Source organism: Rhinolophus sinicus, chromosome 3 (genome assembly GCF_057876585.1).
Source record: "Rhinolophus sinicus isolate RSI-liver-muscle chromosome 3, RSI-T2T, whole genome shotgun sequence".
Lineage (NCBI taxonomy): Eukaryota > Metazoa > Chordata > Mammalia > Chiroptera > Rhinolophidae > Rhinolophus > Rhinolophus sinicus.
Genome location: NC_142503.1, coordinates 145,931,328 through 146,399,987, shown reverse-complemented (window position 1 = coordinate 146,399,987; position 468,660 = coordinate 145,931,328). Strand labels below are relative to the sequence as shown.

Here is a 468,660-nt window from a genome sequence, read left to right as displayed (position 1 = left end):
CACCATCCTGAGAAGTTCTCACATAATATTCTTATGATCTCTCTCTCTCTCTCTCTCTCTCTCTCTCTCTCTCTCTCTCACACACACACACACACACACACACACACACACACACACACACACACACACACAGAGTCACCAGTCCATAAAGTTCCCCGGGAGGCATAATCAAGGATCCTCTCGGTAACTTCAACTATTTTGGATAAAACAGAAAGCAAAAATTAGTGTTTGACCCTTAAATTCTGTTGAAAGCTGTGCAGAGCAGTACCTTGCATCTGGCTATGCTTTGCTTCAGCGCACTTTCTCTCTTACCTCACTGTACCCTCACAGCAGCACTGGAAGGCTGAAAGGGCAGTAACTACCCTGAGAGGTAGTTACTATCACCATTTGCTGATGATAACTGGAGAGAAAGGTAAGGCCAGACACCTGCCTGAGGTTGCACAGCCCTCCCGCCCAGCTGCTTTCCCATATGCAGCAGTGGCGGCGTGGGCAGATGGGAGGCAGGAGACTTTAAAGTGTCCGAGGTTACATTCTGTTCCTCCTGGTACCTGTGGGGTGCCCCATGTTAGCAAGAGGTGCTCTTTTTCCTTATCAGAGTTGGCAACTGGCATATGGGAACAGAGCAATGCCACGTACCAAGTTCTTTGTGCTAACAAGGTAAAGCGCCTGGAGCCTGGTGGTTCTTTATATCAGTTACCTGCTGTAACTAGGTTTGACTTTTGTAATGAATCAGTGCCCCCTTGGAGGGCGCAATGCTCGGTGTTTAGCTCATTAATTCGTAGCAGGCTGTCTCGTCCTGATGGAAGGCAGTGAAAGCCTCCCAAAAGTTAAGAGGAAGGTCACTCAACACACACCCCTCAGAGTCGCTGTCAGATCCAGCAGGTGAGCCGGGCTGCCTGTGGAGACCCTGAAGCTGCCAGCCAAAGCCCTGCGTGCCTTCCGAGGGCTGTCCCGGGCCAGGCCATATATACAAGTCAGGGTGTGTTTGAACTTTATGGTGTGTGCATGCCGCCAGTGTTTACTTTGGAGTTAGGAGGTGTGCTGTGTGTATGCATGTTAGAGAGGCTCTGTATTGCTGTGGCCTCTGTTCATGGATAAGTGCATTGTAATCTCTTCTCAGGCTGTGCTGTGAGGGCCGCCTTACCCCCTGCTCCCTTCCCTCCTGGAGCTGCCTTAAATTCTCTGGAACTTTTCCTCTGTAAGGGGATGTCTTGCCTGGAGAGGATATCAAGCCCTGTTTCTCAAGGTTTTGTGAAGGTTTTGGTTGGGTGTGGCCTCCAACCACTAATTCCTTTCTCCCCTTTCTGCATGACCCTCCCCGACCTGTTACTTCTTCCTTTTTTCTCTGTTATTCCCAAATAGGTGTTAGAACTCTGAGGCAGCAACAATCTCAGAGCCAGTGAAATGTGGGCTTAGAGAGTGTTCCTGAGTTTTGGGGGCTCTGTGTCATAAGTAAGCAAATGAACATATGGAAAAAAATACAGAGATGAGTTAGATTCTTGGTAACACTTAAATGGCTTGTTTTCCACTGATCTTTTCTTAATAAAGATAAATAGTACAATTATAAAAACCTTTTATGGACATTCTTCAAATATAATTTTTAAGAACCCTATAAAAGATTGACTGAAAACAAGAAAGAATGCTATAAATTCTGATCAACTGTATTACCCTAAATTAAAACAACCTGGAGTCACAGTTGGATTTCTCAGTAGATCAGAAATTGAAAAATACTATGTAAAATATCTGCCAACATGCATTTTATACGTTTTTTTTATTTTGTAATTTGGTCTGGCTACAATGTTCATTAGCCTAACATAACGGGTGTTATCAGAGTCATAAATATCTAAAAATGACTAACATTTTCTTAGTATTGTAATGTTGCCTGAAATAGTTGAAAGAAAAAATGGTTTTTGAATTGAAACTGGTATGTATAATTCAATGCTTGGTAGGTCAGTACAGTTTCATGCATTTTTCAGAGTCAATAGTTTTAACTATCTTATTGTTACCACATGTTGTATGATTTTAGAGAGCATTTCAGGTTCTCTAAATCTCTTAAGCCATTTAGTTTTTTTCCAACAAATGGTGAAATTTTCCTTTAAATGTGGATGTGTATGTTGTATGTTGTAATTTATGATTCCTAGTTTTGTTATTTTTGTGGAATCCTGGAGTAACATTGATTTTTTTTGTATCCTTGGAAATTTTAAATTGCTCTAACAGTGTTGCCTAGAAATGAGCTCATGACATTTAACATACTATATTTTAATTATTAACTTTAATTGTTAATTTACTGTGAAATGGATATGCCTTTTAACTAAAATGAAATTGAACATTGCAATTTTCCAAAAATTTTTCTTTGTTGGATCTGGAAAGGAATTCCACTTTGATCTACACAGAAAAACATGATATAGTTTTAATCCTTGGAAAGTTCTTGGGTAAAGTACTCATCCATTAAAAAGGAAGCAGAAGTACTGGGAAATGAAGGCATTATCAACCAACTCTAGTTTTAAACTGAACACATCCCAGCATATCTCATATGGAGTTTTTAAAAATAAGTTAGTAATTCACCTTATATCAACAAAAGCCTTTGAAACATGGGTTTTCACTAGATATCACCTAGTGCTAAGATGAAAACCAAAACAATATCAGATTGATATTTACGCTCTAAATTTGTAGTTGTCTAATGTTGTACTTAGTAAATGTGTGTCATTAATGCTGTAGTCTCCTAGCTATTATAGAAAATTGTTGAAATAAAGATGTGGATATAAAGGATTTTTTGTTGGTGTCTTATAAATAAACCCACCACACATGGACATGGAACATACACTAACATAGACCACATCCTGGACTATAAAACACACCTTTAAAATTTAGAGAGTAGAAATCCTGTAATACATGCTTTCAGATGACAATAGAATTAAGCTAGAAATCAATGACAGAAAAATAACAGGAAAATACCCAAAATACTTGGAGATTAAACAACATACTTCTAAATAACACATGGGTCAAAGAAGAAATCTCAAAAGAAATTTCAAAATATTTTGAACTAAATGAAAATACAACTTATCAAAATTTGTGGGATGCAGTGAAAGCAGTACTTAGAGGGAAATTTATAGCATTGAATGCATATACTATTAGAAAAAAAGAAAGCCCTAAAATCAATCATCTAACTTTCTACTTTAGGAAACTAAAAAAGGGAGAGTGAGAATTAAATGCAAAGTAGGCAGAAGAAAAGAAATAAAAATTAGAGCAGAAATCAATGAAATTGAGGACAGGAAATGAATGGAGAAAAATCAATGAAACCAAAAGCTGGTTCTTTGAAAAAATCAGTAAAAAACTGATAAGCCTCTAGCCAGGCTAACTAAGAAAAAAAAGAGTGATGACATACAGTAGCTAAGTGGTTGCTTCGGGCCGAGAGGAGGGGGGTAATGAGATAGCTAAAGGCCATTGGAGTTTCTTGAGATGATGACAATGTTTTAAAATTAACTATAATGATACCTTAACATATCTGTGAATATACTAAAAACCACTGAGTTGTGTAATTTAAATGGGTGAAGTGTATGCTATGAAAATTATATTGCAATATGTTTTTCTTAAGTAGACTTTTGACTTCTGACATGGCAGACTGAGGAAGGAGCTCAGCAAATTCTCTACTCAAAAAGAAAAAAGCACAACACTGGACAAAAGTGTCAAAAACAACAATTTTAGGGCTTTTTAAATTGACCAACAGCATACAACAAATTAGTAGTGGTTATCCACTAAAAACCACTGAACTCTGAGTAAGAACAGTGGGAGTCTGACACTGTTGTCTGGGGCTACTCCCATCATCCTCCACTCTCCCAGCTCAGATAGCATGGTAGTTCTACCAGTCAGATGAACTGTGAAACCAGCAGCTTTGTCTTTGGAGGGCCTCCCTTGTTTGGAGGGGAGTGCAGTGAAAACCTCACACTTAGTAGTAAGAGTACTGGTCTCAGAACTGTGAGAGAATACATTTCTGCTGTTTTAAGCCACCCAGTTTGTGACATTTTGTTACAGCAGCTGTAGGAAAGTAAAGTAATACAGTATTAAACTGAAATATCTGTGGAGTTAAGATAAATATTTTAATCTCTAGAAGAACCACTAAAAAAATTAAAAAACAGTTATTCATTTATTTATTTTTAAAGCATAGGAATTAAAATAGTCCACTAAAAAAAAGAAAAAAATCTACCACCAAAAATGTCAGTAAAGGAGAAACAGGAACAAAAAAGACATAAGCCATATAGAAAACAACAAAATGACAGGCGTAAATCCAACCATATCAATGATTACATTCAATGTGAATGGATTAAATACTTCTACCAGAAGGCAGAGATTGTCCAACTGGATAAAAACAAACAAACAAAATAAAAAATCCAAGACTCAACTATATACTGTTTATAAGAGACACACGATTTAAAAACACATATAGGTGGAGAAAACAGGAGAGAAAAAGACATACTGATCCCATTCAAGCCTGAAAAGCAAAATTATAGCTAACTAGAAATAGGAGGAGCTTCTTCAGCCTGACAAAGGACATCTATGGAAAAACCTATGGCTAACCTCATAATTAATGGCAAAAAAAACGAAAAACAAAATCCTGAATGCTTTCCCCCTAAAATTGGGAAAAAGGCAAGCACCTCTGTTTGTTATTGCCACTGCTATTCGACATTGTGCTGGTGGTTCTAGCCAATGCAATAAGGCACCAAAATTAATAATAATAATAATAATAATAATAATAATAATAATAATAAAATAATAAAGGCACCTAAATTGAAAAGAAAGAGTGAAAAAATGTATTTATTTGCAAATAACATAATCTTTTATGTGGAAAATTCTAAGGGAATCCACAAAAAAAGAATTACTAGAACTAATAAACGAATCCAGAAAAGGTCACAAGATATAAGATCAATATACAAAAGTCAATTATATTCTATATACTAGCAATAAACAATTGGAAAATGAAATTAAGAAAACATTCATTTACATTTATAATAAAAAGAATAATAGTCTGGGAATCAATTAATTAAAGAAGTGTAAGATTTGTACACTGAAAAGTACAAAACATGACTGAACCATCTTGCAGGAGAAGTTTGCAGCGGTCCACAAACTTTCCCAAGGGCTGGCATTCGGCCAGGATGGGACTTTTATTCCATATATGATATCAAGTCATTGTACAATTTTCCAAAAGTCCTGCTAGGATTTTTATTCCAATGATGTTAGGCTTATCTATTATTAACTTGGGTAGAATTGACACCTGTACAATATTAAATATTCCCATCCATGAAAATGGCACGTCTGTCTATTTATGCAGGTCTCCTTTTATGCCCTTGAAGAGAAATTAAAATACTTCTCCACAAAGGCCAAGTGCAGTTTTGTCAGTGTAATTTCTGGACACTTTATATTTTAGTTGATATTGTAAATATCTTATTTTTCTATTTTACTTTCTTTTTTTTTTCCTAAGTGGTTATTGCTGATACAAAGGTGAGTTATTTTTTGTATTTGATTTTGAATGTGGTCACCTGACTGAACTCTCTTACAAGTTCTAATAGTTTGTTGATTCTCTTGGGGTTTCTATAGAAATGGTCATATCCTTTTTCCAGTAAACACACTGCGACCTAAGGGAGCTGAAACTCGGGCCGGAACCGCCTCAGAACACTCACTACCCGTTTCCTGCCCGGGAGGGCCAGCGCGTCCCGCTGGGGCTGGTTCTTGGAGAAGAGCTCGGTCCCCGCCAGGTGGACCCACTTCACCGCCGACCACTCGCCGGGAGGAGGGTCGCGCCCTACCCCGCCCCCGCCCCAGCCAATCGCGGCGAGCACTCGCCAGGCTGGGCCGGGAGAGACCAATCCGCGCCTTGTCTGCTCCCCTGCCGCCAGCCCTCGGGAAAGTTTGTGGGCCGCTGGAAAACTTCTCTGCAAGGTGGCCCAGCGCTGATTGATGCGGCGCCCGCTTGCAACTCCCTGCCCCGGGCCTCAGAGTCGCAGGCCCAGACCCCGAGCCGCCCATCGCGGTGCTTGAACTGCCCAGGCTCTCTCGCCCATGGCGGTGGCCGAGCTGTACACGCAGGTAGGCAGGGTGGCCGGACCAGAGGGAGGGCGCGCGCGAGGGCAGCCGGCCCGGCGCTAATGCTGACTGTACCTGGTGCCCGGGCCACACCTGTGCACCTGGCGCGCTGGCCGTGGGGAGGGGCAGCGGAGGGCCCGGGGATGGGGCACGGGGAGCGTCGCCCCTCGAGGGCTCGGGCCCTTGTTCACGGGAAAGACGCCTCCGAGAGCTTGGAGAGCTTGGGTCCCCTGGTGATTGGAAGACAGAGTGAGAGGGACGCCTCTCCGGGCCGAGCTCCGGGTGCCTAGTGGTCGCGCGTTAACCCGGTCTCCCGCGCCCCTGGGCCCCCTCTTCCGGAGCCACAGGTGGAATCCGAGTTGCTGGCGGCGACGTAGAAATCTCAGACATGGGCGAATAATATTATCCATAATCTTCCCGACCCTCCTGGTAGCTTCTTGGACAATTTGGCCTAGTTTAGGGCCGCAATATTCGGGACGATGTCTAGAATTCTTGAGTCTTCAAAAGACTTGCACGTGTGTTGAAGTTCATCTGCGGCTGAAAGCTGCAGCTGCCTGGACGTCTGGCCCAGGCATCGCCCGTGGTAGAAGTTGAGAGCTTCTGGGAACCCAGGGGTCCTGACATGCGACCACAAGCTCGTCACCTAATATTTATACGGTGTTGTTTCATAGTTTATATAGCATCTTTCGCACACAACCCGACTCTGGGAGTCACTCTAGAACATTCCTCTGAAACCTCATCTTCCAGGGGCCGAGTACTCCACCCTTATCTAGGAAGGGCGCATTCCCACAGGCTGTCCAGAACCTTCTGAAATGAGCTTGGTTAATTATTTGGATAAAAAGTGTGAACGTGTTGGCCCTTTTGAAAAATATCCATTTGAATAACCATAATGCTGGATCTTCCTACACTGTAATGGAGGTAATCCACAGTTCCCAATATTCAGATGGATGAGACTAGAATCCATCCATTTACCCTGACACATGCCCTCCTTTTATGTTTAAAATGACACTTTTGCGGTAGATACAAACAATTGTTCTAAATAAGTGTTGCAATAGGCCTGTCTTCAAGGCTTATGCAGGAAGGGAGATTAGACGGGACAGGCAGGTCACAGCAGTGTAAAGTGGGTGACTGGGGCAGCCTAGAGGTCAGAGGGTAGGTGTGGCTGTCACACAGGACCTGGCTGCCAGGCATGGATCCCTGAATGGGCAGCCCACCTGCTTCCCTACTGCAGGGTCACTATTTGCCTGGGTGCAGAAATGGGTTTCAGGTTGTTTGAAAACATTGTGGGGTAAGATTGTACAATGGCAGTTAAATGTGGGTCCCCAGTCACAAACTTTGACGTAGGCCAACGCTGTGTGCTGGCATCCAAGACAGTTGGCTAGATCTTTGGACTCGGGAGGTGTTGACGGGAGTGGTAGGAAAGCAAGGGAGAAGGTTTAGATTAAGAAAGAACTATTTAACAAATTAAACTCTAAAACCTAAACAAGCGGCTATACAAATGGGGGAGCATCCTACCTCTGGAACGGATAAAGTGGGGGGCTGACTGACCACCTGGAAGGGAGGTGGCGACCTAGAGACACTGGATACAAAGTGGGTAGGGACAACCATCAAGACTCCTTCTGACTCTGGGATTCTCCGATTCTCTGTCCTTTCAAGCTGTCTCTAGAAAACTCTTCCATATCATTTTTCCTACAGTGTGCCTGGTACCTAGTTAGTATTTGATAAATATTTGTGGCGTGAGACACTTGATGATAGGGGTGCTTCCACTTGTGTAGTTTTGCTTGGGGGCGGGGAAGGGGTTGTTATTTAAAATAGTGAACAATTTTCTCTGTCCTCCAAAGTATCTTCCAAGAATAGTTTTGTTCAAGAATTTTCTTTTACCGCCAGTAAGTTGAAGACCAAAGAAACACTGTTGGATATCAGATCGCTCACATTTTCACTGGTAAAACTATTCTAGAACAGAGGCAATTCAAACACTGTCCATTTAGAACTTTAGTTAATGAAAGTGCATTAGAGCGGAAAATACTGTTTGGTTCCTTTGTATTTGTACTGTTACTAATTAAACAAAGTAGCAGAAAAAAGTTTGCTTAAACCATTATAACACTTATTTACGACAATTGTTTATATCTACAGCAAAAGTATCTCTTTAAATAGAAAGGGGACCCTTGGCCACATTTAACAGCCGTTGTACAATCTTACCCCACAATGTTTTCAAACAACCTGAAACCCATTTCTGCACCCATGCAAATAGTGACCGTGCAGTAGGGTGGCAGGTGGGCTGTCCATTCAGGAATCCACACCTGGCAGCCAGGTCCTGTGTGACAGCCACACCTATGCCCTGACCTCTAGGCTGCCCCAGTCACCCACTTTACACTGCTGTGACCTGCCTGTCCCCTGTCTAATCTCCCTTCCTGCATAAGCCTTGAAGACAGGCATATTATCTCCCATAAAACACTTATTTAGCACTTCCTGTACATAAAATATTATGCTTGTGGGAAGTTAGAAAGATTTTAAGTGACAGTCTTGCCTCTCAAGGATTTTTCTGGTTTGTGAAAAATGAGAAATGTCAAGTAATTCAGTCTGCTGAGACATAGAAGGCATGGAGGAGCCTGCTGGGTAATAGAGCAAAGTGGAGGTTGGAGTCCTGACAGCCATAGGTCAGGGCTTTATACTCCCGTGAAGGTTTTAAGTGGGGATGACAGGATTAAGGGTGGTATTTTAGGAAGTTGGGTATGCCAGCAGTGCCTATAGGATTCTGGACCTGTGGGGGAAAGCTAGAGTCAGGTAGCTGAATTCTCAGGTCATCCTAAGTATCTGGGGAAAGAACTAGGGCTGCAGTATTGGAAACAGACAGTGGAGGCAGAATCTGGAGAGCGTGTGGAGGAGGTGAGAGTAAGAGACCGGACCGGGGAGTGTGGGGAGAGAGGTGAGCCAAGGATGGCATGGAGGTTAGCATCTGGATGAGTGAGAACAGGGTGGCACCGTGGACACAGTTAGGGACATCAGAAGGAGGAGAGATTTCTTAGGAAAGTCATGAGGCAACTACCTGCAGGGGTTGAGGTAGTGGTGGGTTTTCAGGGGAAGTGCCTGGGTGGTCGGAGGTTTGTGTCGAGGACGGGCCAGGCGTCTTCTTCCCAGAAGTGGAGTTGAAGCTCAGGCTGTGGGGGCTTCACCCAGGGAGAGAAGACAGGACGCTGGGGAATGTATCTGATCAAGGAGGGAGAGGAAGCAGAGGGGACTGAGGCAGAGCCATTTCGGGGAGGTGGAGACAGGAGAGCGGGCATCAGGAAACAAAGCAGGCGAGATTCTGAGAAAGGGGCTTCCTGGGAGGAAGTCCGGTGAGAGTAGCGGTTGCTATAGGTGGAAGTATAAAATGACCCATCTCTTTTCAAAAGCTGTTTGTCAATATGCCTTAGAAATGTTCAGAGCATTTCACCCAGCAGTTCCAGTCTTTGAAATCTCTCTGAGAAAAGCCAGTCGGGCCCTTCTCTACCTGAGCCCTCTGGAGTCACTTTCAAGTTCACTGACCAGCCACTGGGTCCTGTCTCTCTGCGTCACCTCCCAGCCCCCTGCCTGCCCACTCCTGCCTTAGCTCTTGTTCCACCACACTCCTTGCTGTCCCTCACTGCATTCCTATGCCTTGGCACACGAAACTCCCTCTGCTTGAATTGTCTGTCTGTCTGTCTCTCTGTCTGCTTTGCTCACCTGCACCTTCCACATTCAATTTGAGCAGTTTCTCTTCTGAAAAATCTTTGCAGCAAATCCAGCTGGGCATCTTTGACGCTGACTTGTAACAGCTCATTAACTCTCTGTCCCCCCTGCCGACCAAGAGTTTCTAGAGAACAGGGAGCAGTGGGGGCTCAATGCATGTTTGATGTGTGCATGCATGAGTGAGTGAGTTTTCCTGCTTTTAGGGAAAGCTATGGGCATGAAGATGATGATGTTCAGGTGGTTACTTTTATCTCACAGTCACTGAGTGCTTCTTACGTGCCAGATGGCGTCCTCAGAACTATGTACCTCCTTTTACTAAATCTGAAAAATCAATGTTTTCTTATCCCAATTTTACAATTGGCTCTGGTTAAGTTGCCTAAGGTCACATAGAAGTGATGGAGCCAGATTTAAAAGCCTATCTTCTTCTTCTTATTTAAATTTATGGGGGTGACAATGGTTAGTAAAATTACGTAGGTTTCAAGTGTGCAATTCTGTAATGCATCATCTATATATCACATTGTGTGCTCACCACCCAGAGTCAGTTCTCTTTCCATCACCATATATTAGACCCTGTTTACCCTCATCTACCACCCCAGTCCCCCCTTACCCTCTCGTAACCATTAAACTATTATCTGTGTCTATGAGTTTTTGTTTCTTTGTCTTGTTCCTTTGTTGCTTTCAGTTTAAAAGCCTATGTTCTTATGGTAATACCTCCAGCTACCACCAGTTTGGTTCAACTGCCTGGCACCTTCCTCCTCTGCAGGAGATCTGACATTTCCCCCCCGACAGAGGACTGGTGGGGAAGTCCATCTGCTTTATAACTGCCTCCCCAATACCTGCTTGTTTATCAGATTATTCCTTCTAATAATAAATGGAACCAAACCCATTGTCCAGCAAAAGGGATAGAATTAGATGAATTATCGAAGACTCACAGTGTAGAATAGTACGAAGTCATTAAAAATGCTGCTTAGTGAAGAGTTCATAACAACATGGGAAATGCTTATATCACGTGAAAAATGAGGGCACAAAAATTGTATCTGCTATGTGATCATAAACATGAACTATGGAAAAATTATGGATCTATCAGCAACTGAAGACTGGGCAGTTAGTTGTTCTATGGCTACAGAGAAGTTAAGGAGGACAAAGGCTGAGGAAGCGTCCTTCAATCTGGCCATTTAGGAGGTCCTGGACACTGCTTCTCTTTCAGTAGGATTGTGAGGGAGAAAGGGGACCCCTGAGCACGTGCACAGGCTGAAGGGAGAGAACCAGTGGAGAAGTGGAATCGGAAGCTGTAAGACAGGCACCAGGCAGGGGGTAGCCTAGGAAAGGAGTGGGGGACCCGAGGCTGCGATGGCACGAGTGGAAGACATGGAGATATTTAGAACGAAGGAAGCCCAGAGGACTTCACAGCTACTGAGAATGCTGCACGGGCAGGACTGAGAGCTGGGGCAGAGTGACAATACCACCAACCTTTGCACTTACAGCATCAATTCAGACCACCTTCCAAGCCACCGTCGCTGGGCGGATTTCAGTGCCTTGGTGCCCATTTCAGTGGCACTATTCTCTGGATCTGGTCTGCTTGGCCATGAGTACCGTGAAATCATGGGCCTGCACCCTCCCACGAGTTGCCTCAATGCAGACTGGCGTTAAGTTAGTGTTCTGTTTGTTTTAAGCGGAGCTGCTCCATGCTGCCCTGGAACGCACTGTGCATGGTGGCTGGTGGTGCTGCCCCTAACTGAGTGACACTGAACAAGTTACTTAACCTCTCGGAGGTTCCACACCTGTAAAATGGACTTACGTCTTAATAGTCATTGTAAGGATTAAATAATCTATGTAAAATCCTTAACACAACCCCTGACACACATGCTTAGTAAAAGCTTTTTAAAAATATTGATGCTATTAAAATACAGTTCATTTTTGGTACCTAAACACGGGACTTTACATCTTGATCGTCTTTAGCTAATTAATCATTTCACATGTATATTTGATACACGTGGTTTGGTTTGGTTTTTTTAATCTAAGATTTTGGTGAAAGTGATGAATGGAGGATGAGGCAGCAGAGCTCTACGGCATGCTTCTAGAAACCTTTCTTAAATTGTTCTTGCTCATTACTCAGGACTCAGGTTATCACTGGTTTTAGCCACAGATTCACAAATTATATTTCAACCATCCATGTCTCTCACTTGTGCATGAGAAACTCACAAGACATCTTCACAGCAGTTTTGCTGAAACTCAGATGTACAAGATCAAGAGACATGTCTTGAACAGCAGTCCAGGGTCTGTGGCTAAAATAAAGTCAGATTCAGTTTAATGACTTTGTATTTGGCTATTGTAGGCAGCTTCTAGATGTCATTAACAAGTCTGGAAAGTTAGATTTATCCAGTGTATTATAGATGGGTAGTTCAAAAGAGTTAAAAAAGGGGGGGGGGGACATCAAGACTAAAATACCAAGTTTAGTCTTTAATTGGTGCAACGGAACTACTAGGAATATAAATTTTTGTTCAATAGATGTCTATAGAGTATTAGCTCTGGGGAATCATTGTATTGGGTTCCAGGGCACAAAGGCAAGACTCTTAAAGTTCACATGTCAGTGGGGGAGATGGAAGTGACCCAGAAACCTGGGGAAGGGGAGAGAGCTCTAAAGAGGAAGCATCCAGCCCTGCCTGGGGTGAGGATGGCGGGGAAAGGGGCACAGAGGAGGGGAGTCTTGAGCTGACTCCTGACTGCTCAGAGCAGTTTGCTCACTAAGGGGGAGAGGAGGGGTGGCATGGGGGTGGAAGGAACAGAACTTCACAGTGCAGAGCCAAGGAAGAGCTTGGCATATCCTAGAAACTGCTAGTGGTTGGGGTGGCAGCAGACAGAGAGTGGATTGATAAGTGGTTGAGGCCCGAATAGCAAAATCAGTTAAGATGGTGGCTCCCAGGCCAGGCTGTTCATCAAAATACATAGAGGAGAACTTTTAAAGTTTTCCTCTTCTTAGATGAAAGTTTTTATCTTCTTTCTACCCGTGGAAATTCTGATTCAGGTGTGGGTGAAGGAATCTGTATGTCCACAGAAACCTGTTGCTCAGCCTGGCTGAGGAAGCACTCAGCAGGCCATGGGGGCAGGGCAGGGAAGCTGACTGATGGCCGTGCCAGTGGGGATGGATAGGGCAGAAGATGAGACCTGTTTAAGATGTAGGCTTTCCGGCACCCAGGGACCGTTGGGTTGTTGGGTGTGGAGGGAGGGAGGGGGAGCCCAGCGTTGTCCCAGGTTTCTGTCTTGAGGGGCACGAGACCGGTGGAGGAGGAGCAGGTTTGGGGGAGGCATAATGACCACTTGAGCTTGGGATTTGTGAGTGTCTGAGGACGTTTCGGGGCTGACATCTGGGAGGCAACTGGAAATGTAGTCCCGACCCATTGAGACATCTGGGTGGAGGGCTCCCTGGTACCCAGGTGCCAGGGCAGTTGTGGAAACAGTGGGAATGGATGAAACGCTCCGGAAACAGCCTGTCATGAGATGAGGCCAGGAAAGACATTGGAAGGTACAGGAGCAGGCCAGAGAGCCCAGGGAGGGCCCTGAGGAATGAGGGAAGAGACGGGGCCCAGCGTCGCTTCTCTGGTCTGGCTGATCCAGAATGTGGAGAGGCCCTTCCAGGCCGAAGGCGGCAGGAAGGACGCTCGTGTCGTCCCACATTCTATGTAAGTTCTTCACGCTATTTCTGTGGCTGATGCCAGTAGACCCCCTCAAATAGGCGGCGACCTGAGAATACGCTCCTCTGTCTCACCTGAGCCTGTGGAATGGGCCAATTGGGCACGTACCTGAGGACATATCACTCCTAAGGGTCAGTGCTCCTGAAGCCTTGGCCTTATTCCCAAGCCTCCCATGACTTAGGGACACTACGATTCCCCTCCCCCTCCACCAGTGAGGACTCCCAGGAAAGGTGTGGGAGGCCAGCCTGCCTCCAGGGTGTGACCTGAGTTGGGAGGCTCCTGCCTGGTGAGAAGTGACCACACTGGGAAGCTAAATCGCTTTGTTTGCATGGAGTGCATTTGTTTGACCAAATGCTGCACAGTTAGCTCTTTCTCCGGTTTGAAGAGTTGCCTTATGGGTAGAGGAATGTGAGGAAGAAGGGAGGGACCGGGTGAGTGTAACTTCCGTGGAACTGGGTAAACTTCGGTGTGTTTACTTACCAGGCTGGGTTTCAACTGCAGGGCCCTAAATGACTGGCAGCCTTGCTGGTAGAGGCACCAAGCCCAGTGGGGTGTGGGCAGCCTGGGGACTCAGGGGCCAAAGAGGCCATTGTTCACTCCAGGAGAGAAGCAGACATTTGTTTTGGTTCCATAGGTCCCTATACTGCGTACCATTTAATACTACTTTTAGCTGAAACTAACAAATGCAATAAATCCAAAACGAGTGCTGGGAGAGTCTGTGTACCCGCAAGTAGATGGTTGCAGTGGAGTTTAGGATTATTTCTAGGGCCAGACTCATTTAATTACTGAGTAGCTCAAGTAGAAGTGAGTTACAGGCCGTTGAGACTCTCTGTGTGGTATTTGGTGGGTTATTGACCTCTCTGGGCTTGAGTTTGGGGATCAGTAAAACAAAAGGGTTGGATTGGCTTAGGGACTTCAATATTACTTCTCAGACCCCAGGCTTCTGTAGAAGGGCCTGACAGACCTCAGCTGTAGCCCCCAGCTGGGCTCCCACCAGAACACCTCCACTTTTACCTGTTTCACAAGTGAGCTGCCACTGTTTCATTTGAAGTAGCTTTCTGCGGCTGTAAAAAGAACTTTGACAAACAACTTGGAGTAGACACTCAAGAAGGACCTTTTCAGCTCTAAAATCCCATAGTGGCCAATTCTTGATAAATTGGGATATTCTGCTAATGATTTTGGCTTTATGAGGTTAGCAATCAATATTTTCAAGAGCAGACCTGAAGTAAGAAATGGTAGTCCATGGCCACAAGGATGTGTGGAGTGTGGGTGTGTGTGTCTGAGAGGTGTGTGTCTGAGTGTTTGTGTGTGAGGCTTCTGTCCACCTATTTGCAGGGCTGTGTGTATCTAAGTGTGTGTCATTGCCTGCTAGGTCATTCTTCCTCTCTCTCTCTCTCTCTCTCTCTCTCTCTCTCTCTCTCTCTCTCTCTCTCTTTCTTTCTTTCTCAAATCCTGCCCATCCCATGCCACATTTTCGCAAGCTTCTGCTCTTAGCTAGCTGTCAAGAATTAAAGCAACCCAAATAACTTAGGGAGTTATTATATATATATATATATATATATAATTTACATTAACTAACAGATTAATAGATATGCTCCTCAATCAACTTTGCCCTAGTGTAGTACTGAAGCCCTGAAACAACTTTCATACATAATTTTTATTTCCTCCAACATCTTTTTATGAAAATTTTGTGTGTACAGTAAAGTTGAAAGAACTTTACAGTGAGCATCTGTCTCACCACGTAGATTCTAGCTTGAACATTTTACTGTATTTGTTGTATCACATGTCTATCCGTCATTCTAGCCTTCTGTCCTCAACCTATCGTATATTTTGAAGCATTTTAGAGTAAATTGTATACATCAGTACATGTCCTCCTAAATATTTTAGTATGATATTGTTGAGTTCCATGTTTGGTTAGTTTTTTGTGTAAAATTTCCAGGCAATGAAATGCACCAATCTTAAATCTACATTCTCTGAGGTATGAAAAGTGCGTAACACCTGTGTAACCCCAAACCCACCAGGATGTGGAATGCTGCCGTCACCCCAGAACATTCCCTTGGGCACCTTCCGAGTCACTCTCGGGCCCCACCGACCCCCAGAGGCGACTACTGTTCTGATCCATCCCCACTGTGTTTCGGTTTCACCGGTCCTAGCACTGTGAAAACTGTGGCACTCATCTCAGCCCTGCTGCTGGGGAACTTGGAGGCCTGGGCCCAGTTTCCTCTGGGAAGTGAGGATTAGATGCTGATGGCCTCTCAGGCTGCATCCAGATCTGGGATCTTGGGCTATTTATTGAGCCTTTGGATGCAAGAGCTTTCCTAGGTGCCGCTTTATGTCTTCCTGCGAGTGCTTCCCAATTCTTGTTCCTGTTGGCCTGGTTATGTCCCAGGACAGCTGCTGTAGGGGTGCCCTGTTGATAGAAACCACTGATACATGGGCAGAGAGATGCAAATACACACATATGCCCATGCACCTCAGGTTAGTAGTTGGCTGGGTTAGTGGGAAAACCATGATGACGAAGAGAAGCTGCCTTTCCTTTTTGGTAACCCAGCACCATGCCAGTCATGTACATAATAGATGTGTAGCAAGTGCTTATTGAATGAATGAATGAACGAATGAATGAGCAGGCAGCCAGACAAATGAATGAACAGACTGTTGCAGGAGACTTAGATATGAGGTCTAGGTGCAAGAGCGAACGTAGTCAGGGCATGATGCAGATGGCATGCCCAGAGGAGAGAGAGGACTGCATCATGGGACCCTGTGACGACAGCTGCAGTATAAGCATGTGGCTGTCACCTTGTCTTTATCTTGAGCAGCATTGAGGTACCACTGGTAAATTCTGAAGTGAGACTGCCCCCTTCCTACTGTGTGAATTATTAGACATCTGTATTAGTTTACCATAACAGTATACCACAGACTGGGTGCTTGAACAACAGACATTTATTTTCTCACAGGCTGGTGTCTGGTGAGGACTGCTCCAGACGGCTGCCTTCTCACGTGTCCTCACATGACATTTCTTCAGTGCACACAGGTGGAGAGTGTGCGTGGAGCTCTCTGGTGTCTCTTCTTCTAAGGACACTAGTCCTATCAGAGCAGGGCCTTATGATCTCATTTAACCTTAATTACCTCTTAAGGACCCTATCTCCAAATAGAGTCACGCTGGGGATTAGGGCTTCAACATATCGGTTTTGGAAGGGACACAATTCAGTACATAGCAGCGTGGTTCTGCCTAAAGACTTGTCCATCAGCACGGAGCAAGGTGTACCGCTTGCTTGTTGGGAATTGAGCTGGGCAGCTACATCTGTACTTCCACATTTCCCACAGTGGGAATCCTTGGCTACTGGCCCGTGTGATAAGGCTGTAATAATGCAGTTATAACAATACTTGCATAGTGTTTCGCAAAGTGCTTTCAGGTACATAGTGTAATTTAATCTCCCAGCAAACCTCTGAGATAAGTATTGTACCCATTTTATGGATGAGAAAAATGAGACACAAGAAGTTAAGTGTCTGGCCCAGAGCTCCATTAGTCTATCAATGGCAAACCAGATCCTCTATTCCAAATCTTTTAAACAGCACTCAGATCTTACCTTTCAAGGCACTCATGAATTTCCTTTTCACTCCCAGGCTCTCAGTTTTCAAGGTGGATTCAGGAGGCTTTGGGAATTCCTTTGCCTACGAAATGAAGCTGCTGGGCCTGGTACATTGTATTAGGTCGGTGCAAAAGTAATTGCGGTTTTGCAATTATTTGTAGCCTTTTAAACTGCAATTACTTTTGCACCAACCTAATAGATACACTAAAGATCACCTCACAAGCAAAAATTAAGTAAACATATTCCTCATGAAGAAACTGACCTAGTGGACAGAAGGAAATCTCCCTGATTCTAATCACCAAATAATCTGTGTTTTGTTTTTAAAGTGCTAAAATTAAGCCTGTCTTACTGTGTTGGTCAGTACAACAGGGTTTGGATTCCTGATCCTGAAGAAGTTTGGAAATCTGCTGAAATAGCAAAGGACTACAGAGTCGGTGACAAAGTCCTGCGACTGCTCCTGGAGGATGGAACGGTGAGGGGCCTTGCTGGCCATACTTACCATGATGTATGACAGGGTAACGGAGAATGTGGGGGGCAGGCGGAGGGTCCCTGTGGGAGCAGCCCAGGGGAGGGCACATGACAGGGCACCTCCAACGGCCATTCATGTGTTTGTACCACTCCCCCTTCTCTCCCCACCCACCCCAAGCTCCCTAATGAAGGTGAAAAGTGCCTGACCTTAGCCGGGCCTCTCTCTATGATGAGATGCAGTAGACAGGTCTGTTCCTTGTGCTGCATTTCCAGGGGTTCAGCAGTGTTGGGAGAATGGGGAAACGTGATCAGTCATTTTGGTTTCATGGGTCTCAGCACAGAGACTGGGCAAAGATTAGAAACTGGGAGGGAAATAGTTTGATCCCAAGGCATAAAATGACAGAGAAAACCATCAGGATGGGAAGAGAAAGAAATAGAGGAGGGAGATTGAAAATAGGAAGGTAGAGGGAGGTGTGAGAGATGGACAGAGGGAGAGCGAGTCAGGCTTTGGATGGACAGAAACATGTAAGCATTGGGGCTTCCAGGAGGGAGTGTGACAGGGCAATTAGGGAAGGGACGGGAGATGGGACAAGAAGACAGGAATGCTGAGCTTTGTGTGACATTTTGAGGGACCTGTCAGTGCTGGTGTGGCGAGGGAGAGACGAAGGATGAGCAGAAAGGTGAGCAGTTGTTCCCGTGGTGGAGCACGCTGGCAAGGAGGGCCTCTCAAAGGCTGGGTGTGTCTGGATGACCAGCTTCTGTAGATTTTGTCTTTGCTTTAACTATCCACCATGAGTCGTCCTTCCCCTGCATAGCACTAATGACATCCCACTGGAGCCATAGCTAGGGTGGTCTTACTTTCTCAGAATCAAGTCTCTGGATGCAGAGCTGGACAGAGGCTTTGTGATCCGTCTCAGTGCCAGAGTTGGTCTGGAGAATAGCATATGAATATTGAAATGCTGGGATTTCCAAGTCATGTGAACGGCCTCTATAGAGAGACGACACAGTATTTCTAATCAGACTATCCTGGATTTGGGAGTCATTTCCTGGGAGACTAGGAAGGGAGATGAACATTGAGATTAAGGGCCCACCCTCCAGAATCAAGATATTTGGATTCCAATCTGCCACAGCCCCTTGCTACGTCTGTGGCAGTGAGCCGCTCAGTTTTGCCATATGTAAAATGGAGTTAATAATGGCACGACATCACAAGGAGGGCTGCTGAAGGCCCAGTGAGATAATCCAGGTGTGCGTGTGCAAATACAAGCGAAATAGTGGGAGGATCCCGGCTTCCATCCAGCCTTTTCTATCCAATCCGTAACTTCCTGCAGCATTTGTTCAGAACCTCCTGGGCACAGACAAGGGATCTGTTATGATTAGGGATCAGATGGCTTTGGGAGAAAAATCTCAAGACAGCAGCTGCAGTGATGGTTTGCTGCTTTAGTAATATCAGCAGGGCTTCAGGTGGCGACATTCCTGGCCCTGAACCAGCTGCCCAGAGGAGGAGGAAAGAGGCAGGTAAGACGGCAGGCAGCCAAACTGCTCTGTAACTTAACCCATTGTCTATACCACGAAGGACAGAGCCTGCTTTGTGTAGGAACATGGCACCTCTGCCTCTGACTGTCAATCTGATGTTCTTCACATTTCTTCCCTCTCCCCCAGACTGTCTGTACTGTTTGTCCTCTCTCTCGCCCTCTCTGTTTCTTACACACACACACACACACACACACACAATGGCTGACCTGGAAAAGGAGGCTATATTTTTAAAACAGATAACAGAAAAACTCAGGGGATATAAAAATTACGTGTAAACAGCATTTTTCTTGATTTTATTCTCAAAGTAAAAGTGTGCACATGAAGAATATTCTGCTTGGGGGAGGTCCACAGATATAATTGTAAGCAGGCAGCTGCTACAAGGCCTCATACCCAGTTGTCTTGGGTTGCCCTGAGCTGTTCTCCTTTTGCCAAACAGACCAAGCAGTCAACAAACCGAACTCCTGTAAGCGTTGATAGGAGGCATCACGACGTCGGCTTCAGAGCCAGTCAGACCCATAGTAACCATGTGACCTTAGACAAGGAATTTAACCTTCCTGAACCTGTCTTCTTAACTGGCAGCATACTCACGTGCTGCTTCAAAGGTAGTTTTGAGAATTAAATGAAACAACCAGTGCTGAGCGCTAGCATAGGGTCTGGACAGTGGGCACTCTTAAGGGGCAGCTGAATCACATTGTGGAGCTGGCCCAGGACCAGGTATCAAAGGAAGGCCGCCTGGAAAGGTAGGAGGGAAACAAGCTTGCCAGGTGACCTCGCTCAAGTCACTACGCCAAGTGAAATGAAAGTGACGGAAGTTAGAACAGGTGGTCGTCACAAGGTCCCTTGATGCTCCGACGGCCCAGTCATCTGTGGCATGGACACCACAGGCTTGCTAACCTGGCCTTCATTCTGCTCAGGCAGATGCGTTAGGAATACTCTGTAAAATCAGACAGAAGAGAGGCCAGCCTGCAAGTCACTCAGCCCAGGCCGAGGATGACAGGAGCAGCAGCCCTGCAGGGGGAGCCGTGGACCCCGGGACATGGGGCAGCAGCACACAGGACTCACTGCACTGTAGCTTCTCCCAGACAGGCCACCAGCGCAGACCCCTTCAGACACTTCTTATCACGAAACATGTCAGCTTTCCACAGAGACTCGGCAACCTTAGAGCTGCAAGGGACCTTGGGTCATCATGTAATTTTAGCAGCAGCATCCTGTTTTCAAACCAAAACTTCCATCACATCCAACATATAAACCATAGACAAGTGGAGCCCCTGTGGTAGGATCGGGGAAGGGACACCCAGGTCCGTGCCCACATGGCTTCCCTGTCATCCCTTGAGGACCCCTGACCTGGTCTAGCCAGTCATTTCACAGATGAGAGAAGAGAGGCCCAGAGAGGGTGAATGACTTGTCATAAGGCACACAGCCAATACCCTGGTCCCCTGGTTCCCACTTTTTAAGTCAGCCATGAAGATTATGTTCTCACTGCTGTACATAAGTGTGCATTTCAGAGTGTCAGGGGTCACTCCAAAGGGCTGTAGACAGGACAGAAGACAGTGGTTCAGCAGAAACACCAAAAATCTTCTACTTCCAGAACTTTCCTTTAATCTTGGTCCCCAGGAGCTGGATTACCCCATTGATCCAGAATGTCTGCCTCCGCTCCGGAACCCTGACATCCTCGTGGGTGAGAACGACCTCACGGCCCTCAGCTATCTCCATGAGCCCGCGGTGCTCCACAACCTCAGGATCCGCTTTGCAGAATCCAAGCTCATTTACACCTACAGCGGTAAGGAGGGGGGTTCCAGGAGAGCCGGAATGGCACGGAAACTTAATGTCTACTGTCTAGAGCGTCCTGATTTCTTTTATGTCACATTTATATTATTAATGTTCACATCTGTCAGAATGTGTAATCACACGTAAACATGTGCCCAATTTCTGTCTAAAAGGACCTTTGATCTTAGAGTTTGTATATATAAAAGGAAGTATCTAGGTGGGGAGAATTGTCAACGAGAACTAAGACTGGACTACCAAGAAAAATATACACGTCTGGGGATCAAGCTTGTGTTTGAGTTTCTCACTGGACTTGATACATTTATTATTTATTTTAGACAATGATAGTATCACGATATTTACATTGAGAATTGCAAAAATGTCTCAGTTTTAGGGCCATCCCATTTGTCATCTCATCGAACCCTCAGCATAGCCCAGAAATGTAGGTGGCATTGGCAGGGAACTGAGTTCAAAGCATTATGTGACCTGCCCAAAGTCACACGGAAGGTTTATTGAGTGGCAAAGTTGGTGTTTATCAACAGAACCTGGAGGAATGGGTGACAGTAAGCATCCCATCACTGTATGTAACATCTTTCCTCAGGAATCATTTTGGTGGCCATGAATCCTTACAAGCAGTTGCCGATATACGGAGATGCCATCATCCACGCCTACAGCGGGCAGAACATGGGCGATATGGACCCACACATATTTGCCGTGGCAGAAGAGGCATACAAGCAGATGGCCAGGTAGCCTCCTGCCAGTGCTCCTGCATTTCCTGGGTCTTCACTGTGGAGGGGAGACATATGTCTATCTGGTTTGATGTCATTAAAAGTGCCCATCAGACCAGAGGGGGCTCTTGGTAGAGCAGACGAGCTGTACTGAGTAGCAAATGACTGTTATGTGTAACTGACCTGTCTACACCGAGTTTCCTGGGTTTGTTCCTTCTAAGGAATCCAAAGTTGGTCCTTTCAATGTAGGGATACCACATGCTTTTCACAGTATGTTAGATTGGAGGAATATTGAGTTATTCTCCACTGTGAGATTTTTTTACCCATCCAAAGCAGCAGAGTCTAATGGTAGATTTCAACTGTGAGAGATTTGGGGTTTTATCCCAGTTTTGCCACTTGTTTTTTGTGTGGCTTGTGGAGTTGTTTTACTAGTAAATATTGATTAAAAGCCTCCTGTGGACCAAGAACCATGCACACATTCCTGTACATGATCTTGGGTGCCCTCAGAATAGCCCATGATGAAGATGCCTGGGCAATAAACTGAGATTTGAGAGTCATCTGCCCAAGGTCACCCAGCAAGTAAAAGGCAGAACTGGGATTTGCACTCAGATGTTTTGACTCCATGTGTCATTTCTTTTTCCCGTAACTGTCCTCTTTTGGCATCAATCCCTCATCCGTAAAGTATGAAGAATAAAAATACCATCTTTGTAGATCCTTTTACAGTTTGCAAAAAATCTTTCAGACACAGTGGTCTTCTTTGAGTCTTGCAACACCCTGGTGAAGCCGATTGAGCTGTCATCACTGCCCTCATTTCTCAGAAATCTGAATCAAGACACCTGGACCTGCTCATTATTTAACCACATAGCCCAGGACACAGCACCTGGTCTCCCTCAGCTTCAGTGCCCTCATATGTGAGCTAAATGCTCAGAGAGTACCCATTCCAAGCTCCACTGCTTATAAACAGGGAAAAATGATGGTGGCTTTAACAAGGTAGAAGCGTGCGGTTCTCTCCTGCAGAGAAGTCTGATGGGCAGTCCTGGGCTAACGTGGCACCTGTACCAGCTCATCAGGGACCTGGTAGCTCCCAGCTCCCCTGTCCCTAGGGCGAGACTCTCATCCTCAAGACCAAGCTGGTACTTAGCCATCTCCTCCATATTCTAGACAACAGTATTCCAGGGGAAGGTTGTGCCCTTCCTGGTTGAGGAGACTTTCCAAAAGCCCCACAGAGCACTTCTGCTCATAGCTTGTTGACTAGGACTGACTCACATGGCCGTGTCTAACCACAAGGGAGGCTGGGATATGTAGTCTTTTGTATGGGCAGCAGTATGCCCACTAAAAATTGGGCATGGTCCCTAGGAAGGAAGGGGGAAATACTAGTTGGGTAGAGAATTGCCATTTAATAACCAATTACCTTGGTTTCTGCAGCAGCAAGTTTCGTTTGATCCCCTGTGGTTCTGTGATTTGCCGGGGCTCCCTGACGGTCTCCAGGGCATCTGCGTGATTAGAGACCCTGGCTCAGAGCCTGAAGGGCAGGGCACCAGCAGTATGAGCTCATTGGGGCTGCGGGCCTGAGCCAGGTTCAAGCTTGAAGAGCCAGTTTTCTATGGAGGTCTGCCTGTCTAACTGTAATAGCAGAACAAACCTAAGACAGGCTGGACTTGTTGATGGTAGACTGGGACCAGGAGAGCCTGGAGTTAACAACCCAGCCTGGCTGAAGGACTCAGGGACATCGTTCACCTCAGAGTCTTAGCTTCCTCATGTGAAGCAGGAGCTCTCCCTCAGGTCCTCTCCCGTGTTCACAAAGGAGGCTCTGTGCCCTGTGCCCTCCATCAAATCGCTTTGCCTCTCTGAGTCACTGTTTTACTCATCTGTGAAATGGATATATATGGCATAGGATTTTTGAGGCTTCGATGAGAATCCCTTAAAGTATTAAAAAACCCCAGGCACGTAAGTGGTGCTAGATACATAAGATGGCATTGTAATAAGGTTCTACCATCAGAATCTTATGACGTGAAAAGTTTGATGCACTTTTTAAGATCTCCAAATTATATAACAGTGTTTTGGCTTACGGTACATGTGTTCTCATGCATATTTTGAATAACTTCTCTGCAAATAATGCCTTTAAAATGTTTTTATGTTTAAGTGGGACTATGCAGAAAGGAGTTTGCATAGGCCTGAGACTGCTCTCCTTAGACGCTTGTCAGCAAGGCTGGCACGTGACTGTCCGCTGGGAATTTGGATTTCAGGAAGCTTCCCACCGTGTCCTAACTGATAAGAGTGGCTCATGGTACCTAAACTTGCACTGTTTGTGTAAACAATGTGATTTGCGCCTAAAATCTGCTTTCCTCCAGGCATCTAGGAGTTTGATATCTTCTAGACAGAGGATGCCTGTGTGACCAGCTCCCAGTAAAACCCCTGGGCACTGAGTCTCTAATGAGCTTCCCTGGTAAACATCATTTCTTATGTGTTGTCACATTTCACTGCTGGAGAAAATTAGTGCATCCACTGGGAGAGGACGCCTAGAAGTTTACGTCTGGCTTCCTTTGGCCTTGACCCCATGTGCCTTTTCCCTTTGCTGATTTGCTTTGTGTTCTTTTGGTGTAATAAATCTTAGCCATGGGCACGACTCAGTGCTGAGCCCTGTGAGTCCTCCTAGCGGATCGTTGAATTACTCTTGGGGACGCTGAACACAGGAGATACATAGCAGGAAACAAATGTGTGTTCAGCATGATCCCATAGGAAAAAAGACGAGAAGGAAATTCACTAGAATGCTGAAAGCAGTTGTTTTAGAGTGATGAAACAAAGTCTCCCTTCTTCCAGCTTGCCTGCATTTTTCTTAATGAGTATATATTGCCTTTTTAATAGGAAGAAATGAGGATTTAAGAAGTCCTTTCATTTGTTTGCTCTAGAAACAATAAAAATCAGTCAATAATTGTAAGCGGGGAGTCGGGTGCTGGAAAGACAGTGTCTGCTCGCTATGCCATGAGGTACTTTGCCACCGTCAGCAAGTCGAGCAGTAATTCTCGAGTGGAGGAGAAGGTTCTGGCGTCAAACCCCATTACTGAGGTGGGTACCCTGTGCTGGGGTGGGGCGCGGGATTGAAGGCAGAGGCGGAGGTGATGGAGAGACAGGTGGGTAGGTTGTCTCTGTGTTGTCCTGACTAACTGTAGTTCCCGCCCTTTGAGGACCAAAGAAATGAGTGTGGCAGAGCCTGGAATTCTGTTCTCCTGGGATTTGAAAGGTGGTTGGGGCAGAGGTGGCTGCTTCCCAGGCTCTCCTCTTCCACCTGCTGGGCTAGAAATTCTACCATCAGATTTAGGAGTCCCCTGTTTACATTTATATCCCAGGGGAAATTTCCTCTACCACAGACACTGCTGGTGCACTGAAACCAGTAGAGTTCTCCAGCCCATGGGTACCAACTGAGCTGATTGTTAAATATTCAAGAATATTTTTACATGCTATTGTTAAACCTATGGTAGCTTGAAATCAGTCACAGTGGGAGACTTTACGCCCTACAAATTGGCAAATGCCACATATCAAGGCTCTTCTTCTTTCCCTCCCCTCCATCTGATTGATCGGCACAACTCTGATGACCAGAGGTGTGGGCAAGGCCAGCCAGGATGGCACCCAGTGGTAAGGGGACCAGCCTCAAGGAAGGAGGGGTATCTGGAGGGCTCAGGGAACAGGCAGGGCAAAGGCCAGCTCTGGCTGCCTCACAAAATGGGAAGAGGACTGATCTGGATTTAGTCTGAAGTACAGCAATTAAGAGCATTAAATTCCTAGACCTCTTGGCCCTGTTTTCTCAAAACAAAATCCTCGATGAATATTTATCAGACCACCTGTTTTGTTTTAGCCACTGTGCCAGATAATATGGGCAGTAATGGAAAAGAATAAGACCCAGTCCCCAAGTTTTAAAACTCCTCTAACATAAGCATATTTTAAAGTTAAATAGAAACATAAATCACAGTCCAAGATAGCAGTAGAAAAGTTGCCAAGAGGCACTGCCTAGTTAAATGTGCAGTGGATAATATTGTGTGGTTATTTGTTTAGAGTTGGTCTCGCACACTAGACTGTAAGTTCCACAAAGGCAGGACCACGTCTACTTGGTTCACCTTTGCCTACTGAGCACGTGACCCATAGTAGAGGCTCAGTAAATATATATTGTAATAAAGTATGATGACCAGGACAGGAAGTACACTGTGTGTACATAAGAAGGGTACTTCCTCAGGGTGCTCGGGAAGGGGGAGAGGATAGGCAGAGGAGATGGAATTCAAGAGTAGAACTAAAAAGCAAAAATCATTTTCAGAGTGTGGGAGGGATGGGAGAGGGCAGATTTTTGGTTGAGTAGAAAGTTTGAGTGGGGACGTTGTGAGGGCTAAGGATAGTAATAAAGGTTAGATGAAGGATGTGGACTTAATTGAGCATTCTTGGAGCATGGATGAGTCGAGGCACTTTATATTACTTCATTGAATCCTCCCAACTCTGCAAGATCCCCATATTACAGACAGAGAAACTGAGACTTGGAAAGATGAAATAACCTTTCTAGCATCACACAGATAATAAAATAGGAACCTAGGGCCATGAAACACCAGTAGCTGTGCTCTTTCTGGTCCTGCTCAGTGTCTCCCAACAAGATTGTGAGCCTTGAATGGCAGGCTGAAGGTGTGTCATGTTCCCTGTAAGCCTTGGGCTGCTTTGGCCCACGCCCCCGACCTCTTTCACTAATCAGACCTTGCAGCATACAGAATTGGATTTTACTAAAACTGCTCCAATAATATTAATGCAAAGATCTTTTTAATGTTGTTATTTAAAGAGGGTCCTATGTTTTGTAGGCTGTTGGAAATGCCAAGACCACCCGCAATGACAACAGTAGTCGGTTTGGGAAATACACGGAAATCAGTTTTGATGAGAGAAATCAAATTATAGGAGCCAACATGAGAACTTACCTGCTGGAGAAATCCAGAGTTGTCTTTCAAGTAAGGATAAAAATATTAGTTACATTTCCTTTTCCCCGACTTTTACAGTATTGTTTCCATTTACATACTCATTAGACAACCTACATTGTTCTGTGACTTGAAGAGTTTTCCTATCTTTCATTTGCAGTTTGGTTTTTTCTGTTTTTTAAAAACTATTATTATTATTATTTTTACTTTTTATTAAAATTATTGGGGTAACATTGGTTAACATTATGTAAATTTCAAGTGTACAACTTTTTAATATGACATCTGTACACTGTATTATATGTTAATACCTGAAGTCTAATCTCCTTCCGTCATCTTATATTTGACCCCCTTTACCCTCTTCATCCTATCCCCACTTCTTCTCCCCTCTGGTAGCCACCATTCTGTTGTCTGTGTCTATGAGGTTTTTTTGTCTGTTTATTTGCATAATTTGTTTTGTTTATTTGTTGCTTTTGCTTTATATCCCATATATAAGTAATATCATATGGTTCTTGTCCTTTTCCATCTGACTTATTTCATTTAGCGTAATACTCTCAAGATCCATCCGTGTTGTTGCAAATGGCAATATTTCATCTTTCTTTTTTTCTTATGGCTGAGTTGTATTCCGTTGTATACATGTGCCATTTCTTATTTACCCAATCATCTGTCGAAGGACACTCAGGTTGTTTCCGTGTCTTGGCTATTGAGAATAATGCTGTAATGAACACAGAGGTACATACATATCTTTACCAATAAGTGTTTTCAGAATTTTGGGTGGATACCCGGAAGAGGGATTGCTGGGTCATATGGTAGCTCTATTCTTAATTTTTTGAGGAACCTCTGTACTAAAAAACAAACAAAATTCATGGATAGGTACAATATCAGTGGAGTTGTATGACCTAGAGAAAAGGTTATGATTTTTAATTTGGGGCACTTAAAAAATCATTAGAATTTAAAAATCAAGTTTGTCTTTCTAGGATACAAGCTGTTTGAAACAGACAAAGCTGTTAGACTGGCTTTTCTATCAGGAAGAGAATGGGATTAGAACTAGTGAGGGGACGTTTAAGAAAGGCTCTTCTGTCAGTAAAATGGAGAAAATTCTCATAGTTTTGGCCCAGAAGGAGAGTAGCAATAAGCCTTGTATTGTGAGGAGTTTCTTTAAAATTTCAATAAGTATGCATTACATTATTCCCATTTTATAGAATATTTTCCTTTAATAACATCTTCCCTGGGGTCATTATTTGGGGGGCCATCTTGGGCCACCAGTTCTCCCTCTGAGAGAGGAAGGGCCCACCTGTGAGCCAGCACAGGGGAACAGGTTGGGTCATAGCATTATTGACCACAGCAAAACACACACGTAGGTGTCAAGGTCCCTAAGAGCAGAATTGCCAATCCAGATTAGCCATCTAAGACCTTCCGGTTAAAAACTTCACATTTTCACTTATAAAAGGTTGGTGTAATTTTGGGACTTTTCTTTCTTTTACAGTCGGAAAATGAACGAAATTACCACATTTTCTACCAGCTTTGTGCATCCTCACAGCAGTCGGAATTTAAACATCTTAAATTGGGTATGTGATGGATGGTGTGTGGGAGAGTCTCTCTTTTATGTAAGGGTTTAAATTCTAGATTAATTTCTTTTTCTTCTTCTTATAGTAATATCACTTAAAAAATATTCTACCCAAAGACATAAGATCCTTGGGTTTTAGGGTAGAATTGATGCCTCTAACTAAAGAGACAGAATAGGGCTGGGAGGTGGGGTAGGTCCAGGGAGGGAGGAACCCTCCAAACCTCAGGGTTCTTTTCAAAGCCCATGGGTAATTGTGCTCTACGTCCCCAAACTTTTCTTTTTATTTGAATTCCTTGGATGCTCATTTTTCTAACATGGGTGACATGTTTTCCTGTCTTCTGAGACACAGTACCTCTAGCATAATTTGAACTTCCTCGATGACTCAAGGTCATTCTTATTTGTAGTCATAATGAAGTCACATGAAGATAATATCCATGCCTTGTCTGCTAAACAGAACGTGAATAGCAAACATGGAAGAGCTTTCTGAAGGGTCAAGTATTAGATGTATCTGAGGTCATCATCTTGTTGGGGCGATGGCTTTCAAAGGGTGTACGTATGTCAAAACTCATCAAATTGTATACCTTGAATGTGTGCTTTTAATGTACATTTAATAAACCTTAGTAAAAATGTCTGTGACACAGACATTTGTACAGAAATTTTACACCGAAAGCTGTATAAAATTGTCAGGTGGGGGAACAAACACCATAAACTTTGGAGTCCGGCCTGTGTTTAAATTCTTGCCCTGCCATCAGCTTTGGGACCTTGAGCAAGTCACTTCTGAGCCTCAACTTCTGAGTCTGTAATGCAGAATTCTAAGGAATAAATGGAATCATGTGTGTAAAATGCTTAATATAGCTTACGTGTGAACTTCCCTTCTCTTGATGAACATGCATTCCAAGTTATTGTTACAGACATCGAAATCTTATTTTTTATTTCAGGAAGTGCGGAAGAATTTAATTATACAAGAATGGGAGGCAACACTGTCATTGAGGGTGTGAATGACAGGGCCGGCATGGTGGAAACTCAGAAGACCTTCACACTCCTGGGTAAGTGAAAACGTCCTGTCCAAGGTATGGCCATTTTCTTTTAAAAAATAATAAAAAATGTAAAAAGGCGGCCGGATGGCTCAGTTGGTTAGATCGTGAGCTCTTAACAACAGGGTTGCCGATTTGATTCCCACATGGGCCAGTAAGCTGCACCCTCCACTAGATTGAAGACAATGAGCTGCCACTGAGCTGCTGGTGGGGCAGCCGGATGGCTTAGCTGGTTAGAGCGCGAGCTCTTAACAACAAGGTTGCCAGTTCAATTCCCGCATGGGATGGTGGGCTGTGCCCCCTGCAACTAAAGATTGAAAATGGCAACTGGACTTGGAGCTGAGCTTCGCCCTCCACAACTAGACTGAAGGACAACGACTTGATTTGGAGTGAGGGGTCCTGGAAAAACATACTGTTCTCCAATATTCCCCAATAAAAATTAAAAAAAACAACAACAAAAGGCAAGGATGCCCAGTATGTATGTATTCTGAAGATTCTTAGTCAGTCCTAATTTGAGAATGAGCCAATCAGGACATATTTAGAGGACAAGTGGTCAAGACCGGCCTTTCCCTGAAAAGGTCTAGAAGTCAGCTCCTTTGCTCTCAGGCTCCTCGCAGGCTCATTGGCTTGCAGGGAGAGGCCTGGGCTGTAACTCAGTTCAGAAGCGTCGTATTGACTCCACATGACCTTCATGGCTATCTTGATGATGACAAAATATGGACACTTAGGTGGTGCTTGCTGTGTACCAGGCACCATCCCAAGTACTTTATTACCCATATTAACTCATTGAAACCTTGTATTTACCCTATGAGCTAGACACTGGTATTTCCTGCATTTTTAAAAGGGAATCTGAGGCACAGAGATGGTAAGTGATTTACTCAAGGTCACTTGGCTAATACAGAGGGGAACTGACATTTGCACTCAGGGCCTGACACAGCTCATTTTTATATGGAAAACCACATTTTTCGGTTGCGAGGAGGCCGACGCCGGTGAACCAGGTCTCTTTCCAGTCTTTCTTCACCTTGCCTTTCCCACATGGAGCTCATGTTTGGAAAGACTGTCTACCAAATGATTTATAAAAATAGTCATTGTCTTTCCCATTTTGTATTAGTCTCGGCACCTGCACGTAACTGCCAGTCAAAGCTTCTGATCACTGTGAGACCAGAGAGCTAGCTCAGCAAGTGAGTGGGCATGGCTGGCAGAATGCCAGGACTATGGTGGAATCTGCATACATTTACTTTCCTCCAAGCCTGTTATTCAAAGATGTTAGCCCAATGACGTCTCTTTCCTCAGATTGCCTGTACATTGGCCATTAAACCTCACAATTTAATACTTAATTATCTGTTGCTATGTATTTGCTCCAATTATTTCATGTGTGATAAAATAGGTCTTTGGCCTCGTACAGGTCAATTATTATTTCTGGGCATCAGTTTTGCCATCTGTACACTGGGATAATAATGAAAATATTTAGTTGTTCCAATTATCTATTGCTGTTCTGCAAACCTTAGTGTCTTATAATTTATTATTATCTCTTATGAGTCTAGGTGGACTTGGCTTAGCTGGGCACTTCTCACTTGGGGACTTTCGTAGGATGGTGGCAGGGGCTGGATCCTCTGAAGTCTTCTTCTCTCACATGGGCTGGGATGGCTAGAACTACTGGTGGCTGGGTGGGCTGTTCTCTGTCTCTCCATGTAGGCCTCCTCACAGCATGCTGGCCTCAGGGTAGATGGACTGCACGTGTTGTGGCTACCTTCTCCCAGAGCCAGTTCCAACAGGCTCTGCAGGGCATTTTATGAGCCAACCTCAGAGGTAATGCAGCTGCTCTACTGCCATGTGCTAATAATCAAAAGCAAGTCATGGGGCCAGCCCAGACTCACGACTCATGAGAGGGAGCTACACAGGGCTTGGCTGCCGGGAGTGGTGTGCTCTGGGGCCATCTCTGGAGTACCCACTGCAGTAGCAGTAGCTGTTAGGGACATTGTGAGGGTTAAGAGGGAATGTCTAACATGGTTTATCAACTGTGACATGCTATATTAGATATCAGTACACACTGAACGAAAGCATGACTTCACTGCATGAATCACTAAAAAATGTCTTAGACCAAAGGTTGGCAGATTGCAGCCTATACTTGTAAATAAAATTTTATTGGAACTAGGCACACTCATTTGTGTAAGTATCGTCTATGGCTGTTTTCACGCAGAGTTGAGTAACTGTGACATCAACTACACGGCCTGCAAAGCCAAATAAGAAGACATCTGCTTAACTTTGTCCTAGATGATAGAGTGAGAATAGTCAATGAGTTCCTTAGAGTTTTCTCGCAATACGTGAAGACTTGTGGAGTTCATGAAGCTGTCTTAGCTTCACCCCAGTGTATCTACACTTAGAAGTCCCTTGATGACCCCATGTCAGGAAAAGAAATTTGAGGAGGCTCCAGAGGTCCATTTACCGTTGTGGAGTGAATTCATGCCTGGAACAGGGTGACCTCACTGTGACTTTGAGACTGACATCTTCCTGTGACCCCCCCCCCACAACCAATGACCTCATGCTGTGACTTGATTTTGTGGTCTCTAAACCTGTGCTATTCAATCCAGTGGCCACCAGCTACAAATGACTGTTTACATTTCACTTTAATTAAAATGAAATAAAATTAAAAATTCAGTTCCTCAGTTGCACAAGGCATGCTTTGAGTGCTCCTAAGCACGTGTGGGGAATAGCTTCTGTATTGTAGAGCACAGATGTAGAATATTTCTATCATCTCAGAACGTTCTATTCAACAGCGCATCTCCTAACCATGTGAATGCTTATACTGCTTGTCCCACTGGCCGTGTCTTCCTGTTTGTGTCTCAGTGTTATCTCTCTTAGATGGGGACCTCCTCAAGGGCAGGTTGCCTAACTTGAATCTTCTATAGGCTTCCATTTGGGCAGATCACCCTTTGTAAAAATGTGATTGCTGAATTAGTAGTTGTTGGTTGATATGTCCATTCCTGTGTTTTGTTATGGAAACAGTGTAGAGAAATGGGCACAGTTAGCAGCAAGGTCATTAGTTTAACACACAAATCCACTTCACAACATGCCCAATAAGTGGACCTCTGGAGCCTGCAAACTTCTGTGCCTGGCACGGGGTCTTCAGAGGGCTTCCATAGTAGACACACAGGGTAAAGCTAAGACGGCTTCATAAACTCACATTCTGCTTAGATATGACATAGCCAGTGTGACTGGGGGCCAGTTCCCTAACCCTTCTATGCCTTAGTTTCCCCTATGTCCAATGGGAATAATACTAGTACTTACTTCACATAGTTATTGTAAGCCTTATAGAGAGGACAGTGGAAAGTACTGGGGACAGTGCCTGATGCAGAGTTTTATTCACTGTCCCTTCCCGTTCTGCTCCTGAGGTACCAACCACAGTTACCCTGTGAGGAAGCAGAAGGGGAAGCATTTTGCTCAAAAGCCTTTCTTCTCCTGCTGATTCTCATTGAATTCATCCTTTGACCCTTGCCTGGTTATGTAGGTCTCTGACAGAAAGAACGCGCTGGAAATAGACACTCAGTCTCCAGGAACTTGACCATTGTTTCTTGGTGAAATCTAACTCAGGCCAGTAGTGCTTTTGCATGACTTTGTCTCACTAGAGATAATTACTTAACTGAGGTCTTCAGTTCTTCATTTTACATCATTGCTTTGGAGTTAATTCACTTTTGTTGATTCTGGAAGACATGGAGTATTTAAGTGATTTAGTTGTGAATCACACAGAGAATGGAGTGGCAGAACAAAGATTACCAAACTTTGCATTTTTAGTTGCTTTTCCTCATCACTTACCTGTTATTTATCATGGTGGCAGAGCTTATTTCTGTTAGCATCTGTCTTTCAGATGGAGGCATTAGCTTCAAGTGGAAAGGCAGCAAATTCGTAGACCCAGACTGAGCTGGAGCCATCCATATATTTTTGGCCTGATATCTTTTGACTTCGATTTTGCTTAATCTTTGAAGTAGAGCAGACTCTCTAGGTTTTGAAATTATTTAAGAATCTTATTTAAGAATATAAGAAATTTTCCAGGTGTCCTCATGTAGAAGTAGTGGGTGGGCATAGTGGCTGTCACTCAGCATTTGGGCTTAGAGGGAGTGGAGGGGAGTCGTGAGTCTCCATTCCAGTTTCCATCCCGGTGCAGACCAAAAAGCATGGCTACCGATCCGAAGGAGCCGGCCCCACCTGCCTGAGTGTATCTCCAAGCTCCATGACTCACTGCAGTGTCACTACTACCACCTGGCCCTCACCCCGCAGCCACCTCGCTCCTGCACCGGGATCCTGACCCAGCAAAGTCCTGTTCACAACGGGCAGGTTCTCCATCGTGATTTCCAGGAGTCAGGCGTAAAGTCCTTCCCAGGAACTGGCTTGTGTTTTTTTTTCGGCTCCAGGAAATGTGCTTGTCTCCTCATGATGTTCAAATACGTTATATATTCATAGTTTATATTTTACTCATCTCAGTCAGAGACGCAGTGGGAAACATGGGGGTCACTCCAATTAGGATGCAAGGAGGACGTTATACCAATGTGGGTAGGGCGAGGGGAGCGACAAGGGCAGTGGGGACCCGGGACAGCTGCAGAGCTGTTCGCTATTCGTTCCCGTTTGGACACAGGAGTTACTGGAGCCTGAAAGGAGTGAGGGGGAAAGTCAGTCCCAGACCATGTTAGTCGGCAGCACAGCCAGCCTGAGGCAGCTTTGCAGGCAAAGAGACAGGATGACGTGCCAGCACCTCTGTCCTCCCACCCTCTGACCTCCTACCAGGTTCCCCACTGGTCAAACCCAACCAGAGACCAAAGGACATCAGAGCCATTGCCTTGGTCCAGACAGGTCAAACCTGGGGCAGAGAGCAGGGTGCAGAACTGAGGTCACAAGAAGAATCCATCTAGCACTCCACCATAAAACGAATTCAGAGAGCTCATGAGCAAAAAAACAAAATACACATTAAAACTACAGCAAATACATCACAGAATAAATGAGAAGTGATTTTCCCAGGTTCTTGATGTGAAATGGTTACTTGAATTTTTATGTGGAACTTCCTAGCAGCCATGGCAAAAGGGAAAACCTAGTGGGTTGTAGAGTTCACCTTGTGTGTCTACAGAAGTCAAGCTGGAAAGAATAGTGAGCCCGATTCTCCTGGGGTCCACTTCACGTTCCCTGTCCCAGCTTTGTTACCGATGGTACTAGAGTTCTTGAAAGAATTCAGGTGTTATCTTATGAGTGATTAAATAGAAGAAATGCAGTATTTCTAATTTGGGAAAATTTTTATTTTCAGGTTTAAAGGAGGATTTTCAGATGGATGTTTTTAAGATCCTGGCAGCCATCCTACATCTGGGCAACGTGCAGATCACAGCATTGGGCAGTGAGAGATCTACACTTAGTGTAAGATACTTGTTTATCTCACCCTTCCTGTGTTTGGAGGGTCCCCAGTAGGTTCCCCTGCTTTTGCATTTTAGCATCAGACAAATTGGACCAACTGGGGAGACCAGTCTAACGGGAACAAGGAAGCAAGAGTTCCCATGGGTTACCTTCTAAGAGTAAAGGTTGTTCCCCTTGCAACAGTAAAAGGAGAGGGAAAATGCATTTTCTATGTGTTTTTCTTTTATTCAATCAATTTTTACCGAGCACCTCCTCTGTCCCAGGCACTGTTGTAGGCTCAGGAGAAACAGCAGTGAACAAAATGAAACAAGAAGCCTCTCATGGAGCTTATGATCTAGGGGAAGGAAGCAGAGGGGAGGAGATGCAATAAATAATTATAGGCTCTGACAGCTGGGGGTGGCCGTTGAAAAGGGAAATAAAGCAGAGTAGAAGCTGGAGAGGAGCAGTGCCTTTTGTACAGGGCATTCAGAGAAAGCCCTTCTGATACAGTGGCGGTGGGCAGAGCCCTGAAGGCAAGGAAGTGAACTGTACCTATATGTGGGGGAAGAACATTCGAAATAGAGGGAACCGAAATAGAGGGAACCGCAAGTGTAAAGGCCCTCGGGCAGGAGGTGTAATTTGAGAAATAGCAAAAACTCCTGTATCCCCAGAGGAGTTAATGAAAGGAGGGGTGGTAGGTGAGGCCAGGAAGCGGGGGTGCAGGGTGGGGATGGGGTGTGGTGGGGGGGTGCAGGTCATGTGGGGCCTTAAGATCACTGGACAGTTGTAAGCAGAAAGGACACCTTCTACCCCTGACACTCACCTGAATCAAACACCAGTGGTGCTGGCTTCCTCTCTGGAAATGTAGTCCCATGTAAATTTTGTGACAGATTTCTTTATTTAATGGACACAAGGTAAGTTTATGTGGGTGCCTCTTCTGTGACAAATATTGATTAGCGATTCTTGGTAGGAGGTATACATTTCGTTATTCTCATCAATATCCATGTAAAGAAGAAAATAACACAGTAGAAAATGTCTCTATGAAATGGAACGGCAGTGGCGCCGTGCCAAGGGCAGGAGCAGGCTCAGTGCCACTCTGGCCCTTCCTGCTTTACTCCCAGGCTCGACTCTGCCTCGTGTGCCCTGGACATTCTCATACCAGCTTGTCGTCATCTCACACTGGCCCAAGTGGAGGCCAAGGGGCCCCGGCTGGGTGGGTGGGGGCTGGTTTCGGTGGCTGGATGGGCCTGACGGGGCTTGTGTGTGTTTTTGCAGGAGGCTGACAATCACCTGCAGGTGTTCTGTGAGCTCCTGGGCCTGGAGAGTGGCAAAGTGGCCCAGTGGCTGTGCCATCGCAAAATCGTCACAACCTCTGAGACGGTGGTGAAACCCATGACCAGGCCCCAGGCTGTCAACGCTAGGGATGCACTGGCCAAAAAGATCTATGCTCACCTGTTCGACTTCATCGTGGAGAGAATTAACCAAGCATTGCAGTTTTCAGGCAAGCAGCACACTTTTATTGGTGTTTTGGACATTTATGGGTAAGATTCTTTTCCGTGAGCCTGTCTTTCCTTGTTTAACTGTTGAATGCCCGTTATTTTTAGATCGTTTTGTTGAGATTTCTCCTTTGTATTTTACATGATCAGAAAGTTCTCTGTTTTCCCATGTATGGGTGTTACATACAGCCTCCTGGGCTGTAGTGTCTTTTGTTTAGTGTATTAAATAAATGCTAAATTAGTAATGGCCATGATCACGAGCTCTCCATGCTGGGCGGTTTCCATGTACGTTCTCACTTACTGCTCAAGCAATTTCGTTTATCATTATCCCCATTTTAGAGATGAAGCAGCCAAGGCTTAGAAAGGCTCAGTACCTCATGCATAGTTGCTCTGCTGGCGGGAGGGCCCAGCGCTGGGTGAGACCCCGTGAGGTGTGGCCCCTGACATCCCTTTCCTGTTTCCCGGGGGAATGACCGTCCCAGAGGTCCTGCACCTGGCCCAGGCTCACAGGCCAGAGGAGGACTCAGGCCTTTTACCAACCTGCCTTAAATCCTCATCCTTTCTTGCATAATGAGGGTCTTGTATTTACCTCGGCCCCTCCCCAGGAATTCTAATACTTCAGGGAGCCGGAGTTCCCACAGTGGAGTTTCGTTCTTCCTCCTTTGCCCCGTCCTGCTTGTCTACCTCCTGGGTCAGACTTGTGCTAAAGATGCTGATAGAAAGGGCAGCGGGAGTGTGTGAGGCCAGGCAGCAGGGAGGTGAGGAGGCCGGGGTGCGGGCTCGGAGGGGCTGTCAGCGCTCAGGCTTCTGTTTCTTAGCACCCGGCCTCCCATGCCCAACTCCTCCCCCCCTCCCAGGACCAACCCTGGTTTGTACCATCGGAAAGGGGGCAGATTGTCCCAGGAAAGACATCATGGACTGTTCTCCCTGATGGGGGAGTCGTCCCCCACATCCTGTGAAAAGCAGCTCAACACCCTTCCTTGTGCAGGGGGGGAGCCTGGGCTCTGGGCCTGCTGCTCCCTGCTGGGGGATGGTGGGCAGGAAAGGCAGAGGGACGGCAGTGAATCCAGGTAAAGAGTTTAGTAAGACAATGCCTCCGGGGAGTTACTTTGTTTAAGTTACATTCTAAGTTAATACATGGGACTCCCAATTAATAGTGTATGTCAACAGTTATAAAATACCATTAAATTGCCGGGATGGTCTAGTAAATTATTTACCTTTTCTTGTCCTGAAAAAGCACGTGAGCAGCCAGTACTAATTTCAGTAGACATAAAAAGAAAGAATCCTGCTTAACAATAGTCTCTTTGTGCTTGAGATAGGTGATTGTTATATTATTCTCTGTTCTTGGCTGTGTTTTTTAAATGCCTTAAAAATAATAGGCCTTTATGTTAAGAATATATTATTTCATGCATCCAACAAATATCTGTATGCCAGGCACGGTGTTGGGTGTGACCGGTGAACAGCGTAGACACATGGCCCCGACCCTTTTGGGACTTCCATTTAGTGGGGGAGGCAGGTGGGTAATTTAGATGGGGATGATTCCTGTGAATGGAATAAAGGAATGTGCTGGGGGTTAACGGGGCATGGGAAGAGAGGGGCAGCAGAGTGCTAGGAGCAGTGAGTGAGGAGAATGGCAGGCAAGGACCCATGGGGCCCGTGGAACACTGGAATAAAGAATCTGAATTGTTTTGGTGAAGTGTGCAAGCCTAAGTGAGACAGGAGTAATTATAGATACAAAAAAACTTGTTAGCATACCTGCTAAATCTTAATTTTAAAATTAAATTCCTCTTCAAAAATGATGAAAGTCACATGCTTGCTCCCACCCATGCATTCATGGTACGCTCTCCAAAAATCATAAGCGCCCCTCTGTAAGTAACAGTGCTACGGCCTGGGGTGAATCCTTTCACGCCGTTCTCCAGTACGATCAAGTCTAGATTAGCCCTCGCCCATGTGTGCCCTGCAACTTGTGAGAGAACTGAGCCCAGTTTGGCCTGGAAATAAGGTAACCTCAGAGGAAGAGTTACCCTCCCGGAAAGCGTTTAAATCCGAAGCTGCAGGCTTTGAGGTTTCCGCTGGGTATAACATGAGGGCTTGTAGTTCCCCAGCCAGTGAGGCGTTTGTGTTCTCTGGACTCAGTTGGAAAGGCCTGGGGCTGAGCGGACCCTGCAGCATGCAAGTTGTATGGCCCTGAGAAAGTCACAGAACTTCTCCGAACCTCTCTTGCAAGGTTATTATGAAAATAAAATAGAAGAAATTGTCAAGGGCCATAAACATTGTTCAGATGTTAACTGTTGTCATAGCTAATGTGCTTTTGGGATTTTGAGTCATAGATTTAGGTCTTGGTGTTTTGAATTTGAGCTCCTAGTGCTCTTTCTTTGGGGGAAAAGGGACAAAGGAGCAGGAAATAATCATTGATGCTTGATATTCCACCTGTGCTCTAGAAAGCCCCGTCTTTGGCATTAGCTGTGGGCTATGAAACTCAATGATGTCATTTTAACTCTCCCCCCCGCCAGCCCAGCCCTGACCTGCCCTCACTGTCCAGCCTCTGGACCTCCAGAGCACATGTGGAATGGGGCTGTCAGAGCTGTGTGGGTTCAGCTCCCGCTCTGAGTCACTGTGGAGCTGCTAAGAGGAAAGTCCAGGCCCTTGCCCTGCCGAGGAAGTCTAAACTGAGCCAAATTGGCTCGGTCAAGTGAGACTCTCAAGGGACCCATGGTTGGCACTGGCAGTAACCCCTCAGGATTCCAGTGATTAAGAACCAAAGCTTTGGAGGCAGTAAGAGCTGGGATCAAATTGTGTGTCTGGCACAATTTGCTGGCTGCTGGTCTCTGCGATGGTCACCATCTCCTCTGACCATCGTGTGTAGCAGTGGGCCACTGCAGCCTTCCACCTAGGGCAGTGTTAGGGTTACGTGAGATGATGTGCTTCGCTGCTGACACCTAAAGCACGGGGGGACCTTCCTCCTGGCAGGAGCGGTCACCTGGCCAGGTGGTAAGTTTAGTGCCTGAGTTTTGTGCAGCCCACAGCATGTTTTACAGAGTGGGATGAGTCACAAAAGAGTCCAGATTTCTGGCTTCTCTTGAGAATCAGGCGATCTAACATCCTGACCTCAGTAGTCCATGGCCACAGCTGGCTGGAGCTGAGTAGCAGCTGCCCCGTTGGACAGTCCTGTTTGCCAGGGCCTCGCACAGCTCACCCTGTGCTCTCTCCAGCCTGCTTCCTGTGTCTGTCCGCTGACTGCCTCCTCTCAGCTCCAGGGCGGCTCCAGCAACAGCCACCGAAAGCCTGAAAATGGAGGCGGGGCCCTGTCTGTCCCGGACCTGATGGAGTCTGCTGGGCTATAGGTATTAAATGACCTTGCCCTTTTCTTCCGAGAACAATGAAAGCACCCCTGGGAGAGGCAAAAAAAAAAAAACGGTGCTGCCTCTCCCTTCAACAGGCAAAGAGTGGGGGAATAGGAAAGAGCATTGCTTTTTCACTGAAAGCATTGGCATCGCGGTCAGGCAGGCTCACGGCGGCGTCTGACACTAGCTGTGTGGCCTTAGGCAGGTTTCTTAACCTCTCAGTCTATTTCCTCATCTATAAAGTGAGGATAATAATTGTGTCAGTGTTATTGTATGGATGAAACGATACATGATATTGTGATGGGCCTGTGTTAATGTCTGCCTCAGGATAGGCCTTTTGTATATACCAGATTCCTTCTGCGGCAACCTGGGTAAAGCTGATTTATAAACCGACTGCCAGGATATTAAAATTTTCAGAAAACATAGCAAAATTTTTAACTATGAAGTTTTTCAAAAAATACTGACCTATAAACGAAAGTATGTGTCCCCCAAGTCATATTTTAACTTCTTTCAACTGTATTTCTTTCAGTTTTGAAACCTTTGATGTGAACAGCTTTGAACAGTTTTGCATCAATTATGCGAATGAAAAGCTGCAACAGCAGTTTAACCTGGTAGGTGACTCTTCTGCCTTCTTGAAACTTGTTCTCAGCCCTGCTTCTGGGAACCTGGGAAGAGGCCAAGTCAGGCTTCTCTCTCCAAATCCTGACTAGTAATGGAGCTGCACGTTGTGTCACTGCACCACCTTGTGGCTGTATCTTGATATTGCACCTTCTCCTCCTATTGCATCTTCCCAGAGCCCGCTGACAACTTTTTGGTTTCCTCGTCTGCCAGTCTTGGATACAGATCCCCTATGCAGCCGGAGCAGATGATTTAGTTTCCTGAAGCCTCCACGTCCTTGTGGGCCTCTATCTTTGCACCTGCTGCACTCTCTGCCATAACCCACCTGGGCTCCTGTCCTTTTCCAACCCTTCATCTTCACCTGGCAAACTCCTGCTTGTCTTTTGAAATTCAGTTTCTCCCACAAAACCCCTGAGGAAAAGATAGTATGACATCATGGAGAGCGTGTGTTTTTGTCCAAACTGAACTGGGCTTGGATGTCAGCTCTACTACCTCCTTCCTCTGGAACCTTCAGCTCTTTGAGCCTCAGTTTTCCTCACTTCAAAAATGGGCCAATAGTGCCTAATGTTGTGAACAAAAGACCTAACAATGAATCACACCCAGTATGTTTCTTTTCTTTCCTTTTCATTGCCCCAGAATTAATCCATATTTAAGCATTAAATTTCATCCTATTGCAAATTTCTAGTTTGTTTGCATTCTCAAGGATTCCCTGCCAGTTTAGCATTTAGTAACCACAATGAAGATTTATTCCAAGTAGATATGCAGCATAAGTAAACTATTTCTGCAGATTCTGCCCCCTCCTAGGACTCCAGAGCCATGCTGTCCCCCAATGCACACATCACCTCAACCTGACAATAATGCACATGTGAGACACCCCCTGAAAATAGCATATCAGAGGCTGCAATTCCACTTTCCTCCCTCTTCTTCCACTTCCTCCTCCTCCTTTTTTCTCTTTTTCTTCTCCTTTTTTCGAGTCATCTATCAATGTGCAGATCCTTCTGGAAGGGGTAAGACCTTAAAATGTCAGCACAAAAGCCCTAGTGAGGACGGGCTCCTAGCTCCTGTTCCATAAATCTGGCAGCTAATGGACTCCTGTGCCTGGTGGCCTCTGGGAGCTCCAGTGGCAAAGCGAGCCCACCACCTTCCTCTCTTGGCGTCCTTACTTTCCGTGCTCCTTTGTGTGATTAAATCACCAGCACTGACCCAGTGTCCTGGCCTAATGTTCATCCTAACTCGTCACTCTCGCTCATCTTCCTCCCCCAGAGTCCTCCGTGACTCCTCCCACAGCGTCCAGCCACCAAAGAACACTCGGCTGAGCCCTTACTGGCCTCTCTGCCTCCAGTCATGTCCTCTTCAAAGCCATCGCCACCCAGGCCGAGCTGATTTTCGAGGTCTTATCCCTCCCTCACGCCCTCTGTGGGTCCTCACTGCCCTTAGGAAAAAGCCACGGGACCAGAATGCTCTCGGGCATGTGAGGGTCTTGCGTGACCTCCCTCTGCCATCTTGCTGTGCTTCTGCCCTGCCCACATCACTGTGTTCTCTGCCTGGTCTGCACACGCACTGTTTGGTTCTCAACCACCTGTTGTGCTTCCCCGCTGCTCCCACTGGATTCTTCTGTGGGAGGCTTGCTCCTCGATGCCCCTCCCCTCCAGCCACCTGCAGCCAGAAGGAGCCTGAGCCAGCCCTCTGGGAAGCCTTCCCGATGCCCCTGGGGCCCAAACAAGTAGTGAACAGAGCTCTCCCAGTTATTGGCTTGTCACCCCGGCCGCACAGCCAGCATTCTCAGGCAGGCTGCCCTCTACCCCGCCAAAGAGGCTGGCTCTGTCCTGGGTAGCAGCAATGGTTGTGAGCACGGAGGGACTCCAGGACCACCCTGAGTACCTGCAGTGCTGGAGGTGACAGGACATGGGCACCCACTGAGACCCGGTGGGAGGATGACGTCTAAACTCACATTAGGAACTCAGCTGCATTAAGCATGGGTGGGCGGGGTGGCCCACACCTCAGAGTCTGCCGTAAACATTGTACATCAGTCACGTATCTACATTTTCCAAATGCGTACGTCCTGCTCTCCAGAAGCACACTTTAATATTCTATTTTACTTTCTGGGTTAACTTCTGGCTCCCCAGCATGTCTTTAAACTTGAACAAGAAGAATATATGAAGGAAGACATCCCTTGGACGCTGATAGATTTTTATGACAACCGACCAGTGATTGACCTGATTGAAGCAAAAATGGGCATTTTGGAGTTACTGGATGAAGAATGCGTGGTAACTTTCAAAAATTATTGGTTGTATGCCTTTATACAGTGAATGCAGCTGCGTGGGATTAATATTTCAGTGTATGTCATTTGTAATACCTATTTTGGAATCTGTAATAAAGTAGCTTAGACTTTTAGGTATCATTTTTTTAAGTGACACGTTTGTTTATAAACATTTTTAATTAAATATTTGAGTGCCTGTTGTGTTAGGTACTGCTCCAGGTACTGGCAGGGCCTCCACACATTGTCTCATAGGAGATGAGTAGGATGCAGCCCGTTGCTCAAAGGGCTCGTGATTTGAATTAATTTTTTAAAACATTTTTTTCAACTTCTGAGTAGTAACAGGTGAGCATATTGCAAAGTGGATGTTTTTTAAATGTCCGTGTAAATTCCTGACATGTCACCCAATTGGTAGGCTATTAACATTGCAACCCTAGCCAGAACCCTGGAAGGTCCAGTGAGACTTCCACCCTCAGCATGCGTAGCCCACCCTTGGGTAAACTCTCAGGGCATGTCCAGCAAGGAAGTGCCCTTTGAGGCCATCCCTAGGTGACCGTACAGTGGACTTGGAAACAGCCAGTGACCCCACACCATTGTTAATGATTAACAAGAATGGAGTTTTCTTTTACTTCCTGAGTCTATGAGTCATCCTTCGGGAGGTGAAGCAGAAAAATCAACACCATAAAATTCAAGAGAAGACGTCTCTAAGAGTTTTCCTATTATTCTTTCTCTTTGGGAGGGGCACCTTTATAGTGGGTCAGCCTAGCAGCGTCCTCCATGGGGCCATCAGAACAAGTAATCCTCATGACAGTGTTAATGTTTTGGTTTAACGGTTGTATTTTGATGTTTAAACCTAGGTTCTGTTTCTTTTCCAGAGATTTGTTTGTACAAAAAAACCAACAAACAATAAACCACAATTATAATGTTGAAGGCTTAATAGCATTTCCTCCCTAGAATTCTCAAGTTCCTGGTTCTCCTCACAGATTATCCCTTCTGGTGCCACATGTGCTTCAGCCCCTGCAGTGACATAAGATGAAAGGGCTGCCATCAGGGCTAACATTCTGCAATGACCTACTAGGGACAGGGTGCAGGGGCCAAGTAGCCTCTAGGAAATGCTTGTACCCACGCTGCACAGACATTCCCTAGGTGAGCAGTGTCACAGAGAAGTATGCAGGACTCATTTGAATACAGGGGGTATTGGTTTACAACGCTCGGGCTGAATGTACTTGATAGCTTTAAAATCACTAGTTATCCAGAAGGAGTTTTGCAATAAGCTTAGTTTGAGGATGTAAGATCTTAGTGCAAGGAGGTAGTTATTCATTAGGCAGTAAAGCAGAGGAAACACTGTTTTCCCCCCCGGGGGGAGGGAAAGGGGGGAGGGGAAGACTACATTTAGGTGCCACTCTTTCCCCATTCAGCAACTAATAATAAAAGTCACGTTCACGTAATGGAATCTGTACTACTTTTTCCTGAACCTTTGGACTTTTGGGGGGGAAATATGAAAATACTGCCAATTTTGCAGAAGTAAAAGTCTTCATTCTTAAGTCATTATATGGCCGTTTTAGTTTACAACATTGTCTTCTTCTGAAAGGTCATTGTTATAGCCATTTAAATATCACCCTAAAGATTATTGAGATCAAGGACAGGCTTATGCCAGGAGTTGCTTTTAAACAAGGAGCCACGGGTCTAGAGCAGCTCACTTTGAGGTGCCAGATCATCTTGCTTTCTCAGAATTGGCATTTCCCTCTCCTCGTCTTCCGTCTCTAGTTTTCTTACTTGCTGTTTGGTTTGCTTTCCCCTTCCAGTTACCACATGGAACTGATGAAAACTGGCTTCAAAAGCTGTACAATAATTTCGTCAACAAGAACTCTTTGTTTGAAAAACCCAGAATGTCAAATACATCCTTTATCATCCAGCACTTTGCTGATAAGGTACAGTGAGAGTCTGGAAGGAAGCTGTCTGCCCCGGAGCCAAAGCTGCCTCCCACACAGAACGGGCAGTCCAGGGACTTTTCAAGTCACACTTAGCATGTAGGATACACGTGAGAGAGAGAGAGAGTGTGTGTGTGTGTGTTAGCAAGAAATCTTAACGTCTTTTTATCACAAAATACATGAGTTTTGATTGTACTGCTTTAAAGATCAATGTGTGTTGCTAGCAGATCTCATTTCTGATTTTGGATTTATTGTGAATTCCTTAATCTCTTATCAGTTTATTTTTCTCTATGAAATTGTTACGATCAAGACAGCATAATTGTTCCCTAAAATGAAAGCTATATCTTTTCTTGAGGTTTTCCTTTTCCAAGTTGTAACATATTATGTTGGTAACATAGGTTGACTCAAAAAGATGTGTTTTCTAGGTGATCTTTATTTTGTCCTTTATATCACTCCTATTTTTTTTTTATGAAACAAATTGTTCGCTAATAAAAAGAAAATTGTTTTTTTTTTAAATCACATTACAGAAAGCTTAGAAAATAGAGGGGGGGGGGAAGAGAAATCACCATAACTACCTGCCCTATATATGTGTTCTCATCTTGTCCTTTCCCAAGGAAACGCCTATCCTCAGTGTGTGTTACTGTGGTGGCCTGGCCGGTGCCTGAGGATCGTGGGCATAGCCTGTACTTGTCTGCCCCAGAGGCTAGTGCTGTGGGTCAGAGTCTGCTGGTCGTTCCTGAGTGACTGGGGGGCCAGGGGAGGGCACAACAAGCTGGAAAGCTGTAATAACATTTGCGGGCTAAAGGGATACTATTAAATATGATAGCCTTTTAGTGCTTCGAGGTTTTCAGATTGGTTCATGAAAGGATGCATATGAAATGAGTGATGATATATCAAGTTATATTGTCTAGTTGTTGTCCTTTATAACTTCACATTTGGGGTCCTATGGGGAAAAGGAAAAAGAAAACATCAGACTTCATGCAAAGCCCAAATGGGGTTTACTTCCAGAGGCCTTCTCTATAGATATAGTGTCTGTGCATTTAATTCTCTCACCTGGCACTTCCCAGAAGTCCCTCTTCAGAGCTAACAATGCAGCACTTCGGGTATACTGTGGATTGGTAGGAAGAAAACACACGCATGAGAAGGTCAGCCTAGGTTCTCAATTCAATTAACCAAGGAAATAAAATCATTTTGAGAGTGAGGCAGCTATGCTTAGATGCAATAAGTCAGCACATCTTCCCTCAGTCCCCAGAGCCCCCAACAGAGGCAATCAGCCACCTGTGACACTGTCCCCACAGATGGTCTCTCTGGATCGGAAAGCTCTATATTTGTTACACCTTCCCACTTAGACTAATGGCTCATACCACCAGCCTGGAAAAATTTACACCAGAATCCAAGTATTTCATTCACAAGGGAGTATTTACAAACAGCCAATATTCCTGGTTCTTAACTCAAACTCTGTACCAGTAAGGACACTTCCTTACCCAGGGAAACAAAGTAGAGTCCGCACCCAAGGGTCACTGAACACCCTCTGCCTCCAGATTCCAGCACCCACACAAGCCTGTTTCCTTCCAGTTAATTTTTTTATATTTTATTTTTTAACATATATTTCTTTTTAATTTATGAAGAATATAATCCCATATTAAAATATATAACCCAGAGGCATAAACTATTGAGTTTTGAATGTTTAAGTAGCCCCTCTGGATACGTTGTTGTTTGAGGGATTTGAGAAGACTTACGAATCAGAAGGGCTGTGTGGAGAGCTTTTCTAAGGCAACTGCAAGCAGTGCAAACACTGACCCACTCTAAACCCGACTCAGGGCTTTGGTGGCCCTCAGAGCTTTGTGGTCAGCTTCCCCCTTTCTACCACATTAATGCTGATTTAGGAAAACATTTCTGTTTGAACCCAAAGGACACCATTGAACTTTTTTCTCCTCCTGGTGGCTTCTAAGGCAAAGTGAGCCCTAACTTGGGTCTTCTGAGACCTATGTGTGTGTGTGTTAAGTACACACATTGCACATTGCAGAGAATGGTCACGTGTGGCCCGAAGGAACTCACAGGTGAGTGCAGGGTAACCAGCGGCCAGTGAGAAATCCAGGCAGTGGGAGGCCTGGCTCTTTCCATGAGGTGACGTAGTCCCAGCTCTCTAAGCTTCACATAATGGGGTAGCTGTGATAAACGGAAACTGAATCTCTTTTTTAGAGATAGCCTTTATAGACCCACCGTTAATCTTTCTCTAAGAAGAAAAGAAACTTGTGGTACTTAGATACTGTCTGCTTTGTCTTTGGAAATAACTATTTCCTTTCTCTGCATAGGTTGAGTATAAATGTGAAGGCTTCCTTGAAAAGAACAGAGACACCATGTATGACACGTTGGTTGAAATCCTGAGAGCAAGCAAGGTTTGTCAAGTCCGAAGGGGTAATTAATGCTATGCGTTATGTACCTGACACAGATCTAGATGCCTATTAGGAAAGAGTAAGGAGAGAGAGAGAGAGAGAGAGAGAGAGAGAGAGAGAGAGAGAGAGAGAGAGAGAGAGAGAAACTGTCTTGCAGGAGCAAATTATAGCTCATATATACAAAAAGAACTATCTTAGAATTGGGACTGAAATATGTTCCTAGCTTCTGAAAGCATGCGAATCTCCACTATTTGCAAAATCAGAAATCAAATGTACAGGTGACAGAGAGGGAACAACCATTTAAAGAGCCACAGCTCACATTTTATTCATTCAGGCTGAAATATTGATACAGCACCTACTATGTGCCAAGTGCTGTCCTAGACAGCGCAGCAAACAAGACAGTTAGGGCTCTGACCTGGTGGAGCTCACATCCTAGAGGGAGTGACATGCCTTAAACACCTAATGAAGCAACGGGAGGCAGTGCTAAGTGCCTTGTGAGGGAAGCCAAAGCAAGATGAGACACAGCAACACAGGGAGGGGGCCTCCTGCTTCAGATGTGCGAGCTCCTCAAGTCCACGGTTCTGTGTGGTGAGCGGTGCCACCCAAGGAATGACTTCCGGCGTTTTCGTTTCCTCTTTGAACATTTCTTTATTAAAATTTGAGAATAGGAGTATTTCATGCATAAGCCTTCATTTTTGTGAAGATTTGATTACTGTCCTTCTTTTAAAAGATCGTAGTCCTCTGTTGATGTGCAAGTATTAAGTTGGTGCAAAAGTAATTGCGGTTTTTGCTCTTATTTTTAACCTTTTAAGTTACAATCACTTTTGCACCAACCTAATATTCTGACCATTTCCTAAGTAAGTATGAGCACTTCCACTAATGATCACGAATAAATCACTGGCCAAGACCCCTTCAGTTACTAAAACTGGTTCATGGTAGAGAATTCAATGTGGAAGTGGCCTGCATCTTGTATACAAAATTAGTTGACTTAATTCACCAATTGTTTACTCACCCCGAAGCTTACCCTGGGGTCCCGTCTGGAAGATGAGCTCAAATCGTGTAGAAGCACAGAGAGGTCTCCCCGCTAAGCACACAGGCTCTCAGAGGCGTGGGCGTTTCAGATCCCCTCCTCGCACGGGGGACACACAAAGATGCATCAGGCAGGAGTTCTGCCCTGAAGGAGTTTCTCAATGTCTGATTTAAAAGAAAAAATATGAGGCTGACTCTAAGAAAGAAGATACAACATTTAAAGAAAGAACTGATGCAAGGAAGAAAGTAACAAGTCTTAAGAGAGGTACAAATAAAAGATTAAGATTGTTTAGAGGAACTAGGGATTCATTCCTGCTGGGGCGTCAGAAAAGGTATTGACAGTGGTGGGACGGGAAAATATTTTAACTGAACCTTGAATAATGGGTTGGGTTTGGATCTGTGGGCATGAGAATGTGGGGTAAGAGGGAGGAAATTCCAGGTGCAGAAACAATATGAGCCAAGGCACAGAGGTAGGAATTGTAACATTTCCACTTTCCTGACTCTTTGAGTGATACCCACATGTAGACGTTCTCTGCCCTCATTCCTGGGAAAGAAGCCACAGTCATCCCGAGTGAGGACAATCCACTGTGTGGAATTGAGATTTGCTGTAGAGATTGGCCAAGGCTATCACTTGACCTTCCACTGGATTCAATGGGCTCGTTGTGACCACTTATTTGGCTTGTGACAGCTGAGGCCTGTGGGAAAGTACTTCCGGACATTGAAATCCTCTCTGCTCCTTGCAGTTTCATCTCTGTGCCAAATTTTTCCAAGAAAATCCAGTTCCTCTTTCCCCTTTCGGTTCAGCAATCACGATTAAATCTGCAAAGCAAGTCATCAAGCCAAACAACAGGCAATTCCGGACCACAGTGGGGAGCAAGGTAACGAGACAGTGCGGGGGAGGGGGACACAGGCCAGGCTCCTGGGAGCCACTGTTGGGAGGACCCACATTCCAGGCCTGCACATGGGCACCGAGCTTCTTCAAATCTAGTGTAAATACAAATGCAAAGAACAGCGGTAGTTCATCGGTAGTTCATCGTCATCGTACCTCAGCCTCCAAGGCAGCACACAACTGATCAAATGGCACGTTTGCACAATAACCTGATTTATTACATTCCGTGCTATGTGGGCATGTTGGAAAGGGCGGTGTTCCATCCGGAACAGGGGGACACTCTTACAATCACAGTCATGGGCTGAAGCCTTTCATAATAGATGTTTGTGCATGAAGTTAACCTTTCCTGTTCTTATCAAGGTGGGGCCTTTTTTCTGCCTCCATGTAAGCCTCACATTTCAGCCCAATGTTTGTTGCCTGACTTGTCTCCTAGTTCCGCAGCTCTCTGTCCTTGCTCATGGAGACCCTCAATGCAACCACGCCCCACTACGTTCGCTGCATCAAACCCAACGATGTGAAATTACCCTTTGAGTAAGTGTTCTCATGAGACCGACAGGGAAAACACTGAGCAATCCAGTGTGTCGGTCATGACGTTGGAGACTGGGCTTACAACTGTCTTGAACTATATACTGTTTCTGGGTTTTCAACTGATTCAAAACAATCCTGCCGTTTACATATCATGTTAACACAACCGCTCTGGCTAAGCCACCTCATCTCCAGGACTAAGCAAAGTGGCTCGATTTGAAAGAGTCCTCTGCACCTGAAGTTTATGCAACTGCCAAAGCCAGAACCTGTTCCTTGATTATAAAAGAATTTGTATGTGTTTGTAGGAGGAAGGCTTTAGAAGGGTCAGAAATTTTGCCCTCAAATGTGGCAGGAAACATTAGACTTGTTCCCGGGGTCCCCAAGGAAAAGGCTCCAGACCCATGAGTGGAAGTTGTAGTCCCTTTTCGCTGACTCCTGCTAAGAGTCTCAGGGGGATGAGCTGTCCATGGACGTGGTGAATGTGTCTGTGGGTCACCCGAGGATATACCTGAGCCAGAGGCCACCTGTTGGGTGTCTTACAAAGGGGAACTCAAGCATCAGATGGGTATTTGGACGAGATTCCGCTCTTTTTGTCATTCGAAGCTCAACCCAAAGGGCATTTCCCCCCATAATGTTTTTTACCCTGTGTCAGAATCAGGTGCTCCTTTCTCTGCATCCTCAGCTTTCTCAACTGTTTTCCAGAGGTGCTATTATCAATTATAGTGGTAACTTAATGCATTATAAAATTGTCTTCTTTAAGGTTTGACTCCAAAAGAATTGTTCAGCAGCTGCGAGCCTGTGGTGTTTTAGAAACGATTCGCATCAGTGCCCAGAGCTACCCTTCCAGGTACATTGTCAGTCTTTTATGGGGGGAAGTGCCCAATTTCACATCTGTGCTGAAAACCAAGGGAGCAGCTGCCATGTTTGTTGTCATAGACTTTCATAAGATGCTCCCAAAATTTGTCCCACTGTGCTGTGGGAAGGCCAGAAGAGGATGACATATAGGCACTGTGCGGGACAGAGGCTGCCATCATCACCGCCCATCACCCACCTCCACTGCGAGAGAGGGTCACCCACTGCTCCCAGTGCTCCTGGGAAAGGGGGCTGGGGGTGGGGAAGAGAATTATTGGAGTGAAATATTAGCATAAACAGTCCAGCTTGCAGACAGGTATGCTCAGTGTGAGGTTCGGGTGATGTCCCAGGAGGGAGGCAGGTCAGAGGTCAGTGCCATATCCTCAGAACAGACTAACCCACCTCTACCCCACCAGCAGAGACAGGTAAGGCCATAGGGAGCACAGACTCCACACGTGCCTTCTCTGGTATGCCTCCTTAGATCCCGCTTTGACATTCTAGGTGGACGTACATCGAGTTCTACAGTCGTTACGGTGTCCTCATGACCAAGCATGAGCTTTCGTTCAGCGATAAAAAGGAGGTGTGCAAAGTGGTTTTACACAGGCTCATCCAGGTCAGTCTTGCTCACCTCCTGAGTCATGAGCTCTTAGGAGCATGTCTTCCAAATGCATTTCCTCATCTTTGCCTCAATCTCTGGACCACAATTGTCACGAATAGCTAAGAAGAAGGAAAATGTGTCCCAAGCAATTGCAAGCTAAGGAGTTCTAAGCAGGTGCACAGGTGGAGCATCAGCTCCTGATAGCAGTGACCCAGATTCGAACCCGGCCTTCCCCAGTGTCCCCCTGGCCTGCTTTGTTTCCCCACAGTCTTACCTGGTCAACTAGATGGTTACTAAGCCAGGGGCTTCCAGACATGGCACTCAGTGTAGATTTAGATTATTGCTCAAGTGATGAGCTATGGTGGAGGAGAGCTAGGGAAGGAGTTATGATGGCAGGAAAAGGGGTGGTGAAGAGAAGCCAAAATGAAGACAGAAACCAAGCCTTTTCAGGCGTCTCTGCCCTTTTGTGGAAACCACATATAAGAGGCTAAAGTTCTCCAACAGCTCAACTGAGAATTACTGAGAATGCACACACCTCTTTGCACCTCACGGAGATACCTCCACCTGAAGTCCATTTCTTCCCCTAACGTGGCTTTAAACAAGTCAAAATGCAAATTTCTAGATCATGATCAAGTGTTTCTGTTTTATGTCACAGACCAGATACGTCCAAATAACAATGTTTTTGGTATCTTTGAATCTCTAAACATCTTTTCCAATTACTACACAGAAAACCTGAGAAGATTTTGTTTCTGAGGATATCATTTTTCTCTTCCAGGATTCTAATCAGTACCAGTTTGGTAAAACCAAAATTTTCTTCAGAGCGGGGCAAGTGGCTTATTTAGAGAAACTCCGATTAGATAAACTGAGGCAGGGTTGTGTTGTGATACAAAAGCACATCCGTGGCTGGCTCCAGAGAAAAAAATTCCTCCGAGAGAGACAAGCTGCCCTGATAATCCAGCAGTACTTCCGGGGTCAGCAAACCGTGAGGTATGTTGGAACGAAGGAAGAGGTGTGGAATTGTACAGCCGTCTTTGCTGATGACCTCCGGCGGTGGGTGCTGTCAAAGACAAAGGGCCTTTCTCCTGGGCGCCAGAGTGCATCTCCCTGAGGTGGCCATAAGCCTCGAGGTGAGGTGTGTCTCTCGGGGCCAGGTAGTGCTGACTCTGCTTGCTGTCCCCATGTGGGAAGGGTGACAACCAGAACCTGGAGAGAGGAAGCGCCATCAGGGTGTCTCTGAAGAGGGTCAGAGGTGCCTCTGGGTGAGACCAGGTAGAGGGACTGGGCCACTTTGCTGTGGGAATTGAAAATGCCTAAGATGATCCGGGTCTTAGTGAAGCCCCTGAGTAAAGATGCTGTAAATAGCCACTGACCAGCCTACCTGCAGATGGTGGAGGGCAGACGATGCCTGAGGGGATCCATGGCAAGGCCGAACCCCTGGGCAAGGCTAGCGCAGTGGCCCCAAGGGGAGTCTGAGTGGAGGGCAGTTCCATCAGCCTTGCCATCCCATCCCTCCTTGAGTGCTCCCAAGAGGCCGTGCTGGGCTGGCCAGTGAGACTGGTGTCCTTCCCACACAGCATCGTGTGCTTCTGTGTTTGTGTTCTGCCTCCTTTCTTCGCATGCTGTTAGGATTGTTGAGAAGGCAAGTGTTAAGGGTCAGGCTGTGTCACTTCCTGAGCTTGAGGCCTGACCTCCAGCGGCATCTGGGCTTTTCCTTGTGGTTGGTGCACCTCCCCTTTCGCCTCAGCACACCCCACGCTGTGCTTGCCATTCCATCCCTCGTTCCCCCAGGCAGCCATCTACATGGTCACGCAGCCTCCCCTGCTTCCAGGTTCAATTAATAACAGGAGTCTCCTGCACAGGAAACCCTAGAGTTATCTTCCTCCCCAAACCTGTGCTCCTGTTCCTTTGGGGACCACCAAGGCCTGATCATTCTACCCCTCCTCAGTGCTTGCCTTCTGTGTCTGTTTCATTTACTCCATTCCCACGCCCCTGTGCCGGACGATGTCTTTGTCACTTGCCTTACCCTCATGCAGCACAGCCCTCCACCTGCCACCTTTCTCGCCCGTCTTCCTCAAGAAGGGCCTGATCGAGCCACTGCCCGGCAGCTGCCTTTAATGCCTCCAGTGACCCCTGTTTCCTACAGAATAGCATTCAGTCTCTGCCATGGCACTCAGAGCCCCACGGCCTAGAGGCATTCATAAGAACAGAAGCTCCGTGAGGATAAGAACCATACTTGTTGGTTTCCAGTACATCCATACCTAGGACCTAACACAGTGCCTGTCACATAATATATATGTGTGTGTATGTGTGTGTGTGTGTGTGTGTATTTTTAAATAGTCCCCATCTATTTTTCTAACCTCATTGACTACAAATTTTCTTCATGCATATTATATTCTAGCAATTCCAGACAGATTCTCTTTTTCTGAATATTTCAGGCACTGCTAAGCCTCCATGCCTTCTTCGCTCATCCCTCAGCGTGTAACGCTTTTTCCAACCTTCACGGTCTACAGAAATCCTTTTATATCAAAGGCCGACTCACACGTCAGCCTTTCCCAAGCAGAATGGTAGTTCTGTATGAACTTTCTAATAGGTCTTTTAGTAGTTATTTTATTTTTCTCATATCCCACTTGGTCATTTATAAGTCTGTCTACTCCAGGGGGCTGTAAACTCTGAAGGTAAGAACCTTGTCTTCTCCTCCAATCCTTTGGATAGTAGTTGACAAACTTGTTCTGTAAGAGCCAAATGCCTTGGGCTTTGGGGGCCCTGCAGTTTCTCCCACAACTACTCGCCTCTGCCGTTACAGCATGAAACCAGCCATGGTCAGTAAGTATGTAATAGGTGTGGCTGTGTCCCAATACACTAACAATAACGGGTGGGAGACTGCAGGTTTGGCCCCCAACCATAGTTTGCCAGCCCTGGTCTAGAGCCTCCGGCATGATTTCCCACAAGAATGAGGGAATAGAAGAACAAGCAACTACAATACCAAACCACGGTTTTGTTGTCACGAGCTCTGTGGGCCTGTGAGTGGATGGATCAGCCTGGATCTAAAGAGTGTGAATGTTCCCACATGGTTCCTCATGCCTGGAATAGATCCACATTTAGATCAGGGTGAAAGGGGAGGTAGCGACGACTGATCTCATGTAGGCATTAGAACACATCGCTTACAGTTTAATGGGTAGATTTGCAAAACATTTGACTATTGCTCAGTAGAAAAGAGCTGCCCAGCTTGTCAGTGCTCTGTGAATAACGGAGGGACTCCACATTCTTCTTAACCCAGGAGAGCTGTTACTGCAGCGGCCTTGAAAGAGGCCTGGGCAGCCATCATCATTCAGAAGTATTGTCGTGGATATCTTGTTCGCAACTTGTACCAACTGATTCGCGTGGCCGTCATCACCATCCAGGCCTACACCCGAGGATTCCTGGCAAGGCGGATGTATCGAAAGGTGTGGCCAAGACCACATGCTTTTTCTGGGACTCATGTTTCCCAGGGATTGTGTTATTTTTCACCAACAGTACAGGCATACCTCATTTTATTGTGTTTCACAGAACTGCGTTTTGTTTTGTTTTTTACAAATTGAAGGTTTGTGGCAACTCTGTGTTGAGCAAATGTGTTGGCACCATTTTTCCAACAGGTTCAGATGGTAGTTAGCATATTCTAGCAATAAAGTATTTTTTAATTAAGATATAGCTTTTTGTTAGACACAATGCTATTGCACACTTGATAGACTATAGTATAGTGTAAGCACAACTTTTATATGCACTGGGAAACCAAAAAGTTTGTGTGACTCATTTTATTGCGATATTCACTGAACCCACAGTATCTCTGAGATGTGCCTGTAGAGATAGTTTTTCTTCATGAAGAGCAGGGAGTTCTAGTATGTGGATGTCTGCTATAGGTAGAATTTAGTTATTGTTTCAAAAGTCTATTATAAGTCTCTGGGGGTTGATTGCAAGAAATTCCTATATTACACAGTGGGAATATTTTGGTAGTTGCATTCCCAACATTAGAGGAGTTGATGAGACAAAGAATGGAGATCCAGTTTGCATTTCACAAAACCTTGTTTTAAAGATGCTAGAGGAACACAAGGCTGTGATTCTTCAGAAATATGCTCGGGCATGGCTGGCCAGACGCAGATTCCAGAGTATCCGGCGATTCGTGCTCAACATTCAGCTTACTTACAGGGTCCAGCGTTTGCAGAAAAAGCTAGAAGATCAAGTAAGTGTTGGTAACGCATCTTTCATGCTTACTTTTTCTAACAGATTTATTTTGTTCTGGACCAGTTCCTTAGCAATGCAGTTAATATTTATTATACCCATGTCAGGAGGTTCAAACAGTTTACACAGACCACCTGAGCTAGAAAACACAAGTACACTGTAAAGAGCTGCTCTGTACAGTGGTATACGTTGTACACTGCACAAGGACAGCTGCCCAGGAAGGCAAGTGGGGCTGAAATCCAACCTGGCTCTGCTTGTCAACCATGTGTCCTGACATAGAGCTGGGCTGCCTTGAGGCAGGAGCTCCTTTTTAAAATTTGCACAAAGCTGCTGTCTGTGTGCCAAGCCACGCTCCCTCAGAGCTGTGTTGGCTCCGAGGAGCTGCCATTTTCCAATTTGCCCAAAAGTCCATGTGATCTAGCTGCAGCCCTACCTCATTTAGGAAGACTCCCCATGCCATTCCCATTGGTAGGGAAAAAGTCCACATGCTGTCAGCCAGTGGGTGAGGGCTGCGGAATATGCAGCGTCCAGACCTATAAAACTCACTCCTGGACCTGTCTCAATTAATACCGAGATTCTCCTAAGGTGAACTTTAAACTTAGCCCTAAACTATACCATAGGGATCCTTCATGAAGGGATGAATGTGCAAATAAATAAATGTGAGGTTTTGATGTAATTTCTCTTCGTTGTGCTGCTTTTTTAGTTTTGATAACCCCCGAAGCACCTGTTGTCTCTCTTCTCTAGAACAGAGAGAACCACGGGCTGGTGGAGAAGCTGACCAGCCTGGCTGCTGTTCGGGCCGGTGACATGGAGAAGATTCAGAAACTGGAATCAGAGCTGGACAGAGCCACTGCCCACAGGCACAATTATGAGGAGAAGGGGAAGAAATACAAGGCTGCTGTGGAAGAGGTCTGTGCTGGCTGGGACTCTGGCAATACCTGGGAGTCTTTCCATGGAAGACCAGAGTGCAGCATTTTCCCACAAGGCAGGGCTCTGCAGAGCAGCGCAGATTTTGCTATTGGCTTCCATGATCAGAGAGAGCCTCCTTTTAGGGGAGGGGAGGACAGAGCCCTAGAGTCTGGTGTAGGAGGAGGAGGTTCAGTCTTTAAGAAACACAACACGAGGTTTCCTCTTCCTTTCAACTTCTCTAAAGTGAGAAAGGCTGAGAAGGAGCCCTGGCCGCATGCTTCCCCTCTTCCAAGGTGATCTCGGTCCCCCATTGCTTGCCCATCTGGTGTGTCCCCTGAAGCATCTTGCCCAGAACAGCCATGCAAAGCTCCAGGCAAGTTTTCATGTCTGTGGTGTAGTAACAAGAGCAGTAGCCATAAAAATCCAACGTCCCAGGTTCAGTCTTGTCTTTGCTGCTGTCTGGCTGGGTGACCTTAGGCAAGTCCCTTACCCTGTCTGAACTTTCGTTCAGTGATAACAAAAAGGGACTTGAGAGAGTTGTTGTGAGGATGAAATTTTCAGATGAAACAATTGAGCCAAATGCCTATCATAGAGCCGTGCACAGGCTTGAGCTAGTATTTTCTAAGGAGGTGGTCTTTATTACTGTCTGTTCTCCTGCACCTTCCAAAGTCCTGCAGCACCCAGGATTGTGGCAGCCTGGAGCCCGAGGGCATTCCTCTGCGCTCCCCATGGAGCCACACCCAGCTGCACTGTCACAGCCGCTGGCATCACCCACACTGCTGGGCACCAACCACCAATCAGCACCCGGGGGCCCAGCTGCCAGGCCAGCAGACACTTGACCAAGAGAAGCTAAAATAATAGAAATTCTGTCATGATCACACATCCTTCCTGAGTCCTAACACTCCTGAAGTGCAAATCTGTGTTATATCATAAGTAATTTCATAAGTATATCATATTAAATCTATAAATACCCTGGTTATTGAGAAGCTCAAGAAAAGGATAGAGGGGGGTCCCTGACTTTGCGGAGACCTTAGTTTGGTTCTTTCTCCTTGATTTCAGCCATTGCTGGGCCAGGTTGGAAACTGGTGTCTGTTTGAAGTCACCTGGGGCCCTTGCACGTGAAAGTGAATGCAGTGTAATGCAATGGGCTGGCGCTGGCTGTTAGCCACAGACAGGCGCTAAGGCCAAGAATGAATATGGAGATATATGTATATATTCATTTAAAAAATACATCTTTTCACCAAGAAAGGCAATGGTGACAAAACTTGAAATGAGGTTTTCAAAAAAGTTTTTTTTTTTTCCCTTTCCCTTCGCTAGAAATTGGCAAAGCTTCAGAAACATAATTCAGAACTGGAAATACAAAAAGGGCAAATACAGCGGAAGCTTCAGGAGCAAACTGAAGAGCTGAAAGGTAAAACCCAAAGTGGCTTGATCTGTACATCCATGAGTTCACTTGTCCAGTTGCTCTGGAAATAACTTTTGGGTGTGAACCAAGTTTTAGGCAAAATCAAGACTCTCTGGTGTATACTTAGTTTGATGAGAAAATTTTTGCCCCACAGAAAATAACTATTTAAATTGTGGTAGCTTGACAGATTCATCTGTTTTTATTTCTATCTTTTGTCAGACAGCGCAGCAATCCCGGTCTCAACCCTCCTGGGCTATTTGCAAAGTACAGATGGTTGTGCCATTAGCCCGGAGCTTTTCCATCAGGAGAGGAGATGTGTGTGTGTGTGTGTGTGGTGTGTGTGTGTACATGGGTGTGCCTGTGGTAGTGGTGGCAGGGGTGGTTCAGACATCGCATTTTTTTTTTGAACTTTGTGGTAATCCTGGTGCCCAGGCAGGGTAATGTTGGAGTAATGTTTGTTGCTTGCCAGAGATTTGCCGTCAAATTTCAGATCTGTCCACGTTACTTGGCCTCCGTGGTATTCCATCCCCTGCTACTGCCCCAACCTTACATGCAGGGCCCTATTTAGCACTTGCACCACCCACAGGCTGTCAGACGCAGACCCTTGGAACCAGGGGTGGTATCACTTTTATTTAGGGGTGGAGCAGCCACCTTTAGCTTAGCTCTGTCCATTCATAGCTCTCCAACTTGAATTCTAATTGCAAGCACTTGCTAAATTCCAAGAGGAACATGAGTCTGGTGGTTCCTGACCAGATAGTTTAAATCATCCGTCTTGTCCAGGGATCCATTCCTTAGGCTCTGATATGGCGCACGAGGCACGAGGGTTCGGGCGTGGGGATCTGGCACACACCCCAGGCCCGGCAGGGGCTGGATATACCAGGATCCAAAGAAGAGCTGGAGCCCTGGGGGTTCAAGTCAGAGAGCAGGAGAGGCACGTGTCTGTAGGAGGAAGTAAACACCCTGAGCCTGCCCAGCCCAGCAGGAAAGGCCGTCTGGATGATGCCAAAGATGGGCGTGCCCTCCCGCTCCAGATACTGTGTGCCCTCCACCCTGTCTCTAAGAACTGGTGATGCATGTGGGCGGTGATGAACAGAGGGGGGTCAGAGGTCTGCGACTTAACCTTGAACCTGAATTAGGGAAGGGCTTCCCCACCGCCTCCTTTTTTTATTATAATACACTCCTCTTGGGTGTTCTTTTTCTCTAGCTTTAAGTGGAATTCCCCACAAGAAAATGTAAATTCCCACCAGTGTGTTCTGAAAATTACATATTTGACAGTGTTGACATGTTTGGATGGGTAATTTGATACCTTCTTCTAAAAAGTGTGTGAAAACTTTCAAACCCAGTGTTTATAAAGTGCTTACCCTGAGGGTCTCCCTACATGTGCCAAACAACGTTTAGTGAAAAGTACCAGGCTCCACTTTACTCTGCAACCTGTAAATAAGGGATGTTATCAAAGTCATTTCCCCATTTTGAGATTCCAACGTGGACACCATCCCGTTGTGCTTGGGAAGAAAGTCACATTTGAGCCGCCTCTTTAGCCCCTTTGCAACAATGCCCCAAGATGGTAAGCACCAGATCTGAAGCCAATTCTGTGAGTGAACTGAAAATTGAAATTGTATCAAATATGCTGCTTCTAAGTTAAAGCTTAAGCGTCTCGCCTCCTATTTCTGGCTGACTCATGACATTCTAAAGCAATCGTTTGGATTCAAAGGCATGAGACTGTGCATTAGACAAACTATTGAACTTGGCTGGTTTTTTTTTTTTTTAACCGAGTAATTTGGAAGATTGCTATCATCTCCTCATCCCTGGGCTTCCCTCTGGGGCAGGACTCAGAAATGAGGCAGAACTCAAGAATGAGGTGTCAGCTAAGTACAAATAGGGACATCGGGCTTTGATGGGCTGCATCTGTCATCCTGCTCCCATTTTGAAGGGCCCCTGTTGTATGAGGACGTGTTGGGAACATGGGGCTCTCATAGCCAGAGAATAGCCAGAATCCCGGTGACTGTTTCCCAGTTACCCAGTGCCCCTTTAACCTGCACTTTGTGTTAGAGACTCTTGTATTTAAATGCAGCAGCATCTTTTTATACTTCCTCTTCCCAAGATGCAGGCAGACAGTTTATTTTCTTGATTACCATGAATGAGTGGTTCTCAACCAAGGCACTTTTGTTCACCCCTGCCCCCCAGGGGACATTTGGCAATGCCTGGAGACATTTTTGGTTGTCACAGCTGGAACAGAGGTGCTACTGGCTGCTAGTGGGTAGAAGTCAGGGATGGTGCTCAACAGCCTGCAATGCAGCGGACGGCCCCCTCTGCCCAATAAAGAATTAGCCAGCCTGAAGTGTCAGGAGTGCTGGAATTGAGAAACCAGCTTCCCAAAGGATTCCTGTTTACTTTTAATAATCATATTTATTATCTCAAAGCCAATATGTGTATTTTAATCAGACAAGTGATATTCAGACCAATAAAGTACTATAAATGAAACAATTCCATAGATTCCAACCCAGACAAATTTGTGAGAATTATTATTTTGAATCCCCCCCTTTACCCATATTTCTAATTTATAGACATGGAAGTTACATTCTCATCCTAAGTCTTATTAGTAATAAATACCCCATCATTGTTCTTGCATTCTCACTTTCTTAAACATGATGGCATCAGGGCATTGGTTTGCAGACATATTTCAAAAAGCATTCTCTTTTCACAGGAAAAATGGATGACCTCACCAAGCAGCTCTTTGATGATGTCCAAAAAGAACAACAGCAAAGGATGTATGAGATCTGGTTTGCCTTAAAACTGCTGCTTCTCTCTCTCTCTGCTCTTTTAGATTTAGCTTCTCAGCTGGCACACAGCAGATCACAGGTACAGGAGCGCGAGGTGTGACTATTTGGGGGAAGTGAGAGACGTCAGGAGTGGTGAGAGCTGAGTCCCACAGGTGCACCTTCCCGACACTGCACAGGTTTGCGGTTGTGGGCAGTGGACCGCTGGGAATTTCTCGCTTTCCCTTTATTGCTAAGACAGTGAAAAGTTAAGAGACGGCCACCCCTTTTAACTTCCATCAAGTCCAAGAAGATTATTGCCTAGGAAATAAACCTCCTTCCCTGCCCCTACCTGTTATACCTGTTGACTTGACTCTTGCCCCGGAAAATAAGGGATATAAACCCCCTCACAAAAATGAAGGCAGCTCCACATAATTGCACTGTGCCAGCCCCACCTTTCCTATGTCAATGTCAAACCCTTTGTTAATCTCCAAAGACTTCCATCCGTACTCCCTCTCTTAGGAAGTCAACTGAAAGGTGTTAGATCTCAAAGTTGGGATGTGTGGCAGGGTGTTGGGGAGAGATGGAACATTCATGGCATGTCCTGTTGGGGGCTTTATAAGGCTCCGGGCTGCCTGGGGTGGTAGGATATACAACTCCCCCATGCAGTTAGTTAGCAGGAAAAGCTGAGTCTGGGTAAGGAGGCAGGATGCCAAAAAGGGGAAGGAGTGTCACTGAGAGCTCTGAGAGTTAAGAAATACATACGATGTTTCATGGTCCTACATCAGTTTTAAAATAGAGATATTTGACCTCTTACCTTGAAAAATCTATTTTTCAATGACCTCTGAGAAGAGGAGCGCAGTTGGCATCTCACTGTGCACTGGGGCCACTTGAGAGTGATCATTTCAAGCAAAGGACTTGGAGAGCCCGGCTGAGGCCAGGTCACTTTGAGCTCTTTACAGCCCTCTTCAGCTCTCACCTGTAGCTCGTCTGGTGCCCGGTCAGCTGACTGGGGAAGCCCTGACCCCTCTCACAACCCTCAACAGGGGCAAAGATGCCCATAGCCTGTGGGTGCACACCTGACCAGTTTAGGCTGCAAATCTACGATTCTTCTTACGTGACATTTCTGCTTGCAGTCTGCTTCTTCAAAGGTATTTCACTGGCCTCTGAGGAACACTGCAGGCTTTTTTAAAACCCGGAAACAAAGTTTAAAAGTTTGTTAATATCTATGAAAGGAAGTGAAACAACCTATTGGGAATGCGACTCTCTTGGGGCTTTTCCCTTTGTGCTATGAAAGCAAGTCATCAAATGAACCGAGTGGTCAGCCCAGCAAGTAGAAGGACGATTAATAAACTCATAGCTCCCCTAGGACTGCTAAGTCTGACGGCCCCTGAGGGCCACGTTGGGCTGGTGGGACAGGTCGTGTATCTTTCTTCGATTATTTTCTTGGTCAGTCATCCCATATTTAATTGAACAAGTGTCTCATGAGAAATTGGGTTTTCATGGACTTTGGGGCAACTGGATGTGCTGCTATTTATTCTAGAATGTTTGATGGGCTGAAGCCTTTGACATATTAAATGGCTGTATTCACTTGTGTGGGACGAAGCCAAACCCTCCAGGATCCTTGGAACTTGGCCGATGCCAGGACTTGGCAGAATATGCCAAGGTCTTTGCTGAGGGAAGTAGCCCCTCCAGGGGACCACAGGGAGCCAGGGTGGCTTTGGGGATCCAGCACCCCAACCGGCACTGCGTCTTTAGCTTCAGCCTCCCTGTCCTGTGTTTCCTGTGGGTGACCACTGTAGAGCCTCACTTCTCAGATCAGAAGGTGTAAGAAGCTTCCTTAACCTAAGGGGACAGGAAACGGCTAAAAATAAGGCCCGTGTCTATTGTAACTGTCACAATAGAGCCTGATTAGCTTGTCTCCTCCTTTCCAAGTCTCCTCTTACTATTTTCAAAATGATGTATAGTTCTAATTCAGGGTAAAGACTTTAGAGACAATTCTAAACTAATTATTTTTTCCTTTTGCTGCCCCAGACTTCTTGAAAAGAGTTTTGAACTAAAAATACAAGACTATGAGAAGAAGATCTTGTCTTTGAAAGAAGAAATTAAAGCTCTCAAGGATGACAAAATGCAACTGCAGCATCAGCTGGAGGAAGAGCGTGTCACCTCTGATGGCTTAAAGGGGGAGGTGGCCCGACTGAGCAAGCAGGCAAAGGTAGGAGCCCTTCTCACTTGTGGATGAGCCCTCTGGCTGAGTCAGTTCACCTGCACAGAGGGAGCAGTTTCAGATTCCCACAGGACCACACAGCTCACAGCATCTGTGTGAAGGCCAAAGGCTAGAGAAAGGGCTCTGGTTCCTTCAGCTCTTCCAAGTGTAAACCCCAAGCCACCGTTGACCTAGCAGTAGTTGTTTTTCATATTTTAAAGGTCAGCTTTCTAACTTTCTTGAAATGACATTTACATGAAGTGACTCAAATATGTTGACCTGGAGGATATGTCTGAATTAAATTACAAATGGACATGAACGCTTATTACACAATCCATCATGTTGTTATATATCTATACATGAATGATTAAAATTCAATTACCTTATTATCAGAATCTTACATTTTAAACTGTTATTAGAAAAATCCCACAAAAGCAACGATCCATGCTTGAACGATCAGGCTTAATTGCATTCTTTCTGTACCAGGAAACACAAACCTATGTGTCCCTATGTTCTTAACTGCAACACATTTCAGCGTAAGGTTGAAAAGCTTTTATGTTTTCCCTAAATATGTGAAACACATGTTAGTAGCATATTGGTTAAGGTTATGCAAGTATTCTCTGTAATTGTCATAGAATAGCCACATGTGGCTTAGAAGAGCATTAGGAATCACATCTGGGTCGCCCCTGAACTTGGCAGAAGCGCTGTCCATATTCTCTGGGCCCTGGTTTCCTATTGCTTAAAAGTAAGACATTGGACTGTGGGATCAGGAAGGACCACATATTCCTATGACCGCTTCATTCTTAGCAGTCACAGAAGACTGATGTCAATCCGTGGCAGTCATGTCATCTGCTATAGTCTGTATCTTGGGAAATCATGTGGCTGAACTTGGAGGGGGCGCCAATATTTGTCACTTAACTTCCTCTTTGGTAACTAAAACTTCAGTCCAAACTTTCCAATGTGATACATTAAGGAGATTAATCTGATTTTCAAAGAAAACAAACCCATCATCATCAAGTTGTACCTGTTATAATCCGTGTATAAGTAAATACACAGGTGACTTGGAACATCTACTAAAACATTACAGAGAGCAGGGCTTTCGGGTTGGGTAGTCCTGGGGCCCCCATCAGCTTGCCGTGTAAGCCTGAACATGACGTTTACCCTTTCTACAGCTTCAGTTTTCCAATCTACAAAAGATCACTTTCCTCACCTTATGGGCCTGTTACAAGGATGAGGTTGTGTTATGTAAAGTGATCCATAAATGTCAATTCGATCTCCCTTCTCCCCTCTGTAGAAACAGGAGCTGTAGCCCTTAAACACTTAGACTGAGAAAATATCAAGGAGGGCTTATTCACCTCTGTGTCTCTTACAGCTACCACACCACAAACCTGAGATCATTACTCAAGCTGAGCTCACATGGTAATAAAGGCAGAATACAGCCTCTTGCCCACAACCAGAGCGGCCCCTCAGTGGACCCGGTCACACTCCCATGGCCAGCTCCCAGCTCCGCGTGCATCCTGTGCCACTTCTAAACCTAGCTGGAGGCCAAAGCCACAGTTCCAAAGTTGGCAGCCTTACCCACATCCTTGCATCCAACATTCCATCATACAGTGAAAAAGAATTTAGCCCCATTGATTTTACTTCTCTTGGCTCCCCTTCCTCCCTACCCCACCCCACTCAAGCTTGGAGTAAGTGGCTATTATTTCCCTTTATGTAAGGGAACTAATTCTATTGATACAACTGGGTAGATCTGGGAATAAGTAACAATATTTCAAGCAGTTAAACATCTTTCAAGACCACACTGTATGGGCAGTGATGCTTTAACAAGTTTTTAACTTAGAAACTGCAGTGAGGACACCTGCATAGACTCACAATACTGTAACGATATTCTCTTTGTCAAATACAAATCATAATAGCTATTTTTTTCTTCACCTGGTGTGGTCATTGCTGTGATTCAGACAATCTCTGAGTTTGAAAAGGAGATAGAGCTACTTCAGACACAGAAGATAGATGTGGAGAAACACGTGCAGTCACAGAAGCGGGAAATGAGAGGTAACAAAAAGGTGTCACTGGGCCCATGGGGTGCAGATGGAAGTTGTCATAACTGTCACTGCTAAGCAAATGTGTCCACTGACTGGATATGCGATGGGCTGGATAGCTGGCTGGCTTCAGGCTTCACAGCTGGTAGATTGGTTAGTTGGTTGGTTGGGTAGCTGGCTGGTTGAATAGCTGGTCAATTAGTTAGCTGATGGGATGATTAGCTGAAGACTGTGAAGTTGGAAAACTGCGCCCTAGAAAGAGAAAGGGAGAAGGAAAATCGTGCAAAAATGTAATTTATACCCCTCTGCCTTTTCCTCTCAGAAAAGATGTCCGAAATCACTAAACAACTTCTTGAAAGCTATGACATTAAAGATGTAAGAAGCAGGTAATCATTTTTACATTATCAAACATTTAGAAACATGTAACACACGAGAGAGATGATAGATTTTCTCACCCTCCTTGTTTTCTAGGCTCTCTGTGGAGGATTTGGAACATTTAAATGAAGATGGAGAACTTTGGTTTGCTTATGAAGGATTAAAGAAAGCAACACGGTGAGAAATTCCCTTCAGAGTACTTTTTGATTTCTCAGCGATAATAGACTATTGGAAAGTCAGATGTTTATCTTACATAGATTTGATACACAAAGTAAATTTCTTGTAGTAGAATGGTCTAATAATCACTGGAAATATTTTTTCAAGAATTAAGTAATTAGTTTAGTAATGAAGAACAATCTCTTTATGGGCTAAACTGCTGAGTAATAAAATCCATATCCTATAGAGTGAAAACTGATTATATCAAATAAGTTAGCCAGTGTTGCTATAGATATATACGTATGTTTAAATTTAAGGAGTTTGCTGTATTGTTTACATTAATAAACTTTATTTTTAGAACAGCTTTAGGTTCACAGCAAAATTGTGCAGAAGGACAGAGATTTCTCATATACCTCCTGCCCCCACACATGCACAGCCATTACAAACATCCCTCAGCAAAGGATACATTTATCACAACTGATGAACCTACATTAACACACCATAATGATTATGGTTTACATTAGGGTTCTCTTGATGTTATACATTCCGTGGGTTTTGACAAATGTATAATGACATGTATCTTTACCACTGTTGCATCATACAGAACATACTTTTCAGCTATTGGAGTAAAAATGTAATTTTAATAATGTCTACAATACAATTTCTTATCATTAACTGCTTGTCAACATCATCCAATGCTTCCTCACTTGCTAGAAGGATTTCGTAATTTTATGTTCCTAATTCCATAGCCTGTAAGAATGTGCACATTAGAAAACTCTCTGTGCTTAGTGCAGGGCTCTAACTGTGGCGTTGGTGACTGCCACCCGTGCACGTGCTCACGGTCACCAGCACAGTGGGGTCCAGACCACGTGGTTAATTTCCTGATCCCTCTCCTAACAGCGTTTTGGAGAACCATTTCCAGTCCCAGAAGGATTGTTACGAAAAGGAGATTGAAGCTTTAAACTTCAAAGTGGTTCATCTAAGTCAAGAGATCAACCACCTGCAGAAATTATTTAGAGAAGAGAATGACATCAATGAAAGTATTCGTCACGAAGTTACTAGACTGACATCAGAAAACATGGTATGGTCTCCACCATGGATGGGCCCTGGTTGTGGCCATTATTCTAGAGATATTATCCATTAGTGGATTAACATTCAGTTTCTTGGCATTAAAGATTGTATCAGAATTACATTTTCTAGGAGTGAGATAACTGGGTCAGAAGAGAAGCTGTAAAATTACTCCAGGCTAGAGAGCACTTTGATTTGAGAGTGTTTATTTACCATAGGCTGGGTCCAAAGTGTGTGTGTGTGTTTGTGTGTAAATCTATCTAAAATCTAGCCCTAACGCTCGGAAAGATGGAAAAAAACATTAAGGTAAAGGGTAGCTCTTGAGAGGGTCATGCATTCAGAAGGTCAGACTCTCTACTTGTGCTCTTACCTTGCCTTACCAAGTCCTCCCTCTTCCATGAGGCATGTCCTTTCCACTGCACACGTCTCATCCTTGCTTCTACCTCATGCCTATTGGCATGGAGAAATGCTTTAGGAATCTCCTCACTCAAAACACATCCATTTCTTTTTTTTTTCCTCTGTCTTTTTTTAAAAACGTTTTATTAAGGTATACTTGACATACAACAAACTACACATCTTTAAGGTATACACTTTGATAAATTTTTACCTAAAATAATCCCCACAAGTTCTGTGAGGTTCTGATTTGGTCTCGTTAGGAAGGACAGCAGAGAAAGGAAAGTGTCTCTGAGGCAGTGACGTCTGAAGTGGAATCTAAACTACCAGCCCTGGGCAAAGGCCTTTTGGCAGGAGCTAGAACGGCAAGTACTAGAGGAAGCAGCTTCTTGTACAATTGAGCCATTGTAAACACATCCCTTTCTTAACCTCACATCCCCTGCAGCCACCACCCTATTTCTTTGCAGGAGTTAGCCAGACTTCTCAATGGCCATCCAACTGTGATTTCTCCACTCACCTCTCATTTACTCTACTAGGCCACCCCCTTCTCTCATGTGTCTTTACCACTAACTGAATCTTACACCAGCTGAGCACAAAGGGTTCCTTTTCACCCTCATCTTAGTCTCAGCAGGATTTGATGGCAGTAATCATGCCCTCTCCCTCCACGTTGTCCTGGTGGCTTCCAGGAAACCACGCTCTCCTAGTTTATCATCCTGCCTCACTGGCTGCCCCTTCTCAGCTTCCTTACTCGCCTAACCTGGGAGTCTTAGGAAATCAGGGCTGTGTGAACAGATGAGGAGATGTGACCCTGGGCAGAGTGGACGTGAGGGACAGTAGGTAAGGACCTTCACACCTTTGTTGACGCCTTGGGTGAAACGTTAATGAGGACTAAGCATCAGTGAGATCCAACTGCACAATCAAACCAGTATTCTTCATGTGAACTTCAGACGCATGAGTGTTTCTATAAACTTGGACAACAGAAACACTGTGTTTACCTACCTAAGAAAGGAGGTGGTGGATATTTAAAGAACCCTACAGGTAGACAAGGACAAAGGCTTGTGACACATACGTCAGGACTCCAGACCTCCACAAAGCACAGCCTGGAATTCAAAGGTTGCAATGGGATGCCTTTGGGATGATTTTCCTGTTCCTAGATAAGGAGATAATGTCTCTGGGCCTGGAGCAAAGAGGCTGGCCGCCATTTCTTTACATCACCTGTCCCTCAACTCAGCACAGAATTCCCAGACACTACACTTCCTTCTCCACAGGAGACCTCGGTGAGGTGGGGGTGGAGGCTGTGTGAGAACCGCTCCCTCTGAGCATGTTGGTGATTCTTGTGACTACACAGGTCTTGGGGTAAACAATCGTGAAACCAATCCAATCTAATGTCTTGGCTGCCTCTCTGACACAACTAACTAGACATTGGTTTCATGGGGTTCAATACCTATACAGTTTAGTTTGTTTCTGAGTAGCTCTGAGATTTTTTTTTTAATGTTTTTTTGTTTTGTTTTGTTTTTATTTTTTATTTGGGAATATTGAGGAACAGTGTGTTTTTCCAGGACCCATCAGCTCCAAGTCAAGTCATTGTTTTCAATCTAGTTGTGGAGGGCGCAGCTCACTGGCCCATGTGGGAATCAAACCAGCGACCTTGGTATTAGGAGTGCTGAGCTCTAACCACTGACCCAACCGACCTTTTGATCTGAGATTTTAAAGTTCATAAATTAAAGTATTTCATATTCTAATATTTCTAATTCTTCACTAAAGATGATCCCAGACTTTAAACAGCAAATTTCAGAACTGGAGAAACAGAAGCAAGATCTTGAAATCCGCCTGAATGAACAAACTGAAAACATGAAAGGTAACTAGAACCATCATGAACCTGCTTTTAGAAATCAGTTTCCTATATCCAGGAAATGACAGAAAAGTCATTGTACCCAGGGGTCTCACGCTCTGATTTTCTGTGGGGCCAGGCAGCTGACATAAATGTGAGAGGTGGGCTGGGTGGATGGTACAGTAAGGTGCATAGGCACATGAAGAGGGCAGCTGCCGCCAAGCTCTGTGGCTTATTGCCAAGTAGGAATGCAGGCCCCAGTGTTGCTTGACATTTCTATTTTTAAAGAAAAGTCAGAAATCCAGATTTTGATCTTAAATATCACAACTTTTAAATAATGGCTTAAAAAAATTTTAAACATCGTTCATACCAAACAAAATCTAATCTCTAGCTGGATACAGCTTACGACCCCTGGATAACTATAACTAGGACCAAGCCTAAATCAGAATGCAGTGGTATGGCTCCCAAATTACTGACACTTGTTCTCACTATAGGAAAATTAGAAGAATTGTCTACTCAGTTGAATCGCAATCAAGAAGACGCAGGAATGCAAAGAAAGTAAGTGTTAATATGTGTTATCTCCAGTTCATGTTCATGTCCTGTTTTCTTTACTGAAATTGTGGGAGATATGTTACTAAGCTTAGAAAGCAAGATGCTAATTAAGGTATATAATAGCATTCAAATGTGAAGAACAGAAATACTTGTGTATATACAAACACACACACACACACACACACACACACACACACCCTGTGTAGGAGAATGTACAAGAAACAAAACAAATAAATCACCGTTGCCTCCAAGGAGGGTAGATGGATGGCTGGTGCACAGGGGAGGGAAGGAGACTTACTTTTCCCTGTATACCCTTTTAAGCCCTTAGAATGTTATACCATGTACACATGGATTATCTGTTCAAAAAATTGATTAAAAAAAAAAAGATTGTGTGAGAGAGAACAGATTTTCTCTTAGCAGACCATTTAGGATAAGACTTAAAACCCATGTGGATAGAGAACCTTCATTGATAATCTCCCCAAATTTATATGTTGACCAGCAGAGAGCCTGGTGCCCTGGTGGAGCCTCTTGAGGAAAGTGTTCTGTTTTGCTTCCAGCTTGTTGAGATTCTTAATTTTAAGAATAAATGGACCCTCTACATCCCAGAGAGCATTTTTAGTCATGTGACTTGATTGGTAGGCCTGGGATGAAATGAGGGCCCAAAACAGTAGGAGTGATGAGACATCATTTTGTAATTCTTCTGTTTTGATTAATTTATTTTCCATTATACTTGAGATACAGTATTGTATTAGTTTCAGGTGTACAACATAGTGATTAAACATTTATATGACTTACAAAGTGATCCCCCAGTTAGGTCTGGTACCCATCTGACACCATACATAGTTATTACAATGTTATTGACTATGTTCCTTATGCTGTATATTACATCCCCATAATAGAACTCTTGTGATGGGCTCCCTCTTCTCTCTGATTCCTGGCTTTTTGAGTATCTGGTCCCCAGGCTGTTTACAAAGAAGATAATCATTAGGCTTTTGGTCACAAGGGTGTGAGTGGGAGTGGATGTCCCCTGGGAGCAGTCAAGGGGTGTCGATGGGGTAGAGGTGAGAATGCCTTACCAGGTTAAGGAGACTGGGGCAGTCCGTGGACAATTTTATATGCCAGCCAACCCTGGGCTCTTTCCGCCCTCTTCTACGACTCCTCTATTCAGATGCTATTTGCTTTACACATAAATTGGCCAAAGTATTTTTCCATCTTTGGAAATATCAGTGCTTGTTATGAGTGACTTCTCCATGGCAGTCAAACTGATACCCCAGTTTCCTCTCTCCTTTTCTCAGGACCACAGAAGGCCACAATGAAATACCCACCAAAGATAAAAAGAAGCTGATTGGTAAAAGTCAAGAAACGCAGGAGGCCAGCGAGCACTTGAAGAGACAAATTGAAACTGAAAGTGAAGTCGAGAGTAGTTTCCGGCAGGAAGCATCTCGTCTCACTATGGAAAACAGGGTGAGAAGTTTTCTAACTTGTAGATAAATAGCTGCCTGTGTGTGGATGTCACAGAAAGGGGGACATGCCACCTAAAGTATATGATGAACATCCACCCTCCGTCACAACCATCTGTTTCCTTATCTCCGGTGGTCGGTGGTCGCTGAGGTTGAGCCCACAGCCGGGAGCCTTGGGACTTAGTGGGCCACTCCAAGGAAGTGCTCGATAAGGTAAAGGGAGGTAGAGCGGAGAACGAGGCGGTTCAGGGGTCCTGGGCACCCATGGACGGTGTTCATCTGAGATGACGATGCCCCTGCTTGCTTCTAGGGGTGCGTCCTTCCTACAAATTTAGTTTAGAGTCAAAGTGTCCTTCTGTGAAATGATGATGGTAGTAGAGGACAAACTTTTAAAATTGTTCAAATCTTCATCAAATTGTAAATGCCCTTGTCAAAATGCAATTCGGCAACATACTATGTAGAGTGCCAGGTGAGTACTAGACTAATTGAGGGGACAGCTTAAAAAGTTAAATAAATGTCTAACCACTGTGCTGTACACCTGAAACTAATATAACGTAAAACTGAATGTTAACTGTGGTTGAAGAAAAAAGAATTGATAGATAATATCTGTTGAAGAAAAAAAAGAAAGAACGAAATTTGGCAATACTATGTCTATCCTCAGTCGTTCTTTTGAAATTTTATTGGCATGTGGAACCCACAAGACTAAGAAGCACCAAAGTAGCAGATGGGACGCTTTCCTGGGAGTTGGGCACTCGTGCCCCGTGCTGGCTTGGCAGCATCGAGTACCATGACCAGGGGAGAGCTCACCAGGACAGTGGGTGCCTAACTTGCCCATAGGCCCTGCTCCCCATTATCAGGGACCCCCATTTTATACACGGTCAGGAACTCACCCTAGAAAAAGTGCTACATACTCATTGCTGAATATCACTACAGTCACCTCCAAAGTCCTCCCCTTGGGAAGCTGTGCACCGACGCCAGCACCTAGTCCACCCTCCAAAACTCTTTCTGGAATGGCCATCAGAGCAGTCATTGTATTACCCTTGACGTCCTAAATGTCATCAAAGGGTCTTCCTTTCAATATTTCCTTTATCTTCGGGTAAAGAAAGAAGTCACTGGGGGCCAGATCAGGTGAGTATGGAGAGTGTTCCAGTACAGTTATTTGTTTACTGGCTAAAAACTCCTTCACAGACAGTGCCGTGTGAGCTGGTACATTGTTGTGATGCAAGAGCCATGAATTGTTGGCAAAAAATTCAGGCTGTTGTCATCTAACTTTTTCCTGCAGCCTTTTCAGCACTTCCAAATATTAGTAAACTTGGTTAACTGTTTATCCCATTGGTACAAATTCATAACGAGTAATTCCTCTGATATCAAAAAGGATAGCAACATCGTTGCAACAGGTTTGCGAACTTCATTGTCAGAACTCATGTCTCATAGGAAAACCAGGACAGGGTAAAATTATATTTTACAGTGTCAGAATTTAACCTTCAAGAGTAATTATAGCTACAATGAGGAATCTAGGGAGTTTAACATTTACTAGGAAGTAACAAATTCATTCAGGGGCACCTAGATGCCAGCCATCATTTCTCAGGGGAATACAACTTCCTCAGAGAGCAGACTCTGCAAATCACACCAAATAAGCAACTGTCTGCTGAGCGTGTGTGAGATGCCATCCTGCTTTCTGCAGCTGTGTCTGCATGTGTGTCCCTGGGCTCTGAGCTGGGGCCAGTGCTAAGGGAGAGGACATGTGGGTGGGTCGTGTGTATGCTGCATGTCTTGTCCAGGTGAACTGTCATTCCCTAGCTGCGCGCATGTGTCTCTTGGTATGTGCCAGTCCCTGAATTGTGGGGGGTTTGTGTGAATTTGTTTCTGACACTCCGGGAGCAGTGATGTCCCACTCAGTGCCCCTCCATAAGAGCCCCCCACAATTATGTGTGTGTGGCTCTGTTTTCAGGTAGGGATAGACCAGCCCTGGTGCTTCCACAGTGCACTGAGCTAGGGAACAGGTATGTTTACACGTTCGTTCCAACAAACTATTCCTGAACCAATGAGGAGCCTCAGTGTTACAAATGAATATGCCACAAAAGAATACGATTCCTATCTATTATTAAGTGGTGGATTTTATCCACAAATGAGACTTAACTGAGCTACCATAACAAATTGCCACAAACTGGGTGAGTTAAAACAATGGAAATTTTTTCTCTCACCGTTGTGGAGGCCAGAAGTCCAAATTCAAGGTGTGTGCAGAGCTATACCCCTCCAAAGTCTCTAGGGTAGAAGCCTCCTTGTCTCTTCCAGCTTCTGGTGGCTTCCGGAATTCCTTGGTTTATGACAGCATTAGTGCCGCTCTCTGCCTGTATCTTCATATGGCCTCGCATCTGTGTCTGTGGGTGTCCTTCACTGTCTGTTCTAAGGACAGTCTTATTGAATTTTTGGACCCACCCTAATCCAGTGTGATCTCACATTGATCCTTAGCTTCATTATAAGGACAAGACCCTATTTCCAAATAAGATCATATTCTGAGGTTCTGAGCGGACATGAATTTTGAGGGAATACTACATAACCCACTAACGATCATCTGATCAAAGAAAATCCTTATTAAAAAAGGAATAATGAAAACAAAAAATTTTTAGTGATCATGTCAGTATTTATCAGACATTCAAAATTAAAACTAGATGTTATTTTTGCCTCTCAATAGAGATCTTAGGGTGCTGGTGAGACCACCTTGAAGTGGGCACTGTCGTATGTGGTGTCTGGGAATATAAATTGGTATAAACTTTCTCAGGGGTGATTTGCAGGCAAATATCATGAACTTTGGCAGTGCATCCCCTTTGGCTCAGTAATGCAACCTCTAAGATTCTATCCCTAGTAAGTAAACAGATATGTGGACAAAGATTTTTGTTCAGAGTGTTCATAATAGAGTTATTAATCATGGCAAAATTAAAAAAAAAAAAAAAGGGAAACAGTAAGATGTCCAGTAAGATTAGATAGATTAAATTTGTTGTATATCGTATGACTTAGCCATTAAAATGATGGTTTGGGTATATTATCATTGGGAAATATGTCTGTAATATAATTATAGAAAAATATAGGGTATAAAACTACGTGCATGCAGTATGACCCCCATTTTATAAAACGTACATGTGCCATATTAGGAAAAGAGAAAGGAATGAAATAAAATGAAAACAGTGGTTTCCTCCAGATTATGGATTGATGGGTGACTTTTTTATTCTTAGACATATAATAGGATGGGCTGAAGTTGGAGGGAAGAAACTGTACCCACATCCCCACTTGAAAGGTCAGATAAAATTTCTAAGGTGTTCAGCCAGGGTCACAGAACCGTAGAAGGGGAGAGGTAGCCACAGAGCAGAAACAGCACCATTTCCCTTGGTCCCAAGAGTCCCCAGAGGACACAGGGGTGCAGTGACTCTGCAACATGGGCATCGCTGGACTGGAGAAGCTTGAAGCCTTTTGGTGTCAAAGCCCTTGGAATTCGGGAAGAACCTAACCACTGTGTGCCCATTATAGGAAATATGTATAGGTATCCAGGACTCTCCCAGGTCTTGAGCCAAAATCAGCCTGGGCAAGGCCACCCCCTTTCAGGAAAGAAAGGCAAAGCCAGGACTCCAATCTCTGAAGAGTTTCTCTGCCTCTAGCTTCTGATATCCAGAGAGCCTATTTTCACACATTCATATTTTTAAATTCTCTACAGTGGGCCTTACTTTATTAAGGGAAAAATAAATCAAACTAAATGTGGTACATCCTCACAATAGGATCTTATTCAGCCACAAAAGGAATGAAGTGCTGACGCATGTTACAGAATGGATAAACCTTGAAAACATTATGCTAAGTGAAAGAAGCCAGACACAAAAGACCATATATTGTATGATTCCATTTATACTAAATGTTCAGAACAGGCAATTATATAGAGACAAAAAGTCGACTAGTGGTTTCCAGGAGCTAGAAAAGAATGGGAGGCTAGGGCGTGACAGACAGAAGTTACAGGCTTCTTTTTGGTGTGATAAAAATATTCTTGAATTTAGAGAATGGTGATGGTTGCCTAACAGACTATATAAAAACCACTGAGTTGTATAGTCAGCTTTATATTGTGTGTGAATGGGATGGTATGTGAATGATAGCTCAATAAAGCTAATACCAAAAAATGAATTTACATGCTTCTAAGCAAATGTCCTTGTTTCTTGTGATCTCTATAGGATCTTGAAGAGGAATTAGACATGAAAGACAGAGTGATTAAAAAGCTACAAGATCAAGTCAAGACTCTAACCAAGACAATTGAAAACGGTAGGGAAGATAACATTCACTTTCCTGTTTTTTGAACTTTCAGTTCAGATCAACATGCTTTAAAGTGTTTATTTCCTGATGTGGCCCAAAGTCTTTGAAACCCAAAGGAACGATTCTCAGCTGGCAGCGTTTGGGGCTCAGTGATGGGCCAATGGAAAGATCTTTCAGGCAAACATATAGCTCCCCAACCCTCAGATAATACCAGCTATACTAATGCCATTGTAAGGGATACTCTATAATGAATATTTTTAACCTCTTCCTCTGTGAGCTCTCCCTTTTTAAAAATGAAACTGTGAACAAGTTTCTAATTGAACTGCTGTGAAATTCACTTCCTCTCCCAATTACATACAATCGGTATCCCAATTCCTATTAGAAGAAAACATAGAGAACTGAGAAGCCAGACTGTAGTGCTGAACTTGGACGCAACTGCACACTCTGAGTGTCCTCACGAACTCCTGTGGGAAGGACCCTGCGCCTTTCTTTCCTTTGTCTGCTTCTGTGTCACTGAACTTTTCTGATTTCTGCGCTCTTCTAACATTCTTCATCTTTTGGTCCATGTTTCCTCTTCCTGCAAATCTTAATCTCTAAGGCTGTATCTTGAACTATCTGTTCCTTTTTCTATATTTATTTCTTTGAAGAACTCCTTTATTGTTATTTATTCAACTCTTACCTCAAATTAAAGTGTTCAAAACCAAATTGATCTTTCCTCTCAGTAATAAATGATAACTGTCAGTCTGTCCCCTGAGGGCAGGGACCATGTCTGTCCTTCCCAACCCATACTGTGTCCCCGTTGTTGGAATAAATGAATGAACTGCCATCGCTATATGAAGTCTTCCAAAATCTACCTCCCACTCCTCACCTCTTTTCTGGAGTCTCGATCCCTTTTTGACTCTAAGACTACCTTCTTTGTCTTTCTGTTATCACCTCCAACTCAACGTGTCTCAAGTGGAATGCATCAGCTTCCCCTTACGTATTCATTATCTATTGTCTTATCACCAATTATCCCATATTTAGCAACTTCAAGCAACAAATGCTCTGTGTCATTACACACGGTTTCTGAGAGTCAAGAATCCAGGAGAGGCTTAGGTCAGTGCTTCTGGCTCTGAGTTGCAGTCAAGTCATGAGCAGGAATGCAGTCCGCTGAGGGCTTAGCTGCAGCTGGCAGATCTGCATCCAAGCCCATTCACGTGGCCGTGGCAGGAACCCAGTGTCTCTTGAACACTGTAGAGATGGCATTAGCTTCTAGGGTCCCTCCAAAAATCATGCCCAGATACAAGTCACCACAGTCAAGGATATCCAAAGTATGTCCTTATCAGGTATTTCTGCTTCATTTATTCTTCTTCCCAGTCCAGACACAATTTACAGAGGTCATTTTTATCACGAACAGTGTTGCTTAGTAAAACAGTTGACATTCTACCTGTATCAGTCTCTGAGGGAACAGAGCTAGTAAATTAACAGAAATTCTCATGCAGTGGTAAGAGTGTTCTGTCCGCTCTTTACCTACACTACCTTCTTTTTCATTCACCAGAGGCTACTCACTTTTCTTGGCCCAACTGGAGTGCTACCTCCTTCAAGAAGCATTTTTCAACAGTGCCAACCCCCGTCTGCATGAGTTCTTATGGCCCCTGTATTAATTTCCTATGGCTACTATAACAAAATACAATAAAATTAGTGGCTTACTAGAACACACATTTATTATCTTACAGTTCTGGAGGTTAGTTCAAGATGGTTTTCACTGTGCTAAAATCAAGGTGTCAGCTCGGCTGCATTCCTCTTGGAGCCATTAGGAAAGAACCCATCCCCTTGCCTGTTCTAGCTTCTAGAGGGCACCTGCATTCCTTGGCATTCCTTTCTCTCCATCTTCCAATCCAGCAACATAGCATCTCCTAAATCTTTCTGACTCTCTAACTTCTGCTTCTGTTATCACATGTCCTTCTCTCAGAATGGACATGAATCTTGGGGGCCCATCCAAAGATGTTCCCGTCCCAATCCCTGGAACCTATAAATATGTTACCTTATGTGGCAAAAGGGATTTTGCAGGTGTGATTAAGTTAAGGATTTTGAGATGGGGAGATTATCCTGGATTATCCAGGTGGGCCCAATGTGATCATAAGAGAGGGACAGGAATATCAGAGTGAGAGAAGGTGATGTGACAATGGAAACAGGGAGAGAAGAGGATATGATAATAGAAGCCGAGGTTACACTGACGTAGCCACAAACCAAGGAATGTGCGTAGCCTTTAGAAGCTGGAAAAGGCAAGAAACAGATTCTTCCCTACAGACTCCAGAAGAAACACAGCTCTGCTGACACTTTGATTTTAGCCCCATAAGATCCATTTTAGTCTTCTGACCTTCAGAACTGCAAGTTTATTATGTTGTTTTAAGCCACTAAGTTTGTGTTAACTTGTTATAGCAAACAGGACACCAGTATAGTCCCTCTAGGATCGTGCAGTTTGGTGCATGATTGAACTTTGCACACCAAATGTTCCATGAATCTTGGTTCCTTGTCTGTAACATCTGCATCTTGAAGACAGGGGCTTCCTCTTGGATCACTTTCATATCCCCACTGTGTTGGACACACACCAGGTACTCATAAGGATTCTTTCAAGGGTAACTCAGCCTTTTCAGCAGCAGCTACACTCATCTGAGATACCCACATAAGAATCACTACCAGGGTGGATAGGTGGCTCAGTTGGTTAGAGCACAAGCTCTGGGCAATGGGGCTGCTGGTTCGATTCCACATGGACCAGCGAGCCGCACCCTCTGCAACTAGAATGAAGTTAATTAGCTGCCGCTCAGCTCCTGGGTGGCCAGATGGCTCGTTGGTTGGAGCGCGGGCTCTCAATAACAAGGTTGCCAGTTCGGCTCCTCAACCCCCACAAGGGATGGTGGGCTGCGCCCTCTGCAACTAACAATGGCAACTAGACCTGGAGCTGAGCTGCACCCTCCACAACTAAAATTGAAAAGGACAACTTGACTTGGAAAAAGTCCTGGAAGTACACACTGTTCCCCAATAAAGTCCTGGTCCCCTTCCCCAATTTTAAAAAAAATCACTACCAGAAGAAATTCTCCAGGATTCAATCAAGTTCTCAATTATCGGAAAGCCGCAGGAGTTCATGTGCAAGCCAGTCAGAATGGGGAGGAAGGAGAGAGAGGAGGAAGGAGACAGAGCAGAATCATTATAACGCCTGTGGCAGTTGTTTTGTGTATGTAACTGGTTGTTTACCTCTGTCTACAGGTAATGATGTGCCCTTGTCCTCAGGACCCAAGGAGTACCTTGGAATGCTGGAATACAAGAGAGAAGATGAGGCCAAGCTCATTCAAAACCTCATTCTTGGTAGTGAAACCTGGAACTCTATGTTTGCTTTATGTTTGCTTTATCTTTGAGACTTGAATGTCCGTCATTGCCGCAGTTCTGGGTGATGGCAGTCCCTTCTCTTCCTTCACTGTTTCTTCCTTTAGCCCAGAGTTTATCAGCCTCAGCACTGTTGGTGGGGGTGCTGCACATTTTAGGATATTGAGCAACATGCTTGGCTTCTACCTGTAGGAGCCAATAGCAAGCCCTACTCATGACAGTAAGAGGGTCTCCAGATATGGCCAAATGCCCTGTGGGGGCATGTTGCCGTCAGCTGAGAAACACTGCCCTACCCTCTTCCCAAGTCTAATTATAGGGTCTGAATAGAAGACACGTGTTTGTGTCTGAGCGTAGGATACGTGTTGGAAGTGACCGTGGCTCTGTGCTCCATCTGACTTCTGCTAAGAAATGTATTTGCGGGCAGTGTGACAGGGGCGTCCCAGCCACACTTCAGTTACAGGAGTGTCCCATTGTGCTTGCACAAGGGTTTGTGGTCTTAGAACTAATCTTACTAGACTGTCTTCACCATGAAAACCACATGGTTTTCCAGAGGGAACTAGAAAAATTGCCTCTTTCTCAGCCGGTCCCAGGATCACAAAGCAAAAAGTCGATGTGTAGCCTTACTTCCCCTTCCTCTAAGTGGCCCCCTCAGAGCACAGGAACACCCCTACCCTTTCTACCCTCACTGGCACACAGCTGTCGGGCCTCTTCTTTGTTTCCCAGTCTTCATGCTGCCATGGGGAGGGCTTTGTTTATCTTAATTTGTTCTATAAAGTTTCCCTCTTTCATCCCCATCTGACTCCCCGCCATTCTCTTCTCCCTAAGGTCAGGAAGGCCTCCTCTGCCAAACTGCCATGCACCTGTTTCCCAGATTCAAAGCAGGGGCCTGTGATTGCTAAGATTGTATTGCATCCTCATCCTAGAGGCAGGTGCCAGCGTACTTGGAACTGGGATTCCTCTCTTATCGGAAATTCAGGGTCTCCACACAAGGGGGAAATTACTTTGCAAATGAGAAGAAGAGCAGGTGGCCCCTGTATGTTTTTGCCAAGGAAAGAGCCAGATTGAATTCCTCAAGGAGAAAAGACATCCCTGTGCATTCAAGTGCTGCATCCGGTGCAGAGCAGCCTACGAGCCCTGCCCCGCAGTCAGAGGTTCCCTAGGGGCGAGCTGACTGCCCGCTGTGATCCTCATGGCCTCTCTCTGCTGCAGACTTGAAGCCGCGCGGTGTGGTGGTGAACATGATTCCCGGGCTGCCGGCTCACATCCTGTTCATGTGTGTGCGCTACGCAGACTCGCTCAATGACGCCAACATGCTCAAGTGCCTCATGAACAGCACCATCAATGGCATCAAGCAGGTGGTTAAGGTAGGACCCACCTTTGCCATGGGCCTGTGGTATTAGAGGCACTTGAGGAACATCTGTGGGAATGACCAGCTGGCCTTCCTGTGTCCCTCCACCTCTGGGCTTTGGTGAACCACGTGATTCCTCAGACCAGTCTGAGGCCCGGTCAGTGAAAGAAGCCAAGCTGTTAAGGAAAGACCAGTTAGGTCAGGGATCCCCAGGGATGGGCATCTCCAGTAGACCTTGAATTCTTACCTGTGAGGTGACAACGTGGTAGCCATCCTCCCCACCACTTCTTATCCCCTCAGGGTGTAGAATCCCATCTCCAGCGAGTACGTGTCTACTGATGTAACAACTATGAATGGTGAGGAATAGGGAAGGCTGAAAAGTTACTCATCCGTAATTCTCCCTTCTAAAACCACATCATGTACCTTTATTCCAGCCCAGAAACAAAGATAAGCTGTGTGTTAGTGGGAAGTAGTAAAGTATAGATCTAATATTTTCATCCCCTTTCCAAATGAGAAGCAGTGTTTGATGTTGGCATACATTTGAATTTTTAGTTGGGGAGGGTCCTATCTGACTTTTAGTGAAATGTATGTTTTAATAGAGTCATGAGTAATTAAATCCTGTTTTAAATACTCTAGGAAAAAAGAAGAATAAAAACAATCCATGAGAGGTCAGAGTATGGGTAATTCTCTCCCTCTCCCCTCCAAATTTTATACCAAGAATTCATTATTCGTTAGGAACCAGGAGTAGAAAAGTTGCTTGGTGCTGGGTGCTTTATAGTCACTCTTTTCACAGTAGCCACCAGAATGGTCTTAGAAGGGGCTCCTGTGAATTAATATTTCCCATCCATATTTTCATAAATTAGGTTTCTTTGCACACAGTTGCATTGTGTCCCAGGACATAGGCACACAGTATTGCCCTGTCTTGCTGCTCTGGAATGTTTACATATTTAGAAATCCAAAGATGCATGGCATGAGAAGTATAAACCCTTTCTCACCAGCAACTTCTGTCCCAGCTTCCCCCACAGCCCACTGCCCTCTGCTTTTGTTGGTGGCAAGGACCTGCCCCTCTGGTTCCAGTGCACAGCACTTCAGAGCAACCCTCACTCAGCCCACACAGCCCTCCAGCCATCGTGCCTTTTCCTCCACCACCACCCACTCCACTGCCAACAGCGCTTAAACGGGTGCTCTCTGCCAGTTCTCTTCTTCACTGCTTGCAATCTGGCTTCTACCCCTATCACTCCATAGAAAGATCACCAGTAATTCGTCTTGCTAAATCCCATGCTATATCCTTCATTTTTATTCTCCTTACAAGGATTGAAGCAGTAGTGCTATCTCTTTGAAACCCTGGTTCCTTGTCTATCAAATTCCAGGACTTTCCCGCTTTTCCTTTTACCTCTCTGATATCGAACCTCCTCCTCCTTCGCTTGTTCCTCTTCTTCCTGCCGCATAAGTGGAGGTGTTCTTCCCAACAGAGTCCTAGATCCCGAGCTCGTGTCTCTCTACCCCTTTCAAGGAGGCCATCCTCCTGCCTCTCTCATGAGGTTTGCTCAGCTGCCCTGGTTCTCCATCATCTCTCCATCCTCTGAGTTTTTGTGGCGCAGTCCGCACCCATCATGTGGGCAACGGGCCACCTAATTACTGTGCCCTGTATGTGTTATGTCTGTCTCCCTCGTCAGACTGTGAACTTCGGAGGGCGAGGACCGAGACCAACATTTCTCAGGCATTGCCGTCATGCCTGCTTCAAGCTTCATGACAAATGACATGACGTATACAGAAATATTTTGCAAACCTTAACCTGCTAATATAACAGCTTATCATCATAAAAGAAATTTAATAAAGGCTTTAGTGAATACAATAAGAATTCATTTTGGTTAAAAGCCACCAACTAACCAAACAGGTTAGATATGTCTGTTCTTGGCTCCAAGGCACCGGTAATCACCAAATCCACCTTTGTCTTCTCTTTTTTTTCTTTTTTTTTAAAGGCACATTTAGAAGACTTTGAGATGCTGTCTTTTTGGCTTTCCAATACTTGCCATTTCCTCAATTGCCTGAAGCAGTACAGTGGAGAAGAGGTAGGGATGCTGGGCTGCTCTGTGTTCTGTGCTGGCAGCCGGTCTGTAACTTCCTCATGAGCCAGATCTCACTAGAGGAGTTAGGAGTTGGGGCACCAGCTCCAGGGACAGTCTCTGCCCCAGCTGGCTTCCCTGGCTTCCTCCTCACCCAGGAGGCCGACTTCACATCACCAGTCAGACAGAAGCCACAGGCAGAAGACTTCTACTAATAGAAAGAGGCTTAGACCTTGGACATGGTACCAGGCCTCAGTTTCCTTGAGTTTTACATGAATGAGGTGGATTAAATAGATGATTTTTAAGTTTCTTTCTGGTTGTGAAATTCTGAAGTTTTTAATATTATGACTCTAAAGTTTAGCCTTTAGCTCAATATGCTTGTTGCTTCAGAGTTGTTCTATCTATACAAATCTGGTTGTTCCTCCATAGTGTAAATCCTTTGCCATTCCGACTCTGCTTCCAAGGGGCTGACATCATAAAGGAGTTTTCACATTCAACTACTCACAGAGCAAAATTTCAGTGATTTAAAATAACAAAATGGCTTTTAGGGTTTTCATTACTCTCTGTACCATTTTATAGTCCCACCAGTATTGTATGAAGTTTCCAGTATCTCATACGTTCACCAACGCTTGGTATTGACATACATATTATTTACCAGTCTCATGCATATAAAATGACACCGTGTTGACTTAAATTGCAATTACTTCATCACCAGTGATGTCAAGTATCATTTCATGTGCTTATAGGTCATTTGGGTTTCCTTTTAAACTGCCAAGTCCATTTTTCTTAGGTGTGATTTTTTTTTTTCCTATTGATTTATGCAGTGTCTTTGCATAGTATGAATAGATTGTGGTTTGTCTTCTAATTTCCTTTATGAAGTCCTTTGTCATATACAATTTTTGAATTTTCATGTACTTAAATCTATCCTGTTCTTTTGTGATGTGTTTCAAGAAATTCTTTCCTACCCTGAGACCATGAAGATATTCTCTTACTTGTTCCTAAACTCTTATAATTGAAATTTAGAGTTCACAATTACGCTTTTGTGTATCCAAAAATGGTGTGATTATTTATCTGTCCCAAGTTGACGTGTGAAGTAATGATTTCATTATCTTACTCCACATGGATAGCCAATTGGCCCAATGGAGAGAAAGTAAAAAAATATATAAAAGTAATCCTACTGGTACTATAGAACAAAAGGAGAAACAAGTGAAAAAAATCCAACCTCTGACTAAAAAACAACAACAAACAAACAAACAAAAAAACAAAAGCAGGGAGGGGCACAGACCAATCCATTTAAGACAAACTGGCATCTGTGAGACATTAAAGAAAGAGGATATCATTCAACAGCATTTATTTTTTGATCCTGTCTTTGCCCCCTTCAGCCATATATACAATATTCTTTTCCCTGTCTCAATGTTTTTTCAATTATATATTTTTTTATTATTATTAGTTTCAGGTGTACAAAACAACATAGTGATTAGACATTTACACACCTCACAAAGTGATAACCCCTCCAAATCTACTACCCATCTGACACCATACATAGCTATTACAATACCATTGACTGTATTCCCTATGCTGTACTTTACATCCCGTGACTATATATACCAGGGACGCCAAAAAATGTATACAAGTGAACACACTGGTCAACATTGCTCAAGCAGTAGTTTGCCATAATCAGAAGTGTCTGGATGCTGATGGAAACCATTTTGAGCACCTCTTGTAATTGCAGAAGTCAAATGTGACTTGTATTCATCTTTGTTACCAGTATATATTGAGTATTACAATTTTAATACAGTTTTTCTTTCTTAAAATGTGTATACGTTATTTTGGCACCCTCTGTATATTTATATTATAGTTGACATTCGATATTATTTTATATTAGTTTCAGGTATATAGTTTTATTTCTAAAGTTTCAATGGTTCTTTTTCACCTCTGCCTTTTATCATAATGTCCTCTTCTTAATGTTTTCTTTTATGTTTTCTCTTTGAATATATTAAACCATATTGTACTAGTCTGCTTGAGCAGCTATATACAAAATACCACAGACTGGGTGGCTTAAACAACAGAAATTTATTTTCTCACAGTTCTGGAGGCTTGAAGTCTAAGATCAAGTTGCTGGCAGGGTTGGTTTCTGGTGAGACCTCTCTTCCTGGCTTGCAGACAGATACCTTCTTACTGTGTCCTCACATAAGCTTTCCTCAGTGCACAGGGGTGGAGAAAGATTGAGCTCTTTAGTGTCTCTTATTATAAGGACACTAATCCTAACAGATGAGGGCCCCACCCTTATGACCTCGTGTGACCTTACTTACTTTCTTAGAAACCGTATCTCCTAATATAGCCACACGGGAGGTAGAGGCTTTAACATGAATTGGGGAACAGGGGGAGACACAAACATTCAGTCCATAACACATTTTAAAATATTTCAGATAGGTCTATACTCTATAATTATAAAGTTATGAATCTTATTTATTGGCTCTACTGACCTCTTACTGCAGTTTTCTTCCTTGGGTGCTTTGCAGTTTTTTTCTCTGAGGTTCCATGGAAATTATTTTCCACTATAGTCTATAGGCACTGGGGGCGCATATTTGTGGGGGAGAAGGCAGTACAGTGACAGTAACTGATAGAAAATAAATGCTACCTCAGACATCAAGAGCTCATTTGATGTAAATCAGACATTATGTTTTAAAATATAGGAGTTATAGTAGAAGCTGATTATAATATTAGTAAAGGTAGTATTTTAATTTCCTACATGTCTATATTATTTTCATATTTATATGCTCAAAATTACTTTCAGGAATTCATGAAGCATAACAGTCCACACCAGAATAAGAATTGCTTGAACAATTTTGACCTGTCAGAATACAGACAGATTCTTAGTGATGTGGCTATACGAATATATCATCAGTTCATCACCGTAATGGAAAATAGCATTCAACCAATAATAGGTAAGAAAAGAATTGACAAAAAAAATATTTATAGTAACATTGAAACCTTAAAAAATACATCAGGTGTATGGAATGTGGGGTTACAAAGAATATAATTTTAAAACCAAGAAAATTTATTTGTGTATATGTCCAGTTTTTAATTCTTTGGTTGCTTGAAAGGATTACATATATAAAAGTACATGGTTCATAGTTTTCTTTCTGCAAGGGTGATTCATCCTGAAGGGAAAAACTTGGGAGAATTGCTGCTACTTACATGGCTAATCTTGGGTCTTAGTCAAGTATTTTTGAAATCCTAAAGTCCCTCTCAAATTCTTATGTACCTTCTCCAATTTTCTGAAATTTAAATATTTTAGGCTTTAAACGGTTCTAGACCACAAGTGATCATGCTAACATGTCCTCTTTCCTGTGATGTTGAAAGAGGAGGTGCTCCAAGCCTAGAGAAAGGAATGCTGCCCTGTTGTAAACAGCCAGCCATCCCCATCCGCCCCTTACAGCCTGGTGCTCCCTGGTCCTTTATTCTCTTGCTTTCTCTGTCACAGCTTACATCCACTACTAACTCTTGTAGTAGAAAATGTCCCACCTCTTGAAACAGACACATAAGAGCAGTGAGAAACGCCCTGTGGTTGTCCCCACTGTGTGTATGAGAAAAGCTTCCATTGTTCTTTGTAGTGCCAGGCATGCTGGAGTATGAGAGTCTGCAGGGCATTTCCGGCCTGAAGCCCACAGGCTTCCGGAAGCGGTCATCCAGCATAGATGACACCGACGCCTACACAATGACCTCAGTCCTGCAGCAGCTGAGCTATTTCTACAGCACCATGTGCCAGAGTGGCCTGGACCCAGAGCTCGTGAGGCAGGCTGTGAAGCAGCTCTTCTTCTTGATTGGAGCCGTCACCCTGAACAGCCTCTTCCTGCGCAAGGACATGTGCTCCTGCAGAAAAGGGATGCAGATCAGGTAAAACCATAAACCACTGCTTACTCCAGAGAGGCTGGCCGGAAGGAATACTCATACAATCTGCAGCCACACATTCCCATCCCTCCCGCCCCCAGAGCTGCAATGCTGGCCTGGGGTGTGTGTGTACGAGATAACTCTCAGAACCTTGGAGGTGTCTGCCCTGTTGCCCGGCCCCTCCTCCCATCACCTTCCACCGCCCTAACTTGACACTCAGGCTTCCACTAGGAGCTAGTAATTGTAGATTTTAACTTCTGGCCCTCTGTGATTATCATACACTCAGCCAGTACTTACTGACCACCACCTCTGCGAATAGCACAGCCTGGGAGAGGACACAGGAAACAAAGGAAAGGGCGATTTGATCCCTGCCCTTGAGAAGCTCAAAATAACCAAATAATGCGAGGCTACTATGATGAAGTCAGGAACAAGTGGTGCGGGAAGTGCTTCAGAAGAGAGATATTATGATGGACAGAACAGTTAAAGAAGCCTGAGAGCTGTGGATTGAGTGGTTTTTCAAAAGGGAGAAGCACAATCCAGGCAGGGAAATGAGGTGAGCAAAGACGTAGTGTTGGAACTGACTGAGGACCCTCTTCAGGCAGCAGCAGTGAGCTGTGTCCAGATGAATCAGAGGTTTGTTTAGGGAGCAGAAGCGCTGAAGTAGAGTGGCAGGTTGGATCCAGAGTGGGACAGTCTAGAATGCCAGGCTAAGTGAGGCATTCGGAATTCATCCTGAAGTCATGGGCTCTAGCTGGGAAGTGTGTCAACTTCTCTTTATCTCTTATTGAGGAAGCACGGGCCCTGAGCTGTCATTGGAATGCTGTCATGTGATTGGAAAACACATAATATGTGGGTAGATATTTAAGACTTTTATAACATGTACAGGAATTTGATACCCGTATGTGATATGAGAACCTGGGGTGGTGATGATGGCAATGATGTAAGGGACAGTGACAAAGGATGTATGTTAAGCAAAGAATTAAACATGAGGCATCCATTGTATCTTTTGGGCATGCGTGAAACATGGAGTTGGACATTTCCACAAACCAGACTGGCCACTTCCCATGACACCAGGTGTGGTTTCCAGATAGGAGGGGGAATTCAGAAAGACTGGTCTCTGTGGACCTTTTTCTCTTCATTGAGAAAGGAAAGAGTTCTGTTTTATTTCACAGACTCCGAGCAGATGGCCTGTAGCTCTCTGAGGTAGGTGTCAACCCTATTTAAAGTAAAGCCATAATCCTTAATGTGCCACCAGAGCCTTTGCGGCACAGATCTCATTCCATCAGTAGGTCCCCCAAGATGAGTGAACACGGGACATGAGTGACAACTGCCTTGAGGATAAGTAGGACCTGTTCCCTCAGGTGCTCAGCACTTCTTCGTTTCACCAATTGAAAGTGGCCATCAGAGAAGTAGTGCCATTACAGTGCATTGCTCTGCTCTGAGCTAGCACATGCATTTTAGAGATGTTCATTCATTCAGATATCCCTTCAGCTCCTGCCTAAGCAAGGCCCACCAGGACTTGTGGTGGCTTTACAAGGAAAACAGAATAAGAAAACATGAACACAAGTAGAAAATCAAGACCAAAGAAAAGAAAACTTTAAACAGTAACAGAGTAGCTTGAAAACTGGCTCTGGGCTTTCCAGCTGTTGGGACAAAAAGCAAAAAAACATCCCCAGCTTTCTGGTCTCATTGGGTATGGTGAGACAGACCAGTTCCTGGGGTGATCTTTAGATTTTCCTAGTACCCAATTCTTCTTTGTTCCTACTCATGAATTATAAAAATACTATATCATATGGAACTTTGTCTCACAATCTCCACAGTTGCATTTTTACAGCACATTTCATTGTGGCTGTTTTGCCCCATGATCTTTGAGAATAGCCTAGGTAGGGTTCATGGAGACAGTTCTGTTATGAACCAGAATAACGAGGCCTGAACACACACATTGCTTGCTGGCCTGAGAGAATCTGGGGAGAAGACCAAAGGCACTGAATTGGGTCTTGAAGGACAGATAGGATTTCAGCTGGCCATAAATTAGAGGAATGAGCACAGGCTTCAGTGAAAATGTGATGGCAGGGTCTGAAAGGAGCACCAGCAGTGATGAGAGAACCTAGAAAGATTGGTTAGAAAGAGAGAGTAGAATGCCAGAGTGAGGAATGCATGCTTTAGTCCCTCAGCTGTAGCAGCCACTATAGATTCTTTTTTCTTTTCTTTATCAGAACGCTTTAAAGTATGATTCAATTCCTTTAATAGTTGTAGGACTATTCAGGTTATATATTTCATCTTAGATAACTTTGGGTAGTTTTTGGTTTTCAAGGCACTGGTCCACTTCATCTAAGTTATTGAGTTTATGTGTGTAGAGCCGTTCATAATATTTCCCTATATTTCTTTGGATTTCTGCAGAATCTGTAGCAATATCCCCTCTTAAGGTCCTATATGGGTAATCTGTGTCTTCATTATTTTCCTTGGTCAGTCTTGCTAAAGTTTAATTAACTTTACTGATCTTTTCAAAGAACCAGTGTTTGATTTCATTAAATATTTTCTTTTTAAAATTTAACTGATTTCTGTTATCGTCTTTATTATTTCATTCCTTCTGCTTACTTTGGATTTATTTTGCTCCTTTTCCCTCTAGTTCCTAAAGTAGAAGTTTTGATTATTGACTTTGAGACCTTTCTTTTCTAACATAAGCATTTAATGTTATAAATTTCTCTCTAAGCACTACTTTTACTATATCCCACAAATTTTGTTATGTTATATTTTCATTTCTGTTCATTTCAAAATATTTTCCAGTTTCCCCTGACTCTTACTCTTTGACCCGTGGATTATTTAGAATTATGTTGTTTAATTTCCAAGTGTTTAGAGACTTTCTTATTACCTTTCTGTTATTGATTTTCAGTTTAATTCTATTATAGCCAAAGAACACACTTGTTCAAACTCTTAGAAACAGAAGGTAAAATGGTGTTGCCTGAGACTTTTCCAGGTTTATTTTTAACACAAAAACTTCTAAATATTTTTACATTAAAATAATAATAAACTTTGTATGATTTTGATTCTTTTTAAATTTGCTAAGATTTGCTTTTATCATCCACAATATGGTTTGTTTTTGTCAATGTTCCCACATGCAATGGAAAAGAATGTATATTCTGCAGTTGTTGGGTGGAACGTTCTATACATGTCAGTGAGACTCTGTTGTTTGTTGATAGTGTTTTTCACTTGTTGATAGTGTTTTTCACTTCTTGTATGTATCCTTGCTGATTTTCTCTTTTAGTTTTATTGAGAGGAGTGGAGAAGTTTTCAATTATAATTATGGATCTGTCAATTTCTTCTTTTCTATCTGTCAGTTTTTGCTTCATGTATTTTAAAGTTCTATTGTTAGGTACATACACATTGAGAACTGTTGTGTCTTTTTGTAGAATTGACACTCCTATCATTATGTAAGGTCCTTCTTTACTCCTGTCTAGTAATTTTTTCTTCTCTGAAGTCTACTTTTTCTTAAAGTCTACATTTTCTTTTGATTAGTATTTTCATACTGTTTTTTTTTTTTTTTTTTTTCATCCTTTTACTTTTAACCTGCCTATATCAGATTTGAAGTGAGTTTCTTGTAGGCAGCATATATTTGGGTCTTTTTTCAATCTAATCTGACCATCTATGCTTCTTCATTGGGATGTTTAGACCATTTTAATGTAATGTAATTATTGATATAGTTAGGTGTAAGTCTACCATTTGGCCTTTTTTTGTTGTTCCTTCTGGTTTTTATTTCTCTGATACTTTTTTCTGACACCTTTCTGGGTTCTTTGAACATATTTTGTACCCCTTTCTAGTTTGCCTATTGTGTTTTTACTATATCTCTTTGTATCTTTTTTAGTGGTTGCCCTAGGAATTACAATATACATATATACTTTCTCAGTCTGTTTAGAATCCATCTTACCACATCAAGCAGAATGTAGAAACCTTACCATCACATAGGCTCCTTCACCACTCTTCATTTTATGTTGTAGTTGTTTTATGTATTATATCTACATACATCAAAAAGTCTGTCAGAAAGTGTTGTAATTTTTCTTTTAAACTATCCAACATATTTTAAACAACTCAATAGAAGAAGAATAGTCTATTATATTTACCCAGATATTTACCATTTATATTATTCCTTCTTCTGAGTTTAAAGTCTCAGTTTTTCCCCCAAATCTCATTTTGATATCATTTCCTTCTGCTTGAGGAAATTCTTTTAGTAGTCTTTTTAAAGCAGGTTCACTGGCAATAAATTCTCTTAGTTTTCTTTCATCTGAAAATGTCTTCATTTTACCTTCATTCCTGAAGTATATTTTTGCAGACTGATAGTCCTTTTTTTTCATCACTTTAAAAATGTTTCACTTTTTTCTGGCTTCCATGGTTTCTGATGAGAAATGCACAGTCATTTGAATTATTGTTTACCCTACAAGTAATGCATAGTTTTTCTCTGATTGCTTACAAGATTTTTTTCTTTGTCATTAGTTTTCTGCAGTTTGATTATGATGTTTCTAGGAGTCGGTTTTGCCTCTTTGAGATGGCCTGAACTACTTGAATTCCCATGGGGAATTGCTAATCTAGAAGGTCAGAGCTGGACTTGACCTTTGAGATCACATAATTCAACACTCAATTTTTAAAAACAGCTTCATTGATATATAATTTACATGCCATGAAGTTCACCTGTTTAAAGTGTATACTTCAATGGTTTTTGGTATATTTACAGAGTGTGCAGCCATCACCATAATGTAATTTTACATTTTCATCACTCCAAAAAAGCCTTATAGCCATTAGCAGCCACTCTTATCCCCTACCCACGTCCCACATCCCAGTCCCCTTATCCTGAGCCTAAGCAACCACGAATATATTTTATTTCTCTATAGATTTGCCTATTCTGGACATTATTTAAATAAGTGCAATCATAAAATATGTTGTCTTTTGTGACTGGCTTATTTCACTTAGCGTAATGCTTTCACGGTTCCTCCCCGTGGGAGCAGGTGTCACTACCTCATTTCTATTTATTGCTGAATAACACCCCATTGTATGGATAGACCACAATTTCTTTAGTCATCAGTTGGTAGACATTTGTGTTGTTTTCAATTTTTAGCTAAGTGAAATGCTATGAACATCTGTGTACAATTTGTTGCATGGACATGTTTTCAGTTCTCTTGAGTACATATCTAGAAGTTGAATTGCTGGGTCATATGGTAGTTTTATATTTACCATTTTGAGGAGCTGCCAAACTATTCTCCTTAGCAGCTATGCCATTTTTCATTCCTACTAGCAATGTGTGAGTGTTCTCAGCACTCTCATTTTCCCAGAGAGGTTGAGTAAATTTCAAAGCTCACACAGTGGATTGATAATACTAAAACCCATGTCTCTTAACTCATAAACTTATGATAATTAGTGACAGAAACAAGAATCAAAACCCCACTAGACTAAAAGACAGCCTTCTGCCAATTGAAAACTTTCTGCCAATTTAGGAAATCAAACAATTTTTTTTATACCATTGTAAGTCTTCAAATATTACTATGATTTTTTTCCTTTAACAGATTTTCAATTCTATTAAGAGTATTTTAATAGATTATTCTACTTTATAAATTATTGCACTGTGCTCTGCTCAGATTCTCCCCAAAGTTTATCCTGGTACAGCCCCTCATCATAGACCATCATGATCCTTAGAAGCATGAATCGTGAGAGCTGATCATCTGGTCCTCCTCACATTACAAACAAAACTGCTGGACTGTGGTCCTGAGGCTCTCAGTGAACCCCCTCAGGACACACTGGGGCATTCGGTACCCTCCCCAAACATGTATGGAACCATCCACTGTTCTCTACTCCTCTGGCTTCTACTCCAGGTGCAACATCAGCTACTTAGAAGAATGGCTTAAAGATAAGAATTTGCAGAACAGCTTGGCCAAGGAAACTTTGGAGCCTCTCTCCCAGGCAGCCTGGTTGCTTCAGGTTAAGAAGACCACAGACAGCGATGCCAAGGAGATCTATGAACGCTGTACCTCACTGTCTGCTGTGCAGGTGACCAGGCTTGCTCAATGTCTCCCTGATCTGCATTGACAGGTCATGTAATTGTTGTCACCTTTCCTGGCATAGCCAGGGGTATGCAACTGAGTCTCTGCTTTTTGGGGAGCATAATATCTCCCATAGCCCACCCTCTTCTCTAGTAAGCATTTATTAAATACTAACTCTAGACCTTAAAAACACAAAAGTGCATATGACACATTCTCTGCCTACTACACTCACAGATATGCTAAGGGTGGGGGAAGGGGGTGAATGGAGGGAAGGAGACTAGAAGTGGGGAATTGTCTTACTGTCACCTAATTATGTGGTTTGTCTTTGCTCCCTTCTATGCTCCTCTCACCTTGTTTTCTTTTCTTGAAAAAAAAAAAATAACCCATAGTTCCTAGAGGCAAATTACAGTATAAAAGAATTAGCCATGGTTCCCAACAGTTGCCAAACCACCAGAGGCATTATTTCATGGACAGAATCATCTTTTTTCATGGTCTAACATCATCTTCTGTACTGTTTGCAGATCATAAAGATCCTTAATTTATACACACCTATAGATGACTTTGAGAAAAGAGTGACTCCATCCTTTGTTCGCAAAGTACAGGTGAGATCCTTAAGAATGTGGCTTTTAATTTATAGTTAAGTTGATATTTAATTAACATTATAGAAGTCCAAGATTAAAGTCCATTTACCAATCATGCATACAAAGGGCTCCCAGCAAAAGCAGCAGGAATTTTCCATCAGATTCCCCAGTTTTCAGAACCAATTTTAGCCCTGTGGAAAGGGAATGAAAACACCAGAGCCGTGACTCAGAGTCTGTTCCTTCAGCAGGTCTTGTTTCTTGTCAGTCTGAGTGCTGTGCACGTGAGCACTTGAATGTGTAGTTTCCAATTACACATCTGTGTGAGGCCAACTTTTCTTCCTATACTTCAACAAAAATAACGTATCACAATATATGGAATACAGAAGTAGATATGAGATCCCACCTGTCATATTGTCAAATGTTAAAAAGATTTACAAGGGGCAGCCAGTTCAACAAGGGGCAGCGCGAGCTCTCAACAACAAGGTTGCCTATTCAATTCCCACATGGGATGGTGGGCTGCGCCCCCTGCAACTAAGATTGAAAATGGCAACTGGACTTGGAGCTGAGCTGCGCCCTCCACAACTAGATTGAAGGACAACAACTTGGCCCTGGAGAAACACACCATTCTCCAATAGTCCCCAATAAAAATTAAAAAAAAAAAAAGATTTACAAAAATATAAGACAATACCATTTCTCACTAATTGTTTTTCAAAAATATAGTTATTTTTCCAAAAAAAAAAAATAGGTGACTATGTGTTGGTTTCATTCTTGTTGTTTTAGTGAATTAAATATTTTAAATTATTGTTTTAATTACTAATATGATACATAATTAACTAATATGATAAATATCAATAGTTAGACCCATGCACACAAAGGCTCTTTGGAATCCTCCATAATTTTTAAAAGTATAAAGGAGTCTTGAGATCAAAAAGTTTCCAAACCACTGAACTAAAAACAAAGACGAGTGTGATAAAAAATCAATACTTGAGATCTACTCAGGTTTGGGCTTAGAATTATGCCATGAGAATAGATAAGAAGAGAAAACATCGATTTACAGTCACTCCATCCTGTGGGAAATTAATTTATGAAGAGAAACAGAACAGGAAGTATTCATGAGAGCTGATCTGAAAGTCCTGGATAGACTATTTCACGTTGGAATTGTGCTATTTAAAAGCTCTTTTGTGTGTTATCTCACATGATTTTGAAAGGGGTGTTTCACTGGAGATAGAATGGTGTTTCCTTACTTTTGATTTCCAGGTAGCCATCAAGCTGAATGCTCTGGTTTCCTTATTCATGTTTCCTCTGGTTCTAATTTTAGGCGCTCCTAAACAGTCGAGAGGACTCATCACAGCTGATGTTGGATACCAAATATCTCTTTCAAGTCACGTTTCCTTTTACCCCCTCTCCCCATGCTCTGGAAATGATCGAGATCCCCAGCAGTTTCAAGCTAGGCTTTCTCAACAGATTATAGCAGAAGAAGAAAGAATACTTTTACCTCTAAAGCTAAATGAAGTTCAAGTATGGGGATGTGGTTTATTCACTGGGATTGGAAATGCTCTAGGATGTGATTTAAAGAAGAAAATAAGAATTCTCCCAGATGGGCCACATCTTCTGTCACTCACTGTGAGGGTGTGGCCGCTGTTGTTTTGTAAAACTTAACACACCCACGCTGTCCCCTTGGAATCTCAGCTGGCTTTTACTAGAATTCCTGGAAGGCTCATGTTTTCTTCCTGGTGCCTCTTGGTCTAGATCTGTCTTGTACAGGGCACCACTCAGAGGGCATAAGATCCAGGGGGACACTGTCTCCCAAGTTTTCTAAGGTTCATGTAAAGTCCAGGTACATTTATGAAGCCACAGTGGGGTCCCGGGGCGAGTCTTCCAGGAAATAATTCCATTTGGCCGTGATGGCGTACCAAAAGGCCTCTCACCCCGTGCCTTAGTGTGGGCTGAGTTTACCGACTCTTTTTACTAAAAATGCTCCTGCATAAAGAAGTATTTATTATCTCAGACCCCTGTAATTTTTAAGAGAATATTTAATTTGAAAAGAACCATATGAAGTATTTTTATGTATATATATATATATTTAAAATGAATATAATGTTAAAGCTTAATTGCTACATCTATCATCTGCTCTGAAAGAACATTTCTTTAAATCTTGTCTGCCGACATATTTGCCATCGTTTTTCATTACTATTTTTCATATGATAACTTTTTAAAAAACAAAACTTAAAAAAGCAACCTAAATGATTTTCTCTGTTATCAGCATTCAAATATGTTTTATATTTTTCTCATAAAAGTACTTGAAGAATTGTATCAGGTGCCTCCTTTTGAGAAGTCACCGTTTCCCAAGTTTTATGGGAACTGACTATTCTTTGTCCTCCACGCCCTCCATTCCTCCCTTTCAGAGCGTAAAACGTCACTTAATAAGCCTCCTCGCCTGGCGGCGGGCCAAGCACCCTCTGCAGCACCCCGTGAATCCCAACTGGCAATTCTGTTTCTGAAAGTCACAGGCAATCGGTGTGCTTCTGTAACACAGACATTTATCTTAGCAGCAAAAATAATATATGATCACCCTTGTAGTATGTAATAATGTCTTTTCACATGATAAATGATTTAATGTAGTTCATTTAAATACACTGTATATGAAGAAATGAAAAGTAGAACTTGTAATAGTTTAATCAATAAAATGAATTCCCATATGAATTGGGTCAGATTCTTTTAATTGCTGGGAGATTATATTTTTCTTAAGTGCACAAGTTTATGCCTTTCTCTATGGGTCATACTTACAGATGCTGGAATCTTTATAGAGTCATTATATCTCTTAAAACATATATAAGAATTTTTAGGGAGGAGTAAATATGCCCTAAGTCCCAGCTCAGGCGGTGTCTCCGTGGGGCTTCTAGGCTGCCAGAATAAGAGGCTACTTTCAGAGAGTCGGCTGGGTTTCTGATCTGCACCGTGACCTTCTCCGTGCTCCTTCCAGACTTTCCCTGTGCCCTGAGGAGCCCATCACCCTTACTTTTCGGCTCCCATTGCTCCAGGTTCTCGCCCTGCGCGAGCTTACCTGGCCAGCACTTACCCTGGGCTGGAAATCAGTCATGTTCCCCATTTCCCCCACTGGCCTGTGAGATCCTGGAGAGCAGGTCCACATCTTACTCATCCCTGCCTTCATCTTGATGGATATTGGCGAGGTAGAGAGAAAGGCAGGAGCTGGGTCCTATTGAGGGGGCAGGGTTTGGTGGGGGGGGGAGGGAGGTGTTGGTCAGCACTGGGAAGCAGTGGATCTTGTTTGGGGACAAGACAAGGGGACCTGCAGAAGCTAAGAAACATATGTATGGAGAAGGGGTAGTGGGGGTTCGCTCACCCCATAGTGTTGATCAGTGCTACAAACCTGAAGGGGGTCGGGGGGCCAACATTAAAGCGGTGCAGGTGAGATGAGGACAGTGAGGAGGTGGGAGGCGCCCATAACATCCAGTCACAGGTGGATAGAACGGTCAGGATTGCTCGGTGGAGCAGGGTGTGGATTCACAGGCAAACCTGTGAACTCTGCCTCCCACTGAGGCAGAGAACTAAGCTCAAGAAACTGGCCCACAGGGGTTCTGAGGGCACCTGGCAGCACAGATGGGCAGAAGGTTCAAGGGTAAGTGATGCAAATCGCAGTGAGTGCCCCAGCAGTGAACACGGAGCTGCAGGGGGACAGGGATGAAGCAGCCCAGCTATAATGCCCAGATAAGGAGATTAGACAGGATGCAATCAGTCCCTTTCCCAGCATCACCTTCCAGCTGCAGCTCTAACTTCTCGCCTTTCTGCTGATCAGTTCCAAGTGTTGAGTCTGTGGAAGGTATGGATGTGTTAACATTAAGTTAATACTCAGGCTTTCTGAAATGCCCAGATCAGTGTTCAGATGTGTACATACCAAGGTGTTAGCAGTGGTCTTTGTGGTGGGAGCACAGGTGAGGGATAGTGGTGGTTGTTAATCTGTTCTAATTTTTCTACAATTTACATGCATTTCTTTTGAAATAAGAAGGTGTTTTGATTTTAAAATATGTTTAGTATTGGCATTAGGGAATAAGTTAAGCATCTTTAAAATCATTTAATCAGTTTTAAAAATTGATGCGGGTAACACTTTACATGTCAACATAAGCCTCCAAGTGTAGTTTACGGACTTGAAAGAGGTTTTTGATGTAAATATTATATAGTCATAATAAGTTTGGGAGATAAAGCCACACTGTCATGTGTATCAGTAGTTTATTCTTTTTTGTTGTACGAACATATCACAATTTATTTATCTAGTCTACTATTGGTAAACATTTGGGTTTTTCCAGTTTAGAGCTATTATGAATAAAGCTGCTATGACATTCGTTTTTTGTTTTGTTTTTGTTTTTTGTTTGTTTGTTTTTTACCAATTTATACCCCTCCAGCAAGGAAGGAGGTCCAGTTCTTCACATCCTCGCCCACACTTCAGATTGTTAGCCTTTTCCATTTTAGGTATACGGTGGGTAAGTAGTGATACCACAGTGTGATTTTAATTTGCTTTTCTTTGATGACTAATGATGTTGAGCACCTTTTTATGTTTATTGACTACAAGAATATCTGTATTTGTGAAGTGTCTCAATAAGTCTTTTACCCATTTAAAAATAATTTTTATTGAGATATAATACACATAACATAAAACTCACCATTTTAAAGCTTACATTTCAGAGTTTTTTAGTATATTCACAAGGATGTGAATGATCTACTTCCAGAGCATTTCCATCACCCCAAAAAAGAAACTCCATACCCATTAAGCAGTGTTCCCAACCCCACACCCATCCCCCCTTCTAATCTACTTTCTCTCTGTGTGGATCTGCCTATCCTGGACATTTCATATAAATGGAAACATAACTTGTAGCCTTTTGTGTCTAGCTTATTTCACTTAATATAATGTTTTCAGGGTTCATCCATATTGTAACATATACGTATACATATGCTGTAACAACGTATTGTAATAAGAATTTCATTCTTTTTTTATTGCCAAATAACATTCTACTGTATGAGTATAACACATTTTGTTTATCCATTCATCAGTTGATGGACATTTAAATTGTTTCCACATTTTGGCTTAAATACTGCTACAAACATTTGTGTATAAGTTTTATCTTGGGTATATGCCTAGATATACCCAAGTGGATTTGCTGGGTCATATGGTAACAACTTTGTTTACTGCCAAACTGTTTTCCTCAGCGGCTGCACCGTTTTACATTCCCACCAGCAAAGTTCTTTTGCTCATTTTTAATTGGGTCAATGAAACATTATTTTAAAAGTATAAACTGGAGATACTCTATATATCGAAAAATAGGAGATTTGTTTAATAAATTGTGATACTCCATAGTATAGAATAATATTAAAGTTATGACCAAAAGAAAAAAAAACAGCTCTATAAGTGCTAACAGAATAAGGTAGGAGAAAAAAACAAGTCACTAACAGCCCCAATTATATAATTAACAAAACTGTATCTATGGTGTCAGAAAATATGGAAGCATATGAACCAAACTAAATAAGGAGAGTAGATGCGGAACAGGTAACGGGGACTTTTCCCTTTTGACTTTCTATCTTTGGCATTGACTCTTTTAAAAATAAATATGGGGTGGTGGGTTTTTTGGTAATTTTTAAACCATATATTTAGGTGAAACATGTCAAATAAATTTTGTGTTTGGTGTAGGGTAAGCAGAAGGTTTGAGAAGTTCTATGAGCGTCTTCTACAGAGCAGCTTCATGTAAAAACTTATTAAACTGAGGCATTTTTATCTTTTTCTTGTCAAAACGCTTATTGAAGTATTTGCTCTGTAAAAAGGTCCCTCGTCATAAAGAGGATTATTGACAATAAGTACAATAGAATTGTCTAAAATGAAATTTTGCTCATGATATAAATACTAAATGGAAAATATCTGGATACAAAGATATAAGAGTAGACATGAACAGTGTAACTGCCATGGTCCTAAAAATCTTGCATATGCCAAAATGTGAAAAGGAGTCTCGTGGGCAGGGACTGTAGGTGATTCTTTTCTTCCTTTCACCTTTTTCATTTTTGCAGACTTTACAATGACCATAACATTTATGGTTTTAAAATGCTACAATCTTTCAAATTTGGTTTGTAGCTTGCCCATGTGTAAACAACCAGATCTAAAATGTGACATGATTCAAGGTTGATATGACTCAAAACTTGTGGTCTCCATTAAAAACTGGTGTTTTCCAAGAACATGCAATGACATGTGAAGATGAAAACACTGTTAAGCAAAATACTAAAGTTCAAAATTGTATATAGCATATAATTCCAATTTTTTAAAAAGTATATACATATACGCCTATAAAGATGTGAGAAGAAAACACAACAGAGGTCAATTATTTGCTAGTATAGGGCATGTGGGTGATTAATTTTCCTTCTTTGTGTCTTTCTGTTTCCAATCATTTATAATGAAAACATGTATAGCTCTTATAATTTGAAAAAAAAATTTTAATTCAGTCTGGGAATGAAAACATTGTCGCTATCCAGATTTGGAATATTAGCAATCTTTTCAGCTTCTCTTTCTCTTGATCTCCCACAACTCCCAGCCATCCTTCTGTTCCTTCCCCACTGGTTCCCTCAGTTCCCCTCGCCTTCTATTCCTGCAGCGGCTACTCTGTCCAGAGCTCATTTCCTCTTCCCCACAACGTGATAATAATCTCTTAACCTGGCTGATTTTCCTGCTGTACAGTCTGTCTCTGACCTACTTCTAGAAGCACAAATGCTGGAATAATCCACTTAAATGATGTGCTCCCTTGCTGAAAACCCATGGTTCACCTTCCTAATGCTATTACTTGGAGTCTTCAGCACAACCTTGGGACTGGCTGCCTTGGCAGGCTCGGGCAGTGGGGGGCAACATTCCTGGACCTCTACCATGGGCTAGGCTCTAGAGGACCAGCTCTTTTGTGTTCTTGAACTCAGTTGTGACAAAGCAGAGCAGCTTGGTGGTGCTGGCTCCACAGTAGGGGTTGTGGAGTCCCACTGCATACAGAGTCAGGCTCCACCGTTGACCTTGAACTCATTGAATCCCTTGGACAGCGTTTCCTTAGCTGTCACACAGATGTCCTGCCTCCCTCTCAGGGTGGTTGTGAGAGGTCAGAGCTGATCACTAGCTAGATCCCTTCTGCGCTCTCACCCGCAAGGGACTGTCCTCTATTCCTTTGTTACCTAGCGTTCCCAAGAACTGTGCCAGCTGCCCCTTTGCTGTAGGAATTCACCCAATTCATGATCTTCACATTCTCCCTGCAGCCCCATTGTGATCTCTGCATGACAGATATTCCCCTCAGCGGGAATATCTGCCTTACAAATACATCCTGCCTTACAAATACGTGCCTTACAAATACACCCTTGAAAATGGGGCTCTGTTGAAATATACAGATCAGTGCCCCCAAATATCTTTATACTCAGGAAGTCATTTCTTTAAACCTTGACGTGGCCCACTCTTCAAAACACCTATTGAATTGGCACAGCTACGATGGCCACTCCCTTCCACCTTCACCTCCTCATCTTCCATCTCCAACAACGGCACCTGACCCCTCAGCCTCCCAAACAGAAACCTAGGAGCTATCATAGACATCTCCCTCGTCTCCACATGCCTCTGAGTCCAGCTCTTTCTCCTTCCTAAGTGTGGTCCACATCCATCCCACAGCAATGCTTTAGTTCAGGCCTTCCTCGCTTCTTGCCTGAACTGTGGCCATCGGCTCCTCTCGGCTCTTTCCGTGTCTCCTGCTCCACCCTCCCCTCCTTCCTGCCGCCTCTGCTGCTGCTGCCGCTGCCGCTGCCGCTGCTATTACTGCTATTACAGCCACTCACAGGGCAGCATAACTTCTCTGGAGCACTCACTATATTCCGGCCTTGAGCCAAGTGCTTCATGCACTGTCTCTTAGAAATCCCCTGACAACCCTATGAGGTAGATTTTTAAGATCCTCACTTGCTAGATTAGCAAACGAAGATTCAGAGTTTGAGTAACTTGCCTAAACAGTGAGGCCAGGATCCGGCCAGCCAGAGACAGCACCTTCAGCCACAAGATGGTTTTGCTTTCTCCAGGTTACCCTCCCTTCAGTGGCCTGGGCCTGTCAACTTCTGGGTGTTAGGCAGGGACCCTGGGTCTGTGGCTGTCAAATGGTTACCAGTAAATGGGATGCTGCATTCCTGTCAGGGAACCAACACATTTAGTCAGCCTCATGGCATTGGTTGGGGTCAGGTTCCACCATTTTCTGACTCTTGTCTTTACTCCAAAAGTTCACCCTGATGGGAGGAGTTTTTGTTTGTTTTTTTCAATTATACTGTTCATTACAACGATGCTTTCTGTTTTGAAACCCCACAAGGGTAACATTGAGCTGCAAAAATCCAGGTGTCCTTGTCTGCAAGCTGTCAAAACAACTGGTTAACTGTAAGTTCAGAAAACCTATTGTCTGACGCTTTCTTGCTGACTAAATAAATGAGTTGGTGTTGACCCAGCATGTCGTAATAAATCAAAGTTTACAAATTAACTGCATCTACTTTATCCTACATGTAGAGGTCTGAGCAACTACCATGCTAACAGGAAGACGAGCTTTTAAAAAGCTGTTTCTGTTGGTTTTTCTCACACACTTAACATCCCTTTTTTCTCTCTCTTTTCCAGCTTCATCTTGGGTAAAAGATGTGTGATCAGACCTTTCTAGTTAATGTATTTGGCTCCTGTGACAAATGTTTCAAGCAAAGGGCTCTGAGACCAGTTTTCAAGAAATCTCAACAGCTCAGCTACTGTTCAATATGTGCAGAAATTGTAAGTGCCACTTTTAAAAAATGTAAGTGGTTGCCCGTCTTAAAATGATGTCTACTGTGAGGGTCCTGTGCCGGATAAGTTGCTATAGAAACCGTTTACACACACAAACATTTTCAGCGCAGCTGGACTGGGTGAGGCAGTACAGCATGGGGGTGGGGTGGGGGGGGTGAAGTCTGATCTCTGAGTTCCTGGGTTCAAATCCCAGTTCTATTCCTTGGTGGTTGTGTGCCAAGCAGGGGGGCGCCGAGGGGGCGCTGTGCCCGCAGGCGACGCCGGCGGGGAGGTGGGGTCGGCCGCGGCAGCCGGGTTCGCAGCCTCCCGCGTCAGCGCCGGAGGGCGGGGCCGCGCGCGGAGGAGGCTGCGGCTGGAGCTGCGCCTGTGGCCGCCCTGGCCTCCTCCCGCAGCTCACCCGCATCCCGGCTGTCGGCTTCCTTCCCTGCCGCGTCCCCGCGCGAAGATGGCCACGGACGGGCTGCATGAGAACGAGACGTTGGCGTCGCTGAAGAGCGAGGCCGAGAGCCTCAAGGGCAAACTGGAGGAGGAGCGGGCCAAACTGCACGACGTGGAGCGTGAGTGCGGGCCGGGGCGGGGGCTGCGCGCGGGGAGGCGGGCCGAGGAAACGAGACTGGGCTCCGGGATCTGGGGTGCGGGGGGCCTGGGCCCGGGCGGGATGCGGGCCTCGGGCGTCCCGGCTCCAGGTGAGGCACTGGGAGTAGCCCGAGCACCCAGGCGCGCCGGTGTGGGGCAGGAGCTGGGCGGCCCTCGCAGGCTCCCGGCGCCTTGCAGGGCCACCTCTGGGCCCGGGCACCTGATGGTAGCAGCCCCTGGACGCTGGCCTCCCAAGGAAGGATCGGGGATCAGTTACTACGGTCATCACCTGCCTGTTAGATGCAAACTGATCAAATTCCTGCCATTCCCAGGCGGAGCCGGGTGAAGGGAGGTGTCAGCACAGCGAGCCCTTGTGGGCGCGGCCTAGGATAGACTGTCTTGTTTTTTAATTATTTGGCTTTCTCCATCACTGTTGTGTCTTTTCTCGGTTTTGCTTTTACATGGAACCAGACACTGATTTTAGAGCTCGTTATTCCAATCTGCCCACTCTCCTTGGAGGTGGAGAGCCGGATGGGGGAAGGGAAACAGAGGAGCTTACCACATCCAACCATTTAGTTCACTTAAGGCTGTTTGAAAAGCTTTTGGATGGATGCGGTGTGGTTAGCATCAAAGAGCAATAGCAGTCTTACACAAACGTCATTATTGACCACGACCATAATTCAGAACAGGCTCTCTGATATTTTTTTTATGCGTGAGCCATTAACTAGCCAAGTGAAATGACTCTTGGCAGGGTCAGCTCCCCTGTTCTGTGTCCAGTGGTTCATCCTCAGCAGAGGTTGGGCTGGGGGCCAAGCTTGGGGAAGTGGTCTTACCTGCTTACGTTTCAGCTCTAAAGGTGGCAGCTCCCCTTGGCTGAGCAAGGCCTCCTGTTGGTGCCCTCAGGCACACCTTTACATGGTGCTCCTGCCATTCCTATTTGGTACCACCCCCCCCTTTAAATTCTATTTGGAAAAGAAAAACAGGGTTCATGCTAGGTCCTTTAGCACCAGATTCCTTTCTTTGAAAATCACTAGCTAGAAGCAGGTGACCTGATTCTAGAGTATGCTGTGCTTTTGGAGGGACCTTTTTTAAATAGGAAGCACACTAAGCCCCTATGTCATTTAGAAACAAGTCCAGCTACAAATAACCATAAACCCCTAATAAAGTAGTTAAGCAAATTGGGAGTTATTTTTCATACATAACAAGAACAAGGGTAGGCGGTCACCGCTTTGGTTCAGCTGCCTTCAGGGACCCACACTTCTGTCTGTCTTCACCACCCTGAGAGCAGTGGCATTTGCCCACGATTATCATATCACTGCCACAGCTCCAAACATCACGTCACCTCTGTATCCAGGGCAGAAAGAAGGTGGAATGTGGGTACCAACCTCTGTTTCTCCTTTTTATCAGGAAAGCAGTTTTTCCCCTAAACCTCATTTCTCCCCAACAAGTTTTTGCTTACACTTCATTGACCAGAACTAGGTCACATGGCTACTGCAAGGGGAGGCTGGGAAAGGGAGGACTGAGCTGAGCATATTGTCATCCCCAAGCAGAGCTGGGTTTCTGTTATCAGGGAAGAAGCAAGAAAAGGAGATTGGGAGGCACAGGACAGAGTCTTCCCCATTTCCCTTTGCAAATTCCTACACTCTGCAGATGGTAACGATGATGCAACGAGTGTGCTTTTAATGCCTCTGAGGTAGGTCTGATTTCTCCATTTTACAGATGAGGAAACTGAGGCACAGAGGTGACAGGGCTTTTGGAAAGACCCCAGTTAATAAGTGGTGGGATCAGGATTCCGGCGCAAGCAGTCAGAACTCCAACCCAACCTCACTTCAGCTTCATGCCTGGTCCACAGGGGCTCTCCAGAAACTCTCACTCAGTAGTGCCCACTGGGATACTTTTCAGCCTTTTCTGTGCATTTGCAAATTGCCTTAAGGCAGAGAGATAGTCAAGATACAGTTTTTTTCAACAAGGAGTCCCTGTCCTGCCAAGGATGCAGTGCTCTCAAAGGTCACGGCCAACTTTGGACTCACAGTAAGAGGATCTATCCTCACCTGCCTATAAGTCAGAATTTTTTAGTTGAAAAGACCAGAAGTCATGTGGTCATGTTCCCGTCTATGCCCCCGGAAGCTTCCAGACCACTCGCTACTCCTATATAAAACCGTGGCTCTTCTGAGGCTCCTGTCATTTGGCTGCCCTCCCTCTTCTCCTCCCCCCCGGGCTGTCTTCTGACCTCCCAGCCAGGCCCCCTCATTTCTTAAGGACTTTAGCACATGGCTTGAGCCTTCCTTTTGACCCTAAGCCCTGGTGTCTTCAGGGTTCACAGGGGTGACCCTCCTAACACACTGGCCCCTCACTCTGACAGCCCCCTGGGATCTTGTTAGCACTCAGAACTGCTCCTCCTCTGACCATAGTCTCTCCCGTTGGAGATCTCCATCATCTAGCATCATTCGGCTCCTCTCTCTTCCAGACTCTCAGCCTCTTTCTATACATGTTCACATTTTGGTGTTGTTTTATAGGCGGCCCTGTGACCCCTACCCCAGTTGGGGAAACCTCTTTAGATCATAAGCTTAACGTGACCAAGTTATCCCAGTTTGCCTGGGACTCAGTAGTAAAGCAGATATTCCTGCATCCTGGAAAACCCCTCAGTCTTGGGCAAACCAGGAGAGTTGGTCAGCCTTCTGTTAGCTCTGACTTGCCCAAATTCTTGGCTTAAAAAAAAAATCAACACGGGGTCAGCCCAGTGGCTCAGGTGGTTGGAGCTCCGTGGTCCTAACTCCGAAGGCTGCTGGTTCGAGTCCCACATGGGCCAGTGGGCTCTCAACCACAAGGTTGCCAGCTCAACTCCTCGAGTCCCACAAGGGATGGTGGGCTCCGCCCCCTGCAACAAAGATTGAACACAGCACCTTGAGCTGAGCTGCCGCTGAGCTTCCTGATGGCTCAGTTGGCTGGAGCGCGTCCTCTCAACCACAAGGCTGCCTGTTCGATTCCTGCAAGGGATGGTGGGCTGTGCCCCCTGCAACTAACAACTGCAACTGGACCTGGAGCTGAGCTGCGCCCTCTACAACTATGATTGAAAGAACAACAACATTGACTTGGAAAAAGTCCTGGAAGTACACACTGTTCCCCAATAAAGTCCTGTTCCCCTTCCCCAGTAAAAAAATCTTAAAAAAAAAAAAAATCAACACAACAAAATTATACAACATGATGGAGGAAAAGTGAACTTTCCCCAATTCCAGACGTTCATTTCTTCACCTCCCATCCCTTTGACCCTCAGATGGCATCCATTCTGTGGGGCCCTCATGCCCAAGTCAGACCCTCCTCAGCCAGTATTACATACAGGAAGTGGCTTATGTGGGCGGCCTAAAGGGAAGCCAGCCTCCATCAAACTCCACAGCCCTAGGCCCCATGTCCCCGTCCCTGCCTTTCCCTTATTCCTCCAGAGCTTCCTGCCCTGGATGTTTCTCCTTATCCCTTCAGCTTGCCTTCTGCCATTTGTAAGTGCTTCCTTGCTTGAGTCTAAGGCATTTTGGAATCATGAGGTTAAATCTTGTATTAGTTTCCTATTGCTATTGTACACATTTCCACAAACATAGTGGGTTAAAGTAACCTAAATTTATTCAGTTACAGTTCTGGGGGTCAGAAGTCTAAAATGGGCTGCCAGGGCTGCATTCCTCCTGGGGCGCTAGGGGAGAATCCATTCCTTGCCTTTTCAGCTTCTAAAGACCATCTGCATGCCTTGGCTTGTGGCCCCACATCACTCCAACCTGGTTTCTGTCATCGTGTCTCCTTCTTTGACCCCGATCCCCCCTTTTTTAAAATTTATTGGGGTGACAGTTGTTAGTAAAATTACATAGATTTCAGGTGTACAATTCTGTATTACATCATCTATAAATCCCATTGTGTGTTCATCACACAGAGTCAGTTCTCCTTCCATCACCATATATTTGATCCCCCTTACCCTCATCTCCCACTCCCCAACCCCCTTACCCTCTGGTAACCACTAAACTATTGTCTGTATCTATGAGTTTTTGTTTCTCATTTGTTTGTCTTGTTCTTTTGTTGTTTTTGGTTTATATACCACATATCAGTGAAATCGTATTGTTCTCTGCTTTTTCTGTCTGACTTATTTTGCTTGACATCATCCTCTCAAGATCCATCCATCCATGTTGTCACAAATGTTCCTATATCATCTTTTCTTACCGCCGAATAGTATTCCATTGTGTATATATACCACAACTTCTTTATCCATTCATCTATCGAAGGACATTTTGGTTGTTTCCATGTCTTGGCCACCGTAAATAAAGATGCAGTGAACATTGGAGCACACGTGTCTTTATCTCTAAATGTTTTCAGATTTTTTGGGTAGATACCCAGGAGAGGGATTGCTGGGTCATATGGCAATTCTATTCATAATTTTTTCAGGAACCTCCACACTGCCTTCCATAACGGCTGCACCAGTCTGCATTCCCACCAACAGTGTATGAGGGTTCCTTTTTCTCCACAGCCTCTCCAACACTTGTTACTATTTGTCTTGTTGATGGTGGCCATTCTAACTGGGGTGCGGTGATATCTCATTGTGGTTTTTATTTGCATTTCTCTGATGATTAGTGATGTTGAGCATTTTTTCATATGTCTGTTTGCCATTTGTATGTCCTCTTTGGAGAAATGTCTCTTCAGGTCGTCTGCCCATTTTTCAATTGGGTTGTTTGTTGTTTTTGTTGTTGAGTTGCATGAGTTCCTTGTATATTTTGGATATTAGCCCATTACCTGATCCCCCCTTTTATAAGGATCCTGTGGTTCCATTGGGCTCACCTGTAGAATCCAAAATAATCTTTCCATACCAAGATCCTTAGTCACATCTGCAAGCTCCCTTCTACCCCATAAGGTCACATATTCACAGGTTCCAGGGTTTAGGATGTGGACATCTTTGGAGGGCCTATCACACAACCCTTTAAACTAGAGGGGTCACCTGCTTCATCCTCAGTCTTCAGGCACAAAAAGTGTTCTTCTCCTCCCAATAACCCCACCCCCTGTCCTTATGGATGAGAAAGCAGCTGAGATCTAGGGAAGGTTGAGGAGATCTCCCTAAGGTAATGAAGCTGCTCTAAGAGGCAAAGGGGAGTGGGTGCCAGGGTTCAGACTCCTAGTACAGCTTTCCTTCTCACCATGCCAGGCCATCTTTCAGAAAGTTGAGATGTACTAAAAAGGAAAAAAAAAAAAAGTAAATCCATGTATGTATATGAAAAGGTGTCAATATTTGGGGGAAAAAACAGCAAAATGCTGGACAGTGTGTATAACATGATCTCATTAGCTTAAACAAGAGATGCTTGTGTATGCATTAAGTTCGTGGCAGGGTACATGAGAAACTGATCTCTAGAGAGGGCCCCAGGGAGTGGGGGAAGTAGAGGTTCTTTTCCCTTTATACCCATGTGTGCATTTACTGCTTTTATAATAAAGAATGAGTACTGGAATGGGAGTCAAGATCAAGACAAAAAGGAGAGAATTCATCTATAAAGAGTCCTTCACTTGAAATGAATCTGAGGAATGACTCAGAAGACAGACTTGCAGCAGAGCAGGACGGACACCAGGTTCATTTCAGCCAATGTGGATGGCAGCCTCACGGGGCTGCTTCACCCAGCTCGCCAGCTCCTCTGGGGCACAGTCTAATATTGTCTAGGAACAAAGCAACTCAGAAGATTTATGTAATTTCTCTAAGTACAACTCCAGATGAAATTTGGGCAAAGCACAGGATTTATCATTGGCTGCTATTCATTTTTCTGGCTGCTCTAAAATGTAGCTTTAGTGGAAGGTTTTATTCTCACAGGCTTGTTAACCTAAAAATAAAAAGGTCTTTCAAAGTGAGGCAACAAACATTTATTTGAGATTAATAATCTTATTTGGGAAGCAGTGATTCAGGCAGAAGCCCAGAGAATGTTCCAGTTAGGAGACAAAGGCAATGGGTATTTATGAGAAAGGGAAAGGGAAGGGGAACAATTACATCAATAGAAGGAAGGCATTTCCATTAGTGCAGATAGTACAGCATAGTGATGTTAATACTAAACAATGTTTTTAATTTTCAGTCTTGTCATTAGTCCAGTAGTTATAAAAACTGCTTTCTTATTATCTCTGCAAACAGTTCTTTGGGGCACAGTGTTGCCTTAGCCCCAGTCCAAAGGTTATTTTGCCCTGTTTTAACATTCCCAAGGTTTGAGACATAAGATGTACAAGGCAGTTCCTCTGGCATAACAGCTCCAGCTCCATTTTAAAGTGGCTCTATTTTGTTTATTTGTTTGTTTTGGACAGGCTTTATGGCTGGAGCCTTGGACGATTCTGATTTGATGGCTTAGGGAGACATCTAGGAAAACCAGATTTCTGGATTCGTCTGAAGCAAATGTGTTGATTCACGCTGCGTGTCGTGATGCTTGCAGAAGTGCGTTTCCCTGCAGAGTAATCCTCTCCGGCTGCTCTTGCACGTGCGGCCTGCAGCCACCAGAGGGAGCAAAAAGCAAACCTGCCTTTCATTGCTTCTCCCCGCACTTTTGCTCTGCGTTCGTAATGCACACAAGCTGGCCAATGCAAATGTTTCTAGAATAATATCATAATAAACTAATGTCCTCTGTAGCAAATTTAGAAATAGAGAGGAAAACAAGTCATCCATAACCGCACCACCCAGAGGTAGCCACTTTTAATATTATCATGTATTTCATAGCTTATATTTTTGTTTGTGTGTGTATCTGTACACATGCACACTTGGGACGATAGTAGGTATAGAGTTGGAGCCTGTTTAACACAATGGATCGAAGAGCTCCCTGTGTCATTTACAGTTCTTTTTAATGTCACTTTAAAAATTACTGCATGGTATGTCTCATAGTATCCCGTCTTAAATGCTGTACCATAGCTTAACCCTAACTTTTCATTAGGGAATTCAGGTTAGGACTTTCTTTGTGTGGCGAATACATGGTGTTAGGCAATTCAAAATCTCTGACAACCTCAAGCGGGGTAATGTGCTTGTAGATGTTTTCCTTCCATCCACGTGGTAGAGGGTTTGTATATATCCCACCCCATTCTACCTTGGGGTAGAATCAGAACAAGTTTTTTTTAATTAGCTTTGGATAATTGTTCCTCCTTGATTCCTTTGATCTACCAAATAGTGGCCATCAAAAGACTGTATGTTGGTACAACATTTAGAAAGTGATGCAAGATAATTTTTTAAATACTTCTATTTTCCTTAAGACATCTCCCTTGCCTTTGATCTTGTCGTCGGTATTTACAGTAACTTCACAATGTTTATTTTCAGGGAGATCTTAGAGCTTGTCCACGCTCAGGACATTTTTTTTTTTTCATGACCTTTCAATGACAGGAAGGACCCTGTAGCGTATTTTCACTTTATGAATTTACGTGGCTTGAATTCTTGTGTATTGACCTGCACACTGTACATTTTAATTTCACGTGTGCACAGGTTATAAAATAAATAGCACAACTCTTCCCTGAAAGTTGAAAGGAAGCCACATCCTGATGAAAAGTTCATCTTTGCTAAAACAAGGATTCTAGATGATTTCCAAGGATCCCTCTAGATGCCTTATCCAACTAGATAAACTCTTCACACCCTGTTTTACAGAGGAGAGCACAGGCTCAGAGGAGACATTTGTTTACCACTAGCTTGCAAGTTGTGTCCTTCCCTCAGGTCTTATTTTCCTTGACTGAGAAGTGACAGAGCCGATGCAGCTCACTGGCCTGCACACTTGCTGTTTGGACCTTGGGGACCAGGGGGTGAGAGGCGTGCTGAGCAGAGACTGTGCCTCTGAGCCCAGCATCCTCCACTGTCCATTCAGCAGCTTGGCTCTGCTCTGTTTCCTGTAATGGAATTCTAGTAAGATTTCCTCTCCAGGAGGAAGTGGAGGAGGGCAGGGTGCTCAGCACTGCTTGTTGAGTCGCTAAGGTCTCTTCTGGCTCTAACTGTCCACCACTTTCCCAGCCAGGACCAGGGCAGGCTTCTTAACTCCTGGACTAGAGTCTCTATCTGACCTCAAGAAGTGTGAGGGCTCCAAGGCTGGGGTGTCTCCTGGACTGAGAAATTGTTATCACTGCATCATTTAACCCTTGATTTTCTAAAGACTTACAGCCACCTGCCCAGAGTTTACCTCTCCCTGGGAGGTGTTTATCTGTTATTAGGGGTCTGAGTGTGCATGTGCATTAGGTCCTTAGCCTCTTGGAGCTTTAGTTTCCTTTTCTGTAGAAATGGGGGTGAAGACTGTATCCTCAGGCTATGTGTAAAGCTCTCAGCCCAGCGCCTGTCACCCAGGAGACTTGCAATAAATAGTCGGTAATGGCAACATGCATGGAAAGCCTTTAAAAATGTGCTTTCCCTTTCACTCAGCAATGCCACAAATTGGAATTTATCTAAGAACTAAAGCATCAGAGCAGGGGATCAGAGCAGCCCTGGAGCAAAGCATCCACCAGTAGGCAGATTTTGGATTATGGTCCGTCCATACAGTGGAATGTTATGCAGTCACTTAAAATGACAGATAGTTACATTTAACATGAAAAGACATCCACAAATACCGGGGGTGCCAAAAAAATGTATACAAGTAGACACTTTGGTCAACGTTGCTCAAACAATAGTTCGCCGTAATCAGAAGTGTCTGGATGCTAGTGGTAACCACTTTGAGCACCTCTTGTAATTGCAGAAGTCAAACGTGACTTGTATTCATCTTTTGTTATCGGTATATATTGAGTATTACAATTTTAATACAGTTTTCCTTTCTTAAAATGTGTATACATTTTTTTGGCACCCTCTGTATATCAAGTGAAAGAAACAGGTCCCCAAAATTGTATGTGGAGGGTAATCTGTTTACACACATATACACGTGTGCATATATGCAGAGCAAAAGTCTGGTAGGATGTACACCAAATGTTCAGAATGGTTGGGCAAAGCAGAACTATAAGTGATCCTGTGTTTCTATTTTCTGATTATTTTCAGTGGATATGCACTTCTATAATTTTATTAAAATAAATCAAGACAAATCCGTCTCCCTCTCCGTAGCCTCCTCTTTCAGTTCTCCCCTTCTCTCCTATCCTAAACACAATCTCTAGTTTTCATGGCCCTTCTGGCCCTTCCATTTCAGAAGCCCTCTCTCTTCCAGGTTATGTTGTCTGATTTTCTAGTCCCGAGCCCCTAGTACTGCAACTCGACATTTTTTATTCCTATCCTGGCAGATAAAGCAACTTCTAGGTGCTTTAATAATTACACATTCTTTGCTTTCCCAGTTAAAGCTCAGGACACCCCCATGGATTGTTGTTTCAGTGTTAATTTTCTGACCGAGGTAATTATACTTGGTTATGTAAGAGAGTTCCTTGGTTTTAGGAAATGCACACTGAAGTGTTTAGAGGAAGAGAGGGAGAGTCGGAAAAGGAGAGGGAAGAAGGAAGGAAGGGTTTCCAGAAGGAATGCTGTTGTCACTGGGCTTCAGTCAGCCCCTCCCCCCCCAGACTTCTGAAGTAAGGGAGGTGGGTACGTCCCCAGGTCCCCAGTAAGCTTCGCAGCTCCTGGCTGAAGAAAGGCCCAGCTGAGAGGTTTAGAGGAAGGAGGCCTGGACACAGCCTCTACCAGAAAGGGAGTGGCACTCCCCAGGGGGGGAGAAGCCATGTGGTCCCCTGCCCGGTGGGTTTCCTCGCCTGCACGATGAGGGGCCTGGACTAGACGGTCTCTGTGGCCCTTCCCACTGCTTCGTGGGAACTTGTCTCCCTCTGAGACTCATCAGTGACAGCCTCTCTATAAGTCCCTCAAAAATTCTTCCTTAGCCTCAGGAAAGAAGCTGTGGCCCCAGCCCTGAGATTGATGTTTGGAACTGCTTCCTGGTCTAGGTATTTTCTGTAGATCATATGTTTAAACTGTTAGGATATTGCATTGATCTCTACCCATACTGTAGGGTTTCAGTAAACCCACGGGTATACCGTTTGGTGGTTTGCTCTTTCATTCTTTCCTGCAGCACGTGAATGGGTCTCCTACCATGTCCCAGGCCTGTGATAGGCCTCGGAGGGTCAGTTATGAGTCCCAGTACCTGCCATCGAGCGGCGTGGGTGCACAGGATGGCACCTGCCAGGACAATTTGTGTAAAGCCACTTTTCCTTGTGACTGGAAAGTGGTAGGCAAAACAACCACACGCACTAGCTTCGCTCCCAGTTAGTTGCATGAACTTGGATTAGCCAAATCAGCTCGATGAGCCTGAGTCACCTCACTTGTTAAAGGGCGATAGCCATCGCACTCTGCTGCTGTCCTGCCCACCTTGCAGAGCTGTGGTCCTTCCACTGGAGAATTCTATACAGTGTTTTACCAACACGAGATGGTCTTGTGCTTCGTCCCTCAACATGCATATATGAAAGTGCTTTGAAAACTGTAGGGTCTTAAACACAAAGAATAACAGTGTTATCTCTACCCTCTACTGAGGTTAAAAGGGAGTGCTGCGAGGGCATGGTGGTAAAGAACAGGAGACTCAACGGTGGCCACAGAAGAAAACCAAGTTTTCCCAGTGCCAGGGTGTGGCTCAGAGCCGGGTCTTGGCAACGGAATTGACCATGGCTTTGTTCTTCCAGTGCACCAGGTGGCAGAGCGGGTGGAAGCTCTGGGGCAGTTTGTCATGAAGACCAGAAGGACCCTCAAAGGCCATGGGAACAAAGTGCTCTGCATGGACTGGTGCAAAGATAAGAGGAGGATCGTGAGCTCATCACAGGTATGTCGCACCTGTTGTGTGATGGTGAGCAGGTTTCTGATTTTATAGTCAAGGGGGATGAGAACTGTCCTTTTCAAAAAATCCTTTCTGATCCACATGACTCTGCTCATTCTCCAAAAGACATGAGTTTAACATAGTTTAGAATTGTCTTTTATACTGCAGAATTTCACTAATTAGGAAAAATTTGGAATTGGTAATAACTGAAACATTGTAAACTCTATTTGACAAACCATTCTAACGTATTTCTTCCTGAGCATGTTTCACAGTCTTATTTGTGAGTGAAACCATTTTTAAAATAGTGGGTTGTTGGTTTTTGTCCCCCAAATTGAAGGCATAAGTGGTTGAGAGTCCACCGTGGCTTCTTTCAAAAGTTTAGCAATTTTTATGCTGTAAAGAACAAATTGAAGGTATAGATTTTGTGAAGTATAATTTTTCATTCATTTTGTATAGTTGGCAGTTTATTTTAGGTCTTACATATCAGTTATCTGTTGCTGGATAACTTATTATCCCAAATTTTAGCAACTTAAAACAACAAGTATTGATTATCTTACGTGGTTTCTGAGTCAGGGATGCAGAGCGGCTGAGCTGGGTGGTCCCGGCTCAGTCTCTCGTGAGGTTGCAGTAAGTATGTTGGTCAGGGCTGCAGGCATCTGATGGCTTGACTAAAGCCGAGACTCGATTCCAAAATGGCTCCCTCACATAGCCTTTAGCTGGAGGTCTTAGTTCCACACCACACAGACCTTTCCGTGGGCTGCTCAGGACATGGTGGCTAGGTTCCCCCAGACCAAGTGATCCAAGAGAGGGAGACAGAGGCAGAAGCCACGCCATAGATCAGGTCGTAGATCTGGCCTCAGAAGTGACATTCCATCACTTGTGCTGTATTCCATGGTTCATACAGACCAACTCTGATGTCATGATGGAGGGCCCTATACAAGGGTGTGAGTATCAGGAGGGTGGCTACCATGGCTTAGTACTTTTTATGTTTATTTTGATGTTACATGCATTGAACATAAAACCATAAGCTGAAGTCATATACTTTTATGGCCAGTTTGGGCTTCCCCCACCCTGCCTTCAGCCCAGCTTTTTCAGAGGATAGTTTGGTGGTGTTGTTTTTTTAAATAATGCTTTTAAGTATAAAAACAGTACATATTCTAAATAATCCACAAGCTCTAACATCTATATCAGCGTTGTGTTTGATAGAACAGGTGTTGTTAATCTCCTGTGTGTCACTAATAAATCTAGGATGTCGCATTGTGCTTGCTTTTTTTGTGTTTGTATAAAATTTATCACTTTTGTATTTTACCACATTGCAGAAACACTGGAAAAGAGGATCCAGGAAAGGTTTTCACTCCCACCACCCTGTCACAACCATTATTTGTATTGTAGAGCATTTCTTTCTAGACATTTTTTTTTCCAAATGTTCATTTTTACAAAGTGGTTATGGAGATGGACATGTTGCTACCTAGCCTTTTAGACTTTTCTAATCCTTAAAAGTACAATGTATGGTGGATTCTCTGTCCCTCACGTAGAACTCTGATTAGAGAGGGAGGGAGGTGAGGAGGGCTGACGCTCTCCATCCATCTACCTCTGCTGCAGAGAGAAGACCCGTGGGGTGGGGTGTGGGAGGAAGCTGGAAACTGCAGGAAGGCTCTGGAACAGGCGTTGAGTGACTCAGAGCAGCCCTGCTCCCTTAAAAGGCAGGAAGCTAATCAGCCTGAGTGCGTGGGCCAGGATTGGGGTGAGGCACAGTCTGTCCAGGTATGTGAGCTCCTGCTGAATAAATCTGTGCTCACGGAGGGGACTCCATTTGGTTTTATGAGACTGATTTTCGCCTTTTGGGTGCCTTATTCTCTCCAGAGTGTACAATGGGTGGGCAGTGGGGACAGCCAGGCAGGCAGGCAGGCAGAACAGGGGAGGAGGCCACCAAAGTGAATACTGACGTGGGCCGTGCACTGAGTCAGTACCCCCACCCAGCAAGCAGGGGCTCCAGACGTGGGAGATCCCAAGACAGGTCTGGAGCCCCTGCTCTGTTCTCTGCTGTTACCTAATCTACCCCACATGTCATGTTTGGGTGTGTAGTCAGAGAAATCAGACCAGAAGAACCAATGTACTTAGGAATGTTGAAAGACCTGAAAGTGCCGACTCTGACCTTATTTCAGGGCCCCTTAGCCACACACAGCGTGGATATGAAACTCCTCCATCCAATCATGCAAAGCAAGCAGCTGTGTCACTTCAGATAATGGGAACTTGTTCGTGCCTCTAAGTGGCATTGCTCTCCACACCCTCGCCACCGCCTCATTCTCCATATTTAGCTCCAAATGCTTGAGTGATTAAAAAAATCAAGTGTGCCGTAGAGGATGTAGATTCATCATCTCTCAGGGTGCCTGGGGGACCCATGTGTTGAAGGACATAGGCTCATCCATCCTCTTTCACCCTCAGCCAGAGCCTGGGGTCTCAGAACCCACACACCACGTCTGGGCAGGACACTGTGTTGTAGGACCCAGGGCTCGTGTGGATTTATCTCTGGTGGTTTTGTATTACAAATAGATGACCCACAGCCCCAGTGTGGTTACAGTGAAAGTGGACTTGTTGCCAACTCCTGAACTGTTTACTCTTTTCCTTCCAGGATGGGAAGGTGATCGTGTGGGATTCCTTCACAACTAACAAGGTACAGTGGTGTCCCCGGCATGTTGAGGCCCCTCAGAACCCCAGCCTAGTTTAAAGGTAGTCTAGCTCTCCAGCCCTGTCCTCATTCCCTGCCTCTCGGGGAGCCTTCTGGGGGTGGAAACCCCACAAAAGCCCACTGTGTTTGGACAGCTCCACAGCCCACTTGAGCATTCATTTCTCTCTCGAGCTGAAACCCCTCACCCAATGAAGAGCATGCACAGTCACCACAGAGGGTGCAAAAAAAGGGGGTCGGAAAGGGCGTGGCCTGGAAAACTGGTCACATTCACACATGCAGCTGCATTTATTCTTCTTCTGAGTGATGGTAAGACACTCAAATCCCCAGGTTTCTCTCCCCTGTCTGTCTGTGGCCAGACTCCATAGCACTGTGGACATGAGCAGATGGTGGGCAGGGCAGCCCAGGCTGCAAGGGGATGAACTGCACTTTCCCGGGTGCAGTGGAGTCTGAGCCCCTTGCGCCTCTGGCCTGAGCATCCACATTAGACCTGAATTTAGACTCTTCACTAAAGAGAAAGACGGAAATCTATGTGTAGGTGCACTTGCGTGCCTCCATTGTGGCGACATTTACAGTAACAAGTATTATGTATTAAATACTCATATGGATTCCAATATTTACTTAGAACGTCTTCCTTTTCACTCTATTAAAAAACGAGAACTATATCTGTCTCAGATTGAAAGGTGTCCATATTCTGCATTCTAGCCGCCTCTCTATATACTCGCAGGTCAACAGACTTACAGTATACATGTAAAAAGTCATTCAAGAACATATTTTGAAAATAGGGGGAGTCAATAAATATGGTGAAGTATATAACAGAAATGACATTCGGATGGACCTTTTAAAGAAAAGGAGCCCCAATATTCATTCCTTCAGAAGAAGGGGAGTACAACATTAAGAAAGATAAACATTAAGAATGTTTATTTATTTTATTTTGCTAGTGGAGATTTTTAACTTTGAGACTTTATGACATAAAGTTCCGTTGATTATAGAAGGCTGAGACTCCTTGTCAGTCTCAAGCTCATTGTTACCCCAGTCCACTGCCCTTTGAAACTGTAATGAAATTCTATAGGAACACCAGTGATTACTATTTTATTTATTTATTTTTTGGTAAAAATGAAAAGTTAAGGCCTCTGTGCAGAACTGGCCCTTGTTGATGCTATGAACGGTGCATCCTGTGTTTCAGGAACATGCGGTCACTATGCCCTGCACGTGGGTGATGGCGTGTGCATATGCCCCGTCGGGATGCGCCATTGCATGTGGGTAAGTAGGGTGGACAGCAGCTTTTCAGGTTTCCTAGTTAGCTATAAAGCACTATTGTATGGGCGAAAACACACAAACAAATAAGAACTTGTCATTTTTGTTTCTCGCTTATTAAGCAATGTGTTAAATTCCTCCCTGAACTTTATCAAAGACAAAAAAAAAACACACAAAAATCTCTTTCAGACTTCATTTTTGTTACGGACTTACAATAGTATAAGTTTTAAACCTATGCCCTCCACTGTCAAATGCTGTTGGTGGGAACCCTAAATTGGTGCAAACATTTTGGAAAGCATGTTGGTAAAGTATATCAGAAGCCTGGAAAAATTTATAACCTTTGATCTAGTGATTTTACATCTAAGAACTTGTTTGGAAGAAGTAATCCAAAATATAGGGGAAAAAATGTGAACAATAACATTTATTGTAGTATTATTTAAAATTAAACCAAAAAAGGGGCAACAATATGCCCATAACAGGAAATTAAGTGAATTGTGGTACATGAATTGAATGGAATGCTGTACAGCCATTAAAAGGGAAATTCTTAGTTACACTAAATGAAAAGAGCATCCAGGTTACTAGGAAGATTGTGCCTTATGCTCTGTTCTCCTGGAGCTCAGTTTGACAGGGTTGGCAATGAGAACTGTCACCAAAATGGTTCCCTGTCCCTGTGTGTGTTAAACAATTCTGAGACTGTTCCAATTATTTCTACTGTAGAATCTCAGCAATGTTGAGAAAAGAGGCATTAGTATAAAGGCTGTGATGAACTATACTGAAAATGCATTTCGGGATGACACGGCTAGGGGTGTTTTTCTCTTCTTTTTAATTTTATTTATTTCCTTTTTTAAAAAAATAAGCATATATTATTTTTATAATAAGGAGAAAAGAATTTTATTTCAAATATGAAAACTCTGGGCCTCCAAGCAAAAGCTCTGGAGTCTTCTCCAGCCAATGTCACACAAGCCACCATCCCCAGTGTCCCTCTCTTTAGGTGGCTGCTTTGGTGGCATCTTCCCACTCTCTCTCTCCACTTGCCAAGACTCGGTGTACCTTTAGAACCCATGATCACATACGTGTATTTCACATTTTTGAATTTTTAAAATAATTCAAAAGTGAATTGTTTCTCCATTTTGTAACTAGATGGCAATATTTATATAAAATTCATCCCCATCTACTTCCTGAAAGGATATGAGGTGATCACAGTAAAAGACACAGATATAATACACACACACACACACACACACACACACACTCACACACAGAGGGAGCCAAAAAATGTATACACATTTTAAGAGGAAAAAACTATTAAAATTGTAATACTCAATATATACTGATAACAAAAGATGAATACAAATCACGTTTGACTTCTGCAATTACAGGAGGTGCTCAAAGTGGTTACCATCAGAGTCTAGACACTTCTGATTACGACAAACATGCTTGAGCAACATTGACTAAAGTGTCCACTTGTATAAATTTTTTTTGCACCCTGGTATGTATGAATATATATGTATTTATGTATATGACACATATGTAACACATTCATACATGTATATACCACAATTACAAGGTAGGTGCAAAGGAATTCAGCCAGCTGTACAGTCAGAAGGAATAGTCCCCACAACACTTCCCTCCCCTCAGACACCAACTTCAAATTCAGGAGTCCCCACAACCACCCTCAGGCTCAGTAATTTACTAAAATGACTCATGAACTCAGCAAAGTGCTGTACTCAGGCTCCCAGTTTTATCACAGTGAAAGGATACAATGAGAACCAGGACGAGACACACAGGGCAGAGCCCAGGAGGGTTCCGGCATTACCTTCTCCCAGCTACAGTGTGACTGTACGCCCAGAGTATTGTCACCTGCGGATACTCTCCTGAGCCTTTGCTCTCCTGAGTTTTTAGAAGGGCTCGATCACATGTTGCCCACACAGCTGATCGTAATCTCCTGGAGGTTCAGGCTAATACCTTTAGTTTCTAGTTTCTCCAGAGGTTGGAACTGATAAGGCATGTCCCAAAGCCCCCATCACAGATCACACTGTTAGGCTGTCTGGTAGCCAAAGCCCCAGACAAAGACTCCCATCAGGCAAGACATCCCAGGGAATCAGAGATCACCTTCCAGGAATCAGGAACAAAGGCCAGACTTTTCATTAGGTAAGGTAGTTATTCACCGCTCAGTAGGAATAAGAAATACTCTACATTTGAAAAAACTCTAGGATAATGTGTTTCAAACTCGGCATTAATTTTAGCAGATGCATAGAGTTGAATGGGTTACATAATATCTCAGTATTTAATGTTGAGATATCAGCTGTCTGGTTCTAAATTACAGAAGGAATATATTGAGGAGATCCTTCTGCAGTACACACTGAATATAATAACATAGTGAACAATGTCTCCTGCGGCTTTAGGCTATTTCTTATTTTCACCCTCATTCTATGGAACCCAGTGGAAGAAGTTCCATGAAGGCAGGGGCGCAGTCAGGAATGAGAACAATTTTACAAGGCCCAGGTAGATAGCTTTCTGGTGACAACCTGGTACAGAGAGGGTTCAGAGTGGAACTGAGTGGTGTCGTCACTTAGCCCTCTCTGTTTGCCTGAGCCCTGACATGTGGTAGCCGTCTCACAGGTTGTTATGAAAACCAAAGCAGAGGAAGTTCAAGGTGTGAACTATTTGTGAAAGTATTTTTTAAAAATATGGGGTCCAGTACATAAGGAGAGAGCATCAGAAACTAAACTGAAAAAGACTGAATTTTCATCTTAGATAATAGCACCATCTCCCCTACTTTTTTTAGAACTGCTAAGAGCAACTGTGATTCATTTGAGTTTCTCGTGGTGATCTAAAATAGTGTTTCTCAGCCATGGCTTTGTGATATCCCTGTAACTCCATTATCACACAGACCCACGCCTCTGTCACATTCTCTCAATGTCGTTATAGGTAAGGGGATATTTTTATTTCCATCTGCCTGCCTACTGGGTCTATCTCAGTTGGTTCCAAACCTGAGAGTTAAAACTCCAACAGTATTGACACAATCTTCTTCTTTAAAAAAAAGTGTTAATTGATTACACACACACATTTTTTATTTGAGAGCCATATCCCCCAAGAAGCCTTCATTCAGGTATTGTACACTTGCTCTGAGCAACTGAGTGCAAGCCGCTGGAGTGGCTGTCCTAGGGGAATTCAGTATTGAATAAAACATAGTGCTTGCCTTGAAGCAAAAAGAATACAAAAATAATGATAATGACTACTTACTGAGCATCTATCATGTGCCAAGGGCTAGTCTGAGCTCTTTATATACTCTTTACAACAGTCCTTTGTGATAGGTGGGTGTGATCCACTCGTTTTATAGTTGAGGAAACTGAGGCTCAGAGAACCTAAAAAACGTAACTAAGATCACAAAATGAGTTAATACTAAAGCAGAGATTCAACACCAGATACATCACACTGCAAAACTTCTCTGCTTCTCATAGCAACGCAAATAACCCTAAGTAATGAGTATCCCGACAGAGCTACAGGAATTACTCTGAAGCTTCAGCATGGGTCGCTGCAAGGGTCAGGGAAGCCCCTAGTCCAAGTGCAAATCACTCTCACCCACATAATCTATAAACAAGCTTGCCAGAGCTAGTTATTGGTAATACACTACCCTAGACTACACCTGTAGCTCCAAGCAGTTGGAAAGGCAAAGGGGGTCCCCCAAAAGAGAATGCTCCCTCCTAAATATTGTTCCCCATTAAAAGGAAGCAGCGCTCCTTGAAGTAAGGTTGATTGTAGGTCTGGGGCAGGACAAGAATAAAGCAAAGCCTAAGACACTTTCTTGTTGCAGAAAGCAAGGAAACATTCAAGAACCAATAGAATTATATCAAAAGGAAACAGGAGCTGCCTGGAGGGGCCCCCACTGTCCATATTTGGGGCAATTTGAGCATCACATGGAATGATGACAGTAAGAGATCGTAACACAGTTGAAGAGAAAAAGGAATCCATGGGTGTACAATGATACTGGTGAAAAGGAGGTTCTTTACAGAAAAATATCAGCAAATAAGTGCAGAAGGAATTATCAAATTAGAAGATCATCATTTTGCACTCCTAAAGTAATATTTGTTTATACAAGGGTAATCATGTTAAAGCCATTGTGTGAAAGGTTGTTGGGAAACAGGATATTCTGATGGTCTCAAAGTATCACACCACAGATTATTACTAATTACAAACAAATCACCTTTACCATGAAGAGACCTGATTGTCCCCCCTTTAACCAAGTAATCAAAGTTGGCATCACCAGCCTTGGCATAACAGGTATCACAAGTCTCCTGAAGTGAAGCAATAAGAAAGAAGTACATAATATCACCTTTATACTATTGTTGCCAAAAATGAAAAATGTTTGACTTGTATCTAACCAGAGAGAAACAGTGTGATAAATCCAGAATGTGTGACATCCTGTAATACAACTGACCTAAGAGCACTTGTTGTGCACACTAAAAAATACTTGTAGGTGGAGGGCTTGTTCTAGAGTAAATGATCTTAAAAAGACATAAAAACCAAATGTAATGTGTGAACCTTGATTGGGCTCTGGATCCTGGGGACAATTGGGGAAGATTGACTATGGATGGCTTATTACATGTGTTATGGAACTTTTGTTAGTTTTCTCAGATGTGATAATGATTCAGTGGTGATAGAGGAAAATGTTCGTATTTTTAGGAGATATAAATTTGCAAACTGAAGTATTTGGATATAACATATCATGTAGTTTGCATTCAAATGGTTCAGAATTTGCTCCCACAAATATGGCAAAATGTTAAGTTAGTGAATCTAGGTGAAGGGATCTCGGTGTTCATTGTACTATTTTTCTTTCAATTTGTTTGAAAATCTTCACAGTGAAAGTTGGGGGAAAAGGTTACAATATATGATACTGCTGAAGAGAAAAATGTTGAAAAGTTTGTGTGCATGAGAAAATATACACATATTCTATTGCCTTCTATCAACTTTTGACACCTCTTTCTTTCCGTGCCAGTGGTTTGGATAATAAGTGCTCTGTGTATCCTCTGACGTTTGACAAAAATGAAAACATGGCTGCCAAAAAGAAGTCCGTTGCTATGCATACAAACTACCTGTCAGCCTGCAGCTTCACCAACTCTGACATGCAGGTAAGTAAGGGCCCGCGTGCTGCATCAGTCTGCTGGAGAGCAGGGTACGTGGTGGAAAAGTCGCAAGGACAGTAAGCTTTTCCTGTGTCCCTCTTACCAGGAGGGGTGTGCTCCAGCACTTGGCTCAACAGAAAGCTGCTTTTGTTTCTCACTGGTTATTATTTGTAATAGAATCAGAAATGAGGAAAGTCGGGGCTATTGGTTGTTGACAGAGTTGAGATAAACTGCATACTGTATGGCACATCCTCCTCTAATTGACTTGGGGTGGGAGTGGATCAGGGAACTTTGGGGTGGTGGGAATTCCTATCTCCCTGTCTGAGACGTGGTCCTAAGGTACTTACATGTGTAAAACTTCACCGAGCTTCCGAGCTTCAGAGTTGTGCACTTTGCACACCTCGCTGAACCTGTTTTACACTCGTTTTAACAAATATAAAAAGAAAAAGCTTCAAATAGTAAATCTGCCCTACTTTGAATAAATCATAAAGTAAAAACAATACAACTTCCACACTTCAGCTACATTTTCTTCACAAGTGGTAAATGCATGCAGTAGTTTGTTTATTCACACATATTCAGCAAACCTTTCTAGGTGTCCACGATCCACGTTGCCAGTACTACCTGGCTCTGGGGCTGGAAGAAAACTTGGTCTCTGCCCTTAGGGACCGTCAGTGAAACAAGTCGTGACTGAACAGCCGGGAAGGCTGGGAGCTCAGAGCAGGAGCGGTGGTCACAGCCTTGGAGGGCAAGAGTATTGCCAGTGAGGTGTGAGGGGAGCACCGTGAGAGGCAGGCAGCCTGAGAAGTGGGCAGGGCCAGATCACAGGGGCGCTGACTGCCTGGGCTGACCCTATAGATGGAAGGGAGCCATTGCAGGGTGTGAGGCAGATTGGGGTTTAAGGAAAGCATCTCAGTCAGACTGAAGCCCTCTGTGGCTGACTAATGTCGGGAGGGCAGGGGAGGCTGGTGACTGGGAGACCAGGTGACTGCGTAATTTTTTAATTGCTGGCAAGAGGGGTATTGAGGCTTGGAGTGCAGTGTTTACACCTGTTGTCTGTGACCAGGAGCCTTGCAGACCTGTACAGTAGCGGCTGCTGTGGCCACAACCAGATGCCCTTGAGCCTGAGGAGCAGCCAGAGCAACAGAGGATGCTTAGTCTGGATGAAGGCAGACTCAGGGGGATGCAAGGCCAGTGGGTTGTCAGGCACCTGAAGTGTCTCTGATGGAGACCTGTCACCCTCCCTCTGTGTTGCCACAATGCTGGAGGTGGGGATCAAAGGGGACACCTCTGAGGGAGAAAGTGCTTTCTTCCTAACAGGCAGTTAGCCAGAGACAGAGGAAAAAGGGAAGTCGCACTGGTTACACTGGCTACCTCGGCAGAGTGCAGGTCTTGGCTCAGAGTCAGACGGCGGGGATCCAATCCCGGCCCCATAGTGCCCTAGCTGGTCAGTCCTAAACAAGGTTTTCTTCTCTATTTTGTCTCACCTGCAAGTGAGGATGGTAATAAATTCCTCCCTCATAAGGCTTTCTGAGAATTAAATGAGATGATTCGTGTAAAATACTTAGTACAGTCCCTGGTAAATACCAGTGTGTTAGTTCTTACTGTGTTGTTATTATTAATATTAACACAAAGCTTCATGGGTGAGTCAGACACACACCTGGTTTGGGTACCAGTGAACTAAGGAACCTTAAGCTTCCTTCCATCTCTGGGACCTACCGTGTTTCCCTGAAAATAAGACCTAGCTGGACTATCAGCTCTAATGCGTCTTTTGGAGCAAATATTAATAATAAGACCCGGTCTTATATTATAGTAAAATTATAATTATAACATATCTAATATATAGTTATATAATTATATATATAGTTATATAGATATATAACTATATTATATTATGTTATATTATATTATATCATATCATGTCATATATCATATCATGTCATACCCGGTCTTATAGTAAAATAAGACTAGGTCTTATATTAATTTTTGCTCCAAAAAATGCATTAGAGCTGATGGTCCGGCTAGGTCTTATTTTTGGGGAAATATGGTAGGATGAAAAAAGAAAACCTCAAGTGGCTGGTATAAGACTATGGTATTAAGCCTGCAAATTCTTTGCCTTCCAGAATAAACGATGGTGAGTTAGAGGTTCTGTTTGGTGCCTTTATCATAATGAATGTTTGGTTTTTAAATTTTGTTTATACTTCTATTGTAATGAAGATCACAAAATATATTTAAAATTTTTAAATATTAAGAATTTACTTTTAACTTTTAAAAAGCGTTCATTTCTTTGATTGAAGAGTATGGTAGGGAAAATTCCCATATTAAAGAGCTTGACTGTGGTAATTGTTTAAAGCAGGTTGTTTGGACCTGGTGTCCCCAAAAGAGTGCAGATTTTGACCCTTTGCAAGTCTTAGAACAAGAATGGGGTGGAGCATCCACTAGTATGGGCCTGGAAAGATGGGAGGAAATTGTAGCATATTACAAAGTACAAGAACCCAAATTAAGACACGGTCCGAGTCTTGGGTGTTCACAAGCTACTTTTACCCATCCTGCTCATTGTGCTGAGTGTACACTTGAGGGAAGTTGAGGCTGGAGGGAGGAGCTTTGCGGCCGTGGAAATTCCCCACATTTGAGAGCTAGCCCCCCGAGTGGCATTTTGAGGAAGGTCTTGGGGACCAGGCCCAAGAAGCCCGAGTGCTCCAGAATTCACCCAGTTCTTGCTCCAGGGAGATGCTCCAAAGCAGCCTCTCCTGGCTGCAAAGATCTCCCTGGCCTCCCAGACTGCCCCGCAGAAAACCCATGCCCAGACAGCGCAGCCTGCGAGCACAAGGCCAGGGTAGGGGCAGATTCCCCTCCTTATAGTGTGTTCCCTCCCTGCAGAAGAAAGGAGAGTCTTTATAAGTGCTAGGCCTAGCATGTAGGAGAGAAGGGGGAGAACGTGAAGGAGGGAGGGGGAGGCAGGGTGAAGACCACCAGTGCATAGAAACTGGAGGTGCAGCAGGTCAGTGGGTGCACTGAATGCCTTAAGGCCTGGTTCCTGTTTTCTTTCCTCAACTATCAGTAATTACCACCCCCAGAGGGCCCTCGGTTGTGGCCGCTTACACTGTCATAGCTACTTCCTGCACAGTCTTATCACCTCATCCAGGCCCTGAGCAGCTAGAAGGTGGGGCATAGGGAGGCTCTGCTATCCAGGGCTGAACCCCTTGTGGTTTCCCACATGGCTTCTCAAGATCAAACTAGCTCCAGGGTAATGCAGTGCAGTCAACTAAGTGGATGAGCCCAGGAACCCTGGATACCACTGCCTTTCTCCCAACTCCACAAAGACAGGCCCAGCCAGAGCCCAAGCCTCACGCAAAATGGCGGTAACAACAATTAGAACCCTAGCTCTGCCCCCATGCCTCTCCCCAGGCACTCTAATGTGGGCCAGCCTTTGTACTTGTAAGCAGTACAGAGGCTGCTGAGGGATAGCTGAACTGACCTGACAGATTCTCTGAAAGTTATCTTTGATCTTATCATCATGCTTGGAAGCTTTCCATACCTGCTTCTTGCCTGCTGGCTAAAGTCCTCATTCTCTACACAGGCACACCTTTCATTCAGTGCAGAGGTACACTGGCACCTGCCGTGCCCTCCCTCCACTTCCCTTCCCTTCCCTTCACCTGGCCAGTTCTCACTTATCCTCTAAGACCAGCACAGGTATTGCCAGAGCAGGTAGGCCCCTCTCAGCCGTCTCCCTGTATTTCAGCACTTCTCACATTCTATTAGAAGTGATCATTGTGTCATCTACTGAGACCGCCAGAAAAACTTGCCATCCAGCACTTCTAAGCTTCTTAGACCTACTGCAGTAAGGGAGAAGCCCAACTTAACACAATATAGCATCTCAAAATGGAGAAATCGGGGAAAGGTATTTGGAGGGTTTCAGGATCCTGGATGGGTAATTTTCAGGTGGGTCTTTCAAGTCAGGAAACTGGTTGATGACCTGATAGCTTTGGATTGGTGAGCCCAGCGAGGTAAGGGTCTTGAAGTGAGTCTTGATGAGCAAGCTACGCATTAGTCTTGGTAAGTTGTTTAGTTGGTTCACAGTCTTATTTTGCAGGAGCGGGTTTTTACTGGAGCAAGCAGCTAGTTTGTTTTTCCTTGGTCTCAGGAAAGCATGCCTCATTCTGGAATTGATTAACATGGGGACAGGGAATTAGGTTGATTCCAGATGTAACCACCAATCCTGTTAAACTGAGCTCCAGGAGAGCAGAGACCAAGACCCAGTCTTTGCGCAAACTGTAATGCCTAGCAGAGCACCTGGGTGTGGTCACACAGCAGAGGCTTGTTGGCCCTGTGCATGCCTGAGTGTCAGCACCTCTCAGTGGCCCTGGGGAGCCGCTGGGGCAGCCCCCTGCTCTGGGAAGAAGCAGCAGTAGGAGAACGTGTCTAACAAAATGCTGCCTCAACCCTCGCTCCTCCAGGTGGGCTCCAGTGACGAGCATCAGCGCCGCCTAGGAGTTTGTAAGAACGACAGAATCTCCCACCCCACCCCAGACTCTACATTAGCAAGCAGGCTGGTGACTGGGGTGCCCATTAATGCTTGAGAAGCACTTTATGTGTCTGGCCTGCACGACGGTGGGGGTGGCTGCTTGTGGGAGCCATTCAGATATTCACAGAGCACGTCTTACACACCAGGCAGGCATATGGCCCTGCAGGTACAGCGGGGAGGCCATCTGGATTTCTGGCTCTAGTGGAGGACAGGCACAGAAACACAGGTCAAGGTCAGTGACAGTGTTAAAAATGGACTTTTTCTTTCTCAGTATGGGAGAAACGCTTCGGCACTTGAATCCAGGTTTAGCGAGGTGTGTGTCTGCATGTTTAAGGTGCCTCCTTCTCCCGGTGGAACTTGAAGCATCCAATGGACTTTCCTCTGACAGCAGTAGTGATGACAATAGTCGTCTTCCTGTCCTTGTCTTCGGGCAGATCCTGACGGCGAGCGGAGATGGGACGTGCGCCCTGTGGGATGTGGAGAGCGGGCAGCTGCTGCAGAGCTTCCATGGGCATGGGGCTGACGTGCTCTGCTTGGACTTGGCCCCCTCAGAAACAGGAAACACCTTCGTGTCTGGGGTAACGACCCAAGGGAAACCTCTCGGGGTCTTCCAGGGAGGCTTGTGGTGGCAATTCTTACCAATTCCGGACAGTTCCCTGGAAGGGGTTGCAGAAATGGTTCTCAGCGCCCCACTGCACCCCCAGGGCCCACTGCTATGGTGGCACTTGGTGGGCAGTTACAGTGCTGGCTGTGAGGGTCTCCCATTCTACCGCTGACATTCAACAGTCTATAGAGGAATCTGGAATATTCTCCTGGTATGAATGCTGCAACTCAAGGTACATATCTGCCACATTTAAAAGCGTCATTCCTCAGATAAGTAGCAGAAAGTTAGCATCTGAGAGCATTAGAAACATCCACAAGGGCACGAGCCGGTCAGACGGTACTGAGGTGAGGCATCCCTGTGGTGTGATCAGGGCTTTGGGGCTGGTGGGAACTCTCCCGCTCCAACTCTGCCGGCCACCATTTCCCTCCCACACACAGGGCACAGGGAACAGAGCATTGGAAAGCTTAGAGAGGAGCTAAAGCCACAGTGGGGCACCAGCGTAAGAGTCAGGATAACTGGCTTCCAGCTTTGCCACCTAAATTTTATCATCTTTAAATTGGGCATGATATATAATAATACTTGCATCCTGCCCCCTTTCCCAGGATATCTGAGTAACAGGTGAAAGAGTTTACAATATGCTATGCACATGGGAGAGGCGAGTATGTCTGTGGAAAACTGGGTGTAAGACTGGAGACCTCAGCTGGCTGCCCTGACCCCGAGTCCTCTCTCACTTCAATCAGGAGACAGTGGTGAGAGAGGATGGTGACGTACGCACTGTGGAATGACAGTTGCAGCTGGGAGACATAAGGGCCCTTTGCTCCGAGCCCCCTGCATCTTAGTTCTGGGCCTCAGACAAAGGCTCTGTGGCCTCTAAATAGCAGGGACCCCAATTTTCTAATTGGGTATTTGGCCATATCGGTATATGTTTCATTCTTGTTCCCTTGTATACCTGTATTTATCGCTCCTCAACCACACTGTTAACTCAAGTTGTCAATGTCATTGTAGATGATTTTGTGTCTTTTCGGAGCACTAAACTCCATCTGATTTAGTGTCCTCTAAAGGTTAGAAGACACTCCTGATTCCTTTGTCCACAGTCTCAGTCAAGACTCTGAGTGCTGAACCCACAGCGGGTCTTGCTGAGATATCAGTTATGGTACCTCATCCCACCCTTTCCTCTGAGTTGAAACCAACAACTTGGACACTGATTTTAAGCCATTACTTCTTCGATATGACTATTGAGCGTCTACAGCACATTACCCAAGCTTGACAACAGGACCACTCTGCAGGAATTTATCAAAATTCTCCTAGAACCATGATAGTATAATGGGAGAGCCTCATGTTTATGATTCTCTGGGTCATGTTGGCAACCTAGAGAGAGTGTTTACTTTACAGGTGTCGAGGCAGAAGCCCAGAGAGATGTCTTGCCCAGGCCACAAGCTATCTGCTTACAGGGCCACGACTGGGCTCCTAGGTTGCGGATTCCCAGCCCAGCATACTGTTGGGGTACTGGTACTCCACCTTTGTTCAGGGATGCTCCAGACACCTGAGGAAAGATGGGAGGTCCCACCATGCACCCTCTGTCTGCCTGCCCTCCCCTTTGAGCTGAGAGAGGCAGAAACAAAGAGGAGGGAGGAAGGAACGGGAAAAATGAAGAGAAGGCAAATGTCCAGGGTAAGGTGAGAAGTAGGCTCTGGAGAGTTTGCACCAACTCAGAAAGGTGTGAAAAAAGAAAACATTCTATAGGAGGAAGCTGGGTCCTTCCCTCACTCCCCACCATCATTCCCCAAGACCTAGTTCTGGCCTTCTAAGGGCTTATTAGTTGAGGAAAGTGGTAAAAGCTAGTCTCAGAAAAGCATGCCGTCAACCAACTAGTAATGGGAAGTAAATGGTGTCTAATGGGAAATAATGGGATTCGTGCTTGTCTGTAGACAGTCCTTTCAATGGCCATGACTCTGGGTAACTTTGCACTTGTAGGGATGTGACAAGAAAGCAATGGTGTGGGACATGCGCTCCGGCCAGTGTGTGCAGGCCTTTGAGACACACGAATCTGACATCAACAGTGTCCGGTCAGTGAGTAGATTGTTTGCGTTGCATCTCTGTTCTCCATTCCTCCCCGGCCTGGGATCATGCCCAGAAACCGCCTCAGGCTCAGTTTCCTTGACTGAAAGCGGCCTCCCCAGCAAGAGGCTGATTTGTGGTGGGCCTGAACAGCACTCCAGATCTTTGGAGAATTTTTATTTAGTTATAGTAGAGGGCAGTTGACATTATCCTTCCTAAATCGAGTCAGTACTTCTCATTCATTCATTCAACACGTATTTATTGTGTACTTAGATGCTAGGCATTATTCCAGGAACTGGAGACACAGTTGTGAACAAGCTAGACAGGAAACAGCACAAAGCACAAATAAACAAATGTACAATATAATTTATAATACTGATAAGTGCTATGAAAAAAGTAAAACAAGGGGATGGGATGGGATGAGTCAGGAAATGCCTTCTCTGAGAAGGTAACATTTAAACTGAATCCAGGATGATGCATGAGCCTGGTTTGCAAAGAGCTGGGCAAAGATGAGATATTAAGGGACCTAACAAGAGGCCACAGAATTGAGTAGGGGGGTCGGGGGGTTAACATGATCTATATTTTACCTTTAAACAATCACTCTGGCTACTGTATGGAGCAAGACTGGAAGTGTGAAGGCCAGTTAGAAGGTTGTTCTGTGAGTTCAATAAAGAAATGATGACGGCTGGAGCTAAAGACAACATAGCGGCAAGTGTCTGGAATTGGGACGGGTCTGAAATTTTACCTGACCTGCCAAGCTGTCCAGTTAGGCTGCCACAGGTTCATGGATGCTGGTAGAAGACACGAGAGTCCTGGGTTAGAGATGAAGGCCAGTTTATTAGTCAGAGTAATGGCAGTATCCAGAGTATCAGCATTTTTGTGCCGGTTGCCTGAGCTCCAATGCCACAAGGTGACATGAAAAGAGCTAGATGACACCTGCACATGCAAGGGGTCGTATTAGAGGAGAAGAACCCTGAACGTAAGGAACCCAAATCTTTGTAAGAGACAGTAAACAGTGATCCATTTACTAAGACCAGAAGACTGGAGGCAGTGCAGGTAAGAGGTGGTAGTTGCACATGGATTTTGGAGCTCTGTTTTGGGCAAGTTAAGTTTGAGGGGCCTGTTATACAACCAAGTGGAGATGTCAAGTAGGTAGCAGGATCTATGAACTGGATCCCAAGAGAGAAGTCAGGACTTGACATATAAATTTGGAAGGTGGCACTTTCAAGACAGTGTATAAAGTATAATCACCCCAGAATCTTCATTATGCTTAGTGGAAAACACTAGAGTTGTTTCCCTTAAAAGCAAGAACAAAATAGGAAGAACTTATTTACTTCAGTAGCACAAACATTAGAAATGTCCAGCTCTCAAATATGGGATAAGGAAAAAGACTATTACTTTTTGCAGATATGGAATAATTACCTAGAAAATCAAGGGAAATCAATCCAGAAATTACTATAGGTAGTCAATGAAGTTAGAATAGATCAATAGAATATAAGGATAGAATATAAAGCCACAAAAATAAATTATATATTCATGAAATACAGCTTAAAAATGCACATTCTCTCACCCGTGCTTTTCCCTGCATCCTGGACACTCTAACGGCCATTGTTCTATCAGGTCTCAGCATAGGCTTCCGTCTCTCCAGGAAGCCTGACTATGGAGAAGAGAATGACTGTAACAGAAGTAATCATCATTTATTGAGTGCTTTTTTACTTGGCCACCATACCTCATTCTTTGCATATACTGTCTTATTCCATCTTTACAGCAGGGAATGTGCATTATCATCCTCACGTTTTAGATGAGGAAACTGAGGCTGGGCGAGGTGAAGTCACTTGGCAAAAGTATCCCATGTAGTAAGTGGTCAATGCTGAGATATGCACGTGGCTCTGTGTATCCGATTCCAATGTCTGTGTATCCGATTCCAATCACTTTGTCATCCCTGAGCTCTGAGTCCAGTCTTCGGAATGAGGTGATCAAGGGGAAGCTATGGCTCTGGGGACCTGCTCTGTATTCAGTGCCTGGTGTAGATACACATAGTATCTCATTTACTCCTTACCAACACTCAAGATCAGTGTCACAGCCTCTATTTACAGGGAAGAAAACTGGAGCCCAATGGGTCTGCCAGATGAGCCTCCCTTTCTGGCCCCTGTAATGAGTGGTCCTTGTATCCCTAGAGATGGAGAATCTGACCCAAGGGCCTAACATGAGACAGTCTTCCCAAGTGGTTCTGATGGGCATCCAGGGTTGGGAATCACCACTCTAAATAAAGTACTTTCTCCCTGAACGTCTCTGCAGATACTACCCTAGTGGAGATGCCTTTGCTTCAGGATCAGATGACGCTACGGTAGGTGTCTAAATTATTGAGAGCTTTTCCTATTTGAAAGAAAGATATGCCTACCATTTTATTTTTTTAAAGTAACTTTTTCTTACCATGTGATTTCACTTATATGTACAATCGGAAAAACAAAATAAATGAACAAAACAGTAACAGACTCATAGCTACAGAGAACTGATAGTTGCCAGATTTGCAGGGGTGGAGGTGATGGGCTGGGTGGAAAAGGTGAAGGGATTAAGAAGTACAAATTGGCGGTTACAAAACAGTCATGGGGATGTAAAGTACAGATAGGGAATATAGTCAATAACATTGTAATAACTATGTATTGTGCCAGGTGGCTTTTAGACTTATCAGGGGATCACTTCCTAAATTATATAAATGCCTAACCACTATGCTGTACCCCTAAAACTAATATAATATTGAATGTCAATTGTAATTGAAAAATTAAAAAATAAAATAACTTTTTTTCTGATAACAAAAGTAGTATGTATTCAATGAAGAAAACTTGGGGGGAAATTAAATTATCTTAATCTCCCTACCCAAGAAAAATCACAATTGGGTGAATTCCTTAACGTCTCTTTTTAAACAAAATGCTTTCTAATTTGCTTTTTTCACTTAGCAATAAATTGTGAACATTTTCCCATGCCAATGAACATTTTTCTATATTATGTTTTCTTAATGATTGAATAGTTTTCCATGTTATGGACATGCCATCATTTAGTTAACCAATCTTCAATTTTTGGACATTTAGGTTTTTTCCAAGGTTTCTTTTTCTGTTAAAAACACTGCTATAATTAAATATTTTTGGAATTTATTATTTCCTTAGAATTAATTCTCAGACATGAATTTACTCAGTTAAAAATAGGCCTAGTTTTAAGGCTTTTGATACTAATTGAAAAAAATATGTTGACCAATTTTTCAAGAGGAAAATAATACCTTCCTGTGCCCTGAAAATATCAAGTATCTTAATAAATAATGGGTTTCATTCTGAGTTACTACTGTGGAAAAAAATTGCAAAGGAATAGATTGAGAGTTTTGATAATAATGAAAATTTAAAACTTCTGTAGGTCAGAAAATATACAACAAAATATGTGGGGTTTTTTTTAAGATTATTTAATGATAGAAAATGCTCATAACATTATGCTCATAGAAGTAATAAACATCCATCCCATTTTAATACACACGTAAAATAGAAATAAGACTGAAGGAAACAGCCTAGATATTAATAAATACCACTAGGATTTGGAGTGACTTTTATTTCCTTCTTTATGCATTTCTGAGTTTTTCTGAATTTTCTTCAATGAATATGTGTTCTTTATCAGAAAGAAAAAAGGGTTTCATTTTTGTTTTTGTACCCAAAAAAACCTGTATTTACTATTTATTTAAATCTCCAGTGATCCCTAGAGATTAATAAGGAACAGGATTGAGGGAGAAAATACTAGGAAAGAAAACGAAAGAGGTATTTCCCTTACTCCTCAAACTACACAAGCACCTGCTGGTAGCTCTGTGGTCATTGTGTCCCCAACTGGAGCCAGAAGTAAGTGCTTCCTTGTCTGTTTGCACTGCAGTGTCGCCTCTACGACCTCCGGGCAGACAGGGAGGTCGCCATCTATTCCAAAGAGAGTATCATATTTGGAGCATCCAGCGTGGACTTCTCCCTCAGTGGTAAGATTTTATTTCAGAAACTTTTCCCAGGACTGTAAAACAGGACCTAAATGAGACCCAGCTCTCTCTCAAGTGGCCCCTCAGCTAAACTCCCTGTGGGGCAATATGCTAAATAGTCTATTTTGTGCCAGTTTTCTTCCACTGCGCTTCTTGACACCCTCACCACCACCACCCCCCGCCCCCACTTCACCCTGCCCTCAGCAGCTTCCCCTAGCCTCTTTCACTTCAGGGGAAGTTAGGGCTGTGCCCACCTAATACTGTTCTTCGAGACAATGATGGATCAACACTCATGTGCAGTGCCGTAGGCTTTTCCTCCCCAGCCTTCCATTCTCCTCTTCATACTCGAAAAGGGACTTTTTTCAGAGGTGGAGGTTATAAAGCAAGAGTCCCTTTCTCAGTGCTCTGAAGCTCATGGCACCTCTGCCCTCACAGCTGGGGAGGCTGCTAGTGAACGTTAAGGCAGCCCTGATATGCTGGGTCACTGGACCACTCAGTTTCCCCAGATGCCCCCTGTTCTACAACTGCATGCTGCTACTGCTGCCTGAAACATCTTTTCTCTCCCTTCTCTGCACAGCAAACTCCTATTCAACCCTCAAGAGCCAACTCAAATGTTGCTTCCTCTGCAGTGCCCTCCTTCATCCCCTTTCCTTTATGATCACATAGCATGTTACACATACCTGAGCACTTCCATTATAGCCCTTACTACACGGTGCCACAATGGTTTATGTGTCTGCCGCCCACCACCACCCACCACAGGGGACAGCAGCACACATTCTCCTCTTTGAATCCCCAGGGCAAAGCACAGTGCCTGGTACATAGTGGGCACTAAATCAGTGTTGGTTGGTTGGTTGGTTGAATGAATGAATGAATGAATGAACAAACGATTGAACGAACAAATGAGTGAGCAAGTGAGGGAGTGAGAGTCATGAAAAGAAAAACAGGAAAGAAGGAACCATCACATCCTCCTGCTTCCAGGTCGCCTGCTGTTTGCTGGCTACAACGATTATACCATCAATGTCTGGGATGTTCTCAAGGGATCCCGAGTCTCCATCCTGTTTGGACATGAAAATCGCGTTAGTACTCTACGAGTTTCCCCTGATGGGACTGCTTTTTGCTCAGGATCCTGGGATCATACCCTAAGAGTAAGAGAGAAGTTTTTCTATTTTACTCGGTGTGTGAGAGGAGGAACGATTGGCTTTCTTGAACAAGCAGAGATCAGAGTAAGCCAGGAGAGGCCCAGGCAGCCAAGCAGAGCTCTAATTTCAGCTCTGCTCATAGCCACAGCAGGAGTGAGTGGCTGGGAGAGGTAGTGAGTTCCCCATCAATGCAGGGGTTCAAGCATAGATTAAACACCTATGTATCAGCATGTAGTTGAGGGAATTGTTGGGCTAGGTGATCCAAAAGTTTCCTTTTGACCCTAAAAGTCTGATTCTTAGTCTAGCCTTTGACATAGCAAATGGCCAGTCTCGCCTTCCAGAAGTGCAGGGTTCTTCTGTGCTCACAGACCCCCATGAAACCCACAGAGAGGCTTTAGAAGGCCCATGAAGCCCCTCACATTATATGCCAAATTGTGTGTGTGTGCATTTTTCCAGGAAGTGTCCTCATGGCTTTTATTAAATTCTCAAAGAGCTCCATGACGTTGTCAGATGTTGGCTCCCCAGAAATACCGCCAAAATAGTCTGTTCATAAAGCAAAGCTTAGCACGTTATGGAAGATCACAAACTTAACAGTCTTAGTAGCAGCTCAGAAGGAGAGAGCAAAGGCAGATATTTATGAGGTTTTAGGGGTTTAAGGCAGGTCTTTTGGTGGAGGGACTTAATCAGGATGGGACAAATTTGTGGCATACTAGTTTAAGATTGCTGGGCACAGCCTGGGGGGTAAGAGAGGGTTTCGAAGACAGTCTTGAAAGGTGACCAGTCGTTTGATGCTCTGTATTGTTCTGAGAAGTGAGTGTCTCTTCTAAAGAGGGTATTTGATTGAGTAGTCTAGTCTTAGGGTAAATAGAATGATTTTTGCAAAGTTCCTGAAACAAACAGTCAAGTTATTTGTGACTTCATCTTCCTGGGCAAGAGTTTTCTAAATTAGTGTAGTTGTGTTAATGGACCCAGTGAGCTGTGTGGGTACAGTTGGTTTCAGTTGTCAGCCTAAGAGTAACCACTTCCTAGTAAGGAGGCCACAGATGCCCTTCAGACGATTAACTAAGGGGGAGGGGCAGTCAGGTCCTAAGAAGCACCTTTGAGTTGCTGAGAATAAAGTCTTGTTTTTCCAAGACATGAGAGTGCTCTATTCTGTATGGAGTGTGTGTGTGTGTGTGTGTGTGTGTGTGTGTGTGTGTGTGTGTGTGTTTGTGTGTGTGTGTAAGAGACTTTTTGTCTCTTTAAACTCAAGTTTTACAAGCCGTTAACTACTAATGGACTAACAATTATCTGTGTCTTTGCAGGTCTGGGCATAATCGTTTTGGAATACATAGATAGGCATCTGAGGATAGAATTTGAAATCGTCACATGTAAATAGACCTTACTTCTGGAAGATTTGAGAGTTTATCACACCTTAGCTTAAGGGAGCAACTCCATGGTTGAAAGTTCACCAAACATCTCCAATATTACTATTAAAACCACCACCCCTGGAAAAATACTACTGTGAGCCTTCAGCACTAGGAGAACATCTTCAAGTACAATCTTTCTCGTTTTGAACACTTTTTAAAATGTATTTGTTTTTAAGGTTATTCTTAATTATACTAATCTCAACTCTATTACCAACAGAATTCAGCATTTAATACAGTCCATATTATTTCCTTGAATCAAATTTGTTTCCAGAGCACTTTAAAATCTGATTTTTTTCTCAGTGTGCACTGTGACTTTTGGAACCTTCCAGAAGTGCTAATTTTAGGGGATTGTATGAGAAGGACTGTGTTAATTGATCTGTGATAGAAGACACTTCCAATTCCAAATGTAATTAGACAAAATCACTTTTTTTCAATGTGTTTTTATTGTAAAGGGTCTTTTTCAGTCTTGCATCCTATTGTTTTTTTTCCAGATAAAACATTTTCATCTATGTGAACTGTTATAAATGAAGCAGAGATATGCATAAAATGGACAGGATGTTTGATTACAAATTATGTGATAATGTGATATATCACGTTATCACTTGGACGGAATATTTTCTTTCGAGGGAAAAGCTAAATGCTGTTTGTGACAGAAATGCTTCTCAGAACAACCCAAACCTTTCTGTATGGGAACACAAAACAGTAAACTTATATAAAAATCTATTACTAGTATTAGACACATTAGGGTTAGTAGTATCTACTCAGCCTAAAGTGGATCTTTGTCTATATCCATCATACTCATATTTATTGCATTATAAATATAATTATACAAATTAATTGCTATGTCTCAAATGATAATGTCTTTGTTTCTCTTATACTGAGGAAGAAATAGCATAAAAGATGTCTTTATTTGAAATTCTGCAATTCCTTCTGGAAAATACCAAGTGTTTTTATTACAGGATCCCTTCTTTTCCTTCTTTTCCCTCTGTTTGTTTTTAAAAGTGTAGAGGCTTATTCTTTGTTTTAGAAAATGCCTCATTCATAAAGAAGGCATGCATTACTTAGGGACATAAAAAGTCACCTCAGACACTAAAAATCATTCCAGGGTGGGGCTTGCCCTGTGGTTGGCCCAGGGTCTGACAGGCCAGGTTCTGTGGTACCGGAGGAAGGGCTGTGTATGCTGAGTCCCCTGGGTCATCGGGTCTCCTCTCTTAGCTCTGCTCCAGCCTGGCCCTTCTCCTACTGATAATTCTGGCTTTGCAGGCCCAGCCCCAGGCCCTGCTGCTTAGAGACACCCTTGTGGAGCGGGAGCCAGCACAGCCATCAGACAGGCCTGGACCTGGTGCTCTTGTCGACCTACAACCTAAGGGAGGGTACCAGGACCACCCTCAAAACCTTGGTCAGGTATCATAATGGACCAGTCAGTCAACAATCAGCCATCAGTTCTCTTTAAATAAACTAAGTGGTTATATTCAGTCATTTGCCAACCAAATATGTACTGAGGCTTTTACTGCACAGCAGGCCCTGGAGTAGAGAGAGAAATGTAAAGGGGCTCTGCCTCCGAAGAGCCCAGAGGAAAGAAGGGAGCATGGTCCAGAAGGATCATTTTTCAGTCGCCTTTTCCCTCTTCCTCCAGTGGATTCATCTAGGCACGGGCTCGGGGAAATGGGCACAAGGTCTCCCCAGCTCCTGCCAGCTGCTGAGGGTGACAGGCCCCACAGTGTGCCCCATGGAATTCCTGAGCTCTGCTCCCAGAACATTCCAGTTTGCTGCTGGTCTTCTGGTTATGGCATCCCCTTCCTTCTCTCCCACGGACCCTATCGTGTCTCTGCACTCTGACTTGGGCCTCCCAGAAGGGAAGGAAGACAGGGCAAAGAAAAAGTCACCTAGACTGAGGGGGAACAAATTCAGGCTTATACGTTTGGAGAGACGGGAGCCTCTTCAGTATAGATGCAAAATGGCTCATAACTTTCCAGTCAGATAAGCGACTTTAGGGGCCCTGTGAAAGTATTCCCTGGACAACTTACTCACCCCATGGCCAGTAAGCCACCTTCCCTGTAAGTGTTTCTTCTTACCGTGGGTGTGGGTTAGTATTCGTTGATGAATTACTTGGTTGGGAACATACTACACTATGTGGAGACTCAAGGGTAAACTCCAAGGAAAAAACTGTATTTTGCATATTGGTAATAATGCTGAATGGAGTTTTTCAATCCGTTTTCCATTTTTTAGAGGACTTGTGGTTAAGGGGACAGATGGATGTGTCCCCAGGTGTGTGTAGCCTTGGACACCCCCTCCCCAGCCAAAGAGAAGGGTTAGGCAGGAAAGGAGTCAGGTAAGGAGGTGGGCAGTGATGGGTATTTATGGGAAATACCTGTGAACTGAAATCAAGGCAGCTGCTTTGGGGAGGGCAGCCAGCCTCTCAGAGGTGGGCCCAGCTGCCGCCCTGTTCTGGAATGAGCCAGAGGCCAGAGGCAGGCCCTCCATATCCACTTCGTCTCCCCTCCTTGACCTCCACACCCCACTGACATATAAGTGGCTTGATGGCAGCACAAGATCATAAAGGCCTTTACATCCTGTGCCCTCAGAGTGTTTGGCCAGCTGGCTGGAAGGTGGCACCATTGACACTAGGACTCATCCGTACATTAGAGGGGGACAGCATGGTGACAAAGAATGAGCACCTAGGTTCAGACCCAGCTCTACCACTTTTACGGGATATGGGATAATATCCAAGTTTCAGCCTCAGCTTCCTCGTCTATGAATGAGGCCTTTGGCACATCGTCAACAAGCCTCAGTTCCCTGCTTCTTCCCTCTGTCTGTCCACCCGTCCTCCCGTCCCCTGCTCCCTTTCCTGTTCCCTTCCTCTCCCTTCTCTTTCTTTCTCCCCATCCTCCCCCATCTCCTCCCTCCTCTCTTCTCGTTCCACCTTTCTCCTTATAGGCTTACATCACCTCCTCCTCTTCTCCCTCTTTCTCCTCCCTTCCCCCCTCCCTCCCTCTCCCTTCTTCCCTATTCCCCATCCCTTTGCTCTTTCTTCTCTCTCTTCTCCCATTTCCTCCTCCTCCATAAGCAGGCCCCATTCATGCGCCAAATTAGTAATTATCATCAGTTAGGTAATTGGCCAGTGGTTCTCAAAGTTCCTGGTCTTACCATCATCCCTCTACACTCTTAAAATTTGTTGTGGACCCCAAAGAGCTTTTTGTTTATGTGGATTATATCTATCAATATTATCATACTAGAAATTAAAACAGAAAAATTGTAAAACACAAGAATACAGAGGCACACCTTCCACCGTTGATGCTTCCACCACATTTCAGTAGCCTCTAGAAAATTCCTGAGAGAATGAGAGTTTAAAAAGTCACACACAAACACAAAAGTCAGTATTATCATGAAAATAGTTTTGACCTTGGAGGACCCCCCCCCCATAGGGTCCCAGGGACCCTCAGGGTGGGGGGCAGACTTTGAAATCAGCTGATCCTGGTTAATGAGCCCTTTTCAAACACCTCTGTGTGAGACTGCCCTGAGGCCCTTAAGGCCATTAAGGGAAGAAGGGGAGAGAGTAATTGGGGGGAGGAGAGAAGAGGGGCTCAATGAGAGGTCCTCAGAGGGTGCTTTGAGCTACATAGGAGATCCTGGAGGGGCACAGAGAGGCAGTGGTACAAGCTAGAGACCAACTGAAGCCTGTGAACCACTGAAAATCTTAAAGGAGAACACTTGGGAACCTGGGGTAAGCCCAGCTGATAGGTTAAAAAATTAACTGGGATTGGGGCCACACTGGTGCTAACTGGCTTCTCCCCAAACCCAGGAAGGCTGAGTGAGCAGGAATTTGTCGATTTGCATTTCCCAAACTTGCCTGCTGGGTGAACAGGTTAAAAATACAGATCCTTAAGGTCCCTCCCCTGGAGCCCTGGACTGGGAAGGACAAAAGGTGGACCAGGAATTCAGATGAGGCAACTTGAGGAAAGCTCTCAGTGAATCTTCTTGTCTCTGGATCCTTTGTGAGAATGTGAGGCTGAACGCTCGCCCTCTCACTTGTGGTAGGAGAGAATAGGGTCAATTTTCAAAGCATACCACAGAACCCCCCCCCCCCCCCCCCCATTCTCTAGACAGGACTTGGCTAGAGCTAAGCCGGCCTGCAAGATTTGTCAAATCTCCACAGCAGGCTGACTCACGGCCATTCTGGTGAAAGAAAGAATATGTTTGTGTCATTGTAAAAAGGATGGATGCAGACCCTCTAGTGAGGAGATGGGATCAGGAATGATGGTCTGGATTATTTAACCACCTAAATAAACATGAACAATTAAATATAAGTATGGTATGAGCATTCGTGTGAAGACTATGACAACAGGAAATGCCCATCTTTGAACCCAAGATCATCTAACCAATACCCCACTGGTGAACACTTTGTCATAAATCACTGTTTCCATCTGTGCTCCCCAATAATAGGCAGCCTCCCACTCTTAGGTCTACACCCAAGAGAAATGAAAACATATGTCCACACAGAAACTTGAACACATATGTTCATAGCAGCCCAAAATGAAACAACTCAAATGTTCAACAACTGATGAATGGATGAACAAAACATGGTCCAGCCACACAATGGAATATTATTTGGCAATAAAAAAGAATGAAGTACTGATTCATGCCACAACATAGATGAACCTTGAAAATATTATGCTAAGTGAAAGAAGCCAGTCACAAAGGGCCGCATATTGTATGATTCCATTTATATCAAATGTCCAGAATAGGCAAATGCATAGAGACAGAAAGCAGATTGGTGGTTACTTAGGGCTAGGGCTGGAATGAATGGAGAGTGACTGCTAATGAACACGAGATTTCCTTTGAGGTAATGGAATTAGGTAGTGGTGACTGTCAAACAACTCTGTGAATATACTAAAAACCACTGAATTATATACTTTAAAAGGGTGAATTTTATGGTATGTGAATTATAATGAAGCTGTTAAATATATGGTAATATATATTTTATATAAATCCAATATAAAAAAATAGTAGGCAATCGGTCTCTAGCTATTTTCAGTATTAAAAAAAAAAATCATATAGGTAAGGCTCACCAAAGTGTCACATTTTGGTTTTCAGTTAAAAGTGTGACAAGTGAGCATGGTAACCCTGGTTAGTTCAGACTAATAATAAAAGCTCCTCTGTAGAGAGCTTTCATTGTGTGCCAGGCGTTGTACTGAGCACTTTGCGTACACCAACTCACGTGATCCTTGTAACAGCCGTCTGATGCGGTTTCTTACCTCCATTTATTAAGTGAGAAAACTGATCATTATTAACAGTTGCCAATGGCAGGGCCAGAGGATTTATCACTCACTCCAAAGCTATTCCAACTCTAAGAAAAAGCTGTATGCCTGCTGCTCAAATATAATGTTTAAAAAGATAAAGTCATGACACTCTTGCAAACAAAACATGAACATATATCGAAATGTTTATTTAACTCAATGACTGAGGAAACCCGTGGATGTCAAAACCAGTTCAAACGGGAAATTGGTGTGCAGAGATTTATATTCCCTTCCGACAACGTTCATTTGGCTCACTTTAAAGGAATCTCTGATGTTGACAGATGAGGCACTCAGTAGTATGGTTAGCCAGCTTGGAGAGAATTCCGTTGTTACCTGCTGCCATGCCTCTTTGTTCACAGGCCCATAGCGCAGCATAGCGGTGGCTAGGGAAAGAGGCCCCCGGACCCCCCAGAGCACATGGTTTTGTCTACTTGATTATTTAGAGCTCCTCTGCAGTGGTTTCCCTTTGGGGCACCTTCACATGGAGCACAAATATGTTCAGTCTGTGCCCAGTCAGAGGGGTCCAGCCACACCTCTTTCCAAGATTTACTTGTCACCAGTCTTCCAATCCTATTCCTTTCAAGGCCTTCACCATCCAGCCAAACCATCAGCAACTGCCTGTGAATCAATGCAGATCTGTATTCTGGCCATCTCTCGCCCTAGACAGAGTGGACAGTTACATATCTGGCTTGAATATCTGCCCACTGGGAGGATTTTTCTTCCACCGTCTTCATAGTCACCCCTGAGTGGGGCAGTGATGCTATAGCTGTCCACTTTCATGTACCAGCATATCATACAGACCCATCTGTAATCCAGGCTTAAGGTTTTCTCCCACCATCATCTGGTCATAAGCAACCCCTTGGAGGCCATAGGCATAGAATGAGGCAGGAGGCTAAGCAACAGGAAATAGTGTTGCAGGAATTGGAGCCATCTGCTCACACAATTTACTTGTACCTAATGGACCTGCCTGAGTTCAGTCTCATATACCATTTCCACTTGATGACAAATGACTACTGAGCAGGCCCAACCTTATGACTAGCTGCGTCAGACAACATCCGTATCATGATGGCAGTTCAAGCTTCATGGTTACCTGATATCCCTGGTTAGACAGTCAGCCTCTGCCAAGGCCCCGTAGCCAGAACCTGATTCTCAAAAGAATAGCTATCTGTAGAAGAGGACACAGATTTGCTTCTAAACCTAGAGGTCTGTATCCCTATTTGACCAAGTATCATTGAATCTGTTGGATCGTAAGACTCAAATGGTGGAGGATCTTGTACTGTAGCCTGAATGTTCTGCAGAGCCTTCTCTTGCTCTGCTCCCCAATCCACCAGCCTGTACATGGGTGGAAGTTGCCCACTCAAATGTGGTGTGTGTTGCCTCCAAAATCCAGAATGACCTACCACACGTTGTGTCTCGTTTATCTTGTAGGCGATACAAGATGTAGCACTTCATTTTTCACCCTGAGTGGGATGTTTCAACCAGCTCCAGACCACTTGACCCCCCCCCCCAGGAATTTCACTGCTGATCCCAATTTTGTAACCGTCTGTGTCCAATTAAGAGAAAGAAGCCATAGAGGAAAGAGATTATTATAGGAAGTATTAACTATAACGGGATTGGAGTAACAGGGATTGGCCAATAAAAAGTAAAGAGACTCTAAGTAATATAGAATGGTAGCTATAAGAAGCGGCCACTAACCTAGAGCGGAGCTTCTATTATAGTGATAATTAAATTCTACTGTGATGGCCTGTTTCTTTGTCGTCATCACAAGACCGTAGGGTCCTTGAAAGCAGGGACCACATGTCTTGTTCTCCATTATATCTCCAGTGCTAAGAGCGGGAGGCCTAGCACCCCCAAAGGCTCTGAATACCTAAGAGTGAATAAATGAATACAGCCAATATGGGCACTCTAGCAGCCCACAGCATTATCCTGTTTCCTGCTACATATGTCAGACCCAAAGAAAAGTATCTCCACTCACACCTGGATGCTTCCCTGCAATTGAAGGGCTCATGATCCTCGCAAGGAAGCCCCCAGTGGAGGCTTGTGTGTAGCCTTTGTCAACCTCTACTTAAGGGAAATGTCTAACCGAACTTCTCAGACTGTCTTCTCCAGGTTCTTAGTCCCCAGGCCGCGAGTTAACCCCAAAGAGTTTCACTCTGACCCTGATTTCCACGTGAACACCTGCCCACTGCTGGGCCTCGTTTTCGGGACCCGCACAGGTGCAGGTGGGATTCCCATCAAAGGCCCCTCTTCGGACCTAGAAAAACGGTCCGCGCAGGGCGGGGCCGAGTAACTCCTCCCCCGGCGGAGGCGCGGCTGGGCCCAGAAAGCAGGTCTGGGCCGGGACCCTCCAGCAGAGATTTGGTCATGGCGGACGCGTTGAGGTTGCGCCCTGCGCGGCTGCCAACTGACTCCCTGGAGTACTGCGCCCGGGGACCCAGCATTGCCACGCTGCCACCGTCCGCGCCCAGGGCCGCCGTGCTGCGCTCCGTGGCCGCCCAGGTACAGAGGCATTATCAGCTCGTCTGGTCCTGCTACTGCGGATATCAGGGAAATCGCGTCGTGCTAGTGGAACAGGTGGCGCAGGAGATTCTCCACGACCGCCGCGTTCCCAGGTGGGGCCATGTGGTGGCGCGTATTAGTTTCGCGGGGACGCAGCTGGAGAAACCGCCGCCAGGCCACAGGCAGGGACTGAAGGAATGGGAGGCCGACATTTACCGGGACTGCCAAAGCCTGGTGGCCTTGCTGTGCGGGTCAAGGGAACCCGGGAGGGACTGGCGGGGCGGGCATCCCGGGACGCGCCCGTGCGACGGGCACCCGGCGACCTAGTGGCGCCAGCCCCGTGGGCACATTCGTTTCAGCAGCGCTGGGACGTTGAGTGTGAATTCCAGCGGTCTCCTCTTTTGGCGGAGTCAGGCTTGGAGAAACCGGCCTTTCTAGAAGACTCTCTTATTACGCGGTTCTGAAGAACCGCCGCATGACTTGGGTTTGCACTTGCCCGCCCTCCCGGGTTTTAGGATGCACGCTCGTTAGGTCTGGATGCTTTGCTCACGTAGAGCTCATGTAGAGATGACTGGTAAAGTCAGCAATGGGGTGGTGCGGGCCAGGTGGATTCTTTCTCCTCCGCGGATTAAATGCACCTTTGGAGAGACTCAGACTCATTTACCCCACAGCTCTGCAGGCTGGAGAGCACCAGCCTAAAACGTTAGAATGAAAAGCCACCCCTCTTGTCCCGGCCCCACACCGCTCAGGAAGAGCGGGAGACACAGGTGTTGGGGAGACACGGGCAACGGGTGGTGGTGCTGACTCAAGGTTCCTTCTACTCCACTGCTCCCAGCCCTCGACTGGGAGATAGCCGCCGCCCTGGCTTTCAGCTGTAGGTCATTGATCTCTGGTTTAGGTTCCAGGGGCAGGCCCTTAGCCTGCAGCTGATACACCCATCTATGGTCAAGGAAAGCCCACCACCTTTCAGGAAGAGTGTAGCTTGACTTGGGTTCTGAGCCAGACCTCTGTCTCTTTTTTCTCTTTTTTACTGGAGTTGAATCAACCACTGCCGTGGCCCAGATTGTAGAATAAATACAGCCAAACTATTACAACTAGCCTTAAAAAAAAATAAAAAAAAATCCAAGGAACTAGGGGAGACACTGCAAGAAATGTAGCCTCCTGTTGGCAGATTCCTGTTAGACCTGAGGTGATGAATTGGGTTCCGTTTGTGGAGGAGAGGTAGTATCTGAACCAGAACTTTGTATGAACAGTTTGAAGTGTTAGCATCAACTCCACAGTTTGAAGTGTTACCATTCTTGGTGGTGGGTGTGTGTGTGTGTGTGTTGGTCTTCAACCATCTAGGCCTGTGAACTCTTAAGAACCCCACTTGAGCCATTTGTCCTAAGGCATTTGGCCCCTAAAGGCTTTCTGCACTTAAGGAGGAAATTGATGGGGGGGGGGGGGGGGGGGGAGCATTGTTTCTGTTCTCATCTTTTAGCTAATCAATCTTAGCTAAGAAATACTCTTTTAACATTAAGAAGCTAACATGTTCCAATTTGAGTAAACAGGACACTGCTCTGCCAGATGCAGTTAAAATGCTAGGGTCTGGACTGAAATTCCCTTCCTCTCCATTTTTCTGAATGGAGCTGCTTGCTTTGTTTCAGGTGATAACTTTCAACCTAGTGATCTGACAGTTTCCCAAGTGTCATCTCCTCTCCTTTGCTCAGGAAAGAACACGATATGCTCAGAAAAGAACGGAAAGAACATAATTCAGAGATCTTGCAGGTTTGGTTCCAGACCACCACAGTGAAGCAAGTCCGTCATCTTTTTGCTGGTGGAGGGTCTTGTCTTCAATTTGTGTAAAAAGGGGAAATGAAAGCAGCACCTGTGAAGTGCAACAAAGCAAAGCGCAATAAAACAAGGTAAATTTGTAGTAGTCTTTCTTCCTCTTGGATTTTGAAAGAAGTGAGTTAAAAGATGAGTATTCCTGCCATCTAAATGACAAAGTGAAGTGTCCCTATGTCCATCTATCCACCATGTTGGACTACCTCTTACAAATCCCAACTCATCAAAGGTTCCTCATTACAGGTTGCCTATTGGTCAGTATTTCTTTTTTTTTACTTTTTAAATCCAGGAGTTATCTTACAGTTTCATCTTGAATCTCCTGTGTATTTTGAGCATTCTGAAGCAATCTAATTTCTCTTCTGCTTCCTCCTTCTAGGAAGGTTTTTGTCACTTCTTCATACCTGCACTGATACTATCTTGGAGAAGACTGCTGATCCAGGTTCTTCTGCCATGATTTGCAGCAATGATCTTGACCTATTTGTGGACAAAATTTTCGTGAGTTCCCAAATTGTTAACCCATTTCTTCCTACTTACTAGGACCAGCCAAGTGAATTTGAGATGTGAAAGAATAAAACAAAGCACCTTCTGAGACATTTCCAGCAGCATTCGTATAAGGAGTCCTGTGGTGATGATTCAGCCGGTGTTTTAACTCCTGACAAGTACTCAAAGGTGTTAGGACAAAGGCATAAGTGGCTCTTCTGAGAGTGGGGAAAATGGGAGTCTAAAGGCTTGTTGCTCCAAAGAATTGTAAAATTTGAAACTGCATTTCATTAAATGGGAAACATGGTGCTATTTGCTATTTACCCCAATGTAAATTCTTGTCTCCTTTGTTGTAGAGTTGTGTCATATAGGTGATGGGTTTGTTTCTGTGTTTTCTGTTCTGATCCATTGATCTGTGTGTCTTTATGCCAATACCATGCTGTTTTGATTACTATAGCCTTATAGTATAGTTTGATATCAGGTACTGTGAGACCTCCAACTTCGTTCTTTTTTTTTTTTAAATTTTATTTTATTAAATTTATTGGGGTGACAATTGTTAGTAAAATTACATAGATTTCAGGTGTACAATTCTGTATTACATCATCTATAAATCCCATTGTGTGTTCATCACACAGAGTCAGTTCTCCTTCCATCACTATATATTCGATCCCCCTTACCCTCATCTCCCACTCCCCACCCTCCACCCCCCTTACTCTCTGGCAACCACCAAACCATTGTCTGTGTCTATGAGTTTCTGTTTCTCATTTGTTTGTCTTGTTCTTTTGTTGCTTTTGGTTTATATACCACGTATCAGTGAAATCACATGGTTCTCTGCTTTTTCTGTCTGACTTATTTCGCTCAGCATTACACTCTCAAGATCCATCCATGTTGTCACAAATGTTCCTATATCATCTTTTCTTACCACCGAATAGTATTCCATTGTGTATATATACCACAACTTCTTCATCCATTCATCTATCGAAGGACATTTTGGTTGTTTCCATGTCTTGGCCACCGTAAACAAAGCTGCAATGAACATTGGAGCACACGTGTCTTGATCTCTAAATGTTTTCAGATTTTTTTGGTAGATACCCAGGAGAGGGATTGCTGGGTCATATGGCAATTCTATTCGTAATTTTTTGAGGAACCTCCACACTGCCTTCCATAAAGGCTGCACCAGTCTGCATTCTCACCAACAGTGTATGAGGGTTCCTTTTTCTCCACAGCCTCTCCAACATTTGTTACTATTTGTCTTGTTGATGATCAACATTCTGACTGGGGTGTGGTGATATCTCATTGTGGTTTTTATTTGCATTTCTCTGATGATTAGTGATGTTGAGCATTTTTTCATATGTCTATTTGCCATTTGTATGTCCTCTTTGGAGAAATGTCTCTTCAGGTCCTCTGCCCATTTTTCAATTGGGTTGTTTGTTTTTTTGTTGTTGAGTTGCATGAGTCCCTTGTATATTCTGGATACTAGCCCCTTATCGGAGGCACTGTTTGCAAAAATCTTCTCCCATTCAGTTGGTGGCCTCTTTATTTTGTCAATAGTTTCTTTTGCTGTGCAGAAGCTTTTAAGTTTCATATAGTCCCATTGGTTTATTTTAGCTTTTACTTCCATTGCCTTTGGAGTCAAATTCATACAATGCTCTTTGAACCCAAGGTCCATAAGTTTACTACCTATGTTTTCTTCTATGCAGTTTATTGTGTCAGGTCTTATGCTTAAGTCTTTGATCCATTTTGAATTAACTTTGATACATGGTGACAAATAGCAGTCCAGTTTCATTCTTTTGCACGTGGCTATCCAATTCTCCCAGCACCATTTATTGAAGAGGCTGTCTTTGCTCCATTGTATGTTTTTAGCTTCTTTGTCAAAAATTATCTGTCCATATTTATGTGGTTTTATTTCTGGGTTCTCAATTCTATTCCATTGGTCTATGTGTCTGTTTTTCTGCCAATACCATGCTGTTTTGATTATTGTGGCCCTGTAGTACAAGCTAAAGTCGGGGAGTGTGATACCTCCAGTATTGTTCTTTTTTCTTAAGATTGCTTTGGCTATTCGGGGTCTTTTGTGGTTTCAAACAAATCTGATGATTTTTTGTTCTATTTCTTTAAAATATGCCGTTGGGATTTTGATGGGGATTGCATTGAATCTGTATATTGCTTTGGGTAATATGGCCATTTTAACTATGTTGATTCTTCCAATCCATGAGCACGGAATGTCTTTCCATTTCTTTGTGTCTTCTTCAATTTCTTTCAAAAAAGTCTTATAGTTTTCAGCATATAGGTCTTTCACATCCTTGGTTAAGTTTATTCCTAGGTATTTTATTCTTTTTGTTGCAATAGCAAAAGGAATTGTTTTTTGTATTTCTTTTTCTGAGATTTCATTGTTAGTATATAGGAAGGCAATGGACTTTTGTGCGTTGATTTTGTAGCCAGCAACTTTACTGTATTCGTTGATTGTTTCTAATAGCTTTTTGGTGGAGTCTTTAGGGTTTTCTATATATAGCATCATGTCATCTGCAAAGAGTGATAATTTAACTTCTTCATTCCCAATTTGGATGCCTTTTATTTCTTTCTCTTGCCTGATTGCTCTGGCAAGGACTTCCAACACGATGTTGAAAAGCAGAGGTGATAGGGGACATCCCTGTCGTGTTCCTGAACGTAGAGCAAAGGGCTTCAGTTTTTCTCCATTAATTATGAGATTAGTAGAGGGCTTGTCATATATGGCCTTTATTATGTTAAGGTATTTTCCTTCTATACCTATTTTATTAAGTGTTTTAATCATAAATGGATGTTGTATCTTGTCAAATGCTTTTTCTGCGTCAATTGATATAATCATATGATTTTTGACCTTTATTTTGTTTATATGATGTATCACATTGATGGATTTGCGTATGTTGAACCATCCTTGTGCCCCGGGGATGAACCCCCCTTGGTCGTGATGAATAATCTTTTTAATGCATTGTTGTATTCGATTTGCTAGAATTTTATTTAGGATTTTTGCATCGGTATTCATCAGAGATATTGGTCTGTAGTTTTCTTTTTTTGTGCTGTCCTTACCAGGTTTTGGTATCAGGGTGATGTTGGCCTCATAAAATGAGTTGGGGAGTACTGTTTCTTCTTCAATTTTTTGGAAGAGTTTGTGCAGGATTGGTATTAGATCCTCTTTGAAGGTTTGGTAGAATTCACTAGTGAAGCCATCTGGTCCCAGACTTTTGCTTTTGGGAAGGTTTTGGATGGCTGATTCAATTTCGTTACTGGTGATCGGTCTGTTTAGATTTTCCAGTTCTTCATGGTTCAGCCTTGGAAGGCTATATGTTTCTAAGAACTTGTCCATTTCTTCTAGGTTGTTGAATTTGGTGGCATATAGTCCTTCATAGTATTCTTGGATGATCCTTTGTATTTCTGTGGTGTCCGTGATAACTTCCCCTGTTACGTTTCTGATTTTGTTAATCAGTGTCTTCTCTCTTTTTATCTTAGTAAGTCTAGCCAAGGGTTTGTCAATTTTGTTAATCTTCTCAAAGAACCAGCTCTTTGTCACATTAATTTTTTCTATTGTCTTTCTGTTCTCTATTTCATTTATTTCTGCTCTAATTTTTGTTATTTCCTTTCTTCTGCTGACCTTGGGTTTTACTTGTTCTTTTTCTAGTTCTTTAAGGTGTAACATGAGGTTATTTATTTGGGAGTTTTCTTGTTTCTTGAGATAGGCCTGTAATGAGATAAATTTCCCTCTTAAAACTGCTTTTGCTGCATCCCAAAAATTTTGGTAGGATGTATTTTCATTGTCATTTGTTTCTATGTATCTTTTGATCTCTCCTCTAATTTCTTCTTTGACCCAGTCCTTCTTTAAAAGTATGTTGTTTAGTCTCCATATATTTGTGTTTTTTCCCGCTTTCTTTTTACAGTTGATATCCAATTTCAAAGCCTTGTGATCAGAGAATATGCATGGTATGATTTCAATCTTCTTAAATTTGTTGAGACTGATTTTATGTCTCAATATATGGTCTATCCTTGAGAATGTTCCGCGTACACTAGAAAAAAAATGAGTAGTCTGATGTTTTAGGATGAAGTGCTCTATAAATGTCAATTATGTCCATTTCATCTAATGTGTCATTTAGGGCTACTATTTCGTTATTTATTTTCTGTTTGGATGATCTATCCATAGCTGTCAATGATGTATTTAAGTCCCCTAGTATAATTGTGTTTTGGTCAATTTCTCCCTTTAGTTCTGTTAGTAGTTGCTTGGTGTATTTCGGTGCTCCCTGATTGGGGGCATAAATATTGATGACTGTTATGTCTTCTTGTTGTACAGTCCCCTTCACCATTATGAAATGCCCATCTTTGTCTCTTGTTATCTTTTTCACCTTGAAGTCTGTTTTATCTGATATCATTATGGCTACACCTGATTTTCTCTGGATACCATTTGCTTGGAGTGTCAATTTCCACCCTTTCACTTTGAGTCTATGCTTGTCCTTGTAGCTGAGATGTGTCTCTTGGAGACAGCATATGGTTGGGTTTAGTTTTTTGATCCAATCTGCTACTCTGTGCCTTTTTATTGGTGAGTTCAGTCCATTTACATTTAGGGAGATTATTGATATGTGAGGATTTCCTGTCATTCTATCTTTAGTTTTCTGGTAAGGCTGTGTCTCCATTGTTTCTTTGCCTTTTTGTTGTTGTCTATTATTTCTGTGTGGTGGTATTCTATGATGTTTTCCTCTGTTTCTTCTTTTATTTCAGTATATATTTCAGTTCTGGATTTTTTTTTGAGTGGTTACCCTTAAGTTTATGTAAAAGAAAGTTTGATAATTAGAGTATTCCATTTTCTTCAGCACGCTTACTTTCTCCATTCCCATATTCCAGTTCAGGCCTTTACTCTCCCCCTTTTTGAGTTTTGGTTGCCACAAATTGTCCCTGTTGATGGTGGTCTAATAGCCTCCTTTAGTATTTCTTGTAGTGCAGGTCGTGTATTAGAAAATTCCCTCAGCTTCTGTATGTCTGGAAAGGTCTTTATTCCTCCTTCATATCTAAAGGATATCTTTGCTGGATATATTATTCTTGGCTCATGATTTCTCTCTTTCAATAGTTTGAATATTTGGTTCCACTCCCTCCTGGCTTGTAGAGTTTCTGCTGAAAAATCTGATGATAATCTAATGGGCTTTCCTTTGTAAGTTACTGTCTTCTTTTCCCTGGCTGCCTTGAGGATTCTTTCTTTGTCGTTGATTTTAGACAGCTTCAATACAATGTGCCTTGGAGATGGCCTGTTGGGATTGAGGTAACTAGGTGTTCTATTTGCTTCTTGGATTCGAGGGTCCAGTTCTGTCCACAAATTTGGGAAGTTCTCATCGACAATATGTTTGAATATATTCTCTGTTCCCTTCTCTCTTTCTTCTCCTTCTGGTATGCCCATTATTCTTATATTGCTCTTTCTGATGGAGTCAGAAAGTTCTTGTAGAGTTCTTTCATTTCTTTTAAGTCTCAAGTCTCTTTCTTCTTCTATCTGTGTCATTTCCAGGTTTCTATCTTCAATGTCACTGATTCTTTCCTCCATCTGGTCAACTCTACTACCTAAGCTGGTTATTTCATTCTTAATTTCTTCTATTGAGTTCTTAATCTCCAGAAATTCTATTTGGTTCTTTTTTAAAATTTCAATCTCTTTCGTAAAATGCTCATGCTGTTCTTTGATTGAGTTTCTGAGTTCATTTAACTGCCTATCTGTGTTTTCTTGTATCTCGTTGAGTTTTTTCAGAACTGCAATCTTGCATTCTCTGTCATTTAAGTCACATATTTCTGTATCTTTAAGTGCCTTCTCTGGAGATTTTTCACTTTCTTTCTGAGCTATCTTGTTGCCTTGGTTATTCATGGCTATTACTGGTTTACTGTTTCTCTTCCTAGACATCTACAGGAGTGACTTCTGCAACAGGTTGATAGAAAGCGTTCTTTCTTTTGTTTGCCAGTACTTGTTGGTAGAATGTTTTATTATTTCTCCAACTGCAACTTATTTTTCTTCTCCCACACGGTAGTGCTATGTTTTCTCTGCACTATTCCAACTTCTCACACAATGGGGGGATTCCCTGGGAAACGGGCTTCTCCTCTGTTAATAGTTCGTATAGGTCACAGGGCGCAGTGTCCCGGTGGGTATGCGGAGAGCTTTTGATGTTCCAAAGCTCTTCCAGCTCCTGATTCAGAGCCCATGTGTTTCAGCAGTTCTGTTTACTCCTGCAGGGATCCGCCCAGATAGGTGGGGCCAGGGGCGGGGTGAGCTGTGAGAGGTGGCCCAGAGCAATGGCAAAGACCACCACCACAGCCGGTCCTGCTTCCACAGCTCTCTCCCCTTTGCCAGAACTAGTTGGGCTGTGAATTTGTGGTTGCGGTCCACAGTTCTCAAAACAGCAAATTTTCTGTTCTTTTGATCTGACACTGCTACTGTTTCGCTTCTAGCACCTGGCAGGAGGGGGTGGGGCGAGCTCTGGGAGGGGAGGGAGGGGGCGGCTAGTCTCAGTGCCTAAGGCTCCGTTCTCTGCTCGGCAGTGCGGGCTTAAACCACCGTTTTCAGCCTTTTTCCCTCAGTCTTTTCTCCGAGGTCTCTGCCGTGAGCGTTGGGTTCAGCCGTGTTAAATGCTGTCCCCTCAGCCCTGTGGAGCCCTGGTGGAGCCCTAGCAGTCCGAGTTCTTCCCTCTCCCGCAGCTGCGGTAGCTCCGGGAAGCAGCGAGCTCGGAGCACTGAGCTGGGTCTGCGTCCTGCGCCCGCGCGGCTCCGTCTCCGCGCGCTTCTCCCTTTCCTCCTCCCTCCACTCGTGCGAATCTCCCAGCTGTAGGTGATTTCAGTCGGTAGTGGGCCTCTTCGTCTTGCCTGTCTGCTGTGCAGGGAGTCCTTTGTGGAGTTTTTGTTGTTCGATTCTTTGTAAATTCCAGGGGAGCTTTACAGAGCCTCACCTCACGCCGCCATTTTTCCGGAAGTCCTCCAACTTCGTTCTTCTTTCACAAGATTGCTTTGGCTTTTCAGGGTCTTTTGTGGTTCCCTATTATCTTCAGGATTTGTTCTAGTTATAAGAAAAATGCCATTGATATTTTTATAGGGATTTCATTGAGTCTGTAGATTGCTTTGGGTAATATGAACATTTCTTTTTTTTTTTTTTTAATAAAAGTTTACTGAGGTGACAAATGTTAGTAAAGTTACATAGATTTCAGGTGAACAATTCTGTATTACATCATCTATAAATCCCATTGTGTGTTCACCACCCAGAGTCAGTTCTCCTTCCATCACCATATATTTGATCCCCTTTACCCTCATCTACCACTCCCCTCACCCTCTGGTAACCACTAAACTATTGTCTGTATCTATGAGTTTTTGTTTCTCATTTGATTGTCTTGTTCTTTTGTTGTTTTTGGTTTATATACCAGATATCAGTGAAATCATATGGTTCTCTGCTTTTTCTGTCTGACTTATTTTGCTTAACATTATAATCTCAAGATCCATCCATGTTGTCACAAATGGTCCTGTTTCATCTTACTGCCGAATAGTATTCCATTGTGTATATATACCACAACTTCTTTATCCACTTGTCTATCCAAGGACATTTTGGTTGCTTCCATGTCTTGGCCACCGTAAATAAAGCTGCAGTGAACATTGGAGCACACTTGTCTTTATGGATGTTTTTTCAGATTTTTTTGGTAGATATCCAGGAGAGAGACTGCTGGGTCATACGGCAATTCTATTTGTAATTTTTTGAGGAACCTCCACACTGCCTTCCATAGCGGCTACACCAATCTGCATTCCCACCAATAGTGTATGAGGATTCCTTTTTCTCCACAGCCTCTCCAACACTTGTTACTATTTGTCTTGTTGATGATGGCCATTCTAACTCGGGTGAGGTGATAATTGTGGTTTTTATTTACATTTCTCTGACGATTAGTGATGTTGAGCATTTTTTCATATGTCTATTTGCCATTTATGTCCTCTTTGGAGAAATGTCTCTTCAGGTCCTCTGCCCATTTTTCAGTTGGGTTGCTTTTTGTTGTTGAGTTGCATGAATTCCTTGTATATTTTGGATATTAGCCCCTTATCGGAGGCACTATTTGCAAAAATCTCCCATTCAGTTGGTTGCCTCTTTATTTTGTCGATGGTTTCTTTTGCTGAGCAGAAGCTTTTAAGTTTCATAAAGTCCCATTCATTTATTTTAGCTTTTACTTCCATTGTCTTTGGAGTCAAATTCATACAATGCTCTTTGAACCCAAGGTGCATAAGTTTAGTACCTATGTTTTCTTCTATGCAGTTTATTGTGTCAGGTCTTATGCTTAAGTCTTTGATCCATTTTGAATTAATTTAGGTACACGGTGACAGATATTCGTCCAGTTTCATTCTTTTGCATGCGGCTTTCCAGTTCTGCCAGCACCATTTATTGAACAGTCTGTCTTTCTCCATTGTATGTTTTTTGCTTCTTTGTCAAAAATTATCTGTCCATATTTATGTGGTTTTATTTCTGGGTTCTCAGTTCTAGTCAATTGGTCTATGTGTCTGTTTTTCTGCTAATACCATGCTGTTTTGACCATTGTTGCCCTGTAGTACAAGCTAAAGTCGGGGAGTGTGATACCTCCAGTATTGTTCTTTTTTCTTAGGATTGCTTTGGCTATTCGGGGTCTTTTGTGGTTCCAAATAAATCTGATGATTTTTTGTTGTATTTCTTTAAGAAATGCCATTGGGATTTTGATGGGGATTGCATTAAATCTGTATATTGCTTTGTGCAAATATGGCCATTTTAACTATGTTGATTCTTCCAATCCATGAGTACAGAATGTCTTTCCATTTCTTTGTGTCTTCTTCAATTTCTTTTAAAATTGTCTTATAGTTTTCAGCATATAGGTCTTTCACATCCTTGGTTAAGTTTGTCCCTAGGTATTTTATTCTTTTTGCTGTAATTGCAAAAGGAATTGTTTTTTGTATTTCTTTTTCTGAGATTTCATTGTTAGTATATAGGAATGCAATGGACCTTTGTGTGTTGATTTTGTAGCCAGCAACTTTACTGTACTCGTTGATTGTTTCTAATAGCTTTGGTGGAGTCCTTAGGGTTTTCTATATATAGCATCATGTCATCTGCAAAGAGTGACAATTTAACTTCTTCATTCCCAATTTGGATGCCTTTTATTTCTTTGTCTTGCCTGATTGCTCTGGCGAGGACTTCCTACACTATGTTGAAAAGCAGAGGTGATAGGGGACAGCCCTGTCGTGTTCCTGAACGTGGAGCAAAGGGCTTCGGTTTTTCACGATTAATTATGAGATTAGCTGAGGGTTTCTCATATATGGCCTTTATTATGTTAAGGTGTTTTCCTACTATACCTTATTTTATGAAGTGTTTTAATCATAAATGGATGTTGTATCTTGTCAAATGCTCTTTCTGCATCAATTGATACAATCATATGATTTTTGTACTTTATTTTGTTTATGTGATGTATTACATTGATGGATTTGCGTATGTTGAACCATCCTTGTGCCCCTGGGATGAACCCCACTTGGTCATGATGAATAATCTTTTTAATGCATTGTTGCATTTGATTTGCTAGAATTTTGTTTAGGATTAGTGCATCTGTATTCATCAGAGTTATTGGTCTGTAGTTTTCTTTTTTTGTGTTGTCCTTACCAGAGTTTGGTATCAGGGTAATGTTGGCCTCATAAAATGAGTTAGGGAGTACTGTCTCTTCTTCAATTTTTTGGAAGAGTTTGAGCAGGATTGGTATTAGATCCTCTTTGAAGGTTTGGTAGAATTCACTAATGAAGCCATCTGGTTCCGGACTTTTGCTTTTGGGAAAGTTTTGGATGACTGATTCAGTTTTGTTACTGGTGATCGGTCTGTTTAGATTTTCCAATTCTTCATGGTTCAGCCTAGGAAGGCTATATGTTTCTAAGGACTTGTCCATTTCTTCTAGGTTATTAAATTTGGTGGCATATAGTTCTTCGTAGAATTCTTGGATAATATTTTGTATTTCTGTGGCATCCGTGATAACTTCCCCTCTTTCATTTCTAATTTTGTTTATTAGTGTTTTCTCTTTTTATCTTAGTGAGTCTAACCAACGATTTGTCAATTTTTTAAATCTTTTCAAAGAACCAGCTCTTTGTCACATTAATTTTTTCTAGTCTTTTTGTTCTCTATTTCATTTAGTTCTGCTCTGATTTTTATTATTTCATTTCTTCTGGTGCCCTTGGGTTTCATTTGTTCTTCTTTTTCTAGTTCTTTAAGGTGTAACGTAAGGTTATTTATTTGGGATTTTTCTTGTTTCTTGAGATAGGCCTGTAACAATATAAATTTCCCTCTTAAAACTGCTTTCGCTGCATCCCAAAAATTTTCGTAGGATGTATTTTCATTCTCGTTTGTTTCTATGTATCTTTTGATCTCTCTTCTAATTTCTTCTTTGACCCTGTCCTTCTTTAAAAGTATGGTGTTTAATCCCCACATATTTGTAGTTTTTCCTGCTTTCTTTTTGCAGTTGATATCCAATTTCAAAGCCTTATGATTAGAGAATATGCTTGGTATAATTTCAGTCTTCTTAAATTTGCTTAGGCTAGTTTTATGTCCCAATATATGGTCTATCCTTGAGAATGTTCCATGCACACTAGAAAAAAATGTATAGTCTGATGTTTTAGGATGAAGTGCTCTATAAATGTCAATTATGTCCATTTCATCTAATGTGTCATTCAGGGCTGCTATTTATTTATTTTCTGTTTGGATGATCTGTCCATAGCTGTCAATGATGTATTTGGGTCCTCTCATATAATTATGTTTTGGTCAATTTCTCCCTTTAGTTCTGTTAATAGTTGCTTGGTATATTTCGGTGCTCCCTGATTGGGGGCATAAATATTAATGACTATTATGTCTTCTTGTTGTATAGTCTCCTTTACCATTATGAAATGTCCATCTTTGTCTCTGTTACGTTTTTCACCCTGAAGTCTGTTTCATCTGATGTCATTATGGCTACACCTGATTTTCTCTGGATATCATCTCTTGGTGTCAATTTCCACCCTTTCACTTGGATCTATGCTTGTCCTTGTAGCTGAAATGTGTCTCTTGGAGACAGCATATGGTTGGGTTTAGTTTTTTTGATCCAATCTGCTACTCTGTGCCTTTTTATTGGTGAGTTCAGTCCATTTACATTTAGGGTGATTATTGATGGTGAGGACTTCCTATCATTCTATCTTTAGTTTTCTGGTAAGACTGTGTCTCCGTTGTTTCTTTGCCTTTTTGTTGTTGTCTGTTATTTCTGTGTGGTAGTATTCTATGATGTTTCCCTCTGTTTCTTCTTTTATTACAGAATATATTTCAGTTCTGGAGTTTTTTTGAGTGGTTACCATTAAGTTTATGTGAAAGAAAGTTTGATATTTGGAGTATTCCATTTTTTTTCAGCATGCTTACTTTCTCCATTCCCATGTTACGGTTCAGGCCTTTACTCTCCCACTTTTTATGTTTTGGTTGCCAGAAATTGTCCCTGTTGATGGTGGTTGAATAGCCTCCTTTAGTATTTCTTGTTGTGCAGGCTGTGTGTTAGAAAATTCCCTCAGCTTCCATATGTCTGGAAAGGTCTTTATTCCTCCGTCATATCTAAAGGATATCTTTGCTGGGTATATTATGCTTGGCTCATAATTTCTCGCTTGTAGAGTTTCTGCTGAAAAATCTGACAATTATCTAATGGGCTTTCCTTTGTCGGTTACTGTCTTTTCCGTGGCTGCCTTGAGGATTCTTTCTTTGTTGTGGGTTTTGACAGCTTCAGTACAATGTGCTTTGGAGAAGGCCTGTTGGGGTTGAGGTTATTCGGTGTTCTATTTGCTTCTTGGATTCGAGGATCCAGTTCTTTCCACAAGTTTAGAAAGTTCTCATTGACTGTTTATTTGAATATACTTTCTGTTCCTTTCTCCCTTTCTTCCCCTTCTGGTATGCCCATTATTCTTATATTGCTCTTTCTGATGGAGTAAGAAAGTTCTTACAGAGTTCTTTCATTTCTTTTAAGTCTCAAGTCTCTTTCTTCTTCCATCCATGTCTTTTCCAGGTTTCTATCTTCGATGTCACTGATTCTTTCCTCCATCTGGTCAACTCTACTACCTAAGTTGGCTATTTCTTTCTTTTTTTTTTTTTTTTAGATTTTTGAGTTTTATTGAAATCTTACATGAACAAGAAATTGGAAATACAATCACATCAAAGAACAAATTGTCACGGCTTTGACGTTTGAGCCAAACAAATTTTGTAGGGTAGATTTCAAAAAGGTGTGAAGTTATAACAATTTAAAAACACAGTTAACCTACTTCTAGGAATGCAAAACATACAATCGTAGGTTATTTTCAATACAAGAAAACTTAAATTTGTTTGCTTTAATTTCTTAAAACTACTAAGACAAAGCACTAGCTTGTATTTTTATTTACAGCATACTCCATACTCCTATGTAATCTATCTCAAATCCAAAAAGTGAAACTGTCCAAAACCAAAGGTTCTGTAAAATCATGATTTAACAGTGTGCTGAGCTTGTTTTGAAGCTAAAATGAAGCCTGAAACGATAAAAGCATTGTAACTCCCAGAATAAGGGAACTCTGCATGCCCAATAATGTCCAAGAGCATTTATGAAAAGAGGAAAAAATAAAAAGACTTGAGTATATACACAATAGTGATTTCTTCGGCCCAATACAAATGGCAGCAAACTGCTACTTAAAGATGAAACAGTTAAGCCAATTTTTTGAAGAATGTAGATCTAGTGCCAATCGTTCTTGCCAATATCATTTTCAAGCCCTCACCTGTCTATTTCCACTGTTGCCCATAAGTATCCTGATAAAATTCCTGGTTGTCATTATTGTAACCATAGTTACCAGAATAGTCACCACCTTGTTGAAGCGGCTGCTGAGCGATGGGTTGGGAACCCCAGTTCTGTTGGTTGTTGGTCTGACGACGCTTGGAATCAGGTTGGTTGTACCCATCTGCCTTTCTCTTGCCTCCTACATTGCCCCCATGATTGCCCCGAGCTCCACGGGAACCACGGCCTCTCTGCTGTTGTGCAGGACCCCCTCTGCCACCCCTAGAGCCTCTTGGTGGTCCCAAAGTTGCCCCCCTCTGTGAATAGCCAGCTCTACCTCTTGGAGGAGGTGCTCCCCGCCCCCTTGGTGGTGGTGGAGCACCGCGCCCTCCCCTTCCTCCTCCTCTTCCTCTTACTGCGTAGCCATCATCATAGCCGTAGTAGGGGTCTTCATAGCCTCCACGATAGTCGTGATAGTCGTAACCATAGTAATCATCATAGTAATCTTCATAGCCATAGTAATCGGGGGGGTAGCCATAGCCACCTCTCCCCCCCCCACGACCCCGACCTCTAATTGGAGGTGGCATGCGAGGAGGAGGGTGGTAGTAATAATCTTCATACGCAGTGCTTCTGGAGGCCTGTCTAGCGGCTTGGCGCTCTTTCCTTTTCTTGTCTGGTGGCTTGGCTAAGACTATTTCAATTTCTTCCCCTTCTATTTCTTTGCCATTCATTTCATCCATGGCCTTAACAGCTGCTCCTCTGTCTTCAAAATGAACAAATGCATAATCTTTCAACTTCTTCACTCTTTCAAGTTTTCCAAATTCAGAAAATGACTTTTCCAGTATTTCTTCTGTCACTGTAGTAGCCAAGTTTCTCACAAATAAAACTTTCACCTTAGCCATGACTTCTGGATCTGGTTCTTCCACAGGGTCAGCCCATTCAACTGTAACTACATTTCCCCATACTTTTACTTTTCCACTCATCAGCCGGCGTCTGGCTTGTGCTGCTGACTTGTGATCCTTGTATTCAAGGAAGCAGAACCCCCGATTCTTCTTTTTGTCATCGGGTTGATGATAGAGAATAACGTCCACCAAACCCTCTGTTAAACCTGTGACTTTACTGAATTCTTCCAGAATGTTTTCTTTAGTCTTATTCTTCGGAATTGATCCAACAAAAAGCCTGTTGTTTGCCACAGAAATGCACACTCCCAGGTGTTTACCAGGGCGAATTTCATAGCTGTCACACAGTTTAACAGCTTCGTGTGCAGCTTCCTTTCCACAGAAGGTGATAAACGCATACCCTCTGTTCTGACCAGACAGTGGATCCATCATAAGACGCAGATCCCAAATGGGACCAGCCTTTTCAAAAAGGGGCACCAACTCATCCTCATATAAATCTCTTGGTATTTTACCTACAAAGACCGTTGTCAACCGGCTCCTCTGATTTTTCGTCATTTCTCTTGGAAGAACATTATCTCTGCTGCCCCCGCAAGATGATTCTGTTCCAATTCCAGGTTGCATGCCAGAGTACACACTGTCTGGTGGAGGACCACCATACTTCCTCTGTCCTGTGGTTACATCCAGCGTATAACCGGTTCTCTCAAGCAAGGCCTTGATCTTTGCTTCATCCCTTTGTAGATTCTTGCACCTTGCTCCCCTGTTTCTCCCTTTGCCTGTAGGTCTTCATAACTCCACATAAAAATGCACTTTTGTTCTGAACATGTGATAAGTCACTTTCCTTGAACTGTTGTAGTACAGAGAGAGCTCCTTCTTCATTAAATTCCCTGAGAGCATCAATTGCTCTTTCATCAAGATCGACATAAGCTACCAATCCTGTCTGAAATATTTCATCAAGTCTTTCTGCCACCTTCTGTGGGAGGCCTGCCTCTATCAGTGTCTTGTAGTGTTCTGTGTGAGTTACACTGGAAGTATCCATTGGTTCTTCCTCTTCTTTTAACTGTACTGCATTACCATTCACCTGATTAGCCATTTTATTATGCAGGGCAGAGCAGGGGCCGACAGCTAGGCCCGTGAAAATCAGCGCGAGGCGCTTTGAAAACGACTAGAAATGGCTAAGTTGGCTATTTCATTCTTCATTTTTTCTATTGAGTTCTTAATCTCCAGAAATTCTGTTTGTTTCTTTTTTAAAATTTCAATCCCTTTGGTAAAATGTTCATGTTGTTCTTTGTGTTTCTGGGTTCATTAAACTGCCTTTCTGTATTTTCTTGTATCTCACTGAGTTTTTTCAGAACTGCAATCTTGAATTCTCTGTCATTTAAGTCACATATTTCCACATCTTTAAGTTCATTTTCTGGAGACTTTTCACTTTCTTTCTGAGCTGTCTTGTTGCCTTGGTTATTCATGGCAATTAATTATTTATTATATCTCTTCCTAGACATCTACAGGAGTGGCTTCTGCAACAGGTGGATAGGAAGAGGTCTTTCTTTTGTTTTCCAGTACATGTTGGTAGAGTGTTTTATTTTCTCTCCAACTGCAGCCTTTTTTTTCCTCTCTCACATGGTAGTGTTATGTTTTCTCTGCACTATTCCAGCTTCTCACTCAATGGGGGGATTCCCTGGAAGGCGGGCTTCTCCTCTGTTAACAGTTTTCCTGGGTCATAGGGTGCTGCATCCATGTGGGGATGCAGAGAGCTTTTGAAGTTCCACCAGATTCAGAGGCCGTGTGTTTCAGCAGTTCTGTTTACTCCTGCATGGATCTGCCCAGATAGGTGGGGACAGGGGCGGGGTGGGTTGTGAGAGGTGGCCCAGAGCAATGGAGGTGACCACCACCACAGCCAGTCCTGCTTCCACAGCTCCCTTCACTTTGCCAGAATTAGTTGGGCTACAGATCTGTGTCTGCAGTCCACAGTTCTCAGAACAGCAAATTTCTGTTCTTTTGATCTGACACTGCTACTATTCTGCTTTTAGCACTGGGCAGGTGGGGTTGGAGCAAGCTCTGGGAGGGTAGGGAGGGGGCAGCTAGTCTCAATGCCTAAGGCTTCCGTTCTCTGTGGCAGTGAGGGCTTAAACCACTGTTTTCAGCCTTCTTCCCTCAGTCTTTGCTCTGAGGTCTCCGCCGTGAGCATTGGGTTCAGCCGTGTTATATGCTGTCCCGTCAGCCCTGTGGGCCATAAGCAGAGCCCTAGCAGTCCGAGTTCTCCCATCTGCTGCAGCTGCCGTAGTTCCGGATACAGCGCGCTTGGAGCACTTAGCTAGGTCTGCGTCCTATGCCGGCACGGCCCCATCTCCGCACTTCTCCCTTCTCTCCTCCACTGCTCGCGCAATTTGCCCACTTTTAGGTGATTTCAGTAGTGGGCCTCTTCATGTTGCCTGTCTGCTGTGCAGGGAGTCCTTTGTGGAGTTATAGTTGTTCGATTTGTTGTAAATTCCAGGGGAGATTTCCAGAGGCTCACCTCATGCCGCCATTTTGATGATGTCTCCATAGGAACATTTCAATGATGTTAATTCTTCTTATTCATGAACATGGTATATCCTTCCATTTATTTGTATCTTCTTCAATTTCTTTCTTCAATGTCTTACAGCAATGTCTTTGCTAAGTTTAGATAAATGTGAATGAGTCATCTATCCACAACTTCATGTGCTACTGCTGACTAGTTTATCAAGGCAGTTGGTCAGGGGTGAAATGATACCAAAAGTGCTCCAAATACCAGTCTAACAAAGAATGGAACATTAGTACCTTTTATAAGGAATTCTTTCTAAATCCTTTGAAATTAAATTCCTGGGACCTCTCAGTTTCTAGAGTTAATATTAAGAATTTATTTTTCTGACTTCAATAAATTGTTAAATGTCTTCCAAGTTTTAATGCATGCATCTTTCAAAAAAAAAACTTAGTTGGTTTTCCTTGGGACTCAATAAGCCTTTATTTTTAGTAGTAACTTGAATTGATGGCAGTATGCTTTTTTGCCTCTTTAAATACAACATGTACAATTCTGGGGTTTCTTTTCCATTACAGTTAATGTACAATATTGTATTAGTTCTAGGTGTACAACATAGTGATTAGACATTTGTATAACTTACAAAATGTTCACCCCAATAAATCTAGTGCCCATCTGACACCACACAGTTATTACAATATTATTGACTATATTCTGTATGCTGTACTTTACATCCCCATGACTGTTTTTATAACTGGCAATTTTTAATTCTTAATCCCTCCCCCTTTTTCACCTATCCTCCCAACTGTCCTCTCATCGGGCAACCATCAATTTGTTCTCTGTATCAATAAGTTTGTTTCTGTTTTGTTTGTCCATTTATTTTGTTTTTCAGATTCCACACATAAGTAAAATACAGTATTTGTCTTTCTCTGTGTCACTTAGCATAATATCCTCTAGCTCCATTCGTGTTGTCACAAATGGCAAGATTTCATTCTTTTTTATGTCTGAGTAATATTCCATTATATGTATATAAGTACCACATGTTTAGCTATTTGTCTATTGATGGACACTTAGGTAACTTCTATATCTTGGCTATTGTAAATAATGAAGCAATGAACATAGGGGTGCATATGTCTTTTCGAATTGGTGTTTTGGATTTCTTTGTATAAATACCCAGAAGTGGGATTGCTGGGTCATATGATAGCTCTATTTTTAAATTTTGTAAGAACTTCATACTGTTTTCCATAGTGGAAGGGCTGGTTCTCACCCAAAAGGTGGCAAATTCTGGCATAACCAGAGTTGAAAGGCTAAGGTTGTACTTATCAGTTTTGCTTATCTGCTCCCAAAACAGATGGATAATCAAATAGTAGCTTCTGATTGTGCCCAGATGGACCAAGTGCTGCAGGAGGGGAGAGGCTATATTCTAAATATAGCAAAGCAAATTTTAAAAACAGGATATAATGTCCCCATACAGAAGTCCGTTCTTAAGAGATGCTTTTGGTAATCTTGCATTACATTTTCAAAATGAACATTATGGTGGTTAGGATATTGAAAGAGAAGACATTGGAGTCAGTTGTAAGACATTTGGAACTGTCAAAAACCAAACTGTGCAAACTGAATAAAATAAAGGAGAAAGATGAGTTTATTCCAAGGCTTTCAGCCTGCAAGCTGGGAAACTCAAGGCTGTGGGAGCAATAAGTTTAAAGTTCCTCACAGAATGAAGTATTTTTATGGGGTAAATGTGGAAGTTATTTGGCTTTTTCAGCTGATTGGTTGCCTAGTGGTTGTCTTCCCTATTTGGCTCAGGGTAGCTGAGTCCAGGGAACAAGGAAGTCCAGAGATGGCATAAACAGACTTGGCATTTGGGGGTTGGCTGGTGTCCTCGACTGATTTCTGAGAAGAGCGATAACTCCCAGTAAGGTTAGGTTAAGCTTCCTTTATGAGCCTGCATTGACCTTCTCTGTTTTGTCCCTGACAGAAGTGACTCCATTTTAGCTTCATTCTACAGAACTAAGCCAGTTGCTCATATTGACCAGTTCACTGCTGACGTGCTGGGTTTGGCTGAATTAGCTGATGAGGTCAATTTCAATGTTTCTGGCAAACTGGTCAAGATTATAGGCTGTGCAAGCCCTGGAAAAAGTTAACAGTTGTTCATGGTTCTGATAAATTGGTGATTGAAGTAGAGCACTCTATTCATGATGCTCTGTGTGTTATTCACTGTTAATGAAACAGAGAGCTCTTATTGCAGGAGGTGGTGTTCCAGAAATAGAGTTGGCCCTATGTTAAGTGAATATTCATGAACATTGAGTGGTATGGAATCTTGTTGCATTCGTGTCTTTGCAAGTGTAATGGAGGTCATTCCATCTACACTAGCTGAAACTGCTGACCTGAATCCCATTTCTTCAGTAACAGTCTTAAGAAATCAGGATGCCCAAGGAGAAAAACTACAGGCACTAATGTCCCAAAGGATGGTATTTCTAACTTTTTGGAGGATGGTTGTCCAGCCCTTGTTGGGTTTCAGTCAGTGAACTCACTCTAGCAATTAAATCTGTCTGGAACAAACATCAGCAAATTGATGTAGTAATCACTCAGTAATCTGGATAATGGCTGCCTGGCACCATCGTGGATGCTGATAGTGAGGCTGGACTGGAAGACCTCCTTGATGTTCCTTATCGTCTGGAAGATGGTTTCCTCTATGAATTCCTGGGCTCAATATTCTATTTGGCATTTACTTGAACTGTATTGAGACAATTTAGTGAAAATAGTAAATATTTGGTTTCAGAACAACTGTGGTGTCCCTGTAGGCCATGTTGGCCATTATTACATTTGCATTTTATAAAACATCTGGGCCTTCTCTTTTGACTCATCTTAGGTACCCTTCCTCTTCAGCACATGCAGCTCTGCCTCACTGTTCTATCAGTGTATTCTGCATTTCCGCAGGATAAACTGATTTAACCTTCCATTGCTGTGTATTTCAGGGTGTTTCTCCTCTTACAGGTTATTGGGAACAATGTTGCATGGAACTTTTTTGTGCATAGCCTTGCACACATGCATGATTATGTCTGTAGGGAGGAATCCTAGCCATTCTGAGTCACAGTTTATATGTATTAAAATTTAGGTGCTACCAAATTATTATTCAAAACAGGTTCTGCCAATCCAAACTTACACCAGGGTAGGGCATGCTTAGCTCTTCACACTCTTGCTAGTGTTAAAAGCATCCTAAAGTTTTGCCTTTATGGCTTTTTGTCTCCTGTAGGAATGTCATCCTTATTCCTGCTTTATAAAGAAGGTATTCTATGTCCTCTGACATTGATCCATTCTGGAATTCTTACAGTGTAGTATGAAATACCACTCACTTCTGAAAGAAGAGTTGTGGCAGATACTTCAGCATTGTTTATAGATGGCCCATTTTTTCCCCTACCAATCTGAATGTAGTCTCTATTTTGTTGGCTTATCTTTCCCTCTACTAATAGCACTTGGTCTCAATTACTATATGTTTATGGTATCTTTGAATATCTGGTGGTATAAATCTAATCTCCTTCTTCACCATTGTTATTTTAAAAAAATCCTTGGCTATTTTTGTGAATTGTTTAAAGTGAATTCTAAAAACCAGCCCATAAGGAATCCGTTAAGACATTGCTTTAGAATTTTTATTAGAATGAGATTGGATTATAGACCAATTTGGAAATAAGTAGTATCTTTATAATATTATGTCTTTCCTTCTAAGAACATGAACTCCTGCTCCATTTATTTAGGTCTCTTATGGTTTTCATCACATCGGTCCCATGTTCTTGTCAAGTGTATTCTCTATGGTTTCTGTTGCTATTGGGAATGGAATCTGGAAGGGGTGTTTTGCCTTCCCAGAAGCGATTTTCCCTGACACCTTCTGGTAGGGTTGACTCTTCCCCACTTTATCCCATCCCTAGACCTGGCCTAACGGAGCTTATTCCTAAGTGAAGTTAACAGGACTCAATTCCAGGATCTCTGTGATACTGTCGGATGAGAATCTCTACTGTATAGAAAGAGCCTGCCTTGGAAGATAAGACCTCACAGAATGACAGAGGTCAGAGATTTGGGGGTGGGATAGAGTGTGGATAAACAGTTCTGGTGACATTACTGAAGTCTCACAATTTGGCTACTTGGGACTCAAATTTCCTTTTCTGCTTAAACTCACTTTTTTTGCAAGTGAAACTCAATTCATTCCTGAGTCAGAGAATCAATTCTTCCCTGATATATTTATTATTTGGTGACGGCTGCCATAAAAAGAAATTTAATGTAGATTCTAAATCTGGCTATTTTTGAACTCTCATTAGTTCTAACTAATGCTTCTTTCCCAACATTTATATCTCACTTTCTTTTTCTTGATTAATTGTATAGGTTAGTGAATGGCAGTGATAGTAGTTTTTGATCTACCAGGAATTTCCTTGATTTCTAGTCTGTTGATGATCTTCTTCCAGCACTTTTTTCACTTTAGCATTTTAGGAGGGAGGAGTTGTTTGCTCAGACCACAATTTAGCCTAGGATCTCTCAGGTTCTTTGAGTAAACTAAGGACACACCTATGTTAATCCTCTGTGGCAAAAAATATTCTAAAGGCAAGCAACCCTGACAGTGCTGAGTGGTGAGACTTTCCAGTTTGGAGGAGTGTTTTTTGACTCAAATATGTACCCACAAGAGGAAGAAATATTTTTCCCATGTGGTAACCTTGTTACTGTTTTTAGCATGCGGATGCTTGTTCCACAAGCCGAGTATTCTAGGCTCATAAGAAGAACATGATTAGCCTGATGTAGCACCGATTAATGTGCCATTTCAAGGCACTCTTGGAGTACTGGATTGAAGTACATTTTCTAGTGGTATTCTTACTTACCAGCCTATAAAGGATTGGGTCTCTCAGCATTTTCCTCATAACTTATCCCTTGTATACTAAGACTGGTAATATGTTACTATAATCTCTCAAGTTTTTCTCGCTTTTTTAGCTTCTAGCTGGGCAGTTCCAGATAAATGCTGTTTGCTTCAAACTCATCCATTTTTTTCCAGTTGTACTTTCCCTGTAAACTTGGAGTCCCTTTGGACACCCCTTCACCCCGCAGACTCCGCTGCTTTTTCCAACCCACACTGCTATCACTTCCGATGTATTTTCCTCTATTAATCAGAATGTTCTCCATTCTTCCACTAGAAGTCTTTCCCTGGCCCTTATTCCTTGAATACCTTAAAACCGCCTTCCATCTGTCTTTGACCACTTTTCATCCTTACACCAAATCCACTTGTAACTCTGCTACCTGGAGTAACTAGTAACATAACTTTTCAGGGCTACATCCTTCTTCAAAAATCTTTTTATTTTTTTATTTTTCAATTATAGTTGACATACAATATTATATTAGTTTCAGGTGTACAATATAGTGATTAGACATTTATATACCTTATGAAGTGATCACCCCCATAAGTCTAGTACCCATCTGACACCATACATAGTTATTACAACATTATTGACTATATTTCCTATGCTATATTTTACATCCCTATGACTTTTTTCTTTTTTTAGTTTCAGGTGTACAAAGCAATGTAATAGACATTTAAACCTCTCATAAAGTGATAACCCACCCCTCAAGCTACTACCCCTCTGACATCTTATCTACTATGTTTCCCCCAAAATAAGACCTACCCAGACCGTCAGCTCTAATGCATCTTGTGAAACAAAAATTAATATAAGATCCAATCTTATAATATAAGACCAGGTATAATGTAATACAATATGATATGATATGATATATGATATGATATGATATGATATGATATGATATGATATGATATAACATCACATCACTGGGTCTTATATTAATTTTTGCTCCAAAAGACGCATTAGAACTGATGGTCTGACGAGGTCTTATTTTCAGGGAAACATGGTAGCTGTTACAATACCATTGACTATCTTCCCTATGTTGTACTCCACAGCTCATAACTATATATACCTATATATTTAGATATAGTTGACATTCAGTATTATTCTACTTCAGCTTCAGGTATGTATAGCGCATTGGTCAGGCATCTCTGATCCCTCTCTTAAGTCCTGTGCCCATCTAGCACCCTACATGATCTTTACAACATTGTTGATTATATTCCCCATATTGTATTAATTACCAATTTGTATTTCTTACTGTCTTCACTTTTTTCACCCTGCCCCCAGCCCCATCTACCCCATTCCCATCTATCACCCTGATAGATCTAGTGCCCATCTGGCACCATATCTAGTTATTACAATATTATTGAATGTATTCCTTATGCTACCCATCCCCATGACTACTGTACAACAACCAATTTGTACTTCTTAATCCCTCCCCTTTCATCCATCCTTAACCCTACTCCTATCTTAAATAAGTCCCTCTAAGACTCCTTGTAATACTGGTTTGGTGGTGATGACCTCCTTCAGCTTTTTCTTGTCTGGGAAGCTCCTTATCTATCCTTCAATTCTAGATGACAGACTTGCTGGGTCGAGCAATCTTGGTTGTATGTCATTGCTTTTCATCCCTTGGAATATTTCCTGCCACTCCCTTCTTGCCTGCCAAGTTTCTGTTGAGAAATTAGCTGACAGTCGTATTGGGGCTCCCTTGTAGGTAACTAACTGCTTTTCTCTGACTGCTTTTAAGATTCTCTTTGTATTTAACCTTTAGCATTTTAATTATCATGTGTCTCAGTGTTGGCCTCTTTGGGTTCATCTTGTTTGGGACTCCATGTGCTTCCTGGGCTTGAATGTCTGTTTCCTTCACCAGGTTAGGGAAGTTTTCTGTCATTATTTCTTCAAATGTGTTTTCAATTCTTTGCTTTCTCTCTTCTCCTCCTGGTACCTCTATAATACTAATATTGGTATGTTTGATGTTGCCCCAGAGGCCCCTGAAACTCTCCTCAATTTTTTGGATTCTTTTTTCTTTTTGCTGTTCTGGTTGGGTATTTTCTACTACCTTATCGTCTACATCGCTGGTTGGATCCTCTGCTTCATCTAATCTGTTGTTGATTCCCTGTAATATATTCTTCATTTCAGTTATTGTATCCTTTATTTCTGACTCGTTCTTTTTTATGGTTTTCATCTCCATCCTTATGCTTCCTATCTCTCTGTTGAAGTTCTCCCTGAGATCATTGAGCATTCTTATAACCAGTGTTTGGAACTCTGCCTCTTCTAGATTGCTTATTTCCATTTCACTTAGTTTTTTTTTTTTTTTTAATTAGTTTGAGGTGCACAAGACAAAGCAATACTTAGACGTTTATCATTTATATCCCTCACACTGTGTGAACCCCCCTCCCCCCATCCACTACCCTCTGACATCGCACAGAGCCATTACATTTTCACTGTCTCTATTCCTAATGCTGTACTCCGCTTCCTGTAACCATATGCATATATATATATATATATATATATATATATATATATATATATATATATATATATATATATATATATATTTATAGTTGGCATTCATTATTGTTCAGCTTCAGGTGTACAGTGCAGAGATCAGGCATCTAGATCATCCCTGAGGTGGTCTCCCAAATGGGAAACGTGTCCATCGGATACCCTACAAAATCTTTACAGCATTATTGATTACATTCCCCAAATTAATTTTCAAAACTCCGTGTCCATCTTGTGGTTACCAACTATTTTCTAAACCCCTCACCTTCCCCCTTATCCCCAGCCGCCCCCCCCCGCCCATCTAGCAATCCTCAGTTTTTCCTCTATGTCTCCAAAACTGTTTCTGATTAGTTCATTCACTTATTCTTTTCTTTAGATTCCACATATAAGTGAGATCATATGGTATTTGTCTTTCTCTGTCTGACTTATTTCACTTAACATAATGTTCTCTAGGTCCATCTATGTTGTTGCAAATGGTAAGATTTCTTTCTTCTTTATGGCAGCGTAATACTCCATTGTATAAATGTACCACAGTTTCTTAATCCAGTCATCTACTGATGGGCATTTCGGTTGTTTCCATGTCTTGGCTATTGTGTATAGTGCTGCAGTAAACATAGGAGTGCATAAAGATTTTTGAATTGGAGTTTTGGGTTTCTCTGGATAGATACCTAGGAGTGGGATTGCTGGGTCATAAGGTAGTTCCATTTTCAGATTTTTGAGATACCTCCATACTGTTTTCCATAGTGGCTGCACCAATCTGCATTCCCACCAACAGTGCACAAGCGTTCCCTTTTCTCCACATCCGCGTCAGCACTTGTCATTTGTTGATTTATTGATGATAGCCATTTTGACTGGTGTGAGGTGGTATCTCATTGTGGTTTTTATTTGCATTTCTCTGATGGTTAGTGAGGTTGAGCATTTCTTCATATGTCTGTTTGCCATCTGTATGTCCTTTTTAGAAAAATGTCTCTTCATGTCCTCTGCCTGTTTTTTAATTGGGTTGTTCGTTTTTCTGGAGTTGAGTGAGTTTTTTATAAATTTGTGATATTAACCCCTTATCAGATATATCATTGGCAAATATCTTTTCCCATTCAGTAGGATCACTTTTTGTTTTATTGATGGCTACCTTTGCTGTGAAAAAACTTTTTAGTTTGATGTAATCCCACATGTTTATTTTTTCTCTTACTTTCCTCACGCGAGGGGATATATCAGTAAAAATCTTACTCCGGGTAATGTCTGTGAAGTTTCTTCCTATGTTTTCTTCTAGGAATTTTATGGTTTCAGATCTTACATTTAAGTCTTTAAGCCATTTTGAATTTATTTTTGTATATGGTGTAAGGAGGTGGTCCAGCTTCATTTTTTTGCATGTGTCTGTCCAGGTTTCCCAGCACCATTTATTGAATAGACTGTCTTTACCCCACCGTACGTTCTTGCTTCCATCGTCGTAGACTAAATGGCCATACAGGCATGGATTTATTTCTGAGCTCTCTATTCTGTTCCATTGATCTATGGGTCTGTTTTTATGCCAGTACCATGCTGTTTTGATTTCTGTAGCCTTGTAGTATAATTTAATGTCAGGTATTGTTATACCTCCCACTTTGTTCTTATTTCTCAAGATTGCTGAGGTTATCCAGGGTCTTTTATGGTCCCATATAAATTTTAGGATTATATGTTCTATTTCTGTGAAAAACATCGTTGGCGTCGTTGGTAGTTTGATAGGAATTGCGTTGAATATGTATATTGCCTTAGGCAGTATGGACATTTTAACTGTATTAATTTTTCCTATCCATGAACATGGTATGTGTTTCCATCTGTTTGTATCTTCTTTCATTTCTTTCTTCAGTGTCTTATAATTTTCTGAGTACAGATCTTTTACTTCTTTGATTAAATTTATTCCCAGGTATTTTATACTCTTTGGAGCAATTGTAAATGGGATTGCTTTTTTAATTTCTCCTTGTGATGTTTTATTATTGGTATATACAAATGCAACTGATTTCTTAATATTAATTTTGTATCCTGCTACTTTACTAAATTCATCTATCAGCTCTAATAGTTTCTTGGTGGAGTCTTTAGGGTTCTCTATATATATAGTATCATATCATCTGCATATATTGACAATTTTACTTCCTCCTTACCGATTTGGATGCCTTTTATTTCTTTTCCTTGTCTGATTACTGTGGCTAGAACTTCCAGCACTATGTTGAATAGAAGTGGAGAAAGTGGGCAACCTTGCCTTGTTCCTGATCTTAAGGGGAATGGTTTTAGCTTTTCCCCATTGAGTATGATGTTAGTTGTGGGTTTATCATATATGGCCTTTATTATGTTGAGATACGATCCCTCTATTCCCACTTTCTTAAGGATTTTTATCATAAATGGCTGCTGCACTTTATCAAATACTTTTTCTGCATCTATTGATATGATCATGTGATTTTTATTTTTCATTTTATTAATGTGGTGTATCACATTAATTGATTTGCGGATGTTGAACCACCCTTGTATACCAGGGATGAATCCCACTTGATCCTGGTGTATGATCTTTTTAATGTATTGCTAAATTCTGTTCGCTAATATTTTGTTGATCGTTGCATCTATGTTCATTAGCGATATCGGCTGTAGTTTTCTTTTTTTGTGGTGTCTTTGTCTGATTTTGGGATCATGGTGATAGTGGCTTTGTAAAAAGTGTTTGGGAGTCTTCCCTCCTTTTGGATTTTTTGGAAGAGCTTGAGGAGAATAGGTGATATTCTTTTTTGAACGTTTTGTAAAATTCACCTGTAAAGCCATCTGAACCAGGGCTTTTGCTTGTTGGGAGATTGTTGATTACTGATTCAATTTCCCTCATGATAATCAGTCTATTCAGGTTTTCTGTTTCTTCTTGAGTTAGCCTTGGAAGGTTGTGTGCCTCTAGAAAATTGTCCATTTCTTCCAGATTGTCAAATTTGTTGGCATATAGTTGCTCATAGTAATTTCTTAAAATTTTTTGTATTTCTGCTATCACTTCTGTTGGTGTCTGTTGTCACTTCTCCTCTTTCATTTCTGATTTTATTAATTTGGGTCCTCTCTTTTTTTTTAATGAGTCTGGCTAAAGGTTTGTCAATTTTGTTTATCTTCTCTAAGAACCAACTCTTGGATTCATTGATCTTGTGTATTGTTTTTCTGGTTTCTATTTCATTTATTTCCACTCTGATCTTTATTATCTCCTTCCTTGTACTCCCTTTGGGCTTATTTTGCTGTTCTTTTTCCAGATCCCTTAAGTGTGAAGATAAACTGTTGATTAGTGATGTTTCTTGTTTCTTTAGGTAGGCCTGCAATACTATGAATTTCCCTTTTAGGACTGCTTTCGCGGCATCCCATAGATTTTGGGTCGTCGTGTTTTCATTTTCGTTTGTCTCAAGATATCTTTTGATTTCTTCCCTGATCTCCTGCTTGACCCATTCATTATTTAGTAACATGTTATTCAGACTCCATGAATTTGTGTGTCTTCCAGTTTTTTTCCTGTAATTCATTTCTAATTTCATAGCACTGTGGTCAGAGAAGACAATTGGTATGATTTCAATTTTCTTAAATTTATCAAGACTTGTTTTGTGGCCTAACATATGGTCTATCTTGGAAAATGTTCCATGTGCGCTTCAGAAGGATGTGTATTCTGCAGTATTGGGGTGAAATGCTCTGAAAATATCGATTAAATCCAAGCGGTCCAATGTATCATTTAAGGCTGTTGTTTCCATATTGATTTTCTGTCTGGAAGACCTGTCCCTGTTGTCAGAGGTGTTTTAAAGTCCCCTACTATGATAGTGTTACTGTTGATCTCTGTCTTTATGTCAGTCAATAACTGTTTTATATATTTAGGTGCTCCTATGTTGGGTACATAGATGTTTAGTAGGGTTATGTCCTCTTGTCGGATCGATCCCTTTATTATTATATAGTGCCCATCTTTATCTTTTAATATTTTCTTCATTTTAAAGTCTATTTTGTCAGAAATAAGTATTGCAACTCCAGCTTTTTTCTCATTTCCATTTGCATGAAATATCTTACTCCAACCCTTCACTTTCAGCCTGTGTGTGTCTTTTGATCTGAGGTGAGTCTCTTGTATACAGCATATACAAGGGTCTTGCTTTCTTATCCACTCAGCCACCTTATGTCTCTTGATTGGAGCATTTATTCCATTTACATTTAAAGTGATTATTGATAGGTACATAGTTAATTGCCATTTTTAAATTTGTAGTTAGATTGTTTTCATGTTTCTTGTATTTACAGAAGTCCTTTTAGTATTTCTTGCAATGCTGGCTTGTTGGTAATAAATTCCTTTAGCTTATTCTTTTCTGAGAAGCTCTTTATCTCTCCATCAACTTTAAATGATAGCCTTGCTGGATAAAGCAATCTAGGTTGTAGGCCTTTGTTTTCCATCACTTTGAGTATCTCCTGCCACTCCCTCCTGGCCTTCAATGTTTCTGCAGAAAAGTCATTTGATAGTCTTATGGGAGTTCCCTTGTATGTAACCCTGTGTCTTTCTCTTGATGCTTTTAGGATTCTCTCTTTGTCTTTAACCTTTGCATTTTAACTATAATGTGTCTTGGTGTGGATCTGTTTGGGTTTATCCTGGTTGGAACTCTCTGCACTTCCTGGGCTTGTATGTTGGTTTCCTTCATCAGGTTAGGGAAGTTTTCGGACATTATTACTTCAAATATGTTCTCAATCCCTTGCTTCCTCTCTTCACCTTCTGATATTCCTATGATGTGCATGTTGTTGCACTTGATGTTATCCCAGAGGTTTCTTAAACCATCCTCATTGCTTTTTATTCTTTTTTCTTTCTGTTGTTCTGTTTGGGTGATCTCTGCTAACTTGTCTTCTAAGTCGCTGATTCGATCCTCTGCTTCATCTAACCTGCTGTTAATTCCTTCAAGTGAATTCTTTATTTCAGTAATTGTGTTCTTCAGTTCTAACTGGTTGTTCGTTATGATTTCTACATCCTTCTTGATGTCATCTCTAAGCTCCTTAAACAGTCTTATCATCAGTGTTCTGAACTCTGTCTCTGATAGGTTGGTTACCTCTGTTTCATTTGGTTCCATTTCTAGAGGTATCTTCTGTTCTTTTATTTGGGACATGTTTCTTTGTTTCCCCATTCTGGCTGACTCTCTGTTTGCTTCGATATATTAGGTAGATACCCTAGAGTTCTTAGTTCTTGCTGGGTTATCTGATGTAGTATGTGTCCTTTATATTTGACTTGCACTACTTCGTTTTTCTCCTTTGCGTGTGCTCCAAAGGTGACTCTTGTGTTGAGTATATTGTCCTGTTAAAGAAGATCTTTAATTGCTTTTCGCTTGTGAGTAGGTGGGGTTAACTCCTAGGCTGACTAGTTGTGAGACTTGGCTCTGCCCACCACAGGGTGTTCTGCTGTGTGAGGGTGGACTGCTTAAATGTGGTTTAGCCTCTATGGGCTCTTGTGCCTGTAAGGAATTCCCTCTGGGTGTGTCACTTGTAGGTCAAACCCAGTAGTACTCTGGGTTGGTCTGGAGTTGGCCTCTGGGTATGTTGAATCTTGTGCCTCTTAAGCTGGGCCCTGGTAGGGCAATTTCAGAACAAAGCAAATCACTAAGCACAACAACAACAAAGAAAAAATCAAATACATTCACATGTAAAAACAACCAACAACCCCCACTCAACACAGGCAAAGATATCAAAGATATAAAGACAAAACAAAACAAAAAGCAGCGCTAGTCTTGGCTTAAGCCCACCAAGTAATCTCCAGTTTGTCCTCCGCTGTACCAAAGAGTCCTCTGAGTATTGTGCAGGCAGAGCCAGTCACCTGGTGCCCAGAGTGACGTTGGGACTGCAGATTTAGATTCGTGGGGCTGAGGGGTCTGGATGGTAGTTTTTACAAAGCCAGTGCAGTTTCTGCCCTTGCCTGCACATATGCGCACTGAGAGTATCACCACCAGCCCTGTGTCCAGTTCTCCTGAGTCTTAGGGCATTTCTTCCGCGTGTGTGTGTGTGTGTGTGTGTGTGTGTGTGTGGCGGGCGGGAGATTTCTGAGCTGCTGAAAGCTGGGAGCTGCGTCTACCGCTTACTGCTGATCCCTGGGAGTGCCTCCGCAGATGTAATTGCCCTGCCCTTGGCAGGCCAGAAAGGGTGGGGGCTGGGGATGCAGGGGTCTTCTCTCTCCCAGCCCAGCTGTGTCACACTCTTCCCAAAGGCCAGAAAAGGTGGTGGCTGGGGGCGGAGGAGTCCCCTCTCTCCTAGCCCAGCAAAAACCACACTCCTCTCAGCCTCCTCCCTGGGCCAGAGCCGCCCGCCAGTCTTCCCAGAGCCCAAGCACCAAAACTCCTCTGCAATCTGACACCACTCCTCAGTTCAGGGGCCAGTTCAAGTCTCTGGAAGGGCGGGGGTAGGATTGGAAGAGCAGGGGGAGGGGCCCAGGTATGGAGTTTGTGTCCTTTGTCTGGCCTAGGGCTTAACTGGAGGTATCAGCTGAGGTTATTGCCTCTAATGCTGGATATGCTGCCCCCCTCGGCGGGAGAGATCAGCTGTGGGACGCAGGGAAAGAGCCCACATCCTGGCTTTTGTGTTCTCTGTTCCATCCTTGGATCCCCTGCGTCTCTGCAGCAGTGAGTGTTGGCCACGTTTCCACCTATGCAGATGCCGCCGCTTTTCCACAGCCACAGGTGCGGGCCCGGTCTCCACTCCGTTCCCTTCCCTCTTCCCCTGCTCGCCCAATTTTCCCACCTGCAAGTAGTCCTTGCACGAGTCTCTTAGCAGTTCTGCGTGATGAGCAGAGAGTCCTTTGATGGGTTATAAATGTCCCATTTCTGATAAGATCCGGAGGAGAACTCAAAAAGTGCACCCCGCTGCTGCCATTCCTATGACGTCCCTCACTTAGTTTTTTTTTTTTTTTTTTTTTTTTCTGGAGCTTTGTTCTGTTCTTTTATTTGGGACATGTTTGTCTCCCCATTTTGGCTGCCTCCCTGTGTTTGTTTTCTATTTATGTGGTAGAGCTGCTATGTCTTCCGGTCTTAGTAGAATGGCCTTATATAGTGGGGTTCAATGGCACAGTCTTTCTAGTCAGCTGAGCCACGTGATCCAGGTGTGTCCCTTGTGTGGGTTATGTGTGTCCCCCTCTTGTAGTTGAGCCTTGGTTGATAATTGCACATTAGTGTGAGGGACTGACCCGTGGGCTCACTGGTTCTGAGGACTGGCCTTGACTACAGTGGAAAAGTTGTTGTGCAGGGGCTGACCCTACAGAGCCGGATCTGTCTCAGCAGTACTCTGGTATCTGCCCAGTCTACCCCCTTGGTTGTGTTGTGCTTAGAGGCAGCTGGATGATGCCCCAGCTTGTTTTTGAAGCTGGCCACTGAGGGCACCAGCCCTAGGACTATCTTGGAGGGGATCCTCTGTATGTCAAGTTCAGCCATAGCCTGTGCCCCACCCATGGTCACCCAGAGGGAACCAGAAAGAAATCCGTAGATGTCTGCCACCCATGCTGTGCTTGGAAGCACCTTGAGAGGCCAAACCACGAACCAATTCTGGCTGCTGCTAGTGCCAGCTTAGGGCTGCCCAGCCAGAGGTACAGGACACGCTCAAGCCAGATGCTGTTTGTCTGGGTTCCGCGAACCTTTGAGAGTCTAGGAAAATCTGCAGATTGAGCTAAGGCAAGTGGTCTTCATGAAAAAGCCCTGGAAGCAGCCTGGGTGTGCCTGAACATTGGGTGGGGCCCTGTCTCAAACCACCAGGGTGGGAGGAACAAACAGTGGAGACTCAGCAATGGTGGCCTCCTGTGTTTGCACGCGGGGAAATGGGAGGGTTCAACAAAGAAACAGTGGCCTCCACCAGTTCCCCCGTCTAGGAGAAAGCCACCTCTCCTGCCCCTGTCCCGAGCCAGACAACTCAGCTCCCCGCACCCCCTTGTTCCTGCCGCTGTTTCAGCTGCTGCCACAGTGCTGGAACTCAGAGCAAGTGATTCCGTTGGTGGGTAAGTCTGCGTGCAGTCCCTTTAAGAGGAGTTCCTGTGAGCTGTACAGCTGCATTCAGTCTCAGTCACAATCTCCACTGGTTTTCACAACCAAAAATTATGGGGACTTCTCTCCCCAGCACTGGAACCCTGGGCTGGAGTGGGGCTGCGATCACTCATGCTTCTAGGGGGTGGGGAGGGATCCCCAGAGCCGAAATAGCCCTCCCGATCTTTAGTAGTCACACACAGGTGTGGGACCAGCCCATTTCTACCCGTCTGGAGGTGGCTTCTTCTGCACATCCTTAGTTGAAAGGCTGCAGTTCAGCTTGATTTTAGGCAATTCTCAATAATGGTTGTTTTGTAGATTAGTTGTAATTTTGATGTGGTTGTGAGAGAAGGTAAACACAGCGTTTACCTACTGCGCCATCTTTGTTGTGCCCCCATGACTATTTTTAAATCTGGTATTTTGTATATCTTAATCCCTTCCCCCTTCTTCATCCATCCCCCCAAGCTCTCTCCCACTTGGCAAACATCAATATGTTCTCTGAGTCTGAATTTGTTTCTATTTTGTTTGTTCATTTATTGTTTTCAGATTCCACCTAAAAGTGAAATCACATGGCATTTGTCTTTCCCTGATTTATTTCACTTAACATAATACCCTCTAGGTCTATCCATGTTCTTGCAAATGGCAAGATTTCATTCTTCTTTATAGCTGAGTAATATTCCACTGTAGCACATCTTTATCCATCATCTATCATTGGACACTTAGGTTGACTCCATATCTTGGCTATTGTGATTGTAAATTCTGCAATGAATATAGGGGTGCATATGTCTTTTCATATTAGTGTTTTGGATTTATTTGGATAAATACCCAGAAGTGGAATTTTTGGGTCATTTGGTAGTTCTAGTTTTAATTTTTTGAGGAACCTCCAAAATGTTTTCCATAATGGCTCTACAAATGTGCAACCACACCAACAGTGCATAAGGATTGACTTTTCTCCACATCTTATTATTTATTGGCTTTTCATACTAACCATTATGACAGGTGTGAGGTGGTATCTCATTGTGGTTTTGATTTGTATTTCCCTGATGATTAGTGATGTTGAACATCTTTTCATATGTCTATTGGTCATCTGTATGTTCCCTGGAGAAATGTTTATTTAGGTCTTTAGCCCATTTTTTAATTGGATTGTTTGGCTTTTTGGTGTTAAGTTGTAGGAGTTCCATGTATATTTTGGATATTATGCACCTGTTGGATGCATCATTGGCAAATATCTTCTCCCATTCAGTAGGCTTCTTGTTTTGTTGATGGTTTCCTTCACTGTGCAAAAACTCTTCAGTTTGATATAGTCCCATTTGTTTATTTTTCTTTTGTTTCCCTTTTCTGAGGTGACATATCCAATAAAATATTTTACTAAGAGCAATGTCAGAATTTACTGCCTATGTTTTTTTCTATGACTTTTATGGTTTCGGGTCTTACATTTAAATCTTTAATCCATTTTGAGTTTATTCTTGTTTGTGGTATAACAAAGTGATCCACTTTCATTCTTTTGCATGTGTCCATCTAGTTTTCCCAACACCATTTGTTGAAGAGACTGTCTTTACCCCAGTATAAATTCTTGCCTCCATTGTCATACATTAATTGACCATACAGGTGTGGGTTTATTTCTGTGTTCTCTATTCTGTTCCATTGATTTGTGTATTTTTATGCCAATACCATTTTGTTTTGATTACTATGCCCTTGTAATATAGTTTGATAGCAGGTATTGTGAAACTTCCAACTTTGTTCTTTTTCAAGATTGCTTTGGCTATTCAGGGTCTTTGTGGTTCCCTATAAACTTTAGGATTGTTTGTTCTAGTTCTATGAAAAATGCCATTGATATTTTTATAGGGATTTCATTGACTCTGTAGCTTGCTTTGGGTAGTATGGACATTTCAGTGGATGTTAATTCTTCCTATCCATGAGCACGGTACATCTTTCCATTTATTTGTATCTTCTTCAATTTTTTTCTTCAATATCTTATAATTTTCCAAGTACAGGTTTTTTAGCTCCTTGATTAAATTTATTCCTAGGTATTTTGTTCTTTATTTAATTAAAGTTTATTGGGGTGACAATTGTTAGTAAAGTTACATAGATTTCAGATGAACAATTCTGTATTACATGATCTATAAATCCCATTGTGTGTTCACCACCCAGAGTCAGTTCTCCTTCCATCACCATATATTTGATCCCCTTTACCCTCATCTACCACCCCCCTCTCCCCTTACCCTCTGGTAACCACTAAACTATTGTCTGTGTCTATGACTTTTTGTTTCTCATTTGCTTATCTTGTTCTTTTGTTGTTTTTGGTTTATACACCATGTATCAGTGAAATCATATGATTCTCTCCTTTTTTTGTCTGACTTATTTTGCTTAGCATTATAATCCCAAGATCCATCCAGGTTGTCACAAATGATCCTATTTCATCTTTTCTTACCACCAAATAGTATTCCATTGTGTATATATACCACAACTTCTTTATCAATTTGTCTATCGAAGGACATTTTGGTTGTTTCCATGTCTTGGCCACTGTAAATAAAGCTGCAGTGAACATTGGAGCACACTTGTCTTTATGGATAAATGTTTTCAGATTTTTTGGTAGCAACCCAGGAGAGGGATTGCTGGTCAAATGGCAATTCTATTCATAATTTTTTGAGGAACCTCCACACTGCCTTCCATAGTGGCTGCACCAATCTGCATTCCCTCCAACAGTGTATGAGGGTTCCTTTTTCTCCACAGCCTCTCCAACACTTGTTACTATTTGTCTTGTTCATGATAGCCATTCTAACTGGGGTGAGGTGATGTCTCATTGTGGTTTTTATTTGCATTTCTCTGATGATTAGTGATGTTGAGCATTTTTTCATATGTCTATTTGCCATTTGTATGTCCTCTTTGGAGAAATGTCTCTTCAGGTCCTCTGCCCATTTTTCAGTTGGGTTGTTTGTTTTTTTGTTGTTGAGTTGTATGAGTTCCTTGTATATTTTGGATGTAAGCCCCTTATCGGAGGTGCTGTTTGCAAAAATCTTCTCCCATTCAGTTGGTTGCCTCTTTATTTTGTCAATGGTTTCTTTTTTTTTTTTAAGGGGAACAGGACTTTATTGGGGAACAGTGTGTACTTCCAGGCCTTTTTTCCAAGTCAAGTTGTTGTTCTTTCAGTCTTAGTTGTGGAGGGCGCAGCTCAGCTCCAGGTCCAGTTGCCGTTTTCTAGTTGCAGGGGGCGCAGCCCACCATCCCTTGAGGGAGTCGAACCGGCAACCTTCAGAGTTAGGAGCATGGAGCTCTAACCGCCTGAGCCACCGGGCCAGCCCTCAATGGTTTCTTTTGCTGTGCAGAAGCTTTTAAGTTTGATATAGTCCCATTCATTTATTTTAGCTTTGACTTCCCTTGCCTTTGGAGCCAAATTCATAAAATGCTCTTTGAACCCAAGGTCCATAAGTTTAATACCTATGTTTTCTTCTATGCAGTTTATTGTGTCAGGTCTTATGCTTAAGTCTTTGATCCATTTTGAATTAATTTAGGTACACGGTGACAAATATTCGTCCAGTTTCATTCTTTTGCATGTGGCTTTCCAATTCTGCCAGCACCATTTGTTGAGAAGGCTGTCTTTCTCCATTGTATGTTTTCAGCTTCTTTGTCAAAAATTATCTGTCCATATTTATGTGGTTTTATTTCTGGTTTCTCAATTCTATTCCATTGGTCTATGTGTCTGTTTTTCTGCCAATACCATGCTGTTTTGATTATTGTAGCCCTGTAGTACAAGCCAAAGTCAGGAAGTGTGATACCTCCATTATTGTTCTTTTTCCTTAAGATTGCTTTGGCTATTCGGGGTCTTTTGTGGTTCCAAACAAATCTGATGATTTTTTGTTCTATTTCTTTAAAATATGCCATTGGGATTTTGATGGGGATTGCATTGAATCTGTATATTGCTTTGGGTAATATGGCCATTTTAACTATGTTGATTCTTCCAATCCATGAGCACGGAATGTCTTTCCATTTCTTTGTGTCTTCTTCAATTTCTTTCAAAAATGTCTTATAGTTTTCAGCATATAGGTCTTTCACATCCTTGGTTAAGTTTATTCCTAGGTATTTTATTCTTTTTGTTGCCATTGCAAAAGGAATTGTTTTTTTAATTTCTTTTTCTGAGATGTCATTGTTAGTATATAGGAATGCAATGAACTTTTGTACATTGATTTTGTAGCCAGCAACTTTACTGTATTTCTTGATTGCTTCTAATAGCTTTTTGTTGGATTCTTTAGGGTTTTCTATATATAGCATCATGTCATCTGCAAAGAGCGACAATTTAACTTCTTCATTCCCAATTTGAATGCCTTGTATTTATTTGTCTTGCCTGATTGCTCTGGCAAGGACTTCCAACACTATATGAAAAGCAGCAGTGAACGGAGACAGCCCTGTCGTGTTCCTAAACGTAGAGCAGAGGGCTTCAGTTTTTCACTGTTAATTATGAGATTGGCTGAGGGTTTGTCATACATGGCCTTTGTCATATTAAGGTATTTTCCTTCTATACCTATTTTAGTGAGTGTTTTAATCATAAATGGATGTTGTTTCTTGTCAAAGGCTTTTTCTTCATCAATTGATTTAATCATATGATTTTTGTCCTTTATTTTGTTTATGTGATGTATCACATTGATGGATTTGCGTATGTTGAACCATCCTTGTGCCCCTGGGATAAACCCCACTTGGTTGTGATGAATAATCTTTTTAATGCATTGTTGCATTCGATTTGCTAGAATTTTATTTAGGATTTTTGCATCTGTATTCATCAGAGATATCGGTCTGTAGTTTTCTGTTTTGTGTTGTCCTTACCAGATTTTGGTATCAGGGTAATGTTGGCTTCATAAAGTGAGTTAGGGAGTACTGTCTCTTCTTCAATTTTTTGGAACAGTTTGAGCAGGATTGGTATTAGATCCTCTTTGAAGGTTTGGTAGATTTCACTAGTGAAGCCATCTGGTCCCAGAATTTTGCTTTTGGGAATGTTTTGGATGACTGATTCAATTTCCTTACTGGTGATCGGTCTATTTAGATTTTCCAACTCTTCATGGTTCAGCCTAGGAAGGCTATATGTTTCTAAGAAGTTGTCCATTTCTTCTAGGTTACTGAATTTGATGGCATATATTCCTTCCTAGTATTCTTGGATGATCCTTTGTATTTCTGTGGCATCCGTGATAACTTCCCCTTTTTCATTTTTTACTTTCCTTATTAGTGTCTTCTCTCTTTTTCTGTTAGTGAGTCTAGCCTACGGTTTGTCAATTTTGTTAATCTTTTCAAAGAAGCAGCTCTTTGTCACATTAATTTTTTCTATTGTCTTTTTGGTCTCTATTTCATTTAGTTCTGCTGATTTTTGTTATTTCCTTTCTTCTGCTGCCCTTGGGTTTCACTTGTTCTTCTTTTTCTAGTACTTTAGGTGTAACATGATGTTATTTATTTGGTTTTTTTCTTGTTTCTTGATATAGGCCTGTAACTATATAAATTTCCCTTTAAAACTGCTTTCACTGCATCCCAAAAATTTTGGTAGGATGTATTTTCATTCTCATTTGTTTCTATGTATCTTTTGATCTCTCCTCTAATTTCTTCTTTGACCTTGTCTCGTTCTTTAAAAGTATGTTGTTGAATCTCCACATATTTGTGGTTTTTCCTGCTTTCATTTTGCAGTTGATATCCAATTTCAAAGCCTTGTGATCCGAGAATATGCTTGGTATGATTTCAATCTTCTTAAATTTGCTGAGGCTAGTTTTATGTCCCAATATATGTTCTATCCTTGAGAATGTTCCATGCACACTAGGAAAAAATGTATAGTCTGATGTTTTAGGATGAAGTGCTCTATAAATGTCAATTATGTCCATTTCATCTAATGTGTCATTTAGGGCCTGCTATTTCTTTATTTTCTGTTTGGATGATCTATTCACAGCTGTCAATGATGTATTTAGGTCCCCTAGTATTATTGTGCTTTGGTCACTTTCTCCCTTTTGTTCTGTTAGTAGTTGCTTGGTATATTTCAGTGCTTTCTGATTGGGGGCATAAATATTGATGACTGTTAGGTCTTCTTGTTGTATAGTCCCCTTTACCATATGAAATGTCCATCTTTGTCTCTTGTTATGTTTTTCACCCTGAAGTCTGTTTCATCTGATGTCATCATGGCTACACCTGATTTTCTCTGGATACCATTGTCTTGGAGTGTCAATTTCCGCTCTTTCACTTGGATCTATGCTTGTCCTTGTAGCTGAGATGTGTGTCTTGGAGACAGCATATGGTTGGGTTTAGTTTTTTGATCCAGTCTGCTACTCTGTGCCTTTTTGTTGGTGAGTTCAGTCCATTTACATTTAGGGAGATTATTGATATGCGAGGATTTCCTATCATTGTATCTTCAGTTTTCTGGTAAGACTGTGTCTCCGTTGTTTCTTTGCCTTTTTGTTGTTGTCTATTATTTCTGTGTGGTGGTATTCTATGATTTTTACCTCTGTTTCTTCTTTTATTACAGTACATATTTCAGTTCTGGATTTTTTTTGAGCAGTTACCGTTAAGTTTATGTAAAAGAAAGTTTGATATTTAGAGTATTCCATTTTCTTCAGCACGCTTACTTTCTCCATTCCCATATTCTGGTTCAGGCCTTTACTCTCCTCCTTTTTGTTTTGGTTGCCAGAAATTGTCCCTGTTGATGGTGATCGAATAGCCTCCTTTAGTATTTCTTGTAGTGCAGGTCGTGTATTAGAAAATTCCCTCAGCTTCCGTATGTCTGGAAAGGTCCTTATTCCTCCATATGTAAAGGATATCTTTGCTGGATGTATTATTCTTGGCTCATAATTTTTCTCTTTCAATATTTTGAATATTTGGTTCTGCTCCCTCCTGGCTTGTAGAGTTTCTGCTGAAAAATCTGATGATATTCTAATGGGCTTTCCTGTGTAGGTTACCGTCATCTTTTCCCTGGCTGTCTTGAGGATTATTTCTTTGTCGTTGATTTTTGACAGCTTCAATACCATGTGCCTTGGAGAAGGCCTGTTGGGGTTGAGGTAATTAGGTTTTCTATTTGCTTCTTGGATTCAAGGATCCAGTTCTTTCCACAAGTTTTGGAAGTTCTCGTTGACGATTTATTTGAATATACTCTCTGTTCCCTTCTCTCTTTCTTCTCCTTCTGGTATGCCCATTATTCTTATATTGTTCTTTCTGATGGAGCTAGTAAGTTGTTGTAGAGTTCTTTTATTTCTTTTAAGTCTCAATTCTATTTCTTCTTCCATCCATGCCATTTCCAGTTATTTTATTGTTTTTGATGCAGTTGTAGTAAATGGGATTGTTTTCTTAATTTCTCTATCTTGTAGTTTGTTATTGGTGAATAAAAATGCAACCAATTTTTGAATATAAATTTTGTTTCCTGCTATTTTACTGACATATCAGTTCTAATAGTTTCTTGATTAATTCTGTAGGGTTGTCTATATTTAGTAACCTTTGAATAGTGACAATTTTACTTCTTCCTTTCCAATTCAGATGCCTTTTATTTCTTGTCTGATTTCTCTGGCCAGGACTTCCAATACTATGCTTAAGAAAACCCCTGAAAGGGGACATCCTTTTCTTGTTCCTTGTTGTTATTAAAGAGAAAGCTTTCAGCTTTTTACCATTGAGTATGATGTTAGCTGTGGGTTTCTCATATAAGACCTCTACTATGTTGACGAATGTTCCCTCTCCACTTTGCTGAGAATATTTTATCATAAATGTTGGATTTTGTCAACTGCTTTTTCTGCATCGCTTGATACCATGTTTCCCCAAAAAATAAGACCTAGCCAGACAATCAGCTCTAATGGGTCTTTTGGAGCATAAATAAATATAAGATCCAGTCTTATTTTGCTATAACATAAGATCCGGTCTTATATGTAAGTCTTATGTTCATTTTTGATCCAAAAGATGCATTAGAGCTGATTGTCCAGCTAGGTCTTGTTTTCAGGGAAATACAGTATGATCGTATAATTTTTATTTTTCATTTTATTTATAAGGTGTATCACATTAATTGATTTGCAGATATTGAACCAGCCTTTCATCTTCTGAATAATCCCACTTGATCATGGTTTATGATGTATTGCTGAATTCAGTTTGCTAATACTTTGCTGAGGATTTTTGCATCTATGTTCATCAGGTATATTGGCCTGTAATTTTCTTTTTTTGTGGTGGATTTGTTAATGCTGGCCTTGTAAAATGAGTTTGAGAGTCTTCCCTCCTCTTTAGTTTTTTAGAATAGTTTAAGAAAGATAGGTGTTCATTTTTCTTAGTGCTAAGCACTTTTTGTACTCCACAGTAGGTTTAAATTGCTGCTTTGTGTTTTAGTTCTTACCTTACTTACCACTCCCAGTCCCTTCTCTCATCTCCATCAAATGGGGTGTAAATTATTAATAGAAGCACTATTCCCTGTCTTCCACTACCCCCAACTCATTATCAGCACAAAGCCAAACACATAAGTAGTTCAGAATACTTAATAAAACTTCATTAGCTTTTTTTGAGGTATAATTGACAATATTATATTACTTTCAGTTATACAACACAGTGATTCCATATTAATATATGTTGCAAAATGATCATAATAAATCTAGTTAATATCTATTACCATAACAGTTACAGAATTTTCAAGATTAGTCTTAGTAACTTTCAAATATGCAATACAGTATTAACTATAGTCACCATGTTATACATTACATTCCCATGACTTAATTTATTTTACAACTGCAAGTTTGTACATTTTGACTCCCGTCACCTACTTTCCCCATGCCCCAACTCCTGCCTCTAATCAGCTCTGGTAACCACCAACTTATTCTTTGAATCTATAAGTTTGTTTTTGCTTTTATAGATTTCACATATGTGAGATCATATGGTATTGGTTTTTCTCTGAGTTATTTTAACTTACCCTCAAGTTCCATCCATGTTGTCACAGATGATAAGACTTCATTCTGTCTTATGGCTGAATAATACTTGCGTGTGTAGACCCCACGTATTTTTTATCCATTCAACCATTAATGGGCACTTTGGTTGTTTCCATATCTCGGCTATTGTAAATAATTCTGCAGTGAATATAGGGGTGCATATGTCTTTTCAAGTTAGTGTTTTCCTTTTTTTTTTTTGATAAATACCCAGAAGTGGAATTGCTGAATTATATGGTAGACCTTTTTTTAATTTTTTGAGGAACCTCCATACTGCTTTCCATAGTGTCTGCACCAATTTACATTCCCACAAAACTTGTGACTTGTTCCATGTGCACTTGAGAAAAAAGGAAGATACCCTGCCACTTACAACAACACAGCTAAATCTTGAGCACATTTTGCTAATTGAGGTAAGTCAGACAGAGAAAGACAAAATACTGTATATCACTTATATGTCATAGTAGGGGACTTTAACACCCCACTGACATCAATGGATAGATCATACAGACAGAAAATAAATGAGGAAACAGTGGCCTTAAATGACACTTTAGACTAGATGGACTTAATTGATACTTTAAGGATATTTCACCCAAAAGCAGCAGAATATCCATTTACATGTAAGGCGATTATTGACATGTCAGGGCTCACTACTGACATTTTATCTATTGCCTTCTGGTTATTTTTGTCTCTCTGTTGTTTGTTTTTCCTTCTGTTTGTGTCTACCTTTGTAAGTTGGTAGTGTTTCATGATAATTTTCTCATTCTGCCCTTTTTTTTGTTTCATGTCTGTGCTCTCGATTTTTGCTTTGTGGTTACCATGAGGTTTACATAGACCATCTCATAGATAAAAATACTGTTGTCCTTTTTCTGCTGATAGCAATTTATTTTCATTTGTCTATAAAGTTTACATCCTTTTACTTCTCTCCTTTTATATTTTTGATGTCATAAATTATCTCTATGCATTGAATTCATTACCAAATTATGGTATAGTTACTTTTAATGCCCTTTTCCTTTACCCTTTATACTAGAATTGTTGAAGATACTGTTACAAAACACAGTTAGTTGTCTAATTCTAACTATCACGTTAATCAGAAATTTAATCTTTTCATTTCAGTTTGAAGAGTTCCTTTCAACATTTCTTGTAAGGGTGATCTAGTGGTGATAAACTCCCCCAGCTCTTGTTTGTCTAAGAGCCTTTTTATTTCTCCTTCATAGTTGAAGGATAACTTTCTCATGGGTAAATAATATACCGTTGCTTATGTATAGCATATCTTTTTTACCCATTCATCCATTGATGGTCATTTAGGTTGTTTCCATATCTTGGCTATTGTCAATAACACTGCATTAAATATGAGAATGCATATATCTCTTCAAAATCCTGTTTACATTTCCTTTGGTTACATACCCAGAAGTGAAATTGCTGGATTGTGCTGTAGATCTATTTTTAATTTTTTGAGTTACCTCCATATTTTTTTCATAGTTGTTGGACCAATTTACATTCTCCCACAGCGTACAAGGGTTCCCTTTTCACCACATTCTCACCAGCACCTTTTGTCTCTTGTCTTCTTGATGATATCCCATTAGTGGTTTCGATTTACATTTCCCTGATGATTAGTTGTGTTGAACATCTTTTCATGTGCATGATGGCCATTTTGATGTCCTCTTTGGAAACATGGCTATTTAGGTCCTCTGTGCATTTTTAAATTGGGTTGTTTGGTTTTTGTTAAGTTGTATTTTTAAATTGGGTTGTTTGGTTTTTGTTAAGTTGTATGAGTTCTTTATATATTTTGGATATTAACCCTTTATCTGATATATGGTTTGCAAATATTTTCTCCCATTCTGTAGGTTGCCTTTTAATTTTATTAAATGTTTCTTTTGCCATCCAAAAGTTTTTGAGTGTTTTGTCCCATTTGTTATTTGCTTTTGTTTGTACTTTTAGTGTCATGTCCAAAAAATCATTCCCATCATTCTAACAGTTCAACTGGTTGACAATGAGAAGCCTTTCTTTTGTTTTCCAGAAAGTGATGCTATAGCACAAGTTAAACACAGATGAGTTATTAAATTAAGGCACTGTTTTTAATACTGCTATTGTGATCATGGTATAATGATCATCTCTAAATGATACTAAAATAATCAGAGGGGAAATAATGATTCTTTAAATATTCCAATCAAAAAAAGATGTGTTTATGGATGAAATAAGATTATCTACAAGATTACCAAAATATCAATAACTGTTGGAATTGGGTAACGAGTACATGTGAGTCCATTTTACTCTTCCCTCTTTCAATTCCACTTCCTCTCCAGCTATTACATGCTTTCCTTCCCTTTATGGCAATATCTCTTGAAATAGTTTCCTCCTTGAAACACTTTATCCACCTGACTTCCAGGAATTTGCAGCTGTCGATAGTACAGATTTTTCTAACCTCATTAACTCCATTGAGTATTACTCCTGAAACCCAGACCAGGGATTTGACTCCCATCTGGTATTAGTTTTATACAGAGACAGGATGTATTCCAAGGCAGAATACAAATGTTGGCAGTTGGTCACAAGGATGAGGCTAGGAGTGACATCAGCATCATTGCAGCATGAGCTGTTCTTTTTTTTCTCTTCCCTTTGACTTACAACTAAAGGGATAGCCATAACTGATCAAAAATGCATCTGCATAGCATACCAAGACACCCAAGAGATACATCCACTTGTGATGCGAAAGTGGGTGGATTGGTCCTCAGAGGAAGCCACGGAACCTAGGGAATTGTGGCAGCAGTGGTACCAGTGTCAGTGGTGACCTCTCTAGCAGAGGAAGAGGAAAGAAAAAGGGGTGAGTGAAAGTCTGCCCAGCTGCATTGGCTGCAACTGGAGCATCCTACTGCTCTTCAGCAACACGCAGATTCCTGAAGAGACCTCTGTGACTGAGGGAAAGGGAAGAAAGCAGACAAGACAACTGAAGTAACGTGTTTCCTACTGTCTGCCCTGGGATTCCAGGTCTGTCCACAGACTGCTGGGACTCCTCCACTTGAGGATCCCCCTACCAGGCCATAGGTACACCCAAAGCCCCATGTGCTAAGTGCACACATCCCCTACTCTGCTAGCCCCCCTTTTATTTTTATTTTGTACTCACTTTTTTTTATGTGGGTGCTCCTAACTTTAGCAGCTAGTCAACTACAATAAGAGAAACCAAAAACTTGCACTATAGTACCACTTTCTGGAAAACAAAAGAAAGGCTTCTCATTGCGAACCAGTTGAACTGTTAGAATCAAAGTACACAAAGCCTTACCTAAATAAGAAAGTTGTTTGCTACTTCAAGTGTGGCAGCAGAGGCACATTTCATCAAACACTATGAAAAATAATGGTAATATGGTACCACAAAAAAAAAGTGACAATTTTCTAGCAACTGAACATGAAGACATAGAATACTGCGAACTAACTGATAGAGAATTCAAAATAGCTATCATGAAGAAATTCAACAAGATACAAGAAAACTCAGACAATTCAGTGAACTCAGGAATGAAAAGGGTACTTTACCAAACAGATTGAAATTCTAAAAAAAGAACCAAACAGATATTCTGGAGCTAAAGAACTCAGACAAGATAAAGAATGCATTAGAGAGCACTGGGAATGGAGTAGATCAGATGGAAGAGAGAATTAGTGAGCTAGAGGATCAGAATTTAGAAATGATACAGGTGGAAAAGTACAATTTTTAAAAAGTGAAGAAACCCGGAGAGAATCATAAGACTCCATTAGAAAAGCCGACATAAAATTAATGAGTATATCAAAAGGAGAAGAGACAGAGGGGCAGAGAGTTTAAGAAATAACTGAGAACTTTCAAAACCTGGGGAAGGGACTGGATATGCAAGTCCATAAAGTTAATAGAACACCTTATTATTTCAATGCAAAAAAAAAAAAAAAAAACACCAAATAGCCAAAGCAATCTTAAGAACAAAGTTGGAGGTATCATGCTCTCTAATTTCAAACTACAAAGCTATAAAAATCAAAATAGTATATGGTACTGGCACAAAAACGGACATATCGATAAATGGAACAAAATAGAAAGCTCAGAAATAACCCTACACACATATGATCAATTAATTAATGACAAAGGAGCCAAGACTACGTAATGGGGAAAGGACAGTCTTTTCAATAAATGGTGTTAGGAAAACTGGACAGCCACATGCAAAAGATTGAAACTAGAACACTCTTACACCATATACAAAAATAAGCTCAAAATTGGATTAAAGACTTAAAAGTAAGTCCTGAAACCATAAAACTCCTAGAAGAAAACATAGGCAGTAAACTCTTTGACATTAGTTTTAGCAATATCTTTTTGGATAGATCTCCTTGAGCAAGAGGAACAAAAGCAAAAATAAAGACATGGGGTTATATCAAATGAAAAGACTTCTGTACATTGAAGGAAATCATTAAAATGAAAACACAACATACTGAATGAAGATATTTGCAAATGATATATCCAGTAAGGGGTTAATATCCAAAATATATAAAAAACTCATACAACTCAACATAAAAAAAACCCACACAATTTAATTAAAAAATGGGTGGAGGAAATGAATAGACATTTCTCTAAAGTTGCCATATAGATGACCAACAGACATATGAAGAAATGCCCAACATCACTAATCATCAGAAATGTAAATCAAAACCACAGTAAGATACCACCTTATACCTGTCAGAATGGCTAGTATCAAAAAGTCAGCAAATAACAAGTATTAGCGAGGATGTGGAGAAAAGGGAACCCTCGTGCACTGGTGGTGGGATTGTAAATTGGTGCAGCCACTCTGGAAAACAATAGATTCCTCAAAAAATTAAAAATAGAACTATCATATGACACATCAATTTTTCTGTGTATTTATCAAAAAAAATTGAAAACACTAATTTGAAAGGCTATATGCACCCCTATAGTCATTGCAGCATTATTTACAATAGCCAAGATATGAGCGCAACATACATGTCCATCACTAGACAAATGGATAAACATGTGGTACATATATAATGGAATATTAGCAAAACAAAAACGAAATCTTGCCATTTGCAACACCATGGATGAACTTAGAGGGTATTATGCTAAGTGAAATAAGTCAGACAAAGACAAATGATTTGACTTATACGAGGAATCTGAAAAAGAACAAAACAAATAAAACAAAAACAGACTCAGAAACAGAGAACAAACTGATGGTTGCCAGAAGGGAGGGAGGTAGGGGGATAAGTGTAAAAGGTAAAGGGAAATAAGGGGTACAAATTTCCAGTTGTAAAATAAATAAGCCACAGAGATGTAGTGTACAGCACAGTAAATATAGTCAATAATATTGTAGTAACATTGCACAGTGACAGACCGTTACTAGACTTAGTGTGGTGATCACATCGTAAGGTAGATAAATGTTGAGTCACTATGCTGTACACCTGAAACTAATGTAATATTGTATGCCAACTATACTTTAAAAATTTTAAAATACAAAAATAAAAGTGCTCAGATTTTGTACATTGAGAGGAAGTCTATTTCATTTCCATGGCTCTGAAAGCTACATTTATATTTAAGTCAAAAACATAAATTTTTTTCCTTTGGGGAAAATGTACAGAGAGAACTACTGGTGTTCATCCATTCCCTGATCACTTCCCCAGATCTTTGACCTTTAATGCCCAAATTCTCTGGGCCTCAGTTTCCTCACAGGTGATTGTGAAATTAACATAAACTCATATATGAAAGTTACCAGCTGTCATTAGTATTCAAGGTGAGAAGAAATTGGAATTTAAGATATTTGGGAAAACAATTGTTGACCATTTCTACAAACACACCCAAACTCCCTAAGAAAATGGTTCGCCTTCCCTCAAGTATCAAGTGTGACCTAACAATGGATTGGGCAACATGGTTTCCGGGGCCCCCACAATCATCTAAGGTCGAGATCATGGGCCCTTACAATCACTATAGACAGAGTTTTCTAATCCCCCACAATCACCTCTGGTACCGTGTTTCCCCTGAAAATAAGTCCCAGTTAAGATCTCAGCCAGACGCACGCATTTAGTACGTTATGACGATGTTCCAGAAGAAGATGACATGACTGTATTTGAATAAATGTTGACTGTTGTACATGAAAAAATAAGGCATCCCCTGAAAATAAGCCCCAATGGAGCAAAAATATAAGACCCGGTCTTATTTTGGGGGAAACATGGTAGATTTTCCTGGACTCCACAATCAAAAAGGTAGCCTATCCTCACCCCTAACAATCAACTAAGGTCAAGTTCCTGTCCCCCGGAATCATTAAGGTAGGGTATCCTTGGCCCCTAACAATCACCTAAGGTAGAGATCCCTGGCCCCCTAATCACCTAAAGTCAAGTTTCCTGAGCCCCAACAGTCACCTAAAGTATAGTTCTCTGGGCCATCAATCACATAAGATAGACTCTCCTGGGCCCCCAAATTCACCTAAGACAAGTTTCCTTGACTCCACATCACCTTAGGAGTTTCCTGGTCCCTACAATACCCTAAGGTAGAATTTCCCAGCCCCACAATCAGCTAATGTTGAGTTTCCTGGCTGCCCCCCCTCCACCATCACCTAAGGTGAAGTTTCCAAGGCCCCACAATCACCTAAGGTCGAGGATTCCTGAGGCCCCACAAACAACTAAGGGTCATATATCCTGGGCCCAAAGTCACCTAAGGTAGCAGTTCACCTAAGGGCCTACAATCACTTTAGATAGTTTCCTGGCCCCCACAATTACTAAAAGTAAAGATTCCTAGACCCACAGTCACCTACAGTCAAGTTTACTGGCCCTCCAGAAGTACCTAAGGTCAAGATTTACGAGCCCCCACAAGCACCTAAGTTCTAGTTTCCTTGCTCCTCACAATTACCTCAGGTAGAGTTTCCTGGGCTCACTGTCATCTGTTGTCAAGAGTCCTGGGCCCACAGAATCATCTGAGGTAGATTTCCTGGGCCCCCACAATCATCTGTGTTCAAGTTTCATGACACACACCCCCAATCACCTAAGGTCAAGATTCATAGGCCCCCACAATCAACTAAGGTCTGGTGTCCTGAGGCCCCCATAGTCACCTAAGGTTGCATTTCCTTGGGCCCCAAATCACCTAAGGCAGTTTTCTGGACCCTCCATCACCTAAGGTGGACTATCCTAGCCCCACAAAATCACATAAGGAGAGTTCCTGGGGCCTCCACAATCACCTAAGGTTCAGATTCAGAGGTCCCCACAATTACTTAAGGTTGAATTTCCCAAGCCCACAATCACCTCAGGTCAATTTTTCTGGGTCCCACAATCACTTAAGGTAGAGTTCCCCAGGTCCATATTCATCTGTGGCAGTTTCCTGGTCTCATACATCTAAACAGAGTTTGCAAGGCCTATGATCAACAAAGGTAGACTTTCCCTGGCCCATAATCACCTAAGATCAAGTCGTCTTTGTCCCCACAATCATCTCTTGTTGAGTTTCCTGAGCCCCCATATCAGCTAAGGTAGAGTTTTCTGGGACCACAATCACAATAGAGTTTCCTGGGCCCCTTAACCAACTAAGGCAGACTATCCTGACCCCCTACAATCAACTAAGGTTAAGTTTCCTGGTCCCCCATAATTACCTAAGGGAGAGTTTCCTGGGCTCCCACAATCAACTAAGTTAGACTATCTTGGCCCCCTACAATCATTTTAAATCAAGATTCCTGGGTCCCTACAGTCACTTAGTGTAGAGATCCCAGGCCCCATGCAATTACCTAAAGTAGCATTTCCTAGGCCCTTATAATCACCTATGGTGGAGAAACCTGGACCTTCACAATCACATAACATGGAGGTCCAGGGCCCCTTTTTGCAGGGTGCAGTTTCCCTGCAAAAAAAAAAAATCACCTTAGGTTGAGTTTCTGGAGTCCTCTCAATTACCTAAGGTCAAGTGTCATGGGCCTCCACAACCACCTAAAGTTAAGGTTCCTGGGTACCCAAAATCATGTAACATAGGTATTCTTGGGCCGCCACGATCATCTAAGGTCAAGTTTCTAGGGTTCCCCCAATCACCTACTGTCAAGAGTCATAGACCTCGAAATCACCCAAGGTTGAGAGTCCATGTTCAGGAATCACCTCAGATCTTTCCTAGGCTCCCACCTATAGTCAAGTTTCCTGATCCACAATCACCTATGGTTAAGTTTCTTGTCCCACACAATCACCTAAGGTAGATTTTCCTGATCCCCAACAATCACCTAAGGTAGAATTTCCAGGTCCCCACAGTCACCTAAGGAGGACTGTCCTGGGCCCCACATTCACCTAAGTTCGAATTCCCTGAGCCCAAACACCTAAGGTTGAGTCTTCTTGCCCCACACAATCACCTAATATAGAGATTCCTGGCCTGTGACCATCACATAAGATAGAGCTTCCATGGCCACGACAATCACCTAAGAGAGTTCTGTAGGCCCCAACAATAACCTAAATTTCATTTTCCTGGGTTCCCAAACCACCTAAGATAGTTTCCAGGTATCCACAATCAACAAAAGGCAGAATTTCCAGAAAAGTCAGTATGAATTTTCTCAGCCCAACAATCACCTAAGGTAGAGAAACCACAATCCTAAGGTAGAGTTTCTAGTGCCCCCAAAATAACCTAAGGTGAGAGTTTGCAGGCCCCCACAATCAACTAAGGTAAGCTATCATGGCCCCCACAATTATCTCATGTTGAGTGTCCCAGGGCCCCTCAATCTCCTAAGGGTGAGTTTCATTGTTCCTAATAATTGAATAGGTCAAGTTTCCGTGGCCTCCATAATCACCTGAGTTCAAGTTTCCTGGCCCAGCAATCACCTAGGAAGCGTTTCTTGGCTCCTTACAATAACCTAATGCAGAATTCCCTGGCCCTACAAAATCAGCAGTTTTCTGGATCCCCACAATCACCTAATGAATGGTTTCCTGAACCCTCACAATCACCCAATGTAGATTTTCCTATGTCCCCACAATCCACTAAGATTGATTTTCCTAGGACCCCTCAATCATAAAGGTTGAGTTTCCTAGGCACCCACAGTCATCTAAGGTAGAGATTCCTGCTCCCCCACCATCATGTAAGGTATAGTGTCTGAGACCCCCCAATCACCTGAGGTCAAGATTCATGGGCCCCCACAATCACCTAAAGTAAACATAACTATGCCTCTACAATCATCTAAGACAGACTATCCTGGCCCCCCGCAATCCACTAGTCTATCCTAGATCCCCACCATCAACTAAGGTCAAGCTAACTGGCCCCCCACAATCACATAAGGAAGAGACTCCTGGCCCACAACAACCACCTAAGTTACTGGTGCCACCACAATCACCTAAGATAGACATTCCTGGGCACCACAATCACCTAAGTTCAGATTTCCTGGGCCTTCACAATCGTAAGTTAGTGTTTCCAGGCCCCATAAGCCTCTAAGAAAGTGTTTTGGGATCACTCCAATCACCTAAGGTAGAGTTTCCTGGTCCCACAGTCACCTATAGTCGAATTACCTTGGCCCCACAATCATCAAGGGTCAATTTTCCTGGACCCTCACAATCACGTAAGGTAGATTATCCTGGCCCCCCATAGTCAACTAAGGTTGGGTTTCTTGAGACTCCACAATCAAGATAGAATTCTTGGGCTCACAATCACATAAGATAAACTCTTGTGCCCCCCACAAATAACTAAGGTCAACTATCCTGGGCCCCCACAATCACCTCGGTAAAATTTCCTGGTACCCCACATTATATAAGGTAGAATTTCCTGAACCCCCTGTGAGATATTTAAAAATATATATTAGTCTCTGCCCCCAGTTTCTGGCATTGAGCTCCTGAAACCCTTGTAATTTCCTAATTGATAAGAGCAATTAGGAGCATCTTTTATTCTAATATTTGGTCTTTGACCCCAGTTCCTGACCCAGGGCTCCTGAAACCCTTGTAACTAACTTCCTGGGTGATAGGACTGTCTTTCGTTCTAATGAAGTGCTCTTCATGGGCTCCTGAATGGAGTCTGGCCACCAGGAAGACCAAGCCTTTACCTGAATGGTTTACAGGAATGGATATTATGTCTGGCTTTGGAACACTTCCCCTGCTTGGTATTGTACAACCCAAACCTGTTGATGAAACCCTATTAGAAGCTACAGTTAGGAACATAAGAGTTGATGGAATTATGATAAAAGTTTGTAGGAGAACCGGAATATTTAAACAGGCTTTATATAAAGTATTTGCACCTCTTTTACCTAATTGCATTATGGAAATGGACACTGTATCTCACTGGGGAATGTTTCCCCACCTAACACTGTAAAACAGAAGGCATGTAAATTACCCCTCAAGCAATATTAATTGGACATGCTAGACAGGAACCAGTAAGATTGTCCAAGCCCACACAGGGTAAAATAGAAGCTGAAATGCTGGAACAAATTCCCTATGTGGAGCCTAGACTGGGGCTTATGGCAAAAGCCTGTGTGTGCCTCCCAGAGACAACTTCGGGACTAGAGAATTTCCTCTTCAGAGGCATTTACTACCTTGTTATCGGTCATTAATTGAAACTACCCTGATAACTAAAGGACATAAAGTGATCTTAAGACCTGAAATATCCATAATGTCTAGGACGATGTCAGAGAAATGCTGTAATAGGGATGGCAGTGCCCAGAAAAGTTCCATAATAAAGTGGAAATGGTTTATCCAGGATCTTGCTGCCTGGGGAATGCAAGGAGGAGATACTCACAGGGAGTCTCTTTTCCCCTAGGATGGACTCTGGAACTGTGTGAGGAGCTGCTGGGTTCTGTTGGCTCTTGCACAGTGCGCTATAAACAGCTCTCAACGGACCAAGAAGGAGCTGCTTTGTCTGTGGATGGCAGTTCCACAGTGAATGGACAGCCTCCTGTTTGGAATGCTGCTGAGTTAGGACCAGAGAATAGAAAGACACTGACTGAAGAAGGTAAAAACAAATCCACTCAGTGGCTTGATTTGCATGCTGTTTTCCTGGCAGTGATGGGAGATTTGAACAGTGGAAAAAGCCACTCTGGGTTTTTACAGACTCCTGGGCAGTGGCCAATGGCTTGGCCATATGGTCAGGTAGAAGAGCAATGGAAACCTGGCCCGTTACAGGAATGCCCATATCGGGGCACAGCCCTGTGGAAATCACTATGAAAATTTGAGGGTTGCATTAAAGTAGAACATGCCGGTGCCTATCAGAAGAACCCCCTTCCAGGTTCAGGAGGTGATTGGAATCGACGAGCAGCTATCCCAGTATGCTGGCTTAAGGTGGCCACCGGGGTCCATGAAATGAGTGGACATGGGGGTACTGCAGCAATGCAAAGATGGACTAAATCTAGGCATAGTCCTCTTGTACTCTCTGACGCACAAAATGCCGATAAGAACTGTTCTGTCTGCCAGCAAAGGAGATAGAGACTACAGATGGGCATCTGGCAGATTCCCTAGTGGGAGGCCCTGATCATAGCTAGCAAGTGAGCCTGACGCTGGTAGCCCTGAGGAGCCACAAGTGGGTCCTAAGTAGAATAGACACTGACTCTGGGCTGGGCTTTGCTTAACCAGTGGTAGAAGCAAATGCTCAATATACTGTAAAAGAACTGGAACAGAAGATATTGCACCAATTTGGAGAGCAAACCATCATTTCTTCAGACCAAGGAACACGCTTTACGCCCAAATTGTCCAACAAAGGGCAGGGAGATATTCTCCTCAGAGTACTAGTTTGATAGAGAATTGGAAAGTCTGAAAGGACGGAAATAAAGGCACAAAGGTCTGGCTTACCTTCACAAGTGTGTGCTCACACTCAACATGAGTAGACTTAAAGGAATGTCCCCACTGGATAGATTCCTCTGTTTTTTATTTGGATCTGGGGAAAAGGAGGTGTTGATATAACTGTCTTCTTGCCAAGGGAGGAGGATGTTGGTATAATACTTACACTTTTATACTTATTTATAATACTTATATAAGTATTATATACTTATATACTTATATAATGTACTTATACTTATTTATGATAAGTACAAAATATATACTTATTTTATCCCTTTCTTCCCCACATCACCTCAACTTTTTTCTTTTCTCTATCTGATGCAGTGGTCATATGACCAGGGCTACAAGTACAAGGGCTAGAAATAGGGATGATTCTTAAGCAAGAAATTGCAATAGTTTTCAAACATTATGTCTGAATTCCTATGGGCCTGATGGGGCAGGATGTGCCTTCACCCATCTGGAAAATGGAGTTACCAGTGAATGCAGCTGGATTGCCTGGTGGCAAAGATGGCCCCCTAGTTCTGCACCTGTGTGATCTTACTTTTCTGAATGGAAGTGGACTGAGGGGGAGGGACTTGCTAGAGCAGTATTGCTGTCTGCAATCTAGACCAGCACAGTGGACAAACATAATGTCACTTCCACAGGTGAAAAAGGGGGGGGGGGGGTATAAATGCCAAGAATGAAAAATAGTAGTTATGGGTAAAGGAATGAAAACTGGGTTGTGTAATAAGGGAAATCCAATATTACATCAACACCAGATGTGTGAAAGGGTGGAGCCATGTGTTTGCTGAGACCACCCCTACATTTGCAATCGGACAAGATTGAATAGAAGCCTACAAACTGGAATGGCCTCTCCCTGGGAGACATTTTTCATAATGACTGCATGGGATTCTCGTCATGTGCCAGGATGTTTTGACTTGTGTATCATTTTGCTATAAGGGGTCTGTCTCCAGAGACCAGGGGGTGGGCTGTGAAATAATAGAAAATATACATTGGTCTCAGCCTCCAGTTCCTGGCAAAGAGCTTTGAAATCCTTGTGAGTTTCTAAGTGGTAAGAGCACTAGGAGCATCTTTTATTCTAATATTTGGTCTTTGTGATATTTTGATTTATATTAAATATGTATTTGGTCTTCATCCCGAATTCTGGCACAGAGAGCTCCCTAAACCCTTGGAGTTTCCTAAGTGCTGAAAGTGATGGAGGTGTCTTTTATTAAGTTAATGAAGTGACTTTTGGAAAGCACCTAAGGATAGGGGCTGGTTGTCAGTAGGAGCCAACCATGTGGTTAGAGGATTGGAACTTTCAGTCCCACCCCTTGATTTCCAGGGAAGTTGAATCAATTACTAATGGCCAACGATTTAGTCAATTATGAGTAAGTAATGAAGCCTCCATAAAAACCCAAAAGGACAGCTCATTGGCCTTTTTACAGAGAGCTTCCACATTGGGGAACGATGTGCCATCATCATGCTGGCCCCAAGCTTCACAAGGATAGAAGCTCCTTCATTTGAGACATCTCCCTATGTATTTCTTCTTCTGGCTATTTATTTGTATCCTTCAATATTCTTTGTAATAAATCAGTAATCTAGTAAGTAAATAGGTTTTTTTGTTTGTTTGTTTGTTTGTTTGTTTTTGAGTTCTGTGAGCTGTTCTAGCAAATTGATTAAACCCAAGCAGGGCATTGTGGGAACCTAGGATTTGTAGGTGGTAGAAACTTGGGCTGGGGATTAACATCTGAAGTGAAGACCTGGCGTCTTGTGGGACTGAGATCCTTACCCATGGAATCTGATTCTGTCTCCAGGTAAATAGGGTCAGAATTGAGGTGAATTCTCAGACACCCTCCTGATTTCCAAGAATTGCTTATCAGTGTGGGGAAGCGCGCGCGCGCACACACACACACACACACACACACACACAAATTAGGTCCGGGAACCCCTTTTCAGTCTTTGACCCCCATTTCTGACACAGTGTTCCTGAAACTCGTAATTTCCTGGGTGATAGGAGTATTTTTTGTTTTAATGAAATGACTCTGTGTTGGCTACTGGATGAGAGCTGGTCACTGGAAAGACCAAGCTTAGAATTTTCAACCCCTCCCCATTCTCTCGAGAAAGGAGAAGGGCTGAAAACAAAATTAATGATCCATCATGCCTATGTGATGTAGCCTCCCTAAAATTCTAAAAGTGCAGGGTTTGGAATGCTTCTGGGTTGGGTGAATACATAGAGGTGCTGGGCGAGTGGCACCTCCATAGAGGGCGTGGAAGTTCGGCTCCCCTTCCCACATACCTTGCCCTACACATCTTTCCTACTGGATGTTCATCTGTATCCTTTATCATAGCCTTTAATGAACCGAAGTAAGTGTTTTCCTGAGTATGGGAGCCACTCTAGCAAATTAAACCCAAAAAGGGGGTTATTGGAACCTGTGATCTATAGCTGGTTGTCAGAAGTATAGGTGATAACCTGGGTTTGCAATTGGCATCTTAAGTGGGGGGTGGGTGACACAGTCTTGTGGAACTAAGCCCTTAACCTGAGAGATCTGACACTATCACTGGGAAGACAATGTCAGAATTGAATTAAATTCTAGGACACCCAACTGATGTTGCACAGAATTGCTTGGTATGGAGAAAACCTCCACACATTTGTAGACCAGAAGAGTCAGAAGTGAAATGTGCTGTGTGAGAAGTAAAGGAGACACACAGGTAAGAAAGACATAGTAAGGAAGAACTGGGTTTTAGGAAGGGAAAAAAATGTGTTTTTTTCCAGCACAGATTTCCCCTACTGTTTGAAAGTAGAGCCTTCCTTTGAAACCTTTCAAAAACCAAAATGACATAAAGCCAAAAAGCAATTACTTTAGGACACATCTTACTAACGATGCACAAAATAAATCAAGAGAAAGTAGATGCTCACAGACAGTTCAAAGCTCTGGCTGCTTGATGCTGAGTGTGGTTCCAAGGGAAGGAGCCTGGTGGTGTCACTCTCACTGCTTAGGGTACATACCGCCTCTACAACAGCTCACTGCAAAACAAACACTGAATGCTATTATCACTTTTTGCCCTTTTTTTGTAAAAGCAAAATCCTTTTCAGATTTCTTTCAGTTAGCAAAACCAGGCACTAATGTAGGTCTTTCATAAAAGTCAATTAATGTCGGGATGTAAAGAACAGCATAGGGAATATAATCAATGGTATTGCAATAGCTGTGTATGGTGTTAGAGGAGTAGTAGACTTGGCGGGGGGTTATCACTTTGTGAGGGGTGTAAATGTCTAATTATTATGTTGTTTTGTACACCTGAAACTAATATAAAATAATAAAAATTTTTAAAAAGTAAAGTGATGTAAGCAAACTTCAATAATGGGGTACCTGTATACTCCTACAGGACCTAAAGTAGAATTTCTTGCCCTCTACAGTCAACTAAGATAGGCTATCCTGGCCCCAACAATCATAAGAGGTCCACATTCCTCTTATGGATATTATCCACCCCCCAATCACCAAAAGCAGAGCTTCCAGGCTCTACAATCTCCTAAGGTTGAGATTCATGGTTCCCAACAATCATCTAAAGTGAAGTTTCTTGGACCCCCACAATCACCTAAGGTAGAGTATCAGAAGAAACCACAGTCACCTAAGGTCAAGTTCACGGAACCTGACATTCACATAAGGTAGAGTTTCCTGGACCCCCAAAAAATACCTACAGTAGAGTTCTTGGCCCACCATAATCACCTAGGTAGATTATCCTGGATCCCACATTCACCTAAGACCAAGTTTCCCTGGCACACAATCACTTAAGGTCATGTTTCCTGGGTCCACAGTCACCAGAGGTTGAGGATCCTGGGCTACCCAAATCAACTAGGGTTGAGTTTATTATCCCACTACAATCACCAAGGTAGAAATTATTGGCCCCCCATTATCACCTAAAGTTGAGTTTAGGTAATAATGAGCTCAAGTTCCTAAGCTCCCACCATCACCTAAGGTTGAGTTTACTGGACCCACAATCAACAAAGGTAGAGTTTCCTGGTCCCCCTAAAATCACCAATGTAGAGATTTCTGGGCCCACAATTACCTAAGATAGACTTTTGAGGGTCCACAATCACCTAAGGTTGAATACGCTGGCCCTCAGCAATCACGTAAGATAGATATTTCTTGTCCCCCCCTAATCACCTAAGATAGAGTCTCTGGGACCCTAAGATAGGTGATTAGGGGGGACAAGAAATCAGCTTAGAGTTTTCTGGGCTCACAATCACCTAAGACAGACTTTCATGGGCCCACAGTAACTTTAGGTAGACTTCCTTAGACCCATAATCACCTAAGTTAGAGTTTCCCAGACCCACAGTCACCAAGAGTCAAGTTTCATGTGCCCCAACAATTGCCTAAGTTCATTGCCTGGGTCCCATAATCACCTAATATAGAGTTTCTTTCATTCCCACAATCACCTAATGTAGAATTTTTTGAGCCCACAATCAGCTATGATAGAGTTTCCTAAGCCCACAATCAGCTATGGTAGGGTTTCCTGGGCACCCACAATTTTCTAAGGTTTATTTCCTAAGACCCCACAATCACCTATGGTCAAGTTTCCTGGGTCTCCACAAGCACATAAAGTAGAATTTCTTGTCCATCAATGATCTCCTAATGTAGAGTTGCCTGGTTCCCCACAATCATCTAAGGTAGAGTCTTCTGGGCTCCCTCAAGTTTCCTGGACCCACAAATACTTAAGGTTGAGTCTTCTGGGCCCCAAATCACGTACAGTCAAGAGTTCTGAGCCCACAATCACCTTAGGTAGAGTTTTCTGGGCCCCCACAATCACCTAAGCTAAAGCACTTGCCCCCACCAAGCATATAAGGTAGACTTACCTGGCACCCATTCAGCTAAGCAAGACTTTACTCAGTCCCCACAATCACCTAAGGTCAAATCTCCCCCTCCCAATCACCTAGGGTTGCAATTCATGGGTCCTCACAATCCCCTAAGCTAGAGTTTTCTTGGCCCCCACGGAGACCTAAGAAAGAAATCCCTAAGTCCCCCACAATCACCAAATTTGACTCTTCTTAAACCCTAGAACAACCTATGGTAGAGTTTCTTGGGCCCCCTCAATTATCTAATGTAGGGATTCCTGGACCCCACCCCCACCCCACATTCACCTAAGGTAGAGTTTCCAGGGCCCCCACAATCACCTAAGATAGAGCTTCCTGTACCCACAATTATCTTTGGTAGAGTTCCTCCTACCCCCCATACTCACCTAACATAGACTTTCCCAGGTACACAGTCACCTAAAATGGAGTTTCCTGGGCCCACAATCATCTAAGGTAGAGATTCCTGGGACCACAATCACCTTAGGTAGAGTGCATTGGCCCCCCCACCTACCGTATGTAGAATGTCCCAGGATCCTACAATCATCTGGAGTCCCTGGGACCCACAAGCACACAAGGTAGACTTACCTGGGTCTCCAAATTAGCTAAGCTAGTTTCCTGGTCCCAAAAAATCACATCAACTAGAGTTTCCTGGACCCACAATTACCTAAGTCAAAATTCATGGGCCCCCGCAATCTCCTAAGGTTGAGCACCCTAGGTCCCCATATCTCCCAAGGTAGAGGGTCCTGGACCCCAACAGTCATCTAGGTGTAGTTTCCTGGGCCCATAGTCACCTAACATAGCATTTCCTGGGCTTACACCTACCTAATTTAGAATTCCCTAGGCCCTCACAAATACCTAAAGTAGACTATCCTGGCCCAAACAATCATCTAAGGTAGGTTCCATAAGCACCCACGATTACCTAAGATAAGAGTCCCTGACCATACAATCACCTAAAGTATACTATCCTGTCCCCCAACAGTCAACTAATATAGAATCCCTGGGCCCCCACCATCACAAAAGTTAGAGTTTCCTTGGCCTCACAATCAACTAAAGTAGATTCCTGCACCCCCACAATCTCTTAATATAGTTTCCAGGGTCCAACAACCACCTAAAGTTGAATATCCTGGGCCACCACAATTACTTAAGGTAGAGTTTCCAGGGCCTCCACAATCTCCTAAGATCAAGATTCATGTGTCCTGGGGCAGCTGGTTGGATCAGTGGTTAGAGCGCAGTGCTCATAACACCAAGGTTGCCGGTTCGATTCCTACATGGGCCAGTGAGCTGCACCCTCCTCAACTAGATTGGAAACAATTTCTTGACTTAGAGCTGATGGGTCCTGGAAAAACTGTTCCCCAATATTCCCACCCCCAAAAAAAGATTCATACGTCCTCATAATCTCCTTGGGTGGGGTTTCCTGTGCCCCCAAATCACCTTAAATGGAGAATCCTGGGCCCCACAATCACCTAAGCTAGAGTTTCTTGGTCCTCCACAAGCACACAAAGTAGATTTTCCTGGGCTACCACAGCAGCTAAGCTAGAGTTTCCTGGGCCCCTACAAACACCTAAGGTAGTTCCCTGGGCCCACCTTCTACCACCTCCCACCTCTGACCTTAAGTAGGGTTTCTTTGGCCCCACAATCACCAAAGGTAAGAGTTCCTACTAGGAAATGGGCTCAGACTTGGCTGGAGCCGGCACATCAGTTCATCGAGATTAGAAGCTGTCACATATCTCCACTTGGAGAAGCTTTGAACCAAGCCCAGGGCCTCTCACCTCCCCTGACGTTCTGATGTGGTTGGTCTACATGCCAGCTACAGCATTCCCAGGTGATTCTAAAAGGCAGCCAGAATTAAGAAATACTGATCTATACCCTCATTAACAACTATTAATTAACCTCCAAGAGCCACCAAACATGGAAAGAAAACTAACTACATGGGAGAAGTAACACACTCTGCAGAGGCCAAGGAAGCAGCAGCAAAGAAGAAACTAGAATAAAACTTTAAAGTAGGCAGTAATACCTCAGATTTGGAAGGATCTATAGCCATTAAAAATCTTTGTGTGATAAAAGTTCTTGGCAATGAAAAATATTACTGAATTTAATTTACTGGATATTACTTCTATAACTTTTTGAAAGGTTAACTTTTAAGGTTTATTCTTCCACTGTTTTTTGCAATTTTTAGATAAAATTCACCATTTTAAGTATTTTTAAAGTATACATTTCAGTGGTTTTTAGCATATTTAAAATGTTGTGCTACCATCACTATTTTCTAATTCCCAACATTTCCATCACCTGAAGAGGAAACCATTAGGCAGTCACTTCCAATTCTCCCTCCCCCAGTCCCTAGCAGCCATTAATCTGCTGTCTGTCTCTATGAATTTGTCTTTTCTGGACATTTCATATAAATGGAAGCAAACAAGTGGCTTTTTGTGTCTGGCTTCTTTCACTTAGCACAATGTTTCAAGGTTTATCCATGTTGTAGCACATATAGTACTTCATTCCTTTTTATAGCTAATACTGCTCTATATGGATAGACCACACATTGTTGAGCCTTTCGTCTATTGATGGACATTTGGGTTGTTTGCACTTTGTGGATATTAGGAATAATGCTTCCATGTACGTTTTTTTACAAGACGTTGGTGTGAACATATATTTTCGGTTCTCTTGGGTATACCGTATTTCCCCGAAAATAAGACTGGGTCTTATATTAATTTTTGCTCCAAAAGACGCGTTAGGGCTTATGTTCAGGGGATGTCATCCTGAAAAATCATGCTAGGGCTTCTTTTCCAGGTAGGTCTTATTTTCGGGGAAACACGGTATTCCTAGGAGCTGAATTACTGGGTCATACGGTAGTTCTATGTTTAACATTTTGAGGAACTACAGACTCTTTACAACACTGGTTGTTAGTTCACCTTCCCACCAGCAACTTATGAGGTTCCAACTTCTGCTTTTAAATCTCAGGGTCGGCAATCAGTCGCTGTCGTCTTCCCTTCATCCCACACGGAGCAAAGATGCTTCTGTTAACCCACAACTCTCAGCCACTTCTCCCCAAGGCCTCCACCCTGATTTGTCTGCCATTCAGCTGCTGTTACAAGTTCTGCTCAAGGAGCTAACAAAGTGTGTCATTTCTCAGCCATACCTCTTCTTCTTGAAATTCAAAGGCATTGAGAATGTGGGTGACCACAGTTTATAAAAACCCTGCGACGGCACTAGGCCCCTATTTGGTTGGGGATGCACTTGAGGATATGCTTATGACTTACCGGCTGCAACTCTCTAAGTTTGAGCGCCAGTTCAATGAGGCATCTCCAATCCGAACATCCAGACCAGGACGTCCTCTGCGGTATGGACATCACAGAACCGCTCTTTAGTGTCCTTCTGGACCTCCCACTGAGGCCCACAGCTTTGTAAAGTAACCACTCAGAGCGCTGCTCATCACAATGCTTTCTGCCCCTCCCTCACACAGGTGTGCTCTCACCACAGGGCAAACCTCTTCCCAATCTGCTGGCCCGGAGTACCTTGGCCCCAGCTGGGAAGCCATTTACCTCCCACTATTTGTTGAGATAGCCATGCACATGAGGCCAGAGTTATGTGGTAACGCTGGGGCACTCTGGGCCCCACCGGGCCCCCATGTTTTTCTCAAGATGAGAGGCAGCAGAGATGAGCTGGGAAGGGAGAGTTGAATAAAGGAGGAAAGAGAAACCACCACTGTTACCTCCACCTTCTACCACCTCCCAGCAGCCCTCCTGGCATTTTTCCAGAGTCCCTTCTGCCCTGTGGATGTTTAACCCAGTCCTGTCCTGGCATGAGCCTTCTACTTTGAATTCTGACTCATTGTAACTACCTGAAGTCCTCCATACAAACACCTCAGTGGTGATACTAATATGCACAAAGCCCTTAGGACACTGCTATCTTATCTCCATTCCTGATCCCAGGGCCAGCTGCAGAGAGATCTAGCAACTTCTAGGAAGAAGTAAGGGAGTTTATGTTTCAGGGAGGTGGGACTCTCCAATTTGCTTACAAGTTAGTTTCCATCCTATGCGTCAGATAAGGGCACCCGATAAATGCTGAAACTACATCCTAAGAGTTGGGACTCAATGAAACTATTACCCTTGACTTGGATTATAGTAATACGTAGTGACCTTGATTTCCTGGTACAGCCCTGGATGTCCTGGCATGGTCTTGCCTCCTAGTGTTGTCTGCATTTGATTTATGAAGAATGTCAACTGGGGAGGATGTTTCTGTTGACCTAATTCTTGTCCATAAAATGTGTTTTTATTTAGGTTGGTGCAAAAGTAGTTGTGGTTTTTGCAATTATTTTTAACCTTTTAAACCGCAATTACTTTTGCACCAACCTAATAAAAATAGGGTGCAGACATGATGAATCAGGAAGTCATCCTGCCTCCAAGACTAATAAAAGATGGTCTGTCAGCCCAAAGAGAAGTACAGATTTGTCAAGCAGTTCACACCTATCCTCTGCTAAAAATAACCATTTTGAAGGCTTAATTTTATGTTTGTCTTTTTAGGGGTCACTAGCTAACTTTTACTCTGATCACCTGATAAAGAGAATATCTTCCAGCATTTTGTTTTCAGGAGGAGTTGAAACTGGAAATAGAAAGGATAAAGTAAATAAATCTGTGATCTGCACCCTGGAACCCTTATGCTGTGTTGAGACCATGGAGGCCACTGCTCTCCTGACCTTAAGACTGTAGTGACACTGACCTTCACTTCTCCATACAACCTAATACCCTGGTTCTGTCCTGCCTCCATGCTGCCTCCTGCCTCCACTTGTATCTTCCATGTTGCCTCCTCCTTCTGGAAGTGGGGCCAAACTCTTCATGAGATTCTGTGCCACTGGTTAAGTATCCTATGAGCTGCATTTAAAGAAAATAGGGTACATTTTAAAATATGTTCCTCAGGTTGTCATTAGACCATGGATCTCAATCTCGATACACACTACAACCACCTGAAGTACTTTTTTTTTTAAAGAATTTATTCGGGAAGGGGAACAGGACTTTATTGGGGAACAGTGTGTACTTCTAGGACTTTTTTCCAAGTCAAGTTGTTATCCTTTCAATCTTAGTTGTGGAGGGTGCAGCTCAGCTCCAGGTCCAGTTGCCATTGCTAGCTGCAGGGGACGCAGCCCACCATCCCTTGCGATGAGTCGAACCGGCAACCTTGTGTGTGAGAGCCCACACTCCAACCAACTGAGCCATCCGGGAGGCAGCTCAGCTCAAGGTGCCCGTGTTCAATCTTAGTTGCAGGGGGCAGAGCCCACCATCCCTTGCGGGACTCGAGGAATTGAACTGGCAACCTTGTGGTTGAGAGCCCACTGGCCCATGTGGGAATTGAACCAGCAGCCTTAGGAGTTAGGAGCACGGAGCTCTAACCACCTGAGCCACTGGGCCGGCCCATGAAGTACTTTTAAATCTAGGGATGTCTCTGCTGGCTCTGAAGATTCGACTTGATTGGCTTAAGTGGGACATGGCTTGAGCAGGTTCTAAAAGTTCCACAAGTGATTCTCAGGTACAACCAGAGCTGTACAGCCAGGACTGAGAACCACTGCATTAAATGGGTACCTAATAGTTAACCTTTCATGATAATACAGTTCATTTGAGGTCGACCAAATTAATTGACCCAATTTAGATTTCAATTAAACCTGAAGATACTTAAAATAAGATGTCCACTTGAATTAGGTAAGTGTCAACTTTCTTTTTCTTTTCTGACTTTTTTTTGAAGTTATACACCCCATAATTTAATAAAGAGTCCAGTAGTTCAATAAGGTCTGTTAGGAAAAACAACAGCTCCTGGTTTGGTCCCTCTCCTCCCATTTCCCAACCCCAGAAACAACTTCAACTCTTTTAACTGATTCTTTTAGTATTCGCCTCTATATCTTTAAATAGAATGCTTGGATTATTATTTCTTTTTTTTTCTTTTTTTTAATTTTTTTTTATTGAGGAACATTGGAGAACAGTGTGTTTCTCCAGGGCCCATTAGCTCCAAGTTGTTGTCCTTCAATCTAGTTGTGGAGGGCGCAGCTCAGCTCCAAGTCCAGTTGCCGTTTTCAGTCTTTAGTTGCAGGGGGCACAGCCCACCATCCCATGAGGGAATGGAACCAGCACCCTTGTTGCTGAGAGCTCATGCTCTAACCAACTGAGCCATCCTGCCACCCCTCCAGAAGCTCAGCTGCAGCTCATTGTCTTCAATCCAGTGGTAGAGGGCACAGCTCTGGCCCATGTGGAAATCCAACTGGCAACCCTGTTGTTCAGAGCTCGCGCTCTAACCACCTGAGCCATCCAGCCGCCCCTGGATTACTATTTCTTGATTTTCAGTTTGGAATATTATCTATTGTCTTCACATCATGATAGGTGAAGATGTATTTCTTTCATCCCCCATCTGCCACACTCAGATTTGTCCCCCTCCCCAACCCAATATAGGTATATCATAATTTTGCTTAAATCAATCATCATTTTTTACATTATTATGATTTTATACACCACCCAGAGCTGAGTAATGTAACAAACTACGATTGCTTCTCCTTCCTTGTACATTTTTACCTCAACTTAATAATTGCCTTAATTTTCACCTGATTAGTTTTTATTAGCTTTCTGTGAACTTTTCAGTATTCTATCCTTGAATTCTCCACCCGTTGTTTAAATCTCTTCTCAAGACATTTAGTCACATCAAGTATTTTATAAATTTCATCTTCCTGAAGAACTGTCTCCCAGAGCCTTCTGACCTGCTTAAATCGGGGCTGGTTGTCCTCCGTGCGTGATCTTCCACAGCTGTCATCCTCCAATATCCTTTCAGTATCATCATCTTGGGATTCCCTTTGCTTTTCTCCCTTGTTGGATCTCCTGTTTCTGTACCCCTACCTTTTTCTCTTTCTTGGTTTATTCCCACATTTTGCTGAAATGAAAGAGTATGTAAAACCCCCACACACAAAACCACATTTTCTCTTCACAAGCTTAGAGAATTCTAGTATTTGAACAGTAAGGGGTGGCATTTGTTAAAGCAGCAAGAGACAAAAAGGTCTGTCAGGGGAACACTTAGTTTTATCTAAAATACACGCAAATCCAGTTTTGCTTCTTGTCTGCTGCATATTTTGAACCAAAATAATAATTACCCTATAATCCATGTTCCCAAGGTGATGGAATCAGCATTTTAACAGGAAGAAAATAATGGCATAAAAAATAAAGCTCATTTCATTCTGAGAACAAGACATTGAAGCTTTCTAGAAACAAATGCATTTCGGCATGATTGTAATTATATGTTTCCATCACCCAAAAAAATCAAGCAGCTAAAGCAAGAGTAAATTTGATTTAAAAGACATATATTAAGCACCAATTGCACATCCAGAAAATGCCCACTTTGGCTATGAAATTGGTTTCCTGCTGCAGAGTCAGGCAGGGTCAGATTAAGGGGGGCCATCATCCACCTCAGGATCTTGTGTACCTTTAGGAGCTGGCGTCTCCCCCACTGGGGACAGACCAGCTATTCAATGGGAGAAGATTAGTATTTCTCAGAAATCAGTTTTCAGGAGAGAGAAGTAGCGTTTACTGTGGTTTGACAGCTCTAACCATAGTCTTTACGGCAGGTGTTTATATCTTTAAAGCTGCTTTCCAGTAACTGTAAGCAGCCCTCAGCGTTGGCAATTTTCCTAGGCGGCCTGTGACCACAGAGACCCTTCTGCTGAGGCCCAGGGCCTGCTCCACCAGAAGATGGAAGATGGAGGGTGGACTGGGTAAAAGAAGGAGCCAAAAGATAGCAAGTGACATTGTAGAGAGGGCGGGAGAGGGTACCTTGTGGGCTGAGAGCAATTGTGTGCCCAGGTGCAGGTTGAGCCACAGGGTGGGGCGTGCCAGGCATCTACCCGCCCTGAGGAGGGCATTCAGAGATAGCCCTGCTCTCCGTTGGTGTCCCAACAGGACCTATGCATGGGCACTGAAGAGACGAGAAGAGGTTGTCAAACAGTAATTAGTACTCCTGGCTCCTCTTTTCATCAGGGGTCATTTAAATCACACTCGGCTGTTGCTTCAAGGGGTCCCCCTTGTGGTGAGGTGGAGCCATGACTTGTCCCCGGGAGCCCTGGACGAGCCGAGGCCGGAAGGTTGCCTTTGTCCCTAGACTCACAGAATTGGTCTTCTGGGGACCCAGGGTGCTGGGTTTGCCTCCTTTCTGGTCCAAGAGAAGAGAAGAAGGGCGCACAGAGTCGCGTGCACCCCATGATTGCCAGTGTGGTTCCTCTGGCTTATTTTCTTTTGAATAGAATTGATTTTATCTCTCATCCATAGCTCTTTACCTCGTGAAGATAGATTTTTCAATTACTCATTTAACACTAGGTACAATTAGGTCCCTGCAATTATTTTATGACTTGGTCTTTTTAGACTCAAGGTCAACTCCTAGTCTAAATAACAACTTGCTTTTAAAATGTATTTTAAATAATATTAAGATGTATAAATAATTGATAATGCTTCAATTCCACGTAGCTATTTTAAATTAAAATTATGATTTCACAACTCCTACCGAAGGGAACAGAAATTGGCACAGCCACTTTTTATTTTATTATTTTTATATTTTTATTGACAACTTCAAAAATACAAATTTAAAGGAAATGACGTAATGAATCCCTACATAACTCAATATCCAGCCTTAACAACAATTATCAACCAACAGCCAATCTTGTTTCATCTATACCCTTTCTACACCCTAACTCTTCTTATAATCTGGTCTCAGGCTCTCCATGCAGGCTCCCAAGTTCTTCTACATGAGCATAGCAGTCTTCAAGTGGTCCTGCTTTCTGGAATGACAAGGTGTTCCAGATTCAGTCGATACCTTTGCTGACCCAATGGAATCAGCCATCTCCGTTAAATAAGAAATCGTATTTAGAGACCACTAACTGGGTTCTTGGAGCACTATTGCTCCTGAGCTAGGTACTGTTTCTAGGTTGCAATGCCCATTTTGGTGTTCTTTTCAAGCTTTAGTAGACATTTGGACTCACAACTACAATAAGCCACTTGGCCTTGACTTCATTTAGAATGACAATATAAGGACAGGAAACATAGCACAAGGCGGTCAGGCATTTCTCTAGGCAGTCCCTACCACCATTGGGTTGCCAGATAAAACACAGGGTGCCCAATTAAACTCCTTGTTTCAGACAAAAAATGAATAAAAGCTTCATATCCCAGTTAGGAAACAATGTCTCTAGTAGCAATTTAACTGGACTAGCTTGCTTCCATGTCCCCTCCAGGGACATGTCCAGTTCCAAGAGTCATAGTTCTCAGGGAACTCCAAAGCCACAGCTTCCCCCCATGTCTTTCTAATTTATTCACTGTCCTCACTGTCCAGATGTGGTGATATTTATCACAACAAGCAATATTGCCTAGTAACACAGCTGACATTCCACCTTTATCAGACTTCCAGGAGAACAGAGCTAAAAAGTAAACTCCACAGAGAATGAGGAATGATATTTTTTTTAGCCCTTTTCCTCTATAGGCCTTTTCAGTGCTCAGAGCTAAGACAACATATAGAGATGACAGATGATAGTACAAAGAAAAAACTCCATTTTCTACCTACGTAGGGAAAAACCCAGTTCTTCCCTAACTATGTCCTTCTTTCCTGTGTGTCTCCTTTACTACTCAGACAAAACACTTCACTTCTGACATTTCTGGTCACCAAATGCATGAAGGCTTTTCCCCCCACCAAGTAAATTCTCTGTGACACCAGCTGGGTGTCCTACAGTTTAACTCAATTCTGACACTACCTACCTGGAGATAACCTCCGATCCCACATGATAAGGGCTCAGTCCCACAAGACTGCCACCATCACCAACCCCCATACACACACTTCGGATGCGAATCAGAAGCCCAAGCTGTCACCTGTGCTTCTCACTAACTGGCTATAGATGGAGTTTCCAATGACCCCCTCCTTGGGTTCAATTAATTTGCTAAAGCCACTCACAGAACTCAAAAACATTTTACTTACCAGATCACCAGTTTATTATAAAAGGATATGACTTCAGAACAGCCAGGTGGAAGAGACACATAGGACAAGGTATGGGGAAGGGGCGTGGAGCTTCCATGCCCTCTTAAGGTGTGCTATTCTCCCCAAATCTCCATGTGTTCACCGACCTGGAAGCTCTCCAAACCCTGTTCCTTTGAGTTTTTATGGAGTCCATTACATTAGCCATTGGCAATTGATTTAACTGCCAGCCCCTCGTCCCCTCACAGAGGTCACACGGTGGGACTGGAAGTTCTAATCCTCTCATCACATGGTTGGCTCTCCTGGCAAGCAAGCCCCTATCCTGAGGTGGGTCCAAAAGTCACCTCATCAACAAGACACCTTTATCATTCTTACCACATATATATTTCCTATTACAAATCACAGTAGCATAGATAGATTGGTAGAGATAGATGATGGAGAGAGACAGATGATTCATAGAGATTGATAGCTATGGATAAATAAAATACATTAGGAGTTCATATTGATACTTCCATTTCCAACACAGGATTATAAGGTTTTTACTTAACTTTGTTGCTCTTCACCTCCACTTTTTTTCTCCCGTGGTGAAAATCCCAGTTCTTATCACGCATTCGTTTACTTTTCCCACACTATATATCCAGCAGTCTTGAGATAAGAATACCAATGCTATCACTAACGATATAATTACTGAGAACAGTTTAGGATATTTTTGCAGTTCTTTTTGTCCTTAGGGATGTATACAATAAAATCACTGTTTTAAAGTCACTAGCAGAAGTTCTTCTTTAGATAGTTAGTGATAAAGAACTATAACTTGATACAAAGTTCATGCTGCTTTTAATTGTTTAGGAATTTTTAATTTGCTTTACAATTATACAAACATTTTCATGGTTCCAAAGCCAACTCTACAAATAAAGTCTGTTCAGAGAATTTTAGCTTCCGTCTCTTTAACCCTATTCCCTCTCTTTCCCCATAGATAACAATTTATTTTTATTTTATGGTTTACCCTTTCTTTGTGTTGTTTTTACTATAGTTTTAGTCCTCATCTTATGAAAACAGTAGCACATTATACACTTCTCTAGAGGAGAGCAGAGCAAAGGCCGGGAAGGCCATGAGAACATTGCCCAGGGAAGCTGAGGCGGGAGCTGTGACAACCTCACAGGGCACTTCTCATCTAGATGCATGTTCCTTCCCTTATTCAAACTGATGGAGTCAATGAAGTGGGGACTGAACTGGAGCTCCATTCCTGGTCCGCAAGCCACTGGGATTGTCCCCTCAGAAGCACAAGGCCAGCAAAGAAAATATGTAAGTGACATGGGCCAGGGAATAACTCATCTAAAAGTGGCAGTTCCCACTGACTTTGGCCAGGTTCCAGAAATGCCTACATCCTCTGACTTTTTCTTCAAGAGAAGTTGGAAATCTGGATTTTTATGTAAAATGTTCTAATTGATTTCCAAGTTTGGCAAACATGTTTGGGAGTTGTATTCAAATCTCCCTGTAAAAACAGAGAAAATTCAGGGACCTGACCCAATTGAGGATTTGACTCAGGAAAATCCATGAGGTGTGTCCAGGCTCATGGCCCCTCCTGCAACCAGAGCCACACCCGTGGCTTCAGAAGCCATATTCTCCCACCATCCAGTCACCAAAACTCAAGGGAACATTCCTAGAGCTAGAATAGAACCCGACATTACTTCACCTTTGCTTCCTTAAAAACAGAGAGAATAAAGTCACTGCCAGTGACCAGGAGCTGTAATCTGCAAAGTGCAGTGCAAATGGGAAGTGTCAGTAAATCTGGACATGTTCAAAAATATGCATTAAATTAACTGAATTGAATCATCTCCTTGGAATTCTATTAAAATTTTGGGAAGTGGTAAGTAGCTAAAAAATTTTTTTGAAAGATGAGGAGAAACTTGAAAATACAAACATTAAAATTATTATTTTAATACAAAAATTAAAATTGAATATTATAATAATCAAAACAATATAGTATTAATGCTGCAATAAACTGGCAAATCAATTGCTATCCCAAGAATAAATCCAAATATATTTAAATACTTTATAAATGATGATAAAATAATCAGAAATCAACCAGAAAGACAATTATTTAGTAAGTACCACTGGAAACTTGATCATCTGGGGAGAAAATCAACTGAGAAATCCACCTTACACTATATACCAAGACTAACTTAAGAACTAAATATAAATATTAGGACCACACAAAAACCTTTCTCTGTGTTCAGAACAATTTCCTAAGCATAAAATCAATGAAATGTATATCAAATTAAACAAAAAATGCCAATAGAGCTAAGTACAAAAAGAACTTTTTAACTCCTAGAGTTTTAAAGTTATAATTAAATTAAAAGTTAAACAACAATCAGGCAAAATATGAGTGACAAATATAGCACAAGGTAATACCTAAAGATATAAACATTAATATTAAATACAAAAAGCTCATATGGTTCAATAAGAAAACAAATCCCTAAAAAATAAGGCAAATATATAAATTGACATATCACAGGAGGAAAAAAACAAATGGCCAATACCTGTGACAATTTTTATAACTTCTTTAAAAATCAGACACATGGAAATTAAAATGAAAAATAATTTTTTTGCCTGGAAATTAGCCAAGATTAAAAAGAGGATATATTCAATGCCAGCAAAACTTGGGTGAGACTGGGTATCTATTATATCATACAAGCATTGTGGAAATCAACTTTGTATTGGCCATTATGAAAACTTTAAATATTACTACCATACAACCCAGAAATTGACCATCTAGTAATGTACTCTAAGAAAATAAGAGAAATATGAACAGAGATTTAAGTACAAACAGGTCTATCAAATATTATGTATCATGATGGAAAATTATAATCATCCTAAATGACATACAATAGGGAAATGGTTAAATACATCATGATATAATCATAAAATGGAGTATTATAGTTTTGATTATTATGTATGTTTACAAATAGTTTTTAGTAATGAAAAATGGAAGATAAGTAATCTTAAGTCATCCTTCCACAAAGAGTTATGTAACACCTACTATACACTTGGTACTGCTCTAGGCATTTGGGATACACACATCATTGAACAAAACTGACAAGATCTGCCTTCTTGGACCTTACATTGAGAGTGTGAGAGAGAGACACACGATAAACAATAAACACAAGAAATAAGAAAATTGTATAATAAGTCAAAGGTGATGCGTTGAAGAAAACAAAACGAGAGCAGGATAGGGGAGCTGGAAGTGCCGAGGGGTGGGGTGAGGGTAGGTTGCAGGGCTAAGGGGCTCTCAGACTTTAAGGCATAGGGCTGAGCCACACTGCGGCTAAGAGGTGCAATTCATCTACGTACAAAAATATATCTATGACCTCACCTGTTAAATTCTGTTTCATATGTAGCCTTATGTAGATTCTTTACATAGCTCATATATGTTCATAGAAAAAAATACACCAAAATAACAACAGTGACCGTGGAAGGTGAGATTGTGGTGATTTTTTATTTTATCTTTTTTTATAGTTTGCTGTATTTGCTAAATTTTATAACATGAGTAGGCCCAGTTTTATTATCAAGAATAAAACAATATATGATGTTACATGTTTTTAAAAGCAGAGTTACTCCACCCTTTAAGCTCAGGAAGGGCTTTCCTAAAGGCGCGAGGTGTGGTTTAAAGGTGGTGTGGTGTCTGACCTGTCTGAGGAGACGGTGTTCTTCCACAAGGGGGCGCCTCGCCTTCAAGTAAGGAGCCACCAGAGCCCAGAGTTTGGAATCGGATTTTTTTCCTCCATTTTATTTTTTTCCTTTATTTTATTTACTTACTTATTTATTTATTTATTTATTTATTTTTATTATTAGTTTTAGGTGTACAAAACAACATACTGATTAGACATTTACACACCTCACAAAGTGACAACTCCCCCAAGTCTACTACCTCTCTGATACAGTTCATAGCTGTTATACCATTGACTATCTTCCCTATGCTGTACTTTACACTCTTTGACTATATGTTTTTTTGAATTATAGTTGACATGCAATATTATTTTATATTAGTTTCAGGTGTACCGCGTAGTGGTTAGGCATTTATATAATTTATGAAATGATCCCCTCATAAATTGGAATCGGATTTTAAGGAAGCAGTGTGTAAAGGAGAAATCTTACACAATTCCACCTCCACACATAAGAATCATACTCAGAGTGGCTCAAGAAAGCTTCTAGCACTCCAACACTTGCCTCCTTGGTCAGTAATAATATAAAAGTCCATTTTCCCTTAAATCAATTAGCAAGTACAGTTTAACGAGGCTTGAGCTCAGCAAATACAAGAAGGAAAAGCATGTTGCTTGTGCTTGGAGAATTAACCCAACCAGAGAGGCCAAAGTCAGTTACCTTTTCACAGTGTAAATGCTGGGTGGGGAGGAGGAGACAAGGGGGCAAGGAAAGATCTGGCAGAGATTAATCACTGCAGAAGTAAATGTGAGTCAGCCAGCTGGATGTTATCACACGCTTGAAAGATGGACTCATAAAGGAGGGAAGGGCCCCAAGGGAGGAAGGCAGGTAGGAGGGAAAGAGAGGCAGAGGCCAGGGTGTATGCGGTAGTGCTTTGAAAAGCCTCTGACATGGACAGTGCTGGGGATTTTGCACCCTAATGACCCCAAGCACCAGGTTACCAGGAATTGCAGTCCTGGCGCTGGTCTCCACAAACCTGACTTGTATGAAACCAAAGACCAAAGAGACGTCTGTGGCTTATGGTGCTGACACAGCCACTCCAGTGCTGCTGGCCAGTTTGGCTTGCAAATGTTTACTTATCTGGTCAGAGGGAAGCTGGATGCACCCCTACTTCCATCACGAGACTTGCTTCCCTGCATGCTTGGGAACACAGTGGGGCAGTCCCTGGCCAGAGGACTGGGGAACCAAGGAAGACACGACAGGCTCCTGGGGGGGAAATATACCTTATTCATCCCAACACACGATGCAATGGGAAGAGAGAAGAGGACCACACAACCCACCCTGGGGGTCAGGGAAGGCTTCCTGGAGGAGATGGTACTTAAGCTAGTCAGTAAGAACATATGGCAGTTTGAAAGGAGGAAAAGGTTCCAGAGAGAGGGAACAGCATAGGAACGAGAGAGAATTTGACATCTGTCCATGCAAACAGCTCAGCTGAGCTGGAGCCTGGGGTGAGTGGGTGGCAGTGGGGAGAGGTGATGCTAGAGTGAGGCCACTTTATCTGGAGGACCCTGGGAAGCCTTGAGGGTTTTAAACGGTGGCATTACCTGATCACTGACATGGAAGTTTGTTAAAGTCACCTATAACCTTTGTGTTGCTGGATTCATTGGGTACTTCTCAATCTGTATCTTATGTGAATTCTCTCAGTAGCACTTGGTACTACTGTCTCTCCCACCATCCTGGAGCTTTCTCACGTCCTGACTTCTCAGTCACCATGTTCTGCTGGCTTTCTGTCTACCTCTCTGGTCCCTTTTCCTCCCCTCTCTGGCCTTGAATGTCGATATTCCATAGGGCCCTGTCATGGTCCCTTCTCACTATTCACCCTCGCTCTCTACCACCTCATTTATTCCCATGGTTTCACATGCTTCTATAATATACAATAGTGTCGGGAGAGCAGAGTATCCAGGAGCAAGCACAGGGTCACATCTCCCGGTGTCAGTGCCGAGTGAGACTAGGATGTTCATGCTGAATCATGAGCACCTGTGGGATGAGTCCAGAAAGACAGGGTCAGAATGAGGAGCTCAGGCATGAGCAGAGGCAGGTACCTGGAGTAAGAAGAGAGTTGCTAATTAGTAGAATCAGTGTCCTGGATCTGAAAGAAAGCAGAATCCGGGGCTCACAATGTTCCCAAGTGTGGAAGGAATAGTAAACACTCTGCTGTGTGTTAAAAGACCAAGTCCAAGGTCTGAGAAGAATGTGCATGCAGGGAGTTTCAGGAAAGATGGGTAGGTCTAACGGCAAGCTGACTCCAAAGTCCAGGAAGTCACTGAAGGCCAGGATCCAGGCCCCGAGAGCAAGGCCAGCAGACGGGGTAGTGGCCTCTGGCCTGGCTTGGCTCTCTGCTGCAGTATAGGCAGGCAAGCATCCAAGGTATGCTTCCAACCAGGGGAAAGGTTTAGGGGTGACGGTGGGCTCTGTGAGCTGTCCAGACCACACTGACAATCCTTGGTGATTTAGGCAAGTCGTGAGCCATTCCTGGTCCCTTCTGTTTTCCAACCTCACATGCCAACAGGACAAAGAATTTCTCAAGGCACCAACACTACTGCCACTGATAAAGCCAATTCTGTTTGTGTCTCATCAGGAGTAATGTTGCAATCAAGATTCAAAATGGCCTAAAGAAGTTTTTGTTGCATTTGCAATTAGTAGGAACAAGTAGATTATTCAGTAATAATCTGGTGTTAGAACAATTGGCTATCTTTTTTATTTTTATAATTTAAGTTAGGGTCTTACGTTAACATCAGTAAAATAAATCTGATGATTAGTAACTAATTAAAAACTTCCCACAAAGAAAAGCCCAGACTCAGATGACTTCACTGATAAATGCTACCAAACATTAAAACAAAACAAAACAAAAACTAATACTAATCCTTCACAAATTCTTCCAAAAAATATAAGAGGAAGGAATATTTCCCAGTTCATTCCATAAAAAAACAACACACAGAATGGGAGAAAATACTTCCAAATCACATATCTGATAAGGGATTTATATCTAGAATATGTAAAGAACTCTTACAATTCAATAATAAAAAGACAAGCCAATTTAAAAATGGGCAAAGGATCTGAATAGACATTTCTCCAATGAAGACATACAAAGAGCCAATCAATATACCCATGAAAATATCTCAACATCATTAGTCCTAAGCGAAATGGAAATCAAAATCACAATGAAACACTATTTCATACTTACTAGGATGGCTAGAATGAGAGTAAAACGGGCAATAACAAGTATAGGGAAGGATGTGGAAAAACTGGAACATTCGTACACTGCTGGTGGTAATGTAAAATGCTACAGCCACAGTGGAAGAGAAATTGGCAGTTCCTCAAAAAGTTAAATATATTAGGTTGGTGTAAAAGTAATTGCAGTTTGAAAGGTTTAAAATAATTGCAAAAACTGCAAATTACTTTTGCACCAACCTAATAGCGTTACCATATCACCCTCCTAGGTATATACCCAAAAGAACTGAAATCATACTTCCACACAAAAATCCTATGCTAATGTATGTAGCAGCATCATTTGTAATAGCCAAAACTAAAACCAAACCAAGTGTCTACCAAGTGATGAATGGATAACCAAATTGTGGTATATGTATACAATGGAATATTAACTATTCAGCACAAAAACAAATGAAGTACTGACACGTGCTACAACACGGATGAAACTTGAAAACATTATGCTAAATGAAAGAAGCCATTCACAAAAGACCACATATTGTATGAATCCATTATATGAAACGTCCAGAGTAGGCAAATCTAGCGAGACAAAAAATAGATTAGTCCACCTCAGGGAAGATGTAGATGTCTGATCACTGCATTGTACGCCTGAAGCTAAAGCTGAACAATAATGAATGTCAACTACAATTTTATATATATATATATATATATATATATATATGTAAGCTAAAAGATATATATGTAGTTACAAGAAGAGGAGTACAGCATTAGGAATAGAGACAGTGGAAATGTAATGGCTGTGTGCTATGTCAGAGGGATAGTGGGTGGGGGGAGGGGGATTGACACTGTGTGAGGGATATAAATGATAAATGTCTAACTATTACATTGTTTTGTGCACCTGAAACTAATTAAAAAATAAACAAATAAATAAATGTTTAAAGTAGGTCACAGCTGTCTGATTTCCTGTTGCTAAAATTATAATTTATAGTGGAATACTGTTCACAAAAGAAGCCACTTAAACTAATTCCTTAAATATAATAATCTTTATAAAACTCATAATTTATAAAACTTTATAATCTTTATAAAACTCATCAAAAAAAATAAAAGTAGATTAGTGGTTGCAGGGGAATTGAGAGGGGGTTGTCAGTACTTCAACCCCAAACCCCCAGTCTTCAAAAGGTCAGAGAGTGACTACTAGTGAGCATATAGGGTTTCTGTAGGGGAGGTGAAAATGTTCTGAAATGAGAGTGTGGTGATGGTTGCACAAACCTACGAATATAGTAAAAAAGCATTTCTTTGTACACTTTTAAAAAGGTAATTTGTATGGTATGTGAATTATATCAAAATGAAGCTGCTAAACAAATAAATCTGAGGTGGATTAATTACTTCCCTAATGTAAAATAAACCTTAAAAATAAAAGGAAATATAGAATACTGGTTCAGTAATTTTAATATGACGAAGGCCACGCTAAGTATGATACAAAACTCAGAATATATAAAGGATAATATTGACAGATTGAATACATTGAAATAATCCTCAATGTGAAAAGATGCTATACAATTTAAAAATGTATATGTAAATCATGACTGACTTTTGCAACATATGTAACAAATATATTTAGAGAATGGTCTTTGAAATCATTATGAAAAAGATGAAGTCCCCAGTAGTACACAGCAGAGTGAGGGGTATGTGGCATCCATGTGGAGAAACAGTGAGTGTTAATTGGTGCAGCCTTTTGGTATCGAGGAGTTACCTGCAAAACATCTCCGACGTGTATGGCACAGACCGAATCAGAAGCAGCCGCTGAGAACTGGCCAGCCACACTGAGACAGGCTGAACATCAGCCCTTGGGGGGATCTCTCGGCATATCCAAAGTATGCAGACTTTTGTCCCAGGATGTCTACTTCTAGAATTGTATCCTCAGAAGTGCTGCAAAGGCACACAAAGAATGTTTGCTACAGATATATTTGTAATAGTAAACAATTAATGTCTACTCATAGGAAAATGGTTATATAAATGACACATCCTCACCATCAGATGCCAGGCAGCCATTAAAAAGAAAAACAGCTCAAAAACTACTGACATAAGAAGGTGCTTAAAATGTATTGTTAGAGAAAAGTAAATTGCAGAACGGTATGTAAAATATGATCCTATATTTGAAAAAAACAATTGTATATATGTTTGTATATACATAGAAAAAAATTCTGCATAAATGCACAACAAACTATTAATGGCGGTTACCTGTGGGGATTGGAATATTTAGAGGGGAAAGAGTGTAGACGGAAGGAAAAAGAAGAAAATTATTTTATGGATTTTTGAATTATTTTTACAGTATTGTAAATACGGAAAAATATGCAATTAGCTTCAGAGAAAACAAGGAAGGAAAGAAGGTAAAATATATGAATAGTGATTAATAGTGATTATACCTATGAGATGGGATTATTTCCCCATTTGCTTATCTGCATTCCCTAATTTTTCAACAATGAGTTATTACTTGTTTAAAAAAAAAAGTTAGAAATAACACCCTCATGCTTTTCTGCTCACCACCGGACAGATAAGGCTTGGTGATGTGGGTGCAAAAGGAGGCAGATTCTAAACAGTGAAGCCATTTAGAAGATAATGCTACGAGAATGCAAACATTTATAAGAATGAAATCCTAAGTCACAGATTTAGTAATCGTGAGTATGTCTCCTTGAGACATCAGGACTTCAAATTTTTAATGTATATTTTGGGAAACATGGACTTGAACCTCTAAAGTTCTATTACGCTAATTGATCATATGCATGACAGAACTCAGATAATATCTGAGTCTAGATGGTACATAAATTAACATTTTAATTTGTTAGAAGTCTTAGTACTCTTTTGTCTTTTCTCCTGTTGTGCATGAAGATAGCTAAATCCATGAGTCAGGTAGGTTGCTTCTTAAAGCATTATGTACAAGAAAATTTATTCCAACAATGTGGCATTTTTAAAAAACAATCATTTTTTAAACTCTAAAAAGTCTATATGCATGTGTATGTGCATGTACATTATGTGTATATATGTGTATATAAAATAGGAACACTGTGTATGGATACATATGATTACCTGGTATGTATGGTGAGGCTGAGAGGGAGAGGGAATATCGTGTGTCCCTGAAAATAAGACCTCGCCGGACAGTCAGCTCTAATGCGTCTTTTGGAGCAAAAATTAATATAAGACCCGGTCTTATTTTACTATAAGACCCGATCTTAAATAAGATGGGGTCTTATATTAATTTTTGCTCCAAAAGACACATTAGAGCTGATGGTCCGGCTAGGTCTTATTCTTAGAGAAACAGGGTAGAGAACTGGGGAGAACTAAGCAAAGAAATTAAATGCACTAAAAATGTGTCAAATTACGTTTATCCATTTGTGTTCGATTTAAGATAGATTCAACAAATATTTGAGGGTTCGTGACATGCTGGCCCTGTTCTAGGTGTTGAGGTACATCAGTGAACAACCCTGACACAGATCCCTACTGTTGTGGAGCTTACATTCCAGAATATACCATAGACATGGTAGTAAATCATGAATTACACAACTCTGGTGATGTATATAAGGAAATTCAGTAAGTAAAAACATTGAATGTGTAGAAAACGTACACTTCTCCCGTCTCTCTCCTTTACTCTCACACTACTGGCACACTCACAACACTGACACCAGGTGTGTGGGGGTTTTTCCCACACCAAGCAATTCTGTAACACCAGCTGACCATCCTCCTGTTTAACTCAGTTCTGCTGTTATCTACCTGGAGCTAGCCTCAGATCCCACGAGATAGCCCCCCCACTTCACATGCCAATCGCAAGTAGTAGGTCCCAGATTACTTACAACTTCTATCTGGCTTGGCTACAAATCAGGGGTTCCCACAACCTCCTCCCCCTCGGATTTGATTATTTGCTAGAACAGCACACAGAACTCAGAGAAACGCTTATTTACGTTTACCAGTTTATTATACAATAAAGGATATGATGAAGGATACCGATGAAAAGGTACACAGGGCAAGGTCTGGGAGGGTCCCAAGCACAGGAGCTTCTGTCCTGTGGAGTTGGGGTGCACCCCCCCTCCCAGAATGTCGATGTGCTCACCAACCTAGAAGCTCTCTGAACCCCATACTTTTGGGATTTTTTATGGAGGCTTCATCACATAGGTATGATCGATCATTAGCTCCATTTTCAGCCCTTCTCCCCTCTCTAGAGAATGAGGGGTGGGGCAGAAACTTTAAGTTTCTAATCACGGCTTGGTCTTTCTGGTGGCCAGATCCCATCCAGGAGTCCACCAAGAGTCACCTCATTAGAACAAAAGACACTGCTATCACTGAGGAAATTCCAAGGGATTTAGGAACTCGGTGTCAGGAACTGAGGTCAAAGACCAAATATTAGAACAAAAGATGCTCCTTGTGCTCTTATCACTTAGGAAATTACAAGAGTTTTAGGAGTTTTGTGACAGAACCCGGGGCAGAGACCAATATATTTTTTCTATTATCTCATAATTAATAATACTTTTAAGAATTATAATTAATTGTAAAATAAATATGTACAATTTAAATTAATATACACTCATATTTATAAATTAAATATTAAACAATTGCTAAATTAGTAATTTAAAATTTAACACCACCGAAAAAAAGAAATATATTGAATGTTGTGACACTTGGCAGATATTTAGGTAAATCTTTATTCTAATAAAAAAAAAAAAATCTGAAAAAACACCTAAGAATTAGGTGGCATGAATTCTAGTCTTGATTCCATCATTGCCCAAACTTGGGCAAGTTACCTAATTTCTCTATTTATGTATCCTCAATTTGCAGGTGTGGATAATAATATCTGAGCTACTTGACCTCTAAGGTTATTGTGAAAGTCACATGAAATATAATAAAAGTATGCTTTAAAAATCATAAACACTATACACAAGTCAAAGAATTGTGATTAATAAAGCTATAGATTGACCTGATGAACACAAGAGACAAGCCAGTGGCATCAATGTCTGGAGGACCCCAATGGGTCCTCTTGGAGAAGCAGTGTCCTCAGAATGGTCAACAGGTGACTAAAAAATAAGAGGAAAGAGATAGCTTATTGCCACATGTTGTAGGTAACATTTGGGGATAATATTCAGCTAAAACGACCCTCCTGCCTGCCTTCCATTCTCCATCAACAAGGGTGGACTCCCAGCAGCAGTGTTTCAGCAACATAACACTGCCACCTGGCCACAGTTACCTGGACTAGGGGTGGGCCAATATGGCTTCCTTCCAGAGAAACTTTGGGAGAAACAGACAGAGGGGTGGACAGCCAGACAGAATAACTGTACATAACTGGGAGTTACATTTGAAGTTAAGAGCACGAGCAGCCATCTTTGGACCAGGAAGTCTGGTTGGTAGAGAAAGAATGAGGAAGAGATGAAAAACAGCCCAACCTTCCTTGAGCTGCCAGGGCTCTCCAGCCTGGTTTTGGTTCTGTCTAAGGATCAGTTCTTGGGCTGCATGAGTCACCCTTGAACCCTGATAAATCTCCTCTAGAATGAGATGGTTTCTCTTGCCAAAAGTCCTTAACTAAACATATAATCTAGGCCTGGCACATTTGGTAGAGTTAGGATGAAAAGGAATAGTAAAGAGGCAGTTAAAAAACAAACTGCCTGGTACTCTTTACTGGGTCATGAACAGATCGTGCAAGCCTGACAGGTACAGTCGTTCCAACAAAGCGAACAGGAAAAGAGACAACCAGCTCAGTCAGGAGTAATAGTCATTAACCTAAACTGCACCCACGTTGGAAGACCGCGATTCAGGATAATAAACCTGCCAGACCAGACTATTTTCTGAGACTTTCTAACTGCTCTTAGGACTGCAACTTAGAGCTTGCTGGTTCTGAAGTCACACCTAAAGAACCCAAAAGTTAGAGTCCCCCTGTAAATTATAGAAAGTTGGAGAGCCATGCATGTTATAACTTAACCTCAAAACTAATAGGCAAACCTCAGATCTATCAGAGGCTCTTTGCTCCATCAATCCAGAAGGAATTTAGAAAACAGCACTCATTATTAGTTTCTTTCATGCCTTCATTCATCTACCAAATGCTGAGTTTACTATGTGCCAAGCACTGTGTTAGGGGCTGGGGGTACAGCGGTGAACAAAGCCAATGAAGTCCCTGCCTCAAGGAGATTATATTCTAAGTGGAGGAGAGAAACAATAAAAAAAAAAAAAAAGTAACATGTCGGTGTTGTGTGCTGGAAAGAAAAATCAAGAAGGGCTGGTGTAGGAATGAGGGATATATTCCTCTACACACACTGTCAGGCACAGCCCCTGTGGTAAGGTGACAATTGAACAGACTTCTAAGAAGGGAGCTTAATGGTGATGGGGCTCTGGTCCACGAGCTTTCCAGGCAGAGGGAAGAGCTAGGAAACACCCTATGGTGGGAGCCACCGGCTGGAGGTAGTGGGCTCGGGGGTGAGCAGTGGAGGGGCCTCGTGGGCCTTGGTAGAGACTTGCACGTTTCCTGAGGGGTCAGATTTTTTTTTAAAACTTTTATTTATTTGTGTTTTTCCAGGACCCATCAGCTCCAGTTCAAGTAGTTGCTTCAATCTAGTTGTGGAGGGCGCCGCTCACAGTGGACCGTGTGGGGATGGAACTGGCAACCCTGTTGTTAAGAGCACCGCACTCTAACAGACTGAGTAACCAGTCGCCCCAAAGGGGTCATTCAGATTTTGAGTAACTTGAGTGACATGGCTTATGATTTAAAAGGATCACTCTGGCCACCGTAGAGAGAAGAAACTGTATGGGGCCAGAGAGACCGGTTTGGCAGACACATGATGGTGGATTAGATCACATGGCAGCGGAGATGGTAAGACGTGGTCAGATCTCGACATTGCCACATGATTCCCTGGAGGATGGGATGTGGGTTTTCAGAGGAAGGAGTACAGGATGACTTACAAGGCTTTGGCTTCTAAATGAAGATGCTTATTCGGGGGGTGGGGGAAAGGGGGAGCAATGCAGACTGCTCACAGCAAACACAGAAAGTGCACATGAACTCAGTCTAGTCTTCAGGGATCTGAGAGCTGCTTACGCTGCAGTCGTTCAGGCACAGGCCTGGGCTGGTGAGGAAGACCAAAAACGAGCCAGGAGTTGGGCAGAGCTGATGAGCAGTATGGCTAGAACACAAAGCCATCTGTATGTCAGGGCCGTAAGTTAAGATACTTAGATAAGGGGATGCAAAGCAAAGGTCAGTTTCAGTGCAATTTGGGAGGCAAGGACAATTCAAACAGGACAAAAGCAGTGATAATTTATGAAATCCCAGGCATTACGCCAAAAGGCTTTGTGTACATCTCATTTAAGCCCTTTACAACCCCACAAATTGTCAATAGCCCTATTTTACAAAGGAGGAAAATCAAGCGACTGAATAACCTACACAAGGCTGGTAAGCAGCAGAATGTAGTTTTAAGCTTAGTTTGGATCTGCTGATGAAGCATGTGTGCTTAACGACTATGCAATACTGCAAAGTTCAATGTCTCAATTGGCAGCTACTTTGAACTCTGAGGTTCAAATTAGATGGGCGTGGGAGTGGTAAGCACAGTTGGAAGCAGAGTCCAAGTATACAGACAAATATGAATCCAAGTTTGTGGTTTATGTTGGGCATGAAGAAACAGGCCTGGACTGGTTTGAACCAGGAGCCCAGGATCTGGCACACTGCAGCAGCACGAGGAGCTAGGCAAGGCATTGCCGCCGGGGACAGTTGTAATGGAGGTAAGTATTCTGTTCAGCTAGATTTGTAACACCACCACTGCAATATACCAAGGCATCGAAGATAAACATGCCAATCCAATGGAATCTGCTTGTTAGACCTCTGCATTGGAGCTGACGGTGCTCCAATATGGGTGGTCAAATACCTCTTCAGTCAGACACTTGTTACATACCAACCATTGGAAGAGCTCACAAAGACTCTTCTCTTCACCTGGCTTATTGAAGGAAAACTGCCCCAGCCACTACAAGGAACGAGCTTGGTGAGTCACACTACTCTTTCAAAGGTAAACAATCTTGGGGTTCCAATACTTTTGGCTCTTCTTCCACCAGTCAAATGGTAAGGATGCACTGAACACAAAATTTCATTCTCAATCTGCTTAAAAGGCAGATTGCACCCAGTCCAATGTAGCTATTAGAGATCTATAAGCAGTATATTGATAAAGTCTAATCACCATGGTCATTATAGTGGGTTCAATTCAACATGGCACCATGCTGTTCAGAAGTTGTCCCCAGTAGACTGTATTGTTATGGTCAAGTAATTTGCTTCTATTGGTTAATAAGGCACATAGAGATGTGACACCCAAATGACAAAGAGTAAGTGAAACTGGACCCAGAACTCAGATCTCTCAGTTCCTACTTTGTCCTTTTTCTTCTCTAGCCAGTTTTAATATGAGATACTACACCCAGCAATTCTACTTCTAGATATACGCCCTAAAGACGCTCATGTATGTTCACAAGAATTGTCACAGCAAACGTGTAGGAGCAAAAGTTTGAAAGCAAATGTCATTTTAAAAGGATAAATACATTGCAACACAGCAATTAAAATGCAATTAGAGCTACATGTTATCAACAGTTAAATTTCAGGGACATGTTGAGCAAAAAATGCAAAGTACAAAAAGCTACAAACAATATGCCATGAGATTTTACAACATGCAAACTATTACATGTTTACTAAATCACATATAGTAAAAGCATAAAACTATGCATAAGAATTATTCAGAAAAGTGCCTGCATCTGGGAGGTTTAAATAGATTCAAATGTATCTATAGGTGTTTATCTGATGCAAATCAACATTAGATGAATTGACAAAGCAATCCTAATATGAACAAAGGGTAAAACTACAATTGACTAATATTACATACCCATTTAGTGTTGAATTCAAAACTAATAGAGGCTCTACTACTAGTTTTGAATTCAATAGGAACCGAAAAAGCTGACATTAGGAGGTAATTCAATCACAGAACGTGAGGACCAACCCACTAAATAAATATGCCATATAATAAACACCAAAGTGGTGTATACATTTTTTTAAATTTTACACTTTTTCTATACGCTTGCAACCAAGTAACCACCAAAAAGGGGGTGAGGTGGGTAATGTACAGGCTCCAAATTAAGACTAATTAATTCCAAGCTTCAAAAACAGTACTAAAAATTGTGATGCCAATCCAGAAGTTGAGATACATAAAACCTGACACAGATCATCCAAAAGTCTGAAAGCTACACAACAGCTGGAAAATTCCTCTAAGTCAGAATGAGTCATTTCAAAAGTAAATTATTTTTTAACATAAGCAAGATGGCAGAATAGGAAGCCGAGACCTCACTATGCCCCACAGAAGCACTGACCTAACTATGTATGGGCCATACATAGTTTCTTTGCGAGCTCCAGAAACCAATTAGGAAGTCACAGCAGTCCAGAAAACCTCAAAGCCAAGAACAGGTGCATAGAAATGGGTAAGAAATGCTGTTTCATTTCAACCATGTCAGCCCTTCTCCCAAGCCTGCATAGCTCATGACTGGGAGGAAAAGCCCCCCTCAAAACTTCTCCTTCAGGAGGGAAAGAGAAGAACAACTGTCCTATGTTCCAAGCTTTTGGGGGCTGCTCAAGAGGCTAATTTCAATCTGACTTGACTCAAAGCACCACTTTGGATGCCAGGGGGCCACTGAAAAGAAAAGCAAGCTCAGCTGAGTTGTTGTAGAGCCAGAGAACCTGCAGTACCTCAGACACACACCAAAAGGGGCAAAAGACTACAACCCCCAGAAAAAGAAACTGTCAAATCTGTTGAGGGGGCAGGGGGATTTCACACACAGAGATGACAAATCCCCATAAAAGGTTTGAGATGCTCCCAGAATCTCTAGCTGGGATGACTGGTGAATATCTTCCCCAGTACAAAGCCAGTCTGTATACAAAGACAGGCAGAAGTGGATTTTTTCCCCCAAATGCAAAAAATCACACACAAAAAAAGGCACATGAAGAAACAGGGAAACTGCCCAATCAAAGAAACAAAATCAATCTCCATAAACTGGCCAAAAATAAATGGAGATCTATGACTTACCTGACAGAATTCAAAATAACCATCTTAAAGAAGCTCAATGTGCTACAAGAGAACACAGACAAATAGTAAGTTGGTGCAAAAGTAATTGGGGTTTAACGTTAAAAATAATTTCAAAAACTGCATTTACTTTTGCACCCACCTAATAAAACTACAGAATATCAAGAAAAGAATGCAGGAACAAAATAAGAATACAACAAAGACAGAGCAACTATTAAGGAAGGAAATAAAAATTAGAACATAAATAAAAGAGAATAGAAATGATCAATAAACCCTGAGCTATATTAAGCAAAAAAGAGAAAAGACTCAAATAACATAAATCAAAAATGAAGGAGATACTACTACTGATACAGAATAAAAAGGGATAAGAGGCTATGATGAATAATTATATGCCAACAAGTTGGATAGTCTAGAAAAAAATGGATAAATTTCTAGAAACATACAAACTACCAATAGTGAACTGTAAAGATATTAAAAATTTGAACCGGCCTATTACTAGTAGTAAGAATGAATCAAAAACCTCCCAACACAGTCCAGGACCATATGGTTTCACCACAGAAGTCTCCCAAACATTTAAAGAACACCAATCCTTCTCAAACTGAGAGGAGGGAACACTTCCAAACTCATTTTGTGAGGCCAGCATTATTCTGATAACAAAATCAGACAAAGATATTGTAAGAAAACTACAGACCAATACACATGATGAATACTGATACTAAAATCCTCAGTACTAGCAAACTGAATCCAACAGCACATTAAAAGGATTATACATCACAACCAAGTGGGAATCCTAGAATATAAGAATGATTCAACTTATAAAAATCAATCAATATAATATACCACATTACCAGAAAGGACAAAAACCACAATTATCTCAATTGATACAGAAAAAGCATTTGACAAAATTCAACACCTTTTCATGATTTAAAAAACAGAAACACTCAACAAACTAGGAATAGAACGAAATTACTTCAACATAATAAAGGCCATATATGAAAATTCACAGCTAACATATCCAATGGTGAAAAACAGAAAGCTTCCCCTCCAGAGGCTTGCCTGGTTTAAGGTACTTGAGTACATATTTAATTCCACAATATGCAACAGTGACAGTCATCCAGAAAATATTTGCATTTTTTAAAGCTTGTGTATCCAGATGAAATAAATGAATAGGTCACTGAGCAGGCAGAAGTCCAGATATTAATAGGCTGGCTCTGTACAAAATAAGGATGGAAGACAAACAGAAAGGTTAAAGGAAAAATGGTTTACGGAAGTTTTGAAATAATACAGTCATGCACCGCATAAGGTTTCAGTCAACGACAGACGACATATGAAACAGTGCTATACCATGTAGCCTAGGTGTGTAGTAAGCTGTACCATCTAGGTTTGTGTAAGTGCACGCTGTGATGTTTGCACAACAACAAAATCACCTATCAATGCACTGATCAGAATGTACCCCTGTCCGTTAATCAGCGTATACTATAGGGTAAGTCAACAAGAAATTTTTGTGTGGAGAAAAAAACCCTTTTCCTTTTAAGCCTTTTAGGCTAACATAGTTTAAACTATAGCCACAATTCAAAGACGCTGAAAAGTGGAACTAAAGATTCTGCTAGTAATTTTCATTCCAGCAGGTAATTTTCATTACCTAAAGAGTTAAACAGGAGCCATATTTGCTGGCCATGTTTTATTTGTTCTTTTTCTTTAAACATGATAACCAAAGATACAGACAGTATTCAATAAAATAAAATAGATGAAACAAATTCTAAGAGACTGCAATGCCACATGCTACATTTAACCTAATTTTATTCATGCTTTGCCTCGGGATGGGGAAGAGATCATTCAGTAAAAACATACAATAAAAACAAAATATGTCTTATCATGTACAACTTTTAAACTACAATAATGATGTACCTTAATTATTTCCATGCACACAAGTCTAACATTACAATTTTGTTTTAAAAAATAAACACAATTAAGACTTCTAGGAGCATTTTATAATAAAGTAATTCCTAATTTTTCTTTATAGATAGATCAAGCACCTCCAAAATACAAATTCCTATACACAGTGAGCGCTTTACTTAAAATGAATACTTAAGTAAATTAAGTACGTGGACAGCCTTAGGATAAGCTGACATTATATATTCAGCTAAGTAGGCAACAAATCAGTGCCAAATGGAAAAAGTGTATTTGCAAATAAATTTCAAAAACTAAGTTAACTTTTTATAATTAAATACAGAAAATATACTGATTTGCTAAAATAAATAAGATGTGATGTAGTAACACTTCACTATAAAGAATGTATAACAGAACATTTATAAATGGTGAGTGAATCTTATGAAGAATAGTTTACTACAATAAACGCTGGCTAAATAGAAGTGCATATCGTGAAGCACTATGGGTGGTATATGTTTTGCCACATACTTTTGTTACCTTGAGGTAGATAACACATGTGTACCAAATTCGGCATTCATTTGCAGTTGCTGCTGGTATCATGTGTTTTAAGAAATGTGTACAGTATGAAAAACTTGAAAATACTCATGAATGAAAAATGTTTTAGGAAAAAAAATAGATATTTTCATGCAATTATGTACAGTCTCACTGTGTAAATTTCAAGGCAAGATTTTTGTTTCCTGTAAAACAGATCATTGTTCTATGAGAATGTTTCTTGTCTTAGTGCATTTCTTTTGTCTCCTCCTGCATTGCATTATTTTGCTCTATCTTTATTTTTGTGTGCAAACGACATGCCAGTTAAAATGAAAACCATCTCACATGTAGAAAAAAAGTCTGGATTTTTAAAACCAAAAACTAATAAAATCCTTTCTAAATGACACCATCTGATTCAAGTAAAAAAAAAAAAATGACTTAAAACACTAATAAAAAAGACAAACAATTTCATGAAGAATACAGAGAGAAATGTCTGCTGAGTGTTTTAATTCAGATGTTTCAGAATGCTGCTGTATGTTTTATGAGGGATCTGAGGGGAAGATTTCATTGCAGAAGGTGTTAATGTGGCCTGTATTGACTTAAGTGGTGACCCCACTGGACTGTGAAACTGCGGGATGCCTATGGATTCAAGCTGCTTGTTAAAGAGGAACTCCCCACTGTTATCCAGAAATCCTTCCTCATTTCCTCTCTCCCCAAGCTTCCCATCCTCTACAGGCTCAGTTTCTAGCATCTCAGTATCTTCTTTCCTGCTAAAGAACTTGTCCAAGTAACTGGTGTAAGTGATTTCCTTCTCAATTTGTTCATCCTTCCTTACCTCACAACAAAACTGATTTATGAGAAAACAGTCTTCCCCACCACTTACAAACTGGCTATCCCAAGAAGACTGATACAAAGCTTCTAATTGAGCCAAATTTGCCATTCCTTTTTCCTGTTTTTCTCGGCTTACTGACTTCGATATCAAAGTTTTCAATTCTAGTTGGGACACTGAGCTATTCAAGTCATTTAATTTATCAACAACATCAGTAGGCTCATGTTGTGAACTAAGCTGAATAGTTCCTGCAATAAAGGAATCAAAGTCAAATCCCTGGTTCTTTTCCCTTTCTTTTTCAGCCAGTTGCTGTGATGCTTCCTCTAGAGCTATCTGGGCTTTAACCAATCCATTCCTTTCACATTTTGACTTGCCTTTCTTATCTGATTTTTCTTTGCTTTGTTCCTTCCAATTGGAAAGATCTATAATAAGCTTGGGTTCATAGTAATGGTTAACTTCACTCTCTCTCCAAACTAAGTTATCTAAATATGACGATGACCTCATTTTGTAGTTACAAGTATGGCTACACTCCAGATCACAATATTTGTTTTCATGATGATCTGAGTACTGCCAACAAGGCTCAGTAGAGTAATTGGTATCAAAAGCAGGATCCTCCAAATACTTTTCCCGATCTCCATCCAAATATTTCCGAGGATCAACTTGTACTTCTTCTTCATCAGTGACATCAGACAGAACTCTCGGGTCAAGCTGAACTTCTTCAATATCAAAGTTGTTATGTATCGGCCAATCATGATCTGAAAATTGGCAATCATGGTACCTGAAAAAACAATCAATACATTAGTGCTAGTCCAGGTGTATGATTTCATTTTCAAGTTTACTGAGTGCCCAGTTATGTGAAAGCACCGTGATAGGTCTATGAGGGTATAACAGGAGTGTTCTCCCTTCACAGGAGCCTTCCCTGCCCTCCAGGAACTTATTATCTTAATAGATAGGTAAGACTTTTTATTATACAAAACAATATGAGGCAATATTTGGTAATTACTAATGAAGTATATATATATATATATATATATATATATATATATATATATATAAAATAAAACTGAGTCTTCCATTCTTAAGACTAATTATCATTTCACACTTATTTTCTCTTTTCTCTGTTCTATTTTCCATCCACCTCAAACACAATTGCAAACAAACATGTGAATGGCTGGCATGTCTACAGTTTAATTCTAACAGTTTCACACAGAGAAAAAACACTTTATGGCCACAAAATGCAGATCTCTAATCTCAATCAGGTCTCTTACAGATTTTTACTCTATTGGTAATAGGCAGACTAGAAAGAGTCAAGGTTGATGGAACTCATCACCACGAATAGGAAAAAAAAACACCTCTCCATGTGTATGTGCTACAACTGAATGTAGTGTCCTCTTACTGACACTTTACAGCAAGGTGAATACACCAGGCCCAAGCAGAAACTGATTGAGACACATGGTTGGGGGATGGGAAGAAGGAAACAGAAAAGACTTAACTAAGTCTGATAGAAAATGTAGCGATTGGAAGACATTTGGGTATGTGTGAAAAGAACTGTATGTAGGTGGTAGAAATGCTTATGTGGAGAAAAAAGGTGGTTGGTAGATGTGTGTAAACTTATTCACAATCCACATTTGAAGAGGAAAAATACAATGAGTAAACAAACAAATTTCAACATTAACTACTTCTTTAATTATTAATTGGCAATCATTTTTCTTTTAAACACAGAATACGTGAAATCTCGAAGTTTTAAGATTGCCATTAGTGATTCCCAAACCTGGCTAAACAATAAAATCACCTGAAGATTTTAAAAAATACTGATTTGTTATCATTATATGCTATCACCTGACTTTGAAGCAGAATTATATCCAAACTTCACCAAAAATTTAGAAATCCTAAAAGGAAGCCGAGGGAAGAAATTCTTTAACTTAAATGTATAATATTATCCATTTTCATGTTTTATACAGTTCAGACTAGAAAAGTTTCTTATACTGAACCTATGTTAAGCATCCCAAAATTAACTTTGTCACGAGAAAAACATATTTGAATATACATATTGCCATGAGTCAAAAATAATTTATATCCTAAGACATAATAGATTCTATGTAAAAATTTGAGACATTTATGGAGATACCTTATTGAGTAACGTTGAGACTTCTAATCCAACAACTTAAAAAATTTTGACATTCATAAAAGCAAGTTTAAAACGGTTTACACTTCCAACCTTCAACCCTCACATTTAAAGGACCTTGTAATTTTATTAACTAAACATGTCTAAATCGCTTTGTAAATGTTTCAAAATAGCATTTAACTTACATAAAGGCTATTCAAAGATATTGATAAGTTTAGCACAAACCGAAAAGAGACCATTACTAAATTTTTAAGAATTCTACATTGTATTATCATATACAATTTTAAAATAAAACTCAATGCATTATGGTTTATTGAAAACACAATAAATAATATTTTTCTAATTTAGGATCAATTTACCTTTCCCAGTTATAAATGTGACTATGAGTTTCATCCATAAGCAAAATATCATCAACTTCATCTTCAATATGAAAAGGATGACTTGATATTGGCTCATCCATTGGAAAAGAATATATGCTCATGTAAGGATGGGAAAGCGCTTCTTCTGCTGTCAACCGATCCATGGGGCTAAATGTCAAAATTTGTTCCAGGAAATCCAGTGCTGCAAAAAAGGGATGAAATACCTTAACTATACTGGAGGTCCACGAACCCATAACGGGAAAAAGGGGACTATACAATTGAAAGGTAAGTTAACTTTTGTCAGAGAAATAAAACTAGCTTACTTGATTTATAAATTAAAAAGAAAAAACATTTATTCAATAAACATAGTAAAAATTTGAAATGTACCCCAATCTCATTTTTTGTCCAGATATAAAAGAAATCTATTAATTTGAACCATATGAAACTTCCATTTGTTAGTCAAAAATGGTCAAATAACAGCAATTTCATGTGGCTCTGCAACTAACTTAACTGACTTACTAGGTTACTTAAGCTTGCTGAACTTCAGTTTCTTCATGTATAAAAATGGATAAATGGATGGATAGATAGGTAAGTAGATAGACAGATACAACATATAAGGTATAAAAAATTAAAAACCTAGTGCCTAGTGCTTAATAAAAAGCCCTTTCTCCTCTCCTCCCTTCATCTGACTAGCTGTTGTACTAACTAATTAGTTCATCTCTGTTCACACCAGTGTCACGCCAGCATATCACACAATGAATGCACTTGATCATTTTAGAGCTCTGGTAGAGCTGCCATACACCCGATTGTTCCCACTACCTCAGTCTGCTAGGCCTTTCTACGCTCCTTACCCAGCCTGAATCACACGACCACAAGCCTAAAGGTTGCCCTTGTACCACCACACATTCATATGCCTTATGATTTATAACTGAATCTTCAACTCTGAATCATTTCCACCATCTCCTTTGTCTGCTCCCTAGTCAGAGTACTGATAAAAGCTGATGCAAAATCACGTACATATCTGGCTCACTACAAACTCATACTATAGAATTTCAACTTAGCCTTTGCTATTGCTCAGCACTGTTCCACACCATCTCTTTATGCTCTCAATCTTCTCTATCATTCTCAACTGATAAACCCACTTCTCATTTATCTCAATTCTTACTTCTTCACTATGGTCTACCACACATCCTCTTATTCTTACCTTCCTGTCTCAAAGGAAAAGAAAATCCTTCTCTCTAAAACTGAGCTCTATTCTAGAAAAGACCCTATTCACAGGATCTCATTCAATCCTCAAATCAGTCCAATAAAGACTAAAGAGAAGAAACCTAAAGGCTCACTGCTGTTCATGCCCTTCAGTGGCCCAGGGCTGAGGTTCCTTCCTGTGTGCCCCCTTCTTTTCCCCTCTCCTCTGTATTATATTACCCTCATCTAGAAAGTCATTCACAATACATCAGGCGGTTATTGGCTCTCCTGCAAAAAACGTCAGTCTTAATTAGCACAGGGCCCATGTGTCTGAAGGCAAGAGAAACTCTAAGGCACAGAGTTATGGATGGTTGACCCAGCACAATCACCATTCTTAGAGGGAAGGAGGAGGTATATCTAACTACACAAAAGGAGTATACTCTAAAATCCATAGCATCTGAGAACTGTAGGCAGCGGTGAAAAGAGGAAAGAAACTAGCCAGGCTGAGCCAAGTGTATGCGTATATAGCACATTTCAATCATAATACATAGTTCTATTGGACAGCACTGCTCTAGAGGAAATCAGTCTATTTGCAACAATGGTTTTGAAGCGTGCTAAGATATAGAAAATTATGGTAAACTATAGAGAAAGGGAAGATGAGAGGTACGTATGGAGGGAAATGAAAAAGAGGGTATTCGTCTAAAGACATTAACCAGAGTAGGGTTTCTAGTAGTCTAAATGTGTTAATTCATTTGGACTTAATCTTGTGTGTTTTTTCCTCTGAAAATCATGAACAGAGTACAAGAAAACATGTATTATTCTTACTAAGTCCCCAATGCCTCAGAATGTGCTCTGCCCAAAATTAAAACTCCAATTCTAATCAAGAAGAAACAGGTGTGGAGCATATCTATGTAGTAAATCTTTATAGTCTTAGGAATTTAAACACCCTACATTGCACTTGTATGTGAGCAATTCTGCCACTTGTGAATACCAAAGATCTTTGCCCAACGGTTAATTTAATGAGTCCATTATCAAAGATATTCATCAACACATTATGAGTAAATCCCAGCCATCAGCCAAATATTCAGGTTGGTTTATAGCTAAGATAAGACATGGTCCCCACCCTAATGAGGGGAGGAAAACAGAAGATTCAAATTTAGGTAGATTAAAAATGCTTCAACAGCAATGTCCTGTATTTCTAGCGTGTCTCTTTTGATAAGACACAGCAACAGAGCCAATGACTCACTCCAAAGCCAATCCGTATTAACCCTGAGCAGTGTCTTTCAACCTGACTGAGAAAAGTCATACCTGTAGAGGGCTTTAAAAACACAGACACCTGCCCTGCTCCCCACCTCACATCTGGAATGATTTAATAGTCTGCATTTTTAAACAGCTCCCACAGACAACACTGAGGCATAGTCAGGTGCTATGTGACTGCTTTCAGTTATGAACAGAGATGGCATGACAGTGACTACAAGGTTAGGAGCAAGAGAGCCAGCCATGGAATCTGATTGCAAAGACAGACTCCAAGGCCGCTTAGAATACAGAACTACTGAAAAGGAAGCCCTCAAAACCTGTTGAAATTAAACATAGCTGTTTTCTTTTTATTTAGGCATTTACTATGAGTTCCAAGCATATCTGATGGGAAGAAAAAGATAATGTCATGACTTTGCCATCCAATGCCTAACTATTTCTCAAAACATTTGCTACTTTAAAACACTTTGACACACACTTACCTGAACCACATTTAATGATCGGAGTTGGTGACATGAATAATGGATGTATATAGTTCACAGAAAGTTTAGATGTTTAGGAAACTATGTATCACTAACTTTTTGATTCATGAGAACTATAAAATCCTGACAGTGATGTATTTTAATACAGTATGATAATTGTTAAAGATATAAGGCACAATCAACTTTTATATATTATACATATATATATAATTATGGTTGATACATAGTATTATTCAGCTTCAGCTTCAGGTGTACAGTGCAGTGATCAGGCATCTACACTGTCCATGAAGTGGTCTCCCTAATAAGACATGTTCCCATCTGACACCCTACAGAATCTTTACATTATTGATTATATTCCCCAAACTGTCTTTCATATCCCTGTGGCAATATTGTAGTTACCAATTTATGCTGTCTAATCCCTTCCCTTTCTCCCTCATCCCCACCCCTTCCCATATAGCAACCATCAGTTTTTCCTCTATATCTCTGAGACTATTTCTGTTTAGTTTTCAGTTCTTTAAATTCCACATATAAGTGAGATCATATGGTATTTGTCTTTCTCTGTCTTATTTCACTTAGCATAATGTTCTCTAGGTCCATCCATATCATTGCAAGTGGTAAGATTTCATTCTTCTTTATAGCTGAGTAATACTCCATTGTATACATGTACCACAGCTTCTAAGGCACAATCAACGTTTTAAAAAGGTATTTTCAACTCTAATGCTTATCCTTAAAAATGTTCTTATTACAGATAACTACTGCAAGAGTTAAAGACTTTTGTATCTTATTTATATCAACAAATCTAAAGATATGTCACTGTATATTTTGAGACACAATTGCTTTAGTGGTTAACAAAGTTATGATTCTCTCCAAGTTCCTACTACTTCCAAGTTTGCAGAAATTCTCACATTAGCACTTAATACTCCTAACACCAATCCGCAAACTCTTACATGCTATGTTTGCTCATATGGAGTTTTGCTCTTTCCTCCATCTCCTCCTTGCCCTGAAGCCTTTGCTTTCCCTCCATTGCCTGATTCAATTTGCTCTTTCATATCTAAATCACATTCATACTTATACCACACTTATCACATAACCCTCACGGAACTCCATTCCAGCTTAGTGAGGGCCAATGATTCAATATGCTCATCTATGGTAGATAACTTCCAGCTTACAGAGATGTAAGCTGGAAAAGTAAATGGAGTTAAAACCAGGAGAGAGGGATGCACTTTTTAGAATGGAAAATTATTCAGAGGAGCAAAGAAACAGATCCCAGCCTAAGTGCCAGGCCAAAAAAGGGAAAGTGAGAGTTTAAGTTTTAAGTATATTTTAAGTATCTAAAAGACTATTTGGGAGAAAGCCACACATCTAAGGATAAAAAGCTAAAACTTGCCTACACAGATCCTGCTTGCGTACACTTACACATACACACACACACACACACACACACACACACACACTACATGATGGTTATTCTTGAGTCACAATACCTTCTCGACTAATTCCCGGAAGCAGCTGAGTTAAAGGTTTGTGTGGCTCAGTCATGTCATTTCTAATGTAAACTGGAATTACACTGAGAAGCTCCTGACGATCTTCCTCATGTACAACAGGAATAGATTCTAAAATCAGCTGCATCTGTTCAAGTTCATGTGCACCTGCAATTAAAGAAACACCAAATACAACATAAATCAACACATTTCTCAATGTTTGTTCATTTGGCAATAAACATTGTAAAGCTATAAGAAACTAACTTAAATATTGTAATGACCACTGAGGGAAATGGTTTTAACTGAATCATTAATCAGCAGGTTTCATTGTTTTGAATGTCATCCATCTTCTCAAAAAGCCTATCTAATTCAATTTATACTCACTGATATATTTAGTTTTAGCTCTTTGTTTTCACTGTACCACTGGAACTAGCTACCACTGTTAGCTGTACAACTAACTAACTGGCTATAATTTTGGGAATATTTAATATGGTGATGACTTGATTTCATCATCGATAAAATGGAGGGTTGTACTAGATTTGTGAAACAAAAAGTTTTATAGTTATATGTTAGGCTCAGTTGACAGTTCAGGACCATTATTAACAGAGGAAACTTTACGCGACTAAAAAAAACATTCAGTTTGCTTTTCCACTAATTTCTAGAAATTCATTCAACATTAGTGCCTACTATAAGCAAGGCACTTTAGCATACAGCTGTGAAACAAAACAGACCAAGTCCCTACCTTCATGGAACTTACAATCTAGTGGAGGAAGACAGATAATAACTGTAAACATTTATGTTGAATGGTGACAAACGCTATGAAGAAAAATAGAGTAAGCTAAAGGGGCTAGAGAGCAGTGTTGGGTACAGTTGTTAATATATATAAGATGACCAAAGAAGGCCTCACTGAGAAGCGGAAAGTTCAGGAAATTAGGGAACACACCATACATTCATATGGAGGAAGGGAGTTCCAGGAAGATGGGAAAAAACCCAAAGGCGGGTCCAAGAAACAACAATTAGGCAAGTGTAGCTGAAATAGATGGCTGCAGGGAAGTAACAGGAGATGAGGTCAGAGTGGCACCACGACACAAAGAGTTTGCTTTATCCTGAACTGGATGAGAAGCCATTTTTAAGCAGAGAAATGACATAATCTGATTTATGTTTTCAGAGAACTACTATGGCTGCTATGTGGTAACTAGACTACAGATAGCAAATATTGAAGCAGGAAACCCAATTAGAAAGTCCTGCATTAGACCAGAAGAGACATAAGGGTTGACTGAACTGGGGAGAGGGGAACAGTGATAGAGACTAATTACAAGCAGTTAGATTCCAGATATATTTTTAAGAAAAAGCCCACAGGCTCTGTATTGACAAAAGTGAAGGACAACGCCAAGATTTTGGCCTGAACAACTAAAAAGTGGGTCTGGTTTACTACAATGAGGAAGACAGCAGAAAGAGAAAGAAAGAGGGAGAAATATCAGGAGTTCAGTTTTGGGTAGGTTAAATTTGAGAAGCTATTAGACATCCAATGGATATATTAAGTAGTATCAAAAAATATGGCTAGGATACTTCCTATAAGTTAAAAACACATAGATTTCCAATGAATGCTCAGTCCTTGCCATTTATTGCTCTATGAGTTTGAGGCCTATACCTAATAAACACTTAGATCTCCCTTGTGCTGCTTTTATTGAATGGTTCACAAACTTACCAACAAAGCAGGACAAGAAAACTACAGCTGGATCTTTCAAATAATTTCATAAACAATTGCCATTAATTAAATGTTTAAAGTTTACATGAGTTTAAGATCAAAATTGTTATTTAAAAGTGGTTTTTTAATCCAATTCTTTTTATTGCTGTATGTAAACAATGTGTGGATATGCCAAGTGAACTTTTCAAAATATATCATCTTTGTATAATCAATACAACAGTAAATTTTGACCCCATTTCATACCACTTGGCGCATGATCTAATGATTTTAAATTAAACAAATTAAATTTTTGGTGCTTGCTTTGGCAGCACATATACTAAACAAATTATGTTCCTGGTAAAATATTCATTATTGTAGCAGCTTTAAAATATGTCCACAAATGCTTTGATACACTTCACTTCAAAAGGTGGAATCCAATGCCACATCCCTTGAGTGTGAGGTGTACTTAGTGACTTGCTTCTAACACATAAAATACAGCTGAAGTGATAGTGTCACTTCTGAGTATATGTCACAAAAAGATATTTTGCATTTATGGTCACTGATTTTTGACAAGAGGGTCAAGGCAATTCAATGGAGAAAGAATAATCTTTTTCACAAATAATGGTGGATAACTGGATATCCACATGCAAAAGAATGAAGTTGGACCCCTACTTCACACCATACATAAAAATTAGCTCAAAACAGACCACAGACCTAAATTTAAAAGCTAAAATTAGGGGTTAGGCAATGGTCTCATAAGTATGACACCAGAATTAGAAGTGACAAAAGAAAAAAGATTAAAATTAGACTTCATCAAATTAAAATCGTGTTTCAAAAGACATCATCTAGAAAATGAAAAAGATAATCCACAGAATGGGAGAAAATAACTGCAAGTTATGTATTTGATAAGTGATTTCTATCCAGAATATGTAAAGAACTCTTACACCTCAATTATACAAACACAACCCAATTACAAAATAGGCAATGGATCAGGATAGATATTTCTCCAAAGAAGGTATGGCCAATGAGACACATGCTCAACATCATCAGTCATTAGGGAAATACAAATAAAAACCACAATGAAATACCCAAAAAGACAGACAAATAAAACAGACTACACTTTAAACAAGTGTTGGTGAGAATAGGGAGAAACTGGAACTCTCATATATTGTTGGTGGGAATGTAAGGAGGTAAAGTTTTGGAAAATGGTCTGGCATTTCTTCAAACAGTTAAACAACATAGATACTGCTAAAGGTTATAGGGTACCTTTTAGGAAGGACAAAAATGTTCTAAAATTAGATGGTATACAAGCCTATGAATACACTAAAAAAATATTGCACTGTACATTTTAAATGGGTGAATTGTAATAATATGTGAAGTATATCTTGATGAAACTTTTTTAAAACAAGGTATGTTAACTTTCTCCTTCCTCTCCCTTTTGTATCATTCATTCTTCTGTGGGAAGCCAGCTGCCATATTGTGAACTCTCAAGCAGTACTATGGAGACACCCACATGGGGAGGAACTGAGGCCTCTTGCTAAGAGTCATGTGAGCAAACTATCGAGAAGTGGATCCTCCTTACCCAACACAAGCCTTCAGATTAGCCCCAAACAACATCTTGACTAAGCAAATCTGATCTAGAACCACCTACCTAAGCCACTCCCAAATTCCTGACTCACAGAAACTGAGATAATACCTGTTTATTGTATAAACCACTAAGCTTTGAGACAAGTTGTCACATAGCAACAAATAACACAATAATTATTTTATATATGCTGGAAGGTCTTTGAGTATCAGGAATATAACCTCCAATTACAGTATTGTTCCTCAGAAAAAGTTCAATCCAGGAATCACTAGTATTTTTCTCAGTCTTCTAAATTCATATTCAATCACTATCACACATCATGGAAGAAATTTCAGATAAATTTAGAGAAAAATTACAAAGGATTGGTTAATGTTACGTAAGTTGAGCACTGTAAGAAGTATTGGCATTAAAAAAAAAAAATCAAGGGCATTTATGCATACCATACTTTCATCAACAATGCTCTCCTATGCACCCTAATCTTTCTTTTATTAATCCTTCTTTTGCAATCAGACCCTGCTCCATTCCCTTCCTTCGGCTCTTAGCACAAACTGGGCGTGGTGGGAGGGTCCCTCTAAGATTGCTAGAGAGGGGAAAAAGTATCAAAAGAGAGAACAGATGTAAATCACCATCATATCACTTCTCTCAAAATATCTTCAGTACCCTACTATTGCCTAGTTTTTCAAATGGAAACTCCTCTGCCTACTTTCTAAGTATTTTGGCCCCATCTTAACTAGTCATAAATATCTTCATTATTATTTGACACCTTGCTTTCATCAAACTTTTCTCACTAATTTATGAACATTCCAGGCTCATGCCCTTATTTTTAGATATCCTGAAGTAGCTACCACTTTTCCTCTCTTTTTACCTATCAAAATTCTATTCCTATGCAGTGAAAAATCCTTTGATGCCTTTCTGCCTTCAGCTATCACTGATGTAATAGTCCCTCGAAGTTTGCAGCTCTTATAGTTTGTAATAAGTAATTTTATACAAACTCATACTTTGCTTTATGATAGCTGTTATTTTTTCATGGATTATTCACCTCTGCTCATCTTGACTAAGTTCTCTCTCACACACTTCTTTGGAATCCCTCATAACACCAAACTCAGCAAAACATTACTTGTTTGGTTGTTTCCAAAAGGTCACAACAGTCAGGCAAAGGGATATGGCAGTTCAACAACAGGGATGACTGGGGGGCGGGCAAAGAAAGAATTATTGGATTTTTCAATGACGGCTAAAAAATTTCACTGGGAAGTAACAACCATTGACAGAACTAGGCAACTCAGGTGTCAGTTAACACAGATTACCAACTAGTAGTATGGATCTCTAAAATATGAAATTACATTTAAGAAACAAGATATATACAAAAGAATACTATAATTCTGACTAAATTTACTAAGTAAACAATTCAGTGAACATGTGAATAAGATTTCTCAATTTCTAAATATTAAAAACACCATTTTCTCTTTAACATTTTAATATTCCAAACTATAATAAATTGTTTTAAATCTTATATAAATCTTACTTCACAGATACATGCAAAATTATTTCTCTTTGGGATTTTTTTTTCCCTATTAATTTTAAATTTCTAACCTACCTGCAAAGAGGGTTTTACCAGTCAGCATTTCAGCAAAGATACAGCCTGCAGCCCACATGTCAATGGCTTTAGTATAATTATTAGGAGAAAGTAAAAGACGTGGAGATCTGTACCATTTAGTAACCAATCCTTCAGAAAGATGACCCTGAAAAAAAACCAAAAACATACTTTAGTTGTTTTTTTATTTTAGCTTAAGAACAATACATAAAACTTGATTCATTAATGATTCCTTGGCCTACAGAAACAAAACAAAAAGAACCCATAATTATGAAATCTTAGTAACATTGATTTCTACGCCTATTTTCAAAGCTCTTGTACTTTTGAGGCTTTTATCTCCCTGGGATATACCATCTATAAGATGATGATCACATGAAGTCTGCTGACCAAAATATACTATAAGAATTTAGTGCTAGCTCTAGGCCACACAATCAAAACATGTTTCAGAAGAGGAATTATTTTTCACTTCAAGTCTTAAGTTAATTAAGGAGCAGTTATGCTTCAAACCAGTGAAAGGTAAGGAAGAGCACCAGAGGTGCTACTTATAAACCAAAGCCAACGTCCTTACTGACAACCCAGCGGACCTGGTTCTACTACACATCCCATTCCTAATCAATCTTACGACTTTACGTTTATAAAGCGCTTGACAAAATCAGTTATACATACATTGCCTTGTTTCATCCTCAAAACAACCCTGAGTAATTGTGAAGACAGGTAGCTATTAACTCCATCTTACAGGAGCAATAACAAATAGATTTAGGAATCTGCTTAAAAGTCATATAGCTTAGTTGGATATAGAAATGGAACTCATTTTTAGATAGTGTAACTCTTAGTTCAATATTCTATCCACAGTAATTCACCGTTACCCATAAAGAGGATGTGGTCATCCATTTTCAATACTCAATTTCTATGTTAAAGTTTTTAAAATTAAGTTATATTATACTTAATATGAAATGATACTTGCGAATGAAAAGATTTTAGACATGTGCTATGGGAAGCCAAACAAGCAGGGCTCCTAGGGGTTCTTCATAACCACAGCAGCTCCGCTTCTATATTTTAAACATTAGGGTCCTGTACACCATTTCATTTGAAAACTAAAAGACCAAGGTTTGGTTCGGAAAAAAGTAATACCTCGCACGAAGGCAAGTTGTTAGCTAACACAAAGCTACTACAAATCCTTTTGGCTATTCGTATTGCCTATTTTATCTTTATGCAAATTTAAATTTCAAACTAAATTAAGCTTGCCTAAATACGGCGTAACAGAATAGTCTTGACTCAAAGGAACCAAAGAAGACCTAAAGTTGAAATAGCATTCCCCCCTTACCTTCAGGTAAGACAACACTTATGCCCTAAGCACGTAAGACTATATGCCACTTTTAAATAAGGGAGAATTTCAGTTATAATAAGTGTATTATTCCATACACTTTTAGGAATTTGTGTTTAAACAGGATCCCACTCAACCTTCATTTCAAACAGAGAGACTGTGAATGAAAAAGTCGATCTGTATCAGAAAAAAAAGGTACTATGTAAAGTTTAATACAAGTAAGTAAAACTTCTGCCATAATCTACGTATAAAGGAAATGCAAGGACCTACTCCTGACGAGGAACATCAGGGAAGGGCTATCGCAACCGGCGTTCCACGTACCTTATGGGAGTAATGGGGATCCATGATCCGCGCAAGCCCAAAGTCACCGATCTTCAGCACCAAGTCTTCAGTATTAATGAAAAGGTTAGCTGGTTTGAGATCTCTGTGCAGCACGTTTGCAGAGTGAATGTACTTGAGCCCCCGTAGCAGCTGATACATGAAAAGCCGGGCATGCTCTTCCAGTAAAGGGCCCTGCTCCAGCACGTTGGCCAAGTCTGTCTCCATGTACTCCTGAACAATGTAAACACTGTTCAGCTCCGTGAGGGAGCCCACGTCGTCTGCCAACTGGCTGCCACTGGGACCAAGAATTTCAAACACTTTCACAATGTTATCATGGTCGAGTCTTCTAATGATTTTGATTTCACGTAGAGCATGTTTGACACTCTGGGGATCAGTAAGGACAATTTTCTTGATGGCTACTCTTTTGTCACAGTCATTGTCTACAGCAGAAAAAACCAAGCCATTGCCTCCACAACCCAATGGTTTTAAGTCCATATACCTAGAGCCCAGATCAAAACCATGAATGTTCATGAGACTTTCAAATTTCTCTGCCATTTTGAAACCCTCACTATTGCCTTTTCCTTTCCAACTGTTGAACTTGTGTAAACAAGGAAGAAAACTGGCATCAAAAGGAAAGATCTTTCAAAAAGGGAGAAGAAAAATAATTTTGCTTCCACAGCAAGATGGTTTCTTGATGTTCATTGCATATGCCAACCAGGCCTGTTGAGTTCCCCTTAGATCTATTTAAAGCTCAAAAAGCTCTCCTCATATTGAGAATTAAAAAGATTGCAGTACTCATAGTTCAAGAAAGGGGCAGCAACTCTGCAGACATTTAAAGAAAACACTCAAGAAACTCAAACGGAATGAAATGACATACTATGCACTCAGCTTTACTGTGCTAAACGATTTAACATTTAACAGAAATGTGAATAAATATGCACACGACAGGCGTCTATGGACATTCTCCTCACAGTGCAGGTACATTCAGTGTTGGACTGGCCCTGAGCAGCATCGTTCCAAGGTGCTGGAAGCACTATTTCCGTTTTGCTTCTTTTCTTCCTTTGTTGCTGTATTTTTCAACAGGAAGCCCTGGCAGCTGTTAGTTAACAGAAGATGTCTTTTGTTAGTGATCAGGTGGCTCCAGCTCACCACAATCACAATCAAAGCTACCGTCCATCTTAATCCGATACAACCTGCAGGATGAGAAAAAAGAAGGAAAAGAGTCACCACTGCCGGAAATGCTCTTTTCTTCAACTTTGTGAAAGGACACAAATGGAGCATTCAGCTATAAACTACTACTGGTATAGTAAACTTATTTACTTATAGTCACTAAATGGAAAGATTACCATCAATCAAAAATAGCGATCCATGTTGTAAGCAATTCACACGTGTTGGCTCAGATTCCTGATCCCACCACACTAGATTCTTTATAATACTTAGGCTCATTAGGTTGTAGCATTTCTTAAATGTCAATGAGTGATGGAAGGAAAGTTCCTAATATTTTTATAGAATTCTTTAAAATTTTTTGAGGTGTAAAACATTAGTAACATAAAAGAATAAATAAATAGCATAACTATGAACTTGGCAATTTTTCTTCAAGGAATACTCCCTACAGAAATGCTTGAAAATATATAAATGTCACTTTTTTTGTAAATACTAAAAACAGCCAAATTTTCAACAATAGGAGAACACATGAGTTATATTCATTTAGTGGACTACTATATAGTAGTAAAAATGAGTAGAGATGGTTGAAATCATGAAATGCACAATACATTTAAAAAGCAAATTGCAGGTAGAAATGTGCATGCTGAAACTAGTTATATCAGGTTCACAAATATGCAAAATAATGCCATACGATGTAGCAAGAGTATAAAAAACATGAGATTGATAACAAATTCATGATAATAATTTCCTTAAGGAATGAGGGAAGGGGTTAGGGTCAGGGTGAGGTTACACAATATCCTTCAACTATATCTTTAATGTGTTATTTCTTTTTTAAAAACTGAAGTATGACAAATTGTTAGAATCTTATGGAGCTGGGTGGTATTTATACGGAGAGCTCATATTATAGTGGGGAAGACAGGCCAATAAATAAGCCAAACACGCAGAGGTCAGATGGCCTAAGTGGTGTGAAAAAAATAAAACAGACAAGGGGACAAGGAGGGTGGTTAGGGAATGCGTGTCTGATAAGGCGGTATTGGAGCAAAGCTCTGAAGGAAGAAGTAATGGACGGGTGGGCCTCTATGGATGCTATGTGGGAGCAACTGCTCCAGACAGGGGGGCTGGCCGTGACAGAGAGTGTGCGTGTGCGTGAGAGTGAGTGTGCGCCTCAAGTCTGAGAAACTAGGAGGCCACTGTAATAGTTCATTTAAATGTATATGCAAGTAATACAGCCTAACCCTTAAATGGAAAGGCTTCCTGTTGCTGACTTTTGATCTAAAAGCTGGTATAGGTGTATATAGTGTTATTTTCTGAATGGGTCTGAAGGGATTGGAAGTGGGACAGGTATAATATTCCTTTAATTCAAAGGGCTAATCATTTAAAGGCAACAAGAAACTTTATTAGTGTATGAAATAAAGCAACCCATTCTGAACAAGAAGATTGACAACTTTCAATCACTTTCAGGTATGGCTGAAGAGAACTGCTAGAACTTTCAAACACATCAGCTATTTCACACTAGTAAAGCTCTTATACAATAGTGAATCTGCCTTTATTTCCTGCCTGCTTCACAGTCCTACATACTTCATATGTGGCAATACAAGATTCTAAAAAGTATACAGTTAACAGCACTTGCCTCAATCGGAGCAAATCTTCAATTTTGAGAAATCAACAAACATGAAAAGTAATGTGTGAAAGAGAAACTTATGATATTAATAAATAAATGCCCCTTATGGCAATGACTTTAACAAAAATTAGTATGTACTATCCCTGAATTCTTTTAATAAATCTGAGAGCTTCTTGCATCTGCTTTATATTTTAAAGGACAATAATAGCAAAATAGCTTTGTTTTATTATAACAGAGGTGGTTTCTTCTGTTTACAAGTTTTTGTCTGCTTCTCAGAAATCAGGGGAAAAAAAGCACAAACAAGCAGACTCCTAAAAATTCTGGCTTATCAGTCTATTTGTAGTTAAACATTTAAAAGTTAAAGTCTGCAAATAAACTTTTGAGTAAAAAAAAAATACTTCACATTTTTAAAGGCTTTAATTAATACTGTGTGTCCCCTGTCAATTTTTTCTATTTGTTTACATGTCGACACTTCCTGTTCCCTATCAAATATCCTAGAAAAACAGTATTTTTCAAAGGCTCCAGTATTTCTGAAATTTTACATTTCTAGTCTCCCCCTGAAATAGAATGGTTGTTCACTTACCTTCTTGCCCTAACATAGACAATTCCCTAAAGTTCAGTCGAGTTTTAAGTTTTTGATAAATGTGTATTTTTAAGTTAGTTCTATAGACTTGACATAAGAACAAAATCTCTAAGTACTTTCAAGCTTCTAATTCACTAGCAGAGCAATCATAATCAAGCATAAATAATGCTTTTTCAAAAACACCCCACTATTATCTCACAAAATAGTGGCACAGTAGAAATCGCAGCCATGAGAATGAGATCGCTACTCAAGACCCCCGTATCCACATCTGTCCCCTTCAAATTTTAGTGAGACCAAGAAGCATCACAGACCAGAAACAAGTAAAAGTCGGGTTTCCAGGAGGGAATTCCTGCCCATTCTCAGGAATTTTTTTCGCTTTCCCGTTCCCGAATTCCAAGAAAAGTTGGTCAGGGAATCGGGAAAACTGGCTCCTTGAGCCCAGGTGGTTGGTAGTATTAACCGTCACTTTGTGAAAATGATTCATCGCGGAGAACAGAAAAGTTTGTATCTCGGGATTCGGGAACGGAAAAGCGAAAAACATTCCTGAGAAGGGTTGGGAATTCCCGCCTGGAAACCCTAAGTAAAAGGATGAAGATACCTTTTCAGAAATCTCAGTGACTGATCAGCACTTAAGGGGCAGAGAGTGGGTAAAATTCATCTTAAGGAAGGTAGGAGCTTGTGCCCAGTCTGAGAACTGCCGAGTCCTCATTATAGATTCAGATGATGACTCTATTGAAAGCCTTGAACAGACTTTTCAGAAATACGAGACCATTCTAAAGAGAGAAGGTAATATTCATCAACAATGGTAATTCCACTAGACAGTGAGGATTGCACCAATAAAAAATTTGGGGGGAAAAAAAACACCTCTTATTTACAATAACAGTGCTTGCCCAGTGATCTGCTTCATTGCTCTGTGAGTAGCATTCTTCAGAGTCCATTAGTATCCATTAGACCAAAAGCTATTGGAGCACCTTTTCATCCAGGGGCTTGGAAAGTAAGCCCACCTTAATCAGTAAGTCGGAGGTAATGTTATACCTCTGCATGATAAAGTGGATCCAGTAAATGTTTTCAATTCAGTCACAATCCATTCAGCAAGTATTAATTATATATTATGTACCTGTCAATATACATACTAGGCCCTGGGATAAAATGGTAAATAAAAATAGACTTGAGCCCTGACCTCATGGAGTTTACAGTACAGTTGGAGACGAACAATAGTAAAGTAACACAGGAAAAAGGGAGATGCAAAGGGGACAAATGGTACCAAGAAATGGTGCCAGATGCTATCAGCCTACACAGGGGGGGATCTGACCTATTCAGGGAGGTAAAGATATGTGCCTCTGGGAACCACAAAAAGGCAGCGGTTTCCCATGCTCACTCTTAATGACCATGAAAACTGCTTTGTCCTTATCAGCCTGACCCCTTAGGATAGTTACATTCCAAAGCCTGATCTCTCCAACCACCTCCATCTTTCACATCAATCATGGAGCTTCTTGTCCTGACTGAAGTACGGAGTTACAATTCAACTGGACCAGCAGATTACTGGTCAGGGCGTCCTCCACCCACATAAACGACCTCTACAAATGTCCCATTTATACCATTTTCTCCACCATCTTTCATGTTTAACTTCATAAAAGCAAAGTTCAAGGCTTAGACTCAGGAAAGATCTGGGGTTCCATATTCCACACACTTCAAAGGAGGAAAAGGAAAACTAAGGCGGGACAGTAACTTAAAATGACTCTTCCCAGCATCCTTCTAATTTCTCTGTCTGCAAATATTACCCATTCCGACCAACCTCAGTGCTGATGCTGTGTTGCTTAGAGAGGGATGATCATTAGTTCTAATTAGCTGGTTCAACGTTGTTTTATTTTTAACAATTTGGTAGATAAGTTTGGTGGAAGTAGAGACAATGATTTATAAGAGTGAATTTGGCTTTATGCTTTACTTGTAGTCTTTCAGTGATCCACCGTAATAAGGAAGTAAAAGCGCTCTATGTAGCCCAGGCTGTGTACCAACTTCCTATGTTTATAAGACAGTTCCCTGAAAGTGCATTAGCCACAGCTGTCTTCTCAAATACTACTTTCTTCCCTTAATTACCTACTGCTTTCTGTCATTTAGCCTACCCCGATACCAAGAGAAACACATGTACTCTGAATCAAACCTAAGTGCATGAAATAAAGTTGTCAAAAGCAAAAGAAAGAAATAAAAAACAGTACAATAATTTCACTCTGCCCACCCCAGACCCATTCTACAGAAACTGGTTCTTCTTTCCCTTCTTATCCAGTAACAACTTGGCCTATGTCAGAAAGGGAGTCTGAATGTGCAAAACAAGTTTGAGAGGAGGGCCTTAAACATAAAGGTTACTTTTTTGGTTTTTTTCTTCCATCTTCCATTCTGCAGCTCCTCAGGTTAAATGCTGACATGGGTCATCTGGCCTGATCACACTCACAGACAGCTCTTACCCTCCACCCTCTTCGACAGCTCTTGCCTATTTTGCTCTTCTCCAGGGTCAAGTGAGTAACTTGAGTTGATTGGAATCTAGCCAGCCTCACATCTTCTCAGCCAAAACCCAGTTGCGTTTGGAGAGAAGGGAAAGGTTGATCTCTACTTTTATATTCACCTAGGACGGTCTCCTAACCCTGGCACAGAGAGGTGTTGTTATAGCAAATTCACTCTTCCCTAAAATCATGTCTCAAGTTCTCATCAAAGCTGCTAAGTTTCTAGGGTAGAGAAACCCAAAGGCTACAACTTAACTGCTTGCGCATATGCATTCTTGACAAAGCTCTTGTCCCTAATGTGGGGTAGTCCTAAGAGTTACCAGGGACCTCTCTCAGGCAGAGTGCAAATTAGTGTCAGTGAATGATCCTAGGAACCTAGGATGGGAGAGAGGACCTTAAAACTAAAACACCAAAACCTAACAAGCTTTACCTGCTATCAAGTCAAAGGCAGATGATTACACAGCTTCAAACAAAGTATCCAATTTTTTAAAAACTCCTCTTCTACTCCCAATTTCTGTTCTTAAATTGTCTGAACCTTTGCCTAAATACATTTTAACACCTGGGATACCTCTGATCTCAAAACTATAAAATAAATGCCATTATGTTTATTTTGATGCTCATCTCTAGTTGCTGTTTACTCTGGGGTATCCATATTGGAATATCAGAACTTCACAGACCAGATAAACTAGTCAGAGAATCTCTAAAGATCCTTCCAATTCTAAAAGTCTGTGATCTATAAAAGCACAGTATAAGTCTTTTACTTCACTGGGTTTTGTTCCTAAGTAGTTACCGTATTTCCCCGAAAATAAGACCTAGCCGGATAGTCAGCTCTAATGCGTCTTTTGGAGCAAAAATTAATATAAGACCCGGTCTTATTTTACTGTAATATAAGACCAGGTCTTATACAATACAATATAATATAATATCCGGTCTTATATAAGACCGGGTCTTACATTAATTTTTGCTCCAAAAGACGCATTAGAGCTGATAGTCCCGCTAGGTCTTATTTTCAGGGAAACACGGTATTATGATGGTACACCCAGAATAGGGAAAATGTGATTGAAATTGCTGTATACTGAATATTAAACACAATCCCTTCTACAAACTTATGGCTAGAAATTTAAAAATAATTATAATAACTCCTCATCCCCTCTCCTATCTTCCTCCTGCCCAAGCCCTCATTTCTGTCTCCTCTCCTAACATTAAGGAAATGTTGGAGCAAATATACAAGCAGAAGACATGTAGGCAACCTCCTTCTTCAAGTAACTTTGGACATCTAAGGATCCCAACAAGATGAAAATTAATATAAATTTCAGTAGCAGTCAGGACAACAAATAACTCCAAAATTTAAGTCTTGCTCACGTAACAAGTCTCTCACAGTTGTCATCTAAGCTGTCGAGGTAGCTACCTTCTTCTCTACCACTGCCACTCAGTGTGTCAGAGCAAAAGAGAAAGTGGCAATATTAATATCTCACTGGTACCTAAAGCTTCCATCTAAAAATGATACACTTCACTTCTAACCTTTGGTCACACCTACTTCAAGGGAGTAGGGAAATGCAAACCCAACACTGTCCCAAAAGCAGAGAGCACCAAGACATTTTGAAGAGTTTTGCATACAACAACTTTAATTCTTCCACCTGTCAACTACTTTTTTGCTCAACAAAACCCTATTGAGTGCTTGCGCGCGTTCTCTCTCTCTCTCTCTCTCTCTCTCTCTCTCTCTCTCTCTCTCTCTCTCTATATATATATATATATATATATATATATATATATATCAGGCATTGTTTTAGGCATTAACATACAGTAAGAGTCAAAATAGATTTTTTAAAAAGTCTAACCTCATGGAGTACACACACGCCTAGAGCATTCTTGTAATTCCTCCTTATCCCACTAGCATTTCTTTCTCCTTTCTTTTCTAACAGCATTCTCCTTCCTTTGTCTTTTGCCATCTTTCCCAATCTAATCTAATTTAATCTCTATTCTTCAGATCTTCTACTCTTTATTTTCAAGGGCACCAATCCCCTGCCCTTTGTTGTAGCTCTATTTCACAATAAAAGGTTTGGAACTAAGTAGTTTTACTAACAGTTTCTGAGCATAATACCTGGTACTTAGTAGGCACCTTGAAAACTATACTGAATAAATTAATGTAAATAGCATATTCTATTTAACAGTAGGAAGTTTTGGAGAAGACAAACTCAACCCTCAGTTTTTTTAGAATCTGATCATTTTCTGACCTACCCTGAGGGAACACCAGTAATGACTCCTAGATACAGTGCTTTCCTTTCCAGGCATTTGCCCAGGAGGCTCACCCGACAGTGAACACACAGGTCTGCCAAAACATTAAGAAAGCAATTGATTTCAACCCACTCAGACTGAAGAAACAAAAACACTTCAGTTTTGTTATAGCTCCTATTTTGTTTTGTTGAGAAGTCGGGAGGGATTGTGCCACTGAAATAAGTGTCCTATATAACCAAACAAGCAGGATTCTATACAAAAGTCCTATTAGTTCATGTACTACCAAGCAGGTATCATGAAGCTATGTAAGACCTTGACATTACTGATTTTACTGTTCTTCAGTACATCCTAGTAGGGTCTGTGGCATCTGTCACCACAGCTTTCCAGATTGCATATCCAGTATAACTACTCTCATTTTTTAGCTAACCCTAGTGAGGAGCTGAAGAAGGCAAGGCCAAACAAAACATTTCTGGACTCTCATCAAATGGAGAGAACAACCATGCTTGGTTGGAGAATCCCCAGATTAAAAAATATGACTCAGAATGGCATATGACTTTTCTGGAATATCCTTTTTCCTTTGTTTCTCATTTTCTCCAAACCTGAACAAAGTTTGCAAGATTTAAAAAAAAAAAAAAAGAGCGTGTAAGTTTCCTATCAGGTTTACACTAGAGATTGGCACTTTGAAAAATTCCTGCCAAATTACACTAAGCCCATATTAAAAGAAAACAAAACAAAACATGTGAGCTATAGAGATCTGAGGTCTAGTCCAGGATCCGTACTAATTAGCTGTCAATCAAAGCATTTCACATTTCTAAGTCTCAGTTCCTCATCAGGTATATGATGGAGCTAAACTATCTGATTTCTATAGTCTCTTCCAGCTCTAAAATTTTATAATTTTAATGAAAGGCTCAGGATTTCCATTTGTAATTAGAATGCAGAAAGAGGCAAGACACCATTATTCTTACATCATGACATGATGGATAAGCTACAAAATCAGGGTGTTTAAAAAAAAAAAACACATCAAAAAGTTAAGAATGCAAAATCTAAGTACATTAAATTCCAGAAAATGGCAAGCCCTTCATAAGAGACGAGAACACGGCTATTCTCATTCCTGGCAAAGTGGCAGAAGAAGAAGGAATTTTCCACTAACAGGATTAAGAAGAAACCAGCCAAATTTACAACCAAATTTAATGGCTACATATGAATTCAGGTAATAGATTACAGTTCAGAGGAGGCCTAGTTACAAGCCCTACCTGCTAATTCTTCCCCCATGGGTGTTCACTGAGTGCAAAAATCTACAGGCAAGACAGGTAAACTGAGAAAAAATCTCATGAAGCATATGGGTCTCCAACGTGTCCAAGACAGCTGCCCTCTGAAGACAGGGAACAAGACAAGGAAGCATTAGAAAACCATCCCCGAAGCATTCTCAGTGTAAGGCAAAGAAATAGACCAAAAACATGAGGCAAAGAAAACCTGAGATGGGAATGGAAAGCAAAGAAAACATCCAAGTAGTCTTAGCAGGAAGCCAGGCTGAAAAGCAGAGAGCCCCAAGGTTCAGAAAGCTGATGGGGCAGAAGAATATAAAGAGATAATGGACAAAAACTTTCGAAAACTGATAAAGGACACCAACACACAGACCCAGAATCTCAATGAACGACAAGCAGGATAAATACAAAGACACTCATACCTAGGCACACCACAAACTGTTGAAAATGGGGACAGCGGGGAGCAACTCTTAAAAGCAACCAGTGAAAGAGAAGTTTGTACTAGGGAAAGACAACAGGAATGATGGCTGATGTAATATTACAAGTAACAGTGAAAGCCAGAAGACAACAGAACTTCATCTTTAGAGTGTCAAAAGAAAAAGAAACTATCAACCCAGAATTCCATACCTAGGGAAATATATTTCAAAAATGAGGATGAAATAGACATTTTCAAGGAGACAAAAGCAGCAAGAATTTGTCTCCAGCAGACTTTCACTATAAGAAATGCTAAAAGAAGTTATTTAGGCTGAAGGGAAATGACACCAAATGGAACCCCAGATCTTCAGAAAGGAACAAAATCCCAATAAAGGGTAAATAACTGGATATATTAAAAGCCTTAAAAAAAAAAAATCTATCCACATGTTTAACAGTCTAAAAGACTGTTGTTTTAAGACAAAAAATAATGTATCATGTGTTTATAGCACACATAAAAATATACAACAATAAAAGCACAAACTGAATCATGCAATCATAAGATTTACAATATTGGCAGTTTATATTATTTAAATAGATAACTAATGAAAGGCTCATAGGTCATCTTTAAACACGTCCGTTTTTTATCATTCTGTTTACTTAATAACATATCCATAAATGAAAAGGAAAAAGAGAGAAAACTAAATAAATCACCAATTGTAAGCAATGATTTATTTTGCCAAGTAGTTTTTGTGTACTTTTACATCAACAACAATACAAACTAAGATATTAACAAACCACAGATTCATTGACAATTCCAAAGGAAATGGAAATTAACATATCAAGACAAATATAATAACATTTAATTGAAATAATTTCAAGGGGGCTCTACTTTGTTTTAAAAGTATACAATTTTAAGGTATTAAAAAATTATGTTACAGAATATGGTCCAAAAATTCTAACTTGAGCATATAAATAATGTGTGGTACATATTTATCCCACTTTATCAACTATTATAAAAGCAATTGATTTTTTAATAACTTTTATTTTTCAATTACAGTTGACCTACAATATTATATTAGTTTCAGGTGTACAACATAGCGATTAGATTGTGATATAAATTATGACGTGATCGCCCCGATAAACCTAGTACCCATCTGACACCATAGTTACTACAATATTATTGACTATATTCCTTATGCTATACTTTATATCCCCATGACCAGTTTGTAACTACCAATTTGTACTTCTTAATCCCTTCCCCTTTTCACCTATCCTCCCAACCCCCTCCCATCTGGTAACCATCAAAATGTTCTCTGTATCTATGAGTTTGTTTCTGTTGTTAGTTTATTTTGTTCTTTAGATTCCACATATAAGTGAAATCATATGACATTTGTCTTTCTCTATCTGACTTACTCCACTCAGAACAATACCCCTAGGTTCGTGTTGTTGCAGATGGCAAGATTTTACTTTTATGGCTGAGTAATAATTCATTGTAAATATGTACCACCTCTTCTTTATCCATTCATTCATTGATGGACACTCAGGTTGCCTCCATATCCTGGCTATTGTACATAATGTTGCAATGAACATATGAATGCACATGTCCCTTTGAAGTAGTGTTTTGGATTTCTTTGGATAAACACCTAGAAGGGGGATTCCTGGGTCCTTCTTTGTCTCTTGTTGTAGCCTTTTTTTTTTAAAGTCTATTTTGTCTGGTATAAGTATTGCTACTCCAGCCCTTTGTTTCCGTTTTCATGAAATATCTTTTTCCATCCCTTTACTTAATCTGTGTGTGTCTTTCAACCTGAAGTGAGTCTCTTGTAGGCAGCATATATAAGGGTCTTGTTTACTTATGTATTCAGTGCCCCTATCTTTTGATTGGAGCATTTAATCCATTTAAAAGAATTGTTGATAGAGATATAGTTGTTGCACTTTATTACTCATATTTTTTACCTTTTTTTCCTCTTCTTAAAGAAGTACCTTTAACATTTCTTGTAATACTGGTTTAGTGTTGATGAACTCCTTTAGCTTTTTCTTATCTAGAAAGCTCTTTATCTCTCCTTCAATTCTAAATGATAGTTATGCTAGGTAATCTTGGTTGTAGGTCCTTACTTCTCATCACCTTGAATATTCCATGACAATCCATTCTGGCCTGCAAAGTTTCTGTTGAGAAATCAGCTGACAGTCTTATGGGAGCTCTCTTGTAGGTAACTAACTACTTTTTCACTTGCTTTTAAGATTCTCTCCTTGTCTTTAACCTTTGGCATTTTAATTAAGATGCATCTTGGTGTGGGGCTCTTTAGGTTTATCTTGTACTTCCTGGGCATGTATGTCTATTTCCTCCGCCAGGTTAGGGAAGTTTTATGTTACTATGTCTTCAAGTAGGTTTTCAATTCCTTACTCTCTTCTCCTTCTGGTATCCCAATGATATGAATATTGATACACTTGTTGTCCCAGACGTCCTGTACTCTCTTTTTATTTTATTTTATTTTATTTTTTGCTGTTCTGAACGGGTGTTTTCTGCTACTTTAACTTCTAAATCGCTGATTCGATCCTCTGCTTCATCTAATCTACTGTTGATTTTATGAAACAATGTATTTGTTATTGTATTCTTCATTTCTGACTGGTTCTTTTTTGTTTTCTATCTCCATTTTTACGTTTCCTAACGCTTTGTTAATGTTCTCACTGAATTCATCTACTCTTCCCCTAAGTTCAATGATCATCCTTATAACCAGTGTTTTAAACTCTGCGTCTGGTAGACTGCTTGCCTCCATTGTTTAGTTCTTTTTCTGGAGCTCTGGTCTGTTCTTTTATTTGGGACATGTTTCTTTGTCTCCCCATTTTGGCTGCCTCCCTGTGATTGCTTCTATGTATTATGCAGGAGTGGAATGTCTTCCAGTGTTAGCAGAGTGGCCTTATGCAGTAGGTATGCTGTGGGGCAACAGTGGCACAGTCTCCCTGGTCACCCTGAGCTGGGTGCTCCAGGTGTGTCCCCTGTGTGGGTTGTGTGTGCCCTCCTATTGTAGTTGAGCTTTGTTTGCTGTTTACACATCAATGGGAGTGACTGACCCTAGAGCTGACTGCTTGTAAAGACTGGCCGTAACTACAGTGGAGGTGCTGTTGTGCAGGGAATGATCCTATTGAGCAGGATTTGCTTTAACAGTACTCTGGTGCCTGCCCAGTCTGCCTTTTGGATGTGTCGCCCTGGAGGCAGCTGGGTGGTGCTCCAGCTCAGGTTTGAAGTTGGCATGCGGGCGTGCCAGTCCCGGGGCCTCTTGGGAGGGGTCTTGCCACAGGCCAAGTTCAGCCACAGCATGTGCCCTGCCCTGAGCCACCTGGCATTCGCCACAAAGCAATCCACAGATGGCAGCCACCCACGCTGGGCTTGGAGGTACGTGAAAGAGGCCAAGCCACAAACCAACGCTGGCTGCCACCTAGTGCTGGGCTTCAGGCTACTCAGCATGAGGTACAGGGCATGCCAAAGCCAGATGCTGCTTGTTTGAGTTTTGTGAACCTTTGAGAGATTTTAGCACAGTCTGAAGCATGAGCCAAGACAGGCCATTTGTAGGGAACTGGAAATGGCTTGGGTGGGGCCATAAGTTGTGTGGGGCAGGGTCTCAGGGAATCACCAAGGTGAGAAGAACAGTATTAGCCACGTTGACGGAGAGTCAGGTATGGCGGCTGCCTGCATCTGCACACTGGGTGGTGGTGGGGGCTCTACAAAGAAATAATGCCTTCTATCAGCACTTCTATCTAGGAGGAGGCTGCCCCTCCAGCTCTCACTCTAAAGTCAAACATTCAGTTTCTCTCCATATGTCCCTTGCGCAGTTCAAGCTGCTGCTCCAGCGAGTGAGTCTGTCAGCAAGTAAGTCCACATACAGGCCCTTTAAAAGGAGCACCTGGGACTCCAGCTGCCCTCCTTCTCACTGAGCCGCAATCTCTGCTGGTTTTCAGTCAGAAGTTGTGGGGACTTCTCTTCCAAGCACTGAAACCCTGGGCTGGGGAGCCTGGTGTGGAGCTGGGACCCCTTGCTCCTACACGGGGACCACCACAGCTGAGATAGCCCTCCCAATTTTTAACAGCCACACATGGGTGTGAAACCAGCCCGTTCTGCATCTCTGCCCCTCTGACCAGTCTCCAGGTGGCTTATTTTGTATATTCTTAGTTGTAGGACTTCTGGTTCAGCTAGACTTCAGGCTATTTTTAATGATGGTTGTTCTGTAATTTAGTTGTTATTCTGATGTGGTCGTGACAGGAGGCAAGCAGTTTCCCTACTCCGCCATCTTGACCAGAAATCCCAAAAGCAATTAATTTGAAAAGTATTTGTTTATATTATAAAGGAAGTCATAGCACTAAACATGAGAATAAATTTTTTAATATTTATTTTTTTAAAGAATATGAGAAATAGCAGGCTTCATTAAGAACGTATTATGTGTGAAGCATTGTGCCGGGCATATACTCTTACACTAAATCCTCCTAACAACATTACAAAATGGGCCTTAGGATCTTTATTTTAGAGAATTTAAATAATGCATTCAGTATCACACATCAGTGACAGAGCCAGGATTTGAACCAGATTTATAAACCAAAGCCCATGATCTTCTGTCAAATAACGTAATGTTTTTACTGACAAATACATTACACACACACACACACACACACACACACCCCTTTGAGAGTAGAGTACATTTCCTGCAGACAGGGCATTCTTCTGCATAACCAAATATAATCATCAAAATCTGGAAATTAACACTGGTACAGTACTACCATCTAATATTCTGTTTAAGTTTCTGCAACTGTACCGATAATGTACTTGAGCTAAAGGACCCAATGCAGAATCACATTAACTACAATGCAATCTTTAACATACATTCTCCCTTTAGAAGTTTAAAGGAATCAAACAAATATTTCGTACGATCCACAAAAGTTTACTGAGCACTTGGTATGTGCCAGGCACTGTTTGATGGTACAGTGAAGAATAAGACAGTTAAGGTTCTTCTGTTTCCAAAGAGTTTAGTGAGGAAAGTCTAACAAACAGGTAAACTAACAATATAACTTCAGATTTGACCAAGTGCTATGACTGGGTGGCTGGAAAATGGCCATCTAAGGAGCTGAAACCTGAATGAGGAGAAGATACCATTGTTGCTAAGATATGGGAGAAGAGCATTCCAAACAGAGAAAACAGCAAATACAACCTAAAGCAAGACAGAACTTGGTATTTTGAAGGAAATGAAAAGATGACAGTATAGCCACAGCACCTTAATCAAAGGGAGCAACAGCTCGTGTAGAGATAAGATTAGATAGGCAGAAAGGAACACATGAGGCAAGGTTCTGAATTTTATAACTACGAGATAAGGAAAACTAACGAAAGGTTTTAAGCAGACAATTGGCATGATTTCCTTTACATTTTAAAAAGATGATTCTGGCTACTGGGAGGAGAATAAACTGAAGAAGATAGTTCAGTGAAAACAGAGACCAGTTAAAAGCTATTTCAGTAGGCCATGTGAGATTATGGTAGCTGAGACTAAACTGGTAGAAATTAAGATGTCAAATAGGAGACAGATTCAAACCATATTTCAGAGACTAAGAAAACTTGGTGATGGACTAGATATGAGGGATAAGGGAACAAGAGGATTCAAAAATAACTCCTAGGTGCCAATTACTGAGATGGGGAAGACTGAGAGAAGAATAACATGGGAGAAAGAGTTCCATTTTAGGGGCCGGCCCGGTTGCTCAGGCAGTTAGAGCTCCATGCTCCTAACTCCGAAGGCTGCTGGTTCGATTCCCACATGGGCCAGTGGGCTCTCAACCACAGGGTTGCCAGTTCAACTACTGCAAGGAATGGTGGGCTGTGCCCCCTGCAACTGGAAAATGGCAACTGGACCTGGAGCTGAGCTGCGCCCTCCACAACTAAGACTGAAAGGACAACAACTTGACTTGGAAAAAAAGTCCTAGAAGTACACACTGTTCCCTAATAAAGTCCTGTTCCCCCTCCCCAATTAAAAAAAAAAAAAAAAAAAAAAAAAAAAGAGTTCCATTTTAGAAATGTTAAATCTATTTAGATAATGTCTATTTAGATAACTGAATGGTAATATCAAGCAGGCAATTGGATAATACATCTGGAGCTCAAGCCAAGAAGGCTAAACCAGGGCCGGCCCGGTGGCTCAGGTGGTTAGAGCTCCATGCTCCTAACTCCAAAGGCTGCCGGTTCAATTCCCACATGGGCCAGTGGGCTCTCAACCACAAGGTTGCCAGTTCAATTCCTTGAGTCCCGCAAGGGATGGTGGGCTCTGCCACCTGCAACTAAGATTGAACACGGCACCTTGAGCTGAGCTGCCGCTGTGAGTCCTCTCAGGTTGCCAGTTCAACTCCCGCAAGGGATGGTGGGTTGCGCACCCTGCAACTAGCAATGGCAACTGGACCTGGAGCTGAGCTGCACCCTCCACAACTAAGACTGAAAGGACAACAACTTGAAGCTGAAATGGCACCCTCCACAACTATGATTGAAAGGACAACAACTTGACTTGGAAAAAAGTCCTGGAAGTACACACTGTTCCCCAATAAAGTCCTGTTCCCTTTCCCCAATAAAGTCTTAAAAAAAAAAAATCTTAAAAAAAAAGAAGTCTAAACCAAAAACATAAATTTGAGAATTATTCATATGTAGATTGTATTTAAACAATAAGTTGAATGAGACCACCTAGGGAAAGAATTTAGAAAGAGAAGGGGGAAAAAAAGCCCAGGACTACACTCTGGGATATGTCAAAACTTAGAGGCAGGTAGAGGAGAGAAGCCAGTAAAAAAATAGGACAAAGTATGAGGTAGGAGAAAAACAAGAAAACTATGTGTCTCATAAGCTAAGAGACAAGCAAGTGACTAGGCAGAAAACAGAAGTCAACTATACTGAATGCTGCTACAAGAAGATCCTGTAATATGGATTCGGTAAATGTAACTCACTGGTAACCCTGGCTAGAACAATTTCAGTGGTGAGATGGTTCCAGAAGCCAGTCTGAAGCAGGTTGAAGAGCAAAGGAAAATGAAGGGAGCACACAAAGAGAACTCTTAAAAATTTGCTTGAAACAGGATCAGAAGAATGTGGAATCAGGAGAGGGTTTATAAGAGCTTACTGTATCTCCACTGTCAAGTATGATAGCCAATAGCCACATGTGGCTACTGAACAACTGAAATGTGGGTACCACATTGGACAGTAGAGATGTAGAGCACATCTATAAAATAAAGATGACCCAACAGAAAGGGAAAAACTCATGATGCAGACAAGAGATGGGTCATTGAGAAGAGAAGGAATCCAGAGCACAAGTGGAGGCATCTATAAAGAATGTACCATGAATGAAGCCAGGCATAAAATTAACCAGTGGGAACCAACAAGACCTAAAACCAGAATGTCTTAAGCCTGCCTTGGAATCTTCAGCATAAGACTAAATTACAGAAGGCTATAAAAGCTAAGCAGGAGGGGAAAGAAAGGTAATTTATATTTACTGAGTATTAAGTGCTAGCTAAGCATTTTCTAAGTGACAAATTATTTCTGTTATTTAGAACCACTACCTTGTAAGTCTCATTTTGCAAACAAGAGCACTGATGCCCAGAGAGGTAAAGCAACTTCACTGAAATCACACACATACCAAATGTCAAGATTTGGACACAGGCCAGTCTGACTTACTCTAGGGTTAGAATTTTCCCACTGCATAAGATGGGAGGTTAAGAACCACTCAATGTTTCTGCAGCTGGAAATAAATAACATAACAAACAACAGATCAATCTGGCAGCTATCAAAAAGTGCCAGCAAGCCTGGAGATACAAGGCTAAAGGCAAAACTGTTCCCTCCTCAATCCATCCACAAGATAATTAAGAAATGCTTATTTAACAGCTATTTTTATTTTTTTTTAATCCAAGTGAAAATAACTTTATTGAGAAAAGGGAAAATGTACCTTCTTGGAACTTAGATTATCTACTTTACTAAACACAGAAGTATCAATCAGAAAATTGGCATTGCTTTATAATAACTACTAAAATAATATCTGGGCATACAGAAAAGTGGGTAGTTCAAAATCTACCACCTCAAAACAAACAAACCCTACCATCTCTCCAATTTGTAAATGAAAAGGGAAATTATTAAACTGAGCTTAATCAATTATTAGATTAGAGCTTAGATTATTTTAAATTAAGTATGGGCAATGAGCATCTAGATCTGTGCTGTCCAATATGTTAGCCACTAGGTACATGCAGCTATTTAAATATAAACTAATTTAAATAAAATTAAAAATTCAGTTCCTCAGGTGCACTAGCCACCTTCCAAGTGCTCAACAGTGTGGCTAGTGGCTATTGCACTGGACAGCACAGAACACTTTCATCATCACAGAAAGTTCTAATGGACAGTGATCAGACCCTCAATTTTCCTTTTGACTTTTTTCAAGAGGGCCAATGGAAAGAGCAACTAGAAGAGCTGAGTTTTCCAAATCAATCACTAATCAGCTGAGCAACAATGTATACATCACTTAGTAGGGCTTCTAGACATGAATGTACATTTGAATCACCTGCAAATATTGTGAAAACATAGATTCTAATAAATTCCCATGTGATGCTAATAGTACTGACCCAGAAATCACACTTTGAGAACCAAGGTTAAGCTTAGATCTCTCTGGGCCTCAGTTTCCTTAGCTGTCAAATGATGTACCTGGAGCAAGATAATGTCCATGACCCCTCTGTTAACACTAACGTTTTATAATTGTATGGTTGTACAGAATTAAATGCACAAAGATTTCACACTCTCTGCAGAGGCACAATCTCTTCCTTGAAGTAAATGCTAAGATTCTAACAAACAATTTTTGATTATCATTTTTTTCTGTGAGAAGACTTGTAACATTTAAATGAAAATCAATGGGAAAAATGAGACTTGCTAAATAAACATTCGAACTTTTCAGAAATGGATTTAAAAAGCTAACATGTATGAAAGACAAACCTTTTTAAAACTATCAGAGGAGCACCTATATTTTCCAAATATGCAGTTCATGGAGGAAAAAAAACAATGCTGGACTCAGCCTATACCTTCAAAGCATCAGCTCCACATGAAAAGCAACTCCCTGTAAAAAGCCATTAACGACAATAACATTATTATTGTTTTTGTAAAGTCTCAGTCAGGGCTGAGCAATAAAACTGACCAAAATCCCGATACCACTAGCAGGATATAATGTGTAACAGCCCACAAAACAGGCAGAAGGAGCTGACAAGAGGCAGCCAACAATGCCACAAAGAATTTACTCTTGAAGCATCTTCTTTCTATTTTAACAGGGGCCCTAGAGAAACACATGGTTCAAGTGGGCAATGTGAACAAGGAACTGGATAGCAGTTGGTAAGGCTCACCATTTCATAAGAGATGGGGTAAGATATCCAGTGGGTTTATAAATTCTGATTTATGCACGACAGCTAATTACTTATATTCTTAAACACACACACACACACACACACACACACACAGTGTACTGGAAGTACACGTTTAACCTCTAAGTGATAGGATGTTTTGAAAATCTATAATACTTTTATATTTGAATTTTATGTTTCCTTTCATTTTAAAGTTTGAATTAAACTTTAAGTTCCTTTATGTAAATCATGCAACACTCTTCCAAAATCTCTCCCAAGATTTAATTCACATTAACAATACACTCAATGCTCATAAAGCTCTTCAAATAAGTCACTTTGAGTATCTGAGTTTTTATTTATTTTTTATTTTTTTAAGGAGGGCACAGCTCACAGTGGCCCGTGCAGGGATCAAACTGGCAACCTTGGTGTTATTAGCACCACGCTCTAACCAACTGAGCTACTAACCAGCCACCCCCAAGTAAGTCACTTTGAGAAGATAAATAGTATACAAAGAAAAATGAGGGAATGGGGAGTTTTTTCTTCTCACTTTTAAAACAACCTGTTACTCTCAATCTTCCTTTTTTTTAAATCTTCTTTTAAGCCAAAATGCTACATGATGGCTTTTTACAATCAGCCAAAATATCTTAATTACCAAATATCAGTGCATGTCCTAAATTTGGAACTATACCTTCAGCTTATCTTTAAAATAAAAAGACTGATGGAAAACAGTGCCTATAACAATACCTATTTCAAGTTGTCTTTATTAAAGCCGAAAACTCATATAGATCAGGAGAAAGCACTATGTATATAATTCCATCAGAATGAAATGCTCATGCTCAAAGCAATATATGATTAAATATTTCTGCACCTTTACAGACTGATTTAAACTAACTTCCAGATATTATAAAAATAACTTTTACATTACCAATGAAGATATAAGGTTAATTTCTACCCACATCATAAAAGTACTATCTGTCCTTTGTAAATACTCTGTAATAAATCTCAATCATAACCAAAGAACTGCTAGTATGAAACATTTAACTGCAGGAACTGACCAGCAATTAATTTTACCTTTCCTCTCAACAAATGCTACAAAATTCCACCTGTAGGATATATGATAGCCTTCTAAAATGCAATTTAAGAAGCCATTACTTTTTTAGAGAAACTGTGGTTCTGAGAGAGGGAGAGGGAGGGAGGGGGAGAGAGAGAATGTGGATTATAATGTGGACAGAAATATTTTAGCCTATCATTTTAAAAAAATACAGTGTATAAAAAAAAGGCCACGTAGCAGTGTGGGCAGGATGAGCCATCACCCAACTCAAAACTTGCAGCACTTCAAGCTTCCTCCTACCCTACTACCCTATCCCCTTCAGCAATGTACCCTGAGTCAGCAAACCTTACCATTTTGTCAGTTATGAATTCTCACGATGCTTAAATGAACTTATGTAAAATGCTGCAACACTTTTAGTACTAACACTTGTCATTAGAACAGGTGCTTTTTCTATTGCAAAATTAATTGATCTTCAATTTTTTCTAGATTCTTTAATCATAGAAGGTAGTCAAACACTGCTTTTCATCTTCTTTTGCAAATAACTGAACTCCAAAATGTGGTCATACACAGAGGGTGCCAAAAAAATGTATACACATTTTAAGAAAGGAAAAAACTGTATTAAAGTTGTAACACTCAATGTTATACTGGTAACAAAATATGAATGCAAATCATGTGTACACATTTTTTTGGCACCCCTGGTTATAAAGGTTTTTATAAATAATTCTCCATTTCCCCCAGTTTTTTTTCTGAATAGCAGTATCTAGGTGATAAAACATGTTGTACTCAAATTTGGCATTTCCTAGATGACAGCAATTACTGAATTTAGGACACCAATAAGCAATTTTACAAGTTTCACAAGGCAATACTTATTAAATGATGTAACATATATGAAAGGACTTTACACCACTTAACACATAGCAAGACCTTCATAAACATGTTTGAGCAACGAATCGTTAAAGATATGTTAAGTTTCTTCCACCCAATTATTTTTCTAACATTAAAATATGACATTTCTAAGAGAAACTCTAGAGGCAGTGCCCTCTTTGGACCCTACATTCATCTAGTCAGATTACTCTTTCCATCTCAGTTTCCCAACGTTGGAGAGACGCTATGTCCAACCAGATCTTTAAAATATAACAAGAAGAATCAAGCAATCAGAAAATTACTCTGAAGAAGCCTGCGCTCCATTTTGTCCCATTAATTTTTTTTTTTTTTTCCCTCTCAACGAATCACCTTGTATCCGTAAAAGAAGTTAATACTGACTGACTTTTAAGGGCATTTTTTTTGCACTGAAGGAAAGAACATGAATTTCGCTGCAAATTCAGTAGGTTTCTAATCCCACATCACCAGTTTCCCTCACTGGACCTTTTCCAATAAGCAAGCAAGAGAGAAAAAATAAGACAGTAAAGAAATAAAAAAGATCCTGCTTCACAGAGCTCCCACATAACACCTGAACCAGACGAGTCTTTACTAAAACAAGGAACAAAAGGCGGCCAAAACACCTTTCCTTTTCAACGCACCACACCACATCAGATAAAAATGCACAGCGAAGTCAAAGGCCTTTTTTAGTGCACGGACAAAACAAGTTTTCATTTGGGTACTTTCACCGACCACCGCTCAACGTCCCGAACGCAGCTAAGGAAAGGCTGCAGGAGAGCGGAGGGAGGACATTAGGAATCCCGACTCGGACCAGTTTTCTGTACCTTAGTTACGGCTAGACTCAAAACTTGGGCAGAGGACTTCATGGCTCTGAGAGGAGCCGGGTGAGTGGTGCGCGCTACGCAATTTGCCGAGTCCACTGGAGACTTTGCCCGGCCGGAGTCAGCTGAGGCCGAGTCACCGGAATGGGATGGGGGAGGAGAGCCGGGAGCATTTCGAAAGGCACCGTGCCAGGAAGGCGAGACTCCGCGCCACCTCACGCTCCCCGCCCGGGCCGCCCCTCCCGGCCGCCGCCCCTAGTCTGCCGGCCGGGCTTCGAACCTGAGAAGCCCGGGGCCCGCAGCAGTGCCGCAGCCGGCATGCGGGGGCCCCGGGGCTGGCGGGCGCGGCCCGGCCGAGCTGTCGGCGAGGGGCGTGCCGGGTGGGAGGGGCGCGCCGGCCGCTCTGACGGCCCCACGCGGGGACCCCGGCCCGCCGCCCGCCGGCCCGCGAGGGGACGCGCCGGCCAGGCCCGAGCTGGCGGGCCGGCGGGCGGGCAGGGGGCGGGCGGGAGACGGAACAAAAGCGCCTTTGTTGAGCGGCGGCCGCCGGAGGGTCACACAATGGAGCGAGCCGGCTCCGCCGCCGCCGCCGGGCCCGCCGAGGCGCCCTCCCGAGCCGCCCCGCGGCGCGCCCCGCACACGTACACACACGCACTTACGGGACTTCTCCGAGTCATCGAGGGAGTGCGGGACCCGCGGACAGCCCCCAGGGTCGGCTCAGGTCTCCGGCTGTGCTGGCGGCACCGGTGTCTCCGAGGCTCTCGCTTTGCCGCAGTCGCCGCCATGTAACCCCGACCCGCGAGAGAGGGCGAGGGAGAGGGGGCGCGGCCTCGTGAAGCTACGCCCCTCACACGTCACAGGCTCACTCCACGGGTTCCCCCGCCCCCGGCCGGCCCCGCGCTCCTGCACGCGTCGGAATTTCCAACGCTTGTGACTGGGGGCCGCGCGCCGCGGGGGTGGCCCGAGAAGCACGCGGGCTCATCAGCCGCCTCCGTGTGCTGGGCTGGGCTGGGCTGGGCGACCGGCGGGGAGGTGGCCAGACGGGCCTTTTCTACTCGGCTACTTGCTCTGGCAGTAGACACAAAGTGGCTAAAACTCCTAGCGTTTACTGCGCACCTACTACATGCAAAGCACTGGGCAGTCCAAAATGAAAAGGCCTTCATCCCTGTCCCCCGGATGGGCCGGAAACAAGAAAGCCGGACCTGAAGATGGATTGGCTAGAAGGCAACAGCCGATTTACAAGGCAAACGCATTAGAGGCCAAGTGCTAAGAAGGCCATTAATTCTGCCTGAGAGTGTGGAGAAAGGCTTCTAAGTGAGGTCGACACAGGTGACCTTTCAGATGGATCAGAAGAAACCTATATAACCAAAGGAGGTGAGAGGGTGGGTGTTCCTGCGGAAGAAACAGCAAAGAGAGAGGAGGAAAGCACCTGGCTTGTTGCAGGCCCTGGGACCAGGCCAGTTTTACAGAAGCGTAGAATTTGGGAAGAGCTACACTGGGACATGTAGTGGGAAACGTGGATTGGTGCCTATTTAGATGAAAAGCAAACTTATTTTATTTATCATGGCTTATTAAGTCCAAGGAGCCTTTCCAGTGTTTATGTGAAATTTATGTAGGTATTTATGAAATGAGAGATGCTGGTCAACATATTTTTTCAATGACTTAATTCCATTCCTGATGAGAACCAAACGTTTGGCAGCCCTTATCCATTATTGTGCTCATCTTCAAGCGTGAGGCAAAGACCACTTCAAAGATCACATAGTGGCTTGAAGTTAAGTGATTTGGAGGGAGCTTGAATGTTTTATATTTAAAACAATACCATCTGAGTACCAGGTGTGAAGCGGAGATTGTGAGTAGATAAAACCAAGAGAAAGGGGAGGCTTGTTCCAACCCCAGGATTTCTAATTTGTGGATGCAGCCTCTACAAGAGTTCCTTACCTGCAACCACTATACATCCCTTACTGATCCCACTCTAGTCTCCCCTCACATTCCTAAGACACCTTTCCTCCCCATCCATCAGTGTTGGATCACCAGGAGGAAGAGGGGAGGAAAATAAATAACAAGCACTGTGTCATCCCTGGTGGAGTTTAAAATGTAGTGTCAGCTCCTGACTTCCAGCAAGGACCACCCAAATAACCTGTTAAGCAAGCAAAGCCAAGTTCATTGCTTACAGCAGTAAGAGATTACTATGTTGGTAGAAGATTCGGAGGATCTGGTTTAAGACAGGTCTTTCAGTGAAAGAGCATGATTGAGATTGAGCTAAATTCATGAGCTAATCATTTAGGATGAGTGGACACGGGAGAGTTTTGAAGCGAGCCTAGAAAAGTAAACAGCTGGTTGATAAACCTAACAGAGTAATCCTGTTGAAGAGGGTGCTATTTACCCTGATGAAAGTGAGGTCAGTCAATAGTCTTGTTCAGGAAAATGGACTTTTTTTTTTTGAGGAAGTTCCTGAAACTGCAATTAAGTTAACTGCAACTTCTTCTTGGGCAAGAATTTCTTGAAATTAAAGTCATGTTTATGCAGACAGTTGAGTTGTAAAGTCATGTTAACGTAGTCAGTCTTAGTTTTTAATACCATTGTGTAGCTGTAAAGTGTCAGTTCTCTGTAGTTTTTCTCTACTTCCTAAGTGAGTAGTGAAATCATTTTGGTGGATTATAACCTGCATTTTTTTATAATGAAATAGAATGAAAAACTAGGGAGCATCACCCATAACAAATGGTAAACATTGTTTTGTGAAACTTTTGTTTCAGTTCTGTACCATATTTCAACAAATCTATGTCATCAATTATGACATGCCATTACTTTATGTACTATTAAGAAAGTGAAAACTCTACCAAAATATGATAGCCTATTGCTACATCCTGATTTCAGAGATATTAAAATGGAGGAAGTACTTCTTTAAATTGATGAAATGTATATATAAGTGTGCATACAACATAAAATGTATTTTCACTCTTACTGTTTATTATTGCTATGAGCGATGCTATTGGTAAAAGAGGTTGAAAGCCCTTGTAGTGAAGGAATACAGGAGAGGAACAGGAAAGTGTACACCATCAGGTAGCATGAGATGCTTCCTAAGCAAAGATGCAAATTACCTGCGTTTGTTGGAAGTAACAATTAATAATGATTGTAAACATCCAGAAAGCTTCAGTTGGAAGAGAGAATATTTGATACTTCCATCAGGAAGTATCAGGAAAAAGACATTTCTAGATGAAAAAGCAGAATGTACAAAGGCATGAATGTGCCGGGCACACTTTGGAAAATGGGAAAAGTCTGACAGGCCCCAGGGAAATGAAGGCAAGTTAGCCCTAGAATGAGAAGGCCTTGATTAGATGCCAAAACTTCTGGATTTATGTAAAGGTAATAGGAGAAGAATTTAGATGATACAACTAGTTCTTTAGAACAATAATTCTGGCATGGATGGGAAGGATAGATTAAATGAACAAGAGATTGGAGATAGGGAGAGGGTAGGAAAATCCATCGTTTTTTCTGTCCTGCATCCAGCCTACTTTACTGTGGTAACAATATACTGATGTTCTTTAAGAAGCCACCCATTCTTGTGTACAGTTTTCCCCCCCTTATCCATGGTTTCATTTTCCATGGGTTCAGTTACCCATGGTCAACCATGGTCCAAAAACATTAAATGGAAAATTCCAGAAATAAACATTCATAAGTTTTAAATTGTGCGCAGTTCTGAGAAGTGTCGTAAAAATCTCCAGCTGGCCTCCTCCATCCCACCAGGAATGTAAATCAATACCTTGTCCAGTGTATCAAGCTGTATGTGGCTACCGGCTACTCATGCTTTAGTCACTTAGTAGCCATCCAGGTTACCATATGGAATGTTGAGGTATCATAGTGTTTGTGTTCAAGTAACCCTTATTTTAGTAAATAATGGCCCCAAAGCCATTCACGTAACTTTAATTACAGTATATTGTTATAATTGTTGTTTTATTATTGCTGTTGTTAATCTCTTACTATACCTAATTTACAAATTAAACTATCATAGGTATGTATGTATAATTTAAAAACATAGTATGTATAAGGTTCAGTATTATCTGTGGTTTTAGGCATCCACGGGGGAGTCTTAGAATATATCCCCTGCGGGTGAGGGGGGTACCACTTTGTGAGCTACAAAATAGGAATTGTGTGATTTCACAAAGGAGTTAAATGCTGTTATAGTTGTATTTCAAACTGGCATTGTACAATATGAAAATTAAGTCTAAAATTCATGCTAATTTTTAATTTTCCTTACTTAGAATGATATTAAATCGTTATAATAGTTAACTGTCTATCTAAATTTAAAACACCGTAAGATCAAGAGAGAGAGACTAGAAGAAAGGAAATAAGCTTTGTATTTTAATATCTTTAGCTGCTTTTTTTTCCTACTTTTAAACAACGGACCCCAGAAATTATGTAGCTGGCTTTGAATCACCCCCAAAACAGTCCCAACAGCCCTACTCTGAAGAAGGTGGGTCAAGGAAAGATTCCCCAACTCCCCTCAACCCCCCTCACTGACAAGGCTAGGGCAGGAGAGGCGGAGAATGAATATACCTCTGCCCGGTGGATAAGGCATCCAAGGCCACAGGCCCAGCCACCTACACTCAGAAGTTGCATTTCCTGTAGTAAACACACTGGACTCATTACTCATGGAGGTAGGAAGTGGAGGAGGAAGGAAGGCCTTGCTCTGCTGCTGAGGCACATTTTCCGGTGGAAACAATGTTATGGGTCACAGTTCTCACCCTCATGGTTGAGCTGCATGTGGGCCAAATGGGCTTTTAAGAGTTGTCCTGAGACCCAACCGGTATTTATCACGTTGTCTCTCTGGGGAAAATCATTTTCAGTTTCAAACAACCAAGTTAGAAATCGAATTTTGGGTGCATAACTCAGTCATACAGAGACTCTCTGTACCATCTTGGCTCAGAAATGCTGAGACCATAGAAAATGATGCTGTTTGTAAAATCCAGGTAAATAACTAAATGTTACTGAGAAGGTTATTAAAAGTCATAACTTCACTTTATCCTCTGGGTGGTATGAAGAGTCCAGTCCTTAAGATTTACAGCTTGAAGAACTTGATTGCGGGTTCACCAGGGTTGATTGGTCTCTGGCAACCAACACACCAAACAAACCCCAGAGACTGTACACTGGAAACCAGATGCCAATCCATTAAGAACACAAGAAAAGCTGCTCTGAGTTGGAAGATTCACGCAGTCTGGCATGCTCAGACAATGACTGTGAACTTCTATGTTTTATTCATTGTAAACTCGTGTTGAGCACAGTACCTGCATACAGTGTTCTTTCAATAAACGTTTGTTGAAAATGAACTGTTTTTGAATATTTCAGTTGCCCTCTATGACATAAACTTCAGAAAGGTAAGGATTTCCTCCATATAGTTGTTTATTTTTAAAGCAACTTTCTCCTTAGGGAATCTATTTGGTTATTTCAGTTGCCCTTTTCTATAACCAGGTATATCTACTAGGCTCTTTTTTAAGGTTTTGGGGTAGAATTAGATGAATGATTCCAGGTATAGCTTCATCACCATTTTGTCAAATGTAGGACAAAATAATTTTGTTAAAACCTTTTAGTTTTGTTTTCCATGTTCTTACCAACAAGTTCTAGCATTTTATTGTTATGTGACTTTAAAAAACAGTCAACAATAACTCATAGTTCTCTTTCTTGGAATAAAACATAGCTCCAAGCTCATCTTCTTTTAAGTGTACTTCAGACTAACAATCCTAAATGCATTATCCAAAATCAGTACAAAATGAAACTCATTTGCTGTAGTTTGTCCATTCACATAGCTTTGTGCAATTTATCTCTTCAATTTAGATCCATCTGTTTGGAGTTTACTACTCTGGAGAGCATAAGGACATCTCAGCCCAGTGACTTTTTCTTCTATGAGCCCACTTTCAGATAATCCATAAAAGTTTTAAATAAGACAAGTCCCCAAGCAGTAACCCTTGAGGGCTCCACTCTGAAATTGGAAGAATCCATCTGGTACCCTGGCAACAACAGTAGTCAGCAGACCTGGGAACTGGCCCCAGTTCTGCCATCTACTAGCTGTTAGACTCCAGGGAAGTCATTTAATCTTATCTTTAAAATGGTATAAATAACACTTGCCTTCTCTCCCTTGCAGGGTTGGTCCAGGGATTACATGAGATGGTATCTGTGAAAACACTCTGAAAATGCTAAATGACTGTACTGTATAAATAAGGGGTGTTGTGAGTATCTCCATCCAGAGCTTGCCTGTTTAAATCATGGTTTCCTGAAGTTAAGCCAGCACACTCTTCTTTCATTCAATTCATTCCACAGATGTTCTTTAAGTGCCTATTTTATCCAAAGTAGAAATTGCTCCCCACTTTCTTGGTAACTTAGTTGGGTAGGGCTTTTTGTCAATGTTTAATGTGTAAATTGGTAGAAACTTTTTTAAAAGTGTAGCATTTCCCGATTCCATGCTTCTTTATCCCTCAAAGAAATGTGGTCAAATAGTGAAGCATGAGACATGCTCAAGCATGTTGCTGCAAAGGTAGAAGGCCAGACCACAGTCTGCCTGCATCTCCCCCCAGAAAGCAGAAGTGCCTACTACTCTCTGCCTAGGAGAGACAGAAGGGCAAGTCCAGAGGCAGCCATAGCTGAGGAAACAGTGAGACAGGGATGAGGAGTAACTGGATAACCTCTCAGATCCCAACAATCAGGATTATAATAAATAGATTTACTTACATGACAGCAGCTTAAGGCAACCTCTTTTCATTTAGCCTGTGGTCCATTCAGCAAAGAAAAAAATTTCTTCCATTTTTAGAACCCTCTGATGAAGGTTTATAGATAGATACTATGCCAAAGGAAAAATAAAAGGCAAAATGATTCTTGGGGAAGAGGGAAAAAGAATTTTTAAAAAAATGAGTTAACTGTACAGCAGGTTATGAAGGAAAGAGAAGGAAAAGATTAAAATGGTTCTTTCCCTCCTCCCTCTATGACTCAGATTAATCCTAAAAATAATCTTCATCCCAGAATGGGGAAGCTGAACAAAGACACATCTTCACATTGCAACTTCCATGATGGCCTTGGAGAGAAAAGAAACAAAAGGAAGAGGGAGAGAGGAAATAGTAACTATTAAAGATAATCTGGAAAAGGCTTTACCTGTTCAGAAATGGTGAGGTGAAATTGAAGGCCAATCTAGCTGTAATGAAACAGGCATTTTCTGTTCTTGCCTTATTCTGAGGTATGTTGCATCAACAAGGATGAAGTCTCGACTTGCCTTTTCACGCTCACCTCCCGCTAACTCTCCTGGTGAGCCATATTTTACTCATTCAAAGGAATTTTTGTCTTTCAACATCATACCCACTTTCTTTGTATCAGCAGCAGGAGGGTGTTTTCAGGTGTTTCCTTAGTTACATTTAAGTATGTTCATTTAACATAAAAGCTATTTATTTTCAGAGTATTTCAAACTTACAGAACATTTACACACATAGCATAATGACCTTTTTCTTTACCTGAACAATTGGAGAGTAAGTTGATAACATGAAACCTGTGGTGGACATTGAGATGCACTGACCAGATGCCCTTCAAAGAACTGGTTTACCCAGCTGTGGGGACTGTGGTCAGCACATGTCTGTCAGCTGTCGTTTCCTTCATGGTTTGCCTGATCTGCAGAGGGCCACCTTGCCCAATGAGATGCCCCTTTACCAGGTCTCCCAAATCCAACGACTGATCAAAGCAAGGATACAAAGGCCTGGCTGTTTCGGCCCTGTGCAGGAGACATCTTGGATGGTCCATTTCTACTCAAGAGCTCTCAGTAAGCTGAGGCTATCAGCTGGCATCTCAAATCAACTTCTTTCTCTGCCCAATCCTCTTTCTTTCTCCACCCCTCCTCAGACACTGATCCTGAGAGCTCCACCAAATAACTGTTCTGGACACTAAAGTCTATTTCAGAGTCTCCTTCCTGGAAAACCCAAACTGCCACAGTTGGAGTCAGGAGATGTCTTAGAAAGCAGATGATAAAGTGGGACTTTTGAGCTGGATGAAATATGCTAAATGAAATATGCTAAATGAAATATATAAATGAAATATGCTAAATCCATACAATGGAATACTAGTCAGTCATAAAAAGGAATGAGACACTGATACATGCTACAACTTGGATGAACCTTGAAAACATTATGCCAAATGAAAGAAGGCAAACGTAAAAGGCCACATGTAGTATGATTCTGTTTATAAGACATGTCCAGCATGGGCAGACCATTCATAGAGACATAAAGTAAATTAGTGGTTGCCAGTGACTGTCAGTAGGAGAGAATGAGGAGTGACCGATAATTGGCACAGGGTTACATTTTGGGTTGATGAAAATATTCTAAAATTGATTGTGATGATGGTTACACAACCTTGTGAGCGTACTAAAAACCACTGATTTGTACACTTCAAAATGGTGAATTTTATGTATGTGGATGCTATCTCCTTATTTTAGAAAAGGACTCAGAGAAGTGGGCATGCTAGTGTGGATATATTAATACCATATAAGGCCAGGAAACCCTCCAGATGATGACTGTTACATGGGAGGACTGGAGCGTAGGTACACCATCTACCAAAGCAATAAAGTGTTGGTGAGAGGGCACCTGAATTACTATGAAGTTCAGTGCTCTCTTTTGCAGGCTGGATTCATGGTAGGAGATGCTGTTATAAATCTGAGCTCCTTATTAGCAATGGAGATAACACAACCCAGAAATAATTGAGCCAGGTAGCATCATGCAACTCTCAGAAACCATGTGGACACAATTATGATAATGAGCAGCCAGATCAAAGTGACAAGCTGAGTACCTGATCCATGAAGAATTATGGAGATAGTTAATAAAACATGGTGTCTCTTGCTGAAAAATAGGTGGGCAGCCAATAAGGGTACTGCTCAATCCGTACAAGTGAAAGAAAGAGGGTGAAGGGAATGGAACTATTTGGGAGCAAAGTTTTTGTATACAATTGAAATTAAATTGGTATTAATCTGGACTCAATTGTTATGAATTAAGAATTAGTTGTAATCTCCAGGGCAAGCACTAAGAAAATCTCTCTCTCTCTCTCTCTCTCTCTCTCTCTCTCTCTCTCTCTCTCTCTCTCCATATATATACACATATATATGATATATATAATATACATATATATATGTGTGTGTGTGTGTGTATGACAAGGGAATTAAAATGGTACATTGGAAAATATCTTTTTAACACACAAAAAGGCAACAATATAAGACTTGACGAACAAAAATGCATGGCATATAGAAAAGAAAGCAAAATGGCAGATGTAAGTCCCTCATATATAAACTGACACAGCCAGTTGACTCCACCTCTGTCACTAACCACACCATTGCTGGCACATGGATATGTGAATGAAGTGGCCATGGTAAAAGAGATTGAGGCTATTTTGAGCCCAATAGTATGGCTTCCCATTTATCAGGGCTGACCTAATTATTGCCACGGGCAAATGTCCAACTTGACAGCAAAAGAGATCAATGTTCCTGATCTGACACCGTTCCTCAAGACCAACCAATTAGTTGGTGGCAAGTTGACTACTTTGGGATCCTGCTACCCTGAAAGGGCCAGTGATTTTTTCTCACAGGAAGGGAGACATAGTCTGGATAAGGGTTTAAATGTCTGCCCTTCAGGCCTCACCGTGGGCTTATATAATGTTTGATCCTCCAGCAGGGGACGTCACGTAACATTGCATGAAACCAGGGGATCCAATTTGCCTGAAGGTTTTCATAATCAGATTCACGTTATGTACCTTTGGCAGAACTATTAGAACAGCAAAGAAGGTGTGAGCGTACACCCGTGACCACGGCATCTACTGGGCATATCACTTACTGCGGCACACTGAAGCCCCTGGCCTGATAGAGTATGGGAACGTCTTGCTGACTGCACAGCTGCAGTGTTAGCTAAGATGCAATGCTCTTTGAGTGCTATCCTCCAGGGTACATTAAATACATTGCATCAAAGATCTTTATATGATGTTGTGTCCTCAGCAGAAAGAATGCATGAGTCTGAGAAGCAAAGTATTGAAGTAGGAGAGGTCCCGTTTATCATCACTCCCGATGACCCATTAGGGAATTTATGCTTCCTGTTCCTGCTATTCAGGACTCTGCAGAGTTAGAGGACATGCTTCCTTAGGGGAATATTTCCACCAGAGCACGCAGCAAAAGTCCCTTTGAATTACTAGCTAAAACTGCTGCCTGGGCACTTTGGGTTCCTAGTATCCAGGGATAAGTGGGCTGAAAGTAGAGGAACAATCTTGGCAGAGATATTAACCTTGATCATCAGAAGGAGTTACCGTGTTTCCACGAAAATAAGACCTAGCCGGACAATCAGCTCTAATGCGTCTTATGGAGCAAAAATTAATATAAGACCCGGTCTTATTTTACTATAATATAAGTATCTAATTGGATACTGGATCTAATATATAATACAATATAATATAATACCATGTCTTATATTAATTTTTGCTCCAAAAGACACATTAAAGTTGATTGTCCAGCTAGATCTTATTTTCGGGGAAAACACAGTAGGTCTGCTGTTATAGAATAAGGGTAGGGAAGAATGTTAAAGCACCCAGATGATCTACTTGGATGTTTCTTGTTATTCCCTTGCCCAGTTGCAATGGTAAATGGATAATGTAGCAAGGACATGGCGACCAGGAACTCAGACCTCTGTGGGATGAGAATCTAAATCATGCCCCCAGGTTAGTCACTGAAGCCAAGAGAAGTGAAGGCTGAGAAAGAGAGAAATTTAGAAAGGATGGTCGAGGTGGGAGACTAAATTTTAATTGCAGCTCTAAGACCAGCTGCAGCAACGAGGGCTTCTCTTCCAAGTTGCCCCAGGAGGAGAGGCTCATCAGAAATCTGGAGAAGCTACTCAACATATGAAGAAGTATTTTGGAGAGCAACATGGGCAATGAACGTGGAGAAGAGCCACTGAGATTTCCCTTTGCAGAAGGACTTCTTGTGCCAGCTATTTGGAGTACTGTCCGCAGACAACCTTTAGCTATCAGCTGCTACCACTGCAGAGAGCTGCTTTATTAAAGCTCACGCCCTTTGGGGGACAGTCCTCATGCAGTGACTGATCAAGCGTGGTTTTAAAACCCAGCCATTTCAGCCTGGTGTGGGACAATGCTAAAGGGCAATAGCAGCTCCAGAGCTCCTTGTGGGGTCAGTTGAGGCTGCTAAGACTTCCTTACACACGGCTTCCTTTTCTCCTGTCTAACCTACTTCCTTCTCTTCCCTATCACAGGTGTCGATTCCAAAGGCACTCCCTAATAAACATCCTGGACGCTAAACTCTGACTCAGAGTCTTCTTCCAGTAGAGCCTAAACTGTGAAAATGCCCCGTCATCCCAAATACTTTAGTGTGTGTTTCTTCCTAATGAGAGCATTCATCTAGATAACCCCCAATACAACTAGCACAATCAGGAATTTAGCATTGATATATTTCTATCTAATCCTCAGACCCCATTTGAATGTTGTCGGTGGTCACAATAATGTTCCTAAAGATCCTGTCCAGGAATCATGCATTGCATTTAGTTGGGTCTTCAGTATTCGTCAGTCTTTACTGGTTCCCTAATCTTTACTTTCATGACCTTGACACTCTTTAACATTACAGGCCACTTATTTTTGTGGAACATCCCTCAATTTGGGTTTGTCTGAACGCTTTTCATAATCAGATTCAGGTTATGTATCTTTGGCAGAACTGTTAGAGGAATGACGCAGTATTCTTCTCATTGCATCCTATCAGGTGGCACATAACTTCAATTTTTCCCATCTCTGGTGACGTTTACTTGGTTAAGATGGTGTCTGCCAGGCTTTTCCACTCTGAAATTACTCTTTCTCCCTTGTGTAGTTAAGTATTTTGTTGAAGAAGTACTTTGAGGCTACGTAACTATTCCATTCTTCATCAAACTTCCTATTAATATTTGTTCTTTTATTTACTTATCTCCATATTACCTAAGGAATTCCTATGTTATTCAGTGGATTATAATCCATTAATTTCATTATTTTGACACTCAAACTGTCCCACATTTGGCCAGTGGAAACCCTTTCAAATTGGCTTGTTTATCCTTTTCACATATCTCCATCATTCTTTTTGCACTTCTTGCTTGCTGCACAAGACAGTCCAAGCTTATTTTGTTCTTTCCCTGCCCCATCCCTGGAATCAGCAATTTCTCCAAGGAGCTGTTTCCTTGTGGTAGAGAATGGTGTTTAGAAACTAAGATCTTGGTATTAGGTGTTTTCATTGCTATTGAGATGTTACTGTTCTCAGGGCCTTACAGTGAGCAGGGCTAGGAATGATAGGAAATACATATACTCGTATGTATGTTATATAAATATATATATATATATATATATATGCTATATATATATATGCTACACACACATATATATGTATATATACATTTCTACATTGCTGTATCTATATATATTCAAAATCAGAAGTTCACAATGATACTTCTAATCCAACTGGTTCATTCTGGGTTGTTGTTTTTTTCACTTTTCATGTATGTAACTACTACCAGTATCTCTACCTGTGAGAAACCTAATTCCCATTATCCTTAAAATAACTACTTACTGATGATCAATCCTTCCGTACACAAACAATCTCCTGTGACTGCCCCTTCCCCCCAGTGTGGACGCCCTCCTCACCCTTAACTGGGCTGCTGCTCTGCCCTGATACCTTCTCCATCTTGTTTGGGCTCCAGAGCCTCGAGCTGGACCACCCCCTGCATAGTCACCCTCCTCACCCTGATCTGACTTTGACACCCTGTGCCAGATGGGCTTCCTTCGTGGGTGCCCTAGTCACCCAACTTGATCTCCGCACCCACCCTAGGCCTCTTCTCTTCCTCTCCTCTTCCCCTGCCCCATGTGGAGAGCTGTCTTACCCCCATTGAGCTCCAACACCTGGCACCAGGCTGCCCTTCTGCAGAGACTCCATTCCCACCCTGGTATCCCCTTCCTGGTGGGAACACCCTCCTCATCCCAGGCAGGCCATACACCACACAGATGTCCCTTTCACCCCTCATGAATTCTGACACCTGCACCAGGCTGACCGACTTCTTACTCATTTGTCCTCACACCTCGACCATGGCTCCACACCCCTATCACAGACACCCACCTTTCTTGGCCCCATGTAATGGATTTTGGATTGATTTGTGCAGGAAGGGGAGGGCAGAGAATGGGAAGGTAGAGAAAAAAGTGGCAGACAATTCATTCTTTTAGTTCATTTTTAGTAGAATCATTTTTCTGAGATTCACTTCCATTTTGATATTCAGTGAGATCTATTTCTGTCATCATGTCTGTTCAATTCATACTTGCTGGGAGAGTCAAAACTGCCTGCTCACCCCATTCCTTATCTATGATGGCCACCACTTCATTTACCAGGACCACTGTGGCTCACACAGATCAATAATAACAACTTGCTCAACTGAAAATTTCCTTCTCTTGCCTTTCGTTTCAGTTGGGTTTCCAGAATAATATATAGACACGGGCATGCATATTTGGGAAAAGGGTATCTTACTTCAATACTTCCAACTTCTTTTCTATTTCCTTTATTCTTTCTATCAGTACTCTGTTAATTTTGAAAGGTTAGTTTAAATGGAGCCTCAGTTGACCCCAACTTTCTGCTAGACTTTTTCCCATAGGAAGATACTTCAAATGTCCTAAGCTTATAGACTCCAGATCCCAGTAAGAATGGAGTATTCATTCCCTTAAAAAGTGCCCCAAGCTGTTCTACTTGTGTGCCTTTATTCATCCTGGAGCTTCTGCCTGATCCATCCTCTCATTGTTTCTCTAAAGGTCAAGGTACTATATCCTGTAAGGCGCACTTCATGTGCTACCTCCCACAAAAGCCTTTGCCAATATTCCCAACTCTGGACCCCCATATAATTTTGTATGCATCTATGCCATATATCTCTTCCTGACGTATTCTAATTATCATTCCTTGGAGACTGGAAACTAGTTCCTAGTACCATTTCTTTTTCATCTCTTTACTCCCCAGATACCTTGCACATAGTAGAGGTGCTACACATATGTTGAATTGAAACATAACAAAGGTTTATATATTTTATATTAATTTTTCGTTACATAGTACACACTTCAAAACAACTAAACTTCCTAGCAGTGCTTTATGGCCTGGGACCTAAATTTTCTACCTCATAAAAAAGAAAGATACTTACTTTTATCATCTGAAGGGTAAGGAAGTAAAGGTGTTTACCTTTTTTCCCACATGATGCAATAGGTTGTGTTTGTATACCAGGAAAAAAATCTATTCTCAAAGCAAATTCATATTTGCCTATGGAAGCCTATATGTGTATCCTGCCCAAATGGTACACCATGCTAACTTTGGAATATTGACATTGTTTCAACAACATATGCATTACTTTGCACAGTGAATAAAATCATATTTTTACCTGCAGAGAGATGGCCCCAATTCCTCACTCCCCGTAGGAGTTATGTAACTGCAGTAGGAGACTGATCTGCTTCTTTTGTGTTGGTCTTAGCCTGGATTCTCATAATCTGTTCCAAAGTAGGGCATTATATGACAGTCTAGGCTACTTTGTCATATTTTTTTCTCCATTTAACTGTTTATTGCAAGGACAATCATTAGATTGTCAACTCTTTGACTCAGAGGTGCCTTCTAACTCTTTTGTAGCTTTCTTTTGTGTGTGATAATAGCACACCATAGATGTATAAAGAATGATTTCACCAAGTTAGTCTTAGGTGTACTTCACTTACCTAGGCTGTCACTACTAATCTTGTTGTATTCGGTAGCCAAAAATATGGACTTTTGGTGTTCTGGACCTCATGCTTGATCCTACTAAAGAATTTTAAGCTTCTCTTTCATAGCAGGCCTTGAAATTGGAAGAATTAAGTGAAGAAAAAAGGATTGGGGACCATGGAGAACTTTCCTGTGTACTAATAGAACTCTTTCTGTGATATCTGTGGTAGTGAACATTTTGTCTATATCTGTCAAATTATTTTCTCAGGGTAAATTTCTAGATATGGAAATGTTGAATCAGAGTACACCCATTTACAGTTTAGATAGATGATACCAAATTGCCCTTTCAAAAGGTTGTCTTTTTTTTATACTCCTTATGCTAGTATGTGAGAATGTCATGAAAAATATAATTGAAATGATTGCATAGCATTTCAGTTTATGGATGTCTGATAATTTATTTGATCAATTCCCTACCAAGGTGTTTCTAACAGTTCTCATTTCTGTAAATAATGCTATAATATAAACACCCTTGGACATCTGCATGTGAATCTCTTCTTTTCCTAAGCTAAATTCTTTGATACAGAATTACAGAGTGAAAAATAAGTCTATTTTTAGGACATTTTGATACATGTTATCAGTTTCAGGTCAATATTTAAAACTTAAGGCTGTTTTTAAAGAATTTACTTGATGCTGAATAGAAAAAATATTTCTATCTTGGAAATAAAATCTCATGGCTCTCGAATAAACTTAAGGCTGTTTTCCCTCTAGTTTCTTCTTTGGCATTATAGGCCCAGGATTCTAACCTATTCCCCCATCCAAATCTTGTTCCTGTGTTAAGTAGCAGATAAAAAGTACACCCAAGTGTATTTGCATTTTGGAAAGTTAAATGTATCTGTATGTCAATATGAATCATTATTAACCTAAAATGTCACACCCATTTAAGGAAAGGGATTAACCCAACCCGTCATTACCTTAATGATTAAGGAAATAAATTGCAGTCAGGGAAATAAAATCTTCACTGGACTCCATAGGGAAATTTCATTTTATGGATCTGAAGAAAAAATTTCGAATTTCCCAAAAAGGTAAAAGTTATTTTATTTAATTAGTGTATTCCTTTATCAGTAGATACATAAAATCAGAGTGCCTATAGCTGAAAAATATATCCTTAGTATTTACCAGTCTTAAAAGTACTTTTTTTTTAATTGGGAAAAAAAGAGAAACCAAATAGAAAAAAATACTTCTAAGTTTTGTTGTAAGAAATGTTTTGATTACTATGTAAAGTTAAGATTTTCAAATGTCTTCTCTCCTTCACACCACCCCCATTTCCTGAGTCAACTTTTTGCTAAGGAAAATTGGTAGGGGTGTGTGTGTGTGTGTGTGTGTGTGTGTGTGCGTGTGTGCGTGTGTGTGTGTGTGTGTGTGTGTGTGTGTGTGTGTGTGTGATTTTTTGCAGATGAACAAGGTCTTTTCAGGTAAACCATCACCATCTTGTGGCCTCTTGTCATATTACCATTAAGGGTTCTACCACTGCAATGCCTTTTTTTGCAATTGTAAGCATGAAATACATGGAAATCCCTCTATGGATTAGATGAACTATGCTGACATCCGGATACAGCCTGCATGCCAGGGGTTCCCACCCTCAGGTGAGACATTTCTGTATTTATGCTGTGTTCTCACATGATTCTGAAACAACTAGTTGAATAAGAAAATCTAGTGAAGAAATTTGATTAGAGTAGTTTTATTGTAAAGTGAAATTTTCAGTTTTGTTTTATGTTTGGGCTGAATCGGTTTTAGTGGTTCCTTTTTGTTTGTATGAATATTGGTTGGCAGGGAATCTATAAAATCTGCTAACTTTTTTCTCTGTCTCTTCGGTTATATAGTGAGAATGTTTCTCCATTTTTGTTTCAATATTCCCCATCTTAGCACGATTTTATTATGTTCTTTTTGGGAAAAAAAAAAAAGTTCTTTCCAGATGGCTCCTCCTTTCCCTTTGTCTCTTTAATCTATTTTTTCCTTCTTTTCTATCCTTCCTCTACTTTTCATTTTCAGTTTCTTTAGTGTCCTTGCTGCATGTTACTTTACTTATTCAGCTTCCGCTACTGACACCCACACCCACAGTGGCCCCACCCTCCCTTTCTGTGTCCTCTTTTCTTTGTTCATTCCATTTCCTTCCCCCAGTAGTTGTTGTTCCGGCTCTGTAAAGTTGACCTCATCCGGTCTGCTGCCTGGGTTTTTTAAGGACACAGCTCCCTGGTAACCCTTAAGCTTCCGGAAGGAATCTAAATCCTACCTATTCTAGGAAGCTAGTCCCTAGAACTAACCCTAGGTTCAAGAGGAAAGGTTTCAAAAGGACAATCTTTGCTTCAGTCCTAAGAAATAGTTTCTGACTCATTACATTCTGTTCTTTTTCTCAACATCAGTGCAAATTTTCATAGGAAGTGTACTGGGACATTTTCCAAGCTTATGTTTGCCTGTCCTATGCATTTGCATAGAAAACAATTATTTACCAGTGCTTTGGAGTTGACACTTGAATTTTATAAAAGTGAGTTAGATTAATGATGATGAGAGGAAAGAGATTTGGGGAACGGACTTACTATCATTTTGGAAAACAGTTTAAGTTTTATTATGAGACATGTATTTATTTGTCTTTTTCTTGATAGCTTGAAAACTATCCCATGAGGTAATCAGCTTTACATTTAAATAGATTTTATAACTCCAACTGAGTAAACAGAGCACCTATAAAAAAAATTATTTGAAGCCCACCATCGATTATGACAGTAAAAACTTTCATTTATTAGCCCAAAAAGCCCAGGTTTACTTATTCTTCAAAATCTGAAGATTTCTGTAGTCATAGAATCCTAGATACAAAATTAATAGAAAAATATAGTTGAGTGAAGGGATATACATACTCCCTAAAGAAGGTTTTCCCCCTCTTATTCTAAAACTAATCCATGTTTATTGTAGAAATTTTAGAAAACATAGAAAAGAACAAAATAAAAGAAAAATCTCAGCATCCAGAGTTAACTAAGCAGTACTCACATTTTGGCGTATATCTTTTTACTACTTTTTAGTTTGATTTTAAATAGAGTCCCTTGGTACAAAATTCAAATGCTGCAAAAAGGTATAAAGTATAAACTAATATTTCTCTCCTACTCTTCTCCTCCAGTCTCCTAGCTCCTCTCCTCAGGAGCAATAACCGTTTCCAACTTCCATTGCCATCTCCCAGTGATAGTCGATCCATTTCTCTCTCTCTCTCTTTCTCTCTCTCTCTCTCTCTCTCTCTCTCTCTCTCTCTCTCTCTCTCTCTCTCTCTGTTGCTCTCTCTCCACACACTATTCGTAATGTTGTTTTTTCTCTTTACTCGTGTATCTTGGATGCTTCCACATCAAAACATAAAAATATTCCTCACTAGAATTATGAGTATATGTATGTGTGACATTTTAAAAGTCAAGTAGTACTACTAAACTTAAAACATTCAGTATTTACAATGTTATTAGTAAGTCTTATTAGCTATGCGGCCTAGGGCAAAGTCACTTAGCTTCTCTGTGCTTCTGTCAGGTTCTTCACGTATAAAATTGGAATATAATAGAATCTGTCTTAGAGGGTTATTGTTTGAATTGAGAAAGTTAGTTCTTGTCCACAAGCGCTTATTCACAATTCTGAAATCCAAAAAGCTCTGAAACGGAAAATCCTTTTATAACTCACTTGGTGGCAAATGCTGTCCTGAACAGACCTGAAGCTATTTAAAGTTTTGTTTATCCCTCTTAGTTTTGATTTTCATACATTTTTACCATATAAATTGAATTTTGATTATAGAATACTGTTCACACTCAACTGGATGTGTTAAATAATAAAGACTACATATATATGTATAGTATTACCTTTCTAAAATCTGGGAAAATCTCTGAATTTTGAAACATATGGCTCCAATGTTTTTGGATTAAGTACTGTGGACTTATGTATAAAAAGTACTTAAAACAGTGCCTGGCACAAGGTATTACCTATTATTATTATTATCAACTGAGCCACAACGCACAGTGAGGTACATTCATTTTGTTTTTCTTGGAGTTAATAATTGCCTTGCTTATCTGTTTGCTTAGTTTTAATGTGTCAGTTGCAAATTTTTTATATAATTACAGAAAATACCCATTCAAAATATTCAAACACATCAGATATAAATATACAAAACTGAAAGTATATATATTTATAGGTTTATTAGTACAGTATATTCTTTCCTTTATTGTTTCTCATCCTCCAGCAAAATACAAGTTTCTGAGAACAGACACTTGACCTATTTTGTTTCTGTTGTATCTTCAGTGCCTAGATTAGTTTCTGGCATGGAGAAAGCACTTATCCTTATTGGATTAGCAAATGTAGCAGGTATTCTATTCATTTCCTTCTTAGCCTGCTTTCTCTTGGAACCTTCTGTCCTCTTGCTCCAATCTGGACCAGCATCCTTCTTGGCCTGCAGGCCCAACTATCATTCTGGAAATTTCTTTTGCCTCTTTTCAATCTTGGATTTCCTGCCTTTTAAGTTTTTCCCTTTCTTGGCTTAGTCCCTCATTTTAGGGACTACAATTCATAGATTGTAAAATTTTTGAGTAACTCTTCCAACTGCTATTGCTATATAACAAATCACCTCAAAACTTAGAGGCATTATGTCACAACACCCACTTATTGTCTCCTGGTTTCTGTGTGACAGGAATTGAGGAAAGGGCCAGCCTGGGCACCTGTAATCTGGTGTCTCTCACTGAGGTTGCACGCACACTGGAGCTGGAAGCTTAAGAGGACTACTGCAGCTGAGGGTTGGTCAGGCATCTCTCTTTATGTAGTTTTGGGGACTCTCCATTTGGTCTCTCAGCATGGTCTAGTTTGGGTGCCAGATCCAGTGAATCAGGTGGATGAGGACACACCATAATGTTTTTAGTTGACAGAAATTGCTGTACCAGAAGTGATGTGTGACATGAACCTTTTGTCATAATGGAGGATGAAGTAAAGACACTCACAGAAGAGGACTTCCAGAACTGCTTCAGAAAACGGCAAGAACGAAGGGATGTGTTCAAAGCAAGGGGGAATATTTTGATGGGGATTAATGGCAATGTGTCTTTTACTGTAATAAATTTTTTAAATTTAAACATTCACCTTATCTTTTGATCACACCTCATATTCCTGTTTTGCAACTTGATGTGAGCATATAATTTATAAAATTTAAAGGCATTTTTCCTACCTTTTACGAGCGTCTTGGTTCTTCTTGCCTACACAGTGAAGAATCAAAGGCCAGCAAGCTGATTAATATGCAGGCAGGGTTGATTAGTGATACATTCTTAGGGAAGAGAATGGGCCTAGCCAAGGTGGGGGACAGGGGGAGAGAGGGAGAAAGAGAGAGAAAGGGGGAGAAAGGGGGAGAGAGTGAGGGTTAGAGAGCTCGAGGGCCAGAGACAGAAAGAGAGCGCTTGTCCCAAGGACTTATAGTTTGCCAGATGGGGTGAGGGAGTTAACATATTGATTTGGTGGGAAAAATGGTGCATGCTCTTCCATGGGAGGACGTGACCACCTAAGATGGGTGGTCTGTTGACTCAGATCCTCATCTTGCTCCAGACCACGGCATTGTCATCTGTTGTTGTAGAAACAAATATGAGGCAGTTAATCAAAGCTACTTATGAGCTTTTTCTATAGTCACTATGGACCCCCTCTCACCCCTCCTCCTCCTACATTTTCTGTCTTCTACCTAGCATCATCAACCTACTTGAATCCCTATTCTTTGACTGGGGGTATTGTGGTGTCTGAGGATCTCGCTTCACCTAATGAAGTCAGAACATGGAAAAAAGAGACAACCTCAAAAACTGGGAATCAAAGTAAAGTTACTCTGGAGATGTTTTAGTGAATCACACACATAATAGATGAAATATTTCATCCCTGGGAGCAAATCAAGAGATTATTTTAACATCCAGAGTTAAGTTAGTTAAACACAAACCCAGTAAGATGAACTTCTGATCCAATAGGATAAATGAAAATATTATTTTAACATTCAATGAAACTGATCTGGGTGTAACCTTAGGCAAGCAGTACTGGAAAATGATTGTGATTGATTTAGCTGAAATCTAATTGATTGCATTATATTTGAAGAAAGACAATGAATAAAACAGCAACGATCAGCATACAGTATAGTAAAAACAAAAGTGAAAATCAAAGAACCAGAAGTTATTTGTTTTGCATTATTCTGATGGGATAAACACATTAATTCTGCTAGTCATGAATATGGGCATGGTGATTCAGCATGCTTCACTCAATTTATTAAGATTTAATCAATGTACTTTTCAAGGATAGTATTCTAAATGAAAATGAAACTGAATTACAAATAGAATACTTGCTTTTCCAGTATTCCAGAAAGTTTAAAAGTAATCCCATATACCCACTTTTATATCATCCATTTTATCACAACAGCTCTAGAACTGATAACATACCTAGTTAGCTACCTTTTGCCCATTTGGACCATGTCAGGCACTCTTATTTGCAACAAAAATATATCTCATAATCTCCAAACTCAAAATCCAGGTTGCTTGTCCAAGATCAAAACCCTCATATTGGCCTAATTTGGTAATAATCTAACACAGGATGCACATTTTTAGTTAACTTTTAAATTTTTCAATTACAATTGACATACAATATTAGTTTCGGATGTACAACATAGTATTAGACATTGATATAAATTATGAAGTGATCACCCCAATAAATCTAGTACCCATATGACACCATACATTGTTACTACAATATTATTGACTATATTCTTTATGCTATACTACACATCCCCATGACTACTTTGTAACCGCCAATTTGTACTTCTTAATCCCTTCCCCTTTTTCACCCATCCTTCCAACCCCCTCCCATCTGGTAACCATCAAAATGTTCTTTGTATCTATGAGTTTGTCTCTGTTGTTAGTTTATTTTGTTCTTTAGATTCCACATATAAGTGAAATCGCATGTCATTTGTCTTTCTCTATCTGACTTTCTCCATTCAGAACAATACCCCTAGGTCCATCCATTTTGTTGCAGATGGCAAGATTTCATCCATTGTAAATGTGTACCACCTCTTCTTTATCCATTCATTCACTGACGGACACCCAGGTTGCCTCCATATCTTGGCTATTGTAAATAATGCTGTAATGAACATATGAATGCACATTTCCCTTCGAAGTAGTGTTTTGGGTTTCTTTGGATAAGTACCCAGAAGTGAGATTACTGGGTCCTTCTTTGTCTCTTCCTGTAGACTTTGTTTCAAAGTCTATTTTGTCTGGTATAAGTATTGCTACCCCACCTCTTTGTTTGTTTCCATTTTCACGAAATATCTTTTTCCCTTTACTTTTAGCCTGTGTGTATCTTTCAATCTGAAGTGACTATCTTGTAGGCAGCATATGTAAGGGTCTTGTTTTCTTATCCATGCACCCATCCTATGTTTTTTGGTTGCAGCATTTAATCCATTTAAAGGAATTGTTGATAGTTATTGCCATTTTATTATTCTTTTTTTTTTGTTTAATCTTCTTTCTTCTTCTTTTTAAAGAAGTCCCTTTAACATTTCTTGTAATACTTTGGTGTTGATGAACTCCTTCAGCTTTTTTGTGTGTCTGGGAAGTATTTGTCTCTCCTTCAATTCTAAATGATAGGTTTTCTGGATAGAGTAATCTTAGTTCTATGTCCCTGCTTTTCACCACTTTGAGTATTTCTTGTCAGTTCCTTCAGGCCTGCAAAGTTTCTGTTGAGAAATCAGCTGACAGTCTTATGGGAGCTCTACTGTAGGTAACTAACTGCTATTCTCTTGCTACCTTTAAGATTCTCTTTGTTTTTAACCTTTGGTATTTTAATTATGATGTGTCTTGGTGTGGGAGAATGTACATATTTTATTTTACTGGGGAATATCAGGGTACAGTGTATTTCTATAGGGCCCATCAGCTCCAAGTACTTGTCCTTCAATCCAGTTGTGGAGGGCGCAGCTCAGCTCCAAGTCCAGTTACCTTTTCAATCTTTAGTTGCAGGGGGTGCAGCTCACCATCCCATGCGGGAATTGAACCTGCAACTTTGTTGTTAAGAGCTCAGGCTCTAAACAACTGAGCCATCCGACCACCCCTTCGGCAGCTCAGCGGCAGCTCATTGTCTTCAATTTAGCTGTGGAGGGCGCAGCTCACTGGCCCATGTGGGAATCCAACTGGCAACCCTGTTGTTCAGAGCTCACGCTCTCACCAGCTGAGCCATCCGGCAGCCCTAGAATGTACATTTTTAAAAACTGAAATTAAAGATTTCTAAAAGAGACCTAGTTCTTTAATGCATACAATCACTTCATTTCTTTGAGCTCCTGTAAAGCAAGAGTGTTTACCTCGCACTAACCTATTATGAAAACTCTATTACTATCTGGTTTTACTATGTATAATTGTAGCCACATATCCTCTAAAATCAATTTCTAAGCAAAATGAACAAGTCAATGAAACCCTTTAAGTAGTGTTCTAGCTGCAGGTTGCAATCCATTAGTAAATCATGAAATCATTTTAGTGGGTGCACTGCCTGTCAGCATTAAACATAAAATAAGAAGCTGAAATAGAATAAAATAGAGGATAGGAAATCTTAGACTGCATCTTAGCAGTAAAGGAAGTATTGTTTTGTGAACTATTTATTTCAAATTTTTTACATTGTGTACTGGGTTAGGATGGAAAATTTATGATGCTTGAGATACACTGCACTAAAGCTGCATTGCTCAAAGAGTTGTCGGAGAAAGACTCTTTCCGGAGGGGACTCTGTAGGGTCCTCCCTTTCCTAATTAAGTAAATATTTGTTATGAGGCCAGCTTTTTTCCACAAGCCTCAACCAAAACAGACTGAATGAATGTGAAAGCAGGTATGAGAATTCAGCTGTCTTCTTTTAAGCCAGACCTTAAAGATATTTTGAAAACTGTAAAATAATTCCACTCTTCTAATTTTTTTCTCTTACAAAAATCCAGTGATTTAAAATTTTAAAATGGTATTTGTTAACCTGTTTATTATTTTTAAGTAATTTTTTTAAATTTCTGATTTAATTATGAATGTGGTAAATAGCAATATATATTACCAACATAAGCAAAAGCACTTTGCAGTCCTCAACAACTTAAGAACCGCGCGTCAATATCAAACAAAGGACTTCAGGCCTGACTCCGGGCAGGTTTAACACGGTCCAAGACCCTCGGGGGAGCGTGTCGAGCACCACCCACTCCACCGGCGCTCAGACCCCGAAGGCCCGGCTCCGGTGAAAATCCTCGCCAATGAGAACAGATATAAAGGGCGGGGTTTGTCGCCATGTGAACGCCTAGGAGTCGACGAGCATATAGATTCGTGGAGCACGCGAAAATTAGGTCACAGGAAGAAAGCAGCCTTTTAGAGACTCTTTGCGACACTGTCGCGTTCCGTTGGTTTCGTGCCGTAAAGACAGTCGTGGAACAGTCCCCAGCCAAGGCAGAGGCGGCCGTAGGCGAGAATGGCGGATATGGAGGACCTCTTCGGGAGCGACGCCGACAGCGATGCTGAGCATAAAGGTGGGATCGACTGGGCTTCGGCGGAGCGGTTCGCGGGGGGCCTTCTGCGGCCGGAACCCGACGGCGGTCAGGTTCCGGGTCTGCGAACGCTCGGACGGTGCGGGCTGGTGGTGCTTCCTCCTTTCCTGCCCCAGCGCCCCCTGCACTCCCGGCGGTGCCAGCCTGCTCCTGCGGGCGGAAGTAGAGGGGCAAACGCTGAGTGTGAGCCTGGGGATGCTTGGTGTCGGTGGAGCATGCAATGCCTGGGAGCGTGTAGAGCGAGGGGGCGCGGGGCAGGGTGGGGGCGCGGGCGAACCTGCACAGCCCAGGACGGAACCTTGGGGTCCTGCTCTCTCCTGTCTTGCACAGGCTAGCGCATAGTAAGGGCTGTTTGTGAGTGAATGGAAATTAGGTGTTCAGGATTTATGGGGAGTGGGTGGACGAAGTTACAGATGGGCTCAGAATGCCCTCTTCGATGAAACTAGGAAGGAAACCGGGATACGGCTACACATAGGCATTACGCACCGGAGAGAAGGGCTTCTGAGAGCCTGTGCAGAAACTAGACTTTCTTGAGTCTGGTGTTAGATTGCGGAACATATAGGGTCTGTGTTTGAAGAGGAGAGATGAAGGATTTGTTGATGAAATGAATGAAAATGAATGAATGGTTCATGGAAGCATTTCTGGCACCAGGACTGTGGCTATTTGAGTTTGAAATATGAATAGGAGTTATTTGAAGTGAGAAGGGGTCTAAGACCAAGTTCAGAATTCTTGCAACCCTCCAGTCTCAAAGTAAGTTTATCTACTTTTTGCCTTAGCAAAGTGCATTGTTGTAGTTGTTCTTTTTCTCTCCAACTCCAATTTACTCATATTTTTTAAGAGTGTAGTGAAAGGAGCACAAGGTGGAAGTCTAGTCTGAGGGCTTTAGCAGGATGGGTGTCCAGGAGATTCTAGTCAGGAAATACAGAGCCCCATATGCTACCTCTTGTTCCACTACCTTTGCTAATGTTTTCATTTCCCCCTCAGTTTTACTTGTCCATATCCCATTTGTCCTTCAAGGCATAATTCCACCATGTGAACCTCCCATGACTCACTTCTATGAAGTTGTTCATTCATTCAATAAGTAGTTATTGATCCCCTATCATGTTCCAGCTACTTTGCTAGGTGTTGGGGATATAATGATGAAGGGATTGTCTCTGCCTCCTCCCCTTCTCCACCAGCTTACACTGATGCTTAATGCATATTTAATAAATAAATTGGAGGGGTAGAAACAATAGTTTAGTAACATGTATCCTGCAGTGCTTTCCCATTGCCAACTCAGTGTGTGGGGAAGTGATATTTGGAGGTATCTGCTTCTCTGGGCTTCACACTTTACTTTCTCTTGTAAGTCTGTTGCTTCTTTCATCTTACCATTAGATAACAAGACTCAATCAGATTTACTACCCAATCTGTCCTTGAAGGTTGCTGTTGGTCATGAAGGTAGTATGGATGTGACAGGGTAATTCCTGTTACGCCTAGCATACTTCATTTTCTCCCTGTGCTAAGAGAGTTGTGGAAAATAACTGCACCTGACAAATTTCTTGGCATAGCAATGAGTAGAATTCCTACCTAGGCCCAGCATGTTTCTTTCACATATAAATGTGCCAGGTCGTCTTTAATTTCTTTCAGCAATATTTTGTAGTTTTTGTTGCATAAATCCTGCACCTCCTAAATTTATTTTTAAGTGTTTTTTTCTTTTGGATACTATTGCAAGTGTAACTGTTTTCTTAATTTCATTTTTGGATTGTTTGTTGCTAATGTACAACTGATCTTCATATGTTAATCTTGTATCTTGTAACTTTGCTGAATGTGTTAACGCTAATAGTTTTTTAGTGGATTCTTTAGGATTTTCTATGTGTAAGATCATGTTATCTGCAAATAGAGATAGTTTTACCTCTTTCTTTTCAATTTGGATGCCATTTATTTCTTTTTCTTGCCTAAGTGCCCTGGCTAAAACTTTCTATCCAATGTGAATAGAAGTGGTGAGTGGACATCCTTGCCTTGTTCCTGTTCTTAGGGAGAAAGCATTCACCATTACCTACATATGATGTTAGCTGTGGGTTTTTCACAGTTGCCATTTAGCAAGTTGAGGAAATTCCCTTCCATTCTGTTTTTTGAGTGGGTTTATCATGAAAGGGTGTTGGATTTTGTCAAATGCCTTTCCTGCATCAACTAAGATAATCACTTTTTTCTTTTATTAATATGGTTTCACTTCGACTTTTATAGGTTGAACTACTGTTGTATTCCTAGGTTAACGCCCACTTGGTATGGTGTACATCTTTTTAATGTGCTGCTGGATTTGGTTTGCTAGTGTTTTGTTTAGTATTTTTGCATATGTATTCATAAAAGATATTGGTCTGTAGTTTTTTGTTTTTGTTTTTGTGACGTGTTTGGCTTTGGTATCAGGGTAATGCTGGCTTCATAATGCTTGGAAGTGTTTCCTCTGCTTCAAGTTTTTGGAAAAGCTTGAGAAGGATAGGCATTAATTCTTTAAATATTTTATATGATTCACCAGTGAAGCCATCTGGTCCTGGGCTATGTTTTTGTTGGAAAATTTCTGACTACTGATTTAAATTCTACTTTGTTATAGGTGTATTCAGATTTTCTATTTCATCTTTAGTCAGTTTTGATGGTTTGTGTGTTTCTAGGAATCAATGCGTTTCATCTAAATTATCTAATTTGTTGGCATACAGTTGTTCATAGTAATCTCTTTTAATCCTCATTATTTCTGTAAGACCAGAGTAATGTCTCCATTTTCATTCCTGATTTCAGTAATTTGAGTCTTTTCTCTTTTTCTTGGTCATTCTAGCAAAAGGTTTGTCAATTTTGTTAGTGTTTTCAAAGAATGAACTTTTGGTATCCTTGATTTCTATTATTTTTGATTCTCTACTTCATTTATCTCCACTCTAATCTTTATCATTTCTTTCCTTCTGCTTGCTTTGTGTTTAGTTTTCATTTTCTAGTTCCTTAAGGTGAAAGGTTCAGTTGTCAATTTTGAGATTTTTCTTTTTTAATGTAGGTGTTTACTGCTACAAATTTTCCTTTGAGTACTGCTTTTGCTACATCCTTTATGTATCCTGTGTTTTCATTTTCATTCATATCAAAATCTTTTCTAATTTCCTTTATTATTTATTCTCTGAGCCCTTGATTGTTTGCATGCGTTGTTTAATTTCCACATATTTTTTGAATTTCCAGATTTCCTTTTGCTATGGAATTCAGTTTCATTCCATTGTGTTCAGAAAAGATACTTGGTGTGTTTTCAGTCATCTTAAATTTATTGAGACTTGTTTTGTGTCCTAACATATGGTCTATCCTGGAGAATACTCCACGTGCACTTGGGAAGAATGTATAATATGCCTTTGTTAGGTAGAGTGTTCTATTGATGTCTATTAATGTCTGCTTGATTTATAGTGTTGTTCAAGTCCTCTTTTTCCTAATTGATTTTCTGTCTAGTTGTTTTAGCCATTATTGAAAGTTGGGTATTGAATAATAGTTTCCAACTATTATTGTTGTACTGTCTATTTCTCTTTCAGTTCTGTCACTTTTTGTTTTTTAGTTGCATTTGTTTATTAATGTCATATCTTCATGTTGAATTTGCCCTTTTATCATTTTATAATGTCCTTTTTTTGTTTCTTTTAAAGATTTTGTCTTAAGATTTATTTTGTCTAGTATTAGTTTAACCACTATAGCTCTCTTTTGGTTGCTATTTACATGGAATATCTTTTTCCATCCTTTCACTTTCAACCTATTTGCGTACTTGGTTCTAAAGTGAATGAATCTTTTGTAGACAGCATATAGATGGATCATTTTAAAAATCCATTCTGCCAATTTCTGCCTTTTTATTAGAGAGGTTAATCCATTTCAATTGAAAGTAATTACTGATAGGGAAGGACTTCCATTTTACTACTTGGATTTTTCGTATGTCATATCTTTTATGTTCCTCAATTCCTCTATTACTATTTTATTTTATGACTGATTTTCTTTTAGTGTGCTGCTTTTATTCCCTTCTTGTTTCATTTTCTGTACGTTTGTCTCGTTGTGGAGAAAAATCATAGAATATGTGGCTTTTTGTGTTGTGGTTTCTCTGGTGATTACAATTAACATCTTAATTTATAACAAATCTAGATTGGATTAATACCAACTTAATTTCAGTAGTATACAAAAACTTTTAAAAAATATAGCTCCATCCTTTCTTGCCTTTATGTTGTTATTGCCACACATTACATTTTTATTTTTTTTTTAAGATTTTATTGGGGAAAGGGAACAGGACTTTATTGGGGAACAGTGTGTACTTCTAGGACTTTTTTCCAAGTCAAGTTGCTGTCCTTTCAGTCTTAGTTGTGGAGGGTGCAGCTCAGCTCCAGGTCCAGTTGCCATTGCTAGTTGCAGGGGGCGCTGCCCTCCATCCCTTGTGGGACTCGAGGAATTGAACTGGCAACCTTGTGGTTGAGAGCCCACTGGCCCATGTGGGAATCCAACCGGCAGCCTTCTGAGTTAGGAGCACGGAGCTCTAACCGCCTGAGCCACAGGGCCGGCCTCACACATTATATTTTTATACGTTGTCTGCCTAGAGACATGGATTTATAATTATTGTTTTACATAATTGTCTTTTAAATCTAATTTAAAAAGAGGAGTTACTAACCAGAAATACTGACTTTCGTACTTACCTATATAGTTACCTTTACTGGTGTTTGTATTTCTTTATTTTATGTGGATTCAAATTATTGTATATTGTCCTTTCATTTTAGTCTGAAGGACTCTTTTTAGTATTTCTTGTAGGGCAAGTTTACTAGCAACAAACTCTGTTTTTGTTTATCTGGGAATGTTTTAATTTTGCCAATTAGTTTTTATTGAGGTGAAATTCACATAACAAAATTAACCATTTTAATTTGAACAGTTCAGTGGTATTTAGTCATTTACAATGTTGTGCAACCACCACCTCTATCCAGCTCCAAAACATTTTCATCACCCCAAAGTAAAACCCCGTACCCATTAAGCAATTATTTCCCATTAACCACCAGTCTGCTTTCTGTGTCTATCTATTCTGGATATTTCACATAAATGGAATCATAGAATATGTGGCCTTTTGTGTCTGGTTTCTTTCCCTTTCCATAATGTTTTCAAGGTTCACCCACATTGTAGCACGTGTTAGTACTTCATTCATTTTTAATGACTAAATAATGTTCCACTCTATGTATCTGTTCCAATTTGTTTATCCATTCAACCATTGATGGACATTGAGTTGTTCCATCTTTTTGATATTTGAATAGTGCTACTTGGACATTTATGTACAAGCATTTATTTGAATGTTTTCAGTTCTTTTGGGTATATATTGGGGGTGCTGAAAAGGGGGGCTGCCAAAAAATGTACACAAGTGGACACTTTGGTCAACGTTGCTCAAGCAGTAGTTCGCCATAATCACAAGTGTCTGGACACTGAGGGTAACCACTTGAGCACCTCTTGTAATTGCAGAAGTCAAATGTGACTTGTATTCATCTTTTGTTATCGGTATATATTTAGTATTACAATTTTAATACAGTTTTCCTTTCTTAAAATGTGTACATGTTTTTGGCACCCTCTGTATGTATATACAAATTGCTGAGTTATATGGTAATTCTTTTAAGTTTTTGAGGAACAACTAAACCATTTTACACAGGGACAGGACCATTTTACATTACCAACAGCCATGTTCGAGGGTTCCATTTCTTCACATCCTCACTAACACTTACGGTTTTTTGTTTGTTTATTCTTTAAATGTAGCCATCCCTGTTGGTGTCAGGTGGTGTCTCATTGTGGTTTTGATTGCCATTTCCTAATGATTAATGATGTTGAGCATCTGTTCATGTGATTGTTGGCCATTTCTAGAACTGGAGAAATGTCTATTCAGGTTCTTTGTCCATTTTTTAATTGAGTTGTGTTTTTGTTAATGAGTTGTAATCATTCTTTATATATTCTGGAAACTAGATACTTATCAGACATAGCCTTTGCAAATATTTTCTCCCATTCTATAGCTTGTGTTTTTTACTTTCTTGATAATGTCATTTGTTGCACAAAAGTTTTTCATTTTGAAGAAGTCTAATTTATCTATTTTTTTGTTTTGTTGCTCATATATCCATTTTTTTGAAACGTAGTTTTGCTGGGTATAGTATTCTTGATTGACAGTTGAACCGGCAACCATGGTATTGTTAGCACCATGCTCTAACCAACTGAGCTAACTGGCTACCCCCTGTAAATGTTTTTGACAAACACTCCCAAGTAGCTGCCTCAACATTGAGAGAGTTCCAAGTTAGGTGAGATAAAGTTCAGCCCTATGAGCCAGTACTTCAATGATCTGCCAGACAGATAAAACTAACAACCATGATTCTTTGTGAATGAGGTCCCTTCTGCTCCCTCTAGTAGTGGTATGTGTTCCAGTAATTCAGGCTGTTATCTTCAAGACACTGTTAGCTGGGGAGTGGGTGAGGGGGGTGGTGGGTGGTGGGGTAGTGGGTGGTGGGTGCGTCTAGGGTATGTTAAAACACCACAAAGTTCTCTTTTCTTTCTAAAAATTCAGCTTTTTTTTTTTTTTTTTTTGCATTCTGGTTGCTGCAACTTTTGATTAGGTTTCCAGAGTACAAAGAAAATTGACTCTTAATAGTTTTGGACAGGTTTGTCATTGCTTTTATGTTGGGATGGACTTTTAGTGTTGCTTGCTCTGTCTTTTTTTGCTGACATCACCCAATGTTTGTATGATTCCATAGATTCCGATTCTGGATCAGACTCGGATTCTGATCAAGAGAATGTTGCTTCTGGCAGTAATGCCTCTGGAAGTGAAAGTGATCAAGATGAAAGAGGTGATTCAGGAAAACCAAGTAATAAGGAATTGTTTGGAGATGACAGTGAGGATGAGGGAGCTTCTCATCATAGTGGGAGTGATAATCACTCTGAAAGGTCAGAAAACAGATCAGAAACTTCTGAGCGCTCTGACCATGAAGACAATGACCCTTCAGATATAGATCAGCATAGTGGATCAGAAGCCCACAATGATGACGAAGACGAAGGTCATAGATCAGATGGAGAGAGCCATCACTCAGAAGCAGAAGGTTCTGAAAAAGCACATTCAGATGATGAAAAATGGGGCAGAGAAGACAAAAGTGACCAGTCAGATGATGAGAAGATACAAAATTCTGACGATGAGGAAAGGGCACAAGGATCTGAGGACGATAAGCTGCAGAATTCTGATGACGATGAGAAAATGCAGAACACAGATGACGATGACAGGCCTCAGCTTTCAGAGGATGAGAGACAACAACTGTCTGAGGAGGAGGAGAAGGCTAATTCTGACGATGAACGGCCAGCAGCTTCTGATAATGATGATGAGAAACAGAATTCTGATGATGATGAACGACCACAGATGTCTGATGAGGAGAAAATGCAAAATTCTGATGATGAAAGGCCACAGGCCTCAGATGAGGAACGCAGGCATTCAGATGATGAAGAGGAACAGGACCATAAGTCAGGTAATTCATTTATGAGAATCAAAATGGTTTAGTAGAGAAGCATCCAGATGCAGCCCATTATGCTTTTTGCAGTCCCATATTTAGTGCACCATTTTTTTCCCTCTCCTGTCCCTCCATTTCAACCATTTCTAACTCTATAGATTTTGTTTTTTGAAAATTTTCGTAACCCATGTATTATTTCTGTCCCCTTTTCACTTGTTAATTGATAAATCAGAAAGAAGCAAAAGAAGATAGTCTTCAAGAAAGATATATGGTACTAGAGTAGTTACAAAATGAGTAGAGGTGTTTTTGTTTCTGTGGGTAATTGAAGAACATGCCTCAGGTAAGAATAGATTTGCTTGGGGAAAAAAAATACCATTGAAATGTCCTCATAGGGTAGCTGTACTGAGATGTGAACAGCATGTTCAAGCTCGGGTTTTTGAGATCCAAAATTTGATCATCCAGAGGTAATGAGGCTCCAACAAGTTTACTCAAACTAATTTATAAAAATTGAATTGCAAAATTGTTTCAAGACGATCAGTTATTTCTCTAATCTTTGTTTCCTTTCCCTTGGGGGAAAGCTACCTTGGGGGCCAATTTATAGTAATAATCAGGAGGTTGCCTAGGGCACGTAACATCCAGAAAATGGAAAAACAACTGGATGATCTTAATGATCTTCGATAGCTTGAAGCAAGCATCCTCACCTGAGGGAGATGTACTTGGGTCACAATACTCATTCCCTAAAGAATACTGGAAACATACAGCTGACCTTTGGCTGTGGACCCCCTTTTGAAATAGCTATTTACACCAGTCTGCTCGAGTTAACACATTCTTCACATAGAATATTTTTTTTAAAACTGAGAGATCTTGTTTCTTTGCATTATGTAAAAGTTACCTTGATTAGGTTGGAAGTCTTCCTGAGAGTAATGTCTGGATTGCTTCATTTCTGTAGGTGATTGATTGTAATTACATGTTGATCTTATTTTTTAGAGACCTTAAATATGGAGGGAGAAGGGTCTTTTCTCTTGTCATACATGCCTCACAGGATAGCATTCCAGACCACATTTTGACATTATTTAGGAGAGGAGGTCAAAAAATTTCCAGACATGGATATAGGTTCATGTAGACGATGGGACTGCAATAAGTATTCAGCAACTAATTCTGGGTAGAGTTATTTGTACTGTTTCCAGACTCGTTAAGACTAAGACTCATGCAGTCCTTCCCAAATACTCGCAGACTAACCTAAGTAAGACTTGGGTCATAGTAGGGAATCTTGTAGCTGGTCATTCTGATTAACTCTTAACAAATTCTACAGTTGATTTTCTTGAGGTTTATAATTAGGTAAACAATTGTGCCATCCAGAAACATGATATATTTATCTCTTCCATTGCAATATTTTTACCTCCTTTTTTATATAATGAGTTACATATAAATTTAATCATGTTTCAGTACTACTTTTCTCATTCTGTCAACTTCTGCTGACAAAAAGCAATGTTCTTATTAATTTTAAATTAACTGCAGTAAGTTGATTTTCGTATGTGTATGTATGGTTCTGTTAATAATAATACATGTATGCATAGATTTGTGTAACCACCACTATAGTCAAGATAAAAAAAACAGTTCTGTCACCCTAAAAAAAATCCCTCATGCTATCTCTTTTGTAGTCACATCCTTCCCCTACCCCCGACCCCTGACAACTACTGATCTGTTCTGACAGTAAGGTTTTGTCTTTTGGAGAATGTCATCATATAAGTGGAATCATACAATATGTAGCCTTTTTTCTTTCACTTACTCATAAGCTTCTTTCACTTAGCATAATGCATTTTAGATTCATCCAAATTGTTACATGTATCAGTAGTTCATTCTTAGTTGTTACTGAGTAGTTTTCCATTGTATGGGTACACCACAATTTGTTTATCCCCAGTGTTGCTTTTAAAACAAAATTCAATGTTACAATATGACTGACTATGCAGAACCTCTAATTCTATTACAGAATCTGCAAGAGGCAGTGACAGTGAAGATGAAGTTTTACGAATGAAACGCAAGAACGCAATTGCATCTGATTCAGAAGCAGATAGTGACACTGAGGTACCAAAAGGTACTCCAATTGTTTCTTTTATTATTATTATTATTATTATTATTATTATTTATTTATTTCCATCTCTCTTTCTGTATTTGACTATAGTGCATGCCCAACCCTGGGCTTTTAATCCAGACTGCAAGACCCACAGAAAAAGTGTGGATACACTTAGTGTACAGAGGGAAGTTATACTCATATGAGAAACTGTTCATGCTTAACCAGTTGAAGAAGAATCTGTTTCTTCGTTTATAATTAGAGTGAACCTGTTGTTAGGGGGCTAAGGCTTTGGTTCAGCTGGAGGTGGCAGTGTCCATCCTTCAGTTTGAATAATGACAGTTCCAGGGCAGCTTGTTTTTAACAGGTTAATATCGGATGAAGAACCTGATTTTTCAAGCTGTGGGTTAGATGAAGAATTCCCAAAAACCCAGTGTTAGGTAAATTAGGTTTGTTTTAAGTAGGTTTGTTTTAAGGATAAAAGGTCTACCCTGTTCATCTCTATGTGTGACTCTGGTTCAAATGGCAAATTACTATGCAATAAAGATGTTAGTATAAAAGTTACAGCAAACATAATTTTGATAGTTTGCTTATGCGTAACTGTTATTGTACTGAATGGTAATTAGGCATTGATGTTAACTAGCTTACATAAATTATCGTAAGTAACAAAGCAAACATTTAGAAGGTCAACTAGAGAGAAAAGGAGAGAGCTGGACAGACAGCAAGCTCTGGGATTTACTTAAAGATCTTTGGATCTATAGTAGTTATGTGCGTAGACCTTGGAATTAAGTGGTCTAAGTTAGAATCTTTGTAGGTCCACTTTCCTACTATATGATTTTGGTCATGTTACTTACTGTACTTCAGCTTTCTGATCAGTAAAGGGGAGGTGATACTACCCATCTTACAGAGTTTTTGGAAGAATTAGGTATGCTCATTCTTTCATTTTGTTCAGTTATTTATTGAGAATCTGCTGTGTACTAGTACTGTTCTGGGCCCTGGGCATGTAACAGTGATCAAAACATAAAGACTCTTATAGACCCTTGTAGAACTCACATTCTGGTGGGGTCAGGGTACGGTAGGGAGACTGATAATAACGCAGTAAGTAAATTAAATTGAGAGTGTGTTGGATGGTGATAGGAACTAAGAAAAGGAATCAGGAAGGGAGATGAGAGTGTTGGTGGGTGGGGTTGTGTTTTGGTGATTTTTATCATGTAGATGAACTTTTCAATACCCTGACTTTCCTTGTCTCCTCTTCTTTAAAAAAAAAAAAAAAATTAAGATTTTATTTTTTTTAAGATCAGTTTAAGGTTCCCGGCAAAATTGAGGAGAAGGTACAGAGATTTCCCATATAGCCCCTGCTCCCACACATGCACAGCCGCCCCTGTTATCAACATTCCCAACTAGAGGGTACATTTGTTACAACTGATGAACCTACACTGACACATTATAATCACCAAAGTTTACAGTTTACATTGTGGTTCACTGATGGTGGTGTCCATTAGACAAATGTATAACATGTATCCACCATTGTAGTGTCATACAGAGTAGTTTCACTGCCCTAAAAAAATCTCTGCATTTTCATCCCTCCTTCTTTCCTACCCCCTGGCAGCCACTGAACTGATATTTTTATTGTCTCCATAGTTTTGCCTTTTCCAGAATGTCATATGGTTGGAATCATACATTATGTAGCCTTTTTGGGTTGGCTTGTTTCACTTAGTAATATGCATTTAAGTTTCCTCCGTTTGTTTTCATGGTCTGACAGCACATTTCTTTTTAGCACTGAGTAATATTCCATTGTCTGGATGGACCAGTTTATCTATTCACCTACTGACGGACCTCTTGGTTGCTTCTAAATTTTGGCAGTTTAAATAAAGTTGCTATAAATATCTGTGTATAGGATTTTGTGTGGACATAAGTTTTCAAATTCTTTGGTTAAATACCAAGGGGCACAATTGCTGGAGTGTATAATAAGAATATGTTTATTTTGTAAGAAACTACTTCACTTTCTTCCAAAGTGGCTACAACATTTTGCATTCTCATCAGCAGTGAATGAAAGTTCCTGTTGCTTCACATTTTTGCCATTTTGCATTTGGTTTGTCATTGTGTTTGATTTTGGCTATTCTGACAGGTTGCCTCTCCTTTTTTACATCTGTTCTCTACCTTGTCTCAGTAACTCACTCTCAGTTTTATCCTAGGTCATGTCATTACCAATAATTGTAACACTTCTATGATCTCAATTTCAAGAAGTGCACTTTCTTCCCACTCTCCTATCTTTCTGTTCACTCTCTCTACTACCCCACCTTGGTTTATTGCGTTATTACAGATTAGATTGTTGTTTTTCCTATACCCAGGTGAAGTTCTACCTGAGAGGAGAGGCGCCTGGGTGGATGTGGACCTGTAATTGTAAAACCTGAGGGACTATGCAGGGAATAGGTCTGAATGGGGTGCTTAAGCCCCAGATTTGAGTATCTAGAACGTAGGAAGCTATTTTGGCTCCTGGGGTTAAAGGAAAGCGGAAGACCAAGGATGCATTAAATGAGGGGAGAAGGAAGTACCTCATGGGCAGCTCTGCCTCTCGCTGGATCATCCCCTTCCCTCTCCAGAGACATTCTGTTCTGATCGTTGAGAGCCAGGGTTGGGTGGTTTCCTGGTGCCTGGTCCAGAAACCTTGGGAATATGATAAAGCGATAGCTTTGAAGAACCTCTGTTATAGATGTTAATACTGTGCATTTTCCCTCCTATATTGAAGATAATAATGGCACCATGGATCTGTTTGGAGGTGCAGATGATATATCTTCAGGAAGTGATGGAGAAGATAAACCACCTACTCCAGGACAGCCTGTCGTAAGTAGAATTACCAATGTGAACTGGGCCCTTATTCAAGGCTAAGGAAAAGGTTTCTGAGACTAAGGGTCCCTCTTATGCTGAGAGGAAGAAGTTAAGTGTATTTTACAGTATAAAAACACAATGAACAGATGAATTTTCTTAGTTATGTTGGGAACTCTTGGTTATAAGGGGGGTAGAAATAATTGCCCTGGCGCATCCATACCACAGACTATTATTGCTCAGCAGTAAAAAGGATTGAACTAGTGATACAGGTAACAACTTAGATGAAGTTCAGGGAGTTATGCTGAGTGAGAAAAAGCCCATCCCAAAAGTTTACATACTTTATGGTTCCATTTATATAACATTCTTGAAATGACAAAAATTATAGCAATCGAGAAGAAATTAATGGTTGTTTGAGATTAAGGAGGGATGAGAGCAAGAAAGAAGTGGATGTGGCTATGAAAGAGCGGCCTGAATCTTTGTGCCATGGAAATGTTTTGTGTCTGGCTCTGTTGGAGTCAGTCTCCTGGTTGGGATATTATACTACAGTTTTGCAAGATGCTACCATTGGGGGAACTGGGTAAAAAAAGGAAATAACTGCCCAGCATGAGGTTGGTGCCACGTTTTAAGAGACTAGACTTAAAGTCTGTGATTTGAGATCCACTGATTTAAATGTTTTTCTTGTTCATGCCAAGAAATGGGTGCTGTGTTGATAATCTCTGATCTTAATTGATCGAATGACTTCATACTGAAATGCGGATTAATTTCACACTTCTGTTGGTGAGCTTTATCACGAAAGAGGTTTTCTTATGTTGAGGCTTCCAAAATGATCTTGTTTCCCATGAGGTTTTTGGAGGCTGAGTGGGTAGGAATGGGGATTGAGGGCTGTGTTAGCCCTAAAATGATGTCTCAATATGCTTCTTGCCTATCTAAGTAATTATAGTCTGGAAGTTGAGCTGGACCACTTCTAGGGTCCTGTGAAGCGCTAAAATCCTGTGATTCTTTTACTAGGATGAAAATGGATTGCCTCAGGATCAACAGGAGGAGGAGCCAATTCCTGAGACCAGAATAGAAGTAGAAATACCCAAAGTAAACACTGATTTAGGAAATGACTTATATTTTGTTAAACTGCCCAACTTTCTCAGTGTAGAGCCCAGGTAAGAGGATCAGTTAAAGTGTTTCTAGAGGTTTGATAGAAATATGTGGAATGTAGATATTTTTCTTATTTTACATGGGTTGACTACCATATTTTGCCATGTATAATGTGCACTTTTTTGCCCACATTTGTGAGGGAAAAATAAGGATGTGTGTTATGCATGGGAGTACTAAAAAATTAAAAGATTTTTTTCCCTGAAAGTTTGGGCCAAAAATGTGGGCGCTCAATATACACGGGAGTGCATTATATACGGCCAAATATGGTAATCACAAAATAGAAAACTGGTCATGTACCTCTGAAAAAGTAAATCAAGCATATTCTGTGATAGAAAAAGTATGGACTATTGTATTGGTAAAGGAGGCTTTTAATCCTTGTAATTGTGTTTAGGAGTTTGATACTTAGGAATTAATAGCCATCACAAGTCTTTGGGTGCTTTTGAGTAATACAACCCTGAAAACACTGAAATTGAGAATGATGAAATTTGCTAGAGACTGCAAATGTCTACTGTAGCAGCCATTGTGAATCTAGAAAAACTAATGGTTTTGGACACTTACATAGTGTTGATGGGTATTATCCACTAAGTAACACGCATGCTCCTGTGCAATTTAAACTTTTTTCAAGCAGAATGATGTGGAAAACTAGAGCATGAATGGCCTATTCCTTGAAGACTTACATAAGAATAAAGAATATTTTGAATATTTAGCCTTGCTTGCACTTTATTTCCAGCAACATGTATTAACACCCAAATGTCAAAAAGGTGCAGTTATTTGATTACTTTCTTGAAATTGAACGTGAAGATATTTGACCATTATGAATTTTAATTATCTTATGGTTTTTTTAGTATGATATGTATTAATAGATATGTTATTACATAGCAGTGATAATATTCTTTATAAAATATGATTAATAGTTTATTTTAAAAACAATTTGTAGACCTTTTGATCCTCAATATTATGAAGATGAATTTGAAGATGAGGAAATGCTGGATGAAGAAGGTCGAACCAGGTTAAAATTAAAGGTACCATTCTGTGCTTGTTTGTTTTTTCTTTTACAAAGTAAAACCTGGGGACACTAACTGGAGACTTGAGCTTTTGAAAATGATTTTTTTATGTTTCCTGTTTTATCAACAAATGAATTATCTTCCTTTTCAGATTATATTTAGAAAGAAAAAATATATATATTTTTCTCTATAAAGATGTCACTTTTCTATCACTGTTACACTTTTTCGATGCCTCAAAAAATTATTAGCTACTTCAGAATAAGTAGTGCTGTGGTTCAGTGTTTAGAACAAATCTCAATATGTACTGTGGAGTAAGTTCTACCAACTTCCTGCAAGGGGGAATTGTTCAGGCTCTGATCCATGGATAAACAAATCATTTGCAAAAGGAGAATTCATTACTAGTACCTCACACTTCACCAGATGGCTCTCTTTTTATTCTGATTGCTCTTGTTGATTATTAGGGGATATTTTTATTGTACTAAGTTCCTATTAATGCATCTCTTTGCTACCTTGTACTATGTGTTACCTCTACTCAGGGAGGGCCTTCAACCTTCCTTTAATCAAGGAGGATATAGATTAAGTAGATGCGTTAGAGCAGTTGAGCTCATGATACTAAAACTAGAAATAGGCATTTTAAATTCTTAAATCTGAAGGATTTCTTATAAATACTTTACTTTTCAGTGGACATTGTATATGATGTTAGAATGTTAAGAAATGGCAGTCTGGCACCCTGAGAATTCAGGGGCTGAATTTTTAGAATAATTCCACCTCTTGAAGTGTGATAGATCCACAAGTACCTAAAGAAACTTGATAGAAGACGGTTTCTATCCAAAACGCATGGGCTTCCAAAGCTTTTCAGTGAAATTTCACTACTCCTCCCTTTAATGGAAATGTATATCAGATGAAAAAATGGAGATAAACAAGTACCAATAACTTGCTCAAGGTCACATAATTAATAGGAATAGTGTTTAGAGTACTTTTTATTCTTTGCTACCCTTTTCCTTGTCTCCCCCCAGCCCCTATTATCCCATCTGTTAATATTTTTCCTTGGAACGTATGTATCTATTGATGTCGGGTTAGCACTATAAATTTCCTATATCTGTTTTAGTGCCTCTGGCATTATTCTGCTTTTCATTGTTTCCAATCATTTATGTAAATTAATGTGGTAGTTCCTTATTTATTTACTTTTTATTGATTTTTGCATTTTCCCCCTTCTATCATGATGATCGGCGAGTATCAATATATCATATTACATTTTCAGACCATGTAATGCCAGATTCTAGTGTAAGCATCAAAGTTTAGAGATAAATATTTTCTCTCAAATCTTTAGTGCTTAGAGTACAAAATGTTGGTGTATAACACTGCTGTCTTTTAAAATCTTGATATGTGATGGAAAATAACACCGGACCGTTTGTTTCTTGAATGATATTCTTGAGACGAGGCTGTGTGTTCTTAGAGAGTCAGTTGGTGGTGTAATTAATTCTTACCTGAAAAACGAACCAGGTGTAGTCTCTGTCCCTCTACGAGGTCCTCTGTCTTTAAAAGTACCTTAATGTGTCTTTCATTCTAATAGGATAAGCCCTAGCAGCAGTATTATTATTATTGTTATTATTATTATTCAGATCACTTTATATAATAGAAAGCATTTTTCAAAATGGCTTCTCAGTTAATAATGGCCCACATGTGTTTGCATATTTATATGTGGCTAACCTATTTTGTATGAGAGGGAAGGCAGGAATAGTGACAGATTATTTTGTTTCCTTTATTAAGGAAAAATGTAAGCATATGCAAATATAATGAGAACAGGATAAGAACCTCTTATGTACACATTACTTACTTCAGTGGCTGTCAAGTTGGGCAGTCTTATTTCATCTATATTCCCCACCCCATGTTGCCCTATTTTGAAACAAATCTCAGATATGACATCATATTTAATTCATTAATATTAATGAGTTTGTTGTCATCTTAATTCACATTCTCTTTATCCTTGTGAGTGTATCCTTTTTAAATTATTTACTGTCATGTTAGTGGGTTTCCAGGATGCAGCAGTGATAAACTACGTGCATTTAGTGTGCCGCATTTTCCCAGAAGTCCCATTGAGGTTTTAATTGCAGTAACACTGGTTTTCATTTTAGGAAGCTTTTGAATGTTTTCCAGATCTGCCCAATATTTCCCTTCCATGCAATTAAGATAAAGTTAGACTCTAAATCTGCCCAAACCTGGGGTTTGAATTTTCACAGGGTGCTTCTTTGTCCTTTCCCATTTGTGGGGAGCTTTCCTATCTCCCTAGGCCAGTAGATAAGAGTTTTTTGGTCCCACATACAGGATGTTTAGCTCTGTGAGAGAACCTGCTTTGTATAGGGAATCATTCTAAATCGCTGTCTTATATGCCTCAAGCCTTATCTCCTATTCTGGTAGCTTTTACTTAAAACGTCCCAAAGCTACTACAGATCTAACATCTGTTCAAACACATGAGCTCTTAGCTCCTTCTGTGAGTCCAGCACGAGGAGCTTAGAAATTCACTGAAGCGTATTTTTTTCCTGTTGGTAATATGTTCAGCATCTCTAGGTGATTAAAACAAGAGTGTTTCAATGTTGTCTGTTTTTCTGTCACTACCTATGCATGCTTAGTCTATGTGTTCTTAAGGACAAAAGAAGCATACACTACAGTGTTCTAAGGCACTTGTATTTTAAAATAGGTAGAAAATACTATACGATGGAGGATACGCCGGGATGAAGAAGGAAGTGAAATTAAAGAAAGCAATGCTCGGATAGTCAAGTGGTCAGATGGAAGGTGAGCACAAAATGCCCGAAGAGAGTTGGAATACCCAGAATCTGGCTAGGAGGGTCAAGTTTTGGAATAAGACCTTATTTTGGAGATACTTCTGATAAAGGAGTTCCATTGCTTAGTCGCTGGGGTTGCATAGGAAACCCTAGAGAAATACGTAAGCAGTTGAGGGTCATACAGGCTGGTGGAAGACATTAAAAGTGGGCCGAAAATGAGATCATCCTCTCTGGCTATAGCATAGTCATTTGGTAGTTAGACGAGCTTCCCTCCTCATTACGTGCTGCTTACTGTATGTTGACATTTTAGAAAAACTGCGTTTCACTGGGAAAGTAGTAGAGGCTGAGTAAATGTCACAGAAAGTTTTACTTCTAGGTAGGTCATTTTTCATATCATGCGTTCTTTATTCTTTTCTTTCCTTCTGAGTTCTGTGTAAGGAGAGAAAGCAGCATTTTAAGTGACACAAAATGCTAGGATGAAAGCTTTATGACTTTAATATGCAAAGTGTTCTTTCTTTTCAGCATGTCTCTGCATCTAGGCAATGAAGTGTTTGATGTTTACAAAGCTCCACTGCAGGGCGATCACAACCATCTTTTTATAAGACAAGGTACTGGTCTACAGGGACAAGCCGTCTTTAAAACCAAACTCACTTTCAGGTAACTCTTTTTATCAGTGTACTATTGGTTACAGTAAAGCAGCGAAATATAGATGTTGTCCAAAATGCCTGACTACTGATCGACATAATCTCACAGTATAGTTCACCAATGACCAAGATCTGGTTCTCAGCTCACAGGTTCAAAGGCTGTTTTGACAAGTGCACTAAAAGTTGCTGTTTCACAGGGAACCAGGTCATGCTAACCAAACTTACAAGAGACTGTTATGTGAACCAGAATGTCAACTGATTATTTCAGTTAATTAACTGTAACTGCCAAGAGGCCTAGAATACTTGTTGGTCGGTGTGTCTTTTCTCTTTAGTAAAATTGATCTGGGAGACTGATACCCAGAGGTTGTCAGGGTGCCTGCAGTCAGACAGTGAGTGGCGGGTGGGAGCAGGGTCCTTCGGCTTCTGCATCCCAGTCCCACTCCAGGGATGTATCCCCGGGCAGCCCAGATTGCTCAGGTCAACTGTGAGAGCTGTCCTCTTCTCTGGGCTGTGGAGACACGACCCTGAAATGTTCGTGTTTCTCTTGTCTTGATTCTAAGCAGACCATCCTCCTTAAATAATGCTTATCTTTAGAGAGGGCACAATGATCTTGGTGGTGACTTAGCTTTTTGAGAATTGTAATGGTCAAAAGTATAGGCTTTGGAATCAGATAGAGGCCTGTTTCCACTTGTGTGACCTTGTGCAACTTTCTCGACCTCTCTTTGGCTCAGTTTCCTAATATACAAAATGTAATAATTATCTCATGAGTAGCTATGACAGTGGAGTCATAAAACATGTAAAACACCAAGCACAGTGCTTGGCATTTAGTATTCAGGGCGTGCTGCTTGAGTCTATCCATTTACTGCTTCAGAGGGTGATCGCTCTTTGCAAAGCCTTTTTTCTCCAGCTTTCCATTTTTCACTTTACTGGTGAGATAAGGTTTCAGTGAGCCACAGCATGAAAAAAGTTCAAATTCCCCCACCTAGTATATTCACTTTAGTGTCCCTGCCTATTTCCTCTGGAGACTAAGAAATGGTCACTGGCCTCTTGTTTTTGTGATGTTGATATGACTGACTCACAAATGTATTTGGGAAACAGACATTTTTGTTCATTTCCTGCAGGCCTCACTCGACAGACAGTGCCACCCACAGAAAGATGACCCTGTCACTTGCAGATAGATGTTCGAAGACACAGAAGATCAGAATATTACCAATGGCCGGTCGTGATCCTGAATGTCAGCGCACAGAAATGATTAAGGTGTGTTTGCTAACCTTATTTTGGGATTTGGGTGCATTAAGAAAAGTATTTCCCGAAATGGTTGTTAATCATCTCTTATTGACCCGCCCTTTTTCCTTCCAGCATGAGCAGGGACCTGGATTCCCGTCCTAAGCTTTTGCCTAATGGTGGGTGAAGTGATGGTCTTAAAACAGACACAAGGGTTCTCCCACCAGGTCCTGTGAGTTCAGCAACCTCATGACTGAAAAAATCTGAACATTTGCAGATAATTTCAAAGATGATTAAATCATCTGTGTCTGGTTTAGAATCTATGTCAGAAATCAGTGGAAATGCTAGGATTTGGTCTAAAATAGAATAAAAACAGGACCGGAAGTTGGAATAGGAGAGTGCCTAAGGGAGAATCGGGTAAAGAGTGGCTTGTAGTTTTTATAAGGTCAGTTTGTAACCTTCTGCCCCGTAGGTTTTCACTGTTGACACAACTGTCAGTTGGACACAAGTTCCCTTGTGGGGCATTGTCTCTAAAAGGTGGAGTGTGTGTTTGTATTGACAGCATTGACCTTTTGTGCAGCACTTGCTTTGGAAAGCTGAATGCAGTGGTGCAGTCTGTCTCCTGTCTTCTCTCATCACTGCTACATCTTGCCCATTGTCCCACCTGCTTAGTGCAGAAGGGCACTCTGAGGCTAAGGTGATCTGGTTGACTCGAGGCCTTTCTTAGTCATCTCATTGTCAGGCTCTGCTGAAGGTTTGGCCCTGGGCCTCAACTTCTCCTTGTATTTTGTTCATGGAGTCAGGTTAACTAACCAGATTCCGTAGCAGTGCTTAACCCAGTGGGGTGCGGGGCCATTGGCTTTGAAGTCTGACTTCTTGCTTCTGTTTCCCCACCTTTTCTCCTTAAGCTAAGGGAGCTGGAGGGGCCTGCAGACTCCAGTGTTAGCATTATTGGAAGACCCCTCGGGACTACCTTGAGAGATCCCCCAGGCCTCCTCCACTTCCCCAGCTGCCATGGAAATGCACAAGGAAGGGCTAGCTTGTTCGTAATCCCTGTCCTGCTCATAGTGATTTTTACTTTATACTTAATACAAGCACATGCTACTTAATGGAACAGTTTGCTGCATTGAATGTCTAGCAAGCGAATGAGAGTTGTATGTGGTGATACCGAGCGCTTACATGAGGAATTCAGAGAAAAGCCCTGACCTCTCATATCCTGTCTGCCTTGTGAACCCCAACATGTGGAGTGAGGGGTTGATGGAAGGGGATGAGGCTCTACTTTGGGGCTCAGGGACCCTCCCCTACCAATACCTTCCCATCCTGTCAGGAGCAGTGGGGAGCCCTCTGGGTTGAGTGGCCCAGACACGAGTATGTGGGCACGATGGTAGTTTGGTGGAGCCTGGGCAAGTCGGGTGTGTGTCTTGGGGTGAATGGAAACAGCCTCCCTGAGGCGTCCGCTGCGCATGGATGACACTGCAGGCTGGATGCTGCCCTCTGCTCTGACTGGCAGCGCAGGGGATACTGCAGCTCCTAGGGCCATACCTGTGCCAGTTCTGATGGGGTGGTTAGTATGAGGGAGGCTGTGCCTCTTTACCCTCTTGCTGGCTTCATGCCTTGGAACCAAACAAGACGTCGCTGTGTGTGGTAACGTGTGGAGTGGAGAGACCTGTACTCTGAAGACATAGCAAACAGGTGTCATCCTGGGCTAGGCATTTACATGTTCTTTATAGTAAAAGCAGTTTCCAGTGGCAATAAGCTAGTTCAGTTCTGTTAAGGTCAGTCGTTTATTTGCTTCTTTACAGAAAGAAGAAGAACGTTTGCGGGCTTCTATTCGTAGGGAGTCTCAGCAGCGTCGAATGAGAGAGAAACAGCACCAGCGGGGCCTGAGTGCTAGTTACCTAGAACCTGATCGGTATGATGAGGAAGAGGAAGGCGAGGAGTCCATCAGCCTGGCTGCCATCAAAAACCGATACAAAGGGGGCATTCGGGGTGAGTTTGTGCAGAAACGAAATTTCATCATTTCAGGGTTCAGCAACCTATCTCTGCATTGGGCATTCTGTGAATGCCCACTCATTGGACATTTTGTTTGGAAGGAACCAAGGTTAATGAGTGATACACTGCCAGGTCTAATGAGCTTGTCATTGCAGAATTCTTTCAGGTGAGCCAGAAAGAGTAGAAACTGCTCTTGCTCCCACTTCCAGACTCGTCCCTGAGCTCTGCTTTCCTCATTTGAAAGTTTGTCAATTACATTTAGAACGTTTTCAACTTTTTTTATTACTAATTGGAAATCAAGAAGTTAAAGTTTTCAGGGAATATATGGTGTTTCCTTTCAAAGTTCTTTGCATATTCTTTCACAAGTACCAATAATTTATAATGGTTAACATTTATCCAGCATATAGTGAATCCTAGGCAAAAACTCAAACACTTTACATGCATCCTATTCGATACTCAGAACAACGTTATGACCCAAGAGCCATTATTGTCCTGTTCTTTTTTATTGAGGTATAATTAACATATAACAGGTGTACAACACATTGATTTGATATTCGTATATATTGCGAAATGAACACCACCGTAAGTCTTACTAACTTCTGTCACCATGTGTAGTTACAAAAATTTTTTCTTGTGATGGGAACATTTAGCTTTCTTAGCAACTTTCAAAATATATTGCAGTATCATTAACTATAGTAGCCATGCTATACATTATATCCCCATCACTTACTTATTTTATAACTGGAAGTTTGTACCTTTTGACTCTTCCCCCATTTTGCCTCTGGCATCTACCAATCTGTTCTTTGTGTCTGTGAGCTTGGTTATTTTTTAAATTTTTTTTTTTTATTCCACATATAAGTTAGATCATATAATATTATCTTTCTCTGGCTTATTTCACTCAGCACAATGTCCTTAAGATCCTTTTTTGTCTTGTTTTTATTGAGGAAACGGGACTTTGAGAGGTTGAGTAATTTGCCCAAAAGACACACAGTTGGTGGGTGGACAGGTCTTGAACCAAGGTCATTTGACTTCTGAGGCATCTGTCTTAGTCACAGTGCTGCATCCAGAGGTTTCCCTACAGCCAGTAGCAAGACGGCAATGCTGCAAAGCAGGCTGAACCTGAGGGGAGAAGACCTGGGCTGGACTCCTGGTCCTGCCTGCGCTAATCTCAGTTCTGCCACTTTTTCGTTGGATGACTTGTGGGAAGTTACAATACCTCTCTTGTGTTACCACATTAAAGTGAAAAAGCAATCTATTAATAATAGTACTTACACCATCAGGCTGTTTTGAGAACTGAAGGGTATAGCACATATAAAATACTTTACGCAGTGCCTTGGCACGTAACAAGTACTAAATAAATGTTACCTAAAATTGTTCTTACCACTCCTCAGCTTGGGCAAGTGACTTCACATTGCTGAATATCGTGTTCCACATCCGTAAAATGAGGCTTTAATCCTCCCCAGATTCTCTTCGCTATAACGTTGGGAATCACTGTGCAGTGTAAGGTATACCACGGCTGACCATGCGTCCTAGTTTGGTCCCTGTTGAATGATACATTTTAAGAACACTTAAATTTTCCCTTCTCTGACCGCCTCGAAAACCTGTTTCTACTTTTCTTACAGTGACTGCATTTATTCTGGTGAGCTTTTACATCTTCCTGCCTTCTTACCTATTGTTTGGGACTACAGTATCAGAGACCTTTTATTTTTTGTTAATGCTCATTTCCCACAGAAAACATTAATTGTGGAAATAAACCCATAAAAACTAAAGGAAAACAAAAAAATTGAGGATGCTTTTAGAGAGTTAGATAATATGCAGTTCACCGGAGATTGAAAACCTAACAGACAAGCTGATTAGCGTTCTGTTCTATCCAGTAGTCAGATAGGCAGGGAGTGGGAGGAAGGGGCGACTTGGGGTTCTGAGGCGAGAGGGGTGCTCTGAAGTAGGCTGCTCTTCTTCCACCCCGAGGTTCACTTGCAGCAGATCATTACTCATCTCCATCTCCTTTTGAAATGTTTACCTGGCAACAAATGGTCTTTATAGCACCAGGAAACCACCTCTTGCTTTTATCTTCAAAGCTTATTTTGGAATTAACTGTTATCCCCCATGAAAGAATGACTCAGGCTTTAATAGCTTATTTTGGAAGAGTAGTGGTGTCTGGCTCTTTAGTCAGCTTGCACACAGCCTTTTAATATTTAAATAGATGAACCATTATTGTATTTTGAGAGGATAAATGCTTCATTTCAACATATCTACACTTTCATCTTTGAGTCAAAACATTTTTAGTTATTTGCTTTCTCTGGGAAAATGGTACAGAAGGAACTAAAGATACTCGTCAGAAGAAAAATCCAGGAAAGAATAGATCATTGTCTTTCAGAGTCACTCACCAATCTTATTCCTTTGCTTTCAGAGGAACGAGCCAGAATCTATTCATCAGACAGTGATGAAGGATCAGAAGAAGATAAAGCTCAAAGATTACTCAAAGCAAAGAAACTCAACAGTGATGAGGTAAAACCAAATTTATTCAATTCCAGGGGTTTGCTCTATACCCACAAGTCAGCTCCTGGAATAAAGAGGAGCTCACAGCTCAGGAGCACAGCAGATGTCTACACACGTCACTGAAGCTCAGTGACGCAAGTGCAGTGACAGGACTAGGAGCGGCCCAGGGGCGTCTGACAGCTCTGCTTGGATGGGTGTTGGAAGGCTGCTCAGAGGAGACCTCTCACTAGGTGTTAAAGAAAGAGTGTTAGTTGGCAGGGCACCCCGGCCAGGGTGGGCATGCCAGGTAGATGGAAAGGCCTGTGAGAAAAGACATGTGGCTCGACAAGAACTAGAAATCATTCAGTGTGGGTAGATCAGAGGGCGTATCTCTTCTTTCCTTTTTCCTTTTTATTTTCAATATATGTTTTAAGTTATGGAAATAATTCTTGTGGTAGAAAAACCTGATTCCTTTTTATTTAGGTGAAACTGTATTTGAAATACTATTGAGTAATTCGGTAAATTAAGATAAATTTCCATCTATTATTGAAATAATAAGTTATTTCAAAGTAATTTTTAAATATTTTAACTTGTATTTGTAACACTATCCTTTTCAAATTATAAAAGTACAGGTTCTGAGATTTTAAATTTTGTTTTTTATGAGATATAATTGACATGTAGCGTTATATTAGTTTCAGGTGTACAACATAATGATTTGATCGATACATACATATATCTATATATATTAATGACCACCGCATTAAGTCTAGTTAACATTCTTTACCACATATAGTTGTAAATTTTTTTCTTGTGATGAGAAATTGAAAGATCTCATCTTTAAAATTATCTTTAAAAATCTCTTAGCAACTTTCAGATAAAAAGAGGGTGCCAAAAAAATGTATACACATTTTAAGAAAGGAAAACTATTAAAATTGTAATACTCAGTATATACCGATAACAAAAGATGAATGCAAGTCACATTTGACTTCTGCAATTACAAGAGATGCTCAAAGTGGTTGCCATCAGCATCCAGACACTTCTGATTACGGCGAGCTACTGCTTGAGCAACTTTGACCAGTGTGTTCACTTGTATACATTTTTTTGGCACCCCTGGTATAATACAGTATTAACTATAGTTACCATGCTATATATTACATTTCCAAGACTTTTTTTGAAATTAGATTTTTTTTTTTTTAAGTTTTATTTATTTAAGTGTGTTTTTCCAGGACCCATTAGCTCCAAGTCACATAGTTGTTTCAATCTAGTTGTGGAGGGTGCAGCTCACAGTGGCCTGGGTGGGGATCAAACCAGGAACCTTGTTAAAAGCACCACGCTCTAACCAACTGAGCTAAATGGCCACCCCTGAAATTAGATTTTTTTTTCATTCTTTTTTACTTTTTACTTTTAAACATCATCTGCTGATAGAGAAGAATTTAGCTTTCTTCTACCCCTGCCCCATCTCCCTTCCCTCATCCTCCTCTTTTCATTACATCACAATAGTTGGCTAAATTAGTAATCAGTGTTTACATTATTATAACTATGTGATTAATGCTCATTGCAGATACAAGTTGTACATTGGAAAATCACATTTCCTTCCTGGAGTTAATAATTACAAGACTTACTTATTTTATTTAAGTCTCTTAACTTGGGTCCTTGAATTTTACTGTGGTATCTTTTTTTTTTTTTAATGGCTTAAACAATGCAAATTTATTATCTTACACTTTTGTAGATCAGAGTTTGGACATAGGTCTCACTGGGCTAAAATCAAGCCCTATCAGCAGAAGTCTATTTATATTTCTCACCCTATTTGTATTTCTTTTTATTTTTGTGATTGGGATTTGTTAGACTTCCTGAATCTGTAGATTGGTATTTTTCATCAGTTCTGAAAATTTCTCAGCCATCAGTTCTTCAGATATTACTTCTTTACCATTTTCTCCCTCGTTTATGAAACTCGGATTAGATGCATATTATTCCTTCTCACTCTATCCTCTATAGCTCTGAAACTGTCTTTCATATTTTTCATGTCTTTGTCTCTCTGCATTCTGGGATATTTCTTTAGATCCTTCTAGTTTTCTGCTTCTTCAGCTGTGTCTAATATGCTGTTAATATCTTCCATTGAATTTTTACTTTAATTGTTTTAGTTTTTATCTCTAGAGTTTAGTTTCTTTATCAAATTGGTCATTTTTCAAAATTCCTGCTCCTAACTCATATTTTCAGCTTCTTCTTTTTATGCCTTTAAATATTTTAAACCTTTTATATTTGCTATTTCCAATGTCTGAAATCTTTACATGTGTGATTTTGTTGCCTATTACGCAGGTCCTTGAATAATGTTTTATTCAATGTTGTTTTGTTATAACGATGAGATGCTGTAGGAACGTAAGTTTAACTCTTGTTTATCTGTTAGCCTGTGATAAATTGGTTTCATTATACATCCTTCGCTTAAAGTCACAGAACCTATCAATGACATTAAGTGAGGACTTACTGTACTTCTGTTGGTTCTATTTCATGATGACTTTTTTCTCTATGTATTCTATGATTAAATGATTGATTTACTTAGATCAATGGAAATTTTTGAGGCCAAGATTGATAAATTCCTCCAAAGATGAGGGCAGCAGCTGCCTGGGACCACTTTAAATTATATTCTTGGAATGAAATCTTTTTAGATTACCTGAAGTATGAGTTCTGACTTGTGGTTATGAGTTTTGCTAGAAATTTTTTATTTTTGTTTTTAACCCCTATCAATTAGTTCTAAGTGTTTGAGATTAGAAATTACCCTTGCAGTCATTTAGAACAGGGACTGGCAAATTACATCCCACTCACTTAATCTGGCCTGTCACCCTTTTTTTCAAATCAAGTTTTATTGGAACCCACCCCCTGCTTATTCATTTATGTATTGTCTGTAGATCTTTATCCTGCTACAGTGGCAGAGTTGAGTAGTTGCAACAGAAATCTTATGTCTCACAAAGCCTAAGACATTTATTAATCTGGCTTCTAACCAAAAGTTTGCTGACCCCTGCTTCAGAGAAATGGGCCTAGGCTTATTTCTGGTTCACCTTTACACTAAAGATGTAGTCTTTTGGGGTCTGCTTTCATCTGCTGCCCTTGGCCTTTGTCTCCTGTCTTCAGCACGCTGCGAGGCATAAAAGCCAAAGCTCATGTTCACACAGTTTGGTAAATATCTTCAAGGAGAAAGCCTGCTTCAGTGCTCTCCTAACCTCTGTGGCTTCTTTCTTTCACTTCATTTTTGGCCTCTGATTCTGCCTTATTTTCTTGCCATCATCTTGATTTGCTTATATTTTCCCACCTTTAGTTATTTGCAGTGGGAGAGTTATTTAAAAGATTGTTCTGCCATCTAGGAAATAGATGTTATGTTCCTGTTACCCGTGATTTTAAGGCATTTTGATATTTTGACCTTCTGTGAACCATGAGAGCTTCTGTAAGCTCTTTTCTCATGTGAAGCAGAATTTCCTTTTTGCGTTATTGTTTGTTAATCACAACACTTAATATTTCCCAATCATTCTTGGAAATGGCATGCTATGGAAAATAACTAGACAAATTGTTAAAATTATTCTGCAGCATATTTGTTTTAAATTAGATAGGAAACATCTTAATGATGCATTTAGTGTGTTGAACTGTTGGCAAATGGAAATCCCCATCTAAGCAGATGCTCCTTTATTTCTTGGCAAGCAGAAACTGTGAATGAAAATTGAGAAGTGCCATGGGATTTCTCTTTGTTTATAGTATTCTCAGAAAGGTGATTTTAAAATGTGATCCATCAAATAGCGTTTTTCCAGGCTGGGCAATTACAAACCTATAACTACCTGACTTAAAAATTCCTCTGTGGATGCGTCCTAGCTTCTGTCACAGGAACCACCCTCTGCCTTCTTCACCTTAATACTCTCTCTTAGGTCTTCTCGTACCCTCCCCTTCCTCTTTTCTGACAACAAAGGTTTTACTTCTGCCTGGACCTCCCAACTGCTGCCACTGTCTCCTCATATTATCTCAGTTCAAGTCCTGTCTGTGGGTTACAGTGGGAGAGAGGAGGAAAGGGGTCATCCCTGCTCTAGGCCCCTCTCCTGTATGCACACAAAACCCTACCTAAATCCACGAGCCTAGGTATGCCTCTGAGATCCACGGGCCTTTTCAGACCTCAGGGTCCCATACCAGAGAACCACCATCATCATCAGAGCATTCATTCGTTGACATATGGGGGCAAAGTCACAATATATTAGAATGAACTGGATTATTGAATCTTCGAGCTACCCTTTACCACTTCCATGGCCTGGAGCAAGTCATCTCACGTTTCCAAGTCTGTTTCTTCATCTGTTCAATAGGATTTAATGCTTGCTGCCTTGTAAAGTTGTATTATAGTAAATAACAGATATGAAAGTGGGTAGCACCGTGACATGTAGTAGCTGAACAGGAAATGCTCATTTCCCTTCCCCAACAGAGTGTAAGTTACAAAAGAAGAGAAAAATAGAGCTTTTTATCTTCCTTTATTTTTATAAGCAGTAAAAATTTTAGAAAACCTAAATTACTTGAAAGGTGGAAAAATGGGTAGGAAGAGAAACTGTGGAAAAGGGAAAGACCCATGTGGAAAGAACTATGAAGACAATGGAAAGGAAGGGTACCATGGCCAATCTTCAGCTTTCTGTGTCTTTATAGTTTGTTTGCATTACTCTGTATAGTTGTCATTTTTGCAGACCTTCTGGTACTTGTGGATTTGGAAACTGGCCATGACCTTGACCACTGTTTTTATTCATCTGGTGAATGTTCTTATTTAAATCATTATTCTATTTTGGGTTTTCAGAGGGTCATTCAACTCAGAGCTACTTTTTTTGTCTTTTTTTTTAAGTGGTGAAAGAGAAGCTTATTAGAAGAGATATTACAGTCTAAAGAGTTAGGAGCGGGCCCGAGCACAAAGAAAAGCAGCTCGAGGTCTGCGGCTCAAAGACTCAAAGGCCAACTCAGAGCTACTTTTGATAAACCTTTCTAGAAATATTCTGTATTGACTTCTAGATTTTTAAAAATTTTGTCTGTTTAGGAAGGTGAACCTTCTGGAAAGCGAAAAGCAGAAGATGATGATAAATCAAATAAAAAGCATAAGAAGTATGTGATAAGTGATGAAGAGGAAGAAGATGATGATTGAAGTACAAAATGTGAAAACATTTTATACATTTTATTGTACAGTTTGTTTTATAAATACGATGTAAACATGAGTTATTTTGATTGAAGTGAATTGATTTGCTTTTGTGTAATTTTAATTGTAATAAAAAAAATTTTAAAAACAAGTCTCTGTTCAAGAAATTAACTTTTCCCACAGCAAGTTGATTTTGTTAATGCTTTACCTTGAGTCTGAGGTTTTAGTGAATTCCTGCCACTCTGCCCCGCCCCCTTCCTCCCACCCTCCACAAAGAAAGAAGCCTCCTGGCCAGGGTCAGGTGAGGCAACTGAGGCATTCTTCTGGGGTGCAAAATTTAAAGGGACACACACACACAAAAGGCTCTATAATTGTCTTAGTTTGCTAGGGCTGCTGTAACAAAATACCAAAACCTGGGTGACTTAAAACCACTGAAATGTATCCTCTATCTCCGGAACCTAGAAGTCCTAAGTCAAGGTGTCAGCAGGGCCGTGGTTTCTCTGAAGGCTCCAGAGAAGAATCCTTTCTTGCCTTGCCTCATCCTGGTTTCTGGGGACTCCCGTCTATCCTTGGTTTGTGGCCGTGTAACTCCAGTCTCTGTCTTTGTCTTCACCTGGCGTGTTTCCCTGTGTGCCTGCTGCCCTGTGTAGCTCCAGATCTCCCTCCTTAGATGGGTACCAGTCAGTGGGTTTAGAGCCAACCCTGATCCAATGTGACCTCATCTTAATCAATTACATCAGCAAAGACTCTATTGCCAAATAAAGTCAATTCTGATGTTCTGGGTAGATGCGAATTTTGGGGAGGGGGGGTGTCCCTATTTAGCCTGCAGTAATCAAGATAAATAATATTGTAGTATAACATTTTTAAAAACTAAAATTAATGTAAAACAATCCATGATAAACAAAATGTCAACATTTTACATAAAGACGGTATCTGACAGGGCTGGGATTAAAGTAAGGCAAGTGAGAATTGCACGAGTACAACTGGATGGATTCTCTGTTTAATATCTGATATTTTGTTCATGGGTTTTTTGCATGGAGTTTTAAAAATATTGTATTGCAGTCTATAAAAAAGAATGAAATTTTACCATTTGTGACAACATGGATGGACCTACAGGGTATAATGCTAAGTGAAATAAGTCAGACAGAGAAAGACAAATACCATATGATCTTATATATGCAATCTAAAGAACAAAATAAAAAAATAAATAAAATATTGTATGAAATATTATCTTGATCACTGAGATTTTGCACCCCTTATTTTTTCACACACAGTGAGTATCTCACTCATCACAGCTGTCCCTGGCCCTGCTTTCTCACAACATGGTGGCTGAGTTCCAAAGGTGAGCACCGCAAGTGAGTGAGCCAAGTGAAAGCTATTGCCTTTTCTTTTTATTACTTTTTATGACCAGAATCAAAAGTCGGATCAAAATTCACTGTATTCTGTTTATTAAAAATGTGCCACTAATATGAGCCCATATTCAAAGAGGGAAATTTGACTCCTTGATGGAAGGAATGGCAAAGAATTTGTGGATATGTTTTAAGCCCACGACTTACTTGTCTTTTCTGTGATGCTCTTCTCCATACTCTAATCTTCCTCTTATGAGTGAACTCTACCCCACTTCTTTCCTAATGCTGTTAGTACAATCTCTGAGTGGTGGCTGTAGGAGGCTACCCGGAAGCCTGGTTATAGAGAGAAAAGCAGCATGGCGAAGGAGGTTCTGAATCACCATCGTGCCATGAAACCTTCAGTCCCTTGCTATTTCTTGACTTACCATGGTGAAACTCCAACGTGTGGCTTTTAAGAGCCTTCATTCTGACTCTCCAAGGCAGTATCGTTTGTGGACGCTTGGGTTTCAGTAATTAAGCTCTTGTCTTCTGTCCAAACCCACCCTTCTATAGCAAGCCTAGCAATGCTGGGGACACATTTCAGCTTTGCCAGCTGCCCCCTGTTAGGGGGCGCTACAGGAAGACTGGAAGCTTGGATAACAAACAAAAGCTTACTCCTTCCTGTTTGTTTATTAAACTTTCTGGGGGCTTCCTGTTGACTTGCAGTTTTTCTAAGGAGGCCAACCAACACTTCTTCACCCCAGCGAGAAAGCCGTTCCTTCCCACTACAGCTCAGTCCAATTTGCAGTTTTACCAACACTTGGAGAGTCAGCGTCCTCGTATTCTCCCCCGCCCCCCCATCCCCCCCCCCAGACATCCGTACCAGCTGGATATTCCTCAGGTATGAGTTTCAGCTCCAAGAGATTCTTTTCTGTAAGTTTTTACATTTAATAATTCCACCTCTTATTCCCTGATCTCTAGGAGTGGAAGTTACTCTCTGAGTTTGCTACTTCTGTGACCCCTTTGACTTTTGTTTTTATACTTTTTGTAACCTAATTACAGTTTTTTATATTGTGTCTGTGTAGACAACTGGTATGTTTCCTGCTGCCCAACTAGGACCTGACTGGGTAGTGCAGGAAAAAAAATCCTCAAAGATGAGATATTGTAGATTGGTTTAGGTTTAAATGCAGGCCTGAGCTCCTCACTCATGGAGGGGATGCTGGTAACCCACGGTGCACTGAGGTGTGCAGTGACGTCGTGCTGAATCCGACTACCCCCTATGGTTGAGGGCTCATAAGGCTGCAGTGTGGAATGGATACTTCTGAGTTTCCTGGAGCACTTACAGAAAAAAAGTAACAAGCTTAGTTCTTTTAAATGTTCAGCTCAAGTCATGGTCAGAGAATCTGAGGTTTCATGACAGCCCTAAAAGAATCTCATGTTTTATATTCAGAGGGATAACGTAACTGAAAATCAAACAACATTTAATTGTGTAGTTGTGGAATTATCATATCACAGCCTCTTCAAGTCTTTCATGTGAAAGGGCATTTGATTGAGAAAGAAACTAGGCATAAGGGCGGTGGCTGGATGACTCAGTTGGTTAGAGTGCCAGCTCTCAACAAGGTTGCCGGTTCAATTCCCGTATGGGAAGATGGGCTGCGCCCCCTGCAACTAAAGATTGGAAACGGTGACTGGACTTGGAGCTGAGCTGCGCCCTCCACAACTAGATTGAACGATAATGACATGGAGCTGATGGGCCCTGGAGAAACACACTGTTCCCCAATATTCCCCAATTAAAAAAAAAAAAAAGTAGAAAGAAACTAGGCATAGGGAAATCTGTTTGGACTCGTAAACTGAAAAATCTCAAATTTCCTAGTTGCTCTGAGTCTGCCGAAGCAGCTTGCCTCCTCCCTATGTCTGAAGAAACTAGTCTTATTTGAAAATTGCTGTAATATCATTTTGGGGCAGGTTCTCAAGACTCACTCGAGTGTTGTCAGACCACTTTTTACCTGTAGACCCATCACTCTTAGTGATAGGTCTCGTCATACTCTGGTAAAGAAAGTATAAACTGACTAAAGAAGAAATAGCTTATTGTCGTGCGAGGCGGCCTGTGGGGCCTCTGCTCCTGCTCCCCACATAAGAACGCAGGATGTGGTGAGGCCAAAAAGGAACACCCACAGAGCCATAGATAGGGGAGTCATACCACTATGTTCTCTCTGGCAGCTGGGTCAGACACACACAGTAGTAGCCATACGATCCGCAGTCCGCCATTCACTTCTCTGCCTGCCAACCAACCAATCAACGCAGTCCCACAGTTACATCAGTAGCCAATTGGCTAACCGGTCACAGCTGATGGCCAACCAATCACAGTTGATGGTCATTCACCACCCGAGCCAGCACCTCCTCACGCAAGGTCGAGAGCCTGGAAACTGCTCTCTGGGACTCTGTCCCCACACTTATACACCAAAAGAATTACAAGATTTTGCTAACAAATATAGGCAGAAGCCTGGGGAAAATGTGTGGGAGTGGATTATAAGGCTGTGAGATGAAGGACACACTATAACACTAGTTTGGGCCAAATATGTTAGCACATATAGCTGGGCATGGCTCTATGAGGTCTGCGAGGTTCGCGAAGTTGCCACCGTGTGCTTACACTGGCAGCACTGTACAAACAGCTAGATAAGGTTTCATAACCTTGGTATATCAGTGTCTCCCGGCTGTATTTGTGTTGATGTGTGGCGGAGTCTTGCTGGGTGGTCATGATTGTTGCATGTTTTTGTGTGCCTTTGTGAGAATGTCTGAGCTTGAATTATAGCAACAAACAAACATTAAATTTCTTGTTAAACTTGGCAAGAGTGGAATTGAAATCAGGGACATGTTAGTCCAAGTTTATGGGGATAATTCCATGAAGAAAAGGGCAGTGTAGAAATGGATAACGTTTTTTTGAGGAGAGAATGCATCACTGATGGAGAGGTCAGGGCGGCCAGTAATGAGCAGAACTGATGAAAACATTGCAAAATTTGTCGAATTGTGCGTCAAAATTGTCAGCTGACTGTGAGAAGCATAGCAGACCAAATAAACATCGATAGACAAACAGGAAAATCTTAACTGAAAATCTTGACATGAGGAAGGTGTGTGCAAAAATGGTCCCAAATGAGCTCACCGATGAACAAATGCAAAGGAGAGTTGAAGTTTGCCAAGACCTTTTGGAGAGGCAAGAAGATGTTTTGGGCCGTGCTATTACAGGTGATGAAACATGGGTGTACCAATACGACCCTGAAACAAAGCATCAAAGTGCACAATGGAAGGCAGCCAATTCTCCATGACCAAAAAAGTTCTGTCAGTCCAAATCAAGGGTCAAAACAATGTTGCTAACCTTTTTTGATATCAGAGGGATTATTCATGATGAATTTGTACCAACTGGACAAACAGTTAACCAAGTTTACCATTTGGAAGTGCTGGAAAGGCTGCGTGAAAAATAACCTGAACTTTTCACCAATAATTCTTAGCTCTTGTATCACAACAATGCACCTGCTCACATGGCACTGTCTCTGAGGGAGTTTTTAGCCAGTAAACAAATAACTGTATTGGAACACCCTCCCTACTCTCCTGATCTGACCCCCAGTGACTTCTTTCTTTACTTGAAGATAAAGGAAATATTGAAAGGAAGACATTTGGATTACATTCAGGACACCAAGGATAATACGATGACAGCATTGATGGCCATTCCAGAAAAAGAGTTCCAAAATTGCTTTGAAGGGTGGACTAGGTGCTGGCGTCGGTGCATAGCTTCCCAAGGGGAGTACTTCGAAGGTGACCATAGTGATATTCAGCAGTGAGGTATGTAGCACTTTTTCTAGGATGAGTTCACAAACTTAATTGTCAGACCTCACATGCTTGGTTGGTTATCTAAAATAAACTCGATGGTTGCCTCCAGATAATGAAGTTGAGATGCCAAAGTTCCCCTGGCATTATGCGGAGGGAATCCAAAGCTGAGGGAGACAACCTGCGTACTAACCCTTACCTTCTGCAACTACATCCCCTGAGAGGGCCAGCTAAAAACAAACATTTACTGTATCTCGCAGTTTCTGAGGGTCAGATGACTTAGGCTGGTTCAGGCTCAGGGTCTCTCCCAAGGCTGCAATCAAGACATTGGCTGAGACTGGATCATTTAATGGCTCGCCTGGGGCCGAAGGATCTGTTTCCAAGATGGCTCGCTCACATGACTCATGGCAGGAGACCTCAGTTTCTCAGCACATGGGCATCTCCATAGCAGTTTGAGTGTCTTCACATCATGGCAGCTGGCTTTCTCCAGAGCAAGTGACCAGGACAAGGAGCGAGTCAGAAAAGCCACAATGTCATGGACTAGCATGAGAAGTGAGGTTGTATTCTGTTGATCACACAGTCCAACCAGAATGCAGTGCTGGAGGGGACCACACAAGGGCAGGAATATCAGGGAAAGGGATCATTGGAAACCATCTTGAAAGCTGGCTGTCACTGCAACTTTGCCTTCTACCAATCAACTTTGTCACCTTCCTTCATACATGCTCTTCTGAGGGCCAGGCTCAAGGAGTCAGTTTGAGGTTAGTTTTGTGGAGATTTGATGATGGATCTTGGGAATATGTTGAAGTGATAGGCTAAGAACTATGTGGAGAACTTTTCAGAGAAATTAATACTGTGCATTTTCCCCAGACGTTGAAGATTGTAGTGGAACCATGGATCTGTTTGGAGACACAGGTGACATTTCTTCACAGAGTGATGATGACAATCAACCACCTATTCCAGGACAGCCTGTTGTAAGTACAGTCACTAATCTCAACAGGTCCCGTTGTTCACAGCTAAGAAAATGGCAGAGGCTGCTAGGTCTGCCTCGGGTGTGGAGAGAGCACATGGAAAGCTGAGTAGCAGTCGGAAACATCTGATGAATGGGTGACTTTCTTAGCTCTGTGGAGAATTTCTAGATATTAGAGGGCATGGAAAGAACTGCTCAGAATGAGGTTGTCAAACTAGGGGCCAGACTGTGAAGACTTAAAGTTTGAAAACCTTTGATTTAAAAGTTATTCAAACCTGTGCCAAGAAGTTTGTGCTATTTGACATTCTTCTCTGGTTTTAATAGTTACTTAGCCTCGAGGGGCTGCGTAATTTCACACTTCTATTGCTAAATATCTTATGCAAACTAGTTATGTCAGCAAAATAGACATTTTTTTTTCCAGGTAATGTAGGCTAACAGCTCAATTCCCATGGTGGGTTTCCTTCTTTTCCTTTCTTCCTTCCTCCCTCCCTCCTTCCTTCCTTCCCTCCTCTCCTTCCTTCTTTCCTTCCTCCCTCCCTCCCTCCCTCCCTCCCTCCCTCCCTCCCTCCCTCCCTCCCTCCCTCCCTCCCTCCCTCCCTTCCTTCCTTCCTTCCTTTCTTGTTTTTTGCTGGGTGAAGAGGATGAAATTTTAGGGAAGTGTTGCTAACTGCTTTATCTTTAAAGTTGATGTTTAAATTTACCTCCTGTCAAACCTCCATGTGTCTAGTACAGAGGAAATCTAGAGCATTTCTAATGTTACTTCAAGCTCTCGCATTCTGATTCTTCTTTTAGGATGAATGTGGATTGCCTCACGACCAGCAGGGGGAAAAGCCAATTTCTGAAACCAGAATAGAAGTAGAAATTCCCAGTATCAACTCTGATTTAGGAAATGAATTGTACTTTGTTAAGCTACCCAAATTTCTCATCATAGAACCCAAGTAAGAGGGCTTATTAAAGTTTTCTTTTTTTCAAGATACTAAATAAAAATACATAGAATGTAAATATTTTTTCTTATTTGTCACGAGTTGGCTATGACAAAGATGGGAGATTTCTCATGTAACTCTGAAAAAATAAGTTTAAGATATGCTGTGATAGAAATATGATGAATTATTGGTGTGAGAGAGTTTTAATGCTAATAATTCCTCTAGCATTTTGGCACTTTTTAATAAACAGACATCACAATTGAAGTATTTTTCATTAGTGTGAAGCTAAAATACTGGAAAATGAGAGTGAGAAAGTTTGCTAGAGAAATCACAAAAGGTCAGTGCAAAAGCCATCATGAATCTAGAAAAGACAGTGATTTTGGACAACAAAAAAGTGTTGATTGGTATTATTGACAGAGATGCACAAATACAAGCTCTTGTGTAATTAAACACACTTTTCTTAAAAAAATATAGAAAGATCATGTGTCACCTATACTTTAGAAGACATATTTTATCGAACAAAGAAGCCTGAATTATTAGTCACATTTGGATTTTATTTCATGTGATAGGTTTTAAAACAAAATTTCAAGAAAATACAGTAATTTGCCTATTTCTTTGAAGTTTTTACATGAAGGGATTTGTGTACTGTGATTTTTTTTTTTAAACATATTGGTACATGTTGTAAAGATTATTATTTTATAGTATTAACCATATTCATTACTAAATATGGCTAATATGACATTAAAAAACAATTTTTAGACCTTTTGATCCCCAGTATTATGAAGATGAATTTGAAAATGAGAAACTGCTTGACGAGGAATATAGAACCAGGTTAAAATTAAAGGTACCATTCCATTTTATTCCTTTTTTAAAAAACAGTTTTTACTTTTATAAAGTCAAATGCAGGAATTATAATTTGAGTTTGTGTAATGATCTTTTATGTGTACTGTTCAATCAACAAATAACTGTTTAGAACAAGGAATCAAATGTCTTTTCAGAATATTTTTAGGGTAGAAGGTACATAACTTTTTTGTTTAACTCCTGTAGAATTGTCACTTTTCTAACCTTTTATTTGCCATTGTAATTTTTCAACAAAAGAAAAGATAAAAATCTTTGAAAATTGTTAGCCACTTCCTTCAGGATAATAATGTAGTTTTGTAATGGAACTGCCTGCACATTTTATAGGGCATAGATCCTAGCAACTTCCCATAACAGGAATATCTCAGGCTCTTTATGGAAATTCAGATTATGCACAGAAAGAGGCCTTGTCGTTAGGTGATTCCTCTAGAGACGGCCTGGGATGGAAAAGCACAACCTTCACTCTCACAGGGATGTTGTTTTCTTTAACGGGGTTTCATATGCACTTCTGCCAGGGGCCCCAGTGGTAGCAGTGGGCAGGATCCATTTGTATGCCCCTTTTGTGATCTGGAGTTCCCTTATAGGTAGGGTAAATTTGAACTAAAAAACAGGGCAAAACACAAGTGTCAGGTTTTAATTTGTTGTTACTCACTTGTTTATAGTCTTTAAAAAATGTTTTTAATGTCATGCCCAGAGCTTCCTTGTCTTATTAAGTGAATGGGCACTTTTCAGTCCCTATTTCACTGGGTTCGTAGCCCTTCACATGGGCCCTGCAGTGAGCAGAGGTCTGTTTTAACTCCTACCTCATGTGGACCCAAAGCCTTATCCTCTGCCCTTTGGAACTCTTGCTGTGTCTGGTAACACCTCCATCCTTCATCCTATTTAGCGTCTGCTTCCACCGCTATGATCTGGGGCTCAGAAAAGATTTAAACAAAATGTGTGGTGAGTTTAACGAGTATTTCTAGGTATTTGTAGCAGGAGGGTTTCAGTGTAGCTTCATCAGCTATTTATTTATTTATTTAGAAGCTTATTCTATTACTACCTCTGCATTCTTGGTACGTGATCATACGTCACATGAGAAAAACAGAACATGCAGTTTATCTCACTGGTTTTCTAATGCCTTTGTATTTTGAACCAGGTAGAAAATACTATACGATGGAGGATACGGCGGGATGAAGAAGGAAATGAAATTAAAGAAAGCAATGCTCGGATAGTCAAGTGGTCAGATGGAAGGTGAGCACAAAATGCCCGAGGAGAGTTGGAATACACAGAGGGAGGCCAGGGATGAGTGTGCAGTTTTCTGTGTGGGACGTGATTTTCGGGTCGTCTCTCATTACACAGTGAACAAACTCTAGGCTTCTGACATTACCTGGGAAAGCTGAGAAATAAATAGGGTTGTGATCATATTGCTGTGCTGGTGGGAGACTCTAGACATGGACCAAGATGTGGTTAAATTCATGGCATCTACGTATTGAGGTGAAGCCTGTTACCTCTCCTATGTGAGTGATTAGACATTATATACTGATATTTTAGAAAAATTGTTTCTGTTTTACTAATCAAGTGGTAGAGATTGGGGAAATGGCAACAACTGTATTTCAAGTTGAAAGGAGGATGGATTTTACCATGTTTTGCTTTGAAAGGAGATAGTAATTTACGGTGTCTTTTCTTTGTTTTTCTTCGGAATTCAGTAAAAGGACAAGGCCCTGCAGTTCCACGGCATTTTGAGGCAAGCTGAGAGTAGAATGGAAGCTGGAGGAGGGGTCCACTAGCCGCCCTACTCACTGAGCTATTTCTCCTTTCCAGCCTGTCCCTGCACATAGGCGCTGAAGTGTTCGATGTCTACAAAGGCCCAGTGCAGGGCAACTATATCCAACTGTTTGTTAGAGAAGACACTGGTCTCCAGGGACAAGCCATCTTTAAATCCAAACTTACCTTTAGGTAACTATTCATTGCGGATGGATTGCTATTTGCAGTTAAAGAGCAACAAGGTTGAGAGGTTGTGCCTAAAGCCCCACTCAGCCCTGATGATGTAATTCTGAGGTGCATTTCACCAAGGATCCCATAGTAGTTAGCACTTTACTGCGAGTTGCTGTTTCTCAGGCAGCCAGTTCGTGCTACCAAACCCCAGGAGACTGCTATGTAAAGCAAAAGCGCGGTGTATTGATTCACCTTGATCAGCGCTCCGTGTAAGAGGCCTGTTATGGAAGGCTTGTCTGGGCCGCTCTGCTGGTTAGCTGTCCTTTCACTTACACGGGAAGTCAGCTGACCATGAGCCTGGGGGCTGTGTGCATGCAGTAGAGGAAAGGGAAGAGCTAGGAGGTGTGACCCTCAGCTGACACGTGCTCAGTGCTGTGGCCCCTCCTCTGGGTGCTGCACAGTGCGCGCCCCCTCACACCTCCCCTCGGAAGGACGTGGCCCTGCTGTCCTCGGAGAGGCTGTCCTTGAGAAGCGGGGCACGTGAAAGACGGTAACAGTGCACAGTTTTTCTTAAGAGGTCATGAAAAAGCCCTCAAATCAGATTGTGGTAATGGTTGCGCAACTTTGTAAATTAAACAGTCATTTAATTGTGTATTAAAATGAGTGCGTTTTATGGTATATAAATGATACTTGATAAATCTGTTGCTCTGTTTTAAAGATCGTAACGATAGCTCTGACGTCACGTTTCACTTCTGTCTGTGCAAGCTTGAGGAAGCATCTCAATCTCACTAAGTTTTAGTTTCCTTATGTATAAAATACAGGTAATCCATCCACCTCAGAGGGATGTTGTATCAATTAGGTCAAGTAGTAATAGAACATTATGTAGTGCAGAGACCGGACACAAGAAATGTCGCTGAACCCCAGCCTCTTAATGATCTCTTCTAGAATAGCCTCCTAAAAGACAAGGAATTCTCCAGTGTGCTGTTTTCTTTGTGCCCCACGCTCCATATCGGGATAACATTTGACTGCCCAGCACACTTTCACTCCTTACGCCCTATCTCACTACAGCCATGCTCTTCAGAGACTCTCTGAAGGAGCATCCTTTCTTCCGATGTTCTTAAAATCTGGCTTCCTTTAGTCAGCATTGCATTGCTTTCTGCACCAGGGCCTTCTGTTCTGTTACTGGCCCCGAGCTGTCATGAGCCGCTGCCCTCACTGACCCGCCTCCTTGCTTTGACCTTCCTTCCAATTTTATTCACATGGATTCATCTTCAATTTTTCAGTTGTGCCTTCTAGCCTCTGTCTCCTTCACAGAATTCAGATTTCATATTTCTTCCCTCTGTGATTGTAGTCAGAGGTTTTCTTTGTAAAAGCCCTTGACAGCGCCTCTCCTCCTTCCTTTCCACTCTCATTTCACCCATGAGCTTTTCCCAGGAAGTGGGGTAGGGGCAGGGACTTCCTGGGGAGCCAGAGAGTGAGGGAGGTTCAGAAACCCCAGGACCTATGGCCCTGCTGCCCTGCTCTGCGCAAGAAGTGGCCGTGGTCCATACTATTCATGCTGTATGATCACCTCATAAGTTTTTGTCCATTTCCCGGCAGACCTCACTCTGTAGACTGTGCCACACACAGAAAGATGACCCTGCCACTTGCTAATAGATGCTCAGAGACACAGAAGATCAGAATCTTACCGATCGCCGGTTGTGATCCTGAATGCCAACGCACCGAAAAGATTAAGGTGTGTTGGCTACACTTTATCCTGGGAGTTTTTGGGTATTAAGAGCTGTATTTTCCAGAGTATCAGCTCACCATTTATTGCCACAGCTAGTTTGATTCTGGTAGTTATCAGGGAGCCAGCTTAACCTTCTCAGTGTGTGGTCAACTGTAGTAATGAGAGTGGCCTGGTGAGATATAGGAAACCAGACACTCAGGTGTTCTCTGCAATCTATGGAATTTCAGAGGAAAACTGGTAATGTAAAAAAATGCAGCCTTTGACAGATACCACAAAATTGTGTTAGCCAGATAGGAAGTGAAATAGGAAGGTTCAACCTGTCCTATTGAAATGTTCAATAGGACATTCCTGATTCATTCCACACTGGCCCGCCCTTGTGAACCCCAACATGAGGAGTGCAGGGATGGAAGGGGATGAGGCTCTACTTTGGGGCTCAGGGACCCTCCCCTACCAATACCTTCCCATCCTGTCAGGAGCAGTGGGGAGCCCTCTGGGTCGAGGGGCCCAGGCAGGAGTATGTGGGCACGATGGTAGTTTGGTGGAGCCTGGACAAGTCGGGTGTGTGTCTCGGGGTGAATGGAAACAAGCGGGCACAAAGGTAGTTTAAGTTAAATCATCTGCTTCTTTACAGAAAGAACACAAATGTTTGAGGTCAACTCACCAGAAGATGATAGTGTGTCTGCAGAACCAGCAGAACCAGCAGGGGCCAATGGCCTCCCACCAGGACCCCAGCATTGACAATGAAGCCATTAAAAACCAGTACCAAGGGGAACTGGGAGGTGAGTCGGGTTGGAGGTAGGCTGTCATCTCAGGGCCACAGGGTCTGCGTCTGCTCGGCAGGCTTACTCCCTGGCCTGCTGCTACTTACTTAGGACAACAGTACAAAGGGCTTTTACTGTTGTTTTGTTAGGACCACTTTCCCACAGAAAAGCTTAGCTGGAAAAATAAGTCTCCCCCAAAATAAAGAAAATCAATTAAATAATTTGTGTCCTTCTGGAGGAAAGAAAATTTGTGTAATAGGCAGTTTGCCTACTTGTATAATTAAGGACCCAATAATTAAACTTTGTAGTTTTTAAAAATGTGCACTTAAAGCCTCTGGGTTATTTACAAGTGAGCAATCTGAGAACAAAAGCTCTTACATTTGTTTCAGCATGTCTGAAAGTTACATATACCTTCTCATCAAAACTTAAAATTATTGGCTCCTCAAGGGAAAATGTACAATGGGAAGTAATCAGCAGAAGAAAAATTCAGGTATGGGTCTTCATCTTGGAAGGTCAGTCTTATATCTATAGTTCCTTTGCTTTTCAGAGGAACAGGCCAGAATCTATTCATCAGATAGTGATGCAGAATCAGAAAAGTCTCAAAGATTACCGAGAGCAAAGCAACTCACCAGTGATGAGGTAAAACCAAATTTATTCAATTCCGGGGGTTTGCTCTATACCCACAAGTCAGCTCCTGGAATAAAGAGGATCTCACATCTCAGGAGCACAGCAGATGTCTACACACGTCACTGAAGCTCAGTGACGCAAGTGCAGTGACAGGACTGAGTGGCCCAGGGGCGTCTGACAGCTCTGCTTGGATGGGTGTTGGAAGGCTGCTCAGAGGAGACCTCTCACTGGGTGTTGAAGAAAGAGTGTTAGCTGGCAGGGCACCCCGGCCAGGGTGGGCATGCCAGGTAGATGGAAAGGCCTGTGAGAAAGGTGCTGGGGCCCTCGACACATTTAAGTCTTGACTGGAGAACCAGGAATAGCTCGTGTTGTTCCAGGCACCTGCCACGTTCACTGTGGTAACTGGGTGTCCGGGTATATGGTGATGGAGGGTTATTCCATCTCCATGTTATTAAAACTTTTTCCCTTTAATTATTTCCTTTTCCACTTATAAGATCACAAATGCAAAGAAATGTCATGTTTCAACTATACAAGTGAATCAGTGACTGCCCATAAGCCGTATTAATTCCTTGAGTGTTTTCTGAACACTTAACATGTCCCCCTCTCTAGGTTCTGGAGACAGGAGTAAACATTGCAGTAACAGGACTGTTCAACTAAACATCGGTCACTTGTATAAGGGAGGTGTTCATGTTTCTATAAACATAGATTTTTAAAACTTTAAAAGCATACTGGAGAAGCATGTAAAACACAAGCAGTCTTTTTAAAAAATCAACAAGCTTTAAACTACTGCATTTTAGAAAGTCAAGTACTAAGGAAGCAGAGGAATGTATTACAAGTATGATAGAAATCTTAGTCAGTATAGAAAATGAAGTGTCCCTCTGGCCCTGACCGCTACCCAGGGGCTGCCTGACCTGCCAGAAAAAGTGTCTGCACACCCAAGTCGCCTGTAGGTGGGGCGGGGGGGGGGGAGGGGGGCTTGAGTTCTAATGTGAAGGGCTAGCCTCCCCTGTCAGCTCAGAACTACTTTAGACAAAATTTCCAGAAACTTTTGATATTGAATTTTTACCTCTTATCTCTCTGATCTTTTCAGGTGAACTCTCCAGAAACAGGAAAGCAGGGAGTGAAGAGAAAGACGATGACAGAAGCATAAAGTGTGCACTTGTTTTATGTATTGTTTTCAACAGTTTGTCTTAAAGCAGTGATGACTTGTTTTAATTGAAATGACGAATTGAGTTGCTTTTGCATAACCCTAGTTGTGAATAAAAAAAATTCAGAAGCAAATGTGACTTTAGCAAATCCATTTTTCCCAAATGACAAGTTTATTCTGTAACTGTTTGCTCTGGGTCTTAGGTTTTTATGGCTTCCTGCTGTTCTGCCCCAGCCCGTCCCCCGGCCGGCCCAGGGGTGAGCTTAGGGTTAGCTCCGGTATTGCCTCCTCCGGGATGCCCTCCCTGCCCTGCCTTGCTGGGTTCGGGGCCCTTCTGTGTCTCCATTGGCATGGCACTAACTTCCCACTGACCACAAGGTCACCCTGTGACCTTAGAAGAGCAGGTACAACATGGGAGGGCTTACTGGACACGGGGTGTTCTGCCAGGGGCTGCATGGGCCTTACTAATCCTAATTCTCAGAACCCTTGAAGGGCAGGGGTTAATTCCGTTTTACAGATATGGAAGCTGAGCCTAAAAGAACTTCAGACTGCTATCCAAAGCTTTTTCTACCTAAGTAAAAAAAATCAGCATTTTTGAGACAAGAGTCTTCTATGCACAACCACCAAAATGCTCAGCAGGTACATGAGTGACCTTATGGAAAAAGACCCAAAATACCTACCTGACATCAACAGCTACCACAGGGTTAAAGAGCGGTGGGAAACACAACACTCGATTTAACTTCTAACTTTGTGAGCAGTAGCTGGAATGTAATAGGTACCTAAGAAGTATTTATTAAATGAACAAACCATTGGTATTATCTTGGGCAAGTTACTTCTCTGAAGTCGGTTTTCCCAACTTGGTGGTGTTTGGACTTGACCATGTAAATCCTTCATGACTTAATGTTTGTATTTCTCTACCTCTGATAATTGAATACTAGATATATTTTTTAAAATGTTTTATTGTTAAATAGAAGCGGTCAAAGAAAACAAAATGGCCCATCATCTCATCATGTAGAAAACCTGGATTTACATATTTCCCTCCCTTTTATACTTTTAAAGCGTAATTTCAAGTTTGTGTAGTAAACGGATTCATAATTAGCACTAGCTCCTGAAAGGCAAGTTAGAGACTCATCCAGAACACTGAGAGATACTAGCACAATTTAATTGTAAGGTCAGCTATATATTTTTTTTTTCAAAAAAAAATTTTAATTGCTTGATAACCTAGTTTCAGGTATATATCTAATACGACATCTGTATACTATATATTTTGTGTTCAACACTCAAAGTCTAATCTCCTTCCATCACCATATATTTGACCCCTTTTACGCTCTTTAACTCCCCCCCACCTCTTTACCCCTCTGGTAATTACTTCTGTTGTATCTATTAGCTTGTTTTTTTGCTCATTTGTTGCCTTTTTATTTTATATTCCACATATGGATGAAATCATATGGTTCTTGTCCTTTTCATTCTGACGTATTTCACTTAGCATAATACTCTCAGGATCCATCCATGTTGTTGCAAATGGCAATGTCATCTTTTTTATGGCTAAGTATTCCATTGCATATATATTCGCCTTCTTTATACAGCCATCCATCGGACAGTTTGTTTCCATGTCTTGGCTATTGGTGAATAATGCTGCAATGAACACAGGGGTGCATATCTTTATGCTTCAGAATTCATTTGGTTCTTTTTTAGTTTCATTCTCCAATGAATAAAAGTACTTCTTATGTTTATTAATTTTATTCCTGAACTCAATGAACTAAGTTTCTTAGTTTTCTTATGTAACATTGATTTTCTTCATAACTGCAGTCTCGAATTGTCATTTAAATCACTGTCTTTCATGACTTTGACTTTGATTTCTGGAGACTTTTCATTTTCTTTCTGTGTTCCAAAGTTACCTTGGTTGTTCATGGTATTTGAGGGATTCTCTGCCTGCACATTTTAGGTGCTGTTTTGTTTTGATCCTTGTTTGCTCTCAACAATTCAGCAGGTTGACAGGTACGGTACTTTTTTTCACTGCGCTGCTTGGGGCAACTCAGCTTTTTTGACCAGGTTCTGTCAGGGAGTGTGGGGCAGGAAAAGCAAATGTGATTTCACAGCTCCCTGCCCCACACCCCTCAATGGCCTTTGACACCAGTGTTTTGTTTACAGCTTCCCAGCCGCTTCTACCTGGCTTTGCTGAGATGGGACAGGTGAAAGGAGATGCCTCTTCCTGGAAACTGCTTCTGCCCCTCAGGCACCAGGCTATAGTGTGTGAGGGCTGCAGCTCAGCTTCTCCACTGTTACTGCACTTGCTGGAGCCACGGTGGGCACTGAACTGCATCTGTCACCACCATGCTTTTCCTTCCCCCACCACCCCATCTTATCTCCCCTACTCGTTCCAATATGCCCAGATGTTCCAATGCATGGATTTTTCAGGCGTGTTTGAGTGTTGAGCAAATGAGCCTTTGTTGAGTAATAATTGTCCAATGTATAAATTTAAGGGGAGAAACGAGTTTTCTCACTCTGCCATCACGTTGATGTCACTCAGCTCACCTATTCTTTACAGGGGCTGGACTCGAGGCTCTGCTCCGTCTGCAGACAGGCCTGGGGCGCGGGAATCAGGCTGGGATTTCTAGGGCCTCAACCTTTGCAGACACGCAGGAAAACTTAACATCTGAAGGACAAAAGATGTTTGGTGATTTTGGACCCATGTGTGGTCGGCCACCCACGTTTTTTGGCACCTAAATGAGCGGGGTGCTACTGGGCTGAGCGTGAGGGCACGGTCACCCCACGGCCTCAGGTCCTGGCACCACATCCACTTGGACTCACAGGAGCTGGTTACCTGACAACTCAAGTGCCTGAGCTTCCAACTTCCCAAAGGGCACCCAGGCTTCCTTCCTCGAAGTAAATGTAACCCGACAGCCATCCTCAGAAGGCAGCCAACGTTCAAGACTCAAGGGGAATTTATTCCCCTAAGTTTCAGATCTGTGAACATTTTAAACTTAATTGACACTTATCCCTAAAAGTTTCTTCAAACCCATTACACGTTTCACTGATTTTCTCTTTGGTTGGTGGATAAGGTGACTGATGTCTTTGCTTTGCTGTAAAAATAATCTCTACTTTTTTTTTTAAAGCAAGATTGGCTCCTAACCAGGTCCAGAACGCACTGTATCCTAGGACCCTGTTTCTTCACACTTGTGAACATAATTCAGTTTCAGGATAGACCTGGCCTGCTACCGATGGCATCAGATTAAACCAATAGATATGAAATTCCTGTTTTTATGGGTAAAAATGTTCAGGTACTGGCAATTGTATATCATTTAACTCAAGAGGGTGGGATAGAATAATTCAGGGAAACTGATAAGCTTGTTCTTTTTTATTTTTTTTTTCTTTTAAATTGGGGAAGGAGAACAGGACTGTATTGGGGAACAGTGTGTACTTCCAGGACTTTTTCCAAGTCGTCCTTTCAATCGTAGTTGCGGAGGGCGCAGCTCAGCTCCAGGTCCAGTTGTCGTTGCTAGTTGCAGGGGGCACAGCCTACCATCCCCTGCGGGAGTCGAACCAGCAACCTTGTGGTTGAGAGGATGCGCTCCAACCAACTGAGCCATCCGGGAGCTCAGCGGCAGCTCAGCTCAAGGTGCTGTGTTTAATCTTAGTTGCAGGGGACAGAGCCCACCAACTTGTGGGAATCCAACCGGCAACCTTGTGGTTGAGAGCCCAATGGCCCATGTGGGAATCGAACCAGCAGCCTTCCGTGTTTAGAGCATGGAGCTCCAACCGCCTGAGCCACCGGGCCGGCCCCTAATAAGCTTGTTCTTGAAAAGGTGTATGTAAGGAATGAACTTTAGAACATCTGAATTAAAAGGATTTTCAAAAAGTCCAAATCTACAGGATATTTGATAAACTTTATTAAAATTAGTTATCCCAGTGTGAAGTGGTAAGTTCTAAATGCCTATCGTACATATTCTTCAAAAGAAACTTCACTATGCTATGATGAACCAGGTTAATGATATTTTGTAATATTTAAACATCAGTATTATAAAACTTTCTGCTTTTATATTTATAAAAATTGAAAAAATAAAGAAGCATCTACACCACTTTGGATATTTTATTATTAACAAATGTATTTAAATACTTATTTTATGTGACAAAGAATCATGATTATAAGGGTAATTTTCAAGCTTTTAAATATAACTAAAACCAAATATAATTTATTCAAAAGACTGCAAAATATAACGTGGGCATTTATTTGAAATTATAAAGGTTTTTATGCAATGTGTGTGTGCAAGCATATGTATGCCAATTAAAAAAAAAATCATTCTTAAGCAGACAAATCTGGAAAAGGGCCCCGTCTGAGGGCAGCACAGGAGTTGCTCTGGCACGTCCATGTGTTTCGGTTCTCGTGGATGCCATGTCTTCAGTTAATACTATTCAAAAGTGAAGTGGCCTTGAGGGCATTATGCCAAGTCAAGTAAGAGAAAGACAAATATTTATCTTATTTATATGAGAATCTAAAAATCTGAACTCATAGAAACAGAGCAGACTGGTAGTTGTCAGAGGCAGGGGGTGAGGATGAGGTAAATAGGCGAAGGTGGTCAAAAGATACAAACTTCCAGTTAAAAAAGGAATAAATCCTGGGGATGTAATGTACAGCATGGTGACTAGTTAACAATACTGTATTATATATTTGAAAGTTGCTAAGGCAGTAGATCTTAAAAAGTCTTATCACAGGAAAAAAAACCCACTTTTTTACCTATGTGAGGTGATGGATGTTAACTAAACTTACTGTGTGATCATTTTGTAATATATTCCTATACTAAATCATTATGTTGTATACTTTAAACTAACACAATGTTATATGTCAATTATAACTCAATGAAACTATAAAAAATTCTTTTAATAAAGTGGCATTGTAAGAAGGAGCAAAGTTGGACAGTACTAAACTTGCAGAGAATGGAAGGTGCTACGGACTCCAGAAAAAGCATGCTCCTCAGATCTGCTTGGAGGTAACGGTGGTTCCTGATTTTATAAGGGAAAGTAAGGCAGCCCTGGGAACACAGAGCCAAAATTATAAGATTTTATGAAATCCCATGAATCTTTTCATCTTATTTTAATGGCTGCAAGGGTTAAAAATAATGTACAATAGAAAATGACTAACATTTTATCAAAACATTTTTTCTAATTTTTTTTATACCATGGAATCCCTTTTTAAAAATGAAAATACATCAGATACTGTCAATGGAAAAACAATTTACAAAGTTCTATTTACATGTAACTTTTCCAGAGTGCACCTATTGCATAAAGCAAATGTGCAGGTTATTTCATTCAAATAAGAATTTGCAATTTAACGATCAAGATAATTCTTGAAATCTCTAACAGTCTATTTTTTCTTAAGCACAAAATGTTTATTTGGTCTTTTAAATGACAGGCACCCTTAGAAAATGTATTTCACCTATACTTTAGACTTCTACTAGGCTTTCGCTACAAGTATATAGCACCAAAATCCATTTTAATAATATAAATATTAGTAATTGACTTTTAAAATACATAAATTTCATGTAGACATACTGGAAAAATTAGAACTTCAAATACGAATATAAAATTTTATAAAATGTGAAGTTACAAACTTGTAAAAAACAGCAATTTAAAAATGTAAATATTCTTTGATTAAATAACCAGATTAAGTTTAAATTGGTTAGAATGCAAAATTTAAGGTCTTAGAATATCTTTGGTTTAAAAATCAAAACTACTTGATTTTAAAACTCAACCCTAATCTATTACAAAATTTTAGAGCAATGTAGAAATTCTGAAAGTTACTAAAAGGTTAAGAGGTGCCAGATTTTTTTTTTTAAGAGGTGCCAGATTTTTAAAGATCAAAGTAAACATCAGTTTTCTACCTTGTAATTACAATTCTTGAAAGATTTTTTTGCATTCAATAGTTTGAATGTTCATCTTTAAAATTATTAATGAAGAAATCGTTTCTTCAATAATATAATGAACTGTTGTAAGTCAGAAATGGAATGGTACAAGCAAAACACTCAACTTCTCCATACTTTGATAAATAATAAGTGAAAAAGATATTACCCTAAGTATGATATATAATTCTACCTACCTATGTTTAAAAACAATACAAAACAAAAAAAACAACTTATGGAAGGAAGGGGTAACATACTTAGCAATGTACTGACTCATAGGACAGGGCAAGCAAGGCAGCCGTGCTGAAAGTGGAATGGTGGCCTGATCTACTGCTCCATGCTGGCCCCCACCCTGCTGGAACAGTGCAGTCTCTTAAATCAAGTACATTTCCAAAGTTGTATATGAAAAGGAGAGAGAGAGAAAAAGAGAGAAAGAAAGAGAAAGAAAGAGAAGAGAGAAACTTGTTAAAAAAAGAGAAAAAAGCAGCAGCCTATAACTGAAAGGGAATAGTGCAAAGTCAATCTTTGGCCCCTTTAAAACACTGGACACTGATTCAAAGAAACAAATACATCTTGTTAAGAAGGCTTATTACCATAGTACACAAGAAGCTGCCTAGCTCATTGGGTAAACTGTCCACCCCAAGCCAAAGGAGCAGACATTTTGTAATTCAATGTCAAAAAATAACAACAGACCTCTCCGCTACTCTGAAACGAGGTCTTCCCTTTAGAAAAATCTCCCTGCGAATGATACAGCCAGGCCTGCATTTTTGAGGCCAGGATTACTCAGATTCCTTTGCCCCTCCCTGCCTTCGGTAGCAGTGATGCCTCTACCACCTCCTGCTCCAGGGGCTGCCTGGATACAGGTCCAAATCCTCCATCGCACTGGTGGTTCTGGAGTCAGTCTTCCCAGCACAGTAGACTTCAATTGTTCACTTTCATACTTCGAGTAATAGGAAGACAACTTTTGTTATGAGAAACTGCTTTTACACAATATGGACAAAAAAGTACAAGATGAAAGAAAACAGAGTAAACATTAGGTTTATGAAGATCTGTCTTCCTTACTGGTCTGAAAATTTGCAGAGTGGTGATTAAATACCATTTATAGAATTCTGCATTGCATAAAGAAACTTCTCACTAAACTGTGCAACACTTGATTTGTATGCATGCCAGTTTCTAATTTACAGTAACCATCAGTTAAATGACCGTTTTGTGTGCTCTTCAGACTTAACCTCCATCATGTTTGTTATCTTTGATTGATGTGTTTAACAACTTTCTTTTTCTGCTTTACCCTAAATAACCAAGAGTTGGCTGTATGCCTTTTACAGGAAAGAAAATAGCTTTCCTATTCAGATGCTTTTTACTATGGGCTTTCACAAAAATTTAATAATGCCCACATAATGAAAATGAAAAAACTGTAAGGAATTTAGATGTCACTATCCTTTTAAAACACATCAGACAAGTGCAGTAACCTGAAATGCACAGAAGACCATTTTCTCTCTGCTTTTAGAGATCTGCTTTTACTTCTAAAACAGATGACGAGATTTTGAGTCAATCTGTTTTAAAATTCTGGCATTGGGCTTTCTTGATAGAAGCACAAAGTACACTCGTCCCAAGCTCATGTCTTCTAAAACATGGAAAAGTCTCCATGTCCTAGAATAAGGAAAGCTTTGAAGTGCTTTGTACCTAAGAGGTGCAACAGCAGTTCTGGTATCAGCTATGGCCCTTTAGGATTTAAGAAAGATTGGTCCTTAAAATGTTCGTGTTATTCTCCATGACTTCCTATATTTTCTTATAATTGTATTTCTTAACCCAAGACCCAACATAAACCACTCAATTAAGCTAAATTAAAATTGATTTTAGCAGAAAGTAGAAAAAACACTTTAAAATATAAAATATCCCCTACTATTGATTTTACAATTTGAAACTTGTAATAAACTAGAAAAAAGATACATGTAGTTTAGAAAAAGAAAGATTTCCAGTCTTTTCCCTTCTACCCAGGAAAGTTTTACAACTGATATCACCAACACAAGCCCTTGGTGACCTTTCGAAGTCTTCCGAAGGTTGCACCTTGGCGGACTTACTGGTGGTCTCCTTCAACTCGTCTCTTGCGAACTGTGAGAAAAATAAAAGAAAGTTATGTTGGAAAAATCTGTTTGTACAAGGTTAACTTGCTTGTTACAAACAAATTTCTGTATAATTCAGTTACAGACATTACAAAAATGAAATGTCTGTTTCCAGTTCACATGGCCATTAACATAAAAAATGTCACTCACTTCATCCTTGTCATTTACCTGTTCAGAAATAAGGGGCTTCAAAATGCGCACGACGTGTCCTAAGCTCCCCTGTGCGTACACGGCCCTGCTAGAAACCTAACACAGTGTTTAGCAACCTCCTGCACGTCCTTGTGCCTGTCTCATTTTTCCATTAAAAGAGTTTATACCTCCATTAAAAACGATCAATAAATTCTTGTGTTAAATTTTGAAATGGCACTCAGGCAGCTGGGATTAGAAAGTACTAACAGAATCTATTTGCATGCTCTTCTGATTAGGCACTACGATTTATATCCTTAGTCTGTGAAAGAACATACCAAAACCAGTTTTGTCATTTTTATAGGTGACTTGCCACTGCTCTCCAAATTTTCCTTGTCGTCTATAAAATGAACCAGCTCAGAACTCTGACAAAACAACAAATGCAAAGTAATGAAACTCTTAGACCCTGGTACTGTGGTGAGGTCACAGCTGGCTACCACAAAGCGTGGCTGCCGGAGGTGAGCCAGCCAGTTCACCCGCTGGAGTGGAGGCCAATGCAGAGCTGAGGCACATGCACTCCAGCCTCCTCGTGGACTGGGGACCGCGAACCGTGCTCCATAGCAGGGCACAGCCTTCCACTTGAGGATTATGCTACTTTTGCTCTCACCCATCAGCCACCAGGGCGCTCCGCTCAGAGCCCCAGGTCAGGGCTCCGCAGCATGGCGGCCAAGCCCAACGGAGAAGAGGACAAAAAGCACGGGTTCTGAGCTGGCAACAGAGTGTGAATCATGGTGCTGTCACTTCTTTGTCGTGTGCCCTTTGGCAAGTAAGTGAACCTCTCGGAGCCTCAACTCATTCTCTGTAACAGGAGAATAATGGTACCTGTACCTCACGGCTGGGCAGTTAAAGGCACGATGAGAACGTAGTAAACACCCCAGAGAGCACTCAGCTTCATCACCTATCACAGTGGGGTTATGGGATAGTCCTGCGGCCCTGGCAGGCCATCTTTTTTGGGGTGTGGAAAGCCAATTTAGCTTTTACAGTTACAGGATTTGCATTTACGCATTACTGGTTTTGATACTCTTACAGTTAAGTTCCTCTGTTTAAGTTAGATTTTTGGTCTATTAATTTTATACTTTCTTCTGAAACAAGTAGGAAGGCAACTGCCTTTGTTCAGCTTGAATTGACCGTTTCACAGAGAAACGAAAAGCCAACAGATGCACCTAGCCCACCGGCCAGGCTACAGGTGCTCTGTTCTCATGCTATTCTGACTGCTGGCTCTTGGAACTAGCCTTTGATGGCTGAGACCAGACACTCGATGATGTGCCTAAGAGATTGTCCGGCCGTTGGCTGGGGACTGGCTGGGTAATAAAAACCAGGAGGACTAAGTATCAGTTTCCCACACACATTTTTATACTTATCTAAGTACGTCCCTGACGCTAATTTTAGTCCCTGTTAATAAAGAACAAGTTTTTTTACTGAAAAATTAAGGGGAAAAAAATCAAACAGCGACTTCAGTCCTCAAAAACAAACCTAATTCATGTGTATAGATCTCTGAAAAATATAGAAGTATCTGAGAGACAAACCAGACAATTCTTTAAGGTAGAAAATTTCCAAGAAAACTTTGAGTTGCAGCAGGGTTTGGATGTTATCAGTAGTCCATTTCAGATGTTAAAATGCATGTTATAAAAAAAATGTTATAAACAAGATCTATAGAACAGAGTAGAGCAAAGACAAACACTGTAGAAAATTATGTAGTGAGCTGGTGTGAAGATAGGAATATCAAATATTGCACCTACACCACGTAACCTCTTTGCTGCTACAGCTATGACACTTCTTAGCTGGAGAGATGGTGAGTAGGTAGAATTATTTCAACGAATACTTGAGACAAAGAACACAATGAGAAAGGGAAAGATGTTATCAAAATCAAACCACTAAAGATCTGATACAGCCCCATTTGCAAAGTGAAGAAAAATTATATGACCAAGAGATTCTATAGAAGTTTCAAGTACTGTTTTTCAGTACATCTTTATCAAGGTAAATGTTAGACGACATAGTACTACATACTAGTAACTACATATTAGACTGCATGGAAGAAAACATGTTCTTCAAGCTTGCCCCCTTGATCTGTAGGCAGAGATCAAAGTGCACAGCTGAAAAACCATCAAGCTGAGGATTCTGGGAGCACAACATAGCAGAAGATGGGGCAGAGCCATTTTCAACTCCTCTTCCTCACTTGGTGCCACTTGTTACCTTCTGGCAATTCCTCATTCAGCCTGTAGATGAGAGGCTTGGAAATTTGGCCCCGTTACCAATTACTTGGCAATTTCTTTCCAAAATTCACTGCACTAATGTAAGTTCTCGATACTTCATGATCAGTCAATTGTGAATGTTCTAATTAACCTCATATCCTCCCTATCTCTAGAAGAGTAATAAGAATATTTTTCTTGAACTAGCATTTTTATCATGCATCCAGTGGCCTACAATGGCTTCCAAATGCTTTCCACATAAAATCCAAAGAAATCTAAGTTCTTTACCATGTAATCTTAGTGCATCTCCTAGCATTCCCTCTTAATCAGCTGCCATCTCTTTTTTATTGTTAGCTTCAAGTGGCAAGCACTAAGAAGTTTATTCTGGAGGCAGCCTCCTGCCATGAGTCAGTTCTAACATTTGCAGGCTGTCCTCAGCATGTAAATAACTTTCTTGCTTCCAAACCTGAGCTTTCATCCCATGCAATTCTCATTTCATACCTGAGAACCAGATTTCATGTCTGAAAATCTTGTTTGGATCAGAATGAAACAGCATTGGGTGGGGGTGGTCGACAGAGCTACCAGCACAAAGCTTTTGCTTCTCTCAGTCCTGCTTTGTGTCAGCACAACTTCTTCAGCACGGCCTCCTTGCCTCTGCCACACACGGCCATGGACAGCTACTCAACTGCTCAATGCCAACACAGAGCAGCCTAGGAAATAGTTTTTATCTGTCCCCTCATCACCCATTGGCCCCAAACCTGCCTTACTTCTTTTCTTACAGAAGTGTCGGCAAAGCGCCTGCCACCACAGGCCCCTCAGAAGCGCACCAGTGCTGAAGCCTTACACCGGCTGGCGTCTCTGTCACTGATGTGGCTCTCACCGGGCTGCTCTCCTGCATGACAGCTGCTGAGACCACCTGCCTGCTGGGACACAGGTGACAGAAACGGTTGGGGCTACAAATTTGTTGGTGGCATTCTGGGATAGATCAGGTAGTTTCAGAGGAGAGGAAAAATGGAGAGTGCTTTATGCTTAAGTTTATGGCTGTTTAGTTACCAGAAAATTGTAACTCTGAGCAGGGTTCAATTTCTATCATTTTCTTTATTCACTTTATTAAGTACCTACTACTGTCAGGCGTGTTTTTAAGAGTTGTGGATTCAACAGACAGACATGGTCCCTGTCCTCAAAAAGCTTTAAAAAAAAGCTTTGAAAATGGATAATTACAATGAAGTATAACTAACTTACTAAGTACAAACTTTTTTAGAGCCAATAATCTATGTCTTGAAGTTCTCCAATTATTTGTGAAGTTTAGTCAGACTTGAGAAACATGACTCTAAGAAGCAAAATTAAATACCTGAAGGAAAATACAGAAGCCAACTAGTGAACCACTATTAGAAGAATTAACATGACTCTGCAAATGACATCTAGAATCAAAAACACACCAAAACACACCAATTTTCTCTTTTAAAAAGCAAGAGGCTAAAATCTTCTATGGGAAACTATACTCATCAAAGGACAGGAAAGGTTTGAACTACTATTTCCCCCAGTGATCTGGATTATGAAGCTGTATTTTTTCTGCTCCAGAAACCTTTAAAGAATGAAAATTCAAATGTGGCTGAAGCTTAAATGAACTGCATCACTTTGAAATGTTACTCCCTTTAAGAAGTTTTATTTTTTAATTCTTATCTAAACGCATCTTTTAAAATACGTATTTCAATGATACACACCACACTTAAGAGTTGATTTTTGGAAATGTAGAAACAAAATTATAAGCATCACTGTTTTGAATTCAGCCTTGGTTGGAAAATAGACTTCAAGTAGAAGCCACAAGCCTCAGCAGTTCAATAGGAACCATGAAAGAAGGGGAGACGACTGAGGTGGATGTGTGCAGTGAGAAGCCCAACTGCCCAGTGACAGCGGTGTTAGGGAGGCTGGTAAGTACAGCAAACATTTACATACCACTGACTGTAGGACTTGGGTTAAAATTATAATTATTCTAGTCTATATTTTACTATATAAAATTGAATTTCTCGTAGGCCTTTTTGATAAAAAGGACAAAAACTTTCCCGTAATGTTGAAGTCTTTGTTTCAATAGTTCCCAGGGGTGACTTATAGCTGGGAATAAAAATCTTTGTTATAGGAAGAATTTAGTGTAATGTTTATAGAAAACTTTGTTCACTTAAAGCTGTGAAATGATTGTCACAGGAAGTAGATTTTACCCACTAACCATTCCCAATAATCACTACAACCTCACTTAAACTGAACTCTGATTCAATCAGTATAAAAAGGTCTGTGCAGATTTTTAGAAACAAAGGCCCAATAATCTCACTCTGTTAAAATTTATTTTAAAAGTAAAAAGTGTTCCTCTAATACATTATCTTAAAGGTACAATTCAGAAATTTCATTTGATACTGCGTATGTCTTACCTAAGTCATTGTTTTTTGTTATAGCATTAGCTGCCCTGGTTCGCGGTCCCTGCTGTGTAAACTGATATCCAAATTTAAGGATATTTGTATTTTCTTCAAGCATCTTGGCCATTTGTAATTCTACAGCTGTCCCCAACTGCTGCCTCTGGAATAATCAGAAATACAGAACAGTATTAATAAACTAGATCAAAATACTTTTCAAGGTAAGTCAAGACTAAGACATTGAGATATATGCTGATTCTGCTGGTCTTTTTAAATTTCTCCAATTTTTACAACATACGTAAGAGAAACAAAATTTTAAAGTTCAGTATAGAGCATACAGACATCAAAAAATTGTGGATTACCACAATGAAATACCACTTCATACCCCTATCTGTAATAAAAAAGACAGAGAGTAACAAGGATTGGCAAGAACATAGAAAAACTGGGACCCTCAGACATGCTAGTAGAAATTTAAAATGTTGCAGTTATGGTGGAAAACAATTTGGCCATTCCTCAAAAAGTGAAACAGAGTTATCACATGACCTAGCAATTTTACTCCTATGTCCATACTCATGAAAAATGGAAAACACATTCCAATAAGAACTTGTATAAGAATGTTCACAGCAGCATTATTCCTAATATTCAAAAAGTAGAAAACAACCCAAATGTAACAATATTATTCAGCCATAAAAAAGAATATATGCTACAACATGGATGAAACTCCATGGATGAACATTTTGCTAAGTGAAAGAAAGCAGACTCAAAAGACCGCATATTATATAATTCTATTTACATGAACTGTTTAAAATAGGCAAATGCATAGACAGGAAATAGATTAGGGGTAACCAGGGGCTGGTGGGAGAGGTGTCTGCTAGTGGGTATGGAGTTCCTTTTTGGGATTATGAAAATGTTCCAGAATTAGTAGTGGTGATTCTTGCACAACTCTATGAATACACTAAGAGTGATTATTTACTAAGTTAATACTCGGGATGCCTCGCAGGTGCTCTCACCCCCTTTCACACCACCACCTTCCTGAACAGCTCCCCGGCCTCCTCCCGTCCACCTCCTGACCCGCCCGGCCCTACGCAGCAATGTGGGCTGCAGCTTCCTCCAAACTGCTGCTGCAGAGCACAGACCTGATTGTCAATCTTGAGCTCTGTGAGGGTTTCATTCTCTTTTAAAGCGTCAATCAGTGCCAGAATCCCAACTCCTGTAATAAAGTTGGACTCCATATTTAAACTCTTCAAATTCTTGTTTACTCTCAGCATATCTGAAAAAGCCTAGAAATTAAAGAAAATATTTGGAGATTAAAATTTGACAGCATCTATTACACACTGCACATGCCATAAACAAATATGCTAATTAACATAACTGCCTAAATGTTTCTCATTAGATTATTTTAGCTTGACACCTACCTCACACGTCTCACATATATCTACTTTGCACTTGTACCCTGTCACAATCTTTAGATTTTTTTGTCACATGTAATTTTCTGTTGGTAGCAATTTCCACTGCTTTTCACATTTTTAGGTTCATTCACACCCGATGTCATGTTTCTTTCTCCTGTGTCTCCCATACTTTCTGTCAGTTTCTGTGTACGACTAACTTTATCAATGTCCCTTTGGAACATCTTTTCTTATTTGGGTCTTGCTACAGCTGGCTTACTGCGAAGCCAAAATGAGCATGGCATTTTTGAGGAAGAGTAGGACGGCCGTATGGCTATAATAGAATGAAATAAAGGGCAAGTAAAGGAGAGGCCTGATCATATAAGGCCTTATAAGGCCAATGAAAGATTTTGATTTTCACTCTTAGTGAGACAGTGAGCTGCTGGAAGGTCCTGAGTATAGAAATGAGATAATTAGTCTTAAGTTTTAAAAGAATCTTTTTTGATGTTGTATAAAGAGTTGGCTGTGGGGTGGGTAAGATGGAAGCAGACAGCGCAATTAAAAGGCTACTGCAATAATCTAGATGAGAGAAGATACTGGCTTAGACCAGGGTGGTACCGTACTTGTGAAAATGGTGAGAAGTGGTTGAATTCTAGAAATATTTTGAAGACAGGGCTGGACATACATTTAAGGTTGTGAGAAAGGTAAATCAAGGGTAACTCCCTTTCTTTTTGGCTTCAGCAAATGAAGCAATGAAGTTGCCATTTAGTGAGAAAAGAAAAAGTGAGAGAAGGAGATATGGAATGGAAGTTAGAAGTTTGGTTTGGGACTTAAATTTGATACTGTGTTTCCCTGAAAATAAGACCTAGCTGGACAATTGGCTCTAATGCATCTTTTGGAGCAAAAATTAATATAAGACCCGGTCTTATATAACATGACATGACATGACATAACATAATACTGGGTCTTATATTAATTTTGCTCCAAAACATGCATTAGAGCTGACTGTCCAGCTAGGTCTTATTTTCGGGGAAACACGGTATGTCTGTTAGACATCCAAGAAAAGCTGTTAAGTAGCTGGACAAGAGCATGGAGTTCAGGAGACAGGTACAGACTGGAAATAATAACACTGGGAATCATCTATATATAGATAATATATAGCAATGAAATAGAATGAGTTCACTCAGAAAGTGAGTGTAAACAGAGCAAAGAGGTCATGATGGAGCCCTAGGCCTTTCCAATGCTTAGAGGTTGGGGAGAAGAGGAGGAACCAGCATAGCAACCAGAGAAGGGATAGTCAGTGAGGCAGGAGGAGAATCAAAGTCAAGTGTAGAAAAACGTTCACACCATGATCAAGTGGTGTATACCCCAGGAATGCAAAATTGATTTAATATAGTAGGTTGGTGCAAAAGTAATTGTGGTTTAAAAGGTTAAAAACAACTGCAAAAACCACAATTACTTTTGTACCAACCTAATACAAAAATTAATCAATGCAATACACCTTATTAATAAAGGACAAAAACCACATGATCTCAAGAGACACAGAAAAAGCATTGGACAAAATCTAACACTACAGATCCATAAATGGAATCTTCTGCAGATGTTAAAAATAATGCTGTGGAACTTTATGTACTGATATGAAACGACTTCCAAGAACTACTGTTAAGTGAAAAATTAAGTTGCAGAACAGCATACACTCTATGACTCCATTTATGTTTTTATAAATTATAGGAAAGAAATAAAGGAAAAATTAACATAAAAGAGTAAATCAGGTACTGCCTAATAGTGAGATAAACATCAATTGAAAAAAGGGAGTAAATTTTGTTCACAAAATCACCATTCAGCCACTTCTGTAACGTATCCTGGCACGTAGTCATAATTTCGGTATTATCAACGGTAGCTTACTTACAACTGCAACAGGGTCATTGCTCCTCGTGGCTGCAAGACTGAAATGTTTCACATGTGTGTTGGTTTCCAAAGCCTTCGCAAAATCTTTTAGGGTTGGAATTGGGATATTCTTGAAAGACAATAGTATAGAACATTATTACATTTCAGTTTTCAGGACATTCAGTTCATTACTCAAATATACCTATATTTACTTTTCTCGTTAAAATGTATTCAGAAATTACATAAACACACAACAGTTAGTCTACAAGTGAAAACAAATAACTCAGCCTCCTCCATATCTATTTGACTTCTATATTATGGTACATTTGCACAAACTGTTGACCTAGAGCAGGGTACATATTACCATTTCTCTAGCATTTAGGTTAAAGAAACTCTTGCAATTCTACATTTAATTATTCATATTAAAAGAAGTCAACACACTTGAGTATTCAAAGTGGATCCGCTTTCTACAAAGAGAAAGATGTGGGAGCCCACCTCTAATAAGTATGATTCCTGAGGCAGATGACATACGATTCTCAGTCCTTTAAACTACAGGTAGTAAGAGAGATTAGCCCTATACTACTTTAAATGTGGAAAGATATAGTTCTAGAAGGCACTAATTTCTCCCTTTAGTACTAAGACTTCCATTCCCTGAAGCCTGGTTATTTTCAGATCATTACTGTTAATTTAGAGACAGATATATGAGGACTGAATTTTTAAAGAATTAATAAAATTAGTGATCAACTAGGGATATTAGCTTTTTCCAAGGTTTTTTTCCCTCCACACAAAGGAAGAAACACCCACTAAATGAGTGCAGTGGTCTTATTCCCTAGGTTCTTGTAATTTCCAGATGCCCTCTCCAACTCCAATTCAGACAAATCAAGATTTAAAATGAGGAATTTGTAATGACGCTATTATACAATGGCCAATACCCAAGGGATAATTGGAGCTTACTCTTCGGTAATTAATTATCCCTATGTCCTTGTAACTCATTTCTTCCTTCTTTACTCCAAGGAAGAGCTGCATTTTAAAAAACCTTGTAAGACCCCAGAAAGCCCACTCCAAAGTGTTTACTCAAGAAAAATGAAAACATGTTTACACAAAACCTATGACTGCATGTGAGTGTGTACAGTGGCTTTACTCATTATCAACCCAACCTGGAAGCAACCCATGTGTCTATCAACTGGTGAATGGATAAACAAATCGCAGCATATCCATACAATAGCCCAACACTATCCAATAATAAAAAGAAACAACTGATAAGCAACAACACGGGTGAATCGCAAATGCATTATGCTAACTGAAAGGTGCCAGACTCAAAAGGCTACATACTATGTGGTTCTATTTATATGACATTCTGGAGAAGGCAAAATGATAGGGAAAGAAAACAGATTAGTGACTGACAGGGGCTAGAGTTGGGGTCACAGAATGAGGACAAAGGGGTGTGACATGTTCTACATCTGATTGTGGTGATGGCTGTACAACTGTATGCATTTGTCACAACTCATGGAACTGTACACTAAAAAGGGAGAATTTTACTAAATGTAAGTTATACCTTAAGAAACATGATTAAAGAAACAAAACCTTAAAGACAAATGCTCTTAAAAGTAGGCAGTACTTTGGAAGCCAGAGAGATTTACACTGACAGTCTGTAGGGTTTACATTTCTGTATGATACTCTTTAAAAACCAAGTCCGAATAATACTGTAATATTTTAATTTCTAAAATATGAAGGCATCTGTGTTAGCATACTGTTAGGAGTGAAAACTACCTTTAAGTAGAAAGAATTATACTATATCAAAACTGCTAGGCTCTTATCCTAGATCTACCTGACTCAAAACATTTGTTTAGTATACCTACTTTTATATTATTCAAATTAACTTCAACAAGACGAACATCATTTTCTTTAATTCTCTTTAAACTCTCTTCAACGTTGGTTGGATTTGGTGGCTCATCAAATACTGGAAGAATCTTTTCACCTTTTACCACATCTGTAGTAACAAATGAGAAGAGCATGAGTCTCACTGGTTGATATTATGATACTATTACAGTGGATGCATATATTAACTTGCTAACACATAACACACACACACACACACACACACACACACACACTGTGGAACTAATTTAAATGTTTCTTCTCCACAATTTCTAAATGATCCTTTATGTGTTGACACATATTTAAAGCACTCGAAAAAAATTTTATTGAACATATACCAAACATAATCCAACATTTCTTTGTAATGTATCAACCTTCAAAAATGAATATTTTCACTGCTTTTTGGTGCATTACAAGATATCTTTACCACTAAAATATATTTCACAGCACAAACCAATGATTCCATTTATTTTTAGCAAAGTTTAAGATAAAGTTTGAATATGATCAAATTTAACACCTCATATCTTTTTGTCTGAGATCTAATAATTACTGTAAAGGCAGTACGAATCAGACTTGAAGAAATACAGCCTCCATGAGAAGAGTAAGATGATGGAAGGACACACTACCTCTTCTTCCCATGGCGAGTACTACGCAATGGGAAAGGGGGAGGACCCTCCATTCGGAAGAAGAGTAGGAATAGGGAATGGGGGACCAGAGAGGTAATGGTACACACAAGAGCTACTGAGGCAGAAATGTCAAAACTTACCGCCCTGCTTCACTCCTACCCCCAATCCTTCACCATATATACTATGCCAACACACATGGCCAGGATACAACTATGCAAAGCTGAAAGAGGACCGTGAAGTCTTGAACCCTCTAATGAGATACAAGGGTGCTTTGAGATGTGTGCGGAGGTTTTTGAACACCTAGAACAGGTTAACTTCTATGGATAAATTTTCTGGAGAGAGCACCTATAGCATCAGATTTTCAAAGAAGCAAATGACCACAAAAAAGTTAAGAACTGACATGGAAAGACTGACAGGATCATTGCTTGGCTTAGTTCTTCCCATCTGCCCTCCTCTAGCTTTTAGGAGCAAACCTCATCTTAATACAAGGTATATTATTTACTCATCCAATAAATTTCCTCTAAGAGTAACTTGTCTTTTTCAAATATCACACACATACACACACACAAACACACACAGAGCAATGAGGAGATCAACTTAGATGGAGGTCTGAAAATTATTTTTCTGAGGACAGTTGAAAGATTGGGATGTATTTAGCCTGAAAGTATATATTAAAAGAAAGTATTCCCATTGTTTTCAGATTTATTCTGTAGAAGGAGAAGAGAGGAATTTCAGGTGGTTCTGAAAGGCTGGGTCAGAACAAGTGTCGAATGCCAGGAGGCAGAATTTTGTTCAATGCAAAGAAGAGCTTCCTAACAGAGCTCTGATAAAGGACCGAGTGGGCTTCCTCTCACAAATGTTCAGCAGGACAGTTTTCTTCAAGATGGTAGGTCAAGTGGGCTGGAGAAGAGCTTCCTCACTGAATGGAAAATTGAATGAGTTCTTCCTCAATTTAAATTTTATAAAAACCAAATGATTTCTTTCCCTACTCCACAAAATGTATGTATTTAAGGAGACTTGCTCCCTAATGAAATAATGGATCCAGTCAATGGGATGCTGAAACCATTAAGAAAAGTTCATGGGGAACTTTAAATGGATGGATCAGGCTGCCAACATTTGAACCTACTGATCAACGTTAACACATTCCCCAAAGAGGAATGACCAGACTTGATGTGATTCAATCACTATGTAGAAATCACTATGTATTCTTGCCAAAAACCAAAAACCAAAAAACTGCACCTCAATTTGATGAAGCCTCTAGAAAATAATAGTTTACAGAAACTTAAGAGATAGGGAAACATGTAAAATGAAGGCACATGGTTGCACTCAACCAAATCCAGAATGGAAAATTCTACATGACTAATAGCCCAGTTTCTTCAGGAAATAAATGGCAAGAAGAAAGGGGGAAAGAGGTTAAGGAGAACTATTAGGAAATTAAGAAAAACTGAAACCAAATGACAACCAAATGTAATGTGTGACCTTCATTTGGGTCCTGATTTGAACAAACCAACTGCGAGATAATGTTTTTGAGAAAATAGGGCAAGTCTGAACGTAGACTGGGTGTTAGATAATATGAAGGATTATTGTTAATTTTTAAGTTGGATAATGGCATGCTAAAAGAAAAGTCTTTATCTGGGATAGACATACATGGGAGTATTTATGGGAAAAGTAATACGAATGAACAGGATTTGCTTTAAAATATCCCAGGAAAAATAAAGTGGAAGGGGTGGGGAGGGAGGCAGACAATACAAGGCTGTCAAAATGTTAAAAATAGCTGAAGCTGGGTAATGGATGTATTATTTTCTCTTCTACTATGTATGCGTGAACATTTCTACAACAAAAAGTTAAAAAATAGAGGGAATGCCAAATTATAGAACATTCATAAAACGGAGTGTTATACAGATGTTTGAGTGAGGTAGCTCTGTATGTACGAACAGGAAACATGATATATAGCTAAGTGATAAACAATACAGCAGGGGTTAAAATCCTCACCACCGACGTTGTGTGACATTCGAGTTAGATACTTAATCATTTTAGAACCTCAGCTCCCTCACCTGCAAATTAAAGATAATAATAATACCTATTTCATAGAATTATTATAAGGATTAAATGAGAACAAGTCACATTCAAGAACTGTGCACAGAACATGGCCCATAGTGAGCATTAAAAAAAATTAGCCAATAGTATTTTTTTAAAATTAAGTTGTGAAAAATATCTATAGTATGATCCCATTTTTGTAAAACAAAAAACCAAAAAACTACGTATAGCGTGTGTGTGTGTGTATAAAAGTTCACATAAACACAGTACAAAGTCTAGAAGGATACACACCAAATTGTTAATAGTTGGCGGTGTGGGGAGTAGAAGGCTATGAATACACTTTTGCTTCTTACCTTATACACTTAGGTATTGTTAAATTATGCTACAAAAGTATGTATTACTTTGGTAATTTTAAAGCATCCTAAAATAAATTTTTTAAAAACCTTTGTTTTAGGCTATTTAATCCTTTGCATCAGACTAACAGATTTAGGGGCAGAATAGTTCTGTGGTTTCTCCTAAATCTGACTGTATAATGTAGTTTGTCAGCATTGTTGTGGATTTCTTGAAACTCAGTAACACTGAAAAAAGAATGTCAACAAAAGCCAAGTTTGATTAGCTCTCATACTGTTCAGCATTAATATTATTTAGTGAGGTGAGAGTGGTTCCTATTACTTTTGCTGACACATTAAGCATAAAATATTTAATATTCTATTTTCAATGGTTTTCTGTCAATACCATCTAAATAGAATCTTAGGTTTCCAGTACATACACATAAAATTTGGTATCTATATACTGAAGTTGATTCATGGAGAAAACAAAATATATTTAAAAAGGACTGGAATTCACAAAGCATTGCAAATACTTACTTGAAAAATGTTCTTGGTCGACACCATTGCTACTTCCCACTATATTACAGATCTGTGTATTCGTTATCAAATTGTGCATCCCAAGAATAGCTATAAATGTAGAAAAAGAGAGTTATTTTTTTATTTCCACCAGTTTTAAACATAAAGAATTAATTTTACAACCAAAAATTTCTATCAATGATTTTAACATTCTCTGGATATTTTCCTACTCAATTACAGATTTTGCAACCAAAAACAGAGGGACAGCGTGATGGAAAATCACCTACAATCTCTCTCACCAGTGCCCTTATTATTTTCCCCACATTTCTGAGTCAGACACATAGCTGAAACCAGCCTAACCCTAAATGTAAATCTATCCTTAAGCTCCATCTTGTGGCTAAAGAGAAAACTGAAATGACCTATTTTTGCTGTTCATCCTTCTCACAAGGTTTCTAGCAACATCATGTAACAGAAGGCAGATTTTCAACTTAACCTTCACTATTTTTACATTTGTTAATAACTTTCATATTAATTTACATTTGTATTTTAGCTAAGAGTAGAATACTAAAAGTATAGTTGAATTTTCATATTTAAGATTAAAGTAGCATTCCTCAAAAATGACAGGAGAAATAAATTTGGTTTTGGTTTTTGATGCCCTTTTGCATCAATGAGGCAGAAGCTACAGCGTGCCCCGGCCCATTCCACCCTGATGAACGCATCACTTACAACTCCATCAGTCCTCAGCCCCCAGGAATAAGATGCCTGCTCTGGCTGTGGTACTACACCCTGACTGTCCCTTTCCTGGGTTCTCCCAAAGGAGCATCACTGCTCCTTTCAAATGTTAGTTCTTGGAGTTGAGAGTAAGATTTCTCTGTGTCATATTTTTCTAGCTAGGAAAATGGGTGCATGTGGAGGTAGGTGGGGAAGATACTGGTCCAGAAAAGAAACCTGCGATGAAAATAACAAGGAAGTTTGGAATGTTCCATAACTTCAAAAAAGTTGGGAAAGTGGTAAGTATAACTCAGGGCTGACTGTTTCGTCTGCTTTCCGGTTACCCATTTTTTGGGCTCTTTCTCCTAAAAGGGGACACCAGTTGACCCTGGAGACTTTTTTGCAGGGCTAGGATGGGACAGCTTCTAGCTGAGCACCAGCAGATAAAAGCTTTTTATAATGACTTTCAAAAAAGGGAAACATGGGAAAAGATTTCAAATAATACAATAAATGCCATTAACATAAAAATTTCACCACTGAAAGAACTTAAAGAAATGAAATTCCTTGTATCAGACTTATAATATAAAAAACAAAGCCAAATAAATATGTGGTCACTGATTCAACAGCACTTTGCTAGTAGGCAAAGGAAGCATTTATATTATGTAAACAGGTGTGTGCTGGTACTCCCCGCCCCTCCACACTCATTCACAACTTAATGTTTTAGAAGATACCTGCAAGGTCACACAATTCTGTGTCAGAAGCACTGGTCAAAGCTTCTTCTAATTCTGGATCAAGAGATACTTTTTCTTCTGTAAAAGTCTGTATAGGTTTCTGTTTAGGGATAAATATTTTCCCTGTAAAATAAAGCAGTTTGTTAATTTTACTACTATAATTAACTTTTTTTTTTTTTTAAAAGGAGGCACAGCTCACAGTGGCCCATGCGGGGATCAAACCAGCAACCCTGGTGCTCTCAGCACCACACTCTAACTAATCGAGGTAATTGGCCACCCCACACTACTATAATTAACTCATTACTATTTTCCTCTAACAAAAATTATTAAAAGTATATGCAATTGAAGCTAAAATTCCAGATTAACATCTACAATAATTTTGTTTCATCTTCAATATGTATTTGTAAGTTTCCAGGGAAATACTTTGGCCATACAAGTTGGAATAAAAAAATAAATAAATCAACTGAGAAATTTTCCCATTTATGGAAATGTAAGTAGGCTCTTTTTGGAGTAATTATGAGTTACTCTACAATTACTGAATCAAAAAATACAAATAAAGGAATACAAAAATCTGTAAAATTTTAAAGAGATTGAAAAAAGAAACAGAATTCACCTTCTTATTCTTAAGCAACAAACTGTGACAGTCCTTTGGGGGTTGGCAGAGGCAATTATTCCAGAAATTCAAGTTCTAACTGTAGATAAATTCCTTATGTCCTGTGTGGTAGTCTGAAACTTTTGGTCACTGTCCCTCTAAGCTTGATGTACACTACACAAGGTTACCTATTAAGAAACTAATTATTCTAGACACCTAGAGTATTTATTATGTGAAAGTCAGTATTTTATTACCAAATGTTCAATGTAAGATTGAAAATATGAAGGGAATGGAAAGTAATGACATAACTGCAGCACGAGCTGACCAAACAAGACATAGTCACACATGGTGGGAACTGGGTTACCAAGAATGCATGCCTCTGGTTTCTCTACCAACACAGGTGGAAATTCTATCTAAATGGTCTGGAAAGGCCTATGTATGGATTCACGGAAGTGCAAATTTTCTTTCCAATCAGGACTACCAGGGAAATATGTGAGAATGTGTGGCCTGAGGAATCTATGCATTGCTCTATCAAAATACATGTTTGTGGGCTTATAATTAGTACACTGAGTGTTGTGTGTTTCTTGTTCAAGGTAAGTATCAATCAGTGTAACCATAAGGAATCCTTCCACAATACAAACTGCCCCCAGGACTATGGCCAAGGTTGGGCAGGTATTTTCTGCTAAGCCCATCTAAAGGATCTTAATTTCTCATATTACATTTTTTTATTTTTAGCATTTCCGTTTGGTTCTTTTTTAAAAAATAGTTTCCATGTCTCTGCCAAAATTCCTCATCTCTTCACATGTGCCATGCACTTGGTCCACCAGATTCTTTGGCATTTCTGTCAGTTATTTCAAAGTCCCCAAATGATAACCCCAGGATCTGGGTCATCTCTAGGTCCTCTATTGACTGTTTACTTCCTTGACGATGGGTCACCTGTGTCTTAAGACCTTTCTGTGCTGGGCGTTTTCTATAGAAGTATAGCAGAGACTGAAGGAAATGATATTTATTCCCAGAACGGAGCATGCTCCATAAGTCGGTGCTGGATCAACATGCTCTACAGGTGACCTGATCTGGCCTTTGCTGCCACTTCAGTTTGCTTCAGTTCCTCACTGGCTCCAAACATTCTGAGGACAAGATTGGGACTCTGTCTTCAGCAAGAACCCTGCTCAGCTTCTGGGGATCTCCTAAGCTGCCTACTTTTTGAACTGTGAAGTGTGAGAAATTTCTCCCGATGTGTAGCCCAGGCTGCCAGCTTTCCAGGTCACTGGGGAGCTCTCTTTTTGTTTTCCAGTCCCACCCCATGCTTTTTGGGCGTGGGCAGATCTTTCAGCTCCACTCTTGCCTTGTCTGCTCTATAGTCTGTGAAGTAGGGAATGGCCTGGATGGGATTCCTCTCTATTCCCCTGGCTCTCTCTTGGTTTCCCCTAGCTGAAAACCTATGCCTTGGGAATTTTCTCAGCTCTGCTTCATTGCCTCTGTTCTTGGAGCAGTATCCCTAACACTACGTGAAGACCTGTAGCAAAGAACTGGGGGGTTAGTACAGGCTGACTCTGTCTGTAGGGCTGCACTGTCCAATGTCGTAGCCACATGTGACCATGTAAATTTAAATTAATTCAAATTAAAAATTCAGTTCCTCAGCCACACTAGGTCAGCACAGATCCTGAACATTTCCATCACTGCAGAAAGTTCTAGTGGACAGCACTGGTCTGGGGCTTCTCTGGATTCTAATCGATCCTGCCAGCCCTTCCACAGTCATTAAACGTTTGTTATGATACAAGTTAGGCTGATTTCTCCTTACTCCTCTCCATAGTTGTTTTCTCCATTTCCCTACATTTCAGTCAGGAAAGAGAAGAGGAGTGGATCATCTCTTTTACGGAGGGCTTTTCACTTTCTGGAGTCATTTAGATTTGTGTCCTCAAGCTGACAGGTTTATTTTTTGTTTTAAACTATGATTATGTAGTTTATACTGCTTGTTATGGTGAGAAGAATACGTCTCTTGCAATTTTCTATATCTGAATCAGAAGTCTTTTTTTTTTTTTTTAAACAGGACTTTATTGGGGAACAGTGTGTACTTCCAGGACTTTTTTTTTTTTCCCCCCAAGTCAAGTTGTCCTTTCAATCCTAGTTGTGGAGGGTGCCGTTCAGCTTCAAGTTGTTGTCCTTTCAGTCTTAGTTGTGGAGGGCGCAGCTCAGCTCCAGGTCCAGTTGCTGGTTGCTAGTTGCAGGGGGCACAGCCCACCATCCCTTGCGGGAGTCAAACCAGCAAACTTTGTGGTTGAGAGGATGCGCTCCAACCAACTGAGCCATCCGGGAGCTCAGCGGAGCTCAGCTCAAGGTGCCATGTTCAATCTTAGTTGCAGGGGGCGGAACCCACCATTCCTTGCGGAATTTGAGGAATTGAACCGGCAACCTTGTGGTTGAGAGCACACTAGCCCATGTGGGAATCGAACCGGCAGCCTTCAGAGTTAGGAGCATGGAGCTCTAACCGCCTGAGCCACCGGGCTGGTCCCTGAATCAGAAGTCTTTACAGTCAAGTATTTTCTTATTTAAAAAATGGCACTTGGTCAATTCACAGTGTATTTATATTAGTAAGGATGTTTTTAACTACATATAACAGAATACCCTATTAGAAGTGGTTTACACTGGCAGTTCTCAAGCTTTAATGTGCATCTCATTCACCTAGTGATCTTACTAATATGCAGATTCTGATCCAGGAGGTCTGACGTGAGCTCTGAGATTCTGCATTTCCAACCAACATCCCAGATGATGCTGGCACTACTACTGATCCACAGACCACTATTAAAGCAGCAAGTGTTCCAACCATAACTAGTATTATTTCAGTAAGACCACAGGTAGGTGCTTGTAAGGTTGCTTCAGCAGCCAATGTTGACATCAAAGATCTAGGCTCTTCCCATTTTTCTCTTTGGCGATAACCAGCGTGGGTGGAGGCCTTTGTTCTTAGGCCATCAGTCCCAAGATGACCTTGTAACACTATCATTCGTCCTCATGCACAAGGTCAGGGCAGGAAGGAAGGACACTTTCTTAGTCGCCAACTTTTATAAAGAAAATTGCCCAGTAGATTTCTCTTCCAGTCTCATTGACTAGCACTGAGTCACATGTTCTTGTCCCAGCTGCAAGGGTGGCTAGAAAAGCAAGCATCATCTGGCATCTTCGGCCTATTTTAGAGATGGGTTCTGCCAGTAAGGAAGGAGGGATTTGTGAATGGTTGCCAAAGAGGCAAATACAGTGTTTGTCCCAATAATGAACCAGACGAAGTACAGTTCTGTGCGTCCTTAAGCGCACTTATACTCAGTACACTTACACATTCTTCACGTTGTCTGTGTTCTGTGGGTTTTTCCAGCTTTTTAATGTGCTGTTCATCCCTGCATTCTTGCCTAGCACAGTAGGCAATACAATTTGTTGAATTTGGTGATCACCTCCAGTTCAACTACCTCATTATATGAAGTATAATTTAAATACTCTGTTTCAAAGTAACATAGCAAAGTTAACACTAGAACACAGATTCCTAAACGCTCAACACAGTGCTTTTCCCAATAAACTGGTGGCTTTCAAACTTAACTCTTCAGCCGTGGACTTTTCCTTTCAAATGCCTATCCATTTGGTGGTATGCATAATTGATCTTCTTAGTACCAAATTTTGGAGTTCTGATGATTATTAAATAATCTTTTATTATTAGTTTTGAGACAAAGGCAAATCTAAATCATTACATCCTGATAATTCCATAGAACTTTTCACAGATTGATATAATCAAAGTGGCATACAATTCAGATGGCATGCCTTTAATTGCCATTTCAGGATAATTACATTTTCCTGAGCTCAGTCTCACCTGTATTTTCAGCTAATCCAAGTCTCACCTGTATTTTCAGCGAATCCAATGTTAGCTACACATTGGATTCACCCAGGGAACTTTAAAAATTCTGATGTCTGAGTCCCACCCTCAGCGATTCTGATTTAATTGGTCCGGTGTGCTGTATGGGACATCCGGATTTTCAAAAGCTCTCTAGGGATTCTAATGCATAGCAGGCAAGGTCAAGAATCACTGGGTTATAGCATTAAGTTACTAAATAAAACCATGTAAGCTATCGAATAGCTGCCCATGTCTTATTCTAGGGACCAATGGAATCTAAAGCATTATAAAAATCTAAAATGTTTATTTTTATAACCCTCATCCACATTCCATAGAGGTATTATTCATATCTAATTTTTCCCAATACATAAATTTTTGCTAATACAAATACAAAATGAATCTCATCAGAAAAACAACAAAACAAAACTTCCAAGGGCTATGGAAATTATTCTGTGATATAGAATTTTGCTATTTTTTTTTTTTTATATACAGCTCTGAAATAGTTTGGTACCTCTTCTGGCACTCCTCTTTATGATAGTTTCTCTAGATTTTTGTTGTAGAAGTATTTAGCCTATACAATATTATATTTTCTTACAATACAGAAAGTAATTATTTCATATTTCTTCATGGTTAGCTTAACAGTAATACATGTAAGAATTATCTTTTAATGTGTATATATAAAACCTAGTTATAGATAATTAAAAGTAAAAAAAATTACATTTGTAAGAAAGGATAAAATAGACATAACTTAAGTTTAGTATTATGAATACAAAAGTCTAAGGGGCTCTCCCCAAATTGATTGACAGACTCAAAAAAGCCTTTAACAAATCTTAGCTCATTATTTGTATGAAGTAACAAGGTGAAGTTAAAATTCATGTGGAAATCCAAGTACCCAGAATAGCAATCTTGATAAAGAAGAACTACATTGAAGGACTCATACTTTCCAACTTCGAAACTCAATACAAAGCTATTGTCATCAAGAGAGTGTATGGTGCATTAAAAAAAAAAATTAGATCAGTGAAATAGAATTGAAAGTCCAAAAATAAACTTATATTTATGGTCAGCTGAATTTCTACGGGTACCAAGACAATTCAATTGAGAAAGAATTGTCCTTCCAACAAATGGTACTGGGACAACTGGAGAGCTACATGCGAAAGAATGAAACTGGATCCCTCTATCTCACACCATGCACAAATATTAATTCAAAATGGATTATAAACTTGAATGTAAAAGTTTAAACTGTAACTCTTAGGAAAAAAACATGAGTAAATCTCCATAACCTTGAATTAGGCAATGGTTTTTTAGATATAACAAAAGAAAAAAATAAATTGGACCATATCAAAATTAAAAACTTTTATAGGATAAATGATACCATCAAGAAAGTGAAGAGATAACCTACAGAGTGGGAGAAATTTTCAAGTGTCATATTTAGAATATATAAAAAGTTTATCTATAATAAATCGAATATTGATTGATGCAAATCAATAATAAAAAGACAACTCAATTTAAAAATGGGTTTGAAGAGACATTTATCCAAAGAAGATATTCAAATGTCTAACAACATGTGAAAAAATGCTATCATTAGTCATTAGGGAAATGCAAATCAAAACCACAATACGTTATCACTTCACACCTACTAAGATGTCTATAATCAAAATGAAAAAGGGGCGGCCATATGGCTCAGGGTTAGAGCGGGAGCTCTGAACAGCAGGGTTGCCAGTTCGATTCCCACATGGGCCAGTGAGCTGCACCCTCCACAACTAGATTGAAGACAATGAACTGCCGGTTCAAATCCCGCATGGGATGGTGGGCTGAGCCCCCTGCAACTAAAGATTGAAAACGGCAACTCGACTTGGAGCTGAGCTGCGCCCTCCACAACTAGATTGAAGGACAATGACTTGGAGCTGATGGGCCCTGGAGAAACACACTGTTCCCCAATATTCCCAATAAAATTGAAAAGAAAAATCCTCTCAGTCCTACTTTAAAAAAAAAAAAAGAAAGAAAAGAAAAATAAGTGCTGGCATGGATGTGCAAAAAGTGGAACCCTAATATACTTCTGGTGGGAATGTAAAATGGGGTATCCACTTTAGAAAACAGATTTGCAGTTCTTTAAATTGTTAAACACTTACCACGTGACCCAGCAATTCCACTAGTAGATATATATACCCAAGAGAAATGAAAACAGGTGTCTACACAACAACTTGTACACAAATGTTTATAGCAACATTATTCATAATAGCTAAAACGTGGAAATAATCTAAATGTCCATTTAGATTGAAACTGATGAAAAAATAAACAAAATACAGTACATGCATACATTGAAATATTTACTCATCCATAAAAAGAAATGAAGCATTGACACATGCTATAACATGGATGAAACTCCAAAATATGGTAAATGAAAGAAATCAGTCATAAATATATATTGTATGATCCAATTTTTATGAAATTTCTAGAATAGGCAAATTTAGAGAGACAAAAAGTAGATTAGTGGTTTTTAAAGCGGAATAGAATGAGGAATGCAGATTAACTGCACATGGACAGGGTTTTCTTTTGGGGATGATAAAAATGTTCCAAATTTAAGATTGTGGTGATAGTCGCACAACTCTGAGAACGTAATAAAAACCATTAAATTGTATACTGTAAATGAATAAATTTTACAATGTGGATTGCGTTTTAATACTAGATGTTGAAAAAACCACCACCTAAAAGGGGTTGATGTATAAAAATGGGTTTTTTGGTCTTCCTAAATAATACATTTGTTTGGCCCCCGAAAATGCAGAGGGAAAAAAAGATAATTTTCTGAAACACTTTCAGCCAGACAGTGTGTTTGTGCTTCTTAGTCAAAATCAGCCGTTTTCTGAGGATTGCATAATTAGCAGACTGCTAGATCGATTCCATATGACAGAAAACGCCTTTCTAAACATATGTGTTAAATTTAATTGATATAAGACTAATTCAAATTAAGTTAAAAATCTTAATTACTATGAGATGCTGATAAACAGATCTCCCTTATAACGGTTAACTTGATTTATGCCCTCGATGTCTTGCAGGATGAGGGAAATGTTAGGCTTTTATTAGCTGCAGAGGTATGATGTAGAGTACACACTTGCAGAGGGTAGGGAAAGGTGCAAAGGTGACAGTATTTTTTACCCAAAACCATCTATTAACAAACTGATTAGTGTTCCATTTTACTATGATCATCTTGCTCCTGATGTGTTTTTTCAAATCATGGATTACTCTTTACAGAAATCTCAATCTCATTCTGATAAAATGATTTTATATATATAATTGAACTGGTATATAGTAAACATAATACACTTACTTGTTAATTCTTCATTCTTATTTCCCCTAGAATTTCTTATACATATATGTGAGAGACAGAGATACACAGCAAGTTTTCCAAAACTAACAACCCAGGAGGTCTGACAACCATACAGTCCCGAGTATGTATACCAGTCGTTCTTAAACTCAGGGAATGAAGATTAGTTAGGCATGGATATTTTTGAAAAAGCTCTCTACACGATTCTGATTCTTACTTACTCAGGTTGATTAACACTAATCTGTAAAATTATAGCTCTGAAGAAGGTTAGGCTGAGTTATCCTGTATTGATGTAATTTTACTTTTCCTCTCCTTGAAGCATGGTCAAAAGGCCTGACCTACAACTTTTAATGTTTGTATTTATTTAAAAATAACATAATGTCTGAGAAAATATTCACTTTTATTCTTCAGTAGACAGCTTTCTACCTAAATAATTTTAATTTTCTTATTTAACACAGCAAAGTCCAAAATTGGATTTTTCAAAAACTGAGATGAGTTTTTTACATCACAGCGAAATATGAAAATAAGCAATGACTAGATCAGAAAAAAATCTCTCAGACAAGTATGAAATGACGTGCCCCCTCATCCCCAAATGAAACAAAACAAACAAAAACAGGGCTATGACTCTTGGTTGCTAAGAAGGTTAAAATAGTTCACTAATGTTTCTGCAACTATAAAATGGCAGCTAAGGAGACAGAAGAAACCAAGATAAGAATTTATATAACAGTAACTTAAATGCATGGCATTTATCCAAACATGTTTTTGCCAAGAGAAAAAAAAAAAGTAGTATCTTGCCAAGATCCTAATCATTGTTCCAAAATCAGTAAGAGATACTGTGAACCATGTTAACAATTTTATTGCCAGGACCTTGTTCACTAGTTCTCATCTCTTTTGCTCTGATATCAAGTTATAGCTACCACAAAGTTAAGAATTATCTTAGTCTTAGCTCCCATCCTTGCTGAGTACATAAAAAGTATAATAACTAGAAACAAAGATGGCTCTTAGTTATTTCACTCTTACAGAGGTGAAAGGTCCTAGCTAATTTTATGGTTTGTACGGTTATAAGCTACCTTGTTTCAGAAAAGACATAAGGCAACGAGGTCACTAAAATCTCCACAGGGGGCTTTGGGATATACCTTTTGACAGGAAGCACACAAACCTCAAATCAACCAAACTAAAGAATGAAGGGGCAGATCCTAGAAAGGCATTGTTTTGACCCAATGACACTGGCTCAATACTCAATATCAATAAATATTTATTCAATAAATGTTTAGTGAGTTTGTGTATACTAAACAATGAGCTAGAAAAACACCATAAGGTAAACAAAAGATCCTTTCCTTTGGGAAGCTTATCATCTAGTTGGGGAAATAGGAGATCCATAGTATATGATTCTGGAGACTTCCACTTCTGGTCAAGATGGAATATTAAGGACAGGATTTACCCACATGACTGAAACAAGCCCAAAACAGACAAAACGTATTAAGTTTTTAAGGCACTGATCATCAGGCAACAAAGGACAGGGACCCCTGAGAGGAGAGAAATAAAGTGAGCCCTGTGATCGTCCAGTTTACTGCCTGGAGAAAGTGTCCAGGCTGCAGCATAGGGAACAGGAACCGAGGCAGAGCCTGGTGAACTCTGTGCACGGAGGAGACAGAGCCCAGGTCCAGAAAGATCTTGGCAGCTACCCTGTTTCCTCGAAAATAAGACCGAGCCAGACCATCCACTCTAGTGCATGTTTTGGAGTAAAAATTAATATAAGACCTAGTATTATTATTTATTATATTATATTATATTATATTATATTATATTATATTATATCCGGTCTTATAGTAAAATAAGACCAGGTCTTACATTAATTTTTGCTCCAAAAGATGCATTAGAGCTGATGGTCCGGCTAGGCCTCATTTTCGGGGAAACACGGTAGCTAACCTTTGCAGGACAGAGCACCAGAGAGGGGAGAGTTACAGAGACTGAGCTCTGGACACCTGCAGAGGGGGCCTTTTAGTATTCAGCAGAGTACTGACCCACACATGTGTGATGAAAGCACCTTGGGCCAAGGGAAAAAAAAAAAAAATCTGAAAATACCAGAGATAATAGTGCTTGGGTTCATACAGGGCTGAGAATAGAGCCTGTTCCCACCAGCCAAACTGGAAAACCTTGTAATTCACAGGGCACTGGGTAGAAAACTCAGAAGGGTCTTGCCTCAGTAGCAGAATAACAATTAGCCCTAGACTGAACACTAATCTCACCTACAGAATCTTAAAAGAAAACTGTTACCAAGTAACTTAATTGTGTCCCAGAATGAAACTCAAGAATATTTGTAGGGAAACCAAAATATCCAGCATCCAACAAGTTAAAATTAATGTCTGATAGCCAATAAAAAATTATTAGCATTCAAAAAAGCAGGAAACTTTGATCCATAAGAAAAAACAATCTATCAAAACTAAATTAGCAATGACCGGTGATGAAGTAAACAGGTAAGGATATTAGAAAGTTATTGTAATTATAGTCCGTATGCTCAAAAAGTTAAGTACAGACATGGAAGATATAAAAAGAGGCAAGAGAACAAGAACTGATGGGACAAACAGAAAGGTTACATTATGCTAACACTAATCAAAAGAAAGCAAGGTTGGTTGGCTATATTAATTATCAGACAGTGTAGATTTCAGAGTAAAGAATATTACCAGGGATAAAGAAGGTCATTTCATGATAACAAAAGGGGCAATTCATCAAGAGGACATAACAATCTTAAATTAAAATAAAAACCCTAATAACAGAGCCTCACAGTATATGATTCTGGAACAATTAAAAGCAATATTCTATAGTATGTAAATTATATACAGACATGTTAGAGGGAAAGGAACATCCAGAGTGGGTATGGTTATCTAGAGTTTCCCATAAAACAACGTCTTAACATGAGCCAGTGAACAATCCCTTTAGCTAACCCCTTACTCCAAAGGAGTAATGAATGAATCATTCAAAAGATACAATGACCAGTCTGAATGAAATAGAGATGTCATAACTAATTTAAGCAGCCCATTTCAAATATCAGCTTCAGTGGCTGGGAAGACCACTTTTTGGAGGTATGTAAGGGACCTTTAAACTCCTAAGATATGAGTACAAAAGTAAGAGCCAGTCTTTATCTTGAACTTAGTGGAAAACAATTGCCCACAGGCAGTTACGTAATCCTGTTGATTTTATTTTAGGAAGGTTATAACCACCATCTTTCTGCTTTACTAAGGGATCAGGTCTGCCTTTCCTCCAAAGAAATCATGTACTCAGCAAGGTAAGGAAAGCCTTTTTCAGAAAAGAGTGACTGGGTAAGTTTTCTGGAAAACTAAGGTAATTATAAATAAATAGCTCGAAAGGTATATGAGAAATTCTTAGTTTAAGGCAATCTGGATAAATTCACCTTTAGTAAGCAGGGAGGGTATATGAGATTCTTGGGAAGGAAACCCAAGGGCATTCCTTTCTCAGGGAGGGGAAGGGAAAACAACAAAAAGCACAGATGGCTCTACCCCATGGGCAAATAGGAAGAGCAATTGTGCTCTGCAAGGAAGGGAGTAGCCCAACGTGGGTGAGTCAGCGTCTCAAATGGAAATCCAGGGGCACCTGAGTGTAGTCAACAGGGTGCAGCATGGCTCTGATACATCTGTGAAATATGGGACACCCAGGGGAAACAATCTTAGGTTATGTAAGGGTGAGGTGTAATATTAGAAATGGGCAGGCAGACTCCTAGCAAAGCAAAGCAAAAACAAGAGTTAGTAAGAAATATTCAAGACTGGGGCAAATTAATTTCTCCAAGTGTCAAATTCATGCCTTATCCATCTTGGAGACAGAATACTCAAGATACGTAAAGATGTAACGGTAAATAATAATCAGCTATATAGTTAGCACTCTCCATTTTCACCATTCTCAGGGATGAGAAAGAGCTGAATGAATACTTTCTTTCACTCATATCTCACTCAATGCCTCAGTTACATATTTTGCAAAATTTCAAGGAGAAAGGTAAAAAGCTTCCCAATATTTTAATACTATATCTTTAACTAAAAGAAACATATGTTGGAATTATGTTATTGTTTTAATTTTCTTAACCCTTTGGTTTATTTCCTATAGTAGACTCATAGGAAAGGCATTTCCTTTAATCTTTGCCAAGATTACTTGATACCAATTTTCTTAACCATGAGCTGGTTGGATTTAGATGAACTTAACAGATGTTTTTGTGGATTCTACTATAAATATGCACTTAAAAACAATCCTTAATACATATTTTGTCACCTGTGCCTTACTAGCTGCCTAATACCTTTTTGCTATTAATAAAACTACACTATTAAAAGCAGAACATTTACTGATGTAAGAAAAAATGTTCCCAAAATGCACTGAAAACATGCCTTGAACTTTACTTAATTACGATTAATTCCTTTTCTCAGATGTTGACATATGCTTTCAATTCTGTAAAATGTACAATCTTAAACAATCATTTTACAAATCACAACATGAAATTAGTAATTTATCTATATATAATAACTCTCAAGCGTCCTTGTTAGAGTATCAGGTCTTTTTAAAACATTTTGAGATGATCTAGAAAGACAAAATTTGACATGAGTATATAGTTTTTGTTTGTGGTCAAAAGAAAAAAATCCTGAAATATCCAATTTTCAGTTTCATGGGGATTCCCTGTCATGCCAGATCTATGTAATTTTAACTCCAGAAAGACAGTGTACCTTTAAGTGAAAGAATAACAAATATAATTAATCATTTAATAGGCCTCAGAATATGAGAAAGTAGTTGACTTTTAAAAAAATTGAGTAGTCATCTGATCAAGCCTTAAAAATAACTTTCAGGATCACCATGTGATTTTGGCGTATAGCTTGGAAGGAGCTCAAGGAACAGAGTGATATCACTATAACATTCCCGGCACAAAAAGCTAATATTGCCATCAAGTACTGACTCTGAGAGCAGTCATCTTCGTATGAAAAATGATTTAGTTTAGAGACCAATGGCACATTTTACGAATGCTAACTAGTCTAAGTACCCCAAAGAAGTAAAATGCTTTTGTTTCTTATGAGAGGTAGGCTTGCCAACTGTTTTATGAAGAACTAACCTCTGCTGTCTGGGAAGGCATCCTCTATCTCCTGTGAAATAAGCTATTAAGTAAAAAATTTCAGACTTAACCTAGGTGCTCAGGGTAAAGGTACTCATGGAAGAGGCATCTTAAAAAAAACAAGCTTTTGGATTTTCGGAGCCCAAGAGGGAAATCACATTTAGCTCCATTGGGAGGTGTGCTAATAAGATGTAGAAGAATTATTCTGAGGATCTTCTAGAATGTGATAAAGATCTTGGGATGGGACCCAAAGAACGGAAGACATATTAGTAACTATGGATAACCAAGGCGAACTAATTTAGGGTGGATTTGAGAAGATCAGAGTCGGCTTTTAGCTATAAGTAGAGCTCTACCACCCAAGTTCCTAATTGCTGAAGACGAATTTGCCCTTCCTCTGGTCTATGGCACTGTAACGTGGCTTTTAAATCTTGACTCCACCCAGTCTAGGGTGATAGTATTTGCTTCGACCAGATGGATTTCTGAAACTCAGAAACTTATCTCTCTGGTTCTGGACAACTCCTCCATGACAGAATGGAAATCTCGGTTGGTTATAACATCACCATAGGATCCTTTACAATAATTACACTGTGAAGGATTTTTATAGTGATTTCACTGTACCCTTTAATAAATCTGGTTCTCACAAAAACTTGTATGAAACAGACAAGGCAGATACCCAGAATGTATGAGTCCATTTATATAAATTTCAAACCAGGCAAAACTAATCTATCGTATTAGAAGCTATGATGGTAGTTATCTTTGGGAAGAAGAAAGAAAACAGAGATTAGGAAGAAGCATAAAGGGACCTTTTAGCAGTGATAAGAATGTCTTGAACTGAGTGGTGACTACATGGGTGTGTTCACTCTATAATTCATTGATCTGTATCCTCCTGATTTGTGCATATTCTGTAAACATGTTATATTTCAATAAAAAGTTCATTATTTTAAAAAATGCCACTGTCTTAATCACTACATCACAGCTGCCCATAAAATAGTATTTAACAGATACCAATAGCTAAAAGTGGCAATAAAAATACTGAGTGTATTATAAAAAGAAAACCACTAATTGCGAATACAAAATTAATTGATTTTTAATTCAACTACTTCCATTTATTTCATACCCATCTAAAGTCTAAAGTGAGAAATAAGAAAAAGAATTAAAATATATAAAAGGAAACCAAAACTATTACACTATAGTTAAGGATATACCATTTTTTCCTTTTTGTCACCCATATTCCGCAGCTCTATCATTTCTCAACACTGATATGTTCTTACTTTCCACAATTCCTCTCTACTTTCTTTCCTACCTCCTCTAATCCTCCAAGATCTTTTCCTAGGTAACTGGAGATTATGAAACAAGAGCATACTGGGAAGCTTTCTGGGTCAGCTTAGGACAAATGCAGTTCTTTCACACCTCTTGTTTTTATTTTTTGTAATCAAATTCCATATTTTTTTTCTGCCATCTCTCTTTCTCAAATTTCTCTCCCTTTGTTTCTGCCTCCATTCTTCTTCCTAATTATACCCCCAGAATCTACCTGAAACACACATAATAGTAAAAAGTGATTAATCAATATTTATTCTCATAAAATCATATTCTTATATAAACCGGGTTGAAGCTATAAATAGTGTTATAAGTATGGCTGTACAGATGAAAATATAGCCAGCAGTCTTTTCTATGACAAACACAAAGGAACTGATGCTTTTGCCTCCCTTTTTGATTCTCCATACTTCAAAACTATGTATTGATTTTCAAATCTTTTTCTGGCCCCAAACACCTGAGGAACGTGACATTCCCACCGCAAACAGTAGTGTGATGGTTAATTTTCTGTGCCAATACGGCTGGGCATGGTGCCCAGATACATGGTCAAATATTGTTTGTTTCTATGAAGGTGTTTTTGGATGAGATTAACATTTGCATCAGTGGACTCTGAGTAAAGCCATGACGTGGTGGGCCTCATCCAATCAGCTGAAGGTCCTAATCAGACTGATCTCTGAGCAAGAAGGAATTCTCCTATCAGACAGCCTTTGGACTCAACCTGCTACTCCTCCCTCGGTATCCAGCCTGCGGGCCTATCCTACAAATTTTAAACTTACTAAGCCTCCATAATCATGTGAGCCAATTTCTTAAAATAAATTCCTCTATACACACACACACCCTTTTGGTTCTGTTTCTCTGGAGAACCATGACTAATAAAAGTAGCTCAGGTCATGATTCTCAATTAGAAATGGGGTGGGGTATCTACAGAAAGAGCAGAGAGATTGGCGATGATAAATCGTTTTAAAAAGTTCTGATGCAGACCTTGTGGAATACCTACGCAAGTCACTCACTAGTCTTCCTCTACTCCAGAGGCTGGAGTGTTAAAATAAAGTTTCCAGCTTCCCTTACTGCTAAGGGGTAGCCATGTGACAGAGCTGTGGCCGAATTCTTGAGAAGCGCTTCCTTCCCAAATAAAATGCTGAAGTCTCACCAGAAGGCACTCTGCTCTACCCACTCCTCCTGCTGGACTCAGGATTCAGATGCAAAAACAGTGCCTGGAAGAGCTGATCCTCAGCACTACTCCTCCTGCCACCACTCCTCGGTGTTCCACACATGATGTTCTAAATGAGAGTGCAGGTAGACTCTGGCTTCTAGGCCAACTTGTACTGAAAGCTGAGAAACTTAACCTACGTTATGTTAAGTGTTGTATACACCTTTAAAAATGTAGCTCTACTCATGCTCCACTGAGGCTACTGAAACTCAAAATCTGCAATGGGAAGGACTTGGATTAGAAAACTTTCCTAAAAGTAATGATTATGAAGCATTGACAATTATGACTTACTAACGAAGACTGTAGGATATCCTTTAAAAAGGGTCTTTGAAAATATGGCCTGAATTATTTTACGGCATTCAACTGTGAAGACAGGAGTTAGAAGAGAGCAGCGCTGTGACACCATTTGCATTCTGTAATACACTAGTGAATTAAAATGTTTACCTCAGTACACTTTCAATATTTGTTACAGTAGAGAACTAAATCACCGTGTAATAAAACCTCACTAACAAATCATTAGGAAGGAACATACAGGCCAAGTTGATGAAAAATGTAAATGAAGTGCCCATATTACCTAACAATTTTTTAAGTCAACATTATTGTATCTTTAAGGCTACCAATGATGTACCTCTAAAAATATCATTTTCTCCAGACCTAGCTATAAAAAGAAAAATCAAGTGCTAGCAAATGACTTCAAAATTCTGTGTTTAGGGCCGGCATGGTGGCTCAGGCGGTTAGAGCTCCATGCTCCTAACGCCAAAGGCTGCTGGTTCGATTCCCACATGGGCCAGTGGGCTCTCAACCACAAGGTTGCCGGTTCAATTCCTCGAGTCCCACAAGGGATGGTGGGCAGTGCCCTCTGCAACTAAGATTGAACACGGGCACCTTGACCTGAGCTGCCGCTGAGCTCCCAGATGGCTCAGTTGGTTGGAACGCGTCCTCTCAACCACAAGGTTGCCGGTTCGACTCCCGTAAGAGATGGTGGGCTGCGCCCCCTGCAACTAGCAACGGCAACTGGACCTGGAGCTGAGCTGCGCCCTCCACAACTAAGACTGAAAGGACAACAACTTGACTTGGAAAAAAGTCCTGGAAGTACACACTGTTCCCCAATAAAGTCCTGTACCCCTTCCCCAATAAAAAATCTTAAAAAAAAATAAAATTCTGTGTTTACCTTTTTTTTCTCCAGTGAAGGGCACATAGTCTTCCCTGTCCTTATGCTCCAAAGCCTCCTTCTCCAGGTATGAAAGGAGGTGTTCTCTATCAAACGGCCCCGTGGCTGACTTTGACGTCTGGTTCTTCTGCCGGAACCCCGCAGGCAGAAGGGCATTCTACCAAAGAGAATGAATCAGCCATTATGACCCCAAGAACACCAACGCTAGATGCTACCACACACTGTCCAGATAAGAGAGAATTATAGACTAGAATATGGTACAGGCATGAAACACTTCATTACAGGATTTTAAGGCAGCAATGTAAAAGTGATCCAAAGCTCTTTTTTTATTTTAAATTAGGTAGAATTCACTTAGATTACTACTAAAATAGGCACATACACATTTTCTTCAGAAAGCATTCTACTATACCCTTTACTTTTAAAAGGATAATTAAATGGTAAAAATGGTAAAAAAAATTTTAATGCTTAATAACAGCTCAGCATATATGTATATGCAGAAAACAATTCCATTACAGAAGAATGTTAAATAACTACATACATCATAGTCCTTCATAATGACTTCTATTTCATTGTAAAGACTTTCTCATAATAAAAACATGTACACCATACAGTGCACATGTACACTATGTGCATGTATGCATATACAGAGGGTGCCAAAAAGGTGCATACACATTTTAAGAAAGAAAATAATTGTACTAAAAGTGTAAGACTCAATATATACCGCTAACAAAAGATGATTACAAGTCATGTGTACACATTTTTTTGGTACCCCTGCTGTATCAGCCCTAGGATGTATTTGTAGCAACCACTGTCATTGCTACTCATGCACCAAGGCACTCTGAGATACTCAGAGTAAGAAGTATGTCCCTGGGTTTTCACATGGCTACAGTCTTTTTGACTGATAAAGTGAGAGTGGGGGATTAAAGGGAGGTGATGGATTAAAGCTATCTCCTGTAGTCCCTAATCTGAATTTTCACTAAGCCCAGGTATAGCAAGCAGTGATGAGACAATGGGAGCTCCATCCTTCTGCTTGTCAGAAGCCAAAGAGGTGAACTTGCCTTGTCTCACTATCCCTAGGTATTCCGCTGCTTGGAAAACGGGAGGCAACCAGAGAAGTCACACAAAAGGGCCAACCGTCTTTTGCAACACCTGTCACTCAATACTGGCAATGATGCTGCATCTCATAGGTATTATAAGATAATTTTTCATTACAAAGGATGATCTTACATGGATAATGATAATAACAAATATTCATTTTATTACTAGAAAATACAGCACTTCAACTTTGGCCATTTGCTGACATCCATAATAACTTCCATGCCATTCACCTTTGTGTTCTCATGAAATAACACGCATTACACAGAAAGCTCACCCAGAAAGATGAAACACAAAGTAGGTCTGTTCCTAACCCTGCACCAAAATGTTTTTGTAATACAGAATTGTGTATGGGAACATAAAAAAGAAACACAAGGTTTCTACCCTTAGATTCTGAAATCAAGACAAGAGCTACACGAGGAATCCATTCCCAACCAACTCTCAAATCCTTTCCATTTTGACTTCTTAAAAAAACTCATTCGTCTGTTTACTTTTCTCCATCTCCAACACCACTACTTTGGTTCACACTATGACCCAAGCCGGGATGGCATATTATCACATCAGCCTTCCAATGGGTCACCCAGGACCCGTTCCTGATATTCGGCATCCCTCACTCCCACCCAACAAGGTTATCTTAGCATCATCTCACACCCTCTCCCTTCTCGCCACACTAGCCCTTAATTCCCCGTCGTACTTGCCATATGCTTCCTTCTGTCACAGGCCTTCCCTGGAATGCTCTGTCCATCCTTTTCTGCTACTCATTTTTCAGACTGCAGCTCCATTCCCCCAACGGAAGCTTTTCCTGACTTCCCATTATATGCTCTTACATTGATATGGCATGATTATGGGATTCATGTCTAACTCCCTCCACTCTGACCAGCCTGCATTAGGAGGGCAAAGACCACATTTGTTTTGCTCATTCGTGCATCCCTAAGCCTAGCATAGTACCTAGGATCTATAGGTTGTACTCTCTTGAATAAAGATTTGAGAATAATTTTAAAGAAAAATGCTCATTAAGGCAAATTTCAATAAAAGTTACTGCCCTTCACCATCAAAAAGGCATTCATGTACATATTGCTATTTCCTGGTGGTAATGAAGAAGTTGCTTTATTCCATCTGCCTGCTCAGGCCCATATGAAACATACAGGTTTTAAACGATACGTTAGCTGGACTCCTGACTCCTTAAATACAGTCTTTGACCACAAAATAAATGACAGCTAGCTGGCTTTGGAGGCTATAAACCTATGATCCAAGCTTTATTACAAGTATAGTTTAAGTCAATGAATCATAATTAGTTACACAGATAAAAATATCATTAAAGTGACTGCCACTAAACTTTGCATATTTCTCCCTCGCAGTGGAATTTTGTTTTAATAACATATTTATCTTGGAAATGAAAAAAATAGCTTTTGCCTGAGCTGGCTGGCTGTTTTTTGGAGATAGACATTTTGAGAAAATGCAGTAAGTTAGCTAATAAATATACTGAGAGCAGCATACGGAAAGGAAAACAGCCCTCCAAAATATAACAAGGTACCATACCTGATCTTCATCTGCTCTTATCTACCTTCTGAGGCTTTGTAAGTTACAGTGGTATTTCTCTGGCTGAAGTAACTGCTACTACCCTTGCCCTCTTTTCTTACCTAATCCGTAACGGCACTCTTTCCACATACTTCACCCAACAAGTGGCATGTTATCAATAACCATCATTGTTCTAGTCTGACTAACAGTATCTGAGGTTGGGGGTGTTGCAACCAGGGTCAGGGAGTTTGCAAATAAATCCAGAGGTTAGAAGTCAAGCCTCCCTATACAAAAAGCAGGCCATGGATTTGCAAATAAGAAAATCTAAACTGTCAGCTTTTAGACCTATAGCACAGGATATGACTTGAAGGGGACTCATTAAAGTTTAATAGAAAGACCACTAGCCTCTGCCAGGGATCAATCAGGCAGAGAGGGATCTAGTCTCAGTTCTCTCCCTAATTGTAATAACTGAAGCAAGTCACCCAACTTTTGTTTTCCAAACTCTAGATCAACGTTCTCAACCAGAGGTGTTTTTGTCCCCCAGGGGACAACTGGCAATGTCTGGAACATTTTTGGTTGTCACAACTGATGTGTATGGGGGGCATATTAATCATGTTTTTTTTTATTTTCTGTATTTTTACGATGCTTTGACATCTTGGGGGCCTTGCTAATTCTGAAAAGACTGCCCCTCCCATAGTTAATTCCTAGGGGTAGCAAAACAACTTCCCCTGCCACCAGTGTGCCTTTCATATGAAAACCAACCAATTCAGAGCCTATACCCCCAACCACCTCCTTTATCTCACACAACAAACCAGTATTTCCCCTGCCCTGAACCACCTAAGCACCGGACAACTAGAAGCCACTCCTGTAGCCCAGAGTCCACTGAATTTATTCACACCAGCCAGTCCTAAACTTACTCAAATTTGCCCGCCCTGCCTCACCCATCCTTCCCTCGGTAACCACAATAAAGGCTCCAGGCCATGCTCCTTCCATGCTATTTCTGCCTCCTCACCAAGCCAGGTGCGTCCCCACGTGGCCGTGTGGCTTGCTGTGCCTCCTGCTGGTGGGGACTGGAAGTAACACTTTTCTTTCAAGGCCGTTGTCTCCACATCTGCCACCTCACCACCCCTGATTAAAACGGAATTCCAGGTATGTTTTAAACGGGGTTACGCATTGGCATGTGGTGAGTAGAGGCTCAGGACGCTGCTACATGCACAGGCAGCCCCCAGTACAGAGAATTATCCAGCCCCAACTGTCAATAGTGCCCAGGTTAGGAAACCGTGAACTAGATGAACTCTTAGGTTCCCACCATTTGATTCAAATAGGCCTAGTCGGCTGAACTCCGTGTAGAAGGTATTGCCGGGACATGATCAAAACAGCACTGTGATCCTGAATTTCCCCCCAGATTTAGGTGTGCCGAAAACTTTTCTTTACGATAACAGTTATCGTTAAGGGATTTGACCTACGGTACTGATACATTTATCCAAGTGCTAAAGTAATGTGGAGAACAGGAGTTTAATTCTCAATAAAAATTTAAAAACATCCCAGCAGGAAATGAATGTATGGTAGTAACAAGAACAATTTTATAAAACAAACTACCTCAAGCCTAAAAGGCACTAAAAATTAATGTCTTGGCATAAAGAAACTTGTAAATAAAAGTCTCTCAAATAAGCATTACACCTTCAGGTTAAGTAGCCATAACCTAAGGGTTCTCCCCTCACTGTCCCCCCCAATATATACCAGGGAATAACAATTTATGGGTCAAGGGTCTCCACCTTAGCCTGTGTAATTTAAAAGACAAACAACATCCACTTGGCAAATTAAAACATGCATACATATACTCAGGTCTGCTCCACATCATTGCAGGCTTGCTGAGCCTACTTAGGTCTGCCCTACCAATGACTAGGAGCTTACTCGATGTGGTCAGCATCTTTCAGAAAGGAAGGTGACAATTATAGATTCAAAGTCACAAAGAACCTTCCAGACACTCTGCACTGCAGCCGTCCTGGTACAGCGGCTCGGAAGAGGCACAGAGGTCAGCATATGTCAAAGAGCTGATCATCCGCTGCGTTTTACCAAAAACATTCCTCCCTGACCAGGGAGAAATGATTTCTTACAGTAGAGAAAATTTCAGGAGACGTTTGAAAATAAGGATGTTGGAGAAAGTAGTTTAGCATAGTCATCTCAGTAAGGATATGGAGGTAGAAGTGGGGGAACGAGATGAGACAAAAAGCTGATTTGGATAAAGGAGTGCCAGGGAAAAGTCATAGAAAAGCTAACTGCTCACAGATAGCTACTTAGTTTCAAAGGATTCGAAAAATTATTTCATTTCTCTTCATTAGGGAGCACCTACCTCAGGGTCAAGATCATCCAGAACAGTTTCCAGCTGTTTCAGTTCTACTTCTGATAGATTCCCAAGGAGCTCATCTTCATCGAGGTCCTTGTATTTTTCTAAGTCCTTCCGGAATGGTAGTGCCATGGTTTGCACTTAGTTTTTGCTATTTGGTACAGTCAGAAGTGATTTCTACTTTTTCTTAAAGCTACGGAGAGAAGAACAAAAACATTTAAAATATCATCTCCACCTTCTTAGATCTACTATTAGGGTAAGTGAAATATAATTTCCAGTGTTATATATTCTTTGACCATGTCACATACTACCCTTTTCTATGGATCATTCAATGCCTTTACCTTTTGTGATTTGTTGACAAAAAATAAAAAAATAAAAAATTAACTGGGGAAAAAAGAGGGGTAGAAGGGAATAAAATTCAAATCCATTAAAATGTTTACTTGACAGAATTTAGATTTTCTGATAACTGAGTTTTAGGGGGAAAGAACTTATAATATGTGTCAAAATACAATTTTTTCCATCAATGGCTTTCAATTGATTGCTACCAGAGTACTTTGCTTAAGCACATTATGTTTAAGGTACAGTTGTTTTACTGTAAATTGCACAGAACATTATTTTCTGTCTCAATATTAATATGGTGGACATTAATACACTCCCCATGGGAGAAGTGGCCTCTTGCCATCAGAAAAAAGTATTTTTTGAAAAGGGGAAATAAAAAAATTTTTTAAATGTATTTTTAAAGGAAAAAATATAGCATTCTGAAAATGTTCAGTAAAATACTAAAAACCATGCTGGGATATGTCATCCACTAATTGGCAGGACTGGTCAGGAGGGTCTGATTATAGGAAAGGACCTTCACCATTTCTCCACTGTGTGGATCTCTCCCAAACAGATAGCTATGAGATGATTCAATAAGCAGCATCTTTCCAGATACCGTAGGGCTGTTCTACAGGCAAAGATACTTAAGTCCCACAAAAAAATGTGAAGTAAAAATAAAATATTTCTACAAATTCTAGCCATATATGTGGATTATTTTTGTCTTCATAAAATGTTCTTATGTGATTGAGAAATAATCCTTAAACTTAGTGATTTGGCTAAATTTTTTTGGCTGCAACACACCCAATACTTCAAAGTTTGGATATATGAGGTCAGACAACTAAGTTCGCGAACCTGTTGCAATGATGTTGCTAACGTTTTTTGATATCAGAGGGATTACTCATTATCAATTTGTACCAACTGGACAAACCAAGTTTACTATTTTGAAGTGCTGAAAAGCTGCATGAAAAAGTTAGACGACCTGAACTTTTCACCAACAATTCATGGCTCTTGTATCACGACAACACACGGAACTGTCTGAGAGGGAATTTTTAGCCAGTAAACAAATAACTGTATTAGAAGACCCTCCCTACTCACCTGATCTGACCCCCATGACTTCTTTCTTTACCCGAAGATAAAGGAAATATTGAAAGGAAGACATTTTGATGACATTCAGGACATCAAGTGTAATATGATGACAGCTCTGGTGGCCATTCCAGAAAGAGTTCCAAAATCGCTTTGAAGGGTGGACTAGGCGCTGGTGTCAGTGCATAGCTTCCCAAAGGGAGCACTTTGAAGGTGACCATAGTGATATTCAGCAATGAGGTATGTACCAATTTTTCTAGGATGAGTTTGCGAATTTAATTGTCCAACCTCGTATTTCCTTTACTTCGCCCTCCCCCCATGTTTTCTCAACTTAATATTTTAACTATTTTCCATCTCAGACCAGTAACATTTTATGGATCCTTTTATGTGTTTTCATTTCCTAAGAAACATTCACCACAGGTCTGTCAGCTAGTGACTAGCAACCACGTGGGTCCAATAAAAAGCAAATTAACAGAACTGTGCTTATGCAGATGTTAAATTGCAGGCATTTTGTGCAATTGCCCAACACAGGTCTGGCTTATATCTTTTTTACTGGAACTTCATCAGTTTAGCAGTTATCCTAGATTTTTTGTTTTATTTTAAACAAATTATTATCATTATTGTCAACACTAAGTTTGATAAACCTCCACTTTGTACTTCCAACTTAAGCTTACCATATATCCTGAGTGTGTTTTCTCAAGATTAATTATTAATAATTTTCTCAGTACTACTAAAAATCATACAAACTACAGAGAGGATTCAACGAAAGATATCAGCACTTTCAAATATATTAACCATAAAATGCAATTTTAATGAAGGTGGTAGGCAATTAATTTTAGGGGGGAAAAAAACAAAAACTAAGACCACTTTGAAAAAAATGCTCATTTCATAAAAATACCAATGCCATGGTATTTGAGAAAGACAGGGGTAAGAAACTGATTAAAAAAATATGAATATGTACCAAGGGTAACTATTTAGTTTATGCTATGTTTTAATGTTTGGACAATCAATATAAAAATAAGTTTTTAATGTGGTGTAACGTAATTTCCTGAAGTGTATAGTACAAGCATGAGCCACATTAACACAGTTTCCATTAATGACTGACCAAAGATACCAGGGAGGTCCCATAAGACTATACTGGAGCTGAAAACACCCTATCACCTGGTGCCAGCATAGCAGCCCTAACGTCACAGCACAATGCATTACTCACGTGTTTGTGGTGATGCTGGTGTAAACAAATGCACTGCGCTGCCAGTCGTATAAAAGTACAGCACATACAATTACGTACAGTGCATAATACTTGGTAATGAATAAACAACTATGTTCCTGGTTTATATGTTTACTATACTTTATCATTATTTTAGAGTGTATTCTTTCTACTTATAAAAAAAGTTTGCTGTAAAACAGTATGTTGTGTTGTGTTAGAAGCAACCTCATACATCTTGTGTGTACTGCATCTCTTGATTGCATCATTTCGCTTGTGCTCGATTTACTCTCATGTTGTTTTCTATAGCAACATATACACAAGTTTGTAGCCTAGGAGCAGCAGGCTACACCATATAACCTAGGTGCAGTCGGCTGTACCATCTAGGTGTGTGTGAGTGCACTCTGTGATGTTCGGCAGGACGAAATTGCCTCATGACTCATTTCTCAGAATTTATCCCCATTGTTAAGCAGCACATGACTGGATATAATAAAGCCAATTTCTTAGTCAACACATATTTCAAAAAATACATATTAATTATTTTGAGCATTCCTTCCCTTTACTCTCAAAAGTATTCCCAGTGGGGGCCATAAATGCAATGGTGACCCTATTAAGGCGGCACTATAAAGGACAATATGATAGGAAGGAGATAGTAGGAAGAAAGGCAATGTTATATAAATACGCGTATGCCACCCAGGTTCTATAGGTTTGGAACACAACATTCCTTGGAGTGACTAAAAGAGTTTACTCCAGTAGATTGCCCTTTATCCTAAAGTAAAAATCTATCATACAATGCATGTTTATACTAATGCTTAAAGAAAAAATGAAGAAAATGAGGGCATTTCCCAGCTTCAGCAAGAGACTACTATTAGTCTCATGCTCTCCTTGCCAGTTGCATCTCCCTCCCCCAAAGACGTAGGCATTGTACTGAATTCTGAATTACTCATTCTGACTCTACATTTTTACCTTAAATGTACCTATCCTTAACACTTTTCGTTTTTGGCTTTTTTGCACTTTATATAAATTGACTTACACAATATGTACCCTTCTGTGACTTTTTTTTCACTCAACATTGTCTTGAGTTGATGCTTAGAACTGTACTTCTTTCACTTTCATTTCTACCGTGTTTCCCTGAAAGTAAGACCTAACTGGAAAATAAGCCCTAGCATGATTTTTTAGGACAACATCCCTTGAACACAAGCCCTAATGCGTCTTTTGGAACAAAATTTAATAGAAGACCCGGTCTTATTTTGGGGGAAACACGGTATATAGTATTCATTTGTATAAATGAACATTTTTGTTACTTGCGGTCTTCCCCTCTCAATTTTTCTGCTATAAACAATCTAGTTACCTACTTCCCGGTATACATGTACAAGAGTTTCTCCAAGTTGTTCAAACCTAGGAATGGGATTACTGGGGAAGGGTATGCTTATACTCAACTTTGAAAATAGTTTGACATTACCTAGCAAAGTGGTTGTACCAACTTCCATGACAATTCATGGTGCTCATCCTTGCTAACTGTTGAGATTAGTATCAGGGTTTTTATTTTTGGCCATTCTGGTTAATGTGAAATTATATTTCACTGTAGTTTTAATTTGCATTTTGCTGAATTATGATAAGGTTGAGCATCTTTTCATAAGTTCACTCATTGTCCAATGGTGTTCCTTACTCAGTGAAGAATTTGTTGCCCCCCCCCCCCTTTTTTAAGGAGGGTGCAGCTCACAGTGGCCCATGCGGGGTTGACAACTGGCAACCTTGGTGTTATCAGCACCACGCTCTAACCAACTGAGCTAACCGGCCACCCCATCATTGCCCATTTTTATATCATGTTGTTTATCTTTTTTTAAAAATAGATACTCTTAATATATTCTGGATACTAATGGTTGTCAGTCATATGTAAAAAAATCTCTTCCATTTTCTTTCAATTCTTAGTTTATTATATTTTCTAGGGGAAAATGGTTTTAAGTGTTTGTTTTTTTTTAATTTAATTTCTTAAGGAATTTACTCGTTTGGCTTGTTTTATCCTTTTCAAAGCAATAGAAAGCCATTTCCTTCAGAGTCAGATTATGAGATTTTGCCAAGAGACAAAAATTTCAGGTAATATAATAGAAGCTTCAATTCTGCTTCAATAAAAAGCAAACAACCAGTGTTCATCCCACCTAATGTCACTCAAAACTTATTAGCAGCGTCCTTTCATCAGGTGTTCATTTCCTCAGATTCTCTAACTTGATTATACCTTCCCTCTCAACTCTCTTCCTCTATTGGGGAATGTCTGTGTACTAAAAATGTTCCAAGTGTTAGCAGCAGAAAGTCCTCAGGAAGGGAAGCTCTGGAAATATTGCTTTGATTTGTTTTCTGTCCTAGGGATGACCTGCCCTCACCTGCTCATCCTTTGACATCTACCTACTGGAAGGGGAGCAAATTCTGAATGATGAAGAGGTGAATCCAGTGTGCTAGAAAAGTATTTCATATCTATCCTGTGTCTACAAGGGCTTTATAAAATCCCCAAGCTAATATAAAATAAGATTCATAAAAAAGCAACAGATAACTTACACAACACAGGAATGGTTTTTTATTTTTGTTTTTAAGGAGGCCGCAGCTCACAGTGGCCCATGCGGGGATTGAACTGGCAACCTTGGTGTTACTAGCACCACACTCTAACCAACTGAGCTAACTGGCCACCCCAGGAATAGTTTCTTTAAAGCATTATATTCTCATAGTCATTTTTTAAAATATATATAAGCAAAAAGTTTGTATATATGCAAAAATTAGGTATGGTTGGTAAGTTAGGAAGAAGTAGAAATTTTTTACATTAGAAATTCTGGTATGTGCAGACTGTTTCATTCTTCACCCTTAACTCATTTTTAGAGTAGCAGTTTTCATGTTTTAGAAATCCTTGGGGAGGGCTGATTAAGACACAGATTCCGGGCCCCACCCCGGTTTCCTGACTGACTGGTCTGGGGCAAGGTTGAGGATCTGCATTTCTGACATACTCCCTGTGGTGTTGGTCACGAACTGCATTTAGAGATTCACTGCTCGAGAGCTCGTGTTGTGTCAACTCTGACAACTAGGTTGTGGTGGCCTGTCTTTTCCTACTCACAGGCTAAAGAACTTTAAGATAATCCCCCAAATCTACAGGGGCTGTTGCCATGGTGTGCTTTTCTTTTCACTCTGCCACTGCTTTATCTCATACTCAAGGACATTGGGAAACTCCTGGAATATTCGGGGCCAAAACTCTTCGTTCCCCTAACCAACCTCCTTTCCATTTATCACTTATCTCTAGAGTCCTCCTTATTTTTCAAACTGGACTTCCAGGACCCTGCTAATTTTCAGATGGATTCTCAGGAATCTCATTTCACTGAGGCATTTTAAATTGTAGCTTTCTATTTGAATTAATTTTTAAAAATTTAAGCCACATTCTAGATCTTTCGGATCACTTAAAATGAAGCACTGTTTTAAAACCTCAGATGCCATGTTTACATTTATATGTATCATGGCACAAGCACCAGGTAGAACCTAAATGATGTATTCACACAGAATGGAGACAGTATTTTGTAACCAAAGGTTTCCCTAAGATTCAAACATAAACAAATGGTGGAAGAGTTAAGTTTGCACATGACTAACGTACTTTCTTAATCCTTAAAATTAATATAAGCTACACAACAACCCAAACAATGAATACATTTAGTTAAAGCCCATATCCATGTCTCTAGACTCTATAATCTAATACCTAAACATATGTATTGTTGACTGTTAGTTTCCCCCTGACCTACAAGATAAAGTCCAAATTCCTCAGCATGAAATAAACAGTTCACAGCCTGGTCCTAGCTAGCTTTCCAGTATTATCTTCAGCTGCTACCCATCATATAGCCTATACTCCAAACAGGCCCCTAACTTCTAGGTCTCTATGCCTTTGCTTACTCTGCTCCCTCGCTATAATGCCAGCATTCTTTCTCGTCTACCTCCGTCCTCAATGGAACCCCTCTACGTTCTTCAGGGCCCAGCTGAAGTGTTGACAAGCATGTGGAGAAACCGAAACTCTCATCAATTGCTGGGGGAGTGCAAACTGATTCAACCACTTTGGAAAACTGTTTGGCAATATCTACGAAAACGAAACAATTCGTACCATAATGACACAGCAATTTCACTCCTAGCTATAGACCCCAGAGAAATGAGTGTTTGTTAATAAAATAAGATGTGTAAAAATGTTCAACGTGGCTTTATTCATAATATCCCCAAACTGGAAATGACCCAAATGTCCATTATCAAGAGAATACACAAATGAATTGTGGTATAGACATAAAATAGAATACTACATAGTAAGAAAGAGCAACTACTCATATGTGCAAAAACATGAATCTCACATGCATTATGTTGAAAGGAATATAAAAAGCTAGACATAAAATAATACGTACTACATGCTTTCACGTACATAAAATTCAAGAACAGGCAAAACTAATCCACGGAGAGAGAAATAGTTATTGGGAGACACTGATTAGGTAGGGACATTAGAGAACATTCTGGGGTGATGAAAACGTGCTGTATCTTGAACTGAGTGGTAATTATACAAGCATATACAAGTATATACAACCAGTCAACAGACTCACCCAAATAATCATGCTTCTACAGACGATGTCACTATGCTCTTGAAAAGTTTGCCAGTCCGGTAATTGCACACTTCCCGAAAACCGTGTATAAGGAATTGGTCTCCTCTGCTCAGAGAGATGGTGCCTAGCTAGCACAGCTCTCCCTTATTACAGTATTAAATGCAACTTGCTCTTTTTATTTCAGATGTTGACTGTGGACTAACAATCTCATGGCAAAAAAAAATTTGTAGTGATTACATATTTAAAATAAAAGTATTTCAATGTTGATATATGTTAGATAATAGTAGTTAGGATCAAAATATTCCCTCGAGATGAATATCCATGAAATCTTTTGACTTTATGGTTCACCACACAATAACTTCATAAGTATCTGCTTCAAGTTGCTTTGGTTAAAAAATTCAAAATCAACATTCCTTTTTCTTATTAGTTTCGACCTGGCTTCAGAGTTAATCTGGAAACAATTTTAAAATAAGTTATCTCTGCCTGGAGATTTTAACATTTAAAGATCTAAATGCTCTCTTGTTTAATGTTAGGCTTGAGTTTCATTTCTGCTGGTCTGAGGAACATTCTTTGATGGAGAAGGCTGGAATAAAGAAAGTAATCTCTATTGCTGGCATTGTCAAAAGCAGAGGCTGAGGATGAAAATCGATCAGCGATAGTATGTGGCAAAAACGTCAACTGCAAGGGAGTTTTAAGAGTCTCATAAGGTCATTTCCTTTTTATAAGTTTATGATTCTAGATAACACTAATTATAACCAAAAAATGTACTTTGTGTCCGCTGCACCCAAAGCACCATGTATACAGTATTTAACTTCTAAACAATGAAAAACATTTATTTTAGTTGTATATAATGTGTATTACTTTTATAGTAAATAGGACTTTTTTTTAAAAGAAAATAAATTGGATGCTAAATCTACTCTTCTGTTTGGTTCACTGGCTCTGCTATACAATGAACCCTAAAAGACAGTGCATTAAATAATGATTTTTGTGGAGTTCTTGAGTTGAGCCAAATGTGGGTACATCTGAATGAGGTAGTTGCTTTGCACACAAAAGTTTTGAGAAAATGGTGGCTGATGATTCTGTATAAAAGTTCCAAGGAAACTAACCTACCCAGGTATGAGATTAGTTAGTAGCCCTGTCTTTCCTGTCATTGCTATTGATGAATTTTAAAAATGAGATCTATAGACCCCAAAAGCATAAGGTAAGAAAATAAAGTCTGAAGTCTGAGGGCAGCCCAGAAAAACTTGTTAGGGCTAAAACAAAGAAGAGATTTAACTGGAAGCAGGTTACTGAGGGCAACCTTCAAGAAGAAAGCAGCCAGATCATTTCTGTGACTCTTACAAGAAAATGGTTGACAGGTTCCTCATACCACTTCAAAAACAATCTTTCAATAAGACTCTGCTGAGAGACTTTGTGGCTCCCATGAGTACCCTACTTCCTCCTCTGGCTCAAAGCAGCCAAACCAGCTTCCAGTCCTAGCCCTCTTTGCATTCTTCTTGGTGGAGCAGCAGGATGACACACAAGGCCGGGTCGGAGAGGAACCCAGTCTGTGCAGACCAAAGACGAATGCCACAGGGACCACTCAGTGTACCGTTTCTCAGTACCAAAGGATTTTCAGTCTTTTCTTCTTCTTCCTCCCTCACCCTTGGTTTGTTTGCTTAACAGAATCGGTAGACTAGGAAATCTTGAAGATTTTCTAAAAGTTGTTACAAACAAAAAAATTAAAATAGAACTGACATCATATGAACAAGTCTCTCAGGGTAATAAGGTTACAGAGCTTTCTATCTCGGGTGGTTAACTTACAAGAGCCTTCTACCAGTCACAGTGCGGACAAAACCAAATGTGATTAGGAGGTAGCTTGCAGGGAAAGCTTATCAGTGCTCAGCCATCAATTAAAATGCTGAATCCATTCCAAGTATCTAATGGACAGACTAATCTGAGGGTTTTCTTTCTTTCTCTCCCAAAGGGAAGTATCGCTATGACTCATTCTTCCTCTTGCAAGAATTTTCTTAATCCACCAAGTTAGTAAGCACTGGACTATATACAAAATCCTAAAATAAACTAGGCTAGGTCTAAAAGACATCATGCTGAGAGCAAGCTGAATTTTATGCAGTGAACAAAAGGTAAACAATAAAGTCTTTCTTTAGTTTCATCCCTTCTGAATTTCCTGGGCTTCAGACTTGATTTTTTTCTTCATTCTGAAAAACTCTCTTTTTCTCCTTACCAATTTCACCATCTTCAAACCAATACATACTGGGGGTGCCAAAAAAGTATACATATTTTAAGAGCTGTTATCTATGCTCAAGCAGTTGTCTGCCATAATCAGAAGTGTCTGGACGCTGATGGTAACCACTTTGAGCACCTCCTGTAAATGCAGAAGTCAAACGTGACTTGTATTCATCTTTTGTTATCGGTATATATTATTACAATTAATACAGTTTTTTCCTTTCTTAAAATGTGTATAATTTTTTTGGCACGCTCTGTATTTTTATACATTTACTAAATGTCTCTTTCATTTAATGTACTGTTCTGGGGGCGGGGACATTGGACTGGGGTAACAGGACATGGGAGAGGAAAGGAACCACGGAAATAAGAGGAAAAGAATTTGAGTAAATTGCATAGAACAGACTGTTGCTCTATTACTCCACTTTATGTTTCTCAAACTGGAATTTAAAGAGATCACAAGAAATCAAAGATATAGCACAAACAGGGCGCAGAGATTGTAATACTCAATTGTAGATTTAATGTTAAATCTAAAAACAAATTTAATACTTTTCAATTGTCTTTTGATACACTATTTCTATCCATTTACAAAAGTGGTGACCAGCAAAATTGGGCTTATAGTGAAAATATATCTAATTGTCCTTCGGACCGTCTCCTGCCACCTTCCATGATTAGAGTACAGCACAAGTGGTACACTGAAAAAAATGCATCACTGGGCTGTCTCTTCTCTTTCTCCACTCCCTTAGTACATGCATGGGCATACAGAACCCTACACTCTAGCAATTCTGTATCAACAATTGTGCCACAACAAAGATGAAGAAGTGCATCATTATTCAACTGAAAATGTGTTTATATAGAAAACATACCTCCAAATGAGGAAACTTTCCTGGGTGAAGTCAACGATTCTGAATAAAATGTGCCTAGATGAAGTTGTACATGACTGAAGTTAACAATACTTGCAGATCCAATGATTGACAGTTAATAAGGCATCAAACATTTTGTATAAAAGTGGTCCCAGCATTCTAGAGACTTTAAAAAGATATGGCTTTGGTAAAACATAGAAGAAAGTGCTCTAAGGGATTGTAAGAACTAATCTAAACCACCAAAATAAGCCCACAAGACGTGGAAAATGTCAGAGAGGATATTTTTAATATGAAGATTTCCCAATTCAATGATCATAAAATAAATACTAATATACACACAGTATATAGTTACTATTGTCACTTGTGTTGTATATTGTTATTTGTATTTGTATTGGAAAATACTATACTATCTTGGCCAAAATGTCAAACAGTACATTAGATAAACATCGAAAATAAAAAGTCCTTAAAGTATCTCCCCTACCCTCTCATTCTGCTACTATTTTAATCCTTCGAGACCAGATTTTGTTTTGAACCAACAAATCTCTTCAATAAAATTCATTCTTTCTAATAATAAAATTCTACCTTTCCCTGTTTTGTGGAGGATGGGTCTGGATGAATTGTAATGGGGATAAGATAGTAACAGATTTTTCACAAATTTAAGGGGAAAACCTACAGTCTTGAAACTAAATGAAAAAAAAGTCCTCAATTTTAGCTAGACGCAATTCAAGCCCCTTTTCTTTGCTAAAATGAGAGTCCTATCTTTAGACTGATGACTACTTCTGAGTCTTTCCCAAACAAACTGTGACAAACTTAAGTACCTAATATAATCCAATTCTCACTCGAGGAGGAAAAACAAACAAAATCCAAAAGGAACACCAAAATTCTTTGGGAGCAAAAGTCCAGCACTTAGCTCCTAGCACTGACCTGGGGGGGGGTCAGTAGATCTATGGAATTAAGGGCTCGGTGATTTGAGCAAGTCACTTCACTTCTCAGCTTCCTGGGCTACATGAGGAATAGCCAAAATACACCCCCGTTCTGCCAATGGACTCCTCCGCGTCTATGACAGATACAGCAAATCAGACACTTCTCCCCAGAGGGTACAGATCCTGACTCAGTCCTCCGGCAGCTACTACCTAACAGACTAGAGAGAAGTGCCACAAAGCCTGTTCAATTTAGCCCAAGGCTCAATGGACTCAGGTCTGTCCTAGTTCTAATAGTCTATGATCTTAAGGAAACACGTCTTAACCCAACCTTGGAAAAAAACATTAACTTACCCTCATCACTGCCAAGATGAACAATGTTTAAGTAGAAAGGAAAATATGAACGCTGAATCATGCTATCTAGATAAGCACAAAAACAATAAAGTGACATACTTCAGGAAAGTGACTTGAAAAACCAGGATAGATAGATTAAACAACAAAAAAAGTAAATAATGAAGTCAAACATGGGCCCATGTTAAGTAACAGAGAAAAAAGAAGTTAAAGTGGAATGGCCATATTAATAAAAGCTTTTCAGAAAAGTCCCATATAAAGCAAATTTGTACAGATCATTTCCTACTTTTCCATAATAAAATTAGAATGTTTCTATGAAAACATGAATTCTCAACGCATCATAAATCTTAGGAATGAATGCTAAAAAAGTTTAATCACAAAATCAAACAAATTTTATTAATACAGTAAAAATACTTATTCATTTCTGCCTTGTTCTTTATTTCAGTCTCTCTTTTAAAAATAAGTTTAAAAGCATCTAACTACTGTTTTTATTTTAATTAAATTAGGAAACCATGATACTCAAGAATAACATAGTAATAGTACTGGAATATATTGGGGGAAAAAAACTTTAGAATAAAGAAAATAGATTTCGAACTTAGGAAAGAGGCCTTTGGGACACAGGCTCCATAAAGGCTTTAGTTTCAGACAATGATTCTAAGGAACTTTAGATGGGCCACCCAACGCCATTATTCATCCATATCCATTCCTCAAATTTGATCCACTTTATTATCGTAAGAAACATAATGGTAAAGAAATGACCCCTAAGATCCTTCTAAAAGTCTACTATAAATTCAACTCGACTTTTCAAAAGTACCTTGGGAATAACTCTGGAAGAATCCACAAGAACCAGAGATAAACTGGAGCGCTGAAGATACAGAAAGAGTGTTCACTATATATCCAGTGGTCCCTTTTGGGTTATGTATCAATACGCATTTGTTTTATTTGTAATTTAAAGAACTCAATCGTTTGTTGCATTTTGATGCTGTGTATGAAAAACCAGTAACAAATACTACCTCTGACTTTTGAATTATGCATGCTATACCCAGGTAATAGCAAAAAGTGCTTTGGTGGAACAAAAGCAAACAAAAAACATTAGCCATAGGACTCTTTAGTCCTATTAAAAGAGTTTCAAAACATTAACTAAAAAAACCCCAAAAACTAACAATCTATGAGACAAATAGCAAAAATCATTTAAAGTGATATATGCTCATAATTATATTATTCTCCCAAGTTCCACAGCTTGGGACCAAAGCCCCTATATAACTGAAACTCTGAAACTGGGAGTAGGGCCAGTTGGGGGTGTTTTTCCCTAAGAAAACATCAAGAGAAATAACTAATTTTTCCAAAGTTCTGTGCAGGCCTTCAAAGCCTGGTGTCTCTGGACCCTTCCCGTTCCCAGGACCGGTTTCAGTACCTAGTAAAATTTCTGAAGCCTCATAGAGAGGAAGTAAAAACAATGCTTCACAAAGCTCTCTCTCCCAGGGACAAACTCCCTGCCTGACTAAGCTCTTGTTTTCCTGCTCTGAAGAGCTTGAGCATAGTCACCTGACTATGCTTGCTGAAACAATGCTTCTACATTTCATTCCTTTGCTTAGAAATTTCTCTTATTTGTTAGGTGTTTGTATTTTGACACTTTCTCAGGTAATCCTGATAAAACTCCACCTTCCAACTTTCTACAAGAATTATAAGGAATCCTCTCCTCTAATCTGGCTGGCTTCCTCGGGTCTCACAAAGATCCTAAGTTCAGCTTCACCCCTCTGCCTCATTAGTTCCCCACAGTGTGTGCACTTCTCTTCAACAATCCTCCCTATTCCCAGACTTCACCTTTCTGTCCTATCCAAACTCTGCACATCCTTCAAAGCTCAAATCCATTTTATGCAAAGCCCTTCCCAGCTCCTCCAACCCTAATTACTCTTTTCTACTCTGATGGTTAACAATACTCAGGGTGCAGCACACCATTTTGCCCCAATACCTGTCACTGATTTGGGTTTCTGGTGCCCCAACTGGCATGACTGCATGCTCCTCAATGGATCAGGCCTCACTCTTACGTGGCGAAGGCATTTCATACCCACCTTCAGAGAAACAGCACACTTGTGACTTTTAGGGATACCACTGGTTTCACTCTAAACAATCTCAGGGGGTTGGAGGACATACCAAGCTTTGCTACAGCAACTAATCTTCAGACTAACATGGAGAAACAGCTATGTTTGAAGAGGCTCCCGCCTACAATTTGCATAATATATGCCTTGATGTCTCTCTCATGTGGGAGGTGGGGAATACAGAATCAATCAAAGAAATTTGGTACGTCCTGGAGTTAGGATGTAATTCTCATGGTGGAATGCACCCAAGAAGAGAGAATGAGTTTCCTCGGTCAACCGGGCAGAAGGGAGCCATTCTTCAAGAAAAAGACACTGCCCCACCACCTTGAGCCTGTGTCCCAACAGTAGAGAAGAACCTCATTCTTAATGGGGTACAATCATATACAGAATGAGTAACTGAAGCAATAACCAGCAATGGCTTACTTGTAAGTAACCACGTACGTGGCAGCCAGGAGTGAGCCACACAACCCACTGTAAGTGATCTTGGGAACAAAAAGGACAAGGGCAAGATTATTATCCTCTTACAGACCAGAGAGAGCCCCGAAGAGTTTTTGACAGGAAAAGTCATTGGTATTATTGAATTGCACACTTCAAAATGGATGAAATTTTATGATATGTGAATTATGCCCTGATAAAATTATTTAAAAAAAGAAACTTTGGTAACTGACCAGGAATATTTGCATAAGGTGAAGCCTCGACAGTCTAGTAGACTGTAAGGAGGGCATTCACAGGATTTTATTGCAGTTTCAAGACAGAAGGCACAAAACCTCTGGTACAAAAACTTAGATTTTTTCATAATAATATAGGAGATACACTATAAATGATACTGAAAATTACCAAAATATAGCCTTTGAAAAATACGTATACACATAAAATCCAAACCATATAAAACTACTGAAATAATGAGAATCATACAGCTAGTGGAGATAGGTCCTGGGAAAAAAAGAAACGGAAGGGCTGGGGATGGAAAACACACCAAATTAATATTTAAGACATGGTAGTTGAAAAAAGCAGAACTGATGAAAGAAGGGAAGTCTGAGAAATCATTGCTATTGGCCAAGAACGCTGGCATGCTGCCCTCGGGGTCATAAGGTATGCTTTCACCTAGGTGCTTTTAAAAAGGGCTAAAAAACATTTTGTCTTTAATAGCAAACAAGGGAAATCAGGAGAGCCATACAGAAGTAAAAAACCAACTTAATTTAATATAGAGAAGGAGAGGAGGTTGCTGAGAGCTTAGTATATGTAAGGACCCAAAACAGGAGTTCAGGATACTAGTTCTAGAATTAACACTTATGATACCAACTGTAAACTATTATTTAAACTGTCTGTATCTAACTTACATCTTAGAAACACATTTCTTTCATTTACCTGAGTTCCTCAGATTAACAAAGGCCATATGCCATATTCCAATGTAATGAAGAGAAAAAAAAGGACTCAGTCATTTGCATACCTGTTATATGCCAAGAACTTGAACATACATATCTCATAATAACTCTGCAAAACATAACTATCCCCATTTCAAAAAGAAACTGAGGCTCAGAGGGGATACAAAGCCTGCCCAAGGATATGTAAATTCTCAACAGTGGATGTAAATTTGAACCTGACCCTAAACTCCATGCTTTTCACACTGTATCACACTGCCTCTACAAAATACTCACTTTCCACCATTTTATTACTTTTATATTACTACACACTGCACATTAATAGAAGCAAATTACTGAAATGACAGTAATAGACAGGAAGCAAGAGCTGGAGGCAAAAGAGAAGCAAAAACTATAAAGTAACTAAAGCACAAAAGTATGGGACAATTTAATGCAGTTATCAATAGCCTATAAATTTCAACAACCTCAGAAAGCAATTCAATAGCGCAGAATAATACCTGATGAACACAATGAATTCTAAATCCTATAAGCCTCCAAATCATCTTGGTTAAGTTTGGAGGACTCTATTTAAGACCAGGAAAAAATTTTGTAATACTATATTTTTAAATGACACTTAAATTAGCTTCAAAAAATAGATTTCAGGCAGTGCCCTCGGCGGTCCCTGATCTGTCTCTCGCTTTAACAGTGTTTGGATGGAACAGATCCAGGGACACCCCTTCTCCCAGCCTCTGATCACCCTCCAACCTCTTCTGTAGTCGCAACCTTTGGCATAATCTCAGTCATCCTCGGCCTCTGAGACCAGCCAACACTGTTTTTTGAGCTTAACTCCTTATGGCCGAGTAACCATGGGCTCCCAAATTCATCAGAATTATTCCATCGAGGTGGAGGCCTCCGCCAACCTGCATCTCCTACACCTACCTCTCTCTGGGCTTCTGTTTCCACCACAATGACAGGGCTCTGGAGGGCGTGGGCCACTTCTGCGAGTTGGCCGAGAAGCGTGAGGGCGCCTATCGTCTCCTGAAGATGTCAAACCAGCGTGGCAGCCGCACCCTCTCCCAGGACCTGCAGAAGCCTTCCCAAGACGTGTTGGGTAAAACTCAGGATGGCATGGAAGCCACCACGTTGCGAGAAGAACCTGAACTAGGCCCTTTTGGATCTGCACGCCCTCGGTTCTGCCCACACAGACCCCATCTCTGTGATTTCCTGTATCTATCTTCTCCATAAGCTGTGAGGACTTCGAGTGCAAGCATTTATTTTCATATTGTCAGCCCAACATAGCAGATACTAAATAACTGCATAATAAAATAACAAGGGAGTTCAGTAAGGTTTGAGATCACTGATGAGAGGACCTGGCTTTACCACATCCTAATTGGGGGGCAGAGTCAATAAAAACCTTATTGCCAAGCAACCATGGGCTCCCAAAGTCTACTTCCCTATGCTTTCAAAACTAGGAAATAAAAGTTAGAAATTTTTAAAAAATATTTAACTTGCTCTAAAATTGGAACTCTTTCAAATGATGATAAAACAAATTTTAGTAATTTATTTTAAATTTAAAAAATATTGCTCTGATAACCGTTACTCCCAAAAGTTAATCCTAATTAATGGTCAAATGGTCAGTCATAGCAATAAACGGATACTAGAGATACACCTATGTTTAGCTGTTAATCTGCTAGATGTAGTTAGTGCAGATACAAAAAAGATAAGGCAAGGTCACTTCCTTGTGACCTCGGGTACCAAAGGAAGCATGTTTGGGAATGAGCAACCCTAAGCCCCGTGTCTGGGACCACCCTTCCCGAGGCCCTGTGAAGTACACAGCCGAAGCAACCACATAACAAGGCACGCTCCCTTGCAAACCTTTGGTACGAACCAGGGCTCAGGCCAGGATGAGGGAGGCACTTGCCTCCGGTGCAAGATTTAAAAGGGCACCAAAAACTCAGTAATCAAGATAACACTGTAATGCACACTATTTTTGAAAATCCAAATTAATGTCCTTGAATGAAGCAGAGGCACAGAAAGAAGCTGAAGAGAGTCCACACAGGCCACGAGCAGAGACAGCACAGGGGCTTTCCCAGGGCCTGCTCCAAGTTCACTTCAGGGAGCTCTGCAGCCTTACAGTAACAACCACTACCGCTGCCAGCCCTGCCACCGTCCCTTCCAGCAGCCTAGCTTCTGTGGGTTTGTGCTCCTGAGACCTAAGAACCTTGATTAATACACTCTATTTGGGCAAATGAGACATGCACATAAAGCTTTTTTTTTTTAAAAAAAATCAAGGCAATATATAATTAACTGACAAAATGGCACTGAAATTAGTGTTACAGAAGTTCAGAGATCACTGTGGGTGGTCAGGAAAGACCGGATTTCACTAGATAAGGGGAGGGGAAGGACGGATACCAAACACACAGATCAAAGTACATGCGAGAAGTAGAGGGAGCCGGGAAAGGAGAGGAAGAAGAGTGAAGGGGAAGGAGTGATCCTCACACACCTGGTTATAGCCAAAGAAGTGAACAGAGCTCCGTGCTTTTCTGCCTCCAGCCCTCAGATCATACTGTTCATTACACCTGATGTAAGTCCCCTTGGTCCCTTTTTCTCATGTTCAAATCTTTTCACCTATTTCAGGGACCACCAGTTCCAACACCTCTTTGAAGAGGTATCCATGGTGTCCTACTCAAAGGGAGATATCGGCCAGAACTAAGGTTGTGGCAGCGAGAAAAGGAAGAAAAGAGGATATGGCAGAAGAAAAGGCTGAGCGGCTGAGCGCCGTGGACAAGCACTGTTCTCTGGCGGAGCAAACTGTACCCAAGAGTTCAGCGGGGATGCTGTGCGAAGGCCAGGAGAGTAGGATGTGAGCTATCTGAGGAGGAGTAACAATGGGGCTCCAGGACGTGGCAGAAGACGGGCAGGTGTGGCGGGTGTGCTGACGACTAACAGAAGGTCCAGCGGCACCAAAGGCCCTCAGAGGTGAAAATGTGCACATCTGTCCCAGCCCATTTCTCTGTATGGTTCTGTGATTCTCCCCAAGGAACTGTAAATCTTAGGGACAAACAGCAGAAAAACGTGCACGCATGTGCATGCCTGCCTGCGTGCTTGTGTGTGTGTGTGTGTGTGTGTGTGTGTGTGTGTGTAAGGGGCCTTGACTTTCAAATCATCACATACTTATTGATATTTCCCAACCCAATCAAGCTTGCTTACCCACCGCCCCACCCCATCCCACCTCTCTCTCCTGCCAAGCAGGTCTAGCACCCCAGGGGCCATATTAAGGAGAAAAAAAGGGGAGGGGGAAAAAAAGAGCAGCTATTTAAGAATACTAACTTGAATCCATCCACCATGAACAAAAAATCTTGGGGTTACATCAAATTTTGCCATGCTTGCTTGCCCCAGGGTAAGCGCTGCCTTCACAGATGCCAGACTAATAATGTATACATTTGAAGGGCCTCCTCTCTTCTTACTAGTACGTGTGTTAAGGGAATACACCTTAGCAACTCCTCATTAAAATAACACCACAATCAGAGAACTAAAATATTTTGTTGGTTATTTTCCATATGCAAATCCCCTACTTTATAACTGTTTTAGTAATATCCTGTTCAAAGGGATTGTTATGCAATAGGCTAAGAAACTATCTACAAGTCTATATATGTACCGTGTTTCCCAGAAAATAAGACCTAGCCGGGCCATCAGCTCTAATGTGTCTTTTGGAACAAAAATTAATATAAGACCCGGTCTTATTTTAATATAATATAAGAACGAATCTTATACTCTTTAAGACTGGGTCCTACATTAATTTTTGCTCCAAAAGACACATTAGAGTTGATGGTCCAGGTAGGTCTTATTTTCAGAGAAACACGGTACATATTAAATAATACATACATATCAGACAATTGTTACTGGTTAAAAAAGCTTAACTGGAAGATCTAGGAATTGTTTAAAACACCAGAATACACTTTAAATAAATTTAACTTGCCATCATGCTCTCATTCACTCTTGCCTACTCCGCCGTCATTTTCTCCCAGCTTACCACATTTTCATCCATTTTCTCACTTACACTTCAGGAACTGTTCACTTGTATGTACCTGTAATCATATCAGTGCTTAGATATGCCCATATATGAAACTATTTAATTGTAAAGGGTTATCTCTGTGCATCGGGTATCTTAGTTTGTAAGCTTGTCTTGGTGTGCTTGTGTTCTCTCTAGTGAGTAGGTGCGGGTGTTTGAACGTTTGTACCGGAGGGAGTGTATATCTACCTGTACAGGTCAAAAACTGTGCACATCCGTGGAGGAACTTTGCGTGTGTTTCAGAGATTCTCAAAATGAACTGTTAAGAGTATTAAGGGCGGGGCTCAGGCGGTTAGAGCTCCGTGCTCCTAACTCCGAAGGCTGCCGGTTCGATTCCCACATGGGCCAGTGGGCTCTCAACCACAAGGTTGCCAGTTCAATTCCTCGAGTCCAGCAAGGGATGGTGGGCTGTGCCCCCTGCAACTAAGATTGAACACGGCACCTTGAGCTGAGCTGCCTCCAGGATGGCTCAGTTGTTGGTTGGAACACGGGCTCTCAACCACAAGGTTGCCAGTTCAATTCCTCGACTCCCGCAAGGGATGGTGGGCTGTGCCCCCTGCAACTAGCAATGGCAACTGGACCTGGAGCTGAGCTGTGCCCTCCACAATTAAGACTGAAAGGAAAACAACTTGAAGCTGAACAGAACCCTCCACAACTAAGATTGAAAGGACAACAACTTGACTTGGAAAAAAGTCCTGAGGTACACACTGTTCCCCAATAAAGTCCTGTTCCCCTTCCCCAATAAAATCTTTGGAAAAAAAAAAAAGGAGTATTAAGGGCGAAAGAAGACCATCACAAGAGACTACATACTGTACGATTCCATTTATATAAAATGTCCCACAAGTTAAAACCACAATGACAAGTTAAATCCATAATACAGTACCATTTTACATCTTCTAGTGTGGCTAAAATAAAAAAGGCTGACAACACTAAAAATTGGTGACACCGAAAATGTGGAGCAACCGGAATTTATATATAAACCACTTGGGAGAACTGTATTGCAGTTTTTTAAACAAAGTTAAACATCCATCTACCCTATGACTCAGTAATTCGACTCCTAGGTATTTATCAAGAGAAATGAAAACATATATCCACAAGAGACTTGTAAAGGAATGTTCACAACAACCTTAATTATAATAGCCCAACTTGGAAATAACCCAAATATCCATCAAGAGGAAAACAGATCAACAAATTGGGGTATATTTATACAGCAGGATATTATTCAGGAATAAAAAAGAACAAACCACTGATACATAAAACACAGATGAATCTCAAAAACATTACGTTACCTGAAAGAAGCCAGACACAAAAAAAGCATATACTACTGTATGATTCCATTTACGTGAAGTCCATGACGAGGTCAAACAAATCTAAGGCGGCAGAAATATGGGGTCAAAGTGGTTGCCGTGGGAGAGGAAAATGGCTGGAAATGGGCATGAGGGAAATTTCTACAAGGCAGTGTACATCAGACTGACACGTGAAAACCTACGGAGCCCTTTTTTCCTACTGTTTTACTGGGTCCTCCTCTGTCTTCCTCTTCATCTTTCCCCTCCCTCTGTTGTTCTCTACCCAGGTAAGTTTTTATCCCCACCACTTCTCACCCTTCCTATGATATTGCTCAAATCTAATTGATTTTTCATATACTCACCTCACCCTAGGTTCCAAACAAGTAAATTTACAAAATTATACTGTATTCTATTGTAGATACGGCACATACACTCAAACAATACAGAGAGTATAGCCTGGGGGGACAAAGATGATCAGTGAGTGGAAAAAAGATGACTTCATTTATATCTCATCCCACAACTGCAGAAGATCTCTCCCTCTGAACTCCTACCCATGTTTTTATTCCCTCCCTCCAGATGGCCTTACAAGGCTCTGAACTATAAACAAGTACACATGCCTAATCTCAAAGAGAGTAAGTTCCCGGACAAAAACCCTGTCTTATGGTCTGCATTCACCCTGAACCTAAGACAGTGCCTTGTAAAGGATGGGGCAAAACACACGATGAATTAGTGAATTACTGAATTAACGTGAATGAAAACAGTTAAGGGTGGAAGAGGAGGAGAAAGGAAAAAAACACTGAGAGGATGCAGCAAAGAGAAAGGAGAAGAGAAGGAGGGAATAGAAAAAAAAAAGAACAGAAAAAACTTGGGAAGGCAATTCTTTTGTTAAAGTGAATGATGACTTAAAAAAAATTGAGAGCTGGAAAAAGCCATCGCTATGCATCTAACATCACAGCTATCAGCACTGGTCTTTAAACTGTCACTGCGAACACCTTAAAAACATCTCCCAATCCTTACTATTCAGTGTAGTCTGACAGTAACTACAGCATTCCCTGTCTGACAATGCAGGTCGCAGGGCCCTACTTCAAACCTACAAGATCCTAGGTGATTTATGCATGTTAAAATTGAAGAAGCATCACCCTACACCATTGCAGTCCTTTCTGCTATGCTGCGTCTGTGTTTATTTACGTGGACCAGTAGCTGAGACTTGAAAATCTCTGATTAGAGTGAAATCTATCATTGTAATGGGACTGGATTTAAATGTATGTAAATTTAATGAAGTTAATTACAGAGTAACTTGGCCTGAAGGGCGTATCACAAAATTTTGACATCAGTCATAAAAATACGACTAAAGGAAATTGAGCAGTAGGTCAGTAACACCCTGTAGAACTCCTTTTTGTTCCCTCATGCCTAGCACAGGGCTTGGAACAACATCTGCAGCCAATGTTTTCTGAATGGATAAAATAAATGAATTTTTTAAAAATCTTAGATATTTAGGGCTGGAATAATCTTAGGGTCATCTGGTCACCCAATCTCATTTTAAAGATGAACAAACTAAAAATCCTGAGAGGTTCAAAAGTAAGCAGGCTGAAAGAGAATATATTGGATCTCACATTTTAATTCACTTTTTGTTCCTTTCATAGGAACGTGTGAGAAAGGGGGTTCTAAATATTACAACAAAATGACTGAGGGCTCTTAAAGAAGTGATAAGGTAAAAAGGTGCCTTGGACGAGGAAGAAGAAATCAGCAAAGATAAATGAGACTGGACAAAACCATTTTTCTACGCCTAATTTTTCTTTTTGACAGGCTAATTACTTAATCAAGTTAATCTGCCGAAAACTTAATCTGAAGAATTTTCAGAAAAAGAAACATGAGCAGCAAGAAAATGTTACAAACCAAGGGACACCGCACATAACTAATTTAAAGCTCCACAGGCTTATTTCCTGTTCAAGTATGACCTCCTGGGATAAGTTTTACTGCAGTGTTCATTACCAGATGACTTTTGGTTTTAAGAGAAGCCAAGGGCAAGTTGGAAAAGCGACTCTTAACTAAACATAAAACAAAAAACCTGCGGCTGTTTCCCATTTGTTTATAATCAGAATGCAGGCTTGCAGAGGAAACATACCAATCTCCGTAGGCAAAAATATAACGACCCAGTCACGTCCTCAAAAGGAACCAATACCCAAACTTCACAGCCGGATCCAGCTGTGCTGCACGGGAGCCAGGAATTTATTCTAAGACAGCAAGCAGATAGATCAAAATAGCGAATGCAAGACAAGCCAGATTTCAATCAAAAAAAGGGTGTGCCCTAAGGGTTTTTTTTTCTTTTCCTTTCCAATTTGCAACAACCAGAAGCCTTTGAAGTATTGGTGAGAAAACCCTTTTAAGATGATCGTCCCCCGAGCTACGCCTGGGTGGAGTGGACGGGGCAGGTAGGTACCAGGAGCTCGCACAGCCGCGGGCCGCGCGGGCTGCGGCCGGAGGGGAAGGGGCCGGTCTCGAACCCGGGGAGGCCCAGCCCCCGAGTGATTCATCTCGGGGTTCGCGTTCTCCACCGCGGGCGACGCCCAGTGCGCCCCACCGGTCCCCACCAGGGCCCATTCTCCCCGAAGCAGCCCTCCGCGTCCCCCGCCCCCCGAGAGGGAGTCGTAGGGAAGGAGACCGGGGCCAACGGCAGGAAGGCAGCAACCTCTCCCTCCTTAGCCACCATGGCCGGTGTTACTCCCTTGCCCGCGCCCGCACACGGACTTCCTGGAAAGCACCCGGCTGGACTTACCTGACTCTCGTCCGCTGGGGCCACCGACTCCGTCACAGACCGACAGGGACAGCGTACCGCCCGGTTCGCAGGACCCGCCCGTCCGCTTGTGTCTGCCTCTCAGGGAGTTGCCGGATCCACCCGCCACCAGCTCCCCCAACTAAACCGCGCTGTCTGTGCGGCCGGTTCCCCCTCCGCCACACAAGCGCCTGCGCACTCCCAGGTCGCAGGGTATCCTGGGAGTTGTAGTTCGAGAGAAGAGGGCGAAGCTCTGCGCAGACCCTGGTCTTTACAATCTGTAGGACATTGAAAGCAGTTGTGGATACCAACCAAGCCTTACTCCGGCCTGGGGCAACGCTCTCTATTCGTGGAAATATTTAACCTCGAACCACTGGGAGCTATAAGTATTAGCTAGAGGCTCTTTGGTATAGATTTCCTCTTTACTTTGAGTTTTACTAAAGAGGTACACAAGGCAAGGCTTGTATTGTATGTACTCTTGGTGGTTAATGCGAGGACATGATATCGAGTCCTTTAAACTTGTCATGAAAAACTGATAGAAAGGTAAACAAATAAAGGCTAAAGCACAAGAGGGGCATAAATCAGGTGGATGTCATCTCAAGGGCAGAGCGAACCTAGTGATTTTCTTAAGCCTGCAACCATGGATGATGTCGTAGCTATATTCCCTACATTCCCGGGCAGTTTCGGCCCTGTCCAGTCCTCCCATTCCAGCGGCAAGCTCTACACCAGGTGGGGCAGCTGGGCTTACCTGGGAGGATGCTGCTCAAAGGAACAGGACTGGGGCAGATGAGTAGTCTGGAGGGGAGGATGAAGAGAGTGGGAATACCTCAGAGGACAGTTCGATGGCTGCCTTTTGTGCAGGGCTCTGAGGAGAGGGAATAGCAATGGCCTTCCATTCATTCACTTACTCACTCACTGGGAATTTTTCTGGCCTGCTCTTCAGAAGTAAACCATTCCCAGGAATAATGCTCAGCTTAGATACACCTTTCAGAAATGCAACCAGGAAGAAGACTGAAGTGCCTTCATGAGGTACATTACAGCTACACCCAGTGTGGGAGCCAACGAATGGTTACACCTCTCCTGGCATCTACTTCCATTCAGAGCAGGGAGTATTCTGGGTAAGCACCCTGGAATTTCATGCAACTGGCACCCACTAATCACAGCAATGACTATAACTGATGATTTGGAGTTTTTAAGAAAAACCATCCTAAATTGCAAATACTCAGAAGATTGTCAACATTAAATCTTGTGGCCATTACATCTTATTTTCTATAACATCTTAGTGTGAATCAGTTTCTCAAATATTCTTGGAGATCACAGCTTTCTGAGAGTAACTTCCTACAGAATTCAGGTTCAACTAATATTTATTGACTTAGTCCACATCAGGCACTGTATCAGCACTTCCTTTATAATATCGCATCCAATCCTCAAAATAACCCTACAAAGAACATATTAGTATCTTCCATTTCTACAGATGAGAAAACTTAAGACTCAGAAAAGTTAAGTAATTTGCACAAGGTCACACAATTGGAGATGCAGAAATAAAGCACAGGTGTCCTGTCTAGCATGCTTCCACTGTTGATCAGATTGATGTATCTCCTAAATCTCATCAAAATTCTTTAAAGTAAAATAGTCTGTGATCATGTCCAAGGTGAAAAAAATTCTCTAACACAGTCCAGGGAGATGGTACTCTGCATGAAATTAATATCTAGTTCATTTGCTAGTTCTATTTTTCATTATAAGTTAATATATAGGTATTCTGGCTTACCAGCAAGTCTCCTATGAATTCCTGCTACACCTCTGGGCCATCGCTCCAAGAAAAACTTGACAAAATGGAGTTCCTGAACAGGCCAAGCAGAGGACCACGGCCATCTAGATATGGTTTGTTTGAAGAAGGACTTTCCTGAATATTTTTTCTTTGCTTTTTAGGCAGAAATGGCTTTCAATTTAGTGATTGATTTAATCTACATCTTTCCTCCTTGACCTTCCAATGGAGTGTTAGGCATACATTAAATGTATTTTCTCTTTTATTTATTCATATTAACTTTTTCCTAACAAATGTCTGAATCTTATTTTAGTTCCTTTATCTAAAATAATATGATTTGGTACTAGATTTCCCCTTTTTTTCAGACAAATGTTATATTGTAATCACAAGACTTACAAACATGAATCTCCTAAACCCATGTTCATTCAATATCACATATGGGACCAGAGGTAGTAAGACTAGCATCCTAGTATCTGATAAAACTGTAAAAATTAGAGCCTTCTTCAGTATTTTCACTCTTGCTACAATCTATTCTCCATACCAGCAGCCAGAATGATCTTTTTAAAACAAATCAGATTGTGTCACCCTCCTGCTCCAAGCCACTCATGGCTTCCCATCTCATTTCCAATACATCCCAAGTTACCACCCCTACAAGGCCATACATGCCTATTTTATTTTCTAACATACTCTCTCACTCTGCTCCAGTCACACTGGCCTCCCTGAGGTTTCTCAGTCTTGCCACGTGTATTCTTTCCTCAAGGTCTTTGCACTACACAGAATGCTTTTCCTCCCAAATGCTCATGGTTCATGCTCTAATTTTAATGAATGTCACCTCTGAAAGGCCTTCTATGATCACCTTACATTGTCTTTCTCCCTTTTCCTTACCTTTTGGGCTTTGTAGCTCTTGTCACTACCTAACATAATCTTGCTTATGTACTCAGCGTAAGCTCAAAAATAACTTTGTGTTGTTTCCCCTCTGTCCCTAACATCTGCAATAGAGCCTGATATACAGTAGGTATTCAATAAATATTTGGAAATAAATGAATATTGAATCTGCCCCCCCCCTTGGGACACAGAAGCAGAGGGTTCACCAGGAAATGCCTGCCAGTGACCTGATGCAGATCAGGGTTGGCTCCACAGAATAAGACCCAGAGAAATTCACCCTAAAATGGAGACAGAGCTCTCTATTAAAAGGACTATACTTCATGGGTTGGTTGCCATTATTACCTTATAGTTAGAAAAACAAAGTTCTTGAAGAAGAAAAAAAGGAAAAACCTGAACATTGTATTTACTAAATGCCTGTGGTAGATTGAAATATTGTTTCAAACGTTTGCCCTCCTCCACTGCCATGTGACTAGCAGTGCCTCCCTGTAGATATTTTTAGGTTTGGTTATGATCTGATAATTTTTTTTTCTTCTTTCTTCACACAGATCTTGTCATATTGTGATTACAAAGCTTACAAACATGACTCTTGCTTTGGCCAATGAGATGTGAGTGGCAGCTCTGAGTGGAAGCTGCTTCGAGTTATTGCTGTTTCTCACTTGTGTGCTTACTCGTTCCCTCCATCAAGACAATGGCATGTCCCAAAGAGAGAGGATGGTCCTTCTGCCTACGTCCCAGAATGAGAAGTCACATGGATCAGAAGCTCAGCCACACACAGGTGCTAATGTAAGAAGTAAACTGAGATTTAGGTTTCTTATGACTGTAGCCTGACCCAGCAAAAGCCCTCTACTGCAGCGCCTATTCAGTGACAGAGGATCCCCTCAAATAGAAGTGGTGTGGCACCCCTCCCCCCAAGCATTTAATGCCACTTTAAGTAATAGAAAACAGTTTAAATTCAACATACTCAAGAGAACAAATCTGAGACTGTTAGGTAAAATATTTGAATAATATTTGAATAAGGGACTGAGTATGGCTTCTGTTTTTACAGTTGGGTTGGAATGAAAATGATTGAGTAAATGACACTGGAACTCTACTTATTATCTTTAGACTTCCAGCCAGAGGAACTCATAAAGCATGTCACACTGAATCATCATATGCAAATTAACGCCAGCAGCAATTTTCTTGTTATCAAAGGGTTCTTTAAGAAATAATTTCCTTGATAAATTTAAGTATTTTTTAAAAATGCATTTTATAGGAGAGCTGAGAAAATTTAAGCTAAAGACCTAAATTTGAAACTAAAAGGTAAGCATTTCATTTGGGGAGCTTGGCATTGGTTAAAGCAGTGGGGTGGTAGGAATCAGAGAAGAGAAGCACCGTGCTTGAGGCATACAATTTTATAGAAAGGATTTGAGCCAACTCTTTGGCTTGAAATGTCCTTTCCTATCACCCCATCTCTGCTTGTTAGAAGCCTCATGTTTCATCATCCATCTCATATGCCTGTTTCTCACTCAAACTCCTTAATGCTAGCACCTGGAATTAATTTTGCTATGCCTCATATTTGCATACCCTATCATGCCTACAATAGAGGTACACTAAATACACATTTCAGCCAAATGCCAAAGGGCTGAGAATTTAAATTTTCACTGAGGCCAAAGTGGCTGACAAATATCACTATCAAATAATAAACTTCTAGGATACACAAATAAACCTAAAATTTTATGCCAAATTTTAAATTATTATTTTAATATTCTTATTCAAAATGTAAGTACTAAAATTATGTTTAATATATTAATAACATATATAATATACACAAGTATAGAAACAATTTTCCAGCACTGTCAGCTGTTAGACTTTCCGACAGTCACTACAGAGAGTCAAATTTCAGCTGAGGTGAGCGGATGAACAAGATCCATGTCTTAAATGGAATGAAATGAGAATTAAATTTTGGTTTTAAATTATATGTGCTAGGTACACGAAACATTTCTACAAAGAACAGAGTTTTGATACGACACAATCTCTACTTATCCTTCCTTGTATCATTTAAATCTTTACATATATTTATCGACTAAAAAAATGTTCTTCCTAAGTTATTTAGCTAATACAGTCTCTCTTTGTATTTGTAGTAACTGTCAACCTATTTCCCTATTTATCTACTTGAAAGTTCTTAATAATTTTAATTATTTTGAGTTGATTTTTTAAATTTTGAATTGATTTTGAACATAAAATAAACCTTTAACAATCAGCAATTATGATAGCATTTTACTTACCCAATAATTAATATACATTTATACTTTGACAGAATTTCAACAAATAAGTCAGAGATTTTTGACTCAGGTTATATCTAGAGTACTTGCCTGTATCTAAAAATGAATATTTGTATAATAATAACAAGTTTAAATGACATCCTTTGTATAAGTAACACTGTTGACTAATTAAAGAATAACCTTTATACCCACATAAACATCAACCATGACAAAGTTGAATGATGATGGAAATAATACTGAAGCAGGCTCAAAGCCCAGGCTAAACGGCAGATTTTTGGCCAAATAACAAGACTCTTGGTCTAATGTCACTTAAGATAGAGTTAGTTTTTAGGCGGGCACATTCTATTTACTCGCTTTCAGTCAACACCAAAGTCTTTATCCACACAGACGGCAGTTAGGTCCTATTTTTCCCATTCTATCTTTTGCAGTTGATTTTTAAGATTAAAAGTAGACAACTGTATTGTTACTTCTATTACATTTTTGTCTGAGTAGATACAGGCTTATACTTTGGCCTGGCCAGATACTAGGTTGGTGCAAAAGTAATTATAGTTTAAAAGGTTAAAAATTGCAAAAAACCGCAATTACTTTTGCAGCAACCTAATAGTTTTGAAACTGTCAAAGTATTGCTTGTCCCTCTCAGTGTCCATCAGCTAGATACCCAGTTGTATTTTATTAGTATCACATCCAAGATACTGGTGAACGGCTGACAAAAGCACGTCATGGAAAGAGCCCTTCTTCCTTGAGAGAATTCTTCCTTTTGTCAGCATTTACTTATGATCAAGAGTCAAAAAGGACTGCTTAAACCAATCATTTAGCTGCACTGTCATGCAGCCCACATTTCTTGAGGACGTTGTGAGAATTTGTCAAACATCTTGCTAAAATCCAAATACAGTGTATTCTTTTAATCAAACTCGTGTGGTTTCCTATCACTTATTCTAAGTGAATCTGTGCTACCTCTTAGATATCACCACTTCTCAGTGCTTATAAACCACTGACGTTTTTGTTTGTTTTTCTAATATTTTGCTCAGGATTGATAAATTCAATGGTTTAGAATTTGGAGAATCTCCCCCACTCACACACCCTTTTTGAGTCCTGTACCTGCCTGATTTTCCTACATCATCTCCCTTCTTCAGTCGGTCGTGCCCAAAGCATAGCCCAATCTCATTCAAGCACACATACATCTAGTTCCTGCTGAGGTCCTGTGACCTGTGGGACACTTGCCAGAGGCTGTGAGCATCTGATCACTTTCCCTGAGTGGTGGGACAGGAGCACCACTTCATAGAGCACAGAGAAAGGCTGAATGATCAAACTGAGATGGGGTTGTCCATACAGAGTCGAGTCTAAGGCACAGCAGACCCAAGCCAGACTGCCAAATCCAAAGGAGGGCACTCAGGAAGCAGAACAAGTACAAACAAGTTGAAACGTCAGGGAAGCTTGAGGAGCAGAGCTGAATGAGAGGGTGGGTCAGGAGTAACTCCTGAGTCAGCTCTTTCTGGATTATATTCTCGGAGTGATGGGGGAGGGCCTGTCTGCCAGAAGGGAATGGAAAGTGGAAACACAAGAATGAGTAAGTCCTGCTTAAATTCCTGACATTGTCAGCATAAAATGGAGAACTTTGTTGGCATTAAGAACCATGGATATTTATTTAGGTTAGAATTTAGGATAGTAATACCTAAATGCTTTCTATATGCCAGACACTGTTCTAAGAGTTTTACACATCAACCCTCCTAACAATACTACTGTGAAATACGATTATAATTCCTGTTTTACAGAAATTGAGGCTATTCGGTAATTTACAGACGTTCACACAACTAACAGAAGTGAGATTTGCACCAGGCAAGTATGACACACTTGTTACTCTTATTCATTACAGCTCCGTAGACTAAAAGAGAGAATACTTTAAACAAAATAATTACTATGCTTCCTTGGCCACGAGAAGATGTGAAACAGCAAATATAGAAATTAGAATAGGCTTTACATGCTTCTTTTTTTTTTTTAAACTTTTTTTTTTTAAATTTATTGGGGTGACAATTGTTAGTAAAATTACATAGATTTCAGGTGTACAATTCTGTATTACATCATCTATAAATCCCATTGTGTGTTCACCACCCAGAGTCAGTTCTCCTTCCATCACCATATATTTGCACATGCTTCTTCTTGGACCTTGTCACCATCTAAGTGACAAAGAGTTAGGCAGAGATCAGCAGGAGGACAGGAAAAGTAGGTTTTCTTGTTTTTCTAGAGCAAACCTTTACAATGTAACTTTATGATTTTTACTGTTCCATGTTACCAATCCCAGCACATCTTAAAAAAAAAAAGTAAATCTAGAGTTAATGTAAAATTCAAGGTAAAACATTTAACCTATTTGGGTTATCTGTATTCTTGCCCCGTTTATTCTAATAAATTTTAACTGTTAGGTGAATGTGTGTGTATTTGTTTTTATAATGAGTTCTCATTTCTTCCTCTGGCTACTTCTGGTTGTCTGTCTACTTCTTATCTTCGTAATAAGAGCACATTATAGACCTTTCTGCAAATGGACTCTAATAGGAGAACACGGTGCCAACCATTTATTTTTTTTAAAGAGACAATGTGTCTAAAAATTAGATAGATTAAATCAGTCTTTACTTTCATTTTAAAAGGAAAGTTTATTCATTCCTAATGTTCTGTACACATTTTCACTTGGAAATTTCATTCCAGACACAAATGAATGGATTATATCTTTAAAAACAAAAAAATCTTGATTAATTAAAACAGTATACATTTACCTTAGCAATAAATCTGGCTGGCTAATTCCAAAAAGTCAAGCATTGCGCCTACCTGTGCCAACTGGGATCAGGGTAGAAGTATTTCACAAGTATTTCACACTTCATACATTTTGCTTTAGCATACATTTAATTCCCACACAATGTTCAATTTCACATTTAAAAGGCAAATTACTCTTTAATTCCCTAATGAATATAATACAAATGTACTTCTGAAAAGTTTCAAAATAAAAAATTAAGCAATGTGGAGTTTTCAATAACTGCTTAGCCAAATAAATGTAGCCAATATAAATTTAAACAGTCACAAAGTATTATTTCCTTTGTTCTCTTCAAAACAATACAGGTACATGTAAGGTCACACATTACAGGCATCTAAACTGGTAAAATATTGCAGATTGGTGACATGCAAGTATTTTACATTTTTAAATGCAATAAAAAAATGCTTATTTGTTTCATTTCATTTGAATAGATGAAACAGAATTAATGTAAAGATTTAATTAAAATATAAATATTATTCCATGAATATAGTGGGGTTGTATTTTTTTCTTTTTTTGTAAAAAACCAAAGCGGCAGAGATAAAAATTTTAGGTCAGAACAATTTCTTTCTCAACTAAAGATTGTCACTGGCAATGCTTGGTACCAAAATAAAATTTCCTTAAAAAGCACACAGATTTCTATCCATCTATTTCACCGTATGACCAATTCCTATCTATCCACATTTAGATTATCCACGGAAAATTTTTAATCCTGGGCCAGCTTCTCTCAATTGCACAGTGTACTCCTGATTGGCTTCTCTGTTATCCAGTCGGTATGTGCTCAGAAACACACACACACACACACACACACACACACACACACACACACGCCTATGAAAAACATGCTGTGTTTACTATGCTGTTTCCTTCTTTGCATTTCCCCTTTTCCTTCACAATTTTGAGAAAATATGATACATTTTAACATATCATTTTAGAAAAGGCTGTTCCTCCAGAACTATTTTGAAGACAGTAAAAACCGCTAAAGAGGAAGAACTGTGGACTGTTCAGACCTCTTCCTCTGAACAAAGCCTTCTGAAGAGAGATGGAACTGCAATGGAGGCATTACTCACCTATGTTCAGAGGCAATGGAAACACTTTAGAATCAAAGGAGATGGAAGGGACCTTAGAGAGCATCTAATCCACTCACTTCATTTTCCAGATGAAATAAAGATGAGACAGATGGAAAATCTTGCCCAAAGTCACACACAGCTGACATCCAAGTCAGTACTGTTTCCCAAAAAAATATTACATGGTGGCAAATGGAGCATAATTCTTGTGGGGCTGGAGAACAAGTCAAACAACATTTATTAAGCACCTATTGTGTACAAGGCACCTTACCAGATGCTACCAAAGATACAAAGATTGATGAGACAGGCCCTGCCTCCAAGTGCTTATGAAAGTCCTGTGGGGCCATGTTTCAATATCTTTCTTAGCAGAAAATAACACTGACCACGGCTAAGGTTGCTGGTGATAACAAGGCAGCTGCTGCCCGGGAGCGCTGATCTCACAAGTGACACTTCCTTCCCTTCACTATCAGAGCTAAAGTCTACTATACAGCTGCTGGAGCCCTAAAGAGTCTTCTCTTCTAGGCTTTCATTCATACCTTAAGTCACAGCCCCACCCCAAGTGGTGACAGAGCTGGCAGGATGGCAGAAGTGCCCCAGACTTGCCCTGCAATTCTTAATCACTGTTTGCTTCCCCCTTGTGTTTAGCCTTAGGCTCTCTGCAAGGGTCCTGACCACGTCCCCGGGCACTGTCAGAGTGACCCAGGAAAATGCCCTACCACACACATCACTGGTATGTAGCACCCACCGCCCTCATCAACCACTTCTCCCACTGGTGTGTACGAAGTAAAGTAATGCCAATCCCTACATCATGCTCATGCTTCAATTCCCTATACTCAAAAAGATGTGGAAGACGTAACTGTTGGTCAGAAGAAAATAAAACAGATTCAAGACACAGTGGAAAACATTCACAGTGGAAAACATTCGTGAATAGATAAAAAAAACAAAAAACGATCTCCCATTTTTGTATAGCCCTTTCCAGTGTAGTATTTTCATCCCATTATCTGATTCTAGTCTCATCACAACTCTGTGAGGTAGTTAGTGAAGATATCATTCCCATTATAATATAGCTGAAGAACATTAGGCTTGAGAGACTCAGTGGCGTGCCCCAAAGTCACCCAGCCAAAAACGGTGGAGCCAAGTGTCCAGGTTTCTTGACTCCAAATCCAGTGCTCTTCCCCCTATATAGTCTATAATTGGCAGGCAATTGGATGAATTGCCCATGATCATACACCTGCTAAGTGTTGGTGATGGTATTAGGAGTCAGTCTCCAAATCGGTTAGTATGGTGCTCTTTCACCATACCGACTAGCAGAGCCAGTGTACTCAGAATGACTACCATGGAAAATACCAGAGAAAAGTCTAGTCTCCTTCACTCTCCCCCAAGTCAAGAGGCATCACAAAACTGGGGTAACCTCTGGCACATGTACAGCATTCCTAGAACAGTACCCAGAGGCAGGTTCCAAATTTAAACCTTGGAACTCCTCCTCCACCCCTCTACTGAATTTTCAATCATTGCTGTTATGGGCAGATGGGAAAGAGGTAAGCTGAGCAGAGATTACTTCTGCCCTTAAGCAAATTAAAACCTTTAATTTCCATCTTCCTTCCCCACCTCACTCAGCCTCTCCACTAAATTCCTGAACCACAAAACAGAATCCTATCTGATCTAGTTGGGAAGAAAACTGCATCCATCCTGGGTTCTGGGTACTTTCCTCTCTCTCTCTCTCCAGTTTGTTACTAGGACGCCTGGTCGTGTGATTTTCATCCAGAGGGTCCAGCCTGATTCTTCCAATCATCCTCACACCTTTCCTCTGCATGTGTCTCAGTCCTTTAGCTCTGAGGATGGCATGGTGAAGGGTGGGAGATTTGAAATGAAGAGCAACAAGGAAAAACTGCTACTGGCAGAGCTAAAACACTTCACCTCAGTTCTCTGCTCGTTAAAAGTAGCTATTACTGCATCATTAGTATGAGAGGAAGGAAGGAAGCTTCAGGATTATGACTTAAAACCCAATTCCAGTGTTCTCCACTGAGTTCTCCACAACTCACATACCACAGAACCCAGTATTCACAACTTACTGCCCCCGCCCATTTTTGCTGATGCTATAAACACTTGCACTAAAGATGGTATCCATTGTGCAAAAAAGGCACTCTATCCCTAAAAACCAGAAACAAGTATCAAATTCTATCAATCCAGAGTTCTTATACTTCCTCTGTCTCCTTCACAGTGCCTAGGAGAAGGCTAATTACATCATATCCATGAAAAAAGGAAATTTCTTCAAACTCTTTTGTAAATCTAAAGGGCTATCTTACATTTCAAGCATGCTGATGCTTGATACCTGTTTCAAGTTTGAGTGTCTGAAACATTCTCATGGCAGTTATTCAGAGCACACTGGCTTCCCTAATGCTGGTGCCCTGCCAGGGGCCACATTTCTGTCTGGAAGAGAAGCTGCTGCTGTTTTGATCGGGTGTGCCAGGCTTCCCTTAGGGAAATTGTTTTCAGGAGTATAGGCGTTGGGACGATTTCTGAGTTCTGAAATGAAGATGGGCTTCTACTGTACGATGAAGTGCGTGCTCTAAGATGGGTGAGCTGCATGTGCCCCTCCAGGTTAGTGATTCTCTACCTAACCTAGGCCCACAGCAACTCTGAGGGGGTAAGGGAAGAAGGACTGGGAGACAGCATCTCCCGAAAGCAGTCAATTGTCCAGCTTTAGTCAAATATCTCCTTATAGTATTTGGTAATAGTTACGTACAAAATATTATATACAGTGTGCCTTACACACAAGGAAGGGGCCGAAATACGTTGATGAAGATGAAAGAGTTTTTACTTACACACTTTAGGCAGAGAGATTTGGTGCTAAAACAATGAAGTGATTTTTAGGCTTCTAATATTCTCTAAGGTTTATCGTCCACACACGTTGTGAAATTTGGTGGTTGGTGACCCAAACTGCAAACATATTAACCTGGGCCTGCAGCAACTCTAAAAAGGACAAGGGACATGGAGGTGGGGAGAGAGCATCCCCTTCAATCCGTTGTCCAGATGTAGCCAAACACCTAGTTAGATATTTAGATAGTTGGCATGAGAGTGCGTGCACACACACACACACACACACACACACACACACACAATTATTTACATTAGGCCCTAGCAAAATGAAAGGAAAGGATTAAATCATGCTGATGAGGATGAAACAGCTTCATTACATACTTCCATAAGATGGGGAGATGTAGTGCTGGACTAATGATACGATCTCTAGACTTCCAAAATTTATCTCCTAAAAGTTTTTTTCCACATATGCTGTGATATGAGCCTGTAAGTCCAGGAGAGTGATTTTACACTTAACATGGGCCTGTACATGTCTAAAAGGGGAAAGGATGTCGTCTGGGGAGAGATTATCTCCCTTCAATCAATTGTCCAGATGTTGCCAAATATTTCAATATTTGGCAAAATGCATATATATAAAAATACTTTATACACACATATGTCCCACTGTGATGGATGGTAAGGGATTAATTACGCTCAAGATCATGAAAGAACTTCTACTTACACATTTTGGGCAGATGGGGAGATGAAATCCTAGGCTAATTAAATGATTTATAGGCTCTTAAAAATGGAAGTTTATCTTCCAATACTTATCTTTAATATGTGAATACTCATGGAAATGTCACCTTTCAAGCTACTTTTAAAACACAGGTGATAAACTGATTAGAAATAAATATTTGATTTCATAGATTCTATTACATGTGACCCAAGTATTTTACAAGCTAAACAAGTGCTCAATTTTGACAGTATCCCATTATCTTGTTTTAATACTATCCATCACTGCAGCGCAAACAATCATTATCAAATTCTGATTTTTTCCCCTTGGTTTCTGTCAGGGGGTTGTCAGAAACCCCCCCCCCCCAGCACGTTGGGGCTGCAGGGCACACTCTGTAGGATCCAAGATTTCTTCGGGGTAAAGGTAAAAAAGAGAGGGTATGAGAAAAGAAAGGAAAAAGCCGAGGGGCATGCTAGGAACTCGCACACTTAAATATATCTGCAACAACTCCAAAGTGATAGGAGAAAGATAAGGAAGAGAAATGGTCTTCCCGTTGGCAACATGGTAATCAGAACATACGTATACAAGACAAGAAATATATACATTTTACCCAGTGGTGTGCTGATAAATGGTTATCAACTAGCAACCTACGGGGAAAAACAGCCCTGATACGCAACATTTGCTAATTTCCATGGTAAAAATATCCCGACCATGGCCAATTTCAAACCAACAACCACAGTACTGAATTTCTGGGTTTGTGAAGAACTACTGAATTGGGAAGAGAGATAAATAGCATACCATTACATGGTAGATCATTCATACAGAAACAATAAATGCAATTAGTCTGAAGAGAATAGAAAATAGTAAAATGTATATCTGAGTATTACTTTTGTTTTTAATACAACATTAATTGTAAGCATCTCATTTACTTTTTAACAAAAAAATTGGCTGTGTTTAGCAACCAGTTTGCAAAATTCTTGAAAATTTAATAATCAGTAAGCCAGTATAAGTCAGCTCCAACATAGCACACCGAAGGAAGAGGGAAGGAAAAATCGGACTGCAAACCATCAAATAATACTTACTATTTTTTTGTTGTACAGATAGGGATATGTAGAAAACTAATCCAAGGATTTGTTAGGGTTCCCAAAATGTCAACATGTTTTGCTCATTACTCCCTCAAAAAAATCTAAAATATTCTCAAGAAAATGAGATGTTTCAAAGGATTTTAGAACGCCAGATGCGAATACTTATAATACCGATAAGTGTCCAATTTTATAAAGGATGTCTATCCTAAACAGTTTCCATGTGCTTTACAAGCTAACTAGAATAACATGTGAATTATGTTACCCTTAACTTGTTTTACTGCTATCAAGCAACTCAGGAATATTCAATACCTAACAAATCCTGGATTGGGCCCACCTTCTCGGAGAGTCAGCCATCTCTTTAGCTCCAGACATTACCAGGATGTCACCTTTAAAAGGCTCAGAATTACAGAGATAAGAGAAAAGAGAATGAGTTGGAAGGAAGGGAGGGGAGAAGAGAGTAAGGGAGTGAGACCTAAAGCTACCTGTCAGAGTGCCACCAAGTACAGCCTTGGGCACTTACAGTTCTCAAAGGCATGTGAGCTTGAGCCAAAGGCTACAGTCACTTGTTTCCTTATTTTAGCATTGCACTGTTGCACTGCTAAAGTAAACGTTTGAAGCATACTACCATGCAATCATCTCAGTACTTTTACACGCTTCATTCTTGAGATGACAAATATCTGGATATGTGATCATTTACATTTTTCCGCATGATTCCAAACATCATGATGGATCATGCCTTGTAGACGAAACTCTGTATAATTAACCTGAATGTTCACACTTCATCCCGCGATCCTGTTACAACTAAAGATAAAGCAATACGTGCTTCTAAAATTTGCCAAAATAATGCAATCATGTGTATCAGACAATCTTGATTAAGGTACAATTATTGTTGTTTTATTTAGGAGTGTAATGTTTTAAAAGCTTCCCTCTTACTAAAATTTAAAAATTTCCCATCATGTCTGGAAATCTTCAAAACAGCTTTGTAAAAAGTTATTATTTAGAGTCATGTTAAAGATTAAACCTATGATGAATAATCAGTAAAGGTAGCTGTGCTAATTAATTTTGCTGCCTGTGAATCTGGCTTGAAGCTATATTTGTGGGTTAATGAACACTTTACATTTATTTGCTAAGGCTGTGTTAAAGCCTCATAATGCTGTCTTGCTTTTATGATGACACCAATGATCTCTGATCAGCGGGGCATGTGCATTTAGTGATATTTCTGGAACTAAGAAAGAATTTACGCTAAGTTGGTCACATTTTCTTACCCAGTGAAAGATTGGCAATACTAACTTCAACACTTCTCATGTATTTAGCCTAACTCAAAGCTATGCATGTAAACAGAGATAGGCCTCTATCGTAATCACAGCTACAAACATACTTGTATACTCAATTCCTCTCAGTGGTTAAAAAAAAAAAGTTCATGTAGGAAAGCAAGACAACCCAATATGAAAGTGGTTAAATCATTTTCGATTGTTGTCACCTAGTAAGACCTGCAAAAGGCCACTGGTGCAAGTGCCAGAGGTGCCCATGAGCAAATAAAACAATTGTATATATTAAAAAATCCAAGATAAATAATTAGTGCTAAAAAATAACAATTAAATTATTAGTGGTGTGGTTAACGGAAATGAACAACCTTTGATAAAATGGTCCCGAAGGGGAAGGAGAAAAGTTTTTGTTCGTTTCTAAATGGCTGCCGTGGTGAAACTTCGCCTCCTGTTCTAGAGATTTACCTTCGGTCTCCTTCAACTCGCTTTTTGCGAACTAGGTAAAACAGAAAGAAAGGTTTAAAAAAACACAGTAAAGGAATAGTCCTTAAATTTCAGATGAACATTAATCGCACAAAATAGCAAATCCATACACCTGAGGATACAGTTATCTTAAACTTCAATATTCAATCACCCATGGCAGTAAGTGGAAATGATAGAATAATCCAGTGTTCTGCGGGATTTAAATATATTTAAATATAGCTATGCCTGATAGTTGAAAACTTGAATGTTAGAACTTTCCCATTTCTGCAGAGTGGAAGGTTCAAAATAGATCCACAATATAGTGAACTTTTTAATACAGTGGTACCTCACTTTTCGAACATAATCCGTTCTGGAAGACCATTCGAATTCTGAAATGTTGGAAAACTGAGATGCAGATTCCCTATAGAAAGTAATGCAAAATGGATTAATCCATTCCAGACCTTTAAAATCAACTCCTAAAACTGCAAATTTAGCATGAATTTTACTATCTAATGATACTGTAGATCCATAAAATTTACGGTGTTCGTAAACCGAAATGTTTGTCAATGGAGACATTTGAAAACCGAGGTACCACTGTAGTTTCTTGGTCACCTACCCACAGCACATCTTTTCAGCTTGTGCAACTCCATCACCAACTGGCTTTAATTAACACCCCAGGATGATATTCACTATCTATTCATTCTGATTATGGTTTGAAGACCAGGAGAATCTGCAATCAGAAGTTCAGAGTTTTTAAACCTGTTTTAAATAAAATCTCCTAAGTATCAACCTCCAGGAAGGTGTGATTCAGATGGCAAGCAAACTCAGAGATAAAAGTTCCCTTAAACTGGTTCCTAGTATCAAAGACATTGCCCGGCTGCCTGTTCCCAGTTTGTGCAAACCTCTTCTTCCGAACCCTTTGCCTCCCAACGTGTAGGCTTTTCTGGTGGGGTGGAGGAGGGCTACTCTAACCTTCCTGCATTTAGCAAAAACGGTGCCCTGGCTGTGGTGTTGCCCCAACTCTCCACTTTAAATAGCCCAGCCTAGTCTGCAGAAAATTCGACCAATGCTGTTGCCTACGGATGCTGCCCCTGGACTCAGGATTGCCTGTTTACTTCAAATCACTTGTTTTGCCTGTTTTCTGTGGTCTCCGTGTTGTTCAGCTGTCAGCCCCGTGTGCTTTTCCTCGGTGCCTTCCGACTACTGCCTCCGTCCTTCCCCAAATCCCTGTTTACTGGGCTGCCTCCTTAGACTCACCTTCTGCACCCCGAAGGCAAGCACTGCCATATGCCTGGCCAGCCTCTGGATGCCACACACGGCAACTTGGCTGCGCCTCAGGGTCTTGGCTAAGCATGTGTGGGCAGGAAACTGGACACTAACTGTTACCTGCCCGCTTCCAGTTCTAACTGTTAGCTTCTGCCGTGTCCACTATCTGAATCCTCCCCACGGCCAGCACTACACCTGCTGGAACAGTGTAGTTCTCCTGTCCAAAGTCAAGCATTGTGTCCCTCAACCTCAAACTGGGGACTGAAGCCTGCTATTGGCTGACTGCTTGCCAAGTGGACTGTCTACACCTGCATTCTTCTGTGCTGTGGGGAACTTCCTCATTTTAACAACAACAACAAAATGCCACAGATCCTCAGCAAAGAGTAGGGGCAGCAGGAAAGATCAGACGATAACTGAGAAAGCTACTTCTGAGTTTACTTTCAGAACTAGTTCCGTCAGTTCATTTCACATGTAAATCACCAAAGTGTCAGACATAACCATATTTAAACCCAAGTACAAAAACACAGGACTCAAACATAAGTGAACTAGGCATTTCCATGTCATTGTGTCCATCTTCTGGTGCAGATAACAAGAGAGGGTGATTACATGTAAGAAGTAAGGAAAGGAGAAGCAAATACATAAAGGAAATCGAGCAAACATCAAAAGCTGTCTGGAAGAAATAAAAAAATAGTTCTTGAGAGAATGCTATAATAAAACCTAAACACTGTGAAACTGATGAGGATTGCTATGACCATGTAACATGTGCCTTTGATGAAGGGCTGACACCCAAGACCAGTGGAATAGTGAGAGGTTATATCTGAAGTGGAGAAATGAATGGTCACCATGTTTTTCTCATTGCTAACAGCATGCATTATGGCTACATTACCCAGGTCATTATTCTTTGTGATGGCAGCTGCCACCCTTGTTCGTGGCCCTTGCTTCGTAAACTGATATCCAAACTTAAGGATCCTTGAATTCTCCTCGAGCATCTGAGCAATTTCCATCTCTACGGCTGTTCCCAACTGCTGTCTCTGGTTGCAGGTGCAGACACATACACAGAATGACCAAGAAGAAAGAGGAAACAGTTACTTGCATAGAAAAGATGCATGGCTACTTGTTGGACAAAAAAGCAAAGAGGCAAAAGTCTCCAATTGAATGGGACAAAGTCGCTTGAGATATTTTCTCTCATGCAGTCATTTGCTCCTTGTCTAGAGGCAAAAACCAACAGATAGTCATATCAGCAGGCATGCTAACCTGAAAAGACTAAACCAATTATTTATGAAGGAAAATATGATTCCAGATGTACAATTAAAGCAAAATTAATATCTGGTGTTTCCAATTTACCCCAGTATCTGTGGTTTAAATAAAGGATGTTTTTAATAGTATGTCTTATAGCAATCAATCCTATTACTGAATTTCTATTCCAGGATCCATATCCAAAAATAATTAAAGATCATCAAGTGATGGACCATTCTCTCTCAGCAGAGTCTCACTAGGAGGCCTCCAAGAGGTTTACCTGTGGTTCAAACCATAGCCGGGTGAATTCTCAAAAACTAAAGGAGTTAGTTACTGGGCTATAGAAAAATCCCCAAGGTTTTTAAGTTTGTGAAAAGAGGTTTTTTTGTTGGTCTTTTAAGTTGAGACATAGAATAATTGAAAAATTAAAAGTAGAGTTTTAAAAAACTGCCAGTACGTAAAAATAGGCACTTAAAATAAATTTAAGGAACACAGCATATTTTTTCATAATATATTCATTAAATTATTTAGAGTAAAAAGTACAGGCTCGTTTAGGAAAAGCAAACAAAAATGTGTATAAAATATAAAAGCTCTCTTCCCCTAATATTCCCATTCCTCACAGAGGAAAGCCGGTTTGGTATGTAGTATGAAGTCCTGTAAACACTTTCTGTGCATTCATGTCCAGTAATCACATGTATGTCTATGCTTTTTTATCACAGAAATGGATTCTACTAGCATATTGTTCTCACTTTTTTTCATTTAACATTAAGAACACCTTTTCATGTAGGTTACTATATGTTTTCCTCATCCAATACTGCATAGCATTCCATTGTAGCACTGGATCATAATTCATTTAGCTGGGTCCTAGTGACTGTTACATTACTTTCAGTTTCTACTATTCCAAACAATACTGCAGTGCACTTCCCTTGCACACACAACATATCCTGGGGGCATTTCTGCAAGTGTGCTTGTAGGGCAAATTTTAGCTGGGTCCAAGAATAAGCATATTTTAAATTTTGATATATTACTGACTTATCTTCAAAGGTTATGACAAATTTTACTCCTGCTAACAATGTTGGAGAGTTACTGTTTTCCCTACTCTAGACAACATCAGATATTATCAATCTTTTCAGATATTATCAATCCAAAAGGTAAAACTTATATTTTACTTGTATATATTTAATTGATTTAATTTGCTTTTCTCAAATTACAAATAAGAACAATTAATTTTCTCATGCATTTGTAATTCCTTTTTTGGGAGAAACTACCAATCTCTGTCATTTGCCTATTTTTCTCCCAGGTTATAGTGCCTGTGTTTTCTTTTCAAAATTGATTTGCAAATTTCCTACTTATTACAAAAATTTGCTGAAAATACTTTGCTCAGTTTGTCTTTCTTTTGATTACTTTAAAGACCTTTTTACCTTTTCATATGGTCAAATTTAACAATCTAGATTTTATGTCATGTTTAAGAAGTCTCTCTACTCCTTCTGATTTCTTCCATTTGTTTTATGATTTTATATACTATAATATTTAAATCTTGATTTTATCTGGAATGAATTTTAGCATAAGAATTAACATAGAGCCTCAACTTTATTTCGTTCCAAAATGCTAGCAAATTGTCTCACCATCTTATACTTCATTCTTCTCTCAGTGATTTGAAATACCAACCACTTCACTGCAAAATTCTCAGGTATACCTGATGTGTTTCTGGACTCTTACTCTATCAGTCTATTTCTGTGCCAGTATCATGCAGTTGGATTGCTTTATAATATATTAAAATCTATATACCTTTTAAATTTGGAAAATTTAAGTATGGAATAGATGAAGGAGAAAAATTTATGGAGAAACTTTTGTGTCCTAGGCAAGTTCTAAGGCTTAACTCTTTGCTCCTCATCCTTCTTTTTATCCAACAACCTGTCAAACAAGTCTCTCACCAAGAAATTAACAAAATGTGACACTTCCAGTCAGAAAAGAACAATTCTAGAAATCCACAGGGTAGAGATTAGCGATCTAAGCTTTGTAGGTCTATGGGAGGGAAAGGCAGCAAAAAAGTCAGAGATACTGACTTCCTAGTTTTATGAGCAACTTCAGCTCATGACACACTTTAGAACAGTGGGACTCTGTTAAGGATTGAGACCTGAGCTAAGGTTGGGGCTGCCATAGTTATGGCTTATGCCCCTGGAGTGGGCCAAAGTGGTCCTATCCAAGGGCAGCAGGAGCTCATGGTGGATGTGGCTGACTGAGAGGGATGACATGCAAGTTCCTTTACTTCCCCTCACAAATTTCAAGCGTTTGGAGTCCTGCACTTGGGTGACTTAGAGGATGGGTGAGCTGATGGTGAATATGAAGGATGTAGGAGCTGAAGAAAATTATATTGGGAGGGAGCATAGAAAAGAAGAAGAGAAAGTAATATAACATAGAGCATCTTCCTTTCTCAACCTGAATCTTATTTTGATTTAGGTCTTTTGTGTTGTATAAATCCAGGGTACCAAAGCGACGCCAAAATTTCTCATAATTTGGACAGTACGTTTCTCTTTTTAATTTTAAGTCACTAAATACAAAGAAAAAAATAAATGTTTAAGAATACATTTCTTCAGATCACCTTCTGTTTTGAAGTGACCTCGTTTCTCTACTCAAATTTATTTAGCAGTTGCCCATCTGTTTCATGAATATGCACCAGACTGTCCTTCTCATGGGGCAACTGATTAAATTATTACATATTTACCTGGAGCCTAGCCATGGCGGCTTGCCCCACCTGCCCCACCGGTGGGTTCTCAGCACGCCCTCACTCTGGTGCAGCTGTCTAGTGCAATGATGCTAACTTGGTCTCAGCAGCTGGTCCTGCCTGAAGAAACTGTCTTACAGAGTGTTTTATTTCAAACCCTCCATTAGACAGATGAGGAAACTGAGATTTACTTCTAACAGTATATGAGTCAATGAACAGAACTGTGGATGGAAATCAAGTTTTGACTCTGAATTTCCTCATTCTTGGCATAAAGCAGTTATTCTAGAACTTAATCCTCTTTCTTGTCACAAGTAAAGAGAAGCCATTTCAGAGGCATACTGGGGGACTAAAGTTGAAAAATTACACAAATCCATTCCTAGGTGACTAAAGAGGAGTGATGAGGTTAATGATTTGGAAGGGATTTAAGAGAGCAAGTTCAGACTTCGTACTCCAGAGTCTACTTCACAGGCATTATAAAAAGCTGCTCTATTCTAAATTATCAGGATTTCAGCTCATTCACTAGGTATAAGTTTGTTAGAGTCAGCAAATAAAAATACAGGACATTCAGTTAAATTTGAATTTCAATAAACAATAAATAATTTTTTAGTATAAGTATGTCCCAAATATTTCACGAGACACTTATACTAAAAATTAAATGTTGCTTATCTGAAATTCAAATTCAGCTGTATTTTATCTGGCAACCCTAACTAGATAGTATTTTACAAGGAACTAGGAAGAGTGTCTAGCACATTGTTTCAGATATGGGGTTTCACTATGGCCTAAACCAACACAAAAAGTTAAATACACTTTGGAAGAAGGTATCCACTTCTGTCTTAGATCTCCTGGAAATATTTACTAAGAGCCCTCAATGTCTTCCTGACACTAGTCTATCTGATAAATACCCCTGAGCTATCACTTCTTTTCTCTCACTTCATATTTCTCTCTAGCTTGTTTTCCTGCTCTCCCACTCCCTGATGACTCTTTTTTAATTTGCTAGCAGCTGAATACACATCAAGATACACAGCATCGAGCACCTCCTGTGTGTATTTGGTCATTCCCCTGTGCTCCCCTCCACACCTCTGCATTTGGAAAGCTGTTGCTTCCCTTCTGGGGAGTATGAGTGAAGGCCACCTGCCTCCTGGCGGCCTTCCCCTGCTCCTATGGCAACAAGCCTCAGCAGGAGTCCAGGGACAGAGGACCTGCGCTGTACAGCCTGCTTGTCCTGGTTAGCAAAAATGGAGAGTAGGGCTGTTCATGGCACCTGTTGGGGGTCTTCAGGCTTAGGCAAAAATCCTGGGTGGGACCCTGGGGCTTTATCAGATCTTGGAAGGGTCTAGACCAGTAAATTTCCCAGACATGTAGCGGGTAATCTCAACTGGCATGTCCCCCACTGTCCCTCCTACCTACCACTGGACGGGAATGCTCATCGAGCGAGTCTCCTTGCTCTATCCTCGATGGCCCTTTCTTTCTACTTTACAGAGTCTAGACCCCTCAGATTCACTAAATCTCATTGCAGACACTTCCCTGTAGCTGAAAGGGCAGGGCACGGCATCATGCTGAGAACTGAGACTTGCTGTCTGTGGACAGGAGCCAGCTGAAGCCAGCAGAGCAATTCTGGAGGCACTGCAGGCTGATGCTGGGAAAAAGAGGTCTTCAGGGGACAGGAAGTGGTGGCTCTAGGGAAAAGCAGCTTGCTTTGGCTGTTGATGAGAGCCTGAGAAATGCTGCAACAGAGCTGAGATTGTGATCAAACTGTGGGTGTGGCCTGCTAATCTAAGCCAGATCATCTTCTAGAACCCAGATTCTTTTAAATGAGCTCTGTGGCCAGCACCAGACTGCAGAAGCCTGGTCTGCTCTTTCTTTCAGCTCTGGCGGCCTCCATCTAGGGACAAGGAGTCTGTCTCTGGGCATGGTCACTCTGCTTTCTCCTTGTAGCCGTAGTCCCAGTGAGAGGCAAACAGCAAGGCTGGGAAAGCACTGGGTTGAGATCCTGCTAAGAGGCAACAGTGATGATGGCTGAACAAAGCAGCTGTCACACCTCTGTCCCTACCTCCTCTCTTTCTCCTCTGGTGCCTGACTAGCCCAGGGCTGGGGGATGGCTGGCTCTTTATGTGTCAGGTTGCCCCACTGTACACCGCTTAATTATTAACATGCTCTCTCCCACACACCCCACAGGCCAGAAGTTGGTATAATTTATAGGAAAGCCAGCACACCAAACTGAGTGACAGAGCTTTTTCTTTTAATTCACTCCATTGTGGCATTCCCTCCTTTCACACGTACCCTGTGAGTTAGTTTACCTGGTTGTCAATCTTGATCTCCGTCAAGGTGTCATTTTCTCTCAGTGCCTCTATCAGGGCCAGGATCCCAGTTCCAGTTATAAAATTGGATTCTATGTTTAGACTTTTCAGGGTCTTGTTTACTTTCAGCATATCTGCAAAAGCCTTAATTATACAAAAAATAAATAACCGTTAGGGTTTCCAAAGATTTACTTCCTGAACTCCCCACCACCAAATTAAATAGATATTTTTACAGTACTTAAAACCTTAGTTAAATCATACCTTCACCTCCAAGTAACAAAGATAATGTTTTAAAACTCAAAAAAATTGTTTAGTCCAGCAGCCTAGACTTATGAATCTCACATACTACAAAACTGAAAAAAAGAAAAAAGAAAAAAAAGATACTGATGTAGGATTACCAACTTTGTTTTGTTAAGTAAGGAAATTTAAAAAAACCCATTGTCATCTGTTATCATTGTCATTTTTTTTGAGAAAAGGCATTTTAACATTAGGAAACATGTAAAAAGGATATAACCTCAGAATTATTTTATTTTGTCCCTTTTATTATGAATGGATAAAAAAACTTTACAATTGACTAGCATTAGCAGACTACTGATTTAGTCATATCATCAGGTCATCTAGAAATCAGAATTCCTCAAAGACAACTTTTGGAACAAAGTCACCATTCAGAGTGGCAAACCCTCTGGAGACTCCTAGTTCAAGACCACAGACTGCACACATGTACCTGTCTATTCACCTTGTTCCCAAAGTTTTCCACTTCATAAAAAAAGATAAAATTTGTAAGTGACTGGAACTCTCGCGGTACAAGAAAACAAAAAAGGGGGGCCATTATCTTGAAGAACTGCTAAAATACAGGAAATAGAAAGATTGGTGGAGAAATTAGCACAAAGTCCCAACTGGGGCATTTCATTAAAGAACTGCCTAAGGAACAAATGTAAAAACTAGAGCAGATGGACAGCACACCACCCTTCCCTCAGCTTCCCGGAAAAAGAGTAACTGCCAGCACAACCATCAGGGAAAAATCTTCCTGAAAGAGCCTCTAGTGAGGGTGCTAGGACCTGAGAAAGAAGCAGTGCAGAAACCGAGGCACCTCCAGACCATCACCAGATAGGGTCAGTGAAAGGGGGAGAGGCAGCTACGCCCAGGATTGAAATTTACGGAAATCTACCCTACAGGACAACATGACATAGAGGGGACAAATATTATTCCAGGAACAGAAACAAATGTATTTATTCTAATTGTTATTCTCCCTTCCCCACCCCATACCCCTCCAAAACTACATAAAAGAGAATACATTATATCCATAAAATAAATACTGACTATTATGAAACAAAAGAGAAATAAGAACAAGAAAATGTTTTGAAAATTTAACATAATACATTGAAATAAAGTAAAGTAATAAACATCAGAATTATAAAATGAGCATGGCTAAAGACCAAGCTGGTGAGCTAAAAGATAAAGCTGAGGATATTTCGAAGAACGTAGAGTAAAAAGACAGAGATAGAAAACATAAGGGAAACGTTAAGAAATATGGAGGAAAGCTACAGAAGGTCAGCATTCATCAATCGAAGTTTCAAAAGGAGTATGACAACACAAAAACAACAGAAAGGAAGAAACTATAAAATAATAGGGAAAAACTTCCCACCATTAAAGAAAACTATAAGTTTTTACCTGAAAGAACACACTGGAGGCTGAGAGGAATGAATAAAAAGGCTCATAAATGGGTACAAATGAAATTTCAGAACTCTAATGGAAAAGAGAAAGTCCTAGAAGTTTCTAGCAAGAAAAAATGTTACTTATAAAGAAAGAAAAATCAGGTCTGCATTAGTGACTCGACTGTAAGGCCCATGAAAACAGAGATTTATATATTTATATAGCCAGATAATTGTAAATGCTGGTAACAAGTTTTAAATTTTGGAGTCAATCTATTTACATAACGTAAAATATAATGACCTAAGATCATAAAGTTCAAGTGTGTAAAGATAATAGAATAACTACAATTTAGGGGTAGAAGGAGGGATGGAAGGTAAAATGAGTACAGAAATGCCCCTATCTTTTCTAATGGAGGATCAAAAATTATCTAAGATGATAAATTAAAAATAAAAATATATGTAGATCAGTGTTTTTCTACCTTGGCTACATATTGAAATGACCCGGAAGCTTTTAAAAAACATACCAATGCTTGGGCCCCACCCCAGATGAATTAAATCAGCATCTCAGGTGGTGGCCTGAACAGCTGCATTTTTGAAAAACTCTGCAGGTGACTAATGTCCATCCAGGATTGACAGACACTTTAATTAAAGTCATAAAGGCGACAACTAGAAGAATGAAAAACTAACAGTGATTGCTCTGGGGAACAGAACAAGGAACTTCTAAATTATTTACATTGTTTTACAGAGGAAAACACAGGAAGAAGGAAGAAGAGAAGGAATCCAACTTGAGACAAGTACAGGGTTTCTCAGCTTTGGCACTACTGACATTTGAGGCAGGTAATTCTTTGTTGTGGGAGGTTGTCCTGTGTATTATAGGAGAGTTAGCAGCCTTTGAGACCCACCAAATGCCAACAGTACCCCTCCCAGTCATGACCACCAAAAATATCTGCGGGCACTGCCAAATGTCCCCTGGAGGGCAAAACTGCCCTGAGGTGGGAACCACCTGACTAGAAGAATAATCCTGGGTATTAGTCAAGCAGTCGCTTGACCTACAAAGAGAACTCAAAGATTTAGACTGACATCATCGTACACCATGTAAATAAAAGCACATTTAGGGCCTGGTCTTTAATTAGAATTAAATGTACACATTTTAATTAGAGCACCAGAAGGGAATGCATCAGGCCTTTCCGTATGGATGCTCCAAGCTTTGGGATTTACTTTCATTATTAGAATCCAACTGTCAGAGCAATTACGCATTTATAAAAAAGTTGTAGGACTCCTGGCAAGCAGCCAGGATCTTGCCAATTTCTTTTAAACTTGAGAAAACACTTTTCTCATACTGAACAAAACAGGAGAAACTCAGCCAAGCATAACCCTGGGCTGTAGGCCCAAGTTCGTCAGTTCAGCAAATATTTGAGCATCTATTACATGTGCTGGCAATAATAACATTAGTAAAATAAAGATTAGATTTCTTAAATGTTACAGAAATCATTAGAGTAGAAATATATTTTTAAAGAGAAGGTTTTGTTTTCTGTACTTTACAGTATTGTATGAAAATGCAATTTTCTGCACTGTCCAAACCTGTGCCATCCAAATGGTAGCCACGAGACACATGTGGCTATTGAGCCCTTTAAAAATGGCTGGTCTGAATTGAGATGTGTTGTAAATGTAAAACACACACCGGATTTCAAAGATGTAGCACGAAAAAAAGTTAGGTAAGATACCATAGTATATTTTCAACTTACATTTTGAAATAATATATTGGATGTATTGGTTTAAGTAAAACACATTATTATAATTAATTTAATCTATTTCTTTTTGTTTTTTTTAATATAACTACTAGAAAATTTTAAATTATACGTGTGGCTCACATTTGTGGCTGTCATTTTTTTTTAATTATTGCACAGCCCTGTACTAAACTCATGATTATGGCATCTTTGTTAATAATAATAGCATTTTTTACATATTTGGGCTTTTTCTCTATATTAGCATTCAGTGAGGGCAAGTTCCATCAATACTCACTTCTATAGATGTGGTTATATGGAAGTACTTGGTGCATGGTGATCTAAACTTGATTACAGGTCACTTAAATTCACTTGGAGTGGCCACATGTTGTGTAATCTTAGTTAAGTTACTCAACCTCTCTGAGCCTCAGTTGCCTCATCTGTAAAATGCGGATAATGCTAACTCACATAAACATAGCTTGTCTACATTCACAATGATCCCACAAGTGCCTTGTTGAATCAGTTTTTGAAACTCAAATAGGAAAACGTCTTGAAGCTCTTTGTTTTGATGCTGATTTTTCTTTCTTAACAGCAAGTCTAAAGATCTCTATTGCCTGTGAGGTAATCAGCCAGTTTTCGACTTATAGAAAGGTTCTTTCCTGACAAATGGCATAGATGACAGGGAAATCACCTGGGGGCAGCCAGGTGAGAGGTGGGCTATCCAGGAATAGAGCTGAATAAGGCCAATAGAGGCTTTTCTCTTCACACCCTTACAGATAGCAATTATTCCTCACAATTATATGGTGTGTTTGTCACATGGTATGCATTCAGGACATAGTTGTTGCATTAACAACAGTATCAAAGGGATTATTATACTTGGAATTTATTTAGTTCACTTCTCAAGCTATTTACTTGACCTAGAATAGAAGTTAGATTATTTACTAGTAGACCCTGGACTATAAACTATTCCCATCCCTGCCATTTTACTGTAAATAATATATTAAATAGCAGTGACAAATCATTTCTTTATTTATCCCTTTAGTCACTTACAAACAAAATGTACTGTGAGTATTTTTGCTTTATTGGAAACAAATCTACTAAAAGGCAGAGGTTATACAAAATCAAATACAGCTAAGAATCTTTAAATTGCTAATTTCACCTTACCAATGATCTAGTTGTGCTCTTTCGCCATTTTAATTATTGGTTTCAAATTCAAAACTACTTTCAAACTACAAATTTAGGTATGTAATAATTGCTGGTAAAAACATCAATTTTGTAGCTTAGTCCCTCTTTTACATGAGTGCTTACTTCAAGTTTACTGTTATCATCATGGAAATATTCTCTATGCTGAGGGGTTGGAGGGCACATTCATTCGTTCATTTAATAAGTATTTTTCAAACATCTACTCTGCACCAGTACTGTAATAGGTAGTCATGACTTTCATGTTCTCTTTTTTTTTTAAACTTTTATTTATTTTAAGTGTTTTTCCAGGACCCATCAGCTCCAAGTCAAGTAGTTGTTTCAATCTAGTTGTGAAGGGCGCAGCTCACAGTGGCCCATTGGGGATTGAACCGGCAACCCTGTTGTTAAGAGAACCGCGCTCTAACCAACTGAGCTAACCAGCTGCCACCATGTTGTCTATTTTTAAGGGTATTTTAGACCTTCCAAAAGACATGTTACTTTAAATCACATCATCAAGTCAAAAAAACTTTTGGGTTTTTTTAGCTTTATTCAAGGGCTGAGCATCAGATGCTCTAGAAACAACCACAGGTTGATGCTTAGGCTCCTGATAACTGACATTTTAGCAAATGTTTGACAGTGAGGCATTGTGTGTAAATATAGCATAGCTTGATGGTTAAGCATCTAGTTGTGAAACCAGAAAGACCTAGTGGTGAATCCTGACGCTGCTGCTTACTGGTTGTGTTACCTTGAAAAATTAATTAACCTCTCTGAACCTCAGATTGCTCATTTGTTAAAGTGGGAACTAGTAATAGTACATACCTTATAGTATTATAGTGAGGATTAGGTGAGATGTGTGTAAAGCATAGAGATCAGTGCCAGAATTTACTAATTGCTCAAAAAATGTTAGTTATTAATAGGAGGACTAACACTGATGATGGTGATGACAGCAGTATTTACTTGGGTCAAGCGCTTCCATATTTAGCTGAATTATCTGAAGTGGATAGAAGGGCTTTTGGTTTTCTTTTTTCCTGCATATTCAGTTTGATAGTGTCAAACAAAAAATGTTCTAAGATTTGGTTGTTAAAATATTTTTGAAACATAGTAATCCATTTCAAAAACTAAAATGAAATATACTTTAATATTTTTATGTGTCAAGTTCCTGTAGGATTTGGGGGTGTTGTAATATCCATTGATTGTGACAGAATGTTACTGTAGATGCAAAAGTTTCAGAAAAGTTGTACTAAGCCCAGAACAGAATCTAAATATTTATTTAGCTAAATGCCTAAACTAATAGTGTTTCTTTTTCTTAAAATTGTAATGCTAACAACACTCTAGTTAATTCAAAGTGCTTGACCACTGGGTTCTGTTTTACTGTCTCTGTATAACTAATTTTGTTTATTAACTGTGTAGAAAATAAATTTACCAGATCTAAAAATTGTTAATGGATCAAACAAATTAGAAAGAGTTTCTAATGAATTAAATATTTTCCTGTTATATTTCTAAGAATTTTACTCACAATAGCGACTGGGTCATTGCTGCGAGTTGCAGCCAGGCTGAATTTCATCACATGAGTGTTAGTCTCCAGAGCCTTCGCAAATTCCTTCAGGGTTGGAATTGGAATGTTCTAAGATGGGAAAGATACAGATAGTTGATGAACCAGTTGGCAGCACTCCCACCCCAACCTAAGGACCCACAGCTTTCAAATACTTTATATGTTTAGATGGCTAATGACATGATATCCCCTTTTAAAGACATTCATCATCCATCTTCCAGCAACCAAGCCATCCCTAGCAACCGCAACGCTTAGCGTCCAATAAGGGAATCTAATACAATAGGACATTTTGACATCACCTTTCTGTTTACTAACCAAGGAATTATGCACATACCTTATTCCCCTCTTCTTCTTTTTCATTCTCTATATTCTAACCAGACTGAGCTATTTGCTATTTTTTTAAATTAACCATGATCTTTCTCTCCTCCATACCTTTAGACATACTTTTCTCTTTGCCTGGAAATTCCTTTGTCCTTTTTTCTGATTAATTCCTATTCACCTTTTAAGACTCAGCTGAAATATCACCTCCTTTGTGTATTGGCTCTCCTAGGCAGGATCAAAATTTTCCTTAACTGCAGTTCCATAACAGTGGGGGGCTTCCCACATCGTGCTGTAATTATTTCTTTAGTGTTTTTCTCCTAATATAAGTTCTTCAGAATAAAGACCATGTATCTTACTCCCTCTTCTACAGCACTTAGCATAGTACTGACCACTGAGGAGGTGGTCTAGAGGTTGATGTGGGGCGTGTGAGTCCTAGATGTTCTGCAGACTAGATCTGTGACCGAAGGCAACTTAACCTCTTTAAGTCCTACTAAAGATTAAATGAGATAATGAGTTCAAGTATTTCGCAAAAGATCTGGTACATAGTGAGTACTCAATATCGGTTATTATTATTAAATGCCAGAAGTTGGCTCAAAAAGAATGAACAAAACAGATATCAGACAATGTTCTCTCTCTCCCTCTCTCTCTCTCTCTCTCTCTCTCTCTCTCTCTCTCTCACATACACACACACATATTTTTCCTCTCTCTACTGCCAAATAGAATAAAGTAGAAGTGACTTCAGAGAATAGGTTATAAAAGGCATTATGGCTTCCCACTTGCCCTCTTTCTCTTGGATCACTCACTGTGGGGGAAGCCAGCTGTCATGAGGTGAGGACACTCAGGCAGCCGTATGGAGAGGGCCATGTGGTAAGAAATTGGGGCTTCCTGCCAATAGCCACTTGAGTGCGCCATCTTGGAAGCATATCCTTGGGCCCTAGTCACTACAGCCTCATTGAGACACTGAGCCCCCGATTACCCAGCTAAGTCACACCCTGATACCCACATTCAGAAACTGTGTGAAATAATAAATGTTTATTGTTTTAAGCCTCTAAGTTTTGGAGTAATTTTTTATTCAGCAATAGATAACCAAACACTATGTTTAACATAACTATTGTGATTCTTTTCAAAGAATCCTAGAAATCACTCTTTTGTTAAACCCACTCTTTTGAATAGGACATATTGCCTCAAACTTAGTGACTCAAAGGACTGCAAACAGGTGTGAAAGCAGGTAATCAATCATGTCCATTGTTTTCTGAACTCATGATAAATCAAGTCACTGATAACAATCATAATGAAATACCTTAATGTTGTTGAGATTGACTTCTTGCAGGCTGGGGTCATTGGCTTTCATCTGCTGCAGACTTACTTCTACATTTGTGGGATTGGGTGGTTCCTCAAATATAGGCTTGACCTTTTCACCTTTGACCACATCTGAGACACAAGTTTTAATTTTTAAAAAAAATGTAAGAGATCTGTCAAAATCACTCCCCAAAATGACCTTTCTTTCATATGCTCTGATTGCAATAATACTTTAATATCAATGACAGCAAGCTTATTCTCAACTACGCAAGCATGAGTATGGTATGGCTCTGAGTTACAGTTTCAAAGATTAATGTTTCTCAACCACCATCAAAAGAAGTCTCAGTAGTTGACACTGCATGGAGTCAAAAGTGCAGAAGGCCCTACAGCAAAATCAACCCCCCCAAAAAACCATCCCTGGTCAGTTATTGCTGCTCCATATAGACCTCTTTCAGACTATAATAAACAAATCCCAGGATCTCAGATACAAAAAAGAAATGCTGAGATGCAAAAATGAATACATAAAGACATACATTCAAGGAGGTTCACTGATGTATTACTTGGGACAGTAAAATATGAGTAAAAAAAGGTACATCAATAGGAAAATGGTTAAATAAATTATAGCATAATCACATAATAAGATGCTATTCATTAAAAGAATGAGGCAAATCTACAGGTACTGGTAAGAGAAGAGAACCACGATTTGAAAAAAAGTTAGTGAAAAATGAAATACTTAGGTATAAACCTGACAAAATCTGTACAAGATCGGTATAAGGAAAACTACAAAATTCTATTGAAAAACAAAAACAAAAACAACAAAAAAAGAAGCACTAAATGGAGAGATATTCCACGTTCATGGATAGGAAGAGTGATTATTGTTAAGATGTCAGTATATCCCAACTTGACCTACAGCTTCAGTAAAACCCCGGTCAAAATCCCAGCAAGTTATTTTGTCAATATTAACAAAGTCTAAAGTTTATACGGAGAAGCAAAATACCCAGAACAGCTAACATGATATTGCAAGAGAAGAATGAAGTTGGAGGACTGACACTACCTGACTTTAAGACTTACTATAAAGCTACAGTTATCAGGACAGTGTGGCATTCATGAAAAGAATATGCAAAGAATCAATGGAACAGAGTACAGCCCCCAAATGGACCCACATATATAGTCGACTGATTTTTGACAAAAGAGCAAAGACAATGCAATGGAGAAAAGATGGTCTTTTTAGCAAATGGGTGCTGAAACAACTGGACACCCAAATGCAAAAAAAAACTGACATTTTAGAAGACAGTTTGGTGGTTTCTTACGAAACTAAACATACTCCTACCACATGATCCAGTAATCATGCTCCTTGATATTGATCCAAAGAAGTTGAAAACTTAAGTCTACACAAAAACCTGCACATGAATGTTTACAGCAGTTTTATTCATAACTGCTAAAACCTGGAAGTAACCATGATGTCCTCCAGTAGATGAATGGAAAAATAAACTGTGGTACACCAGATAATGGCATATTCTTCCGCAGTGAAAAGAAATGAGCTATTGAGCCATGAAACGACATGGAGGAACCTTGGATGAATATTACTAAGCAGCCAGTCTGAATAGGCTACATACTGCATGATTCCAACTATATGACATTCTAGAAAAGGCAAAAATATGGAAACAGTAAAAATGTCAGTGCTTGCCAGGAGTTAGAGGGGAGGAAAGATGAATAGGCAGAGCACAGAGGATTTTTAGGGCAGTAAAACTGTTCTGTATGATACTATAATAGTGAATACATGTCATTATACGTACATTTGTCCAAACCCATAGAATGTAAGACACCAAGAGTGAACCCTAATATAAACTATGGACTTTGGGTGATAATGATATGCCAACACAGGCTCATCAGTTGTAACATATGTACCATTCTGGCACAGGGTATTGATAATGGGGGAGGCTATGCATGTGGAAGAGCAGGGGGCATATGGGAAATCCCTGTGACATCCTTTCAATTTTACTATGAACCTAAAATTGCTCTAAAAAAATAACATCTCAAAAAGAGTTAATGACATGTATGTGTATGTATAAAAGCCCATAAGGTTATACACCAGACTTTTAATAGTAAACATGTTGCCAGAATGTTACCCTTTGACATTGAAGCTAAAATGGATGAACATTTTTCATCTCTATGCATAAGAAATCAGAAAGAAAATAAAAGAATATTGCTCGTTGTCTGGGTAAATTACCCAGTATAAATGATGATCTATAAATATGCTGCTGAGACTAGAAAGCATTTCCCAAGTTTCCATCAAAGAGAATAAAATATGATTAATCTTAGAAAAGCTGTGATCTTCGGTGAGTTTTCACAGCACCTGGATCATATTATACCAAAACGACCTGATTATTGTTCCATCCCTACCACAGATAGATAAGTTCCCTTGGGCAGGGACCATCTTTGTACCTAAGTCTAGAACACGCTAACACATCGTAGGTATTTAGCAGATGACTGACGTGTAAGTGGGAAGAGTCCAGTGACCAGTACACATCCCCAGGCAATGGTGACATAGAAGACAGTAGTCTGGAATTTTTCTGTGCCAGCAATTCCATGCCCGTGTGTCTTTCATGCTCTTTGGTGGAAGCAGGTATTCAAATTCTAATGACAAGCATCCATTATTGAGATAAAAAGACACTCAAATGGAGACAAGAACTTATCTAAGATACTGAAAGTCTGTTCACATTCTATTCTGACTATGAAACCTTTTTATCAGCAATTTTGCCTTTTGCCTAAGCAGAGGCACTAAGAGAGTGTGTTCTGGACAAAACCACTGATTGTTACTAGTTACACTGCCTGACACAGCTCCCATTATCAGCACCTCTATTCTGGTTTGATTGCTCAGAGCCCAGTGATCCTTGGTGAACTGACAAAGCCACCTTCAAAGCCTGCAGGAGAGAAGTATGGACTCACTAGGAGGCCCGGTCAACAGGCCTCTCTCCTCCCAGCAAACCTGGAGGCTCCCAAGTCTCACAGAACCACAGATTGCACGTCAGCTTACTTCTCACAGGCCCTTTGCCACCTTTAGTGCTGGCTGTTTCTTCATCAAACTTTGGATTATTGAGCAAATTGTGAACTCCAAGGACAGCTGAAAGCAAAGAAAATCAGTGAATAAACATTAAGTTTGGGAAAGCGCTTAGGATGTCCACATTGTTAATTTGTCCCTTGAAAAACAATTCTTCATATCATAAAGATAAGTCTCTAAGACCCCCTTGCCTTGCATGGTATGTGGCACATGTATTGAATTAAATAAGTTTATTAAAAAACTCCTCCTTCCAAGACCACCAGCAATCTTCACAGGTCCTTCTACATCTAGACATGTGGAATCATTTAGGATCTGAGGGACAGTGGTCTAGTAATGTCCCCAAATTACTGCAAATCTGCTGAGACCTCCTTGTGAAGTAGATTTAACTCTTCGGTGTTCTCATCTGTAAAATGTGAGTGTAGGACTGAGTCGAAGGATATTTTAAGATCTAACATTGTACAGATGACAACATGTATTTTTCCAGAGGCAAAGAGCAGAAAGATCACGGGCCTCTTTCAAAGTAAGCCTCACCAAAAGGAGTTGTCCTTTCCCCACCTTGAGCATCCCAGGGTGGGAAATAAAAGACAAGATGTCAGCAATAAAAGGTCCCATAAGCAGGCTGAGATTTTGAGTCTCCTGTAGTACATGGAACTTGCACCAGGGGGCAGCAAAGTATGCGAAAAACAGCACTGACGGAGAATCAACACCGGCAGGCTGAAGCTGCAAGTGCCCCCCAAGCTTTCCCTTTGCTAATGAAATTACAGGTGAGGAATTACAGGTGGCCACCTGGTGAAGGATTCTAGAATAGATAATCTGTCAACAGGCGGAAGAGACACACCTCTGAGCTCCTCGGCAGCTGTACTGTAATCTCCACATTAGAAGGAGGGAGGACGCCAGCTCACCACAAGCAAAAACAAGTATTTAGGGCAGGCAAGTCCAGGGTTTCAGAGGGGCAATCAGGAGCAGTCAGACAGAGTTTGAATCCTGACTCCGTCATGGACTACCTGTGTCACTTGAGAAGTTACTAACAACCTCTGAGCCTCAGCTTCCCTACCTGTAAAATAGGGACAATGATACTTTATCTACTATGAAGATTAAATGACTTCTGGTGTGTCAGGCAATGTTCTAGGTGTTTTACAGATGCTTGTGAAAGAAATAAGAATTTGCCATCGCGTTTCTGGAATTGTCTAGGGAGAAGATACCCTATTTGATAAACACAGGCCAATGTGACCATCCGACAAACATATCTTGCTTTGGCGCCACACTCACTCAGTAACTTCTAATTTTAATTTGGCTTCCATTGCCAAGTTTTAGTTTTAGTTTTATCTGTTTCCTATGAATCTGGCTAGTGGATCAGTCCCCAACACCTGGCCCCAACCTGACTGCTGCTATACGTACTGGCAAGATCAAATCTCCAGACCAGCAGAGCTGAGAACTGGACTCTGGGTGGTAACCACACCGAGATAGGCCACCGTGGGAGGTGCTGTCTTGGAGATCAACTGCTAAACATGATGAACCATCTGTCTTTCTGCTCTTGGTCTTCCACAGTAACACAGGCAGAGTGGGGATACTCTTTCTTATCTACACCTTAAGGGTTGGCAGCCCGTTCACTCATTGGAGCTGCTCTTAATTTTCCATAGAGAGCAACTCCAGAGCAGATGCTGCCAGCCGCCCCCAGCCAGCTTCCCGCTGAGTGCTGCGGGAGCACCTGATGAGGGAAGGAGGCTGAGTAAAGATGACAACAGTTTTCTATTGGGATAATCTCCCGGATTTTATGGTATCAATTTCAGAATCTAGTATCTTCCAAGTGATGGGTGATTTTCTCTTTCTCCTTTCTTAGGCATTTCCTGGGAATTCCAGCCCAGCCCTGCATGCTCCCTTTGGGCAATTCCCATGGAGACCAGGAGGCAGCCCTTGGGAGGAGCAGTAACCATGATAGGATCCCTCCACAGCAACCACAGGGCTAAGAAGACTGTTCACTGCAAAGTACCGTCTGAACTGGTGACGCAGGTGCCTAAACTCCTGCAGTGACTTCTGAGAGGGGTTCAAAAACGTGTACTTAATACTGACCATTGATATTACTACAAAGGAATTAAAATACAGCTGAAATAGTTTGCATGCTACTAGAATACGGCATAGCTGGTTCTCCTGGGAAGAAAGAGATTATAATAACATTTCTCTCCCAATGGAATAAAAATGTGATAATTCTTGCTAAAGCTGCAGATTGTTTTTTAAAGTACCTCTCTCCTGGAGTGACCTAATGACCCTAATAATCCAAATTTCTATCTCATTCGGAAATAGATGTATCCCATTTGTGCACAAATATGCTGGTATATGCATGGAACCTTTCGTGAAGGATGTAAAAGAAATGGGAGGGGAACCAAGTAATCAGGGTGAAAGACTTCCTTTTCAGTACATATTCTTTTGTACTATTTGGGCTTTTTCTATCTGCGTGTATAACCAATTCAAATAATAATAAATAATTATTTTATTGTTGCTACTCTTAAGAAAACTAGAAAAAAGTGAGCAGATTGGGCTGAATATAGACTCACCTTACTGGGTGAGTGTAACAGAAAATTAGTCCTGCTCCACAGTTAGGCTAACAGACCTCTTAGTGGGAGTGACTGCGGGGAAGAACAAGACGTTCATGGAAAATTTGTGAGGATAAAATGTAGTAAAATGGCAAATGCAAAAGCTCCTTAGGAAGCATAAGGACTGTTATTTTATTGTTTAAGTTCTCCACACTCCTTCATCTTTATTCTTGTTAATTCCTCAAACTCCTGAGTTTTGTAGGATGGGTATTATTGTGGCATTTTACAACTGAAATACAGCAGAATGCTTGCTCAGAGAGGTTAAGTCACCGCCTCAACTCTTACAGCTAGCTACGTAATGGCTGAGGTCAACCTGGCATTATGATAATTATCAGTAGCTATGGAGAGGCACAAAGGTTACTGCCGTAGAGGTCACAGAGTCAGACAGGAAAGTGTCCCAGAGCTGAGGACTAACCTGCAAGATCGTAGAGTTCAGTGTCAGAGGCGCTGGCCAAGGCTTCTTCCAGTTCTGGGTCAAGGGTCACTTTTTCTTCTTTACGGATTTCTATGGGCTTTTCCTTGGGGATAAAGACTCTCCCTTTAAATTAAAAGAAAAACAAAAACCATTGCATGCTGCTGCCTTATTGTAGGGTAAATGGACTGACCAGAGAATGCCACTCTGGCCATTAAGCGCTGTCATTAAGCCATTGCACATCCAACGAGGATTCCTTAACTGCTGGGAAGATGCCAATATCAATAACCCACAAGCAAAGGGACGGAAGGTCAGAGGAGGAATCCTGCATTCTGCGACCCGGAGATCCAAGGAGCCTACAGACAGTCTTTCAACACAGAGGACAATGGTGGCCCCTCTCTGCCCTCTCTCCCATCCATCAGCAGCACTGCCCTTAGACCTGGGCCAGAGGGCTCTGCCATGAACACCACACTTTGGAGGGCGCAGCTCTGGTCTCCTCTGGCCGCTCCCCCCCCCCCCCCCCACTGCTTCTGCCCCACTGAGGGAAGAGTTGTGGGACCAAAGGCACTTTCACATCTAGGATAGAAGCCGCCTGTTGACCCACATCCCAGGTACCTGGGACTCTGGACTTCTCTGCCTAAAGATCCCTGAGCCTGCTTCCCGGGTCTGCATGAGTCCCTTCCCCCCTGCCATCCTCCTGAAGGCACTGCTGGGGTGTGCACCCCCAGGTCAAGGGGAGGCTGTTTGTGGATGAGTATGGGCAAAACTTGGCTATGTAGGCTGGGGTATCGACCATGTGGGCTTGAGGCCCCAGCAATGCAGGACAGACACACGTCCTGTGTGGAACTCTTGCAAGTCCAAGAGCATTGGCCTAGGCATATTTGTAAAATAATAGAACATATTTTAACAGTGTGTTAGCTTCGAAATATTTTTTTAAATTAGCACATTGGCTTCTACTTGTGTTCTTGCCTTGGACCCTGCAAAGACTTGGGCCAGATTCATCCAAACGGCCCCCGGAATTCCTAAAGGACAAACTGGTGATGACCCAGTGTTTTCCTCCCAATAATTGAGATTACACACGACGAGGATGCTATATCTGAAGTCACTGGACTAGGTAGTGAGCTGGGGACACAACCACTTCTCTAGTGCTTACCAAAGTCAGCCTGACTTTCTGTCATACTTAGAGCTGCGGAGGCCTGCGCAGCAGGGCTCTCTGTGCTCCCCACACATGAGTGCTCTGTTACCACCTCCTACTTCATCCTGTCAGTCGGATGCCATGTATTCTGGCCCCTGCTCACTTCTGAATATGCCGTTATCTGCACCTTGACCCCCACCCACCTCCAACCCAAACCTCTGGCTAATGATCACATTGCTGGGAGGAGAGCATGTTTCCTGCTCCTAACTTCCAGCCAGGCCAGCACACCCACATCCCACACGGGCAATGGCTCAGCAACGTGAACCCCAGAAACCCCAGAGCCACAACAGGGACACTCCAGACCTACTCACACTCTTGCCAATTCTTTCCAGCTTTGACTTTTGGTCTCTCTCTTTTTGAGAGCTGCTCTTACTTCTTGGCAAGTTCTCTGAAACTGGCCTCCTCCATTTTGATCTTTGGAGTTCCCTAAAGACTCATCCCTCCATTGCTTCTCTTCTTTGTCACCTTGGGTAGAATAGGCAGCTGACTCCAGCTTCAGCCAATAGGGACCCAAGAGTTTTTTTAGGTCTCCTTGGCTAGCCTGGCTTTCCCCACTCCTATGGGAAAGGAAAGGGTCAAATCCAAAGTCAGTACTGCTCCCTTATGAAAACTCTCCAGAAGAAGTCTCTGGTTACTGGGGCTGCATACTTCCTGATAATTTACCAGGTCTTCAAATGGTGGATAAGGAAACCAGGGGCCAGGCAGAGCTGGATACCCCAAAGAGGCACCACTGCTTGTGGTCAGGCTGGGGTATCCTGGCCACAAGGTCGCTACCTTTGCCCATCATATAAGTTGCCACATTTCCCAGAAAGAAGGAAAATACAGTGGGAAACAAAAATGGGAGAATGGCCAGAAGATAGAAAGAAAAAAAAAAAAAAGACCAACGAATCAATAACATCTCAGACACTGGGGCTCATCCCAGACGTAATTTTCATAGTATCTGCAGCCTGAAGCATTTTCTTTCTGGCTCAGATGATCTTGGCTCTAGAGTCAAAACAGGATTTCTGAATCCCTAATTCCTGGTACTACTTAGGATTACTGTAAACACGAGGTGCTCAGGTGGCCCACAGCTATCAGTATTCAGGACAATTGCTGCTGCACGTCCATCTGAGAGGGTCCAACCAAACAAGAAGTCCTAAATGAATAAAGCTACAGTGGAGAGTTAATGTGGCCCAGGAACTAAGGGCCCAGGGCACGGGGCGTTCAGAGCTGGGGTTATGGGGCACCTCTCCTGAGGCCTTCACAATAGCTTCTCACTGCTTCTGGATCATCTGTTGGTCTTTCCTGGGGCCCTGCAGACTCCTCACCCCATCCCTCTGCTCTGTTTGGAAAACTTGCTCTCTGCTCATTTTGCTCAATCGTGTTGCCTCTCAACTTTCTCCTAAGCCTCAATGTGCAGCTGTATACCCCTTTTGTATCCCCATTTATTACTCAGACTGCTCCTGCACTCCTAATCCCCCAGGAACCATCTAGAAATTAATGTGGATTGAGACTCCTAATCCCCTAGGAACCATCTAGAGATTAACGTGGATTGAGAGGTACTTTACCATAGCCGCTCTTCAGATCTCTACTCTGAGAACAGAAGACAGCAGCTCTCCTCTTATTGTTCTGTTGCTACCCTAATACTGGATGTTAATTGGGATTTTAGTAAAGATTTGACATTATAATTTATTTTTTCTTTCAAATTAACCAATTATTTTGCCATAGAGTTTCCTATTTCTACAGTAATCCTTGGTTATTTGTCCACTTTGTCACTGTTCACCTTTACTTTCTTAGTAAAATGACATTATCAATGGTGCATGAGCCATTGAATGTGCATGGTTCAGGGGCGAGCCCGGATGCTCTGCAAGAATAGGGAGGGGCGCTCTGACTCATGCCAGTCAGGAGCCATGCTCCCCCTGGTCCCCACAGCCCTGGTGCAGAAGCTCAGGATGGCATTCGTTTGAACCCATATTTATCGAGTGCCTCCCCCTGTGTTGGTTTCTGGGCCAGGATACGAGAGAGACATCGGTCCATTGTGGAGATCTCAATCAATGTGGAAAACACACAAAGCGCAAAGTAAATAAACAAAAGGACAAACACTGTCACAGAGCTATGAAAGCAATGAATGAGTGTCAGGACAGAAAGAAGGCGTCCATTTTAGACAGAGAGGTCAGGGAAAGCTGGAGGCCCTGACATTTAAGCTGAGATTTAGAATGTGAAAAATGGGGACGTGGGTCAGAAGGAAGAGTCCACGAGAAGAGGACCCTGAGAGGGGAAAAGAACTCAGCAGGTTTGGGGAACTGAGAGACGATACTGGGGCTGAGGCTTAGTGAGGGAAGGAGAGAGGCAGTCAGGGAGGTGGGTGGGGCGAGCGAGCGCCCCTAGGCCTGTGAGGACCGCAGCAAGGATGGGGGCTGTAAGCAGGGACGTGACATGATCTGATTTGTGTTTCAAAAAGACTGCGGTTGCCATGAGTTGATCGACGATTCCGTTAGTAGCCATGGGCCCAAGTCACCGTCTATAGCTGAGGAACCTGGACAGGCGATGTAGTATCCACTTTTCCTCCAAAGGGGTTCAGGGTTGGGAGCTTAGGCGGAGGGTTTCTCTCCGTAGTTCTGAGCTCGCTCCTGGCATGGACTGAGACCAGAACTTGCTCCTCAGAGGCTTCCCAGGTCTGTCACAGTGTCTCTCACTAGACAAGCTGCTCGAGGGCAGGGCGGGTCTTACTCACTGTGGGCCCAGTACCTGGCCCAGGGCTCTGCACAGAGGAAGTGCTTGGTAAACCCTGGATAAATGAACGACTGCACTGGCCTCTAATGGTAGCATCTAACGGAACAGAGTCAATGCCTAGACACGGAGTAGACATCTGCAGCGGGCAAAGCACTTGGCTGAGAAACACACCAAGGCCTATGGGACCCTCTGTCAGGCACAACACTACTGCACACTTCCAAAAGTTTTTCTCTGAGAGAGAAGATGGTTTTTACAAAACTAATTTGAGTACCATCACACTCTAAGTATTCCTTTAATTAGCCCCCATATTCTACCATGATTCTTTTTTTACAATTGATAGGTTGTATTTTTTGGAGCAGTTTTAGGTTCACAGAGGAAAGTAAAGAGAGTTTCCACAGACCCCCTGGCCTCACGCTCACAACCTGCCCTTCTCACAACATCCCACAACAGAGTGGGCACGTTTATTACAATTGATAAACCTGTACTGGCATCATTATCACCCAAAGTCTATTGTTTACATTAAGGCTCCCTCTCGGTGGTAGACATTCTATGGATCTGGACGAATGTCTATACTGACATGTATCCATCAGCCATGCTTGTTTTTAATATCGAATCTGGTTCATGGGCTCACTTCCCACTTTCAGGTCTGTTCCCTAGCTTGGCCCTCCAATGAAAACACATAGGAAGACCTTTGTCCCAGGACATGTCCTTACCTTTCTTTTCTCCAGTGAAGGGCACAAAGTCTTCCCTGTCTTCCTGTTCCAAAGCCTCCTTTTCCAGGTACATGAGGAGGTGCTCGCGGTCAAATGGGCCAGTGGCTGCTTTCTGTGTCTGGTCTTTCTGTCGGAATCCAGCTGGCAGCAATGCGCTCTGAGAAAACAGAGGTGTGAGCAGGAAGGAAGGTGTCCACTGACTGAAACTTTGTTACCTGCCCTCTCCTGCTGTGTAGGAGGGAAGCATGGAGAAGAAGACCAGTGCAGAGAAGTGGGGATGTGGGTGTGAGCGAAGGGCAGGAGTCCCTGGCAAATCTGAGGCCCTACTTGCTCTAATATTCCATGCTGAGAGGAGGGCCCCCAAAGAGTGCAGGCAGAACAGAGATGGCTGGAGCTGCTTGGGTCTTCTGCAGCTGTCTTCTAGAATGCGATGGCAAAAGGCCAGCCACCCTTCACGGCCTCACAGACCCCACTTAAGTATGGTCAGGTCTACGTAAGGTGCTCCCAGGCAGGCATACGGAGATTCTAAGAAGGAGCCAATATGGCTACACTCTCATATTTCCAACCCCTCTCCTGGAGAAACATCCAAGTAGGTAAGTAAATATTATGGTAGATGTTGATATATGCTTGATTACGCTTAGAGATTCCTTCCTTAAGTTTAAAAAATAAAAAAGAGGTGGCCAGTTGGTTTAGTTGGTTAGAGCACAGTGCTCGGAACACCAAGATTGCCAGTTCAATCCCCACATGGGCCAGTGAGCTGCACCCTCCACAACTAGATTGAAAACAACGACTTGACTTGGAGCTGATGAGGCCTGGAAAAACACACTGTTCCCCAATATTCCCCAATACAAATTTTAAATAAATAAATAAATAAATAAATAAAGTAGGAAATGTAGGGCATGTTTGAGGAACTGAGTGACGTCCTTTTACCAAGATCAGGTGTAGGGAAAAAATAATTTAAAAAAAAAATAAATAAATAAAAACAGGATACTTGTATTGTTTAAAGTAAATACAATAGTCAAAGTATCTGGCACATCAGAATATCATATAAATAACTTTTAGTGACATAATTATTTACAGTAAAATCATTATTTTCTGATTCTAAGTTTAAGATAATACCAGCAGGGCTGAAGAAAATGCTTGCTAAATAAGCACTATAACAAGTTACTTAGCTTTTCACGAGATCATAAAAATATTAGAAGCTCCATTTAAACTTCCGTGATATTACGGTTACAGTTATTGTAATCTTCCTATTGTGAGATCACCAAAGATTTCAAGTTATTTACACCTTTTAAAGAAACGAGATACAGAAAAAGATTTGCCTTTGGGGTATTAGACCTGGTTTAAATACCATCTCTGACATCCCTAGTATGGGATCTTAGGTAAATTCTCTCAGTCTGTCCCCTCATTTATGAAATGGGGACAATACAATTTACCTCAGGAGCTTCTGTGCTCAGCAGAGTGTGTGACTCATAAAAGAAACTGGGTAAGAGTTGTTCCCTTTCCCTCTTTCTTTTCTTTTTCCCAAGGTTACACTAATCATTCCTTAACCAATGGAAACTATTTTTCTCCATTTATATTCAATTGGTTTTTGAGAAACATATTTGCCAAGTTATATTATAGATGTGGCTACTGAGGTTCTGAAGAAATGTGTAAAAGTGACCGAGCACCAATCAGAGGAGAACACAGAATTTGCATTTGGAGCTAAGGGATTTCTACACAATTGTTTGAGGATCACACCAGCCTTTTATCCCATGCTATCATTAACCACGCTGCTTCAGCTCCAGGTTACTAACCTCAGGATCTAGGTCATCAAGAACATTTTCCAAGTGTTTCAGTTCCTCTTCTGAGAGTTTGCCAAGAAGCTCATCTTCATCGATGTTCTTATATTTCTCCAACTCTTTTTGAAAAGGGAGTGCCATGGTTTCTTATACGCCTTTCTCATGGGCCATGAACATCTGAATGGGCCAGCCTCCTGGGACTTCAGAATACTACTAAGAAAGAAACACTGTTATCACCTTTCTGTAAACAGGACTTATTAACAATAAACAGAGCTCTGCTATCTCCCAATGGAGTCTCTCGACTGAAAAAATAATTCAACAAAAAGCCTGACCACTTACAAAGTGTTTTCATGTATATTATTTCACTTATTTAGATCTTTACGACAACCTGGAAAGGAAGCCTGGACAGATATTAATAACCCATTTTACAGAAGAAGATTCTGGGGTGAAAGTGGCTAAGTGCCTGGCTCGAGGCCCCAGAGCTGGGATGTGCCAGGCCTTCGATTCCCAGGGTGGTGAGTGCCTTCTACCATACTACTCTGCCTCCTCCAGCTTTCCACAGAAACAGTGAAGAACAATGCACTAATTGTAAGGCAGTTGTGAGAAGTGCACTTGTGTCTTTTCAGAGAGAGAGTGATGTGAAGAATACAAAATGGGGTTCATTCAGGAAAGAGAGTTTGGAACGTCCATGTGAGAAAGCATTGTCCAGTAACTCCCCTGCCATTAAATTACACAAGATTGTAAAATCCTGGCTGCATGATCGCTCTCTCCACTTTCCTTCTCTCTTTTCTGCTTTCTTCCTCTCCTATTCCCCTCCTGCTTCCATTCCCCTTTTGTTTCCTGAGCCATCCTCCCGAATTCTTTATACCCCTCGTCCATCCTCCTTTCAACCCCCTTTATATACCACCTCCCTCAAAATGAAATTTTTACTCAATCCCTTCTTTCTTGCAGTGGATTTTATGATCTTCCCTGGAAGATAACACTGCATTCAGGAAATAACAATGTACTTAACCGATTGTGTTTCTCCTTAGGAGTTATTAATATCAATCAGATTTTTCAAGGCAATTAATATTTGCTGTATACCCACTAATGTCCAGGAAGAGTTCTAGAAAACAGGAATACAAAGATAAACAAGATATGACCCTTCCACAAGGAGATCACAGTTCAGTGAGACATACAACTAGGATAATACCACTCGATAAGTGTTACAACAGAAATAATGTATAAAGGACATATGAAGAAACATATGAAGAAATAATCATTGGATAAAGGGAGAGGGTTTGAGGGGACACTGTGAAAAAGAGGTTCACTTTGAGATTTGAAGGAAGAGGTCATAGGTGGACAGGGGTGGAAGGGTCATTCTAAGGGAATAACATAAACAAATCCACAAAGAAAGTACATGATAAGTTGGTGAATGCTTGGTGTGGCTAGAGAAGAGGGCTGCAGGAAGGGGAGAGGAAAGACCTAAAGACAAGGAAGGGACATCTGTGAAGGGCCTTCCCGATACGCCTTGCCAAAGAACCGGGACTTTATTCAGTTAGGTGACAAGGAGACACTACAAATTTTTAAGTAGAGGAAGGGTCTGTGAAGCCCCGTTTTTAAAAAGGTAATTCAAACAGTAGGAATGAAGAATGGGTTGGTATGGAAAGAAGGTTCTCCTCTCCTTATTAATTCAATTGCTCAGGATATTCAAGTTTGTGGTTTTCTACCTAAGTATCTTTTCCATATGCAATACGACTCTCTTTCCCTTCTATCAGCCCACCTTCTTTTACGCTTCAATTGTCAAATTCCAGTAAAAACAAAACAAAACAAAACCCAGCCCAGTAATGTCAGAGAAACCAATTGGGTCATTTACACTTTATTCTGGTCCCAGCTACCACCAATTTATTGTGAGACTCTGACAAAGATCTCAGTCTGCCAGGCTTGTAGCCATCAAACGAACTGGGTGAACTGCCCTCTCTAATGGATTCTAAGATGCAGTTTCCCACATTTCATGTTCTGAAATTGAGACGTGTCTTACAATCGATGGTCCTACGATTACTGTTGATGAAGCAACCGTTAAGGTGCACTTGTCGTTGCCAACATACGCAGAAATATCAAATGCGCCAGCTTCAAAACCAGCAAAATAGGTGTCGGGGATTTGGAAAAGTCCCAGGGACTTTTAAAAGCAGTGGAACATTCTTTTAAAACCTGGTAGGGAGCGAGTGGGAGAAGTGGTGACAGTGCGTATAGCAATACTCCCAAAGGAAAGCTCAGATCAGGCCAGTTACATACAATTACAGAATGGGTTTAAGAGCCAACATCAATGACTTTTACTTCTTTTTCAATTTTTTTTTTTAAATTGATGGCATAGAGGAGATACTGTGTGGAAAAAAACAGACATTGTTTACTATGAGTCGAAAAGTGATTAAAAAAATTGGAATCTGAACATGAAGAAGTTTTAAGAACATTAACCAATTAATTCCACGTGCATTTTCCCTTTTAATGTTTGGACAGGGGTGATGTATTATTTTAAAAATCTGTGTATATTCATAGCAGATTTCATTTGTAATAGCCAAAAACTGTAAACAACTTGAATGATCATTAGTAGGTGGGTGGATAAACAAACTGTGGTATATCCATATGACGGAATCCACTCAGAAATAAAAAGGAATGAACTGCTGATACACAGAATGATATGGATGAACTTCGAAATAATTATACTGAATGAAAGAAGCCAAACCAAAAAGAATGTATATGGTGTAATTCCATTGATCTAAAATTCTAGAAAATGTAAACTGATCTATCTGCAAATCAGTAGTTGCTTATGGATCAAACAGCAATAGGGAGAAACAGAGGAAGGGATCACCAAGGGGCATGAGGAAACTTGGGGGTTTTGCATATGTTCACTGCCTTGACTGCAGTGATGGTTTCACAGGTGCATATATATGTCAATACTTATCAAACTGTACTCCTTAAATATGTGCAATTTATTGCATGTCAATTAAAAGACTTCAAAAAAATCTAAGTGGACAGCTCTTTCAATAAAGTAAAAGGTATGTATTTAAGAAGGCATGTGCCCTATTTTCACTTTTTTCTTAATGGTACATAAAATATTGGTGTGTTTTACAGTTGATGGTATCTTAGAGTTGGTAAGATTCTCTTTGCATTTCTATTCCAGGATTCTATCACTACACCCCAACTCCTCATCTTCCCCTCAAACAGACTTGCTCTCCTGACTTTCTAGGTCATACCATTGTTCTACCAGTTTCTTCTAAAACTCAGATTCCCCCCCTTCTGTCTGTGTCCAGCGGGTTAGCACTTGTAGACTCTCACTGCACAGTACTTTTCACACCATCCCTTCCTGTCACTCGCATTGTAGACCTTTGTTCTTCTGGGCCTGCACTACTCTAATTGCATCTTGACAGGTTTCTGCTCTTCCCGCTAAGCCGCCAGGGCACCACCATCAGCTCGTCTTTCCTCGCACGGCTAACAAGCCCCTTCCCTGGTGAAGGACTCACAATGGCCTCCTCTTGTTTATAGAATAAAATTCAGACAGTCTAGCATCCAAAGCTCCTGTAATTTGTCTTTGGTCCGCACTTCTTGTTTTCCGTCTTCATTACTTTCCTAGGGAGACCTCCCCTCAAATCCAGCCAAAATGGTTTATATGATGTGACAGGCAGAATAATGGTTTCCTAAAGATGCCAATATGCTAATCCTCAGAACCTGGGAATTGTTGCTTTTCATGGTAAAGGAACCGGGTGTGATTAAATCAAATATTTTAAAATAGGGAGGTTATTCTGGATTATGTAGGTGGGCCCAATCAATCACAAGGGCTACTAAAATAGGAAAGAGGTAAGCAGAAGAGTCAGAGAACAAGATGTGATCACAGAAGGAGCGGGTCAGAGTGATGCAATTGCTGGCTCTGAAGATGGAGGAAGGGGCCGAGAGCCAAGAAATGTGTGCAGGCTCTAGAAGCAGGAAAAGGCAAGTAAGTGGATTCTCCTCTAGGGACTTTAGAAAAGAATGCATTGATTTTAGCCTAATGAACCCTGTCTCAGACTTCTAACCTCCAGAACTGTAAGATAATAAATTTGTGTTGTTTGAAGCCACCAAATTTGTGACAGCAATAATAGGAAACTAATACATTCTGTTATCCACACACTTCCGTTTTCCAAGATAATTGCTCTGGCTAGCTTGTTTGCCCCTCCACTTCCACTCCCCACCCTGCTCTGTGCCCCAGGAAGATGATGTATTTACACTGCATCAGCGGGTTCCCTTGCTTTCTGGTTTTTGTTTGGCCAACAGGATGCACTAGCAGGAAACTGGAAGGCAGGGGGAGAGGCAAGGGAGGTTGTTCCAGAAGGCCCCAACTCCTTCCAGGTGGCCTCGTCTGTACAGCTGTCCTCCCCTTGCTGACTTCAGGCCTTGGGGTGGTGAAGGGTCCCTGTGTGACGAGGGCCAGATTTCTGCCTCGTTCGATTCCCTAAACCCTCCCTACATCTTTGTAAATAGCCTCTTTATTAAAATTCCCTCCAACTACTCAGTTCGAATGTGTCCTCTGTTTCTTGTTGGGACCTTTGCTGTTATAGTAAGATTACTTGGAATGCTCTTCTTCATTCTCACAGCTTATCCATGTGCTCTGCTTTTGAGACCTGGCTGAGAGTCTAGCTCGACAAAACCACAGACTCTCAGAGCTGACTGAGGCCTTAAAGATCATCCCATCCAGCAACATCGGTGGTTTCTCTCCTACTTCTCTGCTCACTCCTTCTTGGTCTCTTCTAGTGATTTCTCATCCTCCACCTCAGACACTGCAGGCTGCACGGTCGTGTCTTAGAAGCTCTTTTCTCACACGGCTACAGTCTCCCTGGGGGAACTCGTCGTCTCCAAAGTTTTAATTATTACCCACATTCCAAAGATCCCCAAAGCCGTATCTTTGTTCTCGACTTTGCTCCTGAGGGCTAGATCCGTATATTTCCAATTGTGAACCGACATCTCTACGTGGCTGCCTCCGGCACCTCAAATGTCAGAAGTACTCTGATCATCTTTCCTTCCAAACAGCTTCTCTTCCTCTAGAATGTCTAACTCAGCCATACATGACACCTTCACTTCTTTGTGTCTCCCCTCTACCCATCAGTCACCAAATCCTGTCCTTACCTAAACATGGTAAGAACACACCTATTTGACGCCACAGCACTGACTCACCCCCCTTACCCCTCTCAATCCATTCGACATACAAATGGCCAAAGCGCTCTTTTTAAACAGCTCTGCTCTAGTTACTTACAGATCTCCAGTGCCTCCTCATCGCCTTGAGGATGAAGTTAAAACTCACAGTCTGGCCTCTGTCATTCTCATCAGCCACAGCTCGCACTTCCCTCTCCATCTCCTCCTGGCTGCTGCCTCCTGGACCACTTCCAATTCCTGGATCAGGCCTTATGTTGTTCCCTCTGCTCAGAGCACGCTTACCCCCTCCTCTTCTGGCTCGCTGCTCTCCTACTCATCTTCCAGTCTCAATGTAAGCTTTAATTCCCCCGAGAGGCCTTGACTGGACCCCCAGACAAGGTCTGAGCCACTGCCCTTCCCCATGTCACACCCCTTGGGCAGAGCTCTCCTTGGCTTGATTACATCAGCTTGTTTTATCTTGGTCTCCTGTCTGATCTCTGTGAGGGTGGGGGCTGCATCAGTTTTAGTCACTGTTACAATCCTGGCTCTCAGCATAGATCTTGACACAGAGTAGGCATCCAACCAATATTGTGCAACAAATGTCAGATGAAGGAAATGAACTCAGAGAGGTGAAGTGACCCACAGGTCCAGTGCTCATTCCATTATATTCACTGCCTCTCCTCTCTGTTATGGAATTTTCTGAGGCCATCTAAACCCACAGAAGTTGCTCTGCTTCCAAATTTGAGTTGCCTATGAAATTTACTCTTCATCCCTTGCTCTATCATTATCTTTCCATGTCTGTTACATATATGGCTCTCTCTCCAACTACACCACAAACTCTCAGAGGACAGGGACGATGTCAAAATTCTTTAGATTCCTTCCCAAGCTCAGGTTTGTATATTTATTCAACAAATATCTACTGAAAGCCCACCTTTTCCAGACACTGCTGGGACAATAGCAGTAAACAAAACAGATGATATCCTGTGCCCCAGCTGTGCTTATGGTTTAGCAGTGAGTTTATTGTTATTGTTAAGTATTGACAATAACATGTTAATACTATGTAATAATAGTGCCAGTTAAAACAACTTGCAGTGTTTTAAACAATCTGTGCCAGTGTACAGGGTGGGCAGTTTCCCAAAGCTGGAGGAGAAAAAAAATGGTGCATCCTCCTGAAGCACAAGTTTGACTAAAAGATTTGTGGGAAAGCTAGCTATTATTTTTAAACAACAAATATAGATATACTATATAAAGAATGCAACGTTAACATAGCTTTTAGAATCAAGTCGCAGATTTCTGGCTCATGGCTGGCCTGCTTTAGCCCCACCCAGGCCCCACAAGGGTTCACATCTGTCCTCTCCTCCTGTTAGCAATGCCACAGTGGAAAGTTTTCAAAGCACTGCCGCAGCCTCACCTCCGGCAGAGTATCTGTCCCATGGCAAGCACTCAACATGTAACAAGATACAAAAGCGCACAGTAGAACGAAGCCAGGCTAACAAGCAGCTTCAGGAGTCCAAGTAGGCACACACACCAACTGGGTTAGGAAAGTGGAAAACAGGAGTTAGAATGTGAGCTGAAGGAAGGATGACATGGGCTCTCCAATAACTCTTCCTATTACCCAAAGATAGGAGCCCTGAGACGGAACCAAGGATGTGGCTTTCTTTGCTTTTCTTTCCACTACCTTCTTCGTGTAACTGTGGGATGAAAGAGGAAAAGGAGATACAACACAAAGTATCCAGCCTTTGGCCCTACTTACACACACACCAAAGCCCAAACAAGCCGCCCTATTTATTAAGTCCAATCCAAACCTGAGACTAATTTTTACAAGAGTAAACAAAAACTGCGTGTAAGAACCCAGTGAAAAGTTTTTTTAAATGGACAAAACAGAGCCACAAATTGCTTAGGATACATACCTGTCTAGGAAAGACACAAAGGACTGCTCACGGAAAGGACAGACACCACAATGGGGGGTGGGGAGGTAGGAGCACTTCACTGGAGAGGGAGGAGACTCGGGCTTCAACTTGACTAGTGATGATTTAATCCCAAGTGGGGTAGTCAGTAAGTGAGAAATTATTCTTTATCATATCTTCAATTTCATTATAATTTAAAATAATTAGTGAACCAACTTGCACAAGAGCCAAATCTACATTATCTAAAATGAATACATTAAAGCAAAATCAGCATATCAATATATCCTCCAATAAAACTTGAATTGATCTTATATATTTAATACACAAAGCTGTGTACAAAACATAGAGCCTGTATTTGGGAATCTAGTTATTTGAAGTTAGCATGGTCAAGTCTGTTTCTTTTTTTAAACTATCAAATGGCTCCTGCCATATTCTGGAAAACTCTTACAGGAGATGAAGGACAGAGAATGGGGTTGGATACGGGGGAATCTCGGGCAAAAAAAATGTGACAAGGCAACTGGAAGGTGCAAGCTGAAAGGGGAATGAGGAACATATTTTACCAGAATGATGCGTTTGTAGCTGAGACTCTTTGTTCCTAACTTGCCAATTTGTAACGCAAAAGTTGCCATACCTCAAATTGTGCCTGAAAACAGTCTTCTTTTAAAACAATGTGCCCGGGGGAGGGGGGGACTGGGGGGCCGGTTAGCTCAGTTGGTTAGAGCGCAGTGCTCTTAACAACAAGGTTGCCAGTTCGATCCCCGCATGGGCCAGTGAGCTGCGTCCTCCTCAACTAGATTGAAACGACTACTATGTGACTTGGAGCTGATGGGTCCCAGAGCAACACACTTAAATAAATAAAAGTTTAAAAAACAAAACACAACAACAACAAAAAAAAACAACACACAACGTGCCCACTAGTGACCACCCGCCTCCAGATTCAGAAGAGCACAGGATACTACTAATAGCATGAGCCCTGGAGTCAACCAGCTGTGGGTCTGATGCTTATAGATCCGTGTGCAAATGACCACCTGTCCAAGCCTCTGTTCCTTCTTCTGTAAAACAGGCAAAGGACACTACTTCTCTCAGAAGGTGGAGGTGATACTTAACATGATAACGTGCAGAGTAGGGGCAGTGCCTAGCACAGGCGAGCCTTCCGTCAAAGCCATTTCTCGTTTGTTCTTGCTCTGGGGATAATCTTCTATTTGAGGTATTTGTTCCCTCTGTTATCCTTGTCAGGATATGTTGAATATGGAGAGGCAGCATCCTATAAGAGCTGTGGGTCAGTGTTGCCGGGTGTAGCCAGCTGCCATGTGTAGGCTCGCCAAAGTAGGAGATAGGTTTCCACCTGGGCAGGAAGTAGCCAAGTGGCCAAAGTACGAGATAGGTTTCCACTTGGGCAGGAAGTAGCCAAGAAGCTTCCTGGCTGGGGCAGAATCTCTAGCATGGAAGTCTGACAGTCTGACCAAACTGCCACTGGGTTTCTAATTCTCTTGGCAGATTCTACTTCCTGCTGCTGCCTTGTCCCTCTGTCTGGCCCTATTCTGCTTTCCGAGGAGTCCCTGTTTCTTGACTTCTGTCTTACCTCCTTGCCTTCCACTTGTGTATCTGTGTCCTTTTAGTTTTTAACTGCCTATTGGTGCTAGCCATGTCCCCTCACCTTGGACTTTTCACTTCCTGACTGGTGCTATGGGTTCCCTTTTTGTCTTTTGATTCAGGTACCCTCCTGGCTCTGCCTCCTTATGTGGGCTTTGACCAGTCTATCTTGTCTCTTTCTTTGGCATCTGTATCCTAGCTGGGTTTTGACCAATGCTTTGTTATGACGTATGGGAACTATGTGCACCTTGATTCAGGACTGCTTACCAAGGTGACATGCAAACTATTTAGCAACTAGAATGGCATGGGCGCTACCCAATCAGAACGGTTGTCAGCTAGACACAGCAGGGATGGCTGTCGCTGCACACATTCGCTGAACAGTCGCCCAGCTCACTAGACTCTAGACCCCTCCAACCACTCTGATGAGAAGCCTGCTGGTTCTTTCTTAGGGTTGCTGCTTCAGATTTGCTTCTTAGTCCTCACGTCCAGCCTTGGCATAGCTGGCCTTGTGCCTGTTCTCATGAGCTCCTGTAGTCACAGTCCTATAGCTGACCTTTCTCACTACCTCACCTAGCTGTCACTAGGGGAATCCAGGAATACTGGTGACACACGTGACAGACGAGGTAGCCTTGATGCCAAAACAGGAGGACAAAACATAAAAGTATAAATACAGAGGGTGCCCCCCAAAAAATGTATATACATTTTAAGAAAGGAAAAAAACTGTATTAAAATTGTAATACTAAATATATGCCAATAATAAAAGATGAATACAAGTCATGTGTATACATTTTTTTGGCACTCCCAGTATACACATCCCAGGAATAGTAAAAATATCCTTGCAGCAAAAGGTTTTGTATAAAATTATGTATTGTATCTTAAGAATTATTTCTGTCTTCTTGGTCTGGAAATAGGAAGTATCTTCTGCATACGCCTCCTATGAACCTTTTTGAACCACTTACAGTCTACAAGGAAAACATCTGGTTGTATGTGATTTACAAATAAAGGGAATGAGAAGAAACCCTACCACTTCTGTTCTGTCAAAAAGCTGGATCTGTTCTTTCCCCAACACATCCCTAACTCCAAATAAAAAGAACTTACCTGGAACTGCCTTCTATATTGACACAGTTCTCGAATGTAGCGAGGAAAGGGGCAATGCTTTCAAGATGGTTCTTGGGTAGGGCTTGAATTTCTAAGGTTTGGAAATGATTAGTACTTTGAGGTTGGAGTTAGGGGATGGGATGTCTTAAGAAAATGATGGATAGCAGCCAAGATGAGCCAAAAAAGGGAACTTTCCCTGACCCCAGTTACACCTCCAATAGGATTATATGTTGGGAACTTGAAGCCACAGATTCCCTATGAGGTCCTCACAGATTCATGCAGTGAGCTGCCTGTCACGAACCACACACTCCTCGACAATGCTTTCTCTTTACGTATTTACTTTATTGACCTCCCCCAATTTTTTTAAAACAGCTCAAATCTACAAAAACCGGTTAAGGAATAGTATAATAAGCACGTGCATAGCACTCTCTTTGATTCACCAACTGTCGTCACTTGCTGTATTCCTGAGCTTGCTCCCCTACCCTTATACTTTTTCTCCTGAACCAGCTGAAAGTTGCAGATGTTATGACGCATTGCCTCTAATACTTACAAGAATAAGACAGTGTCACACATAACCACAGCACCACTACTGCACCGAAGAAAATTAAAAGTAATTCCATAATATTATCTGATATGCAGTCCATGTTCAAATTTCCCCAATTGCCTTCAAATTACCTTTAATGGCTACGAAGTTCACACATCCTGGTTGTTACACCACTTGAGTTGTTACACCTGGTTGTTACACACAACTGATTGTTATATCACTTAGTATTTTAATCTATGATATGCCCCCCCCTTCAGTCTTTCTGGCAAGTTATGACCATCTTATGGCATCCCAACAAGAGACTCACTCTAGGGGCTGGTAAGCTTGATCACTAGGCTAAAGTGATGACCTCCTCATTTCTCCATGGTAAGGACACATTTTCCCTAGATAATCTGTGGTGAGATACTCTGAAATAATGTGAAAATCCTGTTCTCTGACAACCTTTCACTCAAAGGTTTTGTACCCATGGATGAGTCTTTGCCTGAATCAGTTATATTAGATTCAGGTTTTGTGCTGGTTTTCTCATTCCTCCTATTGTGTAGTATTTATTATTCAAACAATGACTCATCAGTGCCCCTCCTCTCTTTCTTCAGTGTATATACTCTCTGGTTACTTCTTGCTGGGGCTTCTTCCCCACCTCAGTGTTGACCACATCTGACCACTCCACACAGCGATGGGGAGACATTTGCTTCTCTCTTACCTGCTGATCTCATCACTTCACCTTCAGCAAATTAAAAACAAAAAGCACAACATGTTGTTGCCTACCAATTTACAACAATCTACAAAAATTAAAACAGTGGTAATGCATACTTATTGGGTTAGACTGCAGAGGCTAGATAGAGGAAATCAGTTTTATTTTTTAAAAAATTAGATGGCCTAAGCCCTGCAAAATCTTTCCTCCTCACTAGGATAAAGCCACTTGTTCTGTCACAATCCGGCTTTTTATAATGGTGTTAAACAGAAACACCCTCATCTCTTCAGTTCCCTGATATGAGAATCTTCCAAGAATACAGGTTTAGAAATCATTTACCCAAACGTGCCATTTTACATGGAGAAAGAGACTCAGAGAGGTGAAGAAGAGACTTGCCCAGATTCCCTCAGCTCCTTAATGGTAGAACTAGAATAGGAACCTGGTTTTAAAAACACCTCCTCCTATGTTCTTTTCATTCCCTTCCCAAGTACCTCGTGATTCGGAGGTTTAATGGGCAAGATGAAGCCTTAGTATTCATTGCTAATTTGCATTTTGTCCGCATCACCTTCCCTCCTTTGAATACTTTAAGTAAAAATTCCCATTAGGAGTCTTTTATTAAATATTATTATTACGGCATTTTAAAATCAATCTTCATTTCTTCAGGTCAAGAGGGAAATGTTAGGAAGATTCAAAGGAACACATGCTACCACTACTTTAACCAGGAAAAATACAAGGGTCTCAAGGACCTGCATCACGCCGCTCTCTTAATGCTGCTTTCTTCCGGGCTGAAACGCGCAGCGGGTGACAGCTCCAAGGATCTTAGAAACAGACGCCAGCAGGAGTCCACCCCACCCCACCCTTCCCCGTCGCCCGCTTTAACGGTGCAGTGGGAAGCATTAGGCTCCAGGAGCTGGTCAAACGTTCACAGCAGAGGAGAAAGTGGGGAACAAAGCCCAGCGTGGAAAAACCCAGCCCCGCAGCCGGGGGAGGGCAGGAGACCGCGCCCTCACTGCAGCGGCCCGCGGGCTGCAGTGGCTGCGGAGCCGCAGTGCAGGGCGTGGGACCCACACCCCGCGGGCGCCTCCCGCCCGCGCCGCCCTCGCAGCGCTGTCCTCTGCGCAGCCCCGCGCACCCCGCCGGGCCGGGGAGGCAAGCGGCGGCTGGGCTCTCGAAGCCCGGCCGGCCCAGCGACCAACGCCGCGGAGCATCCTCCAGTGGCACCGAGAGCTTACCCACCCCCGCACTGCGGGCAGGGGCTGCGGACAGCGCCTGGCCCCGGCAGGTCCCCACCCACTCCTGGCGCGCTCACCCGTCGGTGCGCCCATCCCGGAGCCGGCGGTGCTGGCAGTCAGTCCGTCAGCCCCTGCCGTCAGTCCGTCAGCCCCAAGGTAGCGGGGCCACGAGCAGGGGTGGTGCCGTGGCCGGGTTAGCGCCGCGATCAACAGGCGGCTCCCGGCCGGCGGGCGCGGCGCTAGGGCGCGCGGCGGCAGCGGAGCAGGCTGGGAAGCGTAGTTCCGACGGCGCGCTGCGGCCGCACGGAGGTAGTCCCCCTGCCTAGTCCCCGCCGCCTGCTTCCATCACGCCCGCCCTCCCCTGCAGGTGTCCTCTCCCGGAATCTGCGTCCCGACCCGGTAACCGTTCTGCAGTCGAGGAGGACCACAGCCTTGGGGAAAAGCTGTGCAGTCTCTTTTGAGGAAGCGCAGGGCTACGGATAGACTGGGTGGCAAGGGCTCTTTAAGCTTGTGAGGAGCTGTTGGGCGAGTGAGCACCTTGCGTGGAAGTCTTGTCAAGACCCAGTTCATATACAGTCCAGGCTCAGATACAGGCCAGGCCTGCCCTCTGTTTCACGTGGGCCAATGACAGAAGCGTGGGAAGGACTAGCTAGGGTACATGCCTTGGGTAGGGAGGTAATGAAGGTGGGATTTAGTGAGCTGGTCTGAAGTTTTGGGGTGAGGGTGTTTGAGATCCCACACACGTAGTGGCTTCACTGGATGTGAGGCTGGGCAACTTACCCTTTCAGGGCCTTAGCATCCTCATCTGTAAAATAGGCTTAAAACATGAAGATGTGTTGTGAGGACCAAACGTATGTTACTAGGAGCACACGTGAAAGCGCCTGTGTCTGGCCCTTAGCACATACTCAATAAAGGTTCCTTCGTTGGGAGCTACAAGGGGGTTCCAGTGCACATTTCCCGCCTAGAAAGCCCTACAGATAATGCTAAGCTTGGGATAGCTGGGCCTCATTAAGGTGGGTAGATAAATGTTAAAACCGCCTGGGTTTGTTATTGTCAGCCATTTAGCGGGTTCACATCATCCCTGAACATGCACTGAGATGTCTTCTCTGCCAGGTTCTTGGGAGCTACAAAGATAGAGAAAATACTGTCTTGTCTCTGAATCATAGAAATGGGGTGGGGTGACATACGACAGAGACCGAAATTACTAAAATACGTGGCATAATGGAGTTACCTACCAGAAGCTTTTTCTAATTAGGTCTTTCCTATTTGAACCCTCGCTGTATACTTGCAGTGTAACTCTTACGGTAGCACTTACCTGGACAGTTTAAGGTATGTTGAGTTTTGTAAGTAGCTACTACGCAGTATTTCACATTATGGTGAAATTTGCATTGCAGAATTGTGGTGGATGGAAAATGAACTGAAGGGATGGATGCAACATCGATTGTTTGTGTAATCTGACTGAAATAGGCAAAGAAAGGGTGAATGGAGGTGAAACAGCATCATAATGTGACATGATCTGTGCAGCAATCATGTGGCCAAAAAAAGGTGCTGCAGAGGAAATTCCATGGTTGAAAAGAATAACACCACTTTGCATTTGTGGAAATACTTTCCTATTCATGTTCTCACTTGATTTTTGCAACAACATGTTAGTTGAAGAGTGTGGATTTTCTTGTCAGTGTTCTCAGAGGCACAGGGAGGTGATATGACTTATTCAAGGTCACCCAGCTGATCATTAAGCCTGTCTACTCTCCGTCCACTTTGGGCACTCTTGGCCTTTCCCAAAGAGGCACCCTTAGCACTGTCTTTCCTTGTACATTTCAAAATATGGCCATGCATTCCCCAGCACACGGGCTGAATCAGGAAGTGAATTCGCTAAGGCTCTTGGAACTAGCATGGTGAATGACGGCACACAGGAGCGACTGACTGAGAGACCAGTGTAGTTTCCATTGTCAGCTATGGTAATGAACCCTGGGCCTGCTCACCAGAATGACAAGTCTGAGCTGGAAAGAGTTAATGAGATGGAGGCATGACCAAACCAGCATAAATCACAGTCCCAAGTTTTCCTATACATTTGTTATTCCAAATGTCCTGTGTAACAGACATGGTATCTTTGACTTTTTTATATTGTGCAGTTAAATTGTCACAAGTTATAGCCTTCTGTTAAATATTTGGACTGCTTACAGATCAAGCTAGAGAAAGCTGATGGTAGACATAAGCTGAAAATAATAAAGCAATTTTATTCAGATAAGAAGAATTGCAAAGTTTGGATATAGCAAAGCTACTCGGTGGTGTAAACGTCTGCGTATGATGAAATGAATGGAACATTATTCAGATGAAGACTGAAAGGAAATAGGCATAGAAACGGATTTAAGTTAAAGTCATAGGTGGTAGCCAAAGCAAAGATACAAGAGCAATATGACATTCTCAGGGCCATGTATAAGCTCCTTTTAGTTTGTTGAATCCAAACTAAAGAAAGTGAGTTGTGAAAAGGAACTTCTAATCAATCTCTGTTACAGATGAAATGTGAAAGTAAGTTCTTTGGATGGACTGAAGTACTACTTCCCAGAATTGATAAAAACAAACAAGCGCAACCCACAGGCAAAGGATGGGATTACAGTCACATAATTGATAAAGGTATGGATTTTAACATCAGGCAAACCTGGATTTGAACCCAGATATTTACTGCCTGCTTGACTGTAACCAACTTTCTTTAACCTCTGTAAGCCTCATTTTCTTCATCTCTAGACTGGGTATAACAATGCCACACAGGGTTATTATGCAGATTAAATTAGATAATTTGTGTCAAGTACGCTACAAAGGGTGTAGTACCTAGGAAGCCCTATAGCATTGTTGACCATGTTGATGAACTGTGAATTTAGTCGTATTTATAGTGTAATTGGCAGCAAGCATCTAAAAGTGAATCACTATATAACAGTGATCATGTTAAATGACATCACTGCAATCAGTAAAACCCAGAATGTTGGGGAACTCTACAAGACAGACAGCCCATTTTTTTCAATAAATAAATCGCAGGAAAAATAAAAGAGGGAGAGCTTATAGAAACACAGAAACATAAGAGACAAAAAACAAAATACAGTGTATAGATAGATCTTGATTTGAAAAAAGCAATTGTCTAAAAAGTCACATTTATGAGATAATTAGGGAGAAATGTGAACATAGGATATTTGATTACATTAAAGTATTATTTTAAATTTTTGGATGTGTAATAGTATGTTACGTTTTTTAGAAGAGTTCTTATCTTTTAGAGTGATACTACTGAAAAAATACTGAATCTTTCCGGGAGAAATACTATCTGGGGTTTGCTTTTAAAATAATGCCATGTGAGAGTGGTGGTGAGTGACAGGGTGGGGGTAGAGATGAAACAAGATTGGTTGAAGCTGAGGGATGGAGGTTTATTAAACCATTCTCGCTACATTTTTAAGTGTAGATTCACTGAGATGTATTTAATATACTACAAATTCCCCCTTTTAAAGTGTATAATTCAATTCTTTTAGTATATTCACAAAGTTACATAACTATAATCCAATCTATCTTTAGAACATTTTCAAACTCCTCAAAAGAAAACCCGTATACATTAGCAGTCACTCCCCCTTCCTGCCACACTCCCGTACCCTGGCTACTACTAATCTATTTTCTGTCTTCTCTTGATTTGCTTATTCTGGACCTTCCACATAAATGGAATCAGAAAACATGGGGCCTTTTGTGAATGCCTTCTTTCACTTAGCATAATGTTTTCAAGGTTTATCCATGGTGTAGCATGTATCAGTACTTTATTTCATTTTATAACAAAATGACATCCCTCTGTATGGATTTACCACATTTTCTTTATTTGTTAGTTGATGGACATTTAGGTTGTTTCCACATTTTGGCTATTATGAATAATGCTGCTATGCACGTTTGTGCATGACTTTTTTATAGAGATACATGTTTTCATTTCTCTTGGATCTATATCTACACACATACATCTGGGAGTGGACTTTCTGGGTAATATGGTAACTTTATGTTTAGCATTTTGTGGAATTTCCAAACTGTTTGCCAAAGTAGCTACACCATTTTACATTTTTACCAATAATGTGTGAGGGTTCCAATTTCTCTATATCTTTGCCAGCACTTGTTAATGTCTATCTTTTTAAAAAGTTATAGCCATCCCAGTGAGTATGAAATGGTATTTCACTGTGAATTTGATGTGCATTTTTCTAATGACTGTTGAGCATTTTTTCATGTGCTTATTGGCTATTTTTATATCTTCTTTGGAGGAATGTCTATTCAAATCCTTTGCCTCAGTTTTAATTGGGTTATTTGTCTTTTTTGATTTACAAAAGTTTTTTTTTTTAGTATGTTCTGGTTATAAATCCCTTATCAGACATGGGATTTGCATATATTTTTCTCCCATTCCATGGATTGTTCTTTTTTTCACTTTGTTGATGGCATTCTTTTGTAAGCATCTTTTGTCAGTTTGTGGAAGTTTCTGTCTATGTTGTTTGTGAAAATTCCTGTCATAAACTTTGTTTGGTGCTTTTATCATGAAAGGATGTTGAATTTCATCAAAGACTTTTTCTGTGTTTGTTAAGACAATCACGTGGGTTTTTTTCTTTTATTCTGTTAGTATGGTGTATTATTACATTGATTTTCGGGTATTAAATTAGCTATTCATTTCTGGGATGAATCCCACTTTGTCATGGTGTATAATCCTTCTAGATGTTGTTGAATTTGGTTTGCTGATATTTTGTTGAGAATTTTTGTGTCCATATTCATAAGAAATATTGGTCTATAGTTTTCTTCTGATGTCTTTAACTAGTTTTGGTATTAGAATAATACTGGCCTTATAGAACTGAGTTAGGAAATGTTCCCTTTTCTATTTTTTGGATGTGTTTGTGAAGGATTGGTATTAATTCTTTACAAGTTTGGTAGATTTTACCAATAAAGGCATCTGGGCCTTGGCTTTTCTTTATTGGAAATTTTAAAATTACTAATTTAATCTCTTTGCTTGTTCTACTTCTATTTAGATTATATATTTCTCCTTGAGTCAGTTTCATTAGTTTGTGTCTTTCTAAGAATTTATCCATTTCTTCTAAGTTATCTAGTTTGTTGTTATACAGTTGTTAATAATATTCATTTATTATCCTTTTTGTTTCTGTAAGGTCACCAGTGATGTTTTCTCTTTCATTCCTAATTTGGTAGAGTCTTCTCTCTTTTTTTCTTGGTCAGTCTAGCTAAAGGTTTGTCAATTTTGTTGATCTTTTCAAAGAACCAACTCTTAACTTAGTTGATTTTCTCTACTGTTTTTCTAGTCTCCATTTCATTTATTTTGGCTCTAATCTTTATTACCTTATCATGGCCCAGATGGTTTCATTGGTGAATTTTACCACACATTTAAAGAAGAAATGATACCAATTCTCTGTAATTTCTTCCGAAAATAGAAATAGAGGGAACACTTTCTAACTCACTCTATGAGGCCAGCATTACCCTGATACCAAAACCAAAGAGACTACAGGAAAGGAAATTACGAGACAAGATTTCTCATAAAAATAGATGCAAAGGTCCTCAAAATATTAATAGATTGAATCCAACACTGTATAAAAAGAATTATAATTACAACCAAGTGTGATTTATTTCAGTTATGCAAGTCTGATTCAATTTGCAAAAAAAATCAATTAATGTAATCCATCACATCAACAGGCTAAAGAAAAAATTAATATGATCATATCAATATATACAGAAAAAGCATTTGACAAAAATCCAACATTCATTCATGATAAAAAGCTCCCAGCAAACTAGAAATAGAGGCAACTTCCTATATGATAAAAAACATCTGTAAGAACTCTATAACTGAAATCATACTTTACGGTGATAAACTAGAGGTTTCCTCGTAAGATCAGAAACAAGGCAAGACATCTCCCCTTGCCATTCCTATTCAACATAGTACTAGAAGTCCTAGTTGATGCAATAAGACAAGAAGTGGGGGATGGGGATGGGGAAGGAAGAAATAAAAATGTCTGTGTTCATAGATGACATGATTATCTATGTAGAAAATCCCAAATAATCATTTTTAAAAACCTCCTGGAGTGAGGTTGCTATAAGTGATTATAGCAAGATTGTAGGACACAAAGTCCATATACAAAAGACAATTGCTTTCCTATAATTGGAATTTGAAATAATAAAAATGCAATACCATTGACATTAGCCCAAAAAACAAACAAAGAAAGAAAAAAATAGGTATGTGTATAATATCTATATGAAGGAAACAACAAAACTCTAAGAAGATCTGGATAAATAGAGAGCTAGTTCATGTTCACAAATAGGAAAACTCAGTATTGTTAGGACATCAATTCTTCCCAACTTAACCTGTAGATTCAATGCAATCCAAATCAAAATTCCAGTAAGTTATTTTGCAGATATCAACAAGCTGATTCCAACATTTGTATGGAAAAGTTAAAGACCTGGAATAGCCAATACTGAAGAAGAACAAAGTCAGAGGACTTACACTACCCAACTTCAAGACTTACTATAACGCGACAGTAATCAAAACAATGTGGTATTGGTGAAATAATACATCTGTGGAACAGAATATATAGTCCAGAAATAGACTCACACAAATATAGTTAATTTACCTTTGACAAGGAAGCAAAGGCAATTTAATGGAGAAAGGATAGTCTTTTCAACAAATGGTGCTGAAACAACTGGACATCCACATTCAAAAGAATGAATCTAAACACAGAATTTTCATCATTCACAAAAATTAACTCAAGATGGATAAAAGACCTAAAGGCAAAAAATGAAACTATAAAACTCCTAGAAGATAACAGAAGAGAAAATCTAGGTGACTTTAGTTTAGTGATGACTTTTTAGATACAACACCAAAAGCAGATCCACGAAAGGAAAAATTGATGTTGGAATTTACTAAAGTTGAAAACTTTTGTTCTGAGACAGACACTGTTAAAAGAATGAAAAGGCAAGCCACAGACTGGGAAAAAATATTTGTTTGCAAAGATGTGGAGAAGTTGGAACCCTCATACATTGCTCTTTTACTGATTCAATTTCTTTAATGATTATACAACTATTCAGACTTTCTGTGTCTTCATGTGTTGGTTTAGGAAAATTGTTTATGGTTCTAGCTTTCAAATTGCTCTTGTTTAGATGCATAAGGCTGTCTCTTTTTTTTTTTTTTGCCAGCTGAATTATCAATTTCATTTAAAAAAATTAATCTAAATTGTAAATACTTGTAGTAGCAGGACTTCATGGTAGTTTAGACTTCCAGCTTGCCAAAACCAGAACTCCAGACATGTACTTCTTCAATTTTACTAGATATTGTCACATAGCTCTTCAAAGTACTTGCACCAATTTTTACTGCCATCAACACTGAGAATTCCTGTTGTTCAGCAATCTCACCAGTACTTAGAATTGTCCAGTGCTTTAATTTTTGCTGATTTCATGCCTATGAAATTGTAATTTTAAATTGCGTTTCTCTGCTTGTTGGTAAGGTTGAGCATCTTTCCTTAGATTTATTGGCCATGAGTCTTATCCTCTGTGAATTGCCTGTTTGTATCTTTTGACCATTTTTCTTTTTTTAATTGGGGAATATTGGGGAACCATGTGTTTTTCCAGGTCCCATCAGCTCCATATCAAGTCGTTTTCAATCTAGTTGTGGAGGGCACAGCTCACTGGCCCATGTGGGAATCGAACTGGTAACCTTGGTGTTATGAGCACTGTGCTCTAACCACTGAGCAACTGGCCTCCCTTAACCATTTTTCTGGGGGTGTTTGTCTTTTAATAACTTGTAGGCATTTTAATATATTCTGGATAGTAATGCTTTGTCATTTATATGTATTTCCCCATTTTACATCTTGTCTATTCAAATTTTTATGGTGCTTTTTGAGGCATAGAAGTTTTTAATGTTGACATATAGAATTTACCAGTCTTTTTTCTTTGTGGTTTTTATTTTTGATATCTTCTTTAAGCATTCCTTTGCTACCTCGAGGTTATAAAGCTATAGTTCTAAAAGTGTGAAGTTTGCTATCCCCAATTATATCTCTAATTCATCTGTAATTGATTTTGGTATATGATATAAGGTTTAAATCTAACTTCATTTTTTTTACATGGATAACTAATGTGCCAGCAGCATTTATTGTCATAGATTAATTTCTCTGATATGTATGGGTCTGTTTTTCAGCTTTCTTTGTTGTCTCTTTTTTATATTTGTCTATCCCAGCATCACTGCTACAATGGTTTCATTCATTGCTTTATTATAAGTCTTGAAGGCAAGTCACCCTTTGTCATTCTTCTTTAGGTATGTCTTGGCTCTTCTTAGCTCTTTACTTTCCATATGAATTTTAAGATAAGCCTGTTGCTGAAATATTCTTTGAAATATCCTATAAGGTTTTCTGTGAGAATTTCAATGAGTTCATGTATTATAATTGTCTGGGAAGGAAATGATATTTTCATTATTTTGCATCTTCCCATCCATAAATGTAGTATATCTCTGCTTTTATTTATGTCTGCTGTTATTTATATGTTCTTTAATAGGATTTTATAATTTTCCATATAAAACATGTTTCTCTTTGGTTAAGTTTATTTCTAGATATTTTTTTGGCATCTAGAATGTCATCTTTCCCACAATTATATTTTCTGATTGATTGATGGCGTTGATATTTGCATGTTGATCTTGTGTCTTATAACTGTGAAGTTTGAACAGTTCCAATAGTTTGAACAGTTCCGGTGTAGACATTATCTGTGTTGACTTTAAACATTTTAGTATTGTGTATTACTGGTAAACAACAGTTTATTTCTTTTTAATCTTCATTTCCCTTTTCCCCTCTTTTTCTTATTGCATTGGCTAGGACCTCCCAAACAAAATTAAATAGAAGCAGTAATAGAAAGCTTCCTTCTCTTGTTCTTGACCTCAAAGGAAATGCTTCTAATGTTTCACTATTAATTGTATGGTTTGCTCTGTTTTGTAGGTAGATACACATAAAACTAATTTTGAAGGTCTAGTTGAAGAAGGAAAATAAATCTACAAAAAATTCAGTCTGAGCCACAAATTGTAGATATTAACTTTTATTCTTTGGATTAGACAGAAATCAATATAAAATTCATAGGAAAACTAGATATTTGGAAACAGCCTAGATATCCAGAGAAAACAATTCACAAAGGACCCTTACTATAAAATATCAAATAAGTGTTAATTCAAGCTGATTTAAGTTCTGAGATGTAGAGGAAAATCTAATGAAGATCACAAAAAGGAGTCATGGAGAAACTTCTGAGAATTGTGTAGGATTTATTTCAGAGCATTTTACAGCAGTTTGGGATATGTTTTATGACCCAGGATTTTCTATGGCTAGAGAAATTGAAAATAACTAGGGACAGTTTAGAAATTAGTCCTAATAAGAGACAAATGGGATGTCTTCAGAATCGCTATACATTTTTTGTTGTTGTTGTGCTATTAAATGTTTCCATACATTTTTTTTAGTGGTAACTTCTTCCTGCACTTTTACAGAGGCCTTGGTCATTTTATAAAGGAATTAAGTGATCATCACCTAGCCTTTTTACTACTTAGCTCATTTTCTGCCCCTTACTTTAGGTACCTACTATTCTGTCTTTTGGTAATCTCTGATTTCTCAAAGTCATCTTCCTGCTCCCTTATTTAAGCCCGTCTTTCTCCCCTTTAATTCATCATTTCCCAAACTGTAGAAATTGTGAGGAAAAAAGGGGTTCTATGGTCAAATGAGTTTGGAAATATAATGTCAAGCAAAATCCAACAGCTTACTTTACTGCAGGACTTGTAGAGCCTTCAATATTTTAATATGTATTGTGAATCTCCAAAAGGGAAATAAAGCTCGAAGTGATTCCCTGTATAGATGTGCTTATGAACAAAAACCAACTCTATCTTTGTGTTCTGGATTATCTCGTGACCCTTAACCAACCTTACTGCCCTATGCAAGCATACCAAATCCTTCAAGATGATGATTTTCTGTTGCATAAACAATACCTATAACTATTTTTGTTAGTAATGACTGGAATAGCATGACAACCAAGATAAATATCAAACTGGTAATAGTATTGATTATAAACAATCATCTATCACAAGACTGCCAGGAGGTATGGCCCTTGATGCATACTGCATTCTTTGTCCTTTTGTCTTATCAATTACCTGAGTTATACTATTAAAAAAGTACTGTGGGGCAGCCGGATGGCTCAGTTGATTGGAGCGCGAGCTCTCAACAAGGTTGCTGGTTCAATTCCACATGGGATGGTGGGTTGCCCTCCCTGCAACTAAGATTGAAAATGGTGACTGGACTTAGAGCTGAGCTGCGTCCTCCACAACTAGATTAAAGGACAACAACTTGACTTGGAGCTGATGGGTCCTGGAGAAATACAGTTCCCCAATATTCCCCAATAAAATTTTTTTAAAAAGTGCTGTAATAGAGGTCTGGTAGTGGAGAATAATTTTCGCAGAACTGCTGGGTCATTTGTCTGCTCTGACCCTACATTCCCGTAAGTAAATTACCCTATAATAAATTCTGTTATATTCTATGGAGTTGCCCGCATTGTTCAATCTGAAGATACCTTCTCATTATGGTTGGCCATTACACGTTTGCTTCACCATTGGACATTCCCCCATTAAATGATCATGGAATCCTTTCAAAGAACACCTAATAACACCTCGTATAATCCAGTTTATTAATCTTCAAATAAAAACTTCCAAGTTTTTCAATAAAGAGCTCCTTAGTGGAAGACACGTTATATGCTTTCTCACTACTAGATTGTAAATTCTTTGAGGACAATTTCTTCTGTTTACTTGAAGTATTACATGATCTCACCTATATATTGAAAATCTGGGGTTCTGCCTCTCTCTTATGTCCAGCGATGGGCACACTGGCTACCACCCAAGAGTTCATGCATGACAGATTCTTGCTAAATAATATAACTTAACTTTCAGGAACTTTTTACTACACTTCAATGACTGTTGATGCTTTATTCAAGGCTTTGAGGGAGATTCTGCTGAGTTAAAAAGATGAGCAAGATCTATTGTTACACCTCTCAGGAGCAAGTATAGAGGCGATAAGACAAGTACATGGCACAAAACACAAGTTAAATGCTAAACAAGAGGTTCAAACCACCTTGGGTTTCAATGGAGAAACTATAAAAATTGGGCAGTTGGGGAAAGGGGGCAGGTGGGAAGAATCAGGAACAATATCATGGATGATGTATCATTTAGAATAAGCCTTAAATTTTTAAAAAATGTAGACCGAGAGTACTGGAAGAGGCATTACAGGTGGAGGCTATAGCATATAGGGAGAGGGGCAAGTTCAGTGGCTCTGTTTGGCGGGAGCATATGGAGTATACAGGATGAGTAGTAGATGGGATATGGCCAGAGCATGAATAATAAAAATGGAAAGAGCACCTTGAATGCCAGTGTGTGTTATGTTAATGCTGTTGTCCACAGGAAGCCACTGAAGAATTTTTGAGTGGGAGGGTGATGTGGGGACCTCTTGCTCCTCTCCCATCCTTTGTTATGTCTCCTGAGCTCTAGTTCCTTTGCCTCTGTCCAGCACAGCACCATATCGAAACTTCAGCCAATGAATCAAACTTCCAGTCTCTCAGCCTGCCTACAGGGTACCTCATCTTGGAGAGCTGTCCAGAGTACAACAGAAATCTGGGCACTAGCGTCTAGTAAATGCGCTATGGGAAGCCAGCATGTTGAGGAGAGGGTGTTCAGATGAAGAATACAGATAAAGAGGTCATTGGGAGATTTAATGATAATACTTTGGGGAGTTACGATTTCAGGGTATTAAAGAAGAAACCAAACTGATAAGAAAAAACGATGGGTGCAGATAGTAAATTGTAAGCAGTGAGCCAGGAGAATAGACCATTGCTAGTCAGACTTTCAAGGCCCCCCAAAACTAAAAGTGGTACTGGTGTGCAATGAAGAATGAAACCCAAACAACTGGAGGTTACTCTGACGT

The 468,660-nt window shown here is 40.9% G+C and overlaps 9 protein-coding genes, 3 long non-coding RNA genes and 1 pseudogene across 20 annotated transcripts; 8 read left to right on the top strand and 5 right to left on the bottom strand.

The window, feature by feature from the left end:
- The first annotated feature begins 5,659 nt into the window (after positions 1-5,659).
- Positions 5,660-94,049, top strand: MYO5C (myosin VC). The gene is made up of 41 exons (XM_019747087.3): positions 5,660-6,081; positions 17,433-17,543; positions 20,687-20,852; positions 21,438-21,582; positions 24,474-24,630; positions 26,397-26,540; positions 27,991-28,072; positions 29,010-29,117; positions 34,396-34,502; positions 35,754-36,019; positions 39,848-39,929; positions 42,063-42,203; positions 43,999-44,124; positions 46,440-46,523; positions 48,293-48,427; positions 48,872-48,969; positions 49,724-49,810; positions 50,317-50,428; positions 51,189-51,400; positions 53,691-53,856; positions 54,483-54,629; positions 55,373-55,537; positions 56,855-56,948; positions 59,647-59,710; positions 61,733-61,913; positions 63,863-63,956; positions 64,266-64,329; positions 64,415-64,495; positions 65,375-65,555; positions 67,700-67,793; positions 68,261-68,324; positions 69,614-69,782; positions 73,990-74,077; positions 77,315-77,413; positions 78,641-78,795; positions 80,762-80,851; positions 83,643-83,793; positions 84,463-84,745; positions 90,598-90,772; positions 91,287-91,367; positions 92,665-94,049. The coding sequence occupies exons 1-41, from the start codon at positions 6,055-6,057 to the stop codon at positions 92,815-92,817; spliced, it is 5,229 nt and encodes a 1,742-aa protein (XP_019602646.3). The 5' UTR covers positions 5,660-6,054; the 3' UTR covers positions 92,818-94,049.
- On the bottom strand, positions 84,619-95,664 carry LOC148758668 (uncharacterized). The gene is made up of 3 exons (XR_016020859.1): positions 95,122-95,664; positions 94,426-94,563; positions 84,619-84,721 (listed from the first exon to the last, which is right to left on the bottom strand). It is a non-coding gene; the product is annotated as an uncharacterized LOC148758668 (long non-coding RNA).
- Positions 95,665-100,293: 4,629 nt separating this feature from the next.
- On the top strand, positions 100,294-135,105 carry GNB5 (G protein subunit beta 5). The gene is made up of 11 exons (XM_019747080.3): positions 100,294-100,724; positions 111,337-111,473; positions 114,100-114,141; positions 115,340-115,416; positions 120,410-120,542; positions 125,493-125,636; positions 127,637-127,728; positions 130,019-130,067; positions 131,627-131,723; positions 132,699-132,865; positions 134,164-135,105. The coding sequence occupies exons 1-11, from the start codon at positions 100,613-100,615 to the stop codon at positions 134,173-134,175; spliced, it is 1,062 nt and encodes a 353-aa protein (XP_019602639.1). The 5' UTR covers positions 100,294-100,612; the 3' UTR covers positions 134,176-135,105.
- A 6,654-nt stretch (positions 135,106-141,759) lies between these two features.
- BCL2L10 (BCL2 like 10) lies at positions 141,760-230,793 on the top strand. 4 transcript variants are annotated; one of them, XR_016020858.1, is made up of 4 exons: positions 141,760-142,177; positions 144,268-144,386; positions 195,522-195,713; positions 224,779-230,793. XR_016020858.1 is itself a non-coding variant. In XM_088797213.1 (2 exons), exons 1-2 carry the CDS (start codon positions 141,930-141,932, stop codon positions 143,712-143,714), a joined length of 252 nt encoding a protein of 83 aa, XP_088653339.1. In that variant the 5' UTR covers positions 141,760-141,929; the 3' UTR covers positions 143,715-143,917. The 4 variants fall into 4 exon arrangements, 2 of the variants coding, with proteins under 2 accessions (XP_088653339.1, XP_088653338.1); XR_016020857.1 differs by lacking the exon at positions 224,779-230,793 and adding an exon at positions 143,774-143,968 and having other exon boundaries at positions 195,522-195,537; XM_088797213.1 differs by lacking the exons at positions 144,268-144,386; positions 195,522-195,713; positions 224,779-230,793 and adding an exon at positions 143,711-143,917.
- On the bottom strand, positions 156,472-159,204 carry LOC109435163 (heterogeneous nuclear ribonucleoprotein R). Its single transcript, XM_074327735.2, has one exon. The coding sequence runs from the start codon at positions 158,656-158,658 to the stop codon at positions 157,147-157,149; it is 1,512 nt and encodes a 503-aa protein (XP_074183836.2). The 5' UTR covers positions 158,659-159,204; the 3' UTR covers positions 156,472-157,146.
- On the top strand, positions 159,779-163,126 carry LOC109439913 (T-complex protein 1 subunit delta pseudogene; annotated as a pseudogene).
- Positions 229,965-267,781, bottom strand: MAPK6 (mitogen-activated protein kinase 6). 2 transcript variants are annotated; one of them, XM_019730626.3, is made up of 6 exons: positions 267,505-267,781; positions 244,943-246,135; positions 243,301-243,445; positions 238,438-238,602; positions 234,033-234,234; positions 229,965-232,326 (listed from the first exon to the last, which is right to left on the bottom strand). In XM_019730626.3, exons 2-6 carry the CDS (start codon positions 245,495-245,497, stop codon positions 231,225-231,227), a joined length of 2,169 nt encoding a protein of 722 aa, XP_019586185.1. In that variant the 5' UTR covers positions 245,498-246,135; positions 267,505-267,781; the 3' UTR covers positions 229,965-231,224. The 2 variants fall into 2 exon arrangements, with proteins under 2 accessions (XP_019586185.1, XP_074183837.1); XM_074327736.2 differs by lacking the exon at positions 267,505-267,781 and adding an exon at positions 266,849-267,042.
- A 15,265-nt stretch (positions 267,782-283,046) lies between these two features.
- LOC141570358 (uncharacterized) lies at positions 283,047-286,731 on the top strand. The gene is made up of 2 exons (XR_012494358.2): positions 283,047-283,228; positions 286,520-286,731. It is a non-coding gene; the product is annotated as an uncharacterized LOC141570358 (long non-coding RNA).
- A 4,192-nt stretch (positions 286,732-290,923) lies between these two features.
- LOC148758667 (RNA polymerase-associated protein LEO1-like) lies at positions 290,924-326,036 on the top strand. Of its 2 annotated transcripts, XR_016020856.1 has the most exons (13): positions 290,959-291,138; positions 297,894-298,652; positions 300,625-300,729; positions 303,455-303,549; positions 304,543-304,688; positions 305,621-305,705; positions 308,386-308,480; positions 308,993-309,127; positions 310,236-310,371; positions 312,141-312,327; positions 314,741-314,838; positions 321,223-321,290; positions 325,966-326,036. XR_016020856.1 is itself a non-coding variant. In XM_019730627.3 (12 exons), exons 1-12 carry the CDS (start codon positions 291,081-291,083, stop codon positions 319,955-319,957), a joined length of 2,004 nt encoding a protein of 667 aa, XP_019586186.1. In that variant the 5' UTR covers positions 290,924-291,080; the 3' UTR covers positions 319,958-320,099. The 2 variants fall into 2 exon arrangements, 1 of the variants encoding a protein (XP_019586186.1); XM_019730627.3 differs by lacking the exons at positions 321,223-321,290; positions 325,966-326,036 and adding an exon at positions 319,853-320,099 and having other exon boundaries at positions 290,924-291,138.
- On the top strand, positions 325,969-334,161 carry LOC109446847 (LEO1 component of Paf1/RNA polymerase II complex). The gene is made up of 9 exons (XM_088797210.1): positions 325,969-326,069; positions 326,858-327,003; positions 327,748-327,832; positions 328,985-329,079; positions 329,650-329,784; positions 331,363-331,498; positions 332,124-332,271; positions 332,801-332,892; positions 333,971-334,161. Exons 1-9 carry the CDS (start codon positions 325,989-325,991, stop codon positions 334,028-334,030), a joined length of 978 nt encoding a protein of 325 aa, XP_088653336.1. The 5' UTR covers positions 325,969-325,988; the 3' UTR covers positions 334,031-334,161.
- Positions 334,162-338,099: 3,938 nt separating this feature from the next.
- On the bottom strand, positions 338,100-401,818 carry TMOD3 (tropomodulin 3). Its single transcript, XM_019730629.3, has 10 exons — positions 401,635-401,818; positions 378,478-378,664; positions 373,512-373,668; positions 356,928-357,050; positions 355,507-355,596; positions 351,959-352,089; positions 350,122-350,229; positions 347,964-348,107; positions 346,846-346,990; positions 338,100-342,036 (listed from the first exon to the last, which is right to left on the bottom strand). The coding sequence occupies exons 2-10, from the start codon at positions 378,601-378,603 to the stop codon at positions 342,002-342,004; spliced, it is 1,059 nt and encodes a 352-aa protein (XP_019586188.1). The 5' UTR covers positions 378,604-378,664; positions 401,635-401,818; the 3' UTR covers positions 338,100-342,001.
- LOC141570587 (uncharacterized) lies at positions 378,597-385,965 on the top strand. The gene is made up of 3 exons (XR_012494752.2): positions 378,597-378,727; positions 383,441-383,515; positions 385,022-385,965. It is a non-coding gene; the product is annotated as an uncharacterized LOC141570587 (long non-coding RNA).
- A 12,995-nt stretch (positions 401,819-414,813) lies between the features above and the next one.
- On the bottom strand, positions 414,814-456,893 carry TMOD2 (tropomodulin 2). 4 transcript variants are annotated; one of them, XM_019730637.3, is made up of 10 exons: positions 456,754-456,893; positions 444,485-444,682; positions 442,689-442,845; positions 438,072-438,194; positions 435,042-435,128; positions 432,006-432,136; positions 430,349-430,456; positions 424,275-424,418; positions 418,903-419,047; positions 414,814-416,784 (listed from the first exon to the last, which is right to left on the bottom strand). In XM_019730637.3, the coding sequence occupies exons 2-10, from the start codon at positions 444,608-444,610 to the stop codon at positions 416,750-416,752; spliced, it is 1,056 nt and encodes a 351-aa protein (XP_019586196.1). In that variant the 5' UTR covers positions 444,611-444,682; positions 456,754-456,893; the 3' UTR covers positions 414,814-416,749. The 4 variants fall into 4 exon arrangements, with proteins under 4 accessions (XP_019586196.1, XP_019586195.1, XP_074183843.1 ...); XM_019730636.3 differs by having other exon boundaries at positions 444,485-444,679; XM_074327742.2 differs by lacking the exon at positions 456,754-456,893 and adding an exon at positions 449,733-449,750 and having other exon boundaries at positions 416,639-416,784; positions 444,485-444,679.
- Between the last annotated feature and the right edge of the window lie 11,767 nt (positions 456,894-468,660).

What these genes read in the sequence shown, in the direction of transcription:
- MYO5C (XM_019747087.3), top strand. Translation starts at nt 6,055, where the DNA reads ATGGCGGTGGCCGAGCTGTACACGCAG. An exon ending in GCATACAAGCAGATGGCCAG is followed by an intron (nt 21,583 to 24,473) that starts GTAGCCTCCTGC and finishes TGTTTGCTCTAG; the next exon opens with AAACAATAAAAATCAGTCAA. An exon ending in GTGAGAGATCTACACTTAGT is followed by an intron (nt 34,503 to 35,753) that starts GTAAGATACTTG and finishes GTGTTTTTGCAG; the next exon opens with GAGGCTGACAATCACCTGCA.
- GNB5 (XM_019747080.3), top strand. Translation starts at nt 100,613, where the DNA reads ATGGCCACGGACGGGCTGCATGAGAACGAGACGTTGGCGTCGCTGAAG. An exon ending in GGATCGTGAGCTCATCACAG is followed by an intron (nt 111,474 to 114,099) that starts GTATGTCGCACC and finishes TTTTCCTTCCAG; the next exon opens with GATGGGAAGGTGATCGTGTG. An exon ending in CAGGATCAGATGACGCTACG is followed by an intron (nt 130,068 to 131,626) that starts GTAGGTGTCTAA and finishes TTTGCACTGCAG; the next exon opens with TGTCGCCTCTACGACCTCCG.
- BCL2L10 (XM_088797212.1), top strand. Translation starts at nt 141,930, where the DNA reads ATGGCGGACGCGTTGAGGTTGCGCCCTGCGCGGCTGCCAACTGACTCC. An exon ending in GCCCGTGCGACGGGCACCCG is followed by an intron (nt 142,383 to 142,423) that starts GCGACCTAGTGG and finishes CATTCGTTTCAG; the next exon opens with CAGCGCTGGGACGTTGAGTG.
- LOC109435163 (XM_074327735.2), bottom strand. Translation starts at nt 158,658, where the DNA reads ATGCAACCTGGAATTGGAACAGAATCATCTTGCGGGGGCAGCAGAGAT.
- MAPK6 (XM_019730626.3), bottom strand. Translation starts at nt 245,497, where the DNA reads ATGGCAGAGAAATTTGAAAGTCTCATGAACATTCATGGTTTTGATCTG. An exon ending in ATCCCCATTACTCCCATAAG is followed by an intron (nt 243,446 to 244,942) that starts GTACGTGGAACG and finishes GTTTTTTTTCAG; the next exon opens with GGTCATCTTTCTGAAGGATT. An exon ending in TGGTAAAACCCTCTTTGCAG is followed by an intron (nt 238,603 to 243,300) that starts GTAGGTTAGAAA and finishes CTTTAATTGCAG; the next exon opens with GTGCACATGAACTTGAACAG.
- LOC148758667 (XM_019730627.3), top strand. Translation starts at nt 291,081, where the DNA reads ATGGCGGATATGGAGGACCTCTTCGGGAGCGACGCCGACAGCGATGCT. An exon ending in CAGCGATGCTGAGCATAAAG is followed by an intron (nt 291,139 to 297,893) that starts GTGGGATCGACT and finishes ATGATTCCATAG; the next exon opens with ATTCCGATTCTGGATCAGAC. An exon ending in TGACACTGAGGTACCAAAAG is followed by an intron (nt 300,730 to 303,454) that starts GTACTCCAATTG and finishes CCTATATTGAAG; the next exon opens with ATAATAATGGCACCATGGAT.
- LOC109446847 (XM_088797210.1), top strand. Translation starts at nt 325,989, where the DNA reads ATGGATCTGTTTGGAGACACAGGTGACATTTCTTCACAGAGTGATGAT. An exon ending in GTCAAGTGGTCAGATGGAAG is followed by an intron (nt 329,080 to 329,649) that starts GTGAGCACAAAA and finishes TCTCCTTTCCAG; the next exon opens with CCTGTCCCTGCACATAGGCG. An exon ending in GTACCAAGGGGAACTGGGAG is followed by an intron (nt 332,272 to 332,800) that starts GTGAGTCGGGTT and finishes TTTGCTTTTCAG; the next exon opens with AGGAACAGGCCAGAATCTAT.
- TMOD3 (XM_019730629.3), bottom strand. Translation starts at nt 378,603, where the DNA reads ATGGCACTACCATTCCGGAAGGACTTAGAAAAATACAAGGACCTCGAT. An exon ending in AGAATTGTGTGACCTTGCAG is followed by an intron (nt 355,597 to 356,927) that starts GTATCTTCTAAA and finishes CTACATTTATAG; the next exon opens with CTATTCTTGGGATGCACAAT. An exon ending in GCAATGACCCTGTTGCAGTT is followed by an intron (nt 348,108 to 350,121) that starts GTAAGTAAGCTA and finishes TTTAATTTCTAG; the next exon opens with GCTTTTTCAGATATGCTGAG.
- TMOD2 (XM_019730637.3), bottom strand. Translation starts at nt 444,610, where the DNA reads ATGGCACTCCCTTTTCAAAAAGAGTTGGAGAAATATAAGAACATCGAT. An exon ending in TGAACTCTACGATCTTGCAG is followed by an intron (nt 435,129 to 438,071) that starts GTTAGTCCTCAG and finishes CTTTGCTTTCAG; the next exon opens with CTGTCCTTGGAGTTCACAAT. An exon ending in TCAATCTCAACAACATTAAG is followed by an intron (nt 430,457 to 432,005) that starts GTATTTCATTAT and finishes TTCCCATCTTAG; the next exon opens with AACATTCCAATTCCAACCCT.